The sequence below is a fragment of the Manis pentadactyla genome, chromosome 4 (genome assembly GCF_030020395.1).
Source record: "Manis pentadactyla isolate mManPen7 chromosome 4, mManPen7.hap1, whole genome shotgun sequence".
Taxonomy (NCBI): domain Eukaryota; kingdom Metazoa; phylum Chordata; class Mammalia; order Pholidota; family Manidae; genus Manis; species Manis pentadactyla.
This window is the reverse complement of record NC_080022.1, coordinates 1,398,980-1,886,566: the sequence shown is the minus strand read 5'-3', so window position 1 is coordinate 1,886,566 and position 487,587 is coordinate 1,398,980. Positions and strand designations below refer to the sequence as shown.

At 58.3% G+C, this 487,587-nt stretch overlaps 2 protein-coding genes and 1 long non-coding RNA gene across 9 annotated transcripts; 1 reads left to right on the top strand and 2 right to left on the bottom strand.

Moving 5' to 3' along the window:
• Positions 1 to 1,972: 1,972 nt before the first annotated feature.
• Positions 1,973 to 302,697, bottom strand: PRDM16 (PR/SET domain 16). Of its 7 annotated transcripts, none has more exons than XM_036882765.2 (17): positions 301,951 to 302,697; positions 204,944 to 205,293; positions 157,587 to 157,637; positions 45,821 to 45,955; positions 36,073 to 36,175; positions 29,805 to 30,018; positions 27,765 to 27,912; positions 27,435 to 27,588; positions 21,564 to 22,968; positions 18,519 to 18,606; positions 16,085 to 16,254; positions 15,361 to 15,438; positions 10,064 to 10,233; positions 9,713 to 9,887; positions 5,648 to 5,875; positions 4,661 to 4,835; positions 1,973 to 3,421 (listed from the first exon to the last, which is right to left on the bottom strand). In XM_036882765.2, the coding sequence occupies exons 1-17, from the start codon at positions 301,985 to 301,987 to the stop codon at positions 3,290 to 3,292; spliced, it is 3,813 nt and encodes a 1,270-aa protein (XP_036738660.2). In that variant the 5' UTR covers positions 301,988 to 302,697; the 3' UTR covers positions 1,973 to 3,289. The 7 variants fall into 7 exon arrangements, with proteins under 7 accessions (XP_036738660.2, XP_036738662.2, XP_036738661.2 ...); XM_036882767.2 differs by having other exon boundaries at positions 18,519 to 18,603; XM_036882766.2 differs by having other exon boundaries at positions 157,587 to 157,634.
• On the top strand, positions 215,977 to 216,904 carry LOC118911090 (uncharacterized). Its single transcript, XR_005024333.2, has 3 exons — positions 215,977 to 216,131; positions 216,323 to 216,431; positions 216,722 to 216,904. It is a non-coding gene; the product is annotated as an uncharacterized LOC118911090 (long non-coding RNA).
• Positions 302,698 to 340,499: 37,802 nt separating the features above from the next.
• Positions 340,500 to 342,204, bottom strand: ACTRT2 (actin related protein T2). Its single transcript, XM_036882782.2, has one exon. It carries the CDS (start codon positions 342,019 to 342,021, stop codon positions 340,891 to 340,893), a length of 1,131 nt encoding a protein of 376 aa, XP_036738677.2. The 5' UTR covers positions 342,022 to 342,204; the 3' UTR covers positions 340,500 to 340,890.
• Between the last annotated feature and the right edge of the window lie 145,383 nt (positions 342,205 to 487,587).

Here is a 487,587-nt window from a genome sequence, read left to right as displayed (position 1 = left end):
CCCCAGGCCAGGCTCTGGGGCCACAGAGATGCTGGGCCAATCAGGGTCAGGATGGACCAGTACGCTGGACCTCGTACAGGAAGGCCACATGGGCTGTGTGGTCTCCTAGGCTCACCCCATTCACACCCCAGGGTCACAGGCAGGCTGCAGGAATGTCTGTCTCTGGGTGCACAAAATCGGGGGCCCACTCATGAAGGGCCTGGCTGACTGAAAGATGGGCAGCCTGGGTCCCTCCCCCTGGATTGTCCTGGGAATGGGGGCAGCTGCTGCTCCGAGTGTGTCAGCCCACTGGGGGTCTGAGGCTCGGTGCAGAGGGAAGGGAAGGAGGCCTCCTTTGGAATTTCCATTTGTGGCATGTCAACGATCCAGAGCAGGAAGCAGTCGAGGCCGGACCAAGCAAGGGGTCCTGGCCCCAGGCAGACCTGGCCCAGTGGGTTTACAGTCCTGATCCTGGCCACCTGCCCACAGATGTGGTGGTCAGCCAGCCAGTTGCTCTGTGCATCTGAGCTCCAAGCCTGGGAATGTGAAATTCTCATGGGGCCCAAGCTCCCTGGTCCCGGGGGGTGTCCTGGCACTAGACTGGGCCAGAGCGGGCTGGGCTGGTGCTGGAGCCCAGAGGGCAGAGGGGAACGGAGGGCAGCTGGCTGCATTCTAGGCAAGGCTGAGTTTTGAGGCAATGATTCTTGGACACATTGGGCATAGGAAATAAGTGCTCTCTTTGTCAGGGGGTCCCAGGACAAACCCCCAGACCTGCCAGGAGCTCAAGCCTGAGCCTGAGGTGCTGAACGTTCAGGAGAAGTTGGGCTTGCTCTGATCATTTTCAGGGGGACAAAAATACAGGACTTGAAATGTGCAACCCGACTCTTAATGGAAGGGGAAAAAGAGAAGAGGGGAGATGGTCCTGGGAGGACAGGCCGCAGGTGGAGGACGTGGCAGTCAGCGGAGGGGTCCAGAGGTGACAGAGGGCAGTCCCACTGGCTGGGCGGCCACTGAGGACAGACGCTTACATTTGCACCAGTCCCAACTTCTTATTTTAGACAGAGAGTCAATCGCAAAAAAGAGCACACACCTTATTCTTTAGCAGAACAGTCATATAATTTGGGTTTACAGAGATGGGGAGTTTGTACGTGAGGTTGACTTTTCAGAGGGTCCCATCAAGATTAAAGGCAAATTGGGCATCTGTGCACATAACAGCAGTTGCCCAGGGGAGGCGGATGATCAAGAAGGGGTGGGAGGGCTGTGCTTGCAAATCCTTGTCCACAGGGCCACGGCCGGCGGCACCCAGCTTCTCCCTGCCACCCCGCATGCATGTGTAAGTGGCCCCTGCACCCGCCCAGGGTGCCCGTCGCCTCATCTCAGGTGGGCTTCATCAGGGGTGCAGCCCTCTCCCTGGGGTCCGTGGAGCTGCGGCGGCATCAGGGACCTCAGAGGACACGGCCGCTGGACACTCGGCCCACAGGGTGGCCACACCAGAGCTGCTCATGTGGCACTTTATTTTTTAAGGGCAACTGGGGTGACGTTTTCCCCTCATCGCTGGGACACGACTTTCCTTTTTTCTTCCAAACAATAAAAGAATAAATAGAACACTTGTCTTAAATGCAAATGCAACTGAAAACTCAAATTTAACAAAAATACATGATTGTCTGGGAAACGGCAGCAGTGACAGCACGATTGGAGGGGCGCAGGAGTATTTGGCACATTAAAAATCACCCCACTTCCTGGTTATCAATCACACAACACACAACCTGTCTCACGGTTTTGGTCCTTCACTAGATACTTATATTAACATTATTTCCTCACAATAAGAAAGTCTAATGCCAAAAATACTGTTAGGGAAGAAATAAAATAAGAAAAGAAATGAATTAGAAAAATTACAAGTTATATACAGATTAAGGTAAATTCCATCAGGGAAAAAAATTATTTAAAATTGGCCCCTATGGGAATAATTTAAAGCCCGTCCCTCTGAGTGAAGTCCCCGACGGGCTGGGCTGTCCTTGCTCCTTGCGGCTGGTCCCGTCTGGAAGCCCTCCGTCCGGGAGCCGGGTCCCGCCTGCCAAATCCCGGAGCAAGGAGAGGAAGTGGCATCTGTGTCCCGGATGGGGGGCGTTAGGCATGCGGAGAGCTCAGCGGCCTGGAGCGGGCGGTGGCGGACTGCACTCCACGGCGGCCACGGGGCACGCCCACTTCCTTCCCCTTGTCCGTCGGGGGTGGGTGAGGGTGGGGTCTGGAGGTCCCAAGGTGGCAAGCCCTCCTTCTGAACAGAGGAGGGGGCTGGCGTGGGGGTGGCGAGACCCAGACCTCGTGGGCAGGAGCACCAGGTGCTGCCCACCTCCCCAGCTCCAACCTGCCCCATACAATTGGGGGGGTCTCGGTGGGGTCCACGGCCATGAATCACGTCACACAATGACAGGCACACCTCCCAGTCCCAGCCTCGGGCCAGCCCAGGACACCGAATCTAAGAATTCCTCCAATTCCTCGGTTGGAAACTGCCCACAGGCACGGGCCCCGTGCCCCTTGGCTCTGCCCCAGGGGTACCCAGGGTGACCTTGGCTTTACAAATACAGTCAGGAATAGAAAATTTCTCCATTATCTACAGTATAAAGAACACACCCAAGCACAGCGCCTGTTGCCAGGCAGGCTCCGGTTTGCGAATAAGCTGAGATTTCAAAGCAATGCAAAATTACTTTTAAAAAACAATTTGCGAGTCATTTTTTGATTTTTTAAAAAATACTGTCCATTTTTAAAACCACATGCTTAAATAGACTCTGTCGTCAATAAGATTACCAAAAGGGTTATTCTTGTAATTTTCATTATAAAAATTGCTTAGCCGATCTCCCTCCTCCGCGCACACCCGTCTGTCCGCTCCCTTCCCGAGACGCCACGCTCTCAGGTGCGCGTGCGTGGCCCGCTGGCTCCTGTTTGGCATAGATTCCTGCCTTCGCCGCCGGGTGGATTTCCCGAGGCGGCGCCCGCGAGCGGCGCCTGGTGGCCGGGGGCGGAACCGCTCCTGAACCCTCTTCTCAAGATCCACTCTTAGCCATCTGAGCGTCTTCAACCGCTGTAGGGACTCCGGGTTCTCAGTTTTCACCGGGAGAGTTAGAGTTGAACCATGGCCTGGGGCAGGAGCTGAGGAGTGGTCAAAAGCGGGGGACAGGGTCTCTGTGGCTCCGGGCCACGCCGCGCCCCCCGAGGGCCTCGCCTCCACCTTCCGTGGCGGGGATATCTGTTGGGACGTTGGCAGCCTGCAGTCGCCCAGATGGGACTCTGACCTCAGCCCCGCCTGGGCCAGTCAGAGGTGGCTGATTGGGTTAAAGGCTCCGGACTCCGGCGTGGCTCCTGTGATGTACCAGGCATCCAGAGGGCTCTGGGAGGAGGTGTGGAGAGGCGTGTCCTCGGAAAGGGACAGCATCATTGCATATGCCTGGCGGGGGACAGGACAGGACAGGCAGGTGAGCAGGTGGGCTGGGGGCCTGCAGATCGCTGACCGGCTCAGCCTTGCCCAGATCCAGACGGAGAGGGGAGGCCAAGGGCCCAAAGACACCAGACTCGCCCCTCGGCCTGGAAGAGGCAGACGTGAGCAGGAGGGCGGGGTCTGCTGGGCTCCTGGGCAGAAGGCTGCCGGAACACCATGGCTGCAGCCAGGGGCCTCCACGCACAGCGGCTCCCACGGCCCCCTGCAGTCCCCTCTCCACGCCCCCTCCCCACTTTTGGGAGGGCCCTGGGAATTGCTGGAGTCACTGTTAAGACCCTATTGACAAGGGCCAGTCCCTGCCTGGTGGGGCTGGGGGCCGGCTGCTGCCACCACTGGGTGCTGGTGGGCCTGGGGGGACACCTGTTTGGACTGCGGTGGCCGCACAGAGCTACTTGGGGAAACAGACGTGCAGAATCTCCAAGCTGAGCACAGGCCTGTTTCCCGGCCTGAAGCACGGCTCAGAGAGGCCACAGGATTTCTTCTGTCACCACCGCAGAGCACAGTAACTGGACGGGGGCCACTGGGAGAAGGGCGGGATTGGTGGGGGAGCCCAACCCTTGTCCCACTGGAGTTGACACTCTGACAGGATTAGTAAAGAGACACAGACAGACACGCAGACAGCTTTTAGTGAGACTCAGGTGGGCTGCAGATTGCTGACTGAGACCCTCTGCCCCTCCGGACTGGAGAGAAGCAGGGGGCAGGCTCCTGTGGCCACTTACCCTAGAGGCCAGGGATGAGAGGCACCTGGGGCCAAGCCTGGTGCCCCTGGCCACCTGTCACAGCTCCACTAAGATGCCTCGGTGACTGCGCAGTGGGGCGGCTCCCCCTGAGAAAGCCTGGGCTACCAGTCCCTCTTGCTCCCACCAGAGAGGGAGTGAGGCCAAAGTGCCTGCAGCCTGGAGGCCTGCCTGTGGCCACCTTGCGAGGACAGGGAACAGTGACCCCCGTGTCCGTGAACACGGCTGCTCACACTCACCAGCTCTCGACCTCTCCCTGCCCACCCATTTGCAGGGGTGGTGCTCATTCCCTCACCTCTCTAGCTGATGCAGTGGGCATGGGGGGGGTCCCCCAGGCAGGCATGGGGTGGCCGGAGTGGAGAGGTGAGGCCATCCCTGGCTAAGGAGGCTGCTGCCCAGAGTCCGACCTGGGGAAGGCGGTGGGGGTGGGGCGGCTCTGCTGGGTACCTACCTGGTTCTTAGCCTGCCTGTACAGTGTCTGTTTTAAAGTTTCAGAATCTAAGGTGGAATTAAGGACATCTTTAACTTCAAATGCTTCCTCAGCTGCTCTGCGGAGATCCAGCCCCTTCCCAAAAGTCGGCATCGGCTCCAAAGCCACCAGACCGCCTGGCTGCTCCTCAACACACCTGCACCAACGACCGGGAGAGGGACTGGCGTCAGCTGGCCGGGCCTCTGGCCACCTCTCTCTGATGCCCCACGGCCAGCTCCGTGCCTGCATGCACGCTACAGCATCTCCACGAGCCACATGCACAAGGAGACACACACGGACACACGGACAGCTGGCAGGAGAATGACGGACGCAGGGCCACAGAGGGGTGAGTACGTGCACACACATGGCAAGCAGCAGGCGGGGCGCCCAGGTCTCTGGGGTCAGGGGCCAGACTGAGAGGCCTTGGTTCCCAAGAATCGGGGCAGCTCTGGAGGGACTGCGGGCTCCCACTCCCAGGGCCCAGAGGTGGGGGGCAATGGGCTGCCCAGGCAGGGCCTCCTGGATCTACGGCCCCCCGCTGATGGGTCTTGGAATGCCAGCAGCGCCACCAGGGCTGAGAGCAGGTGGCAAGCAGTCAGAATGGGCAAGTGGCTCTGGCCCACGCGCCTTCCAAGCTTGTGGCGCTCAGCCTCTGAGCCGCACAGCCCCCCCAGAGGCCGGCCATCTCTGCCCAGGCCTACGGGGGCCGTGGCTCTGCTGCGGGGCCAGAGGCCACCGCAGGCCCAACTCCCTCTCCGGGTGGGGAAATGCCGTCCCCTCCCCCGCGCTGCTTCCAGACATGGGGAAGTGGGGGTGCGGAGGCCCCGACCCCTCTCCTCAGGGGGGCCTCTCCCAAGCTGCACTCGGGGTGAGACTGCCTGCTGGGGAGCAGGGGGAACCCAGCCGGGAGGGCGGCAGGTGCCCTGGGAGGGAGGCACCCTGGTGATGCTCGGGCCTGGCGGGTCCCACCTCCGGGTGCGGTCGAAGCCCAGGGCGGCGGGCGGCTCCTCGTCCTCCTCGTCCTCGTACGCGCCCTGAGGCTCGGGCGCGGGGGACACAGCGCCGTCCGGGGACTTCCCGGCCAGGCTGTCCTCCTCCTCCTCCTCCAGCTCCTCCTCCTCCTCCTCCGCGTCCTCCGGCTTCCTGCTGGGGAGGCCTGGACACTGCGAGTGGCTGTCCAGGTCCTGGACTTCCGGCCTGGAACGACACAGGAGGGAGTGGGCTGAGGACCCCAAAAGGTGGGCGACTTGGCACGGCCGCCTCCTCCCCCGCCGCCCCCACCCCCTCCCGACCGACACCCGTTGCTCAGGGCACGAGCGTCCTCAGAGCTGTGGTCCTGAGTGGCCGTGCCCTGTGGAGTGGGTGACTCCAGGGCCGAGGATGCCTGCTGAGGGCATGGCAGGGGGCAGGCAGGACTACTCGGTGGCAGGGCTCCTGTTACGCCAGAGTGGATACCAGCCACTCAGGGGTTCAGGGCAAGTGCGCTTGTCAGAGAGAGAAGCCATGGCCAGCCAGGCAGGCAAGGGGGTCCTGGCCAGGCTGGAGCCGGAGCCGGGCACTGCATGGGGGGGCGGCATCCTGGAGACTGGGTGCGGCGGAGGTCAGCCGATAGAGCTTCTCCACCCTGCCGCCCTTGAGGGTGCAAGGACGCCGGGCCGTCGTGGGCGAGGGGCCCCTCTGCAGAGGGTGGGCTGGGCTGCTGTCAGTAGGATGAGACTGGTGGATTCTCCCCTGCAGCCCAGACCCTCGGGCCACTCCAGCTGGTAAGACTTACACTCTGGGTCCTTGTTATTAAAAAGAAAAAACACATGCTGGGCGAGGCTGAGCCTTGGTTTCCTTGCGAAAGCCCCACTGGCCCAAGGGCCCCTGGGCAGGGGTCTAGGCGTCAGGCGGAGGGGTGTCAGGGGGCAAGGCCAATGTTCCCTGAGCCCCCAGGCCCCACTCCTGGACCTGGCACAGGACCTCCCCTGCCTCGTCAGGGCAGACCCAGGGTCCTGCTCTCAGCATCTGGGCAGGAGGAGGCCTCCCCTCTGACGGACCCCTGACCTCCAAGCACAGAGCCTTGTGCAGAGGGACTGGGCTGTGGAGACCCTCGATCACCAGGCTCTTGGCCATCCCCGACTTCATTTCCTGTCTTTCCGTGGGAAAGTGTACGGAAGCTGATGGCCATTCTGCTCTCCAGGACGGGCAGAACTCTGGTGTGCCTCCCTCGCTGGCTCTCGGTGAGGTGGCCTTGGCCTGGGGATTGCTACCTCAGAGCCGGTGCCATCTTGGCGGTGTGAGGATACCCCCATGCTGAGGCCCGGATAAACAGCCCAGGCGGGTGACCTGGGCGCAGGCCTCAGATTGCATTCAGTGAGCAGCCCTGTGTGTTTAATCAAACCTGAGCGCACTATGCCATTTTACGCATAAGCCCCTCTGTTTGGGAGCAGGGACCATGCACTCTATGTGCCTGCCCGCCTGGCATGGTGTGTCTGCTTGTTGGCAGGAGGCCTGCGCCAAGCATGAGCACTTCGTGTGGGGGGCCCAGGGACAGAGGATGGGGTCTGGCAGGCAGCGTTGGCTTCCTACAGAGAGGACACTAGTGTGGCATCCAGGCCTCCAAACAGCTGCCTGGGGTATGTGAATGTCCTGGGGCCCCAACACCCCACACCTTATCCAGGCTTAAACCACAGGGATCCGTTCTCTCTAGTTCTGGAGGCTGGGGTCCGAGATCCAGGTGTCGGCAGGGCTGGCCCTGGCTCCAGAGACTGAGGGAGCATCTGCCCCAGGCCTCCCCCCTGCCCCGGGGGGTGTGCCCGCGGTCCTTGGCTGGCAGATGCATGGCGCCATCCCTGACTCATGTGCCGGCCTGTGTCCTCATTGCCCCTTTTCTAGGGTCACCAGTCCCACAGGATTAGGGCCCACCCCGGTGTCCTCATTTTCACTTGATCATCTGCAATGAGCCTCTTTCCGAATGAGGTCACATTCTGGGGGCCTAGAGGTTAGGAATTTGGGGGATATGATTCAGCTCCTGAGTTTAAGGGGTTAGGGAGCAGGATACCTGGCAGTCCCTAAGTTCTCACTGACAGTCAAGAGAAGGAAATTCCTGGATGAGAACCAGACAATGTCAATAGTGGCCCCAATGTCCCACCATCTTACAGAGTGGTCTGGTCAACTGTGGCCATGGTTCCCACTTGTGACCACAGTGGGGGGCACCTCCTGGGAGGTTCCCTGGCTCCTCGGACTTGGTATCATTGGGACAGGCCACCCAAGGGCCTCGGTTTGTGGCTGGCTCTGCCTGGGCTTGCCTAGCAGTGTGGGCCAGCCTCCGCTGTTGGAGCCTTTCTTACTCTGCGCCTCCTTAGGGCTGTGGGGGAAGCCTGGTGGGAATGCTGTGTGGCCGAGGCGAGGGGTTCAGCTGTCACTATCTGGGACAGCTCCTCTGTCTTGGTGAGGGTCATGGAGAGTCCACCCCTCCTTATGGCTAAGAGCAGGGTCTGCCAGCCGGGCCCGGGGAGTGGGAGCCTCCCCAACATTCCTGGGTACCAGGGTCCCACCGACAAACCCTTGCTGGCTCTCCTGGCCTTGCCCTGGATGCAGAGGGATTATCTTTAACAGCCAGGATGCCTCCTGGCCCAGCTGTGGGGGCTTTGGCAGGGCTGGCACCTGCATGCTCACGTCTGTGACTTTTGTGAAGGTGTGGATCACACTGCTTGGCAAGGGCTGGGTTCCCGTGAGACCGCCATGCACAAGCCAGAGACAAGGACGGATGGGGACTTTGCCCACCAAAGTGGGTGGGTCAAGAATCCCCATCAAGCAGGCTTGGCCCCCGCCCCTTGCCCCCTGGTACCCTGCTGAGCCACCTGGCCTTGCCTGGAGGACAGGTGAGATCACCTTCCCAGGGGAACAATTTAGGATGTGGCAGGTGCCAGAGATGTCCAAGAGCCTCTGCCATTTACCGATGTGACAGGCATCTTGGGGTCCCACCATGTTCTGTAGGGGCACCACTGACTACATGCAGACTCCCCTGGAGGGACCTGGGTTCCTTGGGCCCTCCTCACTTGCTGAAGGGAGGTGGGGACAGGAGCTGGGCTTGCCTGGGGCCAGCAGGAGGGCTGGGGCTCTGCCTCTGGGTTTGGGGCCCAGCTTTGTGGTTGGAGCAAGAACCCCACTTCTCTGGGCATCAGGTCCCCCCATGCAGAATTAGGGGTCATACCCAGGAGGCCTCTGGGGGTTTGGAGCATCTCTGGTTCTCTGATGTCACCAGCTTTTCCCCAAGGAGGGCCTTCTCCTTGGGATTTGCAGTGTCCTTCCAGAAGAGGGTCCCAATTAAACACCCCAGGCTAAGCCTGAGATCCAAGGATCTGAGCACAACACATCTGCATTTTCTGATTCAAATCTGGCCATTTCCCTGCTGTTGTGTGTTTGGGCATGGGTGTATAAATGCATGTTTGCATATGTGTGCATATGGAACATGTATTTGTGTATGAGATGTGTATGTGTGTTTCTGTGTGCACAAATGCATGTCTGTACATGTGTGTGTGAATATGAATACGTGCGTGTGAGCATGTGTATATGCGTGTGTGTGTGTGTGTGTGTGTTGAAAGGGGCAGCATTCTTGTTTGGATGCCTTGGATTAAACACAAACTTTTTCCAGCTCGGATGCAGGCAGAGCTTGTGAACCGGGCCCTCACCTGGCCTGCAGATTGCCCGTCTGTTAGCATTAAACCAGTAGACATCTAGGCCTTCATGCGGGGCACTTCACTGAGCATACAGCTTACCCCATCAGCCTCTCGAGAGCAAGGGGACCCCCTTCTGAAGTTTCCCCAGCTTCCAGGTGGCAGAGCTGGGGCTGGAGTGGGCACCAGCTGTGAGCCCGGTGGCCTCACCCTCTGCGGTGGCCCTTGTCCCCATCCAGGTGCGCCTGGGGCACTGGGGTGTGGGGCTACTTACTGCTCAGGTGTGCCTCGGGGCGGTTGCACCTGCGCTGGGTGAGGCCACACAGGTGGGCTGCAGAATTCAGACTCTCCTGGGGTTGGGTGGGTTTCTTACCGTTTTTCTGTTCGCACTGAAGCTTGGCTCATCTCACTGTTGGCAATAAAGTTTCTGATTTCCGAAAAGTAGGAGTCTTCCTTCTCGTCTAAAAGTGCGTGGTTGTCTGACTCGGAGGTTGGGGAGGAGGCGCTGGTCCCCATGTGGTTCGTGAGGACCCCGGAGTGCTGGCTCACTGCAGGCAGGGGACCATCAGAGGGGCGCCCCGCCCCGCCCGCCCTCCGGCCCCGCCCGCCCTCCGGCCCCGCCCGCCCTCCGGCCCCGCCCGCCCTCCGGCCCCGCCCCAGCGCCCCGCCCCGCCTCCCGACTCCGCCCCCTCAGCGAGGCGCGGCCGCAGGAGCCCCGCCCCACCTGGTACGTGCTCGTGCTCGTGCTTCTTCAGGTGCCTGTCGAGGTTGGTCTGCTGCCCGAAGCACCGGTTGCACAGGTGGCACTTGAAGGGCTTCTCTTTGTTATGAATGTTCCGGACGTGCCGCTGGAGGTTGGAGGAGATGCTGAAGGAGCGGTCGCAGTACTTGCACCTGGAAGACACGCGGCCTCAGAGGGGCCCCCAGACCCGGAGGCTCGCGGGCCCGCCTCCGCCCCAGCCGTCCCGTCCCGGCTCCCCTGAAGCCGCCGGGCCTCCCAGCCCGGGGTTCACGGTACAGGCGCGCCTGGAAGCAGCCACCCGCGGGGCCTCTCCTATTGACTTGTGGGCGACGGAAGGCGCTGGAAAGCGTCCCCGCGCTGGGGGAGAGGACCCCGCGGCGCCAGTGCCCCTGGGCGGGCGGCACCCGGCGCCCTCCAGTAGCCGCCGCCCTCTCTGCCGTCTGGGTCCCCAGGCGGTGGCCGGGCCGAGCGTCCGCGGCCGGAGGGTGTTGTGCCCCCGGCAGCCTCAAGGGGGCAGCCTAGCACCGTGGAAAGAGGCTCTGGCCGGCTTTTCCCGGGGAGAAGCCCAGACCCGCTCCCGCAACTTTCCTTCCCCGCAGACCCAGAGCCCGGCACCCGGAGAGCGGGCCTGCCCCTGGCCTCTCTTGGTGGGACCTTGGGCAGGCTCCAACTCGCGTGCGGCCTCAGCTTGCCCATCCGTTCACTGGAGGCGTGGGGGCTGCCAGAGGCTCGTTAGGGTCCCTAACGACCCTGAAGGTGAGGTGGGGCTCCCCGGCCTTGCCCTGACAGGGCACCTCCTCCAGATGCATCATGGATGGCAGATGACAGCACCGTCCGCTTGTGCTCTCAGCCCCGCACGCCCAGGTTATCACTGCCCCTCTGCGGAGGGCCTGCTGCCAGCCTGCGCTGCACTCTTGGGGAAGCTGGGAAATGCTCCCTCCTCCGACTCCTCACGGCGCGTGTTCAGATATCGTTGTGACATCCCAAGTTTATCAGAACAGAGCACTTTACTGCCAGGAAACTGCCGTGATGAGCAATCTAACATGTCTGAGGGGACAGGAGCCCTGGGGCCCTCCCGGGGCTCAGAGGCCAAGGGCAGGGAGAGGGAGGGCTGTCCTGTCCCCTGCGTACAGGGAGCCCAAGAGCGAGGCCTGCGTGATTCATGCACGGAAAGGCAGTCGAGTCAGAGACAGAGCCAGGAGCCAAGCGGGTGGCCTCAGAGGGAGCCTCCAACCTCAGGTTCTGCAGACACACGCGCTGCCTCGTGGGCACCCGCTCCTCCTGGTGGCATAAGTCCAGGCAAAGGCCATTGTGGGCTTGCTGAAAGGTGCCCAGCTGGACGGCAGCAAGCGGGTCCTGACTCTGGTTTTCACTAGCATACTTGTGTGTGTGTGCATGCACGTGTGCACACGTGCAAGCACACACATGTGCTCATGCACCCACACGTGTGGATGTGTGTGCACGCCCGCAGGTGTGAGCACATGTGGGTGCATGCACATGTGTAGCATATGCACCCAAGTACACCTGGTCTGCAGAACTCCAGGGACGCTATGTGAGTCTCAGAGCACATGAGCACTTGCATTCAGCTGCATGCTCATGTATTTTCCTATTTTGGAAATAAAACAAGCTTCCACAGTACAAGAAGCAGAGAGACAAGGGCAGCAGTATCCTGGCTGGCAGTCTTTCAGGAGACAGAGTCCACGCAGCGAGTCCCAGCAGGGACCACATGTGGAGATGTATGTCACCTGGAGGGGCCCTGTCCTACGTGGGACAGCTTGGCATTCATTCCCGCAGGAGGCCCCGGCCCACAGTCGGACCGGGGCCAGCAGCCATGCTCCAGCAGCATACTAGTCACATGCACAGAGACCTGCCTGAGGACACTTTGGGAGCCATGGCCAGCAGGCACTCCATAAGAGTGGCCTTCTCGGTGTCCTGCCTCGACACCGGGCATTTGGAGGCCTGGCCCTGCCAGGGAGTCTGACAAACCATAGGCACCCTGGGCCTCCCAGAGGCAGGAAGCTTTAGGCCCCCACGGGCTGCGAGGGCCTCATGCCGAGCCTTCCGGGTGTTAGCACTGGGCCCAAGAGCTGAGCTTTCCTGGCACCAAGGGGTGGCAGCTTTGCTGACCTTGTGCTGAGAAGCTCAGAACCTCCAAGCCACCCGCCCCACACCTGCCGGCTAATACCTGCATCCAGAAAGGAGGATTTCCACATCCCAGAATGACCATCTCACTACATGCAGACACAGCTCTAAACGTGCAGAATCCCTCTCCCCCCGCGGTGCCAGGCTCCCAGGCTGCCACCCTGCTCTTCAGGGCGACTGCTCAGGAAAGCCTGAATGTGAGGCTGGCTGGCCCGCAGCCCAGGTCTGGGCACTCGCCTCCAGCCCAGCCAACAGGCTTCCCACCCGGCCGAGCTGTGTGCCCGCCCTTGGTCTACATGTGAGCAGGTACTCCTGCACACACCTGCTCCTGCAGCGCCCCTCTCCTCATTTCTCTGGACATGCAGGGACCCTCTGACGCATTCCACCTAATGGCTGTTGCATAAACTCTGAGTGAGAAGGGGATTGGATAGGGAGTTAACAGGAACAGAGTTCTCTCCCCAACCTCCTTGGGGCTGGGGGAGGGCCCGGGAGGGGAGCCGTGCACTCAGTTGGGTCGCAGTGAGTCCTGAATGTGGCCCTCTCTTGGCCCTAATCTAAATAAATAGTCCGACAGAGAAGTCAGTTTGAAATTTAGGGGAGCAGTAAGCTAAGCCCAGAGCTGCGAGGCAGCCGAGCCCTCCGAGCAGCTGGGATTTGCGTTGTAAATAAGCTGACAAGTGGCTAGTGAAATTTACAGCTGCGTGGTATGAAACCGCAGACCACCACAGCAGGAAGGGGCGCGCTGCCGCGACCACAGCACACGCAGCCCAGGGCCTTCAGGGGACCTTGCTGTGGCCTCAGTGGACGCACAGCCAGGGCAGGGGAGGGTGACGTGGCCTCGGGAGGGTGGCAGTGTCCTCCCCAGTCCCAGCAGGGCATGTCAGCCAACACAAGGAGCAATCCTTTTGGTAACTGTAGAAGTCGGGGAGGGGAAAGAAGAAGAGATATTGAAACCTAGCCCCAAACGAACCCTAAAAAGGCCAGGGGCCACGTGTGGGCCACCACAGCCCTGTGGGGAATGGTCCCTGGGCCCTGCTCACTGGGGGAGATAGACTGTAGACTGCAGGGCATGCAACCCTAAAGTGGGTCTCCCAGGCCATCCACCAAGGCCCCCCAGGCAGTGTTCCGAGGGGCCCCAAGCATGGTGTGAGGGTGGTGCCCCCTTTCTCTCAAACCCAAATCCCAAGGAGCCCTGTGTGCTAGAGCTATGAGAAGTGGGGGTGTTGTGAGCCACACCTCATCTTCAGGCTCTGTGCACAGATCTCCAAGTCCCCAGTGGAGGACCCCGGCTGGGCAGGAGGGCTGACTGCCTCAGGAAGGGCATCAGCCACTAAAGGGCCTTTCCTTCCCCGCATCAGGGTTCTGACACACGTTCTGAGTGGTTTTAGACAACCTCAGGCGAGCGCTCAGAGGAGGAGGGTTGGCTTCGGTGGCCTGTCGCTCTTGGTGGCCCGGGAAAGCTCTGCTGCCTGCCTGCCGGGGGCCTGCGGCGGCGGCGGCACACGCGGGCAGCGGGGTGGGGGGCCTTCGCCTGTGGTGGGGACTGAGCCCAGCACACGGCTTCTCCGAAGGGACCCTCACATTTTCCTCTTCCAACCAAAATCCTTCCAATCATCAAAGTGAACCCCAGAAGCCCCCCCATGTGCCAAGAACAAAGCTACCACCCCAAACTCCCATCACAGGGCTGCCTCGAGCCAGGGAAAGTCAGCATTTGCAACGCTCAAAGTAATTACTGTTATGCAAGTCGAAACTCACAGATTGGAGGGAGCAACAGAAATCACCGAAAACTACCTTCTCCTATAAACACAGCCTGACCCTCCGAGGGTGCGAACATGCAATGCAGCCCAGAAGTTGGCTTTCGTTACTGAAAAGATACGTTTTTGGGGTGGGGGCCAGACCCAATCAGTCTTCCTGTTGCCAGTCTAGACTTACAAAAGGTTGTAAGTTGCTTTTTGGGGGGGGGGGCGGGCTGTGTGTTGGGGACGGGAGGGGTCACTGAACAGACAACTGCAAGTAATGTGAGCTGTCATCTGTCTGGCCAGGACAGGCCATGGCTCATTATGTCTTGGGGTGGGGCACGGGGGCCAGGACACCTGCTGGGGAACCATGTGGCTGCCCTCCCCAGGAATGGGGACACACCGAGTCCCCAGGACCAATGGTGACTCCATGCTAGGTGGGGCCAGAGGATAGGAATCTCATGCTGCCAACTTCAAACCATGCCACAGTCCATATTCCCAAGGGTTGCGCCCAAGCAGACACCCTGGAGTGTCATCCTGGCATCAAAGCCAGCACTTCCCACAATGGCCTCACGGTGACCAACCACCTGGGTCTCTCATTTAGAATGCGGAGTCCCAGGTCCCTCCCTGGGCAGGTCCGTGAGAGCCAGCATGTCATGCTCAACTCTTTTCCTGACCAACAAAGGCCTCGGGGCCCAGGGGAACAGAACCACCTTCTCTCGGGGCCAGAACGGTCCGCTGGAGTGGCTGTGGGCTCGGACCCTGGCCAAGACAAGCGGGTCTCTGAGCCTTGGGGTCCTCATCCTTCAAATAGGGATGACGTCCCCCTGGGAACACGAAACGCAAGAGCTTTTACACCCAGACAAGCTGTGTGGCCACATCTTTGCAGGCAGAAGCCCACACACTGAGGAGAAAGATGGGGAGCTAAGGGACCCGAGCGAACCCTTCAGGGTGCCCCAAGTCTGGGCCGGGACCTGCATTTGAATGGCGCTCCTTTTTGCCTGCTCACCTGCCTGAGGCACAGCCCTAGCCCACCTCCAGGGCTTAGGACAGCTGTGGCTGTGATGAGATGAACGGAGTGGGGCTGGGGGGGGTGAAGCCGGGCTCTGGCTCCTGGCTGATGCCGCTCTGAACCCCCCAGCCCCGGTCCACATCCCAGCAGCAGGTGGGAGAGCTGCTTCTGGGCCGCCTCCTCTGTGAGCCAGCCAGAGCCTTCCAGGAGCCTGCTGGGCATCCCCTGCCTGACCTTTATGACATCCCAAGGCACAGGACGGCTTTAGGGCCCCGGACGGGGGGCCCAGGAGGGACTTGCACAAGCAGGTCCCACCTGCCCTTCCTGTGGGTAGGGAGGGGACGGTCCTGCCAGGAGCCTACCCCCCACCCAGACCGGCGGGCTCCTACCTGTACGGTTGCTCCCCGGTGTGCGTCCTCAGGTGTCTTGTGAGATTTGCCGATCGGGGGAAGATCTTGCCACAGTACCTGGGAGGGACGGGGAAGACACCATTAGACAGAGGCTGGATCGCAGACCTGGGTGCCCGCATGCCTCCTGTTCCTCCAGGTGGGCATCTAGGGCCAGAGGTCCCCCACCTGGGGGCAGGAGGCGCCCGGGAATCCTGCATTTAAATCTCTCCTTCAGTCCCAGAGCCCAGGTAAGCTTCACAGAGAAACAGACAGGACAGGCCTACTGCAGCTCGCTGGGGGCCATTCCCCCTTCCCAAACAGCATCTCAGCCCCAGAGCCAGCTTGGACCTCTCTGGACAGGCCTAAGTGGCTGGACAGGGACATGGCCAGTCCCATCCCCAAACCGGGCTTTCCGCCACCTCTGAGAGCTTCAGTTAAACACTGACCAGCACGCCTCAACCTTGGGCCTCCGGATTCCAACTGGCTAGGCCAAGGGGCATTCTCTTGGGCTCAGGAACATGGCCGGGTGGGGGGTAGTAATGGTGGGGGACAAGGGGGTCACTCGCCCCCACAGATCTGGGGGAATGACTCGAGCAGACAAGGGACCATTTGTTGCCACCCCGCTGTGCTTGGGCTGAGAGTTTTCCTCCTGGGAGGGCAGGTGCACGGCCGCAGGGCACCTGAGGCCACCTCGCGAGGGCCACCTCACGGGCAGGCGGCTCACCTGCACGTGTACCGCTCCTTGCCCTTCCTGAGGATGGGGTCGGACAGCGTCGGCGGCGGAGACCGGAAGCTGAAGGGGTGGTGGGGGAGGGACTGCAGGGAGCCGCCCGGGTCTGCCTTCATGGCTGCAAAGCTCTCCAGCTTCTCCGTCATCGTCTCGATGGCTGACATCTGTTGGCGTGAGAGTGGGGGAGGCTGTGGGACGCCCCTGAGCTCCCCCTTCTCCTGAAGAGCATGGCCCCACCCCCAAGGGTGTCTGGGGGTCCTTGGTGACAGAGCACATCAGCGGGCTGGGCCAGGACGAGAGCACGCGGGCCTTCAGGCCGTCGCCGCAACCAGCGGTCTTCGGGCGTTCTGTTGACCCCTGGGCTGGCTTCTCCCCCTTTGTGTGGCTGCCCTACGCTTGTCCTTCTCTGGACCCCCTGTTTCAGCCCAGGGCCTGGCTGGGGGAGCTGGGACCCGCCTTCACCAGCCAGCCTCTGTCTGGTTTGCTGGGAGAGGCATGATGCAAGCTGACCACACCTGGACACCCTTGCCCCCCTTATTTTGAGACAAATCAGCCAGGCCCCACGCGCTTGACCGGCCAGCACCCCTGAGCCTGGATGGCTAGTTTGGGGTAAAGACAGCATTATAACCAAATATTTTTTTTGAGTCTCGAAAAATTAAGATAGTTGCCCGAGTCTCAGGTTAAAACAGCGGCCTAAACTAGAGCCCACCGAGTAAGAGGCCAATGCCGCCGTGCCTGGGCACGGACACGCTGGTACGAACAGAAGGCTTTGCCTCTCTGCTCCTTGGGGCTGCCAGGAGCTTGCCGGGGAGGCAAAGGGAGTGTGCCCTCTGCCCCCAAGACCCTGGCACCTGAGGACAGGAGAGAGGAGGTGCTGAGGGAGCCGCACAGGCCCCTCCTCCCACCTGGCAGGTGGGCTTCCCTGGGAGCACCCCCTTCCCCGCCGGAGGCACAGTGCTTCCAGCTGTGGGCTACCCTCTCTGTCCCCAATGACGGACATGTGGTGTCTGCCTTGGCCCCTCATCTGCTGTCCAGCCTCTCGCTGGCCCCTCTGGTCTGGACGATGGGACCCTGGGCACACAACTCACTGCCCACCTGCCGGAGAGTCTCAGTTTCAGCTGCAGGCTTGGAAGACTCTAGAACTCCCCTCCACCCCGACTCCCCAGGCACCCACAGGCCTAGAATGACCGCCTTGCCCTGTACGCCCCGGGCCTTGGAAATGGAGGGCTCTGACAACGTCCTGCCTGTGCTTCACCAGCGCAGACTGGTGTCTTCGTACACAGGCGACCCTGTACTCTGTGGAGGCCCTCGTGCCTGGGTGATGGCCCGGCCTCAGGCACTTCACCAGGCGACTCACTACCTCCGCTGGCTCTGGGCCCAGGAGGCAGGCAGCGGGGCTGGCAGGGCTTGGGGCAGTGGGCAGGAGGGACAATGGGTGGCCAGCCCCCCAGCCGGGCCTCTCTTCCTCAGGCCGGGGTGGGTCTCCCTGACGCCACCCGCAGGTCCGGCCTGCCTGGCCTGCTCTGCCCGATCAGATATTCCCGGCTGGGCTCCCACACGAGCACAAACACAGGATGCGCCTGGCTGGCTTGTCAGCTTTTGCCGGCCTGCCCCGAGGAAAATCAGGGGAAGTCGTTAACCAAACTCCTGAGCCTCCGTGAAACAATGGGAGGCGCTAAGTTTAGCTGTGAGCCCAGGCACAGCGCAGGTTTCACAAATGGGGAGTTTTGTCCAAGGTGGGAGAGGCAGGGAGGGAGAACAAAGCCCTGTCTGGAGTCTGGGTACAGCCCACCCCCCAGGCTGGCCCCAGGACTCTTGGGTGGGGTGGCAGAGGCTGTGGCTCTGGGCAGGGGGCTGGGCCCCCAGCAGTGAGGACAGGTGGGCAGGGAGCTGGGGGGACGATGCCCGGCCCTGCTGCTCGCCTCTCGTGTCTGCTGCCTCTCTGTGCCCATCCCCTAGGGGGACGCGGCCAGAGGGGCAGACACAAGTGCCTGCAGGCTTAGTGGGTAGGCAGCTGCCACCCAGTCCTAGGGGCTCCCCAGGCCCCTGACTCAGGTTTTGAGACGGCCTGGCCACCCTTTGTGGCCCCAGGGGAGATTGCTCCTTCTGTCTGCCACCTCCTGGGACCCTCTCCTAGAGCCCAGCCACAGCTTGTGGGCACCCCCGGGGGCCTGGGTCCTGAGCTGCTGCGGCGGGCAGCCCTGCCAAGGACAGCCTCTTCCTCACCTGCCCTGACCTCCAGCCTCACAGTGGCGCATGGGGTCTGCAGGGAGGGGGTTCTCCTGGGCATCTGACAGGTGGGGAGGCAGAGTTAGATTCTTGGGGCTCCGGCCCTGGCAGAGTGTGGCACTCTCTGGGCAGCCTGGGCAGGGGGCCCTGGGGTGCGGTCTTGAGGCGCGCCCCTGGCCCGGCTGGCTGTGGGTCTCACCTGGGGGTGGAAGAGCAACGGGGATGGTCGCAGGTACTTGTCCTTCAGGACGCCCACAGGGTCTGTCACCTTCCGCTTCTCCACCCTGCTGGACAGCAACACAGAGGGTTACGTACCCCCCGAGTTGCCAGCCCCTCCCTGCAGGGCGCCCCACTGTGCCCTATGAGGTGGGGACCTCTCACAGTGGCCCAGCGGCTCCACGGGCCCATCGCCACGACTCACCTGACAGCCGTGGGCATGTTCACACCTGGGTGTACCTGCTCGTCTACACAGCCTTCTATCCTGCTGCCTGCTTGGCTTGCCCTGCCTCCCTCAGGTGCCCATCACCATGCCGAGTCCTGGACCCCTGTAAACCCCTGGTGTCCCCCAGCGTGCCCAGCTCCTGGTACCCCTGCATGTGACAAATGCTTAATATGGGAGCTCGGAAGCTTCTCTGAAGGCCACACACCAGCCTCTGTCAGCTGGCCCATGGGGTCCTGGGCCCCTTGCAGCAGAACACGGAGCCCACGGGAGGTGCCGCGCACACCCTACCTTCCCTGTCCCTCCGGCCCCTGGCATGGGGTGCTCTGCCTGCTAGGGCTGAAGAATGTGAATGATCAGATTTTCAGCCACCAGGGCCTCCCCTGGCAGTCAGGTAGGGTCTGCCTAAAAGCTTGAGATGGCTGCTGGGGGTGACAGGCCTACAACATTGCCCAGGTGCTGGTGATGCACTGTTAACAGCGGTAAGTAGGGGGATGGCTGGGGCCGCATCCACTGGTCCCTCCCTCCCCTCTCCCAGAGGGGTCTGCCTCAGTCTGCCTTGGGGTGGAGGTCCCGAAGTGCGATTTGGGGATCCTGCCCCCCCTTTGCCCGTGCAGACAGAGCCTCTGAACAGATCCTGCCTCGTTCCCACGAGGACATCGTCGGGCACCCTGCTCACGTCACTCTCACACACAAGTCTGCCCTCTGGGGAGGGCTGGGCGCTGACCAGAGCAGGATGGGGTGGAGGGTGGCCATAACAGAGGAGAACAAGCTGCAGGGGGACAGTGCAGCCACCCCAGGAGCCCCGAGGCAGGAGTGCCCCAGGGCCTGAGGCTGCAGGTGACCCGTGGAGCTCCCCAGCCTAACCCCGCAGGGAGTGGGTGCAGGAGGTTGTGTGACCTGCCCTGGGGAGAGCCCCCAGCCCCCAGAGGAGTAAAAACTAAGCCCCTGGGAAGGTGGCCCTGGATGGGTGGGCAGCTGGCTTGTGGAGCATCTCACTGCAGGCTAACTGAGGCCCGTGCGAGCAGCCGTGTTCCAGGTTCGGCCTTCGAGCAGGGTGCTGGAGGGGGAGTGATGCGGGCTGAGAGGAAGGGGACCCCAGTGGGAGGAGGAGCTGAGGCTCGTCTCTATCTCCCCCGCCTTTTTCTGGTTTCCGTGTCTCATGGCAGCCCCACCAGGCTGGCTCCCAAGTGACCACGCCGGCTAACACCGGCTGACCCTGGTGGACACGTACTCAGCTAAGTTGCGAGGCTGTGGTCACAGCAGGAGACCCAGCCCTTCCTGAAGGTCCGTGGCCACGGGAGGTGAGAGGGGCTGGGGGTCGGGGTGGCCAGCTGGAGCGTTAGGGTTCCTTGGAGCCGGGAGATGGAGGACTGTGGTCTCCACACTCAGGGTCACCCCTAGGGGTCAGCTGCTCACAGACAGCACAGTGCCCATGCCTTCACTTGGAGAGGAGGTTTCCTGGCAGTGAGAGTGTCTGTCTTGATGGGGCTTGAGGGCCGCAGGGAGGTGATTCGGAGCTCACCCACCCTCGGGCAGGCATTCTGCAGGTGTCTCTGGGCAAACTGGGGCCCAGGCAGCAACTCCATCAGTTGCTGGACCCTAAATCCCAGGGGCAAGAACCCGGGACACACGGGTCCCATAGGTGTCCCAACAGGAGGGGCTGTGGTTCCCACTTCCTGGCCAGGACCTTCTGCTCCCCCAGCCTCTAGGAAAAGGCCTGAGGCCCTAAACCAGGTAGGGTGGAGGGGGCTGGAGGAGGCCAGGGTGCAGTGGAGGAAGTTAGCCAGAGCCTCTTGCCCGTCCCTGGTTCCAGCTCTGGGGCCTGACCAGAGGTTCTGTTCTTCTCCAGACGACCCTCCTGACCTCTGCCCAAGGGCCCACACCCACGGGGGCCCCTCACCCACTCCCAGCTGTCTCCCGGCCTTGCCCTATGGAGGGCGGGTACCCGGTGGGCAGGCTGGCAGGCAGCGCGGAAGGCTGGCCCATCTTCCCTCTGAAGTTGTTTCCTCCCACTGCACCTTCAGCAGGTGTGGCCTCCTCCCTGCATGCCCACCCCAGGCTGCAGCAGGTTCCTCAGGGAACAGAGGCACGGGCCCCTACCAGCTCCTGGTTCCCTGCCATGAGACTATGCCCCACACCTGCTGGCGGCACCTCCAGGCCTCCCCCACCAAGCCTGCCCATGTGCACAGCCCTCTCCTCGTCCCAGGGACACTTGCACTGGGGGTCAGACCCCTGCCACCTAGCAGACCCACCTGATGCAAGCCTGCCCAGGAATCGGAGGGGGACTAAGTTGGCCCTTACCGGTGGGCGGTCGGAGGGTGGGACACTAAGTTTTGCAGACCCTCCAATGTTTCCTCCTCCTCCCCCCTGGGCACCAGTGGCTCCTTCTCGATTTCCCCTGGGCCCCCAGCAGCCCCCAGCTGGGCTCCCCATGGGGGTGGTGGCCACAAGAGCAGCCATGGGGAAGAGGAGAGAACAAGGGTCTGATTCGGTTGGAGGCAGAACAGGCCAGAGAAGGCAGCCGGGGATGGTGGAAGGGCCTCTGGTGGGCACCCCAGGGCTGCCAGCCAAGGGAACCATGGTGCCCAGAGGGCCTGCCTGGGCTCCCGAACATGGTCCCTCCAGGCGCCCACCTAGGAACAAGCACCAGGTGTACGTCCCCAAGTAGCTGGACCCCTGAGCTTGGGGTCTCCCCGAAGCCCGCAGAGGCACAAGGCAGACCTTGGGGAGTGTCGGCTCCCAACTCCCAGCCTCCTGGCCGCCACCCCTGGGAGAGCAGGTGAGGGTGGGGCATGTTAATACCTGTAGATGGGGTCCATGAAAAAGGGCGACGGCTTGGCGTAGTGCAGGGCGGGCTGCGGCGGCAGCTGAGCGGGACACGCCTTCGGCAGCCCCTCACCAGCCACCAGCTTGCGCTCCCCGTAAACGTGGTTTCTGCGGGGCTCCCGGCCCCCTCCATTCTGGCTGGCTCGGGCACGGCTGCCAATGCTCAGGTCCAGTGGCTGCTCCTCGCCGGGCACTGGGGCCAGGGGGACCTTGGGCGGGATGGGCTTGGCCTCTTTGGGTTTGGTGGTGAGGTCGAAAGGGGACTCGGCACTGGGGCCACCCACCTTGAGGGCGTCCCTGGGCGACTTTGGCTCGGCCTTGACCAGCAAGCTGTGGGCGAGGGTGCGGTCCGCGAAGGGGTACAGGGAGTGGGGGAAGTTGGGCAGGAACTGGAAGGGGAGCACCGAGTGGTAGGGCAGGGAGCCCAGCTTCTTCTCCTGCATGCCCATGAAGCCGGGGCCGAAGTACTTCTCGGCGATGGAGGCGATGGCCTTGATGGAGTCGCCCGCGGCGCCCGACGCTGTCAGCAGCTGCTCATCGGGCGGCGGGAAGAAGTGCTGGGGGTATAAGAAGGGCACCTCGCCGGCGCCGTGCGGGGTCCCTGGGGCTGCCGCGCCACCCCCGAACGCGGGCTTGCCCTCGGCCGGCCCGCTCTTGTCCTTGGCCCTCTCGCGATCGCTGTCCGCGTCGCTGTCCAGGTCCGAGCCTGTCCCCGTGGTGGTGTCCAGGTCCGTTCCCGTCGTGGTGTTGACGTCCTCGAAGTCGCTGCCGTCCGACACATCGCTGCCCCGGGTCTTGAGCTTCTCGGCGTACGAGGCCTCCAGGTGGCTCTCGAACTTCTCCTCGGGCCCCGAGGCCACTGAGGCGCCCTGGCCGCTGTTGCTGACGGCGGAGACGAGGGGCAGGGCCGGGTTCCCCAGGGGGCTGGGGAGCTTGGCGTCCTGGGTGTGGTTCAGGGGGCTCTTGAGCAGCGGCGTGGGAGGTAGCAAAGGCGGTCGGGGGTACAGGGACGGGGGGAAGATGCCCGGGAAGCCCGGGGTGAGCGTGGGGAATGCGGGGGGCGCCGCGGAGAAGGGCAGGCTCCCGGGGTGAGGCCTGGAGGGGAAGTACTCATTGAAGCCCAGGCTGTGGTTGAGGCTGGTGGGGGGCTTCGCCTTGTCCATCAGGGTGCCGGGGGTCAGGGGCAGGCCCGGGGCGAAGATGCCACCCGGCGTGTAATGGTTCTTGCCCTCGCAGAAACGCCGGTGCTTGTTAAGGGAGGAGGTAGTACTGAACATCTGCCCGCAGTCCTTGCACTTGATCTGCGTGCGGCAGTCGGCGTGCATGCGCTTGTGCCGGCACAGGTTGGAGAACTGCGTGTAGGACTTGTGGCAGACCTCACCTGCAACGTCAGCAGAGAGCAGACAAATACTGTGTGAAATTACCGGAGACCCAGCGGCGGAGGGGTGGGGGACGGGGGCAGTCTGTGCTGGTGTATGTGAGCTTGCATGTGCGTGGGCCTGGGTACATGTGCATACATGTGTGTAGATGTGATCATGTGTGCATGTGTGTACAGTGCTCACATGCGTACTTACATGTACACGTGTGTGTACCATACCCTATGGCTGGCCTCTGGTGACCAGCACGGATTGGCAAGGACCACGGGTGCCTTGCCCAGGCCCCCAGGCTGGCTTACATCTCATGGTGTCCCTTTCTCCTCCGTTAGAAAACAGGGTGCTATTGTTTGCACCCTCCTCCCCCATGAGCTTCTGTAATGTAGGGAGCAAAGAGCGAAGTCTTCCAAAATCACCGCCAGGGACGGGCAGTCGCAGCATGAAGCCACGTCACAGCTACATAAGCATGTTCAGAACTCCTACCACCACGGTGAGACCCCCCTAGGAAGGGAGGAGAGGGGAATGCTAGTCACCCAGATTAGATCTCCTGATTTCCAAAGTCCAAAAGGTTCCCAGCTGCTCCCCCTTTCTGTCCAGGCCCTGTGACCTGCACTGAGGGGAGGGAGGCCTGAGGGGGAACCAGCCCACTTGGGGGCTTCTTAGTTTGGGGAGTTTGAGACCTGGCAGTGTATGGTCACCGTTAGGGGGTGGCCTGAAGATGGGGATGGGAGGGAAGCCCCAGGCAGGGCTGTGCAGAGAGGGACTGGTTCCACATTTAAGAAAAGACCCCCCAGATTGGGAGGCAGAGAAGCACAGGAGGCCAGCCTGTCTTGACAGGAGAGGGCAGTGCCGGCCTGAGCTGAGCACCAGGACCTGCGGCCCGTGGCCCGGGTCTCGGCCATTTTCCCAGTGGCCTGTGAGCTGAGAGTCAGTGAACTGCCAACATTTCCTTCTCCTCTTGTTTTTCTAACCAGAAAGGGAGGAGCACACCCCCCCTGCGTGTGTCCCTCTCTGCAGGACAATTTGCTTCCTAAATGCAGCCCAGTGGAAACAATGATTTCAGCGTGTTTCTTGTTCACCACAAATCGGCAACTACCTGATGTCATGCTATTCTAGCTGGAGCTCTGGCCCCGAGATTATCGTGTTCTTTAATCACAATATCTATTTATATTAATGGTTCTGCCTTCCTGGTCATCTGGCATGGCGGGACGTTTCCAAGGCCGAGCAGGGCAGAGCATTGCCTAATTTAATCAAATCTGTCCTTTCTGGGCAGCCAATGCAGACACGCTGCTCCACTGGCCTGGACACATCTATAAATACCACAGGCCTCCTGCCTGGCCTAGGGTGTGTGTGGGGGGGCAAGGCCGTTTCTCAGCTCAGGCCTTGCTGCTAAAGAGCGACACCTCGCTGTACCCCTGATCCTTGAAGGGGCTCTCTCAGCGCCTCATTAGTCATCACCACCTTCCAGGCTGGTCTGCAGCTGGGCCTGGGCATGGGGAGCCTGGGACTCTCAGCTCCCACACACCTGCGTGCAGGACGGAGGAGTCCTGCAGAAATGATGGAGCTACAGAGAGGCCTCTGGGAGACCGAGGTCCCCAGAGAGGCAGGTCCTGGGCCTGGAATGGCCAACAGCTGACTCAGAGCTGGCAAAGGGAGGTGGCTGCCTGCAGAGGCCGAGAAAGGCCTGGGAAGCCCACAGGATCGGACGGGTCATGGGGCCGGTGCCCAGTGGAGGGTGTGCCCCAGGGCCTGCCAGGATGCGGAGGGGCCCTGACCAGTTCTCATTTTTTCCTTGTAGGGTCTGTACACAAACCCACGCACACCCCCACACACTGACACACACCCTCTAGAGAAGGTCCTTTTCTGAAAAGTGCCATAAGGGACTGTCTGCCTGTGTGCCCAGATACCAGTCCCCTCTCTTGTGCGCACACCCCAGCACATGCTTGAGCTCCCTGGTGCAAGAGATGTCATGGGGAGGCAATGCTGCCTTGTCTGTGTGGTCAGTGAGGATGGGACCTGGGGGCTTCCTGGCAGGTTTGGGGCTGATCCCAATGGGCTGCAGGTGTGCATCTGGGTGGAGATAGTCTGTGCATGCTGGACCACGCTGCCATGAGCCCGAGCTCTTCCACGCACCTGGTCTTCCTCAGAAGCACCACGCCGTCTGCACCCTCCGCATTTGCTTGCGTTGTGTCCTTGCCAAGCCCGACCACAGCCCAAGGATGCTCGGCCGTGGCTGGAGGATGTGCAGGGCTGCATTTCACATGTCTGATCTAGTTTCTAAAATCTGTGTCCCCCTCTATGGACACTGTGTTCATGCATGTAACCTGGCCAAGTCTGGGGATTTTCTGTTTAGCTCAAAAGCTCAGGGACCAAGGTGAGCTTGGCACAGGCAGGTGAGCTGCCGATACCCAGCCAGGGTGTCCGTGCAGGCAGTGCAAACCGGGGACTCGGACCCTTCCAGAGCACTACCGTTCCTCCAACTGACGTTACTAGTGCGTTCCAACTAGGCGTCCCGATGCTTGTGTCCAGAGAAGCAGTGACTTTTAGACCTATTCGCCATTTTCCTACTTCTAAGGTTGCTTAAAGACTCCAAGCATGTCTGATGCTCTCCCATTCACTGCCTGCCCGCACTCCCACCCAGTGAAGGAGGCGGTGGGTAAGTAGAGAGAGGACGCTGGCAGGGTGCCTCCAGGGTGAGCTCTGTCCCTTTGCCCGGCTGGGGGAGCGAGTTGCCCGGGCAGGCTGGGGTGAGTCTCCTCTGCAGGGCAACTGCAAGCTCGGCTGGGGCAGCGTGCAGGACTGGGAACAAACCGCTCAGGGTGAGAACACCCTGACCCCAGGGACCCCGCCTCCCAAAGTTTCTCCTCACACTGATGGGGTGGTGCCTGAGAGGCGCCCCCAGTGAGCTGGAATCAGGCTCCAAGCTCGGGTCACCTAACATCACAAAGCCTCCATTCCCTCCGCTGTCCACTGAAGATAGTGCAGCTCCTGCTCCGTAGGTCTTTGTAAGGATGCCATGAGCTAACCAGGGAGGATGACTCAGCACAACCTTGGGTGATGATGATCCAGCACAATCTTGTGTGGTGAGGACTCAGAGCAGTGCTCGTGTAGTGATGACTCAGCATGACCTTGTGTGATGCGGACTCACCATACTCCTGGTGTGCCAACAGCACAATCTTGTGTGAACAATGACTCAGTACAATGCTGCCATGAGGACTTAGCTCCCTGCTGATGTGATGACTAAGCATAACCTTGGGTGACGCTCACTCATCTTGCTGCTGGTATGATGACTTAGCAGTCTTGCGTGATGATGATTCAGCATGTGGCTTCCAAACTCACTGAGAATCAGGGTCACGCTCCTGTAGTGGCCTGTGAGGTCCCCACGACCTGACCCTCTGGCCCCTCTCCTACTGCTCCCCTTTACTTACTCCCCAGACACATGGTGGCCTCAAGGCCTCTGTGCTTGCAACCCCTTCCCGAGCCTCCTGTGCAGGTGCCCCTCGGGTCACTCCACACTTCCTCCAGGTCTGCGCCAGAGCGCCCCCTGCCTGGTGGGCTGTCCGGGCCCCCCATTGCCTTTGTAGGAACAGTGCCCACCTGGGCCACCCACTGGTGCTTGGAGGGCCTCCTAACCCTGCACTACCACCCCCAGGCTGGTATGCCTGCTACTTGAGCTGCTGTTGCTTATCTGGCTTGGCCTCCACTGCCCGGTAAGCTCCATAGGACAGACGCCTGGTTGCTTATGGCTAGACACATAGCCAGGGCACTGCACAGGTTGCTGCAGGGATAAACAGGGGGCCTCGCTGAGCACAGCTGGGATTCTCAGGCCTCCGGCAGCCCGGGGGGCATGGGTGTGGCCGCTGGGGACAGCTAGGGAGTGGAGCCAGCAGGCTGCCAGCTCCTTCTGCAGGACCCGGGATTGTTGAACCAGTCTTTCCCCGCCACCCGCTGCTGACCTCTGGCCACCCGAGGGGTGAGGCCAAAGTGAGAGGGAAGTCACAGAACGAGAGGGGCAGCGGGGCACAGCGGTGGAGGGGTGGCATCGGGACAGCGCTGGAGCCTGGGATCAGCGTGGCACTGGTAGCCGCCACTGTGCATTTGGGACAAACAGTCCTGGAATGGGGGCCTGGGGATTCCATGCCTCGGCCGATCTCCCAGAGAACCCACGGGGCTGGTGAGCAGTGAGGCCGGGCTGGGGCAACTCCTGTGGGGGATCAGGGGTTGGGTGGCTCTCATGGGAGGCTGGGATCACTGGGAGGGGGCTTGGGGCAGGTCACTCACATATGAAAGGTTTGGGGCTAGGCTGGGTGACTCCCATTGGGAGGCTGTGGGGGAGGAAGGTTGGGGCTGGGTGGGTCACTCCTGGGGGGGCAGGGTCACTGCCATGGGGGTGGAGTCACTCCGGGTGGGGGCGGAGTGACTGCTGAGGGGGTGGGTGGGTCTCCCGGGTCCCTCCCAGGGGGCGGGGACTCACATATGAAGGGCTTGACGGTGCTGTGAATGTGCTTGTGCTGCTTCAGCCCCGAGGAGGTGGCGAAGGTCTTCCCACAGTCGGGACAGGCGTGTGCCCGGGCACCCACGTGCTGGGAGCGGATGTGCCTTTGCAGGTTGCTGGGGTCCGTGAACACCTGGGGGCAGACGCCGTCACTCAGCCCCGGTCCCCGGGGGTGCGGGGCCACATCCCAGTGTGCGCTTCCCCAGGACAGGGTCCTGGGCGACTTGGGGTAGCCCACCCACTCTGCGCAGGCCCCTGCACGTGCATGGGAGGGGTGGGGAGGTGGGGTGTGGCCGGCACGCACTTTACCTTCACGCAGTTTTCACATTCGAAGCGCTTGCCGCTGTCGTGGGACATCTGGTGGCGGATGAGGTTGGACTTCCAGTTGAAGGCTTTGGGACACTGGTCGCACTTGTACTCCCGCTCCTCTGTGTGGACGACCATGTGCTGCTCCAGGCTGCGTACAGCGGACAGGGGTCACCGAGGGGGCCCCCAGCCCTGCCCAGACTGGAGAGCCCTCATGCAGCAGCCCCGCGGCACCCCCACACCGCGCACAGAGCAGAGCGTGTCCAGGCAGCGTGCCTGTCCCCCTCCTCTCCGCACAGGGCAATGGCATGGAAGGGTGGAGACTGCCCCCCCCATCAAATGGCACTCATCCAGGACCATCCCCAGGCAGCCAGGGGCAGGGTGGGACCCCCACTCACACTTCTTGGCTGCTCTTGAAGGCAGTGCTAACCAGGAAGCTAACTTTAGGCCCAAGAAAAAAGGGGTCCAGAAGCTTGCAACACTACCACAAACCCCAGAGCGGCAGTGAGGCGCACAAGCACCCCAAGTGGTCTCAGAGGTGCTCACTGGCCAAGTCAGGCTGCAGCCTGCCTGTCACACCCACGCCGATAGGTAGGCTGGGGCTGAGCAAGTGGGTCTCACATGAGCTGCGGAAGGTGGAGGAAGCCCAGCTGCTGGGCAGGGGCGGCTGTGGCAGCTCCTGGTCCCCTGCTCTCAGGGGACATCCTGCTCCTCCTGTCCCAGGTATGACCGTTAATCTTCATGAGCAAAGCAGCAATATATCACGGCCCGTTAATTACGGGGCCCAGCCGTCCATTTAGATCAGAAACGCTTGGTTCTTGAGCACCAGCAGATTGTATCTTTTTCCCTGTTGTTAATTGTGATTTATGTGTTTATGTAAAGAAAACACAGACCCTCTTGAGCAGTGCTTAGCACCAAGGGCCTCAGTTGGGATTTGCCCAGTGGCTTGTTTTCTCCGTCATCTGTTCAGGGTGGAGGGTTTCCCATCTCCCGGAGGCCACAGTGGGATCAGTGTTCAATTCCCTGCCATCCCACAGCCAGTTAGGGGCCCGATGGGGTCATACTCCTTTGCAAGGCTGTACCGGGGGAAATTCCCGAAGGCAAGAGACGGGGCCCACGTTGGACATGTCTTCCCGGCTCCCTGAGCACTGGACTGCATGTCCTGGCTCTCCCTCCACAGCTGAGGGGTTCCTAGGGGCCCCCAGCACCCAGGTCCTGACTCCCGCCTGCCTTGGGACAGGGGAGGGAGAGCTCAGCCTTGTGCTCTGTGTCCACGTCTGTGAAGTCTCCCAGGACAGGAGGCGCTGCCCAAGAGGAGCAGAGGCTGGAGCCTGGGCTGTGGGGGTAAGGGGACCCCTGGGAGGCCCTGTCCCATCCCTGTCCTCTTCTGAGAGGGACCGGTGCACGTGTCCAGAGGGGCAGGCTGTGCTATGGCTCCCTGGGCAGTGGGTGCAGCAATGCCCCCATCCTGGTCTTGGACCTTCCTACCAAAGCAGCCCTGTGGTTTGGCCCCTGCATGCCTTGGGGTCTGGTCTGTGTTTCATGACTTCCTGCTGGACTCTCTGCACAATTCAGCCCTGAATGTGCAGAGTGGCAGGGCCAGTGGTGCCTCAGCTGGGCAAGTTAGGGATCTTCCAGGGCTGGGGGCTTGACCAGGGTCCGGCCGGCACGGTCAGAGCCAGGAGCACCTGTGGCCTCCAGCCCCCAGCTCATGGCCTGCTCTGTCCCCAGTGCTGGATGAGCAGGTGGGGTACCTACCCCCAAGATGTGCCACACTGGAGGGAACCCTTGTCTCAGTGTAGACAGGGCTGAGGGACAAGGGCTGACCTCTGCCCTTCTCAGGGCTCACTCTGTGCTTCCAGGGACAAATGACCCTGCTGTCCCTGACTGGCTGTGGGGGGATTGGGGAGCATCTGCCGGGGGGCGGGGTGTCACTTGTACTGTTGGGGAGCACCTGTGGGGAGGGCACACCCGTACTGCTGGGAGGCATCTGCTGGGGGGACACTTGTACTGGTGCGGAGCATCCACTGGGGTGGGACGCACCTGTACTTGTTGGGGAACATCCGCTCGCAGTCCTTGCACTCATGAGCCTGCCCGTCGCTGCTCCCACGGCCCAGGCCCTCTGCCTTGAGCTCTGCGCCCAGGCCTTCATAGAGCACGGCCCCCACCGAGCTGCACGCGTACTTCTTGTGGCGCCGCAGGTCCAGCTTGGACTGGAAGAGCTCGTCACACACATCACAGCGGAACGTGGGCTCCTCTGCAAGAGAGAGAGACAGGAGGTGGGCCAGCCAGCCAGAGAGGCCCAAGGGGCACAGGGAGCCCGTGGGGCCTGCCTCCCGTGCAGGCTGTTCCGGCCCTTGCTTCCTTCCTGCCCTCATCCTGGACCGAGAAGTGGCTGCCCTGGGGACCTGGAGACCACAGGGACCGTGTGTCTGCATCATGAGAAACACTGGGCCCCTCCCCATGTCTCAGGAGGCCACCGTGGGCTGGAGCAGGCCCTGTGCTCGGAAGCAGAGAAGGAAGCCAGGCCAAGTGCTTTGTTTATGAATTAGGAGGAAAAAGACGACAGAGCTCTAATGGGTATCATAAATTACTGTCGTCAAGGTCAAACAAATTAAAAGGGGGGGACAGCTATTATTAAGTTTACGAGGCAGTATCCTGGCTTCTGCGCCAAGCCCAACGATCAGCTCGGGGCTGCAAATTTCCTGGGGGGCCACCTCTGGGCCCATCCTCTGCCACCCCCCAACCCAGAGTTGCTTGACAGCAGCTTTTCCCCACAATGGGTGTGTCCCCTCCCACCTGAGGAGGGCGCTGTGCTCCCCCCAGGTCTGGAGAGAACGCCTGTGCTCAAGCTCTGCACAAATTAATTAAAAGCTGTGTGTATGCTTGTGAGCAAATGTGTAAGCACACGTGTGCTTCTTATGCATGGGTGTGCAGCTGTGTGCACATGTGCATAAGTGTGAATATTTAAGCATGTCTGTGTTCATGCCTGTGCATTTCTGTTTTCTGTGTGAATGTGTAGGCATTTTGTGCATCTACACTCATATTTGTGTTGTTGCACGTGAGTGTACACATGTGATTATGTGATTGTGTACAAAAATTTGTGTGCAAGTGTGTCTGTGTGTTTGGGCTCTTGTGCACGTGCGTTTGTGTGTTCATGCATGTACTTTCTTTGCCTGTGTGCTTCTATGCACATGTGTATTTATGAGCTAAATGCATGTATGTGCGTGTATATGCAATTTAACCACACGTTTATGTGCACAGTTGACTGTTTTATGTGATGAGCATGCATGTTTGTGTGTTGAATGCACACACATTTGTGAATACACATACATTTGTGTGTGAATATGCACTTGTGTGTCTAGATGTGTGCAGTTGTGCAAATATGTGTGCATATATGTGTATGTTTTGTGATTTGTATGCATGTATCAGTGTTTGTGGACAGGCATTTGCGTGCAAGAGTGAATGTACTTGACTGTGTGGGTGTGTGTGTGTATCTGTGCCCCTGTGTGCATGTGTGAATGTGTGTAAGAGTGTATTTCCCCGGGTCTCGGCATCGAGCAGAGTTTAACAGCCTTGGGCTGAATGCCGACTTACAGGGTCTGACCCTAAGGGGTGCGGAGGCCAAGGAGGCAGGGGAGGGGGTCCTGTAGAAGGGGGCTGCCTCCTGTCCCCGCCTCCCGTTGGCAAGACCCCCGTCAACACCCCAGAGTGGTCAGGACAGGGCGAGCAGCTTTTCAGGGTGGGTTTGGGGGAGGACCTGCTCTTCGTGACCGGAAGCTTCTCTGAGCCTCAGGGCGGAGCACTGTTCCCGGGGTCTGGCCACACTTGGCGTCCCCACTGGCGGGCACCCCGAGCCCATTCTCCAGAGCCCAGCGGGAGACTCTGAGGGAGCTGGGTTAGATGCCCCTGGGCAGTGGATTGCACTCTGGACACACTATTGTGACTTTTGTTCACATTGTTTCATGGAGGCAGATATCTGGGTGACAGGGGACCGTCTGCCGGGCCAAGGGGAGCCCCGGGGACGTGTGTGTTTGGGACAGGCCAGGCAGGCCGCAGTGCTGGTCAGACATCCTGGCCCGCTACTGACATGAGCCTGCTGTCAGGAAAGCGCTTGTTCAGAGGAAAACAAGAATGGGAAAGAGCAGCCCTGCTCGGCGTCTGGGAGTCAAGTTACAGCCCCCCGCCCTGAGAGAGTGGGTACGGGGCCTCTGCCTGGGCCTCTGGGGCTGGGAACGTCCTCCGGGAGGGCCGCCCCCGGAGCTTGCCCCTGACACTTGCGGAGCTACAGAATGACTGGAAGGAGGTGAGGAGGTCAGTCTGTCCGCACAGACCCCAGCAGCCAGGGGTGCAGGAGGGCACCGTGCCACTGAGCTACAGCGAGTGCCGCGAACACAGACGCCCGCTGGGTGCTGGCACTCCTGCCACGGCTGGAGCCACTGGCAGAGGGCACATGGCCTACGGCCGCCTGGACAGCGAAGTCAGAGGGGATTCTGAAACAAAACCCACCGGGCCGGGCTGGTCCTCTGGAGCTGGGGTGGAACCCCAAAGAGGATTCGTGGGGTGGGGCTGGGGGAGGTGGGCCAGGGCAATGCACGTCACAGAACAATCACTCTGCCAGCCACCATGGTGTTGTCCTTGAAGTGGAGCTCGAGCATGCAAACCCTTTCTGAGAAAGATGTCTACTGTGAACATACTGTGAAAAACGGAGCTGACATCCGAGGTTCGGGGAGCCTCCACGGGGCAGGCACCGACCTAAGAGCTTTACGTATCCATGCATCTAAGGCTTGCATTGCTCCACATGCTCCCAGGGGGGGACTACTTAAATGCCTGCTTTATAAGGGGTAAACTGAGGCCAGGAGAGACTGAAAAACTGGCCCAGGGTGCCCAGAGAAGATGTGGCAGAGCTGTGTCACAGCCTGTGTCTGCTCGGTGCCCAGGAAGCAGGGCGGCAGAATTCCGGCTTCCCATCGGGGTAGCCCCCATGAGCTGGGGCATGCGAGTTTGGAAAATACTGTCACTCTTCTGCAGGCCTTCCTTGTTTTTAGAAATGTGGGTTTCCTTTACATCTGAGTACCAAGAACACCATTTTAGAACGGAGCCGGATGCACAGACCCCACAAAACTGCTCTTGTGGGTTTATTCTGACTTCCTGGGCAGGAATGAGGCTGTGATGGAGCCCTCCCACCAGCAGCACGATCGATCGAGTGAGAAATGCCAGCGTGTATGTTACTCTTTCTGGACCTGACTAGGAACAAACACAGAAGCTAAAATATGAAAACAAAGATAAGAAGAAATACCAGCCCCACCCATCCATAACACTGACCAACTTATTTTTCCAGTTTTGATCTAGAATTTGGATCTAAAATGAAAATTCAGCCTGATTCTCACTCTGAGAGCATTTTGGGGGTGCCCTGGAGGGGTGGAACCAGGTGTGGAGATGAATGCCCTCCACCTTTGCGCCCCATCCTATGACAGTCCCAGGTTTGCCCTGGTCGGAGGACAGAGCTGTGGACGGGACACGTTTCCGAGCTGCCCCTCCGTGCAGTGGTGTGGACAGGCGTCCCGGCTGACTTGCACACAGGTAAGGCTGGCCTTGCAGACACACCTGGGGCGAGCTGGATGGGGGCAGGAAAGATGTGGCCAGCCCACACGGTTTCCATTTCCCAACATCAGCATTCCATTTTAAAGAAATATTAAAAGAGTATGTTATATTCCGGTTATTTTATGTTACATTGTATTGATTATGTTTTGTTTTATTGAGTTTTGTTTTATTTTCATCTGTCTGTCTCATATGCTTTATACATAATACACTGCATCCTCTTGACCTTTTTGGAGAGGGGAAAAGTTAATAATTTTGAGCCTTTCACAAAAGAAAAGCGTATTTGAATGGAAACGATTTTCTTTATTTTCTCTCAAGAGCAAGAAGTTCTCCTGAAAGAGAAATCTTTCCCCCTCTCCATTGAAAGAGTAAAAACAAAATAACAAGTCGCTGGAACTGATGAATCTGAAAGTGGCTTCCCTCTGCTCTGAATCACTCCTAGGAGAATGGGAACTGCATTTCTTTGCAAAGCTGCAGTTTTGAAAGCGTTTCCAGTCCTGGACCAGCAGGACTGGGGCTGTTTGCCCCGTGAGTCGGTGAGCCGGAGCCTCTGCTTCTTCTGCGATGCCTGAACGTGTCTGCACCAAAACCCGCTGCACCCCCAACAAGAACGCACAAAAATCGTGATTCAAAGCTGAGCTCTCTTCATCCAAGTTGGGTGAGGGTACGCAGGGGCCATGGCTGGGGGAGAAACTATCTTCTACCCAAAACTAAACTAAACCAGCACCGTGGCAGCTGGATGTCTTGTTTGTGAAATCTGCGCCCTGCTTGCCTATCTGAAGTTCCTTCAGCAACTTTTCATGGCGGAACAGGAACGTAACAGAAAAATAAATCGGCACCTAATGGCTTCACAGAGCCGAGGGGGACACAATTATGTAGCATCTACATGCTAATCTAGCAGACAGGAGGCTCAAAAGCCCTCGAGAGCCCACTCCAAATTCCTGCCGTGATAAGGGGCCGCTGCATTTAGCTGGGGCTGGGATAAAAGATTTTTTATGATAATTATCTTAGTGAGGAACATTTTTGCATTTTTCTTTCTGTGCGATTCAGAGTTTAACTGGGGAGGGAGGTGGCTGTTGGGAGGCAAAGGCGTGATCTTGACAGCAAAGAGTATGAGAAGTCAAATATTTGATGTGTGGAAAGAACTTAGCCCACAAATGTTTGATGAATGATGAGGAAAATGTGGACCCAGGTTATTTAAGACCAGGATTTAGAGGGGCAAGTACAAATCAAGGTTTTTAAGAACTTTTGAAAGAAAGAAATTTCATTATACAAATGAAATCCCACAGTCAAGTACTCTCCTTGAGCTCAATGGGTTTACCTTTCAGAGCTCCCATCTGTTGTCTGAGATTCATAGGTCTTCACAACAATTATTTTAAGGAAAATGAGACCATCCCCCTGCTACCCAGAGTTCAGCCATTTATTTTGCTTTTCTTCACAGCCTAATTAAAACCAAACTTCAGAGGAGAGTAAGGCTAGGATCCAGCTCATAAAATTGTCCTTCTGTGGTGATTTCTTTTGGAACAACCCAGGAGGACCCTAATTGCTGGGCCATGCTCAGGGATAGAAAGGGTAAATTTAGGCAAGATCCTGGTCTGCTCCCCGGCCCAGCCAATGCCACGCCGGTGTCGTAACAGTAGAACAGTTCCTTAGAGAAATGTGCCATCAGTGGCATTAATCATGAAGCCTTGGTGTGTCCGGAGGGGAGAAAAGAAAGACAGGAAGGGAAAACCGGCCTCCCCGCCACCCGCTTCTCCAGCACGGACAGAGCCACTAGCTCCAGAGACGGCTACACGGGGAGGCTGCTTCTCTGTTCACCCGTGGGTCTCAGAGGGGAGATGCCGCTGCTCACCAGCAGTGCTCTGGGAGTTAACAGACCAACTTTTCCTGTGACTTAAAAACGGTTCCCGAATCCCAAGGTGAACGGGCACATTGCTTCCCCATGTGGATGAAGGGAAGTAGATGTGTACTTCGGACAGCCTAGCCTATCTGAGGTTGGAACTTTCTCAAACATCCTCTGAGATGAGCTCGGTGTGGATGTGTGAGGAACGGAAGTGTGCCTACCAGACAAGTACCGGCTGATGAGTTGGGGGGCAGGGACGTCCGAGCGCGCTTCGCCATCCTAATGGGGGGGAGCTTCGGTGCTGTCCATCCCGCTGAGAGACCCCCGGGGACCCTGCATTTCCCTCTCCAAATCCATCTTCCCTCAACATCTCTCTTGGAAGCTTTGCTTATAAACACAGATGGACGTTACTTCCAAAGACATATATGCTGTCACTGCCCTCTTTTAAGTGAGACTGAAACTTCTCCACGGCACAGAGCTCTGGAAGGCGAATGTTTCCAAGCTACAAAACTGGTTTGTTTGTTTAAGCACTGGGGAGAGCAAACGGCGCTGTGCTGATATAGTAGAATTAATTAATAATAATACAGTTAAAAAAAGTCTCCCAGGACTCTACCATCTGCAAAGACATAACACAACAGGATGCTTGTTCACCCATCCTGTCTGAAGTCCTATCTTGAGTTCAGCGTGCAGCTTATTTAACTAGAGGAAGGAGCAGGGAGGGCTGAGTTGAGAAGCCATGAGCGGAGCACTGGTCCTGCCGGCCAGGGCTCCGAGCAGCGGGCTGTGACAGCAGCTCAGGGATGCTCAGCCCCTGTCACACAGCATGAAGTGGTGGGGGGCCTCTGCTCCTGCCAGGTGGGGGCTTACCATCCAGACTGGGGGGCACTGTCCCCAGGGAGTAGGCGCCTTCCTTCACATGCACCAGAAGCTCTTCTCCCGGCTCAATGTCCTTGATGACTTTATAATAAATCTAGGATGGAGAAACCAGAGAGAAGGGGTGAGCGTGGTGGTCCTGGCTGCTTTGAGAGCCCTCTGTGTGCACCCAGCCCGCAGGCTGCTGATGCTGCTTGTTGGGGAGCCTGGCCTGCCGGCCACGTGATCTATCTTCTAATTGCTGCTAAGAGGTTCCCCTCTGAAACTTTGCAGAATATGCTCAAAAGGACCAGTGTCCCTCTTTAATTTGTCTTATCCAGTTTTGGGATATGATAAAGGGGACACAACATTCAATCTCTGAGCATTAGCCCCAAATTTCCCATGCAAGGCATGTCCTGGTGGTAAGTATCAGGGAGGAGGGCCCTTTTCATCAGGAGTGGGGCCTAAATTGATTCTGGGGTTCCTTTTGTCAGTGTGTATGTAAGTAAGACACCCTTTGCTACTCTGGGGGTGTGGGGGATTGGGGTCTAGATGGAGCTGAGAGTGAATCTGGATGTTTATGAAAGTGGCCTTGGACTCAGACAAAGTTCCCATGGGCCAGGACACCAGGCTGCGAGTCTCACACGAGGGGAGGAGGGGGCTGTGTGTGCCTGCAGTGGCCATCGGGGGACACCCCTGAAGATGGGGAGGCTCAGGGTAGTTGTGCAGCCTGGGGCGGCTCTGGGGTCTGAGGGGGTGAATTCAGAATGTCCAGCTGATGCCCCACACAGCCTCAAATACTCTGTAGTTTGCCAGTGTGTCCCCTTAAAAAGGACCCTCTACGTTGGAGGTGCTGGCCAAGATTAAGAAAACTCTAGCAACTCAGAAGGGTGACACGGCAGGGGCCCTCTGTGGTGGCGCCCAGTGATCAGGCTCCATAGGCTTAGGTGACTGCTGCGGAGAACTGGGGCCCTCCTTCCTTTGCTAGACTCTGCCTGGGACCCCCTGCCCTCTCCAGGGACCAGGTCCTCTGGGCGGGGGTGCCCGCTCCTCATGTGAGCAGGGCTGACACCAGAGGGTCCTGATCTTAAATCCAGAGATGCCAGGCAAGGGGTTATTTCTTTCAGGCAGACCCACCGCCTACCACCCTACACGTGGGGTTGGGTCTCTATTCAGAGAACAGCAACCAAGCGACTTCCAGAGCCTGAAGGCCTGCACCCCGACCGGCTGGGGGGCCAGAGACCTGAGACAGACCACCAGGCCCGGAGGCCCCGGCACTCAGGCTTCACCAGATGGGTCACACCTGGAGGTCCCCACGGAGGACCTGGCGGTTAGGGGCCAGGCCAGGCTTCCCAGCAGCAGCTGGACATGGGCCGGGCAGGTGTCTGCCCAGTTCCCCGGCCCTCTCCCCCGCCTCCCGCCTTGGGAAACATCTGGGAGGCTGAGCTTCCTGACCACTTGTGGGGCCCCATCCCCTTATCCACAGGCCGTGGCCAGGAAGAACCCCACAACATGCTGGGGAACCTGAGGACACCCAGAGCCACGCTGGGTCTCCAGTGAGCCCTGGAGTCACATTCCCCGCCCCCCCGGGGGCTGCAGAGCTGCGTTGGCGGCCGTGTGCCCGGGCGCGCATCTCACTAACCAAACCCCCCTTTCCCTAGTGACGGAGTTGGCGATTATTGTCAGGGAGGTCTCCGAAATAACCAGAATTTACAATGGAGGATAGAAACTGGACCGTTTTAAGTTCGGTAATCAAACCAACCCTTAAGATCCCACTTCAGTATCCTTTTACCTAAAAAATCACACAGTGGCTGCATAACGTTTTTTTTAAAAATCAGACAAGGCGCTGTATTTCAAGCCCGACCCAAAGGGCACCGGACGCTCCCACAAAGCGGCGACAAGCCCTGGGCGCCCGGCAAGCGCACGCGGCCTGCGCCCTCCCGCGCCCACCGCGCCGCCTGCCCCGGGCCGACCCCGGCAAGGCGGACGGCGCCCTGGGACCTGCTGCTGGGCCCCAGCTCCGGCCGGGCCGGCGGGGTGGGCGCGGCCCGCCTGCCGCCCCCTCGCACCCCCCGAGGACCCCCGGCCTGCGGGCCCCCCACGCCCCCTCGGGGGCCCCGCGGCGCTCCCGGGACGCCCCCCCCCCAAGACTCCGAGGGCCGCCGGACCCGTCGGGACCCCCAGGCGCACGCGAGGCCGCCGGACCCCCGCCCCTCCCCGGCTCCGCGGGCCGCCGGCCGCCTGGGGCCGCTCCCCGAGCCTCCGCGGGAGGGTCTAGCGCGCTCGGCGGGGGAAGCAGTTCCGAGCGCAGCCGACGCGCCCTCCCCGGCCGGGACCCGCGGCACCGCCGCTGAGCGCCGGGCGGGGACGCGGCACAGGACACAGGGCGGCGGGCGGCAGCCGTGAGCGCCCGGACTTGGAGCCGCAAACGGAATCAATCGCTGTCAGTGCTAATGGCAGGGGTGTCCCGACCTGCCTCCCCCTACGGGAGGGGGCGGGGGGCGCGGCGGTCGGCGCAAACGTTCCCAAACTCCAGGGGCATGGCGGACGGCGCCGGCCGAAAGCGATGCGTTTTTAGGATCTGCTCCCAATGGCACACAGGCCTTACCGGCAGTCGTGCCCAGGGCCACGTTCCAGGTCTGCGGTTCCAGCACCTTCCCGGGACAAAGACCGGGGATCAGTGGGACTGCGGCTGGGCCGCCCTCTGCCTCGGGGGTGTTAGAAACGCATATTCACTGTACCGTGCCCAGCAGCCGCTTAACAATTCCCAGAGTGGGTTTATAACCTTCCTGTCATCGTGTGCCCGTCAGTGCATCATGTTCAGACCCAAGGGCCACCTTAGCATCTGGAGAGCTGAGCCCTGAGCTTCCGGAAGGAGAGAGAGAGAGAAGCGTTTTCCTCCAGGGAGGAGACACCCTGGCCTCTGCCGCCCTTTCCCAGCTCAGCCCCAGGGAGGGTGGCAACAGGCGTTTAAGTGACAGCAGGCAAGCACCAGCCTCCTGAACAGCTGCAGCCCCTGCCCTGTTCAGCCCCCTTTCAGCCCTTGGGGTGTGCAGCCCCGGCAGGGCTGAGCTGGGATTTTCTCTCTGGTTTCGGGATCTGAGAGGGGAAAGCCGGAACAACAGCTGAGTTTACTAGTGCCAATAAATGTCTGCTCTAAACGGCTTTAAAAAATAACGAGGCCAAACACGTTAAGTCCTTGTTTCGACATTTCAGGTTCTCTTTGTGACGACAGTGACTTAACAGAACACAGACGAAGGACCCCAAACACAGGTCCTCGGAATCAGAACGGCATCTGGCGCAACCCTGCCTGTTTCCCCTTTTTTATCACTCTTGAGACCCAAAGAGACGGCTCCTTGTAGGTAAATGGGGCCCTGGGACAAATAAATGGCCACTTTGTCAACAAAAGGCAGAGAGAGTGACTGAGGAAAGTCGGATTCAGCGCAGCCCTCGTTCGCGTAGACGGAGTCTGTTATGAAAATGAACATGCCCTGCACCCCCAGCAACACCCTTAAGACAAAGAGAGATTTCAAATTTACAATGGCTGTCCGTTTTAGGTGCTTTCTCTTTAGAACTCCTTGTGTTTTTTTTTGTTTGTTTTTTTAATGCACCAAATCAATTCACAAAGATAGACGCTATTTTTGAATAGGAAGGCTTAAGTTCCATGATTTTCCTTCCTCCTTCATCTGAGGATTTTAAAATTGAAACGTGAAAAACTCTATCCAAGTTACGCTGGTGGAAATGAGTGGGTAGCCTGCCAGGCAGTGCACTGAACACAGGCTGCAGCACCGCTCTCCCCTCCCAGGAACAAACGGTTTCCTCAAAAACGCAAACGTGACCAAGAGAACTGGCGTAGCTTTCCTCTCTCTTAACCAGTTTGGGAGACTTAAAAGGAGCATTTGAGTAAAATAGGTGAAATCCCTTCCAGTGGGCTTATTTTTAAAAATCGATCTTTCTCCATCCTGGATTTCAGAATTCAATTGCGCTTGAATCTGTGAAGCCTCGTGGTGTGGTGTGCAAGGGGCTTTTCACAGGAGAAGCACAGGGTGAGGGGAATTTGAATTCCTCTAAGGACTGTTGCTGAAAAGCAAATTAGCCTGGTGGCCGGGTCTTGCCTCCTGCCTGTCCTTCTGAGACAGGATGTTGGTACAAGGGCTATTTATCCCTGGACATTTTTGGTCTCTCGGGGATCCCTGAAAAAGCTGGGTGCACCCCAGCGCTGCCTCATTGCCTCAAGGACTTTGGAAGTGTCACCGTGTATCTTCACTACTTGCTGTCGCCAAACAGAGGGGCATCTCTCTCTGGGAAAGGTTGTAGACACCAGCAGCCTGAGGCTGGCAGAGGCGTTGAGCCTTTGGAGTTTTCTAAACAACCTACGTGGTGCTCCAAGATCCCGCAGGGACGGCGTTTGGAGCTGCCGAGCGTTTGGGCAGAGCGCTTTACTTCTCTCTGCTCTGTCTGTGCCTTCACTGTGGGAGCCTCCTCTGGTGGCCTGTGCTTCCGGAGCTGAGCAGGAGCGTGGGCTCAGGGGTTCTGGCTTTGGCACCGCCGCAGGCTCTAGGGACGTGCAGACAATTCCCTCCTCTGGCTGAGCCGAGAAGGCTTGGAGCCCCTTTGACTTGCCACGTTCCTCTTTCCATGAGTGGCTGAAGCAATGGTGCCCAAATCTTCACATCTTGTTGCTATGTATTTTGTCACCTTCCCAGCAGCTCAAACATTAAAAAAAAAAATTCTACACACTTAGCTTTTTCTTAGCTGTAGTTTGGACCTGGATATTATATATGTCAGATGTGTACATGCATAAAATATAAATTACTATTCACAGTGAAATTGTCTTCATCATTGTTAAATGGCTTCTTGTAATAAAGCATTCCATCTGATTAACAAGGAAAGGAATATAAATTCTGACAATTGATTATAGCTGATACTGTGATAGCGTGGTTGAATTCATATTTTGTTCTTTGCCCAGAAGAGGGTCGGTTTGCTCTGAAGAGGGCATGTAAAATGCCACAGCTTTCTGACTCAAAACACATTTGCTATCTATTTTAAGTCTTTTGTAAACTGGTTAAGAAATGCTAAAATGAATCCCCTGCCCTTCATTTTCAAAGGGAAAATTGTATCTAATTGTTTGGAAGCTGCCATTTAAGCTGGCCAATTCAGTTACAATTTCTACTTTAAAAATTCTGTGGGAATGAAAGCCAAGTCAGTAAGGAAGCGTCGCGGCGACCGAGCAGAGCAGGGCAGTGTAAGGTTCCAAGCCTGCTGCTCACACACCCGACACACAGAGGGGTCCACGTGGGAGCAAGGGGAACGCTGTGGCCCGGAAGCACCGGGTTTTCATTAAACACAAGCGTTGGCTCTCGTCGCTAGCGCTGCGTGGTTATCAGTCGGCTAATCTGCTAATGAAATGCCTTTGTTTAACACACTCTGTGAAGGAGATTAGCCTTTGTCTGCTTCCACTTTGGGGAGACCCTGCCCTCCGCTTGGGCTGAGCCCCAGACTGTACCCCAGGAATGTGCTGGTGGGCAGGGTGCCCCGAGGCCTGGCCAGCCCTGAGGGTGCACTGGAGCCCCTGACTCTTGCTCCCCAACACGTGTGGGGGACCCCAGCCCCACGCCACACCATCCTCAGCCCCACTGGCCGCGGGATGGCCCCTTCCTGCCTCCCGCCTCCAGCAGGCGCTCTGTTTCCCAGCTCCTGGTTTCTTTCTTCCCATTAAAACAGATCCGGGAACAGACCCTGTCTGTGTCTCCCAAAACATTCAAACCGACTCCTCTGCTCACGATCGCAGAAAGAACCACCCAGGGGTGATGTCTCAAATTTTCCAAAAGGAGAGGCGGGAGTTGGCAAATGGTTGGGGGGTGGGGGGCATGTCACCCTAAGTGAACCGAGCACCCCAGGCTTTCCTTTGCCTTCTGCCTGGGCTAAGCCGGGGAGGTACATCAAAGCATCCCAGCTCCGGGGCTGTGACAGGACCACCCCCAAACATCCCAGAGAAAGACTCGGTCCCCCCGGCGGATTCCAGCAGCTGGGCTTCCCCAAAGCCTGTGCTGTCTCAGGGCTGGCTGTGGGCGACAGGGCTGGGCCAGCGTGGCCTCCGCTGCCCCGGGCCCTCCCAGCCGGGGCCACAGGAGGACAATGGGTGGGAGCTGGAGGGGCAGGGCAGAGCGACAGGCAGGCCAGGGAGCTCTCGGAGCCTCAGGGTGCCAAGAGGGGGTCTCTGGAGGCAAGAACCTGGAGCCGAGGCTGTGGACACTGCCCTGCATTCCATGGCTGTGGGGACGACACCGTCCACAGAGAAGCGGCCCAGCTGCCCAGGGAGGTGGGGTGTCAGGGCCTCTGTGAGTGGCCCTCCCGCTGCCAGGAGGTGGCACATGGGAAGAGTCCCCCGGGAGCCTTTCAGACATGGGAACTGCCAAGCCCTGGGCTCACTTCTTCTCACATCCATCATACCCTGCCCTCTGCCTCATGGGAGCACATGCGCCCACCTCTGCCTAAACCCAGGCAGTGGCCTGGGGCGTGCGGGTGAGGCTGGGAGGGCACATGGCCCGCGGTCCAGTAGGTTCAGGGAACACCAGGCCTGGCCACGCAGACAGAGCTGTACTTGCAGAGACCGCCTCGCCCAGAGCCTGACCCCCATTAGCTGCGTGGACCCATGGGGGGAATGGGGCTGTGCCTGCTCCCGGAGCCAGCAGGGACGCACAACGCCCGGCCCACAGCAGAGACCATGACGGGCTGACACCCCCAGCCTCTGACCTGTGGCTGATGTGGTCTTTCCAAAGGACACATGGTCCCCCTTCAGCCTGGTCATTTCATCCAGGAGCTGTGGCTTCTGGAACTTTCTCTTTAGGACCCTGAGACCCTCTCTTGCCTGTCATCTCTGTCCTCTGAAAACTGGGGCTGAGGTCACATGTTTTGACCTTCAAGACAACATCAGTGCTTTTCTGGTTTACGTGACCTCCCTCTGGAATGCTGTCTGGCAAACCCCAACTATTTTATGGGTCTTAGGTCTCCAATCTGTCTTCTCTTCTATGTCTGTGCTGTGCTGGAGGTGGTGTATGTGTGAAGGCGTGAGGGAGAGAAGGGAAATTGTTCACTTAAGCGTGTTTGTGTGTTTGTGTGTGTATGTGTGTGGGGCAGGGGGCATGGGGTTCCATAAGTAACAGGAAATCCTTGTAGAAACTCTAGGGCTTATGGAAATCTGAGAAACCCCATTAATATCGTGTAACATTTCCTTCTCAAACAGAAGTCTGTCCTCAGAAATCTGTGTTTTATTATTACTGTTTCAGGGAAGTTTTTCTTCCAGATTCCACATAAAGGCAAGTTGCTTTGCAGTAATGCACGTTTCCAGTGGCCAGGACTTGGGGATGGAAATACTTCCTGCTGAGGCCATGTAGCCATCCCACTGAGAGAGAACAAGTCCATTTTGGGGAACCTGTCTAAAATACGGTTTGAAATGTATTATATCCCTTTCAAAAAGGTATTTTTAAAATTCACTTCATTCGACCAACAAATAACGAGAGTCCATGTGTATCTAAGAGCTGTTTTTCATATTATTATGGTTTAAATTTTTTTGTATTATTTTTCATAGGAAAACACATCCCACAAATTGCTTATTTTCCTACGATACCTGAAATGCAGAGACAAGATTTTAGGATGGGGAGCTGGTGCCTGACGACCTTCTCAGCACCTCCCGGGGCTCGGCCACCCAGCCTCCTCATGCCTCGTGTTGGCTTCTGCTATTGTGGAATTTTGGGGGCCACATCCACGCAGCTGATTAAGTTTGGAGGTGCGCCTTCAGAGGGGATGCTGGCGGGAGCCTCAGCTACGCTATGACACCAGGAATCACCTCTGAGGCCCAGGAGTGCTCCAGGCAGAGGGTTATTGTTCTGTCCCTTGGTCCCGACAATGGAAGGAGTTTGCTGCAAAGCAGACAATTCCATTTGGACCTTATGTGGGGCTGAAATGAACGCTTCCCTGAAATATTAGTGACAAAACAAAGATGTTTGAAGACAGGCTTCTCTTTGAGAAGATTACACATCTGTTTGCTTTCTCAAAAGCTTGCCACATAAAGGTATCTACTGCGTAAGTGTGTGTCAATTGCTCTTTCAAACATCTATTTCTCAAATAAGTCATCTGGATCCTTCATTATTTTAGTCTGTGTCTCAGAAAGCGCAGCCCTGGACCCAGCTCCACAGTGTTTGCTCTTCCACTGTCTCTCGGCTTCCAGACACACGGCCAGGGACACACGCTTTGCAGGGCAAGGGTGTCTCAATGGCCATCACTTTAGTGCCTTATTCACCTTTTGCTTTCATTTGGAAGAAGGAAAAGGTTTTTTTTAAACTTCTGTCCTAATTTTATGGTGATTCTTTTGCTTTACTTCCCCAATGCATTTTGTAATCAAAAGAAAAAAGTTATTTTCAAAATACTAGGTTCTAACTAAATGCCACAGACGTCAAGGTAGCAGAGGTGCATTCAAGCTTCCTGGTGTCTGGCACCAGCTTGCGTCCAGCGGGGACTGCTTGGTCCAGGCTGAGCCCTAAGGCAGAGAAGCATACTGAGCAGATGGGGGGGAGGCCGGCAGGCAGCTGGCGGGTCCCGGGGACCTCCCTGATGTGAGGTCTCTGAGTTTCTTAATGCAAAACTTTCTCTAAAGTCAAGAACCTCCAACAGCTTTTAATGGTTTGCACAGGCGATGCGAGAATGCACCCTTTGTTATGTGGTCTCCAAAAACATTTTCGAAAGCAATGGAATCCTTTTGGCAAATGAAATCTCATGTGTAACCCTAAGATGCCATAGGCAGATGCAAACCGCTGTGCTGGGAGGTGCTGGGCCCCCAGGCCCCCAGAGCTCTGGGAACATGGTGAAAACGTGGCCCGAGGGGCCTGGCTCTGGAGCATGCAGTCTCCTGGGGCCACTTGCAAGCTTGTCATTTAAGACATCACATAAGAGCTCCCAGCACTGGGGACACATTGCCTCCTTGGTTGAAAGAAACTTTACACGGCATCTTCTATCCTGGTCAGCTAATGGGTCTGGATACCCACTAGAAAGACAAGAGCCACAATGCCTGCAGCATGGGGTGGTACATGGAAAGCAAGGATCCATTGTGTTAAGTGGGGTCCTTGGTCTCCAGGGGCACTGGGAGCAGAAGTGAAGGTGTCCTTTGGCCCTGGTGGGGCCTGGGGCTGAAGTCAGATCCACACAGCTCAGGAAAAATATCAGTTGGCTCCCAGTGGGGCCAGGACTTTGTGCCAAATATGGCCAAGTCACTTTGCAGGCGGGCCAGGCTGCTGTAGCAATTCTCAGGGGCTCTGGGCAGCTGGGGCCGTGCCTCGCCTTCCAACAGCCAGTGCTGACCCTTCTGGATAGTGTGGTTAAAAAGAGCCATGTGAACATGGTTCTCCATTCTTCTCACATGGGGAGCCTTTTGGGGAACGCAGAGCCCCCCCGTTTTGGGTCCTGCCTGCTCTGGTGCCTTTTCTCCACACAAACCATCATCCTTCAGCTCTCAAGCCCTGGCAGCCTTGGGCGAGGCCGACGGAAGGCTCCAACTGGAGCACTCGTGGGGTGTCGCTGAGCTCCCGGAAACTCAGCGCCAGCCAAGCATCAGATAGCCGCCCCCCCGGCAGGACGGGGCTTGGCAGAAGTCCTCGGCAGAGGCGCAGCTGACCCCTCACCTTGGCAGCCCCCATCTGTCTTGGTGCCAAAGCCCCAAGCCTGACGCTGAGCGCAGACGTCCCCCATGCGCAAGCTCTGGACCTACCTGCTCGTTGATCTGACACATGGTGAGGTTCTGGTTGTCGCAGGAGCACGCCACACGGATGTACTTGAGCCAGCTGCCGGCCCCCGCCAAACTGGCATCCATGCAGAACTTCTCACTGCTCAGGTCTTCGGAGATCTGCCCAGGAAAGAAAACCAGGGTCAGAGGCAGCCTGTGTGCTTGAGACTACACACTCCAGATCGGCTCAAACAGGGCCCAGCTGCACAGGCCAGAGAGGGAAGGCGATTTGGCACCTGGACATCACTGACCCTCCGGCAACCCTGCTGCCCACGCCCAGGAGCCTTGGGAGCCCCTTAGTGTCGGGGGAGGCAGCTCTTCCTTTTCTCACCATGCAGATCACTGTCCTGGCCCAGCAGTAAAGGTGCCACCAGTACTGTGAAAACTCCCCAGCAGAGCTGTCCCACGTGTGAGAAGGCAGAGGCCACTGTGTCTATGAACAGCCCTCTGCTAGGGAGAGCTGGGCGCCCTGCTGGAGAAAAGCTTTCTTGAAGGTAAAGGTGTTGAGTGTGTGGCTGATAGGAGTCTGGGTGTGAGTGTGTGTGTGCACACATGTGCATGCATGTGTGTGTGCACTTGTGTGCGTGTGCATGCTCAGGCCAGCATGCATATCACCCTGAAAGTAGAAAAACATTTAGTTTTCCCAAAAGTGGAAAGTTTCCATTTGACATGGGCAGGCTCAGAGGTTGCATGCGGGCTCCTGGCTGCTGATGGCCACCCAGTCTGCTGTCACTTTCTGAATGCACCCCCCACAGCAGCACTCAGGGGCTTCTCAGCATCTCTGAGCGGGTCACTCATGGGAAGACCTGACTGCTGCCCCTGCTGAGAAGGTCTCCCTAGACCAGCAAGACCCTGATACAGCAGTCCCTCCCCCCCTCCCCGCTGCCCTGCTCAGTGTCTGCTTGGGGTTCTAAATCCGGAGCCATGGACCCAGCAGCATCTTGCACCAATTTCCTGGGCAGGCCAGCCCCAGCTCTGAGGGCGGGATGAAGGGAGGGGCTGATGCCACCACCTCACTGAGGTCCTGGAATAGGGAGGGTGTCCTGGTGCACAGGAATATCCTGGTGGTCGGGTGAGAAGGTGTGTCCGGGTGGGCAGGGTGTCAGAATGACCCAGTGAGGTTAGGGCAGGGACAGTGGCCCGTCCCAGCAAGGACAGAGGAGGCTGACTCGGGTGCCACAGCCTCTGTTCCCTGAAGGGTGTCCTGAGTATCCTGTTCTAAGCTGGAAGGACCTGGAAAGAGAAGAGGGCTGTCCGTGAGGCCTGGAGAGGCTCTTCTGGGAAGAGAATCGGGGTGCTTAGAAATAGTATAGTTGGCCCCCGACATCTGCAGATGCTTTCTAATGGCCAAGGTCCTGCCTTGCCCCCAACAACAAGGAAATAGAGGTTATGGGAGGCAGCTTCTTTGTGGGGGATGCACAGGCACCACCCTACTCCAGCTGTGCACCCTCTTGTGCCCTGAAGCCCTCACAGAGTCCATGGCAGCCCCTCCCATGCATGCCAAGTCTCCAGGCAAAGGCAGCCGGGCCAGGCTTTGTCAGTGCCTCCAGAGGCTGACCTGGAGAGCAGCTGTGAGCCGGGAGGCCTCAGCTCTGAGAATTTCCCACCTGGGGGGCTTTAACCAAATGGGCCTAAACCTGAAAGAGACGTGAGAGACCAGGCTGGCCTGGGCAGGGTGGAGATGGGAGGCAGCCGGGGTGTGGGGGACAGTGCTGCCGCGCGGGAGTTCTGCATCCCACCCTCCCAGCCCTTGGTGCTCCTGCCAAGACCCTCAGGGTACCCAGGGGCATGGCCCACTCTGTGCTGGCCTCCAAGTGTGGGGAGGGGGTGCAGGCCCACATGGGAGAGCCCCTAGGCACTCTCACCTCTTGGGGGAACTCCTCTCGCCTCCCCCTCCAACTGCAGGAAACCTACTGAATGAAACCTGTGGTTAGTGGCCTCAGCTTGGCGAGGCAGCCCACCACCTTCCTCTGCCACTGGGAGGAAGGAGGCTGACTGGCCAGGACCCGTGGACCCCCGCCCTACCCCGTGGGGGACCGAGGTCTGTGGTCCCCACCCCAAGCCTCTGTGTGGGGGGAGCTGCCGGGCTGGGTGGTGTCTGTCTCTGGGCCTGGGCCGGCCCTCTCTGCACGTGCAGGTGCTTCTCTCTGCCCCCAGCCCCACCTGGAGCACGGTCTGGGCTTAACTGCCCTGTGAGCCAACATGCGAGGCTCTGTCCCCAACCCGCCTTCTCCTGGGGTCTAGGGGTTCCTCACCCTGACTTCCCAGGGCTTGGGGCCTGTCTCCCCAAGAAATCGCTGGAAGAGGTCATCCAACTATCTGACCACTGTTTGCTCATATATGCACATACATGAGCGTGCAAACATGTGCAAGCACACGTGGTCAGGGGTGCTGCTCGGGTGGTTGTGGTTGTGGGGGGCCAGCTGGGTGTGTTATGGGAAATGACAAATCTGTCCTGAGGAGAAGGCCCATGACTGCCTGGGCTCCCCCTCTGTCCTGCCAGGGGCACTGCCCACTGGAGATGGCTCCCTTCCCTGCCACCACCTCCCAGACTCGGCCCTTCTGTCTCCCCTCATCACGGTCCTGGGAGGCGCAGGGCCTGCGCAGAATGTCCTTGGATGAGAGTCGGTCTTGGAGGCCTAGGCCAAGCCCCTGAGATTCCTGGTGGCCTCGCAGACAGCCTCCAAGAGGCCCTCTGCCTTCTGCGCTGCAGGCAGCTCCGTGCACAGCCCGGGGGCTTGGCGGCTGCCCCCCTTTTTCTCTTTGTCTGCCCAGGAAGTATGTTTGGCCCTTCAGGTTCTCAAAGGTCTTGTCCTGGAGGAGGTGGGGAAGAGCACCGAGGCCCAATGCATGGCAGTCCTTGTAGATCTGCGCCCTGTCGGACAGCTGGAAGGTCCCATGCTCATCCCAGCCGGCCCCACGCCCAGCCCTTCCTTGACGCCTGGGGGCTCTTGAGTGCCCGCAGACACCGGAGTCTACTGTGGGCTCCAGCCTGCCTGGAGTCTGGGTGCCCTGCTGTATAATGTGGATGGACAGGGCCTGCCTTCTGTGTATGCCTCTGGCCGAGCCAGAGCAAGCCTCTTTCCCACATAACCACCCAGCCAGTATCTGAGTATGGCCCGTGCTCTCCCAAACCTTCCCTGTGCCAGGGTGAACACCTGTCCTCTCAGGTGTGTATGAACACAGACAGGCCTGGGTGCTTGCCCACACAGGACGCGGTGCCGGGGCCTCCAGACGTCCCCATCCCTCTCGGGGTACAGGGCCAGAGCCTGGAAGCAATGAAGCCTCTGGCCCCCGTCGGCTTCCAGGTGCTCCCACACTGGCCAGTGGCCTCTCCCTCCTGGTCACCCCTGGGAAAAGGCCTTCCTCCTCAACCGAGAATCCATGAGGATGGCCATGGTGCCAGTTACTTCCTGCTGGCCCCTGAAGGTCAGATGAGATCCCTTCTCCCTGCGGGCACCCCGGCTGGCTTTCCAGGCTGATGGAAGTCTTGGTTCACTCCCTCCTGCCAGAGAGACTGAAACTCTACCTCCAAGAGGTGGCAGGTGAGCAGCTGGCCCTGCCTCCAGGGGAGGCAGATGAAGCCCTGGTCCTGGGGCCCTAAACCTGCAGTAGATGTGCTGGGAGAGGGGCCAGGCCTGTGTCTGTCCTCACAGTCAGGCACCAGGGCCCCCTGAAAGATGGTATGGGGGGGGGGCAGAGTCTCAGAAGGCGCTACTTTTTGGCTTCAGACCAGTGAAATACAACCAGGGGTGGCCCTGGGCCCGAGTGCCCATCTAGGCGGGCAGCATGCTGCAGGCCTGGCTCGTTTGGGGTGTGGAGGGGCCTGCACTGTGTCTGACTCCAGAAAGGGAGACGTGGGCTGAGGAGGGTCTCCTTGTCCCCTCCTTCCTCTCGTCTCTCTGCAGTGGCCGAGCCTGCGTGGGTTTAGGTCTCCCTTTGTGCCGGTGCAGACCCTCACTTGTCACCTCGGGGGACACATGGACATCTGAGGCTCGTGCTGATCGCACCCATTTTACACCAGGGGAGATGCAGGCCCAGGAGCACAGGGCTCCCAGCCCAGGCGGCCAGCTGCTGCCTCGCATGCTGTCTGGAGGCGGGTCAGGCCCAGAGGGAGAGCCTCCCTGCCTGCTCCGGGCACACAGGACTGTGTGCTCTGGGGCCCAGAAAACAGGCCCAGGAGCCACAGGTGCCCCGCTGCACCTTTGGGAGTGAGGCTTTCCCAGTGCCTCGGCCTTGAGGTCTCCCTGCCCCTCCTGCCCCTACCAGCTCCCTGGCTCAAGGTCACCTCTCCCCAGCTTGGTGGCAGGACCTGAGGTCTGGTTTGGTCTGTGGTTCAGAGCGTTGCCCCAGGAGCCAACATAGTCAGAAGGGGCTCAGGAGAGAGTGGCTGCAGTGTGCCCACTGTGGGCTGCACGTGTGGTTCTGCTTGTACCAGCCGAGTGGAGGAGGGCGGGAAGGGGGACAGGATAGGAAGCGGCCCAGACCCTGGCTTCTCCTCCGGGCCACGTCAGCAGCCATGGCCTCAGGCTGAGTCACCCAGCGCCCATGCCTGAGCCACTCGGGAGCCGGGAGCCGGGCTCTGGGCTGCCTGGGGCTGTACCTCGGATATCCCAGCACCTCCAAGAGAAGCTGCCCTCCCGCCCATTTTCTCCAACTTGGCCTTGAAGGCCTCCCTACTGCGCACCGCCCCACCAGCTCCCTGGCTCATAAACCACCCCCATCAGAAACGCTAAGTTATGGAGCAAAAAGGTGGAAAAATTCTCTTAACCTTGACGATTATTTTTGCACATCATTTGAAGTTTCCTGCATTGCTAACTTGCGGGCTGTCTGCTGGGCTGGTTCTCTGTGGTTTAATGGGCACCGCCAGCCGCTGGCCCCATCCTGGGTGCGTGCAGGCAGGAAGGCTGAGGCATCTGTCGTCAGCCCGCCTAATGGATTCCCAGCGTGTAGGAGGCGTGGGCCCCGGCTACCCGCCCTCTGCATCCTGGGGTCCTGCTGCTGGAACATGGCTCTGCAGAAGCCTGGGCTTGGTGTTGCCTCCGACACAGGGCAGCCACTGGGAGAGGGCCCCCCTTCTTACCCTGACCCCTCCTTTCAGGACCCATGGCCGATTCAGAGCCACGAGCCAGAGCCCCAGTGCTGCCCGGGTCTCTCTTCTGTTCCTACGTATATGCGTGCATTTGGTGTGGTCACGATTTTGGGATCCCTGAGTAGCTGAAGGGAGCCTATTCTTGTGATGGAAGAAGGTGGGGGAAAGGCAGTCTGGAAGAACCTCTGTCCGGGCGTGGGCAGGGGGCCTGGGTGAACTCACAAAGCCCCCTCCTGACTCTCATCATGGAGCTCAGGGGTGATGTGACGGAGCACGAACGAGAAACATGGCCGGTGGGATGTGGCCACACTGCTGCCAAGCAGACAGGATCCTGGCACGCAGGTCATGGCCTGGAGCCCCACCTGCAGGAGCTGAGTCGGGGGGAAGAGGGGACGCAGGGCGGGAAGGGGCAGCTTCTAGGAAACAGGTAACTCAGAGGTGGAGCCCGTCTCCTAAGCTCACAAGGAGAGGGTAGAGTGTTTTCTGGGGCTTGTGCCTGGAAGAAGTTGGGTTGGGGCTCCTGGCACCCCGCCCAGCTGACCTGGGGCTTTACCAGACAGTTCCAGGGCAGTGTGTGTGTGTGGAGGGGGTGTGGCAGGGGGCTGAGGTCCAGGGTCCCTTGGTGTCAAAGATCCAAGAGCCCAGCCCAGGAGAAGAGGGAGCCGGGTGCCCAACGGGGGTGCTCTGGTGCCACAGCGATGGGCAGAGCCTCTTGGCTTAGAGCCACCCCACAGACCACACGCCACAGTGTTCTGAGGTCAGATGCCTTCAAAGTTCTGGTGAGCCATGGATCAGGGATTATTTATCCAAATGCCGTGCAAGCTCCCCAAGGTTCCAGACCTTCTCTCCCCCAAACACTCAGACACCCAGGTGCCATGAGCCTCCTGGCGTTCACAGACCAACTCCCACCAAAGGCCCAGGCGTGCGGTGCTGAGGCCATCCTGGGCGCACGGCCCCGGGCGCCCCGCCTGGAGGCCAGGTGACAGCTCCGGACAGTGGGCTGGGGCTTCCGCTCAGCCATCTCTGGCTCCTCTGTCCCTTCCTCCCCTTCCATCCCATTCTGACATCACTTGTCCCTTTTCCTTGTTTCCTACTTGGGCTGGGGGCTGTACCCAGAGGGGCGATTCTCTGGCCAGCGTCTTCAAGGTTTGCAGAAAAGGAGAGGGTCAGACGGCAGCAAAGCAGAGTTTCGGCTGACACTGTGCAACACCCGAGCCCTCTCTGGGTCCCCTGGAGCTGGACTTACATGCCCTGATCTGGTCCACAGCACACAGGGGACAAGAAGAGAGGTCACGGCACACCCGGGCCTGGGCGGGCTGTGCCGAGCTGCCTGCTGCAGAACCTGGGCCCTTGGCGCCTGGTGTGACCTGAACATGACCTTGCTCCCGGGGTGTCCCCGAGCTCTGCACCCTAATGGGGATGATCAGGGACGGGGCAGGGGCTGGGCTTCCTCCCAAGCACACATCTTGTTTATCATGAGTTTGCAGTTCATCTCAGCTGTGGGCTGTAGCCCTGGCCCAACAGAACCACGTGGGCCAGCTAGTGGTGTGAACACTCAAGTGTACAGGGAAATGAATGAACGAAGAGACTCGCTCAGAGCTCTGCAGACCCCCTCAGGTGATCAGCAAAGTGGCAGGGGGTGGGGGGCCATCTGCCAAAACCACAGGGCCAGCAGCTGAGATGTATTTACAGGCAGCCTGTTGCGGGGTTGTGGGGAGGGTGAGGAGCTGCCCAAAGGGCTGAGCGCTCCATCACTGGGGGAGTTCAAGGAGACAGTGGTGGCCATCCCTCCAGGGTGCTCCATAGGGACGCCAGGCTCTCTGAACCATATGGGCCTTTCGGGCCCTGAAATGGCATAATTCTCAATTTGACGATATGGGGGTTGTCCAGGGTCCTGCCTCAGTTTCCGCTCTGGAACTAGGAAGCCTGTTTCCTGCTCTCCAGCTGTGTGGGGGCCCATGGCTCCATGCACATGGGGTGCACTATCACGAGCAGGTGGCTTGTCCTGCTTGGCAGCTCGCTGAATGCCCAGAACAGCCCCGTGCCACACCATGCCGGGCTCTGAGAGCAAGTGTGGACATATTTCTGGCCACTGATGGCTGTGAGTTCCTGCTGCATCCCCAGCTGGCTGTACCTGCTGGTCAGCTCTTCAGCAATGTGCCAGCTCGGGGCTCTGCCTGCCACAGGCCGACAAGGGCTTTGGCCAGCAGGGCCTTGCCTGGGCCTTCCGGGTGCCAGGAAAGCAGACTCTTGGCTGGTCAGGAACCACAGACCCAAAGGGGCAAACCAGCCCTGGCGGTGAGGAGGGGCTAAGGGGGGCACCAGCAAACAGGCTGTGCCCGTGTCTCCCTTTAGGACCCCTCTGCCCACCTGTGTGGTAATGGCCTGCAGTTACCTGGGGTATTGCTGCAGATAAAGCCCCCAGTCCCTGTAGAGAGCCTGGGTTCAGCCTCAGCCCCCAGTGGGCAGGGGTTCTCCCTTACAGACCAGGGCAGCTGCTGGGTGGCCTGCAGAGGCAGGCGCTGAGGGGCAGGAGTTCCAGGACCCTCCCCCTGTGGGGTGGCTGGTGCCGCAGCCCCTCCCAGAGGGCAGCTCTGCCCCCCGAGGCTGTCCTCAGATATAACTGCCACGAGCTCATGACGGCGTAAGATGTCTCCCCCAGGACGCCCTTAGTGAACTGCATTTCTGCGGCGGGGACCCCCATTTACCACCTATCCTCTTTAAAGCCGTCCTGCATGGTGGCCTATGGAAAGTTCCGCCAGGAGGTGAGTGCCCTGTGTGTGACTACCTGGCTTGCCAGCTTTGGCTGGGAGCAGGGCAGAGGGTCTAGTTTTGAGGAGGTGGGCAGACCTCTTTCACTGGAGGGGACGTTGAGGCAGCACCACTAATGAGAAACTGGTGCAGCCCCTCCCAGGAGGCAGCTGGGACCCCAGGGTCTGGCCCTAGGGCTCCTGGCAGACATGCCCACATCTCCTCAGGGGAGGCCCGTGTGCAACCCAGCAGGCCCACCTCGCTCCACGGCGACGGCGCAGCCATCTCCTCCCAGCCAACCCCAGAAGGACACGACGTGAGTCAAACTCCACCGAGAACTCCAAATAAAAGCAACCGGGTGACTTGCTGACATCAGCTCCTGGGGCAGCTGGGCCTGGGTCCTGCTCTGTCCTCTTCCTGGACTGTCTCAGGCAGGATGTCCCAGGACTGGCCTGGGACCCTGTGGGGCTGCCTGGGTTGGCCGCACATGCTGCCTGGGGTTGTTCCTGGCTGACTCCTTGCTGCCGGTGTCACTGCAGGACTGAGTGGGCTCTGCACACCTGGCCAGGCCAAGTCCTGACAGCCCCCGGCAGCCCTCGGCCCTGGAGGAAAGCCCCCTGGTCTGCTCTGCTCTGCCCGCTGAGCCTGTGGCGTGGGCTGCCTGGAAGTGACTGGAACCCAGTCATACCAGGTCAATGCAACCCTCTCCTGTGGCCTTACTGGGGCATTTCTCATAAGCACCAAGACGGGATTTCAGCTGCTGTGTGGGTGACAGGGTGGAAGCAAGGAGTTCCTCTGGGCCCGAACCTGCCAAGGAGAGCAGCAACCTTGGACCCCAGGGTCTCCTTTCTGGCCCTCTGAGGAGACGGCTGATGTCACAAGAATGGGACCTCAAATAATCCAGGTATAATCTGGGCATAAGTACCTGCCACTCTGTAACACCCCCCCGACCCCAGACCTGGCACTGCGTCACTGCAGTTGGGGGGACCAAGACCTGCCTTAGGCATGCCCACATGCAGAAGCATGTGTCTCTGGGGGTCCCCAGCAAACCCCAGCACAGAGGGGCTGAGCCCGTCCCATGAGGACCCCGCTGTTAGTAGGTGGAAACATCCACCATCTGGTCCTGCCTCTCTAGGCTGGGCCCGGAGTCCAGTCGGAGGGTTTGACGCCCAGGGAAAGATGGAGTTCTGGAAAACCACGGCTGTGCAGCCCCTGGTACAGGTAGGGCTCTCAGTGCAGAGAAGCCCCCCAAATCCTAGCCTGGCTTGCAGAGTGCCCCCAGCTTGCAGGCTCCAGGCCCTCAGTGCCCTCCCAGCCCCGCGAGCCCACCCTACTCCTGGGGCCGATGTGGTTAAAACACTAACACCCAAACACTTTTTTAAATGCTAGTTAGAGTTGAAGTTGTGTCAGGACCCGAGTCTCGGGGCCTAAAGGCCACATGTCACCACAGACTCAGCCGTGACATTCTCAAGTGAGGTGCTTCTGTTTTGTTTTTTGATCATAAAAATGATTGGGGGGGAAAAAAAAGCCCAAACAAGCAAAGCCCAATGCCACAGCAGCGTGTCGCGCAGGCACTGTGGGGCCGGCGTCTGCCCACAGGAAGCGGTTGCCCTGCTGCTGCAAGGCCCCGAGGTGTCACAGTCATAACCTTTCCCCGACCACACAGAGGGTGACAAACTGCACAGCTTGTGACCAGGGCACCCCGCCCCACCGGCCGACAGGTGCAGGAGGAATTCCCACAGCAGCTATGTTGCTGCAAACTGGGGTGGGCCTCCAAGCCCAGGGGCACACGCCAGGGCCCTGGGGAGAGCCGCTCAGACTTTCTCTGCTGGAAAAAAGCCCCAAGTGTGGAAGCCAGTTGCCAGGCTTAGGAGTCCACCAAGGACCCCTGGGGGCTCCCACCCAGCTCTGCCTCCCTTGGCTGGGACTTCCACACTTTCTAGCCCACGAGTTGGTGGGGGTGCTTAGAGGCCCAGGGCCTCATTACCCACAGACCACCAAGGACGTCGCAGTCACTGGGGACAACGGCAAGTGCAGGCTGTGCCCAGGAGGGAGTGACTGCCACCTGCACTGCTCAGAGGACCAGACACGCCAGGCTGGGAGAGGCTCGGAGCCTCCCGACCCATCCTCTGCACACCAGCTCACCTTCTCTGAGGGGCTGCCTCTCCAGAGCCTGGCCTGGGGCTCTTCCCACCACAGCCCTGGTCGGTCAGGAGGAGGCAATCCGTCCTCCGGCTGCCACCACCCTGCAGGATACCACGGCCGCAGACCCCGCTGCTCTGGCTCACAGCTCCCTGGGGGGCAGACATCGCAGCCACATCTGCAGACGCGAGGCACAGAGGACTTAGATAACTGGCACATTCAAGAAAGGGGCAGACCAGCTGGCCGCTGGCTACTGGTGGCCTGCCTCACCCCTTTCTCAATCTGTGGGGACCACCTGCACTTCTCAGCTCTCCTCCACTTGAAGATGGCAGCTAAGAGTGACTAGGGCTTCCCTAGAGCCTCACCAACGACTAGGGCTCAGTAGGGGCTCAGAGAGCATCTCCACGGATGCACGGACGGAAGGGTGGGCGAGGCAGGGCCTCCCAGCCCAGAGCCTGGACGCCTTCACTCCTCCTCTTTCTGAGGTGACATGTAAGGGAGCACGGTGCTGGGACTGCTAAAGGTGACAGGGTACAGGAACACCTCTCTCAGGAGGTCTGCCCCGATCCCAGCACAGGTGGGCCCCTCTGAGGGGCTCTCACAGCCCCTGCCCCACAGTGTGGATTGCACAGGGCCATGGCTGTCTAGTCCACATTTTTCTCTTTTCTTGGATGACCAGGGCTGCGAGGGTTTCACCTGGCTGATTCCCACAGCCAGGCAGACAGTGGGTGCTCAATGAGTGTTTGGGGGACGAATGGGTAAGGTGCTTGAGGACAGTTGAGGATGTCACCCAGTGCCTCACAGGCCTTTCCCCAGGGGTCTTTCCTCCCTCATCCCCCGTGTCATGTTCTGGACCCTTTTCTTTCTCATTCCCCCATGGGTTCTGCAGAAGGAAGTATGAACCCTCGTTCCGGTTGCTCTGCTTCTCCGGGAATCAGTGCTGACTTGCCCTGGGTCCCCGTTACAGTGTAGCTGTCCCATGTTCAGGATCACAGTGCGGCTGCCTTGTGCTCAGTGTTGCAGTGTGACCTCTCCCTAGGCCCACGTGGCAGTGTCCTGCTTCCCGGGGCAGAGGCAATGCTGGCTTGTCCATCTCAGCACCCCATAGGCCTGGGACACAGTAGGTGCTCAGCCACGGTCTGCCGGGCAGCCGGGATGGACTGAGCCGGGTTATATTTAGCACCTTCTCTGCCCGACCCAGTCTCTCCCGGCCCATCCCTCTTCCTTTGCCAGGGCACACGTCGGTCTAGAGAAGCTCCATGACCCATCGTCTTCCGTATCAGGCCTCAGGTTTTGAGATCAGCTCCTGCAAATAGCTCGGATCTCAGTGGGCCAGATCGAAGCCCGTACCTTGCCAGTCCCCTGATGGGCACTTGCTGCTCGTGCACATACAACAATGGCCCTGGCGGGGGCTCTGGTGCAGACGGAGGTGCCTCTGGATGCCCTGCGAACATCTGCTTTCTTCCTCCAGTAGGCCCAGGTATGCGCACAGAGAACGCTGGCCTGCGCCTGCACCTTTGTTCTGTCTGTGTGGAGAGAGGACATGTGCTTCCTTCCAGCCGATTGTAATGATTCTGCTTCCTAGGGTTTCTGTCTTCTCCAGGGTCACCCAGTGCTGCGCCGCTGTCCAGCTGGTTGAGTGGGGAGGGGGGCCCTGGGGTCCTGTAGCTGGGACCCAATGGGCTGGTCCTCTCTCCTGCACCTGGCCCTTCCGCACAGCAGACGAGTGATAGAGAGATGGGGTGGCAGTGCCGGGTTTCCGGATTAACAGGGGTTCCTTCTGGGTCCTCCAGTTCTCGGACTCTGTCCTCCCGGCCAGAGGCCACCCAGGTCGTCCGTGATGAGCCTTGACTGGCACCCCAGGTCTGCCCCTGGATGTGAGCTCAGCCTGAGACATCACCCTGGGAGCCAGCTTCCTCTGCAAGCCGTGGGCACGGTGGGTCAGGTGGGCAAGTTTGGAAGTGATCCATAGGCTGAGGTGCGGCAAAGTCAGCCTTCAGTGACAAATGGGACCAATTAGCTCAACAGCTCTCCCTCTTCCCGGCGTTCCAGGCGGCTTCCCCAGCCAGCCACCTTTGACGAAATATATTAAAGGAATTAAAAGTGTGTCCCCCACAATAATATTACCTGGCTCTCTTTCAAGTCCACACCAGCAAAGTTCAAACATCTATTCAATCCCAGGAAATAGAATCGAAACGGTTTATTAAAAATCTAATCACAAGCATTTATATTGACACAAATGGTTCTGCATGGCACCCGCCAGCCCCACAGCCTCTCCCCAGGGCGGCACAATGCAGCCCATCACCCGGGATTTAAATGGGGGTGTTTAAGAGCTTTGGAACATTTTAATCGGATCTTTCTTTGTGGATTCTGCTATTGTACTTTTTTTCATTTGAAGAAAGGCAAAGGATGGGAGGACCATTCACTTTCCTCCCTCGAGTGATGTCAGAATATGTGGCTTATTCTGGCAGATCTGTTTCTATTGATGTCAGGATGTGAATATAAACCCAAAGGAAAAGAGAATACCCGGCTCGCTTAACTCAGGTGGCACAGCGCGGCTTAGGGCAGTGGCCCCGCCTGCTGCCCTGGGTTGGCACCCTTCCTCAGGTGGCTGGTTGGCATTCTGGGCGAAGGTGGCTCCTTCCCTGCTCGGGGTGGGGGCCGGGGGCGGGAGTCAGTGGTCTCTGCCCGGCTCTGGCCCTCTGGCTTCTCCACACAGTCTGAATGGCTGCGCTATAGAACAGTTTCCTTTGAAGTCCTCCTGGCCATGGGCTGCCACCCAGGACTTGACCACGATGCCCCTCTCTCGTGGCCGAGGCGCCCCAGACTTCCTCTGGGTGGAGGCGCTGGTCTTCAGCATGGCTCCTGAGTTGGAAACTATGTCCTGGAGACAGTCTCCTGCACCTTCCCGGAGGGTGCTGGCATCTGGCCACATGGGCATGGGTGGCTCTGGCAGACAAGCCGAGCCTTGGAGATCCCTGCAAGGTCAGCGTGCTCATGGAGTGAGCAGCTGCCCTGCGTGGCACCTGGCTCCCCACCTCCCTTGGGGCCTGGGCTCTTTTCTAGAAGGTTCTCTGCCTCTGTGAGGAGAGTTGGCCCTCAGCTATGTTGGACGCATATTGCCACCAAAGCCTTTATGTCGCATACCTCCCGCTCCCTGAATATACTACTTCATTTTTTTTTTTTGTAAACTATAGTTTTAATTCCAGATTTCTACTTTGAACCAGATGATGCAAATTACGTTCCAATAAAAAAAATTTTTTTAAGCCTTGAGTTACAAATACATAAAATATTTGTCTGAAATCTAAGAAATAATATTTACCTCTCATAATGTAAGCAAAGTTTTTATTTCAATAGATGCTGTTTTCATAAGCTCCTTATTCTCTTTCAGTAATTCTTTCAGATTAATGCAGGATTCTTTATAAACACCAATCTCTTTGAAGAGGGTTTTGTTTTCTTTTTCCAAATTTCCAATTTTCACATTATTTTCTTCTAACATAGTATCTTTTATTTCTGCTTGTTGTCGGAGTCTCTTATTTTCCTTCTCCAATTATTTCTTATCCTTTTCTAGTTGAGAAGTCTCTTGCTCTAATGACTTATTTTCTTTTTCTAACTGTTCCAGTCTTTTGCTAGATACTTTTAACTCTTCTAGGTTTTTTTGCAATGTTTGATTTTCCATCTCTAAGAATTGAATGTCATTCTCTAATTGCTGAATTTTCTTCTTGCTGTTTTCTAGATCTTTCTGTAGCCTTTGATTTTCGGTATCTAAACCCTGGTAGCTAACTTCCAAGCGTTCTGTTTTCTTGAAAGTTGCTTTCATGAGCTCTAAACCGTTCTTAAGCTGCTCTTTTTCACTTTCCAGTTATTTATTTTCTAGTTGTAGCTGAGCCATTTTCATGCTTGCACACTTCAAAGATTCCACATTCTTTTGCAGTTCTAAGTTTTCCTCATCAAGTTGGGAATTCTCTGTTTCTAGGAATTGTAACTGTAAAGTAAGGTTTTGAAAGCTATCCAGTGTTTTTTTTAATTTACTATTTTCTCTTTCTAGCTCCAAATTTTCTTGTTCCAAGGCCTCAATTTTTTCACAAGTAATTTTTAAATTGGTTATCTTTTCCTGTAACAATTCATTTTCTTTTTCAAGATGAAGCAACTCATTTACAAGTTCCTCTGCTTGTTGTCCTTTTTCTTTATAATGTTCTAATTCTTTTCTAATTTGTCCTTTTTCAAATTCAATCTTGCTTAGCTTGCTACTTGTTTCTTTGATAGATTCATGGAGAATTTGATTTTCTTTTTCAATGTCTTTCACCCTTGCTTCAGCACTTATCTGGGAGCGCTGCCTTAAGGAAGACACAGTTTTATTCAGATGTTCATTTTCCTCTTGTAATATTTTCATCTTTTTATTTAGTCTTTGATTTTCTTTCTCAACTTTCAGGATTTTGCAAGTGTTACCTTCCGCAGAATCCATACTATTCTGAAGTTCTTCTACAGTTTTTGTCAAACTCTGGTTTTCCATTTCTAATTTCAATAACCTACTTGATGTCAATTCATTCACCTCATGGCCCAAAGATTTTTGTGGTGCTTCAGAAAGTTCACTAGTTCTGTATATTTGTTCCAGCTGCCAGCCAAGATGTAATGATTCATCCATACTCTGTTTCTGTGCCATTTCCAAAGTCATATTTTCTTCCATTAATTCTTCTATCTTTTTTCTATCCATATCACATTCCATTTCCATATCATGCAGTTTAGCTTTTAGTTGTAAATTCTCTTTTTCTAATTCATGCAATTTATCAGAACGAGCTCGAGTGCCTTCTAATTTGTCCTCCAACATGGTTTTTGTTTCAAATAAAACTTGATTGTCTTCTTTTAATTCCTCAACTCTTGCCTTATAAAATTCAGTATCATGTAGCCTTTCTTTATATCTGCTGACTTCACTTTCCAGCTGATCAAGTCTGGAAATGCACTTCTCCTGAAGTGCATCTAATTCATCTTGGTACATTCTTGCAGAATGAGCATCCGAAAGCAAGTTCATGTTCTCTTGTTGCAGCCTTTTAAATTCTATTTCCATTTGCTCAAGTTCTTTGCAGTCCAATAACTTTTCAGTATTTTCATCCAATTCCTCCCTAAGCCTTCTTATCTTGGCTTTAGCGTCTGCCAGTTGTCGACTTTCTGTTTGCTTCATGCCTGGAGAACCACAGGGTGACTGTACAGATGAAGAGGCATGGGGTAGAAAGTGAAGACCATCTTGCTCTTCAGAGAGTGCCATGATAGTCTCTGAATGTTCTTCTCTTTCATCTATAAGTCTTTTCAGATGCAATGCCATATTTTTCAAGAGTGGTTCTAGTTCCTCCTGAGACATATCAGTCTCTTCCATCCACCGAAGATCAAACACATTCTCCTGATTATTGATTACCTCTTGAATATGTGCAGCAACTGCTGTTTTTGTGTCAAAATTTAAGCCTCGAATTCTTCCAATAAATTCTTCTTTTTTCTGACACTGAACTGCACAACCCAGTAAAAGTAAAAGCAACTTTTTAACTTCTTCTGTGCCTTGTTCAGAAAAGGGATTTCTGCCAATGACTAAGACATTTGGCAGTGACATCATGACCAACTGCTGCAAAGTCTCCTGGTAATAAAATTTTATCTGTCTCACCAAAATGGATAGATTATGAATTCTAAGTGAGGCATCATTGTTGACTTTTTTACTGACTCTCTGACTCTCCAATTTAGCATTAATTTGGAACATGACCTGGTTCAAGAATACCCCATCCACCAAAGCCACATATTCATCCAGGTCGGTCCCATGTCCTTCAGCCAGAGGTCCAAACGTTTTAACCTTCTGAGGCCTGGGGTCCACATTTCCTTGCAGTAGTTGCTTTGCCTAAAGTTCTTGGTTCCTCCTGTCACTGTGCAGGATAACCTCCGTGGAGTCTGGGCTGGCCGGGGTCTTCGGGCCCTGCCGTGGCTCCGAGGGCAAAGCTCGTCTAGGGCCTCGCGGGCGGGTGGGCAAAGCGCACGGGGTCCTGGTGTCCGGGACCGCCGGAGGCCCGCCCCGCTCAGAGGCCCGCACGCGCCACTGCGGCCCTGGCGGCCTGGATGGGGTGGCCGCGCCACTACTTCACTTTTACTTTAAATTATTTTTGTTTGGTCCTTTCAACATCATGACCTATTTTAAAGTTACTTCTCAAGTAAAAATCATTTTGACTCTTTCCCAAGTGCCTTGTTTCGAAGACAAGGGTTTTAAAAAATTTAATATCCCATTTAATTTTTTAAAAATGTAATTAAAAATATAACAGAACCAAAACATTTAAAATAAGTACACTCACTTCCCACCCCAGTGATTCACTTGTCACTTCAGCTATAAATGATGAAAACCAAATTCAGAAGTGTGATTCCAGGACAGCTTCTATGTCAATACTCCACATTCATGTATATATTCCATATTGGAAGCAGGAATTCTCTCTCAAAACACTATCTCCCTAAAATCTCAAGGTGTGCGGTGCAGCCGCAGGGACACCTGACACGGGGAGCTGGGGTACAGGCCTTTCCCTGCAACAGCACTGCAGCGCAGGTGCCTCTGAGAATGAATCCCTGGCTGAATGGGCTCCCCGCTACTGCACTGTGGCATTTCTCAGCCGTTTCTGCATTTTTCTCCCAAACTGGCATGATTCTTGGGGCTGTCCCAGGCAGCCAGCTGGGCGCCTGCAGTCTCAGGGGCTGGCGGAGACTGAAGACTCCAGGGTCACTCTAGTCAGGGCCCTCTGGAGGGCTGCTGCTTGGGGTCCTGGGTCAATGCTCCATGGGACGCCTGGCTGCTGGGAGTGGGCACCTGGGACCATCTCCGGGACAGACACACCGGCTGGGTCCTGCCTCTGTGCCTGGGGGATGGGCGGGGCTGGAGGCCTGCGCGTGGAGACGCACTCCAAGGACAGCTCCTTGCCTGGCCCAGGCCCAGTGCCACCACGCCTCCCTGACCCAGCTGTGTGAGCCTCCACGGAGGATGGAAAGACCCTCTATCCAGGGTTTTCTGCAGAGGTCGGTGGAGAAATTTCTGGATTCCCATAGAATTCAGATCCTAGAGCATTTCAATGAATGGCTCACTTGCAGATAGTCAATCAGGCTTCATGTTGGGGGAGGAGGTAATGTTTTTCAGCTTTGCTGGGTCACCTTGACGTCGGCTCAGCTTTTCCAGTGACCATGTTGGACAAGTTCTTTTCCTTTTTGTATATTTGGGTGGAAAGGGTTCTGATCAGGTTTGAGATTTCCTCCCACTGTAGCTTCTGGAGGGATGTCCTTTCATGGGAATCTCAGAAATCAGCTTAGTCACTTAGGGGAGCCCATAAGTCGAGACACGCCATGAAACTGGGCACCACAGGGCTGTGTGCACGTTTCTGGAAAATAGACACTTGGGCCCAGCTGTCTTAGGGAGGTGTGGGGCTAGCCACCCACTGCCCCAGTGTCTCGCAAAAAGCATTTGGCCACTGGTGTGCTGGGGCCAGGGTCAGCGGAAAGGCCCCTGCTCACCCAGCAAAGCAAAGAGCTTGCATTGGACCTTTCTCCTTTTTGGATGAGAGCCATACCAACCACACCACCGTGCCACCCACAAGCAAAACGTCCTGTCAGTGGGAGCAGAGAGGTGACCCCTCGCTGGGACAGCTCCCCAAGCTGCAGATACCCCTCTGCTTGGCGGAGCGCAGACACTGGTGATGTGTGCTCCCTCTTTACCTGGCTGGCATCTCAGATGCAAAGCAGAGCAAAATAAAACGCACGGGTGCAGTCCGCACTCCCCCCAAATGCCACAAAGTTGCCTTTGTGCGCCGGAGACTGTGGGGAGCAGGCTTGGTGCTGGAAGACGCGGTTACCGCCTGCTATTATGCAATAGGATGTTAACCACACATTCTAATAATAAAATAAGATAAATAATAATAAACATTTGACCTAGAGTAAAGATCCTTCACGAGACGCCCTAATCATTTCTCTGCTCCCACTTCGGTTGTTGCTGGAACAGCTCCAGTGCACCCGGGGGGTGGGGCGGCCCCGTTCTCCAAGGAACAAAAGGGCTTTTTCAGTCCTAGGGCTGTCAAGTTTATCCAAATATTCTCAGCTTACCACTAGCCCCTTTCTGAATTGATATTTCCAATAAAAGGACATATTGTATCTTTCAACCACACGGGGCCCCCTAAGTGAGGATGCAGAGGGCAGGGAAGCCTGCTGCCACTTCCTCAGAGATGGTGGGGAAGGGGCGTCCCTAGTGTAATGTGGGGAGTGGGCAGCGGAGGGCCCAGCGCAGTGGTCCAGGCTGTGAGCAGAAGGAAGGAGAAGACGGAACCCACAGAGCGTGCCCGCCCTGCGCCACACCATTGGCTGTGGCCCTTGTCCTCCATGCATTCATTCTAATTTTGGCCAAGCCTGTCCAGGTCCAGGTTGCCAGCAGCTGCCGAGCACGTTAAGTCATGAGTACACGTGGTGACGGAGGGAGAGATGCATTCCAGCAGGGCTGAGCTGTGCAAGGCCTGAGTTCTCTGGCCGGTGGCACGCCCCGGAAGGGAGTGGCCTCCTTGGAGCCCACCTTCTACCACCGAGCATCGGCTCCTCCCCATCTGCCCAGACCCAGAGGCCTGTCCTGTGTGTGCACGTGCACACGCGCATGAATGCATGGAGTATATGTGCATGTATGTGCAAGTGTGTCCCTGGGTGTGCACACACATGCACCCGACAGCCTTCAGAGTGGTCCCCACAAAGGCCATTTCCTTCCGCCCAGCCTCCTCCAAACGGCTCTGATTAGCGTTAATGATAATTCTCATTAATCACCTTTGGCGGCTGCAGAATGGAAACGAGGCCCCAGCCAAGTGACAGGAGCCACTTAGGCGGTATTTATGACTTGTGTGTGCCACAGCAGCACCGAGTCCTGACACCCTGGCCTGTGGCTGACATTGGGGCTGACATCTGGGGCCGCTGGCTGCCCAGCACAGGGTCCCAAGGTTTCCTCTCCTTGCCCGACCTCGGGGACACCCTGCCCCGGCCCCTCCTCATGCACAGCCGAACAGAGCAGCGGCTCCCTGTCAGGGCCCATGTGCAGGGAGGTGTTTGGGGTGAGGCCGCCTGCCTGCTTGCCCAGGAGGAAGAAGCAAGAGGGCCACTGGTATCCGCTGGGAAGTCTCCCCCTTCCTTCCTGAGCAGAGCTGCACCCCCTTCCTCTCCCTGACCCCAGGGGTCCATTGCTCTGCGCCCACACCCCTGTGGAGCCTGGCACAGACTGCCCCCAACTTAAGGGGGCAGCCTGATCTACCTGTGACCCTCCGGCTGCAAACAGTAGGTACCTGGGGACATTTGTGGCTCAGTGGTGGGCTGAGCAGGCGGGTCAGAGAGGGTCTGCAGGCGGGTTGTGCTCACAGGTCCCTGAGCAGCTGCTGGGGGTCCTTGGGTCACTGTGGACCCTGCCCGTGTCCCTGCGCAGTCTACCCGGAGCCCAGAGCTGCTGACCTGGGCTGCCTCGCAGAGCCCCACTCCTAGCCCATGTGGCCTTTCCCACCAGTGAAGCTGCTCCTGGGCTGAGATGAACCTGGTTTTCTCTGGGTCCCCTGCACGTTCCCTCCCTTTCATCTCCACGTGCAGCCCTGCCCTGGGGACGCCTGCGCGGGTTGAGGCAGCATGCACACACAGGTGTGGGAAGACGGGCCTTGAAAGGATCAGCCACCCTAAAACTGCCTCCTTAAGAGGCAATAAAATCATCTTTCTCGGGACTTGGGGAGGAGTGGGCCCATATGGCCAGCTTCTGGTCCTCCTGGCTGGGCCACACTAATTAAAATGGGTCTCTGGCTCTGCTTTCTACCAGGCCCCCTGCCCCAGGCAGCTGGGCGCGGGGGGGACTGCCTGCGCTGCACATAACTGGCCGTCAGCCTGCTTTGATTTTGCCCCTGCACCAGGGGGCCTGGGCAGGAGCACAGTCAGTGCTGGTCGGTCGCCAGGAAGCGGAAGTGGGGCGGGCAGGGGTGGCTCGGGCGTGGACATTCTGAGGTAGGTAGCCCCATTAACCTGGCTGAGAGGGAAAGGTGGTGCTCTTGGGGCTTATCCAGAAAGCTCCCTGGATGGGGTGGGGGAGGCCGTGATCTGGTGAGGGGCTCTAACCCACTGAGATAACCTCCCTGGCCAGAGCCAGGCCCCCTGTGTTCCTGCCACAGGTCCAGGTGAGCTCTGTGAAGGCTGCTTTTTGGGGTCCACTTAACAGCAACCCAGGAGCCCCAAGAACCACTCACCACCTACAACACAGAACACACCCCAGCCTCACACCAGGAGGAAACGCTCCCACACCTTGGCGAGAACTCTTCGGGTTGGGGTGGCCTGAGCTCTCTGACCTTCCAGAAGCCCACCTGAGCTCTCAGAGCACTGAAGGCCGCATAGCAGGGTGGAGGGGCGGCTGGCGAGGAGACAGCCTTGGAATTTCATCTGGGAGTTTCCGTGCCCAAGGCCACGCACGTGCAGCCTAAATCGCGCCCCGCCCCACGGGAGAGGCAGAGGGATTGACTGACATTTCTAAGGACCTCCAGGGCCAACCCGGGGGTGGGGGCGGGGGCTGCCGGCTTGGCTTGCTCTGGCTGGTAAGCTGGAGGCATCTGTTTGCAGCTGAGACGTTTTCACTGGAGGGGTGACCCACATGGACAGGGGTATTGTTTTGTTTAGGGATTTTCCCTCCTCCTCCTTCCTCTTCTGCAAAAGCATTACGGTCCCAACATCCAGTTTTCTGGGGGTTCCCTGGGGTGGCTGTGGTCATGGGGCAGCTCTGTGGCCATGACTTGTGGAGGCTGGCATGGGTGCGTGTTTGGAAAGTGGTCTTCTTTGGTGGCAAGAGGGCATGTTTTGCATTCTGCATTTATGAGATCAAGGCTGGACCCCACTCTGAGGAATGAAAATGTCTGTGAACGACACTCAGGAACCCCAAGAAATCAAACCACTTTACCTTGAGGGGAAGCAGCCTCAGGTGAGACCCTGGGAGGACTTGGAAGCCACAGCCCGCTCTGTGCTCCCCTGGACTCCGCCCCAAGACTTGCGGGCTGTCCACCCAGGGACTCCCTCCACGGGGGAGGGATTCCCCAGAAATGAACACCATCCCACTGAATGTTTAATTAAGGTCAACACTGGCATGTCCATGTCACATTGGTGGTTAAGCCAGTTGCAAAGGAAAATAATGGGGGACAGAGTAATTACCGGGACAGCAGCCCACAGCGGGCTGCCCCTCCGGTGCTGATGTTGTTGGGAGGACATGGCAGACCTGCCGCCCGGGCTGCAGGTCTGCGGCACCTGCCTTTGGCACCTGGCCCAGCCGAGGGGAGGTGGTCTCTGCACAGATGCGGACTGGCTGGACCGGAAAGCCCCCAGCCTTCTGCTGTCATTAGTAGGGCGGGGGCAGCTGCCTCCAGCTTCCAGGGCCTGCCGTCTGCTCCTGGGGGGCAGTCGCTGGGGGGCCCTTCACTGGCCCCTCAGTGCAGCTGCACGTTGTGGTAGCTTCAAATGCCTGCTTCCCAGACAGTTCTGAAGAGACACGCTCCTGTTCTTCAGAAAGAGATATGTAGATATATAGATAAATATATATGTATTTTAAATCAAGCTCTCAATGTCCTCCATCCAAGGCGAGGCTGTGTCTTAGCCATTTCCACAAGTGGCCCTGGGGCTGGGCGTTCAGGCCCCGGGGACGTGCTGGCTGTTCAGTCCTCTCCTCTTCCTGCAGGAGCCACCACGTGCCCTGCCTCTCTTCTGCCAACCCCTGGGTCTCAGGGCTTGTGGCTGCATTGTGACCTCTCTGGTCACAGAGTTTTCAGGAGACTTTGAAATATGCACCACAAACACCGGGTGACGTGGAGGACAGGGTCTGCAGCGCCAAATGCAGCTACCCCGCTCCACGGACAGCCTGCCTGGGAGGTGGGACGGGGTCGGGAGGGGGTGCCTTCAGAGGACATCCCTGGACAGGAGGACATTCCTCCCTCCAAGGATGTCGGGGTTCGGCAGGTGTCACGCCCAAAATGAGTTCAGGGCTCTGTCTGTGACATTTGGACTGTCCCACAGACAAGTACGTGGCTGTTTGACAGCCCTCTCTCTTTTTACCTTTCTTCCCCCTTAACAAATTGATGACTATCTTGGACCACACGCAAGCTTGAAGGGGGCTGTTCTGTGTGGTTGGAGTGTGGGGTCCCCAACTGTCCAGAACGCTGGAGAAGTTTCTAGGTCATTAATGCTGCAGGGTTGGTCCTGCATCCCACATGGCATCATCATCCACTGGGACCCTGTCTCTGTCTGCTCACCCCTGGGCGTTAGGGTGCAGGGGAGGCATGTGGCTGAGAAGGGGCCACAGGGAAGGGGCCCCCCAGGCCGACATGGTTGGAGCAGATCTGTGGCTCAGAGGCAGCAGCCTCTGAGTGAGCAGCCTGGCTGTGGCCATGTGCCGCAGTCAGAGCCGCAGTGTGAGGCAATGAACGCTGCCTCTTGAAGTTGTGCCCCTCTCCAGAGATGCTCTTCAGGCGGTGCCCCGGAACGCTGCCTCGCACACAGCGCCGCTATGGTTACATCAGTGTCTTGGCTCAGCCACACAGAAGTGCCGCGGGACAGCACCACACAGCTGACACCATTTTTGTGACTTTCAGAGATGCCGCACTTCAGAAAAATAGAGGAGGTTGGTCCAAACGGAACCTGGGGGGCAGGGTGCTGGGGGTGGGGCAGCCTGGTGGCTGCTGTTGTCACCTCACAGCTGCCTTGCCTCCCTTTGTGGCCCCTGTCCTGGTAGCCCCCCCAGGCACAGCTCCGCCGCGGTCTTCCTCTGTTCCCACAGAACCACTGAGGAACCAGGTGGCATGGAGCTCAGGAAGCTGGCCCTCCCCGCTCCTCAGGGAGCCAACTCTCTGGAGGGCAGTGACTCAGAGGCTGCACGGCGGTGGGTGCCCTCTCCAGCCTCCCATACGGAGTCCACTCTCATGCTTGACCTGCCTCTGCCGGGGGCTCATGTGCAGTCCAGGGGTCCACAGGACAAGGAGGTAGGGGTCTCCATACCGGGCACGGGTGCAGGCCACCCTTGACATGCTCAGCCTCTGTCTCTGGCTGGGGACCCGTGGCCCGTGGGAGGGGTGCATGCCCGTCACTGGGGACAGCCTCTGACCCAGCCGAGGAAGCTTCTCATCCATCCCAGAACAAAGGCGGCACAGGGCCTAGAAGAATCCAGCTGCTTCCAAGGGTGACTGGCCACTCTTGCCTGCAGACCCTGTCCTCCACGTTTGGTTTGTAGCGGCAAGCGTCGCCCAGAGCCGTAACGCCTGCGTTCTGCACACGTGATCGTCATTAAGCGATGTGTCCCGGATGATGAGATAAAAGAAGTGTTTGATTCATTTTCCAGAGCTTTCAAATATGTGACAGTTAGGGACAGGGGATCGTGGCCCCGCTAGCAGGAATGCATGGAGTTCATTACGCTTGCCTGTTGCTTTTCGCTGGCCGTCGAGCTGCTGCAGGGGCCCCGTTCTCCGGGGCAGGCTGTGTTTTTGGGAATGCTTGCCTGCACATGGGCCCCAAGGAACATCCTGGCCGAGACCAAAGCCCACGCACGTGCCATCTGTTCTCTGAGAGCCGCTGCATGGGACACGCATCCGCAGCCCTTGGCTGAGGCTGGCTGCTAAGTAAACGTCACTTTCCAGCAAGGCTTTTGCTTTAAAGGGGCTCAGTTTCCATGCTCCCGAGCCGTACCTCACTGCAGCGAGTTTCTCTTCAGTCACACGAGACTCCTGTTTTTTTCAGGGAGAAAGAAGTTAAGACTGTCAGTGGTTTTCTAAAGACGCTTTACAAGAAGCCTTGAAGAGATGGATCTGTGAATGCTGTTCAGGGTAAACAACGATGACAGGCAGGGCAGAGGGTGAAACCCAAGCCCCAAGGAACTGCAAGTCGAGATTCTTTGCAGACGGCGCAGACAGGCCTCCCACCGGGGACCCCGCTGCCATGGTGTCGTGTGAGTCTTTCCGTCTGTGCCTTGTTCTGGACGCTCACCTGGCACCCTGGACGGAGCACGGATGCCCAAGTCCTTGAGTCAGAGGGCCCGGGCTGGCTGCTGCTGTCGTGAGCTTTAATAGCCGGGAGGAAGGCGTCACCTTTGCAGGAGGGCTGCCCAGCCTCTGCCGTGACACAGATTTAATTTGTGCTCCGATTTTCTGAACTAGAAAATTTTTCTGAATTAAAAAAAAATATGCGTATTTATTGGAAGATGCCAGTGGGCAAATGGGGCTGCACCAGTCACCCGAAGACAAGCCTGTGTGGCAGGATTGACTGTGGCAGTAGCAGTGCCTCCCTTGACGGTTTGCAGTGGAGTGTGGCCCGTCTTAAAGTCTCTGCAATTTTCTATTCTCCCCAGTGCCCCAGGGAGCATCCGTTTCCCTCAAAACAGTCTGAATTGGGAGTGAGCTCACCTCCTGTCTTGGCTGGAGCCGTCACACAGTGACAACACGGAGACCCGGAATAAGGCAGAAACCAGGCGTGATTCGCTGTTGCGAGGTCCGCCACCTTCCATCCTGCACAGCACGGGGGTGTTCGTTTCTGGTGTCCCATCTGGTCTGGGGTCCCGGGAAGACCGTTATCCTTGCGGTCATGCTTTCGCAGAAGCTCTAGACCTTGGCGCTGAGGGGACTGCTCCTGCCGTGGACCTGGGCTCCGTCCTGCCGCATCCCAGCTGCTGCTGGAGGCAGTAGCCAGGTACGTACATGGGGCATGGTGGCAGCAAAGGTCGGTGGTTCTCTGTGGCCACCAGGGTCCTCTGCCTTTGCCCACCTCCCTTGCTCTGCCATTCTGCCCCAATGTCAACCCCCTGGTGGGTGAAGGTGCCCAGAGAAACCCCTTTCAGGACCAACTTATCTACATTCATGGTGGCAAGCCTGTGAAGGCAGAGCTAGGAGCTTTATGGGGACTTACCTGTGCAGGGACGTGGCAGAAAGTGCCTCCGAGGTGGAAAGTGGCCCCACTGCACAGAGTCTGTGTTGTCCCGGCTGACCCAGGCGTGAGGGTCCTGACCAGCCCCAGCCCCATCTGAGGACAGACATATGTGCACACTCAAAAAAGCTTCTATGCACGTGAACCTCAGCATCCTCTGAAAAGCAGCTGGGACTTCCCCGCCCGGCACATTTTTGCAGCGGCCTCAGTGTGTTAATGGTTCCGCCTGCACTGACGCGGGTTTCCTCGCCTCTCCACTGTGGACATTTGGGTCCAGATCACTCTGCGCCGGAGGCCGTCCTGGGCACTGTAGGGTGTCGGGCCCAGCCAGTGTCTCTGGGCTTTGCCCACCGTCTCCCAGACAGCAGACAGCCCTCAGGGCATGAATGAGCGCTGGCAGAGCAGGAAGGCCACGGAAGGGATGTGGGGACACATGCTGTGAAATGCTCCTGAGCAGCCCTAAAATCTGGGGCCTTTCCCAGCTTCCAGGACCCCACCCCTGACTCGGCACAAGAGAGCACCCGCCCTGGCAGAGGTGGCAGCGCCCCTTCTAGCTCCAGGCTCCAGCAGCCCCAGCTGCCTGCGCCGCCCACACACCTTCAGTTTCCCTGCCCTTGGCTGGCAGGTCTGTGAAATGGGCTTGCTGGCAGTACTGCCCTCAGGGGCTGCTCTGAGGCTCAACCAAGACCACAAAAGGCAGGGGCTCCTCCTGCCCCTCTTCCCGAAGCGTTCTGATGGAGAACGCGGATTTCAAACACCACCCGCCCCCTCCCACCTCCTGGGGTGGGCATCAGGTGTGAACACTCCCTCGGGCCTCCCTCCAGCTGATCAGACGGCAGCCACACGTCATAAAACAGCCGGCCACTCACATCTGCCCAGAGCTGCGCCCTCTGGCCCAGGGGCCTCCTCGCCCCTGGCTTCTCAGCTGAGAGATGCTGGCTTGGCAGAGACGGGCTGGCGGGCTTTGGAACTATGCCACTAATACCAGACATGTCGGGCCTGCTCAGGGCCGGTGGGACAATCCATCTGCACACCACATACTGATGTGGGCAAGGAAATTATTTGCTTAAGATTAGGGAAGTTTTGCTAATGCCGTCATGGGAGTCATGGGAAAAGCAAACGGCGCTGTTTCCAGAAGAATGTGGAGGGTACTGGGCCCTTAAAATTGCATTTGATTCAAGGTGTAGGTGGCAGCTGTCACCTCGTCACCGACAGGCCAATTGTTCTTGTCAGGAGGTGCCTGGAGGAGCTGAGTGTCTTCGCCCACATTCATCCCAGATCTCATGGCTGGGGGTGTTTGCGGAGGAAAGCATCTGGGATCAGCCAGGCGCTGATTTCCAGAGACAGCTCATGGCATGAGTGGGCAGGGGGCCCAGAGGGCAGGGGGCCTAGGGGGTCAGGGGGCCTGGAGGGCAGGGGGTCCAGAGGACAGGGGGCCTGGAGGGCAGGGGGTCCAGAGGGCAGGAGGCCTGGACGACAGGGGGGCCAGAGGGCAGGAGGCCTGGAGAGCATGAGGCTTACAGGGCAGGGGGTCCAGAGGGCAGGGGACCTGGAGGTCAGGGTGTCTGGGGCCTGGAGGGCAGGAGTAAGCCTGGGTACCCTGTCTGGCTCTGTATCCCTGGGGCAGTGGCTCAGCCTCCTTCTGCTCTAGCCTCTCACCTGTGGTCTGGGAGGGGCTGAGGGTCCCCACTTGAGGCAGGTCGCGGGGGTCGCAGGGGTGAATGTGCGTGCTGACGGTGCAGCATGCCCGCTGCGGGGTGAGGCTGCCTTTCTCTGGCTGTGAGTGCACACTGCCCAGACCGGCTTCCCTCCCAACCGACCCCGCTCCAGGGCTGCTGCAGGGAAGCCTGCTGGGCTGCGGCACCCCCTCTCCCAGGGCCCTGCATTAGCCCCCGCTCCTGGCCTGTCTCCCACCCCGGCTACAGAGAACGTGGTGCTACGCGTCTGTGTGTCCTACGGGGCGGCGCAGACACCCTGCACCCCGACACTTACACACACTCACACTGTTAGGCTGTTGGCTCAACTTCTGTAGGACAGATAGGGAAAAGGGGGCTGAGCTGTCCCCACCCTGCCAGAAAAACAGGGAAAGGAGGTGTGGGGTGATCCAGGCCCCGATAACATTGGGGTGAGGCAGAGAAGCACCCCACAATCAGCCAACCCGTGCCGTGCTGCCCCATCACTTTCCTCCGTGGCCTGTGGGGCCCCCCACCTGCTCCCACCTGGCACTCTGCCGGGCATGAGTCTGCAGGCCCAGAGGGCCGCTCACCCCCCACACACCCAGGTCGGGGTGGCCTGTGGCCCTTGCTCCAACTGCCAGCCCCTGGGGCCTCCCTGGCCCCTTGTGACCAGGCCCTGCTGGAGATGGATTTAGCTCTCGGTGATGTGCCAGCAAAGCCATCCCCCTGCAACCTGCCCACCTTGGCACTGGGCCCATGTGCCTTGTGCCCCTCTGCCTCTGCTCATGCCTCCCAGGCTCTGGAACGCCACTCCGGCCATGCAGACCTTCACCTGCTGGGCCCACATGGCATGTCCCTCCGTGAGCCCCACCTGCTCTCTGCACCCATGACCTTCACCACTGAGAGGTCCCTGTCCTGGGTCTGCACATCTGGGCACCCAACATGTAGCTTCCTGCCTCCTCTGCCCTGAACAGTGCTTGCTGGAAGGTGGCCCAGGCTTCAGATGTCCTGGTGCCAGTCTGCTGTGTGATAGCTACGGAACCAGGATTTACTCTGAAAGTTCAAAGGGCAAAGGGAATTGTCATCTTGCCTGATACAAACACGGCCCTCCACAGACATGTCCAGCTACAGCCCTTCTCCAGGACTGTGCCCTACCCTGGTGGGGGAAGGTGACTCTGGGCCCCCACAAGCCCTGCAGCCCCTGAGGCCCCCTGTGCCCTGTCCGCCCAGTGTTGGTGACCTCAGGCCTGAGCACGGCCAGCTGAGGAGTGAGGTGAGGAATGTGTCAAGGCCATGCACGGCATCCTTCCTCCTCAGAGTCCCTCCCTGTGACGTGACCCAGAACACCTGTTCACGGACTCCCTGAGTTCTAGGTGTTCAAGGTGTCTCACTGCAGCGCTCTCGGGAGAAAAGCCCCTCAGCCAGGAGCCAGTTCCCCGAGCACCACTTTGAGGGAGGAGGGCCTCTGAGAGCCCCAGCTTGCCATGGCCTTCTCTTCCCTGGGGACCAGGTGGCCAGGCCTGCATCCTGGTCCCCAGGCCCCCTCGGGCCTCTCGTAGGACCCCTCTGGGCCCACAGAGCTGTTCTTGGCAGCTCCTGCCAGGGGTGCAGGCTCAGCTGGGCGCCAGGATGACCTTGGGGAAGGAGGGGTCTGCAGGTCAGGGCATCACAGGAGAATGTGGACACTGGAGGCAGGAGGTCGGCTTCACGGCCACCGCTCAGCTGCTCTATGCGGGTCTGGCTGTCCCCAGACTCCCACCCACTGCCTCACGGGAGGCAATACGGAGGCAGTGAGGATGGCGGTTTCTGCCCAAAGGGCCAGGTCACCACCCACAGATGAGGTCCTCGGCCTGTGGTCCATGCAACAGTGACCTATAGGACGAGGGGTGTGCAGAGAGGAGGTCCTGGGGACAACCCTCAGGGCCTGTGCAGAGGGCCGCAGGACAGCCTCACCATGGGCACCCTGGGCCAGGTCCACTAATGAGACAGGGCCAGAGGGCCCTCCCTCTCCTGCTGGGGGGCCAGGCTGGCTGCTGTGGGGTGCTGGTCGCCCCCTGCTCTCAGAGATGACAGGCAGATTGCCCACCTTCGTGAACTGCACCTCACAGAACACGCATTTCACACCTGGTCAACTTGTGACAGACTGCAAGAGGAAGGGGGGACAGCTGGGAGCGGAGGGCGCCGGGCAGATCTGGCCCCAGGGGCAACCCCTGGGGGTGTGGGCATTTGGCTGGGGCTAGTTTGTCAGCTCTTGCCTTCCCCTCCCCACCCCTGGCTCCGTACCATGCTTGCTGCCCCTGGGGATGCCACCCAGGGCCAACCCTCGGCCTGGCCATTCTGGGGGGCACGCCTGCAGGTGGGCACCCCGAAGCATGCCCTGGGCCTGCACACTGCTGTGGAGGACACCACCCCCTCCCCACCTTTCCGCTACTTCTGCACACGACACGGAACTTTTATGACTACCAAATGTGGCCGACCCACACCCTGAGCTATCTATTGTTCATTAAGCTGGGCAGAGGCCCTGGTGGGGGCCTTGAAATTGGGGGGGATGCTGAGGTGGGGGTGGAGGCTGTCGAGTGTCTGTTTTCAATATGCAGCCAATCATGGCCTTTTTCTCCTGTTTAGTATAATTTTATACTGGGTGGATGTATTTAGGGCCTGAATGGCTTGACAGTGATGATTAATACCATGCATTAGGAGACTCCGGTGCAAGTATTTGGGAACAAACTGAGCCAGTCCTTCTCATCAGATGGTCAAGCCCGCAGGCCTATTAAAAGCAGCAGGAGACCTTGAGGCTTAATCACAGAGGCTGGGCCCGCGGCGGGAAAGAAAGGCAAAGGCAGAGGACAAATAAAGGGATGAGGCAGAGCGGGCGGAAGGAGCCCGACCCCCCGTTAGTGGCGGGGAGGGGAGGCGTGAACGTGTGGCTGCGAGGAGGTCCCTCCGAGCTGAGCTGCCCTGAGGTGGGGCACCCACGAGGGGCCCCTGAGGATGGGACGGCCTCGTGCACCTTCACTCCCCGGGGCCCACGGAGCATGTGAAGGGTGTGGGCCCCGCTTGTTGAAGAGTCTCCAGGGTCTGGGCTGGGGACCCGGGCAAGGCCGATGCTGGCAGAGCTGGGTGGCCGGACCCCCCCAGCTCCCAGCCCCTCCCAGCCCCCAGGAGGCTGGGACCGGGGGCACCGTGGGGCCTCCTGCCCGGCAGAGCAGCACCCGAGCCCCCACGGGCAGCGGAGGCGGGGGCGGCGGTGGGAGAGGGCGCAGGAGGGCGCAGCAGGGGCCCGAGAGGGTGCGAGAGGAGGCGGTCAGACGCGGAGCCGGCGCCGGTGGCCCTGAGCCACGCTGGGTTCGGGGAGGCCCCTTCCTGGTACCCACAGGCCGCACTGGGGACCGAGACATGGTTTGGAGGCAGCAGCTCCCCCTCCAGGAGGAAACCATTCCTGAAGGGAAAGGTGAAGCCCCAGAGGAAGGAGGCTGGGGCTTCTGGAAGGTCCCAGAGCACCAGCTGTCGGCAGGGGGTGGGGGGGGCCGGGGGCAGTTTTGGGGCCAGTGGCGGGCCCCCTGAAGAGACCTGACTGCCTGGAGCCCCGCCTCCCTCCCTCCCAACCATGGCCAGACCTTCCCGGGTCCAAATGGCTATCATTTCACAGTTGGGAAGAAATTATTGGAAGACAAAAATATTTCTGATTTTTTACATAAAAATTAAAATCGTCCATCCTCTTTGAGCAGAGGTCGATGGTACGGCCTGCCACCCACTGTCGCTGGCATGGGGAGGGGCAGCCAGTGGCCCTGGGCCTCCTGAGCCCTCCGGGCTACCCCAGCTCTGGGTACCCCACTCCAGGGAGGGAGAGGGGTGGGGCACCCTCATGGGGAAGGACCACCCTTTGGAGACCACCCAGTGCCTGGCCTGCTCCCCCTGAGTTCCTATGCACACGGACCCTGAGTGGCCCCCGGGGTAGTTTCCTGTCCATTCAGGACTCTCCAGGTGGGTCTCCGGAGCACTGGCCCCGGGCAGGCCTTTTCCACCTGACAGGCCTGGAGGGTCACCCTGGGCCGGCCCTGTTGGGGGTCCCTGTCTGCCCATTGCCCAGTGGGTGAGGGTGTGGCTGGGGTCCAAGTGGATGCTGGTCAGGACCTGGCGGGCCCTGCTGGGGACAGAGGTGGTTCTGCTCAGACACCCCAAACCAGTGGACTCGCCCCTGGCAATACCACGCCTGGCCTGGTGACCTGATGCCACCCCCAGGCTGCAGGGCCCACTGGGGGCTGCCCAACAAGCCTGGGCTCTCAGGGTCTGGGAGACAGCTCGCGTCAGCTCCACCGTGCCCAACGGGCCGGCCGAACAGCGCGCCATGGCCCAGACAGTTCCCGCTCTCCGCTGGCTATTTTTGGAATCGGTTTTGGGATTTGTTTTTCTCCCAGGCTCCAGAACAGAGCGGGCAGGCGTGCAGGCCCGACACCTCCCTCAGGGTGGGCTCTCAGGGACTAGGCCGGGTACCACCCACCTGGGCACCAAAATGCCTCCAAGGCCTAGAAGGGTGGCTCTGGGTGCTGCGCCAGGGAGACTCACAGACCCAGAGCTCTTGCCCGGGAGGGAGAACTGCGCCTGGGCTGCCTGGCTCTGCCAGGTGCCACTGGAGAAGCTCACCATGAAATGGGCCCTGCCTGCCCTCAACAAAGCCAGGCTGTGTACAAGACCCACCAGGGAGGGCCTGGCACCCCGCCTCCTCTGTCCAGCCCTCCCATCTGCTTGGCTGCCCTTGGCCCCCGAGTGAAGGGCCCTGCAACAGCTCGGGCTGCGGTGTCCTGGGGCCACGCTGGCCCCTGGGCCCTTCATCTCTCCACTGCCACATGTCTGGCCTAGGTGGGAGCTTGACACACACAGCAAGCTGGACCCTGGTCACAGTCCAGTGCTGCACAGATGGGGAAGCAGGGACCAGACAGGGCAGGGGTGTGCTCCAGGGGCACCAGCTCCGGGAGGCACAGGGCCTGGCACCCCATCCTCTCCTTTGAGGACAGGCTTTTCTTGAGGGCCTCTGACTTCAGTGCTCCCTCTGGTGCCCAGGGCTCAGGCCAGGCCAGGCAGGGACTGAGGCTGGTTGTGCTGACCTGAGGTATACGTTCACGGCAGAGGGCGCCTGAGCAAATGCACACACAGGCTGTGAGGCTGGTTGGGCTTTGGGCATGCAATTTTGCATGCGCAGCAGCACCTGGCAGTACATGGGCACAGCGGACAGCTCAGAGGACAGCTCGGCTGTGGGGCTCAGAGACCCTCTAGGAGAAGGCCCAGTCTGAGCTGTCTTGAACGGACCGGAGCCGAGTCCCAGCCGACAGCTGCCCTGTGCTCCACGGCCCTCCCCCACCAGCCCGCAGTGGGCCTCCTGGCAGTCCCAGGACAGAGATGCCCGCTGGGTCTAGGATAACCGCCAAAATGAGCAGATGCCGGCCCGCTCCCCACCCCTGCCACTTGGTAGGCGCCTGACCTCCAGGCTATCAGGGCAGTGGCCTGGGTGATGACCTCATTAAGCGTGGTGGCCACGTCAGCACCTTCCTGAAGCCCCTTTTATCACTCTCAGCGTGCCGGTGCGGTCCCGTCGGCACCTCCTGCCTGACACCAGCTCTATCTTATCTCCCTTGGGGTGGGGACCCTCACTGGGAGCCAGAAAGCAGGTCTGGGAATGCCGTGTCCAGACAGCCCAGCATTCGGCCCCCAGAACGGGCAGGAGGCGGGGGCAGGGCGAGTGGGCTGCAGTTTCTTGCAGATAAAATTGTGCATTGACTTCTGGCTCCTAAAATTCAATAATCATTACAGTGGTTATGCACACAAAGCCCCAGGCCTCTCCTGCCACCATTTTGCACATATGCCCAGGTCCCTGGGGGCGCAGAGAGGGTGACTGTCCCTGTAAAGGACTGAATGGCCAGTGTCAGGAACCCTGCATGTGGCTCAGTGGCACCTGACATTCAAGGTCACCTCCCAAAGAGGGGTTTCTTGAGTTCAAGGGCTGGCGCGGCCCCACAGAAGAGAGGCTGGAAGAGCATGCCCGCGCCCCTCTGCAAGCCTGGGCACTCGGGCCGCCTTTGTGAGTGGCCGGAGCTGTGCCCACTTCTCTGATGAAGGCTGCTTTGTCCTCCTGCCCATGGCCCGCAAGTTTAGGGATGGCTTTGAACGGCTGCCCCTCCTGGTTGCCTCTCTCTCTGTTTCGCTTCTCCAGGGCCTCCACACGAATACTAAAGAGGCCCTAACCAGGCCGAGAACATTTGCTCCAGAAATCCCAGTGTGTGAGGTGGGGGCAGAGGGCTCCCGGAGACCCCGTGCTGGCAGCAGAGCTCATCCTTGTGGCCAAACTGGCACAGAAATGCCTGGGGCTGGGGTCCACGGCCAGCCTGGGCCACTGGGCTGGGGCCTGGGGCTGGGGCCACTCCCAAGCCCTCTGACTCCACTCCTAGACCCTCTGTGCTCCAGGCAAATCTCTGCTTCCTGCCAGCACTGGGTTCTTCCTGCTCACCCCAGGCCTGAGCAAGCCTGACCCATAGCCTGGCTCTGTCCTAGGCAGGATGAGCCACAGAGATACACAGCCAGGGCCCAGAGCCTCCGGGGACCCCAGGCAGCTGCCCTCCATGCCGCAGGGCCTAGGAAAGGCCAGCGTTCACCTGTGGGATGCGCTGGGGCCTTTGGGGTGGGCACCAGGGCCAGGTTGGGACTGGAGCAGACGCTGCCTGCTCTCTGGGGGCCCTGAGCTTGGGCCTGTTCCTTAGCCCAGGACCTGCCGGTCCATGGTGGGCACACCCCAGAAGTCTGAGAGGCACCAGTTTTGCACACCACAGTCAGTGAGGCCTCCCACAACTCAGGCTCATGCTGTCCAAGCACCTGTGTGAACTGACCCTGCCCAGCTGACTCCCTGCTGCTGTCCCACCCGCCACTGGCTCCTGGCTGCCTCTTGCATCCATTCCACGGGCACCCAGAGAGCACCCCCTCATGCAGAGCCCCACCCTGGGTGCAGAAGTGGGAGGGCGGACCTTCCAGAAGCAGATGGAAGCACTTACTGGAGGGACCAAGTCACCCCTGTGGCCAGCTCCAGGGTGCTCTGGACCTCTTCCAGGGTTGATGCTAGGGAGCCAGTGATCACGGCAGAAAGTGCAGAGCCTCTGAGGGTCCCACCCTCCCCAGGCCTGGACCCCCACCGAAATGGAGGCCAAGGCCCCGAGCTGCATCCCAGCTTGCTCTTGGCTGCCCGTGCCTCTCCTCACGTGGGCCTGGTGTTGAACCTCATATAAGAGCATAACTCCAGGGCTAGAGGCCTGGCAGGCACAGGGCCCAGGCCCTTTCTGCCTTCCCAGGGCCACATACCATTTCAGACTCCCTCCCGCTCCAGGACAAGACTGGGAAGCTGGATCCTCTGAAGTGCCCCCCAAGGAGCTCACACAGAAGATATTTCCTGCGCTTCCCTGCACCCAAGGCAGCCCCACACCAGTCTGGGTGCTTCTGGGGCCTGGCCCTGTGAAAATGGGCCAGGAGAGGGGATGGCAGAGTCACGGGGCAACAGAGGCACAGCTCTGTCCAGACGAGTCCACTGATGGACTGAATGTCCTGTCTGCTCAACCCCCCAACATGCGCCAGGTGCTAGCTGGCCAGGTGTGGGTCTGAGGCTGGCCGTTCTCTCAGGGAGCCACCAATCCACACCTCAAAGAGAGGGGGAACTTCAGCAGTGACCCTGCCTCGGTGCAGTCAGCAGAGGAAGAGGTGTGTGTGCAGGACAGAATATACTGTTCTGAGCTGGTTCGGGGACGAGGGAGCAGACCTGGCTGGCCATCAGGGCAGATTTCAAGGAGAAGGTGGCCTTTGCATGGTCCCCAGGAGGCTGGGGCTAGTGGAGGGGTGAGAAAAGAGACCCCAGGACAGAACTGAGGTGGGAAAGGGCTGTGTGGAAGGCGTGACGTCCTGGGGAAGCACAGGGCTCCTGAAGAGGAAGGATGGGGAATCAGGCCGGAGCACACTGCAGGGACGGCATCAGACAGGTGCCACCTCCACGCAGGCAGGCCCCGGCTCCCCACCCAGGACCTCTGACTCTCTGAGTCCCTGTCACTGCAACAGCCTCGCCAGTGGCATGAGGCTCATCTGCTAGAAAACCCGAGGCCCCTTGCCCGCTTTATGCAGAATGCAAAGCCCAGACACCTCCACTGACGTGGCAGTGGGCGGTGGCATCGCCGGTCACCGATGTGGGGCAAAGCCAACGGGAGAGACAAAAAAGGGATCTGATAAACAGTTTCCATACCCAACATTTTCCACATTCAATTATTTTTAAATTAAATAATCTCTCCCTCAGAGAAAAAGGAAAGTTCCCGCTCCGCTTCGCCCTCGCAGGCCTCACAAAGCCCACATTGTGGGACCCTGATGGAGAGTGAGTCTCCTCGGAGCCCGCCCCTCAATGCCCCCTTTATGTTCCTGCTCACAGGCAGCCCCTCAGACTGCTCCTGCGCAGTGGAGACCCTGGCCCACAGCCCATGGCCTCTGTGGGGCTCCTGTCAGCTCCCGGGAGCCCAGGGTGGGGGCACCGGGCAGCTCTGGGTGGAGTGGAAGGGCCTCCAAGAAAAACTGAGCTTTACAAGGCAGGGTGGAGGATCTGAGGGGTGGCCAGGAAAGGGGTCCTGCTGTGCCCATGTGACATGGAGAATCAGCAGGGAGAGCACGGGGTTTATAATCAGCCCAAGGGGTTCAAGACTCAAGGCCTCTTCCGGCCAGTTGGGTGTCCTTTGGTGAGGAGCTTAACCAGTCTGAACCTCATCATTACCAGCTGTGAAATGGGAACCAGCCACTTCCCTTGGCAAAGGCAAGGAGGGCAGAACGAGGCCACATGAACGTGCCCCTGGAACCCTAAAGAGGCTCCCGGGGCCTCCGGTTCCAGAGGCGGTAGAGTAGCTAGTGTTGAACTCAACTCCCTGCAGAATACAACTAAACACACCGGACAAAACATTTAAAGAAGATGATTAGAAAGTGACTAAAAGCAGGTAGAAATGAAAGGGGTCTGACCCTTAGAAGAAAAAACAGGCCAGGCGAAGTCCACAGTTATCTGGCATTTCCCTTGAGGCCACTGCCCTGCCCACTTGGCCCGGGGCACCTAGAACTCCAGCAGAAAGCTGTCCTCTTATCAGATAGGGGTGTCAGAGGGCAGGGCTGGAGGCCGCCAGGAAATCCTGGAGAGAACGCGGCCACAGGCAGGAGACCCTCGGCGTGCGTCCGCCTCCCTACCCCAAATCCCGGGCCTACTCCTGCTTTGCCCACGCCTGGGGGAGACTACAAGAAACCCGAGGAAAAGCAACAGCCAGAAGGCCGAGGAAAGATTCCAGCTGCCGCCAGCACAGCAGGGGAAAGGTGCAGGGGAAACAGATGTGGAGTTGAGTCTCATCAACTTAGAGGGCTTGGTGAGCAGCTTTAGTTTTCCATTAAAAACCTAAAAGGGCCAAGCCTCGAGGGCAATGCCTGCATCCCGAGACTGAGAGCAAAAGGGAAACAGTCACACCCTAAGCAAGTGTTAGTCAAGCCTCTACACGGTGAGCTCAAGGACTGCGGCTAATGCCTGAAATGTCTGCTAGAATAAAAGCCAACACTTAAGAGGAAGATCACAGAATCTAGAGTTTCTACAATGTCCAATACAATAAAAAATATTACTGACTGTACAAAGAAACAGGAAAATGTGACCCATAGTCAAGGGAAAAATTAGTCAAGACAAACCAATGCTGATCTGACCAGATGTTGGAATTAGCAGACAAAAAGTTTAAAGCAGCTATCGTAAACACATCCACAGACTTAAAGGAAAAGATCAGAAAGAATGAACAGATAGAATATGCCACCAAGAGAAATGGAAAATGCAATAAAGAACCACTGGAAATTCTTGAACTGCAAAGTACAATACATGAAATGAACAAGACCCTGGATGGGTTTTAATAGCAAGTTGGAAATGGCAGAAGAAAGAGTAAATGAACTTGAAGACAGAGCCATAAAAACCATCTAATCTAAAAAGAAAAAATATTGAAACAAAAGGAACACAGCCACAACTGCGGGACAATACTCGGTATATGTGTAAGTGGAGTCCCAGAAGGAGAGGGGAGGTAGGAAATGCAGCAGAAAAAAAAGGGGGGGGGGGAGAAGTCCATAAAATAACTAAACACAATAGAACTAAAAAACATCCATTAACAAAAAAACTCAGTTAAGGAAATAAAAAGGCAAACCATGCACAGAGAGAGAAAACACTTCCATCACATATAAATGACTAAGATCTTGTCTCCAGAATATGTAAAGATATGTAAAGATCCCCTACAAGTCCATGAATAAGATGATCCAATAAAAAAGTGGACAAAAGATTTGAACATTAAGTATGTAAAGATCCCCTACAAGTCCATCAGTAAGATGATCCAATAAAAAAGTGGATAAAAGACGTGAACAAACATTTCACAAAAGTAGCTACCCCCAAGTGCATGACATGAAAATATGTTCAACATCACCAGTCATCAGGGTCATGCACAGTGAAACCTCAATGAAATGCTATTTCATACCCAGTAAAGTGGTTAAGATGAAAAAGACTGACGACCCTGAGTTCCGGCGAGGAATGGAGGCCCTGGAATGCTCGACCATTGCTGACGGGAATGAAAAATAGGTCATCACTTTGGGGACAACTTGATGCTGTCCTCTACATTTACATGCAGCCCAGGACCCAAGAATTTTACTCCTAGGTAACTTACACAAGAGAAATGAAAACTTAGGTCCACAGAAAGGCTTGTATGTAAATGTTCATAGCACCCGTATTCATCATAGACCAAACCTGGAAACAGCCCCAAATGCTCATTCATAGGGCAAAGGATAAACGACCTGTGATAGATTCACACAGTGCGCTATGCTCCGTGATCACAGAGAATATGCTGCTGACAGATGCAACAGCCTGGATGTATCTCAAACACCGTTATGTTGAGCAGGAGAAACTACAGGAGTCAGGACCGTACGAGTCTTTTTGTATGAATTTCAAAGGCAGGTAAACCCACCTAAAGTGACAGAAATCAGGAGGGTGCCTGAGCGTACTGACTGGAAGCACCCTCTGTCTTGGTTCTGGGGTTGTTATATTTATCATATTTATCGAGTCGCTCCTGATTTCTGTAGTTGATCCTCTCTACCACATGTGGTGCGTGCACGCTCCGAGGCCAGGCCGCCTGGGTTTGAGGCTCAGCTCCATGACTGGCTGGATGGGAGGCTGTGTGAGTCACCTGCCCTCTCGGGGCCTCAGGTCTCTGATTCATAAGACGGGGGCAGACTTGACCGTGTAACTGTGGCGACAGCCTGTTACCCTTGCTGTTTCTCCTGCAAAGTGGACTGGAGCCCCACTCAGCATTTACAGAACTGTCAGCATAGTCCCGAGCCCCAGACCCTTCCCAGCAGGACTCCCTCCCCGCGGGCGGAGGCAGAGGTGAGCAGGTGGCCCAGCTGCCCCCGCCTCCCTGACAGCCTGCCCGGACACAGGGTTGTTCCTCGCTCCCTCTCAGAGAAGAACTTGACGTTCCTTCGGAATGGGGAGGTGGTTCTCTTTGGAAGCACTCCTGCACTGGCCCAAGGACCTGGTGAGGGCTGTGGGTTTCCAGGTTACTTCTAGGGCTCAGGAGGGGAGGGCAGCAGGGGTGCCATGGTGCATGGGCTGCCCTCAGAGGTCGGCAGGCCGGCTGAGCAAAGCAGGCCTGAAAAACCACTTCCAGCTTCGGCCTGAGCAGCCTCCCTCTAGTTTTGAATTATGGTGTTTCTGATCTTTGAATCAAGAAAGTGTGTGTGTGTTCTGTCATCCTGGTCTTGTTTTGTCTGCTCCTCGAGGAGGGCCGCAGTGGCCGGGCTGGCCTGACAATAGCCCTGGAGGCTGCTGGGCTCCCCGGTCATGCGCCACTTTACCCAGCAAGTGGCTCAGCTGTTGGTTTGCACCATCCACCTCCTCACGGACGAGAAGCTCTGAGAGGGCAGCCGTGTCCACATGTTCCATGCCTGGTCTTCAGCCCCTGGCACACGGCTTGGCTCCCACTATGCATAAGGAGGCGTGTGGTTCCCACCACTGCCTCTCTGATCCCCGTACAGCAGCTGGGTGGACACCTGGCTGGAGGTAAGTTGGTCACCTCTGTAAGCCCTGACAATCGTGGGTCAGCACCAAGCGCCAGCACATCCTCGTGCCGCGGGGGTACTCATCCTGTCACAGCAAAGGGGAAGTGCGGGCTCGGGCAGAGCCAACTCCTCAGCCAACCAGGGCGTGCAAATGACGTCCCACGCCCCAGCCTGGGGCCTTCGGCACCACTGCCCAGCGCAAGGGTGCCCTGGGCTGCGTCTTGCCAGGCACACGCTCCTCCTCCTCAGGGGCGGCCCCCAGCGGCTCTGTGCCCCTGGCAGACCACCCCCCGTCCTCAGCTGCGCTGCTCCTTCCTGCCCACGGGCACGGGGACGCCTTCCCTTGGCCATTCCGGGACCTCTGCTTCCACCACTCTCTCTGGCTGCTAATTTCATAAAGAGGCCATTGTTCATCTAGATGGTCTTTACAGAAGCACGTCCCCAGAGAGTGGAAACATTTAGTTAATAATTTAACACTGTGCTGTCTGCTGAATTTTCAGGCCCCCAAATAAGATCGATGGAGCTAACAATTGGCTTATTGAGTTTCCCGGCTCTGTTTCCTGAAGACACAGGCGTAGACGGGAGGGCCGCGGAGAGGGGGAAGGGGCACCGTGCAGGGGAAAAATGTAGATGGTATTGATGCAAGTTGTCAAAAATAATTGTTTTATTTTCCCTGGGAATGTTCCAGATATCCTGGGACGCACTGATCCATGACACTGGCTCTCCAGGAGCAGGAGTCTGGCATTTATCGGCACGTTGCTGTGCCCTCCCGAGACGCTCATCAGATAAAGGCTGTGCCTCTATATCACCAGCGACCCCCAAGTTGCTCTGGGAGGGAGGCGAAGGAAGCGGGGACCATGCCCCACCTTTGCCCTCTGCTGGCCTTCCGGGGGCAGGAGGGAGCTTGGGGGACTCGCCCTGGAGAGCTGGGGGTGTCCAAGTCTGTGTGTGGGTTTTGGGGTGCTCCGGGACAGTGGGAGCCAGGGCAGCCTCAAGGGAGCAGTGGGAGCCAGGGCAGCCTCAAGGGAGCTCCCACAGGAGAAAGTGGGGCTCAGGTGGCCCAGGAGGATTGGGCGGGCTCTGCCGAGGACTTGAGGGAGCCATGGCCCAGCAGGAAAGGGGCAGGGAGCTCCGTCTGCGAGGACATCGGACGGCAGGTTCCAGAGGGTGGGCGGCAGATGCACCCCACGCAGCTAGACTGTCCGTCCTGGGGGTCACCTGACCGGAGTCCCACTGCAGTCCCAGAGAGGGAGAGATGCGGGGCCCAGACCTGCCCCATCCCAGCTCCTGCCCGTCGGATGGCATTTCTAGCCCCAGCCTGCCGCCCAGGAGAACCACGTCTTCCCACAGCAGGACCTGTCTGGATGGCTCCTCCCCTTGAGGGACGGCCCTCGCTTGATTCCGGCAGCTGCGGGGACGGACGCCAGGTGAGGGGGTCAGCTCCATGTTGCAGATTTCTGTGCCTGGCTGCCCCTCTGCAGGGGCCTTCGGTGAGGTCGCCCTCACCGTCACTGCAGGAGGCTTTGGGGTCACACAAAACCGAGGTGATGGTTTCTCCGAAGCCCCCTTCCATGCCTGCCTGGGCTCCCGCCTGTGTCCCTGTGCCTCACTGTCCTCCACATCCTAGCCCAAGCAGCACCTCCTCCAGGGAGCCCTTGAAGATTTGCCAGGTGGCATTTCTGAGTGCTTTCCAAGGCCTTGCTGACGGCCCAGGATCGTCACTGCTCATCCAGCCCTCCATCACTCACGATTCCACGGCACCGATGCTCCGAGGCCTGCCCGCGCCGCTCAGGGCAGAGGCCAGGGGCCAGGGGTGGGCAGGACCTCACTGTCCGTGGAGGGATGTGGTGCAGCTACCAGCAGTTGGAGGGGAGTGTGGCCAGGAAACTGCGTCAGAAGGTAAAGCTCAGGGGCCGCCTCAGAGCCCTGGAAGGCGGGGCCTGGGAGGACAGAGCTGGCATGCGTTTCAAAAACTTGCTGCGAACTGCCCGGAAGCGGGAGATCTTCCCGGAGAGGCCAGAGCTCCAAGCTGGGGTCACCCTCAGCACTGGGTCCTCCCGGCTCTCGTGGGCTTGGCGAGCTGGGCACAGCCCCCAGAGAGGCGGAAAGGGCCCGGCAGCTGTTGCTGGACAGCACCCACCACCACTGACTCTCGTGAGCTCTGCCACCCTCACCACCTCCACACTCACCCAGCTCCCAGCCTGGCACCAGGGCAACAGGTGTGTGCCCAGGTCCTGCCCAGAGAGGGCCCCGCCCCGCCCACATTCAGAGAGCTCTCCCAGGAGCCCCAGGAAGGCATGATGGCTGGGTTCCCCCAGGTTCCGGGTTCTTCCCCGGTCAGCTGAGGGCTTGCCCGGCACCGGACCTGGGTCATCAGCCCTGGAGCCAGGCCTGGGGAGATGCTCATCACCCACCCACCAGCGCAGATGGACAGCTGGGGCAGAGCCCACCACCCCTTTCAAAGGAGTTGCTGAAACCAGGAAGTTGGGTTCAGGGCGTCCAGGGCCTCCTGCCGTCTTATTCCTTGGTTCCTCGCTGGACAGCGGGAGTCAGGGAGCATCCCGGTCTAACGGCGCATCTGCGATGAGCCCGAAAGCCAAGCAGCCGGGGGCCTGTCCACCCTGCTGCCCTGGGGGCGGGGCGCCCAGCACCTGATGGCCTGTCGCACCCAAAGATCACAGAGCCTCTGGCGGCACACGGGAGGCCCTGCATTGTTGGGGATGAGGTGCGTTCTCCCCCCTCCCTTCCTGCTGGGTCCCCGCTCTCCCCAGCCGGAGGCTCCCTTGGAGGTGCCAGGGGAGGTTGCTCACAGTGCCCAAAGGGAATTTGGTTTGTTTCTGTAGAATGACAAGAACTGAAAAAATGTCCACTGGTGCTGGACCCTCACAAAGCTGGAGGTCTGTGTGTGTATGTGTGCATGCACGCAGGCATGTGTGTGCGCGTGTTACGGGCTTGTGCCTTCTTTCTTTCTAGTGTGAAAACTCAGGGTTTCAGGCCCTTGACCACTAGGTGAGGAAGGTGGGAATGCACCTCCTGTGCCACCTGGCATCTCCCAGCAGAAAGCAAACAGAATCACGCAACGGGGAAATCTGTCAGCCAAGAGCTGTGACAGCTGTGTGGTGTGTGCCGTGCCCACCTCCCTGGCCCAGGAGCATGGCCTGGCCGAGCACCCTCTTGTCCTGCACTGGCATGCAGCCCAACCCTGGAGGCCCCAGAGGTGGGCCTCAAGCATGGAGGTCCCTGCACGCAGAAATGGTGACCCTGCAGGCGAGGTCCTGGGAGTCCAGCTCAGTCCTGAGGGCTTCTCCCCACCCCAACTGCAGCTTCAGAAATCAGGGTCCTCTTAAGAAGCCAAATGAGGACTGTTCTCCCCGAAGAGAAGGGAGGCTGCCAGCTCAGAGAAGCAGCAGCTGGATGCGTTGCAGGCAAGAGGCGTCCGGTGCCCAAAGCACTGGCCAAAGCACATGCCCTCTCAGGTGGCCTCTTCCTCTGCTTGCTCCCAGATTAGACTCCAAGGTGGGGTGTGCACACATGCAACACACGTGTGTGCATCCCCATGTGTGCACACAGGAACACACACAACACATGCTTTCACAGATGCACACACACGCAGTGGTTCAGCCTAGCAGCCAGACCCACTCTCCCCACCTCCCTCCGTAACCTGCAAGAGCACAGCTGCTGAGACTGGGCTGGTGCATGACGGGCGGAGCGACGCCGGGGGATCCACTGACAGAGATGTCTCAGCTGCCCCGGCAGGACCCGGAATTCCACGAGGGAGACTCACGGGGATCCAGGCTCTGCCAACCCCAGGCGGGGAGTGCCAGCCCTCAGGGGGCGCCAGCCCAAGCCTCCCCAAGCTCCCCTGGGAGCCCCGGGACCTTCGCTGGGCTTCAGCAGTGCTCAGGGAGCAGGCGGCCTGACTGCACCAGCTCTCCTCGTGTGTGCCTGGCCAGCACTTGCTACCAGCGCTCAGGACGGAGCACAGAACCAGGGTGGATTTTGAAAGTAGATGTTTTCCTTTGGAAAATGTATTTGCAGATTTAAGCCCGAGGGCATGTTTTTTTTAAACCTCAGCCAGAGGTTAGATTTCAGAAGTCCTCTTACTGCTCCGCTTCTTTGAAGTCCTGTTTATTTGTTTGGGTTGGCCAGTCACAAGTTAAAACACACATACTCAGCTCCAAGAAGCGCACTTTGGGACACGTGCATGTGGCTGCGACTGGGCGGGGAGTGCGCTCTCTGTGGATGCCTTGTGGGAGGGGTTCCCTGCCCTCCCCACTGTCAGGGGCATCCTCTCATTCACTTCCCAAAGTGGATGGTCTGAGCGAGGGCAGCCTGCAGGGCGTCCTTCCCTGTGTGGGGACCTGGCCCCATGCATGTGTCCGCCCACCACCTGCCTTTCCAGCAAGATGCCCGGCTCTCCAAACACGGCCTCCGTGAAGGCCTCTGCACCAGGGATGCCATGCACTGAGCCTCCTCCCGGGCCAGGCGGGAGCCTTGGAGAGGGTCAGTGGTGCTCTCTGGGCCTCCTCCCCAGCCGCTGTGGTGGGCCGGCCTCTGGCTTGACATCTGCAGTACTGGAGCAGGCGTTGCCTTACAGTGGCGTGGTCGGCAGGGCTGCGGGCCGCGGACAATCTCGGGAGCCGGTTTCCCGTCAGTAAAATGGCTTTGGTTTTTGGTGCTGCGCGAGCTGAGCGTGACACAGTCAGTTCCGTCCCCGGAATGGCTCAGGATGGCCGTCAGTGGGTGGAGCGCAGAGCCGGCTGGGAGGACGCCGGTGAAGCCAGACATGGCAGAGTGGCAACAGCGGCCTCAGGTTGCTGAGCCCCTGGGCTCTGGGTGGGCACCACCTCCTCCGGCTGCAGCGGGCTGGCCTCAGCACCGTGGGCTCTACAGCTTGTTCTGTGTCCTGCTTCCTTTCCCCACGACGGCAGTGGACGGTGGCCTGGCAAGCGGGAAGGGTGAGGTGGGATGGACTATTTGGAGGGCAAAGTGGGAACCTCTGAGCCGGGCACCAGGGCAGCAGGCCTTGGCCCCGGGACTCGGCTTTGGGAATGGCACGAGTGACATCTGGGCACCTTCCGAGAGCGGGAAGGCCGGGGGTACGGAGCCCCACAGCCTGGGCCGGGAGCCGGGCTGCGCCTCTTCACCCGGGGAGCTCGTGGACCGACCACGCTGCCTGTACTTGCTCTGCTGTCACTCTTCCCCAAGGTGTGCGTCGTGTGGGCTGTAGGGCCACGTAGATGTTCATCCGCAGGTGCAGGGGGGCTTGTGAGCCTGTCTTCATTTGACAGACGCTCAAGGGACCTCGGACTGGCCCTCATCACAAAGCTTACAAATAAAACGTGTGCCAAGCCAGTTGGACCCTGCGTCTACGACCTGGACCATCATGGCTTTTGGCAGGGAGAAGATTCCAGAAACCTTTGGAAGGAGGCACTTTAATCCTGGGAGGAGAGGCCCCCTCTGTGCATTCCAGGGAAAGGTCTCTCCTCCCTAATCCTGCTAATCTGGGCCGAGGCCCCCATTCCCACAACCCTGACGCACGCCAGAGAAGTGAGCAACTGCTGCCGATCTGGGCTTTGGAATCCACGGGCTCAAAGGCAGCCCCGGGACCCCTCGGTCCTCTTCGAGGCTGCTGCCCCTGGCCCTGTGACCCTTCTGCTGTGTCCAGTGAGCACACGGGCCCTGGGCGTCCTGAGCCCAGCCCTGCGAGGGGCCCGAGGCTCCCACAGCCCTCGTCCTGAAGGACCCCAGTGCCCCCCGAGGACAGGACCCACTTCCTCAGGGCATGTTAGCCCCCTTCCCTCCACCTCTGCTGCCAAAGTGCCCATCCTCTGTCCCCAAAATTCCACTCCCTGCTATCATGCCAAAAACAGAAGCAGGTGTTCAGACAGAAGCCTGGACATGAATGTTCACAGTGGCGCTGTTCGCTGCTCACCAAAGGTAAGAACCATCCAAATGGCCATCCACAGGCGAGAACATAAACAAAGTGTCCACCCACACAACGGACTACTACTCGGCCACAAGGACGACCCTGACGGCTCCGTGCCTCTGTGCCGACACAGGGCTGACGCGAAAGCCGCGAAGCACAGGCTTCACGGGTAGAAGGGCCCAGAGCAGGGAGACCCAGAGACAGAGGGCAGATGGCGGGCACGAGGGCCGGGGCAGCAAGTGCTTCCTGGGGACGGGGTTTCCATCTGCCTGATGACAATGTTCTGGAACAAGACACAGTGATGGTTGCACGACGCGGGCACTGTGCTACATGCCACCAAACTGTACACTTTAAAAAGGCCAACATGGTACATTCATGCTATGTATTTTACCACAATAAAAAACAAATCACTGATAGTTTAGGCTGGTTTAGAAAGGACAAGAAACAAAAAACAGAAACACCAAACCGAGCCTCGGTGTCAGGACGTGGTTCGTTTTGCCTGAGTCTCCCGCCCGCTGTGGGCATTTCACGTGGCTGGGCCTGCAGGCCCCCTTAATGAACCAACTGTCCTCCCAGGCTGGGACAGCCATGAGGACCCGGGCCACCCTCCCTGCCCGAAGCCCCCGAGAGGAGGGCCGGGCTCCGCGCTCCCCAGGGCGTGAGGGCAGCGGCCTTCGCCCTTCAGTGGGGCCCCCCTGCCGCCCCCGCCATCCCCGGGCTTGTGACCCAGAGCCCCTGCCTGTAACAACAGGGCTGCCTAATTGAAATGTATGAGAAACAATTACGAGTAATTGGAATCAATTAATAGATGATTTTCTTGGGAACTCGTACACAATGTGAGGCAGAATCTAATTACAATTTCCAAGCGCACACACCTCCCCAATCAGGGAGCAGAATACCCCGACAGAGCAGCCATCAGAGCTTGGCGAGGGGCTGAAGTGATGGCGGCCTGGCCAGGGCTGGCCAGAGGGCAGGCGGGCCCACCTGGGACAGGGCCCTGGGGGCCCCCAACCTGCCCTGTACTTTGCCACTGCCCCAGCATGGGGGCCACACCGCTCTCATCCTTTGAGGCTTGGGGACATCTGTGTCAAGCAAAAAAAGACCCCCAGCCCAGAGTCCCAGAGGCCCTTCCGGGCTGGGCACAGAGGGGGCCGGGGGGAGCCGGGCGACAGCTCGCTGCTATTCCCCCCAAGATGGGGAGACTGCTAATGAGGGCCAATTAGCTCGGAACAGAGCTGCTGAGAGCACAGGATAGGGGACCCAGGGGTGACGGCTCTGCAGCCCCTTGCCAACGCCTCAGCTCGGGGTGCCGGGCAACAGAGAGAAAGGCTGTCGCTGCCCGTTCCCACAGGAGGGGCTGCCGGGCACCGGGACGCCGCTCTGCCGCTAATTAGGAGCCTTGGACAAACGCGTTGTTCCTCCAGGATTGGCTTGCTTCTTAAAGAACAGGCCCGGAGGAGCCCTCCCCGCCCACCTCCCTGGTTCCTGCCCCCTCTGCAGTGCCTGCGCAGCCCCGAACAGGGCATGGGGGAACCGCCGGGTGGCTCATTCATTCATTCATTCATTTGTTCATTCAACAAAGGTGTTTTGAGCACCCTCTGTGGGTGGGGTCTCCAATTTGGGGGATTCGAGACAGGCCATGTTCTCTGAGCGAGAGGCCTTGAGAATTAATCAGTAGACCCCAGGATAAAGGGGGCTGTCAGCACAGCTGTCAGCCTGCTCTGTGCAGGGGGTGGGGAGGAGCGGCCTGTTCCCCAGACGCCGGGCGGGTGGCTCCAAGGAATGCGCCCCATCAGGCTGGCAAGGAGAAGCTGCCCGGTGGTCCTCTGCCATCCACGAGGACCAGGGCCCTCCCAGGTGAGGGGGAGGCCAGGGCAGGGAGAAGGCCCCTCCCTGAGGAAGGTCCCAGGCCCGCCCTCTGCAGGCCAGCAGGCGGGGCCCTGGGACTGGGGCCTGGGGTGGGCGGTGGGGCCTGGCGGGGTGGGCTCAGCTCCTTCCTTATCAGATGGAGTTGGGCTGCAGTTTCACCACTCCCACCAGGCCCTCCTCCCCACCGTCAGGCCCACTTCCTGTGGGCTGAACGCCAAGCTCCAGGCACAAAGGGCCAGCTCTTATCTCCTTGCCCCCTGACCCCAGGCGGACACACGAGGCAGGCTCTAATTTCTGCGCCAGAGCAGCAGGTGAGAAAGTCTCAGGCTGAGGAGCTTTGGGGTATGGAGAGGAGAGGGGCGCCCTCTTCAGCTCCTATAGCAAAGGGGGCTCCTCTGTTCTGGCCAGAGATCTTGCCAGGCCCGACTCTTCCTCACGAGCTTGTCTGAACACCAGCCCCGCAGGCCGTGCGCTCTGCTTGGACGCATGGGCCCCGTGCAGCCCTGGGTGCTTTCTCTCTGCCACAGAAGGCTGGGAGAAATGGGGTGGGGGTGGGGGACAGGGGTGTGTCTGAGGCCCAGGGTCAGGACAGTTACCACTGTGAGAGTGGAGAGAGACGGAAAGCAAGCTACATGCTTTTCCCAGCTAAAGGAGGTCAGGGCTGCTGGGGGCAGCGTGGGGAGGGAGGCAGGCAGAGCGGAGAAAGGACCAGGTGTGGTGAGATCCAGGTGTCTGCAAGGTGGGGGAGGTGCTCCCCGCTCAAGGTCACCATCGTGGTGAGCAAGGGTACAGGAGGCTGCAGACCTCTAGCCCTGGGCTGACAGCTCTGGCCCGGCAAGGGTTAAATGCTGCAGAGCTGGTGACAAGTGCGAGGTGAACTGGGTGGCCAGGCGTCTCCGAGGCATCCTCAACCCCTCCTGGCTGAGAACTCTAGCTGTTGTTCTCCGGACAGACTTTCCCGTCATCACTTGTCACAGGAATCAGAGATGCTGGCAGCCACACGGGCTTGCATTCTTAAAGGGACAGTGAGTTCAAACCTTCGGCTCCTGGGTTTTGTACCTCCGTCTAGCTCAGCACCTGAGCACATTTCTTTGCAGCTGGAGGAATGCAACTCAGCCCCGTGCAAACCCTTATGAGCACTTGGGGGGCGCAAGCCCAGAGTGGGGCAGGAGGACTGAGTCAGAGCAGTAAAGCCTGGATTGACCTGGGGTAGCTTGGGACCGTCCTCAGGATGTGCCCCTCGGGAACCTTCCCAGACTGGGGGCTCCTGTCCCGAGGATGCTTCTTTCCCTACAGCCAGAATCACTCCCGACCACTGGGCATGGCAGCTGGATGGGGCAGGGGCTCGTCTGCCCACACTAACCTGGGGAAGCCCTGCTCTTCCTGGGCTGGCCTGGGCCAAGGGGCTGGCCTGTCCTGGAGCTTTGACAGCCTCGGGCAGGGCTTGTGGTGTCCAGCAGATAGAGCTCCACACGGACCACCTCCTGGTGAGACCAGGGCCCCTTCCTCTTATATCAGCTCAGGAAGGTTCTAGACTGTGTGCCTAGTGCCTTGGCCACACTAAGTTCCCGAGCATCTGTGGAGAGCACCTATGTGCTCCTTGCCAGGCCCTGTGCAGAGGGGCAGCCGCGACTAGCTAGCCGAGGTCCCAGCCCCACCCAGCTCACTGTCCAGGGCTCCCGTTAACCCGGTTCTTGCAAAACCGGACCCCAATCCAGACAGCAGGACACAGACAGAGTTGGCAGCAGGGGGCTGGAGAGGAGTCCCGCTCTGGTGCGTAGCCCCTTACAGGAAAAGCAAGAGGAAAGGCCCCACCCTCAGACTCACAGCGAACCTGCCCCCACCCTGGAGCCCTGAGCCCAGGACGGCTCTCTCTGCCATCACCTCCTTGCCGCCAGCCACTCCCACCCCCACAGGACAGCTGGAGTCCAGCCCCAGAGCTGGCCATAGCCTGCCAGGAGCCTCTAGTCCTGCTGTGGGCACATGGCCACTCAGGCTGCCGTAGGGTCCAGACGGGACCCCAGGCAAGGCTGAACTGGGGAGCAGTGTTCTAAGCTGGGCACTGTGGGTTCCACAGAGCCTGAGGCCCCGGCTGTGACCTCCCAGGGCAGACCACCCATGTCTAATCTGGGGTCCCCCCATGTTGGTTCCACCCAAGGCTGCACCCACATCTGGTTTTAAGGAACATGTTCTGATGCCTTTGGGGACAGCTTGGGAGACCCTCGGGGATGGAGAACCAGCCGACGGAGGAGGTGGACGGGCCGCAAGCCCTCCCACCAGAAGGGGGTGCAGGGTGGAGGCCGCCTCTCTGTCTCTTGGAGAAAGGGGTGCTGGCAGGTGTTCACAGCACACTGTCCAAACCCGAAGCTGGGAGGTGAGCTCCGTGGGTCTTAGGAACGCACAAAAGGTCGACGGCGACCTGGTCCTGCCTGGCCACACAGCTGGGGAGTGAGCCGCCTGGGCACCTGGCGGTGCTGAGCCTGCCCTCTGGGACGGAGGGAGGGACCTCCCAGGGTCTGAGAACCTCACTGCTGGCACGGAAACACCTCCGCCTGAGGCCCTCAGTGACCCAGAGGAGGGGCGTGCAGTCTGGCCAGGCCCCGAGTCACAGGTGTCTGCCGTGTCGTGTGGGCTCCGGGCGCATGCTCACACCAAAGCCCTTTGAACCAGGAGAGCCTCTGCATGCTTCCCATGCGCCGGTGCAGGAGCTATACTGCCGGGGGGATGAGGGGGACTCTGGGCACCCTGCCCCCCAGAAGGCAGGCCACTGTCTCAGCTGGGTGTGGAACCGGCCCCCACCCCACCCCCACAGTGATAACTGGCTGTGTCTGGGACCGTTCTGGATACACTGTCATTTGGTGGGTAGGGGTGCAGTGTGTGCGCTGCACGGCCCAGGACAGCCCCCAGACAGAATGCTCTGACCCCAGATATCAGCAGTTTGAGGTTGAGAAACCCTGACAAGGGAACACAGAGCACAGCCGCAGCGGCTGGGGTGCGGGGTGCAGCACAGGGGGGCTCCTCCACTCAGGCCCATAGGCCCTCGCCTCCCAGGACCCCGTGCCTAGGTGCACAGACCCCCCAGATGAGATGTGGGCCTAGTGAGGTGGCCAACAGCTCACGGACAGATGGTCCTCCTCCACCATCCTTCAGGAGGAGCCCGGTCCCCAGGGCCCCCTGCTCCTGCTCCAAGGTGTCTCTGAGGAACCCCAGAGGTTTCCAACTAGTTTTCTCCAATGAAATGGTTCTTCTGCTCCAGACTAGGAGATCCAGAGCCCTGGGTGCCCCGAGCCTCCAAACCCCAGTCAGAGCATCTGCTGCCAGGAGCCCCTCGAAAGTCTGCTGAGAACTGGGGTCACCCTTGAAGCTCTGAGACCCTCGTGTGGGGCCACCCTGACCTTCTGGTGGGTGGGCCCGGGATGCCCAGGTGCTGCATCTGGGGACCCTGGCGCCACCCTGGGAGTCCCGTGTGTCCTCCCTGCTGCACACCCAAGGCCCAGCTTCTCACCCCCGACGTCTGAGAGTGGCAGCCGTGTGCAGAGAGCTGATACACTTGGTATCAGTAACCGGATCAGCGTCCGGGTCAAATAACGTATTGTCGGGATAAACAAAATTCCTGCCCAGGACCCGCCACGCTTGTTGGGCCCGGGGGTGTTGAAAGATGACTCCCGGGTGCGCGATTTGGGGCTGGGGTGAGGGGCCCCAAGGGCAAATGTCCACAGAGATGCAGAGGCAGACAGGTGGCAGGGGGCCCAATGAGGCTGCCAGTTGGAGCTTCTGTCCCTGGAACTAATTTCTCCTGGAAAATGGCCTCTCTAACTAGCCCTAAGCACACATCTTGAATTTGGAGTATGAGTGGGGAGAAGGGGTCCCTGGATATGGGCCACTGTGTCCCTGAAATCTCAGGAGGCCATAGGAGCTGGCTTTGAGGGCACTGTTGGCTGAGTGACAATTCAGAAAGGGAGAGAAAGACATGGACACAAAAGACTTCAAATGCTAACGATAGTTTTGCCCGGAGTCCCTCGCCCTGTCTGTGTGGCGCTCTCGCCCCAGGAAGGGCTGTCTGCAGCAGCCCGGGGCTTGGAGAGTGATTTTCTCTCTGAGACAGGGACTCACGGAGCCCGGTGGTCTGGCAGGAGCGGGAGGACCCCTTCCGTCGTCCCCAGCCCAGGGACAAAGCGGCCTCCCCCTGCTGTCAGACCCGGGAGGCGATGCTGGAGGGAAGATGACTGTCACAGGCCGACAGCTGCTGCCCGGTGGGCGCACTGCCCCTCTATCCTTGTGGTGTGCGGCTGCCTGCCTCTGTCCCCGCGTGCAGGGACCTCCCTTCCGCTCCTCTTACTCGGGGTGAGGGTGGTCATGGCAGTTCCTGGGGTCTGGCATGCACGGACTGCTCTGAGGGGAGGCAGGGTCACCCCGGCCACTGCCCTTGGCCACCGGCCTTGGGACCAGCACAGAGGACCCAGGCCCTGCAGGGGTCAACAGTGTCCCCCAAAAGCCCACGTGTACCCAGAGCCGCAGAATGTGCCTTAATCTGGAAACAGTCTTTGCAGCTATGACTGGTTATGATGAGGTCATCATGGGTTAGGAGGGCCGCCAGCGCCAGGACTGGCGTCTTTCTAGGAAGGTCATGCACAGACACACAGAGATGCCAGGTGGCGCCGAGGCGGAGGTCGAAGCGATGTGTCTACAAGCCCAGGAGCGCTGGCAGCCCCAGGAGCTGGGAGAGGACTGAGGCAGACCCTCCCTCACGGGCCCCCGGAGGAACCAGCCCCGCTTGCCCTTGATTTTGGACTTCCAGCCTCCCGGACAGAGAGAACGACTGTGTTAAGCCCCTGGCCTGTGCGCTTTGTCATGGAAGCCCCAGAACACTCTGTCCCCGAGAGCCATCCCCTGGGTGCCCCTGCAGGGAAACCCACTCTGGCTGGCAGCCAGGTGCACAGAGGGGACTGCCCAGCGGGGCTTGTGTGTCCCGTCCTCTGAATTGGGCCCGCACCTCCCCCGCAGCTCCCAGGCAGCGCATCCCCGCTTTGTCTCCCTCAGCACTCAGACCATCCACAGCTGAGCGGTGGCGGAGGGTGGGGTCTGATCCCATCCTGAGAGCCAGGGGCCACTTCCTGGTCGGGTGTCCTCTTACCTGCCTCGTCCTGCTGCATTCATCGAATGGAGGGCTGTGGGGCTCTCAGCTATGAGAGGTTTCCTGGGAGATGCTCCCCACACCCCTCAGGGGGTCAGCGGCTTCGAGTCACTACTTCAAGGGAAGTGTTTTCCTTAAATCAGAACCTAACCCTCCCCCAGTGAGTAGAGAAGGTGGGACCTGGAGGGGGCAGGCTGGTGGGCAGCCCCTCCTGGGGGCCGCAGCTCCCGGGTGGAGGGGGTGGGTAGGCTCCAGACAGAACCCTAATGTGTGCCCCTAAGACAGCGGGGGACTTTGCCTGGACTGCATGTGCATCCTTCTCCAGGGGTGCCGGCACCTTCTCAATGTTCTCTGGGGCCCAGGCCATGGCTTCCTGCCAGGCCTGGGCTTGGTGTCACACCAGCATGAATGTCACATGTACTGTCTGTAGGCTGTGTCTAGACCCGAGAGGCCAGTGCCCTGGGAGGGGACCCTGGTGGCCTCACATGGGCTTGAGTGAGGCTGCCCAGCTTTCAACTTGATGATGAGGACTGTGAATGAATGAGTGAATGAATGGAATGAATGAATGAGTGAGTGAGTGAGTGAATGAATGAATGAAGCATATGTCAGATTTGTATCTCACATTCCCTCCCAACCTGGCAGCACCCAGGGCTTGAGGCGAGGTTTTCTGGCGGTCATAGGCAGAGTTGAGAAAGGTGACCCAGGACAGGCAGGATGGGCACTGGGCGTGGCTCTGCCTGGGGTGGGGCCTCAGGAGTAGAGGCTGCTGGACTGGGAGGCGCAGCACCAGGGAGCAAATTCCCTTCCTTGGGCTCCCGGTTCCCCCAGGCTGCACCAAGGGAGTCCTGCCCTAAATCCTCTTTGTGGAGTGGCTGGGGGGGAAGGACAGAGGCCCCTGGCCACCGTGGCCCGCCCTGTCTGCACTAAGTGCACACAAGCGATGGCTCCACGGATTCGAGTGTCCTGGGGCGGCCAGCACCACTGCCCACTGCCAGCCCCTGTTCAGCCACAGAACCTCCTCCCGCCAGGACAGGGAGGCGGTGAGCCCCTTCCCATGCCCAGCACAGGTCCAGCCCCGCCCGCGGCCCTCAGCCGCCTGGGGAGACGCAGCCTGCGCGGAGCTGGGGACTGTCAGAGCCTCTCTAAGCTGAAAAGGCCTCTTTGACATCATTACATAAGCTGTCACATTGTTATCCGCACACCAGAAGTTGTAAATACTCAGGGAAAAAGCCCTCTTTGTTGATGAGGTTCTGGGATATGAGGCGGTGCAGTTTTTACTGCTTGGGATTAAGGGCAAGCTGTCGGGCTGGAAAGCGTGGCCGCCTGGGAGCCTCCGCACGCCCTTGACAGTGCTTTTAATGGCTGCAGCGCTTTGAATGGCTGTGCGAGCTTGGTTTCCAGCCCCGTAGCGGGGGCCGGAGCTTCCCGATGAGGTCCACAGGCGACCACTGGTGGCTGGTGGGATCCCCCGGCCGGCATGAACTCCCTTCTCCCCCAGCTGATCATGTCCCCAGGCTCCCCTGGGGGTCCCAAGACAGAGCCCCTCCTGAGAGCAGGGGAGACACTTTCCTGGTATGGGGCAGGCGCTGCTCTGTCAGCTTACGGACCAGCCCTCCCGGCCCCTGGCTCTGGCTGCCCACATGCCATGAAGTTCAAGACTCCGGACGTGCCACCTGCTACGTGCAGAGCATCCGAATGCTTCCCTGGGTTATTCCAAGCCCAGGTGGTCTGACTTTCACCTTGGGATGGTCCTGGCGAGAGACGGTGCTCCTCAGGGCGGGTCCCTGATGCTCCTGGGCACCGGGTCCCAAGAGAGACCTTCATGGAATCCCAAGTTGGAAAATACAAGAAGAGCATCTCATTTCCCCCGCCAAATGCACATGGCATGTGAACAGGGCTCCCCAACCCACGGATGGCCTCCCGTGCGATGCCCAGAGTTCCCGCGCCAACATGCCAGCCCAGCACAGGCCCTACTGGGAGCCAGGGGTTGAGGCAGAGAGAGATTTCCTATGAGCCGACGGCTGCCTGGCACAGCATGCCACCCTCCACATACAGGTGCCCCCAGTGACCCCACGTGGCTCCCATGGGCGCATCCTTCCTATTGCAGCCCGGAGTGTGATTTACTTATCAGAAGAGGCCGAAAGGTCGGGAGTGCCAATTAACAGAGCCACAGCCAGAAAGGCAGAAAGTCCAGGATGCCGTGAACCCCCACTTTTCAAAATAAGATGGAATGTTCTCTCATTTTTCCCCAGGGACAGAGTGAGTGCCCAGGGTGGCTGGTCCTCACAGGTGTTCTCTGTGGAAGATGGACAGACAGGAGTTCTCGACAGGATGATTTCCGGGTGACAAGGCACTCTGCCCAGCTGCAGCGTAGCATCTGGGGGAGAAGCCAGGACCCGAAGGAGGGATTCCGGCTGCCCGAGACCCCTGGGCCGCCCCAGGTCTGGGACCGTGGGATGGAGCCCAGGGCTCCCTGGCTGCAGGCCTCAGAGTGCAGTGTGGAGGGGGGCCCAGGCCGAGGGGGGTCCTGCCCACAGCCCACAGTGCTGGGGAGTCTCAATTGTTTTTAAATTCTGTTTTTACAAGGAGCATGAGATTCATAGGGTCTTGAGGGGAAGAAAATTATGTGACTTGAGTCAATCAACAAACCGTTTATCCCGGGGCCCTGCTTCCTCTCCCATCTCTGAGCTGTGGGGCAGCTGGCGGGCGCAGGGCTACAGAAAACCATGCAGCCACCGGCTCGCCGGCCCCCCCGCCCCCCTCCACCAGTCACCCCCCACTTTCCCCCAAACGCTCACACGCGCACACACACACGCATACACGCGTTCACACGGACCCTGCAGGCCCACCGAGGGCAGCTTCCACATGCTTCCCGTCAAGTCCTTCCCCCTCCTGCCTTCCCTGACTCCGTCCTTGGTGAGGACCCTGTGGTGTCGCCCACACAGCCCCCAAGCTGCCTGCTACGGTGCGTGACAAGGGCAAACCAGTGTCTGGTCTCCACCCCTCTCAGTGCCCTCGTAGTGTGTCCTGGGGGAAGCAGGTGCTGCTCCCTGGGTGTTCGGGCAGGGCTGCCTGGCTGGGACAGTAGGCACAGGGAGCTGGGAGGTGTGTGGGCCACGTGCCCTCTGAGCCGTGGTCCTCCCCAGGCCCCACTCCTCTAGGAGGGCCTGGCTGGAGTGCAGCCAAGCAGGCACAGTGTGGAAGCTCTCCCCATATGGACAGCCACTGGGGCGGGCGGGCAGGGCCTCTGAGCCACCCCAGCTTGGGGAGAAGCCCTTGGAGGGATCAAAGGAGATCAGAGAACTTTGTCTTATCTCAGGAGGACCTTTGTGTGGTGCCGGAGGGCGGCTTCTGCAGGAAGGGCAGTGGGCTCCTCAGGCGAGCAGGCCCTCCCATCCCCGCTCAGGCGCAAGGTGGACAGGTGCAGACTTTGTGCCCTGAGATGGCAGTAACAGTGGCCTGCGCCACCCGGAAACTGAGCTCTCCCTAGGAACGCGGGTGTACTGCCAGCCCACAGGCCCTGCTTCCCGTGGCCGCCCCTGGACGCAGCCCCTGCCTCGGCCTTTACAAAGACCCACCCCCAAACACATGCCCACACCCTACACATGACACCCCACAAGAGCATGCGTATGAACACACACACAGAGCCCCATCTACCTTTGAGTTGGGTCTTGCAGAAACCAATACCTCACACTCAAATTCTCAGACGCCTCTAGGGCTTGGTCCTTAACAGACAGCGAGTTACCTTCCTGTCTTGGGCCCGATTTGTGTTCTGTTCAGCGGCACGCCTGTGCGTGTTATCATGGTGCTGCAGTACAGCCAGCTAACAGCAGAGGGCGGAGGCGTGCGCTTCACACAGCTCTGCCTCCAGGAAAGAGGAAGCAGGTCCTCAAGAGGCAGTACCTGGTCGTGGCAGCCAGCCCCATGCCCCTGCCTCAAGGTACCGCCTTCGGTGTCACCCACCCTGCTGGCGGATGTCCTGCTGACCCCGGGACGATGGCTGCCCCCAGCCCTCAGCTGTGCTGCCTGGAGGCTGGAAGGCCCATTGGTCCAATCTGGCTGGTCCAGCCTTGGCTTCCTCGAAGTGTGGGCAGAGATGCCAAACCATCGAAAGCTGGGAGAGGAGCACATCTTTGTCCTTAGACAACGGCTTCTAGCGCTATGTGGGTGGGCTGGGCTGGTGCAGAGGAAAGGCCTCCGCTCTGAGTTCTTGGAGAACAGAGGTGGTATCCACGTGGCGAAGGCCACTGTTATTGTCATCTCAGGGCCCAAACTGGGCCTCGGTTTCCCCGATTGGGCAGAGAGGGAGGAGAACAAACAAGAGAAGTCCTCGGAGGGTGGGCTGGGGTCCACGTCTTGCTGGCTGGTGCTGGTTCTAACAGGAGGAAGGTGGGGAGGGCTCTGCGCACTGGTTCACCGTGCCCTGCCCGCAGCCATGTTCAGTGGCCTCTGACCTCCCCCTCAGCTCCGCTGGAAGAAGCAGTCAGGTCACAGCCCCTTCATCCTGCCTCATCCACCCCTTGCCCAAAAGGCCCATGTGCCCAAGCCCGGGAAGGCTGGGCTCTGGAATAAATGCCCAAGGCAGAAGGAAACAGACTGTTTTCAAGTTGCCCTTCAAATGTCGAGCCTTACTGCTCCCCATAAATCTCTCCCACGACCTTCAGGCGAAGGGGCAGGGCCCTGTACTCCAGACCTGACAAAGCCATGCACCCATATATGCTCCCCAACTCCTCCAACTCCTGCTGGATGGTGAGAGGACGGGGGCGCCGGGGGGGCCTTCAGAGCCAGCTGGAGCCTGGCCGCAGCAGCCCTCATTCTCCCTGGACGCCAGCCTGTGTGCCCTCTCCCGGACTCCTGAGGGACATTCTCCTCCCAGCTCCCCGACAGACAGTGGAAGCAGGACTCGCTGGGTCCTCGCTTCCAGTGTCACACCATGTTTGTAGCCATTTGCAGCATTAAAAATGTAAATGAATTAATTACAGAGCTCGGAGGCCTGGCTTTTCATTCACAGTTGCATTTTCCCAAGGGGAGTGGGCAGAGCACTGGCAGCGGGCAGGGCTCCCTCTGCGTTTTGATTGCTTTTTATTGTTACAATCTTTCAATAAGTGGGGAAAACCACCCTCTATTGCATTTTGGCATGCCGTGAGTGTCCCAAGGATGCTCAGGATTTATGAATTTACTTTTGTTACTTGCTATCTGGAAATGTGGTTATTGAGAAGCCCCCATCCTACAGGGAAATTCAAGGTCATGAGGGTTTGTCTGGTGAGGATTCAGCAAAGAACCCCAAGTTGGAATGTCTGTGTATAAGCACGTAGGTGTGTACATATACATGTGTATGTATGTACATGCATGTACATGTGTTGTGTGTGTATGCACATATGTGTACAGATGTGTGTGCACGAGCATGTATTTATATGTGAGTACACATGTGTAGGTATGTATACATGTGTATGTGTGCGCATGTGTACATATATATGTATGAGTGTGTATGTGTATACAATATGCATATATAAGTGTGTGTATATGTGTATGTATTGTATACATATATGTATGTGTACATATATATGAAGTGTTGAAGCTTCCTTTCCCACATTTTCTGGTTTAAATTATAGAAAAAGAAAAACATGGAAGAAAGTGAATTAGAACCAGTTAATTTTCTTAAAAACACAAACAACTAAATGAAACATGCACACAACACCCAAACTCCTCAAGAACAGGACAAGCCTGAGAAAGCCACAAGGTAACAACCTGATAAGACAGAGCACAAGGAAGTTGGAAGGATGCTCTTGACACAGTTATTAAAAGTCCTACATGTGTCTTCCCTTGTAATTGAATTTCACCACATAATTTAAGAAAAGCCACACACAAAAAAACTTGTAGTAAAAAACTGGGGTATAATTTTCTTCAATCAACTCCGGCTCATGACTGCAATTACCCCAAACCCTTTGCGAGCCTCGCTGTGATGCTCGGGACGGCTCCGAGCCGCTGTGGGTGGCACCCTTTCATGTGCCTCTCAAACCATTCTTTATTGTAAGGTCTCAAATTAGCGCTAGCAGCAATGAGCAAATTTGATAATTCGATCTCAAATTAGTTAATGGAATGTGCCAGGAACCGCTAACTAGTGCATTACAAAGAGGAAAATGTATCTTTTTGGAGTTGGGATATAAAGTTAACCAGCCTGTCATTTTGCCTTTGGAAACTTTTTTGGGTCTTTATTAAAAGGAAATAATCCTACAAACAATGTGCATCCCTCATGGTGCTGGTGGTGTCCGGAGGGGGAGGCTGGGGTTGCTGGTCCTGGCCCCGCTGAGCCTGCCCTCACAGGGCTTCCTTGGAGAGGTTGGGGCTGCAGGCCAGGGTCTGTCAGGTTCTGGAGAGAAGCCATGAGGCAGGAGGGATCCGGCCCCAAGGTGGCTTTGCGGCGGGAAGTGGGGTCTGGTTGGAGCACTCTGTCCAGAGCCCGGTGACACCCACCCGGCCGACTTCCCATGGCCCCGAACCTCAACCAGGACCCTGCAGGCCCGCGCCCGCACCCCGCTTAGTAAGGAAGGCAGGGACCGAACTGGCACCGGGGTGGGAGGGGCAGGGGGCATGTACTGCAGCCTCACAAACTGGGTCACTCCGGTTCTGGCCAGGACCTCATCCCTGCCACTCCCCAGGTAAGCCTGCCAAGTCCTTCTGTCATGGCAGCAGGCAGCCGAGGGGGCGAACGTCCCTTGCACCAAGTGGCCAGAGCAACGGCCCTCCCATCTGTCACACTGTCAGACCGAGTGGGATCACGTGTCAGCATCTCTCCAGGGCCTTCTGGGCACCAGGCCTCCTGCCCACTCCTGCGTGGGTCCTGACGGCCCCACTTCCCTGCTACATTGTGCCCCTGCTTCTGGTCACACTGTACCCCCACTTCCTACGTGATGCGCCCCTGCTTCCTGCCACGATGTCACCTCCCTGCCTCTTCCCAGCCCCTCACCTTGCTGGCTTCCTTCCAGTACTTGGTGGACGTGTTGGTGCTGATTTAGTAAGTGCCACTCCCCCCTGGAGGCTGGATGAGTGCTGGGGCCTGCGGGAGGGCTGCGGCTCACTGGGGCCGACCCCAGCGGGTTCCTCTGGAATTCAAGGCCGGCTGCCGGCCCCCCTCCATGGTGCGTGCGGGCAAGCCCGGTAAGCAAGCAGGAAAGAGGGGCTGGAGGGACTTTCGAAAGCTCCTCTGTGGCCCTGAACTGGCTACTTTAATCAGAGCTGAAAGGTCCCTCCCTGCCCCCCACCGCCCCGTCAGTGACAGACGACTCCTGCCTGAAACGGTTTACAAGGAACAGGAGAAGCTCTTTATCTGTGTGGCCTGCCTGTCCCCTCCAGGAGAAAGCCCCAGCCCCTGTCCGACTGAAAGCCGTGGCTTGTTCTCTCATCTGATGGATGAAAGGAATTTGGAAGCCTGATACTGTCCCCTGAGATGTCATTCAAGTCCTCAGATACCTTCTTCGGGCTGGGCCACCGCCACTGGGCCGATGAGGCATCCCTCCCCGCCCGGCCATCCTGGCCCTGGGCTCCAAGCCCGCTCTAATCAATAGAAACCAGAGTGACCTGGGAGGGGGTCTCCGATTGGTCGGCCAGGGAAGTCAAAGCCTGATTAGAAACCAAGTCGCTGGGGATGCTCTAAATTGGAGCTCTTTGAAGGCAGCTGGGCAGATCGGCTTTCCGTTGTGGAGGGGGGGTGGCTCTTGTCAGCTTTCATGAAAATGGAAAAGATGAAAAATACAAAAGACAAAGCCCGCGGCCCTCCTCTCCAGGCCGTGAGGACAGGGCCGCGTCCTCCGGGCTCATTAAAAAAGTACAACAAAGAACAACAAATTGTTAAGTGTTTCCTCTTAAAAAGAACAAAGAGAAAGCCGCAGGTCTTAATGGTTCTTATTGATGGCTTATAAATGCGCCCCTGTCCTTCCGCGAGGAGCTCTTCCTCCGCCAGGCCTCCTGGTTTCATTCCAAACTCCCCTTCCACTGCCCTGCCCTGCGCCCCCCGTAATAATTCAAGCAAACTTTAAAACCCGTGGATGCAGCACTCCAGCGTGATGGATTTGCCCCTCTTCCTGAAATTCAAATATGAATCCCCCAGCCTTCTGCACAGTAACCCTGGCGGCTTGATTTATTTGGGCTGTGGCAGAGTTGCCCGTAGACCTTCAAAAACTTGGAAAGGCAAAGAATGCAGGGAGGGAGGGGGAGGGCGGGGACAGGGACGGGGACAGGGACGGGCAGAGGGCGCCCGGGCAGGCCCACCCCTCCCCGAGGGGCTTCCCGGGAGCAGCGGAGGGGCTCGTTCCGAGCACTCCCGGGCACTCAGTCAATCCGTCTTCCCCCGGATATCGCTAATCTGCACATTTCTCTTCTTGTGTGATGTTGCCATCGCTTTATCGTAAGCCGGCTATGAAGACATTCGGAGCTGCTACCGTTGTAATCCATCCAAGATGAATAGGGGCGAAGGCTGAAACGAACTTCCCGCTTCCCGCCCCATCTGTCTGCCAGACCGCGGCTGCAGGTCAGGGCACCCTCCCTCCAGGCTGGTAATCGCCAAAAACGGAGCAACTGAACCGAACCAGAAGATCAAAGAGCTCAGGAGGTGGTGGTGGGGGGCGAGTTTGCGAGGACAAACTGGCTCCGGGGGCGAAAGCGATTAGGAAAAAACGACGACACTAACCCCAACCTTCCTCCATTAGCAGAGAGAGAGCTGGCACATGAAGCCGCTCTCGCGTGGCAGCCCGAAGCCGGGCATGGGTGGCCGGGGGCACTTCACCAGGCTGGCGAGGGCGCACACTCTGCCCCCAGTCCTCGTCCCCGGACCCGCAGCCTCCTGGGTATCTGAGGAGCCACCCACAGACACCCCTCCAGCCTCCACGGAGAGACACCGCCTCCTCTCCCCCGCCCCTCTCCAGGGCCAATTTAAAAAGTCCTGGCCATGACAGAGTCCGTAAGAGTCAGGAAGGCTGCTCTCAGTGGCCCAGCTCACACCCCCACGGCCCAGCACACTGTCCCCTGCTCCCCGACCACCACACTCTCCCGAGAGCCACCGAGCCCACAACTTCCTGGGCCACAGGGACCCAGCTTTCTCCTTAGACTTCAGTGACAGTGGCTGAGTCTGTTCCATGACCCCCAGACCGGTGGGGGAAGAGGGCCTGCTCATGGGAAGCAGTCACATGCCTCTGGAAACAGGGGGACCTTATTTCCTGGGGTTCCCCACTCAGTGACTCATCAATTGCATTTTATATTCAAATGGATAAACTCTGCAACAAACTGATGTTCCCTGCCACAGGCAATAAATTGCAGCTGGGAGTGCTAACAGCGCTCACATTTACTCCTATTAATTCTTCCTGTTTCTGAATGCTGGGCTGTGTCCAGACCCTGCATCTCAAACTCTCCTCTGGAGAAGCGGGGCCTCCAGGCTGCGTTCCAGCTGCAACTGGCAGCTAATACCTTCACACATCCGCAAATCCCAGACTCGGGGCAGGGGGAGCCCGAGGTTTGCCTGGGGTCAGCACACTGCCGCGCCAGCAGCCCCCGATGGGCCTGCACAGCGGGGTCTACGCAGCCGCAGAGACCCGGCGAGGGGCTCCACCCGCAGACCCTCCACGGTGGTGCAGCAGCTCAGATGGGCTATTTCTAATTTGGGGGAAAAGTTTCCATTCAGGTTACTGCTTCTTGCCACCTCCTTTGCCTCACCTGACGCCGGGTGGGGTTGGGCCCAGCTGAGCGGCGACACCACACAGCGGTCCCCCCACCGCTGCCTGGCCTGGACCTGCAGGAGCCCTGTAAGAGTTTGCAGGCGGCTGGGCCCTTCACCCACTGGGCTTTCCGGGAAACCCAGTTTGCACCGTTTAGATGCTGCGCTCTCCCTTTCTGACTCACAGCTTCAGTGATGACTGACCGTTAGGCCAGTGTGGGCCCGGCTCCAGGGCTTGCAGAGGGCAGAGCGGGTCTTGGTGAGGGTGACAGCTAGCAGTTAAAATTCCTTTTCTGCTGTTGTTTCCTCCTCAATGTCTGACCCTTTGTGGGCAGAAGGCCAGGGATGAGGCAGCGGAAACCACGTCCTCCTCACCGTCAAACCATCAAATTGCAGTGGGGTGGAGGGTCAGAGGTCCACGGGCTCGCTCGGGAGACACTGCCAGCAGCCGTGCCCGCATTGCCACATGAGGACGTGGCCCCTCAACAGGAAACCTCAGACCCTCCGAAAGCCTTTCGGTGGACAAACGCACGCCGAGGAGCAATCAGCAAGTCTGTGGGTACACATGCATGTGCGTGTTTTGAAAAGCCTTTCTCCCTGTATGTCAGGATCACACGTGTTCAAAATCCAGGCGCACTTTTCAGAAGTTATTTCTGGAAAATGTTGAATCTCATAACAGCAATAAAGGAAAATACTGCCCCGGCCAACATAAATGTCTATCTGGAACATGCCTGAAAAGCGCTGGAATATTTGTGTAAGTTTGAAATTCCAGCCTTCAGGGCGAAGCGGCTCGGCTGCCCATGGGCTCTGTGGACAAGGATGGAGGGTCTGTTTCTGAAAGCCCCCAACTGAGCTTGTCCATTCGGTGGCCCAGACCTGCTGGCCCTGGGCTCCTGACAGTCTCAGGACGTCTCCCACCGAGGGAGAGATGCTGATGTCTGATGGGGCTATCAGGGTGCAGTTGGCAGAAGTGGGCGGCCAGCCTGGGAGGGGTGGGGCAGCAGCCCCCTGCCCCATGGGGTCCTTTGGTCCTGCACCCCAGTGCCCATCCTACAGCTCGTCATCTGCCTCAGCAGGACACGCCTGACCCCCACAACCGGGTCAGGGACGGCGTCCTCTCAGGGTCCTTGCGCTGACCACAGCTCTGGCACAGCTCTGCATGTGGGAGCACACCGACAGCCTGGTGGGGCAACAGTGCTGAGCACCTGAGCTGGGCCAGGCAGAGCACTGGCCCCTCATGCATGATCCCATTCAATCCTGGCCACACCAGGGGGCCTGACGGTCTGGGGAGTCACATGAGGGGGCAGAAGTCAGGACCAGAGCCAGGGCATCTCTCCCGGGTTGGGCAAGCTGGGGTCCGAGCCTGCTGTCAGCCTCTGGGGCCTAGACACTGCTGGCCAGGAGCCGACTGGTGAATCTGGGGGGCACTGTGCAGCCCTCCACACCCAGGGCAAGGGTCAGGGAGCGTGTCAGCCCCTGGTTTTGTGTGCCAGGCAGGACTCTCTGAAACACAGCAGACTGTCAGAAAGATTCAAACCCAAGCTTCCAGGTTGGAGGAGCCACGGCCATTGTCCTGGGCTGGGAGGCCAGCCGGGGCTGCCTGTGGGGTCAGACGGACCTAAGCTCCTGCTCTCGCCCTTCTTGACTGAACCCCCAGGGCAAGTTTCTGGACCCCAGGCCTCAGTTTACCCATCTGTTAGAAGGTCAGGGTTAAATAGAGACGAATCTGTCCCATGTTTGTCTGGGCCCTTGGCCTGTAGTGACCCTCAGTCATTCCTTCTCTTTCTTCTACTGAACTTGATACTTCCCTGAGGCCGGGCCCTGCAGCCCGGAAGGTTCCCCAGAACCAGGACTGTGCCTTGGGGCAGTACAGGGCAGTGTGAGGCAGGCACCATGGAGGGGCAGGTTTCTGGGCAGTTTGGGGCAGAAATGGAGACTCTCCACTCTGGACCTGGCTCCTCCGGTTTGTTTCCAAAAGTAGAAGGGCAAAAATGGCAGTGGCACCAGGGGACCCAAATCCTGCTTTGGGACAAGGCAGGTGCGTCTGGGAGCAGCAGTAACACTGAACTATGTTGCTGGAGGGCTGGGTTTCCATCAGTGGTAGTGACGGCCGTGGGCACAGGACCCAGCGCACAGCTGGGTGGTCCAATCCCTTCTCCACCGTACCCGCACACGAGGGGCATCCCCTGAGGAGGTCCTGGGCCAGGCTCAGCCCAGGGCTGTCTGCACCCTGCCCCCAACGACAATTCATGCTCTCCTGTGCATGCGTAGGCCTGGGACACCCGACCCTGCCCCTGGGGCGATCCCAGAATAAAATAACTCACAGGCAAGTGGGAGGGGGTGGAGGAGGCCGAAGAGGGCCTGGCGCAGGGGGCATAACCGGGTCCCCACTGGGGAGAAGGCTTGTGGGGCTGGAGCCGCCCCTGGCACTGGGGTCCAAGAGACCCAGCTGTCCCTGGGGAGCCCGGCCTCTGCCCTGGCCGGGCCAGGCTGGGACTTGGGCAGCTCGGAGACCCCTGTGGCTCTGACGCCACAGACAGGTGGTGCTGGGCGGCTCCCTGGGCTGATTACACCTTACACAGCAGAGAGGGTGTGTGAGTGTGTGGCCAGGGCCTGGGGGCTTCTTGGAGAGATGGGTGGGAACACTGAGCTCCAGAGGCTAAGGGACGGAAGATGCTCTCTCTCGGGGTGGCCTTCCTCCTGTGGGTTCACAGTGGAGCGGGCTTGGTGTGCCACCTCCGCTGCCCTCTCTCCAGGAGCACTATGTCACTTATGAACCCATTTTACAGATGAGGAAACTGAGGCACCCAGCAGGCCCTGCTCAGGACCCTCAGCCAGGTGGGGGCAGGGCAAAGTCAGAGCCCCGGCCTGTGCCCCAGTGCCCGAAGGCCTCCACGGTGGCATCTCAAACCAACCCAGATATGCATACAGGACTGTACCCTGGCTTTGTATTTCAAAACATGCCTGCTTGTGGAAAATGACTAAAATAAAGTAAACTGCCGCAGTCTCCTGAGTCACAGCAAACAGTTAGCCACTGACGCCAGCACAAGGCACGCGGGGCCTGGAGGGAGAAGGGAGGTGTGCCAGTAGAGCGGCGGTTACCGTTCGGCTCACATTTACTTCTGTCCTGCTCTGTCTTTCACTCTTGGCTCCTGTTGCTTCTCTATGATATTTATAGACAAGAAATGAAGCTCAGAGAGGTCAGGAGAAGGGGCCAAGGCCACGCAGCTGGGATGAGGGCTCTGGGAAGCCATGGAGGCACTCTCACATCTGGGACACCGAGGCCGGAGGGGCGGGGCTGGGCTCCGGCCTCACGCCTGAGCAGAATTCCCTATCAAGGCACCAGGTGATACTCTCTGGTGCTCAGGACCGGGTGGATCCTTCCACCTCACTGCTCTGAGGAAGCAGACCCGTTGTGGACAGAGGAGGCATGCCCAGGGGTCCTGCCTGCAGGAAGGGGAAGCAGAGGGCCTTCCAGAGAGGGAACCAAGCACTGGGGAGGGACAGGGCGAGAGAAGAGCAAGCCTACGTCCTGTTTCTCCCCATCCTTCCGGAGGCTGGAGATTCTCCCTATTCTAGCGGAGGCTGGAGATTCTCCCCATCCTTGCCAAGGCTGGAGATGGCACAGACAGGATTTAGAAGTCGGGGATGGGGCAGGTTGCTTGGAATTTCCTGGAGGAGCCATGGAAAATCCAAGCCGTTGAGAATGTCCCATTCACCCGGGACTGGTCCGTCCTGGAGCATGGAGGGAGGGGAAGGAGGTGGCCATGTGCCCCTCAGGGCACCGTGGAACCACCTCAGGCCCCACCGTGGCCATGGGCCACCCCTGCACTGCATCACGGAGGCATGTTCCTACTGTGTTGGAGGGGGAGCTGAGGCCCAGAGCTGTTAGGTCACCTGCCAGGGCCATGCAGCCAGGAAGTGGCAAAGTCAGAAGATAAGCTCACAGTATGTCTGGAGCCTAGATCCGTAGCCAGCCCGCCCCTCACCGGGCAGGTCCAGGCCCCAGTTTGCTCCTTTTTCAGAGTAGCAAGAAGATTCAGCAAAGCCCCACCCCAAACCAGAGTGGCACTGGGCTGGAGGGACGAGGTGCACAGACCCTGAACGTGGCCCCCAGGACCCGAGGGAGCTGGACTGTGAGGGCAGCCACACGGTGCTCTCAGTGTCCCCGCCCGCCGACTGTGGGAGGCTTTGGCTGGTGACCCCACCCTTGGAGAAGGTCATGCAGCAGAACATGGAACGAGGACACCTGCAGGTAGAGCGACACCGACCCAGGACCTTGCTCCCAAGTGCACGTTTTGATTGGGTGGACTGTCCGGTATGGGAGTTGTATCCCAACGGTGCCATTCGAAAAATGCAATTACCGCACAGTGCAAACATTTTTCAGCTTCCAACTTTCTCTGCGGAACTTACAACTTCTCCAAAATACACCTCAATGTGCAGGAAAGGGCTGCCCAGTGGGTTTTCACAGAAACGAGCTCCACCTAGTCCACTCACGTGTCCCCACGTGGCAGTGTCCAGGTACAAGGAAGGTCCAGCCTTCCCGAACCCATTGGTGCTGGAGTTGTTCTGGCTGCGCCGAGGACACCTCTGCCTGGGGCTGCGGCACGTTGGGTCCTCAGAGCTGTGCTCTGCGCCCGCGCATATGCTTGAAGAGGATGGGGAGGGATCTGAGAGTTAACCCAGGCCTGACACAGGTAGGTGAGCAGCAGAGTCGAGCTGATAAATGAATAAATGAATGGGAAAATGAAAACACAGAAGGCAAGTGTGTATGTGTACACGGGAGGGTTTTCTCCTCCCATTCGGGATCCCAGTGGGAGAGGTCGCCACCTGCGTTCGGCATACATGAGGCATGTGTGTGGTGTGGATGGGAGCCCAGGAGCCACGGGGCCAGGCCTGGCCACCCTGCCTGCTCTGTGCCCTGGCCATGTTCTGGCTGGGCCTTCTTCCTGACTGTGCTCTGGAGCTGGACACGTCACGGTGCTTGGCTGCGGTGACCACTGGCCACACCCAAGGACCGTGACTGACGGACTTCGGCCAAATGCATTAACACAAGCAAGGGCTTTGAGTGAGTGAGCAAATAGGAAGGAAAAAGTAAAGTCCACTCATGCCTAATTGTGGTGCCAGATGGCTGCCCCCACCAGGCCCTGGTGCATGGAGCGAGGGCAGGACTGGCTAGCCTCCCCCTGCAGCGAGTGCTCTCTGGATCGGGAGGCACAGCAACCTTCACTGCCTGGGCCCACTTGTGCGGTTCGCTTTGCACATGGCTCCCAGAAGCCCCTGGCATTTTCTAATTTCCAGGTGTCTGTGGAAACCCCTTCCACAGCGGGTCCTTTGTGAATGTCTGAGGAATGTTCTTGCACAAAACGACCAAAATGCTTAAGCATTGCTGGGCTGCAGGTGCCTCCCCATTGGCACTAGGTCCAGGCTAACCTTTACCACCCAGACGCCCCTTTCACAACATGCCCCATGCTGCAGGTCAGAGTGCACAGTGGGTCCACCCTGCTTTGGCAGGGCCCTGGAGGAATGGAGGGCCCAGGTTCCTCCGACAGCTGTGCTGTAATGACGCAGCAGAGAAGGAAGCCTCAGAGGTGACCCCGAGAGCACTCCCTGCCCTCTCTAGGGAGTTTGGAGCCTGCTGGACCCGGGGAGTAGAGGGCTCAGTGTCTGCTGAGCGTCATCAGACCAGCTCCCTGGGGTACCAACCCATTCAAGCCTGTGTAAGCGCACACAGGAGACGCCCACACCCATCCAAAGGTGTTGCAAATGTTGGGCTCCATCTCAGCCTTGCCCGGACAGCTGCAGGCTCATGGCTCTGCAGGGCTGAGGATGAATCACAAGGTCTTCATTTCACTGTGGGCATTTGTCTCGGGCTACAAATTTGGTTTCAACAGACTAAGACCTGTCAAGAGAAAGTTCCACAGAAAACTGCCTCCTTCTGTTCCTGGTATTTCTGAGGCAGTGGTGCTCATACAGATGTGACCCTCCCCCGACCCCCACCCCACTCCTGCTTCACTGTCCCCAGGCCTCCCAGCGGGTCTCACGCATTCCCTAGCACTTCCTCCCACACGGGGCTTACATCACCCCACCGGGATGCCGTGGTCAGAAAGACGGGCAAGGCTGAGTGTCAGTAAGGATGTGGGCAAGCTGGCCCTGTGCACTGAGGTGGGAAGGCAATGTGGTGCAGCTGCTCAGAAAATAGCTGGCAGGACCTCCAAAATGCCAAGTGTTGAGTCACCACACGTTCCAACAATTCCACACCTAGGTGTACACCTGAGGGAGCTGGAAACATAAGCAGGCGTACACACACACACTCACAATCTCACCACACACATACTGTACATGAACATTCACAGCAGCACTTCTCACAATAGCCAAAAAGTGGGAACAGCCCAAATACCTAGGTACCAAAAGGAAGCCAGACACAAAAGGCCATAGATTATATGGTTCTATTTATAGGGAGGGTCCAGAACAGACACGTCCACAGAGACAGGAAGCAGAGAGTGGTTTCAGGGGCTGGGGGCTGAGTGCTAAGGGCTCCAGGGTCTTTATCTGGGGTGATGAAATGTTCTAAGACTGGTTGGGGGTGATGGTCCCCCCACTCTGGCAATGTGCTAAACACCACCACATTGCACACTTCAAAAGGTTAAGTTTATGGTATGTGAATTCTGTCTCAATAAAGCTGATCTGTATTATATCATACCATAACAATTGATTCTTGTTATTCACTGATACCACATTTGCGAATTTGCCCACTTGCTAAAATGCATGCATAAGCCCTCAGTCAGCCATCGCGGTGCATTGAAGCACTGGCCACACATGTTCCTGGCAGGGCTGAGCAGGTTGGCACAATGCCTCCTGGTCTCTGCCTTCCTTCTGTAACCCAGTGTCCCTTTCGCTATTGAGTGCCAGGTTTTTTGCATTTTTGAGGATTTCGTTGGTGATCTCGCTGATTAAAATGGCCCCAACGTAGGGCTGAGGTGCTGTCCAGTGTCCTAAGCACCAGAAGGCTGGGATGCGCCTCCTGGAGTAAACACGTGTTAGAGGACCTTCTTTCAGGCCTGAGTTATGGCACTGTGGCCACAAGTTCTGTGTTAACGAATCAACAATATATACTAAATAAGGTGTCTCAGCAGAAACACATGGGAAACGAGGTTAATTACTGACCGGCTGACGAAACTGTTGTGACTAGAGGCTGGCGGGAACCCGGCCTGTCTGTGCCTGGGAGCCGTGTTCCCTAATTCAGTGACTTTATAGATCATAACCACCACTAACAGGCATATTAGTGGGAGGGACCTGTGCTCTCCCTTGGCTGAGGGGTCTCCAGATTTGTCCTGCGCTAAACCGGTGTGCCAGCACCTGCCAGCTGTGCCCCCGGGGAGGTGCCTGGAGGCATCCCTGCAGAATCCCATGGGCTGGAGTTCTTGGAGGCCTCGGCCTCGCTGGGGAAAGCGCACTGCATTGGTGGCAGCCGGAACAGCGTCCAGGACGCTCAGGTGGCAGCCGGGTGGCCCAGCAGACGCAGACTGCGGTTTGGGGGTGCCTGGGCCCTGGGGCCAGTTTGGGACAGTGGCTCTGCCTGGGGGAAGTAATAGCCCCTCGGAGAGTAGAACCCCTCTTGAGATGGGCCTCTGGTGTCTTTGCTCGTGGACAAATCTGCCCGCGCCAGGCGGCCTCAGTGTCTGTAGCTGACGTTCAGGGAAGCCCTCGTTTTGGTGTGTGTGTGTGCCGGGGGGCGCCCTGCCATCTACATCAGTTAAGCACAGGCCACCCTGGTGTGTTCCTTCGAAACACAGGACAACAGAGGGCTGGGTGACCATGGGGTCACTTAAAGTGGCCAAAGCCACACTTCCCTTTGTCTCTACAGCACGTGTCCCCAACCACAGAAGTGTTCACTCCTTGAACCCCATTAAGGTCAGGCTCTGGGGTCACTGGCTAGGCTGGTGGGAACCTGAGCCCGTATGTGTCCTGGTAGTCTTTTCCCCAAGAAACTCGCTCAGTGGGAGGGGACTGGAAACAGGACACAGGCAGTTGTCATTGTGGGTGACGAGTGCAGGCGGCAGAGACGTGGCCGGCGTGGTCCTGTCTGCAGTGCCGGAGGAAGACCTGTGGTCCCCTGTCAAGGGGAGAGTCTGTCCCTGCAGCCTCCATCTCTCGCTCGACACTCAGATGAACATATTTCACACACGTGTCAGGTGTGGGGGACAAAATAAAACAGCTGAGTAACAACAGAGACACGGGAGGAAATGCTAATGGTCACCCACAGGCCTTGGCAGAAAGCAGCCTGGGGGCAAAACCTCCCACAATAACCCAGGATCCCCAGTTATCATCAGCGCGGACATGGCGGGAAGAGAACACGCACCCACGCAGCCAGGGGAGGGCGAAGGAATCGGAAACACGAACGGCCACAGCAGCACATTTTCCCCAAAGGCAGAGTCAGTGTTTTGGTGGCAGGTCGGGGGGAAAGCGGGGCATTCTGGGAGGCTGTGTGTGGATCCCCCCACCCCACACGCTGGGGGTCCTGGCTGGACTGGAAAGAGAGCCAGCCTGCGGCGCACGTGCCTCTCTCGGTGGGCAGAGCTCTGCTGCAGCAACACCTTGCAGCTACAGGAAAGGCTTGCAGCTCATGGAAGTGGGAAAGAGAACGGCTTTTTGCCCAAGCGTAACCTGAGCAGCGTGCAAGTGGCCCTCCTCTGCGGCTTCTCACAGCTCCAGAGCTGGCGCGTCTACGAGATTCCTTTGCTCATTTCTGTACAAGCCCCAGAACCAGGGTTCCGGGTTCCAGGCCAGGTCCCCAGGCCTCATTTGACAGAAGGGCAGGTTTTTAAGAAGCAGAGACTCTCCCGTGGAAATGCATCTTGCCCTAGGGAGTCCTCACCGCAGGCTTCCAGCCGCCTCTCTCGAGCTGGCCGGGAAGGAGCCGCCTTGAACAGACTGGGACATGGGAGCCACAGGGCAGGTCACCCACGCAACCATTTGTGAGGGTCTGCGCTGTGCTGTCAGACACAGGGGCTCGGGGTGCGGGCGTGGATGGTGGGGGCTGAGCTCCAGGGCTGCGTCTCCTCGGTCCCAAATCTGTCCCCGGACGCCTTGCCCCTCCTTCTCTTCTGCTTGCAAACCGTACACAAGCCATATATGGAAAGATTCTTGAAAGGAACAAACCTGACCCTCCTTCCCAGACCATACTTTCAATATGCTGGCCCTTCCCCTCAGGCCCCCCCTTGCCAGCCTCCTCCCCCTACTGGAGCAGAGCCCCTGGCCCTTTCCCTGAGAATGTGGGCACCTGATCAGCCACCTTCTGTGGACCCCTCGCCTCTGTCTCTGCTACCAGCGCCTCAGCAGAGGCAAGGCCTGAACGCATCCTATGGCTTCTTCCTGCAGCCCAGCGGTCTGCATAAAGTGGGGGACAAATGGTATTTGCTTGGTGACCAGGTGGGTTGCCAGTAAGTGGCCACCTGTCCGCTCGGGGGCCTAAGCGGCTGGGACGGATGGAACACATGCTTTCCGGGAGGGAAACACAGCCCCTGGGTTAGGGCGGCTGGCACCACAATGGGCACCAGGTAATAACCTTAAAAGCGGTCACCTGGGCTAAGGACAGTCCCTGATGACAGGGGCCCACCTGGACCGCACGGGGTCAGAGGTAGAGGCCCTGAACCCAGATCTGAGCCAAAGGTTTGGATGGATTTGAAGGCAGCACCACCTGTCGTGGGGGCAGGGGAGTTCCTAGGCCCTCCTGCTATCCCAGATCTGTGGGAACACTGCCCCCCACGTGGCTGGCATCTCCAAATTCTGGGAGGACTGGGGGTCATGCCCCAGCCGCCGCACCCTCCGACCTGCTGTTGCTCATGGGAGAGGCAGGATTCCCCACCCAGATGTGTCACCAGCTCTCCCCTCGGCGGCATGAGAGGTGTCTTCAGCTCACAGAATTTTGGAAGAATTTGGAGAAAAAACAGCCTAAAGCCCAAAAAGCCAGACTAAACAAAGCCTGCAGTGGGTGAGCGGCGGTGTGCGGGCCCTGGGAGCCGGACAGTGCAGGGCTCGGAGGCAACCCGGCTCCTCGGTTACAGGCGGGGCTGTGTCTGGCCCCCGGGAGGTGACAGTGAAGGGGCCCTTTGTTCCTCCGGCACACATGCACGACCACTGTTAATGAGAGGGGTGCACACCTGCACCAAAGGAGGCCATCCTCCCATCTCCCGTGGCTCCCAGGGCCAGAGCAGGGGCGCCTGGGGTCAGCGAGGGACCCAGAGATGAGAGTCACCTCCATGAGCTTGGCACGGGAAGTCCAGGGGGACAGGGGATGTGAGGAGCCTGAGGGGGCCCCTCTCAGCCCTCTCCTATCACCATGACACTTTCCTACCTGTCCCCAGACTAGCCCAACCTCATGTTAGAGGGGAAATTGAGGCTAAGCCCACAGCCCAGTCTTTGCGCACTGGCTGACGTCTGTCCTGGGCCCTCCATTCAGCAGCCTGGCCTCTCCTATATGCCAGGGCACACCAGCAGATCCCATTTATGCAGAGACACAGGGACTATGGTCGGGTCAGCCAGAAGCTGAGGTCCTTCGGGGGTAGCTTTTTAAAAGTCAGGCCAGGCCCCCCAGGCAGGAGAGCACCTTGCCTAGGCCCAGTGACCCAGGGGTGCAGGGGGATTTCCCAGGGGCGGGGTGGCCCAATGGCAGGACCCCACGGTGAAGGAAGGGCTCCATGCACTCTGCCCCAGCCTGGCACACTCCTGAGCCTACCATCCTGAAAACAGGTGGGCTTGTTCTGTTTGTAGGTACAAATGCACACTTTTCTTTTAATGGAGAAAAATACAAAAACAAAAACATGGGCCTGCTGATGATGGGGACCCTGGCTTGCTTTTGTCTGATTCTGCTCAAGGCCCTGGCAGATTCCCCCGTGGGCACCCCTGCAGGACCAGGAGGGCACAGTCTTTGCTAATTCAGAATGAAAGGCAGCCCAGCAAGGTGAGGCGGGGTGGGGGTGGGGGAAGGGCAGTTACTCTGCCAAGGTGGGGAGGCATCTCTTCCCTCCAGGCCCCGTAGGATCTGGCTCACTGGGGTGCTGGTCTGTCCGGGCACTCTGCTCCCCAGGGGGGAGAAGGAGTTGCTGAGGGGGGAAGGGGACACATGGGTGCTCCTCAAGATGGGAAGGGGCTGTGCCCACTGATGTCAGAGCAGAGGGGCTGGGTGATGACCCTGTGGGCTTAAGTGGCTATTTGGGGATAACCCAGAGGCCTTCTGGGGTCCCTTCTGCTGTGGTCCCACAGCCCAGCTGGGAGGGGAAGCCCTGAGTTGTAGGGTGGAGGCCTCCTGAAACCATGGCTAGTCAGAGACGGAGCACAGAGGCGGTTGGGGAGCAGTCCGGCCTGTCACCTGCTCGGGGCCCTGTCGGACAAGGCAGGGGGCACACAGCCCTCTGCATCGGAGGAACGCCCCGTGTCCCTGTGCCTCGAGCCAGGCTCGGCTAGGGGAGGGGGTGCTTTCCACCTGAGGACACTTCACGTGTTTACCGGGACGTTGCCACATCCTGCTGGCACCCGGGAGGGAGGCAGGGGGACGGAGGCCGCCCGCCAGGGCTCTTGTGGAGGAGCAGGATCCCCAGTGCACATGCTTTCTGTGCGCCGCTAGGAGCTGTCCCGGGCCCTCAGATGCTCCGTGGCGTTGCCGAGAGGCGGCGCTCGGCAGCGTAGGGTGCGCAGCCCACTAGAGACAGCAAGGTTGGCGCCGGCTCCCGCCTGCCGTGACCGCTGAGCATCCCGCCCCAACAGCCGCGCAGGATCCCGCCGTAAATCCCGCTCAACAGGCTCTTAACAACGAAATACCCTACTATTAGCTGAGACAACCACTTACTCAAAACAAATACTAGTCGTGAGTTTAGCTAAGACGCAATCCCCTATGATCATCGTTCCTGGCCCGGGCACTTCAATCTCTCTGTTTATGAAACAATAATGGAATTCTATTTAACAGCGCGGCGTTCCCTGCCGCTGACGAGTTTGCATTCCAACTTTGCCCCTGGCGACTGGCTCTTTCCTGTTACCACCTCGACCTGCTTCACAGATGGATGAATCACCGCCCAGATGCAATCCAACCTTTACCCACACGATTATCAAAACCAGTGTCCATGGCGAGTTTCAAAGGTTTCACTCCAACACAGTGGATGGGCTTGGGATGGAGATGGAAATGGGGGTTCCGATTACCATGACCCCATCATCCCCAGAAGGCACTGGAGTGACCCCTGGCTTCTGGTGGCTCCAGGGGGGCCCACCCTGGAGCCTGCAGGTGGTTTGTTCAGATACCTTGGAGCCCGGCCACACGTGGGGCACTCAGGTGGGACACGCAGTCAGTAGGACTTGGTCCCCATCCTCGTGGGGAGGACAGTCATTATGAAAGACTCAAGGGGCGTGTCCCCTTGTCCTGACAGTTGAACTGCGGCTGGGCCAAAGGCCAAGTTCACCAGACAAAGCACAACACCTCTGTTTGGGTCAATTCAGGCAGGATGACCAGGAGCCCCATGCCTCTCCTGCAGGGCCCACCACCCTCTCAGTGGCTGGAGACCCCTGTGGCCACTGTGAAGATGCTCTGGGGAAAGGTTTTTATGGCCTAGCTTTTTTTAATACCGCAACCCACGTGCTGGTGGAGGATATTCAGCCTGGGCTGCCATCTGCTCTGCACCCATCCCTGGTTCCCGTCTCCGGGGCCACGCCAGCCCCAGGGAAGCCTGCAGCATTCCCATGCCAGCCAGCCTCACCTTTCAGGGGAGCGGGCAGATTGTTCTCCCATTCCCTTCCCCCTCGTGACACCCCCAAGGCTTATCTGCCAGCAGACAGCGCGGTCAAGGGCGAAGGTTACGTGTGCTCCTTGCCAAGAGAGCTCTTTTCAACACCGGGGAGCAGCCGCGGATCTGCCCGGGGGCGGGGGGGGGGGCGGCGCTCAAGTGCTGTTTATCGCACTCTGTTTCTGGTCGGTGGAGACACTAGGCCGGAGCAGAGGATCAAAGGCCCGCGGCAGCCCAGAGCTGCTGGGGTTCGCAGGGGCTAAAAATGAACAGGTTTGGGAGGCCGTGCACCCTGCCGGCAGCCTTATCACCTCCTGCTCTCCTTCTCACTCTCGTCTGCCTTCATGGTGTAATAATGTGAGTGTTGAGTAACAGGCCTGGGGCTTGGCCGCGGAAGATTCCTTCTGATGATGCCATTGGACGAAACGACCCAACATGTTTTCCCCTCAATAAATCTATCATGGGCGGAAGGTCATTAGCACGACCTTGAAAGGCAAGCGTCCTACCAAGGCCTCTTTGGCCCATGAATTGGCCTTTCTGAAATGACCGCATGCCTCCATGCAGCCTGCCGCTGCAGCAGTATGCAGGGCATCTCAGGGGTACCGGTCCCCGTTGGAGCCCCTGTGCCCCCTGTGGGGCAGGGAGATGGGCCCCAGAGGCATGCTGGGCGCCTCCCTGGTACATCCCAAGTAATGGGAGGCCTCTGTGGCTGTCCCAGAGGAAGAGCCTTGGAGGACAGGATTGCAACAAGACCTGTCGACTGTGTGCAACCCAGGGGGGTCCCCACCTGGAACAGCACGGAGCACAGCGTGCACCCCCTACCCCCAGTGCTCCCAACCCTGAGGGTCTGCATTTCTGACAAGTCCCCAGGTGGTGCTGAGAATTGTAGCCTTGACCTACCGCATGTATGGCACATACGTGGTACTGTTAGCCCTTACAACTTATTTAAAATAGGACCCAATTCCACTAATAGGCAGGTAGGTGGTGGCTGGGGAGGCCTGTTGAGGAGACAGGCTCCAGGGGAGGGTCCCGGGCCCTCAGGCCTTTCGGCTGTTGGAATAATGACAAAAGTGGATGACACCTACTGGGTTCCCCCAAAGGTCAGGTGCTTTGCCGTGTGCTCCTCCCATGGTGCAGATGAGTGGGGGACGAGGGGGCTCCAGGAGGTGGGCCCCAGTGTTTGGCACTGAGCCCAGGGGAGAGTGATTCCGGGCCTCCCAGGACTCCCTGTGGCCTTGGCCCTTCTGTGGGGACCCCGGTGACTATGCCATTTCCTGGGGCCACCCTCCCCTCTGGGACACCATGCCAACACCGCCCCCAACCAGGCTGGGGTACAGGTTCTGCTGCAGAGGGCCCTCACGCACACGCTGCTCCGGGACCTGGGATTCTCACAGTCGCCATCCTGCTCCTGTGCTGAGGGTCCCAGTAAACTGTGCTGGGGCTTCCTGGGCATTAGGCCTGTGCCTTGCACAGCGGCTAAGGGCGAAGACAGCTTCTCCCAGCCCTGAAGCCAGGAGGCCAGGTTGCTGCCATCACCACAGGACAGTTAATAAGGCCCCTGATGAATGACGGGATGGATTTCTGCACCGCTAATTTCCGTAACGATCGTGCTTTGAAAGATAGCTTGGGGCCCTGGGGCTGCAGCCCTTCCCAGACAGAGCGGCATTATGTGGCCAAGTTCAGGGATCGTATCCCATTTCAGGGATCACCAGGGCCTGCCTAGGAAAATTCTGCGATGTTTTGCGATCCACATCATAAGTTTCTTCCTCTGCCACTGGTCCTCCTAGGACCCGACGGGGACAGTGTTTTCCGTTCGGCCAGAGCAGAGCCTATGCGGGCTCAGCTCTGTGCTGTTGGAGGGGAACCGCTGAGGGAAGGGCCGGGAGCCACACGCCTCCTTCGGTGACAGCCTCCCCAGGATAGTTCTGAGCACGGACCTCTGCCCCCACCATGGCAGGGGCTGGCCAGGCTTGGATCTGGGCTCCGAAATGGTGTGAAGGGCAGGAGGGAGGGGTGCGTGGAGAGGTCCCCTTTAGGAACCCCGGGGCTCTGGCTTGGTCGTGTGCCGTCCCAGCTCTGCAGGACCCCGGGCGAGTTCTAGCCTCTCTGACCCTGGTTCCCTCATCTGTGAAATGGGGAGTCAAGCCATCAGAGGAGGAAGTGGCTGGCAGTGCAGGGAGCTCAGAGCTGTGCCTCCCTGGCAGGCATGACCTTTCACCTGCCCTCCCACAGAGCCAGCACAGGAGGTGGAGCGGTGAAACTCAGGAACCCAGGGCTGGGCCGGGATGGGCAGGATGCTGGCTGTGGGCCGGGACCGGCTTCCTTCGCACCAGCATCCAGCCCCTGTGCAGCGTGGGCTCTGTGCCTAGGAGGAAGGTGGGGTGAGTTCAGGAAACAAAAAGTGACGGCATGGGGGCGGGGCCACAGGGGTCAGGGGCCAAGTCACAGGTGGAAACACACCTGTGAATTTATAAACACGCCTCTATTGGGTTTGTGTGGCCAGACCCACAGGTGTTAGCCACTTTGACACATGGGATGTGTCCACGGGGAGAGCTAAGTGGGTCTCCTGTGGTCTTGTCATCACGGCTGGGCCAGAAGACTGTGGGTGGCTTCAGGGGGGCCCATTAGCCTTCAGATTCTCCAGCTGAGCCCCACCCCCACACGGACAGTGCCTGGGACACAGCGTGTTCAGTGCACAGCCTGTGTCCTGTGGCAGGGCACCCAAGGCCACGCTCCCAGTAGCCCTGTCCCTTCCCTGCCCCCTGACCCCAGCTCGGGTGCCTGCTTGGTGACTGCACAGGTGGCCGCCCCTCCCCTGGGGAGGCTCTCCTGCCTGAGGTGGGCTGTGAGGGCTCAGCCTGAGGAGGAGGGCGGTGGGTCACCTCCGGCCCCACCGTGGCCCCAGCCTGCCCTCTGCAGGGAGGGGGTCTTCAGCCAGGGGCCAGCTGAGGGCCCAGCCCCCGGGCCCTGTAGGGAGGCGGCCCCGGGACAGCAGGCCAGCAATCCCCATGAGGCCCTCCTGGCTTTGGAGCGTCTGAAGCCTCAAAGAGCCCCGTGCGCTGGGCGTTGGGCAAATGCAGGAGGCGAGCTTGCACAGCCTCCTTCTCCCGCAGCACTTCCTGGAAAGGGGCTCCGTGGACCCTGCAGGCCCTGCTGGCCCTGCCCCTTCCCAGGACATGGCAGGGGGGCTGACCCAGCTGCCCTGACCCTGACCCTGACTCTGACTCCAGGCCTCGGGGTCTCCCGTCTACACCATGAAGGCCCTTGGGGTTAAGCCCCCGCTCAGCACCAACCGTCCGACCATCGTGCCCGCCCAGCTCCAAGGAGGGTGAGGTCTGTGTGCTAGCCCTTCCTGGGCCTCGGCCCCAGCCCCAGCCCCACAGCAAAAGCCCTGGCACCTCGGCTTTCCCAGCAAGGACCCTGGGGTCAGAAAGGAGGCTGGGGACCAGAAAGGCCTGGACTTTCCCTACCACCTGGGGAGAAGAGCTGACCCCAGGTCTCTGCTCCCTCTGCCCAGGTGCCGGGCTGGAGGCATGAGGGCCACAGGGCACCCCCTGACATGCTGCAAAGTCGGTCCCAATCTCCTTACCCAGCGTCTCAGGCTGCAGGGGCTGCCAGACTGGAACTGAGATCTCCCAGGCGGCCCTTCCCGGTACTGAAGTCTTTGGCCCCCTTCTGTGGTTCCCACGGCACACGGGCCTCGAGGCCCAGCCCTTTCCACTGGCTCATGCGCCTGCTGCAGCCCCTTAGCCCTCTGTGCCTCTATCTCCCTCTCTGGAGCAAGGCCATGAGGGAGTCAGTGTCGAGTGTGCAGAGGGCCACCAGTGTGGGGACAGATCAGGCAGCTGCCCCCGGCTGGTGTGGGAGTAACTGGGGAGCAGGGCTGTGAGCTCTGGAGACCCCCTTCCAGGCCCCAGCAGTGCACGTAACACTTGGAGCCCTCAGGCAGGCCCCTGGGGTCCCAGACATTGTTCCCTTGGGGTGGTCCAGGCTGCTCTGTCCCCTCCTGGCCAAGGGGAGACCAGAGGCTGGGATGGCTCAGAGTAGGTGAGAAAGCCCACCAGGAGGAGGAAGGGGGACAGCAGGGACTGACAGGGAGCCGGCACCCATCTCTGGAACATTCCAAAAGGCTCGTGCTGGGTCTCGTCTCCCTCCCTGGACACAGTGCCCTGTGGGACGGGGTGAGCTCCTGCTGTCCGCAGGGTTCACGCAGCTGCCCCACGAACGCCGCCCACTGCACCAGCCTGTGCTTTCCGTGCACTGCCAGGAAGTTCTGATGCGTTTCTATTTGATTCAATTACTGGGCCCTGCAAGGGTTGTTCCCTGAAGGGGACCAGGGGACGCTCCAGTGCCCGCGGTTGCTGGGACAGGGGCCTAGGGGCCTGGAACCCAAGAGCGCAGGCAGAGAATGCCGACTCCATCCTTCCAAACTCCTGTAATTGACTTTTTAAAAAATGACATTAGCATTTAAATGGTCCCATCGTTAGGAGGGTGAAGGTTCACTGGAACATGATCAATCTATCGAGCTCTTCAAATGTTCTAGTATTTATTTTGTGTGTGTCATGCCGCAGGGGCCTTCTGTATCGGCCTTTGATTAGGCACCAGCTGGCCCAGAGGGAACCCCAGGTTGGCCTGCTGTGGGTCTGACCCCTTCCCAGTGGAGGTGCCCTGCCCTGCAGGATGCAGCAAGCACCCCTTCCCCAGTGTCTGTGAGGAGTGTCCCTCCTTTGCCATCAGCCCACGAGCCCCTCACCTGACAAGGTGCCCACTGCCCCCAGAGTCCTGGGGGAGGGGGTGGGTGTGCCCCGGTGCAGGCAGGCTGTGGCCACATCGCGGCGTGTGTGGAGAGACATGCGTGTCTGTCCTGGCCCAGTGGCCGCTGACCTGCCTGTGCCCAGGCCAGCACCCCAGCAGGGGCAGCTTCCAGCTGAGCTCTGTGAAGAGGGATGAGACACCAGCTGCAGCAGGGTTGCATTGTGGCCTGGGAATGCTTTACAGAATTACAGGGATCAATTGAAAATGTAAAACGACCTAAAAAAGAGCCTGCAGAACAATGGGGTGTGGGCAGGAGGGCGGGGCTGCTTTCCCAGCGACACCTGGACAGGTAAGAAGGTCCAGGTGGCCTCCTGGGGGGAGAGACCCTTTCCCTCTTTGGGCTGCAGTTCACACCCCGCACGCCCGCTGGGTTCTCAGTCTGCCCGGTGGGCTTGGCAAGCCTTACTGAGGGCTGTGGGAGTTGTTTCCCTTGGGCTGCCCCAGAACTTGGGGGCCACCAAGCACCAGCTTGACCCCTCCTGTGCTATCCAAGGCACGCTCCCGCACCCCAGACTTCCACTGCATGCTCACTGGCCAGCCTGGCTGTGGGAACCTGCCAGCATCTGCCTCCCAAACTCAAGACTCACCCAGGAGGAGGTCACCCTGGGGCTCAAAGCCAGAGAAGGCCAGGGTGGCGGGGTTCACCTGCCGCCCGGGAATGGAGCCTCAAAGCTTCCTTCAGCGGCTGCAGGCTGGGCAGTGCACACTGGGCTCCGGCTCTGGTCCTTCCCTGCTTTGCCCCAGGCCCACAGGCCACCTCTGATGCTCTATCGCTGAAAGGCCAACTGAAGAAGCCAACTGCCGATTTCCCATCATGAGGCCACAAATTTCATCTAGAGATGGTTTGTCTGTGTTAAGACCACATCCTGATTCTCCAGGGGTGAGGGCCAAGCTGTGGACAAGGCTCTTTCCCCACTGCTTCACCCCCGAGCAGGAATGGGACCCGCACACCCTCCATGCCGGGATGACAAGTGCAATGCTTACAACAATCCCACAGCCCCTCCCGGCACCTGGGAGCTTCTCAGGCCAGGTTCCACTCACACAACACCATGCCCGTCCTCCATAAATTACTTCCCAGGCATGGGACTCGTACAGTCTTAGCCAACAACACAGATCCCACGTGCCTTGGAAATGTTTCCAGGGAAATGTTTCTCTATCTGAACAGTTTAGGTTTATGAAGCTTATCTTTTGTCAGCCCAGAGCCACATTCTGGCACGGCCCAGAGGTGAGCGGGATCTGCAGTTTTAAAAGGAGGACCAGGACCACCTGGGATGACCACAAATGCAGACCTTGCCTTGATGTCCTTGGAAGCCGGATGCCTCCTGCTTGAACCCTGCTAAAGCCCAGCACCCGCCCGTTCCATCCCTGCCCGCTCTCTGGAACCCATGCAGGATTTCAGAACTCACGAGCGCCGGGTGGGTTTATTACCATGGTAACTCCCTCTCCATCCTCCCTGACCCTCCCGCTCTGGGCCTCCGTGCTGCCCACGATTTGGGAGGGGTCCTCCGTGTGTGCCCGCCCTGGCAAATGGCCTCCTGTCCCAGAGCCCTGGGGCCTGGTGCTGTCCAGTGGGTGTGTCTGTCTGGCAGACCCAGTGTGGGGCTGGCATCACTTGCCCGTCAGGAATACCAGGCCTACACTCCAGGACATAACTGTCCCCTGTAGTGAGTCACTAGAAAGATAAGCAAACTGCTGCAGAGGAAAAAAAAAAAAACATTTTGCCCCTGGGTGGGAAACTGACATTTTAGAAACCAGAACCAAAACCCAAAAAGCCCTCCATGAAGCATTTAAGGGTACATATCAAATAAGATGTAAGAGCACATCAAGGCAGTTTTGAACCTAGAGGGGAGGACGTCTCCCTAGTCTGGAACCTGGGGAGGAAATGCACGGTGGGGGCGCTCAGCAGCCTCGCCTGCTAAAGCCCAGCACCCAACAGTTCCACTCCTGCCCGCGGCTGCACCTCCCTGGAAGAGCCCTGGGGAGTCGCCTGCAGCCCCGCTCCCAAACGCGGAGCCGGCCCAGAGCGCGGGCAGGCCCGCCCCGGAGAGGCGTGCCCCGGACGCTCCGGACGGAGCTCCAGGCCCGGCAAACAGGCGCATCATTTTGACCACTTCTTCGGCTGCTTTTCTACCTGCAGGGGATGCCCATTTGCGTCTCTCTCTCCCTCCCCAGGTAAACACTGCCGTTTGAATGCTTTAAAAAAATACTCACACAGTATGTTTTTATAGTTCATATTAAAAGTCAGATGGGATCTGGAAATGCTTGACTCTTTATTTTAAAGGTTCCCAAAAGGCAGATAATGCCTGGGGAAACTGGGGCATGGATGTTGGCCTGCAAAGGCTGCTGGGCTGTGGGGGGGCTTTGGGGAGAGGTGTCCCCAGAGCAGGCGATAGAGGGCGCCTTCACCCCAGCTTCTGGACGGACTGGTGGCAGTCCCTGCCCAGGCCCAGGCAGAGAGCTGACCAGAACTGGGGTCCCTCCAGGCTGCCGGCCACCTGCCCCAGGAGTCAGCGGCTGCCAGTGGCCAGCCCCGCCAGCTTCATGTTTTGAGACGCTCCTGCGTCTCCCAAGTAGGGGGCCTGTTTCCCACCCTGGGTCGCCCAGAGAATCTGACCATCATGCCTCCTGCCGCCGCGCCATGTCTCCTGCAGGTATTGTGACCTCTGGTGTGCCAGCTTGGATTCTGGCCTTTGTTGACCGGGTCTTGGCAGGAAGATCCTGGGGGAAACAGGTGGGCAGCATGCCTTCCTACCCTCTTAGAAGCAGGTGTCCCGCCCGCAGCCGGCGCTCCCTCACCCTCTGTCCGCCGTGGCTGCTGCAGGACCCGAGGGACTAACAGCAGCGCCTGGCCACTGGACCCGGTGCCTCCCAACAGTGTCAGGAGGTGGAATTAAACCGAAACCCACATGTGCCCAGGGCTCCCCTCTGACACGGCCTCACCTCACTCCCCTGCTTTCTTGCAGGACCAAGAAAAATGATGCTCTCTGAAAAATGACCGATGACCAAGGGATGCTCAGGAGAAGACGGGAGGTCACGGTTACCGGAGCTGCCCTGTCAGGAGCGGGACCCTGGCTTGGGCCTGCGGGGCACATGTGCCGTCCCTGGGAGCCCAGCTTAGCAGTGCTCACTGCTCAGCACACCCAGCCCTGCCTGCGCCCCCCCATGCTCCCGACGGGTAAGAGGTGCTCCAGACGTAGGGGGACATCCCGCTTCACCGAGAACTACGCATGGCAGAGGTCACAGTAGTGACCAGCACCGGATCAGGCCGGCTCCCAGACCCAGAGGGACACGGGTCAACTTGCTTTTCCTGCAAGTGTATTCAAGACACAAGCCTGGGGTCCCGGGGGGCTCTGGCCATTACAAGCCTCTGTCCTACCTGGTCTGAGACCTCCTCTGCTGGTTAGAAGGTGGCCTTCCTCAGCGTGGGCTGGATCCTGCGGAGCGGCCTGCGTGGGGGTGCCCCCCACCCCCCCACCCTCTCAGCTGGAGAGGTTGCCGGCAGGGCCAGGGCCGAGGGAGGGGCTCCCCACGCCAGGGCCCCTGGTGGAGCTGGCCCAGCCCACTAGGTACCAGGGTCCCGATGGCTAGAGACGGCCAATCAGGAACTCTGTGTGCCAGAGCAGGGGACAGGGTCTCGGGTCGAGGAGGGGTGGTGGCCGAGCAGGGACCTGGGCATCCCCACCTGGCTCACAGATGGCCCCTGAGCTGACCCAGCCGCGTTTTCAGGGTAAGTGCCAGAGCCTGGCACTACCGACCTCTCCATGAAAATGTCTGCATGCCAAAGCCAGCCCCAAGCACATTCCTCTTCTAGAACATTCTGAGAACTCACAGATCAGGCCTGTTTATAGGTAGGTGAGTGGAGCCAAGTCGGACACTGGTTTCAGATGCTTTGCATTTGCAAATCTAAAGGGGCTTCCCTGGCAAAGTAAAGAGCTGGTGGTTCCATGCCAGGAGCTGGACAGGAGACCTGGGCAAAATGCACATGAGGAAATGCAAAGGGCACCCCCTCTGCCTGAGCAGAGCTCTCAGGGTACCTCTGAGGGACTCGGCCCCCAGAAGGCATAAGAGATGTGTAAACCCCTTGGAAGCCCATACCTGCATCCTGAGGGGCCTTCGGAACCGGCACCAGGGTCACCTGCCCGAGGTGACCTCTGCCGCCAAGTGCACACCATGGGCCCAGTCACCTTCTGGGGGTCAGGAGTCTGCAGTGCAAGATCCAGGGTCTGCCATCCTGGAGGCCATGTCGGACACCCCCAGAATGCCATGTGTCCTACCCAGGGGTTCACGGTGACTTGGCTGCAGCCCAAGATACCTCGGTCTACACCAGCCGCTCCCTCCTCTGGAGGACCGTGCCCGTGGGCATGTCTTCAGGCAGAGGTGGGTAGGGAGCCACCAGGGTAGAATGGCAAAGGTCATAGTGTAAGAGACTGTCTGGTTCTGGGACCAAGCGCCCAGATCACCCATCCTTCCGGGCCCGCCCCACCCCACCCTACACAGGGCTCTGCCTTACCGTCCCACCCCATCTCCAGGGCAGCCTCGGGGCCGACAGCGTTTGTCCCCTGTCACAGACGAGGGGGCTGAGGCTTGGAGAGGTTCGGGGACTTGCCCAGTGCAAGGCTGCCAGCCGTGGGGACCAGGAGCGGTGTGGCGGCATCACCTGGCCGGAGCCGGCCTCCCTGCTCTGCTCTGCCATGGCCCCTGGGCCCCTCGGAGTCGGAATCCGGGAAGAAACTGCCCGTGGTGATTGGAGCCAAGCCTTCGAGTCTCCTCACTGTTTCTGACCCGGTTCCCCAAGTTACACCTGAGTCAGAGTAGGTTTCCCTCTGCGCCCCTCGCGCACAGGGACTCAGGCCTGATACTCAGTGGCCTTGCTCTGCAAGCAGCTGGGGGTGGGTCTTGCCCTGGGCTACTGGTGTTTATTTTTCTCAAAGTTAAACACCTGTTTTCAGACCTCAGAGGAGGTTTCAGTAGGTGTGAGTGTGTATTTCTTGAAGCCATGGCCCTTGGTGGGAGCCAGGGTGGTGGGGGGCTCCATCGGCATCTGTTAAGCACCTGGAAACAGATGGGGATGGTGGGGGCTCGGCTCCCAAAGCCGTGCAGAAATTAACGGGCAAGGCCACAGGGCACATCCCCACGGAAGGTAAGCAGGTCACACTGAGGCAGTGGTGTGACGTCGAGTGAGTGTGCACAAGTGCATGTGTGTGTACATGCCTGCACCACCGTACACACATGCAAACACCTGCATGCACATGAGCACACACCTGAACCCACATGCCAGCCATGGCTAGGCAGCCGCTCACTAGTCCGGTGCTAATGGGGAAAGTGTGTGTTTTTCCCTATAACCCGTCTATTTATCTCTCTATATAAGCAGAGGAATCATGGGTAATTTTGATTTTCTTATTTAAACCATCTTCGTTTTCTTCCCCTGATTGTTTTGCAAAAAATACATATTATTATCATGATTACAAGACTAATCAATATTTCTTTGAAGAGACAGATTCCATGAGGTTTTGTTCTAATGGGGCTCGTGCTTTCCCGGTGACATAATGGAGAAAGCGTCTCCCATCAGCAGTGGGTGCCTGGCAGTGGGGGGCCCGGGCAGGCGCAGGGGCTGGCCCTTGGGGTGACATGGCTCCGGGATGTGCTGGGCGCAGGCTGGCTTCCATGCCACCTCCCTGGTGGCCGCCATGACTGACGCTAGCTCCAGGCTGTGCAGGGGCCTCTGGGTGGGCGCCCTCCCTTGCTGTGCCCCTCTGCCCTGTGCTCCTGGCCCTCCTGCAGGACCCGCCTTCCCCGCTGTCTCGCCAGAGCCCTGGGCCCAGGCAGCTGCCTCCTCCCTGGCCCGTTCGTCTCCCTCGGCGGGAAGGGTGTGCCGGTGGGTATCAGGCCTTTCTCAGAGATTCTTGCTCGTGTCTTTCCCCCACCTGGTCAGAGGGTGAGCCCTGAATGAAAGGTCGGGGCTGTGCAGGAGGACGGCAGCCCAGTGGCCAGGTGTGCGAGGAGCGGGTGCCTAGGGGCCTGGCCCCCACCGGCCTGCATGACCACTTGCACGGTGGAGACCGTCCCAGCTCAGGCCTTCTGAATGCTCTGTGTCCACCCCCACTACCCACCACCCCGCCACCGTCTGAATGGGCACCTTTACCCCCAAGTCCAGCTGTGTCTGCCTCGGGCTCAGACCACCCTGGAGAGGCCTCGCCTGATGATGCAGCCCCTCCAGGGGGATGGCAGGGCTGTGGGGGCCTGGTGACCTGCCCCTCAGTAGGGGAGCTTCCCACAGCACCCCCAAGCTTTGGGGACCAGGAAGGGGGGCCACTGGCAACAGCTTCCATGTCCACTTTCTTTGCGGAGGCACACGGAGAATGTGGGGCAGGCCAGCCCTCGGGGCCCTGACAGTGGTGAGAAGCTGGCAACGACAGACAGGCAGCAGGCTGCACACCCGGCGACCAGGCGGACGGCTGTGCCGGCAGCTTCTCGCAGCTCTGGTGCTGGTGGGCGGGAGGGGGAGAGGCGGCTGGGGGCGTTGCATTATTACCGTCCAGGGGCTTCGGGGGGCCTGGCCACCGTGGGGGGCACGCCAGGGGCTCGTGCTGTGTTTCACTGTCGCCCTCGGCATCTGTTTTCAGGTCTGTGGACATTTTCTGAATTCGGACATTTCTTTCAAAACGTGCCATCAGCCCATCTATCAGTGCAATCGGCAGAGCTCTTTGTGGTCAGAGTTTTGTAAGGGTCACTGAGGATTCAGGCCTTCAGACACCCTGGCGACACGGGCCACCAGCTCCGTGGCCACAGGTCGCCACTGGGTGTTCTGGCTCACTATTGGTCCCTGAGGCCTGAGGGCTGGTGCTTCATGCCCAGCACAGGGAGGTCCCAGTGGCTCAGGGTTTACAGACCAGCGAGCTTCATGTGTGTGCCCAGCAGAGGGGCTCCCAGATGCCAGCCGGGTTGCTGTGGTTAATGGGAGTGCTCCTGCCAGGTCGCCTGGGCTCCAGTGGGTGTGCATGCGTGTGCCGTGCGCCTGTGTTTGTGTGCACATGTGTGTGAGGCACACTGTGGTGCACCTGCTGCTCTGTGCACCCTGTGGGCTCGTCTGGGGTCAGTGCCCTGTTGCAGCCAGACTCCGGTGCTGAGACGATGGCGCTGACCTGTCCCTGGGCCCCGCCCCAAGGCCATCAGACTCGCATCATAAACCTGTTTTTTCCTCCCCAAAGCAAGTGTTGGGCCAGCAGGGGCCTTTCCCTTTCCCACACAGTGGCTTTTGTCTCTGCAGATGCCTGGGCCACATGTCCAGGGGATGCCTCAGGAAGTGGGCTCTGTGGAGCAGGCAGGGGTGGCAGCTAGTGCCCCAGGGGGTCTGCACAGGCTTCCCAGCCAGCCTGGCCTCCAAGCCACCCTCTGAGGTGGGCAGGGTGGACATCAGTGTGCCCCTGGGGACAGGGCAGCACATAGCACTTGGTGACGTCCCCACTGGCACCTGGCCCAGGGAGCCGGCCCACTGGCTGCAGCCCTGTCCCAACCTTCTGGAGGCCCCGACGATGGGCAGACACATCCATCTGCTCCACACCACCCTGACTGCGGCTGGCCCTGCCTGAAGCTCAGCCCGGCCTGGTTCCTGTCTGTCTGCTGGTCATTGTGCACGGTGCCCGCAGCGGCAGGTGACGAATGGCTGGTGTCAAGTCCTGTCATGCCAACGGGGTCCTGGGGGAAATGTGAGAGGCTCTCAAAATGGCTTTATTACCAACCTGTGGCCGCAGAGATGATCAATCACACTGATCAGTGGTGGCAAACACAGGGAGACGAGAGGCAGACGCCGGCCTCAGAGGCCTCGGGTCAGCGGCTGGGGCGGGTGAGCGGTGGCCTGGAGAGGGTGGCTATTAAATGCCGAACTTGACTGCAGTCCGGGCTCCGATAGTGTTCACGCTCTCCTTCCATTACCAGGCGGGCCTCGGGGGCACCAGCAGGGTGGCCCAGGGATGGAAAATGCCGGATCAGCAGGGTGTGGGGGCTGCTCGGGCAGGGGACTGGCTCCCCTCCCAGGGGAGGCGAGAAGCTGGCTTCGTGCAGAGATGGGTACGGGGGCCAAGGCACCGACTCCAGCAGTAAGCCCCGAGACCCCCGCGGGCTGGGCCTGGACACGGCTCTCCGCCCTGGCTGTCCAGGGCGGATGAATCAGACCTTTCTTAGGGAAGTGCCTCCCGCACAAGGACGTTTTAGTCAGACATAATTGCAAGGAAAAATAAACCTGCCTTAACAGAAAACAGCTTTCCAGTTGTTTTTCTCCTCCTTGAAGCCTTTTCAACTCCGGGTCTTGGCAAGCCCTGGCTGCGGGTGATCGTCAACACCGTGCGGTGTCCGGAGACCAAACCCAGCAGAACGGAAATGGCACCAGCGTGAGAGGGGCCGGACTCGGCCCCGCAGGCACGTGTGCGCACTCACGGGCACATGCCCTCTGCAGGCGCTGTCAGCCACTGGCAGGATGGGACGCGGTCCTGGCCGAGGCACAGGCGGCTCAGGGACCCTCGGAGGCTCTCATCCACGGGTGAGGGGGGCCCGGCCCCACCAATGTGGCTGGAGTGGGCTCCCGGGCTGCACAGTGAGCGGTCACCCGGACTTCCCGAGGGCACCAGGAAGGGTGGGGCTGGGGGCCCGTGTCATCTGGGGTGAGCCCTCGGGTGGCCTGGTGGACGACCATCAGTCTGTAACTGCCCCTGGACAGCCCACCCAGACCTCCTCCTCCGTCTTCTTTGCGGGGCCTGCCAGGGGCCCACAGGCAGCCATGAGCAGGGGGTCCAGGCTGGGGTCTTCAGGGCACAGAGGATGCCCACATTTTCCCCACCAATGTCCTGTGTTCGTCTCCAGCCACTTGTTACAGGGTCTGTCAAGCCCACAGCTGACAGGCTGATGCTCCTCACTTGGCTGGGTTCTGGAAAACTCAGGCTCATTTGCCAGGCAAAATTAATGAGAAAAGAAAGCCTTAAACAAGATAGCAATTTATGACTTCCACCAGGCCGGCTTCCCTCTCCCCACGCACTGCCGTGCGTTTCATCTGCCACGCACTCCGCCCCAGGAAGACACATCCGCCGAGCTGGCCTGCTGGCTGGCACCAGGCCTCGCAGCCGCACTCTGCTGTCCACCGTGGAGAGCTCCAGGCATCTCCAACATCCACAACACCCATTTCCAAATCTGAAGCCAACAGGAGCAGATTCACAGCGTTTCTGTGACTCCCGTCGCCCCGCAGCCGGCTTCCCGAGGCCCTGGGACCCAGGCCCTCACCACCACCAACCCCAAAAAACACAAAGGAGAGAAATGGAATAGAAAAGCCAGCAACGCAGCAGCAAGATCGGCCTTCCTAATGGCCACCAAACTTGCTGAGTGTCAGCTACAGTCACTGTGCACCGAGCTCTGTAATAACCCCGCGGCTCAGAGACAAGGCCTCTCTCCGGCAGGAGCCGACGTGACAGGGCCTGGAAGGCAGGTGTTACTGTAATTAGCTATTGTTTGACTATCAAAAGTCAGGGCTGATTAAAGCCACTAAGCACAAGTGCACTATTTTATTTCAAAGAATATTATGAACTGCACGCTGGGGCCCTTTCAGCGCAGGCCTTGCTTCCGCAGCCGGCTAAGAGCCCATGCCAGCAGTAATCAAACGCAAAATCTGCATAAACCTTCAGGGTTTAATTCAAGCAGAGACCTTTCATTAGAAATATGTTACTTTATGAAATCTGGTCGCCAGCAAGGGGAGAAAAATGTGACTTCTTAAGGAAAGTGAGTGGCACCTCTTTAGTGATTAACCCAAGATTAATGGAGGTCCCCACTGCTCGGCCTAAGTCCATTTATTGCTAATTCATTTAGGTACCATTTCAGACATGGGCTTGATGAAAGTCACCTGCCAGGGTGCCAGGTTTTGGCAAGCGAGGAGAGCCATTACGGTCAAATCCCAAATACACTTTTTATTAAAGAAGCTTTGAGAAGTGTCTTGTACTAGTCTTTCTTCTTTAGGACTTTCTGTTTAATGTGTTCAATTAGTTAACAGTTTGATGGACTTTCAGGACTTTGGGGGCTGTTTCCCTGCTTTTCCAGAGTCTGTGGGGTCAGGGCCATGTTTGGGACACACGCCCACACCCCTGCCTCCCACCCCTCGTACGTGCATGTGCACACGAGGGCACGTGAGCACACATCTCACCCACACTGACATGCACACGTTGCACATGGGCACACCTGTGCACACACAAGAACCTGCGGAGATCAGGGTGGGGTGGGGCTCAGGGCATCATGGATGGGGTCACAACAGATTAGAAGTGGGTCAGCCCCACTCCCCACTTCCCCCAAAAGGTCCCTCTCTTTGTTGGGGTCACCCTCTGTTCTTCCAGGCACTGGGACACTGGGAGGTGGCCACTGGATCAAGGAGGCCCTGGAGGGCATTGCCACCCCCGTGAGCCCCTTCCACAAGGTTTATGGAAACTAGGGTTCAGGTGGGTCATAGTGGGCTAGAATCTACTGGGCCATGACCCCACCCTGTTCTGCCCTTGGACCCCGCTTCTGGGGTGGGGGCTTCACTCTGTCCTTCCATTCCAAAGGCACCCCCTTCTGTGCAGGCCCCACTGTCCTCATGGCAGTGGCCCCAGGGTACCTGCCCTGACATAGGTGGTGGCCTGCCATCCCTCCTTGACGGCACCTTCCTGCTCAGGGACCTTCCTGCCCTGCTCCAGGGGCCAGGGAGGGGTCACGGCCTGAAGAAAGAGAGTGGGTCAGTGTCCACACACTTCCGGTCCATCCCTAATCTCCCAACATGTGACTGGAGTCTTGGTTTGTTTGGAGGGATTCAGACCCAGAGGGCCTAAGCCATTCCCAACAATCACTGACATCCCAGGCCATTTGTAGGAAGAATTGAGCATCCCATGGTGGGGGACTCTGGGGCTGGGGTCTGTGCTGTGCGCTTCACCACAGTCCCCATCCTTCCTGGACACCGCTCTCCCAGCCCCAGGCTGCCGGGTGCCCACTTACACGCCCTTCACCACACTCTGACTACCTAAATGTGGCAGGGGGCCTGGGCACACTGCTGCCCTCCCTGCACCCCAGATGGACAGACCAGCCTGGAACCTCCCAAATGCTGTTCCTCATGCTGTTCCATGCTGCCTGGCCTTTGTACACCCTGTTCCCTCCCCATGAATGCACTTTCCCCAGCAATACCTGACAGCCTTCTATGCCACCTTTTAGGTCCTGCCCAAACCTCCCCTCCGTGAGGCTTTAGAGCCCCTGCCCCATACCTGCCTTCAGATGGTCTGCCTGCTCCCCTTTGACCCCCATACTGTCTGAGGCTGGGTGTGGACCAGGATGGTCTCCTTGGGGGCATGGTCAGTGCACAGTAGACAAGGGACCGAGGGAGACGTGGCCCCACCTTGGACTCAGTTTAGAGGGTGGGGGTCACAAGGCTCATTCCGGGAATGCTGTGGGCCTCCCCTTTCGGTGCTGTGTGCCCTGTTCACTGCACGTCTGTCTCACGTTGTTTGTAGGTCCCCGGGACCAGGGTCAGGGGCCACTGCGTGACTTGCAGATCCAGTGAGGTGGGTGGAGGTGCGGAGGAGGGACCTGGGCCCACTCAGAGGAGACGTGGTCCTGGCCCCACTGTCACGGCTTCCTGACTGCATCATGCTCGACCCTGAGCACAAGCCCTCAAGCATGACACGGCACTCCGTGAACATGGTCCTCACTGTTTGGAGGCAAGAGGCCTGAGGCTCGGGGTGGCCCAGACCCCCAGGGTGCAGGCCTGGGAGTGACAGAGCTACAAACCCACTAGTCCCACTGTCCACTGTCCCCTTCACCAGCACCTGTCACCTGGCCACAGCCCCCAGGGTGGGGGGTTGTGGGGGGGAGGAGCATTCCTGCCCTCAGGGCCCAGAATGTGGAGGGGCTGCAGCCCTGACCTCCTCGTTCCAGGCCTGGAATGCCAGCCCCCACCCCCATGCTAAGGCAGGGGCTATGGGGCCGCGGCTTGGTGCCTCCTCAAGATCCGGCATCATCCCAGGAGCCTCTGAATCTCCCCCAGCTATCGCAGAACTGAGGACACGCAACCAATAAAATTCTGTGTCTGTAGCCCAGGGTAAAATGTGGATATCACGGGAGCAGGGAGCTGAGCCCCGGGAAGCAGTGTGCCCTGAGCACCCACTGTGAGCCCAGCTCCCGGGGGCCAGGCCCAGGATAGACCAGCCACGTGCTGCCAGCCTGCGCATGTGTCCAGGGAGAGCCCAGTGCCCTGCATGCCGTGGGTCATGCCCGTATCCTGGAGCCCCAAGTGGGGGCATCCAGTCTCACCGCAGAGACCGCCTGACCCCCAGAGTCCCCACCCGCTGGAAGGAGCCCACAGCGTGTGGGCGTGGGTGGCTGGCCTGCCCCCAGCCGGGCCCTGCAGAGGGCCCAGATGCAGGCCGACAACAGGGTCCCGGACCGTGAAAGCGCGGGCCTTGTGGAATTTGCCCTGAATGAAACTGGAAGCCAGACTGCCCCTGGGTTTGAGCACTTCTGGGCACCAGCCATCTCTGGAAGCTTCCAGAAAGCTGCCATTCTCCAGCAGCCCAGGAGGGCACTGAGTCCCAATCTGGGCAGCCCCTGCTCAGACAGTTGCCTAACCCATGAGCAGAGCAGGGGCGCCTTCAGGCCCAGAAGGGTTGGCTTCACTCTTGGGAAACCACGTCCCAGGGTGCAGCAGCCACGTGACGGGGGCGAGAGCCCTGGACATGCGCTGTGGGGGTCTGAGAAGGCAGGGGGGGTGTGGGCGGCTCTCAGGGAGCAGACACCGCCCAGGACCCTGACAACTGGAGGCTGTAATACTTTTTGTTCCTGAGGGGCAGACATGGGCAGACCCAGGCCAGGGCTAGGCTGGGCTGTCCTTGGCCTCTGGGGCAGGGGCAGGCCTTCTCTGCCGGCTTCACCTCCAGCTGACCTTGACCCAGAACCGGAGCTGAAACATGTGTCCCTGGTTCTGACCAACCGCGCCGGGTTCTGTGCAGTCCCGGAAGGTGGTTCCGCCCCGCCGGCCTGTCTCCTGGCCCATTCCCCAGCTGGTAAAGCGATCTGCAGCCCAGGGGCGGTTCTGAGGCCCACCCGCGACAGCAGGGCCGGGCTGGGCTCTGAGATCCTGAGGGCCACCATCTTGTTGCTGGTCTTGTTTGGTGGGTGGTACTGGAGAGTGAATTCTTCACCCCAAACCTCCCTGTTCCCCTCACTCTCCTCTGTGGTGAGGACCCCTGGGCTCAGTTAGGAAGAGAAGGGTCTTCCATGAATGACCAAGTGGCCATCGGTTGTCACCTGACACTCCAGAAACTCCGGGGGCCTGGCTGGGGCCTGGGGGTCTCTGGGAGGTTCCTTCCTGCCGAGCTGTGGGGCAGGGGGAAGCATCCATGATTCAAGGGATGCTTCCAGTTCTTCTTCTCACATATCTCGCACAAGAGGATTGGGCTTTTACTTCTGACCTGGAGACTTGCACGACCCCACACGGGCCTGGATGCCCTGCTGCTGCCTTGAAGTCCCCCAGCCTTGCCTCCTGCTGCAGCCCGGGTTGAGCCTCCTCCCCGGGCCTTCTGTCCAGGCCCCCCACCCACTGCTATCCCTGCTCCATGGGCCCAGAAGTCAGCCTCGGCCTCTGAGAACCCCAGGGGCCACTGCCAGTTGCTCTATCCCCATGTACCTTCTGTAAAGCCCGCCTGAAACCTGTGCCCATGTATGTGTCTTCTCCTCCCAGCCTGGCAAGTGAGAAACACACCTGAGGCCCTTGTGTCCACAGTGTCTGGAGGAGTCTGAGGGAGCCTGGGGGCCAGGAGAGGCTTCCTGGCTGGGGAGCCTCCGGCAGATCCTGGGGCCAGGAGGACCAGGGCCTCTGCATCTCCCTGGGCCCCTCGGAAGAGGTCCAAGTCCTCAGTGGTCTTCCCCCAGCAGGGAGGCAACACCACCCACTAGCCAGCCCCAGAGTAGGGCCTGGGGGGAGCCTCAGTCTGCTGAGGGCCAGGGCCTTGCCCAGGTCATCCCTGGCAGCCTGCAGCCCCAGCAGCCTAGGACACTAGAATATTCTAGTGGCCCCAGTGGACGCTCAGGAGGGGCAGGCGGTGGGAACGACCCTCGGGGACCCATGTGCTCTCTCCAGGAGCCGACAGTCTCTGTGAGGACTACAGATTCTCCTCCCGAAGCCGACTTCGAAAGTGAGCGGCAGGCTTTCTCAGACCTGCCCCGGGTAGCTGGGGCTCACAGGTCTGCTGGCCGGCCAGGGAAAGCTCTCACGAGCCACGCGTCCCTAGCGGGTCGCCTGCCCCACTCAGCCCAGGCGTCCTGTCTTCTGGCACCCTAGCTAACAGTCTCTTGTAAATGCATGTGTTAATTATCTTGCCACTGTGGTAATTTCTCCCCATAGTCCATTAATTAAGGGGTCACAATCTGAAAGCATATTTACCCAATAAGCTTTCTTTTTTAATTACCCTAATTGCTTGGAGACTGACAAAGACCCCACTCTCCTCTTGGTGGATTAGAGATGACAAACACACTTGTGAGCATCCCCCCCACGTCTGACACTCGTTGAATGGCTGGGCCTGCATCCTCAGTGGGGTCACGGGGCCTCCCTTGGGGTCGGGCGCTGGAGACAAGTGGCCGTGGGGTGGGCGGGCTTGCACCCAGGGCTGGCTAACCATGTGCTCACATATGCACAATGTGCGCCATGGTTGGTCACGGTCTGAGGGCCTGGAGCGACAGGTCAGGTCACCCAGGGGTCAGCGGGACCCACCCTTTACCTTCTCTTTGAAACCCATTCTTGCTTATGAGCAACTCTGAGTTGAAAGAGCCTGGACACCTGGGGCTGTTGCTGGAGAGCAACTGACAGGTCCCTGAAACACAGTCACCCTGGGACCCAGCAACCCACTCCTGGGCATGTCCAGGAAGTCAGAGGACAGGGACCTGGCCCCGTGACACATGTCACAGCAGCAGGGCTCACAACAGCCACGGCAGAGCAGCTTGTGTCCCTCAGCAGACGTCATGGCGGGTCCCCAGAGCAGAACGGTCCTCAGCCACACGGAACGAAGCACCGGCACCGGCTACAAAGTGGCCACACACGCAGTCCCACCATGGGCGAGGTCCCAAGGAGGCAGACCCGCGGATCTGGTGACCCGGGGCTGGGGGCATGGGGTGTGACCACCCGTGGGTCAGGGTCTCCTCGAGGCCTGTGACGGTGTCCCGGAGGGAGGTGGGGTGGTGGCTGCATAACATCACACATGGACTAAATGCCACTGGACAGTTTGCTTTAAAACAGTTGATTTGCATGTCAAGAATTTCGCTTCAGTGAAAGAGAAAACAAGGAGAGAGCGCCAAATGCCCCGGTGCCACCTGGCTTGTGCATGCCAGCGGCCCAGCTATTGCTTCTTTCCCAATGTGGTGGCTCTGCTCACACTGGCCTCTCGGAGGCTCTTGGGATTCACGCCCGCTGAGCTAAGCAGGAGTGACCCCTGGGAAGAGGTGCCAGTGTGGATTAGGGGTGCTGGTAGTCCTGGGGCCACTTCCACCTGGCACTCCTGTCTGGCTGTGCCGGGCAAGCCCGCCTGTTCTGTGCAAGTTTACGTCTCTTTAATAAAGATTAAGATGTCAGAGGGCCAGCGTTGCACAAAATCCCAGTTTTATTAACTTCTCATTACCAGCTGAAGGGCAAAGCCCATTTCTGAACTTCTGAAGCAGCGAGAAGAAAATAGTTATTAAATATGCATTATGACGCCCAGAGCTTAAGGCAGCTCCTGCTGAGTAAGCAAACAGGCCGCATGCCTCCCTGGCTGGACCCGAGACAATGGGGACCTCCTGAAAGAGTGACTGCACGCCAGGCCCGAGCACAGGCCAGGCAGGGGAAGGGCCCCGGTCCACGCCGGGTGGGCACAGTGCAAGGGCAGGGGCTCCACACCGGGGTGAGGGGGTCCCAGAGGGTGAGGGTCCCAGCCCGTGCCCGAAATTGACCAAGGGCACTGTGCTGGCCCGGCTAGCTGTCTGCCTAGCCGGGGTTCACCACAATCTTGCCATTAACCCCCACGGCTCCCATCCACAGCCTCCCAGGATGGCACCCAGGACAAGGCTCCAGAGCAAGGTGTCCCAGAGCAGCGGCCCTGGGCTCCCGGACCAGGACGGGCCTGTCGGGGGGCCTCGCTCCCTTCTCTGGGGGGCCTCTGCACCCTCTTCCTGTTCCAGGACCTGCAGCCAGCCCTCGGACCACAGGGAACCAGCAGGGTGGCTTGCCTCCCTCCACAGGGCGCCGGCCCCCACCCTCCAGAGCACCTCTTTCCGAGGCCGGCCCCAAGCTCCTCCCAGCCAGCGTGCCTACCTCTGTGGTCCTGGCCTGCCTGCGTGTCTCAGCCGGCCTGACTCGACCTCCCTTCTCACTCTTGCCCCTGCCCTGTAGCTCCTGCCTCCCACCCCGCCATGTACCCCAGCCCTGCCCTCACCAGGGAGAATGCCCTTGTCCAGACCGGGGTCACAGTATCCCCACCTGCCCCAGGGCCTCCTGCCTCTCCTCTCCGCTTGTCTCAAAAGCCAGACAGCTCTGGCTCCTCCAGGGACCCTGCTCACAGACCCCCCTGCAGCTGCCGACCGGGGAGCATCTCAGATGCACACCAATGCCCCCCACTTGCACCTGCCATGGCCAGGCCCCCTGCAGGCCCCCACTGCACAGGGTGCCACCCCAACCCGGCTGTCCCAGCAGCTCCCTCGTCGCCTGCATACTAGTGCTTCTCCCTCCAAGATACCCCCATGTGCCCCCTCCTCTGTCATCGTCCTGCTGTCAGCTTTGCCCAAGTGCCTCCGCTGACTCCCTAGGGACCCTGCGCCCGGACACCCACTGACTTGCCAGAGCAGGGGACCTACAAGCTCTCTGTGGGCACCCCCCACTCTCCCTCCTTGTACCTGGGGCCCCCGAGCTGCTGCTCCTCTGCCTGGGCTCCAGGTCGTGTCCGCATTGGCCTCAGGACCTCGTCCCCTGCCCTCCAGCGGGGCCCGTGGACGCCTGTCACTGCAGCCGCACCCGCGGCCCCCACAGCACACTGGTCTTCTGTACCAGCCACGGGCTTGGTGGTATTTTATTTGCTTCTTCAGTGGAGTTACGGACTGTGTCCCCCCAAATTTATATACTGAAGCGCTAACCCCAGTGGGATGGCGTTGGGAGGCGGGATCTGATCAGGTTTGGATGAGGTCATGAGGGTGGGGCCCCCATAATGGGCCCAGGGCCCTTAAGACTGGGCACCGGAAGCTGCTTCTCCCCGTCCTCTCCCTGTCCCTCCCCTTCTCCACCCCTGTCCCCTCTCCCCCACCATGTGAGGGTGCAGCAAGATGCTGTCTGTGGGCCTCCCAGCCTCCAGGGCCATGAGCGGTGCTGCCCGGGGTCTAGGCCGCTGTCTGGGTGTTCTGTCCCGAAGCCTGAGCTCATGGCCGGGTGGGGCTCCCCAGGAAGGGCTGGGCTCCCCAGGAAGGCAGCTCCCGCTGCTCAGAGCTCAATAAGCTGGTCACGGAGGGACCGGCTCTGGGGCAGTACCAAGCTAACTCAGCTGCTGGTGGCTCTTGGCAAAGCCCTTCCCTTCCCTGTGCCCTGGAACCCAGGTCTGCAGGGGGCACAACTGCCCTCTGGGTGAGGCAGGGTCACCATGAGACTTGGAGGCCATATGCCCGAGTGGAGGAGCCTCGAGAGCTGACCCCCCAGCAGCCTCTGCCCTCTGACCATAGGTCACTTTTTCAAAGGACAATGAAGGCTTGCTTCTCCATGTTTCCCATTTAAGTTATTTTGGAGGGTTGTTCCTCATGATTTTGGTTGGGCAGGCTCGCGCCAGCGTGGGCACGAGTTCACCAGGGGGGTGGCTGCTGCCACCCAGAGGAGGCGGCACAAGGACACAGGGCTGTGCCTGCCATCACCAACTGTCCGAGGGGAGGACGGACTAGGGCCGCTGTGAGCTGGGCTGGGGCTGCTTCCTTCTGGCAGCTCTGCTAGAGGGACCCGGCTGAGGGTGTCCCCTCGGGCCCAGGGGACAGCGCAGGCTCTGAGCCTGAAGCCAGGAAGGCAGGGCGATCCCCAGCAAGGTGGAGCAGCATTCCCACCACCCAACAGGTGTTTCCGTCTGCGTGGGGCCTGTTCTGGCCCCCTAGAAGGGTGCCACTCCCTACACATTTGGGACATCCCAGAATTCCATCCTGGAATGGCTTTTCCCCACACTGGGGCAAGGCTGCAGTGAAGGGAGGAGGGAGAGGGTGGGTGGTGCTTCAGACACGCCAGGAGGCCATGCTGCTCTGTGCCAACTGGCCCCACTCATAGGATGGCCCTCCTGTCCCTGGGCCTTCACCCCAACTGAAAACCACGCAGAAGCAGCTTCTGGTGCCTGGGGGCACATGGGGGTGGGGGCTGTGTGCAGCAGACCCCCACAAAGACACCATGCGCCCAGAGGGGCTGCTGGCTCTACCGTGCCTCTGCCAACCTGGTGAGCATTCCCATCTACAGTCGGAGCCCCTGGGTGCCCCCAAGTGCAGACACCACGGGCACAGTGGTTCATTCTCAAGGACAGAGAAGAACTTCAAAATGAGCTCCCGGCTGGGCGTAACTCCACCCGCGGTGGGCGTGGCCCCAGGGGTCACAGCTTGCCTGACGCCTAGGATGGAGGCCAGCAGCCCGCCCTCCTGTCGTCTGTTACACTGTCGGTTACCACCATCACGGCTATCACTTCAGGGTTTGCCTAAGCGCTCCCACCACGAAGAGCCCTTGTGTGTGCAGGGGTGGATTTGTGTCTGCGGGCTCTGCTGAAGCTCTGTCTTCCCCGTGACCCCTGGCAGGGAGGCCCGGTCTCCCACCTTATTACTGGTTTTGGGGAGAGGGCAGCCGGAGCAGCCTGTGCCCAGGAGTGGAGGCAGGTGGGGACACCAGGGGAGGCTCAGACCCAGGTCACCTCTGACCAAGCCGATCGGTTGGGGCCCTGCCAGACTCCCACGTGCTAACGGAATAACTCTGAGTCTCTTGGGAGAAGAAGGAAGCCCTAGGTCGTGGGAGTCCAGGGACCCGCCAGGACAGCAAGCACACATTCACTGAGCAGACAGACACTTGTTGAGATGCAACCCACCATATTGATCCAGACAGTCAGGGTTCAAATCCGCGGTCTACCCCTCATAGCTGTGCGACACTGAGCAGGCCACTTAACTTCTCTGTGCCTAATTTCCTCATGTATAGAATGGGCACTGGTTGACCTGGGGTATCAACCCTAAAGCCAGCCTTTTGCAGGCCTCAGCCCGATGCGGGAGCAGAGGCGCCTTCGGTCAGCTTTGGAGCAGCACGGCAGGCAGCTTGGGAAGGAAAGGGCACAGCATGGTCTATGGCAGTCTTCCATCCTTCTGCCTCATGGCCCAGAACAGCAGCCAGACAGGCTCCCTTTCACCAAGGAGCCACATGCAGCCCAGACCCACCATCAGCTGAGCAAAGGGCCCATGGGGGCCATATCTGAGCTGAGGCCAGGGTGAAACATGAGACAGGCTGGGAGGAAATACCAGTTCTGCCAAACTCTGCCTTGTCCACGAGGCCGGCCATGCCATCATGTGCCCAGACCCTCAGCGTGTCCCTGGCAGGACAGACATGTCACGGGGGAGTCTGGCTCCAGGGCGGCCTGAGGGCAGGGCTGGTGGGAGTGTGGGTGCACGGGCTGCAGCCCTGGTACGGTCACGCCCGCCTGCGCCACAGCCTGTACCCGGGCCTGTTTACCGGAGGGGTAGAAGGGCCCCTCGCTGCTGTGTCAATAGACCCTGCAAAGGCCTCTGCCTTCTCACCCCTCTCCAGCTTTCCAAACTCAGATTATGTATTGGCGGGCTTATCGGAAGGGCCGTCTGGCAGTTAAAAGATGTTTCCACGCATTGTGAGGCTGCATGGAAACCAAGTCATGTCAGCCCCAAGGACAAAGGAACTCAAGTGTTTGAAATGCAAAAATATTTTGACCCGACTACATCATTTTTCAAAGGAAAAAAGTAATTCACGGCTCACAATTCACTTGCTATCTCACAGGAAGTCCTGTATTTCTTATGAACTCCCCAGGGCCTGCGTCTGTGTGAGAGGTCATCTCAGAGGGCCAGCGGTGAGGGACAGGCAGAGCTTTCTTTCTGTCTCTTCCTGTTGCTCTGCTGCAGGCCCAGCCCGTCCGTGCGGTTCTCACCTCTGCGCTGCTCGGGATCGGGAACCCAAGTTGGGCACGGAGCACCTGCTCTGTGCTGCCAGGTCGGAAACCCCTGCCCTGAGGGGTGACGTGACTTTGCCCAGGTCACAGCAGTTGACGGCGGAGCCAGAACCAGAACCCGTCCGTGGGCCTCTGACCCTGCTGCGCGCATCCTGCCCTGGGCTTGCTGGCTGCTGTGTCGTGCTGAGTCTGGGTGGGACCTTGAGGGCTCATCACCGCCGTCACCACCACCACCACCACCCGGTCCCACTCTGGGGCCTAAGCATGTGCCGGGTGCTTTTCACATCGTAACTCATGTGGTCACTAACCACGACTTTGAGGCAGGCACTGTCATTGTCTCCATTTCACAGGTGAGGAGATCAACGTGCCCGAGGATAAAGAAGTCCTCGCACAGGCTTTCTCCCCCCAAAGAAGTCCTTTCTCTCACCCAGTCTGTCAGGCCCACAGGAAATGTTGCGGGCAGGCCTTCAGGGGGGCTTAGAAGCTCAGAGGAGGCTGGGCAAAAGGCAACTGTGGGCTCAGTGGAGCAACCTGGGAGTGCCTCTGAGGCCGTTTTTGGGAGTCTGCTCCCAGAGCCACAGGGGCCAGGGTAGGCAGGACATGCCCCACGGGAGGGCAGAACGGGGCACTTGCTTGGGTTCTGACAGCCAATGCCCTTCTGTCTTGCTGGATGCCTGGAAGGCAGCCCCCTGGGGTGCCGAGTGGGGGCTGGGAGGGAAGAGCTGGAGAGAGGGGGCGTGCCACGTCCCGGGGAGAGGCTTTCAGGAGCACTAGGTGACCCCGTGGGGCCAAAATGCGATAATTAAAGAGAGGTCTGGGTGTGAGGGCAGCACTGGGAGGGAAGAGCAGTCAAAATGACTTGCAAGACCAGCCAGGAGAGAGGCGGATGCCAGCCCAGGCCGAGGAGACCCTCATGCACACGGCACCTGGCTCCCGGTCAGACACCTAGGAAAGCAGAGGGTCCAGACGGTGCACTGTCTGGCTGTCCCGTGAACTGTATTGAGGGGGTCCCTTTGGCAGAGACCGGTGTCTGAGAAACTGGGTGTGGAAAGCTTTCTGAGGGACCGAGTCGCAGCTTCCCAGCTTTGGGACCCTGGGTGGGTCAGTTCACCCATGTGAGCCGCACAGAAGAAGAGCAGGCGCCTCCTGGGACTGTCACGGGCTGCGGCAGCAGTCCCCTGGTGAGACCTAAGCCGGCCACCTCGGCGAGGGGCAGGGACACGGCAGTGAGCACGCGGATGTGGCCCTGCAGCCCTGGGTCCCGGCCCCAGCCTGGCCCGACTCTGCACGTGGGAAGACACCCAGGAGCTGCCCTCCACTGCCACGGTGGCTGCGGCGGGGCCCCTGCCTGGCACCCAGTCAGCGCCTGCCTCACCCTCCTCCTGGGGCCACACAGGCCGCTCCTCGGGCCGGCTCTGCCTCCCGGAGGCCACACGTGGGCAGACACGGGGTGCAGGCGCCCCTCACCGCACCCCCTGCCAGGGGGCCGCCACTCCAGGCCTTCCCGAAGGCTCATTTGATGTTTTTCGCGACCTTACCGGTTCCTTTTCACTCCTGCCTCTGCACTTCTCGTCCAAAACAGAAATACAAAGGGAGGAAATCTATTCAAAATTCCTCCTCCTCATTTTATTTTTGCTGCTCTCTGGGGTGCCCACGCTTCAGATTCTCTTCCGATAATTATCTGCCCTTTCGGGGCCTTCGAAACCCAGAGCCTCGGGTTTGGGAGGCAGAAAGAAAGCGCCGGCCTGACCGAGGCCCGCAGGACGCCCGCGAGTACACGCCGAGAGCGCTGTGCTCACACCGACTCCCTCGCACTCCGTGTGAGCCTGCAGAAGCGGGTTTTTATTTATTTAATATCTTTGAATATCTCTCCTCGCTCTCGGCCGATCCGTGATGAACGCCGTGTCAGACCCTTTTTATGTGATAATTTTTCCATCCCCAGCAACTTGAACGTTTCTGTGGCGAATACTCTGAATCTTGGCCATTGCTCAGAAATAACAGAGGCAGGGTTCCAACATAAAATAATAAGTCTTGCCTTTTATTACTTAATTTATCAACACTCTACTGGAGAAACATCTTGTTAACTTGGTAAGAAGAAACCGTTTCACCACGAGAGCCTCCGCTGATGGAAGCGGGGGTCGGGCGAAATGATGAGTTCTGTTCACGTACAAAGAGGTCGGGGCTGAAGGATTATTCAAAAAAGGAAATATTAACTAAGAAAACGATACACTCACACTGAATCTGTTAAATTAAGAATCCCACTCTTTTTGTCCAGAATCCATTTGTTATCCTCATAATGACCCCCTGTACATAATAGAGGACCAAGAGGAGGAACTGCCGAGAAAAATGACCCCTCAGGATCACCAGTCTGCAGGGACGCGGCAAGACGGAAGCGTTTCTGCCAGCAAGGAAGGCAGCGAACAGCCCAAGAGGTCTTGGAAGCTCGCCCCGGCGTGAGGGCATCTGATCCGGAACGCTGCACAAGGTGTCCCCAGGGAACCCACAGCACAAAGGACACAAGAGGTCCGTCCTCATAGGTGAGCAGACTGCAGAAGAACACGGACCCCAGGGGGGGTGAGACCTGCTGGAATTCGGCCGTGTGTCTCCAGCGCCTGGGACAGTGTGCTGCGCGCAGTGGGCGCTTGGCGAGTATTTGCAGAGTGGGTGGGTGGGCCAGGGCAACGCTGCAGTGAGAAACTCAGAGGCCTGACAAAGTAACACAAAGTTGTGCCTCTCCTCTGGGCCTGATTCACACGGTGGCTTTGCTTAAGGTGACCACCTGGGGAGCTATCGGAATGTCCTGGACGCTATGCTGCAGGGCAGAGAGCCCTGGAGGCTATCACGCTCTTGACTAGCTGCCGGGCCCGGGAGTGACACAGCGCCCATCACTCAGAGCCACGGCCCGGTGGCCTGTCTAGCCACAGGCCTGAAAGGAACTCAGACGGGTGGGTGAACGGCGCTGACGGCGCCTGGATGTAGGTGAGATGGGGAATCCTGGTCATCCAGCAAACAGGGACACTTTCCATGGACTCACCATTCTCCACCACAGCGTTAACATGTTTTCCCACGTACTGTGCTGCTAGAGCCAGGCACGCGAGCCGTGTATAAGCGCTTTACATAAGGTAACGTATTTAAGAACCAAAAGACCCCTAAAAAAATCATCCATTATATCAAAGAGTGACATTCTCATTCTTGTAGATTTCTACCCAGGCCCATCACGTCTGCATGTCCTTGTGTGTGTGATCTGCCACTTTTTCAAAACTCTTCTTTAAAAAACAAAAGCCCTTTTTTCTTTTTTTAAAAAAAGGAGAAGTTCTAGATTTATAGAGAAGTGAGTGGGACGTACAGGGTGCCTGTGAACCTCCTCTCCTCCCCTAACCTCCCCAGTCCCCGATTATCACCCTCCTGCATTACCATAGCCCCCTGCTCAGAGCTAGATTACCCAAATGCCTCTTTTCAGGCACTGGGTAGAGCTGGTTTATCCCCCCATCCTGGGCCACCACACTGGCCGTCAGTCAGGGTCAACAAAATGGAAGAGCTGTGTTCACAGATGCAGGGACAGGGACAGGCCCCAAGACGGGCCGGGTACTGCTTTTCCCCGGCAACACTGGACCAAAGATCAGACCTTCCCTCCAAGGAGAAGAGGGTCATCCTCAGGGGCTGGTGCACCCCCGGGACCCATTGGGGAAGCTGTGCTGGCTCCACGCGGCTGCGACACGGCCGAGGCTGAACGTCAGCACACCGCGCCTGCCCTTCTGTGCTTACGGCCTCCTTAGTGTGGGCTCCACACTACCCGCCACCTCAGGTGCTTCTCTCCGCTCTGCTCCCTGGGAGTCGGCCGTGTGTCAGCTCCAGTACCACTGCCTCCAGGAAGCCAGCTGCAGGGGAGTTCACTGTTGTCCCCACCTCTGTGCCCTCTGCCACACAACCACATCCCTCCTGTGAGAGGCAGAGCTCACTTCCCATCCAGGGCTGTTGGTCAGCCGTGGCCGATGTGGGATGCACTGATGACATAGCCCTTCCTAGCCTAGGCCTGACCATGATTATATGTGTCTGCTTTCCCCCTTCTTCTTATCGCCATGAGAACCACATGCCCCAGGGAGCCCACTGGTCTGAGGGCAGAGGACAGCCATCCAGAGCAAACTGGACCCCGCCATCGGCTTGGACCCCACCGAGCTCAGCTGAGCCCAGCCTGGATCAGCCGACTTGCATAGTAAGTAGGAACTGTGAGCATCGTTCGAAGCCCCACGTATGGGGATGTTCATCACGCAGAATTACTGTGGCAACAGCTGACTGGCACACCTGCTTGCAGTCACTCCAGTCCAGTCCTGCGTGGCCTTTCTCCAAACTCCACGGCGTCCAGGCCGCCCCCCACTGTTCTCTGGAGAGTCACACAGAAAACACCACCCGCACGGGCACTCGCTTCAGAGGCCTGTCGGTGGCACTCAGGAGCTCCTGGCCTTGCCACTGAATCATGTGGCCTCAGGCAACTGATTCACACCCTCTCTGCCTTGGTGTCCTACTCAGCAGGGTGGGGATGGCCATGCGGTCCCTGTGTGGGGTGACTGGGGTAAATGAGCCATGCGCACAAGGCGGCCGGCAGAGGGCCAGCGTCCCACAGACAGCAGCCATGAGAGCGGCGGCAGCTGGCGGCTCTGGGGTGCCTGGTTCACAGGGCTTGCATCTCACAGGGGACAGCCTCGCTGGGGGCAGCGGGCCACCTCCCCACAACACCGAGCACCCATCTGCTCTCCCTCACAGCCCCAGTCCCCCACCCCCTGCCCCAGCACAGGGCTGTGTAGAGAAGCTGTGGGGAACGAGGGCAGGGGTCTGGCCCCACTGGGTCCCCCACAGACCCGCACGTGTGCTATCAGTGTCTGACTCAGAGAAGGCAAGCCAGGGGCAGGTGGATCTGCCCATTCCCAAGCCCAGGGCAGGTGCCCACCTACTCGCTTTAACAGTGGAGGCTTCTTAGGATGGGCAGGGGCAGGGCAGCCCTCCCTGAGGGGCTCTGCCTCCTCCGAGAGCTTCTACTTCCAGGCAGGAGACCTTCCAGGACTCCACCTGCCCATGTCTAGGCAGGGAGGCTTCCCCACGCTCTGACGCAGGCCTGGGCCGAGAGGAGAGATCTGAGGCTCTGCTGCACAGCCGGGCCCCCCGAGACCTTCACGGGCACACCATCTGAGGGCAACCGCAGGAGCTGGCCTTCCCTCGAGGCATGGCGTGCCCAGCCTGTGCCCTGAGAAAAGTGGGCACAGCGGGAAGTGAGTAGGCCGTGGGAGGGCCCGGGTCACACCCAGGCTCACCATGCTGCCTGCTACCCAGAGAAGGACTAGCCCGCTGGCACCATGTCCGTGTAAAACCGAGGTCGGCCTGACACTCTCAATGGTAATAACCATGCTAAGGAGAGGGCGGCAGGGTTCCGGAGCAGAAGGAAGCCTGTGGTCTCTCCTTGGAGAACAGCCGAAGAGATGGCCCCACCGAGCCGGCACATCCAGACCTGCCCAGGGGTGTCTGTGCGTCTGAGGCAGAAGATGCTTAATAGGCCTCAGAGCTGATATATTTTTCTCTCCAAATAGCGCGGCACAATTTAATTAACTCACTATTGCACCCACCTGAAGATTACAGGGTTTATTGACACCACCATCTGGCTCCCATAAAGCTGGTAATGTAGATAATAAATCCTCTTCATTATCCAGTGCCAGCAAGAGGCGTCCTGCTCCAAGCCATCTTTCCTGCACCCTCCTGCGAGGGCCACCTCCAACGCCCTGAGGTGTTGGGCTCGGGGGCAGGAAGCGGCTGCCAGCGAACTCTGAGGAGGCCTGCTCAGGTGCTAAGAGGATGCCTGGGAGGCAGAAATCTGCAAAGAGGCCTGACACCCTCCACCCTCTCCGCCATTGCACCCAGAGCCTCATCCGCCCCTTGTCCCCATCTGGCGACAGCAGTCACCCCCTGCACAGACACCCAGTGGGCCCTGGCTTCCACAGCTGTGCTCACCATCCTGCCACCCAGCCCAGTGCCCGGTCACCCAGCCACTGGAGAAGAGCATCTCCCAGTTGGCAGAGACAGAAACGGGAAATGCAGAAGTCCAAGTTCAAGGCCCAGTGCCACACCGTGCAGGGCAGACCCAGGTTCACAGGGCTGGGGGCAGGCCAGGATGGACCCGGCCACCTCCCCGGCTCCAGGCCCCTTGGTTTACCGTCTGCGCTAACGCATGTGTTCAAGTTCTGACTCTGTCCTTTGAAACTCAAGTTCTGTCTGTCCTTAAGATTTGGGTTGGGGCAGAAGGGGTCAGCAGGGCGGGAGGAGGGCCAGACCACAGAGCGGGCCCTGTGTCACCTGCTCTCACTCACCTGCCCTACCTGGGGCAGGGGCTCCCCTGGCTCTCCCTTCTCCTGGACCCTGAGCTGCAGCCCAGAAGCCGATTCAGGGGTACGCCTGAGAAAGACCCCGGTTCACTGCTTTCTTACCAGCGAGGGAAGGGGAAATTACTCCCAGTCCCTGGCTTCAGGTGTAGCTCCCAGGCTGGGGCCCCTCTGGGCTGCTGCACCCGGGCTGAGAGCCGCTGGCTAAGGTGAGCCCTTCCTCAGAATGCACGTCCCACAGCAGGTAATGAATTACTGGGGAGAAAATTAATTGCCTGTGCCTCTCCCCAGCTAATCTGATGGTTTAAGCTGATGTCAGGACCCTTAGGTGGGGGTAGGGGTGGGGGTGGAGAAAGTGGAACCAGCTCAATCGGAGGGGGACAAAATGCAAAAAGGTTACATTTATAGCATTGGCACCCAGCTTGGAGTGGCCTGTACCTCACCTCCACCGGCCCATTAATCACTGTTATCAGGCAGGAAGGGGCCACGGTACCCCCGCCCTCCGCCTGGGGGCAAGTTCAGGTGCTGCCAGGTGGCCAGAGGTCAGAGTCTACCCAGCGCAGCCTTGAGGCACCCAGAGCTCCCAGGCCGCGGCCCCTCCCTCCCTGCCTGCGCCTGATTCTCTGCCAGGAGCCGTGCAGCCACCCAAGTCAAGCCACTTCTCCAGAAGAGCGTCAACAAACCCTGAGGCCTCCCGGGAGGGGCTGGTGCGGGGTAAGAAGCCAGACAGGGCAGGTCCCCAGGGGCATCCGAGGGTGCCGGGTGCAGGCTCAGAGCTGCTGCGGGCAGGGGGTGGGCCGAGGCGCTCTCTGCGGCCCACGGAGTCCTGGCCCCATTACACCTCTCCGCTAGGCAGCCTTTGATTCAGCAAAACCAGGGATGCAAACTTCTCAGGAGTACTTAGTTTCCATGGCGACCGAAGCTGACCTCAACATTATTGTTCTCGAGAGGGGACTGACTTTACTATATGTTCATTCACTGAATTAATGGACTCCGGGCTCTTTTTTCAGCAACCCCGGAACAAAGGAAAGAGAGACGTGTCGTCCGAGGGCTTTCAGCCGCCGTCCGGCCTTTTGTCTGGGACTTACTGCGACGAGCGGGTCTGCTCAGCCCGAGATTATCAAAATCAACTCGGGGGCCGTCTCCGTGGCCGCTAAACACACTTTGATTTCATAAAGACATAACTGACCCCATATGCAAATCATTAATTGTGGTGGCCAGGCTCTCAGGGCTCGGGTCCCGGGGGTGATTTTTGTGGCAATGAAGTGCATTTGTAGATAACACTGAAGCTGAGTCACAGGACCGCGGCGGCTCCTGAGCGTCGCTGGCTGGGACGTAAAGAGGAAAAGAGGAGGATTCCTAAACCTAACCCTGCTGGCACTGGCAAGGATAACCGAGCCGAGGGCAAACGCGGGTAGCCTTCCAGTCCCAGTAAAGCCAGCTGGCCCCGACGCGCGCACATCCCTGCTTTGTTCCGGGGGTTTGGAGTCTGCCATCTCCCCGTCCCGGTCCAGCCCCTCCTGCCCCCTCCGCAGCCCGCCAGCCAGCTGGAAAATACCTCTGCTTCCTTCAGGGGAACAACAGTGCAGATGAAGCAGACCACAGGAGGCCGCCCTGGACACAAATACCTGGGCACACACGCAGCCCGTAAACCCGAATCAGGCTGTGCTCGGACCGCAGGGTGTGTGGCCTTCTCTAGTAACTGCTGCACGGGCACGTCATGCCGTCGTCCACTCCCGCCTGCCCAGGGCGCACTGGGCTCTCCCTCCGGACGCCCTAGCAAACCTGCGTTACCTTCTGTCCCCCCTCCAGGTGGGACCCAGGAGACCAGAGGCATTTTGTCCAGGACAGGCCGTGAAAAACATCACACTCAGCAGCCCAGTGGGACAGACCACGGTCCTAACATCCAAATAATCAGTTCACAAATTATCATAATTATCAATCAATCACCCTGTTTGGACAATGCCAGGCTGGGCCATCAGAAAGCTTTTATGACCTGTAGCGTTTTGTACGTAATAATGGGGAGAGATTTATGGACCCATCACGGCCCCTCTTCCAGCAGCCTGACTTTATTAGCTCAATTTACTTGGGACTCTCCCAGGCCTCAGCCCTCCACACCCCGCCCGCAGCGCTGGCTGGGCACCCAGCCGCCCATGCTTCTGACAGGCACCTTTCCCAGCCCCCCATCCTGGCTCTACTGACGAGAATTCCTGACTCATTTGGGGTGGGGGGGGTGGTCATGGACAGAGAAGGGAAGAATAAATTTGAAAAGTCACCCCCTTTGTTTGCATTTTCTCCCTGGTTGGACTGTACTGACATCCTTCCTTTTCAAGATGGTCAAAGAAAACAAGATAGTGGGACAAAGGCCAGGGGCTTGTTTCCCCTGTCCATATCCCCAGAGAGATTAAATCAGAATTCTTTTAGCTGATAGCATCTCCCCGGGTGGACTACACTCTTGTTAACGGATAAATCCCAGCCCTCCACAAAGTCCAAGAATAAATTTAAGCCTTTTGCCAAATGTCTGTCCTATTGGATTTTGATAAGACGGCCATTGAGCCTTAATAATGTCTTCCATCCATTTTCAGCGGGCCCTTAACACGGCTCTTTATTCGTCCCCAAAGCCTCTTCGCCCGGCCTTTTTATTACAGGCTCCGGCGGGCTCTCCAGGGAGCTGGGCGACCCCAGTGATGGATGGACAGCTCGCTAGATTATCTCCCGCAGATGTTTGCTCTGCAGGAGCCCCGGGCTTTCCCTCTAAGTAAACAGACACTAAATAGAGTCGGCCTGAGGGGACAGTCCCAGAGGTCCAGGCACGGCAGCTACAGAGGGCCACACAGTCGACCTGCCGCCAAAGTGACTTTGGGGGAGGCACTGGCGACATGCCCTGGGTGCACACCTGGGCGGGCGTGGGGCTAGCGAGCACAGGTTCAGCGCATTGGCAGAGACCCACACTGGGCTGGCTGCATAGGGACCAGACACAGGGGATGGGGATGTGGGGAAGGGTCAGAGGGCGATGCAGAAGGGACAGGGGCTGGAGAGGGATGCAAGGGCCTGCAGTGGACATGGGATGCGGGAGACAGCTTGGTGTGAGGGCTGGAGGGGACCAGACGGAGGGGGCGGGAGAGGGGCAGGACGGCTGGTCCACAGGGGCGGGGCCAAACCTGGAAACCTCACAGGCTGGGCCACTGTCACTCAAACAGGAGCTCCAGGCCCATGCTGAGTTCAAATACTGAAGGCTGAGGGTGTGGATACAGACCCCCTGGGCCTGGGCTTCCTGTCTGTAAACTGATAGATGATTCCACAGCACTGCAGCACCTGGATCTCTAATACTTAGAATTTATAACCGCATCTTCCCCATGAAATATCACGTTTTCTGCACCTCTTGTGTCGAGTCACTGATTGCTTTAATTGACCCTGTTATACTTCACTGGTGCAGAGAAACAACAGGGAATTTAATTGCCCTAAATTGAAATAGCTGATGCTCAGAGATGTCAGCTGCCCAACCCAAGGCCACACAGCCCCTGCCCCCAGTGCTTCCCCATGGTACTTTTTAAGACGCTCAGACATGCCTGTCTTTGGACGAGGAGAGGCCTGTTCAGTCAGACACTAAAATCCCAAACTACAAAACGGATAAATGGGAGCCTTTGTCCCACAACCAAAGACTTCCCTAAATTGGTCCTTAAATAGCACACTAAGTAAGGTACATACAGTCACACGATGGCATGCACGCACACACGCACGCACGCCACGGCTGTGACACGTCTGCTCCTAACGTGGGCCCTCTGCTTGCAAGGAAGGTCAGGTGTAGGCTGCAGTGGCTGGTCCTTCCCACCCAGCGGCGTAGGGACCCCTTTGCCTTGGCATTTCAGCCCACATCTCTCTCTCAGTCCCTCCCGCCTCCCTCCCAGAGTGTCTGGGAACGGAAACCATGGGTCCAGATCTAGGCCCCAGTGTCCGGTTCTGATCACCCTGCCAACATGGCTTTGGGCAACATCCCGTCCCACCTGACTGCCCCAGATGCCAATAGTCTGTGTCAGTGCAAGGCTGGAAAACCTGGAACTCAGCAGATGGCTAAGTTGTGTGTGGTTAAGTGCGGTGGGGGGCAAAGCCCCCCTGAGACCGGGGCCTGCAGGGCTGTGCAAGGGACAGGTGCTGGGCTGGGCACAGACGTCTGCCAAGGCTCCCTTCTGCTCCGTGCCCCACGCAGGCCTCCCTGATGCCCCGGCAGCTGCCCTGGGCATTGGGTCTGTTCTGATTCTGTGAGGAGAGGCTCAGACCCTTCCCACCGGCTTCCCAGGGGCCCGTGCCAAGCTGCAGCTGAGCAGGTCCCTGGCTGGGTGGCTCCTGCACCCACCGATGAACAGCCCACAGAGAGCTCTGGCCCATGTCAGCCAAGGCCCTGGGCCCACCGTTTAGGGAAGAAAAGGAAGCCACATGCCAGCGCTGTCCCGGGGGAATGCTGGCTCTGGCTCGGGCCCCACCACGTTCTGTCTTGGTTCAAAAGCAGCCGGCTCTTGTCTCCTCAAAACCTTTACATTTACACTTGACCTTTGCCTTTCTGCCTTGACCCTTGTACCCAGGCCAGACAACACGCTGCCCATCCCCCCTAAATAGATCCCCTCTAGCCTCCCGCCAGGCTGTCCCACTGTCAGGAGGAAGTCCTGCCTGGTGTAGGATGGCCAGTGACTTATTCGTGGTGGGAAAACAAAGCCTCACATTCTCCCCAGAGGCTCGGGCCGCCGCCGACTGTGGGTCCCTCTGTGAGAAGCAAGAACACCTCAGATCTGGGAGATGTGGGGGCGCCGCTTAATGCCTCTTGTAACCTTACATCCTTGAAGAAACTGTGAACTGGTTCACACAGGCAGGAAAAGGGGGAAGGACGCCGTGGGGATTTACGCTGTGTTTGAGGGAGGAAGGCTGCCCTGGGCAGTGGGCCCAGGAAGGTCCCAGCATCTGCTCGGAAAACAGGGCCGCATGGGGGCCAAAGACCATGAGTTACAGAGGCCGACGAGGTAAAAAGGCCACCCGACCACAGGTGCTTCAGTGGCTACCAAAGGGTCAGAAAATGTGTCCCAGGGCAAGGTTTTCTCCAAAATCAGTGTCTCTGGGGTTGAACCCTGAGAGAAAGGGCAGGTCCCCCAACCCTTAGGGAGAGCTCTGGGCTCAAGCCATCCAGCTGGGAGCAGAGAACTGGCAGTGCTAGGCAGGCTGGGAGCAGCGGCCTGCACGACGCTCACGGCGCGGCATCGCGTCCCCCAGGAGAGGCTGACGGCCCGAAGAGCACACCCTGTGATTCTGACATTACGAAAACAGCACCTGATCTGAGTTAGATGACCACGTGAGGACTCGTGCTCCCCACAGCCCACTCTGCCTCCTGGCACCCTTGGGGGGCGTGTAGGCGGGAGTCCCTCTACCCTGTCTGCTCCAGGAGACTGGCTCGGCCACGGTGTGTGTGCCATACGCAGGTCTACGTGCCGGTTGTGGGCACGTGTGTGTGCGTGACCCAGATTCAGTGGAAGCCAAGCCCCACCTGATGACGGGCTTTGGGCTTTCGGCTTTCAGAGGCGATCTCTGATCTGCCCCCTTCAGCCGCCTGGCCGGCCTGTAGCGTGCACACGTGGGATGTGCCTGCCTCTGTGTGCACGCTTCCCTCTGGGAATGTGTGTATTTCCCGGGGCCTACTTTACTCTCTGGGTCTTTGAGAGCTGATGTTTGTCAGCCAGCTATTCTCCATCAGCAGCCAGCAGAGCAGGAGACGGTGTCCACGTTGACCCTTTTTCTTCCCCTAATGGGTTGCTTATTTAAGGCCATGCCCAGGCCCTCTTTGGAGGCTGAGTACAGCAAAAGGCTTTGTTGAATCTGCAGCCAATTGTGTTTTTTTTCTCCCCATATTCTTTTCATGTGCGTATGCAGTGAAGACAGTTAAATAAACACAACCTGCGTTTATTTAACTTCCGTGCGTCTGCATGGCCTGATGGGATCCCCCAGTACAGAGCTCTCCCTGTTTCCCAGGAATGAGGGCGGGTCCATGAGGTGACACCCTCCCTGCTCACGAATGAAAATGAGCATCCATCCTAATTCTCTGGGTCAGGAGCACAACTCTGTGCACGCATTCGACGGCGGGTAACACATTGTTCACAGCCTGTGGCCCGGCCACAGCAACTGCACGTGATCAGCTTGTGAGCACCCGGGGCAAGAGAAGGTGCAGGACCAGCTCTCCTACCTTTTGGATGCAGCCCTCCTGCGATGGCACGTCTGTATCCGTCAGCATCTGCTGCAAAACAATTTTGAAAGGAGGTGTTAGTTTCTGACGCAATGCCGTTCTTGAGCAATAGTGGGCTGCAAGGTGTGCGGCAGATCCCGTGTGCTCTGATGCAATAAGGTAAGACCTCGGGCTTCTCCAAAATCTGAAAGCAAGCACAGCCAGCGTCCCCCGGTTGCTGAGAACTGCGAGGGCTCCCCCACGACGTCGCCTCCCTGGGTAGGCAGCTGGTTCCTCATGGGGCAGAGCCACTCTGTGTAGCTCACCCTGGGCCTTTATTAACCGGGGAGGGACCCACACATTATTGGGAACAGTTCAATGGGGACACAAAGACTTCTCAGGACATGTGAGCAGCTCTCCTTGCTTCCTCGGTGTTGCACAGTGGGTACAGCTGGGTTTAGGGATGACTGCTGGGCACCACCCCACAGGGCTGAACAGGGGGTGGCATGGTCCCTTGCATGGGGCTTGCAGCCCAGCTGTGGGGAAGGGCTCAGGGGACAACCAGGTTCATCTGCACTAAGTCCGGGCACATCCAGGGAGCGCTGCTGTGGAGGGCAAGGTGGGCGCACAGGGGCTGGCTGCCCCTGGCAGGGTGGGCAGGCTGGCATGATGCCATCTCTCTGCTTCCTCTCTCCTGGCAAATCAGAGGGAGCAGCATCTTAGCTGGCCCCTTGTCCCAGACACCCGGGAAGAGAATGTTTCTCTGCTGTTTTTGGGAGAAGCTTCTCAAGGCAAGTCCAGCTAGAGAGGAGAAGCAGTGGGGCCCACGCCACAGAGGGAGCCGGGGGCCTCGACGACCCTCCTCCAGCATCAGGCCCGGTGTGGGGGTGCCTGCCACCCCTCCGCTGAGGGCACAGGAGTGGGACAGCCAGGGGAGGACGTGCCAGCTGCTCCGGGTCTTCCCTCCACCCGACAGCTCTGCCGTTCAGCTTTTCTTGGCCCGGCCCTGGACAGCCAAAGCATCTTGCCTGGCTGGCATCTCTAAAAACCACCGAGTTCCACTCCAGAGGGACGGTGTTTCAGGGATGGGCCCCGGAGTGCTTTCTAAGCTAAGCAAACTGACAAATTGGCTGCAAAAGTGGGGCTTCCCCTTCTGGATGGCAGGTGCCATGCATGGACACGTATATAAACTGCAACATTTTCATGAGGATAGAAACCAAGAATCGAAATGAATATTGGAAAAATGAAATGAGAAATGGCACCAAATCCAGGGGTTTTATTTATCTCCCCTTATGATCACACTAAAGCTTTTCCACATTACAAACACAGCGCGCTGGGTGCCCCCCAACGCCACCAAGGCCGGGCAAGGAAGCGCAAGCAGGTCTGCCCTGGCCCAGCTGTAATAACAAGTCATATTTTTAAATGTTGAGCATTCTAACCAATCGGGGATTTTATGTTTCTTTTAATAGACTCTAAAATTGTGGCTTGGAAAGTGGCTCTAAGTGCAAACAGAGAATGAGACATAAAGAGGTGAAGACCAGAGCACAGACTGTGGGAGGGTCCCCAGGGGTATCTGGGAGGGCACATGCTCACCGATGCCCTGGGGCCAGATGGGGCCGGGCCAGGGGGGCCTCTGGGAGGCCCCGGGGAGTGAGGTGGCTCACTCTCTCATCCAGGCTGCCAGGCCTGCACCCTGCACACGGCCACCTGGCAGCACGGAGCCATTTGTGAGCATAATGCAGGACTGGGGGCTCCCTGCTTGGGTCACGGGGACCCTGTGCCAGGGGAGGGCTGTGGTGTATCTGCCTGCCCCTATGAGGGGGCAGCTTGGACAGAGGAGGAAATTGTGTTTTACTTTTCTAAGGAGTGAAGAACTCAGGCCTTGGACAGAATCACAGGAGGGCAGTGCCCATGGGAGCGACTTCTCTTCTCGGGCGCCCTGCCTGAGCCCTGAGCCCCCTGTGACCTCCTGTCTTCCCACTGAGTGGAGTCAAAGGAAGCCCCCACCCAACGCCGGCTGCTGGGGACGCCTGAGCCACCCGACCTGGCCAGACATGCCTCCCATGTGTCCTGAGGCCACAGGGGCCACTCCCTGCATGAACCAGGGACCCTCCTGCACACACACGGCCACTTGCAAAGCCCCTGGGACAGGCGGGTGTGATCCTGAGCACGTTCTCAGTCTGCGAGGCCAACGTGTCAATGGTGCCAGTGACTCTCTGAGGCAGAGTTCATAAGCTGGCCTCCTCCAGCCGCAGCCTGGCCCAGCCTGGTTACATTCCCATGCAGGCCCAGCAGTTTGGTAACCTGCAGCCACAGCATTGCCTTCCCCCCAGAGAAACTAACTGCCTTTGGAAGAGGAAAAAGGTGTGGAGGCTGTGACCTGCCCACAGTACCCAGGCCAAGCTGTGGGCAAAGCTCTGAGCTCATTCTCCACACACACAGCAGAATCCTCCTGCTGTGGCCCCAGGCCCAGGTCTGGAGACGCTTGAGCCCGTGGTGGCCCAGGGCTCCCCAGCAAGCAGGGACAGGCTGGGTGCTCCTCCAGGGGTCAGGCTGCCGCTGAGCCCCCATAAACGCTGTCAGCAGATCCTGTCGTGAGCTACAGGCTGGCTGGAAGCAGAACCGGGCCTCCCAGCCCTGCTGCCTCAAGGGCACATCACTGAAGATGCGATATTCCCTCCAGTGTTGCTGGAGAACCCCGTGCCACCCTGCACAGGCACCCTTGGTGACAAGACATGGCACCCTGGGCCCCAGGCTGATGCCAGCTCGCAGCTCGCGACACATACCCCATTCTGGAGCCTGGGGCCTGGGTGTTTCCCAGGGTGGGCATTTGTGGGTCTCTCATTGACGCTGGCAGGGAGGTGCCCTGCACTTCCCCATGGGGAAGAAGGCACCACGCCCAGAGTTCAAGCCCAGCTCTCCTCTCCTGGTGTGTGGATCACGGGTGCTTCGGGAGACCCTCATCACTCCAAGGAGGGTCACCCGGGGCTCCACCAGACCCCAGGTGCCAGCACACTCTGTACTGGCCCTGGGAGGCCACCCCCTCCGCCGTGGTGCGCGCCACCCCCACTGGATTCTGGCTTCATGCTCACCTTGGTTTTGGTGGCCCCGACCTTCCCTGCTCCCCACGGACCCATCACCGGGATGGGCAGGTGTGACCCCAAGCGTGTTCTTGGTCTGCGAGGCATGTAACAGACACCGTCGTGGCCATCTGGAAGCACTGGGGAGACTCCCCAGGCAGACAGGGCCGGAGGGTCCCTCAGGCCAGTGGTGGGCTCCTGGTCAGCCAGCAAGAAGGGGCAAGGGGGGGTCATTCTTCCCCAAAGATTCCAGAGACCGTCTTGGAAATACGTCCTGTTTGACTCGACTGCAGGACTGAAGCCAGGCTGTGCCCAGTGGGTGTGGGGAGCGTCTGGGCGCAGGAGGCCCTGGAGAGGGGCAGCTTGGGGGCCTGCTGCTCTGGACTCCATGCAGCACGTGGCAGCCCTCTGAGGACGGTGCAGGAATGTCCCTGCAGTGTGGGAGCCCCGGGGTGGCCCTTCCTGAAGCTGTGTCCAAGGCACCCATATGGACCATTCCTAAGTCACCCAGAAACCCTTGGTCCCAAACCCGAGGCCTCCCCCAGGCCTTTGCTGGCCCCTAACACAGCTGGCCTCTCTTCAGGCACAACTGTGTCCCAGGTGCTCCAGACGGAGGGCGGCCGGGGCACTGTCTTTCATCAGAGGCTAAGAGGTGGCCAATGGCACATCTCAGGAAATGCAAGCCTCACGCCATATCCAGGCCCTTCTAGCCACCCTGGGAAGAGCCTGGTGAGGTCTGTGCACTGGCTCAGAGACAGCTCCTGCCTACCCAGGAGCCTGTGGTCAGATGGGCATGTGGAGACGGTGTTCAAGCCACACTGTCTGTACAGGTCAAGATGTTGTGCGTGACACGCCTCGCAAGAGAGAGCAGCAGAGCTGTGCACATCCACACTGGGTGGGCTGGCAGGGCCAGGGCCCCGCAGACCCCTTCGGGCAGCAGGGTGCAGACGGCCGAGCCATGTGGCTTTGTGCTCACAGCCGTAGGACCCCAGGTGATGGGAAGAGCCCACAATCATGTGATGCAGAGAGAGGTCAGTGCTGGGCCAGTGGCACCCCGCTCAGAGGGCATGGGCACTGGAGACTTTGAAGGAGAGCCCGCCTGTGAAGAAGGGCCTGGCCCAGAACCGCTGCCCCGGCAGCCTCTCTCCGCCAGCCCTACTAACAGCTGCCTGGGCAGGTCTGCACACGGTTACCTCTGCTCTTCCCCCAGTGCTGACCTCGGGTGAAACCCAGGGGACACACCCTCCAGAGCCTCCAAGGCCGGCCTCCCCTGGCCACGCGCTGAACGCCCTCTTCACCAGCTCGCTGTGTCCTCGGCACCCATGCTGCCGGCCGGCCGGCTGCTGGCAGCGGCTGTTGCAGCTCTGGGCCCCATCAACGCACCCTGGCAGAAGTGTTAGGTGTGTTTTGATTAAGTATTTTAGCCAAAAAAGCTAGGTTTGACCTCCGGCATTTCTCTTTCCTGGCGGGCGTCAGTGCCAGCATTGAGCTAAGTGGGTTTGGTCAAAACGTCTTTTTTGACTCTTAAAATAAATACCCTCTGTTCTTCAGAAAATGAGCCCAGAGCAGATACACACAGACATCTCATAGGCTCACAGCTCCAGAGTTCTGGCGTGTCCCCCGAGGGGGGCTAGGCTTTCTGGTCGGTGTCACAAATGGATCGCAGAAGGTTTCTCTCTCTTCAACATAATCTGTTATTAAAGTATCTGAAAACATAGCTGCTACAGGAGGGAACCCAGACGGAGCCCTGGGCACATGGCTTCTAAAGCCACACAGAGCAGTGAAGCCCCTCTAGCCTGTGGCCTAGGAGGTCAGCAAGCGCTCACCTGCACTGACCTCTTAACCTTGACCTTCAAGCCCAGGCCTCTGAGACCTGCTTCTCTCTTGTCGTTTGCTGAAGTTGGTTTTCCCACCGAGCAATGCATGTCTGGGTCTAGAAGTGGCTAATAGCTGATTCCAAGTCCTCCTCCTTGAAGAGGCGGGAGTGCCCAGGGCTGTCCAGGCGGGTCGTTGCACAGGTCGTCCAGAGAAGGAGGGCTGGCAGGCCCCAACCCCGTGCTGCCCCGGGTCTGCTGACCTCTGGGAGATGGGGCTGCTGGAGACGCAGCATGCAGACCCGCCAAGACCGAGGCTGGTGACCCCCCCATGGCCAGCCTGGGACTCCACGCGGCCTGTCCTCCAGGAAGGGCCTTACATCCGACTAAGCTGTGCCCTCCAAATGGGCTAATGGGCTTTCGGGGTTCATGGAACACCGCATTTCAAGCCTCCTCGGTCTTGGTAAGTGACACCCTCAGCCTCATGTGCCCGTCCCCAGTTCTGGAAACACGGCATTTTTAAAGAACAATTCGTGTCCTTCATTTCTGTCCAAATCAATGTCCCAACAGGCCCACCACTCTCCCTGGTATGAATGCTGCCTCAGCACCATGCTGCCCGTCATGACCAGTGATGACGGCAAGGGGCCATCTTCCTGGGAGCACAGTGGGGGGGGGCCTGTCCCTGGTCCCTGCGGGTGGGGCTCCGTTACGTCTCACGTCAACCCCACCTGGGCAGCAGCCATCGGTACCTCCTTCACACATGGCAGACAGAGCCTTGCGGGGTGGGGCAACAGGGCAAAGGTCACAGTGCTAAGTGGTGGCACCGGTATCCACATGCAGGCCTCTGGTTCCTGGCCTCTGCTCTGCTGGGCGACGGATCCCTTCCAACCGGAACTCACACCTGAACCCCGGCCAGGACCCTCCCGGGAGCGGGTCTCCCCTCAGCCAGGCATGGCCTGTGACAGCAGCCGAGCTGGGGGGCAGCCCACTGGCAGCCCCGACAGGAACTGTGAAGGGCAGTTAGTCACCGGCCGACCCGCCCTGGCTCCCAGAGCAAAGGCCCCCACAGTGTTGACACAACCTCTTGAGCACTCTCAACTGGGAGTGGGGCGATATTTATTTATTTTTTGCATTAAAAAAAATGGACTTGGCCATGTTTGAGCTGCAGAAATGATTTTTTTGAAAGGCGCCTTGGACACTGTTTTTAGCTTTTACGCCTAAACAGACACTCCTCAGTTCTTTCTCTGAGATCTGCCCCGTGAATGCAGCCTCTCTCTTTACCCCTAAGAAAAATATTTACACAGTCAAGTATGGCCCGAAAGAGGACCCAGGCTCCTTCAGAGAGCCCGCCCTGAAACGCGGAGGTCTCCGCTCCGATGTTTACATTCCCAGCCCACATCTCCTTGGCCTCCTCCTCCGGCCCCCCGCCCCCCAGAGGCATTCCCCAAGGCTCCTGCTTGGGACCCTGAAGTCAGGGGCTTGCACACAGATTCCTTCCTGAGAGCCACACGGTGTCCAACAGGAGGTCACAGCCCTCGTGTACGACAGCAGAGCCTGACCTTCCAAACCCTATTTCTTAGGGAACAACAAAACCCAGGCTGGTCTGCCTCCAGACCCCATGCAAGGGGCTGTTGCCTAGACTCACCTGCCCCCTTCCCCTGGATGCACGCCCCCCCTCCCCGCAGACCTCTGCCTCAGACGTGGGGCATTCTCTCCCGGCCCCTCTACAGTGTGGCAGGTCGGCTTCGCTGCTCTGGCCGCAGCCGCTAATGGCGGGCAAGTCGCTTTTTCTGGCCAGTGTGGCCTCGAAGAGACCCAGACCGGCGGGCACGGTCTGCTGCTGTCAGACGTGCTGAGAACCATCTGTTGGTTGGCAGTCCTCTGTCGGTGGGCACGCGCCCTCCACCTAGACACCCCGCCTGCCTGTGGGCTGTCTGGTGTGGCACCTTCCCTTCTGCAGGATGAATGAATGGCACCCCTCCCGTCCCCAGGTGTGAGTGAGGACAGGGTCCTTGGGGAGGGGATGCCGAAGCAGGTGGAGGGAGGGAGGAGGCCTGTGGGGGGCGCTGCGGTGGGGGGTCACATGCACAGACAGGGGAGGGGACAACAAGCGCACTGAAAAATGGGAAGAGGCGCCAGGTTTAGAAAGGCCTTGGGGCCCTGCACTGAGTGTTCTCTAGGGCCCGGGGTCGGGGGTTTCGATTCGCCTCTGAGAGCAAATCTGGATGCTGAAACTGGTAAGGCAGATGGATGGGTGCAGGCTGGGGGCAGGGGTGAGGGGCGCTGCAGGACGAGCAGGGCAGGGCGGCCTCGCATCAACCCTGGTCCCTAGGAAGGTGCTGTCTGTGTGTCCACTCTGCAGCGCGCGGGCTGTCTGCCCTGCTCTCCCGCAGGTTGTGAGCCGTGCTGGGCCCCAGGGGGGCCTGGCTCCCTAACATCACCCGGGGAACCTATAGGAGGCTGTCTAGAGCAGTGACAGGCAGGGCCAGAAGGATGGTGGGCCTGCTGGGTCGGGCAGACCAGGCACCAGGGTGGCATGAACATGCTAAACACAGAATCGGCCTCTGAGAAGGAGCTGTGGTCGCCCCCTCCTTACAGGGGAGCAGAGGCTCGAGAAGTAGGGTGACCTGCCCGTGTGTGCACAACTCGACAGGTGGGCCCAGGATTCAAGCCAGCCCCACGAGGAAAGGCAAGGGGGCCTTTGGAAGGCAGGGCAGGGCAGACCCTCCCCAGAGAGAGCCCAGAGGTGGCACAGGTGTGACCCGCTTGTCCTCGACCCCAGGTTCCTCAGGCACTGACAGAGCAGCAATTGTGCATCTTCCTAATAAAGGACCCAGAGAAATAAAGCCAATGCTATGAGCCTGGGGACTCCCCAACTCCTTCCAACAGGCAAGTCACCTTGTTAACAGCTCAGAACCTTAGCCAACCTCAGTGCACACGCTCCCCAGTAGACAAGTCTGTGGCCCTTGACCTGGAGCTCAGCAGACCCTCCAGGTAGGGCTCCCACCCTTCACTCCTGCCAGCTTCTGACCTGGGCAGCAGCCCCTAGGCCTCCCCAGGAGGTGCCGCAGGGAGCACGCCACAGTGGTGGCCTTCGTGGCCTGCCCCAGCATGACCTTCTTTGCCTCCTGTGTCTAAGGCCAGGGGGTCATGGGTGGAGTCGGGGGCAAGGCCTGGATCGACCACTGCCCCTGGGGGCTGCATTTGCCTAGAGCTGTGCTGTGGCCTGCCCCCCTTGCACCAACCGCCCAATATCCCTTTCCAGAGAGGAGAGCGTGCAGGTGACCCAGCTCAGGGCACCCCAAAGCTCTGGAGGACTTGAGCCATTCCAGCCATGGCTTTCCATGCCCCCGCAGGCCGACGCCAGGGCTCCTCCCAGGCTCTGCCCCCGCCATGCACTGGGCGGCTCCAGACCCTGGACCACAGCCCACAGACGCTGCTCAGCCCTTCTGAATGGGGCGGCCTGGGAGGACAGCCTCTAGGACCCTGGGCCGCAGGGACCCTTCCCCACCTGTCCTGGCCCAGCAGGAGCTCCTCCCCAGAGCCCCTACCTGGGGGCTCTGTCGGGTGGGCCGAGCTCCTGGGCACAAAGGGAGCATGCAGGTGGCCCAGGCCAGCCAGGGAGGGCTTGGGAGGGCACGGCCGACAGGGGCTGGTGCAAGAGGCTCCTGCGCCACGCCGGTGGCCGCCCCATGGGTCCCCTGGCCCCTTCTCTGCCAGGGCGGCCTCTGCGGGCCCTGGTCCCAAGGAGGTGCGTGTCCAGCGTTGCTCCTGCCCTTGGTGGAAAGCTTCCTCCTCCTGCTTCCGCAAGATTGATGTCCCCGGAGGAAGTGCACGTAAATCATCAGAGCTGGGTGACGTGTGGCACTTCCATCAATGACTCATGACAAGTCATAACTTTCAGCATCAGAAGGGGAAGCCCTGGAGTCCAGGAGCCTCGCGACTGCCGGCCCAGGAACCGGCCCCACAGCCGGAAACAGGGGAGCGAGTTCTGCAGAGCTGTCCGCCCCTGGGCCTGCTGCCAGCGCGTCCTCCTGCGGGCCTGGGCTCAGAGGAGGAAAGCCGAACAGCCAAGAGCTGCAAGGAGCCTGCGGACTCGGGAGGCCCAGACCATGGGGGCCACAGCAGTTCTACTGGGGGAAATGCAGCTGCAGACCCCCGGCGGGAGTGACATGCAAACGGGGAGCCTTCTCTGAGCTGCCTCCCGGGTGCTCACCCCGCGCCCCGCCCTGTCGGCCAGGCTGGGGGTGGCCCTGGCCCTGTGCCCAGAGCAATTCTCTGTGACGCTGGGGGCTGGGGTGGCGACTCTGGTTCCCCTAGAAGATGCTTCTGGGGCCTGTACCTGTGCATGGGGGGCAGGCATGACGCCCTGCTTGGTCAGGAGTCTTTGCAGGTGGAGATCCGACACCAAGGTCTGAAGGGCTCAGGGTCCAGCTCCCTTGGGGTCTGGTGGCCTGGGCGGCTCAGCAAAGGAGCACAGGTGGGGTCTGATCCATTTTGGGATGAAGGCTGCCCCTCCTGGCCCCCGACACCAGGCTAGCCCCTCCATGCATGTCCTGCACCAGCAACCCAGGACACAGGGCACCAGAAACCCTGTTGCTCCGGCCTGTCTGGGTTGCAGCACTGAAAGCCCCCCATTCCAGGAGCCCCTCAATTTGATCATCCTGCTAGAAGGGAGGCATCAAGGCTCAGAGGAGGCCATCCCGCTGGAAGGTGGGGATGTGTTAGGGATGAGACCCTCAAAGAGAGAATCAACACAACAATGCCATGCACGCCTGGCTTGCAAGCTCCCAGGTCCCTCCTGAAGTTCAACATGCCTCCAGGACACCAGGATACATTAACCGCAAATCCCAGAAGTCACCAGCCTAATTGAAGCCTTTACAGGAGCATCAAAGAGTGGAGGGCGCTGGGCTCTGTCAAGACAAATAAGGGGGCCTGGTGGGTACGTGTCCCCATTCTTCAGCAGCCACCCAAGAGAGTGGACAGAGGACAGTCTCAACAAGTCCTCTCTGGATTTTCTTGAATGTTCTTTCATGTTCCCTGCACAGTCCCTTTGCAACCTCAGAACACTGCGCATCCATCATGGGTGTCAGTGTGTACAGGGCACACCTGTTCATCACCATTTGCTTAAACCAGCGCCAAGTGGACCGCGAGCCAGAGGCGGCTCTCCTGGGAAGCACACCCTCCCAGGGCAGGGCCGCTGCCGCCTGAAACCACTAACAGTCCTTTACGCGGTGTGCGGGGTGCCAGGTGCTGCCCGGCCTCTGCCATCCCACCCAGGGGCTGGGTCAGGAGGCCTCTGCCTGGGCACCTCCATGACGGCCCATGCAGAGGAGCCACCTCGGAGACCCCCCAGTGGCCCCAGCAGACCTGGCACCTTGGGGTCTCTGGCGGGGCTGGAGGCGGGGGTGGAATAAATCACAGGGTCAGCTATTGGTTCTGCCTTCACTGCCAACCCTTTTTAGTTAGAGAAAAAAGCTGGATATTGACAGAATCATATTAATGTGCTTCAACTTGACCCTGCTTATTGATAACTGGTTTGCTAAGATGATCCTTAATATCCGTAAGTGAGTAAGAAGGGGCCAGAGGTTCCCCAGGAAATGGCTGCTCTTATGAGGGTTTGAAAGTCCTGAGACCCAAGGTCCAGGGAACACGATGGGGCCGGTGCTCAAGGGCGCCCCCCACCCAGCGTCTCCCCCAGGCCTGGGCTCCTCAGGGCGTGAGTTCCTACTCACTTCCTGGGGCTTAGGGCGACCTTTAACTACCGGCAGGCGGGAGGTCAGGGACCATCACCCCACATTTTCCAAGCAGATTTGAATTTTAATTCCCTTAAAAATGGCAGGCAGGGCTTTCTGAGGACTGAGGAGCAGAGCCAGCGGCCACCAGTTGTTACTGTCCCCTTTGGGCAGTGATGTGGGGGACAGAAAATTTTTACTGGCCGGTTTTTATCCTCGTCCCGTCCTAACTGTGTCTCCCCACCCGCGCTCAGCAGGCGCTGTGCACGCCCAGCTTTGGGTGCGGCAGACTTGTGAGCCGGCAGCACAGTGTTTCCGCGCCGGATGGCCCCAGCACGCCCTTGGGTATTTACTGCTCACCACAGACCCCCAGGAGTTCCCACCTGCCCCCCGAGTGCTGAGCTCAGAGAGGCCAAGCAACCTGTTCAGCAGCACACGGCTGGCATTAGGACCAGACGGGGCCCTGAGGAGGACGGGGGCCTGGACGGAGGGGGCTGCGCTTTCTGTCTCACAAGAATGTTTCCAAGCTGCAGCGAGCAGACAGCAGGCAGAGCCCCGAGTGCCTGGGTTTTGGTCACAGCTGTTGCGCTAACTTGAGACCACTGGGCATGGGGGCGCTGAGAGGCAGAGAGCCTCCAAATGAGGCTGCACGCTTTCCCAGTGGACCAATTACAGCAACAGCTGTGTGGAGGAACTGCTTGCCGACCTGCTGTGTAAATGGGCAGCTTCGGGTCTTGCGGCATCCGTGCAACTGGTGTTTCAGCCAGGACCCCCGGGGCCCGGAGGTGCGCTCTAGGGGGCAGGCTGACCCAGCAAGGCTTGGCCAGCCCACCCACCCTACTCCTCCTCGGGTCTCCAAGCAACGCCCGAGGGCCCCCTTCTGCATCCCCACTGGGGGTCAGGCATGTTGAGGGTGCTGCACAGAATGTTCCAGATCAGGCGAGGCCACCTGCCCTCGAGGACACCTCCTCCCTTCCGGAGCCTCCGCAGAGCCTGGAGAGGCCGCAGCCGGCGAGTGTTCCGTGTCCTTGGGCGAGCCAGAGATGCAGGCACGAGGCTTCCCGAATGTTCTCCAGGGACGGGCCCGGGGGGCAGAGACAGCTCTTCTGTCCCGGGGTGGCTTTGCCTGCGCCTGGCCGGCAGCCGGGGTGGAACGCTGAGCGGGAGACATACCGTGAGGTTGGCACTTCAGTGCCACGGGTCACAGGCCTGCCGCCACACTGAGCTCATCCCGGGCAGGTGGGCAAGCCTGTCAATGCGCAGACACGGCGGGCTGGTTCCCAAGAGCACGACCCCGCAGACGGCGGCAGGGCCGCGCCCAGCCGGCGAGAGGGCACATCCCCGGCTGCCGCCTCCTGCCAGGAAGAGACGGTGTGAAACCGGAAGCAGTTTGACACCTCTCCACTCGTCTCCTTCCCCATTGATTTTCCTGTTTGTTTTCCACCAAGAAGCTCTCGGAATTGTCAGGAAAGAAGCCTCCAAACGCCCCGTGGCATTTCTACCTCCAGCCACTTGACTTCCTTGGACGTTGGGCCTCTCCCGAGATGGGGAGGGGTCGTCTGGGGGCGGGGCGGGTGACCTCTGCAGAGTGCCACTTCACCCCAGGGCAGGGCCAGCTCTGCCCCCTGCCCTGCTCTGAGGACCGAGGCCTGGGCCCCACTGCGCTCCTCCGGTCTTTATCCAGCATCAGCTGGAAACTCAGCGCCTGGACCTGGAGGAGGCTGCCTGGAGGAGGCTGCCTGGAGGAGGCTGCCTGGAAGCAGCTGCGACCAGCCCCGCGGCCCGCAGCAGGACGGCCAGCCAGCGTGGCCCGGACCTCCCGAGGCACGGAAGCCCTGCCGGGGGCTGGGGGGTGGCACTCTGATGCTCATGGGCCAGGTGGCCTGCTTGTCAGTTTAACATGACAAGGTCACCATCTGTCTGTGGGATGGACTCAGGAGAATGACCCCCATTAGTGTAGCAGGAACAGTGAACAGGGGTCTCCAGGGCCGCTGGGGGACAAAGGAAGGACCCCGGGGGCACCTGCAGGCACAAGCATCTTGGTGCCAGACCTCCAGGTCCCCCCGCAGCTGAGCTGGCCCGTGGGCATTCAGTGCTCCCAGGAAAACGGGTCCACATGGCTATAGCCTATGCACGGGCAAAAATGGCCCCGGGAAAACTCTGATCGTGTTTTTGCATATGTTCCTGGACACAGCCGGACTTTTAAAACTCTCTTCTTGGGCCTGGGAGATTTTGTTCAGCAGGACAATTTATTTGCTCTTTCCAAAGATTGAAGGGAGCTGAGGTCTGTCAGGCTGGGAGCTGCCAGAGGGTCTGTGAAAGCACTGCTGTGGCCTGGGTGGGGCGGTGTGTCCTGTACCCAGAGAGGACAGGGGCTTGGGAGGCAGGCACTTGCACACCACGAGACCCCGCTTGGCAGGAGCCCTGGAGAGCAAGGGGCTACATGGAGAGAAGAGGGTCTCACAGCAGAAACGGGCAGGGCTGCGTCGCCAGGTGAGTGGGCTTCCAGGCAAGGACAGCCTGCGTTCATTCAGGACGTGGTTCACACAGACACTGGGATACCTCTACTTGCCTGTGGTTCTCTGCTGGGCCAGCTTTCACTCCTGGCAAGAGGGAGCTGAGACCCTGTCCTGGACTCCTCTCCTGGCTGGGATACAACCCCTCTTCCAGGGGCTGCCCCAGGATGCCTGAGATGGACAGCAGTGCAGGGAGACACAGAAAGTCCTTTCTCTTTGTTACCTCTCTGTATTTAACAAACAGATTCTCCTCAGTGTTGGGGGTGCTGCCCTGGGCTGCAGATTAACCTGTGCAGATTGAAGCAGGAAACCTTGGGGTCATTTCTCCTCTCCAACTGCACCCTTGAGGCATTTAGTTTTAGAAAGCAAGAGTATTTGCACGCCCCCACCGGTTTTCCTCCCTTCACTACAAACTGCTTTTCTAGGCTCTGGTTCCTGGCAGAGTTATGGACGTGGACAGATCTTCCCTCTGGACTCTCTGAGGGAGACCCTGCAGATTAAGTTGTGGGTGTCAGCTGACGGGGGTAGCCTCAGGGCTGGCAATGCTGTTCTGTCTTTTCCCCTAAGAGAAAGACGGTTACTTGGCTAAGACCATAAAGCTAGGGATGCAGCAAAGGCTACATCTCAAAACAAGAGGCTTGGACGAGGAATAAACTTGCCCCCTGGGGTGCGGGTCACAGTGTGGGTGCTGTGAGAGTGCAAGCCCCCCGCAGACCCGCCCCTGTCCACACAGAGCCCCATGCAGAAGGCCAGTCCCGCTCGGGAAACAGCTGCCCGGGAGGAGCTTTCCACGGCCAGCTGGGGAATCTGGTCTGTGGGCATTTCAGAAGCCAGAGTGCGTCCCAGGGCCCGATTTGGAGCCCCCAGATGCCAATTCCCTTTTGGCCTTGGCCGTCAGACCGAGCAACAGACCCTGGCCACCGTCACATCCTTGCCCTCCCCACTGTCACGATTCTGCCTCCCTGAACACCTCTGCTCAGCAGCTCATGCCTCAGAGACGCCACAATCTTTTTACCCAATTTCCCAGCTGAGTTGACCGAGGCCTGTGAAGGTCAAGGAGCTTGCCCGGGGTCACTGAGTAAAACAGCTAAGCCGGCGGCCTCAGGACAAGGATGCGGGCCTCGGGTTCCTGTTCCTAATCGGTTAACCAAAGGCTCTTTCATAAATAATAGAAATAACAGGGCTTCATTTTTCTTTAGAGGATGAAATCCCCAAACAGCCACCAGGGCTACAGTCCTCGTGCCAAACCCTTACAGGCTGGAAGGGGCGCACGCAGGAGACGGGCTCCCGGCACCGCTGGCTCCCGCGAAGGTATTAATTTGTAACAGACGCTCCAAGACCTGGAAGAGCGTCCTCTGGTCTGTCCATGTGACAACGGCCGATTGTTCAGCACTGACAGTTATTAGCCTATTATTAAATTGCCTCCTTCACACCACATCCTATCCTTAAAGTGCTTTATGAACGAATATTCACCAATCCAATTAGCAAAAGACACTGTATTTGTGTAATTAGTAATGTGAGGCTTTGTCCTGTCTTGGTCTTAAAGAGGAAAGGTGTCGGGTGTTGATTACTGTAACGCTGTAAAATCAAGAGAAGTGGTCGGACGTCAGCCGGGCACATTCTTAATCCCCGGGTCCCGCGAAGGTACCTGGCGGGCAGGGTTCATGTCGGTGGTGCCGCAGGGCATCCAATTGCTCCCTCTTGCACCCAGGCTCCCTGCTGTCGCTGGCATGGCCTTCAGCTTCAGGATGGCAAGATGTTTATTTTTATTATAAATTTAGAGGCCAAAAGTGAGGAACCTTGTTATTTAAACGCTCCGAGCCCAGTTCTGCAGAAAATCTCAAAATCCAACTTTGAGTATTGATTGCAAGATGTTTTTCTAATCAGATGCCAAAAGGAACATGGAGGCGGGGGAGGACGTCTTAGGGCAGGCCCTTGCCAGGCAGTGGTTCTGTTTATGTCTCTGAGTGAGCAGTTGGGTTTCTGAGACATGAGGCAGCCTCGACTGGGCCCGATGCTCTAGACGGGCTGCTTGCCACGGGCCCACTGGGCGCAGCGCACGCAGTGGCAGAGCCAGGCTGCCACCCGTCTGAACGGCTGGGCTGAAGGGGGTTCCCTGGGAGAGGCCGCACTGGAAATGACCTCCATGCGACGTGGAGCCCCTGCCTTCTCTGCGGATGCCCCAAATCTTACTAGTTTGTAAAACTGATGAGACCAGTGACTCTGAGCCACTCGCCCGGCACATCTTGGGTCAGCAAAACTGAATAGCTCTTGTTTTATTTGTATATATTTTATTGATGGGGAGGCCCAATGAACACATAACCAGGGCTTCACCAGGGTACCCTGCTTCCAGGAACCCCCATTCTGGATGGAGGGAAGGTGGTCTCTGCCTTCCTTCCTGGCACCTGAGGTCCTACGGGAGGGAGCTGGTGTTTCATCCAAGCGTCCTTAAGCCCGCCCACCCATACTGCCCACACTCCCCTGGCAGAGCCCTGGCCTGGAGGCCACCAGCCCAGTGACCCAGGCTGGATCCCACGATCACCCCCGGACAGCTAAGGGAAAATCACCCTCACCAAATACGATCTGTTCCCACAGAGGGAAAGGTGGGCCCGCACGTCCAGGGCCAGCGTCCAGGCTGACAGCCGCCTCTGTGCCAGCGCGCAGGTGTCTCTCCGGGGCTCCTCCTCCTCCGGGAGCCTGACCTTGGCATCAGACATTCTGAGGAAGGAGCTGGATTCCCACCTTTTTTAGAGGTCCTGGCAGGCAGGCTTCCCCGACTTCACTCCAGCACCCATTTTAGAAAGAGTTTGCAGCTCCTTCAAGTAGGATTCTCATGGGGTTTTTTCCATTCCATGCCAACATACAATTAAAATTCTCAAGTTGCAAAGCTGTTTCTCTTTCCGATCACCTTGCTGTTAGCTCCCTGTGTGACTGTGCATGTACTCACACGCATACGCACGCATGTGCACACAGACAGGCGACCTGCGGACGGGGATGAGCCCGCTGGGCCCTCTCGGAAGGGGAGGCAGACAAGGAGACCTGGGTGCAAACATTTCAGAAACCTCTTCAAAATATTTGGGTTTGTCAAAATCCCAAACCGCCGTTTGCCAGGCACTCTTCCCGCTAGTGTTTGAGCCCACGGGTATTTTAAAGGAAATGAAATCCGTGTGTTTCTGATTTATTTATACTTAACTCATCAAAATGCTGTTTTAAAGAGCTATTTTGTGTCCAAAATGCCCTTTCTGCTTTTTTTCCCTTCCAAACTAAAAGCCACATTTTGCCAAGTGTATATGACCTTAAACGCGAACATTTTCAAGACTTTTTTGAAAGTCAAGTTCGCAAAGTCCAAACAGACCCGAACGGGAACTCAGGGTGCCCCACCCCCACCCCATGAGAGCCCAGAACCTTCTGGGGAGGCCACGGCCTCAGGCCCCTGCCGGATTTTTGCTCTGCCTTAAGCAGGGTGACCACCCACTGCCCCCATGACTGGAGCCCCCGAGATGCTGTCTGATGGGAATGAGCACATTTTCCGGAGACAAGGATCCCCAGATTCAGGGTTTTACAGCCTGTCCCCAGAGCCCTTGCAGAACCAACCCAGGGCCAGGCTGGGTGCAGGCTCCCCATCGCCCCTGCGACGAGGGGCTCTCTTCCCGGGAGGGGCAGCAGGGCCCTGTGGTCTTACGATCCTCCTTGGGATAGCCTGACGCAGGTGGCCCGGTGAGCACACGCCATCCTGATGCCAATCTCAGCTACTGCAGACCCGGACAATGTGTGCACGCCACTCAGAGCAGAAAAAGACACAGTGCCAGGCCTGGGCACGTGCGGGGTGGGCGGAGGGCGAGTCCCACTTGCAGACTGGGTCACTAGGGAGAGGGGCAGGCTAGGGCCTCCACAGGGACAGACAGATGGGGTGCTGGCAACAGTACCACCCGACCTATAACACGGGGACCCGAGCGATATGCTTGGGCTGTGGTATTTATTTCTGACCTATTTCATGCCATATAGAGTTCAATTATGAATTTGATTGCTTTTTTGTGCACAATATAAAATCCTTTATCGCCACAGCATTTAATTGTGTGCCTGGAAGATTTGGTATTCATCACTGCCCTGCTGTCCCCAGCCCCAAAGATAAACCATCTGAGGGGCAATAAATGTCCAATCTGATTATTGATGCTTTCAGGGAAATTGATTATCTGTTTGAGGGGCAGAGCGGACTGACGCACTGCTGTCTCTGTCTCTGACACAAGAGTTTTCCCGACAGACAAATTCCTTGATTGGCGCGATGGATTTTCTATTATATTCAAAATTTTCAAAAGTGGTCCCCGTTCATCTTAATACCCAAGGAGCGGAGGGAGGGCTCGGCCGGAGCTGCACACGCCGCATTCTCGTTCACCCGTTCGTGGGATTTAAAGTTGAGAAACGCCAGGGAGGAGCCTGGCTCCTTCTCTGCTGGCACACGCGGCTGAGCGCTGCTGCCCGCGTGACATTTTGCAGCAGGTCTGTGATTTACTGAGAAATTTGTCCCCAAGGTTGTGATTATTAGTATGTGGTGTGAATATTAAAATTCATGGTTATCTCCCGGCAACCCGTGAGAGCAAAAGCAGGTCTCTGATAAGTTTAACTTGATCTGAACTAAAAAATTTTTTTAAAGGCAATTTTATCCTAGATCTAACACTGCACATGTTGACGGTGAAAAAGTCTTCCTTTTGTCGCTGTTTAAAAAAAAATGTCTGTGGACAGAAGGAGGGCATGGAGTCAGCACCCCTGGGTGGGGTGGGGAGGTTCCCTGGCACGGCCCTAGGGATGGAGCCGAGACAAAAGATGAACTTCGTTCGGCTCATCAGTGTTGCTTCTGTGAGTCGGAAGATAACAGGCATTATAAACTCAAGAAACGTTTGCTCACCCCGAAAATCGATAGCAGCTCCGTAATCAGCCGTGATTAGCTGCACCCTGGTTACAATGAGCTCAGGCTGTGCTCCTGTGATAATTCCCCAACAGTAGAAAGAGGCCTTTATTTTGGTGGCAGCAGAGGAAGGGAGGGTCATTTTGGCTTCATCCAGGTGCTCCACAGACGTGGCACACCTGTGTGCAGGGGGTCTCATGGCAGATGGCCAGGCACACGCTCACTTCTGGGAGCGCCCAGAGCCAGGGCTTCTGGGACTGACCCAAGGCCCTCAAGCTGGTCTCGAGCTGATCTCGCCCCTCTTGAAAGCAGCCAGCCCCAGGCCAGGTGGGCTGGCCACACCCTCCCTGGTTCCTTTGGACACAAACTTCAGGGTGTGGAATCCATCAGCTGAGGAATCGCAGGCCAATGCAGGAAAGGCACAGAACCGTGTGGCCACAGGGCTAGGCTGGGAGCTCCGAGCCCCACCCTCAGTGCCGCTGCACCAGGTGAAGCTTCGGAGCTTTGCAAGATGCCGATGCTGGGCTCAGCATCAGTCATGGATGGGGGCCCGGGCCCAGGTCTCAGGGTTTGTAAAATTTCCCAGGTGATCTGTCATGCAGCCGGGGCAGAGAGCAGGCCTTGGGGAGCGAGGTCTACCTGTCAGGGCTTCAGGGTGTGGGATTCTACCCACAGGCCCACCAGGAAAGGAGGGACAGATGGTGGCAGGTGAGGGTCCCTGGCCTCGGAGGGTGGGAAGGAGAGGGGCTCCTTCGGGAAAAAGAGGAACCTGGCTCTTGGCCCCGCATGGAGCGCTGGGATACACACTCACAGCCTGGCCTCCCAAGGGGGGCCGCAGACTGGGGGGCACTTGCTTCCTGCAGGCAGTTAAGTCTGTTGCTCTTCTACCTGGGCTGTTAGCTCTGCCGGGGATGGTCTGATGGGCCCTCACCTCAAGGGCACAGGACCTGAAGAGGCCTGTGACACCCCTTCTTCTGCTCCCACCACACCAGCACCCAGTCTGCAGGCCTTTGCTGGGGAAAAGTGGGTGCTCCAGGGTCTGGGAAATAGAAGCGTGACCAGCCAACTTCATAAAGTTTCCTGTGCCACTGGGATTTTCCTGCATAGGCAGATCCTGTGAGGGGCTCCCAGGTGCTGGGCCTCAGCTCAGAGTGGATGCTTCAGGAGGGATTAATGTGTGCACACATGTGCATCCGTGTGTTCACACATGCATGCATTTGGTACACACACGTGCATCCATGCTGGCATGCATGTGCACACGGCATGCCCCTGTGTGTGAGCATGTGTGTGCATCCCTTGGCCTCAGGCTCTGGCTATCTTAGAGCTGGGTGGGAAGGGGCTGAATGCAGAGTGCTCCCTGGGGGCCGTACTGCAGGCAGTGTCCGTCTGAGGCTGGACTCCAACACCTGGCAGCACCTCTGCTTTAACAGAGGAAACACACGGCCGATGGCCTGTGTCCATGCAGGACAAAGGCTCCCTGCACCACAAGCTCAGCCTTCTTCCCTATTCGCACAAAGATACTGCGTCCAGGTGGTCCTTCACACCTCGCAAAAAACGTTCCATGTACATTACCCGGTTTGATGGTCTTCCCTATGCTATGAGGCAGATGCTCAGAGAGGTTAAGTGACTGGTCTGAGGACACAGGGCAGCGGACTGCGCGCCAGCACCTGGAGGGCCCACAGCCAGGCTTCTGCTTCCTTAGTCTAGAGGCCGTTTCCCTAAATATCAGAGTGAGGGCGAGTGGCGGGGCCTGCAGGGACGCCCTCCAGCATCGCCTTCTATGCCAGAGCAGCACGTGGTGGTAGCGCAGCTGGAGTTTCAGGATTGGGCCCCTGCCCAGCCCATCCAGTGCTCTGACAGGCCCTGCAGGGCTGTGAGGGGATGCTGCTCCGGGCAGGCGCTGTCTGGCCTCACGGGGCACCAGCTGCCGAGTGGCTGACAGATGGGGGCCTCGCTGGGGTCGTAGCAGCTGCCCCTTCTTGCTTGGGCAGCCTGGCTCTGAGAGGTCCCAGCAAGGACCTCCTGTGAGCAGGGTGGGGTGTCAGCCTCTGAGGAGCTAAGCAGGCTGCCTCTGTGCCCCCTACTTCTGCCTTGCCATTCCTGCTGACCTGGTCGCTGTGGACCTCCAGCCATCACCAGCACCACCAAGCTTCCCCTGGTCCTGCACGCACGGGGACAGGCACCGCTGCCAGAGAATGGAGCAAACTCCCTTGCCTGGTGCTGGGGGCCTCTTCTGAGGCTGGGTCCTTGCACGTCACTCCAAAGGCCACTGCCCCCCCCACCCCATGTCTGTTAGGCAGACCAGAACCTCAGGCATCCTAGGGCCCGAGGACAGTGGGGCCAGTATCTCTTTGGGCTGGGCCTGGCACCCACAGCAGGTCCTGGCTTGCTCAGCCCCAGGGCTGCTCCCAGGCCCTGCACAAGCTGGTCTAATGCACCTCCTAGACAGCCCACAGGTGTGTCTGAGCCAGGTCAGACCACAGACTCCTGGGCTGCCTTGGATGAGCGCTAAGGTACCAGCACACCTTCATGGGTGAGGCCCCACCTCAGCCAGCTGGGAGGGTGGGCAGGACCTAGAACCGTACCAACACATGGAAGAAGGCCCCAAAGACAGGAAGCCGGTGTGGCTGAGCAGGCGAATAAGCTTCCATGCCCAGCTCCTGTGGGCATGTAATGAATGCCTGCTCGCAATGAGGACTGTGTCTGGAGATGTAGGCAAACCTGTCCTCCAAGTGCTACCCGGAGGCTTTTACTGTCTGAGGTTACGTGGTCAATGGTTTTCAGGAGAAGTTCATTATTACCTCTGCCAAACATCTGTGGCCAGCACGGCTGCGCCTCATTTCCCCAGGGAGCCCATCGGTTGGACCTCATTCCACACTCACTCTGTGATCCTGAGGCCCCCATGTCAGAGGATGCCTGGCTTTCTTGGGAGACCCACCTAAGGCCCACACGTGTGGGGAGACAGTGCATGAGACCTGAGGAGGGACCCCCCCCAACATCAGCTGCTCAGGGTGCAGCCCTGTAAGGAGCAGGGCAGGCGGCTACAGCCCAGCCAGCCCCTCTCCAGGCCTGTTCAGTCATTAACTCCCACAGGACATTATCGCGTAGGAATCTCCCGGGTGCAGAGCTGTGGCTGGGCTCTGAGAGAATTTTATCGTCCTGTTCCTGAACACGGCAGACAGGCCCGAGTAATAATTAACCCGGCTTCTGCCTCCCTCCGTTCCGAAGATGATCCTGCCTCTACCAAAGGCACGCCAGCCCCTGCCCTCTCCTCCCACGCTCGGACCCCTTCCCCCGCCCCAGCTCTGGGGGGAAAGAAAGAGAAAGCGGGTCCTCCGGGAGCTGGCACGGCAGACAATGTGTGTCTTGTGTGAGTAATTTAGCGCTGTGGCCAGTCAATCTGGTTTCTGGGCCCGCTGCCCTGACCCTCTTTAGAGAGGCTCGCTCTTGCCTGCACAGTGTGAAACACTTTCTTTCAATGCGCTGACACTCTGCGGATTGAGACGTCAGCCTGGTCCAACTGCAGCAAATTAGCAATTTTTCTTTTGCTAATTGGAAATAAAAATGTTTGCCGAGGGAGCCGTTTGTCGGCATGCGGTTTTCGGTTTCTGGGCACCAGGAGGCTGCGTGGAAAACGCATCCCGAGGTGCTCCCCGCCCTGGGGTGCCCTTCGCCACATGCTCCACGGGCCCCCACGGCACAGTGTGCACACACACACCTCAGCTTGTCTCTGGTCTGGGCCTCCCTCCAGCCCCGGGACCCCTCCTCTGGTAGAGCTGTGTTCCAGGGTCACTGAGCCCCTCCAGAGACCATCAGGATCTGGTGGGTAGCACAGCTGCTGGGGGTGGGATGGTAAGAAAGCCCTTCGTCACGAGGAGGGAGGAAGCAAATCAGGGGTTAAGGGCCGAGGATGGCCCACACCTTTAAGCACAGAACACACTCCGAAAAAGCCAGCTGCGTTATCTCATTGTGAGTCAGCGCCTCCTCCAAGGATCGCCTACCCTTGTGGGGTGGGCACCCTGGAGAGGCCCGTCCCCCCCAGCCTGGGGTGACTTCCCGTTTCAGCCACCCCCTCCGTTCCAAGGGCGGAAAAGACGCTGGCGCCTGGGGAGAGGGGGGCAGAGGCACCACCAGGGTGGAGACAGAACGAAGCGTCTTCTGCTGATCGGAACAAAGGCACATGGAGGCCCGGGGCCTCTGTTGCTGGGGAAAGCGGGCAGAGACTGCAGGTCAAGGGCAGCGATTTGGGAATCTGCTTGTAAACAGACCCACGCACGCCCACGTGTGCACAAAAACGCATGTGCATGTGTGCTCCTGTGCCTGAGTGGGCAAGCGTCTGAGCAGGTGCGTGCTGACCGGCGGCCCGCCTGGTGCCCCCTCAGGATGCCCAGCGTCTCTCAGGAATCAGGCCTGTTGGGCCAGCGCGTAAAGGGTTACCCTGCTCCCCCTCCCTGGTTTCTGATAAAGCATTTGACAGCCATGCCTAATAATTCTTTCTGCTGCGTTTTTTTCTTGATGTCTTTATGTGAATATGAAGCCGGAATGAAAGGCTTTGGGGGACCCCCACGAGAGAGGAAAAGTATGAACCGGGGGAGAGAAAGAGCGTGCCGTGGGCTCCCTGCCGAGAGCAGGCATCTCCTTTGGCAGTCCACGACTTGGCTGCAGAGGCCCTTTGTAAGGGGAAACGAGTCTTCTTCACTTGGCCACGACAATAGGTGTTTTGTCAGAGGGGGACGGGGTGGGGGATCAGCAGCAGCGCGGGGCTGGCCCCCGGGGCCTGCAGATGTTGGATGAGGGATGATTTATTGCTCCAGTGTCCTTAGTGGCATTTGGCTACCTTCCCAGACCCCAACATCAGTGGCGGAGGCGGGAGGAAGGCGAGGGGGAGTGGGACAGGGATGCACAGCCCAGGGGCCCCCCAACACCTTGTCTGGGAAGACAGCAGTGGTGAGCGAGGCAGTGTGCAGGCAGCACCCTGCTATTCTAGGCAGAGGGAGGGCATCCCAGCCAGTCCAAAATGGACCGGGCAGGCCCTTGGGGAGCCCAGGCAGAGCCCCTTAAGAGCGTTCCCACATTAAAAAAACAAAAACAATGATTTGGAGGTGACCTGCCTGGGGGTCTGGGGGCCACAGGGCCGGTGCTTTGGTGGGACCGGCTGCCCTAGTTGGAGGGCCCCAGTGCTGGCACCGTCTGTGTCCCTGCCAACGTCCCAAGTGGCTGGTTTGTGCTTCCGGCCACTCCTGGGACTCATTTTCATCCCGAGTACGGAGCAGAAAGGAGCGGTTTTCCTCTGGCGTTCTGACCTGGCCCAAACCGGAGAAGCCATAAATCCGTCCAGAAGGGCTGTCCCCACTGCGTCCCTGCTCCCATTCCAGACCAAGTAAGTCTGGAGGAGCTGGGCCAGGGCAGCCTGTCAGCCCTGAGCGTTGTCTCTGGGCTGCCCTGCACACCCCCGTGGCTACGCCCAATGCGCCCCAGCCTGGGGGCCATGCTGGTGAGCTGGCACACTGGCCCCCAAGCCGAGGCGGTTCTGGATTGTTTCCAGTGCAAAGAAATGGCTGCCAGGCAGCTCACATGCAGCACACCGCAGCATCCAGAGAAACCTCGTGTGGAAGAGAACTCTTCGGGCCTCTTTGTCCTGCTTTGGAGTAAGCTTTGAAAATGCCAAAACTTGGGCCCGGGAGCAGCTGAGAGGTGGCACATATAGATGATATTCCTGGCTTGGGGCTGGGGTCTCTGTCTCCTGTCTTTGCAACAACATTCCAACCAGGAACGGGGCCGGACACGAAGCATAGCTACCCGGAGGAGCCCAGCATGACCCTGCACAGTGGCTTCCGGCTGGCTGTCCGGGGCAGAGGTGGCTGTGGGCGGGATGGGAGGGGCTGGGGGCGGGGTTCGCGGGGGTGGTGTGGAGGGGTGGGGGGCGCCTGCCTGGGACTGGCCCTGAACAATCTATGGGCTCCAGTTTGCTGCTGACCACAGTCCCTCCCTCTGTGATATCAATGACTTAAACACCTTTGTTCGGGCCTCAGCCTTCATTTCCTGAGGCCGGGAGCGGCCTTGCGGCCCGTCCTCCAGGTCTGGGGGATGCAGAGGCACCCGTGCACAGCCTGTGACGCGCCCAGGCTCTGCCCCTCCAGGCTCGGTCCTGTGGGCCACACCAGCCCTCTGAAACCTGCTTGCCGTGGGATGGAGCGTGCCCCCACGTGCCTCCCGGCGGGCTGTCCCATGCAGAGCGCTCTGACGTCCACTCAGCAGAGAGGTACAGGGGCTGCAGACGCGTCGGCTCCCCGGCCCTGTGGCACAGACGTGTCACCACACTGACCAGACGTGAGAACCGCTCTATGCATTTTATTCACAGGACGCTATTTGGACGTCGCCCGTCCAGTGTCGGGAGGGCCTGGCAACTGCCACGTCAGCACAAACAGCACCCCCAACCTTTCACTGGGATGTGCCGGACATTTTCCCATGGAAAGAGAGTGTGGCCTTTGTGAGGGGGCACGGCCGGCCCGGATTACAGTAAAGATTAATCCCAAACAAGAGACAAGGATGACAAAGAGCATCATACACTTCACTCTTCAATGGATGTTTTCATAAATGTATGAATAATTTAAATTATCATTGCTGAGTATTTATTCGAGTGTTTCGGGGGAAAAATGCCTCCTCTTTTCTCGTTCCCGATTCTTTTCATTTTTGTCTCATCTCTTTCATGTACTGCATGGGCTGTTTTCTTGCCATCTGAATCGGCCCGGAACAATGGGATGTATGAGGCTGAGGGGGCCGCCGAAGAATGCGGCCCTTGTTGCCGATGCCGGGCCTGACATTGATTAATGAGGGTGCAGACACGGGCAGAATCTGTGAGCGCCAAGGGGGAAGCTGAGGGCCCGAGGGCACCCGCGCAGAGGGCAGGGGCTGGCAGGGAGAAGGCCATGGCCGTCCCGCCACGCCCAGTGGGAAAGGGCAGGGGAGGGCAGCGCAGCACGGAAGCCACCAGTACAGAGGGACAGGACCTGGGCAGGTCCTCCAAGGACAGGGCCCGGGGGAGGGGCCGGGGGGTCCAGGTCCCGCATCTGCTCGGAGGGAGAGCCAGCCACAGCCATGTGCTGGGGGCACTGCCCACTGCCACACCCCGAAACACACTCTTCCTACACAGCGGCTGATCAGGGACAACCCCGGGAACCACAGCCAGCCTGGCCTGCCACCGGGCCTCACCTCACCTCCATGGGACAGTCACGTGCTTCCTGGTACGGCCCAGATGTGACCTCCCCTCCTACCCTGTTTACCCACTTATTTTTAGTCCCAGGAAAGCACACCTGGGGGACATCTCTTCCAGGGAATTCTCAACCCAGAGCTTAGGACTGACACGGAACTGGTGGGGCTGCACTGGCAGACGGGAGGGTGTCTGCATGGCCTTGTGATGACAGCTCAGCCAGCCAACACAGACACTTCGCCACCCAACCACATGGTCCATCTGCAAGGACCCCCCCAGGCTCGGGCCTGCTGCTGCTCTCCAAGATCAGGGGGCCCCAAAGGGGAGCTTTGGGGGACACATGCCCCGTGCTCTGCACCAGGGTCTCTGGACCCAGCAGGCGGAGGGCAAGTGTCCGCCAGCAGAGCAAGCTGCCCTTGGCCAAGGTCAAGTTCAGAACTACCTCTTGGGCTGGGGCATCTCTTATCTGATGAGGAAAATGCCAGGGCAGGCCTCACACGCTACGTGGAATGAATGTGGAACGGGGGCATGGGGACAGACCCGCCTTGGAGGAATCCAGTCTCCCAGGGCCGCTGGGGCTGAAAAAGGCATTATTTCACTTAGAAGTAGGGAGGTAGGGCTGGAAGCTGCTAGGAAGGCTGGGCCTAACCTCTGGCCTGGCATTTTTCAGTTTTGTCCAATAGGAGAATGAAATGAAATGCACCTGGTGAACACAGAGGCTATGCCCCACTTCCCCAGCCCCCCTTGTGATAAACTTTTTATGGGGAAATGCATTTTTCTGGGCAGCACTGCACCCCTTGGGCCAGTCGTGTGCCCCCAGAAAAGGGGGTTGGGATGAAGTGAGAGTGCAGGTGATCTGTGAATGGCCACAGGGGACTCGGTGTGGCTGGCGTAGCTCAGTGGCTGTTCTGCTCTGCTCCCTGGCCACGCCTTCTGCCCCTTGTGCTTCTGAATTAATGCACCAGGCCGAGCCGAGAGGCCTTGATGATGACCTGGAATTGCAGAGTTACTCAGGGATAGCAAGGCCTTGTGTGTCCTCGGTCTACAGCCCTGGCAGTGACCCTGCTTGTAGGTGAACTTAGGCGGACACAGTGTCCTGGAAGCCCCACGTCCCCGCCTGGAAAGGGTGGATCCTGAGGCACCGTTGTGTCTCCTGGTGTCCCAAGGAAACATCATGTTAGAACACGAGGTGCAGAGCCACTGACATCTATCAATTCACACCTGGGCCGGCAGAACAGTTCCTTGAGGAAAGGTGCCTGCGGCCAGCGATGTTCAGACACCTACGCCCCAAGGGAAGTGACGCAGAGCCCCCGGGATGGAGCACACAAGTGAAGCCCCAAAGCTGGAATGCGTGTGCTGCCTGGCACAGCACCTGTGGCTTCCCCGAGAGCAACATGTCTGAGCAGCAAATTACAGTCACCACAATTTTATAATGACAACGGCGGAGTGAGAACAACCAGGGCCCCACAATCCCGCCCTGCCAAGCCCTCTCCCTGCAAAACAGGTGGGGTGTTTGTGTCAGCCAATTAAGCAAACATGGTTGTATCTACGACTTGATGGACTCGCCGTGGCTAAGTGATGAGGCTTAGGGAAGATGTGTCTCCCCTCTCCCCATCGCTGAACGAGGTGTGTTTCCTGGCTGACTTGGGGATCTGAACATTGGTGTGGCCGCTGAGGGGCTGCCAGCACATGGGACGCCATCTGCAGCAGCTTCCAAAAGCCAGTGAGGCCTCCCAAGGAAGCATGCGGCCAGTGACCGAGGGGGGCGCCCACTGCTGGGTTAGTCCCTGCAAGTCCCCGCTCCACGGTGCCACTGGTGGGGACATCCCTGAGAAACAGGCAGGAAAGTGCTCAGGAACTGGGCTCCGGAATGAGGGAAAGGATTCCTAAGGGAGATGCTTACAAACCGCCCGCTTTGATGCTGAGCTCAGGTCGGGGGTGGGCTGGGCTGAGCCAGGCGCAGGGCGCATGGAGAGTAAGGCTGGGTGGGACCCAAAGGGACCCTGCCTTGTCAATTTTGTGTGGAGTGCCCAGATCCTGGCAAGTAAGGCAACAGTGAAGGAGGTCAGAGGACAAGCTGGAACCTTCTCTCCACCTCTCAGGACCCCAGAAGGGCAGGGATTTCCAGCCAGGACCTCAGAGAGGTCCCCTGGCAGAAAGACGGGGGAGGGATGTGCATAAGGCCGCCTCTGGGGTCCCCCACCTCCAGCGGGGCCTGCCTCCGTCAGTCAGCCTCCCAGAACTCTGCAGTGGCCCCACCTCGGGCCGCCCGGCCCCCACCTTCTGCCGTGGGGCCAGGGGGGCATCGACATCACCTGAAAGGCAGCCCCGAGGGCGACCCCAGCCCCGAGCCCCCAGCGGGGACAAATGAGGAGCTTAACTAGTGCAAGACCGCATGAAAGGGACCAGGGAAAGAAGGACAAAGCTTCCGCCAATTTGCTCTTTTGGGCTTTGTGGAAACTGCCCCTTTCCCAGCGATCACTCCCCCGTGAATGAGGGCTGCACGGCTCTGAGGGGTTTTCACGGGATGGTGAATGGAGTGCAAATTAGCGGAGCCCTCAGGAGGCTTGTTACTGTCACTCCCAAAGTGACGCCCAAAGGCAACTGAGGATTAGTCCGGCTAAAGAGCCTGCCCATTATCAGAGCAAGGTAGGAAACTATTTATTGTCTTCTCTTTCATGTTCCTCCATTCTGCCCACTGCGGCGAGGCACTCGGAGAGCCGAGCAGCAGACGCGCTCGCACTCGCGCTCAGGCCCCGGCCGCCAGGCGTGGCAGCGCACACTCACGTGCACACGCGCCACGGAGGGTCCCGGGCCTCTCCTGCAGGTCCCAGCCCAGAGCCCAGGCTGGCTGGTTGCTGAAATGCTGCAGTGGGTAGAGTGGGGCACAGGCGGCAGCCTGCAACAGCTTCCCACTGCTGTGCAAATGGCCTTGCACTGCTCCCTAGACGGCCAGGACAGTGCCGGCCCTTGGCGATGTCTCCATAATCACGCGGCACAAAGAGGACATCAGAGCCAAACCAACTGGTTTTCAAGAGATGAATCCACTGAAGCCCCCAACTCAACCAGAGTCTTCATTTTATGCCAAACCGTCTTTTCTCAGGGGCCAGCCTACTGCTCATTTCTAAATAGATCCAGTCCATGGCTTTTCAAAGGGTGAACGAGGCCCATAAAGAGGCACACAATCGAGTCAATCCTTTATTCATCTCAGATCTGATGTGGACATGTTTCTAGGAAGTGACTCACACTTAGTTTCGATTGGTCTTCGTTGAAAAAGGAAAGCAGGGCTGACGGCAGCTCAGCACGGAGGCCTTGTGGGTGACCAGCCAAGTCTGGCAGACAGCAGGCCTTCCACAGTCTACACACCCAAGTAGGGAGAGAATTAATACATGTCTAACGAAAGAGCAAACAACAAATGCCTGACCAGTGGATCAGCAAATATCTAATAATAAATACCTAAGCATTTATTACATCTCTAATGAGTGAATAAATAAGCAAATATATATCTAATGAATAACAAATACCTGATGAATGGTTCTGTAATGATTGACATATATCTAATGAGTGAATAAATAAATATCTAATGGCTGAATAAATAAATATCTAATGAGTAAATATCTAATGGTTGAATAAACAAATATCTAATGAGTCAATAAATATCTAATGGTTGAATAAACAGATGTATATCTAGAGGTGAAGAATGAGCCCTTTCCAGCCCTGTAATCAGGACATACATTCAACTGCAAAGTTTCCTTAATTTTGACCTTTTCGACTTAGAATATGGTATCTGCTATTTAGAGTATGACTTGGAAATCTTTCATCTGCCGTTGTGTGTGAGCTAAGCTGCTGAACCTGGAACTAAAAGTAAGATGCCTAAGCACGCCTTGGAAACGCCTGATTAGGCTCCTGGGCTCTGGCTGGGGGCCTGGATTTTGAGCCTGCTGTGGCTTCTGACTCTGCAGTATGTACCGCTTTCCTGGGCCTCGGTTTCCCCATCTGTCACAGGGAGCACATTCGTCACTGCAACACCTCGGAGCTGAGGGGTCACACAGATGATGCCTAAGACCTTCAAGAGCCAACTGAAGCCAGATGTACCATTAGTGTGGCCAGGACCACCCTCCACAAGCCCACAACAATTAAATTCAACTGCACGTAGAAACTATTGTCCAGTGGAGAAATTTTAAATGCAGGTATTTATTCAATAATCATGTTCTAGACATTCATACCTCCATCCCTTTTTAAAAACAGGGTTATAACAACAGCCACTTATTTACTGTAGTTGAGAAAGATAAGTGGTCTCAAGGCGTCTTGTGAACGTCTCTAGAAGCACTGTTACTTTCGGTGTGGTAAGAATTCCGCTGAGGGACGGGTATGGGAGCAAATGCTGGCGCACCTTCTGGAACCCCCACACAACCCTGGGGGAGTGGAAGGCGGCTCCCTGTGGCTGCAGCTACATTTTCTAGAGTATTAGCCTGAGCCAGACTCTCTTATTGGGCCATTTTACAAAGTTCTGGAGACAGTCCTTGGTGGTGGTGCTCAGGAAGCCACAGGACACAGCTGTGGCCCAGAACTAAAGAAGGTCCTGCCCGGGGAAGGGCCTGAGGCTCCTGGAGTCAGTCACCAGTGCAACCGCAGAGTAAGGGGGTGCATCTGCAGACATCAGTGTTGACCAAGGCTCCCAACTTGGGGTTCCAGGACATTCCATATGGGCACTCCACTTCCACTTGGATCTGTGAGCTCCAGGCTGGAACGTACAGGGCTGAGGCCTCCCAGTAGAGCCCTTCCATGCCCAGCTCTGGCCGCCTGCCTGGCTCCAAGGGGGGCACATGCATGGATGTGACCTTCACGAATCTCCCCAGGAAAAGGAGCCCGGGCTGGCTCCTGCCTGTCCAAGGTCACAATGGGGCAGGTGTGGAGGCCACGACAACCTGGTCAGGACCTGGGGATGGGCCACAGCAGAGCTTTGTTCCCTGCTGTTCAGCTTGGGACATTTTTTGGGCTCCCGGAGTTTTAAGTGTGACCATGCTTGCTAAGTCCCCATCTAAGCTCTATTTCATGTCTTATTTGTGTTCCTTTTCTACTTAAGCATTAGCCTTTACCAGATCAATGATGGATTTTTCTTGTCACTGAAACCAGAACTTTCCCAGATTTTGACAAAGACATTCAAAGGCCACCTGAGGCCCACCCTGCGCCTGCAAGTGTGGCATGGAGAGCTCCTGTCTAGGTTCGTTCAAATTCCCAAGACACCGTGTTGGCGTGAACACTGAGAGTTATGTCCGTGGGAGCTGCACACCCCGAGCAGACGGTGGCTGTCGGAAGGCTGGGAAGGTCGGCTCGCTCACCACCGGAACGCTGCCCCTCACCTCGAAGGGGAACACCGACACCAGCTGATGCAGAAGGAAAATGAGTACTGCCAGCACTGGTGCCAGGCTCCCTCTCGGCTCACCGACACCACCCTGGAGTCCTGGGGATGAGCCCTGGCTGCCCCAGGTGGGCTGCGTGCCTGGTGCTACCTGGGCCTCCCCCCTCAAGCCCCGGCCCTGTCAGAGCGCCAGCTTCATCTCAAGGGCCTGCCACCTGCTCTGCCATCCACTCAGGGCTGGGCAGGAGAGGCCTCTCCCCACTCTCCATGTGTCCCAGGGGGTCTCCAGGATACCTGCGTCACAGCCTCAGGTGGAAGAAGCCCCGTTTTCCAAGCCTGGGGGGGTCCCAAACAGGGGCTGCAGGCAAACCCTCTGAATGAAGAACAGGCTGTGCAGATGAGCCCAGCAGCCTGGCCCAGAGCCCACCTCCCAGCCTCTCCTAGGGACCAGCTGCTCTGCACATGTTCCCTCTTCGATGCCCGCTGACGGGCAAGGGATGCACACCAGCAGGATAGCTCCAGAGGGCTGCATGGCAGGCAGGGCACGAAGCGGAGCTGGACATGCCGGTGCCTCGGCACGGGGGAGCCTCCCCGTGGGCCCTGGTCCAGGTAGACAGCAGAGCTATCTGAGGCGCGGAAAGGAAGCTGTTCTGAAGGAAGAATCCAGAAAGGGGGTTGTCGGCTCCTACGTGAGCCCCGTGGTTCTCAGTCAGGGGCGGTTCAGTCACCAGGCAGGGGCGTCAGTCAGGCTGTAATCCAGGGGACCTCAGACAAAGTCTAGAGACACTGTGGGTTGTGTCCTCAAACAGGCAAGGCCCAGGAGGGTGCCCCAGGTCCCACTCGGGACAAAGATTAAGAGATGCCCTGTGAGGTCACTTCTCTCGCTCTCCTGCCACCCCTTAGGGTGACATTCTGAGGACAGATGCCCTCCCCATGGCAGAGGGCCCCCTCATGTGCTCACGGGCTGCAGACAGACTAGCTCTCAGAACACAGAACACGCCAGGCTATTCCTGGCCAATCCTGATCATCCTAACAGCACATCACAGACATGCACACCAAGGGGCAGCGACGGGGAGCGACCTGTCAGGCCCCCCAGGCTAACAGGCGGCAGAGCCACGGTCCCAATCCAGGGCCGTGGGAATGCGTCCCAGGACCACCCTGCTGTAAAGCCAGAGGATGGGGCAAAAGACGGCTAGCTGCTGCCACCCACAGATGTGAATCACAAATCAACCTGGGGCAACACCCTTCAAACATGCTCCCTGCCAAGCTCAGACGCACCTCTGAATTACAAGCGCACTTGGCTTCCTCTTTGGACCTGTGGGTGGAAATGCACTGGCCGCCCCAGGAAGCAAATGTCATGTTTCTCTGCCCTGAACGGATGCCAGAGGCACTGAGGCCCTACAAATGAGGTCCTATCACGTGCCATTAAGGAACCTGGTTGGGTGCGTTCAGCGGGAGTGTATGCAGTAGGTCACTTGGTGTGGTGGAGTTAAGTGACCTTGCGTTTCATACTTGTGAATTCCTTTCCAAACCATAAAAAGGGAATAAACAGCATCAGGCTAGAGACCACAAGCCAGCAAGCTGGCGCACTGGCCCCACGGGGATGCGTACACCTGCCAGAAGGCGTCCTCCCAGTGACCATCCTTCAACCCGGCTCCAGCTTCAGGCCACTGTCTCTCCTTTGTGTTCCCCTGGCCATCTGCACCTTGCTGGCAGCTGGCATGCAGTGGGACATGCAGGCTGGGCGGGCCCCCTCTGTGCACTTCCGGACCAGACACCAGGCAGAAGAGTCCCAGAGAGGAGATCTGATGTGTGCATGAGACCAGAATGTGTCTCAAATTGATGCACAAAATCTGTTTTCTGGGGACCTCCACGCAGGTACGTTCCTCTCATCAGGCCCCAGGCCCCCACCCCCTAACTCCACCTGCTTCTCCTCCCCAGGACTAATTTCCTTGCTGCTGCTCAGGAAACAGATTTACGGCCCACAGAAAGAGTAGACCTGACACCTGCCATTTCACAAAATACACTGGCCTGCACCTGGTGGGCTCCTGAAGGGCTCTCTGGAGCTCACGAACGCCTCAGCTGCTCTGAGATGGCTGTGTTGGCAGCTCAGACGGGAGGTCTTTCTGCTACCCCATGCCAGACACACCCACAGGACCCCTGGGCAGCCAAAAAGGGCTCCTCATTGCAAATGAATGTGTGTCCCTCATCCCTGAGCACACGGACTGGGCCGCCCCGAGGCCTCTCTGGAAATGGCCCTGCTCAGCCCAGGACGTACGCAAGGCTGGTGACTCTCTCCAACTGCGGGATTAAGTCTAGACGGTAAAATCAAAGCCGGCAGATGATGCTTGGAGCTCCGCCACCTTTGCTGGGGAATTGCTCAGGAAAGTTTCAGAACAGAGGACTCGGCACTCTGCCCTATGATGGCTCCCAAGTGCCCAGGACTACACAGGCTTTGCTCCTGGGCCTGGCCAGTGTGCCTAGGAGGGACATGGGGCCCCCAGAGGACAGTGGCAGCGCCAGACTCCCTGGTGACACCCCAAAACAAAGCCACAGTGCCAGCAAAGCCCATTTCGACCCCAGATGCTCATTGGGCGGTTTAACGCTTGGACCTCTGGCCTTCTCCCAACAGTCCTGCAGGGTCACTCGAGGAGAGGGGATCCCCAGGCCCCGGTCGGTGTGGGTCAGTGGGCTCTCGAAGGCCACCGCATACCAGCTCTGTGACCCCAGACAAGGGCCCTTACTGAGAAGGCTGGACAACAGTGCCACTTGGGGCTGTGGGCTATGCAGACTGAGGTGGGGCGCTGTCAACCCATCCCCGACTCAGATTAACCACTGAGCAAAGTTAATTCCCACCGAACGGCTGCTTAGGGCACAGCAGAACGAGGCTGGGGGCCTGCTCCTCACTGCTGCTGTCTGACAGGGTCTGGAGTCAGGGCCCCAAATCCCTTTGCACTCAGATCCCCAGGAGAGAGGCAGCCAGCTGGGCGGGATGCAGGAATTTCGCCCTTAAATCCCGCACAGGCTGCATGTCTTCAGAGGGCAGAAGTGGGCAAGGGGTGGCGGCTGCCCTCCCCTGGGTGGACTTTGGATAGAAATGAGCCACTCTGGGCAGACAGGAGACCCGTCCTCGGGCTCCCAGGAGGGCGCCCGGCCCCAAACCTCACACACGCCATGCTCCTTTTCATCCCACCAGGCTGGCCTAATAATCAGATTCCGCTTGGTTCTTAATCCTTATTTTCTTCAAAAAATGGATTAAGAAAATCTCATCTGGAAAATTAATTAATGTGTGAATTCAACAAATATTTACTGAGCATAGCACTTTGTTAAGTATTTGCTTTTTACATAACCTGCATTTTCCTCGCTTTTTGCCCCCAGCCAGTCGGGTCTCTGGCTGGCCTACTTCTATATTTTATGGGGTTTATTGCTTCTTGCCCTAAAATTATTCTCTAATTCAACTATTGCAGTATATTTCTTTCACACACAGTTGGCCACATAAGCACACGTGGAATCCCCACGTTCCCAGTGGAGAGAGGAAGCCGAGGGCCTGACAGCAGACGGGGGTCGGGGGTCGGCACCAAGGATGCGGGGGACCCGCCCAGTCCCCTGGAGTGCGCAGGCGCAGAGGGAGCTCTTTGGAGCCTGGTGACAGGTGCTGGAGATTATGGGAATGTCACCCCAGCGCGGGCACCGGGATGATTTTCAATGCCCCGTTTTCAGGTCCCCCTCCTGTCACTGGCTGTAGGTAAGTCTGTCCTCCCAAAGCAGCCCCTCACCCCAGCCAAACAAAAGTGAGCTTGCCCCCCTTTTCCCCAAGAAAGGAAGCCCGAGGCTTTTCACGGGCAGTGAATGGGGCCCCTCATTTAGGCCGCATTATACCCCGGCCTTCATTTCCCCTTTCCTTCTTTACCCCATTCAGGGGGGTTCTGACTCCAACTAATTCGATAACAATCTGCCGGCCTTCCCAGCTCCCAGCTCGGGAGCACACTGGGCGCCTTCCCGCGCACCCGTCCGCCCTCCAATTAGCCAACCGCTGGGCCCTCTGCCCCCTGCACGCCTCTCCTGCCGCCTGCCCGTTTTTAACCATTTCCTTTGAAAGAGGATGCCAGGGCCTTCGGGGAGCAGCCCCCCAGTGCCCCGGGTGGCCGACCTCGCACCAGGCCTCCCAAAGCCAACCGGTCCTCTCTCCCTTCCCGAGGCCGCGCGCTCACAGGCACCTTCACCCCGATGGAGCCGAGGGCCGGGGCTCTGCGGGCCCCAACCCTACCCGCACGGCACCTGGTTCTGGAAGAGGCGGCGAGGAGCCCTCCCAGGGAGGTCGCAGGGTGGCTGCCTCCGGGGGTTCCGCTCTCCCCAGCGGAGGGGAGCTGCAGGGGCTGGTTCCGCACCTTGTGGCGCTCCGGTCCTGACCCCGTGTCTCTGAAGTCTCCACACTCCATTGTTTCTCCCCAAACCACTTTCCTGCCCAAAGGAAAAGTTTTTGAGCCCTGTAGGGAGCAGGTGGAAACATCCGCTCTGGTTGCTGGCTGACCACGTGCAGGCGCACTGCACACGCGCACGCAGGGCCAGGGCGCCGGGGAAGCAGGGCGTGGATGTGAGTGGCCAAGCCAATTCCGATGTTTATATCATGGCTTTGATCTTCAAGTGGAAAGTGTGGGAATTGGCTAAAAATGCTAACTTTGAAAAGGAATCCTAGCTCGGGGCTTGGGTAAGCAGCGTTGTCATGAACTCATCTCCTGCCTGTCCTTCCCATGCAGGCGTGGTGCCTCCTGGTGCCCCAAAAGGAGACCTGTCCGGGAGGTCTTGGGCGCCAGCTAGCACCCCACGCCGGGACACCTGGGACCAGGTGTGGACCAGCACGGTGACAGTCACTCCTGGTGCTGGAACTGGAACACAGGGTCAGTTGTGTTGAATCTGGTGCTTTGCTTCAGTAGCCCCCGGAACCTGCACAGGACCATTACTTCGGGAGTGGTGGCCACCCTCCTTCCTCTGTCAGTGCGATGTGTTCCCATATTTCATTATTCATTCACCTGATTTTCCCTGTAAATCAGTCCATTTGACAACTGCTGTAGGATGAGAATTCCGCTAGACAGTTTTGGGCAATTTTTCTGAAGTGCCCCATTCATCACCTGCTAAATTTAGTGTCTGGGGACAGAACCATCTGATGGCCACTTGTGAGGACCCTAGGACTCCCCCTTCTGCCTGTGGTCCTGGAGAAATTCACTAAGCAGGCCAGAAGCACGGTTTCTGGAGAGCACCTTATCCACGTCAGTCAGGAGGAAGCCGACAGGAGCAGGTGTGCATTTAGTTTGACGTATCTCTGCAACTGCAGGACAATTCGCTCTGTCCTTCCAGGGGCCACAGGCCACATGCTCAGGGCTGGACTGCCTGAGTGTCCAGGGTCCACAAAAGAAAGCTCTCCTAAGCTTGCCTCTGGCCCCCACAAGATCAGGAGGTTCAGAGACACGCCAGCAATGGGGGTTGCCTGCAGGACCATTTAACTCCATCCTCTTGCTTAGCAAGTGGGGAAACTGAGCCCCAAGGTAGGGAGGCATGGTCAGCAGTAGTCATGAGTCCAAGCTGTTTTCCTCCGTCTACAGCATCAGGCCCCCGGCTCTGTGGCCTGGACGACTGTGAAACCTGTACCATATATCTCAGGAAACCCCACAAACTAGCTGATGGTTTAACGGAACTGACATAAAGCTTTGGAATGGCCGTTTAACCACACCCACTCCACATTAGTGGGGTGTGATGCTGTCTGGATCATTAACATTGAAGAAAGCCGGCTGATGGAGGTCTTCACTCCAGCGGGACTGTAACAGCTCTGCGAAATCAGGGGTCCAGGACATGAGCCCAGGGCCGGGGACCCAGCGGGGCAGCTTCCTCAGCACCTCCCTGTGTGTCCCAGCGTGAGGGGACACCCAATCACTGGAAGCGGGTGAGTGAGCAGAACCCCTCCAGCCTCTTATCCATTGAGGTCCTTCGTCCTCCACGGCTCAGGGCTGTGGGCAGCGCCTGGGCGGCAGGTTCAGGGCAGTGGAAGGATGTGAAACTGGGACTTCCAGTGGCCCTCTCCTCTGAGGTTTTCCTTCTGGAGCCCCTGACTGGGATGGCAGGGGTGGGACAAGCACCCCAAACTCCACTGCATCTTCAGGCCAGCCTGACACACTGTCGGGAGACCTGACCCCACGGGCGGCTGCCAGTCACTTCTTAATCTACCTTGAGTGTAAAGGGAAGCCCCGGACCAGGGGGTCGTGTGGAGACCTGGGCCACATTCATGGCCACATCCCATGGGAGGATCCCAAGCCCCCTCCTGAGGCCCCGACTCAGGCACAGCGAGGAGCCCGCCAGACTGACCTTCCCTGCAAACCAGCCCCCCTGGGGCATTGGGTGCGCAGCTGGGAAACCAAGGGCTGCCTGGGAGCCTGAGCGGCCGTCGCCGCGGGCCCTCCCAGCTGTGTGGCTCCATCTTGAACTTGGAGGGCAGTCCGATCCCAGAGTCTACTGTTTGCCCCAGGGAGATGCAAGGTCTCCTTCCCCAGCTGATCCTGGGGGCCTGGAGCTCTGAAATTTCCCCAGGAGAGCGCGAGTGAGAGAAGACGCAAGGCGGGGCTGTAGCATCAAGCCCTCCAAAGGGCAGAGGCACCTTAGGAAGCTCAGACGTGAGAAAGGGTCCACCGTGGTATGCCCTGGAGCGCCCCTGGGCTCCGCGAGCTCCCCTGGCTGCGAGAGCCCCACACCTGGCTTCTCAGCCCCCAGTGATTCTCCACATATGTGAGGCTCATTCCAAGTCCACAGCAGGGGATGTTCTGGTGTGAACCAAGCTCCAATGGCCAGGGCAGCTGGAACCTTCTAGAAATGTGCCCTTAGGAGGGCCTGCCCAGCCCCAAAGCACTGCCCGCGCTGACTCAGGTGAGGTCTGGCCCAGGAGAGGTCTCTCCACTGACCCCTGTAAAAGGACCCTGGTTCCAGAACAGAGCCGGCCAGGGGCTTGTAGGGCCAACCTGTGAGAGTTGTCCTGGACCTCATTGACCTCTCCTGGGGGACTCTGGGGCCTATGGGCCATTTCATAACATGATTCTTACTTATTTCCAGTCTGGCCCACTGCTAGCACACAAGATTTCATTCTGGCCCTGAAGGAGCCAGGGGAGGGGGCTTGGCCACCTGCAGGCCTCACCTACTTTGGCAAACACCTGGCTGTGTCTTCAGGGTGAGCCCCTACCCTTCCCATAGCCATTTACAGCCTAGGTCCTGTGGACGCCGAGGTGCACGTGAGAAATGAGGAACGAGCCACCCATCCTAATGCCCCGTCCACACCGCTCCCGGGTATTCCTCCGGGCCTCTGCGGGTGCCGGGATGAAAGGGAGGCTGATAGATTGGTGCAGAGGGAAACAAGGCCGCTTCCACTTGTAAAAGGTCACTGCGACTTTGTTCTGGGTGAGGGTTTATCTCAGCTGCCGCAGGGACAGACAATGCCTCAGGCCTAAATGGCAGAAATCTTAGCTCTGCTCATGAAATGACTGTGCTGGCGCACCAGAATGCACTTTACAAAGATCTAAATGGGAAAGGAGTGGATGTAGGTATTTTTGAACATGATTGAACAGGGGTGACACAATGGGATGTGCAATTAGACCGGGCATCAGCCCGGGAGGGGCAGACGAGGTCTGGAGGCAGACAGAGGTAGTTCTGAGGCTCTGCTCGGGCCTGGCAATCCCAGCCAGCTGGGTGGGGCACAGCTGGGATGGGACAATACCTGACCCGTGAAGGCCCCGGGGCACAGCCAAAGCAGTCAGTGCTGTTCTTCAAGCCAAAAAGTTTCCCTAGAGAACACAGCCCCACACCCTGGCGTGCTGAGCACACAGGTGAGCTGGGACCCCCGTGCCACAGCTCTGAGGATCGCTTTCACATCTTTTTGGAAGAGATGGTACCAGATGGGCATCCTGACTTTAAGGTCACCAGGAGGCCCTTTTGTTCACCGCGTGTGCGTGGAGCACAGTCCCGAGGCTTCCGGCCATTCCCCGCAGGGCCTCTGCCCCACCCACTGAGCTCTTTTCCCAGGGGGAGGCCTGTCCTGTCCTCACCCCTCAGCAGAGCCGCATCAGCCCCCGGGCACCCCCTGCCCCAGCTCCGAGCAGAGCGGGAAAGGGCGGCCTGTGGGGGCGGGGGGACCCTCCTGAGGCCACTGCCCCCAGCGGGCCAGTGAGTGGCTGTGCTACCCTCTCTTTTGGCTGAAGCTGAGGTGGCCTGTGACATGCTGAGAACACATTCCGAACCCTGGGGGGGACCGGCCCACAAAAATTCCCAACTGGAGAGAAGCTCTGATAAGCCCTCAAGGCCTGGCAGGGAGTTCGCGCCCTTGTCCCATGACCCAGCGAGACCTTTTATGGTCTGCAGTGCCTGGGACTCATACGACCCAGCACAGGGAGCCCCACGACGGGCTGGCCAGGGCCACCCAGGGTTCCCCAGGGGCCGCTGGCCAGCAGCTGTCCGCCCTCAGGAGAGGCTGCCCCCTGGGAGGCCTGCTGCTGGGAAGCACTTGAAAGAGGAATAGTTCTGCATAAACACCCTATGTTGCAGGTGCTTCCAGCCCAGCAGGTAGGCGTCTGCCTCTTTGCCTACATGGGCTCCAGCCAGCAGCACAGGGTCGGCCAGAGGGTTCACCTGGTTCATGCAGTGTGGACAGGAAAGGAGGTCCAGTGGCACATCTGTGTCACCCCCGCCTCCACGGAGCTGCTGAGGGCCAGGCCATCCCCCACAGGCCATGGCACAGAGGGGGAGCGCCCTGGGGCGGGGACTGCTCAAACTGCTGCGGGGCCCTGGGGAGGTGGCTTGGCAGTCCCTGCTCTCAGCAAGCGCTGGCTCCATGAATCTCAGGGCACACGCTGCAGCGGCCGCCTGGGGGTCCCAAGTCTGGTCCCTCACCCCTGTACCAACTTACCAGGGGACCCTGCATGACCCCGCTGCTCTAGGGCTCGGGGTCCCCACCGCACCAAGGGGAGACACAGTGGTCTCCCGGGTGGTTCCCAGGTGTGACACAGACCGCCACCTTGGCCATCATGGCCATGTCCTCAGGGGGCGGGGGGCACACTGCTGGTCAGGCTCCAGGGGGCTCCCCACCCAGGATAGAAAGGAGAGCCAGCAGCATGGGCGCCTGCCCTGCCTACCTGCACCCAGAACTCGGGTGGGCACTGGTGGGGCAGCAGGCTGCCCTGCACCCTCAGCTCCCCTTCTGCCCACTGGGGACAGCCCCTGCTTGCCCCCAGGGTCATCACACTGCAAGAAAGCGTCTCTCTGGCTCCCAGGGTGGGGACGGGAATTCAGTGCCTGCCCTTCTCTCAGGGCTCCTACCCCAGTGGAGCCTTCCATCCCACACTCCCTGCTAACAAGGGCACAGATTTCTGGGGGTACCCCTGAATTTCTAATCCAACAGACCAGGCCCTGTATCTGCATTCTGAAGGTGCCCTGGGACCCTCTCAGCACAATTGTGTGGGAGCTGTAGCCGCATGGGACCCAAGCCCACACAAGGGGTCTCAACTTTGTGCCTCACAGATGGCCTGGGATGGCAACCCAGGTGGTTCCCGCCCAAACGTGTCTCAGCCCCCAGCCAGGTCCTGGGCCCCTTGGGACCATGGCAGAATCCTGTGATCCAGAGAAGTCCGTGTCATAAACATCAGGGACACCCGAGGCATGAGTGCTAACACCCCGCCGGGCCCCACTGCAGCCCACGCGGCTGGACGCAGGATGCATTTATAAATGCAGAATGAGGACCATAGAATAGAAAGAGTGCTGCACACAGTAGGTGCCAGTTAATGCCAATATACAGTAGTCGCTTAGTTAATGCCAGCACAGAGTAAGTATCCAGTTAATGCCAGCACACAGTAGGTGCCCAGTTAATGCCAGCACACAGTAGGTACCCAAATTAATGCCTATATACAGTAGGCGACCAGTTAATGCCAGGACACAGTAGGTACCCAGTTAATGCCAAGCCTTCCTTTGAGTCTGCACTCCCAGACAGGAGCAGTGGCCAGGTGAGCCTGCCCAACCTTGCAGACCCTGCGCAGCACAGACACGCCTTTGCTACACTCTCTAAGGCGTGACCCTATTTTCCTTAAGGAAAAAAGAGGAAGGAGGGAGGAAGGGAGGCAGGAGACAGAGCCCCACTTTGGGCGCCTCAAGGCAGAGCCGCCCCCAGCACCGCCCTGCCCACCCCCACCCACTATCACCCCCTGACACCCAGAGCTTGTCCAGGTCTCTGGCTCACAGCAGCCTGTCATGGAGTGAGGGTGGCTTTGGCTGTCCCTGGGTGCGTGCGTGTGTGTGTGTGTGTGTGTGTGTGTGTGTGTGAGAGACGTGCAGGGTGACATACCATTTAAGAAACTGGTATTCATGGACGTCTCTCGAATATGAAAAGAAAATATTTATTTCCTTTTTCGCTTGTGAATCAGAACGCTCTATTTAAAGAAAGTACCCTCTGCCGGATCGCAGCTGAGTTATTACCCCTTAAGGAAATGAAGGAGAACCGTCAGGGAGGCATTCTCAGTCATTCTGTCTCCTTTTCTTAAAATTCCTTATATACCCAGCCTCAGAGCTGGCCTGAGATAGTGCAGGATTTCACGGCATTCCTGGGCTGACAACGCCGGGACCTGACGTCACGGCGCTCAGAGGGGCAGGAGGCGGCTTGCCATGCATCTCCTTCACTCTGCCGAAATGCTTCTGGAGGAAAAGGGTGGCCACCCACGGGTTCCCATGAGCCCCAGGCCCTCCGTGTGCACACCTGGGCTCACTGCAGCCGGGCTCTGTCCCCACGTGACCTCTCTCCACAAACCCCAGCTCCCGTCTGATGGCCCAGGAAGGTCAGATGCATTTGTCCAGATGTTGCCACAGCATGTGGACGTCCACTGAGCCACACTCTTACGATTTTGAACACTTTCTGATTATATGTCATGTCTCTTAAGCATATTCAGAAAATCACTGGGACAAAATAAGCCCTGCCACTCCAGGTGGCCTGGATGGAGAAGTGGCAGCGGCCGCCGGCTGATGGGCAGAGGGCAAAGCAGAGATTCTGAGACCCTGGGCCCCTGGAGGTGGGATCCCGCTGGGATGTTCTGGGTGTCTGTCCCTCGGACAGAAAGGATGGTCACAATTCAAGGCTGAGGAAACCGGGTCACCATCCCTAACTCGTGGCTGGCACACTAGCAGGAAGTCACAGAGTCATGCCACTATGGTCCACACTGGCCTCCAATGCCCACCCCAGCCCTGGAGGAGGCCACAGCTCTTTCGCCCCATGGCTGGAATTACAAAAATAAAACACAACAGGATGATCTAAAAGCCAAACAGAAATGAGCGAGGTGCCTCTCGCCCTCCTGGGGCACAGCAGCTAGAGAATGCAGCCGGAGCCATTCCAGAGAAGCTGCACGGTAGAGGCTAGGGTAGGACCCCTACACGGTGACGCAGGTAAGAGATGGGGTGTGAAAAAGCATGTGTGTGTGTGTGAGCCTGGTGTGCATGTGGCACGGAGCACACGAGCCCCTGGGGCAGCTGATCATGGCAGCGGGCCTCTGCTGAGTAACTGAAGCCCAAACGGCTCACCCCAATGGCCACTCGGGTGCCACTCCGGACCCACGGTGGACTGACCATGCTGGGAAAGGCGTGCTAGCACTCTGGGAGGCTCCCAGCAGTCCTCCCGCCCCCATCCCCCTCCAGTGCTGGAGGCCAGGCAGGGCTCACCCTCTGTTTCATTCTGGGTTCACTGTTCAGACCCCAACTGCACATTCAAATTTTGGGGGAGCTTCACAAACCCAGTGCCCAGGTAAGTTACTTGGGACTTGGGTTCTAAACCAGGAAGCTGGTTCTTGGCTGCGCTTTTATGCACGTGCTGCAGCCCTGGGAGCCCTTTCCAGGGATTTGCATCCTGGAGATGTTAGGGGCTGGCTTTCCTCTGCAGGTGACAGCCTGGTGTCGGGAACCAGCTCCCACTGGGCTTCATCATCATCCTGACCCTCTGGACCAAGACAAACTTCCAAACTTCCCATTTTAAGGATGCTTGTGCCCTACCTTGGAAAAGCAAGCCTTGATTTTCTAAACTTAGATCTAGGTGCAAAGCACACACAGACAGCACCTTCTCTCATCTCCACACCTTTCTTCAAGGTAATCATTTAATCCCAAATTTAAAGACATTTCCCTGAATTGGGAGTGCAGGGCTGGCTGGTGACCTTTGCCCGTGGCCTCCCCTCCCCTGGCCTGTCGGGATGCCCTGTAGCCCAGGCCACAGGGCCAAAGCTGCCCGGTGGGCCCTGGGGACCTTGCATGAGGCAGCGCAGGGGTATGTTATGGTGCCAGAGAACTGGGCAGCCTGAGGCCTGGGGCCTGGTTTCCCCTGGGACCCCAGAGCTTCCCACAGGACTGGGCCCAGACACAGTCTGTTTGTTGATTGAACAAGTGAACATGTATATTAATATTCAGGGGCTAAAGCCGAGGGGGTGAGGTAATCCACTGGGGTGAATTCTTCAGATAGTTGAAGCCCCATCAATCCACGTTAACATTTTCCACCAGCCTCCTAGACAGGCAGACGCATTTATTCAGCTGCTGACATCTGAGGGCTGGTTACAGGCCGGGCAGCGCTCTCGGCAGAGAAGCCATTGTCGGCTGACTTTCTGGGGTGGCACTCGCTTAACCAAGAACAGGCTGAGGGGACCTGGCTCCTGCCCCCACCGTGGGGCGGCCTTGTGTGGTGCCCCCCACCCGCTTCAGGCCCACACCACTCCCCGGGCGGTGGTACTCCTGAGCAACCTACTTCTGCCCTGATCCCTCTGGGCTGTCACTTGCCGGCTCTCTTAATTAGCAAAGTAAACAGCCCAGTGATAAATGTCATGATTTACTCAACAAATGATCAAAAGCATTGTGTTTCCAGACCCCAGGGCAATCATATGCAATCACAGGTGATTTATTCTGGGCAGGAAAGTGTGGCGTGGCACCCTGCAGGCCACATCTGGGTGGAGGGGGCCCAAGCTCAGGGGTCCTCCCACACAGGGGACAAGCCACCTCCCTTTGAGATAGAGCCCAGGGGGCCATTTCCATGTCCCACCTTCCCCCACAGATGTGGCTGGCCAGGCCCGAGGTGTGTGGGGAGGGAACACATCTGACATCGGGTCCATGTTCTTCCAAATTGACATGGACTCAGTTGTTGGTGCGTCCCAAAGCACCCAGGAGAAGGGAGGTCTGGAGTCCTTGAATATTAATGCACCAGATCCGCGCTGGAAAGGTGGGAAGGACTTGAAATGAGCAGGCAGAGGGAGGGGCTTAGCTATCCAGCCAGTCCTGCATCCGTTTTTGCAAAGGAAACTCCTGTGGGAAACAAGAGTGCCCCCTGACCTTGAGCCTAGAGGTCGTAGGTCACCCACCACTCAGCCCCTGTGTTTGAGAGAAGCTCTTAGGCCACAATGGTTGTCACCAGGAACCATGTGTTGACCAGGCACTGTGTCCATTACAAAAGGAAACAGGCAGTTTGGTTTTATTTCAATGGAATGGTCCAAACAAGCACCTTGTTCTCAAGAATAGAAAGAAAATTGTTTCCATGGTCTCCCAAAATGTCATCAAGAATAACCTATCTGACCTTGGCTGCAGACCAGTCCTGGGGGGACACCTGTCCTATGGGGAGGAACTGGGGGCCCACTGGCACCCCCCTCTGCATTCTGGACTCTCCGACTCCACCCAGCAGGAAGAAGCATGCCTCCCAGCTCGGACCTGCCGCTTCTGTTGCAAGTCCAAAACCAGCCCGGATCGTCCATGGATTTCCTTTGTCATTTCTGCTAAAATGTCATCACCTGTTCCTTTTCAGTAAATTGATACCATGCAAACTGTAGTAAAGTCAAATGGCCCTCATTTATAAAACGTGATTGCCAGCATGAGAGTGAACCACGATGTATCTAAAACTGGGGACTGGTAGGCCTCGATCCGACCCGGCTTCCCTGCTGGCAACATCCGCGCGCTAATGTTTTCCCAGTTTCTCTGGGCCTGTCCAGGGCTGGGCGCACTGCAGGCCTGGGGAGAGCAACTCCGCAGAAGCTCGGTCAGGCTGACTTATTGGTGTTAGTGGCTCGGGGGCTCCTGGAGGCCCCTCTCCAGTCCACAGCCACAGGAGGACGGCGCTCTGGAGCCTGGGCTCTCTGCTCCCAGTCCAGGCCCTTTTACAGGCAAGTCAAAGCAAAGACAACCTAGGGTGAGGGCACCAGGGAGCCCCAAGCGGCCCGTCCCTACAAGAGGAAGCACAGAACCCAACCGGATGGAGACAGCCTGCTTCCTGGTATGTGTGGGAAATCCCAGTAAGGCTGCTTACAAGGGAAGACGATTTGGTCTTCCTGCCTTAAAGGCCCAAACCGAGGTCCAGGGAGCTAGAAAGAAACCACCCTGACCTTACTTATTTCAGGCAACGGTGAGTTTGCCCTGAGTTTTCGGGGCACCTGGCCCCGCTCTCACTCCCATTCAGTGCTGCGGTCGTTCCCACGCGGGCCCCCGTCAGACCGAAGGCCTCAAGGCCCAAGGCAGGGAAGCAGTGCCTGAGCTCACGAAGACGAGGTCATACGAGGTAACGTCGGGGGACACCTGGAACATGGCTTGAGGACATTGAATCGAGGGCAAATATTTCCAAGTGCTGGCATGAAGGGCGGCTGTGAGGCCACGACCACAGAACAAAGCCTGCTGCAGACGCAGGAGGCCCACCGTGGAGGGGAGCGTTCCCGCACGTACACTGGGCATAAATAATATCACAAAGTCAACAGGCACCAGGCAGACAATGGCAACAGCCCGTACCAGGCCTGGCACCGAGTGTGCCACGGCGATACGGGCCATTTCTTTTAGAAAGAGAGCAAACAGTACCTTGTATCAGAGCAGACAAGAACAAAGCTGCCTCAAGGTCATCCAAAGAGCTACCTGTAAGGTTAGTTTACCCACCGACATCTAAAAGCCACCTACTAATTAAATAACTCAGAGCTTTCTGAGTGTGTCAGGCAAACACCCGTACATTCCTCTCCCGAACAGCCAGGTGGGGAAGGATGGGCTGCCGAGTCTGCACAAAGCCACCTCCGAGCCATAGCTGCTTATCTGTCTGTCATGCTGTCTGAAAAATGCTCCCCTTGGTCCTGAGTCCCCTCTGGGGCAGAACAGGCAGCTTGCCCACAGGAGGGCTGCCGCTCCAGCTCCCCTCGCATCCTCCCTCACTGGACACCGGTTCTGATGGTGACCCAGCCGTGAGTGCCGCAACTGCATCTCCGCCCACACACGTGGCCGGGGCTCCCACCGTTTGGATCACAGCGAGCTCCGGAGCTCCATTCTCCGTCCACAGTCCTCAAAGAGCACGGGATTTTAGGCTGGTACCCGGGCAGAGAGCTTCTGTGACCCCAGTGTCTGCAGCCCATGCGTCACCGTGGACCACACTGCCTGCCTGCTGGGAAGCTGGAGGCTCCAGTGTTCAGGAAGGGAGCAAGGGTCCCAGTTTGGCAGGTTGTGGGCACTTCCACCACCCCAAGCACCCACACGTCCCACCTCCCTGAGTCCTTAGAAGGGGTTTATTACACTGATGGGCCAGGGGTAGGTGCATGGGCCACTGGGGGTCCCAGAGCCTCCCACGGGGTCGGGGAGAGGGCGTGCATCCCAGCCTGGTTGCCTAGGGAGCAACGACGGCCATGAAGGGTGATGTGTAAAAACCCTAAGGCTTCCTGAGAGGAAATTCAGAGCCAAATCCTGTCCCCACTCTCCACAGAGCATGGAGGCCACAGATTGGAAACCTTCCAAAGCCACTAAGAAGTTGGGAGGGCGGGGTCCTGCCTTGAGGGTCCTCTGCCCTCCTTGGGCTTTTGGCCCTTCCGAGAACTGACCTCCATCCAAGCATCTGGGAGGTTGAGAAGCACCCAGAAGACATCTGGGTTTTCGTTTACATTTTCCGCCCTGGCAGGGTCCCTGCCGGAAACAGTGAGCCCCGGCTGTGTGGGGCTGGCACCAGTGCGCAGGGTGCTTCCATGGGGCTCCTGGTCCCCATGGGACTTCCCTGAGAGCCCCCCAGACAGCGCCTCAGCAGGATGCCTCCTGAGGGAGGGATGCCTCTGCAGATGGCAGCACCCCTCACCTAGTGGGCCTGCCCTCCCCTGACTGCCCACGGGCTCCAGAACTACCCAGCCAGGCCCAGACTGCTAGGTTAATCCAGACCGTAAGACACCCCCCTGCTCATCTGACAGCGAACTCCTCTTAGGGGGCTGGCTGACCAGGGCCGGGCAGGCAGGAGGCCCTCGGCGCTGATGGCACGGGGTGCCCGGGGGCAGCACAGCCACTAGGCTTGTTTTATGAGGGGCCCATGCTGCTCACAGCAGGAGTTAGGACTCCGTCTGCAGGACCTTTCCCCAGGGAAGAGACTCCTGTCCCGGGACATTCCACCAATTCCCTCTGTTCTGCGAGATGGCAGCCTTGGCACCTAAGACCCAGACGGGAAGCACGGGGTGTTTTAAGACATGAGCTCATTAAAGACACATTTCCGGGAAGAGAGCAGGCACAGCCTATGGGGCTGACGGGCGTCCACGAGGACTCCCACGTTTTCTGAGTCGCGTCATGCAAGCTGCAGGATAAAATAAGCCTGGGAAATGTGACATTCGAACGCTCTCTCCGACCGAGCCTCCCGCCTCGGGCAGCGGCTGCTCAGCCTGGCTTTATAAATAGATGGAACACAAGATAAACGGCTGTGATCGATCACGCTCACACGAGAACGCTCACCTCCCATCCAAAGTCTGCCTCCTTCAGCGTGGCCCGGGGCGCCGCCGTGAACGGGCCGAACCTCTCCCCGATTTCCATCTTCTTCTTGGCCCAGATCCCCAGGCCGGCCCCAGGGATGGAGGACTCTCGGAGCTCAAAGTCTGGCGGGATGGGAATGTCCTCGGGGATGTAGACAGGGGCCTCGTAGGGCGAGCCCTCCTTGGGGGTGAAGTCCTCGCTGGTGGGGAAGGGGGACGGTGGCCCCACGGGGATGGGGGACATGGCGCTGTCCTCCGTCTCATCCTCTGCGCTCTCGCCAGCCAGCAGGTCCACATCAGGCTCATACATATTATTTACAATGTCACCGTCACCTGAAGGAAACAACGCAGCGTCAGGCTCTGCAGCGTGGCCCCTGGTGTGTGAGGCTCAGGGGACACCTGGCACACGGGGTCGCCAAAGGGCCCAGAGATCGCTGCCACCATCCCTCCCCATCCCGAGCAAAGTGGCCCTCGCTCTCCTATGGCTCCTCTGGAGGCATCTCCCAGGCCCCCTAGGGACCAGCACTGCGCACCTGGCAGCCTGGTAGGGTCTCCCCGCAGCCCCTGAGGCCCCTCACAAGGATCCATCATGCCCCACAAGTTGGGGAGAAGTGGGGAAAACTCTGGCGAACTGATCTTCCCAGAGCTTTCCTGTTCCTGTCTGTAGCCTTGGAATTTAGGGAATGATGATACGGCCCAAGTTGTTGGGAGGACTCAGAATTTGGGTTGCCATGAAATTTACCCCAACACCCGGGCACCTCTGGCTGACTCTGTAAGGCCAGCCAGGCTCAGGGGATGGTTCTAGAAGTTTCCAGTGACCGCATGGTGGGTCAGGACAGAGGCCTGCTGAGGTCATGAATATAGGTCTCTTGGGGCTGCAGGTCACAGGACTGAGCAAAAGGCTCCCCGGCTTGTGTGTCTCGTGAGGGCCTTTCTTTGGGGTCCATCCTGACACAGTTGGTGGCAAGATAATGCCACGTGAACATATTCCTGTGGCTCAAGGAGATGAGAAGTGGGCTGGGCACATAGGGCAGGCTGAGGAGTCCAGTCGGGAAGGCGACTTCACCCCAGCTGTCTACCCAAAGGAGCTGAAAACAGGGCCGCAGAAGAATAGCCATGGCCTCGTTACCCACAGGCCCGCAAAGACAGAGCAGCCCAGGTGTCCATCAACAGATGCACGGAGAACAAGTCACGGCCTGCCCACCCCATGGAGTGCTTCCCGGCCGGAGAAGGGGAGGGTCCAGACACCTGCTTCAGCAGGTGAGCCTTGCCCCACGCGGGGTGACAGAAGAAGCCAGACGCAAAGGCAGGTCATACGGAGCCATCTGTGTGCCATGTCCTCAAAAGGCCCACCCGTAGGGCCGAATTCATGGGGTGGTGGCTGGGAGCTGGGCTGGGGCTGGGGCGCGGGGCCTCCCTGGGGGAAGAAACGTCTGGAGCCAGAAGGAGATGATGGTCGCACATCACTGACTGTCCCAAACGCCACTGAGCTTGTACACGTTAAGAGGGGTATGTCTCGGGCTGTGTGAATTCCACCTCAATTGAATATATGTCAGAGCGGATGGGGCAGAGCGGAGAGGCGGGGCCTGCGAGGCGGGCGGGGCAGCGGGAAGACGCTGGTCCACACTCAGGGCCTGCTGACCTCTGGCCGGCAGTGTCGCCCAGGTCCCTGCCGCGGGGGAGTGCGGTCACTGGGCCCTTGCCTGCCGCGGCCCCGCCCTGCGCCCTGAGGTCCGCCAGGGAAAATGGGCGTCTCCAGGGAGACAGGGACTCGCAAGTGCAAGAAAAATCACTCCAGAATCCTCATGCTGCTTGCAGCCAGACCTGCCCCAGAAGTAAGAAAACGTTTTCTTTCAAAAGAAACCAAAGTCTTGGGGGAAAAAAAAAAATCGTGGGGATAACACTTATTTAATTTAGCAGCATTCACAGAAGTAATTATTATGTTTTAAGTGGCCAACGGTTCCTTTTTAATTGACTCGTAGGATCCTTTCAAAAACGCAGCAACGGGACTCTAACTGTTGTTCCCTCCGCCCTGAAGATCCGAGGTTGTTGAGCTTTGAAAGAACACCCCCCATACACCTTCGCCGAGACTGCGTGCGGCATAAAGGTAAATTAGAAGGGGGGGTAATTAACACGCCACCTTATTATTTGGAACCGGGAACTGCGCGGAGCTCGAAAACAATCAGGTTGGAAGCCGCAGGGCCCCCAGGGCTTCCTTGGCTCCTCGAAGGGGCGGGGCCTCGGCTTCCAGGACGTCAGGAGCCAGGCCTGCGCCTGAGCTGTGCCCGGGCAGAGTGGGGAGGCGGCCCCACGCCCACCTCCTGGAGGAAGATCAACTCTTCAAGGGCATGTTTAATTTACTGGCTGAGGCAACAGCTTAAGGCAGAAAGGTGGTGTTTCCTGCTGATTAAAAGCCCCTGGTCTCCCACCCGCCTGGTCACAGGGGTTAGGAGTTCGCTTGAAGCCTCCCGGAACACCCGTGTCTCTGTTGCCCCCACCCCCGCTTCTGGGGGAGACGGCTCTTCTTTTACAAGTGGGGAAGGGAGCTAATTAGTGTGTAGACACACTTGGAGAAAATGAGGTGCAGCAAGTGGCCCCCAGGGCCTCGGAGCAGCAGCAGGATGCCTGCAGGCCCTGGAGCCTAGGGGCAGGCCAGGCAACCGAGGCTGGCCTCAAGGCCATCCTTCCTCAGCCCTGACCTCCAGCCGGGGTGCCCTCTGAGCCCCCAGGCCCGGGAGGCCGGGCATTTTCAGGGAGCAGGCGTTCCTGCCTGCAGGCCCCAGGCCGCCGTGCGTTTCCGGCCAGCACTCTCTCAGAGGTCGGAAGGCAGTGCCATTTATGAGCTTTTTATGGCTGGAAATACAGGCTGTGCAATAGTATGTTATTTACTTGTCAGGAGCCCTAAGGTCCTTTATTTGGGTTTCATGACAGGTTCAGGCTAGGGTTTCATGACTGAGTCCAGAATTCTTTGGGGAGGCCCACCAAGGCAATGGGAGCTGGGAGGGGAGGGGCACAGCTGGGTGCAGTCGGCGGCAGGAGAAGGTGACAGCGCCCAGACGCCGGCAGCCTGAGCCACGGCCCCGGCCCCCACGGCCAGGCCACGAAGCACCTGCCCCAGGTGCCAGGTCCCCTGCCAGGTCCTTTTGCTTTTGGTGAACTTCATGCTAAAGCCCTGTTTGGAGACGCGTCACACACGTGTGAGCAATGGTCATTTAGTCCCATAAAAGGAGTCAGAGAGGTAAGGGAGTTCAGCTGCTCCCACGTCCGGGCGGCACAGGCTGGGAGCCCCCGTGCCCCCCTGCCCCTGGCTCCTCATGAACCCTTAGTTTAGGGCTTGGTCTCTTCCAGCCTCTCAAGGGGAGCCTCCTGTGCCCTTCACCCAGAGGGTAGCAAATGATCCCTGAATGGGAAACAGCCCTCTATCTCCCAGACAGCCCCCCTAAACATCAAACTTGTGGCCAGGATTTTGAGGTCTGGAGAGAAATAGGAGGCCCCAAATTAGGACTGTTGTGCTTAGCCAGTCAGCGGCAGGGGGGTCCCTCTCATGCGGTCCCCGGAGGGCTTAGTAGTTGTATAAAGACCACTGGCCCTTTCCCTGAGCTTCCAGCTCCTGGGGCTCGTTGTCAGCCAGTCAGGCAGATTTAAGCCTTGATCCAGGGCTGGAGGGAACGTGAGGGAATTTGTCTAAGTCAGTGTGAGGTTTGCTCCAGTTCCTCCTTTATTGTGTTTTAAGGGGCTCTGGGGAGAACCCTTACTCTGCTGGCCCTGCAGAACAGAAACACAGCACCACTGTGGGGAGAGGTAGGGGGCCAGGGAGGGAGGGGGCGTGTGGGGGTGTGTAAGGGGAGGTGAGGGAATCCTGAAAATACCTCCCGTGTGACCTCAGCCAGTCGCCAGGCTCCGTGCAGCCCTTTGGGTTGGGAGACCCCCAGGAAGGGAGAAGAGAGCCTCCCTCCTCCAAGCCCTGCAGGCCCGGGGCAGTGGGTGGGGCTCAGCTGCCCTGGACTGCCCCATAGTGGTCCGGCAGGGTTACCTCAATGCCAGCCTGCAACATCACTGTCATCACGGGGGCAGTCCCCATGGCCCACAGGCCTGGCGGCAGGGCTATGGAGAACTTGGCCCTGCCCGCACATCCTCTCTGGGGCCAGTGTGCCCCCAGCACTGAGGATGGCCCTCCTGGCCTGCTGCCCTTCCAGGACGCCACCACTTTGCTACAGGAGGACTCTGCACCTCTGGACCCCTGGCTCGCTGCTTGCCCCAGCCCACGGAGGTGCACACTTACCCACCCCTGGTCCCCGGTCTGCAGCCTTCATGCCCAGAGAGCTGCCTGCCCAGGCTCTGCAGGTCTACCTGCCAGGCGCCGGGCTCCTCAGGCACAGGAAGGCCAGCTGACCACCAGCTCAAAACATGAGAGCAGGCACCGGGTGCTGGCCACTCATGGGCACCACAGAGCTTGGAGGTGGGTGAGGGAGACTGAATAGGGAGCCGACTTCACATGGGGTGACCTCAGAGTGGGTCAAGGCCCTCCTCAACAGGTGGGCGGTTGTGGGGTGGGAGCAGGTGAGGCGTCACAGGGCTGGGGCAGCCCCGTATGTCCACTGTGAGAGGGCACAGCCTCAGCCTCAGCACCCATACCTGCTTCCCCTGCCCCTGAGGTGCACCCTGCACTCTGCAGCCAGCTCATGAGGCTGTGGGAGCCACGTGCTGCTCAGCCCTCAGAGCTGCGTTCATCCTCAGAGGTGGTCCCGGCAGCCTCCACGGGCCTGCCCCTCACTCCTCAGCCATCCACCCACCCACCCACCTGTCCGCCCATCCGCCAGTCCAGCTGTCGACCCACCAATCCATGTAAATTGGATGAACACGCCCTCCCTGCGCAATGACAGGGACGGACAGGGACGGTCAGGGAGGGTGGGCTTGGCTGGCTCCCCAAAGCTCCTGGCCACCCAAATCTCTGTTCAGGAACACATTTGGGGCTGCATATGTGACCAACATCCTCCCCAGTTAAAGACACGCCAGGCCTGTCAGGGCCACCCCTGTTTCCTGGAGCCCCACAGAGCACAGGGATGGGCCCTCAGCAATTCTATGACCTCCGATCCCAGGAATTCCCGGCACCCTGTCAGAGGAGTGGTGGTTTCTCGTGGGACACCCACCAGCGGGCCCAGCAAAGCCCTAACTCCAGGTCCGACGGCGCCAGGCACAAGGACGTGTGGGGCTGGTGGCTGAGCGGACACTTCCCAAGTCAAAGGATCCAGATGAACTTCAAACTGAACTGAACTGGAAGCTAGTCTAGGATCCAGCCCCCTTGTGTGAGGAAGCCCAGGTGTATTTAGGAGACAATGGCAGACCTACCTGTCACTGGGGACAAGGCCATATGATGTGGTGTCCGGTGGTGGGTGAGGCCATGGTGGCCAGGGGATCCAGATAAGGTACCTGTGCCCACCGACGCCACATGGCTGGCACAACCCCAAAGCATTGCACCAAAGAGCAGTCCCATCTGAAAGGCAAGTCGCCGGGCAGCAGGGGAAAGCCCTCGGACACCCATACCACCGGCTGACAGCAGGCACACCGAGCGGGGTGATGATCCAGCCGAGTGAGCAGTGCCGGCTGGGCTGGGCTGGGGGTCCCAGAGGCAAGGTGGACCCAGCTTTGCTGGATATTCTGGGGACGTCCTGTCCCTCCAGCTCAGGGCTCCTCAGGGTGGGGCCCCTGGAATGGCAGCACCGGTGCCCCCAGACCCGCTCAGCCTGAACCCGGGGTGGTCGAGGTGGCCTGTACGTAAGACCACTGCCCAGGCTCCCGTGAGCGCCAGGAGGCAAGAGCGCATCCTGGGAAGCAGGGCTTCACACCGGGAACCTGTGTCCTGGACGCACAGAGGGTCGCCCGAAGTCGGACCGGCATCTGTCCGCACGGCCGGATTTCGTCCACCCCTGGCCCATTTCAGTAAGTCCAGAAACGTGCCACTTAGCAGGAGAAAAACAATCACAATCCCCACAATTGCAGTCACCCTACCCAGGTCCCTAAGACGGGGGGCTCTGCCTCTTTCTTGCTTCAGAAGCACTTACAGGCAGATGTCACAGTCAGAGAGGATCCATCCTCACGGACTCTTTCCAGGCCCGTCATTCCAACACCACAGAGCTGGCCAGGCTGCGCACAAACGTGGGCGGCCATTGGCACGTGAGTGAGGAGGGAGGCTCGCCAAGGCCTTCCAGAGGACAGCCACAACTAACAGCGGTGGCTCCAGACCACGGCATCTCCCCGGGAGGGAGGCTGGGGCGGGGCGCCCTCACCCCATGGCCTTGGGAGGCGTTAAATGTCACCAGGCCAACCCAAAGCAGTATTTAAGTTACTGTTCAGTTCAACTTGTAAGCGTAATGTGGTGGCGGAGGTGGGCCGAGCAGCGAAGAGTGTGCCTCGGGCAGCTGAGACCATGGGGAGGCACCACCCCTGGGCAGCCTCGTGGCGTCCGGTTCCGGACCCCTCCGGGAGCGGCTCTGGATGCAGCAGGGAGGCCTGGTCAGAACACTGTCTCCTGGCCTCCTCTGGCCTGTGGGCAACTGGTCAAAGCCCTTTCTACTGCAATCCGCCTGCCCTTTGGGGTCTTGTGAGCTGCTTGGCGCCAAAGGGGCCACGGAGCACGCAGCCAGCACTGCAGCTGGCTGACCTCTCAAAGTGGCTCCACAGGGCAGGCAGAACTTGGTACGTCGGCCCAGGGAGCCCGGGGAGTGAGGGACTTGCTCAAGGCCACGCAGCCGGTCAGGGCTGAGCTGGGAGCTGTTCAGGTGGTCTTGATTCTAAAGGTCTTGGATGCCTATGTGACCTCAGTGTCCTCACTGCAGCGAGGAGACACCTGGGAAGGTGTCCTGGCACTTAGGGATGGCCTTCCACAGGGGGTGGGCAGGTGCGCAGGTGCATGGATGGATGGATGGGCAGGTGGGTGGGTGGGCAGGTGGGCGGATGGATAAATGCATTGCAAGAACAACCTTGAGGGCCATTCCTAACAGGAAGAGAAACCTCATCCCCATTCCTGACTTTCCTTCCCTAAGGATGAGCCCCATTAATGCGAGTCCCTGGCCCCTCTCCCGCCTGACTCTGTGAATGGCTGATTTGGGATGAACACCAGGGCTGGCTTAGCCTCACCCCCCAGCCCCCTCCTCTGGAAGGGGGCTGGGGTCTCTGCTGCTTCTTTAGGGCCACACTCCCCCCACCCACATGGGGCGACGCGCCTGGTCCAGCATTCCTGGGTGGGGGAGGCATGTATGTGGTTCGAGGTCAGCTGCAGCCCCACCCGGGCATCTCCTGGATCTGCACCTCCCACCGGACATTCCACCTTCCACCATTTTGGAGAAACAAGGCGGGACTTTGTTTCCCATCTTGTGACTCTACTTCTCTGCCCTGGGCCCCTTAGCGACGAGAGCGCCCCTTGCCCCAGAGCCTGTAAGTCCACGCAAGCTGAGAACGTCATGAGGACCATCTTGCCTGCTGCTTGGGGGACAGAGAGACGGCACACTCCGTCTAGCCAGGTCTACAGAGTCACCGGGTAAAACGGGGAAATAAAATGTTTTTGTTTCTGAGGATTTCTGTGCAGCCACGTTTCTGTCAGGTGCAGCCATGCGAGAAGCCCCCTCTTCCATGGAAGGGGTCTTGGGGCTGCAGACCCACTTCTGGAGATAGTTCGCCAGAACGGGGAATTGATGGGGTTCCTTGTGCCTTCCTCCCCCCTCAGCCCTGGACCTCAGCTTTAGGACCACAGCAGCTGGGACTCCAGGGGTGCCCTGCAGGGAGCCGCTGCCCCCCGGGGGCCCCATCCCTTCCCAGGTCGCCTCAGGCACCGCGCCTCCTTGGCATTCCCCTTGTGGAGCAGCTGTGGGCCTTCTGAGCCCCGAGCAGGAGCACGGCTGTTGTTAACACGGCAGATTAATAGCTCTGAGAAAAGGCGTTTCTGCAAACATGCTAAATATTAATAATAATCAATCGCCGATTCCATTCCCAACTCACACCAGGACCTTGCCCACAGGGACTGGAGGGTGACCCGCCCCAGCTGCAGGGCTGATGGACAGGAATTGTCGTTAGGGCTTGGGAAGGCGCGGGGTAGGCTGGGCCTGGGCATCTTGCTCAGTGCCCCCTCCCACCACGCCCGCAAGGGGCCTAGGTATGGAAACTTCTCCACAAAGAGGAAGGACACCCCTCATCTCCCAAGCCCCAACAAGGCTGACCTGGCCACTGTCACACACATGCTTGCCTCTCAAGTCAAACATGAGCGAGGCAGCGTCCTCCAGGGACTGAAGGAAGTGAGGTCTGAGCAGCCCAGCCACTTGTCCGGCCTTGTGCCCACCGTGGCCGGTCCAGGCCTTCGAATGCCAGGTAGAGCATCCCACCAGCCCTCACCGACCCTCGTCACCAGGATGGCTGGCGAAGCTCCCAAGACTGTAGTGGGTTGAACTGCGTCCCCCAACAGATATGCTTTGTCCTAAGCCCTGGTACCTGAGGGTGTGAGCTGATTTGGAGACAGGGCCTTCACGACATCGTGAGGCTGAGGTGAGGCTCCCACGCAGTGTGACTGGGAGGGGCAGAGACACAGAGAGATCCGTTGGGAGACGGCTGTGTGATGAGGAGGCCTCCAGTCTACCATAATTTGTTGCAGCAAATATAAAGAGCAAGGCTGGGAGCTATGGGGTGCAGTCAGGGGCCACCGCCTCCCCACCGGCCCCTCGCCCCTACTAAGAAGCTCCCTGCCCGCCCCCCTGTTCTCAGCTGGCTTATTGTTCCAGAAAGCAGGTCCCTAATCCACCCATCTTGCAGATGAATAAAGTGATGCCTGAGGACCAGAGATGCCCCAGTGAGCCCCGGTGCTGGGGGGAGACCAAGTGGCAGCCCCCAAGCCTGGGACATCAGGTGTCCTACGAATGTCTCCAAGCTGCTTTCTGGTTACAGTCAAAGCCCAGCTGCTCAAGGCCAGACTCACCTCCCCAGGCCAGCCCGCAGCTCCAGGAGGACCCCGGGAATGCAGAGGGGCAGCAGTGAGCGGCTCCCTTCCCCCCACCCTACACACATGAAGCAGGTGGTGGCCCTGGGGTGCTACATGGGCCACTACACATTCCGCTGTGGCCCGGCCAAGGTGCTGGGGGCCTGCCTGCCCACTGAGACGGTGCCTCGGGAGCCCATTACCCCCTGACACCTCTCCCCAGCCCCCCAGTCCCTGTCAGCCAGGCTGACACAGGGCCGTGGGGGACTCTGACCGGCGCTCAGACCACCTGGCCCCTATTTAAAGGCAGTGCATTATTCTAAGACGATTACTTATCCGCGCAATGCTCCAGGGACAGCAGCGTTCCTATTTCAGGCCCCGCATCCCCTATTTCCTCTCTGCCTCCACCGCCGCAGGCAGGCTCAGAATGACTTGCGATGCCACTGTAATTTTTATCAAGGCTTGTTCCTGGTAAAAAGCCTCTTTGTTTCAGAGAGATGTGGTTTGGCCTTTCCTCTCCCTCTCCTTTATTCCTTGGTTAATATACCACTTCCCTGCGCCCTGGGGGCAGTGAGGTAGCCCACGGATTGTTCGGATCTCACTGTTTTTCTTCTAAATCACAGCCGACTCTCCTGGCCCCGTGCTAAGCACCATGCGAGCTGGCGGCTGGGCAGGGGGTGTTCCCCTGGACCCTTCACATCTTGTATTGTTAACACTCAAGAGGGGTCTCTGGCACCCAAGGCCCCTCAAATTCCAAGGGAGGTTGGTGGCAGATACCAGCTCTTAACCTGACATCTGGCAACACCACAATGTGATTTTTGAAAATTATGGTAAAAGACATTACATGATAATTACCATTTTAACCATTTTTACGTATGGCTCAGGGGCATCCAGCTCGTTCCCAGTTGTGCAGCGTCCCCACCGCCTGGCTCTGGAACTTTCCATCTCCCCACACTGACCCTCTGTCCCCAGCAGCCCCCAGCCGGCCCCCTTGTCGTCTGTCTCTCTGGGTGTGACTCCCCTGGGGACGGCCTGTGACCGGGTCGCACAGGTTGTCCTTCTGTGCCTGGCCCCCTGCCCCGTGTCCTGAGGGTGCCCCCACGCTGCAGCCAGGGTGAAGCGCCCCTTCTTTCTCAGGCTGTGTAATGTTCCCTTGAGCAGGTGGGCTCCATTGCGTCCGGCCGTCCTCCACTGACTGTTGCCTGCCCTCAGGGGCCCTCCGAGTGCCTTCCACCTCCGGCTCCTCTGGATGATGGCGCTGGACATGCGTGTGCAGATGGGCTCGAATCCGCAGTGTGCTCACAGCGTCCCCGAGCCCCAGGAGAGAGTCCTCACAGGCCATCACACCACAGTGAAGAAGGCTCCATCATCGGCCCCTGGGCCGCACCCCGGGCTGTCTGTCCCACCTCCCACCAGCTGACACCAGGGCTGCACGAGCGTGGGGGGCTCACCTCCTGTGTGCCCCGAGGCCCCCTGACGCTGGCCCCTACTGTGCAGAAGCAGGCTGCGTGATCAGGAGACAAGGGTTGTGGCAGGGGGGCTGCTCCTCTACTGGAGGCTGACTCGGGGTCCTCTCAGGCTCAGCCGGTTTGCTGAGGCCTCGAGGCCAGAGGGCATAGAGTTCTGGACCCTCCAGCTAGAGGAAGGGAAGCCGGGAACACAAAAGGGATGGGGGCTCACTCAGGCTGGGGAGGGCGGAAGCCAGCTCAGCACATGTGCGGGACCCCCCAGTTGACACCCACAAACCCACTGTGTTTCTGTAACCTCAGAAGCCTTAAGTGGGGTCCACAGGGGATGGGCGAGGGATGGACAGTGCTCTGCTTGGGGCAGGCCTCCTGGGTGCAGAGGCTTTGGGGAGAGGCCCAGGTCCCCGCAGGAGGCTCTGACGGCTGGGCTGGGAGCTGCCCACCCACCAACAGGCAGACAGAAGAGTCAGCGATGGCGATTTGCTCTCCCTCCCAGTCTGGGCAGCACTTGGAGGAGGAACGGGTTAACCCTGAGCAAACTTCCCCGACAACCGCCACCGAACTATTTATAGACATATTTATCTCTTCAGTGCCTACCAACTGGGCCCGCGCTGCTGTTCACAGGCCGGAGCAAGTCACGCCCCAGGTAAACAAGTGTTGCCCCGAAATAAAAATCTCAAGAGGAAGAGGGCTGCCCTGCAGCGCCCCCCTGTACCTGGAAGGCCTGGCCTCCCTGGAGCACCGTGAGCGGAGGGGCCCTGGTGGGGCGGGGTGCCCTCGGGGGCTGCAGCGGAACCGGGCCTGGGCGGCTGTGGGCAGGCTCTGGGCAGGGTAGGCACGCAGGGAGACAGCCCTGCTTGGAAAGACCCCACCAGCTGGTGGCTCGGGGAAAGCTCTCGGCTCCTGGACCTCTGCTTTTTGCCGTCCACTGCAGACAGAGCCGGTGCCGCGCTCCCCACAGCTGGGGCCGCTCAGAAGGAGAACTGGGGATGGCGGAGGGTCAGCTCTGAAGACAGGCGGCCCGTGGCATCTCGCCGCTAGTGGTGGGTACAGGCCCTCCGCCCTCCTGCCCCCTCCCTTGAGCCCCGCCTTCCACTACCTGTGCTGCCTTGAACCCCCACCCGCCGATAAAGCAGGGGTGGAGAGTTGCCCTTGGGTCCCTGCAGACTCGACATCTCCCAGGCCGGGGTGGGGGTGGGGGTGGTGGGACTCAGGTTACCCAGAAGCCCCACAGAGGGAGGTGCCTTCTTGTGCCTCAGTGTTTGGGGGTGCAGCCACACCGCCCAGGCACCAGCTCCCAGTTCCCTCTGTGCCCCTCCCTGATGTTGTCCAGACCAGGCGATTTGGGCTGCAGAGGGACCAGGAGCAGCTGGGGGTGTCCCATCCTCTGGGCCAGGGAGCCAGGACCAGCTTCACCCTCTGCAGGCCTGGGGAGCTGCCCGCCCCACCAGAGCAGCCACCAGCTTCGCCCCCACCCTGGCCCTCTGGCCTCATTCTGCCCTAATAAAGACGTTTACAGTTTTAACCATCAAATGAAGTGCTTAACTCCGCCAGGCCCATCTCCCCTCCCCCCTGCTCAGCCACTCGGCAGCTTCATTTAGCAGGCTAGTGGCGAGAAAAAAAAAAGAAAGAAAAAAATTCATTAATTTTTATTAACAGGGAGAGCCATTTGCTCCCTGTGACAATATTTGACTTGTCGAAATGATTTTCACCTCTGCCATGAGGTGGGCGCTCCCCACATACATCACCCGATTACTCGGAGCGCGCCGGCCGCAGTCATTAGGCAGTGAATTAACGACAATCCCCACCACTATTAATCACCCTGACAAAGGCGTTAGCTCGCTGCTGACCCGAGCGAGCAGGCAGCCGGACCTGCAGCCAGAGGAGCGGCAGGGGCAGGAGCAGGTTCCTTCCCTCCTTCCCCCCAAGGCCCTGGGGCAGGGGCTGGCCCTGCAGGGGTGGGGGGAGCGGAGGTGCCCGAGCAGCGGCCCGGGCTTGTCTTCTGAGGCCCTGTCACCCTTCCTGTCGAAGTGACTGGCAACCAGGCACCCCTGCACCTGCCAGGAAGCTCACCTCACCATTCCCGAGACACAGAACCAGGAGCAAGGCCCGTTATTTCCCCATATCATGGATCAGGAAACCGAGGCCTAGAAACCCCAGGACCTGCCCAGCTGGTAGCCTGGTGAGGGGCAGCCCCCAGGACTCAAACCCGGGTCTACAGAGCCACAAGGCCTCCTGCTCCCAGCTCTGACCCCATGCAGATGGCTCCCCGCCCCAGCTGCCCCCAAGAAAGCTGCTGGAGAATCGGCTTCAGTAAAGCAAGTGGGGTGTTTCCTTCAGCTCCAGAGACACTTTATAAGAATAGTTAAACCATATATATTCAGGACGGCAGGGCTGAGTGGACAGCTCTTAGGAATCTGATTTCATGAGGTTCCCTTCCTCCGGAGGTCCCGGACCCATGGGTTTGTTGGTTAGGGTGAGCAGAAGATTCTCTCACATGGCGCACATGACGGCCCGCTGGGCACTAGGGACAACTGACGACCGTATCCCAAGGCCGGGTCCTGCGCCCTGCAGTCTCCCCAAGGCAAGGGCCTGAGCAGGCGAGGCCTGCAGACCCCTCCCGGAACTTCTGCCATGCAAGAACCGCTCAACTCATGCGACTGTAGACCCCATGATGGTCCTGTACCACGTCCTCGAACCTGAGGGTCGGCCACTGGGAGAGGGATGTGCAGGAGGCACTGGGAGAGGGATGAGCAGGGGGTGAGGGTGGCATCCTGGGCTCTGGGCTGACAGGACGACACACCTGCCTCTACAGCTTCTCTGCCAAAGGTGGGGGGCACCTGTCAGGGTCCCCGTGGGGACCGGACACGACGTCGGCAGAGCACGTGCCACGCGGCCAGGCAGGTGGCAGAGGGCCCAGCCAGCACCAGCCGGCCCCTCATTCCCTGACACCACTTTAACCATTTTGCACATTAATCCAATTAATCATCTCTACGTTTAAGACCAATTTCTCCCATTAACCCAGGTCAGGTCTGTATTTCGGTCTGGTTTTGGTCTAAACCAGTGTCTGAAAGCCGAGGGTAGGGTGGGGGAGGGAGGAACTCCGACCCATTTATCTTCCTTCTCTGGACTTCTCATTTCTTATGCCTCAGCAAATTTCCTAATTTTCCTCATTAGCAGCTAATTTACAAGTCTCCACAATCTTTCCACCTGTTCCTTTCATCGTGGTTGTTGCGAGATTGCAGTCGCCATTTGCTCACTTGCATGATGCTGGGGCAGCTGGGCGGGGCAGAGGCACGTCCCTGGAGGCGCGGGCGGGGCGGGGGCTCTAGGCCCCTCCGAGCCAAGCCCCCCACCTCCTTCTGCCTGCAGCCCCCTGCCCCCAGGGCCTGACCCGCAGCCTGAATCCACGTCCTAGGGCCTGAATCCCCAAGGAGCTAGGAGCCTCCAGATCTGTGGCTGGGTTTTCAGAAATTCCTTGCCCAGAAAAGGCTGCCATTCGTGCAGAGCGGGAGCCCGGGGGACACAGGCCTGGCCCTGGGCTCCCAGTGAGAGTCCTCCACTCCTCCTCACTTTGCTCTTGATAATGTCCTGTGAACGTCACCCTCTCAAGCTCCCTGCTGGTGGTGGTAGCAGTGACGTGTGGACCAGCACCACCTGAGGCCTCCCCACTTGCCATCAGCCACCATGAATCCCAGCAGTCCTCCTTCTGACGAGAGACGGGGTTGGGCGGGGGTTCCGAGGAGTGGCTCAGCCTTGTCCCACCGTGTCCAGCTGTGGGGTTTGGGCGCAGGCCTCCGGGTCTCTGGGCCTCATGGCAGCCCCGTACAGCGAGTGACACGCCTGCTCTCAGGGCTGCCGGGAGGATGGGGTGAGCTGACTCGGCCCGGGGCTTCCAGGCACACTGGGCTCATAGCCGGCACCCACAGCCCCGGCCTGCTGGCTGTCCCACTCCGCACAGGAGACCCGAGCTCCCTCGGAGAGCCCGAGACCTGGGCAGGCCACACCTCCCGATCCAGTACCTCCTGTGCCTCAGTCTGACTTAAGAAGGCCACGGGCCACCAGTGAAATGCTGTCCCGGGGGCTATATCCCCTGAAGGTCCCGTTCAAGAGGAGCCTGAACCAAGCGGGCTGGCAGGGGCAGTTGGCACCAGGCGGTAGGTGGGAACTGGCCTGCATGGGCCTGGGGACCTCATTCTCCTTGTATTATCCACAGACACTCACAGAAAACTTCAGAGTGCACCCACCATGGTCAGACACCCAGCCCACCGCAGCTGGCACGGGCCCCGGGGCATCTGCAGAGCTCCCCCTGCGTGCCGCCGGCCGCTAGCCACACCAGGAGAGCGACAGCCCGGCCCCTGGCGGGCTCCTCGGGACCTGTTTCTTGTTACTCCTTGCAACAATTTGATTTTCTCTGCTAAGCAGAGGGCTGTGGAAAAGACTGCAGTTGGAAACCCATGATTTCCTGGCAGTTAATGAATTTCAGCCAAACGGAAAGCAAGGTGAGGTTCCAGTGCAGAGCTCAGATCCACACACAGGAAAGACCAGGGGCTAAGAGGGGCCTCCATCCTGCCATCCGGCCCCCCTTCCTTGCCCATGAAAGCCCCTCTCCAGGGCGTTTCTCCACTTGCATTTTACTGAGTGTCCAACGACACGTGTGGTGGGGCCATGGGGAAAGGAGGCTGGGTGCCCCCCGAGCCCAGGTGAGCTCCGTTCCTGTACCCAGGTTGCTGCCCATCTCTGAGCCCAGGTGAGTTCCCACTCCTCAGACCGGGTAAGCCCAGATGAAGCCCAGGTGAGCGCCCCCCACCCCCCACCCCTGGTCCCAGGTGGTGTCCGCGCCAGGGGGCTGCCTGCCTGTGAGACAAGCCTGCTTTGAGGAGGAGCCCTGGGGCTCCCGTGCCTGAGCCATTACTCTTGGGCTCGTCCACCAGGCACAGAGCAGGGGCTCTTCCCCACCGTGTCACCAAAACGAGGGCCAGGTGGCCAATGACAGACTGACCTGGGAGGCAGAAGCCTCCAGAGAGCAGAAGACAGGCCCTGCTCTGCAGGGGCACAGGCACATGGCCCAAAATGCCAAAGGGGTGGGGGTGGGCAGGGAGAAAGCCCACAGGCTCCTGGGCAGAGCAAGTGACAAGGGGTGGTCAGTGCCTGCCCCACCCCAACAGATCTCTGAGGGAGCTAGGTGGCCCCTTGGAGGTTGAGCCCTGCAGCCCTGCTCCCCAGGAATTGCCCCCCCCAACACAGCATCTCCCCTGGAATTGCTTCTCATCTTGTCAACACAGCTGTGACCTCATTTCTCCTGCAGGTCCCCTTGCTCACCCACACCCCTTTCAGGCCACCTGCTGCCACGGGCACTTAGCTAGCAATTCCTCACACTCCAAACCCATCCTTTCCAGGCACAGAAAAGTTCTCTGTGGGATCAGCAGATAGCTGGTGGGATTACGTGTGGCTAAGGGGAGGCTGGCCACAGGGCTCTAATTTTAAGAGTGGAGCCCATCTCATGCAGCACAGTAGCTACAGCTCTGAAGCCCTCACCTGTGAGCCCCCAATAGCCGTGTGTGAGAAGATAGCTCCCCTGAGCTGTCAGCCCTGACCTCGGTGGCTGATGTTGACCATGTTTCTAAAAATTAAAAATAGGGAGGCAAAATCTTTCCGTCAAAAAAGTCTGTCTTCTCAAATTGCCTGTCACACTGTCTACCAACCCCAGGACAACCTAAAATTATTCTAAATCACTTTTCAAACCTTAGGAAAACCACAAGAACAGAATTATCTCCTGTGTTTATCACACATTATACTTAAGCTGTCGGCCAGTGTGTGAGAGGCGTGGAATTCACGGGGCAGCGGCCTCTGGGGTCTGCAGAAGACACGGGCTTTGGGGTATGTGGGCAGGTGGGTGCCACAAACACAGACGATCTGCACCCCATGAGTGTTTTAGAGCGGATGGTAAGGCCGGCTGGACAAGGAGCGGGAGCTTGCCCAAGCGCCCCTGGGGGCCAGGAGCCAACGCTGAGCGGGCACACCCCTCTCCCGGAAGCTTCCCAGGAAAGATGGCACCATGTGGGACGGAGCTGGGAAAATATCCAGTGTGTGGGTTGAACGGTGTCCCCTCAAATCCATATTTTGAAATCCTAAGCCAGGACCCCAGAATGTGACCTTATTTGGAAATAGGGCCACTGCAGATATAACTAGTTAAGACGAAGTCATTAGGGTGGGCCCCACTCTGACGCAGCTAGTGTCCTGAAAGGACGAAGAGGACACAGGCCTGGGCACACAAGGACACCTGTGAACACGAAGCAGGGATGGAGCGATGCGTCTGCCATCCAAGGAGCATCAGGGACCGCGGCACGCCCCCGGGGCTGGGGAGGCCTGGGGCGGATGCTCCCTCAGCCCCCGGGGTCGGCCCTGCCGGCTCCTGGGTCTTGGACCCCGGCCTCCAGAACCGGAGAGAACGGATCCCTGTGATTTAAGCCCAGCCTCAGTGCTGGGTTAGGGCAGCTCTAGGAAGCAAATGTGTCCACTAATTTAATTGGCAGATTTTGCTTTACGACTGCTAATTGAGCACCCACTGTGTACAAGATGGTCCACGGGGCTCATGCAGGCTGGCAGGTCCGAGGCACAGCGTGGACCTTCAGTGACAGGCCAGGAGAGGCCAAGCAGAGCGGGCACCCAGCATCTCTTTCAAGCACACCTGAGGTGCGCAGCTGGGGGCTTCTGCCCGCTCCCCCGGCTCCGGGAACGTTCCCCAGGCCCTGCCGCCTGTCTGGAAACAGTGCTGCCCCCACCTCTGCCTTCCTGCTGCCTGGGTGCCCGAGACTGTAAAATGGGGACAATCTTGTCCCTCCTCATTGGTGACCAAAGTTTAGAGGGTGGCAGGGCTCAGACGGGCCTGACTGTGCCCCCCATGTGGTTGGGCTTCTCCATGCTGTGCTCAGGGCTTCTTGGTCCTCAGCAGGCGTGCATCCGCCAGTTTGGCTGGCTCACCACTGTCAATCCCAAATTGTTCACTGCCCAGGGGCAGGGACATTTCTGTCCCAATAGGCCTCTCACAAAACGGGGGGTAAATGGGCGATTAATGAATGCATGGAGTCCACGACCCCAGGCAAAGAGGGAGGCTGCTCTGAGCCGGCTCTGAGAGCCGCAGATCTTGGAGGAGTTCAGATATTTGCTTCCCTGGGATAAGCTGGTCCATCTCAAAATGATGAGCCAGCAAATCCATGAAGGCAGAAAAGAGCATGGGGGTTGCCAGGGGCCAGGGAGGGGAGGACTGGGGAGGGGAGTCTGTTTACTGGAGTTTTTGTTGGAGATTAAAGAGTTTGGGGCCCAGGCGATGTGATGGTTGCACACATGCGAATGTATTTCGTGCCACTGATCGCACATTGCCGATGGTTGCAATGATCAATATTATCTGATGTCTCTTTTACCGCAGTGGAAAAAGCGCACCAGCCAATTCTCGGGGAGAAGCTGTCCAAAGGGCGGCTGCCGACCATGGTGCTCATTTCCGTGCTTTCTGGAAGAAACCTGTTTCTTTCTGCAAATCTGACGTTTCTGCTCCCTGTTCCCCTTTTCCACACCCAGCCGCACTTGTCTGTGGGGACGAGCCCAGCTCGGAGTGGCCTTGTGTGGGGCGGGAGAAGGTGCCAGGGCCAGCGAGGGCGCCCGTGCAGGGGAGGGGCGCTCACGGCCTTTGAACGCGTCTGCCGGCCCGAGAAGCGCGGGGACCAAGTGCCTCTCAAGGGAGGAGACTGGGCCGTGCCACACGGAACACAGAGGGCACGGCCCAGGAAGTGACTTTAAACCTAATTGTTCCAATTTCTTTTGTGCAGGGTCTCCAGGGGTGCCTGGGCGATCTCCTGGAGCTGCATCGGCTCCAAATCCGGGAGACCGCGCTCGGTCACAACCGGCAGGCCTGCCCACAGCCGCCTCGCCCCTCCGTGCCCGGCGCGGGCTCTCGTGTTTTTTTTATTCCGGGTAAAGTCCTACACAGATGTCTGACATTTTAAGGAAAAAGAAATGTGGACAGTCGCTGTGTGCCGGGCCAGCGGGCTTGGGAGCCATCTTTCTGAGCGGCGTCTCTGGCAGCCGGGCGTGCAGGGGACACTTAATTGTGGGCCTGTTTGCTGGCAGGACGCCCTGCCTCGTCCAGCGGGCAGCCAGCATGATAATGAGACAGTTTCTATGGAAATCAGCTTATAACTATTCATTTTCTCCCCATTCCCGACCCATCCACAAAGAGGTTTTCCAAAATGACCCCCGTTTTCCTACCCCCAGCATGTCCTCACACCACTGCCCAGCCCGCTAATCAGCCCGAGGAGAAAGGAGAGGAAGTGCCGACCTCTGGCAAGACGTGGGAACGCGCCCGCACCCCGCGTGGCTGTGACCGGCAAACAAAGAGGCCTCGCCCGCCCGGGCCAAGTTCCCAGCACACTTCCCGAGCCTTCTCGAGCGCCTTTTCGTGTGTTTTCTGCTGAGGTCTGAAGTACTCCTTTGCCATCTTTTGAGAAACTTTGAAAGCCATCCTGTTCTTCTGGAACATTCCCGGCTGGCCTCCCTCACCTGCGGGCTGCTCCCCGAGAACGGGTCTTTCTCGGGAAAGGGAAGACACCCTGAGGAATGGGGATCAGGGCACCCCTCCAAGTTAGCGGGGCTACCAATTTCAGCACGTTTTCCCCTCCCTTTTATAGGGCCTCAGAAAAGAGAGGCGCAGCCATCAGCATGGGGGTCAGGGAAGCCACAGACCCACAGGAGGTTCTTGCCTGAGACACAACCCAGACTCAGACCAGTTTGGCTCTTCCTGGCTGTGTGGCTGCGGGCAGAGCTCTTGGCCTCTCTGAGCCTCTGCTAGCCCCTCCGGAAGTGGGGGGGGGGGGATTAAACCCGGGGATCCTGCTGAGCCCATGGCATGGCATCTGCAGCCAGTTGTCCTGGTCAGCAGTGATTCACAGTGCTGTTGTCAGCGGGGCCCGGCTCCAGGACCCTGACCGAGGGGTTCGTCTGACCCCGGCTGTGTCTGGGGTCTCCCTGCAGCTCTGCACAGGAAGATGGACCTCATTTGCCCCTCAGGGCCCAGGGGCTCTCTGTCCCCTTCCCACCCAGGCCAGCGTTGGGGGTGTCCCTCCAGGTCCTTGTCCTTTTGTCCCTTTTGCACGGAGCAGCTGCAGTGCATGCACCAGGCACCCCAGAAATGCTTGGCGGGTCCACCAGCGAGGCGGTGGGGGGGCGGCAGGATGTTCCAGAAACACCCATCAGCAGCTATTTGGAGACTGGCCGAGCACAGCCCAGCCAGGCGGGGCCCATGTCTCACCCAGGGGCCAGGGCCCTGCAGGCCACCCAGCTCCGCGTGCCGTGCTGAGACCCTCAGCTGCGCACTGCCAGAGCCCGCCGTGAGCACCACTGAGGCCGGGTGTGTGGGGCCCCAGCCTGGGGCAGCGGGCTTAGCAGATGAAAGTACAGGACACCCAGTCAGTCCTGAACTTCAGATAAACAACAGGTACATTTTAGTACCTGTGTCCAGCGCGACATTCAGGACCCTCTGCCACACTGGGTCTGCCTCCACACACGCCTGGGGCTGAAGCCCAGAACCCTGTTCCTATAGATAGGGGGCTAATGTTCTGTGCTTTTTAAAGAAAAATATTTAACAAACCCTTAAGCTCAGACTCCTGACGCACCCCAAAAGCTGGTGGGGCCCGGATCAGACTATAAAGTGGGAGCTTTCTCGGGGCCTCCGGAGGGCTGGAGGTGCCTTCTCAGTTTTGAAAGAAAGTGTCAGTTTTTAAATTTAACTGGCTCAGCGGAACAGCTGGCTTAGGTATAGCTATGAAACAAAAAAATCCAACCAAAAACATATTTATGAAAATGTTTAAATGCCTGTCATTTAAATAGTCACAGTATATTTTTGGCAGAAAATCAGTTTTAAAATCCAGATTAGGGCTCATTCTCTGTTTTGAAAGTAGCCCCCATGAGGACAAGACCTGGGGTATACGGCGTTCCATTTTCTCTGTCTTTGCAGCCCTCTGGGGACCTCCCAGGACACTGCCAAGTTTGTACACGGAGAACGTGAATTATTAAAAATTCATGGAGTTTGTTCTCTCTGGGGGTGCAGTCCTGGCTGGCCACGGTTGTTAACACACAATGAGCACGTTTAGATGTCAGAGACTCAGGGCCCATAGGCTCATGTCGTGTGTTTCATATATGAAACAACCTCTGTATGTGTGTGCCCATGTGTGCATTGTATACACGTGGGAATTCAGTAATTTATGTAATTATATACATGTATTTTTATATAAAAGGTAAACACAAGACAGAAGACTTAAAGGATTTTGTCTCTAGGTGATGAGACATGAAATCATAATTTAAAAAATATATTTGCATGTTTTCTACAAGGAGCACCCATTATTTTTATAATTTCATAGTTTTTATGATGTATGTTACAGGGGCGCTGGCCCCACGACGACCCTGGATGTGTGCAGCAGCCTCACCAGCCCAGAGACGGCCCGGCTGGCCATCGTCTCTGCGGGCACACGGCGGGCGGCAGCTCTGAGCCGCCCCCCACCCACCCGACCCCTGCACGGCCTCCCCTGGATATGTGCTGACAGGGCTCCCCATCCAGCAGGGTCAGAGCCCAGACTCTTTAGGAGAGCTCCGCCGGGGCCACGGCATCCACAGACCGGGCCCGAGACTTGCAGAGCCAGGATTGCTGTGCGATCTACAATCTTTGTCTACCTACAATCTCCTTTCTGCCCAGAGGACCTTGTCCCACAGCATGTAGCTGCGTCAGGACTCAGGGTCCCCTCCCCATGCAGCTGTTTTGAGTGGGGCAGCTGCTGAGCATGAAGACGGTGGAGGACTGCCAGGTAAAATACAGTAACTACAATAAATACAGCACAATAAATGCTGTACACACGATAAATGCAGGTGGTATTTGGACATGCTCCTGAAAGCTCAGGTGCTGTTCATGTAGAATTCAAATGTAACGGGCACCCAGACTTACGTCAGCTAAATCGGTCCCCTTGCTGGGGGTCTGAGCCTGGCTCTGGCTAGGTGGTTGCTGAGTGACCTCCCTTCTGCACTTCTGTGAGCAAGCAGGTGACCATGTAGGTGTGGGACCCCAGGCCGGGAGCCTGGGTGGCCGTGGCTGTGCCTTGAAGGTCTCTGGGCTGCCCGCCTGCCCGGGGACCCCTGACCACGGCACGGTGCCACCTGAAAACTCCACAGCTTTGGGGCCCCTGGTCTTGTCCCCCCTCCATTCACTCTGGGAACCACCAGCCCCCAGTGAGGCAACTGGAGTGTGCCCTGGAGCTGACACCCAGCGCTGGGTCCCCAGAGGCCACATGGGGTCACAGAGGCTCCCTCAAAAGCCATTTTCCACCCTGAGCTAAAACCACTGCCGACGCCCTGGAGGGAGCGAGTCTGGGCTCTGACTTCAGCCTCTTGCCGCCTCCCTGCCTCCCCAGCCCTGCCAACAGGAAGCACCGAGGTGTCTCTGAACAGTCCACCCTGTCTAGAGGGGAGAAAAAACCCCAAAGCAGGTTTCTTTCCCCCTTTCCCAGCTGCCAGCAGTTAAAACCCATCCCCAGAGAGAGTAAGCCTCTGAGCACACAGCTCAGGCCCTCACGGGAGGAGGCAGACGCCGGCAAACAAAATCTCCAAACCGGAAAACATTCTGCCTCCTTTTGGGGGATATTGATTTGCGTTTGGCCGATTCTTTTCAATAATGGTCATCGACCTCCACAAACCCAGCCACAAAAACAGAAGCGTCGGATACTCGTTCCCATGCAGAGCGTCGCGAGGATTTGCTGCAGGAATCATCCCGGCTCATTTTTCCTCCAAGAATAATTTCCCCCAAAGACACGGAAAATCAAACCCATCACAATCGACATTCAAACTGGCCCCAGTCGCATGCGGTGCGAGCGTTCGGCGGCCTGGAGCCGCGCAGCCAGCCCGGCCCGGCCCCATCTGTTGCTGGGGCGGCCAAGCCCCTCATTCTATCACGGCCCCAAGTAGGTTATCTGAATAAATGGGAGAGGAAATCAACGAGATATATTAGTGCTGTGGGGTGTTTGTCATCTCCTCTGTCTCTCCTGCTCCAAGAATATCGGTGATGAATTTGCAAATGGTCCTGGATTATGACAGAGCGTTTTCTCTCTTCATTATTTATCCCTTCCCTGAGCACCTCGATTAGAGGCCATAGTGACAAATGCATGAATAAAAGGCAGAGACAATATTTTAGCGATGCGTTGTAAATCTCCTTCTCCGCATTATTAATTTAAGGAAGTCCATTACATCAAACAGCTCTGGGCAGGGAGACGAGTGGGGGCAGGAATGGCTTCGGCCCTTGAGGGTCAGAGAAAGGAAAAACTCTGCTTGGACCCGGAGCTGAGGTCGGGCTGGCCTCTCACCAAACCCCCAAAGCCTTTGAGCCACCGAGGTTTTAAGGAAAAGCAAAACGTCTGCTCCCTGAATGCAGTCACAGTTTGCAAAGTGGAAGACGGCCGTTTGGAATGATCGCATATTTTAGGAGCTGAAAGGCGAGGCGGACGGTGGGCGGAACGTGCTCGTGGGGCGGAAGGAGCCCCCGGGAAGGGGCAGACGCACACGAGTACATCGGAAACAGTGGATAAGGTCCCCTCTGGTCTCTGAAAACAGGTGCCACCACAGCCCAGACCACAGGGCAGGGGCTGCGGCCCGAGGCCAGAGTCCTCCCCAAGACGCGGCTTTTTCCCAGCATCCTTTCCCTCTAGAACCCTCCAAGGAGCTCGGGACCCCTCTGCCTGCCCCGGGGCCACGAGGAGCCGGCTCTGGGGCTCAGAGATGTCCCTTGGCCCTCCCGGGGGGCCGGCAGGTGCAGCAGCCCCGCCGTTGGGATCCCCAAGAGGCTCGGGCCAGGACTGCTGCCCCAGAGCAGACTGGCATGGCCGTGACTGCGCAGGGCCCACCCGGCTCTGGGGTGAAGGAGCCGATTCACGCAGGCCCATGCTTCACCCAACCAGCCCAACCCTTGTTTTGGTGTGTGATTTTTTAAGGACAGAATTTGTTTTTTGTGTTTTTGCTGCGACTGGCCTGCTGGCAGTTTCCATGAGATACTCCCCAGCCCTGCTGGCCACCCCCGCTGCACTGGCCCCACCGCAGGGTGCAGACTTAGGGGAGGTGGAGGCCTGGGGGACCGGTAGGGGGTGTGCAATTCCACCCAGGGCCCTGTGCCTTCCATGGACCTGGGTCTCCCCACATACATGAGAGACAGTCTGGCATGCTGGGTGCCTGAGAACACGAGGACCATTCAGGGCCAGAGCGGGAAGTGAGGAGTGGGGTGAAGCCCCTGCAAGCCACCTGAAACTGGGCCCACAGGGTCAGGGACTGTGAGCACAGGAGGCCTGGGTCCTGGAGCTGGACCGGCCACGCTGCTGATGGCTATACCACAGCACCCTGACAGTGCCCGTGTGGCATCTTTCCCGTGGAAGGTCCCTGTAGAAGGCAGGAGACCACGTGAAGGCAGAGCTCTGTCCCCTCCTCTAACTGCCCACCCGGCCAGGGAGAGAGCCCCCGCGAGAAAGTGTCCGTCCCCACCGAGAGGGAGTGCGCCAGCCTGCGGTGATAGCCTCCATCAGCCCATTCAGGGCCCTGGCAGCGGATCGGCGCAGTGGATCCTAACAACTCATCCCAGGCGAGCCCGGCAGGTCCTGTGACAGCGCACGCAGGAAGGCGGCCGCTCGGCCCAGTGGGGCGCGGCAGCTCTAAAATCAGAAACTCAGACAAAAGAGCTCGCGGGTCGGATGGGGTTGGAAGGGGACAGGAAGTCCTGAGGTGCGTTTTATTTTATTTTTTGCTCATCAGCCTAATTGCTTCAGAAGCTGTGGCTTTCTTTGAAGGGGAGCTTGCAGAGGAAGACGCCCTGGAAATACGTTAAATCAAAAGTTCCGGGGTGTGCATCTCCTTGCAGATGCACACATATTAATTTGAATTTTGTAAGATTAGTGCTGCATGTTATTAATAAGATTGCCAGTTACAGAAACGGTGTATTTACCGAGTTTTCTATATAACGTGTGTTCTGTGCTTCTCAGTGGTGTGAGTTTAATATTCAGCTGGTGTTTACTTAGCATATGACTGTTAATCAGTGTAAATTAAATGTGTACTTGAAACCCCCACTTAAAGCCCTGCTAATTATTTTTTGATCCAAATAGGACTGCCTTTTCCGGAACGGTGAATCGGGGCTCTCTGGGACCAAATATTAGCAAGAAAAACTGTTGCCAGCCCTGAGGGTCGGCCTCCGGAAGGACCTGTGGCCGTTTTCCTGCTGCGAAATGGTGGGCCGTGTCCACGTGGCCCTGCTCTGGGCCCGCCCGGTGGCCACCCCTGAGCCAGCATAGCTTTTCATCTAGAGAGCTGCCTGCCCACCCGGTGGGCGATGGCCGCACACTCCATGTCACCAGCCTCGGCCCACATTCCAGCACAGACAGTGTAGCCTTGACACACGCACACACGTGCACACATAGCCCAAGACTCCAGGGGTTGCTGTGCGCCCCTTCAGCTCCTGCCCTGTTTCTGGCGCCCCTTCCAGCACCCCCGCCTGTCCACAGCCTCAGCCCCTGAAAACTCGGGAGATGCTCAGGTGAGCAGGAGAGAAGCTGGTACGAAGGCCCAGGAGCGGGGCCTCCCCCTTCTCGCACCCCGAGGAGGGGCGGACTCAGAGATGCCCGGGAGGCCGCGGGCTGTCCCGTGAGCTCCCCTGGGCTGGCGTCTCCTGCACGCCTCCTGACAGGGCCCTTAGACATGGTGGGTTAGTGCTCTCGGGGGACAGTCCTGGGTGCGGCGGGGGAGGAGGCGGTGCAGCGGGAAGGGGGCTCAGAGGAGGCCCGAGCTGACGCACTCGGTCACTCCTGAGTCTCTGCGGCCTTGTTGGAGGTGCGGCCTCACGGTGCCTGCTGGAGGCCAACAAGCCCGAGTGTACGCAGTGCCGGGCAGGCTAAGTGAGGCACTTGGTACATTTCAGTGGGTGGGTGGGTGGGTGGATGGATGGATGGGTGGGTGGCCGGATAAACTTCCTGGCAGTGCAGGGACCTGGTTTGCTAAGTTCTAAATGGGCCCTGAAGTGGTCTTGCCCCTGATTCCGATTCAGGGGTCCTAAAGGGGCCCTTCCTCTCCCCACCTAGAGCTGGACAGGAACTCCTGGTGCCAGTCCCTTGGGACCGGGGGGGCCTCCCACACGAGTCCACACTCAGCTGGGTCTGGCCCTGCTCTGCTTGCCTGGGCGGACCTCGGTGAGAGTGGGGCCGTCATCACAGCAGCACGCCACAGGACCAGGCGGCCAGCAGGGCTTTGGAGAAGTACCGAGAGCGGGAGAGAGGGAGCTCCCAGCCTCAGGAGCCTCCTTCTGCCCCAGGAGCGGGTGTCCCGGCCCCAGGGCTCGTTCCTTGCCCCGAGGGGCATACGTTGCAGCTGGCTATGTGGAAGGCTCCACAGAGACAGAGAGAGGGTCCTCGGGCCTGAGCCTGCACCGTGGCGGCCCCCCCAGTGGAGCCAGCTGCGGGCTGACGCCACCAGCCCTCACAGATGGGTGTCCCAGGCAGCGGAGTCTCCTCCAGGGAAGAGTGATGCGGGCCTCCTCTGGGGAAGCCAAGCTCCCGTCTGAAGGGCTCATGGCTGCTCAGACACCTGGAGGGAGCCGTGGGCTGCCCCAAGAACAGCTGTGGGGTTGGATGGCACGGTGTACGGGGGCCTCCGCCCCAGGTCCTGCCCGCTCTGGAAGCAGAACTCCCCCAAGTGCTTTCCTCGCCTGTGTGCGGAGCGGAGCCCTGGCCATGGCTTCTCTGGACCAGACAGGGGGCCAGTGCCCGGCAAGGGGCCACACACTGGGCACTCCCGACCCCCGTCCTCCTGGGGCTGGTGGAGAAGCGGCCCTTGTTCAGACTTCTGCGCTGCTCTCCCACACGCCCTGGGGTTAAAAAGCAAGGTTCAGTTTCATCTAAACCATTATGATTAAGAATCAGCTTCTCCCAAAAGTCTTTCTTTCTCACATTTGCTAGAAGTTCAAGTTTTAAGACAGAGGTTCCCACATGCCTTTGTGGGGAGGACACATGTGCAGGCCCACGCTCCAGGGAGAGGGTGTGCTCACAGCAGGTGGGCAGGGATGTGTGCAGGGATTGGAGGGGGCTTCAGGGGCTGCCTGAGCCGTGTGTCCAGGCCCACGGCCTTTGTGTCACGCACGTGGGAGGTTTCATGGCTTGTCCAAAGCCCTTCCCTGAAGGAAGGGACCAATTAGGTTGCCCGAGGCTTGCAGACCTTGTGCGTGCATTTAGGCAGATTGGCAGACTGAAGGAGAAATGTATGTACCCAACTGGTTGTCTGTCCCCCTTTAGGAGCTGCCTGTCCACTGGGGGCACCTGCCAGGGGATACCCAGCACCGAGCATCCAGAGTGCACACATCTGTCTTTGCAGCCATATGACTGGGCCACCCATCTGTTGGTGGCAGAGCCCAGGAAACACCTGGGCTCCTGGCTTCCAGACTGCTGTCAACACCAACACCTCTGCTGGCTAGTCCCCAGAAGAAAGGCTGTCCGAAGCCCAGTGGGAACCAGAATCAGCTTCCAAGGTGACAGTGGGCCTGGGTGCATCTCAGAAAGCACGCTTCCCCGCCCTGGAGCTGGACCCTCCCTCTTGAGTGATTAAGTTGGACGACAACATTAACATAAAACTTGGCTTCTATCCTTACGGTGAAATAAAACCTGGCAAGTTCTTAGCACTAAAAGGCATTCTTTGCCAGTGGGCTGGTGACCTCCTGAGGCCCCATAAATGCCAGCCTAGCCTTCAAGGCTGTTGGTGCAAGCCCTGGGCAGTGTAGGAGTCCCCATGGCTGGGAGCACCCAGGCTCCCTGTGAAGACGCCTCGACATCGGCTCAGGGACAAGGAGCGTGTGCCCATCTTTGCACTGCCCTGCAAGGTGGAACCAACAGATACCGACAGCCAGTGACAAACAACCCCCGAACTGTGGGCCAGATAGTGGAGGCTGCTGAGGCTGATGACCCGGCAGCCTGAGGGGCAGAGGGCTCAGGCAACTTTCCAAAACTTCAGCAGAGCTCCAATTACAGTCCTGCCCCTAAGCCAGCATTTTTTCTGCAAGGGGACATCTTTTCCACATTTTGGGGGCATTACTGACTTCCTACTGATTAAAAAAATGGTAATTAATGAACTGGTTTCTTGAAGGATTTTGGACCAAATGGTAGACACAGGAAAACATATTCAGAGATGCTAAAAAGATGTAGCCCCAGTGTCTTGGGGAAGCGGGGAAGGGAGGGAGGGTCCAAGCTTTCCCATGAGTAGCTGGTACCCAGGCCAAGACCCTCTGTGCACCAGGGCACAATGAGCCCGGCTGGATGGAAGTGTGGGATGCTGGGGGCAGGTCTGGAAGGGCTCTGCTCTGGGGCAAATCCCGGACTCTCTGCTCTGCCCACAGGGCAGTAGAGCTGTTTGAGATGGTGTCAAGGTATTTTCCACTGTGAGATGCTCCTCTGTGGACACTCATCCACAGGACAAGTACTGGGGATGCCAAGGTCCGGAGGCCCAGCCCCGGCGTGCACTGCCCGCTGGGCCTGCTCTGGGCGCAAGAGCTGGCTGCTCTCGCCTCTGTGTTCGGACTCCGTATGGACTGACCCTCCTGGCGGCCAGCCCCAGCCTGCATCACCTTCTCCTCTCTGTGGCCCCAAGTCCAGAGGACTATTGTGGAGAGCCTGCTTTCTGCCCCGATCCTTCCTTGGCGCTCTCCTCTTCCTGCTGCCCGGGCCGCAGTCACTCATAGGGACAAGTCCCCTAAGCTTGGCCACAGAGGACACAGCCAGGTGGTGGACCTGCCCCATTTTCACTTTTACAGACCAAAATTACATGGCAGATTCTTAATAGCCACTCGGTGCTCCAGTTCCCCTGGACTCTGGGAAGCTGGTCACTGGTGTTTCCAGAAGGAAGGAATCTTGTAAGCCGAGTAGCTGGGGTCAGGAAGCCACATTGTGAGGCTCGGGCAGGGCTGTGATCTGCGGAGCAAGGAGCACACACCCCTGGATGCCTTCCAGGCCCTCGGCCACCCCTTCCCGGAAGCCCCCTCTGCAGCCACGGAGGGCATCCTCAAGATGCTCCGGGCAAATCCCATCTCACAGGTGATGTCTGTGATCTCAACTGAGCGACCTCCCCACTGAAGCCTGGTCCTTCCAAGGTCATTTAGTCATCGCCCTCAGCAGCCCTGACCACAAACAACCCCCCAGGCTCCTGTGGGAAAGAGCCCGCTGCCCCTTCCTGCCACTCAAAGCCTCCCGGGGCTTCTGGAAGCCAGAGGGGCTGCTGCGGAGAGACTGGGGTTCCGGCTCACCCGTGGCCATCACGGCGACGCTCGACACATGGAGCCCTCAGGGTCTACATCAGCAGAGGACCCAGGGGGCATGTCTTCTCAGGGCCAGGCCAGCGGGCGCACCTCTTCAGAGCTGCCCCAAAGGGTCTGCAGGCACTTCCTCGGCATTCACAGAATTTTAAGGCACTTTAGCCAAATCCTTCAGCTTACATCTGAGGACACTGAGGCCAGGAGGGAGAGGGAAGGGTGGTTCAGCACACGCCATGGGCTGCAGGCTACAGGCGGCTGCCTCTGACCTGGCCACGGGCTCCCACCTCGGGTGGGTGAGCGAGGGCGCATGGAGGAGGGTCCCTGGTCTGACGCCGCCCACCGCAGCTCCCGAGCACACCTGGAAACCCAGGTGAAATGCAGGAGGCCCTACCTGCCCGGCTGCTCTCCTTCCTTGTGCTGGGGAGCCCCGGGCACCTGCCTGTGTCCCAGAGCCTGGGGCCTCCTCAATCACGCACAGTCAGCTTCCTGGGCAACCGCTGGCCTGGGGGGGTGCTCAAGACAAGGGGGTGCAGGTAAGGCTGCAGGACTGCCTGGAGGGCAGGGCTGGGCTGCCTGCCCTGGGGCACTGAAGAGCCAGCAGGCCTGGTCACCATTCCAGCAGGCCCTCCACCACCATCCCAGAGAATGCAGACCATGCCGCTGCTTGCAGAGGGCACTCTGGCCAGAGAGGGACTCCCAAAATAGGAGGCTGTCTGGGCCCCACACACCCCCTCAGTTTGCAGGCCTGGCATCTCCGGTGCCTTGGAGGCCCCAGGGAGGAGCTGGCACACAGGATGGAGGGGGGGTATCTCCTGGGTTCCTAAGTCCAGGACACTGCTGCCCGCCATGGGGGTGCCCTGCCCCTCAGGGAAGGAAGCTCCAGGTGACTGTGCCACCTGCTCCAGGCGAGGGTTGCCTGGCAGCTCCCAACGCATCAGCCTGGCCACCCTGCAGGACACACACCTCGCCCATGGTGGCACCCGTGAGCCCGTTCTCCTGCAGCCCCTGCTCCCAGGCCTGCAGGGCCGCCTGGTGAGGGATACCTGTCTGTGGTGCTGCTCAGTCCCAGCACTGGCCCTGCTCCCATGGGGGCTCCCACCCCTCCTGCAGCCTCTCCACGAAGCCACTCTGACAGCCCAGCAGCCCCACCACCCCACTTGTGTACGAGCTGTGAACGCCACGTTGGGGGCCTGTGTGAGGCACGTGATGCCAGGAGGAGCCGGGCCGGGGCCCAGTACAGAAGCCCCCCTGCCCCAAGGCCAGAAGCATATCCTGCCCGTCTCAGCCTCCCCAGCTGCTGCCCAGAAGGTGAGCAGGAAGAATGGGGTCCACAGAGCGGGGATGAGGCAGAGCCAGAAGCAGGCTCCACAGGCGGAGGGGCCGTGGACTGCGGTGCAGCGTTAACATCTGAACAGAGGAACCTTTGATGAGCTGAGAGACAAGCAGACTCCTGATGCGTAAGCCAGGAACACACCACCCTCTGCCTGCAACAAAGGGTGGGACCTCCAGCCGCTTTGCAAAAACCCGGCCTCTGTTCCTGGCCCGAGCCCCAGGCTTACAGTTGAGAAGCAAGGACACGGTTCCCCAGGACCCCTGGAGCATCAAAGAGCTGCTAAGCCTGTCCAGGTCCCAGCTCCCCGCTGCCCCTGCACCTTGCCAGGGGGCAGTGTTGCCCTGCAGAACCCAGATGTGCCTGGGCAAAGGTCTGGGGTCTCTTCCACCACCTGTTCCGCGAACCCTCTGCAACACAGAATCCACTCCTCGGGGTGCTCAGAGCTCAGGTCCTGGGGGGGAACCGGATGAGCCCCCAAGGTGGCGGTCACAGCGTGTGGATTCGCCTGACCCGGGGGGTCGCCTGGGGACTGTGTGCATGTCAGCCTGACCCCTGGGTGACAGGGCCACCCACGTGCTGGGCGACACGGGTCCAGGGCTTGCTCACAAATGAGATCACTAAGTGGAACCTGGCTGGATAGATGGCACCCCTAGGTGGGCCGGAATGACCTCGGCATGTGGCCACACCCCAAGCCCTGGAGGCCTGCAGACCCCGGCCCAGGACCTGTGGATAAGATCTGGTTTGCTGCAGAGGTGGAGGTGGGAGACAGGGAGTGGGGGCAAACTCCCCTCCTGACTCGCCCGGACCACTCTTGCCCCCATCAGCCACTCTTGCCTGCCGGCGGCCCAGAGATGCGCTTGCCAATAGCTTGACGTGCTGCTGAGGGAAAGGAAAGCTCTGATCTCAGGGGACACTTGGGGCAGCAGGCAGGGGGCATGGGGTCCCCTGGGTGGCCAGCCACTGGGCAGCCGAGCATGGTCATCTCCACAGGTGTCCCTGAGTACAGAGGCCTCCAGCTTCCCTCCCAAAGCAAGGGGACCCTGGTGGCACATTGGGGGGAGGTCAAGGAGGGCAAGTGGGCTCTAGGGCTCCCCAGCTGATCCTGCCAGGTGGGAAGCCCACCCACCTTCTGGTGGACAGCGGAAGGGTATGCTGACCAGTGCCTCAGACCCATGTCCACCTTAACCTTCTGGCCCCAGAGCGCTCTTGAGTTCACGAAATTTGGGGCAAGGAAAGTGCCCCTCACTAGGGGCTGCACCCCCGAGACCCCAACTCCTGGACATGGGAAGCCCTTCCTGCCCACGTTTCCTCGTTTGTGAGCAGGAGACAGTGGTGGCTGCTGCACAGGGTGGGTGCGGTGCCGCACGGGGACATGGCGGGTCGTGGGGTTTCAGACATCTGCCTCCCTCACCACCTTTCCCGGGGCCTCCCCACTGCCCTGCCACCACTGTCCCCCCGCCTGCCCTCTTGCCCTCCGGCTTGGCCTCCCTCTAGACTGTCTCAGGGCTGCGGGTGCTGTACTACAGAGGCCCTTCCCCAGGACCACACTTTTTAAAAACAAAGAATGAAAAATAGTTTCAAAAGTCGCGCTAGCTTCTGCACAAGACATAAGGGAGGAAGAGGAAGAACTGGAGAGACGAGGTGGGGGAAAAGGCAGCCCTGCAGGTCCTGTGGCCCCATCCCGACACCCTGGCCTCTGGCAGGGAGCCCCAAGCCCTGAGCCCAGACTCATGCCTGCTGATGGGCACACTGGGGCCTTGGCCCAGCGCCGGTGAGGCCGGAGCCTGCTGCACTCAGCCACACGGGCTGACGCCCGGCCCTCCTGCAGGAGCCCCCTGGCCACGAGGCCCCTTACCCGACACATGCTCCCTTCTTATTTTATTTAAAATGACAGGCGACCAAAAAGACAGAGTGCAGGCTTCCGTGCGTGCATGCGCGTGTGCGCGTGTGTTCACTAGCCCCTGTGTGATCTAATGAGAAACATAGCCAGGCCTGTGTCCAAGAAAATGTTTAGGATTCCCTAATGGGGAAGCTGCTACTGGTGGGCCCGCATCCCTCCCCCGGCACCGTGGGGGAGCCCGTGAGGGGCAGCGGCAGCTCAGGGTCCGGCCGGCCACGGTGGTGTGCACGCCCTGGCTGAACCCTCGCCAGCGAGAGTGCCCGGGGCCCTGCTGTTGACGCAGCTTCCTCTGCAAGTAACCAGCTGCCCCTTCCGGAAGCTGCCTGCTTGCCCGGCATGGCCGGGAGATCATATGTGAATGTCCCGGTCCTTCTTGCCCGTACTGTGGTGTCCATGAAGGTGCGATCTGCTCCCCGGGAGCATGTGGCTCAGGAACCCCACATGCCTGCTGTCATGCCCAGGGGGACCCACCCAAGGAGGCTGTCTGTCCTGGTGCCCCAGGGGCCACCTCGATGCCTGTGAACACCTGCCCGTGCCGGGTTAGAATACCCGCTTGCTCCCGTGCGTCCCCGAAGAAGCAGCCCAGCCTGAGGCCCAGCAGCATCTGGGAGAGCGCGGAGTGCGGCGTGGGGACCTGGGCGGGAAGGCCCGGGGCAAGACCCCAGCCGCAGCAAGGCCAGCCCCGCCCCCAGCGCCGGGCAGGGCCCCCACCCCAGCAGGGGCCTTAGCTTGCTCACAGATGTTTTCACTCGATTTTGTAAATGTGCGCCAGGTCCAAGACATCACTGTTTGTTCTAGAAATCAAAAGGTCTTGCCTGGCTGTGAAAGATGCCTGACCGCCACCCGCCCCGAGTCCCTCCCCCACCCCTTCCTGGAAGACCAGACCCCGTGCATGCACCCCAGGGGTGGGGAATGCTTTCGGATTTCCTGGAGCTTAGTTTGAAAATGTGCTCCCAGCTCCTGTGGGCTGAAGGTCTGCGCTCGGCTCAGGCCATAGCGTCCACCCGCATGGGTGGCAGATGCACGGTGTGACCCGGTGTTGAAGAAGCACCCCGTATAGTATATGCTCCTGCCCCAGCTGAGCCAAGGGCCGCCGGCTCCTGAGGGCCAGACACAGAATGAACGGCCCCCTCCACAGCACGCCCTTGCCTGACACAGGCAACTGGGGCCATCGGCGTCTGTGTGACCAACCCTCGGGGGCTCTCTCTGCTCCCAAAGCCAAGGATGCGGACGCACCCTGTGTTTCAGGGAAGTTCAGATTCTGTCCCACCGTCTCTTTCTGCCTATTTCTCTCTGCTTCCCTGGGCCTCTCAAAAATCAAGACCAGCAAAGCATAGCAAAATAAGGTCATTTATTTCCACAAAATTTATCATCCCCTTAATGGGCTACTGCGGCTGGGGCACTGTTCACACCCCGTCCCGACTGCACTCCTCGCTCGCACGCTCGGCAGCCGAGAGGCAGCCAGGAGGGTCCCGGCAGAGGCCAGCCAGCTTTGATATCTCACTGATAACGTATTGTACAATTAGATCAATTTGACAATTTCCATTATGGCTGATAAAATATTTATCGAGCCTTGGAGATGATGTCTGATCTCTGCACCATTTGTTCTGCTAATCGAGGGGGGGGGGAGGCTGACGAGGCTGCACAGCACAGACAGAGCTGGAAGCCCTCCTCATCCCCTCCTCCCCATTAGGTTTGCAAATTGCCGGTACCAGTCATAAATTACCACCCAGCCCAGGGAGATTGATGCCGGGCTGACAGGGCAGGTAGGTGACTTGTGATGACATTGTTTCATAGAAGCATTAATCATGGCAGAAAGAGAAAATACCCTCAAATTGGCCCATACGTCTAAATATTAAGGAATGAGAAGCAGGCAGCTGGAAGATGGTTTTAGCTAGAGCTGGAAATTGGGAAATGAAAAACATTTTCTATTATTTAACAAATCATCTTAATAATTTCCAGTGTTTTGCTCAGGTTTCCAGGGACCCCGACCTTAAGGGCCAGTCGCGCCCTGCTCTCTGGCCACTGGTGACGTTCAGTGAAACATGCCAGAGACGCCTTGGAGGCCGCCTTTGTGACGCTCCTGCTTCGGGGAAGGGGCTGAAAACCAGGAGCAGGAGCACGTTCGGTGCTGCAGGCTCGGGCTGCTGCTCAGCCGGCAGCGGCCACAGTGCACGGCTGCCTGTGCGGTGACGGGTGCCGAGGGGCCGCACCTGTGCTCCGGAAGCCAAGGCGAGGACACGGGGGTCTGCAGGCGCTCTGGGCTGCAGAGAGGGACCTCGGGGCTGTGGTCCCCACCCACAGTCTGGCATTTGGGGGCAGCACGAGTGCGGCTTCAGAGCCCGTGATTGTCCGCAGCCCCGAGCTGGGCAGTGCGGGGCAGCTATCCTGCCAAAGGTAAATGGCCCTTAATGAGTTGCCCCTGAGTTACAGGGCCAACACGGCTTTAATGGCAAATGAAAAATAAACATCAGTAAGTGAGTAAATGCTGTGGGGTGGTTCTCAGCAGAGGGGGTGAGAGCCGGGGAGATTTGGGGTCCAAGCTGCTTCCTCCCCAGGCGGCTGGCCTCATCCCGGACTGGGGGCCCCGTGTGAGCCCCCGGTAGCCATGTTTCTGCTCCGAAGACTGCCGTGCATTGTAATTAAATTAAATTGATGCTGTCCCTGCTTTGAGGCCACCCTTGATTTAAGGCCAAAAAAGGAAGCAATTAAATTTAATAAAAACCAGATTCCTAAACAAAGATAGGCGGCCGGTGCGGCCGTCCGGAGGTGCATCTGCCCCGAGAGAGACACTTCGGGGGCTGCTGAAGCCGGGTCTGAAATAAAGGGACCGATCACCTCCCGGTGCCGTCTCCAGCACGCGGATCTAAAATGCCAGCCTCGCTAATGACTCTGTCAAAACCCAGAGTCCTGTGGTCTCTCCAGGAGGGACCCTCGTCTCCAGTGCCGACCAGATGAACTCACAGTGAGGGGCTTGTCTGGCAGGCATAATTAAAGGGGGACTGTCCAAGCTAAAGGCCAGGGTGTGCGGTCCCTCAGGGGATGATGCCAGACAACGGCTCGGAGACCTGGGATGGAGTGGCTCGCCTCGCCCACCCCGGCCCCCACGCCACACTCAGCCCAGGAGGGATTCTGCCTCTGATGGGAGCAGCTCCCGTAAAGGGAATGAATGGGAGCATGTGGGCTGCCTCCAAAGCAAGTCCTGTTGTTTTAAATGGTTCTCTGCTCAGAGCAGCCGTTACAACCCAGGCAGAGAGAACTTGAACGACAGTGAAACACAGCCAAAAGCACTGGCCCCTGCTCGCAGTGGCATTCATGGTGGCGGTGTGCCGGCCATTCCCTGCATGCCCCGGGGCACGGCGCTGCAGGACTGCATCCCTGGACATGTGGCAGGGTGGTCTGGAGTCCTGCTTGGCCCACTAGCTGCTCCCCACCCTGCTCTCCTGGCTGGGTGATCAGCATTTACTGTCAAGTCGTCTGCTGTCAATCTGCTGCCTGCTTTGGGTAGTGGGGCACGGGACTCATGATTTAAACATCAGTACCCATGCCCCAGGGTCACCTAGGGTGACCCCTGCCCTGTTTCTTCCACGGGCTTCACGAACGCGGCTAAGCAAGGGTGCAAGAATTCCTGAGCGCCGAGGTTTCCTGGGGAGGGGAAGGACCCAGGATGGGTAACAACCACGCCAGGCAGGGAGGGGTTGCCGGACACCCATCTTCCCCGACACTCGGCCAGCTGGTCCCTCTGAAACCAGAAAGCATTTAGGTTTCCCAGCCAGGATAAGTCACACGGACATCCTGGACCTCTGAGCACGGGGATCCTAAGCCTCTCCCAAGAACAGAAGCCCCATTATCTTATCCCAAAGGTTAAAGTTGAACGCCCACAGAACCCAGGAAAACCAGCTGATGGGGAGGTAGGAGGGCGGCTCGGAGACGGGTCCTCATCCCTCCGGCCCCTGGCTAAAGGGTTATGAGAGCAGCCACAGAGCTAAAGCAATCACACGGCCACCAGCCAGCCCCCCGCCGCCTAGTCCTCCTCCCAATACAGAAGAGTGGGTGGCCACGCAGCCATGTGGCCCCCTCCGTGGCTGGAAGGCCTGCACCCTGGCATCTGCGGCGCCTGGACAGGAAAGCCTTGGGAACTTTCTGGAACTGTCCGAACTTCCTGGGGCTGCATCCCACCCACCTCTTGGCCTGCGGGACCCTTGCCTGCCTTCCAGCGGAGCCCTGCCCATCTCCCCCCGGGGGGCTGAGGGTGGGGCAGGGGAGGTGGGCCCAGAAGCAGCATGGGGTTTGCTGGCTGGTTTGGATCACGGCACCTCAGGAAGCTAGGGTGCTGCGTGCCCCCCAGACGCGGCTCAGGAAGGTGACACTCCAGACAGTGGGTGGGGGCTGCCGGGTATGGGCTTGAGGCCCCAGACCCACCTGACCCGACTGCCGCCTGCGGCTGGGCCCCTCAAGGCCCACCCAGCAAATGCGCTTGTGGCCGACCAGTCGGCTTCACTCTCAGCAAAGCAGCTCAGAAGTCAGACGCTGGGGACCTTCCAGCAGGCCCTTGGGGTTTCACACCAAGCTTCACCGTCACTTCGTTGGAATGGATGCGGCCCCTACCCTCTCTTCCTGAGCTCCTAAGATTACGCAGGAGGCGGGGGAGGGGAGACACATACCCGTTCTTTGAAAGGAGGGTTGGGGGTTCCCCCTTTTCCTTTCCCAAGAACACAAACCATCATGCTCAGTATTAAAAAGCCACATCTGCTGGGCTCAGGCCCTCCCTCCTGCCTACCAGGGGGCCACTGCAGCCGGTATTCCCACCCCCAATAGGGTCCCGACACTCTTTAGCACCAGAGGGGAGGGGGCTCACAAGCAAGGTCCAGGCAGCAGGGCTGCGGCCCCATGGGCAGTGACTCCACTCGTTGGTAGTAAAATTGGAGAGACTTTGAGAAGCAGGAATTTTCTAGCATCGGGGGTATTTACATGACCCCACCTTGCAAGAAACCTGATTCCCAGGTGCTGCGTGGAGATGAGAAGGTAACTCAGGGTTTAGGCACCCAAGAAGGAAGCCTTTTTTGAGCCTTTCTTTGTTCATCACGGGAAATCTCCACCCTCCTCCAGCGACACAAAGCCACCTCCTTCAGGAAGCCCTCCTGCATGGCCCTCAGGACCCCACCACATCTGGTCCAACCTGCAACAATTCCCTGGCTAGCAGGCCCTGGGCCCTCCAGAGGGGGGCACCACTGCCAGAACCTGGGGCCTTGGAGAGAAACATCCTAAGTTCTGCTGTTTGGCTTGGGACAGCATCCCCCAGGCAGCCACCAAGAAACTTATCTCACACACATGACGAGACTTTGCAGGAAGGAGGGCAGCTTTGCATTCCTTGCCCCCATCTAAATCTACACCGTGTGACCCACCTCACATGCTGGCTCTGGGGCCGGCAGCTGCGAGGTCACCGAGGGGAGAAGGGGCCAGGGGGGCTGCCCAAGAGTGCTGCTTTGGAAACAGCCCTGCATGGTCCCCTGGACGCCTGCACCGGCCGCAGGACGGTGGGGCCAGCAGTGAGCAGCAGGGGCACCGGGGTCTGATCTGCACATCCCAGCTGGGGGCCTGGGGTCCAGCCGCCCGGTCTCCCTGGCTCGACTTCCTCCCCTGTTAGATAGGTCAAGAACCCCCTGCTGGCCTTCCCGTGGTCCTTATCTGAAAACCTGGTGCTGGGGATGAGCCCCAGGGCTGAGACCATCCTCTACACAAGCCCCTCTCCAGCCCAGAGCCAGGGTCAGGGTTGGGGGAAGAGAAAGTGCCCTGCCCCTGGCTGTGGCTCACCATTTACAGCCAGAGCCCTCCGCAGTGACTTGGGCCCAGGGAGAGCCATGAACCATTCCCAGCATCCCAGAGCACCTGACACAGGGCAGGAGGAACATGGACTGCAGGCTGCCTCCAGGAGGGGTCACGTGCTGGCAGAGGTGGGCTGGGAGACCGGCCCCCATGGCCTCAGAGCTGGCCCACAGGGCCCTGTGGACACAGGGACGTGGAGGTCTTGTGCCCGGAAACACAGAACTGACTTCACCCCCTCTGTAACTCCGCAACCTGGCATAAGGCGGAGGGCCCTGGACACCACCAGCCTGGGCCCAGTCCAACCTCTCCATTTTGGAGACTGTCCGCGCTTGGAGAATGCCTGGCCTCCATTTCCTCGTCTATAAGACGGACTTGCAGGCATGTCATGAGGGCACCAGGCCTCAGGAGCGTCGCTCAGCACCCCCACGTCCGTGGCCTCACCCCGCCTTTGCCATCGTCCCCAAGCCTATGGCAGTGGCCTGGGTGGGGGCCTTGAGAACTCTGCCGTGTGCTAGGCTCCCGGTCCAGGGCCACCAGATCCGTGAGCAGGATGGCAGCCCCCCTGCATGGGGTGCAGCTCGAGTCCTGAAGCTGGTGGGCCCACCGCTGGGCCGGCGGCCCCAAGATCCCCCTTCCTTCCCAGGGGGCAAGTCCCTCAGCCCCTCTCAGAGCCGGTGGCCCGCCCCAAACCGGTATCCCGTGGCTCCTGGACAATGGCAGGCCAAGCAATCTGGGCACACCTGGCCGTCTAGCTGCACCCGGTGGGGAAGTGAAAGCAGATGCCCTTGTTCCCCGAGCCCACCACCCAGCACCCCAAGAGGCAGCCCCGGCCCCCTCCCCAGGACCCTCCCTCTCTGGGCCCAAACAGGGCATGAAGAGGGGTCCCAGGGCAGCACTGGGGAGACCTGGCCCACCGAGCAGGGGGAAGGCATGGGCGGCCGGGGTCTAGCACAGGACGGAACAATACCAATCCCTGTTTCTCGGGGTAACCTGACCCTATAATTACGCCTAAGCCCCAGTGGGGGGTGCTCAGGGCCACAATGCCAGTGCTCGGAAGGAAGCCGGCGAGGAGACCCTTTGATTGTCACTGCCGCTCTGGCGCAGGGCGTCAGGTGGCTCCAGTTACTGGGTTCCCAGCTGGCGTCCCCTGCCCGCTGCCGAGGAGCACAGAGCCCGCCGGGCTGGGCCCCGCGGCCCTGGCAGTGGCTGCTCGGGCCTTGCGGCACTGGTTGTGCTGTGGAAGCCCTTCCCCGCCAGTGGGGATCCCATTGTTTGTCCTCAGATAAGAAACATGGGCTCATGTTTTCTTTATTTGAGAAAATGTCGGGCCCGAGGACGGTGTCTGCAAGACAGGAAGAGTGGGTGGCATGGAAAGGGCCTCGCTCGGCCCACTCTGCCCACCCACTCCCACTCCCAGAACCACAGGCCCCTCCCCAGGGCGCCCCCTGCTCTTCCACTGCAGGGAGGCTGGGTGACTACGGAAGGTTGGGGCCTCCAGGCCGACATGGGCACCCTCCTTCCTAGGCAGGGCTCCTCCCTGGTTTCGAGGGTAGTCCCCAGCCCCCCAGATAAACAGGCAGCAGGCGGCCAGTGTGAGGACAAGGGACCCCAGGCCATCTGATCCCCCGGCCGATACGTGCCCGACTGCCCCACCAGCGCGTGGGAAGGGGGCTCCCACTGTCCCACGCAGGCTCCGTGGTCAGGCCCATCCACAGACAAAAGGCAGCCTATCGGCTGCCTCTGCCTCATCTCGGCTTAAGGACATTTTTGTCATTTTTGACCAGCTAATGTCATGAAGAAGAAAAGTGGTCTAATCGCTTTAAGATTAATCTTTGCTGTCTTTGAGCACCCTAGGCGCTGGCGCTGGCTTCCCTGGACTGCGCGGGTCAGGACACCGCTGCCCACGGGGCTTCCGTCCCCCAGGCAGGGAGGCGGACGTGGGCGACACGGCCCCTCTCAGCCCCAGAGCATCCTCCCCACCCCCCCAGAAGCTGCTCAGGCTGTGCCCTCTGCCTGGCATTCCCTCCTTTGCCAACAGCTCCTCTGCGGCCAACTTCTTGTCTGTAAGAATCAAGATGCATGCCATGTTCCAGGGAACCTTCTGGACTCTCCCCACAGCCTTTGTTTGCCTCCGGGGCCTTTCCAGAAAATCGCCATTATTTGGGAAGCTCTGGGCAAAGGCTACCCTTCCCATCGGCCATCAGCTCAAGGGGCCAGGCCAGATGCACCCACTCAGGCCCTCAGGAGCCCCGGGTTCCGACTGCCTGGATGTGGGGCCACCTGCTGATGACCGGAGGAGCTGTTAACTTCTCTGCAAAATGGGGACAGCCCTTATGCTGTGGGTGGAAGCCCCTCCCCCAGGCCAGTGAGCAAGGCCTTCCTCCGGGGAAGAGCAGCTGCCCCACAGCCAACGCAGCGGGGCCTCCCCAGGCCCAGTGTGGAAGTCTCTCTGAAACGTGTCTTCTGTAGACACTGTCCCGGGCAGTTGAGATGGCTTGGTGTTCTCTACAAGCCTGTTTTTCCACAGATTTGGGCAGAAGCACAGCATTTATGTTTGCAAGAGGCAGGGGTACCCCCCTCCAGCTCAGGGTCCCCCCAGGAAGGAGGGGATTCCTAATGGGATGTGCCCACTGCTCCTCCAGGCAGGTCTCCACAGAAAGCTGAACCAAAATAAGGGCCACTCTGCTTCAAAGAGAGGTTCTGTTTAAAATGAATCATCCTTTCTCTCCCCCAGGAAGCAGAGGTATTGACTTGTGCAGGAAAGAGTAAAGACAGGACGGTTCTAGAATGTTCCGGGCTGGTGTCGGCTCCGGGGAAGCCAGAACTCTCAGACAGGGGAGTGCTGGGGAGAAGGAATTAGGGAGGGAAGTGGAGAAGCCCCCTCCCATGTGTACCAGCATCCAGCGTCTGAGGCTGTGAACTATGCATGGTGCAGTCTAGCTGCCTCTTGGGGCATGTGTGCTCCTTTGAAGGTTCTGGAGAGTTCCGAAAGGTCCTATGTGTGTGGGGTAGGCCTCTCAGGGGCTCAGGACACTCTGACCAGGCCCAGGTTTCCTGTCCATCCTCCACCCAGCAGCCTCCTCTCCTTCACCTGCAGGCCAGACCGTAATCTGGGCAGGGACCAGGGCTCGTGTCCAGCTTCTGATGCTTCGTAAACATCACCCAAATAAGATGATAACGTGGCCACATGTTTCTCTCTGCTGTGTAGCCATGTCACCCTCCATCCGGGCTCCAAACTCCTCCCTCCATGGTGCCACACCACCCTGGCTGCTCAGAGACCCAACCCCAAACTCAGATAAATAAGTTTAAACCTTTAAAAGTGCCCTTAATGCCCCATTGTGCCCTTGATTGCTCATTTCCCAACTATATAATTAGCACATAAAGAACTCTCTCCTCCAAATTAAATGGCAGTAATTGGGTTTTTAAAAAAGCTAATTTAAATCCTAAACCCTTTGAAAAAAATTGTCATTGTTTACATATTAAACGGGCTAGCATTTTAAGTATTATGGGGCTAATTTAACAGGCTTATCTAGGACGCTGGCCATAGGGGCAAGGCCAGGAAGGAGGAGAAGGCCTTCTCTCCAGCTGCGGGAGGGAGGGAGAGCAGCAGGGCCCCACGGTGGCCCAGTCACCCCGACAAAGCTCAGGGCCACAGCATCTGCGGAGCTGGGAGCTGCCCCCACCAGCCCTTACCCATTGCCCCCAGTGGGGGGGGGGGCGCATCCCCTTATCACTGTGGAGCATGGCAGACCAAGGTGCAGAACGCCCCACCCAGGGGCACACACGTATTTCCCTGTTTGCAGAATTGCCTAATTAAATTTATTTTCTGCATTGGGGGGGATACAAGAGTTTGAATTATTTCTACTTTGAATTTTTTTCTTTTATTTTCATGCTAAAAACCCCTTTGCCATCAACAAAATGGGAAATGTGTTGGTGCTCTCTGGGTGGAGTTACAGAATTGTAGTAAAAACCATTTTGTTAGAAACCTTGACCACATGGAGAGAGATAGCATGTTCCCAAATGGGAAGAATTAAAAATCATAAAGCTCTCCAACCCCCTAACTTTAACCTAAAAATGTAGTGAAATTATAAAATAAACCTTTTTATCTTGAAAAAATGGGCTCCACAGTTTTTCTCAAAGGGGAGAAATAAAGTAAAAGCTGACCATAACCAGGGATGTTTTAACACAGAAGGGGAGCCTTGCTTTTCCACGAATTTAAATATTGAATATATACGGCAGAGATAAAACAAAGAAAAACAAAATAGTTCGAAACTGTGAGACGAGGCACAGGCCGGGGACGCAGAGAGCACAGCCAGCCACACAAAGTGGATTGTTCTAGAAGAAAAGGGGCGTCTTTGCTGCTCTCCCAGCAGACCGCCCCAAGAAATGACCCACGGGGCAGGCTCTCAATTCCTCCCGTGGGAAGGGCCCCACTGGAGCTGACCGCCAAGGTGGGAGGTGCAGACAGAGAGGCTGACCGTGGGGCCTCGGGAGCAGCTGAGCACGGAAGGCTCTGTCTCTGAGGAGCTCTTGAAAATTCATAAGCTGAGCTTGGGCACAGGGGAGTGGGCAGTGGGGTGGCACTCAGCCCCTCCCCAAAGTCCACATGTGAAATATGGGCAGTGACGAGACACCAGGTGGAGGGGAAACTGGACGAGGTTGCCCAGCCCCAGGAAGTGCCAAGCCCTTGGCCACCCCTCCTCCTGAAGCCCGGAGAGTTGCCATCCCATTGCGGTTTATTTGGGGTTTGCAGAGAACGCGGAGGTTGCTGACCCTCTGTGGGCTCCAGGGAGAGCCAGGCCACCTGCAGGCCGATGCTGCCTCACTGCCCATCCAACACAGAGGGGTCTGCCTGCTTCTCCCTGAAATCTGGGGCCCTGTCGTCACATGCCCGAGACCCTGGGGCCGGGCACATATCCTGGGATTTGTGGAGACCAGTTAGCAGTGGATGTGTCCCTGGAGTCTCAGTGCCTTAATCTCTTCAAATCATTCTGTAAAAATTTCTGGGCCAGAGCAGGTCCTTTGCAGTAGGAGACCGCCAGCCCCAAGGCTCAGCCTTCCCCAGCCCACCATCCCTCCCATGCCACGCCCTCTGACCCCACTAGCCTGGGTCTTTGATGGGTACAAATGGTGAAACCTTCTCAGGCCCTAAGGCTGAGTCAGGGTGAGGCCCTTCGTTCCACAGGCCTGTCTTTTATAGAATGAGGCTCCATTATGTGCTGAAGAGTCCCAATAAAGATAATGTAAACTACATTTTATTAAAGAGGTCAGAGGGTAAGTTACATGTGCAATGTAGGCTGTGCATATATACGCATATGTGTACACACAACACAGAGAAGAGACAGAAAAGCTGTCAGGGCAGGAGTCTAAACCAAATCCCTTCCTCTTCTAGGAGTTTCAGCTCTGCAGGGCTGGGGCCGGAAGGCTGAGAAGCGGCCTCCCATGGCACTAATGGCCCTGGGGCTCTGCCCCAGGACTGGAGAACCAGACAGAATCTGCTCCAAAGACCTGGGACACCTAGCGAGTCCTGGCCCTGGAGGTATCCCCCAGGGGTGTGTATGGGTTCAAATGCGCGGGTGCTGAGCTGCCCCCAGGCCACCCTCTGCATTTCTGCGTTGGTCACATGCGTGCACAGGGCTGGGGCTGCCCCGTTAGGGCACTCAAATGCTGTCAGGCTCCCGTTGTGCCTGCAGTGCAGAGAACGAAATGGGCAGGGTCGACGAGACCCCCACCGGCCTTCCTGCGGCCACCCCCTCACTTCACATAGTCCCTCTCTATTCCCAGACAAGAACGCCTAGCAGCAACTGGCCGCAGGTGAGAGAACAGTCCCACAAGGCCTGGTGCCGTCCCTCCTGGGCCAGGAGAGGAGTGGTCCTCAGCCCAGGGACCAAGGAGCAGGGTGGGGCCATCCTCACTGGACTCTGAGCCTTCAAATCATATGGCGGCCCTGCCCGGGTCTCCTGCCTGGGGAGGCACTGCTCTGGATGCCCAGAGCCAGGAGAATGCTGGGCGGCTCTTGGTGATGGGCCAGGAGCTCCTGAGGGGCTGGCCCACCTATCTCGTGCCCACACGGGGTGCCCTGTGTGCACAGGCACAATTATGCTCATATGCACAGGCTCATGCACAGGTACACAATGTCAGGCGTTTAACCAAGCCGTGCTTTAACCCACGTGTTTCAAACCACACCGGCCCCCCCACCTCCTGGGATGCCGTCTGTCCCGGTGTGCCCCCACAGAACCGCGCAGCCTTTGGGTTCCCGAGTGGGATGCCCCGGGCCTGGGCCTGCGAGCCACCAGTGCAGGAGAGAATGCCACCAAGATGGGCTGCCGGAGTCCTTGTTCTTTTTAATGTCCTGACACTTGGCTTTCATGTGCCAAAGCCATGCATGTGACCTCCTGATCAGGAAAAAGAAAAACAGAAGCAACCCCAGAATATTCTAAGTCCAATTTACCTGGGATGAAACAGGCATCCAAGTGGATTTAATGGCCCCAAGTTCTCCAGGACAAGGCACCCAGGGTTGAGAGCAGCGAACAGGGATTCTAATCGCGGGGTGACACGTGACACTCTTTGCTTCCCTTTTCCTAAAGATAATTTACCCACTGCAATGGACAATATGCGTGGAAGACAGACTGTCTTTCCATTTAAAACACTCAGATGGACTCCTTCTCAGATGAAATGCAGGGCCGATCCTCCGCACTGGGGCTAACGGGGTGGGGGTGGGGGCTGGGGTTTGGAAGTGGAGGCAGACACCCCTTTCAGGAGTCAGCAATTGGAGCAGAAAGCTGGGGGGGGGGGTGTCCAGATACCAGGAGCCATGCCCCTATGCTCAGAGTCCCCTCCCTGTGACCACCCATCCAGCTTCCTGCCGCAGGCAGCCGGGCTCCTTGGTGAGCAGCCTGGGCTGTGGGACCCCTGGACCAGGAGCTGGTGGGAGCCCCTTGCCCACCAGAGTGTCCTGTCCCCACACTCACCCAGGCAAACTGGCCTCCGCCCCATGGGACCTGGCCAAGCACACAGCTGGCTCCCACCCAGGTCCTACTGTCCCCTGCTCCATGGGTAAGAGGCAGGGTCTCGAGCACAGAGGGAACGGGCTGGCCCAAGCATCTGTATCATTTTACAGGCAAATGGATCTGCTTAGCAGCAAGTCTTCCAAAATGAAACCCGAAACCAGGTCTAATCATTTGAGCTCGATAAAGATTCCCCGAGTGCCGGGGATGCGGGCTGTGTGTGCCACACTGCTAACCAGCATCCTTGCTCCGCAGACACACAGAATACGGGCAGCAGAATGAAATACATTCACTGCACCCGCAAAGTTGAGGGGCAGGGGGGGTCTATCTCATGGGGGCATCGTCTGTGTAAGATGATATCCGATGTAGCAAACGAGAAAAGCAAAGTTCAAGAAACCAACATAGATCAGCTTTTGGCAAAGTCTGTGCACCGCTGTTATGCATTTTAAAGCACTCGATGCCAAATCGAAACAGGCTCCCCCTTGCCAGGAACTATGAGAGGTCAGGCGAGGATTGCAGAAGAGCACAGAGATTTGTCTTTAAAAAGCACGGTGCTGAAATCTATTTTGAGTTTTGCAAAACAAGAAGCCGTCTGGGCCTGCCCCTCTCCGTCTTTCTCTCTGACCTTTCCCCCGCCGCTGCATGACCCGTGTGCCTGCCTCATTCCCTCTGCTGGTCTCCAGCTCCCGGCCTTAGCTGGGCAGAGCCAGTGTCTGGACAGAACCCCAGAAGTGTGCCCAGGACCCAGTTTCTGTTCCACCCGCTCCCACCTCCGAGACTTCTCCAGGCCGGCCCTGGGGCCTGCCAGTCGAGTCTGGTGAAGCCAGGTCCCTGCCCTCCTAAGTTTTGCCAGACCTTACAGGGAAGGTATTGGGGGTCTGCGAGCAAGTGCTGATCCTGACATCCAAACGCCCACACCACCGCCACCCTATGGACACGCGGAATCAGGAGCCTTTCTGGAACATTCCTTGTGCCTCCTTTCCCCACCCTCCAGAAGCATCTTCCCTGTAGTACAAGGTCAATGTACAGCCTAGGGCTGGGGCCACCGGTCCAGCCCTGCCAGCCCTCCACCTCCCACACAGCTCACAAACTGGGGGAGGATGCTGCCCAGCATCAGCTGGCACCCCTGGGCTTCCACAGCCCACCTGGGGATTCTGCAGCCACACCAGCTACAGGATCGGCTTCCCATGGGCAGCCAGCCTGTCACTATACAGATGCCTCACCGTGTCCATCTGTACAATGGGTCTACCCAGGCCTGTCCCCCGAAGCACAGGGAGTGACTGAGACTTTGGGAGCTGGCAGAGGTCTGCGGAGGAGGATGCACATTGGCACAGGGGCCTGGCTTGGCCCCGGGTGGACGCTGTTCCCAGGGGCAGCTGGACTGGCCGGGTGAGGGCCCGGGGACTGGCTGCCACCTCTGCCCAGTCAGAGGAGCTGGGCCGGAGAAGGGAGGCCAGAAGCACCCGTGCCCACAATGGGCCCCTTTCTCCTGTTGTCTATTGAGACAGTTGTTCAGAATATTTAAACTGTTGTGTAACCACAGATTGCAGGGGGCAGGATGCCTAAGGAGGCTGCCGGGATCGATGCATAATCAGGTGGCTGCCCGCTCTCCACCTGCTTTAAGTGAAGATCAGCCACTCAAACTCTAATTCCTCTTGCTAATTAAGCAGACTGTTAATTGCTTGAGGCTCTAATGCACATCATGATGCCTGTAAGCCGTGTGACAGCATCGGGCCCAGGACTCGGGCCACAAAGGAGCCTGGGCATAAGGGATGGGCCCGCACTGGGACCCCAGTGTCATCGGCCTGCGCCTCAGCCAAGCGCCATGCTGCTCGAGGGGCTAGGCAGGTGGGGTCAGTGCCCCTCCAACCAAACGTACTGCAAAAGCCCAAATTTGCCTGGACAGGTGGCAAAGGAGAGGGGCTGGGACAGTGTTATTTCTTCCCTGAAAAAGAAAAAGGCAGGGTCTAGAGACTACGATGACTGCTCCGTAAGACTCAAACTTCCCTGAAGCCTCTCGACCACCAGCCTCGGTCAGGGTCAGGCCCTAGCTTTCCGAAAACATACCGGTGAGCCCGATACTCTGCCCCTCCAAGCTGCCGGGCAGCAGCTGAGTGGCTGGAGCACGCAGGGCCCCTGGGTGACCTGGTGCTATGGCACATACCTAAGGGGGTCACAGGAGGGACCTGAGGGGTGAACAAACCCCAGCCAGAGGTAACGGGGTGGGTGGCCATCCCGTGACCGCCCCTTCCCTCTGGTCCCAGCGGCACACAGCGGGCCGGGCCTCCCGCCAGCTCTGCAGGCCTCAGAGGCCCGGAGCCCCAGGCCCAGGCTGTGCGGCCAGAGGAGGACAGGCCTTCCCAAGGACGTGCGGCGGCCAGGACACGGACACTCCCGTTCCTGCCTGTTGTCTTGGGCCACTGGTTTGCCTGGTGAAGCAGAAATGTCAGGCCATTAGGGAAGAGCAGCTCGGCGAACCGTTTGGTTTTGGTCTGCAGAGCAGGGTTTTTCCAGAGACCCGGAAAGAGCCACAGAGAACACCAAGGGCCCAAGGGCCTGGGGGTCAGTGCCAGCAGGAATCTGAGTCCTGGGGAGCTGGGGTGCCAGGGGGTTGGCGCTGGGCTGCCCGCATGGCCAGACCATGGGTGCTCCTTCCCTCCAGCACCGTGAGATCCCGTAGGGCCTGCTGGGCTCTTCCGCAAACCCCTGTTCCCTGCAGGGTCTACCCAAGGGGAGGGCCTGTAGGTCCACAGAGTGTCTGGCCCTTGGGATGGGCCCCTCAGGAGAGGGGAGGTCACCCACATTGCTCAACTGTGACCTGAGGCTGAAGGTCCTGGTGGTGCCCCGGGATCACAGCCCTCACTGTCTCCCACTCCCCACCCCGCACCCAGGCCCGGTGGGACGGCTGAGCAACTGAGAGGCCCAGCTGGGCCTGGAATGGGCAGGGGACTGCTAGTCCAGCGGGGACTCTTCCAGACAGAGGCGACGGTGCTGGACCGAGGGCCCGGCTGCGGCTACCACCTCTGCCCTGCCCAGTCCACTGCCCCATGACAACAGGTCACATCTAGGGGAACAGGGGCAGATGGCCCCCAGGGAAGGTGGCCGCCAGTCCAGCCGGGCCGACAGCACTTGGGAAGGCCTGCAGGGGCTCAGAAGGGGTGGGCCTCTTCCAGGGGCCCTGCTCTGCAACTCCAGGGCTCCAGAGCACCCCGCTGTGGGCCCCCTCGGATGCTGGGAGACACCCTCCCCTGCCTGGACACAAAGGCAGCCTCAGAGGACAAACATCCCAAAGGGAGCCACCTGCTCTGTGGGGCGGGAGATCTACGGGTGTCACACGCACCCCGCTTCGAGGTAGGAAGGCACCACCACCGTGCTGGCATCCCCGGTGCACGCCTGGGTGCAGGCCCGAGGCCACCTCATTCCGCCTTGATGAGCACAGGAGTTTCTGTTTTTCCCCCAAAGGAGGACCAGCAGGGTGACTTAACCCAGCGGAGGGAGGGGGGTGTCTAACCACCAAGCTCCCCTCCAGCGTGGACTCCAGGTCCCAGCTTCACGGGATCTTGGCCCTCAGTGTCCCCCAAGTGTACGGAGGGGGCTGAGTTGGGCTGACCGCCAGCTCTAGCCGCACCCACATCACCTGAGGACACCCAGGAGCGGGGTTCTGGTCCCCGAACTGAAAGGCAGTACAAGAGAGGAGTGGGAGGACTGTGTCACAGAGTGACGCCTCCTCCAGGAAGTCCCCACGGGCTCCAGCCACTCTCCACCCACACCTGGGGGAAGCTTCTGTCTCGGCCTCAGGCACCTCGCTTGGGGGCTAATAGATGTGAAAGACACTGCGAGATACACTGCTCTTAAGCCCTCAATCAATGACGGTCTTACAAAGCTGGTCACACCAGCTTTCCTGGGCTCCTCTGCAGGTGAGTCAGCCGCATCCCCAGAAGGGGTCACGGTGACACCCTCAGTCCCTGGTGCCCTGTGCAAGGGGAGGCACCGAGTTCAGCGCTGACACAGCAGTTCTGAGGTGAGTGATGCTGGGTTCCAGAGAGGGCGCCACAGACAGGGGACCCCTGGCCATGTACAGGAACGACCACAGTGTGACACGAAAAACCCCCGCCTGACCTTCCTGGGTGCGCGGCTGTGGCACGGATTCGAGTGCTGGGAGGGGCTGGTCTTCGCAGGAGCTGGAATCTCCCGGCCTGCCATGGCCCTTATGCTCCACTGCCCAGAGCCCCGAGCCCCACCTGGAACTGCTGCCCAGGTCTCGGACCCCGCGGGGCGCTCCGCCCTCCCCTCATCTGGGGCTGGGAGGTGGGGAGTCCTGGTTTGAATTTGCAAGGCCGGGGCTGTTTTTCATTCCCAGCAGCCGCCTTCCTAGAGCCTTACAGGAAGATTCAACCTGTTCAAAGTAGAAATAAAGTAAAATACAACAGCATCTCGCCATCCCTTATTAAATTAGAAATTCTGGCCAGTAAGGGAAACTCCTAAATTTGATTTCCTTTCCTGGGCTGCTTCGCGGCAGGGCCGAGCCTGGAGGAAGGCAGGACCGCGTGTGTGGAGTGGAGAGAGCTCGTTCCTTGCACTCACCTAGTGATCCTCGCTTCCCCCCGGGCACCTCAGTTGTGTTTCTTCTGCTCAAATGCAAACTCCCTCCACCCGGCTGCCGGGAGCTGCCACGGGGTCTGGTCTAGGCTGGGCACCTCCAAAAGGCCCATGTGCCTGAAGGGGCAGAAAGGCTTCAGGTCTGTGGCCAAAATGGCCCAAGGGAACGACTTGCCGGCTGACTCTGTCCCTTCCAAAGAAACAAGGACACCCGATTTTCTGGGATTGGGCCCTTTGGGGGTTCACTCATCCCAGCGGCCACACTGGACCGGTTGGGGACATGATGTTGCACAATTAGATAAAGGATTATTTGCAAAATATTCGATATTTCCCACACTGACTGGAGGAGCTGGCCCCTCCTCCCCTGCAGCTGGGCGGACAGGCTGCAGGACTGGTGGGCAGGCGGGCAAGCAGGCAGTCCCGATGGTGCCGCGCTCCCGGCTGCCGTGTGGCTGCATCGCGGCCGGGATGCAGCCTCGGCCCCCTGACCTCAGACACCATGTGCAGGAAAGGGGCTTGCCGTGAGCACGGCTCCCCTAACAAGATCCATATTCCGCAGGGTGCACGTTTAATGTGAAAGATCTGGCGATACCCACCGCCCGCGCCGCGCTGGCCCGACTGAAAGGCCTTTGTTCGGGGAGATTAGGGCAGGATTTGCTTTCATTTCTCGTGAAGTTTCACTCACTACATCACCCAGGTTATGGCAGCCCCTCCTCCCTCTGTGCTCCGTCCCACCCAGCCCTGCAATCCAGGGGTCTCCAGTCATCTCGGGAACGGGGTGTTGGATGAAGGGAGGGCTGCAGGGCAGCCATCCATGCAGGCCACTACCCCGGGGCTGCTTCAGTCCTGTTGGGTCCCAGACTCACATCTGTTGCTCTCCATTTAGAGACCGGTCATTTTTCACTTTGACCCCCACAGCCACTCCTGGCTGAGGTCTGGGAGCCACGCTCGGGCGGGCAAAGGGGCCTACAGGTCTCGGCAGAAACGGTTTTGTTCCGGCTAGGGGCCTCTGGGCTAGGCTTGATCTTACTGTGTTTTGTTTTAATTAAGGGCTGATCTTTTCGAGCCCATTCCTGAAAATAGCTCCATGTTGCTTTCCTCCAGGACATAAGGCTTTTAAAATAAAAGCCTTTCTCAAAAACCAATAATGTTATTCCCGCCACCTCCCCCCACTGACCCCCAGGGTCATTTTCACGGGCAGGTGCTGGTGCCCCAGGCCTCACTGGAAGGTGGGCGCCTCCAGCACAGGCCCACTGACCCCTCACACCTGGAGGGCCAGGTGGCCCCGAGGCCAATGGGCTTCCTGGGGAAGCAGGCCCTTCCTTTGCCCTCTGCTCCCGGCCTCCACCGCCTCCCCCAGCCCAGCCTTAAGAGCCGGGGCACTAATTGCAACATTTTCCTGCACAACAGAAAGAAAAGAGGAGAAAACACCCACTTATGTTGTCCCAACACAAGATTCTGACATGTTAACAAGTTTATTATATCCTGTTTCTAATCTAAACACAGAACGAGGTCTCTGCAAAAGTGGAAGTCGGCCTATAACCATCTCCTCTGGAGCCGGCAGCCCCCCTTTGCCCATGGTCGCCTCGGCCTGCCCGCCTGTGGTCATTCCCACAAGGCCTACTGTCCTGAGCCTCCCCCAGTACCCACCCCCCACCCCAACTTCTACCACGGAGAGTTCCCGAAGCTCCAGCCCTGAGACTCAAAGGTAGGCGTCCAGCCCGCCCTGTCCTCCCCCCAAGGTCACAAGGAGCAGTGCTGGCGTCAGAGGCCTCCTGAGCACGTCCAGGGCGTGGCACGTTCCCCTCTCGGGCTTCAAGGGGGTGGTGGCAGACCCTCTGGGTCCCCAGAGACAAAGGACCGGCATGTAGCTGGGGTGAGATCTGTGGGTGTGACCCCCTTTCACATTTATGAACAAGGCCCCCAGCCGGCCCTCAGCTCCTGCCTGTCCGGGTCCCCTGGCCACACCCGGGCAGGTGGCGGCCTTGACCCGCTGAGGAATTCACGCCCCTCCTGGGCTTTCCTCACTCACTGTCCATTTTCTGGAGATTAGGGGTGAATGGGAACAAGGCTGAAGCTCCTCTGTCACAACCCTGGAACCTTCCAGCGCCTGCGGAGGGGTGGGCGCCAGACTGAGTGGGGCAGGGGGGTGGACACATGATATTTGTGGAACAACACGATACGGAGCTGACGAGGAGACATCCCACAGATTTAATCCATCCCCTTAATTACTTGGATTTCAAGCTGCGAGCTGATAACTCAGCCCGGCGGCAGGGCTGGCCCGCCACGGCCTTCCCACACAGGCACAGGGAGCCACCTGTGGGCCCGGGCCAAGGCTGGGCAACGGCGGCTCAGCCCACCCGGAGCACGAGGGGCCGCGCCCGGGCCTCTCCCGGGGCCCCCGAGCCCTGGGGGGTGGCCAGGCAGCACCCGCTGTCTGGAGGGGCTCGGGTCCAGAGCAGGCAGGCAGAGCCGCCAGGAAGGGGGCCTCCTCCCTCCCCCCAGGGCCGGAGAGGAGCCGTCACCAGCAGCGCAGGGACTCGGGCCCTCCTGCTGCTCCGGGGGTCGGGGTGCGCCCCTCCCCCAGCCAGGCCTCCCCCGCGGCCTGCAGACGGACCTGTCAGCTGCTAAGTAAGAGACAATCCAGCGTGACCAGAAGGGCAGGCCTTTCTCAGCTTCTGGAACAATTTTCAAACACTTAACTCCACGGCTTACATTAAGAAAAAGGATCAGTCATCAAAATCTCATTGTGCCGGCGCAAAAACGTGGCACCCCTGCCACTCTCCCACGTTCCTGAGCCACAGGCCTCAGTTTCCTGCCAGCCTGGCTACACTGCTGCAGGCTTCTAGAACCTTCTCCCCAGAATGCTTCCCAGCCCAGCCTGCCCACCCCCAGCCGATCCAGTGGGAACCCACAGGGAGGCCAGTGGCTCCCACCCCCAGAACCAAAGGCCTTGGGGCCACCAAGGGCGCCGTGAGACCAGCCCTGCTCTCAGCCTGGCCCAGACCCCAGGGAGGCGGAGGCCAGGCGGAGCCCGTTGCCGGGTCCTTTCGGGGAAATGACTTTCAAGCCAGGGTCAGGAGAAAGGTAATTAACTGGACCCCGGTGGACTCAGCCTGTGGTCAGGTCACCCGCCTGGCCACACAAAAGGCCATCACCATGCCAGGCCTGGGCTCGGGGCTCCAAGCAGGCAGAGAGGTGGGCAGCGGCCTGAGCTTCCTTACCCGCCCCTTGAAAGGAAGTCCCCCCTCTCCCGTGGCTGAGAGGCTGCTCATGAAAGGAACGGCGGGGCTCTGCCAGGCAGGGGTGTCCACGCGAGTCCCTCTGATCCATGGGCAGCCAGGCGGCAGTCACAAGGCCAGCCCGTTTGTCCACAAAGGACCTTGGCCTGAGAGAGGCTCGGGGTGCAGGGTGGGAGCGGCTCACAGCACAGAGGGGTCACCCAGGACCACGCCACCCTCCTGGGCCAACTAAGGCCCCTTCCGCCTGCCTCGCAGTCCAGCAGTCGCAGTCCCGAGAGAGGTCTTGCAGACGACACCTGGCTTCTAAAGCACCCCGAAGCTGGCAGGAGCTCCTATGCCCTTTGTTCTGTGGGAGTCCTCAGTCCACACACCTGCACCTGCTTACACGTGTGCACACGCATTCATGCACACGTACGTGTGCATGCAGGTACATATGCACTCACATGTGGGTGCACTGCCTAGCAGAGCCCTTGAGGGTGGGCTCGGTCCTCCGGCCCTCATTCCTCAGCAGCCTCCTGGGCTGAGACCAAGGTGGCCTCGGGGGTCCCCAGGGCAGTCTGCTGCCAGTCTGTCGGTTTGGGCATATGCCATTTGAATACAGGCTGACAAGCCACACCTAGAAGGCTCCCAGCTTCGAGCGTGGCTGCAATGCTCCTGTCCATGAACGTGGGGGCAGAAGGCCAGCACGCTACAACCTGGAACCTCCCATGTTTCAAAGCAAAGCTCAGAATATCCTTGCAGCCCCTGTGACCATGAGCACGAGCTGCCTGCCCCACTGAAGAGGCCGGGCAGGGACAGTGCGGGGCCTTTGAGGACTACCTGGTCTGCGGCCCCAGCTGCCACTGGTCAGCAGCAGGCCGGCAGTGAGCAGGGCTCAAACACGCACACATGTGGGTTCTCTGGACCAAGCAGAGCACCCAGTGATCCAGGAGCCCGCAGGCCTCCAAGCGCTGCTCCTCACGCTGCCCAGCAGGAGCTAAGTGTCCCCTTCTGGTCTGGCCAGCTCAGAGAGTCACCTACAAAGGCTGGAACGTGGGAGGCAGCAGAGACGGTTTGCACAGTGGCAGGTGGCAAGCTGGCCCCACGCCTGCCCCCAGAGCCACTCTCACCAGAGGCTGGGCCATGCGGGCAGGGGAGGTGTACGCACACCCAGCCCTGACTGACTCTCCAAACCCCTGGTTTCAATTGGCCCCAACCCTGCACGGTCTAATCCGATTTCCTACTCCTTAAGGAGGCCGAGGCCATGACCACGGGAACACTGAGGTGCCCCTGGGCCCCTGGTTGCCATATTTGTATTTAAAATGCCCTTAAATCTGGGCCCACCTGGGGCAGCTCTCAGAGGTGGGTGTGGAGATGGAAAAACCAGGAATGAATTATTCCAAGAGGATGTCGGCTGGAAAGGCTGTGGCTGAAAGGCATGAAGGGGGTGCTGTGCCCTGCAGCGAGCACCGCTCCCCAACAGGCACCACAGCTGCACGCGGTGCTGGTGCAGCCTGTCAGCCACCCAGCGGCGTCTGCGGGATGACAACTCCTTGTGCACCCTGCATTGCAAACTTGATTTCCACACTCTCGGGATGGATGCAGACCCAGAACTGCAGGCCCTGAGGGTGAGAGCTGCAGAGACCACGTGTGCGGCCTGAGCTGAGGGTGTGGGGTGGCCAGGCTGGCAGCACTCTGGGGCACTCCCTTACACCCCCATGTGTGTCTGTCCTGAAGGGCTGGTGGGGAGTGCCTGGCACCAGGCTGTGCAATAAGCCATCGAAAGCAATGGTGGCTTTCCCAGGGCTGAGAGGTGCCAGCCCAGCATGGCCCACAGCTCATAGCTCCTGGGCCAGGTCCCCAGAGCAGAGGCAGCCTGGGTCAGTGCTGGACGACTGAACCAGCAAGAAGCAGGTCTGACTGCCTTTCGCCCTTCCCAGGTCAGCCTTCTGGAAAGCAAGACCCTCGTCATGCTCGCTTCAGCGGGGGCAGACCTGGGGTGGCCAGGCCTCTCTGCGTCTGTGATCAGAGCTGGGGCTGCAGACCCCATGGGGTAGCCTCTGTCTGAGGCAGAGAGGGAGAGGCCAGGCAGGGGCTGCCCAGCCAGGCCAGGTAAGAGTGTACATCCCAGCCAGGTCAGGTAAGAGTGCGCATCCCCAGACGACCAGGCCCAGACCAATGCCTGAAGCCTGGGGCGGGTCAGCAGCATCCAGGCCCTCCTCCCTTAAAGAAGAGACCAGCAAGAAGGACCCACAGGCACCTGCTCACAGGCGTTTCTGTCCTTGGCTTTGGGTTTGGGTTCTGTACACAGTAGGCACTCGACACACATGGTGGAGTGAACACCCCACACCAGGGAATGGATGCAGGGATGTAGAGAACAGGGGCACCCAAGGGTCTAGGACAGCCCCTTTGTGGCCCCCAAGAGGACTTGCCTAGCGTGCTCAATGGGGGGCTGGCTGCATGCCTGCCTGACCGTGGTGCCTACTGTTGAACCCAGCTTTCCGGGCACTGCAGGGGCACCAGCTCCCAGGTGTTAGACACGAGTCAGAAAAGCCACAGGCCCGCCTGTGTAAGGATGCCAGAGAAGAACGAGGGAGAGCTTTCTGGAAGCCACATCCCAGAGCTGGGGGTCCCAGCCCAGCACCCCTCTGGCATGCTGACCCCCAGCCGTGCGGGCACTGCGCTGGTGGCCAGGACTGTAGGCCAAGGCTGGACAGCCCACGGCAGGTGCAGCCCTAGGGGTGCCCAGACCCCTCCAGCCTTCACGTGGCTTTCAGTGAAGGCAGCTCGGTGGGCAGAGCGTTTGCACAGACCATCGCCCGCCGCCCCTTTGTCCTGCGGAGCGCTCCTCACACGGCCTGCCTGATGGAATATTGATCCTCAGAGTGCAAAGTCCGGCATGCCATTAGTCCAATCTGCTCTCAAGCTGACACAATCCCGTCATTTGTCATCTGCCCCAGCCTGCTGGGTTTGTTTAGGAGCTGGGGTGTTTGCTTTACCTGCCACTTTCCAAGCCTCCCCCACTTCGTCCCTGAGGGGCGTTTATGGGGCCGCCTGGCCCTCCCAGCCCCTCTGCGTGCCGCGGGAACAGCCGTAGGAGCTTCCAAGGCCTTCGAAGGGGGTTCTCTCAGCACTGACCCTGCAGCAGGCATCTTCCCAACCATCCTCGAGGCCTGTGCCATCGCCCTCCTCCACCCACCAGGGATTGGCGAGGTGCACAGAGGGGCAGCACCTGGCCAGGGTCACACAGCTGCAGGCAGAGCTGGAAAGAGAACCAAATGCACCTGGAGTGTCACACAGCAGGGGCAGGCAGATGGGTGGGCCTGCCCAGGGTGATGTGAGGGCTGCTGCCCTCTTGCCAGGGCCGTGCCCCCTGGCTGGCATCTGCCGGTCCCCCCCAAAGGGCCAACCAGGGTGTGTGTGTCTGGATGGTGAGGCTTGGGGGAGGACGGCCCTGGGGTCCTTCCTTGTCAGGGTGCCCGCACCTGCCCATGCGCCTGGGTGGCTGGCCCTCCCCAGCGTGGGTGTGTGAGTGTGTGGGTGTGGGTGGGAGCGTGTGTATGGTGGGGGGAGGGTACAGGCTACTGTCTCAAATCCACACAGTGACGTTTCTAAGAAACACCCAAGACCACTCTACACTTTAAAATTTGGCAACTTTGTTGCTGAAACTTCTCCGCACACCAAGGGGGGTCTAAAACCAAAATGAAACACAACTTTGGTCCAGGCAGAGGCCCCTCCAGTGCTTAAAAAAGAGTGAGAAATAGGAAATGTTCTCAAGTCAAAATGTAACTCCTCAGACCCCAGGGGCCACTGGGCTCAGAGACGTGGCAGGCACAGAGCAGAGGCACCCAAGCCCACCCACTCCGCGCCTGGTGGCACCGTGGGGCACCAGCACCACCAGGGTGCTCTCTAGTGGGCGGGGCCCAGGCCAAGGCGTCCCCAGGCGGTGAAGCCCCCTGGTAATGCAGCCCCCTCCAGGGCAGCCCCCCTCGCACCCTGCCTTTGGGGTGTCTGCTCTGCCCTCCTCCCTCCCCCTCCTCTCTTCCTTCCCACACACCTTTACTGAGCACCAACTGGGTGCCAAGGGCCAAGTTACTCCAGCCGGAAATTGGGTTGCAGTGGTTGAGCTCCCCCAGCATGAAGCCCCCGAGCCCTCCACTACGCTCTCCTGCGTGCCCCTATCAGGACAAGGGAACACAGAACTTGGAGTCTGGACACCCCGACTCTCTGCCGGGGGTCTCTAGCCTCGGGTGGGAATGGCCCCCACTGTCCAGCGATAGACCCGAGGGACCGAGAGAGCTCCGGGGGCCAGGAGGCCAGGGCTGGCAGTGCCTGGATTTGGGGAGCCCTGCCTGTCACGGAGGGCATGCATCCCGTCCTCACAACCCTTTGCTGGACCTGGAGGTGACAGCGGGTCCTGGGCGGAACCCTAAGCACGTGTCCCACCAGGAAGCCCTCCTGGCTACCCCAGATGGATTCCTCAATAAAGTGACCTCCTCTTTAGCCAGCGGGAGCCCTGGCCCAGAGCAGCAGCCCAGATGCAGGGCAGGGGCCAGCACGGGGAAGGCTCTGCCTCCAGGAACCTGAGCCCTTGTTGGGGGGGGCTGTTTGGAGGACGGTCGTCCTACCAGGGGTTCATGCTGCAGGTTGCTGAAGTCTCCTGCAGCAAAAATAAAACGCCCAAGGGCCAGGCGGCCTGTCGGAGGGAGCGATGCGTGCCACGGAGCCCACTGCCCTGTCCACACGCAGGCGGCTTGGGTTCATCTCATTTGAAGAAAACTTTCCCTGCAGCAAAATGAGGCCGAGGACCGAAGGAAAGCGAGCCGCGGAGCCCGGGGACGGCCACTGCGGGTTTCCAGCCCTTCTCCAGGGACAAAGGCGGCTTCCCGTCCTGCCCTCGGCCCTTTCGCCAGAGGACAGGCGCCGTGGCTTCTCCGAGGGCTGCTCCATCCAACTTTCCTTTAACTAGGACCTTTTTGGAATTCCCTTCTGATTCACCGCAAAAATGGATAAAAAAGGAAAAGACAGGGAAAAAGCAACTACCCCGGGCGGGGAGGCAGGGATGGCGCTGGAGTTTCATTCAGGTCTTTCCTATTTACTTCCCACCCAGATAAGATCTTAATCACGGCCCCCGAATCATCCGCGCTGACATTCATCAACGCCCGTGGCGCCCCCGCCCGCCGGCCGCCGGCCTTCCTTCCCGCCTCCCTTTCAATGCAAGTTAATTTCGAGAACATGATTTATCTTGCTGGGCGAGCGGCGCGCGCGGCCCACCTTTTCAAAGGGCGGGCTGGGAGTGCATTACAGCGGCCCGTCCGGTGATTGGGCTCGGCGGGCGGAGAATAGGCGGCAGCGTGTTCCCCGATGGGGTGCTGGGCCTTTCAGCCCGCGGAGAAAAAGGCCCGGGCCTCCGACGGCGGGGCTGCCGGGGCGCCCGGGGCAGCGGACAAAAGGCCGGCACCTGAAAGCCGGCCGCGCGTCCCCAAGGGGTGCGCGCCCGACCCGCCCCCTCCGCATGGGCGCGGGCCCCTCAAAGCCCCCGCGCCGCTGCCCCCCCCACGTCCCCGCCCCTCCCCCCGGTCCCCTCTCCCTCCCCTCCCCCCTCCGCTGCCCTCCTCCCGCCGCAGAAGCCCGGAGCCCCCGGGTCTGGCACTCAGCCCTTTCGACAAGAATCCAGCCTCTGTGTGCAGATTCCCCCCCGTCAGCACCCCCTCAAGAGGAGAATCTTGTCCATCGCGTCCCCCCCACCTCAGCTCAGGGAACACACACAGGCCTGTGCAGACCCGCCCCCACTGAGGGGTGGCAAAGGGCAAGGCTCTTTCTCTTCTGTCTGCCTGTCCTCCAGGGCATCTGGCAGGGCCAGGCTGTGAGCGTGGGCCCGGGGCTCCAGCCGGGCCAGCGAGGCCCAGGGCTGGGGGTGGACACGGGCCCAGGTGGCTACTCTTGGACGCCCAGGACCCTGCAGAGTGCAGCCAGCGTGGGGCCTCCCTCCTGCAAGGCCTCGGGTCCCAGCATGCACCCCACAGGCCTGCTAGCTCAGGACCAGGGGTCCCACGACGTCCTTGCCGTGTTCTGGGCAGCCCACTGCTTGTGGTCAGTCTCTGGCCTCTTGTCATCATGACACACACCCCCAGAAGGCTCAGGAGGGCACAGCCAGGCAGCCGTTCTGGCCCCTCACACTGCGCCCCGCCCAGGCCCGGGCCCGCCTTGCTCGGATCCGGCACTCCTCCACCGAAGGTTTGCTGAGCCTGGGTGTCGAGGGCCACAGCCCCAAGGCCAGCCTCTGGGACAGAGGGCGGTTTGGCACCATGAGATGCCATGTGGAGCACCGTGGGTCACAGGGACCACTGGGAGACCTCTGGGTTCCCAGGTTGGGCCAGATCTGTGGTGTGGGCCCCCCACCCCTGGCAAAAGCAGGGTGGAAGAAAAGGCCAGTTGGAAGGAGGATGGGAGCCCCCAGGTGTCACTGGGGAATCCACAGGCTCCAGCCAGCAACCAGACCTGGGAGTGGGCACCCTGTGTTCAAGACGACCCCGCCCTGCATGGCCCGACCGGGCCCTGCCCCAGCAGACCCAGCTGTTACTTCACCCATGGTGCGAGGTGGGGGTTGATAAGTAAATAAATTAAGCAAGGGAGGCGGCCAGCCACAGCCATCGCCCTGCGCCATCACTGTGTCCTCCTCCTCAAGGGCAAGGAGGGGAAGGAGCCGCTCAGGCCCCGCAGCCCCCGTGCCCCCACCATGTGGATAAGCTGAGGGCTGCTGCGGGCGGCGTACGGCAGCCGATCTCCAGGACAGGTGGGCTCCTGCTCAGAACGCGCCAGCCACTGATCAAATGCACCTGTTTGCCCCACAGAGGGGCCTCCGGAGGCCCCACCCTACCTCCGGGCTTCAGGTTCCACCTTTGCAAAAATGCCCTGCGAAGGAAACGCCCACCTGGCCCGCTCCCCTGGGGTGAATTTGATGCTTGATGAACACGGTCTTCTCCCCAAGTGAAGCCATTTCCTAATCGCCGCTCAATTAATCCTTGGCTGAAGCCCCCGGTCTAATGGCTTGTGATGCCTCACTAGGCCCCCGGGAACATTAAGTAATAGACGGTTATTAAAAGATAGTTGACTTCTGGGAGCACTGTGGAACAGAATTATTTCAGAGCCATGCTGAGCGCTGGGACAGAGGAGGCAGGAAATGCCAGGCCTGCATCTCTGGGGTTGGCACGGACGCGGCTGCTCCCAGACGATGCCATCCCTTGGATGATGACGCAGTAATAATAATGACAATAAACGCAAGTGAACACCCTCAGCATTCAGTCTCCTCTAAGAAGCCCACCTACCTGCGAACTGCTCCTGAGCTGAGCAAGCACAGTTACTACCCCAAGACAAGGGCGACCTGCGGCACCCAGAGGGGAGGGCCCCCCCTGCCTTCCTGGGGTGCCACAAGGCACACAGTTATGTCAACATGCATGACTTTGCTTTACTCCGTTTTCAAAACTGTACACCTTTTGGAACCATCCCTGAGGGACAAGGGTGTCGGCCTCAGGCTTTCCTGTTCAAACCCCTCTCCTTGGGTTCTGGAAGAGAGCTGGCGTCTTGGGCCCGGTCCCCAGCCTCATGGCAGCTTGGTAGGGCCTAGGCCCCTGGCCGGCCAGCATCATGACGCACGGTGAGGCTGTGCAGCCCACTCTGGGCTAAGCCCCGCTGGGCCTCACTCCCTTTACCCCGTCAGGGTCTGGAACCTTGCAGACTCCCACCCATGCACCTTCCCAGCTGACAGTGGTTACCATGACAATTCTATCAGGCACTGAGCATCAGCCCAGGTGTGGACCAACTGACTGAAGGGCAGGCACAGGGGACCTGGAAGATCCTCATGGAGACAAAACTTTGACCCATCACAGGTGAGCCGCTGACAGATCCCACACACCACCACTCCCCACCCAGGCTGGCATCGCGCCCGCCCCCATGGTGCCTGAACTGAAGTTAGATTCCTACCTCACACCGCACACAGAACGCACAGTAGAAGCATTGGGGGATTCAAACACAGAAAGCAAAACCTCAAAATATCAAGCAGGAAGCAGAGGAGAATCGGGCCTGGGGATAGGAAGGGCTTATTAATTAAGACACAAATGCCAGGAAGACAAAGACGACAGGTCGGGCCGGCTCCACGCCCTCCCTCCCTTCATCCTGCAAAAGTAGGATTCCAGACTGTACATGCTGCGACCATGTTCCTAAACTGAAAAATTGGTTTGTCCCCGGCAAGGAAAGAGCTTGATAGGGCCTGGTGTAGCAAGACTGCTCCCTTACAGAGCTTCACCCCAAAGACCCCATTCTCCCATGTGCAGAAGCCATATGCATTCTGCTCGGGACCTCCCAGGAGAGCCCAGCCCCAGGCTGGCCACATGGCACAGCACGGGCTGGCGCTTTGTGGGGGCTGGGGCAGAGGCCTCTGGGGGCTGTGCCTTGGGGTGGGGCCTGGGGTTTGGCCGGCAGAGTGCCCCAAGATCACGTGTGTCCCTAACAAGGAAGGTGGTTCTGAGGTGTTAGTCCAGCAGGAAGGACAATAGGGGATGAAAACCCGTCTGGGCTGCTTCCCATAATTATCGTGATACTCTACCAGGGTTTACCACAAGCACAGCCCGTCGGTGAAATGGGCTGAGCCGGCCAAGTTAACCGGCAGGTATTTTGAGCGGCTGGTGTTGAGATCTGCGGGCTCCCTGTTGAGCATTAAATGATATATACTTAAAGGATTGCTCTATTTACATTAGAATTAGTTGAGTAGACTGACACCAAGGAACTGCTGGCTTCCAAATCCCAAGGCCGGTAATCCCTCCGTAAGCCTCCTTCTAAACCACCTGGGCACACAGTCACGGGTCAGCGGCTCCTCCGGGCCAGCCAGCCCTGCCCAGCCGCCTGCTCCCCACCACTGCTGCCCCCCAGGCCGGCAGAGCAGGTCCTCACGCAGCAGCGGTGTTCGAGGTGCCCTGCTGGGGGACACAGAGTTTTGCTCTTGGGCACCCATGTGAGGCCATGCTCCCACGGCCCTGAGAAATGGCCAGCCCTGCTTCCTGGGCCCCACACCCCAAGACCAGAGCAGCCATGTCCATTAACCCTCATGTGGTATCTGTGACCTGCCCACTCAGGGGCAGGCTGCCGGGCTTGACCACAGGAACCCTGACCAGTCGGCTACCCTGCTCTCTGGCCAGGGCACCAATAGGACATCTCCCCTCTGCCTCCCATGGGCAGGGCTGCAAACAAGCAGCAGGTGCCACACCTACCCAGCAGGTGGGCAGTGCATCTCTGTGCCCAGCCGGCCATGTCACACCCAGCCCCGGCTCTGCTGTCGGCCACCAGTGCTGACTCAGCCATGGCTCTGCCTCCGGTCGGATCCGAAGGCAGCTGGCTGGGTTCTGCTCCTCTGTGTGGGTCCAAACAGTCCCAGGGCCCAGCCAGTGAAGACAATCTAGGGGTGCCTTCCCTCCCCAGACCCCCATGAATTTGTCAGCAGCTCCCCGCCACCCCCCACCCCCCGCAGGTGCAGGAGCCCCTGGCCTGCCCCGACTCAGGCACCTCCCGAGTCCACTCTCCATGCCGGAGCCCGGCTGATCTCCGACACAGGACCAGGCTCGGGTTACTCCCCCTGAGGGCCCTTCCGATGGCTTCCGGTTACACCTTGGGCAAAGCCCGTCCACCCCACTCGGGCCACCAGCTTCCTCACTGGCTGTCACCCTCCAGTCCCTCTTGCACCCCAATGTCCAGCTTCTCAAATGCACTGACCTCAGGGCTGAGCCCCTGCCCCCAGGGGCACCTCCTACCCCTGGCCCTCAGGTGGGGTCCTGGACCCTCACCCTGTTTCATTGAGAAGCCCCGGGTCTCTGTCCAGGCTGTCCTCCAGCACAAGCCCATGGGTACTGGATCCCTATCTGCTGTCCCATCACTGCAACTGTACACCCTGCGTCCCCCACGCCCACCCGGAGGGGTCCCGCCACCTGTGCCCATAAGGGGCAGGGCTGGGGACAGGGTGGAGGCGGGGCTGACCTTCAGGACACCCCTCAGGGGGCAGCGGTGGACCCCAGGGGACACACTGAGCTTGGTCCGGCAGTGGGGAGCATCTTTCAGGAGCCCCTCCTTGCCCCTGCGCTCGGCCTGGACTTTCTGGGGCTGTCCAGGCACCTCTGGGTACATCCTGAGGAAGGGGGGAGAGGCAGGCTGTAAACAGGAGTCGCTTCCTCCAGCCCTTTCTTAGGGAGGGGACTACAGTCCTCTCTCAAGGGGCTAATTAGCACGCTGTTTGTGGGCCGAGCTCGGAATGTAATTACCGAGGAGGCCGACCTGCCGAGGAATGCATTTTGAAGGTTACCATAGGAATCGGCCTGGCCTATTCATCCGGGTGCGGTGAGGCGCTAATCACGGTCATGAGGAAGGGATTGGGGACAGCCTGCAGGTTGCACCCAGATGCCCAGAACAAAGCCCCCGCATTCACATCTTAACCCTTTGGGGTCCAAACTGGTGACCGCAGGAGGGCCCATGCCCACCACTGCCCTTCTGGAGGAGTCCACTGACCAGCCCCTCGCCTGGACAGTGCCCTGGACCTTCTGTATGTCGCTTGGCAGAGCTCCTGCCTGCCTTCGCACAGACAGCAGGGATAAGGGGTGTTTAGGCCAGAGGTGAATAGCCAGGTCCCTGCTTGGGGCGGGGCCTGACCGGAGGCAGGACAGTCACAGGGGCTGGCAAGGCATAGAGCACCAAGTGGGTGTGGAATGGCCCCGGGAGAGGGTGGGCAGGAGAGTGAGCTGCTCCAGGACAGAGCCCACAGGGCCCAGTGCATGGCCTCCGGGACACAGGTGGCGGAAGGCCCAGCTCAGGGGACGCGTCCTGCGGCCCCCACGCTGACCCCCACCGTTTTGCGTGGAAGACGGCTGGCGACCTGGGGAGGCCTACATGTTGGTGCCAGGGCTCCAGAACGATCTGTCCCGTGCCCCCAACCTACACAACTGGGAGTCCCTGCCAAGGGATTCATCCTGAGGCCCTCCCTGCCATCCACAAACTTCTGTGAGCATTTTCTGAGCACCTACTGGATAACAGAAGCTGCTGGGAGCCTGGAGGGACAGGAAAACCGTCCCTGCCCTGGTCATGGGCTCCTGAAGGGGGTTTTCTGGGGGCCACAACCTAGAAACACACTGCCAGGGACAGTGTAACGTGTGGGGGTGGCAGTGTGGGACCGGAGAAGGCTTCACAAAGGGGGCCTGAGCTATGACGGGTCTGCGAGGCGATGAAAAAGCTGCAAGCTCCAGAGTGGAGGCGTGGAGGCCAGAACGGGAGTCTGGGGGAAGGGCCGTGAGCTCCTGCCCCCAAACACGTGGGAGGGTCATCAGGGCCAGCTCTGGGGACTCTGAGGTTGTGTCTCACCCGCCAGCCTGCGGCCTCCTGTTCCTACCCTTCTCCCCTGCTGGACTGAGAACTTCTGGGGATCGAGCTGGGCATAGCACCCTCCTGGGCCCCTGAGAGGTGCACCCAGTCCCAGGCGGGTGGGCTGGCCCAGGAGTGAAGGCTTCTCCCCCCCACCCACCCGCAGTCTGCAGGGCCGTGTCTCAGGCCCCTGCTGGGGGCTCCCACCACTCCAGAAGCACCTAGAGTGTCCCCGCCCTTCCCAATCCCAGGACAGGCTTCCTTCCCCGGCAGCACACACTGGCAAGCCCATTGCCCGGAGCGTCGGCCCTCCAGCACCTTCCAGCAAGGACAGCTGTCCCCGTGCCTCGGCACAGCCCCGCTTGCCTTCTGGAAGCCGCCCCCCAGGTCCCCACAATGCGGCTCGTTAGCTGTGCTCTGAAAGGACCGGAGGGCAGAAACACTGCGGCTCCCGAGCCACACTGTTCCCAGCAGACCTCGGGGGACCCTGTCTCCGTGGGATCCGCCATTCAGCGGTGACCCAAGGAGCTGTGTGTTGTCAACACGCCTTCAGCGCGGCCAAGGAGCAGAGCCGGGAGGAGGGAGGCAATTTGTTTGTGAATTTTGCTCTTTGTTATGGAGAGCTGTTGGGTTTTAAAAAATTGTAAAGGTTTGAACTGTTAACTCCCAGGGTAGTCCCGCCCTGTGGATGGGGAAGTTTGAGGATGTGTTTATTTCTTTTTAAGAAAAAAAAAAAAAAAAAACAGAATTGATGTTAAGTAGCCATATGCAAATTTCCTGGGGCCTGTTGGTTTTATTCTCTTGAAATCTTATTGAAAAGGCTCAACCCCACAAAAATGAGAAAAATTGTCCTCTCCAGTCAAGCCCTGATTTCCACGGACGCTTCTCAGGTCCACAGCCTCCCTTTTAAGCTCACTTGCCCTTTCAGAGGAGAACATTTGTGCTAATTGCAGATTTCTCGCCCCTGCCACACAAGCTCCCAGGGCAGCACAGCGGCCTCTGCACTGGGGACACCCCCGTGGGAGGTGTTCCTGCCTCACCCCTGAGGGCCTGGGCGTTCCTGCGGACCCACGTGCCATCTGCTTTCCGGGGGTGCACGAGAACATCATCAGAGACATGGGGGCTCGGCATTGACTGGGGCAAAGGGCAATCTTCTGGGTTGAATATGTCTCCCCCAAATCTGTATGCTGACCCCCAGGACCTCAGAATGTGACTGTACCTGGAGGCGGGGCCTTTATGGAAGCAATTATGGTAAAAGGAGATCACATGGGTGGATCCTCATTCAATCTGACTAGCATCCTGACAAGGAGATGAGGACACAGATGGACGCAGGGGGAGACGGCTGATGCCTGCTCAGGAGGGAGGCCTCAGGAGAACCAGCCCTGCCCACACCCGGGTCTGGGACCTCCTGCCTCCAGGACTGGGGCCCTGTCCGTGGTTCAAGCCCCCTGGCCGGTGGTGCTCTGTTGTGCCGGCCCCAGGAATCGACTGCAGACTCAGAAGGGGCTAAGCCGCTGGTCTCTCCTGCCACAGCCCAGCCGCAGCCCCTGGCGGTGGGCGGGGTTCTGGGTTGAACCTACCCAGGTCCCAGACGGGCATGACCCTGAATTCTAGTCACTACCACACAGGCACAACTGGTGACTCTGGTCTAAGCAGAGGAGGGTCTGAAGGAAGTTTTGCATTCGGCACCCAAAGCTACTGCTCACGTCCGAACAGCGTCATTGGGCGGCAGGTACGATCTCATCTGATGGAGGAAGCAGGGAGGAGCGGGCAGGAAGCCCAAGGGTGTGAGACAGTCTGTGCCCTAATCCAGATGCACTTCTGTGGCCAGGCGGGGCAGCCCTGTGCTTGGCCTTCTCCACAAGCTCCTTGCCCGACCTTGAGCTCATTGAAGTCTGGTGACAGGGACAACCCTGCTTGTAAGGTAGTGGCTGGCGTCCTCCTTCCAAGAAGAGATGGGAGGTGTGTGCACAGCCAGAAATTCCTACAAGAGCTTGCACACTCACGAACCAGGGGAAACTCCACACACACGTAGAAAACCCCAATTAGTACTTTCCCAAACATCCAGAGACCGAATGAAAGGCGGGGCATCTGGGAGCCGAGCAATGCCAGAGGGCCCCCTCCCTGTGCTCAGGACCGAGGACGGGCCTTGAGCGTTGACGGCAGAAGCCCTCAGCCAAGACTCCAGCTCAGGCTCCGCGCCCCCCGCACCCCTGGTGTTTCCGGGGGCAGCCTCTGCTCCACCCGCTCCAGGGTGCCATCTCAGGCCGCTGCCCTGTGCACGGCGGCCTGGGGCCCAGACGCCTGAGGAAACCAGAGGCAAGTCCTCTGCCCCTCCGCAGCCACCCCCAGGAAGAGCGGGGGTGGATGCCTGTCCCCACTGCGGAGCCTCGGTGGCCTGGCCACGCTGCCCCCATCTGCACTCATGGGCATCACCCTGGGAATCGTGCAGCATCCGCTGAGGCATTGCCCTGGCCTGGCACCCCAGGGGCTCCGGGGTCTGGGGAAGGGCCCCCACCCCTCCCCAAACCACCTGCTTCATAAGTTAGGGTCCCACGTGAAGGTCAGGAAAAAAGGAGCCTGTCACTCTAAGTGCTGGACAGCTACCCTGGAGCCTGTCCTGCCACGGTGAAGGGGGGAGTGCTCGGCGGACAGCTAGCCAGAGATGCTACCCGGCCCGGGCCCTGCTGATGGGTCCCCCCAGCTTGGAAGGGACAGGGATGGATGGGTGGCTTCCCCAGAAAGTTCCAGACAGCTTTGGCCAACTCCTCAGCCTTGGCCGCCCCCAAGGACTCCCTGCCGCTTCTGCCCTGCCCCTGGCTCACCCTCTGACCCTCCCTGGTCCCCTCCTTTGCACAGTTCTGCCAGAGACCCACAGGTTCCTGTGAGAGGCAAGACCCACAGGGCAGCCTGGACCTCAGGTGGGGGCCAGCCTCCCTGCCAGGGCAGGTGCCACCTCTCACACAGAGCATCCCCTCCCCTGATGGCTCCTGCTCCAAGGTGCCCAGGACAGTCACTCCCAAACACGTCCGCTCACACTGCGGTGCGGCTGCCCATTCAGCACAGATAAGCCCCTTTAGAAACGAGGGGGAATTTAATTCAGCGTCTGAGTGACAGCACGGAGATTTATCCCCAGCCCAGACAATGCAGCGCTGGGGCTTTAATCTCACCCAGACAATGAGCTGCCTCTCGGCCCTCATCTTGGGCTTTTCCCACGATGGCTGGTGATTAGCCGAGGTGCATTGGATGGAAGCCACTATCTCTCAGGAAGAGTGCGAGACCGTCCAAGGCCAGGGGTGGGGAAGGAGAGAGAATCCTCTCACACAATCTGTACCACGAACCTCCAGGAGGCTCCCCGAGACAGCCTTCCCGGCTGCCCGGCAGGCCCAGGTGGACGCACACCTGAGCGGGAGGTGGCTTCGCTCAGATCACATCGCCCATGAACCGTGCAGCCCATTCAGCTCAGGAGGGCTCCTCTCCGCAGCGAGACACCTGGCCAAGACCTGGCCTTTCCCCCGAAGCTGAGGCTCCCCCAACGGGAGGCTCCAGGCCAGAATGTCAGCATGTGACGTGTCAGAGGTCACCTTGCAGAGAGCTCCTCCTTTTTGGGCGGCCCAGCCTCATCCTCACCTCTTAGAGGGACTCCAGCTGTCAGGAGCACTTGTCCCATCTCCCCTCACCCTCCCAAGGTGAGGACCCGTCTATCTGTGTCCTCCATCCCTGCAAATCCAGGCCTGGGCCTGTTTGGCTGAGTGGCCAGCCAGGACCTGCCCCACCCTTCCTGTCCACACCCACCAAGGAGCTGTCACACTGACGTAGCCCGGGGACTCGCTCCCTCCCGGACATCCCAGGGGTGCTCCCTGAGCACACAGGGTGAGCACACGGGGCGAAGGAGGCTCAGAGGGCCAGAGGGGCAGCCCCAGCGCTTCTCCAGGTCCTCAGGGAGGGCTTTGCTGCCGGTCGCCTGTCATTGTGATAACCAGGGCCCTGTGGGGCTGGGAGCAGCAGCGCCTCCCACACCACTCGGTGGGGGCCTGTGATGTGCCAGGCACCCAGACGGATCTCCACCCAGGGCCCTGGGACTGGGGGCTCCCCTGGCCCATCGCCGGGTCCCTGCTGTTCCCAGGCAGCTGGATCTGCAGAGCTGACCCTCGGGACTCGCTCCCTCCCTCCCGAACATCACAGGGGTGCTCCCTGAGCTGATAGGCTCATGGTCGCCTATCACCCCAGCCGCCACTCAGTGGTGGTCCAACACCCCAGACTCCTACTCAGCCTGCACCCACCTCCCTGCCTACCACCCTGGGCCAGAGGGGTGGGACTGGCCCAGGCAGGGGCCCTGCAAGTGGGGACAATGACATGGGGCAGAGAATTCAAAACAGTAACAAAAGCCGGTGATCGACGTCTGCTCTTTATTAGCACCCTGCCTGGTAAACCCACACTTGGTCGGGGTGGAGTGCCCTCTCCACAGGCCGACGTGGCTCTGTGATGCCCCACATGGCGACTGCGGCAGCAAGCGCTCAGCACGCACCCCCCTACACATTCCACCCCAGGGCAAGTTCAGTGGCGGGAGCTTGGGGATGGGCCGCCGCCGGCCCTGCGGTTACACGTAGCCCCCAGACCACAGACCGGAAGTCAGTGCCGACCACAGCGGTCGAAGCCGGAGATGCTGTCCCTGGTCCCTACGTTCTGCCTTTCTACTGGCCATGGAGGACCTCATTTAACACCTAAAACTGAGCAGCAGTCAAAGCATGAAGGGCAGTTTTGTCTGTAAGTGTAGATTTTGGCGAAGGGAGTGTCTTCTTTTTTAAGGCTTAGTTGTCTTAAAACTAAAGGAATGAATCAAGAAAACTGTAATCGTGACCCATTATTATCATGAATGACTAAAAATGGTCTTGCCATTGGGGGGCAGTGTTAGAACAACTGCTGTGGTGCCAAACTCATGGGCATGCTGCCGCCCCCGAGGCCACCTGGCCCGCCCGCCCTGCAGAGCCTGCCTGGCTGCACTGGGCTGGAACCCTCCTGTCCCTCCAGGCTGGGGCTCGGGGCTCCCCAGGGCCCATTCCTCACTCTGGCGCCTTTACCAATGAACTGGCTACTCCTGCAGCTGGGGGCACCCGGCCTGTGCCTAGCCCACCGCAGTACCCACAGATGCTGCCCAAAGGCTGAATTCAGCTCATCCAGATGATGTGAGGCAACAGGTAGTCTGTTCACTCCTGGACCCCCCCAGGGGGCAGTGCCCCCACATGGCCGGCCATGCCTGCAGAGCAGCCCCTGCTCCACCATGCAAGCTGCCCTTTGTGAGGCAAAAGCCGTGCCCCCAAAACGCCTCCTCTGTGAGGCAGGAGGAGGTGCCCCTCCCCTGCAGAGGGCTCCCTGCATCCGAGGGCCAGCCTGAGCTGATTCCTGGAATTCTGAGGCAAAGATCAAATCAAAAGCCAGCTGAGCGTACCCACCTGTCACTTCCCCTCAGCACAGGCACGGACACGGCACTGCAGAGCGGACGGTGGTCCCTTCCTACCCCAGGGCCCCACAGCCCTGGCCCCTATGCTTGTTACATAAAGAAGGCGGTGCAGTCCCAGTGGGGGCAGCCCAGGGAGCAGAGAGGGGCGCCCTCATCTGAGTTCATGCAAGGTCTGCCGAGAGAGATGCATCCTGCCTGCGACTAGAGGGCACACAGCCCCAGGGGCTCCATCCCTCCCCAAACCGCAGGTTCTTGAGGAGAAAGGAAGTGACCCTAAGGCCTGTCCTTCCCCTGGTGCCAGGAAAAGACGCCTCAGTCAACGTTGATTACACCCAGGCAGCGCCAGGTGGGCTCAGGGCCCCTCAGAGGACAGAGGTTCAGGACCGGTTCCCGTGAGCACCCAGGGGGACTCAAGAAAGCCCCTCTTCCTGTGGCCTCCTCGCCTAACGGGCCACTGCCGGTGAGGGCCGCTCACAGATGTCCCCACTTGAGCCACCCTCCGGGTGAGCAAGCCTCTGTCCTGAGCCCTGTTCGCGCCCTGCTTTCCCGGCTGCTCCGCGGCAGGGATGGGACAGAGGGCCCCTCAGCCACTTCTCTCTCAGCTGTTCACACCTTACTGGCTGCCTCTCCTCCTGTTGGGAGGTCAGGGGCATTTTTCCCCTTTAAAACAATCTCCCACGCCCATGTTCCCACAGGCCTGCTGCAGGCAGTGGCCCCATGGCAGACCCCTGCCTGCAGGAATGCATGTGTCTCCCAAGTTCTAGAAAGATCCACCTGCAACTGTGGGCTCTAGTGGGTCTGAGATTCAGGGGGCACCTCTCTCTGTGATGCTCAGGGAACTTTTCAGAGCACCCCCAAAACTGCATGGGAACAGGATCAAGCCGATCTCTGGCATGGGCACCAAACGCCAAGCAGCCACATTGCTGGGAAGCCACAACCTGCCCCTGGCCCCCATCTGGTGAATGCCCGAGACAGCCCCTCAGTCTGCCCATGACATGGGGATTCAGTGCCAAGCAAAAGAGGGTCTGGGGGGGCCTGCGTCAGGGGCACCAGTGACAGCCCCAGCCCCTGATGTAATTGAGGCCAAAACCCCCTGTGGGCAGCCTGGAGTGGGGATTTCTCCCCATGCCCCAAACACCGTGCCCCTCGGTGACCCCAGCGCCCACAGCCAGCTCCTCAGGGCTCAAGGGAGAGGGGGCTCGCCCCTTCCCAGCAGGTGCTTGCCTTCCTTAGGGTCTGGTCATTCAACCAGCTGCTCTCTGTCCTGGCAAATGCCTCCCTCCTGGACAGAAGGGGGCTTGGTGGGGGATGGGGAGCTCCTCCTTCTATGGCCAGGGGACATTGGCATGACTCAGGATGGAACAGTCCCCAGAGTGCACCCTTTACAAACCGGGAAGCCCCCTGTTCACAGCCTTGGTCAGTGGAGGAGAAACCAGGCATTTTCCAGACCTTAAGGGCCTAGGGCCAGAGTCGGGGGTCATTACCGATAACTTCATTGACCCTGGGGAACTCAGGTCAGACACCCTGCCTGGAGCACCGGGGTCCTAGCTGGGGGTTGCCCGGACAGAGCTGGGGGACGCTGCTGTGGCCAGGCCCTGCCTGCGTGTCATGGCGATGGGCATGGAGAACAGTCAGGGGGGCCAGAACCTGGAGTGGGCTTCTGTCCAACCGTCTCTGGCTTCCTCACCTGCCTCCTACCCCGTGAGCAGCATGTCTGGACCACCTGGAGCTTCTTGGCAAGGGACCAAGTACTTGGGCCGCTGGCCCCTCAGGAGGGCCCTTCTCGGGCCCCCCAGCCGGGCCTCTGGCTGCGGCCTCCCAACCCCTCCACAGCTAAGGAAGAGCAGCTTGGTGCAGTGACCGGGTACCCAGGGTCCCCGAATTCTCCCAGGCCTAGACAAACAGCAGCAGGAGGCTGGCGGGGAGCTGTGTGCTTTGAGGGTGCAAAGGGGATCAATGCATTCAACATCATCTCAACTGTGGCGTGGCCCACACGCCGGCCTCCGCGAGGTGCTCCTGGCCCCCCCGTGCCAAGGCTGTGAGCTCCGAGGAGGGGCGGAGGCAGGATGGCCAAATGCACTTCCCCTGTTGGAATTATCACCTGGAGGGCACGTGCTGGGCACCACTGGGCCCCTTGGCACTGCTCCAGCTGCCCCGCTGGCAAACACCCGCACGTCCTGACCACAGGAAAACACCCCAGAGAGGTCCAGAAATTTGCCCGCAGCAACACAGCCTATGAAGGACCCCCTAGAATCCAAAGCAGAGCCTAACCTCCTCCTTAAGTTCATCGGGAGGCTCTCTGGCCTGCCCTTGACCTTTGCCATGACCTCAGCAACGTGCCTGGTCCTCACCCGGGAAACGGGCGGCGGCTCTTTGACTGCTCCAGAGACTGGCCACACACACACAAGCCAGTCCTCTTTGGGAAGGCCAGAGGGAGCGGAGACATCGGGGGGTAAGAGTGAAGCCTGGAGTCAGGGGAGGCCTGGCACCAAGTGGTCAGCAAATAGCCCCGCTGATACTAGGGATGATGGTGGCCACCTCCCTGGGCAGCTGGGCAGGTGACCCTCTGGGGAGGCAGGCGGGCTTGCTCCTGACTGTCCAATGACAGGCTGCCCTGGGAAACTGGGGAAGACCAGGGCCTGCAGCCCACGCCCACCTGCGGCCCCTGGGGAGGACGCCTACTCACCGAGGCTCCTGCTTGGAGGCAAAGCTGCCCGTCTGCTCCAGGAGCTTCTGAGGCCCCAGGCCACCTTCCTCCCTGTCCAGGAGCAGCAGAAGGAGGCTGGGGCGTCCGGGCCCACGGGCATAAAGGCAGCGAGGGGACTGAAGGCCAAGTGGCTGGTGGGGAAGGGCCCGGGCTGGCAAAAGAGGAAGCGTCAGCTGAGAGGGAAGCGTGGCTGGCAGAGCAGTCCTCACCTCAGCGTGGCGTGTGGGTGTAAAACCAGACCCTCTCCTCTCGGAGCACATGCCCCCTCTGGTGACCTCATTCCTTCCCAGCTGGAGGCCTGACTTGGCAGACAGGGACTCAGAGCAGCCCCAAGGGTGAGGGCCTGGAGGAAGGGCAGAAGCTTGGGGTACAGGGGTGACCAGCGGGACAGGGCTGCAGGTGGGACCCCGTGTGGAGGAAGCCCCGGGGCAGGCGGGATGGAGCAGGCCGCTCGGGTGGGCAGCTCGGGCGCTGCAGCCTTGCAAACTCACCCAGGAGACAGGAGCCAGGCCCAAGGGTGCTGGGCCATTTGTAAGGCAGTGAGAAAAGACAGAAGGGAGGGCCACCGCCCACCCTGGGCTCCATTCTCACACCCAGTGCCGGTCATCCAGCCCACCCTGCCAAGACGAAAGGACCTTCGATTTTAAACCAGGGACCATGGAGCGGGAAACGGTATGAGGCATGAGCCAGGAACCCCTGAGCAGATACCATTGACCTCCCAGCACCCCCAAGTGGCAAAATCCCCCCTACAGGTCACCCCTGCCCCCACAGACACCCTTGCATTGACCCCAGCCCTGGCCCCTCGTCTCATAGCCCAGTCCGAGCTGCCCGGTGAGGGGTGCCCAGGGCTGTCTGCACCAGAAGCCCAGCTTTGTCCAAAATCCACTTGCTGACCTGGACCACACCTGGGCCAACCCCAGCCTCTTACCAATACACTGGGAGGCCCCGGGGGGGTGGACCAGAGCCTGGGCCTTGCTTCCCACGGCTCACTGCCCAGCCGCACAGCCTCACTTCATCTCCTGGAAATAACCTCATATTCCCAGATTCTGGGGTCCTCCACCCCTCCCGCCTCTGCCTCCCTGGGGCGGTGCGCAGACATGCGCTCTGGTTTCTAGCTCACGGAGGCCAAGCCCCTCCAACCCTGCGAGGAGGACAGCATTGTGCCTGCATTACTGATGAGGAAACAGACAGAGGAAGTCGGAGCCCAGGTCCCTGTGAGCAGTCCCTGCGTCCTTCCCCAGCCGTGGGGTGTTCAGGCCATCTGACCCTGCTGCAGGGCTGCTGAGCAACCAGAGTGGCTGCCATCTCCTCACAGGCAGGTGGAGAGAGCAGCCGGGACCCCCACCACCTGCCAGCACCAAGCCAGCACCCAGGGAGGCTGGCCCTCAGGTCATTTCCCCCGGCCAGAGGGGCAGCAGAGCTGTGCCCCATTTGTCCATAGCCAGGTGGGCCTATAGGAGAGGGTCTGGAGTGGCAGAGGGGTCCCCAGCCCCCAGCCGTCCTCCTGTCCTGCCTTCATCCCCCCCAACACAGGAAACTCCCCAGACAGCCATAGGAAGGGCTCTGGGCCACGGGTGTGTGGCTGCCAGGCCACAGGGGGTCCGCACCTGTGCAGGTCTGCCGAGTGACCCAGCACACACTGCCCCTGCCCCCTTCCCAGCCCATGGGATTCTCCCAGGAGGCAGACACATCGCCTGGAGTCCCTGTTCAACAGCTCCAGGGCCAGGCCCCACCTCCACGCATCCTGTCCAGCGGGCTGTGTCTGGCAGGCGGCACGGCTTCCTGGCACTCAGCAGATGCTCACACTTTCCACCAAACCAGCCTGTTCACGCCAGTTAGCAAAGTGCTGTCTTGGTCACCAGCGTGACAGTCACCTCCCCACCATCACTCACCAGGGTGAGAAGTGCCGGCAGCTCTCTGCAGGGCCCCCAGCCCCGGTGCTGACCCTGCAAGGGGCCGAGAAGCGCTGTCATTGGCCCAGACCGCCCTCTGACTCCCGGGTTCTGATTCTTGGATGGCAGGGGGCTGTTGGGGCCCATCCACTAATTGAATGTGGATTTATTTCTAAGTTTTTCTCTTCTGAGAATTCCAGCCGCAGGGAAGCAGAGGCAGGTTGGAAACCAGCTGCAGCAGTCCCCGCACTGTCTCAGGCCCCCCGCTCTTGGGAGCCCCACCACAGCCCGCGTGGCCCAAGTTCCCTTTCCTCATGGGCTCCCTGCCCGAGCGCTCGGGCCTGGGTTTCCAGGTCACCGGCAGCCACAGACCACACGGCTGTAGCCACTGCTTCCCCAGACCAAGGCCGCTGGCCAGAGCCACCACTTCTGCATGGCACTTCCTGGAACACAGCGGCCTGGCCACAGAATCACAGAAGCCCACATGCCCGTAGCAACTTTTATAAAAATTCTCAGCACTCTTGGAAATTCACTAAGAACCCCTGTCGGTCCACCTGCTCTCTGCTTAGGCAGGCTGGGTGTGCACAGGCCCAGCCCAAAACCCACCCCACCCCCGAGCAGACCCGACCCTCCCCTGGGCTTTGGAGTCCATCTACACCAGCCATCTCTCAGCTGCAGTCCGGGCAGGGGTTGGCATTGCCTTGCTATCTGACAGGCACCTGGTGCTGGCCGCCTGCACAGGCCGGCCCAGCCCAGGAGGGGGTTGGGGGTGCGTGAGAACCCCCATCCCGGCTGGGCTAGGAGCAGCAGTCGGCGCAGGGCACTTTCCGGAGGGTCACCTGCCACGCTGACTGCTGTCCCAGCTACCAGAGCAGGGCAGCAATTCCCAGAAGTGGGGGCGCCCCCGCCAGAGGCTGAAGAGACCCCCTTGGCCAGAAGCTCCAGCCCGTTCTGACCACCTACTCAGAGATGCGGAGGTGGTCGCAGCTGTGTGCCTCCAGCCCTACCCTGGGTTTTACAGGCTCTGCCTTAACAGGTCACAGTCCCTTGGGGTTAAGTGGAAACGGCACCTCCCAGCCCTGGGCCTAGGCCCGGGGCAGTGGAGAGCCCCAGAGGTGCCCCCACAGACTCCACTCACTGACTGTGAGTATGAGGCCCAGTCTGTTTCCAACTGAGCAGCACAATTTCCTATGAGAACGAAAGGCCTCCTGAACCAGGCCCCCTGCACGCCCTCCAGACTGTCCCCAGGCCAGTGACTGCAAAGCCTTGTCCATGGCCCCAGTCCATGGCCCTGGGGCTGGCAGCCACCTCAGGGACCTGCAGGGCGTGGGCACGACAGACATGAAGGTTAAGGATGTGTAACGGGCAAGGTGGGACACGTTTGTCCCTGGTGGGGAGCACACAGCACCTTCCGCCTTGAGGTTCACGATGGGGCCACCCCCACCTGACCAGCTCCAGAGCTGTAGGTCCGAGGTTTGAACCTGCCTGTCGGGGTGCCCTCTGGGCAGCACATCCTGTCTACGAGGGTGAGGGAGGTACCTGCGTGTGCAGCCCCGCGTGGGGAGAGGGGGCGCCCCACGTGGGCAGTGCCTGCCTACGCCTGGCTCTTTCCTTTCCCTTCTGACCTACACCCCCTCCCCAGGCGGCCACCCTGGACTGCCGGCTGAAAACGACTCCCCACCTGCTCCCCCGTAGGCAGCTTGGCAGCTGTCGCGTCTGAGCTGTATGACACCTGACCACACGTCTGTGTGCCCCTGGGTGGGCCTTGTTCTCCTGCCTTTTTCTCAGCCCTGACTCCATGGTGGGATGTAGTGGCTGCTCAATAAACCTGTGTCCACAGAAAGCAGTGGCCTAGCCCTGAGCTCCCACCCTGTGTCTACAGCAGACATGACACCATCTCACACGTCTGTGGTGGGGACGATACTGCCCCCCCTCCTCCCAGGGCTGAGGGATGACAGGAGCCCCTCGGGACGCCAGGAGAGCCACTGCTCAGCCAGCCGCACTCACTGCCCGGGGCCCTCTGGGGGGCTGTGCCCCTGTGGGGCCGTGTCTCTCCTCCCTGTGGCAGGTGCTGCCGCTCTGTGCCGGGACCCCGGCTCCTGCCAGCCCCCTGGAGACTGGGCAGGGTGGGCAGGCTCTCACAGGGACCAGGGACAGGTGGGAAGATGCGGCACAGGCACTGGGGGGACGAGCAGGGGACGGGGGGACACAGCTCTAGCTTGTCTCCCAACTCCCACAAGGATCTGCGCATTTCCAAAACATCCAGCCTCTCAGGTTCCTTGAGGAAAACCAGCAAGATGAGCTTCAGAACGTGGAGGAGAAGCGGGAGTTGGTAGTGTCCCTCTGCTTGAAGCCCAGCACTGGCAACGTCCACGGGGGAGGGCCACGTCCCACCCTCTTCTCCCTGGGCTTCAGTTTCCCCGTCCACACATCACGGGTGCTGGAGAGCCGGTCTGGCAAGGCTGTCGTGCGACCAGCGGGTCTCAGCCGCTCCGGTGGCCTCAGAGCAGAATTTTCAGCTTGTTTTAACAGCCTTCCTCTCTCCCCATTTCCTCTCGACATCTGGGCTTCTGGAAGAGAGGGAACCCCTGTCCCGACCCTGAGCACATGATGGTGGGGCCGGCTCTGCAGGGAATGGAGACCTGTCTGCAAGACCAGACCCTGTGCTCAGCTACCACGAGTTCTCGCTGTCCGTCCACAGGCTTCTGGGCAAGCGGGTGCCGGCCTTCCTGGTGTGCTGGCTTCTGGAAGCCTCCGGAGCCAGGGCTTTGCAGGAGGCACCCTGGGAAGCAAAGCTGCCCCTGGGTTTCTTGGCTTAGCACAGACCAGGCACAAGGACCTGGGAGCACACAGTTAGGCACCCTACCCTGGGGGCCGCTGCCACCAGTCCAGAAGATTCTACTTTCAGCCCCAGAGCAGCTCCGAGGCCAAGAGCCCTTTGCATCATGAACCCCAAATCAGACACCCGCTGGTCTCTGGGAGATGCTACCGCAGGGAGAGACCCTTTCCATCTGTAAATGAATCACTTCAGTCATCCATCCCCCTATCCACCCGCCCCTGTCTGGGTCAGTCCCTCTGTGAACCTGCTCCCCGGCAGGTGGGATGGGGTGGCAGAGCCATGTGTGTGCTGTTCCTATTCTCCCTAAGTCAACACAAACACGAGTGGGGAGCAGGCTGGGGCCGCAGATCAATGTCCCGGGACTAGACTGGGCCTGGGGGAGGTGCACTAAAGGGAAATTTGCAAGAACCAGATACGTGGCTCCCCTGAATTTTCTCTGTGGTGGTGGCTGCCCCAGAGCAAGCCCCTTGGAGGGCTGACTCACTGAGAAAGAGGCGCCTGGCCCCTTGCCTGGTGGGGGCATTTGTTTCCATGAGGAAACCCTGTCCTATAAAGAGTTTGATTGAATAATATGGGTTTTCTGGCTGGAGGACAAGCTGCTGTGCTCGGAGGCCCCCTGCCCCCTCCGGCCACCTTAAACGAGGGCTCACAGACCCTCTTCAGCTCCACAGAGGATGCAGGCCTAGGGCTGGATGGGGAGGCCCGGGGGCCCCACACCTCTCAGCAAAGATGCTCCGCTGAGCTCTGCAGGTGCTGGGTGTGAGGAGCTAGTCCATACCCTCGTCTCCGGCTGGGGGCGATGCCCACAGAGTACCACCGCCATCCATCTGTGGAGGGATGGGCGCCTGCAAAGTTCCCTCAGGCCACAGCTCCCCCCACGGTGTCCCCCTGGTGAGGTGACAACAGACAACCCTGGAAACGCCTGCATCTTCTGGCTGCACATGGGGCAGGGCCCTTTCTGGAGGGGGCTGACCTTCTGAACTAAAATTGAGCCCATGCAGGTGGGAAAAGGCAGGAGACAAGTGGGGGTGGGGGCCTGCCACCGCCTCGCGTCCCAGTCCTATGAAAGCCCCCACCCCCGTGGTGACAGCAGCCCAGCAAGCTGCCAAGGGCCTGGGAACCCACATCAGGCCCCCATTTCCTGCAGGCAAACCTTTCCTGTGCCCACCCCCACCCAAAGCAAGGGCGCCCACCAAGAAGTGTGGGGCAGGACGGGTGGCAATGGGCAGCACGAGGAGCACTCCGTTCATGCATTTCATGCCCCCCAGCTAGGGTCCAGCTTTAAGTCTATTCAAAAACCTAAGAACACATGTGGGGAAAAAGCCATTTGGTGGGGTGGGGGTGGGGGTGTCACTATTGGTTTCCGGATTGTCCTCAGTGACTCGGGCCCCTGGCTCCTTGGCTTTAATGCAACAAAGACTCCGGGCCCGGCCTCCCATCTCTTCCACAAGGAGATTTCTCAGCCGAACAGAATCCCGGCGCGTAAGCAGTGCCCCCAAGAGCCGCGGCTGAGGTCAAATGGCTGGAGCGGCAGAGAGAATGTATAAAATAGACGATCCTGTTAGGAGTTTAGAGCTCATAAATCGCCGCCACGCTGCTGGCTGGCTTCAGAAGGTGAGAGAACGGCTTTACAAAGTGAAATGAGGAGAGCCGGAAGAGCACAGCATGAGGGCCAAAGGGAATGGAGGCCACGGGGACGGAGGGAACAGCCGACACGCAGTCCGGTGTGTGCTCGACCACAAGCAGGAGGCTGCACCCCAGGGCCACAGACAGAAACACACCTCCCTCCCTGGAAAACCCATCCGTCAGCAACTTGAGACTCGTCCAAAGGCATCTCAAGGTGTGCTTTTAAAAAGTAAAGATGAAAACTATCAGCAACGCACACGCAATCGGGATGCGCTCGTGAGAAGAGCGGCTCTGGCAGTTGCAGGGCTGCCGGCCACCCGCAAGTGAGCTGCAAACCCTGGTTTGCAGTGTCTCAGAGAACCGGGCCACACAGGGCATTCTCGCCTAAGAATTCATTTGCAAAAAAAATAAGAAATAAAAGTTGCTTTAAATCTCTTCCTGTGATGTAAAAACTCCCTGCCACAAACCCACGAAATGTGAATTTCCTCATTTGGGGCTGAGTTGCCTGCCAAGCACGAGGAAGGACCCTTGACCTGACCCTGATGTGGACAGTGGCTCCCACATGTGAGCCGCAGACGGGCCCGGACGGTGGAGCCCTGCGCCCCGGCCTCCTGGGCCCCTGGCCTGGAGTGGAGCCGAGGGTGGTGGGAGGCTACAGTGGCAGGGTCTCCGTTACCAATGGGCTGCACAGGCAGGAAGGCTCTCCCGGGCAGGTCAGGACTCCCGGCAAACCTCACGTTACAACTTACCTCCCAGGACCAGGGCTCCCAGGGAGGATGTCAGACTCACGATGCCTCCGGTGGCAGGGGTCCAGTTTTACTACAAATGTGTGGCCTCTGTCTGAGGGTTACTGTCACCACACTCGGGGACCCCTCTCTCTTTCTTTCCTTTTCCTCTGATTTTTCCTTTCATTTTCCTTTCATGGGAGGTGAACTACACCGTGTGCAGATGGCAGCATTCCCTCATTTAATTGCTCCACTACTGGAAACTTCACGAGGGTTTTTATTTTCCCCAAGACTCTCCAGGCGTGAGCACACGCCTGCTACCCTTTTGCCTAATTGCAGCATATGTCATAAAAATAAGTAAATAAATAAGGCAGGCACCACCGATGAAGCCAAGAATCCTGCCTTAGTTCCCGAAAGGAAGCCTCTACAGTGGAAGAACCTGGTAAAATCACCCAAAAGGCCCCAGGCAGAGGCTGGCAGTGGCCAGGCCTAGGGTTCAGCCCCAGATGGGAGGGACTGCTCTGCTGGGCCCTGGGGCCCCCCACTCACGGGTTCCAACTGGCCCTGCCAGGGCTCGGTGAGATAAGGTTCCCTCCTGCTCTCTAACAGGACCAAAGTGTCCAGTGGAAATGCCCCACTGAGGACGGAGGTCAGGCAGTGGGCCAGCAGGAGGAAGCCCAGCGTCAGGAGAGGCCTTCTGTGTCCTGCACTGGCCACCTGGAGCTCAGCCTCGTCAGCCCAGCGCCCAGCTGGTGACTACCAGCCACCCCAGGCTGCCGAGACCTTCCAGGATCCAAGTGATCTTGCTCTGCTGGTGCCCGGGGCAGCAGGTGTGGGGGGACGTATCACCGGGTGGGGGCCTCGGCCCTGGGGAAGCTCTCCTGACCCAGGAGAGCCAGTGACCCCCACTGGATGGGTCATACAGGGCACGCAGAGGCGGCAACAACTGCAGGCTGGAGGGCACTGAGCAGGGGTCCAGGCTGAGGCCCTGCACGGGGGCCTCACCAGGCAACTGCAGTCTGATCCAAAGCCTCCTGCATACGTGGGGTGCCCTGAGCATGACTCAGTGTCTCTGTCTGCCCTTCCTCCTGAGAGAAAGGGATCTGAAGGGCACAAATGAAAAGGTGCCCAGCAGGAGATGCCTACCAGCCACCCCAGGCCACCAAGACCTTCTGATGGCACTCAGGATGCATGCTGAGGCCCCAGTGAGTTAAGCTAAAGGAAGGTGTCAGGCCTGGGCCCAGGCCAGTGGGTTTATGTTGGGTACAGGCTGCCTCACAGCCCTCGAGAAGCCAACCACTTGTCGCATTGTGATCCCACGTGTGCGGAGAGCCAGCCCCCAGGACCGGGTACGCTCTGGGCCTGCGGAAGCCCATCCCACAGCTGTGCCACCCTGGGGCCCCACACACCTGGGGGCAGACCCTTACCGAGGGCCTCCTGCTGCCGGCCCTGTGAGCCGGGGAGGCCATCCACACGCCCAGAGGAGACCTGCCACGGTCCCCTGCCCCGGCTCCGCGAGGCGAGCTGGCGCGGGAGCAGGATCCTGACTCCAAAGAGGGACAGGCGAGCCTATTCCCGATTCAGACACACACCACTCCAGTTATGAGTCAAGATGGAGGCGCTGGGCTGAAGAGGCTGAGCTCCAGGTGGTGGGTGCAGGATATGAAAGATCAAACCTGCACGGCCTGAGCACAAACAGCCCACCTGGAGGGACGCAGGGCGCACTCGCCCCCCTGCCAGAAGCACCAGTGCCCACCCCCATCCAGAGCTGTGTTCGGCAGGCCGAGCCCCCCCACGTCATGGTTCCTGCAGGCCCCACGGGAAGCAGCTTCATCCTTAGGCCTCCCGGGAAGGCAGAGACCCTGCGCTGCAGCTTCAGAAGACCCTCAGGGCCTCCACGGCACCTGGACATGTCCCTCGGGGGCAGGGCTATGCCTGTGGGTGGTTTGTGCTCAATCCCACCTGGACTCACATTTTAGAGGGTCAGGGGTAAGCCCCTGGAACAGTCGAATATGCCCACATCGACTGACAAAGACAGGGTTCTTTGGGGACAGAGAGAACAGGAGAAAGGGCCGGGATGCGTGGTGGAAACAAGCCCAACGCACTCCAAAGCCCAGGCTGGCATCTGTGGCAGGATGGACGGGTCTGCTGGGTGCCTCCAGCTGGAACCCGCTGGCTTCCAAAGAGCACCCTGCAAGCATGCTCCCGAGAAGTCTGAGCCCGGAGAGGTGCTTCCCTCCACCCTCCCCACAACAGCTGTAGTCCACTGGGCCAGGCATTTGTGGTTCAGGAGGGATGCCGGTGAACACCCAGGTCTGGGACTTAAGATGCTGCCAGGGTCTCACCACACTGTTTTGGAAGTGGGCAGGAACCCTGGGTATAGGCACTTGTATATTCCCAAGGGCAGGACCGGAGCGGACGCTGCCTTCGTGGCTCAAGTGTCCTGGGCCAGCAGCCTCCACGCTGGGGCTGCACCTCAAGTTTCGGCGACAGAACGGCCACAGAAAGCAGCCCGCTTTATCGGCGGCTGCGTGAGCTCTATATTGCCGTGGCCCCTCGCCCCCGGCATTCCACGCCTCCCAGGGGGGCAGATAATCCCACAAAGGGCCTCATGCCAGAGCCCCACGTCGCAAAGTGCTTTCTCCAGCCGCGGAGTGCTTTTGACTCTGTCAGTGCAGGGTCTGCAGGAATCTCCTTACCGGGCCCCATGATTCAGATCGAATGTCCCTTTGAAAGGGCCAGAGGGGACCCGGTGCCCCCGCTCCTGGGTCTGCTCAACACCGGATCCAGCCCGTCCTGCTGAGCTGTGGGAGGCCACTGCCTGCCCCACCCTAGGGAAAGGGCCCCAGCACCCCAGGGCGACCACCACCGCCCCTGACAAGGGAGGAGGGGGCTTCCCTCCCAGGGCCGGCATCCTTTCTCCTGCAGGGAGCCCATGGACTGGTGTTCACACTCAGTTGTTCCCCCTTCCTCTCCTCCTGCTCCGACTACAACCCTGTGGGGACCAAAGAGACGCAGCCATGGCTGGCTCAGTGGGCGTCCTGGTCTACTGCCAGCAGGGTGCTGTGCTACAGTCTCCAAATGGCCCCATACTCAAACAAGTCTAGCTCATGTAGTTGTGTGTGTGCACATAGAGGGCACACATGTACACACAGCACTGTGTGATTTGTGCACACATGCCTATGTGTGAATCCATTGCATGTACATGTGTATGCATGTGTGTTGCAGGTACACCTGCATACATGTGTGCATTACATGTATGTGGGTACACACGTGTATGCATGTTTGTGCCAATGCACACACAAACTGACTATAGTGAGGCCCCATTATCCTAGAATTTCCTCACAAAGTCCAAAGTGTGTCCCCTGGATGACATTAAAGACACTCTCAGAAGTCAGACAGCAGCTGGGTAGGGGTATGGCAAGGAGAAACAGCATCTCTCGGTCAGTTTTGGGACCTACACCCCAAAATCCCCTGGAGCAAAACTAAACAAGAGACCTCAAAAGACAGGGTCCAGCTCAGCCTAACCTCTCAGAGGTGAGGCTGCCCTGACCCCTGGGCTGGCTCTGTATCCTGGTGAGGCCAGATGGCCTCAGCCTCTAGCTCCCCTTCTCTCAGAAACAGGGGATGGAGCCCCGAAATCCAATAAAGATACCAGCCTAGGTCACACAGCACAGCCGCCAGAGGCAGCCCGGACAATTTATAGGCCCTCCACATGCCCCTGCCCAGGCCTGCACAGCTTGCAGGGAGACCTGGCCCATATGTCTCCAATTCCTTTGTCTCCACTCACCAAAAAACTATTTCAGATGAGCATTTTATCTGTAGACCACATCCAGAGGCTCCGAGGAGATGGTTCAGCCTCCGTCACACACGTGGGCTGATACAGGTATAAGAAAGTTCCAGAAACCCAAAAAGGGTGCTAGCAATGATGGCCTAGATCCTGCAGACAATAATAGCAATAACAATGCCAAGTTCAAATGCCCTGCATGCACTATGGCAGCCTTCCCTGAGCCCTCAGGACTCTGCCTCTTCCCCGTGTCCCATCTGAGAAGGTCAGAAATGCCAGGCAAGGTGACATGATGAGCATCCTGCCTTGGAGGGGCGGCCAGGCCAATGGGTGCAGGGGACCCATTCATTCCCCAACCACCCCAGGCTGGCCCTCCTGGCCTGAGAGGGTGAGGCAGAGCTGGGTGCCACATCTGCCTTGCTATGGCAGGCGACACCCCTTGTGCTGCAGGCCAGGATGAAGGTCCTGGGTAAGGAGGGCACGAGGCCCCAGCCACCCAGTCCTGCTACATCCTGGGCCGGCAGAGGTGGGGCCCATCAGGGAGCCCAGAAGCCAACCTGGGAAGATGAGACACATGACTGGCCAGCATGCATCCCCCAACCTCAGTCCCAGGAAGGGGGGTGATGGGTGCCTCCTCAGGGGCTCCGTCTCTGCTTCTCTAAAACTTAATCAACTCTCAGGAGTTGGAGCCTCCTTGAGAATGGTCCTCCAAGTCCAGCAAGGTGGGGTCTGGTGACCCCCAGGTTCCCTCCTGGCCAGCAACTCTGTCCATCTTAGCTGCAGCCAAGGACAGCACCAGGGCAAGGGCAGGCCACTGTCCCTCTGATAGAGGCCAGGCTGGCCTGAAGGTTCTCCTTCCGGACCGACAGGGGCCCTGCCTGCTCCTGAAGATCTCCCTTGGGCCACGCCCCCCAGGCTTCTGCCACACTCCCGGAGACCCCCTTCCCTTCCCTTCCCTATGGAACCGGGGCCCGAGGGCCAGCCTTCTACGCCAGGGGCCAACACTCAGGTGGCAGGGGGCCCATCAACTCCTCCAGTTTGGTCCCAGGTCAGCTAAGGTGATGGGAGTTGCTCATCCATTTGGAATTTGGGAAGCGGGGACCAGGACCTGACTCTGCGGCCTGGGCTGGGGGCACTCAACCCGGACGAGTCTCAGGAACCAGTCAAGGCGTGTGAGGGGCCCCACAGTGCCCAGTGGGACACCCACGGGGGTGTTCACCGCCATTACCGGGAGCTCTGGTTTCATCACACCATCTCCCCCTGGCTAGGGGCCCTGAAGTCCTGTCTCTGGGCCAGAGAGGCAGGGTTCAACTTGGTTTTGCTTCTACACATTTGGTGAGCCTCAGGGGCCTTGAGGAGTGAAGTCATGGTGTTGTGGCCCTGAGGTGCCCTGCCCAGCCCGGTGCTGCACAGCCTGGCCCCAGGGGTACCCTTCCCATGAGCCCTGTGGCCAGGTTATGCCCACTTGCTGGTGCCCAGCACCCCGTGATGGGGACTAGCACCCTGGTCATGGTCACCAAGGCAGCCCAAATTGAGCCCAGATGTCCAGGTATCCTGCAGAGCCCACTGCAGGCCTCACTAGACTGCCTGCCACCCATTTCTCCATACCCTCCAGCAGCCGGCAGGCCACGCAGGTGAGGCCAAGTACTATTCCATCTCCTGGAGAATAAAGAAACCCCGGCTCTTTGTCAGAAAATGCAAGGTTGCATTCTTCCACGCCCTGGCCCTTTCCTCACTCTGTCCTGCCGAGTCTGGGGGTCAAGGAGGGGGCCTCCCGAGGGGGCTGACAAGACCCGGGCTGCGGTAATGGGCTTCTCACCCTCCCGGTCATCAGCCCCCACTCCCCTTTGAACGGGGGTAGTCTGTCAGGATCAGAAGGCAACCTAAAACCCTGGGTAAATGGAGACCTTGGGTGGGAGCAAAGACGACTCCTAATCCAGGCTGCCAGCCATGGGGACCAGGCGGTGCGGCCAAGGCGGGCCTCGCACCGAGCCCGCTGCTGTAATTAGCAGATGAGATTCAGTAACACACAGCAGCTTTGAGCGGCTTTATCTAAACTTTGGAAGGTAAGATTAACACCTTCGATGGGGAGAAAGTTAAGACTCAGGAGCCCGTTTACTTTGCAGTCCCAATTCCCAGCCGTGAAACCAGAGGCCCTCTTGGGCCAGCTATCTGTCTGGGGATTTCTGACCACTCACTTTCCACTGGATTTTTCAGCCCTTTTGTTCATCAGGACACTCGGCAGAGCAGGCAGCCCCCAGGACCCCACCCCTCCGGGTCCCATGTACCCTCACGCACAGGCGCAAGCTCCCTGCACCCTGGACAGAGCTCCAAGCTTCGGGGCGGGACTCCCCGACTCACCGGGCTATTATCAGAGATGCCACGTCTCCACAAACTCTGGAAATATGAAAAATCTCCCATTGCCCCTGATCTACTTGCTGCTGCTCAGATTTCGATTGCCAGGAAGAAGCCGTAGAACGCATTCCTCCCCAACAGAAATCTGCGATAAGTGCCCTGGTCGGGCTGGAGAGCCAGTCTTGCCACGGCCGCCTTTGGCTCAGGGAGGGACAGGCCGTTCGGTGTCTGAGAGAAACGGATTGTCCGCAGCATCGACAAAATGAACTTTGGGGGGTCTGAGAACAGCACCCGGCACGTCACAGTGGGTCTTATTTTAAAAGTAACATCAAATCACTTCCAGGGAAAAATTGATCTGTCTCAGATAGGTTTTCCTCCTGCTAACATGATAAATAAATAATTAGCCACATTGTCAGCCTCTTTCATTAAAGAAAAGGATGGCTAGATGGGCTGAGATAGAGAGACCGATCAAAAAGACAGGGTCCGGCTGTAAACCCCCCAATGTTTTATGACACCATTTGTATTCTGTCAGTCACTAGCTTTATGTTCTGCCCAGGCTGGGAACTGAATACCCTATTCAGAGAGGTACTCACAGGCGTGTTATTGCAATTTAATATTTTCGCACACAGACACATCATTATCTCGGAACCTGACACTAGCAGCATAAATCTGTAATTTTTCAAGAAGGCCTAATTTTTCTACATGTGGGCACCAGGGGCCCAGGATTATCTAAACAGCCCCTTCTCCTTTTTGTTTCTTCTAGGGAATTACAAACATGCAGGGAAGTGTTTGCAGACTGCCCTCTCCCCACCTTTGAACCTCTCCCGTCTCTTCTCCCACAACCACCAGCTGCAAACAGCTCTGGGCCAGGTCTGGCCCGGCTGCTCCAGCCTGTTTCTGACACCACCTAGAGCTAAGCGGCGCTGGTGGGGGGGGGGGGCAGTGAAAGTGAGGGGCTCTCTGCACAGCGTGAGTGGGCAGGGTCGGTGCAGTGTTGCTGACAAAACTAAAAGAGCAGCCTGAAGGTAAGTCTCATTCAGGCATCACACCCACCCTAGCATGCAGGTGCACACACGTGTATACACAGTGCACACGCACGGACATGTCTGTGCATGCACACGTGTATACACACAGCATACATGCACACATGTGGACTTGTCTGCACACTCCTTGGAAACCATCTCAGCACGCTGACCAGATGAGGGGTCTATGTCAGGGGCCATGTCTCCCTCTAGCAGCACCGGCTCTGGCCAATGAAAACGCTCCCCGGTTTTCAGGCAGTTTAAGAATGCATTGGCTTTCCCAGGAACAAGAGCAGTTTGCAAAGGATGCCTGATTTCCCTGGGAGGCATCTCACAACGAACAGGCGGCAGGGAAGAGAAAGGTGGTACAGCCCGTGGACATGCCATGCCCCATGCTGGTGGCTACAGCCTAAAGCAGCTCAGTTTTCACCAGGCAATAGACTTCTCTGGGTCCTGAGCTCCCTTCCAAAAGGGACCTGGGCATCTTTTGGCAGCATGGTGCCCTCCACGCTGACAGCCCAGAAGTAGTACCCAGGACTTCTTGCAGTTCAGTCCTGATGCCACATGCACGCTCAGGGGCTGGGCCAGCAAGGAAGTGGGCAGGGGTGGGGATGACCAGCGGCCCTTCTGAACTTGGGGGCTGGAAGTGGTTGTTAGGTCAGCACAAGCCTGAGATGCTGATCTGCAGCACAGCAGAGACCTAATCATGCCAGCTTTTCCCGGGACTGAGGGAGAAACAGACTGTGTGGCCATAACGTGAATTCTGGAGAAACGGCCTCATTTTGGACCTGGTGAGGGAGCCTCATCAGAGGGCCAGGAGTGGCAGAGCTTCTGCAGGCAGCTGCTCCAGCAGGAAGGAGGCGACAGGCTCACATGGAGACTGAAGTCAGGCTCCACCCGGGGAGGGCAGAGGCTCCCCCGTGGTCACCAGTGGGGCTCCTCCGGTGAGCATAATTTTCGGTCTTTGTTTAAATGTTTTATGGACTGATGTGCCCGGGCATCTCCGAAGAGGTGGCTGCAGCCCATTGAGCAGATACAAATACCTGAGCCTGTTTAAATGCATGCCCCTTTCCCTCGGAGAAGGCTGGAAGAGCCGTGGGAACCTATTATGTAAATCCGTATTTCGGCATCATATTGACAGCCGGCTTCTGAATATAGAGATGGGGATTAAGCCGTATCGCAGGAAAAATTGTCTGTCACACTCGGTTCCTGGGGCATCACACATCAGCCCAGGTGCTTTGTTCCTGTGCCGAGTGCCCTGCCTGCCACAGGGACCAGGGAGACGCTGCACGTACTCCATCTGAGCCAAGCATTTGAGAGGGAGGGGGGCCCACGGAAGCAAAGCCATACATCAAATCTCCTCTCCAGCATCCCTCCCCCTTCCCTCTCCTTCTGGCCTTTCTGATTTGAAGGACAGCAGTGGGTCGGGGGTCTGGCGACCCCTCCACCAGCACAGAGGCAGGGCTAAGGATGTGTGAGGGCTGGTCATCTCCAGGTGTGCTGATGCTGGGGCGGCCTGCTGGTCTGACCCGGCTCCCTCCCCTTCCAAACAGCCTGGGTGCAGTGGCCCAGGCCCCAGGGCAAGGACCGGCTGACCACTGAGGATCCCCAAGACTCACCATCCTCCAGGTGGAAGACCACGCCCTCCTCTGGGTGGGCACCCCTTGGGTGGGCATTCTACAGCTGCCTCAGGCCCTCAGGTATGTCTCAGAGCCCTGCACACAGTAGGCCCAAAGGCAAAGCAGACACAAGCCCCTGAGCCTTCTGATAAAGAAGGGCTGGCAAATGCCAACAGCTGTGTAAGCCCCATGCACAGACCTGAGGGCAGAACAGGCCCAGCACGGGAGGCGAGAGGGCTGGGAGGCAGGTGCAGGGAGTGGCTGCCTTCGAGCATAGCCACCACCTGGCGGCGTGTCAGCAGGGCCGAATCCCACCCGGACACCTGTGCTTCCCACTTTGAAAATAAAATAATGAGCAAGGAGCATGTGTGTGTGTGTCGTTCCATGTCAGAGCTGTATGGCAGGAACCAAAGTGGGCCCTTTACTGGAGCTACCTGTGGATGTAACCACAGCAGTACCGCCGTACTGGCGGCCATGCCCGGCCTGGCCTCCAGCTGTGCACCTGCTCCGTGGCCCCCAAATGACCCCGCCAAGGCTGGGAGACTGAGGACCAGCAAAGCAGTTTGCCAAGCAGACCAAGGGGGTAAAACCCAAACTCCACCTGCCTGTCTGAATAGAGTGCGACATTAGGACTTACCCCCATCTGCCCCAGGACCTCTGGGCAAATCACCACACCCTGCACCATTCTGGAGCCTTCCAGAACCTTCCAAGCAGTCACCCTTGCTTGAGACAGGCACAACAGCATCACAGCCAAGTTGCAATCACTTTTACTCTCCTAAAGGCCGCCCCTCCCTGGCTTCACAAAGGGAGGGGCTGTGGTCATGAGGCGGAGGGCAGTACGAGGGCACCTGTGGCCAGGATTTGGTGTCCGCACTAAGCCTCCGGCTTTGCCATCCTCTCTAAAGTAGGAAACTAGACAAAGCCACCGATTCCTCACCCTGATCAGCAGCACTGAATGGAAAGCGAGTCACAGGCACGAGAGCCCACCCTGGGCACCCGCAGGCCACGTCAGCGGGGACTGGTCCCTGGAGCCAGCAGCCTGGGGAGACCTAGGCCGGGCCTCCCCCCAGCTCCAGCATCCACCCCCTGAGGAGTGGGGGAGATGCCAGGGAGGCTCTGGATCTGAAGACAATGGGCCTGAGTGTCACCCTAGGCCCCCTCAGCACCCCCACATTGCGATCCATTATAGAACATAACTTTTGTGTCAAAGGGCGACCATCAAATCTACCTAAACCCACCCAGCTGAGTCAGCTGGCTAAGGGGCAAGCGAGGGGATAGTCCTCAACGTGCTCACAAATGCCCGAGTGGCATCTGGGAATTCCCTCCGAAAGCCTCAGTGAGACATAGGAACCTCTCTCCTCCCCACAGGGAGTGACGGCAGCCCTGGCCCTCAGCCTCAATCCAAGCCCACTGAGGTCTTTTCTTTCTGTTACTGTCCCTTAGCGCTACCCAGGGATGGGGACGGAGATGGACCCCCTAGAAGAAGCCCAAGGCCAGGCCAAGCCGGTGTGTCTTGGCCCATTCACCCCAGATGCATTCCCTCTCCACCTGCAAGCTGGGGACAAGCCGGCACCCACTCAGCAGGGGCTCTGGTGGCGGAGCTCGGATCTCCTCAAAGCACCTCTCAGAACTAGGAGAAGGGCAATCAGAGAGCCCTGTGCTCTGCCCGGCACCCTCCCGCAGATGCACCTGCCGTCTCTAGCCGCACACCCCCGGGCGAGGAGCAAGCACCAGGGCACCTGCAGTCAGCTCAGGGGGGGCGAGGACGCACGCAGAGACGCCCACCCTGACACACGCACTGGGACACACCCCACACACGCCCACGCTCCACGGTATGCAGACAAGGCGCACGCTGCACACCTCCCCCCAAGAAGCCATTGCTCTGCCGCCCAGGAGCAGCACGAGTCTGGTGAATTTCCTAGCCAAATTTCCTTTTGCAGGGCATCTTCCTGGAGCATTCAGAAAGCAGGGTGCACTAGGGTGGCTGGTTCTCCTGCTTTCCTGCCTGAGTTTTTTGGGGTGTGAGCAGAGCAGAGGTTCACTTACCCAAGTGTAAGCATGGGGACCCTTCCACAGGAAGTTTTGCTCCCATGCCTGTGAAGCCCAGCGTGGTTATGGGGCCCCCCTCCCACCCAGGTGGTTGGAGGGGGGTCCGGCCCTGCATCAGCCTCTCCAGGTCCCTCTGGCCGGAGATGCATTTCGGTTGAGTCTGTAGCTGCACCAAATATTCCACCTCAGGACGAGGGTCAGGCCAGAACAGAAAGGTGACCCAATCTTCTCAGGTTTGTTTAAAGACAGGTCCACTGTCTCCATCCTGAAGGATGAGTGTTCCTTGTTGGAAATGGCACCCGCATCGGTATGTCAAATGGGCATGGGATAATGCTAAGCCTCATTTAGAGGAGATAAAATATTCACCAGGACCCAGCCATGTTTTAAAATGATTATAAATTATTTTAACAGTGCATTTGCAAAGGGTTATAAAAACAGCCATAATATATTTTTTTCCTTAGATTCTAGAATTACCAGTGTGACAGCTAATGCAATAATGATTTGTTTCAAATGCCAGTGTTTAAGCTGTATAAAGCTGATTTTATACATTTTTCCAGTAGGCCGCATTGTAGTTAATGAAATTAAACACACCAATCGCATTTGTCCCCAGGGGACGAGGAACTGAACACACCACTGGTTTATTTTTTTATTAAAATAAATTGCAGCCAGCAAGATGGACTAATTGCATACAGAATTGAAAAAGAAACATTCCATTGATATAATTAAGCCAATTTTCATGGACAGAAATAGTTATAGTGGATATAAAATAAGCAAAGCCTTCACCAGAATCTGACTTCCCTCCTTTTTTGCACAGAATGTTAACTATTAAACAAATATGTATCTCAGATCAGTGGCACTCCTATCTGTGAGCTCTGGGGCATTGTTCCTCAGAGTGTCTGGAGAAGCCGGCCAGGCAGGCCAGTCCAGGCACCTCCAGACCACGGAGGATTTGATGGCAGAACCCTGAGAGAGAAGAGGAGTCAGAGCAGGCCGCGGCACCCCCTCCACTGCCCTGGGGTCCTCAAGAGTTCCAGGGCACTGGCTGGCCTCAAAACACCGGAGGTCCATGTGGGCCCTGCCCGTAGCCTGTGAGGTGCCCGGGCCTGAGGGACGGCGGTGATAGGGGCAGGACCTGCAGAGCCACGGCAGCCAGCTCCTTCCTCTAGGGCTCAGGTCCACCAGGCAGTGGCTCCCCCTCCCCCTGACTTCCTCAGGGCAGGGGCGGAGATTATTTCCCTCCAGATTTGGGGTGAGGGTGGGAGGGAGCAGGCAGGCCCTCCATGGATCCCCAGTGTTTGCTCAGGGGAAAGGTGGTGGGGTGAGGGTGCAGACAAGGCCAACCCCAGTCAACATTCTGCTGTTCTGCACCTGCCTCGGGAGGAGGACACAGCCAGGGGCTGCAGCAGGCGGGGGCAAAGCCTTCTACGGAGCCTGGTGGGGAAACCCTGGTGGGGAGACCAAGGGAGAGTCAGACCCGGGTGAAGGAAGAGCAGCGAGTGGAGGCTGAGCACACAGTCAACCAGCCGCATTTGCATGCTGTGAGCGCACTATGTCTTCCTTGCTTTTTAAGAAGAGACCTGTTACAAGCTAAGTATTGGCCTTGGGAAAATGCTTAAACTCTGTCACATTACCAAAAAAACCACAACAACTATGGAATTAACTGCAGCCTGCAGTGCTCCGGGGTGGTGGGTGGAGGTGCTAAATAAGAAACCTTTATTTAAATGATGGTCAGCTGCACCCTTAACTAGCTGTGTGATCTCACATGGGTTACTTGACCTCTCTGTGCTGTCAGTTTCTTCTGCCTAAGAGTGTTGCCAGCTAGGCCACACTGCACTCTTCTCAGGGTCAGTGAAGGGGAGTGGGTCCTGCCCACCAAGTGGACCATGAGTGCCTCTATGGGAACCTGGCCGTCTCCCGGTGGCTGTGCAGCCACAGGGACTGGGGCTGGGTTCAGGCTGCAGCATCTGGGCCGCTGGATGCAAGCAGGTGCTTGGGCAAATTCGCGGGTCCCACGTGCCGCCTTCCATGAGGCTGGACCTGCGGACGGCTGACCGGGAAGGACGCGGCGGATCCTGGAAAACCCATCCTCCGCCCTCCCCCTCGGTGTCTGTCCCTCTCGCGTCTCCCCCTCCTCCCACCGCCCCGAGTTAGACCCAGGCGCCCGGCACGCTCCCGCGGCTATCCGCGCCCAGGTGCGCCAAGCGACCGGGGCACTGGCCTGTCCCCACGTAGTCTGGTCCAGGGTGGAGAGAGAGGGGTTCGGGGCACGGAATCCGCCCGGATCCGTTCAGGACACCAAGAAGCCGAGACCCTTGGAGCGGGACGGCGGCCCCGGAGGAGGAGGGCGCTGCTCCGGCTGGCTGGGCTGGAGGCAGGTACGCCGGACGCAGCCACCGCCGCAAACCGGCTGCGCAGTGTAGACGCGGGAGCTGCTCGCGCCGCACGCTGGTTTTGACTTTGTGCGTTGAACACAGGGAGCCGCGCCGACCATCTAATCAGCCCGGGGTCCCCAGGTCTTGCGCCCCTGCCTGGCCCAGGCCGTCTGGAGCCCTCGGCCGCCCGACGTGCAGCGCCGCGAGGCCGGCCGCTCCCCTGGCCTCCGAAGTTTCTTTCCCAGGGAGGGCACCCCGGCTGCTCCACGTCCTCCCGCGCCCGCTGCGAGCTGCAGCGTCCAAGACTTGTTACACGGGTTTGATTCGAGACCTGATAAATTGTACTGAGCTCTATTTGAAATTTTTTAACGAAATTATTCAAAAGATTTTTAATCCTGGATAATTCTTGTTGAAACTCTAATTATACATCACCTTAATTACCAACCCCAGCCCCGCAAGGATCCCTAATTGCCTCCTAATTAAATAAAACAGGGGGCTAATAGCGCCCACGGCAGCCTAGCGAGCTGGCGTGCCTCCCCCGAGGGGCCCGGTGGGGGAGACCCCAGCGGCACCACCGCCCGCACCCGGCCTCCTCACAGAAACGGGCGATAAGGTCCCCTGCCCTGCGCTGTGCCCAGAAGGACACCCGGAGCACAGGAGCCTTGGGGCCAGGAGGGTTGGGGAGGCCCAGCCCGCACCTGCTCCCCAGACGGCCCGCAGGAGGGACAGGGTGGCCCGGCCCGCTCGGTGTGGTGGAGGACCCCAGAGCGCGGCCGCCGGTGCCCTTCCCGGGGAAGGTTACTCCCTGAACAGGACTTGGCACGACACTGTCCCACAGGCCTGGGCGCCACGGCACACCTGCAGGGCCCAGGAAGAGGTCAGCGCCCGAGGGCACCGGGCACACCACCACGGGGCACCTGGCCTCGGCCGACAGCGCCATGCCCCGCCCCTGCACCCGGCCTCCGCGGCTTTCGCCCGAAGCGGGTCTAGTCGCTCCACTCCCACCGGACATTTTCTGGCGCTGCTGCCCCACCGGGAGAGCAGACAAGGAGCTGCTGGGGAGAGGGCTGCTGGAAGGGGCGGCTTTCCCCGAGGGCGGGAGCCCGGCCGGGCCGGTGGAGTGTGAGCCCGGCCTGCCCTGGCTGGGGGAGGAACTCAGGCTCCAGCCGGGCTACCTCTGACCTTGTCACACACACATCAACCCTGAACACACGAGACAGCAAAGCAATCGTCACATCTCTCCCACCTGGGGGCCCCCCCATACCACCACGGCCACCACCACCCCAGTGGCCAGGCAGCTGCTGGCCAGGACACCATGCCCAGAACTGGGACACGTGGTTCTAGATCTGTGGGGCCTGTCACCTCCATGGGATCACGGTCACAGGCCACTCCAGTGGTGGGTGGGGGAGGCCTGGCTAGACACAGTTTCTCAGAGCACATCTCTCCTCCTGTGGGGCCTTCCAGCTGTGCTATGAGGTCAGAAGGGCACCCTGGTTGTGGTGACCCTCCACCTGCCCACCTGGCTCACAACAGTGACAGAACCAGAAAGCTTTTGTTAGGCATTTCATTTTTAAAAATGGAACAGAGATGGCCCCAATTTCCCGCCGGCCGGGACTGCCCCAGCCAGTGTGAGTGGACCCTGGGCCAACCTGTCTCCACTTGCCCCTGGCGTCTGAGGCTCAGGCTGTGGAGGTAGGGGACAGCCCAGCGGCTTCTGCCCTTGAAAAGCTCAATTCAAAGCAACGGTGTGGGCTCAAAGGTGCTACAGCTCAGCCAGCCTGCAGGCCCAGCAGGACAGCCCCCCACCCCCAGAGGGCAGGCAGGGGCAAACACAAACTACAGCTCCAGAAAGACCCTCGACTGGGGGGGTGACACCCACTGACCTGGCTGCACATGTCTGTGGGCACAGCGCAGCCCTGCACACACAACCATGACTTGATCCCATCCCCCAGCCCCCGACCCTGGCCGGATGCAGCTTGGAGGGGGAGATCTGTTGGTGGCCTGGGGCTGCTCTGCTGCCTGGGATTCAGGTAATGGAGCAGGTCCCCTGGACGTCCACATCTGCTGAAAATATTGCCCAGTGCAATGAAATTCCTCAGTGGATCCTGTGCTCTTGTGTTAGGCAGCCAGCCACTGTCCTGTGCCTGCCTCGGCCACTTTTTTGGAGAGGGCTGGGGGCAGCTGTCCAGGCTGTGGTGCCAAAGCAGGAGGGGTCCCCAGTACCCAAGTGTGGGCTCCAGCTGGGCCTGGGCCTCACAGACCTGCTCCATGTTGACTTTTTCTCACTAGGACTCCCAGGAAAAGGGAAATCTGTGCTCTTTCCGACCCTTGGGTCTGGTTCTCGGGCATACCCGGGTACTGGGCTGCAGGACACTGCCAGGCACCCATTCCAGGTCCTGAGCAGAGCCCAGCAGGCCACCCTTCCCCACCTGGTGGGGGTGGAGCAGACAGAGAGCTAAGGGCCAGACTGGTGGCTTCTCAGTGTGAGACGCACGGAAGTTTCTGGGGCGCGATGGGTTTTCGCGTGCAACGAAGGCCCAGTGAAAGAACAGCCCCTTTCCACCTCCTGGCTCCAGCCTCACAGCCCCTTCCTCCACAACAGCCTAACCGGGCGGCCTCCCGGCGGAGCCTGAGTCTCTGAGAAGGCCCGTGGGGCACTCACAAGGCCCACCGTGAGCGCGAACACCGCTCCCCACGCGCCCGCGGGCAGTTTGTAGCCCGCACACAGCCCGCCGCACCAGCCAGAAAACGCGGGGCCTTGTTCGCACCAAGAGGGGCCAGAGGTCAGGGGAGGATGGGGAGTCTGAGGCCATGAGCGCCGGGCAGAGGAGACTGGCCGGAAAGGGGCGCCTCATCTAGGGGCCTCCACGCAGCCGGCGCGTTCCGGGGGGTGGGGGGTCCTGCAGAAGATGGGAGCTGCTTTTCCCCGACTGGCCCGGCCCGCGGAGTGAGACAGCGGGCGCCGTCTGGAGCAAGCCGGGCCGTCCGAACCGAGCGCACAGAACTTTTCCGGAAACCTCGTCTCCAGTTTCGCGCCCAGCGGGCTCACACTCGGGTGCTCGGCCGTGGGTGCTGCGAGACCGGGCCGGGCAGGGTCAGGCCGAGGAGCGGACTGGTCGGCCTGGTGGTCCGGCAGGCAGCCCTGGGGAGTGGGCCGGGCGTCCCTTCGCGGGTGGGCGCGCGGGCCGGGAAGAGGCGGCGGCGAGAGCAGCAGGCGCCGACTCCGCTCCTCGGGGCGCTCGCCGCTTCGCTGCAGCCGGGCCGCGCGGCCAGGCTTCGGGAGCCGAGCTGGCCGGGCCGCGGCGCCGCCGGCCCCACCTGCCCGCCTCTCGGGCCGCAGCCCCGGGCCCCGAGGCGGATGGCGCCGGCGGCCGGGGAGCGGAGGGCGCACGGCGGCCCCGGGGCGCGGCGGTGGACGGCAGTGCGGGCGGCGGGCGCACCCGGCTGGCGGCGAGGACCGGGCCGGCGGCGGGCGGGGCGCGCGGAGCCCGGGACTCGGCCCGAGACGGAGCGAAAGAGAAAGTAAGACCGGGACCGGCGGGCGCGCAGGGGGCAGCCCTGTCCCCGCTGGGCCTCGCGGCTGCGCCGGACGAGCGGGTGCGGGCGGGTCCGAGCGGGGCCGAGGGCGGCGGGGGCGGCGCCGGCGGCGGGTCGGAAGGCGGCCGGGGGGACCCGCCTGCCCGCGGCACCGGCGCCTGGCGGCCCCGCGCGGGCTGCCGGAGTCCCGGAGCAGCGCCCGCCGCCGCGCGGGCCGCCAGTTGGGAACGAACTTCCCGGCCGCGGTTCCACGCCAGGCAAACGTCTCCATTTTGCTCCCCAAGGGGCCGCGGCGGCCCCGCTCGCCGCCCCTGCCCCGCCGCCCAAGGGGCCGGGTGGGCGCCGGCCCGCGCCCCCTCCCCCGCCCCCTCCCCGGCCCGGGGTCTCCCTCCTCTGCGCCCAGCTGGCGGACGCCAACGGCGGTGCTCTAGCGCCCACTATTTCAAAAGCCCGGAATATGATTTGACCGGGACCGAGCGCCGCTCGGAGAGCGAGGGGGAGAGGGCGAGCGGGGAGGGAAAAGTTGCTCTCGCCTTTCGTCAACTTTTCGCTAACTTTCGCTTTTCGCTCCCCTCCGCCCCCAGCGCTCCCCCCCCGCCCCCCTCCCCGGCCCCCCCACCCGCGCGCCTCGGGTTCCCGGGCCCGAGCGCCCGACGCGGGGGGGGGGCGGGGGGGCGGGGGAGGAGGCTCGGCGGGGAGGGGGGGGGCCGGCGCCTTCGGGGAGCGCGCGGCCCGGGCGCCCCGAGCCTCCGCGCCGAGCCCGGCCGCCCCGGAGCGCGGGAGGCGGAGCAGCCCCGGGCCGCGCGGCCGACCCGGGGGCCGGGAGCCCGAGCGCGCCGGCCGCGCCCCGACGCGCACCCCTGGCCCGGGCGCCCCGGGCCCCGCGGCCCGGGCCCGGCGGCGCGGCGCGGCCGAGCGCGGGAGACTCACTTTTGGCCAGCTTCCTCGCCCTCGCCTTGGATCGCATGGTGCCGGCGCGCGGATCCCCTCTCCTCCGCCCCGAGTCCAGGAGCAGCGCACACTATCTTCATCTCCGCAGCATTGTCAGTTTGGACACCTTCGCACATGCGCACAGAGCGCTCAATCTGACACCCCTCGCCGGGGCCAAAAAAACTTTGCAATGTATTCATCATCCTCATCGTCGCGCCGCCGCCGCCGCCGCCTCGGCGCGGGATTGGGGGGCTCTCCGCGGCCTTCCCGGTCTTCCCCTCACTTTTCTCTGCCCCCCGCCCCCTCCCTCCCCCACACCCCACCCCTTGCCGCGCAGCTGGGAACTGGCCCTTTAAGAACACATTCCGCGCTCGGCGCTCCCGCCCGGGGCCCGCACCCCGGACACTTTAAAAGGACCCAGGTGGCCCCGGAGGCGAGGTGACTGCCCCCCACCCTTCCCCTGCGCAGCGTCGCTCTGCCGCGGCCGCCCGGCCGGGGCCGAAGATGAGCGGCGGCCGCGCTGTCCCCCGACTTCCTTGGACGTGGGGGCCTGCGCGCCGACAGCTCGCACGCGGGTCCAGCCGGTTTCGCCTCGTTTTATTGCATTTTGCTACTAATTAAAAAGCTGTGCGTTCACCTCGCCCCCAGCCTGCTCTTCTCCCAGCCTCTCCCCGCCGCCCCCGCGCCCGCGCCCGGCCCGCGTCCGCCCGCGCTCCCGAACCCGGCTCCTCCGAAGCCCCCTCCGGGCCCCGCCGCCCCCTGCGGGCCCCCCGGCCCCCGCCCCTCCCCTTCGCCCCCACCCCAGCGCTGCTGCTTCGGGCTTCGCGGCTCAAAAACAACAGCGGCGGCGCCGCCAGCTCCGCGCTCCGCCACTGCCCGGGCGGGACTCGGGGCGGGACTCGGACCCGTCGCCCTCGGTCCCGCGCGGAGCCGCGGGCGCAGCGCGCCGGCCAGCGGCGCGGGCAGCAGACCGAACACCGCGCGCCCCGCACCTCGCCGCCCGGGGGCAGGCCCGCGCCCTCCTGCCTCCGCGGCCCCCAGGTGAGTACCCAACGGCGCGAGCGCCCGAGCTGGGCCACCTTCGGGGACTGGGGCCTCTGGCCGCCCAGGTGCGTCGCGGGCGGGTGGGCCGGCGGAGCAGGTGGAGGGAGGAGCGCGGACGGGAGCCGACCGGGTGCTTCTGCCCCGCAGCCCTCCGGCTCGGAGGCGCGGCAGCGGCGGGCTGGGCTGGGCTTGGGCCGGGCGTCCGGGCCCAGGAGCCTGGTGGGGACGGTTAGAACTCCTCGTCCGAGTCTGTCTGGGATTCGAGACTGAGCTGGAAGCGCAGGCGCCCACCCCCAGCCCTGCCGAGCGCCGGGGTTTGCCAGGCTGCAGAACCTGGACCTGCTGCAAAGTCAGTCCGAGCGCAGAGATCGTGCCCGCCTTGAGATCGATGCGGGGTCTCTGCCGCCGTGCCTGGGCTCCTCGTCGTGCCCCCCTTTGTTGTGCAGTGAGGCCGGTATTGCCGCCACCCAGTCCTACGTTCGGAGCCCCTCGTCATAGCTGTAAAAGAGGTGAACAGGCCACCGCCAAAGAGCTCACCCTAGACCCGGGGGTCCGAGCAGAGGGGTCCTAATGGCGAGAGGGGTACATGGCCGATGCTACCCCAGAGGAAAAGCTGGGCTTGGCAGGAGCCAGCGGTGGCCGTGCGCTGGGCCTTCCGCCTTGGCGGCTGGCAGCCACTTCCCAGATCGGATTCCACCCCCAGTGGAGCTCCCTCTGCGCCGGGCGCCCAGGCTCCCACCGCGCTCGCTGCCCCGGACAGAGTCTGCCTGGCGCGGATTCTCACCAACCGCCCCTCGGCTGTTTCTGGCCCTCGGTGAGTGTTGCCCGCAGCGGTGCCAGCGCAGAGAGCATCGGCAGCTCAGTCCAATTCCCACCCTACTTCAGAGCGCCCCCGGACACACACACACCCTGCCTCTATGTCCCCGTGGGCTACACGAAGAACCACTGGCCACCTAGGGTACCTGGGCCTTGCTGCTGGGCTCTCAGGGACGTTGGGGGGGGATCCCCATGGGGGACTAGGGCCTTGCTGAAGCCCGTAGCAGACTCAGAGCCCATTCATTCTCAGGTGGGGGTGGGGGGCAGTCTGGGATAGGAAGGAGGGGACCTGCAGCCCCATCTGGGAGCTGCCCTGCCTAACCCAGACAAGGCAGGCTCCAGCAGGCAGCCCGACCCGGCTGGGGCTGCTGGCCAGACAGCATGCAAGGTCACCCTCACACCTCTGCACCCCAGGCCCCCGTTGCCCGGATTCTCCCAGCAAGGTGAGGTACGAGGCTTGTGGAAGAAAGAGTGGCTCCTGTGAGGCCCTATGGCCAGCAGAGACTCCCCAGCCCCAGCCCCCACTGAGCCTCCTTTCCCTGCCCTAGAGGCAGCCACAGGCCCCATGGTAATGAAGTCCCAGCCTTCTGGAGGTGCCGCAGCTCCCGCAGGCTCGCTCCCTAAGTTCAGAAGGTGACCAAAAGCACCTGAGCCCTGGCCAGGCTGGGCCACTTTGCATACTCTGGGACTGCTTGGAGCCAGGGCCTGGGGACAGAGGGCAGGAGGCTGGGGAGAGGGCCTGGTGGTGCTGTCCCCTCCTGGTCCCTGCTAGGACTGTGGGTGCAGGGACTGCAGCTCCAGGCCTGCCTGGAGAGGGGCATCTAGGGCTGAAGGATGGCCAGGGAGATAGCCCAGGGCCGCCACTATCAGGTGCCACTGCAGCTCTGGCTGGTGCTCTCCTCATCAGCCCCAGTCAGTCCCCAAGGCCATGGCCATGGCCGAGGTTGCGTCCTGTCCTAGCCGGGCCCTGCCCCCGCGTGGCCAGACTTAGTACAGAGAGCAGACCTGGCCTTGCAGAGTCCGGAGAAGAGAAGGGTGAATCGGGGGGAGCAGACACAGGTCCTGCTGGGCACCCAGCTCTGCGTCCTACCTGGCAGACACCTGGGGATCTGGGGAAACAGGCATGGGGCAAGTGGGGGCCCAGAGTAAGTAGGGGTTCAGTGAGAAGAAGGGGAGTTTTCATCTTATCTATATGAAAAGGTTTTAATGCAATTAAGGGGCGTTTTCAAACTGAGCCTAGCTCGGGGGAGCCTTGCGGTAGGGGCAGGGCTTCCGGGACCCTGCACTGGGTAGGGGGAATTGCTGCCCACCCCGTCCCTGGTGACCTCCTCAGCTTCCAGCTGTGATTGTCAGAGGCTCGTGCGGTGAGGGTTGGCTGTGTGGACATGTCCTACAGGCTAGGGAGTTTTGCAACTGACTTTTTGGCTGGGGTCTGGGGGAGTGGGAGGGACTTTTACCACCACCTCTTTCTACACCCAAGTGCCTGTCACCCCAGCCTTGCCTGTTTCCAGACTTTCCAGCAGGCAGGGAGATAGGGCTGGACACCCACCCTCGCATGAACTCCTCTGGGAAGAGGCTGGGTTTGGGAGCTGGAGTAAAATTGGCCCTGCTCCCATCTTAGTGGGTAAGTAAAGGTGATCCCCCAACTCCAAATCCCCGAGAAGCCCATGAGTAGGAAAACCAAACTGGGGCCTACCATGCACTCCCGGGTCCAATCAGGTTGGCGCTAGAGGGTCACTTTGCTTGGCAAGGATCTGTGCCCCATGCCAATGCACAGAAGCTGGCCTCTGCGGAGAAGCCGGGCCTGTGCATGGCCAAGCCTGTGAGGATCAGGGCCTGCGTGTTGCATCGCCCAGGCCTGCAGGCCCCACAGTGCCTGGCCGCAGACTACGTGCTGGAAGGTAGGAAGCCGATGGATGCCCTAACCTGGGCAGGTTTCCTCCGTGCTGCTCTCGGATTCCCTAAACTTGGCCAAGGACTAGAAGGCACTCATTCTAGGATCCATAGGCTTCTGGGTCAGTTTTTGCTCACCCTCGGGTTCCTGCTGAGAACTCAAGATTAGCTAAGAGAATAAAGCTAATTGCCTTAGTTTACATGAACCGGAACTGCCTCGGGAGGGGCCCAGACCCGCAGCGCTAGCTTACCCTGCTCCCATCATGGGTCACTGAGTCAGGCTGGACTGGAGGTCCTCTCTGGGCACATTCTCCTGTCTTATGCTAGGTGGAAACGTCTCCTAGTCAGATTCGAGCTACGGAAGGCAGGAGGCCATGAGCAACGCTTAGGGACAAACCAGTTTGGTTCCCACCACACAGAGAAAACGAAGCACCCAGCAGGGGACTCGGTGGGGACTGAATGCTGGCAGAGGTTTAATGCCAGGGGCGGTAGCTTGCTAGAGTGTCAGGTCCGAGTGTGGGGGGAGGTGGGGCATGACAACCCCTAGGGCCATTTCTACCCCAGGGATGCTTCCCACAGCTCCAGACTGGGGCCACGGGAGCCAATATGGGCTCTGGAGGCCACATTTAAGGCTCCTTTATCCTTCCTCTTCCTGCCCCTCGCCCACTAGCTGTGACCCAGATACTTTTAGAGGACAGAAGGATACAGCGTGGATTTCTGGCCCAGCGAGTTCAGAACCCGTGTGGCGAGGTCCTTCCCTACCTGCTCAGTGCGGAGGCCTCCCGGCGTCCACACCCAGCCCCTGGTTCTGAAGTGGTTCTCCAGAGGGTTGGGGCGCTCCCAGCCAAGACTTCCCAGGAATGTGAACCATGTAGCAGATTTAGAACAAACCCCAGATGTTTGGAAACCTACTTCCTTCTGGGGCAGGAGGACGTTGTCCCTCTCCGACGCGCGGCCCCAGGGAGTGTCCAGCCGGGGTCCGCACCCTGGAGTCGGCTGGGGCGAGGACCCCTCGGGAGGGCGAATGGGAGCGTGTCTGCACCTGGGGTCTGCCAAGTGCAAGGGATGGGGGCCGTCATCAGTTTGGTTTTGCTTTTTAACCTGGGAGAGGGAGGCTGTGGGCCTGAACCCCGTCTGGGCCTGGGAGGGAGGGCGCTGGGTGCAGCATCCCGCCCCAAGCCGGCTCTTTAAGTGCAGGAAGCCCCGAGAGACTTCGTCCCCGCGGCGCACGGTGGGCCGGGACCAAGGCTACGCCAGTCCGCGGGGCCCCAGCCGCCGCGCGGGCCTCCGGCTGCTGCCCAGAGAGCAGCGAACGGAATCGGTTTCCCACGCCTTCCCTCGCCATCCCAGGACCTTAAAAAATCCACCAACGAATCCGGTTGTCCGGTGTGCGCTCATCTTGAGCGCGGCGCTTGTCTGGCACCCCAGCCGCCTGCGCTGCCCTGAGCCGGGGACCCTCGCGCCACCCGCCCCGCGGGGTCGCCCGCCTGCGCACGCCGGGAGCGACCTCGTTCCGGGCCTCCAGCCCTGCGGCCCCCGCGGAGCTCCGCACGGCGGAGGTGGCGCTGCGGCCGCCCCGGAACGCTGCCCGCTTGGACGCGGCCGCCGCCTCTGGCTCCCGGTTCCCGCCGCGCGGGCCGGCCTGGCAACAACGAAAACGGCGAGCCGCGTGGCTTTCCCGGCGGCCTGGTCCCAGGATCCGCCGGGTGGGCGTCCGCTCTCCGCCTTCCGGACCGCCACGGAGGACAGGGCGCCGGCGGGGCGCCTGCCAGCCCAGCAGACTCCCCACACAGGCTTGCGCCGGATCCGCATCTCCGTCCGCGAAGCCCTCTCCGTCTGGAGGCCGAATTTCGCCTTTGATATTGGGGCTCCACACACCTCAGAGGTGACCCGCAGATGGAACCCCGCTGCGATGTAGTCTCTGTGCCTCAGTTTCCCTGTCTTTGGGGCCAGAGACTCCTGTGCCCTCTCGGATTTATGTGGGGTCGGCGGGATAACGGGGGATGGAGGCCTCCAACCCGAGGCCCAGGGCAGCCCACCCTTCCTACGCGTTGGCGAGGTGGGGTTTAGAAGCACCCGTGCGGGAGGAGCCCAAGGTCGCTCTTGAGCAGCCTGTTCCTGTCCTGCTCTCCCTGCCAACCCCTTTGCCCCTGCCACCCATCCGGGAGCCGTCCCTTCCGGGGCCCACTGCTCTAGGGGTGAGGGCCCACCTGCCCGGGGCCCATGCACCTCCTCAGAGCCCGGGCGGGGTTTTGCCCCCGCGGGTCCCTCAGCTTCCTGGGGCTCAAGAGGCAGTGAGGTTTAACATCAGGCTCCAGCTCCCGCGGGGCAGCCGCCCTGCACCCCAAATCCCACAGAGGCTGGGCGCTGAGCCTGGCAGGGAAGGACGACAGGTGACAGGGACCCTGGTCCCAGCTGAGCTCTAGGAGGGTTCGCGCCCCCTCCCCAGCCTGCCCGGGACAACGCGTGTTTCGGTGCTGCAGGGCCGGTGGGCGTGTCCGGGCAGGTCTGGGCGGGACCCTCCAGGCGTGACCTTGGGCCGCGTGGTCAGCCGTAACCTACCCTGCTGGGTGGCGGGGCTGGGGGTAGGGGAGCGAGGGGAGGGCAGGACCGAACAAACCTTACAGGCTGCCCCCTGCTTCTGGGCAGGACCCACAGGGGAGGGGTGAAAGGCATAGAGGTGGTCAGGTGTCCAAGTGGAAACCTCCCCGGCGACCGCTCCCTTGGCTTGCTAAGCTAAACCCATAATGGTCGGCCAGCCGTGCAGACACGGTTCCCTGAGACGGCAGGAGAAGGGCAGAGACCAGGACCGCCCCAGGCAGGAAAAAATTACCTCTCCTGCTGAGTGACCCCAAGGTGATGGGCCCGTCAGTCAGCGCAGCCTCAGCGCGGCCTCGGGGGAGCAGGGCCTCCTGCTCCCGCCCCAGGCACCCGAGACCCTGCAGCTCTAGGAAGAGTTCTGGCTCAGGTGCCGGCTGACCGGGCTTCCCCACATGCAGGGGCTACTGAACGCCCCCACCCTCCATCCCTCCTGCATCCAGAATTGAGGCCCCCCCATTGCAAGAACATGGCTTGAGTGGCAGGACAGACCTACACACAGCCCACACCCCCTGCAGCCCAGGCAGGAGCTCTGTGTGCCAGCGTGGGGATGTGGGTGAAGATGGCATGGTCCTGGGCTTGGGCAGCCCCTCATCCATGTCCCCCACCCCATGATATCAGTGGAATTACGATGGGAATGCAGGGGGAGGGTAGCAGAGGGACTCTCCTTGCACACGCTGCTTCTGGGCTCCCCCCATGCACATGTGCCCTGGCCACCACGCCCTGCCCAGGTCCGGTGGACAGCTGGGAGGGGGTAGTGAAGATGGGGCGCTTTAGCTTAGCCAGCCCACCCCCACCCCCTCTGGGACCCTGGGTCACCGGCATGCTCCTAATGAGTGCTGGGGGCAGAGAGGTGCGGGCAGGTGGGGCAGCTGTGTGTAGGGGAAGGTCGTTGTTGGAGTGCAGACTGTTGGCAGCGGGGTGCCCTGCATCCTCTGACTCCTTTCCCAGAACCCGGTTCTGTTCCTCGAGATTCTGAGTTGGATTCATAGAGGACAGCTACCCCTCCCTGGCTGGCCACAGAGGGCAAGGAGGGGCAGGACAGGGCAGAACAGGGCTCCTGGGAACTGCAGGTCAGGCCCCACCCTCTTGACCTTGGCCGGCCCTAGTCTTGCCTGGTCAGAATGGAGGTCAGCTGGTGTCCGGGCACCTGCCATCCGTGCTGCTCACAGGTCTGCTGCATGGACCAGTGAACAACCGCTGATCTCTACAGCCTGATTTCAGCCCAGGAGGGGAGATGGAGGGGATGAGGGGCAACCTCCCGGGACATCCCCACGGCAGCAGTGACCCTTGTTGAGAGCCCAAGGCCGAGCCAGCTGGCCTTCACGTCTCTATCTGCCCTTCATTCAACAGCCAGAGCCAGCCCCATGCGATGGGGACTGGCAGTGAGCAAGCCACCCAGGGCCCCTGCTGCATGGCACACGATTTGGGAAAGGAAGCAGACTTTTTCATGGTGGGTGGTGGGGCTCAGCAGGATGATGGGCACAGGGGGCAGCAGTGGCAGAAAGAGCTTCCCAGGGAGGAACTCTGCTTTTCCATGCTATTCCCTGGTCCCGAGCACAGAGCCCGGGTGGCACTGGGTGTCTATGCTAAGCAGGGGATTTGCGGGTGTCCAGCTTGCCTCCCACCCTGGACTGCATGGCAGCGCCTAGTGACCCTCACAGCAATCTCATGGGGTAGGAACGGTGTAATGATGCTCTGGGGGGCAAGTACATGCAGAGGCAGGAGGGTAAGATGGGCTGGTCGCACAGCCCTACGCCAGGTGACTCATGCAGCAGGACAGCGGTCCACAGGGTGGGCGCATGGCAGGGGCGCTGCTGCCAAGGGATCTCTGTCTGGGACCCTTCCCTGGGTTCCATACAGTGCCCGGAGAGTGGGCTCCAGAGGGTGTGCTGGCTTGTGGTCACCCACATGCTCCTCACCGTGACTGAGGCACTTATTTGCCCATGTCCAGAATGACTCAGCCATTTCGGGTTCGTATTCCCTCACAGTGCAGCTCTTTCTGGGGAGTCAGGAGCCCCCTTCCTTCCCAACACCTGCCCTCAGGGAGGCCAGCCCAGAACTTTTCTGTGGCCATCCCCAGGGGGCAGGCTCCACACCCCATCCAGTGGCTTTGGGGGCCCAGTTTGGGGCTAATATGCCAAATAAGTCATCTGGGCTTCTAGTAAGGCATTTCCAATCATAAAGTGTGTCATTAAAAAAATATATGTGTCGTTTAAGCGTGTATAGAGCTTGGACCCCATGGGACATAGTTGTTCTAATAAACACGAATAAGCCAGTTTTCACATTAGAGAAATAACAGTTTCTAGTAGAAATGTGGTGCTTTTAAAAGAGGTTAATTAATAAACAGCAGGTAATTGTTCGTGGCACATTGTGGCAGAGGGTAATTTTCGTTTTAGAGGATACAAGGGCCAAATGCCCCTCCCCACTCAGCATTTTTGTGTAATAATCACCTTGGCTTCACCTCTGCCTTTAATTTTTACAGCTGGAGCTGTTTATCATCACTCCAACTTTCACTAGAAAGCAAAAACTATCACTTAAACAAAGCCATTGAAAACCCAGCATCATATGTGGGTTTCTTAACATAAATAAATCATACAAACCAAGATTTATATTCTCCGAATGATGTCATTCATTGAAGGCTGCCTTCCCAATCGGATCAGCGTTCAGTGATTTTCCTCATGTGTGTACGCTTTTTTGCAGAATAAGAAAAGCTGCCCTAGCACCCGTGCTGCTCTTTTTCCCTGCCTGGCCCAGGACATCAGAAAGGTCTCTCCCTGGGTCAGCCGAGCAGAACTGGCTTTAAATGGTGAAAACAGTTACAACTCTGCAGACGGCTTTAAAGCTTTGCTTTTGAACCATACGTTCTGAGGTTGAAAGTCTGCTAAAGCTTCTGGGAGAATCTGTGCAGACCCCAGCAGAAATGGAGGTCCTCTGGGCCCCCCAAGCCCACAGTGAGTCTAGTGGCAGCATATTCACGTCGAAATGAACGAGGAACATGAAAATCGCCACGAATGGGTAAATGAGATGTGGTCTGTCCATACCCTGGAGGAATAATTTGGCCATAAACAGGAATGAAGTACTGACATGTGCTACAACATGAATTAACTCAAAAACATTTTTCTCAGAGGAAGAAGCTAGTCATAAGAGGTCATGTATTGTATGATTCCATTTATATGAATGGACGGGTAAATCCACAGAGACAGAAAACAGATCAGTGCTCGCCAGGGGCTGGGGGCCAGGGCAGGGGGAGTGACTTAACAGGCTTGGGGTTTCATTCTGGGAAGATGAAAGGTGCTGGAGCTAGATAGTGGTGGTGGTTGCCCCACATTGTAAGTGTGCTCAATGCCACTGAATTGTACACTTTATTATTATTTTTAATTGACATATATTTGACTATAATATTATATTGGTTTCAGGTGTACAACATAGTGACTTGACAGTTATATACTCACCAGGATAAGTATAATTTCTGAATTCTACACTTTAAAATGATGAATGTTATATGCATTATACCTCAATAAATCTATTATTAAAAAGTCACTACTGAGCATGCTGGTTTAAAAAGTGTTATGCTCATCTTTAAAGCTTCTTTTTAAATTTGGAGTTGAGCATAAAGCTTGAAGAGTGTGTAAGACACACATGCCCACCTGAGTGTGTAAGGTGAGACTGGCCCCAGCGCCAGTGAGGCCGGGAGCTTCAGAGCTCTCTGTGCAGCTCCCTTCCCTGACTGCACCCCCTGCCCACCAGCTCAGAGGGAACCGCTCCCCAGGCTTTTGTTAGCCATCTCCTTGACTTGGTTTACAGTTTTGCCACCTAGTACAGATCCCTAGAACTGTGAGTCTAGCTGCAGAAGCTTGATCACCTTGAAATGAGGGAGGAACAGCCAGATCACCACCAGTGGGCAAGTGGCATGTGGTGCATCCACCCAGCAGCTTGTTATTTGACCATGAAAAGGAATGAAGCACTGACATGTGCTGCGATATGGACGAGCCTGACAAGCATGATGCTCAGTGGAAGGAGCCAGACACAAAGGCCACTTGCCATCTGATTCTATTTATGTGACATGTCCTGGGTAGGCAAATCACAGAAAAGGAAAGCAGATTGGTGGCTGCCCTGTTCTAGAAGGAAAGGCAGTGGTGTCCTGGGTTGGGGACCTGAGTCTGACTGCAACCCTTGGACGCTGACCGGGGATACCCAGTCAGAAGCCTGCGGGAAAACAGGGCCAGCCTGTTGCGGCACAGGCCTTTTATTCACTCAAACAGCACACATTCATTACACACCCACTGTGCGCCAGCACAGCCACAGCCTCCAAGGATACAGCAGTGACCAAAGCCGAGAAGAGCCTCTCCTCCACCAGGAGCTCACCTCCTCACCGGGAAGGCAGCCAGAATCGAGATACACAAGAACCTGGCCAGCGGGTCTGGAAGTATGCACGCTGCGGAGACTGACCGCGGAGGGCGGACAGGTGAGGAGTGGGCTGAGGGTGGCTGGGGGAGACCTCTCCGAGGTGGTGGCATTTGAGCAGGTGTGAGAGAGTGAGGAGGGAGCCATGTGCGCATCTCGGGAACAGCATCTGGGCAAAGAACATCCAGGGCAGAGGCCCTGAAGCAAAAGCATCTGGTGAGGCTGGAGCAGAAGGATGGAGGGGGAGAGTAGAAGACAGTCGATGCGGAGGGGGCAGTGGGTGAGGGCGTGCAAATTACTGTTACAGACAGATGGAGCTAAGTTGGCTCATTGGCTGACTCTGAGACCAGGAGATTGTCTAGGATGACACCTGTGAGCCCTGTGGAACCACAAGGGTCCTTACCTGTGGTAGAGGGAGGCAAAAAGATTTAACTGGCCTTCCTTGCTGGCTTTGAATATGAAAGGTTGTCCTGAGCCAAGACACGAGGGTGGCCTCCAGAATATGGAAAAGATGAGAAAATGTATTCTAGACCCTCCGGAAAGGAAAGTAGCCCTGCTAATACCTTGATTTTCTCCCAGTGGGACCCATTTCAGATTTCCAACTAGCAGAACTATAAAATAATAAAATTTTATATTTTAAGCCACCAAGTTTGTGGTAATTTGTTATAGCAGCCACAGAAAACTTAAGGGGAGTGGGCAGGAACTTCATCCACGCATAATCAAGACAAGCCAGATCATGACAAAGGTCTGAGCAAGGTTCTTCCAAACTAAACCAGAGGCTGGTAACCACAGAGATACTGGTAATGGTAATTCTCACATCTGACACCTCAGTCACTCTGCCCCGATATGGACTGGTTGCCCTCAGTGTCCACCCCAGGTCATCATCTTAGGAGCTGCATTTGTCTGCTAGAGGATGCCTTTGGGTCTCCTGCTCCCTAGCGCATATATTTTCTTGGCTTACTTTCTCGTTTCAGTGAAGCACATCCTCGAGTAACTTCTGATAAACTGGGAGCTACATGTTTTAGGACCTCATGTGTCTGAAGATGCCCTTATTCTTCCACCACCCCAGAATGATAGTTTGGCTGGGCATAGAATTCTAGATTGGAGATGTTATTCATCCAGAATCTTAAGAATGTTGCCCTATTTTCTTCTGGCTTCCAGGGTAGCTGCTGAGAAATCTGAGAGATTCAGTTTCCTTCTGCTTCCTGTGTGATTTGCTTTCTCATCTTTGGGATCTTACAGAATCTTCTCTTTGGCCCAAATGTCCCCCTGTTTCACAGTTGCACCCTGGAGTGTGTCTTTTTCATTCACTATGGGTCTTTCAAACTGGAAGCTGTGTCCTTCAGCTCTGGGAAATATTCTTGAAATACTTTGTTGTTGATTTTCTTTCCACTGTTCTTTGTTTATGGAAACTGACAGGATGAAGTTTTCTGCCTACAGCCGGAACACTCCTTGGTTCTTTCCAGGTCTGGGGCAGCCAGAACAGCTGCCCCTGTTCCTCCTGCACCAGCCTGGGTGAAGTTGGGCCTGCCCTCCTGCCTCTTGTTTGTGGGCACACGAGGACTCAAGGGTTTGCTCAGCAAGGCTGCAGCTGTGCCTGTGGCCAGCCAGGAGGGGGCCGTGGCCAGGAAAGTGGAGGAATCTGGTGGGTTCCCAGGCCTGGCCCAGGAAACAGGCCTTTCTCCCCAGCAATGGGGGTGGCTGTTTTGCATTCAGAAGCTCTCTGTGTCCCCTGCCACCAACTCTTTCCAGACTGCCTCCACCACTCACCTGCACTCTTTACTGGAAAAGCCTCCTGACTGGTCCCCACATGCCTACCCCCAACCCCCAGGCAACCCTCAGCTGTCACTCAGAGGGTAGTCTTCTTGTCTGTTTAATTTTCCTTTATTCTCCAGGGCCTAGTAGACAGGGTGGCACGTGGGAGATGATCAATAGTTTTGGATGGATGGATGGATATATGGATGAAGAATGGACAGACAGATGGATAGATAAGTGGAATGGATGGTAAATGGATGTATGGTTGGAGAATAGATGGATGTGTGGACCCCCTGCCCAATCAACTGAGGAAACAGAGTTTAATGATAAAATGGAATGAACTTGAGAAGCTGGGGCCTAGCAGCAGGTGGGTGGGAGGGTGGAATAATTTGCTCAAGGTCTTGGTGTACATTGGCAACAGTGCTGAGCCAGGACCCCAGACCTCTGCTGTCTATGTCCAGCTGCCCATGGTCATAAATTCCACCTTGACAAGAGGTGGGATCCATGCCTTGTGTCTGCCTTTGGCCCCAGGGTGGAGTCCCCAGGCCCTGCTCTGATCCTCACCTCCACTCACCTGCGCCTGTAGGAAGCGTGGTTCCCCGGTCTGTCCTTCATGGCCTTGTGTCCCTGGGCACAGGACCAGGAAAGGAAAGATGATGCCCACCTCAGAGGGTTGCTGCTCAGAACAAATAATATGATGGTCTTGCAGGGACTGGATGGATGGTGGTCATGTGAGATTGGTGTCCTGCCCCCACCAGACACTGTATCCTTTGCTGCTTGTTCTGCTCTTAAGCATCCCCAGAGACATCTGAATGGCCCCTGCTGCTTGTCATCTTCCTTACGCTCCATTGAGCATGCTCTTCAAATTCACTCTTAAAGATTGGCATGCCCCCTCCATGGCCATGCTGATTCCCCATGAATGGAATCTGGCTGGACTACTGTGTCAGAAGAAGTCTCCAGTCTAGTATGTTCCAAGGTGGGCAGGAGGTCTGGGGAGGTGTCCTGGAGTAGCATCCTCCATCCATCCACCTTTTTTGCACACCCTCCCCCTGTCCCAACATACAACCACATGTTTCCTGTGACGTTGGGCACAGCCATCCCCACAGTGCGCAGCCCCACTCCACTATGCTCCCCTTTGGGTGGGTCCTTGAAGCCAGCCTCTTAGGGCCTGGATGAGCCTCTGACCCTGTTCTGCAGAGGGAGTAGCAATGAGTCTGGCCAGGGTCCTCCTAGACCCTCCTTGGTTTTGGGTCTTGGGACCACCCCTGAGGGACAACTCATAGGCTGTCTTCCTATAACCAGGCACTCTGGCATGGGCTGGGGCTGTCTTCAGCTGTGGGCCCTGCTGGGCATTGCATACCTCCTTCATGAGCTTTGGCCCTATAGGGGACTTCATGACCCACAAAGGTCCCCTGTGGAGTGGCCGTGGGCTTTCTGTAAATGAAGCATTGCACAAACAGCTGCCCTGGGCTCTGGGGTTTTTATGGGTTTGCCTTAAAGATTTTATTTCCAAAAAAAACCAAAAGCAATTAATCCAAATTACAGAGTAGTCATTTATAATAATATTTGTTTTAAATATATGTATTTTCAAAAACCCCTAAGCTGTGAGCCTCCAGTGAGTTTGAGGTGAAGGACACCTTGAAATAATTATATTTTTTGCTCATTTTATGTTGTGAAAATGGCTTAGTCGATTTGTGAGAAAATTGTAAAATAGTCAGCTGACTCCCTTATAAAGGCAACGTTATTTTTTTTTCTTCAAACTCTGCCAGAATAACCACACTGTGATCGTTTACCCTCTTGCCTCAAAGATAGACTTCTTCCAAAGGTGCCCCAAATGTTGGGCCAGCTGCCTGTCACCTCAACCCTGGCCAGCAAAGGAGTGACGCCCCTCCCAGAAGTACACCTGGTGGGTGGCATTTCCCAGTGTCCAATGTCCAGCATGATGGGGCCCATGTGCTGGCAGACAAGCCAGCCACACCTCTTGGGTGGATGGGAGGGAGGGGACCGATAGTTCACCTGTCTCCTTTGCCTTGGTGATGACTGGGGACCTTGCCTACCGGCATGAGACCAGCCCAGCACACCTCAGACCCTCTAGCCAATGAGCATGCCTGATGAGAGGCTTAGATGCTTGGAAAATGGGAATTCACTAAAAGATTAAATCATGCTCCATACAATGGAACACTCAACCGTGCTGCATCAGGATGCCTGGTTTTGGTGCCAGGGCAGCCGCTGAGTATCCAGGGACCTTCCCTTCCATTCCCCAGACTTTTCATCATCCAGTGGCTCCTCCCCACATACATGATTTGTAGGTAAGTTCTCCCAGTACTTGACTTGTCTTTTCATTTTCTTAGCAGTGACTTTTGAAGAAGAAACTTTGTAATTTTATCAGTACTATTTTCTTTTCATTTATAATTTGTGCTTATGTTTCTGTCTTGTTTAAAAAATCTTTTCCTAACCTAAAGTCACCAGATTTTCTATTACGCTTTATCTTAAAGTTTTAATTTTAATTTTTATATTTGGATCTAGAATCTACTTTGAGTTCACTTTCTTTAGGGTTTTTTTGTTTTTGTTTTCTTTTCTTTTGTTTTTTGGTCTGGTGTGAGCTACGGGTTGAAGTTTATTTCTTTGCATGAGTGTCCAATTATTCAGCATCATCTGTTGAAAATTCTATGATTTCCCCCATTCAGTTGCCTTGGCAACCTTGTCAAAAATTAATTGACCAAATAGGTGTGGGTCTATTTGTGAATTATCTGTTCTGTTGATCTATGTATTTATCCTTTTGCTAATACCACACTGTCTTGATTACTCTAGCTTTATAATAAGTCTTAAGTTTGTAATGTAAGTTTTTAAACTTTTCTTTTCCAAAATTGGTTAGGCTATTTAAGGTTCTCTGTGTCTCCACATAAATATTAACACTAGCTTGTCAATTTCTATAAGACAACATTCTGGAATTTTTTTAATTGTTATTGCACTGAATCCATAGATCAATTTCAGGAAAATTGTCATTCTACTAACAATGAACACTCTACTCCATGAACATGGTATATCTCTCAATATTATATATTTAGATCTTTAATCTCTAAAACTCAATATTTGGTAGTTTTTGGTTAAATTGATTGCTAAATTTCTATTTTTTTTCTATTGTGTTTTTTAAAATTTCAATTTCCAATTGTTCATTGCTAGCATGTAGAAATCCAATTAATGTTTGTACATTGGACTTTTGTACATTGTAATCTTACTAAACTCACTTATTAGGCCTTTTTGGTAGTTTCTTTGGATTTCCTGAATAGAGAAATATATATCTGCACCTATTTCTTAAGTTAGCATTGGTAGTTTGTCTTTTTCAAGAAATTTATCCCTTTCACATTAGTTTTCAAATGAACTGGTGCACAGTTGTTCATAACATTCCCTTAATACCCTTTTGCAGTTTATAGGCTTGGTAGCTACGTCTCCGCTTTCATTTCTGACTTTGGTAATTTGTATACTCTCCCTTCCTGATCAGCCTGACTTTTGAGTTTCTAGTGGTTCTTCTCTATAATTTTCTTGTTTTCTATTTCATTTATCTTTGGTCTTTATTATCTTGTTCTGGTTACTTAGGGTTTAATTTTTCTTCTATTTATGTCTCCTTCAGAAAAGAGCATATATTATTGATCTGAAATTTTTCTTCTTTTCTAGTGTAAGAATTTAACATTACAAGTTGTCCTCTAAACACTGCTTAATTGTATCCTACAAGTTTCAAAATATTGTATTTTCATTTTTATTCAGTTGAAAATATTTTCTAATTTCCTGTGTTATTTTTCTGAACCATGAATGACTTAGAGGTGTGTTGGTTAGTTTCCAAATATTTGGGGACTTCCAAACACTGCCTGTTATTGATTTCTAGTTTAATTCTCTTATAGTAAAAACAAGCACACTTTCTATGATTTCAGTCCTTTTTAATGTACTGAGGCTTGTTTTATGTCTCAAAATATGGTCTCTCTTGATGACTTTCATGTACACATGGAAAGAATGTATATTTTGCTGTTTTTAGGTATGTATATATGTAGAATCACTATGTTCTCTTGAAGAACTGACTCCTTTATTGTAAATGAGAGCCCTGCATTATCTATGGTGATATTTCTTATTCTGAAATAAACCTTTATTTATGTTAATATGGCAGCTCCTGCTTTCTTTTGATTGGTGTTTACATCATGTATCTTTTCCATCCTTTTACTTTTAACTTATCTGTGTTTTTATATTTAAAGTTGGTGTCTTATAGACAGCATATAGTTGAGTCTTGATTTTTCTTATCCAGTCTGACATTTTCTGTCTTTTAACTGGAATGTTTAGGCCATTTACACTTAATGTGATTGTGTGTATGGTTGGATTTAAACCTACCATCTTATGATTTGTTTTCTTATTTGTCTAATTTCTTTGTTGTTTTGTTTTCCTGCCCTCTTGAATTAAATAAATGTTTTCAAGTGCCCATTTTATCTCCAATGTGGGCTAATTAGGAATACCTTTTCTCTTTAGTGATTGATCCAGAGTTTGCACTATACATCTTCAACCGATGAAAGTGACCTCAAATGATGTTATACCACTTCACATATAGTGCAAAGCCATACAACAGTGTGCCTCCATGTCCCCTTTTCTGTCTTTTGTGTCATTGTCATAAATTTTTACTTCATCATCTTATAAATCTTTTAATACATTATTTTCCTTGGAGAAGTTACTTATTTTAAATTTTTTAAATTAATTTAAATTCTCTTATATTTACCCATATATTTATCATTTCTTCATGTTTCTCTATTTCTCTATTTTCATTTTTTATTTATCTGTTTCCAACTGGTATAATTTCCTTCTGGGTAAAGAGTGTTGTTTAATATTTATTGTAGTGCTGGTCTGCTGACCATAAATTCTCTAAACTTCTATTTTGACTGAAAATAATTTATTTTGCCTTCATTTTTAAGAAGTTTTTTGTTGGGCATTGTATTCTACATTGACAATTTTCTTCCTTTAGTGCTTTAAAGAAATATCACCATGTCTTATGGCTTGCATAGTTTCTAATGAGAAATTTATTTATAAATTAATCTATCATTTGTATATAATAAATCTTGTATTTTCTGGCTGTTTGTGAAGTTTTCCATATTTCACCTTAGCCATTTGATTATAATAAACTTTGGTATGGTTTTCTTTCTTTCTTTTTCTGCTTGTAGTTCCTTGAGATCCTTGTATCTGTGAACTTAAATCAAATTTTTAATATTTTGAGCAACTACTTCAGATACTTTTCTGCCCTTTGTATGCTCCCTCCCATCAGAGATTCCAATGGCATGTATGTCAGATCACTTCCTGTTACCCCACTGATCACTTTTTGCTTAGGTCACTTTTTTCCATCATTTTTCTCTGTGTATCATTTTGCATTATTGTTATTGCTCTCTTAAAAGATCCCATCAGCCTTTTCTAAAATATTCTCTGCAGTATTTATCTCACCTGCTGTTAATCCCATTCAGTGTATTTTTCTACTTCAGATAACACTTTTTTCATCTCTAGAAGTTCAGAAATAGCTTCTATTTCCCTCCCCATCTATTTACATTTTCCTCTGCCTTTTTGATAGTATAGATTATACTCATAATAGCTGCCATAATCTTCATTTCTTGTATTTCAATTATTTCATTCCAGGGTCTATTTATAATTATTGGTTTTTCTCTTGGTCATGGGACATATATTCCTGCTTCTTTTCATTCCTGGTAATTTTTAAAACCTATTTATTTTATAATTTTACTCTTAAAGAAGTTTCAAAAGGGCACACAGAATTCTAATATACTCTTCATTCAACTGGTCATGATGTGAACATCTTACTTAACCCTAGTACAATTGTGCAAACCAGGAAATTCACACTGATACCACACTATCAACTTATGACAGACTTCATTTGAATATCACTACCTGTGAATATCTGGGAGACTCTGATAAAAGGTAGGAATCAAAGTCCTCATCTCAAAATAGAGCCTTATGCTAGGACGGTTTACAGGTGAAGTCTGTCAAGGGACAGATAATTATTTATCTTATATGAAGTTTTCTGGGAAATAATAATAGGGGGAAGATGACCCATTTGATTTTAAGAGACTGGTGTAAGTTTGGTTCTAAATCTGAAAAAGGGCAACAAAAGAAAGTATGGGCCCATTTTCCTTATAAACACAGACAGGACAATTTGAATAAAATAGTAGCTGAATGAATCCAACAGTGTGTTTTAAATACACATTCATCAGAGCCAATAAAGTTAAAAAGACCAATGACTTTGAATGTTGAAAAAAATGTAGGGTAGCTAACACGCTTATATAGTATTGATAGGGTATTTTGGGGAAAGGTCTGGTAGTTTCTTATAAATCTAAACACATAACTACCCTCTGACCCAGCAATCCCATTTCAAGGTGTTCACGCAAGAGAAAAGAAAATGTCCACAAAACAACTTGCACAGTTGAGGGAGCTTCCTGGTGTGATTGTCCTGCACCTCCAGCAGGGCTTGGGGTGTGTAAATGGGAGCATTTGGGAGTCAGTGTATGCAAATTTTACTTCAAAATTTAAGAAAGGACCAGGCAGAAATATTTAACTCTAGTTACTGATGTACATACTGAACTGTTCAGGGGAAAGGGAGTAGAGGTTTGTAACTTTTACCTTGAAATGCATCTATAAGGAACAAAATGTACACCACATAGTGATTATAGACAGTAGCACTATATTATCTGCTTCAAAGTTGCTAAGAGACTAGATTTTAATTGCACCCACCACAGAAAAGAAATGGTAATTATACGGGGTTGATGGAGGTGTTGCAACACATTAAATGTATCAAATCAACACAAATGTCATAAACTCCCAAAGGTTATGGTGTTACAGCATTATAGCTCTGTAAAAATAAGTTAAATAATATTTTTAAATAAAAAAGCAAAATTGGTAGATGGATAAAGGGATGGATGAATGGATAGATATATGATAAAGCATGTTTAGCAAAATACTAATGTAAGTGGTATAAAATATTAGGAAATTTTATCATTAATATGTTAATCTAAATGGTGGGTGTACAGGTGTTCACTGTGTAATTCCACTTGTCTATGTGTTTGAAATTTTTTTGTAATAAAATGTTAGTAAAGATACATCATGATCAAATATGCTTTTTTTTTCTGGGAATGCAAAGATGGTTTCAATTCAGAAAAATTGATCAATTTACACTAAGGTTCTAAGGAAAAAATTTATAGCTACAAAAAAAGTTCTTGATAAAAGTTAGCATTTACTATCTTTCTAAAGGCTCTCAGAGAACTAGGAATAGGAAAGAAGCTTGCTGAGCTTGATAAAGGTGGTTTTCAAAAAACCTACAGCGGGTTTTTCACTGAATGGAGTTTGGAAGCATTCTCTCTGGGATCAGGCGATACCTGTCCCTCCGCAACTGTTCAGGGCAGCCTTGTGGCCCTGCGGCCTCAGCCATGTGCAAGCTCGGCATTAGATCTTCAAGTTGAAAGGAAGGAATTAACTCATCACTATTCATAAGAATAAAAGTCAAATAAGAATAAAAATCAAAAGAAAGATCATCTACGTAATGGTCATCTATACAAAAATCCTCAGTGACTAATAGGCAAACAACATCAACAACAGAAAAATAGAGTTCAGTAAGATTCTAGATAAGATATCAGTCCACAAAAATACTGGCATTCCTGCACATCGGCAGTGATCAGAGAAAGTAATGAAAAGTAAGATGCCATTCATGTGAGCAGCAGAATCCCCCACGTGTCTAGGAATTAGTCTCATTCACGACGCTTTTCAGGAGAATGCTTTATTTTCTGTTAAAGAGCATAAAAAAAGACACGTAAGAGGAAACACATTCACGGGTGGGAGACAACTCAACATTTTAAAGACAGCAGGCTCTGTTTAATCTTTAGTCAATTCAATTCCAATTGAAATCTCATCAGATGTTCAAAGGACCTGACCTGTCCCAGCGTCAATGTGGTTGAACGAAGGGTAGCAGAGAGCTACGACATTCACCCTACTCAACACCAGGGCCCCCCAAAGCTGTAGGATAACATGTGCAAAGCATGCCATGGGGTGACCCTGTGGTGGAGGACGGAGGTCACACAGAGGCCTGGATCACAACGGGTTTTACCTCTGGAGAAAGGATAGGTAGTCCCATGGCGGCTTCGTAAACTGACTCGCTATGTGGACAAAATCGGTCCTTTACACCTGCACACTTGGGATGCATGAAGCCCCAGGTGTGAAGGAAAAAAAGACAACAGCTTTGCTAATGAAAGAAAATGTGGGATGAAACCTCTGTCCTTTTGTGGTAGGAAAGAACTTGTTAATTTAGACCTAACACCTTTCCCTATAGCTGGAAATTAAGGGATCTGGCTGTATTTAAATTAAAGATGTGATATAAAGCTGTCGGTTCCATGAGGAACTCTGGGGGGAAGGCGACAGTGCAGGAGGCACGAGCCACAGCTAACATACCAATTCAGTCGGAAGATAAGGGACATGTTACAAAGGAAAGAATTCAGAGAAGGGGAAATTTGAGTGGCCAACACACACATGCAGAGACTTTCGGTAGTAATCAGAGAAATGCAAATTGAAAACAAAGATTTTTCCGTCTCACAGCCCATGAATTTGCAGAAATTTGAAAGTTGAGTCGTGCTAAGTGTGGGTGAGTGTGTGGGGTCAGCAGGCCTCGTCCTCCAAGGGGAGGTGGAGACGGTGCAGCATCGGAGGGGAGCCTCAGAGCTCCATGAGACTGAAAGGCATGATCTGCCACCAGGCACTTGCACCAGAGGATGCGTAACCTTGCTTCCTCACGCACAGGGACACTGTCTGCTTGGCACAGTGGGGGGACAGTGCAGTGGGCACATGCCATGGAAAGCCCCTTGGCAGTGAGAGGCTGTGCTCTGGGCATTCATCCTGCGAAGTGGACAGATTCCTAAAAATATAGGGGCAAACTACACACACACACACACACACACACACACACACACACACACACGGCTTCAGTGCAGAGCCCTGAAAGCAGCCTCCTCCTCCAGTTGCCAAGCTGCTGGAACTGGGGACACCAGGGTTGGAGCTTGGGAGCTGTGACGACAGTCCCCGCGGGTCCCCAGCCAGCCCCAGGTGCACCTCAGCAGGTGTCAGCTCAGGTCGCAGCCCATGAGCTGTCCCTCAGCCTCCTGCCCCCCTGCTCCAGCCCTGGGTCCTGGCTTCTGGCTGCCACGTGTCTCACCTGTCCCAGGCTCCCAGCACCAGGAGGTTTGGACATTGACCCCCCTGCTCCCGAGTGGTGCGAACTCTGGCTCAAGCCAGCAGTTCCAGGGAGGACCGGAGCCTTGTCTCTCACCCTCCTTGGCAGTAAGCTTCTGTTTTTACCTTCATCTGCCTGACCCCTTAGTCTGTCTGTCTTTCAACTAGCTTCCTACCTTTTCAAGCTTTTCACATTTTCTGCATTCTATAGCCGAGGAAGCTGCCTCACGGAGCCACCAGATGACCTTCCCATGGTCATGGGACTTGAATGAAGGCTGGCTGGCTGCCCCACACCTGGCTCTTAGCTCCTGTTCTCAGCCGCCTGGGGCAGGTGAAGACAGTGGGGTCGATGGGGGCTGGGGGGAGACACGGGGGTGTCAGGGGCAGGCTCACTGGAGCACCCAGGGAGGCAGGTGTACAGACTGACACGGAAGCACCTCTGCTCACGTTCTGGGCCGGGCCACTGAGATGTGGAATCTAGAGACATGCACTGTTCCTGTGCCCACTGCCCCAGGCCCTTTGCACAGCTGCCCCTTCCTCCTGGCTGCCTCCTGGTTTTCTTCTTGGCCCAGCCTGGCTGTCTGCCTTCTCTGATGGCTCTTTCTGAGTGGAGTTAATGTATAATCTTTCAAAAGGTTAAAATCGCGACTCTGAGATAAATAAAAGATAAACCCGCGTCAATGATTTTACCCAGTTCATTAATTTATGAGGGAAGCAGTAAGGCATGAAAGCCACTCAAGGGACGGTCCAGAGCCCAGACACCTGTTGGCAGCCAAGGAGGCGAACCTGAATCTGTGGGACGTGACGCTGGCTGCTCACAGGGCAAGGACCAGGCCCTCCACAGACAACGCCCGTCTGCCTCTGCAGGCTAGGTGTCAGGCCTTGCTCCCTGTGTTTTGCAACTGATGGGGTCACAAAATGGCTCATTGCAAGATGCAGACCCCGTAGTTCAGCCACAAAAGGCCTGTCCCAGAGCTGGTTTTCCTGACAGTTGAATCCTCCCATGTCTCCCCCTTGCGACGCTCGTCACGGCAGCCACTTGCTGGTCCTGGGTGAGTCCTTGACAAGCCCAGGAAGGTGAGGCTCATGGTAGTAAGGGCAGGAGTGGGCGGTGCCCAGGGCCCCAGGGGCATGGCCACCCTCCGTCTTGGGAGGAACACTCCTGGAGTGTCCACTGTGCCTACAAAGAGAGCGAGACCTGACAGCTCGGCCAACCTCCCCATCCTTGTGCCTCCACGGGGCAGGGCGGACTTCAGCCCAAGCAGGCTGGCCTCAGTCTGGGCTCCTAACCACACTGCTCCAGGGCCTCCAGCAAGCCGTGGATCCCTGGAAAAGTCCGCATGGGGAGCCGCATCATGGCCAGACAAGAGCTATGAGAGGGGCCATGCACTCACATGACCTGGAGACCTAAGGCAGCCGGGGAGGAAGACCCGGGCCCACAAGGAGAGGCCTGCAGTTGGGCGGCTCCCTGACCCCGCTCGCAGCTGAGATGCTAACGCCAGGCCCAGGTTCCAGAAGCATCGTGGAGATACTGCAGCAGACACACCAGCCAGGCAGGTGTTTCCCGAGCTAGGGCCATGGGGGAGAGAGAGCTCCATGCAGCCCTGAGCTGACTGTGAACACAGCGGGGGCAGCCGGCAGGGTGAGGGGCAGTAGGTGGGTTACCAAGAGGACCTGGGGCAGGTGTCAAGGGTGGGGAAATCTCACTAAAGCTGGACCCGGCAGGCCACAGCCACGGCTCAGAGGAGTCTGGTCAGAGGGGTGTCCTGGCTGGGGCGAGGCCTCCCTTCTCACACTTGACCTCCACAGCCCTGGGAAGAGGTCCTTGGAGCTGGTCCTGCTGAGACCCAAGGCTGCCGGTGCCACTCTCTGTCACCTTCCACAGCCACAGGGACCCCACACAGGACTGTCCTGCCCCCCGAGAGCTGGAAGCATTGCCTCAGACCCTGCTGAACGCAGGTGCCCAGCCAGGCTTCCCCGGGGGAGTGCCGCCCACATCCAGCGACTTTGCGGCGAAGCCTGGAAAGGTCCTGGCTGGCCTCGGCCAGCAGCCATCCTCACGGTGCCGGCCACAAATCCCGGCCTGGCTGCTGATGGCCTCTTCTCAATCGGCTCACGCCTGCCTGGTTTCCAGTCACGCCCGAGTCTCCACCTCCTGGGTGCTGCCAGAGTGTCCAGAGCATGCTTTGGCGTGTGGACTGTGGCCTTTGAGGGGGACCCACTCCAGCTCTTGCAGCTCATCAGTGGGCAGATAAGTCCCTCCCTTCCCATGACTCAGCCGGGCTCTGGACACACATCTGCCCCCCCACACCCCCATCCCTGCAGGGATCTGCCCTGGGGTCGGTGCCACAGGCGGGCGCCCCACCTGGAGTCCAGCGCTGGAAGGTGCCAGGTCCCCATAACTCGGCTCGTCCCCAGGAACAAGCCTCTGCCAGCTGCCCGGGGGTTTGGGAGGAAGGTTTCATCCCACCCCCAAGACAGAGAGACATTTAAAGGAAAAGCAGTTGTGCAATCCTCGCGGAAAGAGTGATTTAGGTTTCGCGTAATCCCCAGCAGAAATGCTGGAGCCGTTTCAGGCTCTGCCGTCCGCGAGCTTCCACTGGCCAGGGGTCAGCTGGATGGGGCGGGGGGGACAGAATTCCACGTGACATGGTGGCAGAAACCCAGTTCCAAAGTCATCTTACCCAGCGGGGCTTGGGTTTTTTCTTCCGTCTACACGTGTGGCTTCTAGAAAGGAGGCTCTTGTTTCTCCTGAAGCGTGGCTTCCGTGAAGTTCAGCGGCACCACACCTTCCCACACTGGGCTCGGGGCACCCCTGCTCCCTCCCACCGCAGCCCCCCTGCCAACCTCTGCACATGCGGGCCCTGCAGGGGAGACCCTCTCCGGACTGGAAGGAGGTGGGTGGAGACGCTCCTCTTCAGGTATTTGTGCAGGAAGCCAGACAGGGGTCGGGAGCAGTACTCACCCTGAGGCTCGAGCCCCAGCGCCCATCATGAGGAGACCCCCCTGCTCCAGCGCTTCTCTCCTGGAGCCCCTGGAACTTAAGACAATCAAAGTGGGCCATGTTTACCATTCCTGCCACATTTCTGCCTGACCTGCCCCCAGGGGAGCTACTTCAGTGTGATGACTATTGTAGGGCCTCACTCAGTGTGTGTGCAAGTGTGTGTGCGTGTCTGCAAGTTGTAGGTTCACAATTGTTGACATGCGCATGTGTGCACATGCCTGTATCTCTGTGTGTGTATAGGCACAGGTGTTTGCATGTATCTCTGTGCATGTGTGCATGAACATTGCAGGCACATGCATGCATGTGTACATGCATATGTATATCTTTGTGCATGCATGTGTGTGCATGCATGCATATACCAGTGTGTCTCTGCGTATGTGCATCTGCATGCACCTGTGTGCATGCATGCAGATATGCACATGTATGTGTGTGCATTGTGTGTACATCTGCATGTGTGTGCCCCCCTCAGCCTGTACACACGTCCACACACCTCCAGAGGATCCCATGCAGAAGGCTGACTCAGGAGGGAGGGTCAGTTCTCAGATGGGGCCAGGAGCCTGCTCCGTCCTCACAGCTACTGAGGGCCAGCATCACAGCCTAGCAACTGAGTCACTGAAGATCCATCAGCCAAATGGGTCACTCAGCTCCTTCCATTAACTGCTCATGAGGCTTACAGCAATTTATGTTCACTGGATTGGTTTTAACAACGTTATAAGCTTTCCTCCACTAATCCTGCACATTGTTGTGGTTTGGTTGCAAAAATTTTACATTTTCATTTGTATCCTGAAAGCCTGACCCTTAACATTTTATTCACCAGTTCTCAGAAAAGGGAATTGCTTTCCTAGTGTCCTGCAGAAGTGACTGAGCCATTCAGTAAGGTGTTTGCTGCGAGCACCACTGGGAACTGAGAACATAAAGGGCTTTGAGGGGCCCAGTGTGAGTCCATGGATGCTGGCTGAGGTCCAGCATCTTGCCAGACTCCTCAGCGGCCGAACGTCTCTCCCCTGCTTGATCCACACCTGGGTGCAGGCACCTCTGAAGCCTCTGAGATTTACATGCAAATGGCAGGAATATGGCCAATGCATGTCAGCCAGGCTAAACACCCACAGAAATGAGACCCTGAAGTACTGGGTGAAGCTGCCACCCCTCAGAGAGAGGCATTTGCTGGCAGACAGGGTGGCGTGTGGAGAGCTGGCTCTGAGCAAAGATGAGCACACACTCTCACCTCCCAGCACAGAGTGTGCCGGCCCCTGCCTGGCTCTGCCCCGCTCAGGGTCCCGGGCTCTCCCCGGGGTCAGACCCGCAGCCCTGCTCTGTGGGAAGTACTTGACAGCGTGGGGTATTTTGAGCAGAAAGCATTTTGCACCAGATGTCATAAACATTTTCCGTGGTCCATGTTGGCCAGGGTCCTCCAGAGAATAGGTGTGCGTGGCGTGCGTATGTGCTGAGAGAGACCCAGGGAACTGGTGCAGCTCTAGCCCAAAGGCTGTTGTCTGCAGGCAGACCTCCTTCCTCCTCGGGGGAGGCCAGTCTTTGCTCAACGCAGGCCTTCAGCAGGTCCGAGGAGGCCCACTACAGCATGGTGGGTAATCTGCTTTGCTCAGAGTCCAGTGACCTCAGTGTTAGCCTCATCTGAAAACCACCCTCACAGCCTGTGGGCCAGTGTTTGACCCAGCGTCTGGGTGCCACGGCCAGTCAGGGAACACACTTGATGGGCCGTCACGCAGCCCTGCCGACTCGCCGTCAGAGTGAGGAGAGAGCAGCGTCCTGAGCCCCACCGTCAGGGCTGGGTGTCCGGAGTTCTGGCCACAGCCAAGAGCCCGTGTGGCCTTGACACGTGCAGGTGGGATTTCTGACAGACAAAGCAGTTAATGTTTTAAATGATGCTTACAGATTTTAGCGGAGAGTGAAGCCAGCACAGTTTTCGAGGGAAACAAGGACAGGATTTGAGAGAGGCAGACAGGGCTCATTTCCACCTGCTGACCAGGCCCAGGAAGGCTGACCGCTGGCCCAGGCCCTCGGGCCCCAGGGGCAGGAGGTGCCTTCCGGGCTGGGCGTCCCCATTGGGCGAGGACTGAAGGACACTTGGTCCTCCCTGAGGACCGGCTGGTTGTCCTGGAAAAGGCCTGTGCAGGTTTGTCTTCCTCCCAGAGTTCCAGCCCCACCCCTTCTCTCAAGAAAACCCACCCCTGGAATTCCCAGAGGATGAACGTGAGTCGCACAGGGAGGCTTGGGGCTCACACACGGGCCCCCACGGGATGGCTCACACGTGGGCCCCACGGAACGGCCCACATACAGGCCCCACGGAATGGCTCACACAGGCAGGAATGTTGTGTAACTTTTTTACTGATGCGTGTTTCCACTAAGGGCAAAACAGCCTTTGGTTTGTGCTGACAAATGCCCCGCCCCTGATCTGCGGCCCCCACAGCAGCCCCTTCCCCTGTCTTGTCTGCAAAGGGAAGGCAGAGAGCCCCTGGCCTGTCTGGACAGCGTCCTCCCCCGGCTCCGGGCTCACACGCAGTTGCCAGGAGGATTTGGAAGCAGGTTGTAGAGCCCGCTGGGTTGGCACCGGCACCTCCCGAACTGCTGACCAGAGTGAGACCGGGACAGCAGCAGGTCCCTGGGCCCCGCGTCTGTGGGTGGCCTCCTCTGTGGTGGTGGCTGGGTCAGGGCTCTTAAGGAAGGGACATGCCCTGGACCCAGAGGGGCCTGCTGGCCTCCCAGTGTCTTTTATGGGGCTTTTGCAGGTCTGTGGTCATCCCCAGAACCCACCCAGCCTCCCAGTCCAGCGCTGGCTTGGGATGGTGCGGCCAAGGGGCATGTGGCATGTTTCTGCCCCTTGCACACAGCTGCTGGTCTGGGAGGGTCCTGTGCTCCGGGCGCCCCTTTCTGCTGAAAGAGGACAGAGGGTGCTCGGGTTGCCTGCCCCTCCCCCCTCCCTGCCCCCACTGGCCGGGAGAGAGAAGCTCGGGGCACTGAGGCCTGGGTCAGTGAGGCTTACCGTGGACTCTGGGGGGCAACCCGCTGCGGTCCCTCTCCTCCCTAGTGGCCACGGGTCACTGAGGTGCTGTGCAGCCCACCCAGGCTGGGTCACCGCCAGGATGGTTGCCGTCCCCTGTAAGCCTGCGGGTCTGATGGGGAGTCGACCTCTCTGAAGAACCCCCCTTGCCCAGCTGGCCTCAGAGTGGGGAGCAGTGGGAGGGCTGGATCCCCCCTGGCAAGGCCTCTGCTGTCCTGTCCGGGTCACGCGTGGCCCATGGCAGGCAGGGGTCTGTGGGCGCCACTCTGGTTGCCCAGGGCTGGAGAAACAGCCCCTCGTGGGCTCAGAGGGCTTCCTGGTTCACAGCCTTACCTCCACGCAAGGCTGCGTTCCCAGGTCCCACGGGGTCTTACTCCACTTTCTGATCGATGGTCCTGGGATGAGTTTTATGTGGAACATTCTCCAACCTCCCTGGGAGATAAAAGGTGAGCCCCCCTCGGGTGGGGTGGGCTGCCTCCCTCCGCCCCTCCCAGATCTTCATAACGCCCTGCTTCCTGGCCTAGCCAGCCGCCCTCATAGCAGGGCAGGGGATCTGCTCCTTGCACCCTCTTCCCGTGATGCCCTCTTCCCGCCTTGCCCGGCCCTAGCCTGGGAGTGCACGAGTGACCCTCAGGTGCTGCCCTCTGAGCGAGACCTCCTCCTGGGCCTGTGGTTCTGGCCCCACATCACTGGCTCCTGAGGGACAGTGGCCAGAAAGGGGGTGCTCCCTCTACCCAAACAGGGGTTAGCACAGGGATCCCTTGCTACCTCTGTCTCCACCCTCTTACCCAAAGCCCAGCCGGGGCCCCTCCCATGGCAGCTGGGTGCAGCCCTGCTTAGCCCTCCATTCAGTCCATCTTTTAGGGCATCCTTAACCAGGCTGTAGGGCATGCTTGGGAAGGGCCCAGGGTCCCCGTCTCCCCTGAACCCTGGGTGTCACCTGACAGTCTGCGTTGTGAATTTCCAGGGACAGACAGGCTGGGAGCCGGAGTCAGGGCTGCCTCTCCCCTGCTGGAGCCTCCCGAGCCCTCGTGGCCCCGCGGAGAGCCACACATCGACGAGCGTGTACGTAAGCAGATGGTCTCTGAGGGTCCCTCAGGCGCAGAAGCCCTCCCCATGCACCCCTGCCCTGAGCACACAGGTGTGGGTGTGGCATGCCCCATCTAGTGGTGGGAGCTGGGAGAAGGCTCTGCAGGCCTGCCAGCGCTCACCCAGGACGTTGGGGCGGCCCTGGGGACCAGGCTGGCCTTGTGGAAGGAGGGGCCTCCCAGCACACTGCTGTCCGCGTCCACCCCCACCCGCCTCCTTGAACTGAGCCAAGGATCCCGCGCTCTGGAGCCCCGTGGGCTCACTCTGGCTGCTGAGCGTGGCCCATCCTTGCCAACGGGCTTGCATAACTGTGTGGTATCCGCTTACGAGGGCTGACGCCTCTCAGGAAGGGGGCCCCCGGCTGGCGGACCAGCCTCTATCGCTCCCTCCCTGCCAGGCTTCGGGTGGGGTCTCTCCTGGCGGCCCCTGACCCCGAGGGCAGGCTGGCAGTTGCAGTCAGAGCCCTCAGCCCCCAGGGGCCAGCAGTGGCCACCTCTGACAGAGCTGGCTGGCATGGCCAATGGCTGTGGTGGGGTGGCCTCCTCCCTCTGACTGCCTCTCTCTCCCAGCGTCAGCCCTGGTCCTGCCAGCACTGTGGGCCTCGGTCAAGAGACAACTGTGGGGAGGGAGTGGATCCCCAGAATGCTCTGCTGGGCATCTGTGTCACCAGCCAGGGCCCCTTGAGGGCAGCTCCCCTCAAGAGCAGTGCCCAGCATTCCAGCCACGACCCCCTGGACCCCTGGATGGGGCCCAGCTGCCCATGTGCGAACATGGCCCTGGGTGCTTCCGGCCCAGCCACCCTCTCCCTTCAGCTGCAGCCGCCAAAAGGTGGGGCTCAGGCAGCCTGAGATCTGAGTAATGGGAGAGAGTTATTCTGTCTTCATGCGAGCTGGAACCCAGCCCTGCTGCCCCTGAGGGTGACAGCCAGGACGCAGCCTCTCACATTTCTGCGCTTGAGCCAGGCCAGCGGTGACAATGAACGTGTGACAGCGCCCGACACACAGTATCAGCGTGCACTGGGCAGCCAGGCTGGTGAGGTGCTGGACGTCCGCTGGAGAGGCGTGGCGGACTGCTCACTGGCCGCTGACAGCGGCAGCATGTGGCCTTGTGGTCCCTCTGCTGCTGCTGGGGCCTGAGCTGCTGGGAAGGGTCGTGGGCGCCTCACTGGGGGAAGAGGTTTTCATTATATAAACTGTGGGGCGGGAACAGGTGGGGGCCAGAGTTTGGGGTTCACCTTCAGAGGTCACCTCTCAGGACCAGAGCCGGCACAGAGGGGAAGCAAGCGGACAATCTTCCAGGGAGCCAGGAGCCAGGCAGGGATGGGGCTGGACCCAGGGCCCAGCAGATCCCAGCCAGCCCAAGTGCAGGCCTGTCGTCCCTGCACACAGCCCGCTCCGCCATGGCCCTTCCAGGAGCAGCGGGGAGGGAGGCGGGCTTGCCAGGGTTCAGCCTGCCCTGGCCCTGCGTCCCTCTCCCTGCTTCTAGGACAGGCAGGAGGCTGGGGACTGGGGCTCTGGCTATCAGTCCCCACCGGGCCCGGCCTGAGCTCTGGCCACTGTCCCGCTGTGCTCAGGCTCAGGACAAGCTGCCCAGCTTCTTGCTCCTCAGAGCACAGCCTGCCTGTAGGCATAGGACGTGCCAGTGAGGAAACAGTCTGAAGGGATGCGGGCTCTGGCCAGGCACTGGCCTGACCGGCTGGCTCCCAGCTCCTGCCTGAACCCCAGGACCTCAGGCTCCCGTGTCACCTCCCAAAGCACCAGGCCTTGTGCAGCCAGCAGCGTCCCCCACAGCTTCAGCCCCCAGGAGGCATCAAACACTCGGCATGGTCCACCACCCCGTTACCATCTCTGTGGGCCCAGGACACTGGCGCCACATGCATGGGCCTGCACTGCCCGGGCCAGTGCCCCTCAGACCGACACAGGTGCCCAGAAGCTGGCAGCTGGGGACCACACTGAGCCTCCCCCAGGGGTCTCAGGGCAGCTTGAGAATCAGACATGCTCCTACCAATGCCTGGGGGTGCCCGGTCCGCCCCCCTGGGATGTGTGTCCAGTGGGCATCCAGACACCTTCCGGCCTTTGCTGCTTCTGAGTCAGGACGGAGGAGCCAGGGGCCGGGACAGTCCCAGCCTGGGGGCGGCTCCGGCCCCACCAGCAGGCCCTGGTCCCCTTGCCTGCTGGGTCTCCAGAGCACGAGCCTGAGATCTGAGGCACCCATAAATCCCATAAATCCCCCCCATATGGAAGTCAGTGAGCTGTACAATATTTAAACTGTCGACAGTTGTACATTTGTTTACAAGCTTCCCATGCTGGCATGGGGCTCAGATCCCCACGCTAGGTTCCCCAAGCACCAGCAAGCACCAGCAAGCACCAGTCCTGGGGGCAGAGCCCCGTCCACACATTCAGGGAAGGACAGGGCGGTGGCAGTGCAGGGTGGGGGAGGTTTGCAGGCAGGAAGTCAGGGTCTGGAGGGAACCCCTGTCCACTGACTCCAGCAGAGCATCCAAGAGCCCTGTCTCCAGCTGTGGGCTCTGACCGGGCAGGGGGCTCCTCATGGTCCTCTGGGTCTCCCCAGTGTCCCCCTGGGTCTAACTGGGCTGCTTCCCCTAGAGTGAGGGTCCACTGAGCAGAAATCCAGCCTGCCCTGATGCATGGAGAGGCAGGCCTTTCCTCCCACTCTCCTGGATCTAGGGGCTGGGGTGCTGGGGTCTCAGGAGGTCATGCAGACAGCAGGCTCAGTGCTGGCGCCAGACCTGGAGTGAAGGGAGTCCACAGGCTGCGTCCCCCAGGGGCTGGGCGGCCCTGTCTCTGCAAGCAGGGGCTCCCGTCCCAACTCCACAGAGCACGGTGTTGCCCTGGGAGCTGGCACCAGAACCTCTTCTGTTTCCTACCATCCCTGTGTTGAGGTTGGCACAGGAGGGCGGCTGTGAGCCTCTGAAGAATGGGTGACAATTGCCCCATTACAGATGGGGACACTGAGGCTCCAACCAAGCACATGGCTTGTCCGGGGCCAAGTTCTCCTCCTGCCCACACACCACAGCCAGATGGGAAATAGGAGGCATCTGTGACCCTGGGGCTCTGGCCATAGGCCGCAGAACAGGGCCCGGGTGGGGGGAAAGTATGCCGTGCAGTGACCAGGTCCCTTACTGAGGGTCAGCGCTGTGCCTGGGCACTGGCATGGAGAGGGCTGGTGCACAGGTCACACCTCTGGGGGGTGACAGAGCCTCTGAAGGGCAGCCCATGAGTGGCTGATACCCCCGTGTACTCACACCAGGGGCCCAGTGGGAGCTGTGGGACCCCTGGGGGCAGGAGGTACAAGCACGGCAATTCCTGCCTGTGGGTGCTTCACCCGCACCACCTGAGGTCCCAGGCCAGGATCCTCTGTGGCAGGTGCTCTGGCCAAGAGCCAGCCACCAGGAGGTTGGGGGCTGAGTTCACTCTCCTCGGCTCTTGTCCCCACCACAACGAAGACTTGAAGGGCTGAGACACGGTAGGGAGGCACAGGTAAAGTCTTATTTGAATCCACTCCGGGGGAGGAGCTGGCCAGGAAGGCTGACGAAGGCAGGTGTGCTTGAATGAAGCAGAGCGGAAGGAAAAACCGAGCAGGGCAAGGGGAGCTCACTGAGCTCCGCTCGGCACAGGGCACGTCCTCTGCCAACCCCTGAAGCCAGGGCCGCCCTGCTTCCAGCGTCCGCTTGCATCTGCACAGCACGGGAGCTAAGCCCCTGCCACCCCAGGATTTGCGGGAGTTGCGGGCACTGGATTGAGAGAGATTATGTTCTGAGAACTTCCCAAAGGCAAAGAAAAGAGACTTTCAGGCAGGCCACTGCAGAGCATGATCGCACAGCTGCGGTCCTGTCGGGTCACCCAGGCGACGGGAACTTGCGGGCCCCAGGTCAGGGCTCTCAGCAGCCCCTCCCTACTTATCTGGTGTAGGACAGAGTGACACCCTCCAAGAAAGGCGAGTGCAGGTGACCTCAGAGAGGAGGTGCTCTTACGGGTTTAGGGCCTGGGGTTTTATACGGCTATTTTGGTAGGAGTCAGCATAACTCGTTGAGCGTAACTCTGGTTAGCTCTTTGAGTCCCTTTAAATGGGCTTTACTGGCTTTATGCCCCCTCTACCTGCTCATGTCTACCTTTCTGCCTAAAAATGGCTGTGGGCAGAAGCCTGACCTCCAGAGCTGGGAGCCCAGTGACCAGTCCTGCCTGGGAAGAGCACTTGTCAGGGTGCAGGGCTCTACCGAGGTCCCCGTAGGTGGACAGGTGATTCTCTGCCCAGAGAAAATGACAGCCTCGCGGCAGAGGAGGAGCAGCCCCCTAGGGCACGTCTGGGCATGTCCAGGTTCATCTGCCATCGCCACACGCCTCTCCGGGCCCTGGATGTCATGGCTGCACATGGCCCCTCTGTTAGGCCTGGCTGTGGATTCGGGGTCTCTGCCCTGATGGTGTGGCCCTGGGAGTACACAGTCCCTTCCGTCATCTTCAGCCCCTCTTGCCCCCTCCACTGGGGGCTGGGAGGAGCTGCTCCTTAATGTCCTGCTGGGCTCATCCGGACCTTGCTGGCAAAGGAGGGTCCCTGCTCCCACAGGCCAGGTACCAGGGATGTCTTGCCCTTGGCGTGAGCCGTGTCTTGGGGCAGACAGTTGTCTTCATGGACATGCATGGTGGCCATCCCAGTGTCCACACTGTCTACCAGGAGGTCTGGGTTTGGGTGCAGGTGAAAAGGACCCTGAAGCACAAAGTACCCCCCAAACAACCTGGCCTCATGGTCCCATTCTCTCTGGGACTCATGGCTGCCCTCATGAGAAGCCTAGGCCACTGGAGCCCCAGGGGTTGAGGTGCCTCCAGATCTCCTCTGTGGCAAGGCGGTGACCATGCTATTGGGTGGCCCACCAGGTGCTTCAGTGTGGGACACCCCTTTGGCCTTCACCTCACCTCGGTGTAGCACTCTTTCTGGTTCCCACTATGAGACATGGCTTTGGGGGCACCCCACAATCGTGGCCAGTATCTTATGGACCTGCTCCTGCCTGCAGAAACCGGAGCTGTCATCCAGAAGAGCAGCAGGATTTGGGGGCAGTGGGTGGAGCTTCACACCACGGCCACTGTAGAGTGTGGGGCAGCCCTCAGCATTGTCCAGCCGAGAACTTGGAGGATCTGGGGCTCCAACGTCATGCAGGCTGACCTCCTGGACAGGAGTGGTCACTGGCAGGGCCAGAAAGAGGCCCGAGGTGGGAAGTTGGGGAGCTAACAGCATCTGGGTCCTGCCAGAGACACTGGGAAGGTGGTTCTCACCCAGAATCAGGCCCACGCGGGCACACAGGCCTCTGCTCCCCACCTCCTCCTCTCCTGCCCGTGAGCACTGAACCTCAGGGGGCCTTGGCCTGCAGCGTTTCTCCATGCCTTGAATCTAAGTGTTGCTTCAGGGATGGGAAGCAGTGGGAGAGGGCTTGAGGAGACCTCTGCAAAGAGGTGAGGAGTGGGAACCATATCTCAGAGATGGGAAAACAGGCTCAGACTCGCTCCTTGGCCTGCTTGCACGCAGGGTCCGAGGAGCTCAGAGCTGGGCGAAGGCTTTTCTTCCAGCCCCGGGCTCGGCCGCACCGGCGTGGCCCAGGTCACCCACATCGGACAAGGCCAGGCCAGAGCAAGGGCGTGGCGGACGGAAAGGCTGGACCCAACGGCCACCCCACTCTGCTTTCCTCACTAGCAGCATCCTAGCCTGCCCGACACTCCCCGGATCTCCAGCCAGAGTTAGAACCAGAGCCAGAGCCCCTGCTGTGGATTCTATCAGGGACTTGGGAACTGCTTTCCGTGCCCACAGCACAGCACCCGCAGCACGATGCCGAAGGGTGATCGACAGGTCAGGACGCCACTGCCAGCACTGCCACCACCGTCACCGTTATCACCATCACCACCACCACTGCCGTCACCGCCACAACCACCACCACCACATCACCACAACCACCAGCACCACCACCACATCACCACCACCACCAGCACCATTATCACCATCACCACCGTCACTGCCATCGCCGCCGCCACCACCACCACCACCACATCACCAGCACCATTATCACCGCCACCGCCGCCACCGCCACCACCAGAACCACCACCACATCACCACCAGCACCAGCACCATTATCACCATCACCACCGCTACTGCCGTCACCACCACCAGCACCACCACCACATCACCACCACCACCAGCACCATTATCACCACCACAACCACCAGCACCACCACACCACAACCACCACAACCACCAGCAGCACCACCACCACATCACCACCACCACCAGCACCATTATCACCACCACAACCACCAGCACCACCACACCACAACCACCACAACCACCAGCAGCACCACCAACACCACATCACCACCGCTGCCACCACCACAACCACCACTGCCACCACCTGCACCAGCACCACCGTGACCATCACAGCAACAGCAGCAGCCACCATAAGAGAAGCAGAGTATCTTGGGTAGAAGAAAGGGAGCTTTGTTTTAGTTATTTTACTTGAGGTGTGATTTGGTAACAGGAGGAAAGTGTTAGGCAGAGAAGAGAGAAGAAATCTGCAAAGGGGAAAGTGCCCTGGACTGGGAATCTGGGCTGAGCTCTGCTCTAAACTCCCTGTAAGTCTTTGGAAAGTTTCAGCCTCCTGAGCCTCGACATTCTCACCTGTAAAATGATGGCCCTGATGGAGGGTATTGAGGGCAGGGACTGATGCCCTTTAGTTCCCTTTTGACCTTCAGGTACAATGGAAAAGAATAAAATCATTACTTGGGAGCCCCGTTCGTCCCAGCTCCTCCCTTTTGCAGGGAAATGCACTGGCCGTAACACAGCAAGCTCAGGGGTGTCTGAAAGGTGGGAGAAAGGCAGGCCCTGGGAGGGGGAGTTCCCTGAGCTGCCCTCTCGTTTCCCATACATCCTCAGCAGGGTGCTGTGGAAGCTTCCAACCCCAAGTCTCCAGCAGGCCCAGGCTAAAAGCTCCAAATAAAACCTGTTCCTCCTGGGAAAAGCGTGACCTGATAAGAGAACGCCTTTTTGGTAACACCCTCCTCCCTACTCCAGCCAATGCCAATGGGAGAGCCACACACCACCTCTGTGGTTTCAGCAGGCAGGGCGGGGAGTTGATCTAATGACAAGGCTCCACCCCAGACCCACCTCATCCCACCCCACTCCCCGCCTCCAGGGCTCCAGTTACCCTTCTGGGTAGCGTTGGAAGAACAGAACTGACCATGGAGCTGCTCCGTCCCTACTCAGCAGAAACAGGTGACTCTCTGATCCCCCTGCAGAGGTAGGATTGGTGGGGTCCACGGATGAGTTGAGCCCCCAGCTCCACTCAGCATTAATGAGATGGAAGGAGGTGGTGAGAGGTGGCCTAGTGACACTCGATCTCTCCCTTCCCTAGTGTCAGGAGGCCCAGTGGGGAGCTGAGCGTTCACTCCCACTCAGGGGAGGTGTTAGCCAGTGCCCACTGTGTCCAGGAAGTTTCAGGGGGGAGATGAACCTCCACCCCACCCATCTGCAATGAGGTGATGTGAGTCACACCGTGTTTCTGGGGTAAAATAGAAAATCACTCATTATACCAAGAACCAGGAAAATCATAAACCAAATGAGAAGAGTCAGCAGTTGTGATTGTTGAAGCAGACTGAGATGGTTTAGGTGTTGGAATTATCTGGGCAAGGCATTTAAAGCAACCATCATGAAAATGTTTCAGCAAGCAATTATGAATTCTCCTGAAGCAAATGCAAAAGGGTTAAAAGTTATAAAAAGCTACAAAGTTATAAAAAGTTATACAACCTTAGCAAAGGGTTAGAAGTTATAAAAAGGGAACCAAATGGGAATTAGCAAACTGAAAACTACAGGTGAAATAAAAAATATGCTAGTGGGGCTCAGTGGAGTCAAATGACAGAGGATAGGACTAGAGAATTTCAGGGCAGGTAAATAGAATTTACCTAATCTGAACAGAGAAAATAGAAAAGTGACAAACAGGGTCCTGGGGGAAAATAAAAATGGCTAACTTTTATATCTTTAGAGACCCCAAAGGAGAGAAAAGAGAGTGAAAGTGAAAAAGTGTTAGAAGAAATAATAGCACATAATGTTCCACATTTGGCAAAAAGACATAAATCTACAGATTCAAAAGGCTGGATAAATTCCAAATAACATAAACCAAGACACATCATAATTAAACTTCTGAAAACTGAAGACCATGAAAAACTCTTGAAAGCAGCCGGCGAGAAGTGGCACATCACCTGTAAGGAGCAGCCATCAAATGACAGAAGTTGTCTGACCCAAAACCAGGGGCGGCCTGGAAGGAGCTCGCGTGACCTTCTTCAAGTGCTGAAAGGAAAGTTAACTGAATTCTATACCCAGTGAAAGTGCCCTTCAGGGGTGAAGGGGGAAAAAAAGACATGCTAAGCTGATGGAAAACTAAGGTTTGCTAGCAAACCTATCCATAAAGAGTGGATAAAGGAAGTTCTCAAAACAGAAAGGAAATAATAGGAGGCTTGGAACTTTAGAAGGGCAAAAGAACATTGGACTGGGTAGAAACAGGGGTGACCATATTAGACTACTCTCATGAGTATCTTAAGTCATTTGAGGAAAAATCTTAACTGCCTCTGATGTTGTCCTCAACATGCTTAGAGGAAACAAGGCAATTCTATTCTAAACATTTGGGAGGGTAAGGGGATCTAAACAGAAGATTCCTACACTTCACTCCAAGGGGTAAAATGTCCTTACCAGTGGACTGTGAGGTTTACCAAAGGTGATCACTAAGAAATCAATACAAAGCAATATACTCAAAAACCCTATCAACTAATCAAGGTGGTATCCTAAAAAATATTCAAGTAACCCACAGGTAAGTATGAAAAGAGAAACAGGAATGAGCAATAAGGGAAACAAATGGCAGACTTAAGATGGAACAGATCACTTTAAATGTAAACCATTCAAATACACCAATTAAAAGACAGAGATTTGTGCTATGGATTAAAAAATATAAGTATGTTCTGTTCACTTCAAATATGACATAAATAGTCCAAAAGTAAAAGGATGGGAAAAGACATACCATGCCAACCTTAAATACACACAACGTTTAGATCAATGGGTTTATTTCATTCAGGCTGAATTTTTTCTAGTCCTTTCCTTTAGGTTTTCCCTCCCTTTACCCCATCCCTTCCTCCTGAATCACCTCATCCCCTCCTTCCTCCAGCAGCCCATGGTGTCTACCTTTCTGCTCTTTCTCTGTGTGCTTCTAACCCTATAGAAACACATTCCTTTATATATGTACATACAAATGTGTACAGATATACATGGAAATGTGCCATTGTTTCTCTTTACCTAAAAAAGGGGGGATCATTTTACAAAGACTTCTATTTTCCATTTCTCTCCCAATTATATTCTGGGAGAATTCCACCAAAGCAATGTGGAAAAATTCCTTTCATGCATAATTTATTCAATCGTTACTTTATTGATAGCCATTACCTATGTGTCTAGTATTGTACCCCAAACAATGCTGTAAACATCTTTGAAAGTAAAACACATAGACACATTGCAATGATCAAGTAGAGGCATTGGTTCTTAAGTGCCCCCTGGGAGCAGGGGCCCTTAAGCATCCTAAACAGACGACGATTTCTGCTCCTGCCTGTGCTCATCGTGAGAGCCCTATTGCACTGAGGGTCTAGCCAGGGGAGAGGTTGTTGATCCTCAGGACAAGGCGGCATGCCAGGTTGCTCCCCGCACTCCCCTTCCTGTTGAGTCTAAGACATGTTTAAAAAGCAGATTCCAGGGCCCTGCTGACTTGAGCAGGAAGCATGAGGTCGGGGTCCCTGCTTTCCATTAAAACTCTGCAGAGGGACCCAGCCCCTACTCATAACCCAGGGCTTTCTCAGGAGAAAGTTGGGGGGAGTGTAGGCAGGTGCAGAGCCTTGGAGTGGTTTTTCCACCAGGGTCAGAAATAAGTCTGGTGCCGCCAAAAAGAACCAAGCCCGACACAGCCCCGAACTGCACTGTTTTCTCTTATTGAACATCCTGCCGATGCCAAAGGGCGAGCAGTTCTCCCAGCGCTCCCTCAGAAGCATCTCCTCTGAACCACAGATGGCCCGAACTCCTTGAAGTCTGCGGAGGTGACCCACATCTGCTTGAAGCTGCTCAGAGAGGTGATGACAGAGGCGCCGATCCACGTGGAGAACCACCTGTCAGGGGGAGCTGTGATCTTGATGGGGGTCCCTTTGGGAGCCAGCTGCTCCAGCTCCCTCAGAAGCCGGTCACTGAGGCCCTGGAACAGAGTGGTACCCCCAGACAGCACGATCTCCCCATACAGCATCCTCTGAATCTCAGTATCACATTTGGTGATGCTGTGGGAGACCATTTTGGAGAGGCCTGGGGTTGGGGCACCCAGCTGCTCGGGCATGAACAGGGCCTCCGGCGCCTGGTATAGCTGGTCCCCGATGTGGACGATGTTGCCGTCCTGCAGCCTGTACTCTCTGAGCACCTCCTCCGGCCTCCGGGAGAGCTCCTTCTCCGGCTCCAGGGCCACGTAGCACAGCCTCTCCTTCATGTCGCCCACCAGGGCTTTATCCAGCATGCATGGGAAGGTCCTCCCGCTAGCCAGCAGCAACTGGGTAAGATGCTCTGTGATGTCCCTCCCTGCCACGTAGAGCTTGGAGACCGCGTGGGGCAGGGAGTACCCCTCGAAGATGGGGACGGTACACGTGAGCCCATCCCCACTGTCCACCACCAGGCCTGTGACGCAGGCTGAGGCGTAGAGGGCCAGCACAGCCTGGTCCGACAGGTAGAAGGCGGGCACGTTGAAGTTCTCAAACATCACCTCAGCCATCTTCTCACGGACCTTGCGTGGATTCAGGGAGGTCTCGGTCACGAGCACTGGCTGTTCGCTGGCTTTCACCCCCAGCTTCCACTCAAAGAGGTGTTTGCAGAGCTGCTCCATGTTGTCCCAGTCCGTGACCAGGCCCCGCTCGATGGGGTAGTGCACGTGCAAAACCTCATGCTTGTGCAAGGCTTCCTCTCCCACGAAGCACTTCTGATTGGTGCCTGCTGAAGGCATCTTGAATATCGGGTACCCCACAACTGAGCTGATGACGTGGCGGGGCCCAATCTCCCCAGACAGGCCTGCCTTACAGAGCCCGGACCCATTGTCAAAGATCACGGCTGGAGAATCTAATACTTGTGGGTCAAACATGCCTGCCGCCCTCTCTTCTGTGCCCCTCCAGAGCCACACGGATCTCTCGGGCCGCTTTGTGACGAGGTTCCTCTTGGAAGTTTTAAGAGCATAGGGTTCCACAGTTCTCAAAGGCCCTCCCAGGCAGGGCTAGAGGATGGCCAGTCCCCAAGGGCCCTCCATCCCCACCTGCAGACCAGCTCTCCTCTGAGGCCTGGGGCTGCTGCGGCCTTTCCAGGGCTGACGGTCCCAGGTAATAATGATCCAGCCACGGCAACAGTTACCCTCAGCCAGCATCACAGGGCCTTTAAGGTGGGTGCTCAGAGCCCCAGCACTCCCTGCCTGGTGAGGCCCCAGAGCAGGAGGAAGCCATGCCCACAGCAATGCCGGTAAGCCCATGGACCTGAGGCCTGGCCTTACAACCAGGTGAGGCAGACCAGCCTGCGTCTGCCCAGGGAACTGGCATCTCTGGCTTCCTGAGCTGCTGTCTGTGGCATGACAGAAACGCACCTCCCTTTGCTGAGGGATGACCAAGTGTCAGGCACGGGAGGGGCACACCAGGTGGGAGGGGCAGTGCCCACAGCCCCACCACAGCAGGCACTCAGAACATTCTTTTTGTATGTAGGCTCCTCCAGGAAGCCCTCGGGGATTTCTCTTCCCTTTACAAAGTTAAGGCTGTCCCACAGGGTGGCTGCCAAGCAAAGCCCTCTGGCCTGCCGGCTCTCTACAGGCATACATGCCCCCACTCTGGCTTGAGGTCAGGGCCCCGCATCGCCCTCTGCAGCCCTGAAAGCACTGGCACAGAGCTACATCCAGCGGTCCATAGGGTTGGGAACCCAGTGGCCTACGAAGATGAGGAACTTAGGTCTCGTGAGCGGGGAAGCCCTGATCAGAACCCGGGACATCTCTGCCTATATGGCCTGTCACACAGTCAGTCAAGCCCGCTGAAGCATATCCAGAAATGACTAGGTCATCAAGGCCGAGGTCAAGGGCAAGGCTTGGAAGGCAGTGGCCGGCAGGTCTAGCCTGAGTCCCTGCGGGGCCCGTGGCGGGGCACCTGCTCCAGCCCCCCAGAGAACCTTGCCTGCAGCACCGGACGCCCGGCCCCAGGACTGGTCTCCACCTGGGGAGAAGCTGGCGGGGACTTCCTGGGGGCCAGGTTCACTTCCCTGGCGGTGGGCAAAGCGGTCTCGGGGAGCAGGTGTCTGCCTGATGGCTCTTCGCCCCGTCATAGCCCCACGTCCCCTCCAGCACAGCTCCCCCAATCCAGGGAGCTGCCCCCGGACCACCTTCTGGGGTTACCTCCCTTCCACATGCCCTTTCCTCCTTCTGCATGTCCTGCCCACCCTTCCTGACCCACCAGAGAAAACATTAATAATGTCAGTCACAGAGTGTAGATGCGCGCTGTGGACGAGCGACACAGAGGTGTGGTGGTGGCACCCCCAGGTCTGTCCTGGCTTGGAGCCGATAACAACTTGGTATCATCAGAGAACTGGGTCTGCTGCCACGGGAAGGCCCCAGGCCCCGAGTGTGCACAGCCCAGAGCCATCGCCAGCCGCCTCTGGGGTCAGTGTTTGGGGGAGCACATGTCCCTCGGCAGGCTGCTGCAGGGCCAGGGATGGTCAGCAGACCGCTGCGTCTCCGAGCTCCAGCCTGCTTCCGTCACAAAAGTCAGTGTCCCTGGGGCTCAGGCTTTGCTAGAATTTTCTTACTGTTGCCAATCACTCCAGGCCTAATCAGGAGGAATGTGCTGGCAGGGCTTCTCGATGCACGTCCTAAAAGTGTCCCACGTGGGAGGTGAGGTACAATTCCACGTCAGTTTCAAACGCTGGGCTGGGGCACAAGGGTGTGTCCTGGTGGCACATGGTGGCCCGGGGCTGCCTGAGGCAGGTGGCATTTGCAGAAGGGACAGAGAAGGAGAGGTCAAACACTCACCCAAAGCTTAGAGTGACCAGTTAGGGGTGGGCTGTTCTTAGTGACTCCACACCTGTTGCTATTGCAACTCACACTAATAGTGTCTTGGGGCTGCCAGCCTCTGACCTAAGTGCAGGTCACATGAGCACGTGCAAACCCCCTTCGCACCCTCCCCAGACCCAGCTTCCTCAACAGCCCCAAGTGAGGTCTGGGGTACTCACCTGTTGCCTGTAGCTTGCGGTTACCTGTCCCTCCGTGACCCCAGTGGCCAGCCCCAGACAGCTCAGGCCCCCGAGGACAGAGCTATGAAAGCTGAACGGCTCTGAGCAAAGGCATCCAAGTGTTTCCAAGGCCTCTTGTCCGCAGTGTGTCACTCCTGCTGAGCTTGGGACAGCGCCACCCTCTGCCCCAGGCCTGGCATGCCTGCCCCACCCCACGACCCAGGACAGTCATGGTCACTGGGTGCCACATGCCCCAAGATGCCAGTAATGTTCCTTCCCTGCTCGCCACTCACTATTTGGCGTCAGGAGGAGGCTAGATCCCCAGTCATCGTCTCCTGGGCTCCGTGAAGCCGTGTGTCCCTCCATCTAGTGACCAACACAGCTGACGGGGTATCCACCACAATCTGCAGAGAAGCAGAGAGGCTCTGAAGAACGCCCACGAGAACGGGGGTCTCTCTGGGGGTGACATCACGGGGCAGCTGAGGAAAGTGGGTTAATGAGCCATGGCCCATGTGATGTTCCGCTGGTTTCAAGGCTCCCCCCAGGGCAGAAATTCCCCCCCACGGTTCTCCAGTGCCTGGGAACCTCCTCCTCGGCCCAGAAACGCCACCACCCCTCCATCCCCGGGGCTGAGCATCTCAGCGGCGCCATGTGTCTCAGAGCAGGTGCCACGCCCATACCCACAGGTGTCAATACCACTTCAGTGGATGCAACGTTCAATGCAACAGAAACTCACTGTCTCTAAGCATTGGCTGCAAAGGTTGTGTTTGCTACTAACAGGGACGCCTCCCCTCCCGACTCCAATTAGGAGCCTGCCTGTGAGGCTGCCCTGCCCCCACCCCGTGCCCGCCATGCCTCATCAATCGCTTGAACAAGGTTACGGGCGAACTGGCTGGAACTCCATCTCCCTCCGCAGGGCCGGGTTCCACAGCGGTCACTCTGGAGGGCGCTTGCTTCCGTCTCACCCAGGAAGACCCACTCATATTTCTGCTCCAGTGATCACGCCCAATAGCAGCCCTCTCCAGCTCCCGCAGGGCCCCCCTCTTCCCCTGTCCTTGGAGGGGCCCCAGCCCATGACGGGAGGCGGGCGGCCCTTGGGAAGCCTGGGAAGCTGCCAGGCATTTGGCCTTGGGAATGGGCGGCCCTGGATCTGCTGGGCATCCCTGCTTCCCACTAGCCTGGCTCAGCATGGCTGGGCCACCCAAGCCCTGGGCCGGGGGCCACCTTGTGTATCCCATTGTCCCTGGTTCTATCTGCCCAGAGCCTCAGCCAGTGAGTGACCCGCAGACTGGGCTCATTAGTGCTGGCTGCCAGCCGGCTGCCAGATCCTGCTTGCACAGTACCCGGTCCAGGGCCGGCCAGCAGCCTGAAGAAGCAGGGAGACTGCAGATGCTGAGATGCGCACTGCTCTTGCAGGAGAGAGAGAACAGCTATGTGCCCAAGGGGCCAGAGGGAGTGCAGGGGCCACGGGGGCTTGCAGAGTGCCCCGGGAACGGCTTCTCTCCACCCCTCTGCCCCAGTCACTTCCAGAGGAGCCCTGAGCCCGGAGCCCTCTTCCTGGTAGACAAGCACTTCTGAATCTCTGAGATGGAACTTGTATCACCAACCCAACTGTCCATTTTTGTATCTACCATCCCTCCATCCATCCATCCACCCCCCTTCCCCCCTCCCCTGCTCCCACCCACCTACCTCTCTATTCAACTTCTGTTCAACTACCCTCCCCCCCTTACATCCGCCTCTTCTCTCTCCGTCATCATCCTCTGCTCTCCGTCCACCTCCTGCCTCGGGTCCCCGGGCTCAGCAGAGCCTGGGGGCTGATGGCGTAGCGCCTGCAAGTCCTGCCAGCTCTGCTCTCCTCCAGACAGCCGGGTCGGAAACGACACCCCTAGGTCTCTGCTCTCTTCGCCTCCGTGAACCAGCCTGGATGGGGCAGGCCCGGCCCAGCACAGCCCCAGGACACCCTCACGGTCAGGGCTCCCACAGCAGGAGAAGGAGTTGGCTCTGAGCAGACCTGCTCTGGGGACCCTGCCGAGGGGGCCCTTGCTGGCCTTCCACGGTCCAGTGTGGCTGTGCGGAGACCCCACTGGGGGGAAAGTGAGGCAAGCCCGTTTGTGGGGAGGCAGTCTGAGGCCTTGCTGACTCCCTGGCTTTTTGTCCCCACTTTCTGGAAGCCTGATCCTGAGCACTTAAAAAATTTTAAACAATTTTTGTTGTTGGAAGCCCAAGAAAAGCATCACAGGAAAGAAAAAAGCAGCTTTGCTTATAAGCATTTTGGGGTTCTCTTCAAGATGCTTTCAGAACGAAATGGGAACATGCTGCACACTCATCCTGTCTCCTGCTTTCTTTCCAAAGCGGTGTGCCCAGCCTGTCCCTGCATGGGGCAGTGTCCCCCCGGCAGCTTTCTCTGCACCCCTGCCAGCACCCGAGCTCCTCGCCCTTGCTTCTGCTGGGCCGCACGTCCCGGTGCATCGGAGACCTCCTTGCCCCCCACCCCCTGCGGGTCCCCGTCTCTGCCTGCCTCACCTGTGTGGCCACAGCTGCTCAGGCTGACCCCAGCGTCCTCTGTCGGAGCCCTGGGGAGGGGGCCTGCAGGGTCCCTGGGGTTCTAGAATCGGGGCAGAACCACAGTTCCTCTTAAATCCTCAGGGGTCTTGGATCACGCATTGAAATTGGGGGTGTTGGCGTGAGGGTCTAGTGTGTCCAGGGCCGGCTGGGAGAGGGTCTGCGGCCCATCACCCCACTCCTGTCATCGTGGGGTTCCTGTGGGTGTGTCCATGACCCTGAGGGCAGGGGAGCTAGCTCCCTGTCCATCACTCCTCTGGGGGGTCAGTGATGGCTGAGGGTGGGGGCCTCGCACTTCACTCGGCGAAGCTCCCCTCGCCTCCCCCTTCCAAGTGGGGACTCAGGCCTGCCACGGGCAGGGCCAGCGGCAGGCTCTCCTGGGGGCTGATCTGGCCGCACCAGGATGCTTCAGGGGGGCCAGGCCCGACCTGTGTGGAAGACCTGCCCTTCCAGCGTCCGCCTCCTGCAGGCAGGGCAGGGCTGCTCCCCACAGAGGGGCCCTGGGGGCCGGGAGTCCCCACCGTGCAGGCAGGCAAGAGCCAAAGGCCCGGGCCCTCGGCTGCCTCCAGCAGTAGGTCCCTGGGGTGGGGGGCTTGCAGGGCTCAACAATCACCAGCCTCCTGCCCCCGGCCCTGCCACGTCCCACTGGTCCCTCCCACTAACCTAACCTTCTCCCTAGACAGCCTCACCCCTCCTCCCCTCACCTCCTGACAGCGCTGTGACCAGTCTCTGGTGGTTTCTTCCCAAAGGGACCCCAGCCTTTGTGGTGCAGGTGGGAGTTTTGGGGTGCAGTGCTCCTGCTGGGGTCACCCATGAATTCTCATACTCCAGTATCTGGCTGAATTATTGCCTCATGTTTGCATCTGCGTGCGGGACGGCTGTGGCTGGTAGGCGGCCTGCCATGCGTTTTGCCCCTGGGATGGGGTGTGCTGTGGCAGGCTGGCCATGGAGCCCATGTTCCGGCTGCTGCTGACTTGGCATCAGAGGTCACGCCTGCGTGACCGGCGGCCGTGGGGGCCCAGCCCTGGCAGGAGACACGGCCGGCCACCCTGACAGGGGAGGAGCCCCACCTGAGCACATACATGGGCAGGCGTGGCTGGAACCCCAAGGCTGAGCTTTGGGGCCCATGTCCTGGCCCAGCAGCTCCGTGGCTCTGTGACGTGGCCCACCTGACCACAGGGATGGTCACTCCCTGTGGGGGGTCAGCCATCAGGATGGGTCACCACCACGGCCCAAGCCCACAGATTCAGGGCCCTCAGATGCAGGCCAGCCCATGAGGATGCGCACAGCATCACTTGTGGTCTGGGGACGTGGCTGCCGCCACCTAGGGGGCTGCCCTGGTCAGCTCAGACACCATAACAAACACCACAGACCAGAGACTTAGTCGGCAGATGTCCATTTCTCAGGGTTCTGGAAGCTGGGGTCTGAGATGGTCTCAAGTGCTACACAGCCAGCGTGGTCCCGTCCCACTGCGGCCCTGCCCCGGCCCTCCCTGCAGGAGGCCCCCTCCCACTGGGTCCTCACTGGTGGCAAGCAAGCTGTGGTGTCCTTTCCTCTCCTCATAAGGACACTGTTCCCATCACGGCTCCCCTACCCCACGGCCTCATCTGACCCTAATCACCGCCAGAGGCCCCACTCCCTAACACCACCACACTGGGGGGCTGCGCTTCAACATACGAATTTAGGGGGACAGAGACCATATCATCCATCCCTCTGTGCAGTGACCCGGAGTGAGACGCACAGGCGAAGCCAGAAGGGGCCAGGCTCAGCCTCCCAGCCACTGGCCAGGCCTCAGAGCCCGGAGCCCCAGCCGCAGGGCGGGCGGGACACGCATCCAAGCCGGGGTGCAGAGGAGGGGGAGAGCCCAGACGTGCCGGGAGGGGAGGTGGCCAGAGGCGAGGGCAGCAGGGGGCCTCCAGTGGGTCAGGGACAGGCTCGTGGCAGCTCTGTCCTCCATCCTCCTGGACTTGGAAACCTGGGGCCACCTCATCCCCACTTCATGGGGCATGCCTGCACTTGGCAGGGGGGCCATGGGGGCCATGCGCATCCTGCCACTGCTGGAGGTGTGGGAGGCTGCAGCCCTCACAGGATGGACAGCCCCAGAGCTGACGCCGACAGCCAGCAGGCCCCTGGGTCACGGCCGCGTGAGCCCGAGATGCCCCATCAACTAGTGCAGGAGCGTGGACGGCCTTGACACAAGGGCCTCCTGTGGGCTGGCTTCGTTTTCACTCTTCTTATTTTGTTTCAAAGGGGACAGACTTGATTTGGAGAATTATAGCTCTGATCACCAAAAAGTAACAGAGGAGGACCCCCCTCGCCACCCAGCCTGCTTCTCCGAGTGTAGACATGGCCCACGTTGCAACGAATCTCCCAGATGTTTTCTAGGCACAAGTGCATATGGAAATGCCCAGAAAAAGGCTCTTTCTGCAAAGTGGATGCTGCCCTACACACCACGCTCGCCTTCCAGCAGCACGCGCCCCCCTGCCCGGTGAATGAGCCAGCCGAGCTGGGCCTCCGTCCCCCGTGTGGCTGCTCAGCGGCCCGTCATCTACTTCACCTGATTTATCTAACCAATGTCTGCTGAGATTTTTCCATTTAATAATTTTTCAACTGCTGACGTGTCTCTGATTTTTTAGAACTCTTCTGAACAAAGCCGCAGTTGGAGCTGCTGCCCGCCTGCCTCCACATGCGGGGTGTGTGCTTGCTGGAGTCCGGCTCCGCACGGCCGAAGGGCACCCACGCTTGCAGTGTGGGTAGACGCAGCCAGGATCTGAGACCCCGTTTTTGAAGGAGAAAGGGGCAGCTCTCTCCAAAGGGTTTCCTCTCCCTTCTGGGTAGTCTGACACCTCCAGGTGGAAAATCAGCGGCAGGCGTGGTTAAAATGAGCAGAGCTGCTGCAGGCACCTTCCGGAGCTGCGGTGACATGGCATCACCCACAGGGCAGCTCTGAGGAGACGCGTTTACTCTCGTCCAGCCCTGGAGGCCAGAGCTGGAGGCCAGAGCCAGAGACTGAGCCTCGGGCAGGGCTGCACCTCCCTGAAGGCCCGGGGAAGGCTGCTCCCAGCCTCCCCCGGCTCCTGGGGGACCCCTGGCTTGTCGCAGAGCTCCAGCCTTCCCACAGCACTCCCCTGCGGATGGGTCTGCATCCAGATTTTCCCTTTTTATAAGGACGCCAGTCCTATCAGATCAGGACCCACCCCAGTGGCCTCTTCTTAATTAGACCTATTCCTAAGTAAGGTCACATTCCCAGGTCCTGGGGGTTAGGACTGCCAAGTAAAAATTTGGGGAACACGATTCAACCCAGAACTCCTGCCCCATAAGAATGGAGTGCCCTGGGGTCGGGGCCCCTGCCATCCACAAAAGGGCTGTGTCTGTCATCTGTTGCTACTAACAAGTCAGCCTCGAGCTGGGCGGCTGAAAGGGTGGACATTTCCCGTCTCACAGTTCCCGTGGGTGTGGCGCCTGGGCACGAAGGCGGCCAGGGTCCCCCGAGAGGCTGCCGTCCAGCTGGGCTGCGGCTGGGGTCTCATCCAAAGGCTCCCAGAGCAGGGAGGGCTCTGCTTCCCAGCTCACACACATGGCTGTGGGCCGGCCCAGGTCCCCCACCACGCGGGGCCCTCCCAGGCAGCCTCACGGCGCGGCAGCCGTCCTGGAGAAAGAGTGGGAGCCGGTGTGAGAGCCACGCTGTTTATAACCGGATCTCAGAGCTTCGTCCCACCGCGCTTCACGTTTTCTTTTGGTCAGAAGTCGGCCTGGCCCACTGCAGGGTCACACACAGTCCCAGGTGCCCGGAGGTAGGCTGTCCGGGCCCTCTGGGGGCTGCCCACATCCACCGGGGCACCACCCAAGGCCCGGGGCTGGGACCAAGGGTCACCAGCCAGCCGCTCTGATCCAGCCTGGCCGTCCCAGCCTCAGTTTCTCGGCTGTCAGCAGGGACACCCCTTCTGCTGGCGGCTCCAGGCATTGCTGGAATCTGAGGAGAAAGGGGCATTAAGGATGTTTGAGGGGTGTGGCCCCATAAACAGGAACGCTGGGGACACGGGACAATTGGCAGGAGCTCCCTGGATGGGTGCAGCCACCTCTGGGTCCCTGAGAGATTAGCAGGGGGCTCTCTGGTGGCCGCGTTTACTTAAACTACTGCTGTGGCCAATCCTGATTGCTCCAAAACGTCTTGTCCTGACCTAAGACATCCCAGACAAACAGGGCATACTCTCCCCCAGCATCCAGGTGAGCCGCCGCCCGCCTCGCCGCTGAGTCTCTGTGCGGTGGCCACCCCCTCGCCGGCCTGCCCTGACCTGGGGCCAGTCAGCAGGAGCTCGCTCCGCGTGGCCCTCAAAAGACGGGGTCTCCCGCCCCCTGCTGGAGCCCAGGTGGAAGTGTCAAAAGATGGGGAGACAGGAGCCGGGGCGGAACAGACCAAGGCTTGTATTCAGGCGAGGCAGGACACAGAGAGAAAAAAAAAATCAATGTTTGCTAAATAGGGAAAAAAAACACCCCGCCTCAGTGGGGAAAAGGTTTATTTTCAAGTGAATTAAATTGATTACCCAGAGGAAAACCAGAGTGAATGAACAGGTGTGCAGCGGTGAGTCGCCCATTTGTCCAGAGAGCCTCCGATGAGCAGAGCGCACGCGCTCCCTCCAGCCGGACAGGCCAGGCTTTTGGTTTTAAATAGTTTATAACGTTTCAGAGGCAGTGTCTGAGTGGGGGCAGTCTCTGGAGATGCTCAGCAGACCTCTGCATTTAGCCAGTGATAAATAACTGGGAGAACGCAGGGCCCAGAAGGATCCCAGATTTAATTCAAATAATTTAAAATCTAATGTTGAAAGAGTTCTTTGCATTCATGGGCTGTGCACGTCTCCAGCCGGAGAAAGAAAAGGCTTTGTGTTTGGGGTGGGGGCAGGGTGGCAGGCTGTGAGCCCAAGGTAGGGGGACTAACCTTCTACCATGTGCTGTTTCCAGCCGGCTTGCCGACATTCTTCATATTAGAGGTGGCAGCCATCATTTTGGAAAGCCGGACGTCCGTCGGGGGAAAAGATTGATCAGCTCTGTGGAGTTTCAGCTCCAGGTGGAAGGATTTTTGTCCACGGCAAGGTTGCCTCCTCACAAGCCCACGATGGGGAGTGCAGGGGGATGCCCATTCCCCTCCTATGCCCACCCCTCAGCTCAGGAGGGCCCACTCACTGCACACGCCCTGCTGGTCCCGTGGTCGGGTCCCTGTCACGTGGTGGGCGGGGGTGCAGATGGTGGCCCAACAGCTCAGCCAGCACTGCTGAGGCCCGTCTGAGAAGGGATCCGCAGGTCGGGAAGGCGGCCAGGGGCTGCTGGGGTCATGGCTGAGCATGGGAGGTGGGCTTGAGAACTCACCAATTGGTAGGATTTGCAAGCCAGTCCCCGGGTTGGACCTGTTCCCCCAAATTCATGGCCACCTGAAACCTCAGAATATGACCTTATTTGGAAACAGGGTCCTTGCAGCTGCAGTTAAATGAGGTCTATCAGGTTAGAATGGGCCCTTGGCCCAGTGACTGGTGTCCTCAGAAGAAGAGAATGCAGATGTGAGGGGAGAAGCCACGCGGTGATGGGCACAGAGGTTGGGCAACGTCCCTGTAAGCCCAGGACTGCTGGCGACGCGAGCAAGTGGGAGAGGCCTGCAGCCGAGGGTTCCCCGGAGCCTCTGCGAGGAGCCCGCCCTGCCCGCACCTCGAAATCCGACTTCTGGCCTTCAGGCTGCGAGGGAATAAATTTCTGTTCCTTCAAGCCACGCAGCTGTGGGGTTTTGTTACAAGCACCCCAGGAGGCTTTGTGGGGTGATTGTCTGTGTTCGGGCTGTGTAGCCACAGTGTGTCTGTCCATCTGACCATCTGTACACACACGCCAGGCCGGGAACCGAGGGCGTTGCCTTTCGGGGTTGCCTTCCTCCCTGGGGTCGGCCTTCGGGTGGCCCCTGCCTCTGAGCCCCCAGACCCCCCTTCTGTGTAGCGTTCCCCAGCACCCGTGTCCAGGGCGGTGGAACCTACCAGTTCACCTTCCTCAAAGTACCCACTTTCCGCACTTTCCCTATTGGCTTTTCCTGAGTCAGAGAATCCACAGGCCCTTCTCTCAGCGGCGGCAAGCAGGTAACGTCCCGTTGCTAGGCAGGAGCCCTTCAAGACGGACAGGCCGGCTCAGTGCTGGCCCGGGGAGGCCGGGTCTCAGCACGGGGTGCCCCTCGCTGCCTGCCCCTGAGCCGTGCCTGATGTCCAGGTCACCTGTGTCGGGTATTTTCAGATTCTGGGCGACTGGAAACAGGTCCAGGGTGTTAGGGGACAGCGCAGCGTTTCCCTAGAAACACTGCCCATCTTATCTAGCATGGCAGAAGGACACACTTCAGGACGCTTGGGGGGAGTGCCCCTGGGCAAAGCCTGGACCGTGGGCTGGTGATCTTGGCGGGGGCAGTGGGGGCTGGGGCACTGAGCTGAGGTCCCTGCCCCTTGACCCAGCGGGCTCCTGACCCTGTTCACAGAGACCACAGCCCCCGGCCTCAGCCCCCTCCAGGCTGCAAGCCTGCTCTCTGCTCAGGAAATGGGCAGAACTTGACCCAGCCCTGCTGCCCCAGAGGGAGAAGGGGGACAGCAGCCAGAAGCATCTGGAAAATGTGCGGGGCAGCTGGTCGTTACCCTGCTTACAACCCCTTAAAGCATCCCCCCAGGCTGGGTGAAATCCGTGTCCAGTCCGAGTCCAGGGGCCCCAGGTGAGCCGGACCTGCCTGTCCACTCCTGTCTCCCACCCCTCACCCTTTGTTCCCCCCTGCTCCCCACACCGGCTTCCCCCCAGCTCCTTGGCATCAGGGGCCAGAGAGATTTTCTCTCAGATTTCTGGACGTCGGTGCCCTGTACACCTATGCTGCCCAGTCACCACAGCCGCCTGTGAGCAGGCTCATCGGCCTTCCCTGGGATCAACCTCTCGGTGCCCTGGGCACACGGGATGGAGCCCCGCGTGGCTGGTGGCTGCCATGCTGGACATGCACCAGGGCGTGGAGTTCCTGTGGGCCGCGGTGTCCAGAGCCCCGCCCCGGAGAAATCCCCCCGGCTGTCCCCATACAGTCCCTGCGAATCAGGACCATCACGCAGCCAGGCCCTCCCCTGCCTGGCAAGGCTGTTGGAACGACTGGACGACTCAATGAGGAAGAATGGGGTGCTCCGGCAGCCGCACCTCCCCACCCTGCTCCAAACTCAGGCCAACCCCAGGGTGGGGGCAGCTATCCTGAGAGGGTGTGGGGGGGTCCCACGGGGGTCCCGTGGTTGGGGGAGGGTGTCAGGAGGGAACCTGCCCAGGAAGGAATCATGAGTGAGCTGAGCCCGCACCCCCGGAGCTGTGGGCTGTCCTCTGGGCCCCACGCGAGTAGGGAAGGCTCTTCTTCCTCAGTGGTTTCCTCCCAGGACAGGTGTCAAGGGGCCACCAGGGCCCCATTGTGTCCCTGGACGTGGCAGGGGAAGCTGGTGGCTCTGGACACTTCTCAGTATCCCGAGACTGTGCCCTCGGCTCCACACAGACACTCGGAGACCCCGGGACGTGGGGCCTCCCGGCCACTCCCACACCATCTGTTCACGCGGGCAGAGACTGGGGGTCACACAGGGTGGCTCACTGCCTCCCCAGGAGTGACATGTGTCACTTTTCACATTCCGCTGGCCCCAGGCCTCGCGAGCAGGCCTGTGCTGCCACCCTGGCATCCCCCTGACCAGGCCAGTGCCTCGGGGCTGAGTGTGTGTCTGCTGAAGCCATGCTCTGCTGTGTGCCTGGGGTCACCACATCTCCAGGACATACCCAAGCCACACACTTGCCTGGTTTGTCTTTCATCCCGATGTAAGGAATGCCCTGTATTTGCAGCTGCGAACACGGCCGCCCACCTGCACGTGCAGGCTCACCGGTACTGCTTCAGAATCACGAGCCCCATCAGGGCGGTGGGAATGCTCGCGGTTGGTGTTTCCCATTAGGACCCTAAACATGGAGAAACATTAGGTCTGAGTCATCTGAAGGGAGCGGTATCTGCCTCCAGGCCCAGCCTGAAGGAGGTCTGCACGGGAAGGAACACGAGCCCAGAGGCTCTGCCCCGGGCGTCCGCCCCAAAGACATGCCTGGCGCTTTCCAAAAGGGAATTCAGCCTAAAAATGGAAACTGGCCTCCTTCCCCCTGCGCCAGGCCTGCCTGCCCAGACTCCCAGGAGGGGGCCCCGTGGAAAATCAGTCGCAGAGGTTTGAAACATCTGCACTGCACTTGAGTGCGTCTCCCGAGAGCCGGGAGGTAATCGTTACCCGTGCTCGGGTCTTATCACCAGGTTCCCAAGAGATGGGCAACATCAGGGGCCAGAAGCAGTGGAGCCCAGGAGGCCCAGGAGCTTGAGGATGCCAGGAAGCAGGGTGGGGGCTCCCTGCCGTCAGGGAGCAGCGGGGTGGGGGGGTGAGTTCACAAATGCACACCCAGATGACGTTGAGCAGGGTAAGCACCGTGAAGAAAGTGACTGCGCTGAGGTCTGGGGTGACCCCACTGAGCTGAGACCCCCAAGACAAAGTACCACGGGGGACCTGGAAACAGAGCTCCTGCATGGCAAGGGAATGGCGTGGGCAGGAATGTGCCACCCACCTCCCTCCCTGGCCCTCTTCTCGCCACAAGCCCTGGCTCTCTAATCTGGTGTGTTTCCCAGTCAGCCCTGACCCAGTACATTATCAATCCCGTGCTGGGGGAGCACCCCACTAAGCCCGGCCAGAAAGGCAACCAGGCTTGGCATCTGGGCCCTGGGGTTGGAGCTGGGGTGGGCTGGGGGTGCCTGGAGGCCTACACCGTGGGCCAGCCCCAGGCTCAGGTGCCCCAGCCCTCAGCCCCTCTTCTGAGTCACCTGTTTGTGCAGCCACAGCCAGGGTCCTCCCCCAGGACATGGGCACAGGGCTGGGGCTACCAGAGACGAAGCTCCAAGAAAAGCCGTAATAGCCACAGACAGGCCCAAGGGGCCCCATCTGTGCCGGCCAACGGTCTGCAGCCTTGTTAAGTGGTCCTGATGCCCCAGCTTGAGCCCTGCACACCTGTGGGCAGGGAGTAGGGTTTGTGATCCTGTCAGAGCTGCCTCCCTGGCCTGAGTCAGTCTGGGAGGGCAGGGAGCACAGGGGTACCACCCCAGGTGGAATCTTGCCTGACCCCACCCCTTGTCTCCCCAGGACCCATGAGCATTTCTGCAGAACAAGGGGCAGCTGTGTGGGGCTCTGTGGACAGAACTGATTTAGGGGAATGGCCTCGCCTCCCAGGAGTGGACAACTTATCACGGCAACAGCCCATGCAGTCCTGGGCACCCTTGTGCAAAGATCTCAGCTCCCAGGGCAGCTCCCAGACATGGGGTTTCTGGGCCGGACTCCCAAACACCTGCCTTCAGCCCCAGCTGCTACGCCGAAGGACCACGAACGACCAAAGGACCATTAACAGGCATCTGTCCCTCGCAGCTCTGGAGGCTGGAGGCCCAAGGCCATGGGAGAGCAGAATCTGTTTCTGTGAGGGCTCTTTTCTTGGCTGGCAGACAGCTGCCTTCTTGCTGCATCCTCAACAGTATGGGTGGTGGGGGGGTGGGAGGGGGAGAAAGAGAGAAAGAGAAAGAGAGGGAGTGGGGGAGGGAAAGGTCCAGTGAGCTCTGGTCTCCTCCCCTCACAGGGGACGGCGCCCACCACGGGCCCCACCTCATGACCTCACCTAACGCCAACGCCCCCCGAAGGCCTGCCTCCTATCATCACCCTACCAGGAGTTAGGGCTTCACCATACGCATTTGTGGGGGACACTGCAAAGGGCCTGCTGCCATGGTGCCATACCCCAGACGGGTGAGCACGCTTCCTAAGGGGCGGAGCTCCAGGCAGTGCACCTGGAGGTCTGCTGTGTGCAGACACGGAAGGGGCCCGAGGGGAGGATGTGCACAGACCCGTGGGCAGTGGTGATGGCTTACGTGCTGCTTGAGGGCTGGGAGGAAACATTTGGAAGACAGGGACAAGGAGCTCTAGGAGAGAGGCTGGTGGATCCCCTGAGGGTGGGCATGGCCGCACGCTGACGGGCACCAGGGAGCTCTCACTGCACAGGGGCACTGAGAACCAGGGACGTGATGACAGACCAGTTCCCAGACAGCCTCTGTGCTCAGCTACCTCTGTGTCTGAGCAATGGGTTCACGGGTGAAGTAGGCACGGAGCCGAGCTGAAGCTACACGTGGCTCAGCCGTATGGACTTCTCCCCGAGGTTGGTGTGATCGCCACTATCACTGCACGTCCAGCCTTGCAGAAAGTCTCTGTCATGACACCGACCCTCAAGGATACCGGCCGGCCATGCAGGGGCCCTGTGCTTACACGGGAGCATGTCCATGCTGGGAAGGGCAGGGATTCATCCTGCGGGTGGGCCCGGATTCCAGGTCTGCTCCTGCTCACCGGCCTCCTTGGGGCTGCGGCTGAGAACTCCAAGTCCAGTTCTCAGCAACGGGTCCTGAGCAACACTGCCTCTGACCAGGATCTGCTGGTCCCACCACACAGCACCCAGAGCTGGCCAGCCTGGTGCGGGACCTACGGGGTCCTAAGGAGGCAGCTCAGACACCAGCTTGCTGTGACGTCCTGTGCAGGGGGAGCCTTAGTCCTCAGTTTACTTCTGAAATCAGCAACAGCCGTGCAGTGCTACAGCTCCAGCTGGCAGAATACATGGATTTGGGAACCAAGTGGACATACGGGGGGTCCCAGTCCCCATCGTCCCAGGGGAGTCACTTTGGGAATGAGCATCCCATCCTCACACCCTTGGCTCTGGGCATCCCAAGGTCCTGGTTTCCAGAGTGACACGTTTCCACCGGTGCTCCTGGTAGTAGGAGTCCCCGGAATTTGGGACAGTTCCGTGCAGTCATCCTTGGTCCCTTGTGCTGGTAGACCAGCAGGCCCAAAGAGGCACCATTGTGCCCGAGGAGAGACTGACCCTGGGAGGGGCTGCCGTCTGTTGGGGCAGCAGGACATGCCCGGCCCACGTGGGGTCCACTCTTGGTCCTCTCCTGCTGCTCCAGTGCCCAGTGTACCATAAAGAGGCAAATACAGTAATTATGGCCTGAAAAGGAATAGTGACCAGGACTCAGACTCTTCCTGGACCCCCTCGCAAGTCTCGCTAGCGAGGCCGGGGCAGTCCTAGCCCAGGGCGAGGGAATACACAGTAAGTCTGAGGATGGGTCACAGTGTTGAGAGCCGCTCCAGCCGGGGCCGTCCCGACCACACATCTCAGACGTTTCCCCAGGAGTCAAGATCACGGACTTCAGGACGACTTCCCAGGGCAGGGCAGGGCTGAGCAGGCCTGGGGCAGCCTGCGGCGGGTGCCAGCCCCACCCAGACCCTCTCCCCTGGACCGAGGACCCCACTGCTGGTTGCTGGCGTCTTGGGTGCTGATGGTGGGCACTGCCCCTTCTCCAGAGAATCGCTTCCGACTGACTTGCGCTGTCTTGCCCTAGAGGTGGCTTCTCCCCAGGGGAGGGTGTCTGTGTGGTATAAAGGGACAGACCCTCACCTCCGGGTGCTGGTCATGTGGCAGAGTCTGCCTGAGGCCACAGGGGACCTGCTCCTCTGCCTCCCCCCCTACACTTGGGGGGTAGGACGCTGCCCGGCGCCCTGTGGGCAGCCACACCCTGCACCCGGGGACCCTGTCTCAAGGAAGACACACTGGCAGGTCCTTGGCACTGGCCTTGTGACCTGCATTTCCTCTTCAAAACAGAAGTGTCAAGAAAAATTATTGTGATTATCAATATACACACCAGAGCGAGGAGATCCAGTGTCCGAATCCCGGATCTCCGCTTAGTAGCTGTGCAGCCAGGAGTTAGCCCGCTGACCTCTGTGATTTTCATTCTTTTGTAAAGAATGGAGGATCACGGAAACCCCGAAGGCAGAAGAGCCCTAGGGCGTGGTGCCCAGAAAGCAGCCAGGAGGTGCCCGGGGACTGGCGGTCACGGAGGGCAGGGTGGTGGTGCTGAGGGGGAGTTTGGTTCCAACGCGTCAGACTCCACCCTCTCATCAATCTTTCTAACAATCAGATTTGAGTGAAAACAGGGCCCCTGTCACCTCAGTCCCTGGAGCTGAATCCCAGCCACTCTGATGCTTTCTAAATTTAGAACTTATAAAATTACTACATGGTTGGAAAGTGGGGAGAAAAGAGAAAAGTGAAACAGTGCGACCATATATGTATATACGTTCCAGTGCCGGGGTCAGGGGGCGTGGTACTGATGTCCAGATGGCTGCGATTTCCCCAAGCACTCTTTTCTAAGAAAACATCCACCATCTGAATGCTTGCACCATCCATTCCATCCCTGGTCTACACACCTCTGCCTGCTGCGCTGTGAGCCCCGCAAGACAGATGCTTTCTGTTCACACCACAAGGAGTCCTCGGCCACCCTCCCGTCACCAGTGTCACTCCCAGCTCAGAGAGTTCCCCTCAGGTGCACGGACCGGCTTCTGGAGCTTCGAATCCACCCTGACCTCCCCTAGCGCATCCCCTCTGTCCTGGTCAGCTCGCGGGGCGTATGGACAGCAGACAGCCGCTTCTCACAGTCTGGAGGCTGGGATCCCAGGACCAGGGCTTGGGTAGACGCGGGGACCGGTGCCACTCTGCGTCCTGGTTCAGACCCGCTGTCTTCTCTCTGTGTCCTCATGTGGAGGAGAGAGCAGGGGGGCTCTCTGGGGTCTTCTTATCAGGCACCGATCCCATTCGTGCGGGCTCCATTCCCACGACCTAATCACCTCCCAGAGGCCCCCCCACCCAACACCATCACTTTGGGGGACAGGATTCAGCATATGAGTCTTTCCATGCATAGCACTGTCCTCTCAGGGCCTCCTGGCACCTGTGCGGTGGGCTGACAATCTCTCCATTAAACTCCGGGCACGACCCCTCTTCTCTCTGAACGCTGGCAGGGGGCTCCTGAGGCCCTGACAATGATCCCAGAGGGAAGCGCAGGCCCCCGTGTGGATGGTGGAGGCTCTGGGGCTGTGGGAGGCTCCCTTAGTCCTGGCTATCAGCAGCACCCTAAAAACCTCACCCCATCTTATTAAATGCCTCAGTGGGGTCACGGGTGTGCTGAGCGATGCTGAAGACCCCTGGGCCCAGGTCTGACTCTCGTACCTGCCTGCCCGCAGCACATTCACCCTCACAGTCCTCATCACGCCTTGGTGCTTCCAGCCTGCTCCTTGCATTTCAGTAGCTGCACTTGTATATGTTTATGTGAATGCTGAAACACAGAGAGAGCTCCTTGTCCAGCAATATTCCAATCAAGATAACCTGGGAACATTCCTGTTTTTTAAAAAAGCTTAGAAGTGCCAGGTAAAATATGATACACATCTTTTAAATGGAGAGCTGGGCTTGCAAAAGAGTAATGGAAATTTCCAGGGGCCCAGAAATGAATAACATGACCCAAAATAGTAATTGAGGTGAGCTAATGCTGAGGCTGCCTGGGGGCTGGCTCCCAGATGCCAGTCTTGATACAAAGGGGCTTGCAATGGGCTCCCAGGAGGGGATGAGGCCCTTAGCCACCAAAAGGGTGGGCCAGGTGACTGGCACTTCTGCATGAAGCCATGGCCGCTGTTAACAGTCTCAGTGAAAGAAAAGGCGATTAACACAATCAACCTACCTGCCCACAAATATTATAAGGAAACTTGTCAGTATCTACATGGACTGAGATGGAAATTTGAAAAGTCTCACCTAAAAAGAAGCATTTCCAGAACAGTGGAGAAAGGCCCTCCAAAACACTGATCCTCCATAAAAGCAAACAGAACACTTACAAAAATCATTGACATCAAGTTTTTTTAGGATTCTAGAAATCCATTTAAGGCCTCCAACAATCTGAAGGGCCTTCGTTCAATAGACCAGTTGGATCTTGGTAAGAACAGAGAGTTCTGTGGTTTCTGACTTGCCCTGTCCCGCGCTCTTCTCCCCATCAGTTTCGAGGCCTGAAAACCAACAGCATGTCAGTCAGGAGAGCTGAGAACCAGCAGCCTAATGGGCACTAGAGGGGAAGTCCCCAGACATTCCTGGGACTCTCGAAAGCCACTTGCATGTACAGAGGTGTGCACATGCCCAGGAAAGACCTGAGAGGGCTCTGGCTGAACTTGACACTCTGCACAGGGAGCAACTGAAGGCTAAGGTAGAGGTGTAGCCGCCTGCCGAAGCACTGAAGTCCCCCCTCCCCAAAGCCTGAGGGACAGACTGGTCCAAGGTGCTCAAGGATGTCTCTGTCCAAGCATTAACTGACCACCAAGCAAACCAAGCAGAGACTTGAGTGGCCATCCCAACAAGTACAGAATTTATAGAATTCGTTCAGAAAAGTCACTAAATAAACAAAGAGCAACAGCAACAAGAATTCTGGGGGGAGGGAAGCCTGATTTATCTAAATGCCCATTCTTCAACGAAAAAAAATTATGAGACGTGCAAAGAAACAGGACAGTGTAGCTCATAACAGGAAAAAGGGCAGCCCACACAGACTGTCCTTAGGGAAGCCCAAGTGCTGGACTTACAAGACACAGGTTTAAATCAGCTATTATAGATGTGTTCAAAGAACTAAAGGAAGTCGTGGCTAAAGAACTAAAGAAAGGTATGAGAACAATGTCTCACCAAATAGAGAATATCAATATAGAGACAGATATTATAAAAAATAAACACATAAAAATTTTGGTGTTGAAAATTACAATAACTGAAATTTAAAAAGTCCCTTATTTGGGCAGCAGATTTGAGCTAACAGAGAAAGAATCCGTGAACCTGAAGCTAAGTAAGTTGAGACAATACATTCTGTGGAACAGACAGAAAAAATATGAAAAAGAATGAATAGTTTCTCAGAGATCTGTGGGACACCATCAAACACAGAAGCATACACATAATGGGATTCCCAGAATGAGAAGGAGAAAGGGGCAGAAAGAAATTTGAAGAAATAATTTCCAAAATCTTTCCAAATTTGATGAAAACATTAATTTATACATCCACAAGGCTCAGGGAACTCCATGTAGAAGAAACTCTAAGAGTTCCACACCTAGAGACATCAGTCAAACTGTCAAAAGACAAAGACAAAAATACAATATTAAAGAAGCAAGAGAAAAGCATCTCATTATGTAAAGAGGATCCTCAATAAGATGAACAGCTGACTTTTCATCAGAAACCTTGTAGGTCAGAAGGTAAACCTATATATCCAGGAAAATTATCCTTCAAAAATGAACAAGAAATTAAGACATTCCCATATAAACAGAGTGAAACAATTTATCACTAACAGATTTGCCCTATAAGAAATGGTACGGGAAGTTCTTCAGGGTGAAATGAAAGGATGCTAGACAATAAATTGGATCCACACAAATAAAAAACATTGTAAAGGGAACTACAAAGATGATATAAAAGACAGTATAAATGTGAGTTTTCTGGTAACTTTTTTTCCTATTCTAATTAATTTAAAAGACAACTGTATACAACAATACTTATAAAATTATGTTGATGGACTTAAAATGTGTAAAGATAATTTATATGATAATGTAGAACAAAGATGGAGGAGAAAGCAGAGTCATACAGGGGAACAAGTTTTACGTATATTATTGAAATTAAACTGGTATTAATCCTAACTTGATTGAAATTATTTAAAATGTTAACTATAATCCCCAGGACAACCACTAAGAAAACATAGTAAATGAAACAATAGAGTGAAGTTGGCACACTACAAAATATCTATTTTACACAAAAGAAAGTAGTAATGGAGGAACATAGGAAATAGGCATAAGATACATAGAAAGAAAAATAGAGTCACAGACATAAATTATACCTTATCAGTGATTACATTAAATGTACATAGATTAACCCCTCCTATGAAAAAGCAGAGTATAGAATAGATTTTAAAGAATCGTGATCCAACTATATGCTCCGCACAAAAGACACACTTCAGATGCAGAGGCTTAAACAGTTTGAAAGTAAAAGTATGGATAAAATATATTATGTAAACAGGAACCAAAAGAAAGCTGGGTGGCTTTATTAACACCAGATGAAATAAACTTTAAGACAAAAGTTGTATGAGAAACATAGAAGGATGTTTTCTAATGATAAAAGTTTCATCCATAAGGAAAACATAACAATTATAAATAATATGTATCTAAAAACAGAGCTCCAAAAGCAAAAACTGATAGAACTGAAGAAAGAAATAGATAATTCACAATAGTTGAAGACTTCAATATGCCAGTTTTAATAATGAACACAACTTGGAAGAAGATCACCAAGGAAATGGAAGATTCCAAAAACACTCTAAGCCAGCTATGCCTAACACACATCTATAGAACACTCTACCCAACAACAGAAGAACACGTATTCTTCTGAAGTCTACATACAACATTCTCCAGGGTAGATTATATATTAGGCCATAACACAAATCTCAATAATGTAGAAGGACTAAAATCATACAGACTATGTTCTCTGGAGAACCAGGAGAGACAATGATGTCATTCCAGTCCAAAAGCTGACAGGCTCAAGACCCAGAAAGGATTGATGTTTCAGTTCAAGCCTGACCATAGTAAATGGAACGATAGCCCATGTTCATGGATCAGAAGACTTAATATTGTGAAAATGTCATTATTCCCCTAATTAATCTACGGTTTAATGAAATCCCTTTCAAATTCCCAGTTGGCTTATTTTTTTATTTTTTATTTTTTTAAGAACAATTTTTTTTGTATCATTAATCTATAATTACATGAGGAACATTATGTTTAGTAGGCTCCCCCCATCACCAAGTCCCCCCCACATACCCCATTGCAGTCACTGTCCATCAGCGTAGTAAGATGCTATAGAGTCACTACTTGTCTTCCCTGTGTTGTACAGCCCTCCCCGTGCCCCCCCTACATTTTGCATGCAAATTATAATGCCCCCATTCTTTTCCCCCTTATTCCTCCCTTCCCACCCATCCTCCCAGGTCCCTTTCCCTTTGGTAACTGTTAGTCCACTCTCGGGTTCTGTGATTCTGCTGCTGTTTTGCTCCTTCAGTTTTTCTTTGGTCTTATACTCCACACATGAGTGAAATCATTTGGTACTTGTCTTTCTCCGCCTGGCTTATTTCACTGAGCATAATACCCTCTAGCTCCATCCATGTTGTTGCAAATGGTAGGATTTGTTTTCTTCTTATGGCTGAATAATATTCCATTGTGTATATGTACCACATCTTCTTTATCCATTCAACTAGTTATGGACACTTAGGTTGCTTCCATTTCTTGGCTATTGTAAATAGTGCTGTGATAAACATAGGGATGCATCTGTCTTTTTCAAACTGGGCTGCTGCATTCTTAGGGTAAATTCCTAGGAGTGGAATTCCTGGGTCAAATGGTATTTCTGTTTTTAGTTCTTGAGGAACCTCCATACTGCTTTCCACAATGGTTGAACTAATTTACATTCCCACCAGCAGGGTAGGAGGGTTCCCCTTTCTCCACATCCTTGCCACCAGTTGGCTTATTTTTTAAATGGAAACCACAGACCTAATCTTAACATTCATATAGAAATGGAAAGGACCCAGAATAGTTAAAACAATCTTGAAAAAAAGAGAACAAATTTGGGTTGGGTGGGATGTCTAAAGGATGCAGGAACTAATCAGAAAACATTCTCAATGGACAAATATGGAACAATTTGAATAATTAAATAAATAATAGTACTAGAATAAATCCCAGAGGGGAAAATATCCACAAATCCATTAAAAAATGATTGAATAAATAAATGTGGGATAATGGGCAACTCTTCCTTACAGAAAAATTTCAAATAATAATGTAAAATAAATGAATGGGAATTTTAAAACCACCATTAGGAAATGACTGTAGTAATTACTGTAGGCAAGACCCACCAGTGGAAGCTAAAATTAATGGGTAAAAACTTAAGGAAAAACAGAATATTTGTGGAGTCTCAAGGTATTGCCCCTCAAATGTTTATTAATTATATATGGAAAATAGTAACCTTATAGTGTAAAACCTGACAGAAACTACTTAGCCAAAAGATCAAGGTTAACATCCCATTGTTATAAGATACAATGACACCATGTGCTCCCTGATATAATGCACAGAGGATATATTTTCTTTGCAGCACTCTTCGCCCCAAACCCCCAACCTCAGTGTAATCACACACACACACACACACACACACACACACACACACAAGAAAAAAAAACAAAGCTAAATACAGCTAAAATTAAATTCAGCAATGTGGAACATGCAAACAAATAAAAAATAAATATCAGCACCAAAGTGGATTTATCAGAGGAATGCAAGGATGGCTTAGCATTATTAAATCTAATTCAAGTCAGTTGCCATGAGCATTAACTAGACTTGGGTATGAAAGCATTGGACAGAAGAGTGGTTTAAATATATAAGATTTAATTCTTCCTCATACACATTGGGAGAGGCCCCCACAGCTGGCTTGGTGGTTCTCTTTCGGCAGGTTATCTGAGGAGTCAGTTTCCTTGTATTTCATCTTCATTACCACTAGAGTGTGATGCTCAGCTGCCTGGTCTGAGAAGATTCAAGATCACAACCACATGTCTACATAGGGTAGGGGCCACAAGGAAGATTGAAGACCTTAAGTGTACGATCCTAAAACTGTACATATCACTTCCACTCTGATCAATTTGTTACCTTGGCCAGGAAGCTGCATGGGAGACGGGGTTGTAGGACTTTACCCTGGGAAGTCATGTGCTGAGCTACAACCAGCAGTTCTACTGCTGTGAGGCGGATGCACTTCTATCCAGTTACTGCGTCATCACAGACCCCAGGCTCTCTCCGTGATGTGTGTTCCTCACCCCGGGATCTGGGTGTGGCCTCCCACAGAGCAGAGATGACGTTTTCTCCCCCGTAGCAATGGGAATGGGAACTTACCTCACAGATGTGATCGAGATGCCAAGTCAGTTGATAGGGATATCTTCTTGGTGGGCCTCACCTAAGCAGATGAGCCCTCGGTAGCAGCAGGGTCATTTTGGCAGACGGGATTTGAAGCATGAGAGAGAATGGACGTGAGGGGTAGTCTTTGTTGCTCCTTCGGGCATGAAGAGGACACGAGAGTGGCTTCTAGGAGCTGAGTTCTATCTCCACAGGGTACCGGTTTCTGTCAACAGCCACAGGAGCTTGAAAGAGGATCAGGAACTTCGGAAGGGATCCCAGTCCAGTGACACCTGGCCTACTGTCTTGTGAGACCCTGAGCAGGGAGCAGTCGTGCTGTGCCCAGACTCCTGACCCACCAAACTCAGGTAATAAATGGTCGGTGTTGTAGGCCACTAAGTGCGTGTTATTTTTAAGCAGCATAGAAGACTGATACACTTTCCACCTCTGTTTACCACTGAGCAGCTCCATCCTGATTTCATCCTCTTCCTCAGACTCAGGGAGCAGAATGGAGTCCAGGAGCAGATGCAGACCTACACAGGCACACGCTTCTGACAATGGTGGCAAAGCGAAAGAGTAGGGAGAGGATGGTACCTTTGATCAATTGTACAGTCAGTCATACAGGAAAAAATTGAAGTTTGGTCCTTACCTCACACCATACAAAAAGCACATATTCTGGGTGTAGTGCAGCTCTAAGTGTGCAGGGAGCAGCAATAAAGCCATCTAGAGGATACTGTAGAATATATTCATGGCCTTGGGCAGGGCAGCCCCAGTACCAGCCATGAGAAAAAGATTAATAAACTGAACTATGTGAAATTAAGGAAGTCCATTCATACAAAACACCATCAGGAGAGTACTGGCTGGGGCACGGGAAGGGCCACCTGCAGCAATAAACCGGCGAAAGGCTCACGCCTGGAATATACAATGTATGTGCACAAATCAACAAGAAAACAGCGAACAACCTTATAGAAAAATGGGCAAAAGGTTGAACTGGCTTTTTATGAAAGGGAAGTGCCAACTGACCAATGAACATGAAACAATTCCCAGCCATCTTGGTCACCCAGAAAGTGCAAAGTAAGACCACCATGAGCTCCACCACACCCCCAGCTTGGCTAAATTTAGAAGACTGACAAGCCAAGTGTTGGCAAAGATGGGGAGCAATAGGAGCTCTCATGCAATGCCAAAGGGTCCCCACTGGGGCCAATGTTTCCAGAGACTGTTTTGAAGTACCCACAAAACCAGATGGTAAGCGACAAAGTCCACAGCAGCAAAATCTTCCAAAGCCCCAAAATGCCATCACTAAGCCAGTGGGGGACACAGCAGGACGCTTGCTTGTGCTTCTAGGTCACAGCTTCGCACAGCAACGGGGCTGCGTGTCAGCGCCTCATGCAGGAGAGCAGGAAACCAGCTGTATATGGTCCAAGGACACGCAAAGCAGACTGAACATGCAATGCCCAAAGAGCACAGGTGGGGCCGGGGGATGACGAATACCAAATGCGAGGGAGTCCAGGTGCAAACAGAATGGGGCCAGGGGCTATGCCCCACGATGCACCTGATGAGGGCCAGCACCTTCTGGGGCCTGGCCCACAGCCTCCATGCCTGCTTCCACCCCCAGGACTCTGAGGAGGTGGCCGTGAGTCCTTCTCCCTCAGGCGACCTGGTGAGTCTGAGGTGCAGACCTGGGCTCTTACCACAACCCCACAAGCCACCAGCTCCCGGCCTCCCAGGAGGCCCTGAGCCCCTCCCCCTGCCCCCACCTGGAGATGTTGTGTTGCTGGGAGCAGAATGTAGGCTGGCCCTGGAGGCCCTCCTTGGGGCCACTGCCTTCTGCCGCCTGCCACTGCCACAGAGGGTGGACAGTCTGCAGGACTGAGATCTCACTCAGCCAGCCTGGGGGCAGGGCCACCTGGGCCGTGGTCATGGCTGACACTATGATCTCTGTTGTGACTCTGGGCGAGTCCTCTGCTGCCTGTACCGTGAGGGTCTGGATTGCTGGGCCCAGGTTCCCACAGCAGGGATGGTGGGAGGGTGGCAGTCGGGTAGCTGCCCTGCTTGGCCTCTGTTCCCCTGGCCCACGGGTGTGGAGAGGGCTGGAGAGGAAGGCTGTGGAGCCTGGTCCATCCCGATTAATGGCCCCTGACTCTCACTTACCCAGGTGTTAAGCCCCCTCTTCGCAGACCACTAATTATCTGGAGGTTTTCCAGAGCGCTGAGCCCAAGCAGGGATTTCTTAGGGAATTTGGGTTGGACAGGGAAAGCCTTTCCATCAGGAAGAGCCTCCAAGTGCCAGGCCCTGGCCCCAGACAGAGAGCTCCTTCTTCCTCTTGCCCCTGTGCACATGCAAAGCTTACTCACTGACTTCCTGGTCCTCTCGCTGCCCCTGGGCCTCCAGCCACTGGCACAGGTCCCCAGCCTTCTCCACAGCCCATCCACCATCCTGAGGGAGAGTGTGCCACGTGCATGCCAGGGGCAGGAGAGTTCATGCATCACAGACACATAAGTACTTGTTGGATGGTTGGGTGGATGGATAGATGGATGGATGGATGGGAGGATGGATGGATGGGAGGATGGATGGATGGATGGATGGATGGATGGATGGATGGATGGATGGATGGATAGATGGGAGGATGGATGGATGGGAGGATGGATGGATGGATGGATGGATGGATGGATGGATGGATGGATGGATGGGAGGATGGATGGATGGATGGATGGATGATGGATGGATGATGGATGGATGGAAGGGTGGATGGAAGGATGGATGGATGGATGGGTGGATGGAAGGATGGATGGATGGGTGGATGGATGGATGGATGATGGATGGATGATGGATGGATGGATGGAGGATGGATGGAAGGGTGGATGGAAGGATGGATGGATAGATGGAAGGATGGATGGAAGGGTGGATGGAAGGATGGATGGATGGATGGGTGGATGGATGGGTGGATGGATGGATGGTTGGGTGGTGGATGGATGGATGAATGAATGGATGGGTGAGTGGATGGATGGATGGATGGATGGGTGGATGGATGGGTGGGTGGATGGATGGATGGATGGGTGGATGGATGGATGGGAGGATGGATGGATGGATGGGTGGATGGATGGATGAATGAATGGATGGGTGAGTGGATGGATGGATGGATGGATGGGTGGATGGATGGGTGGGTGGATGGATGGATGGATGGATGGATGGATGGATGGATGGATGGATGGATGGATGGGTGGATGGATGGATGGATGGATGGGTGGATGGATGGATGGATGGGTGAGTGGATGGATGGATGGATGGATGGATGGATGGATGGATGGATGGATGGATGGATGGATGGGAGGATGGATGGATGGATGGATGGATGGATGGATGGATGGATGGATGGATGGATGGATGGATGGATGGGTGGATGGATGGGTGGGTGGATGGATGGATGGATGAGTGGATGAATGGATGGGTGGCTGGGTGGGTGGGTGGATGGATGGATGAGTGGATGCGTAGATGGATGGATGGGTGGCTGGGTGATTGGATGGGTGGATGGATGAGTGGGTGGGTGAGTGGATGGATGGATGGATGGATGGGTGGATGGATGGGAGGATGGATGGATGGATGGATGGATGGATGGATGGATGGATGGATGGATGGATGGATGGGTGGATGGATGGGTGGGTGGATGGATGGATGGATGGATGGATGAATGGATGGGTGGTTGGATGAGTGAGTGGATGGATGGATGAGTGGATGCGTGGATGAATGGATGGGTGGCTGGGTGGGTGGGTGGATGGATGGATGAGTGGATGCGTGGATGGATGGATGGGTGGATGGGTGAATGATGGATGGATGGATGCGTTCATGGATGAGTGGATGGCAGGCCCTGCAACCTTGGGTTGTACCTGAAGCTGAGGTTCCCTCCTGCAGCATTTGTTTGGATAAATCCTGCTGACAACTACCTTGGCATCCTGGTAGTTCTGTAACAGGAGTCCTTGCTAGCCAGAAAGCCATACTCATCTTAGCTTTTATGATATAATGAGGAAGCTGGGGCAGCTCCCAGACCTCAGCTAGTCAGGTCAGATGGCAGCAGCTTCAACTCTCTGAACAGAAGCATGTTTTAGACAGAGCGGGTGGCTTCCAGGCTCCCTGTCTCAGGCTCAATCTTAGGAATATTCTAATGCCCACCGTGGGCAGGGAAGGGCAGGCTGGGCGGGAGCCCATTAGGGCAGCAGGACACAGGCTTTACCCAAGTACCAAGAGCTGCTGGGAGCTTTGGGGTTTGCATCTTTCTCTGAAAAAGTGGAGGACACAAAAATAAAGCAACACGCTGAAAGCTGTGCGTGAGCCGCACTGAGCCCCGACTTCAGGGCTTTTCCTCCGAGCTTGGGAGCCTCAGCTAAGACACTAGAAACAGGAGCACTCTGTTGAAAAGCTACAGTTTTAGAGCAAAGTTAGGAGTTTGCAGGACAATGGCAAATCAGTCAGTAGAGCTCAGTCGTGTCAGGAGGGCAGGAGGCTGCCTGACAACGGGGACGCCATGTCTGCGAGGACCCAGGGCCTCCAAGCATGTGCGGCAGATGCACCAGGAGAGGGCAGTTCGTCCTAAGGTCTAGCGCCCTGGTGACTGCAGCTGTTTGGAAAGACCCAAAATCTCGGCCCAGAAGAGACCCGTGTCCACAGTGGGTCGATTGGTAGGGCATCTTTATTGTAACCCATACACGGGCAGCAGCCCTGCAGGCCTCTCACCACGGAGGTTTGCTAAGGGACCATCCCCCATCTGTTGTGCAGAGAATTAGTGAGTTTTGTATATGCCAATAAAAAAATAAAGGCCACTATTAAAATGAACCCCTGGCACATACCTGGTTTAGATCACATAGGAGCTGGCCTTTTGCACTGGAATTTGCAGCATCTGTTCCAATTAAGCTTTGCTGTTTAGCTTAAAGACATTAGCCCGACACTAGTGTTCTGTCTGCACGTGAATAGCGCATTGTTCTGCCCCCAGCGGCCCTGCAGCCACGCACACACCATTAAATGGCTTTGCGACCCAATTAGAAGTGGAGGTGGGCTGGCGGCGGGGGCAGGGACTGACCACCAGGGCCAGGCACTCCGTGGATGCACGTTGCGGGTAGCTAACATGGACCATGTGTGGGAGAGCAGGCTTCCGCGTGCACGGTCGCTCGGCTCTATGTCGAGCAAAGACACGTTCGTCTCTCTACCCTGGATGTGCCCTGTGCCCGAGCAAGGTGGCCAGGGCAGAGAGCGGGCCGCTCCCTGAGGGGCCTGACAAATGGAGGCATGGGCTGGCCACAGGGCTGAGGGTTCTCGTGCGAGACCGCACAGAGCTCAGCCCATGTCTGCCAGCTGCACCTGCCAGGCCCCCTGCCTCCCCGTCATGGCACACATACACATGGGCCCATGCTCAGACACACATTCTCATTCACACACTTACATACACACGTGTGCATTCGCACACACATGTGTGCACTCACACACTCACACGTACAAAACCACAGGTGTCATGGCCCCAGCTCCCACCCCTACATCTCCTGCTAGCACATTATTTTATGATCTGCCTTTTTTCTGCTTAAACACTGAATCTAGGAAATCTAGGAAACATCTGGGCACACTGAGAGGTCCAGTCAAGAAGAAAGGATGTTTGAAAAAATAGATGGACAATGGATGGAAAGAAGGGTGGATGGGTGGGTGGGTGGGTGGAAGATGGAAGGATCGATGGATATATGGGTGGGCAGATGGATGGAGGATGGACAGGGGGTGGGTGCATGGGGGGTGGGTGGATGGGTGATAAATGGGTGGATGGGTCGGATGAACCTGTGTATGCATGCACACATAGATAGGTGGGTGTCTCAATGGAAGGACACCTGGATTGGTGAACAGTAGGTACTAATTAGAGCTATGTGATGGAAAATACTAGAAGGCAATAGAGTGGAGTAGGATTCTGAATATCTTCTATTTCTTCCTCTAGCTTTTCTAGATTTTCCAAATTCTCTATAGTAAATACATACCACTTCTATAGTCTGAAATAAAGAAAAACCCCAGCCCTGGCCTGTCCTCCTGAAGCCGAGGAGAGAGGGATGCTGATGCAGGCAGACGCTGGCCCGGCCCGGCCCCTGGGTTTGGACAGAGGGACCCCCTGCTTCTCTGGCTCCCGTTGGCAGCCTCTGTGACGTCGGCCCTGTGGTGTCACTGGGGAAGCCTGTTGGGAAGCGTTGGGACTGGTTGATCTCACATGCTGGTGTCATCTCCCGGAGGCCCTGGGGCCAAGCCCGGCGGATCTGGCTATGTCCGTCCCCAGCACTCCGGGCTGCAGACCGCATCTCCGTTCCACTGGGCACGTACACAAGGCCCCCTGCTTGGGTGTCCCAGCCCTTCCTCTCCTTTCAAGCCTGGCTCCCTGAGTGGTGTGAGGTTGTTGACCCCTCTCTGCACAGAGGGCAGGTGGCAGAGGGCTGGGGGAGGGTCTTCAGGGCATCTGTGGGAGCCGCAGCTGGATGGCTGTGTGGGGAGGTGAGCACAGTCCAGGCGGCTTGGGCAACACTGTGCTATGGGGGCTGCGGTTCGTCTGTTGTCTGTGTCTGAGGCACACCCCGAGCAGGGGCATTGGAGGGAAGGGGAGCCGTGGGCCCCAAATACAGTTCTGAGGCTCTTAAGTAGGGCTGTGGTGTGTGCCCCAGAGCGTGGTGTAGGTGTGACACAGTGCTCAGGAAGTGCTCGGGACCCAGGAGGGGAGTGGCCGGAGGGTCTGCCAGGTCCCCTGGGACGGGACTCAGAGCCCCGCCTGCGGTGGGTTTCAGGGACCGCGTAGATATCCCACCCCTGGCCGCCAGGCCCCAGCGGGACGGCTGCGGTGGGACAGCCTTCCCTCACCTCCCCGGGTGTTTCTGCCCCCAGCAGGTGAAGCCTGCTGCTTATCTCTTGCCCAGAAAGGGGGCCCCTTGTAATGCGGGGGATCGCCCCAATGTGCCTTTTATTCTTTACTCCATGAGCACCGAGGACATGGGTGTCCCAGCTGGAATGTCCCTTGACACCTCGTAGCAGGGACCCCACAAGCCTGGAGCTCACAAGGTGACACTTGGCAGAACGTCCTTTGTAATCTGGGGAGTGCTGGGGCCAGCCCCTGGGGGGATGCCTGGGCCCAGCGGGGTTCCCTCACCGCCCAGAGCCCCCGACTTCATCCGCCTCAGGGTCTCCAGGATGAGTGGCTGGCTGAGCCCAGGAGTCAGCCCCTGCTCTGACCCATCATATTTGGGGCTCGCCGGGAAGCACCGAAGGCCTGCCCTATGGGGCCCCTGTGAGCACCCCCAGGAGGTTCCTGAGCAACATGGCTAGACTGGCCCCCAGCTCCACAGGCCTGACCACTTAGCAGAGGGACCAAGCATGGACAAGCTACAGTTTCTAACCCTCCCGGCAACACCTAGGGTCAGAATTTCTTCCTGTGCTCATCCCCTCTTTACCGGAGGGGCACCCAGGGCTCAGACTGGTGCAGCAGCCTGTCAAAAGCCACACAGCTTTCAAGCAGCAGAGCCGGTTCACCCGGGCATTTCTCCAGCCATGCGGCCTCAGCTGTCTTCCCAGAACACTCTTCCTGACGGCCTGTCAAAAGGCCCAGGCCGGGGCACACACGGTCCCTGCCTCCCTGTATTAGCTAATGCAGTGTGCAAAGGAATGTTCAAGAAAAAAATTAATTTACAGTAAAACCGGCCATCTATTTCAGGGCAGAAACAGCTCCATTTACGTTCAAGAGAACCAGGGAGGAAGCACTTACTTAAATTGTGTCTTATAACTGCCCAAGGAGCTGTTTTCGGAAACCATTCAAATGTTTTTCTTCTCTTGGAGAAATCCACCTTCCGTCTGCCTGCAGCATGCCAGGCCTGGGCTGGGACGGCGCACATCTGCGGAGCTCACTGGGTGCACTGGGTGCCGGGGCCATGGTTCCCAGCAGAATTCCCTTCCGGGGCCGGGCTGAGCGGGGTAAGACTGTTGCCTTTTCTCCATGGTGGGGGCAATAGGTCAGGCCCCCCTCAATGAGGCAGTTAAAAAGTAAACACAGCCCCCAAATCACGTTAAATATGTTAAGCAAACATACGGCAGAGAGCGTGGATATTAGGTCATTTCTCATAAATATTAATGCCGGAGTTTTCCAACAGGCAAAATTAATGAAACAAAGATGCCTCTTCACTTGCAGCTTTGTGTACTCAGAGCCCCTGCAACAGGCCCGACAGGAAGGGGAAACCGAGTCAATTCAGCCTAAAAAAAGACTTCTCAGCACTGGCGCGGAGGCTGCTGGCTGGCGTTGGCAGGGGCGGCTCTCCTGGGCCCGGAGCTGCCTGCAGGGGCGAGTGACAGGTCGGTGAGGGAAGGACAAGATGAAGCCAGGGCTCCCCCCGGCCCCTTCTGCTGGGGAACCTCTCCCAGGCCCGCTGTACCACCTTCCTGGCCCAGGTCCTGTGTGCCCCAGTCGGGGCCGCCCCGCTGAAGCAGCTGGTGAGGGAGCCCACCGTGTCACCTGCACCCCAGTGGCGTTGGGACCCTGCAGCCTCTCTTCAGGGTCTGCTTGCTGCTGCCCACCTGCATGGGCCCGCGGTGGATGAGCAGGCAAGCACTCAGTCCAGGAGTGGGGCCAAGAGGGCCGAGCTGGGCAGCCTGCCAGGCTGCACCCCCTGGACAGCCATCAGCTCATCTCTGCAGCCATCAGGCCAACGGAGGTCAGGGAGGGGTGGAAGAAGGCCGTCTGCGGCCAGTGTGGGCACCAGGCTCACTGTGATGCTGCAGAACTCCCAGCATGGCTGCCTGGCCAGCAGCCTTCGCCTAACAGTCTGACAGGCAGCAGAAAGGACGGCTCTCGGGGGTAAAAAACATTTTGAAACCGGCAAGTATCTGTTGCAGTGTTTGCCGCACAGAAGCGGGACACCGGTGGGGCTCCCCTTCCGCAGATAGGGCCATGGGAACGTTGATTTGGGGGCCTTGCTGCCCGAAGAGGGGTGAGCTGCAGGCTCCTGCCGGGTCCTTCCCGGCAGCACCTGGTGCCATCGACCCCTGGCTGGGCCGGGTGCAGCGCACCAGGACGGCCGAGCAGCTGTGGGCTCAGGACCGGCCTCAGCTGGGCGTGGCCCGGGTTCTGTCTCTACTTGCTGCCTGCTGGCCAGCCAGGGGACCCTGGAAAAGCCACTTCACGTCCCTGTGCCTCTGTTTGTCTATTTTGTATCTGAAAGGGTGGTTGTAAAGGTCAATAATTTAACATACACAAAGTCTGTTCGTAATCAAGTCGCTCAAACCAGTGACAAGGGACATCTGATAAAGCAGCCTGAGGAAAAAGACGCATCGCCCACAGAAACACGCAAGCAAGGACGTCGGGGGACTTCCTGTCAGAAACAGGGAGCGGGTGGCAGGCAGCGTCCTCAGGGTCCCGGACACAAACAGCCGCGCGCCCTCAGAACTCCACGCCCATGAGAACATCTTCAGCCGTGCGGCGGCTCCGGCCGCAGGAACTGCCAAAGGGCTGGAGTCTCCGGTGAAGGCGACCCGATGGATCTCGACATGCCGTCTCCGAGCCAGAGGAGCTCCTCCTGTGCAGTCGCGTGTGTACAAAGCCTAGAGGTGAAGCCGAGCCTGCAGTGGCAGTAAGCCAATCAGCAGCTGCCTGGGGGGCAGGGGGACCCTCGGGGCGACGCACATGCTCACAGTCTTGCTAGGGGGATGGCTTCACAGGCATATACATGTGTCAAAACTTATCACACTGCACGCTTTCAATAGTGAGTTTCTTGTGTATCAACTGCAGCCAGTAAAGGACTCTGAGCGCGCTGTCCCTTCTCCAGACAGTCCAGGATGGGGGTGGGATAAATGAATGAGGAGGCCCCCCCGGCAGGCCTCACATTCCCGCAGGGGGCAACCTGGGGGATCCGCCATGGGGCCCAGGATGCCAGTCGGGGCCTGCTGTGCCCCCAAGGTCCCCCTTTTGGGGTGCCCCCCTTGCCCGGACTCTACTTGGAGGAGCCCCCTGGGAATCTCACTCTTGCTGGGTTATTTTGGGAAGCTGTTAATGATGCTGCTTGCCTTCCCAGTGACCTCAAAAGTTCCACTGCCACGGACCCGCCCCCGCCGCCCTGTGCCCAGCTGCCCCTCCCTTCTTCCTGTGCACACCCACCCGAGCGATGTCTCCAATCATGGTGGCAAGGGCCATGCGGCCTGCATTCAGGGCAGCCCTGTTGCTTGCCACCTGGCCAGCGCCCCCTGTCTCGGGTCACCCTCCTGCACAGGGACGGTCACAGTGCCACTGCGGGGGGCACTGGTTGTGTGTGAGATGATCACATGGAGAGTGGTGCCTGAAGGTGCTGGCGTGGCGAGAGGCAGGTAGGGAGCATGGTTGGTCCTTGGTGCGCTGTCCCCTGTTCCCTCAGGGGCCAGACCAAGGGGCAGGGCTGGAGCTCGCTGGGACCCGGGGCCTAGGGGCCTCCAAGGGCTTGTCAGCCACCTTCCCCCAACACTTGTGGGGAAAATGCACGCAGCATTTTATTAGCCCAAAGCCGCTTTTCCCCTTGATTTCCAAACCCATGTGTATTTATAAAGGAAATTTAATCGGGTTGTTTTAATTCTCTCACACTTAACTCATCAAAATGCTATTTGGTAAGAGCCAGGCCAGACCAAGGGTGCCTCCAGAGCCCGCTTTCAAAAGGACTGTGTGGAGCCTGCCAAGCAACCAGGTCCAGGCTAGATGACCCGCAGGGGCTGGGACAGCGCCCTGCTCCGCAGAGCAGCCTCCTTCCCCATGGCCGGCAGACCCCATGGGGCCAGGGCACTGGCCCTTCGCAGCCAGTATGGTCCCCTTCCCAGAGAGCACCTGGGGATCCTGTACCCAGGGCACCCTGTATCCAGCCCAACCCCTCCTCCAAGGACACGGAGGGTGGACATGGAGGCTGTGCTTCGTGCCTGCTGGCCCCGCCGTCCACTCCCTAAGACAGGAGACGTCCCCAGGAGGGTGGGGAGGTGGTGTCCACAGTGGTCCAATGTGATCCCGGCCTCAGGGCCCAGTAGACATGGAGCACAGTGGGTGGACATCTCTGCTGTCTGCCGACGGCCATCACTGCCAGGGCAGCCAGAGCACAGCGTCCACCTGTAGGAGGTACTCCTGGCAGGGTGAGAATCCAGCCTGGCTTGACCTCCCTCTGCCAGGAGAGGTGCACCTGGTCTGCATGCCCAGGGAGGAGACGGCAGTTGCATCCCCCACCACTGGAGGGCAGGGGATACCCCTGAACAAGCAGGAAGGCCTGAGACAGCCAGGCACCAACAGACCTGACCCCAGGGGGGCTGCAGAGCTGCTGGGAATGGGGCGCGAAGGGTCTGCAAGCACAGGCCTGTGGGACCAGGTTCCTGGGACAGGGTGTGTGGGCCCTGGGGGCAGGAAGGGCTGGGCAGCCAGCCCTGGGGCCAAGCGGAGTCCTGATGGCTGAAGGGGAGGGAGGGGCGTGCCCTGGCCTTCTGGACACAGCCTGTCACTTCTGCCCCGGCCTGGCTGGATAGCTGGACATCCCAGTGGGGACCAGGCTCAGGCAGGAGTGGACGCTGCTGGACTCTGCGTACACCAGCACACAGGCTCACACCCCACAAGCTCTCGGGGGCCCGGCCATCCTCCGCAGAGGCCCTCCCCAGACAGCTTGCCAGGTGTGTAATGGGGGGAAGCTCTCAACCTCTCCTCTCCCAGAGCCCAGGGGTCACTCTGTATCCATTCCTGGCGGGAGAGCCCCCAGCAAGGACACAGTGGAGGGGTCCCAGGGCTGGTTCTGCCCCCAGCCTGCTCCTTCCCCAGGTAGGAACTCAGCCCCTGTTGCACCGTGAGGTCTGGGGAGCCTGGGAGACCCAACAAGCCCTCCCGGGACCCCACCCAGTGAATGCACAGCTTTGCAGAGGTGGGTTGGAGGTGCCCTTAGGTGGCACGTGGTGCCTGGACCCCAGAGCAAGGGGACTGGAGCGCATGCGTGTGCATCCTCACCACCCAGCACACAGTGGCCCCTGGCTCCTGGGTCCCCTCCTTCCACAAGCATGCACTGAGCCCCCGACTTGGCAGCTAACTTGTGCAGGGCTGGGGGCCCTGTCTGGGGTGGGGACTCAGGCCAGAGGGGAGGTGACCAGCGACCAGCAGTCATTGTCCAGGATGGCCAGCCTGGGACAGCGGCCAACACAGAGGGCTTGGGAGGGAGTAGCAGGCCTGTGTGCACCCCAGGGCAGCGTGGAGGGGAGGAAAGGGTGCTGAGAGGACTGGTGGCCCTGCCACCCTGGCAGTGGGTGCCATCCAGCCAGGACAGCATGCTCCAGGCAGGGTGGCCAGGAGAGAGGAGGGCCGCAGCTGGGAGGTGCTGATGGCCAAGCAGGGCAGCCCAGGTGACCAACCTTACTGAGAGCAATGGACGGCCCCCGGGCTGGAGGTGGGGTCTCACCTGGGGTGGGGGCCGGGCTGGCATGGACAGTTAGGGTCCCTGGAAGCCCTCGGAATCCTGGGGCCCTCCAGGGCAGAGAAGGAGCCCACCTTGCTGCCCTGGGCAGGCCGGCTTCTGGGTCTGCCACCGTCAATTTTCTCTGACTTAAGAGAGGCCCCGTGGAAGGAAGACCTGCCCCAGGGGATGATCCACGTGGGCAGCAGGCATCGGTGGGTGAGGACAGTGGAGCCAGGGGGCAGACCGCTGGCCCCAGCACAGGCCCCGGGTGGACCTCCAGGCCCCGAGGGCCTCCCAGCCAGAGGCCCAGAGGCTGCTCCCACGCGGATGAGGGTCCTGCTCACCCGAGCAGTGGCCCTGCCTCAGCCGCCACGCAGCCGACCTGGGTCCAGCCCCAAGGGCCTGGGTCTGGACTGCGGAGGGAGGAGAGCAGCTCTGGCCGGGTCACCAGGCAGCCAGGCCTGTCCCGAGGCCGAGGGCGGGAGGTGCCCCGAGGAGCCCGCAGTCAATGGCCTTCTTATTCCATTTGATTCCACCTCTTCCGAGCCCTCCTTCTCTCTCCCCGTAATAGAATTACTCTTATCTGCAAGTGATTTAAACTCTAAGGTTTACTGAAGATTTAAAGAGTGTGAACACAGTTGGAATGTTTTAAACTAACAGTACAAGTTGCATTTTAAGAAAATAATTAACTCCCAGGGGGGGTGTGGGTTTTGGAGCAACGACAGACTTTCAAGGTTGCCTTCCCTATATGGAGTTTCCAAATAATAAAATATCTTTGATTCCCTGCTGATGTCAGACGAGAACCTGTTAGTGTGCAAGCAGACTGTCATTTTTTTTTAAGGGGGCCCATTAGCGTCTTAAAGACGCAGGCTGAGCCCTGCCAGGAGGGCAAAGGGTCCGCCCGAAGCCGGCTCACCCGCGAGTCTGCCTCCCGTAGGGTCCCGGCCTCTCTTCTGGGCACACAGAGGGCTGGATCCCCAGCCACAAGGCTGGTGTTCCTGGTGACTCTCGGATGTCCCTGGACTGAGCACTGCCTCCCCTAAGTATGGTCCCTAAGTGTGGCCCGCTGTCCAGGCCCCAGGAGTGCCCCCAGCAGGAGCCCAGCCCTAGAGAGGTAGGTCAGGACCTGGCCTGTGGGGGGCGCTCCTCGGGGAGTCACACGGGCCTCTACGCTCAGCACACGTGCTGTTTGTTTAACACCAGGGGGGCACTTTCATTGTGTTTCATTGCTGCTCACAAAATCTCAAGGTGGGCGCCTCCATTTCACAGATGGGAGCAGCAGGTCTCGGAGCTGCCGTGTCCGCAGAGCCCAGCCTGCCTCCCTCCAGGGCCGTCCCTCCCTGTGGCTGGGCTGGCAGTGCGTCCTGCAGGCTCCGGGAGCCGGGTGTGGGCTGCAGGCCGGCTGCCGCGTGGGCAATGGGCCACCAGAGCCCATCGCCACGCCCGGGCAGGAAACACTGATGTGGGTGTCACCGCTCCCAGAGAGACTGGGGTCTCCATAGAGGAGGGGGGGTGGCATCTGGGGAGGGCGCTTCCCTGTGACAGCAGGAGCCCGGCTCAGGGCTGGTCACCACCTTCTGGATGGCATTCAGGCGGCAGTTCACACAGCCATCCCCAGGGCAGTGGTGCCGGAATCCAGGCCCCAGGTACTCCTCCAACCGCCCTGGCATTAGGCGCCCTGCTCTGGCTCAGCGTGGGCCCCTGGCTCGGTGAGCCCCGCATGATGTTGCCGCACTGCTGAGAGCCCTGGGCCCCACCTCATCTCTCCTACTGGACTCGTCAGCCACCTTCAGGGACCGGGCAGCCCAGGCGCCCAGGAGGGCCAGCCCTCGAGGCGGCATCTCTCCACTGTGCTGGGGCCCTCGGGCCACGCCTGGGCCCCCGGTAGCCCTTCTCCAGTGGGGAGTGGGGGGCGAGCACGCTCTCCTCTGCACAGCTCCTCGAAGCGGTCGGAGCACACGCGGTGGGCAAGGCTAGCAGTCAGAGCGTCCACGGCCTGGACCACCTCTGACAGAAGCTGAGGCCAGTTCTGCCCTGCGCCCCAGGAGGGGAGTCCGAGGGCTCTGACTGAGCACTACCTGCGGCCCTGGCGGGGAGCAGGGCCTGGGGGGGCAGGAGGGTGCTGCTGGGCTCCCCTCCCCCTACAGCCCCGCTTGGCCGTAGTGTCAGGCCTGCAGGGCCCTCTCCCTGGGAGGGGTGGCCGGTGGAGACAAATGCTGGCCATTTGTGTCCGGCTGTCTAAGACCTTCCCATAAACCTCTGCCTCTCAGGAATAATTCTTTCTGCTAATTTACTTGCAAAACATTTGGCCATTAACACCCAGCCAAGAGTGGATGACAGGTCACAGACTATTGAACCCTCCACACCTGGGCCCGTGTCGGCCTGGGTAACGGACAACTGCCCAGTGGGGAGGCCAGCAAGAGCCGGGTGTGCTCGGTCAGCTGGGCTCAGGGAAGGCGAGGGCACACCGCCCACTCTGCCCCGCTGCCCTCCTCCTCTGCCGCAGCTTGGCCTCTTCCCAGGCCAGGTGAGGGCAGCGAGCCCTGGCCTTTTGGGGAGGCACCCTGCGGTCCATTGTTGAGGCCTGGGCTGGCCGGGTGGGTCTTTCTGGAGGGATGGCAGCTATGGGTGCTGTGGACCTGCCTCCGTGAGCACCCCCTTTAGCAGAAACAACCAGACAGCAGAACTGCCACTCAGCATGGTCGGATCCCAGAGCCATCCCTGCCCCAGGAGACACCCCCTTCCGGTCCGGCTGCCGACAAGCCGGGCCTCGCGAGGGGCTGTGGTGTGCAGGCATCTAAAAGTGAGAACTTACACCCGCAGGCCCTGTGGTGTAAATGCTTCCTCTCTCCCAAGACCCAAGGCCCATAGCACTGGGTGGCACACAGTGAAGGTGAAGATTCCTATGGCCAGCTCTCCCAGACCCACCCCTCCCCACAGGCAGCCCCTTCTCTGGCACACAGCAGGTGGCTGCTGTCCCCGAGGCCCAGATCCTTTGTGGGGGGCACCCAAGGGATGCTGTGGTCCAGCCTGGTCCAGAACCCACCTCCCACCCCTCAGGCCCCCCACAAACCCGACCCCTGGGACCAGGACCACCGAGCAGCAGAGAACAGGGCTTCAGAGATGGCAGGTGTGCACACATGTTGTGGGTGCAGGGCACAGCCTCACATAGGCACATGGGCGGCTTAGCGCAGAACACATGAGCATGTTGAGGGTGGGGGGGCCTGGCACCCTTCAGATTGGGGCGGGGATGGGCAGGAGGGGTGGAGCACCCACGAGGCTGGTCCTGGGCCCCTCAGGAGCACCGGGCACTGGGCCCTGCTCTGGGATGTCCGTGTTCGTACGGACCCGGCTCTATTTCAGAGATGGGATGCACATAGAGCTGTCAGGCGGCAGGAGGTCACACAGCTGGGAGGGGAGACCAGGAGTCAGCCGCCACCTCCTTCTCCTAAACTGGGGTCACACTGGCTCCCGGCCAGCCTAAGGCCAGCCCGCCGGAGTCACGCAGAGCGAACCTCCAGGACTGGGGACGCCCTGGGACGCAGAGACTCGGGGGGGCGGGAGCTGGTATAGCTGCAGGCCTGTCCTCAGGGAGGTCAAGGTCAATTGGATGGGAGACTCACCTCCAGGAAGGCTGAGGCTCTGCCGGGCTGGCTGCCTCCTGCCATCTCTGCAAGGGAAGGCCAGCCGGCCTGGGGCAGCTGCCTGGGTGGAGGCCCTGCCCTGGGGAGGGGGGGCCCTCCCCGAGGCCCTCCCCACCCTCCCCAGGAGTCCCTGGGCCTGTCACAGGACAGGAGGACGCCACACTGGGCAGGCAGAAAGCTGAGTCCCGCCGAGTCACACCCCCCAGCCCAGGCCCACCATGAACACCCCCCACCCCCACCCAGACACCCCCGGAGTTCAGGACAGGTAGGGGCAGGCTTCAGAGACCCCAGTGCGGACCTGTGACTGGTTTATAACTCCGGAGAGCCCTTCTCCAACACAGGGTGCTCAGGGCATGCCCCCCGCTGGGCCAGCCATGACGGGCTCTCTCTGTGCCTGGCCCCAGGGACACCTGCTGAGAAGGCGGCAAAGAAGAACTGAGGTCCTGTGCCCGATGCCGGGCTCAGCAGGCTCTCTAGTGACCGCCCCTAAGGCAGGCCAGAACCCCAGGGTGCATGTGGACCCAGCCGCCAGGGCAGCATGGAGAAGGCACGGATGCTGAGGGGACGAGGGGGCCCGGGCCTGGGGTCTCAGCCCCCAGGAAAGGCCCCTTCCAGGTAGCCCCTGGAGCCCTGCACATCAGCCCTGCCCACTCTGTGCCCCAGCATCCCCCCCGTCCACTCCACCAGAGGGGTTTATAAAGACCATGCAGCCCACCAGAGAAAATACCGTTATCGTTAAGGGGTTTAATGATAGCTTTGCCCTGTATTGGAGGTTTGTTATGTCTCTCATTACACATTTTCACAAGCACATTTCTCCAAGACGCAGCCCCGTGTGAGGGCTGCCCTCTGCCTCCGCCGCGCTCTACTTTCATTAGAAGGCATTTTATGAAGCCACTGACCACAGATGCGCACCCAGCCCACAGCCGCCGCTCCTGGGGCCCGTGCTGTGCGCTGGTGGCCTGCAGCACGCCTGCGGGTCTGTCTGCTCACCCCTGTGCTCACAGAGAAGGGCCCCAGCGCCCGGACCCCTATCCACCTGACGCCTTCAGCGGGTGGGGGGCATGGCGCAGGGACGGCCCCACACCGGAAGTCAGGGTTCCCACATGGCCCCCCAGGAGCCCAGGCCCCGTCTCTGAGCCTCAGTTTCCCATAGTGGCAGTAGCATCTGAACACAGAAATGATTTCCAACTGACTTGATAGCCGAGTTTCATTTGCCCACAAACTGTCAAACTGTGTAAACACGCAATTAGAAAGGTAGAAAGGAAGCCAATTCTGTGGAAGCAAACTTGGCCTGACTCTGTGGAAGCATAACATGGCCTGTGCCGTGCCCCCTGGAGGCCCCTGGAGCACCCCCAAATACCTGGCAGTCTTTGGGTCACAGCTGGGAGGGCGTTTGGAGGCAGAGGCCTGTGAGCCCCTCGCAGCAGGCTGACCGCACTGAGGGGACAGCAGCCCTCTCCTGAGAGCCAGCCTCAGGCCCCAGGGCTGTGCCCGCCTGCAGGATCAGCCAGCTCAGCTCTCCCTGGCCCTGCAGGAGGACTAGCTAATTCCAGAGGCTGAGGTCAGCTTCTGAGATGTGCAGGCCCCCCACCACAACGTGTCTTCTGAGCCCTCTGCTCCAAGTCCCAGTCACCAGCCCTCAGAGCCCACGTTCAGGCAGGTGTGGACACCCCCCTAGGCAAAGCTACTGCTCACAAAGGGAAGCATGGCCTCCTTGGGGCTGTTGAAGACCAGTGCACTTGTGGCCAAGACTGATTCCGCCAAGAAACTTGCAGATAAGCAAGATTTGCAGACAGAAAGAGCCGGGTGAATAGGCACTGGTGGATGGAGCCCCTGTCCCTGTGGGTTCTCGGCCAGAGCCCCCTGGGCACTGACAACAGGCTATCAGCCATCCCGACTGGCCACCCGGGTCCAGGATGACAGCGGCCTGTGGGTGCCCAGAGGCTCTCGCCATGGCTGGGGCTCCTCTGCAGCCACCATGTGCGGGTCTGATCTCTGGACTCCTCGAGCCCATCTGCACCCCGAAGGTGAGGGGCCAGAGTGGGGTCCACTCGTCTCCAGCTCCCCTGAACTTAGCACAGTGCTAGTTCTGAAGATGGTTGTAAACCACTGGCCCTAAAGAACCTCAAAGCAGTCAGCGGTGGGGCCAGGCTGAGGGCGGAAGCCAGTGTGCAAAGAGGCAGGTCCCTGGGGCCCCCAGGCTTCCAGTGCAGGGCTGTGTGCCACAGAGGGCTGGATGGCTTGGCCCTTATTCCGGAAGGACCCCCGGTATGAAAGCCATCTCTGAGGTCACCTGGTCCTCCCTTCCTTTCCCAAACATCCGCGGGACAGCAATCCAGGGAAGCCAGGAGAGAATGGTGGGCGCAGGCCTAGTGGCGATAAGCTGACCTGCTCCCCAGAAATGAACGGAGGGATAAATAAATAATAAACCCTTCTGGACCTGCACGGCCTCCCGACTTGGGCTGGGCACGGTCCAGCGATTACGGCCACAATACCTCGCATTCATTACACTCCTTAAAAACCGTGTGCTGTGTCTGGAAAACAGGAAGTGGCCGTAAGTCTCCCGTGTAAAAGCCATCTGAAGCCCGTGGACCAGGCATGTTCCCAATCAGGAAGCAGGCAGTAAATAAACATTTACGTCCCGCGGCCGCGCACACCCGCCTGCCCCCAGGCTACAGAGGGGCACGGAGAGCGGAAATTTGTTTAGCCCTATAAAAGCACAGGCTGTATATCAATAGATGATTAAAAATGGAAACGTGGCTGGCTAATGGACGGTATTGATTTTAATAAGCGTTAAGTACATGGAGTTCAAAGATAAGAGCGGCTGGGCCATCTCTCCGTGCTCGGAGAAAGTGACTCACGCCAGGAGAAAAAAACTTTTCCAAATTGGAACTTTCACCCAGCATATGAGGATCTACGGGGTCAGCATTCACCTCGGAGTATGGAGTGTGACGTGATGACGTATGAAATCATTTCTTCAGTGGGGTCAAGCATGCTGCCCTCCAAACAGTAGCAGTGCAAACTCGTGACACCTCCGTGCCACAGGACTCGGCCAGGCCCCTGCAGGGCATCTGAGCTCAGTGAAGCCCACCCCAGAGCTGCATGGATGCTGCAAGCCACCCCAGGGCACCCGTCAGGCAGGGAAACTTCCGGGTTCCAGGGAGAAGCCTAGGCTGAACGCCACTGTGCTGGACGGCAGGAGGACACCCCCAGGGCAAGACTGCAGCTCCTGAGCCCAGAGACGGTCACCACAGCTGGACACAGTGGCCCTGTGCTCTCAGCTGCCTCACCTGCACGGCTGGCCACCGAGTGACCGCCCGGCATGTGGAGTGTGAGCCCCACGGGCATCTGGACACAGCCTGGGCAGGATAGGCTGGCTCCACCTGGCATTCATTGGCTGAGGGCCTGGCAGAGAACAGCCCAGTGGTCACCCTGCTGCCCTGTGGAGATGCCCCCGTGACTTCCCCCATACCCCCTGCTGCCCTTACTGCCCATGAGGAGGGCTCTGTCCATAACTCCTGGTTCTTCTCACCCCATCATCCTGGTCTCCCCACCTGCCAGGGATCCGCAGTACAAGGTGCCCTGCAAGACGGGCCCCATGAGCCAGACACTCACCCAGGATGTCCGGTGTCTGCTTGGGAACAGTGCTTCCTGGGGACAGAGGAAATGACGGCTCCATGACTGTGGCCATATGCTGTCCATCCATCCGCTCAGCCCTCAGCCAGACAAGGACCAGGTAGCGGGCGGGAAGGATCCAGCCAGGAAGTTCAGGCTACAAGAGCAGCCCCCGCGCCCTGTGCCCAGGCTGGGAAAGGCCCCACCCTGTGGTGCTGTAACCATCACAGAGGGTCACTAGTTAGTTTTCTGATGAGTTATTTTGTCTAATGCATGCCTTCCAGGTGACCTCTGTGGCCTCCACCGCGCATGAATCATTTCCCCTGAAGTGGGAGCCAAAGTCTTCCTAAGTCTCAGCTCCTAAGTGGGTGGGTTTCTTTGCGCAGGGATCTGTTTTCATAGACAGCACAGCTGGCCCGGCCAGGCTGAACCGGGAGGGTGAAGCTGCAGGTTCAAGATGGGCGCTGGGTTGGGGCCCAAGGGGCAGACTTTCTCAGAAAATTGGAAGGTGGGAGCATAGATATTTTTGCAAGAAATGAAGTGGGCAGTTTGGAAATTACAAAGCGCCCATTGGATGTGCCAGGCCAGCACCCCCCAAAGGAGGCCCCCTGTGTGTCTCATCTCCCTCTTCTCACGGGGACACCTGTTGCTGTATTTTGGACTCAATCCGATCCAGTGTGGCCTCATCTTAACCTGGTGACAGCTGCACCTCACCTCCAATCGAGGCCACATTTATAGACTCTAGTGGGCATGGGTTTGGGGGAGCTCTGTCCAACCCGTTACAGGGGGCCCGCACGGCTTCCTGGGAAGAGAGTACTTCCATCCCCCACTCCCAGAGGTTTGCTGGGGTGCAGGCGCCCTGGCCCCTCGCAGGCCCCTCCATTCATCCTGAGCCCCCAGGAGAACTGAGTCCGGCCTCTCTCATCCTTCAAGTGTGCCTTTACTACTCAACTGAGTCTTTGCTTAAGATAGCAGCCTCCCATTGCCGCCTCCAGAACCCTCTGCTCATTTCTCTATTTCCCTCATCGTAATCATGACGATAGACTAAATTGTTCCTGTCCTCCAAGACATGAGCTCCAAGAAGCACAGACTTACTGTGTGTTCACCACCATATCCCTGAGCCAACACGGTGCTTGGTAAATAGCTATTCGGAAATAGTCATTGAATGAATGCAAGGAAGAATGGGTGGGTGGGTGGGAGGATGGATGGATGGAGGGATGGAGGGATGGATGGTGAATGGATGGATGGATGGATGGATGGAGGGATGGATGAGTGGATGGGTGGATGATGATGGATGGATGATGGGTGGGTGGATGGATGGATGGATGATGGATGGATGAATGGAGGGGTGGATGGGTGGATGGGTGGATGGATGGTGTATGGATGGATGGATGGTGGATGGATGGATGGTGGATGGATGGGTAGATGGATGGATGGTTGATGGATGCGTGGATGGATGGATGGATGGTGGATGGATGGGTAGATGGATGGACGATGGATGGATGGAGAGATGGATGGATGGTGCGTGGCTCAGTGTTGCATCTTCAGGTCCAGCACAGGTCACTGCACATGGCAGGTGTTTAGAGAATGAGTGGAGGATACAAAAGTATGAAGGGTCATGGTGGGTACATAGGAAGGGTTTGGACTTGAGAGTCAAGGTTACAGAAATAAGCACAGGACATCCTGCCTCGCTGCCTCCTCCTGCTGCCACGGGCATGCTGTCAGAGACAGGGCCAGCAGGCCGCAGACACTGGCTGCCTGAGCAGGAGCGTGGGCATGTCCTAAGCCCATTGGCACTTTGCTCTGGGTCATGATGCAGCTCTGCTCCCCACTGAGTAAGGTGACACTTTTTGGTTTTCCCCTAAGACTTCCTTTTCTTCAGGGATCAGCAGTTTTCCCAAACAAGGCCAAGAAGGGAATATTTTAGGCTTCTTGGGCCTGAGTGACTCAGCACTGCAGTAGAAACATGAAAGCAGCCATGACGACACAGGACAGGTGGGTGAGGCTGCATTCCAATAAAACTTTATAGACACCAAAATCTGAATTTCATATAAAGTTCATGTGTAATGAAATATTCTTCATTTGATTTGCTTTTTCAACCTTTTAAGTATGTAAAAGCCATTCTCAGAGGGTGGTCCTTTACACACAGATGGCAGGCCAGATTAGGTGCCTAGGCTGCAAATTGCCGACCCCTGCCCTAGAGTAAGGTCCTTCCTTCCCCGCTGTTCTACAGTTTGGTGACTATGTGTACACTCCATACATAAGGGATTTCCAGGATTTTGTAAGCCACAGCCACGTCCCCTCCCTCACCTTTCCTGACTGAATTAAAACTCATTTATGCGTGGGGTTTAGTCAGTAAATGCACAGTACTGTTGGGTAACAAAGTGCCCCAAAGTTGGCCTCTTCCAGCAGCAGACCCTGAGCCTCACCTGAGCAGCACCCTCTGTGGTCTGGCCACCCAGGCTGGGCACAGCCAGGTGGCTGGGCCTGGGGCTGGGGCTGGGGTCCAGGCTGCCCAGGTGTGTGTGTTCTAGGCATGGACTGCAGGGTAGGCGAACTCGCGTCAGGGGTTGTGCTCACAGCATGTTACCAGCACCTAGAGAGTCACAGGGCTCAGCCCAGAGTTCATGAGGGCAGGCACCCCACCCGCTCTGAAGAGGAGGGGTGTTTGCTGAGCACAATCTACATTATCACATATGCTCTGGCTGCTTTCTCTAAGTGACTATTAATTCCATTAATAGCCTGCGGGCTCTGCGAGGCCGGGGTCTGCCCATGCTGTTTGCTTCTAGAAAGCACTGAGCAAATATTTGTTTGATGGAAAAGTGACACCCAGATGTCTGTTTTCCCACTTATGTGGCACTGCCTCCCTCCCGCTTCTCCCCAGCGTGCCCTTCCCAGCTGTGCTGGCCGAGGGGGCTGCAGCAGGCTCTGACCTCAGGACCTGCGCCTGTCTGTCCGGCAGGCTACCAGGCTGCTCCAACCTCTTCAGCAAAGACAGGCATCGTCCCCAGTCCAGGGGGCTGGAGGCCCCAGACCCAGGTGTGGGCAGGGATGGAGCCTCTGGGCGTGCAGACGGCCATCCCTCCCTGTGTCCTCACACAATCATCCCCCTGTGCACGTCGGCTTCCTCATCTTTCATATAAGGACACCAGTCCAATGGGATTAGGACCCATCCATATGACTTCATGTTACCTTATTTACCTGTTTAAAGACTCTATCTCCAAATTCAGTCACATTCCAAGGTCCTGGGGATCAGGACTTCAACAGATGAATTCAGGGGACATAGTTAAGCCTATAACACAGAGTCTTGCTGAAGGGGTGAGCTCTGTCCCCCAAACGGAGTTGAGGGGTCTCTGAGGTTTCAAAGCCCGACCAGGTCCCCAGAATACTGTAGCCTTTTAGCTGGTGGAAGGGAAGTGCTGACACCATGGTCTGGTGAGATGCGGAGCAGAGGAGGGCTGGGTGGTGGGTTCACGCAGCCACTCTAATACTCGTAGGGGGCAGGAAGCCATCGCTGTATCGATTACCTGCATTTCCTGGCCTGCGCAGTGACCTGGAAGAAGTGAACACGTGCTCACACCCCCACGCACGCCAGCCTGGCCTTCCCAGCTCAGACTAGGTGACAGCAAGCCCTGAACAGAGGAAACGTCCTTGGAGACCCGCTTAGCAGAGCTGATGCCCATGCCCTTGACCTCAACTGGGAGTCTTAGGAAGTAGCAAGGACCAGGAATGAAGATGTTCATAGAACACAGGGAACCAATTCAGATCGGCTGGGCGCCCCATGAGAAAGGGGACCTGTCCACGTAAACGCTTCACACTGGCGGGCGTTAGGCCACCGTGCTGATGATGTGGTTTGACATAAATAGAGCTTATGCTTGGGAAGGTGTTAGGAGAAGCCAGATCTCTCTGGGAACCTCTTTTATACCAAACAGGGTTGGCCTGGTGGAGGGCTGGCAGCATGGGTGACCCCAGGGCCTCTCCCCAACCAGAGACCCACAAACTGGTGGGGTGGCATTTATCTGGCCCCTACTATGTAACATGTAGCAGCACGTAGGGAGGGCAGGGCCAGGGTTCACCCAGGACTGTGGGTCACCTGTCTCTCCCTAGAGAGGACGGGTTCCTGCAGGAAGGCATGCACAAGCCTGTCCTCCGGGCTGGGTGCTCACAGGCCTCTCCACACCCAGACGCTGACCACACTCAGTCCCCAGGGGGAGCTTTAGGGACTCCGGCCATGGCGGCTCAGAGCCCTCCCCTAAGGCTTGGTCAAGGCAGGCATGATCCCCAGCTAAAGAGCAGGAGTTTCAAAATTTAGTCATGTTCCTTGATGTCTTTAGCTAAATATTTTGTTTAAGTAAATATAGTTCGGCTTAATAACATCTAATAAAATGTCCCATTCTGGTGTTTGCAACTTAGAGCAAAATCCAAGGGAATGAAATGCCCACGTATTTCGATGTATGTCTCTGTCCCCTCTGAGTGGTTGGAGCTCGTCCAGCCCAACGCCCTCAGGTGGCTGGTCGCCCCTGCCCTGTGAGTCCTACGTGCGGAGGGAATCCCCAGGGCTTCTGTGGCCACGGGGCAGGCCCAGCTTTCGTCCCTCGATCCTCCTGGCAGAGGAAGGCGCTGTCCCTCCTTGTCTGACTTCTTGGAATTCCTCATTCACCAAGGTCCTCACTGCCTTCCTGCCAGCATCTCTTCTTATCTCATGCTAAAGCAGAGAGAGAACATGAAGTACCGGCATGCTGCCTCAGTTTCTCTGAAATGAATCCCTTCTGTCACGTCTTTCCCAGCCAGCCCCTTGCTAGCCCAGCAATGCTAGTGTGATGAGCTGGCCACTTAAGACCCTTGAGCCACCAGTGCCTGCCCCTCTCACACTTCCGTCTCTGAGACTCAGCATCTTTGTCAACCCAGCGTTCCCTACGGCAGCCTCCATTTGACCAGGACGACGACAGTCACCCAAGAACAGAGCAGAAGTTGGCCAATGGGGGCACTTCTGCACCTCTGTTTGCAGACCCTACTCAGATCTTTCTCCTGAATGTCCTGCACCCCTGGGAAGGTGTGATTGCTTCCTTGCCCTGCCAGCCAGGACACAACTCTTGGGGTGCCACACACATCCTGTCACCAGAGACATGCCGGTTTATTGCAACGCTTCCAGCAGACGGCAGTTCAGGTGCTCTGCTGACGACCTTGTCTAACCCAGCCTATTCCCTCCCTTCCACGGGCTGGAGATGATGCAGTCGGTGGGGGTTCCGGGGACACCAGCTTCCTCCGGCAGGCCTGAGCCCACAGGGTTGCCCAAGGAGCCACAGGAAGTAGCAGTTTTGTGCCCAGCCCCTTCTCTTCCCACCCATCAGACAGCCTTGGGGACATGGGCTCTGGCCCCCTTACGTGCTGATAGACCAGGAAGTCTCCACCACCAGGGCCCAGGTTCCCAGGCCTCCACTGTACACCAAATGGCCACATACTTGATTTCATGGAAAAATGGGTGAGATTGATTAGGGGTGCATTAAATTGGCAGACCGATCTGCACAATTTGATGTCTTTAGCTAACTGGCTCTTTTGGTTAATATAGTGTACCCTTTAATTTATTTACATTTCCTTTATTTTTTCTGAAGGTTTATTGTTTTCTGTGATGAGGTTTACATACCTTTCATTAGATTCATTACTCAGCATTTGATACTTTGATGCTATTAGAAATGACTTTACATACTTTTATTTTCTGTTGGTTGCTTATATATATGGAAACATTTGCTAAATTCACTTATTAATTTTAATAATAAATCTGAAGACTCTTTGGGATCTTCTGTTGATATAATCATATCACCTACAAATTATGACTAAAGACTACCTTACTCTCTAGTAGTTATAAGTTTTATTATTTTTTCTTGCATTATTGCACTGGGCAGAATCTCTAGTCCAAGGCATAATCAGACTTGTAGTCGCAGGAATTGTTGTTCTATTGGGGGGCTTTCAACAATACAACCATTTCAACAACTTCAGCCAGCATGTATGATGTTTGATATTTGCTACAGGATTTTGTGTATCTGTCAGATTAAGGGAGCTGAGTTCTATTCTTCATTTGCTAGAATATTTTTTAAAACCGTGGGTGGATATTAAGTTTTATCAAACACATTTGCTGAATCTATTGAGATTATCATATGATTTTCCACTCTACTTATGTGTTTAATTTCATTGATTAAAGGATGTTGAGTCAATCTTTCATTCCCAGAATAAACCTGAGTTAGTCAAGTTATGTTATTTGTATACATTGATGATTTTGAGTTTATTAATATTTGTTTAGGAACTTTGCATCTGGGTTCAGAAATGGTGAACAGCTTGCTCTGTGTGAAGTTTCTTTTTTTTTTTAAACTTAGTAACTTTTTTATTGATTTGGTCCTAAATTCATGTTGCTATAGGGAAGTTGACATTTTGCAAACATTTGTTTCTTTTGTAACTTTTCTTAGCTCCAGTTATTCTGTTTAGGATATTCTTTGCTGTTTAAACATTTCATATTTTATGCAATCACAGAAGTTTCATTTATGGAAAAAAAATTACACATGCTCCCCTGCCAGCAAGCATCCTTTGCTGAACTGTCCATTACAAAAGATGACAGTCATTTCCTCCACACAGGATGCTGCCTTAAGACGTCCCATCCCTCACCATCACAGATGATCAGCCACGTATTCGTACTTGATCCAAACTAGACCAAACCAATGACCTCTTCCTGGAGTTAGGATTCAGGACTCAGATAAAACTAGCGGATTTGCTAAATGCACTGGCTTCATAATATTTATATTCAGAGGCTGAATATATATTCCCATTTGGGAGCAGCTGTTTGGAGCCATCCTGGCCAAGGTGTGTAAGCAGATTAAACCTTCAGAGGAAGTAGGAAAACGGCAGACCTGTGCAGAGAAGCAGAGAAGAGGCCATGTGGCCTCAGAGAAGGAGAACAGCTGTGTTGCCCCTGGATAACATTTTCCCCTCAATTAAGGTTCCCAAAAGGCCTGGGTGTACCTTCTTGTCTTGGGCCTCCTAAAATTTATTGTATTAAATACTCTTTTAGCTTTTTTTTTTTTGTAATTGTACAACTCTTGAATAAAGACCTACGTGCCATTAAAATGGAATGTTGTTATTTCTTCTCAAACAGGCAGCTGATTTCTTGAGGTGGAGTTGGGGAGAGAGGGTGTGTGTGTGTGTGTGTGTGTGTGTGTGTGTGTGTGTGATCTTTTGCCGTTTTGACAACACAGTTAGAGTTAATATTTGTTATTAGTGAAGTGAAATAAGCTATCATGACAGTCCATCTGACTGCATGATTAGTGTTCTTTATGTTTCCACTTAATACCTATGAAATAAACCTCTGCATTTTTATTTATTTTTTACATTTTCACATACTTTTAATTTGCATATTGGCCACATCTGTCCCAAATACTATACCCCTGGTATTTTCCTAAGAATGCTCTATACAATATGGTCCTAATTTTAAAAGAAGTAATTGCCTGTAATCATCATCAAAGACGCATTTTACATTTTCTTGTTTTATGTTCACAAAACTTGAAAATATCAACAGCATAGGGAATATAGTCAATAATATTATAATATCTTTGTATGATGACAGTACACTTGTGATGAGCATTTAGCAATGTATAGTTGTTGAATCACTGTTGTACACCTGAAATCAATATAATATTGCATACACCATACTTCAATAAAAAAATAGTATAGCATAGTCAGAGTTCATTGAACATGTTAACATTTTCACATTCTGCATTTAAATAGCTGCCACTCTCCTGCCTACTTCTCAGCTACATACTAATAGTAGGTAACTATCTCTTAACAGTTTATAAAAGGTGTAGACAAGTGACTTAGGCAGTAGATTCCACAGTCCTTAATAGTGTGGCACTAGTTCCCCAGAGATATGCCACCCCAGTCAGGCACAGCCCCTACTCTGAGGAGGAGCATGATTTCCTGACTTCCTCTCCTACTTTTCTTTAAATAATGAAAAGTAAACTATGTGTGAAGTTTCTTGTGATGTCAGTGTCAGGTTTTGGTATGGAGAGGACGCTGGGTACATAAACCAAGTTGAGGAGAGTGAGCTTTTTTCTATTCTCTGAGTTTGTTTATGATTGTCACAATTTCTTTAATGTGAATAGAATTGACAAGGCCTGGATCTCGAGTTTTCTTTATGGGAAGGATTTTAATTCCAGAGCCAATTTCTTTAACATCATTTATAGAATCATTTAGACATTTCTGTTTCTCTTGTGGTGGTTTCAACTTATTTTTCAAGAAATTTAGCCATTTTATTCACATTTTCTAATTGGCTAGCATAAAATCTTTTTTTATTGCATTCCGAAGCTAGTAATTTTTCCTTTATTCCTTCCTAACATTGGCTATTTGTCCTTTCTTGGTTCTCTGTCTCTTTCTCTCTCAAGTTTATTAATTTAAAAAAATCAACTTTGGGCTTCACTTTCTTACCTTTGTTTTTTGTTTCATCGATTTCTTTTCATTTTCTTTGGGGTGTGTTTTTTAATGGATTCTTGAGATGACTGCTTATATAATTGGTTTTCTATTTCTCTTCTTTTTTTTAAATGCATGTAGCAGTATAAATTTTCCTTCAAAGAAGACTTTACCTTCATACCACACATTTTGGTGGATATTTTTCTGTCATTAAACTTAAAATATTTTCATTTCCAAAGTGATTGTTTTCTTTGACTTCTGTGTTATTTTAAAATATTTTAATTCCCCAACTTTCAACATTTTTATTATTGTTATCTGTTTTTATTTCTAATTTAATTCCACATGATCTCAATCCTCTGAAAAATTTTGACACTTGATTTTTATCCCTGCATAAGCTTAATTTTTAAATGTTCCATATATGATTTTAAATATATATGTTTTGCCATTTGGGCAAGCATGCTTTACCTATGTCTATTAGGTTAAGTTACTGATCATGTTGTATAAATATTCTATATCCTTAATGATATTTTGTCTACTTGTTCTGTTAGTTGCTGAGATATTTGTATCCAAATCTCCTACTATTTATGGATCTGCCAATTTCTTCCTTCAATTCTACAAATTCTTGCTTCATTTATTTCAAGACTATGCTATTAGTTGGATATGCATTTAGAATCCATATGTCTTCACAGTGAATTGAACATTTATCAACATAAAATGTCCATCTTTCTCTGGTGATGATTTTTACCTTGAAGTTTACATAATCTGATCAGTTTGTATGCTCTCATCAACTTTCTAATATTCATCTTTCCTAGCACATCTTTTTCCAACTTTTTGTTTCAACCTGTTTGTATCCTTATATTTAGAGTGCAGCTTTGATAAACTATATATATTTGGATTTTGTTTGTGTAGGTTTATAAACAAAATGTATTTGGATTTTGTTTTTATTAAGCATGGTAAATTTTTTTTCACCGAAGTATTTGATCTATTTGCATTTAATGGAATTAATGCTATATTTGGGCTTAAATATATCTTTCCATTACTTATTATTTGGCCTGAATAGTCTTTGTTTCTTTGCTTCTCCTCTCTTGCTTCTTTTGTGTTGATTTCAGGGTTTTTTTTATGACTCCATCCCTCATTATCTCATCAGTTCTGCATATACTTCTATATATTTAACAATTTAACAGTTACTCTGGATATTTCTCTATGTCTATCTCCATATAGAAATAGACTTTTTAAACCCCTTTCAGGAAATACACTTTTGCTGTAAGGAGAATTCTAGATAGACAGTCACAATGTTCCAGAGTGTTGGGACATTGTTTCACAGTCTTCTGGCTTTGTTGTGTTTGATGGCTTTATTTAGACATGGTTGTGTCTTCTTGGAAAGTAACACGTCTTATTTTCTGGTTGTGTTTAGGATTTTCTCTTGTTCTTCGGTTTTCAGAAGTTTACTAAGATGGCCTGGAAAAGACAGAGATAGAGACTGGGGAGACAGAGAGGGACAGGGAGACGGAGAAAGGCAGCATCTGCCCAGTGAACATGGATAGAAGGTCCCTCTCCACGATGATTCTTCCTGCCCTCTTTCCACAGTCCCCTCACGTGTGCAATGCAACTTTCACAGACCTGTTTGGGGTTTATAGGATATGTGTGGTTGGATGCATTTTGTCAATTTTAGAACATGTTCAGCCATTATCTAGGCAAATATTGCTTCTTCTGTGTTCTCTCTCTTCTTCCTCTTGAATCCCAGGAGAAGTCTCTAGAATTTTTCACTTTAACCTCATGAGTCTTAAGGCCTCATCTGTATTTTCCATAACGCCCTTTCTCCATGCTATAGTCTGGATTTTTTTTCCTGACCCACCCTCCAGTTCTGTAATTCTCCCTCCATCTGTGTCTAATTTATTGTCCAATATAACCACTGGCTTCTTCATTTTGATTATTATATTTTTTGGTTCTTGATTTCTCCACTTGTTTCCTTTTTATAGTTTCAGTTTTCTGATAAAATTCTTACTGGTTTATTTTACCTCCTAGAACACAGGACACACAGACAGTTTAATGTCTGTGCCTGATAATTCCAATATTTGAGGCTCCTGTGGTCTGTTTATATCTCCTGCTGTTTCCTTGGTTTTTATTACATTGCCTTATCTCTTCATCCACCTAGTTATTTTTTGTTGAGTGTCACTCATTATATATATTTTAAAATATATTTTTTTAAATCTGAGGCTTACTATTCCATTATCCTCCTCCAGGGAGGACGTATGTCTGCTTCTGGAAAGCAGCAGGAAGCACTGGTAATTCAGGACCGCTTCGGTTTCTGGTGTTGAGATGATTTGAAGACTCCCAGTCTCCCGGCCACTTCTTGCAGAGCAGAGTTGGTAGACGTCCCTAGCAGAGAAGCAGCCCCAATGCTAAGTTCCCTTTGACCCTCTCCTGCACCATGTTCCTCAGATTCTTCACTTCCCTCTTGACTGATTCAAGCTGGCTTTGTCTGTCTTCCTCCTCTGTGGGAGGGTCAGTCTGAATTACCTACTTGCGTATTTGACATGCACAGAAGCCCTTCACGTGTCCACATTTCACTCTTCATGAGGCATAGACACAGCTGTGAAGCCCAGGGCATTGACTGAAAGAGTAGAGACAGGGTGGTGAAGAGAGGTCCCCCGATTCAGTCCAGGCACATTGAGCACCACTGGGAGGGGTCAGTGGGGCCTGGGGACCACAGCAGTGAGGAGCTCAGTGGTGAGTTTGGGCCCAAGGGTTCCCATGGCGGGAAAAGGTTAAAGGAGGAAACCCCATGCCTGCCCCTGAGCCGCTCACACTCCACCCCACCTGGCCTGCCACAGTGGCGGTGGTACCGACCAGCCGGGGCCACCTGCTCACAGTACCCGGTCACCCACCTTGGACATCATTGGACCAGACCTCTGAGCCACGTGGTTAAGGGGGGAGAGAGAGAGAGGTGAGGGGCAGGTGGAGTGAGAGACAGGGTTTGGGGGGGAGAGGGAGGAGATGGGCGGAGACGACAGTGGGGGTGGGGAGAGGGTGGGCCAGGGAAGCAGGATGGGGAGAAGCACAGGGTGCGAGGGTCTGGGAAAGCCCTTGTGCCCCGCGCCCTTGACAGCCCAGCTCCCCACCTCCACACCTTCCCATTGGAACCCCTCCTTTTCTTCTTATTCATGTCACCCCAGCTCCATCGGCCCAAGCTCGCAGCCTGGGAACATGGAATGGAAAACCCCTCCCATCCGGGCCTGCGTCTCTGCCTCTGTTTTGCTGGGGCTCCTGACCAGCCCCACCACTTCCTGTGCAGCCCTCCCCCAGGCGTCCCCCACACTCTCAGCGGCACAGGCTGTCACCTTGGACACTTGAGCCCCAAACAAGCTTCCCTGGGGCCAGTAATGATCTCCATATGGGGCCAGACACAGCAGCAGATCACCCCCGCTTCTCAGCTCCTTTGACTTTCTTGACCAGGGAGCACATTCCGGATGCTCAGGAGGGGGTGGGAAGTGGGAGGGTCCTGGGAGCTGCGGTGGGGGGCCCAGAAGCTCTTCCTCCTGGTCCTTGTCTGCAGCTCAGGGCTATAAATAGCCCCCTTTCACCCCCTGCATTTCCAAGCCCCTTGTCTGGTGACACCTCCCCTCCCATACATGCAGGTTTGATCGCGGCAGAGGCAGGCAGGGAGCGAGCACTGCCAGGCACCCTGCTTCCACGGCTGCCTGATTTCCCCAGCGAGACTCTAATCCCAATGACACTTCTGGGCCTTCAGGCTTCTGAGGGCCCCGGATTCCAGCCTGCGCAGCGGCTCACACCCGTCTTCCTCTCTCCTCGCTAAGGACATGTGTCCACACCAAACCACGCTCCTTCCGGCCAGCCTGTCCAGGGTCGTGGATCCGGTTTCCACCCCAAGTCCGCCTTTGAAGATGGCATTAAATGCACCGCCAGGAGGCTTGTTCAGCCCACAAGTGTGTTTCAGCTCAGAGGCTTCCCTGGAGAGATCTGGGAAGGCTCCGTTTAGCTCAAAGTGAAGATGGGGGAACTAGTTCAAGTGGAATCAAAACCAACCTCAGCCATGCCCCCAAAGAGCAGAGCATTTCCTGAGGTTTGGGGGGAACCCTGTGCTGGAGGGCATGGTGCCTGCCACTTGCAGGGTAGCAGGGACCAGGGGTCTCTGCACAGGGACCTCCCATGGTGGCCCGGGGGGCAGGAACTGCTTCTTGCAGGCTGTGGTGCTCTGAGCCCAGCAGGCAGAGGGAACCCCAGGGCAGCCCAGACTCACCCCTCTGCACCCAGCTGTTCCCTGCCCCATGGCTCCCCCACCCTGCCTACATCCCCCCAGTCCCTTGCTGTTTCTTTCCCATGACAAGCTCAGACCTTCTCCCTGCTGACCAGTTCAGCCCAGATGAACCTCCTGTCCCCAGAACTCCAAGGCCCTGTGGTTCCAGGGAAACTGTGTGGCCTCCGCATGTGGCCTTTCCAACTCAGCCCCTCACCAGCACCTTGCATTTCCCTGCCTCCAGCCCCCAACCCTCCCAACACACACACACACACAGCCAGAGAACAGGGTTCACCCCAACAGGGGTTGGGGCCAAGGCTACCTGGCCCACAGGACACCCAGGGCTCCCCATCAAGTGTCCTTGTGGAAGACCCAGCGGCCTGTGGGGGTGGTGCCTCGGCGGAGGCCTGGGTGGGTGGCAGGCTCTGCCAAGGCCGAAAGCGATGGGGCTGGGATTTGAGCCTGGCCAGGCTAGCAGAGAGTCTCTGCTGGCCACCACTGTCCTCCAGCCCAGGGCAACCCTGGGGCTCTGGGTGACCAGCCAGGGCACCAGTGAGTCACAGACCAGATGGGGCCATGAGGGTCCAGGGCAGCCCCTGGCTTCTAAACAGACACGTGACCAGGTAGATTTCAAAATGCGCGGCACATGTGAGGTGGGGCTGGAAGCCAGACTTGGTGACCAAAACAGCACAAGCTGATTCTCTCTCGGCTGGAGCCAGAAGCCCCAGCTCGGCGGTGCCGCAGGGCTGTGCTTCCTCCGGAGGCCCCAGGACACTGGCCTTCCAGGTCTCCCCAGCTCCTGGGTGCTCCCAGCCTGCAGCCACACAGCCCCCGTTCCTGCCCCCTGTGCCTCCGTCTCTCCTCTCGTCCCAAGGACTCAGAGCACTGGGGTAGGGCCTTCCCCAACCCAATATGGCCTCAGCTTAACCAGTTATACCTGCAAAGACCTGACTTCCAAATAAAGTCATATTCTGAGGTTCCGCATGGACATGAATTTGGAGGTGTCCTGCCGCCCCATCCCAGGAGCCATTCCCGTGACCCAGCCCGTGCCTGTGCCTGTGGGACTCAGGGGCAATGCCCTATGTATCACCACAAGGCTCCTTCCTAGGGCTGGGAGACCCCAACTCTGTGGACACAGGAGGGAGAGGGACCCCCCAGGATCACAGCCAGAGGTGCCTGGCAGGGACCCAGAACTGGTCTGTCCTTCCCCTGGCCAGGACTCCTGGCCAGCCAGGCAGGGATAGGGGTTCCGGAGTGCCGCACTCCCCACACGGGAGGCCCACTCCCATGCCCCAGCCCCAGCCCCAGTCCCAGGCAGAAGCCAGCCCAGCCGGCAGCCCAGCCAGGGCTTTGTCACATGCCGTGTCATGCCCCCTGCCGTACGGACACAGCCCTGTTGCTGTTTGCTGAATGTGCAATGCACAGATGCCGCTCCAGGCTGACCCTGAGTGAGCCTGGTGAGAGCCCAATAAAACCGTGCAGAGATTCAAGGGGGCCCACGCGGCTCAGAAGGTTGATATTTGCTCAAACTCCTGAATGCCCACAAATTAGCTAACCACACATGGTTAACTGGTAGGCACACAGCTGGGAAGGGCGGCTTCTCGGAAACCTGGGCGCTGTAATTGATGAGGATGATTTCCTTCTTAACTGCCTGCTCTCAGGCCGTTGCGCAGCCGCCCTGCCCCTGCCCCGTCGCCCAGGGACTGTGGACACCAAGCAGGTGCTCTCCAGGGAGACCCGTCCGCAATGAGGTCGCCGCCCCGGGAAGGGCCTGGCTGGAAGCAGCTTCCCAGGCGGATCCTGGGACACCTGCCCTGGAGGTCCTCCCGCCGCCCAGGCAGGGGAGCTGGGTCCTGGCTACCAAGCCTGCCCCACATCCCACCCCTCGCTCACCCACCTGTCTGCCGCCCCTGGAAGACCTCTGCCTCTGGCCCCTCCCACCTCCAAGGCTCCACTGTCCCCCCCAACCCCACCCTGTTTTCTTCCTCACATTTAACCACAAGCTGCCCAGCCCATGAGGGAGGGGGCTTGTCCTTCCCACCCGTGGCTGGCCCCTAGCCCCTGTGCACATGGCTGGTGCTGGCTGGACTACTGCTGGAGAGTGGAGGGCACAGCAGGGCGGCCCCGGGGGTGTCCACACCCACGCCTGGGCTCCTGGGTGCCTGAGAAGCTGCCCTGCCCTCCGAGGTCCCCAGGACTGGGGCTTTTGTGCCTCAGGCTCCACTCCAGGCCTTCCTGTATCCCCTCCCAGGGGCACCGGGACCCACGTGGGTCGGCTTCACGGCAGGAGGCCTGTGGAAACTTCTTAATGCTGCCTTTGAATTTGTCTGAATTAGTACTGTCCATGGGATGATGGTGCATGTCCCTGGGGGCACCCTGGGGGTTCTTGGCCCTTCCTCCAAGGCTGAAGATCACTGAGCTTGACTGCCCTGAGATAGCACACAGTAGGGTGTCCTGAGCTAGCACACAGTAGGGCATCCATCGGTGAGGACAGTCACTCCGGGCAGAGGGGGCAGAGGCCAGTGACCCCTCTGATCCTAGCATCCTCTGAAGGTGGGCGGAGGGATTGGCCCTGGGCGGGGTATCTCGGGTGTAGAGTCGCATGGACCCCCTCAGGGTCTGCTGGGAACCGGGAAGGTGCCCGGGTCTCGGGGGACACAGTTCATTGTTCCGCTTCCATAAAGTCACGTAAGTGGCAACTGGCCTTGAAATCGATCCCTGATGGGAGTCAGGCTGGGAGCCACGCTGCATTAATGATGCAGCTGGGGGCCCCGGTTCCCGGGCCATTTTCGCAGCCGCCGCGGGAGGCCAGGGGCAGAAGGGGGCAACTTCAAAAACAGAGGTTTTCGTCCATGTCGTGTTTTGCTAGTATTTGAATTCTGCCTAAGATTACTTTTTCTCCCCTATTTAATATATTGTTTTAAATAAAAATTCCTAATAAATCTTGAGAGAAATATGTCATAGCAGTGCTTAAAAACCGTAGTGCAATATATAACAGTTCATAAAATATTCTACCCAAATAGCCAAAATCGTAGGGCGCTTGGACCAGAAGCAGTTAACTCCAGGAACGGCCTTTTATTAGCTACTAAAATTAAGAAAAGGCAGTGCTGTTTCACAGCCAGATAATTAAGTACCGTTTTCTCTTTTTTAATTCTATAAAATTAAACTTCCTGTTTTAAAGGTCTGGAGGGGCCTTGGGCACAGGGTCCACGGATGAGCCCTGGAGGCACAGTCAGGGAAACAACAAAGGCCTTATGTGCCCAAGACTTTAAAATGCGGGGCTCGGAAAAAACATGCCGCAGTCAGCAAAAAACTGCAGGTCATAAATCAGAGATCCATTTTTTCACATCATTTTAACTAATCCATTAAATCGTGGTGCCCAGGGCTCTATCAGAAACAGAAGCTGTGGCCACCCCACACCTCCACCTCCTGGTGTTATTCTAACGCCGTGAGTGAGGACCCAGGAGATCAGAGCAGGTCCTGGGGGTGGCGCGGCGCTGGGCCCCCTCCTCGCCCACTCCTGGTCCTGGGGCCGGGGTGTCATTTGCTTTCATCCCCAAGTGAGGAACTAGGGCACAGAGGAGCCCTGAGCCCACCCCTCACCAGGGACCTGACCAGGCCTCAGTTCCAGCGACTTACCTGCACATCATGGCCGAGCAGATACGTGGCCTGGGTCCCACCTCAGGCCCCTAAGCCTCTTAGTCTCTCAGACGTGACGGCCCTGGGAGCTGGTCACCCAGCACACCTGTCAAGGCCCGAGGTCCTGGTTTTCTCTAATTTGGTTTTATTTCATTTTCGTCGTCTGGAGGCCTTTTGTTTGCACGTGTAGACACAATCTTAATGAATTCAATTTTTAAAATTTTCTAACAACACAGCCCGGTGGACTGCTTTGTCACAGACAAAACGGGGTGACTGAGGGAATCGCAGTTCCATCCCAAAGTGCTGGGCTGCGGAGTTGGGGCGTGGGCAGCCAGCCCCCAGGAAGCAGGGACCCTGGGCGCAGATGGGAGCTGTGACTCCCGCCACCACACCCAGGCGCGCTGACCCCCGCCTGGTTTGTAAATGGTTCTTCCCGCGGAAACAGCTCCATGGCTCCAGCCGGTTCTCCGCCTGCCCCCGAGTCCTCCTTCTCCTTCTGGGGGCCTGTCTGGAGTGACGCCTCCCCACGAGGGCCTGGACTTAGGTTGGAGGGGACCTGAGGGTCTAAAGTTAGTGTGGAATCTGAAAGTGCCACCGGGAGCCAGGACTGGGGACCCCCAGGGACCGGGGTGAGGCGGGGTCTGCGGGCACTTCCCGCCCGCACACAGCAGGAGCGCCAGCCGCGTTCTGTGACAGATGGAGCTGGAATCGCACCCGGCCGGCGCTGAATGCAGGTTTTCATCCGGAAGGGTGGCCGGCTGGTGCTCTAGGCCCACGGATGGTGGACCGCCTGCTGCTCAGAGAAGGGACACACGTCAGAGAAGGACAGAGGGTTTCTAGCAGGGGCCTTGCACCCCACACCCTGATGCAAGTCAGGGCCAGAACCCCCATGGGGGCAGTTAATCCCCTGGCCAGCCCTGACCACAGCCCCCAGGAGCCACAGCTCACCGCCTTCCTGGTCAAAACTTTTGGTACATTTATGGAAATGCCAGAGCATGTTTTGTAACAAAACCTTTGCTAAATCTAAGAACTAAAGATGTGACTTTACGTGACTGAAGGTTTTGTCCAGGGCGGGTTATCAGATGTCAGACGTCCATCAGCCACAGCTCTGAGCCCGTTGCCTTGGAGGTGAACCCTGGCCCCTCTGTCCTGGCAAAGGGCACTCAGGGATGCGCCCAGGCCAGTCTGTGCCAAGAGGGCCCCCAGGGAAAGCCAAATGCACATACACACACATGCTCACATGCACGCTGATGCTGGTGCACACACATTAACATCCTGACATGTGCACACACGAACACACACACCAACAGGCACATGCAGACATGTGCTAACCCACATGTACACATCTGACTCACAGGCACACACCCACACAGAACCAACATTCAGATGACCACACACACGGACACACTGACATACACATTTGCACACATTAACTCCTATTCACACACAATAAACTGACACACATGCACATTCTCACACACACACACACACACGCACGCACACACACCTGTCTGTAGAAGAATTATAAAACCAGTCGAGTTTACTGAGCAAGCCCAGCTCTCCCCGCCCTGGCAGTCCGGTGGCCCCCTGTGCTCCGGGCCAACCCTCATCCCTGGTGCTGCTGTGTGAGCAGGGAGGCGGCCGGGACGGGACAGAGGGATGTCCAGGCATAAGTGGCCAGCAGCCTGCGGTCCACACCCTCCAGGGGCCAGTGGAGGACGAGCCACACCACAGGAGCTCCCTGGAGGGACAAACGTGGGGCTTTCCCTTCCCCTGGATGTGGAAGGAAACCCACCCTCGCTGGAACACACGAGGAGGACTCCCAGGTGGGCCGGAGTCCTGGGGCTCCAGTGCGGCCCCGGTGCAGGGCCAGGGCCACAGATCCCTGGAACTCTGTAGGAGGAGAGAACCCCCTTCCCAAAAGATGGGAACGAGGGCGGGAATGAGTGAGGCTGGCGGTGGGTTTTAGGAAGCCCTGTTCTGGAAGCTGATCCCACCCAGCTGCCCTCTCGTAGGCTGTCGGCCAAAGGGACCCACGCCAGGCACAGAGCGATTTTTCCAATAGGCAGATTCATTGACACGAAAAGTCACAGAAACTTCTTCAATAACAGGCATTTGTTTATTTGATGTGTCACTTTTCTTTTTAAAGCTAAGGTTGCATGACTATCAGATGTATGGGGAGGTCCACCGTGTGTCTGTAACTGGGAGTGTTGGCCCAGAGGCTCCCCCAGCGCTGGCCGGGACACGCCGCATGGCGCAGTGTGTGGTGGCCATCACCACAAGCCCCAGTAGTGCTTTGTGATTCTGTGTTAACCACCTATGGATGTTGTGACCTCTCTCACACACACATACATGTAGGCGCGCACGTGCACACACACACACACACACACACATACACACACACACACCATTGCTGGCATTTTCCTTCCACTGTGGAATTGTGTCAAATTGAGATAGTGGCTCCCACCATTGGTGTCCTGAGGGGTGGAAAGTGGGTGTCCTGGGTCAGGTGGGGACCTCAGAGGCCGTGCCTGGGCCAGCAAGCCCCCATCACTGGTGGGCATCGGCTGCAGACCTCTGGGACTTCCTTTCAGGGCCTGGGCCATTCCATCATCCTGGCTCCCTGGGGGCAAAGGGCTCAGTGTTCCCCATGGCTCTGCGTCCCCTGGGAGCTCCTGCAGGGCCAACCCAGTGCTCGTGCTGACCCCAAACCCAGGGATGGCGGCTGGTCCAGTGAGGAAGGCCAGTGCCCTCCAGCACTTTAATTGGCAACAGCCAGCAGATGCAGCCACATCTGCAGGTTGTTTCAAAGACGATAAATCAGGAACTTTCCAGACTGGCGCCCTGCCAAGGCAGAGAGAAAGGCTGAGGACAACAGGAGCCACAGCAGCCCCGTGTCCAGTGTGGCTCAGGAGCCGGTGGTGGCGGGACAGGGGAAGAAATATATTAGATTTGTCTCCGATGAGAATTTGCGGTGGGCTGGGGGTGGGAAGTTTACAGGGAAGGAATGTGCTGTTGGTGAGAGGAACGTCTACATTGAGGGCTGCTGGCCTTGGCAGGTCGTGAGCATGCCCCACGGGGCTCTTAACCCGTGAAAAGGCCAGGCTTTTCCGGTTACGATTGGGGAAACTGAGGCCAGCAGCAGGGTGACTTGCCTGAAGCCACTGGACAACCCCAGGACCAGAACTTAGCTCCCAGGTCTGCCCTGGACCAGCGGGTGCACACCCCTGCCCAGGGATCCTGGATAGAGGCAGGCCCAAGAATAAGACTCAGACAAATAGCCAGGTCACAGGTTACAGGTCACAGGCCTCGGGCCTCTGGGCTGGGGCACATCCCTGGGCATGGGGACAAGCCCGGACAGCCCTCCGTCAACCAGGTCCAGTGCCTCCAGGGCTGGCACACCATGTGGGGCCAGGCTGCCAGCAGTGACACAGGGAGGAGCGAAGGAAAGTCCCCTCCCCACCCTCCCCAAGAGCTTTTCTCCTTCGGGGCCTGTCAAGAAATCCTAACGCCCCGCGGGGTCTGCTTTAAAGGAGGAGCAGCCCTTTGAACCACCATTGTCATCACTGCGGGTTCCTTCCATGGAGTTCGTTCCCCAGGAAGGCAAAGGCCGAAGCCCTGATGACTGAGCTCATTTACGGAGGAAGAAACTGAGGCACAGACAGGTGTTTGCACAACCAAGTCAGCACCAGGAGGGAGTCACGCCAGGAGCCCGCAGTCCTCCAGGCTTGCTGCTCAGCCCCCCTGAGGGAAAGGCGAGGGGCCTCACACCGGAATACCGACTCACGGGCCGGCAGCTGTGCAGAACAAAGGAAACCGGAAAAGGGGCCGGGAGTGAGAACTCCCCACCCCAGACACGGCGCCCCGGGTCGCGGTGACATCGGGAACGAGATGTCCTTAGAAGCTTCCGGGAAGGGGAAAAGCAACCACATGCAAAGGAGGAGGCACAGGAAGCATCAAACCTAGTGGCCGCTGGAAGCCGGCGGACAACGGAGCAGCACCTTCCAAGCTCTGATGGGAAATCGTTTCCAGTCTAGGATCCAGAGTTCAGAGAAACACGATCAAGAGCGTTGGTAGAATACAGACAATTTCGAAGATTGAAAGACTTCAAATTTACTTCCCATAAATCCTTCCTCAGAAAGGTATCTGAAGATGTGCCCCCCGAGCTCAATGGCATAAGCCAAAAAGATTAATGGAATGGGATCCAGGAAACAGGCCATGTGGCTGGGGTGTATCCCTGGGGATGGGGACAAGACTGGACAGGCCAAGAGAAGCAGAGGAATTCCCAAGTGATGGGGAAACCTGGTCCCAGGAGAGCCACTGCCCTGGGGGCCCGGAGTGGGGGTAGGGAGTCAGGACAGTCCTGACTTACGCCTGTCTCCCGGCAGAAGTATTAATAGTGCCTCTTTCACTCCCAAATGTGTCTTGAGTAGAATAACAACCAAAGAGCAACGACAACGGTGTGGAGGGAACAGAGGGGACCCAAGAGGACAGCTCTGAGAAAAATAAGCAGATGAACAGAAAGTGGACGCATTTGGTCATTTTCAGAGCAATGTCATAGCTCTTTAGGATGTTTAAGGATCGAGTAGTGACCGCTGCCAGAAACACATGCAAATGAAAATAAAAGGCAATTGCTAATGCAGGCAAATAAGGGAAATGCCTAAGGAAGGAAATGAAACCGTAGCTCTCTACGTGGCACGGCTGTGAACATGACCTACATATCCGTGGGAAGTGCACCTGAAAGTTGTCGTATTGAAAAGCTGCAATTTAATCCGTAATTAAGCTGACGGGCATGTGTGAAGACGGCCAACTCCAAAAGCATCAAGTCAATAGAGAAACCCTTAAAATGGAAGTGCCCTTTATGTGATAGAAGCTGTAACACCACATTTTACAGTGTAAAGATAAATACAGATAAAACTCTGAAAAAGCCAAAAATGGCTGCTTCTGGGAAGCAGAAGCCGAAGGGTCGATGAGAAGTGGGGTCACCTCTTTTCCTTACTGGCCTTACAGCATGTATGTGTATCTATAATGTCTATATAGTAATAATGTATATTAATTACTGTAATTATGTAGTAATGTAATATAATTACATAATCAAAAATGCATAATAACAATGTATATATAATATATGTATAATAAAATATTTCCATGTATAATTCTGATACAAAATAAACTTTAATTGGAAAAAGAGGACAGTGGGAGCCCATGGGAGCATCGTCATTCCAGGACCGCCTGGGGGGCTCTCTTGGGGCAGGTGCCTCTGGGCGTTTCCTACAGGTCATGACATGACCCTCTGGTGGCCCCCAGATGGGGCCCAGGGCCCCCCCAGCTGTGATCACATCCTCAGAAACACAGAGATGCTAGGAAATAAACCGATTTCATGCACACTATGGGGACGCCCCTTGACAAGAAGTCAAAGGAGGTGGGGAGACCAGACCAGTTCCTGGGGGCTGGACCGACTATCCAAACAGCCCACGGGCAGCAGCCTCCCAGACGCAAGGTGAGACGCTCCTTGCTCTGCCACGCCCACATTTACCGTGCTGCCCACAGGGGGCAAGTGGCAGATTTTGGATTTCAGTCCTTTTACCTCCCCTGCACTTGCCTGCCCACCTTCACCTCCTGGGGCACCATGTCTCTTGAATTTGTGTTGATTCAAGCTCTGCTGTAAACTCCTGGAGAAAGATGCCAGGGGACGGCAGGGGCCAGGCCAACCGCAGGTCGGGGTCAGCCCACCTTCCTACCTGTTCCTGGGATCCCACGAGCCTGTGCCTGAAGCAGGAGGCTGCGGCCCTGTTGGTGCAGGTGTGTGCGCTCGGCTCCGAGCCCAAGGGCAGCCCAGCTCTGTGGGGGTGGACAGGCCGTTTGTCACTGCCCGACTGCTGTCAGGTGCATGTTCTCTGTGCACATGCAGCCTGGGTATGCATGTGCCCCGTGAAGGGGGCCCAAGCTGGCAGGGACAAGTGTCAGAGGCCCATCGTTTGAAGCCCCACAGCATCCTGGCAGGGCTGGGGGGGATCCCAGTTTGGTGGGGACCATGCGTGGCCTAGAACCAAGCCTTTGGGCCTGGTATCCCTGAGGACGGAGGGGTAGCTCTTGGAGACACGGCCCCTGGCTCCCAAACACCTCCAGCTCCTGCTCCTGGGTCGGCGTGGATTTCTCACCTTCTTCGGCCATGGGGTCCTCTCTGGGAGAGCTCCCATGTGCGGGCCCTTGTGCATGTGTGTTGACATGCACACGTGTGTGGATGTGCATACGTGTGCACGTTCCATGCCCCCAAAGGCACCGACTAAGGAGTCGGACAAAGAGCAGAAATGGGAAATGAAGACATCGTGCCTCACCTTCTCATCAGGCACCGTTGGCAGGTCCCCAAGACCACTGAAATCAGGGTGCGCTGGGCCTTCCCGTGTCCGGAAGTACCCTGCAGGTCTCTGCACTGACTGCCTGTCTCTCCCACAGCCCGATGTCCCCCGTTCCATCCAGACCTCCGTGCTGAGCAAAGTGGGCCTTTCTTCTTTATCCACTTCTCCTGACAGCCCAAAATGCCAACCTTCTTAAACCAAAGACAGAAGAAGCCCTCAAAGCCGGGGTCAGGAGTGAAGCCTGGGGCACCCATCCTGCGGCCAGTGTGGGTGTGACCAGCGTGAGCCGGGAGTGCAGGGATGTCACCACCAAGAAGCGTGCCGTCTGGTCTTTGCTCTAAGACATGAGAGTCAAACGAACCAGGGTCAGGCAAGGCCCTGGAGGCCTCTCCCCTCTGGCGCCGCACGGGCCTCCGGAGTGGGCTCTCGGGTGCGGTGGCTCGGCTGCCCCCTCCTCCACAGACCCCCTGCTGCCGCAGCGTGCCTGGGCAGGCCTGCATTCCAGTATTGCCAGACTGGGCTGGCGTTGAAAGATGGCACACGTGATAGATTAAATGAGGAGGAAATGGCTGAGGCCCCCATTCATAACCCAGAGTCCCAGGGCGCCGGGTCCATGAATCTCCCGGGCAAGCACCGCTCATAAAGGTCCGATTCACACCAGAAGCCGGCTCGGGATTTCCCCAGGAGGCTGGGGGAGCAGTGGGGGGGGACAGTCGGCAGCTGGGGGTGCACGTGGACCTGCCTTTGGCCTGTTGCTCTGCTGTGGCTTTTCACTCTTCCAGCCCTCCTGCCACTACTTACCCAAAAGGGAGGGTGCACTGAACCCCCACAAGACCCCCATCTCTGCCCTGGCCTCTCCACCTCTCTGGAATCCCCGGCCCAGGTGCACAGAGAATGGCTAATTGTAAAAACGTGTGGTTGGCTGGCCCCTCCCGCGTGGCACATTTCCTGGGTAATGGATTCAAGCACGCAGAGATGCCAGCGCGGAGCCTGGGGGGCCGGAGGGTGGGGGGGCTCCGTCCTCCCTCCCAAACACGTTCCTGGCCACTTAATCTTCCACCCAGGTTAGTGTCAGGACCCAGGCTCTGCTCAGACTCAGAGACCGCGGTCATGTGCCCCGACCCTCCCCACGTCGGAAAACGTCCGTGGGTCTTGGGTGCGAGATCCGAGGCCGAGAGCACATCACGGCGGAGCTGTGCATGTGTCTTCCTGCAGCCGCTGGCCTCCGCCTGGTCTGAGTCAGTTCTGAAGGGACCCGGTCCTGTCCGAGACCGATGAGTCCCTGCAGGCCCCCTCCCCGCGCATGTCCAGACGTCAGTGGGAGCCCAGGGGGCCCGGGCACCACCCAGCTGTGATCACTTCCCCAAGTCTGCCTTGAACAGGAAGGCCAGAGGTGCCACCTGGTCCTCCCTGATTCTCCCGCCTCACCCTGACAGGGCTCCGCAGCTGCGCATCTGTGTCCTGCCACCCAGCGGCAAAGGAGACCAGGGGGACAGTTCAGGGCCCCCATGACAACACATCTCAACATCACCCCAACTCCATCCATGCGTTCGAATCTGCGGAGCACAGTCTGGAGGAAGACGAAGTAAGACAAGGTGGTCCCGTGGTGGTGCCTGCCCGGGCCTGGGCTTTGGGTGCAGGGAAGGCGGAGAAGGGGGCACTCCACCTTGGCCGGGGCCCAGCGGGACCCTGGTGGCTCACTCGTGCTGTGAGTCAAGGATGTAACCAAGGGGTCATGCACAAGGCCAGGGCAGGTGGGGCGGGAAAGTCAGGGGCAAGCGTACGGCCCCCAGGGCTGTTAACAGTGGGTGTCTGCGGGGGCACAGGCACCCCTGGACCTGGCCAGCACGGGGTCCAGGGAGGGACAGCATAGGGAGGGACACAGCACGTGGCCTAGCAGGAGGATCTAAGACGCTGGTGACGTCCAAACCCAACCAGCGAAGAGGCCAGGAGAGCCCACAGGGCTTGGCCACCCTCGGCCTCCCCTCCCACCCCATGGCCGGGGGTGTGGGGCAGGTGGAGACAGGCAGGTGGGTAGCAGTTCTCATCCTACGACTGCAGACAGCCCTGAAGCAGGGGCGGTGGGCCAGCTGGTGCCCAAAGGCTGCAGTGTGACCTGGGGGTGGGCAAGGCTGTGAGTCGTCAAGCGGCAACGGCATGCAGTCAAACAGAGCACGGACGCCCCCTCGCCAGGCTGAGAGCCCCCACCGCCCTGACCGTGAGGGCATCTCCCCCAGAGCAGGGCCAAAACGCCCCCGCAAACATCCGCCGCGGGGAAGCAGCTCCTGGGGCTGGCCTGACACTCAGAAGAATAAATACAGCCACTAGCATGGCCCCAGGTTCCCGGCCCCTCGGCCAGGCTGAACCACAGGGATCTGCTCTCTCCATTTCTGGGGGCCGGGGCCCGACATCCGGGTGCCAGTCGAGCTGGCTCCAGAGGCTGAGGGAGCATCTGCCCCAGGCCTCCCCCCTGCCCTGGGGGCGTGCCCGCTGTCCTTGGCTGGCAGACACACCGCACCACCCCTGCCTCATGTTGCCCCCACGAGGGGGCCTGTGTCCTCATTGCCCCTTTTATAGGGTCACCAGCCCCACAGGATAAGGGCCCCCCACCAAAATCCTCATTGATCATCTGCAATGAGTTAATTTCCAAATAAGGTCACGTTCTGGGGTCCCAGATATTAGGAACTTGGGGTAGGGGCTCCATTCAGCCCATAACAGATGCCAAAGGAGGCCCCCTGGGGGCACTGAAGCCCTGCCGCCACAAAGGGCATCCAGTTTGGGACACCAGCCTCCTGACACAGAGGAACCCAGAGACACCAGGTCAAGCCCACCTTCAGAAGGTCCCGATGACAAAGCCAGGCCCACCCAGAAAGTCAAGAGGCTTCCGCTGACCGCAGAGGAGCCTCTGCATGTGTGCAGCCCTGGTCCCCTGACCTCAGTGGGGGCAGGACCGCAGCTGCCGGCTGGGTGGGGACGACACGCAGCCCCAGGGCACCCCTGAAACAGCTCGCCCTGTCCCCCGTCCCACCGGCCCACGTGGGGACGGCCCTGCAAGCCCGAGGAGCACAGGTCCTCTGGCCTCGCAGCACCCCCACAACACAGAAAGCACGCCGAGGCGGCATCGGGTTACCGCCGCAGATGCCGACTTCAAGAGCGGCCATAAAACAGAGACCCTGAGCATGTTTTTCCCTTTTTTCCCGACATTAGCAACTCATCTGATACTTGCTCTAAGCTTCCAGTTTCCTGGAAGTCAGGGACACATCAGAGCCCACGCAGGCCGGCCGGCCCGTGTCGATGAGCATGTGCTCCACTCGGGGCCGGGGGTCAGACACAGACGTGTCTCCAGCCGCTCCTATTTCATCATTATCCACCATATTGTGTTTATCTTTCCTTCTACCTGAAAATCTTCCAGCATAAAAGATGAAGAGAGCATTCTCAGGGGGTTCACAGGGACTGACTTTGCTGCAGCAGGCTCAGCGGGCACAGAGGGGCCCACGGATGGGGGCCAGGCCCTGCGCTGGCCCTTTTCCTTCTACCGAATGTCCAATCCTAAGCTTCCCCAATTTGCTCTTCACCCACCCAGCAGGGCTCCCATTCTCGAGGGCTCTGCCGAGGACCTGAGCCCCAGTGCCCCATGACGGGCAAGCGTCCCCCCAGCTCACGGCCCCGTGGGGGAGGGCTTCTGAGGGCCAAGGAGGTGGGGGAGGGGGGCAAGGGGAGGCCCCACCTTCATGGAGCGCCTACTGCCGCCTTCATTTTCACCCATTTATCCTCAAAACCCTGACCGTGGGGGGTGCATGGGCCTCAGGAAAGGACATGACTTGAGAGGTCCCAGGCGAGATGCGCCGGCCAGCTCCCACCCCAGGCCACCAGCCCTAAAGATCCTGCTACTTCTCCTGAACCCTCAGCGTTCCCAGAGCGCACGGCAGCCTCGGGCATGACACCGTGGGGACCCCCAGGCTCCCTCCCAAGTCAGAGACCCTGGGGCTCAGCTTGGGGCCAGGCACGCAGGATTGGGGGAGGCAAAGGAGGGTGAATCGGTGCACACAGGGGTTTTTAGGGCAATGAGGACATTCTGTGTGATTCCAAGGTGGACACGGGGCATGATGCTCTTCAAACCCACTGGCAGGAAGCCCAGAGGAACCTCAGTGGAGACATGGTGTCAGAATTGCCCCCCTGGTAATAAGCCCTGCACAGCATCAGCAGCAGGGGGCCTGCCCGGGGCTCTGCCCCATCCTCTCCTCCTCCCTCAGTCTAACATGCTCCAGAGAGCAGACAGTATTTATTTTATCTAAAGGACGAACGAAACAGACCCCTGCCCCCACCCCCCACTGACAGTCCTGGTAACAGACCAGAGAGGAGGAGAGCTGCCATCGAGTGGGGGGGGCGTCCTGGGACCCCTCCCCAACAGCGGATCTCCTGGGAGACCAGCAGCACCACACATGCCCTCGTCTGACCACCTCTGAGGCCCCACACAGCCTACTCACGAGTCTCCCACGCCATCTGGGCTCCAACACGGCCCTGACCTTGCTGAGCCGCAGCACCAGGCCCCCCACGAGGCCCACCTGGTCCCCACGTGCTGCCCCAGAGGCACTTGCCACTCTGCTCTCCACTGTCCTGGAGCACGCCATGCTGTTGGGGGCCACACTGGCCCTTGGCCCAGGACTCTTCCCAGATCCCAGCAGGTGCCACCCCTCCCGGCCCAGGTCTCCCTCCCATGCCATAGGCCACCTGCCGCAGCCCCCTGCTCTGGTGCTCTCATCTCCTGCAGGCTCAGTGCCACCCACTCACCTTATGTATCATCTTTCCTGCTCACCCAGCGTGCCCCACCGGGACACAGCATGGCTGCTGACCAAGGCTGCGAGGTCATCAAAGCTCTAGTCTTCCCTTTCCCCAGATGGAAATGTGTGTGTGCACGAGTGTGCCCACAACTCATACAGGCACATGTGCACCCTGACACACACATGCACTTGCACACACATGCCCTGACATGCGCACACGCGCCCTGACATGTGCACACACTTGCTGGCTGACCCTGCATGGCAGGCAGGCCCCTCCTTCGGAGAATGAACGAGCGTGTGGCCAGCAGACAGGACTCGCCCTCAGCCCCTGCCCCAAGCCCGTTGGCTGCCGTGGGGACTACAAGGACGGGACGAGGCTGGAGGCCGAGCTCCCCACCCACACTCTGTGCCCTGGGTTCCACATCTGTAAAGGGGGAGGGCGGCACCCTCCTAGGGCAAGTTGGGGAGCAGTCATGTCATGAGTGTCCACACTGCACACCAGGGATCCTAGATCATAGCTTCCCAGAACAGAGTGACTTGAGTCCTTAAAGAAAAGAGACCAGTAGGTACCTGCTGACCACCCTCAGGTATCCCGTCCTCAGGGTGCCCTTACCTTCCCGAACCCTCCATGCCCCTCAACCCAGGCGTCTCTGCCCATATATGCCATCTACCTGGACAAAGCCCTCTCACCCCCACAGTCCTGGCCCAGCGGCCACCCTCTACATAGTCCTGTCTGCCACAAATAGGCACCAGCCGTCCCAGCGCTGCTTGGCTCCCCCCTGACCCCCAGTCTGCAAGGTCCTGAGGCCAGGGCCTTGGGTGGCCTGCTCTCCGTTGCATCCACAGCCCCTCCTGGGCCATGCAAGGCTAGCTGGCCACTTGCGGTCCCTGCCCTGGACCTGCGGAGCAGTCACTAGGTCACCCAGAACTGACTCCTCCCCAGGCCTGTGTGGGGCGGCCCCATGCTCTGCAGCCAGTGCCCCCCCACCCCAGATGTCCTGCTGGAGACACATCTGTGAACCTCATGTGTGCAGATGATCAGCAGAAAGGGGACCCCGGGAGGGAAGCCCCTGGTAGCAGGGCCATCAAGGCCCACCCCACCCCTGGACGCATTCACAGCAGAATCCTTATGAGCATCATAAAAATATCATGCCTGCTCACCAGGGGTTTATAAGGCAGTAAAGTGTAAACAAACAGCTTTTTAGATCAAAGTAGCATAAATAACAGACACACTGGCTTCTGGAACTAAGTTAATAAATCGGAGGTTTTTCAGTCGAAAACCACTCTGGCGTGGACACTTTGCAACCTCCTGGCTAGGCTGGGAGGGCAGGCGGCTGCAGCTGGGGGTGACAGGCCCCGAGATCTGTCACACAAGCCCACTAGCGGTTCACCTATCCACCCACCCAACCACAGTCCCACACAGGGGTGTCCATCCTCACGACTGCCCCCAGTTTACACCAGACTGGGGTTCCTGCAAGGAACATCCAGAGCAGAAGCCAAACTGCGAGCTCCGCTCCTCCGCCCTTTGACCTGGAGACTCAGACACCTGTGTTTTCCCTAGACTATAACCAGAGGCCGACCTGGCCCTCTTTCCTTCATCAATCAGCCGAAATCCGACCTGCGTGGGCCGACATCTCCTTAGGGCCACCGAGCAGCTCATTAGCGCCCCTGAGGACTTCTGGCAGCTCCGGGTCCCCGTGCCTGCATGCAGAGTAAGTCCACACTTGGGAGAGGGCGTCGCCTGCTGGTGCGTGTGGTCAGGCACGGACCAGCAGGACACATGGCTTTCCCCTCCCAGCTGCAGCTCCTCCGGGGTAAGGGGCTCACTGAGCCCTGAGTAAAGCTGGGTTCTGGGTCCCTCTCCCCTCTTTGGTCATGATCTGCATTTCAGGCTGGGTCCCGGATGGCTGCAAGGTGGGGAAGGGAGGCCCAGACATGGGCTTTATGGATACAGTGGACAGATCAGCACAGAAAACACAGGGCACATGGAGATGTTTGATTCTACATAAGCGATGAGCCACTTTTTAACCTAAGTATACCCCAAACATCGCACAAGACATATTTTGTTAAAAGTTGAATTGAGTCCCTCAAAAACATATGTTGGAATCCTACTTCCTAGGACCTCAAAATGTGCCCATATTTGGAGACGAGGCCTTTACAGAGATGATTAGGGTAACAGGAGGCCATAGGGTGGCCCTGACTCAATAGGACAGGTATCCTTATAAGAAGAGATGGGGACACAGACATGCACAGAGGGACGACTGCGTGAGGACACAGGGAGAGACGGCCGTCAGCACGCCCAGGAGGGAGGCCTCAGGAGGACCTGCCCTGCCCACACCTGCGTCTTGGACTTTCTGCCTCCAGGACCAGGAGAGATTAGATTCTGTCGTTCAAGCTGCCCATCTGTGGTGTTTGTTGTGACAGCCGGAGCTGCCCAATACACAGCGTTATGCTGCAAAGTTCTGTGTTGATAATCAGAATTTGACTCCAGCCGGCATTCTGCCCCTGGCTCATCTTTGCTCCCTCTCCAGGGTGGCTCCTTCCAGGTCCCAGCACCCAGCACAAACCCTGGGCTCTTCCTGTGGCTGGCCAGCCCGGGGGTGGGGACCAAGGCTCACCCTGGGCTGCAAGCTGCAGCCTCTACCCAGGCTGCGAACAGCCAGCCACGTGCGGGGCAGACCACCCATCCCAGACATGTGCTCTGTCCACTGACTGGAGGTGGGCCGCTCCAAGCCACCTTGTGAAGGTCAATCCCCACCAGCTCTGCTTTGTGGATGTGGGGGGAGTGGGGAATGGGGCTTTTCTCAGGACCCTCCATGATATTCCAGGCCTTTCTCAAGTTGGGGAAGACAGGTGCTGGCCGGCCATGGGCTCAGAGCGGGAGTCCTGGAGAACAGGGGTTCAGGGCATCAAAAGCTCTGGGAATATCTAACATGGACAGCAGACACCCGCTCCCAGGCACGATCTGGCCCACAGAGATGCTACTGGCTGGAGTCCTCTTGGCTTGACTTAAGGAGCAGATAGGACGCTGTGGAATGACGGAGCCTGGGTCGCCCCATTGTCACATTCCCAGCATCCCCGTGGAGACCACAGCGCTCGCTCGGATCTGCTGGGGCCTTTGTATCAGCCTCCGGTCTCTGCAGCAGGGCCCAAATTAATTACTGCAGCAGTTAGAACAGCAGCACTCAGTGAAGGTGGCGAGGGAATCTGCATTTATATTCCATGTTCGTGCCGCGTTTGCTCTGATTACAGGGAGAAACACTGTCTCTCCCACCGCTCTGCAAAGCCAGCCCATTAGCAGGACCGTCCAGCTGGGTCCCCGCTGCACCCACCCAGAGCAAGCCACAGGCCCCGGCGGGGAAGCCTCACCACGCAAGGAACATGGGCTGGGCTGTGAGTGCGCCTCCACGTGCCGGACACGCATGTGCATGTGCACACCCGTTCCGGGCCCACGCACTGCAAGGGCCAGCCAGCAATGGCTGCATGCCCCAGGGAGCCTGTCTCCCGAGCCCCCAGCCAGGGAGGACATGGAGTCGTGGCGGGATTGGACGGTGGGGCACAGCTCCTTCCCACACCCCACTGGGTGCCAAAACTCAGTGCTCAGAGGACCCTGAGAGAGGTGAGGCCCATGCACCTCCGGAGGCCCTCCGTGAGCGCTGTGGAGGGGCGGTTTTATTCCAAATGTGCTTCTCTAAAAATATCCCCTTTTTGTGTATTTTGACTCCACGCCTGAGAACACGAATATGTTTCCGCAGAGAGGGGGAGACGTGAAGCCCAGAGCATGTTGGAGTGATCTGGGCGCCTGCCTCACAGGACCTCTCTCCGGCTGTAACAGGGTGGGGTTTCTCCTGAATTTCAAACACCTCTTTGGCCAGCGTGAGCCGAGTATTTGGTGTTCCAAACCGTGAAGATCTGAGACCATAAACTGTTGTTTCTTAAATGTTTCAAAGCATAACATTGACACGGAGTTTTACTGTAAAACAATCTGGGAAACATAACAGCCCTAAGAGGTTTTACGCGGTGTGGCGAATCGCTCCTGACCCCGGGGCGAGCAGGGGGCACTCAGCGCCGTCTGGCTGTGAGCAGGTCCGCGCTCGTGGGGAAGCCGAGCAGCCGATCACCCTGGGGGAGGACGGGGGGTGGTGTCCATTTGGGGGCAACTTACTTCTAAAAATGAGGTAGCCGACAATAGACGCCTGGGCGTCCGTGGTAGTTTGGCACAAAAGAGGTGTGACTCCTTTTGGCCTCCTTAAAAGGGGCAATCAGGGAGACCCAGTCGTGGTGCTTCTGGGTCCCCATTTCTCGACCTGAAGGGACGTGACAGCCTGGGCACCTGGAGCCACTTCTGCCCCTCGGACGTGCTCCCCAGGAGCCGGGGTCCACCCTTCTCCAGCCAGATTGGGGAGCAGTTTTCTGCCTCTCTATTGAATCCGTTGATGAGATTTCACTCGGTGGATTTCACGTTCTGACTGGGATTCTGTATTGTAGAAGCTAAAACTTTGCCATCCCAAGAAAAGCGTGACCTGTCCAAGGTGGAAGGGCTGAGCCTCCCGTCCCCGAGAGGCGGGAAGAAGAGACAGGCCTGAAGCCCCACCTCCAGCCCAGGTCCCTGAACACCTGGGATCCCACATCGGGCACCACCTGTGCCAGGACGCCCTGCTGCCCTCAAGAGGGAGGGGCTTCCATGAGGCCACCTCTGGCTGGAGATCAGCCAGCCCCTTCCCATAACTCTTCCCAGCAGAGAAAATACCCAAGAAACAGCACCCCCTCTCTCTGAGGACTAGACGTTGTGAGGGACCACAGGCCATCCTGGGAAGTTGCCCCGCTGACATGAGGAGAGGAAATAGCCGTGAAATGCTCAGAACACGCTGTCCTCCAAGGCCTCAACAACCCAGAGGCAGGGCCCCGAGGACTGCGATCGGCCACTCCTCTTGCCCGCACCCAAGGGAGAGGCTCCCTGGTCCCAGGCCCACCCCTGCAGCCACCTTGGGGGGCCCCTGGGAACAGCAGCTCAGACCCAACCCCGAGCAGCCCTCAGCCTGGGAATCATGTAGTCCAAGACGTCCGCGGAATTCCTCCCCTAGTCCTGGGACTGTGCCAGGACCCGGGGTCCACACAGCAGCTCTCCCGGGGGGGCCAGGGTCCTCTGGAAGGAAATGCAGCCCCTCACACCACCCACCAAATGAAAAATTGGAGACTGTGTTCCATAAGAGCTTTTTAAAACCTAGGTCTGATCCCAGACTGCCATTTATAACACATTTTAGTCAATAACCTGTCCCAAGCAAAGAAGTGCATTAAATAATTCTATAAATTATAAAAATACATACATATATATATATTACAAGGCCCTGGGTAGCCTCTCTTACCTTAAAAACACAGTCTCCAGGCTGGCTAGTGGGAAGAATGTGGGGACACACTAAACTGCCCCTAGAAGTAAGAGCCTTAGGGCCTCAGCTTGTCCTTTGTTCACAGGTGGGGAAGCTTTGGCCCAGAGAACCCAGGGTCGCCTCCCTGCAGGAAAATGCCAAAGCCACCTGCCCACGGGCGGTGCTCAAGACGGGCCTGCGGCTTCCAGAGGCCCCGGCGGGGAATGGGCGCCCCAGCTGCCCAGTGTCTGGCGCGCCTGCATTCCTAGCTCGTGGCTGTGAGGCCTGGGCTCTGCCTGTGTCACCCTTGTTCCCCGGCCCCGTCTTCCTCTTCGGTCATGATGCAGGGCCCAGACTCCCCGGTGCTCTGCTGCTCTCCGCTCATGGGTCCTTAACCCCATCTGCCTGCAGAGTCCCAGACATGTGGCAGGTCATGCAGTCACAGGCTCTGGGATGAGGATGGGCCAACCCTGGGGCCACTCTCCTGGGGACCACACTCCTCTCGGCCCTATTTTGGAGCCCCAGCCATGCCCAGAAGTCCTAGACTTCGGTGTACCACTTGAGCAACCACGTGGGACCAGTGGTTGGAGCTCTGAGGCCTGGGGTCGGAGAGGGGGGGTGCGTGCTTCCTTCTGGTTGAGTGGTGAGGGTGTCTTGGGAAGCTTCATGGGAGCAGGGAGATTGCAGCCAGGCCACATAAACACCCATGGTGTGGGAGTTGGGGGTGGTGAGTGGAGAGGTATCCCAGAGGGAGGGCGGACCCAGAGCCCTGAGTGGGGCAGCCTGGCGGGAGCAGGGAGAGGATGGCTGCCCACCCCCCAGCACTGAGGACATGGAGGCAAGCCTCCCCACGTGTCCACCCAGGGCCCCTCCCCCTGGTCCCATGGGCCAGGCCCTCACCCCACCTTCTGGGGTCCTAGTGCCCTCTGCCACCCTCATCCACACGAGCAGCACAGAGGTGGGGGGCCTGTCCTGAAGGAGGACGTTGACCTCAGGGGACACTTGAGCCCCAGGGTACAGACAGCTGCCACTGGGGAACTGATGGGACCCCTGCTTGGAATACTCAGGGCTAGCTCGCAGGGGTAAGGGCAGTGTTGGTGACGCCACAACTGCTCTGTCTCCGCCTGGGCTGTGGGTTTTGTCATTACCCCATGTGTGGGGGACGTCCCCAGCCCTGGACCGTGTAGTGACTCAGGACAGCGTGTCCCCCAGCTCAGCGCTTCAGACTGGAGCCTTTGTCACAGACCCCACGGGGTGATGGAACAGAGGCTTTTGGGCAGAAAACAATTTGCATTCCCAGGAAACTCCTAGAAGTCCAGCTCCCTGCAGGGCCTGCGATACACCCTGGGCAGCCACCTGGGCAGGACGCTCAGGCTCCACTGTTGGGTCTGGGGCAGAGAGCAGGGAATGTCGGGCACCACGCTGGGCCCAGCCTGGCGCTCAGGGTTCCCCAGGGTGAGTCAACCGAGTGGGAGGGGCCCAGGGGCCAGGAAGGGGTGTGACTCAGGGCAGTGGCCACACACAGACGTACCTGACAGCTCACAACAGCCCCAGAGTGGAAGCAGCCAAATGTCCATCAGCAGATGAACAAATCACAGCAGGTTGGCCCTGTGGAATATTATTCAGCCATGAAAAGGAACAGCGCTCTGCATGTGCTACAGCCCAGAGGAGCCTTGGAAACATGACGCCCGATGAAAAAAGTAAGGCGCAAAAGGCCACGTATCATGTGATTCCAAATTCCAAACTGCCCAGAATTGTAAGCAGATTTGGGGTTGCTGGTGACTGGCCAGGGAGTCAGGGGAGGGGCAGGGGTGCTAGAGCCAAAGGGAACCAGGTCTCGTTCTGAGCTCTGCCTGTGTTCTGATGTTGCTCGGGGATGATATGTGTATCTGTGAACATCCTGACAGCCACTGACTCCCTCACTGTATGTGGCTGAGCTGTGACATGTCACTGCTGGGGCTGTCAGATAATAACCAGGACGTCTGGTCACTGAATTTCAGATCAACAATGATTAAATTTTTAATGGATGTTCTAAATATTGCATGGGACACACTCATACTAAAACATTTTATTCATTTGATCTCAATCCGAGTGCACATCCTGGTTTTTATTTGCTAAACCTGGCCACCCTGCCTGGAGCCCTGCCATTGGGCCACGCAGTGAGGTCCCAGAATGGAGGGTCAGGATGGGCCCAGGCCTGGGGTCTCTGCCCAGTACAGCACTGCAGTGGCGGCCTCCTACCACCAGGGGGCTCTGGGCGCCGAGGCTTCCTGGGCACCCAGCTGGACCAGACCCAGCATCAGGGGACCAAGGCCCAGGAGGGGGCCTGAGGCCAGGATGCACTCACACAACTGGCCCTTCCTGCCCAGATGACAGCTTGACCTGCTCCCATCTTGGTTTCAGTCCTCCAAGGCCACGGCCCGCCCAGGGGTGGGCAGGGGCTTCAGCAGCCCCCTCCCCCGGCAGCCCCTTCCCCCAGGCGCCTCGCCGTCAACAAGCCTCTAACCTGTGTCAATAGCGAGCTTGCTGTGCAAGCCTGGCTTCCTGAAGTGTGCAGGGAGGCGTCCTAGGGCTGAGGATGGAACCCGAGGCCGGGCGAGGAGAAGGAGGGGCTGGGGAGGCTGGAGGGGCGAGGGTAGGGGGGTGGCAGTGCAGCCCAGCCGCCTGGGGATCTCTGGCAGCCTGGGGTCTCCAGGAGACCTGACTGGGAGGAGACGGGAGGGCTGCAGCTGGGGGTCTCAGGCTGTGTGGGGCCTCCAGCCCGGGGTTTGAAGCAGGGGAGCAGCCTGGCCAGGTTGGCACCCCCTTGCAGGGTGGAGACATGGCCCAGACAAGAGCCGTGGGTGGCTCTGCCAGGCGAGCTGTGTAGATGCCCCTCACCCAGGTCACGGGAGGGGCTCAGTCAAGGAGAGGGGCACTCTGGACACGGGGATTCCAGTCGCCAGGAGCCCATGCAGCCCCACATCTGCAGCAACGTCCTGAGCCCTGGGCGGAGACATCAGGTGGCGGGGGGAGCCGTGACCACGTGTGCTGAGACCCTCGGGAGCCACTGGGACCCAGCACGGGGGCTCAGAGGAGGGGCGGTGGCTCGCAGCAGCTCAGGGAGGCCGGGAGAGGGGCCCGCTGGGCCTGACGTGAGCAGTGGCCAGGAGACCAGACCTCTGGCAAAACAGGGTCCTCAGAGACTCAGGGCTGCCAGGTGCAAATCCCACACCCCACTTCCTGGCTGTGCGCTTACTTTCTCTGTGCCAACCTCCCATGTGGGGCGTGGCTGAGTTACAGCATGTGTACAGCGGGTAGAACGGGGCCACACAGGTGCTGTGAGAGGGATGGACTGTCCTGCGGGACCCGAAGGCCCCTGCTCTGAGGCGGTAGCCTGGAGGAGGAAGCATGGCTGGGGGGCACCCAGGACCCACCACGCAGGCCCACCGTGACAGTGAGCTTGGCTGGGAAGAGCGGGCCTGGGGGCCAACAAGAGGCAGCTGTGCCAGGGGCCAGGCGGGCCGCCCAAGGTGTGGGTCCACACAGGGGCCCCTGTCCCCAGGCCCTGAGCCTCCCCAATGGGCACGACCTCTCTGTGGAGCCCAGACCAGGCAGGTAGGGGTGCAGAGCCCCCCGTCAGCGAGAGGGGGGTGCCGCTCAGCTTCCCCACCTGCAGGGACTCCCCACTGCAGCTGCTCTCACGGAGCCCAGCTGTCTCAGGACTACACTGTGGGCTTCCTCCCTCCCAACTTTTGATATTTGAGGGCCCACTTTTATATTTTAATGCATGTTTTTATGGAAATATTTATGGTGCACATGTAGCATATAAAACACCATTGTAAAGCCGTTTGCCCCAGTGCTGCTGAAATAAACGATGTGGTTAGTGTAGTAATTTCTCAGGGCTCTATGGGCCGGAACGAGAACAATCCGGGCTTGTCGCGGCTGCACCCCCGGAGCTTTCTTGTCTTTCTGCACAAAGGAACCTCTTAGGGGACATCAGCCTCCCTGCTGGGGGGAAAGGGACAGAGGGACCTCTGCTAAGACACCCTTCTGCGCCCCTTTAGATGACTTCCCAAAGTAAGCTGCTCAGAGGAGAAAACCGTCTGCGCATGCCTCTGTCTCCCTACTTGTAAGCTGATGGCTCCTTACTCCAGGGCTGCCCGGCCCCTACCCGAGGGGAACGGAACAAACGCGATAATCCTGAGCAGCTCTCCCTGCCGTGGCTTAGTGTCCTACTGACCGACCAGCTTGCTCACAAGTCTGGGACCTTCCACCCAGGACCCTGGAATTCCACTCTGTCCGAGGATGCTCCTGGCCACCCACCATCACCGACTCAAGAACACACAGGCCTTCTGGCCCAACCTTCCCCATATGGTCTGAAAAAGGGGCACATCTCAGGGCTGGCCACCAACAGAATGTGTTTAAAAATTCATTCGCCGACATTAGAAAGCCTTCTCCAGACTAGACTTTCCCCCGGCTTCTCATCCTGGGGTGGGCGAGGCATTGAATAATTGAGCGGTCGCTCCGTGAAACCACCGAGGTGGGTGAGCGAAAGGGATCACCACTGAAAGCTACCACGGGTTCCCAGGCTGCGGGGTAACAGGGCAGAGCAGAGTGCCAGGTGGCAGGTCCAGGCACCCCAGGCATGAGCACAGCCTGGCCAGCGCCCCACCACTCACTGACTGCATTCCTGCGGATGCTGAGCACCACGGACCACCTCACACAGCAGCAGCAGGGGCCCGGCGGTGCCCTAGAAAGCACCCCTGCCTCCTTAAACCTTTCCAGAAAGTTCCATGCAGAAGCTGCGCCTCCAGCTCCAGCTGGACCTCCCCCCTCACTCCCACACCTGTCCGCAGGCATCACAAAGAACAGGGTTAAGATGGGCACCTCATGCCTCTTTAGTTGCCTCAAAAGTCTTTGCAGATGTTACTTGAGGGCCCTGGGGGAGGGAAGCGAGCGTCACACCTCCTGGACATAAACGCACCAAAGGCATGGCGAGGTTTTGAAAAACGGTTCACCGAATCTCCCGAGACCTCACGACTACTACCCCCAGATCCTAAGATGCAGGATGCTAGGTGTCCCAGTGACAGAAAATGCCAGTTAACTGAAGACACCCCGAGGCTGACGTGAGACTGGGAGTGGAGGCCCGGGGTACCCCCTCAGCCTGCTGACCCTACAGCCCACCCGCGGGCAGAAGGACCATGGGCAAGTTGCCTCATCCCCTTGGCCTCGGGCTCCTTGCCCTGAGGCCCCCATGGGTTCACGGTGTGCTGGCATTAGTGGTTGAGACACGCTTGAGTCTTCACCCCAGGCCCCTCACGTGAAGCCTTATTTGGAGGTGGGGTCTTTGCAGGTTAAGATGAGGGCATTCGGGTGGGCCCTCACCCAGCATGGCTGGTGCCCTCATAGGAAGAGGACAGAGACCCAGGGGGAAGCAGGTGACAATGGGCGCGGAGATGGGAACCATGTGGCCACCAGCCCAGGAACTCCTGGGGCCCCCAAAAGCCGGGAGAGGCAGGAAGGGTGCTCCCCTAGAGCCTCTGGAGACGGCATGGCCCTTCGGATACCTAGATTTGGAACTTCTAAGCTTCATGAGTGGAAAGAACAAATTTCTATTGTGTTAACCCCCCCCACTTGTGGCCTCTGGTCCTGCAGCCCCAGGGACCTCCTAGGGCCTGGTGCTGAAGGGGCACAGTAGGCACTAAATAGACAGAGGCTCCCAGGTGGTCATGAGACAAGCAGAGACGAAACAGAAAGAGGCAGGACGGAGATGCATGTGGGGCAAAATCTGCCGACAAGCAGGCAGGGAGTCGGGGGGACCGTGCGGCGGCGCCCAGCACCCCCTGAAACACATGCCTCCGCTGCCCTCCCATCTCCTGCCCCAACCTGCCTTTATTTATTCATTTTGGGGATTAAATAAGTGCTTCTTTTTATTCCCGGCCAATGCATCTTCCACATTTTTGCATGTTTTAAATATTCACACATGTGAAAGAATGGAAACACACGTAGTTTATTTATTATTTAGGGCACTTTTTCTCTGATAAGACAGAAACCCCACATTTGAAGGGGTTTTACATTTTATTTCCATTAATGCCTCTCGTTAAAGTTTAAAGCCTGCCTTGATCCCATACTTGAGGACTGATATTTCCGCCTGTCAGGGAACCCAACTGCACTTGTCAACGTGACAGGGAGGAAAAAGAGCAAATGGAAGGGAAATGCCAGCCGTCAGCCGTGTGACCGCGAGGACACGCCAGGCTGGGCCGGGGCCGGGATTGGGTGGCCCCCGGGGTCAGGACCCACCCGGGAACCAGGCCTCCGACACGGGGCCTGGGCAGCTGATCCAGCCTGGGAGCGGGCGTGCTACCCTCTCCTCACCAACTCGGAACCACAGCGGCAGAGCAGGCTCCGTGTCAGAGCCCGGGCAGCGGCCCCCGGCCTCGGCCTCTCACTCAGGCAGCTGGGCACGTGTGTAAGGGCCACAGGCAGACATGTGAGGGTGCAGTCACATGCATGGTCTCCCAATGTGCTGCATTCAACACAGATACACAGGGCTGCTGCCCACGCCTGTGTGCATGTATGGAGGGCCCGCAAGATGCAACAAAACCCACAACCCAAGCCCCAACCCCCGCCCTGCAGCAGACTGCCCCAGAGGCCCAAGCACTCTGTCTGAGGGCTGGAGGAGCCCTGGGTGGCAGGTGTGGTCCTTAAGTATGTACACGCATGTGTGCACATATGTACATGTATGTAGGTGGACTTTTGTGCGTGAGCGTGTGCATGTGTGGGTCTGTGTTGCATGTGTACTGGGCACACAAGTGTGGGTCCATGTCTGTGTGCATGTGTTCATTTGAGCGAATGTGTGTGCGTGTGAGTGTGCCACACATGTGGATGTGTGAACATGTGAACACGAGCAGCCTCTGCAGCTTATGTCCCTCGGGCCCCAGGGTGGCCGTGTAGTGGGGACAGGAGACCCTGGACAGGAAGACCGTCAGAGCTGCAGAGGGCTTCCGGCAGCTGTGCGCAGCCAGGGAGGCCCACGGACCTGCCTCATCTGGGGCCCTTTGAATCCGACCAAGGATGCCCGGGGATTACCTGGCAGTCACACCTTCCTGCCCTCCCCAAACCCAGAACCCCACAGGCCCTGTCCTTCCCCCGGGCCTCTCTAAGTGCCAGGAACATCACAGAAGGGACCCCATAAATGGGAAGGGATGACGTGACACCCAGGGGCCTCCTCTTGGTGCTCTTTTATCTGGGGAGCAGTCATGGTTCTATTTCTGCCACCCTGACCTGCCTGATCCAGGCTGTGGCCAGCCTTCACCTTGAGGGGGACAGGGGTTCCTACCAGACCCCAAGGAGGGGCTGTCCTTGCCTGAGGTTAAGCCACACCCACAGCCCCCCACCGCTCCCTACCCCATCCAAGGGGCTGAGCCAGCCCCAGGGCCACTCACAGCGGGGACAAGGGTCTGGACCTGCCTCTGTCTTCCTCGGGAGACCTTTTTAGAGAAATAGTTTCAGGGCTCCAGGGGCTCCTGCAAGACTGGGTGGGTGGGTGGGAGCCAGGCCAGGCCAGGAATCAGTGCCCATGGCCCGGCCTCGCCATGCAGCTCAGAGCCAGCCCCACCATCACCACAGATGCCCCTGCTCCTGGGGCCACCCAAGTGGCCGGCCTCTGGGGAGAAGCTCTCCCAAGCCAGGGTCACCAGCCCAGCAAAGCCTCTCAGCTGAGCCGGGCCCAGGAGCTCCCACAGCAGAGACGCCCTCACGGGGCACTCCCTGATGGGGAGGCACCCGGGCCCAGGCTGGCCTGAGGCTCCCAGCCACCACTCTGCCCTTGAGCGTCCTCCTGGGGGCAGACGGAGGCTGAAACCAGGACACCTGCAGCCTGCAGGGTGGTCTGGGCACCCGCCTCGCCATGGCCACGGATCCGTGCTGTCCCATCTCCTGCTCCCTGCCCAGTGTGGGCAGCATCAGTGGTCCCTGTGTCCTCTGACTTCTGGAAGTTTCCATCCAGTGGGAGCCCGTGCAGGTGACAGGTGGGGTACACGGATCAGGGGAGTTACCTTCCTCCCCAGCTGGGGTGTCCCCACTTCCAGACCAGCCAGAGGCTGTCCTAACACCCTTGCCGTCTAGCTTGGGTACCTCCGTCTGCCCTTACCCTGCAGGCCAGCGACAGCCTGGTCCTATGCAGACTATATTAAATCCCACCATGTCTGGTCCCCTGGGACCCTGAAGCCCCATGTCTGTGCCCCCTGCAGGCAGGGTCTTCTGAGGATGGCAGTGCCCCAGAAGCCTAGGGAATCAGGGCACAGAGGTGTCCCTAAGCACTGGCTATGGAGCCAGCATGTCCAGGCATCAGGGGACCCTGATCCCTCACACCCCTGGTCCAGCCCCAGTAGGCCATTGGGAGCCCCCAAGTGGGGCCCAGCTGCTAGCAGGCTGGCCCTGTGGGCAGCCGGCTCTGTTCCCACTGGTGGTTGAAAGTGGGTCGGTCAGGGCTAGCTCTGAAAACAGGCCCCTGAGAGCTGCTTTATGACATCAGTGTGGAGGTCTGTGTCCGAGGGAGGTGGGAGGCCAGGCCCTCCACCAAGCAGGGGTGGCCAGGGACACACTCCCACCGTCCAGCACCTCAGCAGAGGCAGAGGCCAGAAAGGCTGCCACGGAGCTCCTTGTCCCTGGCCCTCAGCTCAGGGTCACATGTGGAAGCCGAGTGGCCTCAGCAAGGCCTGTGACCCCTCTGGGATGGGGTCACACCTCAAAGAGGGGATTGTGGTGGGCCTGGCAGGGCATGGCTGCTGTCAGCGGCCAAGTGGACAGCATGCCCTCTGAACACCGCACAGGGAGGTTCGGGTTTGCTGTGCCACACGCCTGCCCGGTGGGGACCCTTGGCCTGGTGGGGCAGGGGGGGCAGAACCAGGGCTTGAGGCTCGACTTCTGGAGGAGGGGCACAGCACACAGAGGGGTCCTCTGGCAGGCCCTCCCCACACCCTCCCTGGGAAGAGTCACGGGCCACAGGGAGCAGCACCACTCTTCAAAGAACAGCAGTGACGAGTTTGATTAGTGACGTCTGCGCTGGACACCAGGGGTGGGTACCAGCCCAAGCACCACCTACCGGCCTCTCCTGCCCTAAATCCACAGGACCAGGGGCTGGGATGTCCCCTTCCGGTGCCGTCTCCCTGCTGGGCTGTGAACACATCCAGGACCATGAGCTGGTTGGAGACCCCAGCACACAGCTCTCGAGTGGTGGGAGCCACCCAGCAATGGCACCTGGGGAGCCAGCCAAGCCCCCAGCAGCCGCATCTCCCCTCCCCTGGGTGGCTCCAGCCAGACTCGGGAGGGGGGCCGAGTGGCCCCTGGGGTAGGGGTGGGTCCCCCGGGTTCTCAGCCCCTGAGGAGCAAGACACAGCTGGCGCAGGACAGGACTGCGGCCGACCTCCCGTGGCAGGCAGGGCCCTCCTCGTGTCCACCAGCAGCCACGCCGGAGGCCCCCACGAGCTCAGCTACACTTCAGCTCACAGAGAAGCACCGGAGCGTGAGTTCTAATTCCCGTTTCTTATGCTTAATCATTTTTTATCTTCTTAAAGAAAGAATTTTAATTCTCAGGCCCAGCGTCGGTGACCATGGAGAGGTGGCCTCCCAGCCCTGCCACAGCCCCTAAATGCCTCCAGCCTCCCATGGAGGCTCACGAAGGTCCCCCCGCGGCCAGCGGCTGACAGATGGGGGAGAAACACCTCGGCGGTGAGATTTATTGATCGGCAAGGTGGCGGATGGGATGACGCCGGCTGGGCCTCCCACACTGAATTATCTCTGGCAGAAATAAAAATCAGCTGAGCTCTGGGTTTAGATGGGCTACGATCTGTTAGCAGAAAATTGGACTGTCACCAGTGCGCCATGTTCATTTTGGCTGATTAAAGAGACATTAATCTACCGTCACGCTGCAGCTCTGTCGGCGGAGCTAACAGGCCCGCAGAGGCAGGTGGCCGTGGGGACAGCGGCACACAGCACCCCGGGGCGCAGGAGGCCCTGCTCCGGGCACGTGGAGGTTCCCTCGGGCAGCAACCGGCCCACCTCTCTTGGGCTTGAGGGCACAGGCTGGGTGGGGTGGAGCCCGAGCCTCCAGGAGCCCACTTGTTCCTGAGCTGGGGGTCATCAGCCCCACCCAAACCATGTGGGCAAAGAACCCAGGAGGACTGGTCGCCAGAGGTCCTGACTGCCACAAAGCCAACTTCCAGCTATGCTCTGCATGGGGTCCCCCCAACTCCCCACACATAGCTGCATGTGGCGCTCAGTATCCTTGCAGCTACCGGGGTCGGGCAGGCGCACCCTCATGGATGTCCCAGTGGGGTGGGGGCAAACGTAATAGTGAGTGAGTGCATAGGCAGCCAGACACCGCATGACAAGTGGCCCGGACACAGCTGAGAGTTACACAGCTGTGGGGGGCTGGCCTCTGGGAAGCCTGACCCGATGGTGAGCAGGACCTGCCCAGGTCCACTGACCTAGAAAATCACCTGGCCAAACAGACTTTACCATGGAATCCTCGGCTGTGGGGCCCAGGCCCTGGCATACAGGCTCCCCTGACAGTGGACCATCCTCAGGGCAAAGCCTGGTCCATGGGGCTGGGTGGCACCCGGGCTTACAGACCAAATGCTGGGTACCAGGCGGGCACACCTGGGTCCCGTTCTTCCCAGCAGAAGCCCACTTCTAGGCCGCACTCCGGGCAGGAGACCTCCAGACAACTGTGATAGCAGAAACAGCCACAAGCTTGGTGGCCACGTGGTGAATGCCCACTGCACAGAGCACAGGGTCACACGTGAGCAGGGTGCATTGTACAGATGAGGAGCCAGAGGTTCAGAGGTCAACCCAAGCCACACACCTCACAACACAGTCTTGCCTGACACCAAGGCTGGTTTTCTGAACCTCAAAGTTGTCCTGCAGCCATGCGGCCGCACGTCGCCCTTGGCTTGGTCAGACAGCCCGGGGACGACGGAGGGCAGGAGCAGGAACCCCGGCTGGGGTCTGTCCACTGACCCCCAGGGACAGGACACCCTAGTCGTGGACCTTGGCCTAGTCACAAAGGGGGTGGGTGGGAGGGAGAGACAGCACCCAGGCTGCGCCATCATGTGGGGCTGGGGAGAGGGTCACAGCTGCCCGTCTGTGGGGTCCCTCTCCCCAACAAAGCCCCACAGACCAGGCAGCTTAACCCACACGAATGTATTCTCCCACAGTTCTGGAGGCTGGAAGTCCAAGACTGAGGGCTGAGCAGGGCTGCACCCTCCTGGATGCATAAGCACCATCCACCTGCATCCTCCCAGGTCGTCCCCCTGTTCATGTCTGTGCCCTGTGCTCTTATAAGGACACCAGTAATGTTGGGTCGGGGGCCACCCAAGTGGCCTCATGCTACCGTAATCACCTCATCAAGACCCAAATGTAGCCACATTCTGAGTTCTTAGGAGTCAGTGCTTGAGCATAAAAATGGGGGGTACACAAACACCCTGACGCCTCCTTTTCCTCAAGCCTCTGTCTCTCTGAGCAGTGGTGGCTTATGGGGGATGGTGCCCAAGCCTCCTGAGGGTCACGTGGGCAACACACACATGCCAGCGCCTTCCCTGGCAGCAGAGGTGACGTGTGCCTGCCCCCCCCACAAAGTGTGCAGCTGCTCTAATAGGCGTTTGGGGGACGTTCGCCTCGAGTTCCTTCCCCACTGGTCCATCAACATCCCGGCCGAGCACCAGGGTGCACGGGCAGCATGAAAGATTCAGGAGACTCCTATTATTGAATTAACTATTTATCGATTTATAATTTAAAAGATGTATGCCCAGCTGCTAACAAAGATTCCACACCGACCTGATTCGGGGCTGCCGAGCACCACGGCCCCCCGGGGACTCCCTTCCACCGCCCTTCACCCTGCAGGCGTCCTGTCCCAGCAGCTTCTTGACGGACAGCTGGGAACTGGGTCCCCTTCCAGTCCCGCCTGCCTGCTGGCTGACGCCAGCTGGCAGCAAGGCCTTTGCCACGAGAACTGAGCCACGCTGGCCGCACGGCTGTGGCTCTGGGAACTCTCTGTGACGTACGCCAGGCACGCAGGTTGCACGCATCCCATCCCGGCCTCACCAACCCCAACAAGGTAGCTGTTTTTTTAATAGACTTTATTTTTTAGAGCAGTTTGACACTCAGGGCAAACTCGAGAGAAAGCTGCAGAGTTCCCACACACACCCTCCGCACCCCTCCCACACGGCCTCCCATTCCCAGCACCCCCACGTGGGGCATCTGTACAGCCAGCACACCTGTCCACCAGAGCCCACGGTCTACCTTAGGCCACTCTTGGTGCCGTGCGTTCTGTGAGCGTGCACAAAGGTGTAGAGGCCCATGCCCACCGCTGCATGTCCCCTGGGACAGTCCTCTGCCCGGGCATCTTCTGGGCTCCACTTGTTCATCCCTCCCCTTCTGTCCCCACAACCACTGATCTTACCATCTCCATAGATGGGCCTTCCCAGAATGCCATGGAGTTGGCACCATATGCAGCATGTGGCCTTCCCAGAACACCATGGAGTTGGCACCATGCAATGTGTGGCCTTCCCAGAATGCCATGAAGCTGGCACCATGGAGCATGTGGCCTTCTTAACTCAGGACTGGCTTCCTTAACTCAGGACTCTGCACCTGAGTTTTGAGGTGGGTATCCTGGTGATGCCCACTTTGCGGGCTTGGATGGAAAAGCAACAGGGTGAGGTGACATGGAGCCCAAGGACAGCCAGGTGGAGCCCTGCTCCCGACCCCTCTGCTGCCCCGTGGCCTCTGCGTGATGTCAGCAGCCCGGGGCTTGGCCAGACACGGCTCCATCTCAGGCAGTTTGGATGTGAGCCTACCGTCCTCGGGTCCGAGGCCTGACCCAGATTCCTCCAGCACTTGTGGGGTGGCTGGCAAAGCTGCTGCAAAGAGATGGCTGAGCCCCCAGCCTGCTTACCTCCAGACCCAACAAAACCAGTCAGGATTGCGTGAGCTTGACCAGCCTGCACAACAATTAATCACTATTTTGAGACTCCCGTTTCAAGCACCCACTGACGTTTTTGGGGTACAGGACGAAGCCCAGGAATGGCAGACGCCAAGCAGCAATAACATCATTACAAAGGGCACACCAGGAAAGTCCCTGGATCACGGTGCTGGGGCTGCGCCCCAGGAGAGCCCCTGTGTAGAGACAGACTCACCCACAGCTGAGGCCTGTGCCCACTGCAGCCCAGGGCACCTGCAGGAGGGGGCCTGCCCCACAGAGGCTCACAACTGAGCTGGGGGCCCACGTGCACACCATGGATTCAGGGGTGCACCCTGCGGAGGGGCCCAGCTGCAGGTAGAGGGCACTGCCCACCCCCTCCTGGTGAGAGGTTCTCACTGGGCCCCACGCAGCCTCCCCAGCTTCACCACGAGCTGTTGTCGAGGGAGAGGACGGTGACTGTCCAGGCCCTGAAGAGTCAGGGGGGTCTGGGAACAGTCCTCAAACCACCTTGCCAGTCAGAGTCCTGGCAGGAGAGATGGCCCAGGAGCAAGGGACAGGGAGCAGGGCTTGTGCAGGGCCATTACACAGGTGTGGGGGATGGTGATACCTGGACCGGGCTGAGGGACTGCAACACCTGGCAACTACGCCTTATTCCCCTCACCCAGCCTGCAAAGGAGGGAGCGGTCCCCTCTTTCCTCTGACCACCTGCCGGGGCCTCTCCTTGGCCAAACCCCGTGGGAAACCAAAGGTCAGCACTGTGGCGAGGTGGCCCTGAAGGCCAGCCTCCTGGGGGACACAGGGCAGGGCTGAGGAGAACAGGTCTGAAGGGGTCCCGGGGCAGCGTCTGGCCACTTGCCGTCTCCCAAGGCAGGTGCTCACAAGCTCTGATGGCCCTGCCACCCACCTGCCACGTTCCTGTGGGGCTCGACAGTGCCCAGCATCGGCGACAGCAGGGAGGGCTGGATTTCAGTAGCTGCGGACCCCGTGGGCAGGGCTGCCCTGTTCCCGGTCGTGGTGTGCCCTCCACTTGGTCCCGGCCTGCCCAGCCTGGGTGGTGGCTGAGTGGTCAGGGGCCCACCGTTCCCAGGATCTGTCCCAGCCTTTGTCTACCACGGAGTCTGCACACCAGCGGCTGGCAGAAGGGGACGGTCTCAGCAGCTGTCCCCCTTCGCACAGGACTGGTCACCCCGGGCTGACCCCGGCCTGAGGAGTGGGTGAAGTAGCAGAGGATTGTGCAAACGGCTCCCCTTCTTGGACTCAGGATGCGTCAGGGGCGATGGCTTGGGGACAGACAGGACCGGCAGGGAGACAGCACCAGGCTTCCCATGTCCCCAGCCAGCCACTGGGAGCTGTTCCATCCCCATCAGGACCAGAGCCACTGCTGGCTGCCAGGAGACGGGCATGGCTTGGCAGAGGGCCTGCCTCCCCAGAGAGAGACCCACCCACCAAGCTTGCACAAAGGGGCGTCCTATGCACACACTGGCTCTTCTGGCTCATGAAGTGGAAACGAAAGGTTCCCACACGCACCCACAGGGTTATCTCATAGCACCCCGGGAACGGGGCTCAATGCCTGTCAGGGGCTGGCGAGGCCACCTGGCCCACAGTCACACAGGGCAGCACAGGGATTCATGCCACGGAGGCACGCTAGGCAATGGGAGTTGGCACCTGTCTGGGTTCTGTCCGGTCGGGTGTCTTAAGGCGTTCCTTCCGTTACCGATCAGCCAATGAGGCCCTTCTGGTGTCCAAGGCCTATGTGGCCTGCATGAGGGGACTCTGCACCTGCTCCCACCCCTCCCACCACCAGCAGGGCCTTCCGGGCACCCCTTGGACCTGCCCCCTGTGTGTCTGCAGCCCTCGCTCATTCATTCACTCAGCAAATGTTTCCCAGAAGCAGGCCTCAAGGCAGGTCCCTGGAGGCAGAGGGACAGACTGACGCAGCCCCTCACCTCACAGAGGGTCCCCTCTGGTGGGGACACCAAGGGTCAGCAAATACAATAGGAACATACCACACAGCGGTCAGTGCCTGCAGACAGCGTCAGGGGGGCCCACAGGCACCGTGATGGGCAGGCACGTCCTGCAAGGCCCTCTGTGTGAAGCCGGGAACGTGGCCATCAGTGGGCATCAGGGCCCAGGTGGCCCTCTTGGAGGTGGTTGCCCGGGCATGTCCTGGGTGCGGAGACATCCTGTAGCTTGATCTGGGCGCAGGGGCATGTGTGCGCTTCCTGCCTGTGAGTTCTACCTGGATGATAGAGGGGACGGGATGGGGAGAGCCTGGGATGATGGGACTGAAGTCAGGGTGCTCCTCCCACTGAATGACGAGAAGCCTCCGGCCCCAAGGCCTCGAGCAGGTGCGGCGAGCACCAGGCGCTGACCCGGTGTGAAGGGGGGACCCACTCAGCGAGGGCCTAACAGGGGGGCCCGCCACCTTGCAGCCCAGCAGCCGCCAGCCATTGGGGCCTGGGGTGGGGCTGCTTCCCACATCTGTCCTCCAAGGCCTGAGCAGCTGGTTCCCCCCGAAGCACACAGGGCCGTTCTGGTTTTCCCAGCTGAGCACCAGCTGCTACCTGGTGCCAGGAGTGACCAGGGGTCCAAGCTGGGGCTCCAGGATCGCTCAGGGGTGTCCTTGCAAGGAAAGGTGGGATGCTGGTAGGCTGGGCCCTGCACTTAATGACCTTATCACCCATGTCTCACTGTGATTGCATTCCTTCTGAAGTATGTGCCTTGGGGACAAAGTGGTGGTGGCATTTGACCCAGACAATAGGAGTGGCGGCTGCAGAGAGCAGGTGGTGCCGGCTCCGGTCACTCTGGGTGACTTACAGGAGAGCGACAGGCTCCAGTGACCATCAGAGCCGGCACCTGCGGCATCGGCCCAAAAATAACCCCACACCTGGCAGCCCAGGGATGGGGTCCTGGAAGACAGCCTGGCAGAACTGATGGCAGGTGAGGCTGTGGACACACAGTGCAAACCCTGTGAGATCCCGGCGCTGCCGAGGGAAGGCTGGGCCCCGACGTTGGGGGGGACGTCAGAGGGGCCAAGGTGGAATCCTGGCCCTCTGCACCTCTCCACAGCTCTGGTCAGAAGAGAGCCCAACCCCGTGTCTGAGGAACTGGCTTCCTGCCGTGGGGAGGTCGTGTGCCAGCCTCGTCTCGGGGGGTGTCCTGGTCTCCCCTCTTGTCGCTCCAGGGGCCCAGGGACGGCAGACTGAGGAGGTTGTGGCTTAAATGCCAAAAGACAAGAAAGGCTTTGCTACAAAAATTTCTAAGAACCACCTGAGAGCACATCTACAGGGGTTGTGCCCGGGGGTGGGACGCGTTGATGCCATCTGTTTGCTGACGGGCTCGCTCCCCGGAGGTGGTGGCCTCAAACTGCCGCCTGAGCTCGGCCTGCTGGTGGACCGATCCCGACTCAACAGCGGCCACCGGCAGAGGTGAGAGGCCGGAACATTTCTGCCAGATGTGGGCGGGAAGATGCAACCCAGGGCCGGGAAGGAGGGAGGGCAGCGCGCGCCCCAGAGCCCCACCCACCCAGCAGAGGGCCTGGGGCCTCCCCGCAGGCGAGGAGAAGCACGTGTGAGGGGGTCCCAGGGTCACGGCTGCCCTGGGATGAGGCGCCACACACCGAGGGCTTGAAGCCACAGAAATTCACCCACAGCCTGCAGGCCCGACGCCCGGAATCAGCGTTCCTGGGCCGCCCTCCCTCGGAGGCTCCAGGGGAGGGTCTTCAGCTGCTGGCAGTGGCCTGCGTCCCAGGCTTCACAAGCAGCACGGCCACATCTCTGCTCCACCTTCTCTTGGCCCCACCCCCTGTGTCCTCTGTCCCTCTGCTCCCTCCTGCAAGGGCGGGACGGCATTTAGGGCCCCCACCGAATGCAGGAGGATCTCCCACCTCAAGATCCTCGACTTGCACAGACCTCGTCCAGCTGGACGCGTTCATGGGTTCCGGGGTGAGACTGGATGCCCTGGGGGGGGGTCACTACAGCCGCCACACTCCCTGCGGTGGATCTGAAGTAGCAGAGGCCAGGCCACTGACCCCCCGAGCACAAGGACCGTCGGGCAAGGGTGAAGTGACGGTCGGGATGTCTTGTGCCCTTCTTGTCACCCCTGGTTGATCTTGGCATCTCTAAGGATAAAGCGGCCGGGTGGCCTAGCAAGCTGTGACTTGGTCCACACACCAGGTTGCCTCTGCCCTGAGTCGTCTGCACAGGAGGTCACGCCTGTCGCCCGGGGCCCCCGGAGCCGGTCACAGTCAGAGCCCCAGGTTAGGGGCAGGCGGGCACCTCAAGAAAAGATCCTCAAACACCGTCACAAGAACAAACTCTGAACCGACCTCTGTGCCGCCCCAGAGACCTCAGGCTCTCAGCAGCTCAGCCCCCGGGCACACTGAATGTGGGTCAGCCCGGGGTTGGGGTGACCACGAATGTCCCCAGACACTGCCAGACACCACCTTGGAGGGGACCTGCCACCCATGAGAACCACTGACCTGGATTATTCAACTGCGTTGGCAGGTGACCCCAGTTCCAACTGCACACGTCCCACCGGGAAAATCAACCCGACCCGCAGACGGCCCGGGTGGCAGACGGCCCAGGCTGGGACTGGTCGCACACGCGCCCCTGGACAGATGCTTCCACCGGCAGGTGTGATGTCACCTTCGCGTCCTGCCTTGGGTGTGCCCTGGGACCTGCTCGCTGCGTCATCTCGTCCCCAAGGCCTCAGCCACCCGGAGGTCCCCACACAGCCTCTCACTGGTCCCTCCAACCAGGATGTCACATCAATGGATCCTGATGACCGGGAATTGGCAACTGGCTTGGATGCCTTCTTAAGACCCATATGTCCCAGAGGGTGAGGGTTGAGCCCATGGGAATTTAGGGACCTGGGGGCCCAGGGTCTAAGCACGGATCCCCCAAAGTGAAAGAGAAGGGAGGGACGTGGGTCGGGCCTCAGGTGTGTGAGGATGCTGACACCCTGTGCGGGTGCCCGCTGCGGGACCCTGCCAAAATCCAGGCAAGCAAAACCACACGGGGCCTGCCCACTGTCGCCACTGCCACCCCAGAGCTTCTCAAAGTGGCCACTGAGGCAGGTGGCAGGGACAGTGGTCGCTGCGGGTTGAATTGTGTCCCCCAAAAACAAATGTTCAGGTCCTTACACCCAGGACCCATGATGGCGATCTGATTCGGGGCGGGGTCTTGGCAGGTGCAGCCAGGTTAGCATGAGGTCACTAGGGTGACCCCATCTTTAGTAACTGGTGTCATTATAAGAAGAGGAAAACGCCATGTGATGACCGAAGCGTGCAGCCCCAGCCCAGGGACACCCAGGGTCTCTGCCGCCAGCAGAGGCAGGGAGACCCTCCCCCAGAGTCTTAGGAGGGAGTGGGGCCCTCCCCACCTCCAGTGTTGGACTTCCGGTCTCCAGAATGTGAGAGATTTCTGCTGCTCCAAGCCCCCCGCTAGGGGTCACATGCCACAGCAGCCATGACAGAAGGTCCTGCATGAGTTCCCCGACGTGGACATCTGTCCAGAGTGAATCCCAGCACCTCTGCTACATGACTCACCTGCCTGAAGCAGAAGCCGCTGGGGCCATCGCATGGCACATTTTCCTGGGAATTTGTGCCACCCACTGGTGCCTGGCTGATTGCCCTGGAGGGTGGGGGGCAGTGCATCATCCCCCAGGTCTGGGTCTGCCTTCCCTGCCCCGAATGCTTCGGAGGGCGGTGTCCACAGCGCCCACTAACAGAGCCTTAGGCGTCACCCACCCTCACCACACCCCACGCAACACTGCTTCCCACCAAAGGTGGCATTCACAGTATGAGTCGTGCAGCAGGGGCTCTGCCCCTGCAAGTTACCCCGTTGCCCCGCCTGTCTGCTGATGACAGCGAGAGGACCAGCTGAACGGCCACCCTGACAGGCCGGGCCCCTGGCTCGGGGTGTCTCGCATCCTGACCGCACAGGCCAGTCACCCTGCTCCCCCCCTGAACTGAACTCCCAGGCCCCAGAGCTGACCCGTGCCCAGGACCCTTTCTGCCCGTCCATGAGACTTTGGAGTCTGCTGGTTCCGGCGCCCTGGCTCCTGGGGAGGGACGTTTCCATCAGGTGGCATATCAGTGGTTCCACTGGAGCCGAGATGGGCACTTGGCCTTGTAGGGCTCCAGGCACCAGGGGGCCAGCCACACGGTGGAACTCCATACCCCAGCATGGCTGGCGCTGCTCCAGTGCAGATGAAGCTGGACCCGGGGTGGCTCCTGGCACCTCCCTGTGGGGCGGTGAAGTCACTGGAGAACGGAGCAAACAGGAACAGGCAGAGAACCCAGACCAGCAAGGGGCTGTGCCCGGGCAAAGGGCGCAGGACTGCAGGTGGGCTGGGCCCCAGGACCGGGCGGGCAGCCTCAGCTACGGCTGCCGTGTGCACCTGCGTGCTTTCTTACACACACAAGTGTGTGCGTGTGCGTGCTGGTCCTTTCCTTCCTGCATTTGCCTTGCCCATTAAGATTTTACCAATAGATTGTTAGCTGTGCTTAGCTGGGAAATTTATTCTACACACTACAGTGTTCACATATGAATATTTAGTCAAAAATACACAAAGCGTGCATCATAACTGACCTGGAAGAGAAACTAGCTGCCCAGAGGTGAATGCCACCAGGAAACAGATGTCATGACCGCAGGCTTGGTCTCCCCTTTGACGAGAGGGTAAAGGTGCCTTTGTTCCTCCCATGGGTGATTGTGTCTGGTTGGGCAGAAGGGTCAGCGGGCTGTGGGTGTCATGTGGAGGATGACACATGCGTGGACGGTGTGCATGGACGCAGGGCAGCCAGAGGTGCACAGAGCAGCTCGTGCCATCTGCTGCAGTCTGCCCTTCCTACCTCGAGGTGCTGGACCAGCACCCCACAAGCCATCTGCCCTCATCGGCTGCCTCCCGCGGAACTGGAAGCCTTCCTGAGCGCCGTGCCAGGCCTGGGCTCCTACCCACCGGGCCGGCCCAGGGACATGCCTCCAGCAAAGTGAGGTGTCCTTCCAGGGGGAGGGCCTGACTCTCCAGAGGCCCTGATATGGAGCCCCTTCTGGTTGAGGTGGTGACCCGCCGCAGACCACATGGGAGCGCCCCTGAAGGGGCAGCTACTCACAAGCCCATGAATGGCAGTGTCGATGGGGTGTCACCGACCCAGTCATACCACCCCTCAGAATTAGGGAGCAGGGTGCGTGGAGCACGCCATCTCCAGAGGAAGCCGCCTCCCTAGCCAGGAAGGAGCCGAGACAGCACCGGCCCGAGCCATGAGGGACGGCTGCTGGCCATTCAGACCCTGCCCGTCTGGCAGGTGACGTTTAAGTCCACTGGATGGAAACGCCTGTGCTCAGACCCACCCCCCTGCCTTCCCCAGAGAGCCACTGACAGCAGGGCCTGTGGCAGATGTCCGGCTGGCTGGGGATGGAACCCATGGAGCAGGCCAGGCTGCCACTCTGTGCCTCAGTCTCCCCACCTCTTATCTGAGCACTGGGCAGAGACGTCCGGTGGGATTCACCAGACACCCGCAGGCCAAGAAGCAGGTCCCGAGTGATGGGACCTCTGGGCTGGGATGCCCTGGGCAGACCCCTGCTGTGGACACAGCCCCGCCTCTGGGCACGCTCCCGTCCCTGCGCTCCTGGGCCTGGACAGGCCCTGGGCCTGTCCCCAGCCTCCCCACCCCCTCCTGGCAGTGATGCCTTCTCTCCGCTTTCTTCGGCTGTAGCTGCAGCCCAATTATCTTTAACCTTCTGTTCCAAGACCGCTGTCCTTGCCTGATAAAAACCAGTAACTTTGAAAGCAAACTGGGTCTTAATTTTCCTTGACAGCCCTGCTTGAAGCATGCGGGCCGAGTTGGGGTTTAATTAAATGCACATTCGTATTCCAAACAAATTAAGTACAATTAAGGACCCTGAGTTATGGGTATCTATCACTCCGTGATGTTTTTGTAAAAATTACCCCATCGAGATCAAAGTCGGAGGATCCTAGCCTTAATTGCTTCATTAGGGCGCCGTGCACCAGGCTTCGGAAGGACCGGCCCTGGTGTCTCTTTGGGAATTGCTCAAACGACGGCTCTCTGAGTAATTGCTTCCATATTTCTCTCCCAGAGACGTTCTGGCCTCCACGGATCAACTGCAATGGCTTCGGAACCCGGCTCAGCTTAGGTCCCCGTGGCAGCGGCTGAGGCGTTTTCGTGGCGCCTGCATTGAGGCCCTGCAGGGCTGGTGGGTGGGTGGGCTGCCCCCACCCTGCCCACGCTTGGCCTCTTAGCTGCAGCAGCTGGTGGCCCAGAAAGTGGGGCGCAGGCTGGCTCACAGGTCCACCAGACAGGCGGACGCCTGCCACTGAGACCTCAACAGGCGTGGTGCACCGCCAGAGCCATCTGCACAGCCCCACCTGGGCCTCTGTGTCGGAGCCTGGGAGGGGCTGAGGTGGCTGCCTGAAGTCCTAGGCCTGTGGGAGCCCAGCCACATGCCTGGGCAGGGGGTAGGGGCCAGCGGGGTCAGGGGCAGTTCCCAGGCAATCTGAACCCTGTGTGTAAGGCAGGGCCACCCCAGCCCCACCCCACCGACCCTGCCACCCAGGCCACGGTCACCCTCACCTGAACCCACAGGAAAGGCCTCCCTTACTGCCAGCCCCCAACCTGGACAACACCCAGGCCCTGCCATGGGACCCCTCCAGAAGAGAGAGCCAAGCAGACTCGGGGATCCCAGCCACGCAGCCGCCAAGGGAGGGCCTCTCACCTGGGCTCAGCAGCTCCCGGGGTCCTGAGTGGGCACAGGTGGCTGGACCCCGATCAGAGTTACACCAGGGCTGCCAGACCAGCCCGACAGTGGGTGTGTGGTTTCAGACAAACAACTTGGCTTTAGCCTGAGTGGGCATCCTGTTTCCCTGGATCCCAGGTACTGGGCTTCCTGCATTTTATTGTGCTGGATCCGGCCCCGGCCAGAGCGTCTGAAGGAGGCGAGGAGGACGCGGACCCCCAGAGCCTAGGGAGAGCTTGCGTCCCCCCCAGGTAGGCAGCACTCTGTCCACAGACGCCCCGCCGAGCGCCTGGGAGCCCCACCCTGAAGCCAGCGGCCCGGGCCCACCTGTCCTGCGGCCCAGCGCTGCACGAGCCTCGGCAGGTACACTGTGCCCCAGAGGGGCCCCATCCCCCTCGCACCCTCAAGGGGCCCCTCCCTGAGGGAGGGTGTGGGGCTCCCTGGGGCCCCTGTGGACCCTGACCTGGGGGGACTCAGTGACCACCCTGTTGTGGGTTGAACTGTGTTTCAGAAAAAAACGTGTCCAAGTCCCAACCCCAGAGCCATGACCTGGCCTGATTTGGAGGCAGGGTGGCTGCAGGTGGGTCAGGGTGAGGCCACAGGGCACTAGGGTGGCTCTGGTCCAGTGACAGGGTCCTTACAAGAGACGCAGACACAGGGACAGGCACGTGACACCAGGAGGCCAGGGGCCCCCAGAAGCGGAGAGAGGCAGGAAGGGCCCTCCCCCAAAGCCTTCAGAGAGGGTAGGGTCCCAGGACGCTGATCTCGGTCCTCTGACCCCCAGAACTGTGAGCAAATTGACCGGTATTGTTTGGTCGGCACGTTGGTGGTGCTCTGTTGGGACAGCCCCCCGAAATTGACACACACCCTGAGAGGAGAGGGCCCTGCTGTGGCCTCACTGCCCCCAGACAGGCTGAGAGAGGGTCAGAGGCCACCTGCTCAGTCTGTGCCCCAGGGCAGGTCTGAGGGCAGGGCCTGTCCTCCCTGGCTTTGCAGGGGACACCTGGGCAGCAGCCTTGTGGGCCAAAACCTCCCCCTCTCCCTGGCCCCCAGCCACCCGACCCCAGACCCTCCACAGGAAGCCCGGCCCCAGCACTGACCTCTGACTCATCGCCTTTCAGACACCACTAGGGACTTGTGCCATCACGATGCCCTCAGACTGTTACAGGTGTGAGGGCTCCCTGTGCCCAGAGCTGTGCGACTGGCCAGGGCAGGAGGAGGGAGGGGCTGGGGAGAGGGAGTGTGGAGCACCCAGACCACACAGAGCCACGTCCAGCCAGGCGGTGCCGGGGCTTCTCCAGCCTCCGTGGAGGCCCCGTCCCCTCCCTGCGGGGCTCTGTGTGGGGCCTGGCCACCCCCCTTGGTGCACACTCTCAGGATACTGAGGGGCGGGCGCCCGGGCGCCCTGCGATCCTGGCAGGGACAGCAACCTTCTGCAGGCCTGGCTCCTGCCTGCACAGGAAGAGGGTGAACCTGATGACCATGCCCTCTCTGGATCCCAAATTCTGGGGTTCTTTGGCATAAAAAAGAAAGAGGAATTTCTTTCCGTCAGATTCCGTCACTCAGCCTCACCTTTGAGCCCACCCCACAAACATCGGCCCATCATTTGTGGAGGGTGGAGTTGGGGAGCCTCCGGGCCATCCCCTGGGTCAGGCGTGGGGAGGAGCCCAGACCTGCAAGGCCATTGCTGGACCCAGTGGCCTTTGGGGGCACAGCCCTGGTAACCTCCAGACCTTGCCCAAGTCCCCCCTAATCCCCGGCCACCGGTCTGGCACACACGGGACGTTCTGTCAGCCGACAGTGCCTCATGGCAGCATTGAGAACGGGGTTCAGTCCCAAGACCTCTGGGCATGGAGCAGAATGTGTTGGATGCACACGTCGAGGATCTGTGCTTCCACCAGGGGCAGGGGAGGGGGCGAAGGAGCCCATGGCGGGTCCCGGGCACTGCAGCCGGGGCAGATGGAGATGGGGAGGCACCCAGGGCCTCGTCCTTTGGGGGCCGGAAGGACAGAGCATCCAGACAGTGCAGGGCCAGCCCAGAGTGGACACACTGCCCTTGACTGAAGACTCCATGCTTGCAGTTCCCGGGACGCCCTGGGAGGGACACCTGCCGGGCCTGCGTCGGCCCTTCCCGCAGACCGCCCCTCACGGCTGTCCCCCTTCCCGAGTCCCAGCCGCCAGCACCGGGGCCGCAGGCCTGGCCCGAGGCAGCAGAGGCTCCCGTCTGTCTTCAGAGACCGTCCACACTGCAGAGAAGCCAGCCAGAAATCCCCAGGTGCCCAGGGGGCGGCCCTGCCAAGGCCCCCTGATTTTGGTGGTCACATGCCCCTACCATTCTGAGCCATCTAAGGGGAGACACTTTGCAGGGAATCAGGTACCTGGGCAGCGCTCCCAAACTGTGTCCCATGGCACACCGGGGCAGGGACCCCGTGAGCCGCGAAAGCCACCGTTCCTTCTCCAGTCTGCACCAGGGCTGGGCTGAGGCCCGCCACAGACTCGTGGATTCTCCTGACCCCTTCTCATGTGCACCTGCGGGGCAGCTGCCATGAAGGGCCCTGCAGCCGAGCTTGGGGCGTGGGCGCTCTCTCAGCTGGGGAGGCTGGCAGCTGGGTCAGGTGGCTTCCAGGACCAAGGCATTCACAGCGGCCCCCCAGGAGGGGCGAAACCCTCACCTCCAGGGCCAGGTGCCCACACAGACCTCCCTCTGGGCGTGCATCTGAAGGCCGGGGCTGCCGCGCCCAAGGCTGCCTGCCAAGCTGGGCAGTGGCGGGTCACGAGCAGCGGGAACCCCCAGACTCATCACCTGCCAGCCTCCACTGACAAGCCCATCGACTATGCGTGGCTCTGTCAGCACAGCGGAAAGGCCCTCTCCCCACCCCCAGGGGCTCCTGGCCAGGAACCTTTAAGCAGAGATGAGCAGAGGCCTGCAAGGGGCGGGTGGGGAGTACCTGGGCCGTCTGGGCGGTGAGCACCTCTCAGGGAGCTGTCGCACCTCAGACCCAGCGTCCCGGCGGAAGGTGTAGCCCAAGGAGGGGTGGCCTGGGGCCTGGGCTACGGTGGATCCTGGGACCCTCTGAGGTCTTATTATAAGGGGCCCCACCACTCCAGGAGGGTACCGCATGGTACCCCAGGTTCTTGGGGCCCCAGGCCTGTGGCCTCCACACTCTTGCTCTGGGACGCGAGCCTTGGGTGGGCGCCTGGCTGAAGCTGCTGATAGCAGGAGCTCGCCTCTCCGGCACTGCAACTGGGGTGCCAGCTGGAAGGGCCCCCCGCTTCACCCCAGCCCGACCCCCAGCCCAGCCAGGCTTTCAGAGCCACCCGCCCAGGCTGCATTTGCAGGGTGGGGGGGCCTCCACCGGCCAGCGCCTCACCCGTTCCTCCGTCCTCCCCTTGCTCACCCCACGGAACCTCTAACACAGGCCGTGACCGCCTGCAGCTTGGCCCCCCGGCCTGTGGCTGTGGGACCTCACCCCTACTCTCTCTGGCCTGGCCACCCCTCCCTGGACCGTTCCTCAGTTGATCTCCCTCACCTCTTTGTCGGGTCCCCAGGGCCCAGACTAGTGGCTTCTCTGTCCACACTCAGAGAGCCTTGCTCAGGGTCAGCCCCAGAGCCCACCCACAGGCATGACCCCCAAGTGTCCAGGGCTGGCTGAGCCCAGTGGCCTGTGTGGCCTTGGGTGTCTGTGGGGCCCTCTGTCGGGGCTGCAGCCACCACTGCCCACACCAGCCAGGGTCAGCTTCCAACACTGTCCTCAGGGCAGGGACAGGACGGCCTGCCCAATTCAGGGCTCCCTGGAGGAGGCTCCCCACACCACCATGCTGGCAGCACCTCACACTGTCCCCCATGCATGCTCCTAAGCTCCCCGAAGAGCCCTCGGCACCCTGAACCCAGCAGCCCCAGAGCCCATGATGTGGCCCAGCCGCCAACTGGAAAGGACCCTCTGCCTTCCTGGGGCTGCAGCTTCAGGAAGTGGCTCAGGGACTGGGAGGGGGCGGGGAATAGAGGCTGGAGGGGGGCCAGGAAGCCCCACACCACTTCCCAACCTCCTCACTGCGTGGGGGCCGAGGGGAGGTTCTCGTCACTGCCCAGCTCTGGGTCTCTTGACAGCTGCACATGGCTGCCCTGCCTGCGACAGCTCCAGCACCCCTGCTGTGTCCCTGGGCCCTGGGGACAGAGATGACACCCCTTCACCTGCCCTCAGGGGAGGTGGTGTCCACTGGAGGGGATACAGGAGCGGGTGACGGGGGAGGCTACCCTCATCTCCGACTCCAAGGTCACTTCCGCCTCCTATCCAAGCCACCCTGGACCCTCTGGCCATGCTGCCCTGCCCATGGCCCATGGTGGTGGCTCTTCCCCAAGACTGGCACCTGGAGATGCCGCTGGGCTCTCAGACGCCCTCATGTGTCATGCCCTCCTGCTAAGTACAAGCAGGACTGTGACTTGCTGGCCCGCCGAGTGTGACAGCCCAGCCACCCCCTGAGGAGGACCTGTGAGCTGATGGGAGTGACAGTCCCTGCTGGCCCTGGGGAAGTGGGCTGCACACCGTGGGAGCCCTGGGGCAGGGGACTCAGGGTGGCCTCTGGACACGGAGTGGCCCCTCATGGAACTCAGCAAGAAAATGAGGCCTTTGGTCCCAAAGCCACAAGGTTTTGAATGTCAGTGCCCGGCGTGGGCTTGGACACACATGAGAAGTCGCCTGGCCAACACCCCTGGGCTGCAGTCTCCTGAGGCCCCGAGCCGAGGTCCCAGCCGAGCCGAGCAGGGCCCCTGACCTCTGAGAACGGAGAGACACTAAATGTGAGTTGCTTTAAGCCACTAAGTGTGATGACCATCACAAATAACCCAGACGCCAGGCCTTGTGACCCCAACACGAGGCAGGGAAGTTCTGCGGGTGCCCACGGGGCCAGCAGCCTGTGGCTCTGCTCCACCGTCCATCCTGTAGCAATGCCTCTCCTGCTGACCCTAGCAAAGGGCTGCTCCTCCTGCAGATCCACCTGCATGCTGCTCGGTTCTGGGCCTCTCGGGCTGCCCTGGGAGACCAGGAGTCCCCTGCTTTGGGCCTGGGGCCCCTCCACACACGTGTGGCCCTCAGCTGCTGGGCCGGGCCCAGCACACGGGAGCACTGTGTGTGCAGGGGCGCTCAGCATGTGCCTGCGGGTGAGCACACGGGTGGCAGGCTGATGAGTGATGCAGAGCAGAGAGCACACGTCCAGTCTCACGCAAAGTGTCCTTCCCACATGGCCACAGCTGCATTTAAATGGGACGTAAAGTCCAGTGAGACCCAGCTGTGCCAGGAGGGGAGGGTGGGAACATGGTGAGGACACAGGCCAGAGCCACCCACCAGGCTAAGCCATGAGGCGGGAATGGGGCTGAAAAGGGGCCGGGGCCACCCCCCGAGGCCCAGGCTGGCGGCCCCACTGCCCCGCCGGTTCTGAGGACGGCCGAGTGGTCCGGCCCAGCGGGAGGAGGGCAGCAGTGACCTGGGTAACGTGGCCTGGGCAGGTGACTCCTGGATGGCGGACAAGCCACAGAGGGGACATCAGGGCCTAGGCTCCAGCCTAACTCAAGGGGCAGGGGCAGGGGATGGTGACCCCATGCCAGGCTCCAGCAGGGTGAGACCACCAAGAGTTTAGGGGGATCAGGAGGGGCATTTGGGGCAGCCCCCTGTGGGGGTTTGGGGGGCTCACGGGACCAAGGCGGAGATAGTTGGCGTTCACTCCCAGGTCACAGGTAGGGGCCACGACCTCCAGTGAGAAATGCCAGCTTTTTGGTAAAGAGCACAGTCAGAGGGAGGAGGCTTGGCCAGGGGAGCACTTGGGGCCCAGCCTTCTGGGGCGTCAGTCCCCTGCCCCCACGAAGGCTGTTGTGAACCCCCAGGCAGCGGATGCAGGGGGCCCCTCTCTCTGGAGTCCCACAGTGCAAATAGGGTGGGGTGGAGCGATCAGGGGCTCCCTGCCCCAAGCCCTTTACTCAGGACTCACCCCTCATTCTTAGGAGCCACCTCAGGGTGACCTGGGCCCCAGCCACCGTGCTGGGGGTAGGCAGGGTCTCTGGCCCTCCAGGGCCTACTCCTCAGGGGGTCTCCACCTGCCCCTGCACTGGGCTGGCCGGGGCACAGGCGGGGATGGGGGGCTGGTGGGCAGCTTCCTAAAGCCCTAAGGGGCAGCTGGCAGGGGCCTCCTGGGCAGCGGGTCCCAGGCCTGGGGGCACAAAGGGGGTGGGGCCAGCACTGACGTCAGGAGCATGGAGGCGAGCTCCAAAGGAAGGCCAGGCCCCTGCCCTGCCCGGGGAGGCTCTAACCCCAGCACCCTCCCACCCACAAGTTGGCACTGGGGCGTTGGGGCTGAGGGGTGGCCACTGCCCCCAGAGGGTGATACCTGAGTGGGCCCCAGGTGGGTGACAGGGGAGCTGGGGAAGGGGGTGCCTGAATGGGCTGGGCTGGGGGGTACATGTCTCATCCAGGAAGGAGCAAAGCAGGGTCAGGGAAGAAACACATTCCACACCATCCTGCGCTCCCTCCCCTCCCTGCCTCCCCAGCCCCAGAGCCAGAGGCCCCCCACCAGGTAACATGGACCAGGAAAGCCATTTCTGGCGGGGACAGCAGAGGTTCCAAGAGGGATGGGCCTGGGGGCGCGGTAAGGTTCTGTGGGGCAGCTGATCAGCCTGCTGCCACGTGTCCCGTCCACACTGTGGCACACAGGCATGGGAAGAAAATAACACCCTGAGTGGATCTTTGGGGCAGATACTGTGCTGGGGGCCCTAAGCCACCTGCTGCTGTGGCAAGTCCTGGGCCCGGGGGCGGGGGGTGCCTCCTGGCCCTGGCAGAGGAGGGCAGCATGTCCTGGGGAGAGCGTGGCCCTCTGGCGGGACCATATGGGACAGACAGCACAGGCTGGCAGGAGGCATGATGCCTGAAACTGGGGTTTGCCCGGGTCAGCGGGTGGCCGCACAGAAAATGAGTCCCCGGGGCGGCAATAATTGTAAGTGTCAGGGAAAAGTCAAGGTCTCCGTAGCCCTGGCCTGTGACGACTTCTGACCACAAACAAATATATATGAAAACGATCGCCTGGGGCACCAGATGCAGAAAAGGCTTAACCCCTGCATGTCCTGGCGGCCGGGACGGTGGGACGTGGAGCGCCAGCCCTCCCTGAGGCGGCCGCAGAGGCAGTGCCGCACAAGGACAGACAAGCACAGCCTCCCAAACGCCACGCCACCCTGTCTGGAGACCCCACCTGCCCAGGACAGTGGCCCCAGCCTCAGCCTGGGGAGCCAGGGCCCCTGCCCGTGGCGGTGCTGCCCACCCGGCTCCCACTGGGACTCGCAACCCAGTGAGCAGGAGGGGACTTTGCCGTGAAAATGTGCAGACCTCCTTGAGCACATACGCAGTTCCCCTGCCCACCACCGGGAGCCGTGTCAGAACAATGAGATCAAAGACCACTGGGCCAGGGGTGGGGACTGCAGGACGTTCGTTCCCATGGTTATTCAACAGTTTGTTCATTACCCCCCACTCTGTGCAACCAAGGTTTACAAGAGTGGTCACCACACGTGCCCGTGCACCGGTAGTGGACCACCTGGCCCACCTCCCACGGCCTCCCTCCCTCCACCCAGATGGATGGCACGGCTGTCAGGTGGTGCTTGGCTCTGGGAGAGCCTCCAGGCCAGGCTGACACCCTCTGGGGGCACCCCGCACATCATGCCCCTCCCCTGTGCTCCACACAGGTCATCCATCACTCAGACCTCCTTTCCTCGCCCGGCATCTCGATGAGAACAAGGAAATTGCTCCCACAGTGCAGTGCATTGAACGGCATCCCCTGAAACTCCGGTCTACCTCGAACCCCAGAATGTGACCTTATTTGGGAGTAGGGTCTTGCAAGTGCCATTAGCTTAGGATCCCAAGGTGAGGTCATCTGCCTTTAGGATGGCCCTCCTCCAGGGGCCGGCATCCTGGCGAGAAGAGGACGCAGAGACCCAGTGCGTGACGGCTGAGGCAGAGGCCAGCGGGACACGGCCACAAGCGCAGGGACACCTGGAGCCCTCAACCCAGAAGCCAAGGGCAGGGAGGACCCTCCCCTGTGCCTCTGGAGAGCATGGCCCCCCAGCACCCACCGGGATTTCAGGCCTCTGGCTTTAGACTGTGAGTTGCGATTAGTTTAAGCCCCCAGCTGGGGGTACTTTATTCGAAAGCTACAGGAAACAAGTCCCCAAGGCTGTTGAGGATGCCACCCCAGACCCCTCGGTGCCTTGTCCACCCTAAGGCCCCTGCAATCCCAGGTCTCACAGCACCCCCCGCCCAGTCACAGGGACGTCAGCAAAGGCCTGTGGAAACATTTTGGCTTAGAATCAATCATCCACCTGGTGCAGAATTTGGGGTCTGCATCTGTTCCCAGAGCCCAGGCCCCTGCTCCCTGAAAATGGGGCTCCCTGGCTGCACCCGGCTTGCTGCCTCTGTCTCTCACGGGGCCTCCATGCGGGATGGCCAGGCAGACACATTGCCTGGTGTCCTCCGACAGGGGCAGCAGAGCCAGGCAGAGGCAGCTTGTGCACTGTGCTGGGAGACACAGGGCACGGCTGAGGGCAGTGGGCAGCGCTGGCCAGTGACGGCAAGGCAGCGAGACCTCACCGCTCCCGGCCGGGGGTGCAGCTGACATCGCCTTCCCAGGACTCACATCCCATCAGCGGACTGAATGCCCCCCTTCTTTGTCCTGCCACCGGGGACACTGATTGCAAGCGAAACCCACGAGTCTGAGCTTGACCACTGTTTGTTTTCCATTATGGTATCTTCTCAGCCTTGAAACTACTTTCTGTTTCAGAAATCATCTGACATCTGAAAATAAGTGACATTCCAGGACATATGCTGGCCGGTGTGCCCAAGACTGAGGAACCGTGAGCCAATGAATGAGCTCTGGGTCTGCTGACCTGGCTGCTGGTGACGCTGTGCTGGCATTGCTCCCTGGGTGTGTTGACAGACCAGCCTCTGCTCAGAGCCCACATGGCTCCCTGGCCCTGGGACCGACTGCACGGTCCTCAGTGTGACCGCTTGACCCAGGAAGCCCAAGCCGGCTGCCACACCCCTGGAAGTAAAGGCTGACTCACACACACACACACACACACACACACACACACACACACACACACGGAACCAGGCAGGAGGGGCCTTCTTGAGGCTGACATGAATTGCCCTGGGTCAGCCTGTGACGAGCATGTGGGGGTCTTGGGCACACTCATGCACTTACATGCACACATGACCACTCACACAGAGCTGGGCACACACACGTACGTATAGGGGCTCATGCAGGCACACACAGAGCTCTGAGACCTGTGGAAAGGACTGGAATGGGCTAATGAGCACCCCTTCCATGGGCCGGGATACAAAAGAAAAGTTCACAAAGAGGGTGAGCAAGAGCCCGGGAGCTGAGGCCCTCAGGGTGCTGGGCTCTGGACGATGGAGGAACAGCCCGAGCTTAAAGAGGATAAACCTCAGAGCTCAGCATTCACGGGTTTGTCCCCACACGCCATAGGCAAGGGCCACCTGGTTGGCCAAGATGACCTGTCCTGTCCCTCGAGGAGGGGCTCTGTCCTCCAGGGTGACCTGGCCTGTGCCCGCCAGGCCCTGAAAACAAGCAGACAGTAGGGCGCACAGGTTGGCACCCAGAGGCACCACTGACTGCAGGCTCGGCCCTGTGCCATTCATTCACGGTCAGGAGCAGCCCTGGGGGGCCCCAGCTCAGGTGTGCCGGCTCTGACCTGGCAAGGCTCGGAGCTCCCACATGGCCCAGCAGAGCCACGTCCCAGCCCCAGCCACTCCCCAGGGCCATCCCTGGCTGTGGCAGTGGCCCCCAGGCCCAGGACGCTGGAGAAACGGGGCCGGCGTGGGGCATAGCCTGTGCAGCCCCAGCACCCAGGGCAGGGTCCCGGCAGGCCAGGCAGCCCCACACCCGAGCGCTGGCCCTGGGCTGGCAGCTCGCTGTCCGCCTGGCCGAGCACAGGCTGGGCAGCCCACTTGCTATTTTGAGGCAAGGGGCACAGCAGCGGAGGCACTCAATGTCCTCAATGTCACCGGGAGCCAGGCGGGGGGAGGAGGGCAGAACCTTCAGAACTAATGTCAATTTTCTGCATCAAATATTTTGATAATTAAACAAAGCTGATCAAGAGAGGCGAGCAGCATGGCTCCGGAGCTCAGGAAGCAGCCCATTAAATGGAGGCCCCGAAAGCGCCCGCGGCGGCAGCCCCAGATTAATGACTCGGCGGTAATAGATTTTCCCAGCTCAGCCGCACGGGGCAGCGCGGGGCAGGGAGGGGCTGGCAGCCCGCGCCCGGAGGAGGCCGTTAAAGGGGCAGGGACAGTAAATCAAGGCCCCACACAGACGGGTAGGGCCGGCTGGGGCTGCGACACGCCCACCCGTGTCTGACCCGAGGTGTCCGCTCCTCCGGGGTGACAGGGGTCTGCGACCCAGATGCTCCGGGGGCCCCCTTCAGACCAGCCGGAGACATACTTACAGCTCAAATGGACACACAGCCAGTTCGAGGAGATGGAGCCCCCTGTCAGGGTTACCCCATCTGATGCTCTGTGTGCAAGGCGAAGCAGCCGGGCAGACCCTGGGGCGAGGACCCCGTGCCTCTGGGGCCACCTCGCCCTGCAGTGCCCGGCTGCTGCCCTCTGGTCTGGCTGGGAGGGTCAGGCTAGAAGGCGCTATCCAGGGTCTGTCCCCAGACGTTGCCACCTGACTCCCACACGTCCACACAGCTGGGAAGTATGGAAACCAGATGAGCATCTTTTCAGCCCAGTGGAGGCCTGATAGGATCACACTGCAAGGATGGGTTACATTTGGGGTATTTTCCGGGGCTGGGGACTTCAGGGCAATGAAACCCAGCACTGCTGACCAGGGGGGCAGGCAGCCACAGGCCCTGGTCCCATGGGGTGGCCAGACATGCAGGCCCCCAGGGCTCTCGCGGGCCCCTCGGGCAGATGAGAGCCCAGGAGCCCCCATCCGAGAAGCCCCAAGGCACCGGCCTGGCTGGGTCTCCTATCTGCCCTCTCCTGGGGTGAGCCTGCCCCGTGCTGGGCGGGCATTCTGTGCACAGGAACGGAGATGCTTGGTGACTTCCCTCGACAAATGCTTCGTGGGCAACCTCTGTGGGCTGGGCCCGAGCCGACGGCAGGGGTCCTAGTGGACCCCGTCTGGGTCCTCATTCTGAGGTTCATCACTTGGGCTGGCAGACAAAAGCTGGGCACTGGCCAGCTGGTCCCCAGGTCCCAGAGCATGACCTGGGTCCCAGCCCAGCAGCAGGACGGGGTGGGGGTCCCCAGGCCATGGTAGCTCTGGCTGTGGAGCCTGCAGCAGTGCGGTTTCAGCAGACTCCCCTGAGGTTGGCGGGCAGGGCTGAGGCAGGGTCCTCACTGGATGTCCCAGAACTGTGGGCCTCCCCAGGGATGGCCGGGTGTTCCTTAGTCCCTGCCCAGCTCTGGTGCCCAGGCCTCCCCAGACTGGCCCCACTGTGCAGCCACAGCTGCCCCAGGGACACTGCTGAGCCCACCCTCTTCTCTGGCCCACTCCCCGAGCGCCGGAGGGGCCGTCCGGGGAGCTAGGGGTCCTTGTTCACTGCCAGGCTGGGTCTTGCCACCAGCTCCGTGCCCCCTGCCACGGGCTGTCGCTACTGCAATCACCTGATCTCTTCTGCTCTGTCCTTACGGAGCAGAGCCTCTCCATAACTGCCCAGTAGCCCAGTGAATACAATTCCTCTCCAAACAGACATGCCTTATTCTGATTAGAATAACCTATCCTGAATATGCTCCAGCGTTTAACCTGGGCACACAGGCTGAAGCCCAGACAGGCTGCAGGGCAGAGATGCCAGTGGTGGGGGTGGGAGGTGCTGGGCCGCTGCCAGGACCCCCGTGCTTGCAGAAGGTGCTCAGAAGGGTGTGCATGCCCTCGGGAGTGTCATGCACACATACACAGCACACACGTGCCATGTGCACAAGTGTATGCACATCAGGAGGCCTGCGGCCTGGCTCCCTGGAGAGATGTAGCTTCTGGAACCCACCTGGGTGGAGAGGTCACCACCCGTTTCATCTGTGTGTCCAACAAACACTGACTCGGCACCTGCTCTGCCCCCAGGCTGCCCCTGCCTGCGCTGGGCCCCACTGCAGCCTCTCATGGGCAAGAAGGGACGGGGACAGGCAGCCAATGTTTGCCCAGTGTGACCATCTACCCGCCATGAGCCATGGCTTACAGCTCAGGCTGCCTGCCCACCGACTGCCCCTCCCTGAGCCTGATGTCATGGCTGTGAGGTCACTCTCGGCCCTGTGCCTTCACTGACGCTGTTCCTCTGCCTGGATGCCATTCCTTGCCCGGTTCACCCACCACTCTGGTCCTTTTGCCCTCAGAACCTGAGATGGGCTGCTCCACCCCGGCCCCCGGGCTGTGCTGACCACCCACCTCGCAGCCCTTCTGCCCCAGGCACTGCACCGTGACACAGTCTCTAAATCTGTGTCTCCCTGTACCTCAAGCTCACAGGTGAGGGTCCGCCTAGCCCTCGGGAGCCCCACTGTGAGTGCCAGGCCCACGCTGCACCCATCCCATCCCTGCCCCACTTGGTGGGGAGCCTTGCACTGGGGCCTGGGTCCAGACCCCCGGTGCCAGCCCCCACCCCTTCCCTCTGACTCCTCTAGCTCCTGGGACTGGAGAGCTGGCTCTGCCTTAGCCAGGACCCCGGCACCCCTGAGCCTCCATTTCCCCATCTGCACAGCAGGCCTGGTGAAGCCCACCTGGGCAGGCCTGCCTGTCCCCAGGCCAGAGCAGGGTATATCTTCTAAGACCCACAGGGGCACAGAGGGCCCAGAGGAGCCTCCTGGGTCAAGTGGGACATTCCTATCACCCTGCGGTACCTGGCCTGCCTGTGAACATAATGAATCTCAGCAGCATGGCCACAGGCACCCCAGTGTTTCTCAGACTCATCCAGTTCCATTTCGGGGGCCAGTTGGTGCAGTCCCCACACTGGTTTTGCTGTGATTCGTGTGAGTCTAGGGACCCCAAAAGCTCTGAGACTGGCCATGCTGCAGCACAGCCGGCAGAGCTGTGCACGCTGAGGCCAGTGTCACAGTCCTCGGGGGCGAGGGCACAGGGGAGCAGCAGAGCAGACCCTCCCGGTGCACGGGCCCCTCTACTCCGCAGGGGTGGGCGGCGCCGGGGCCGCTCCGGCCTGGGAAGGTGCCGCTGCGGGACTGCAGGGCCTTCCCTGTGCACCCCTCCATTTCAGCTGGCCACAAGCAGGACTCCAGGACCCCCGTGTTCACGGCCGCCTTCTAGGTCCCAGGGCTCCAGAATGAACTGCGGCCAGGGCCCATCGTCAGATGACATAAGGCAATCCTTTGGGGAGCAGTTGGACAAGAAGGGGGTCAGGGAGGCAGCCCAGAGAGGAGAGAGGGAGGCCAGAGGGACAAGGGGCCATCCTGGAGAGGGAGACGGCACGGGGAGGCCCCTGCCTGGATCAAACCCAGGCCTTGGCCACCAGAAGCCCAAGGCCCCAGCTCCATGGCCACCGAGATGCAGCCTCACCTGTGTTGGGGAACCTGACACCCCACCCCCGCCCTGAGGGTCCCTGCCCCAGCCAGAGGCCCTGTTCAAGGTCAAGAGCAGCCCCCTGAGGCTGTGTGTGGGGACCACGGTGCATCCAGCCACATGTGGCATCAGCCCATACATCACGCGCGAGCCCAGTCTGGCTGTCACTGTAACCACACAGTGACTCGGGCAGCACCATATTTCTATTGGCTCTGACAGCAGAGATAAATCTGCCTTGGCCAATCCACTGTGGGCAGCAGGCCGTAGCGAGGAAGGCGGCAGCCAATCAAGGTGGGTGCTGCTGAGCTGAGGACTCCCGAGACAGGGGTGGGGGGTCGACCCGGTGGCCACTGTCACTAGTGGGGGCTGCGGCTGCCCTCCTAGCGCCAGCTGCAGTGCCTGCCTGCATGGGACTCAGGGCCCCTGACTGCGGGCAGCCCCAAGGCGCTGAGCCTCAGCTGTTACTGGCTGGCTGTGTGACCCTGGGTCCGTCACCGACCCTCTCTGGGCCCCATTGCTCACATGCACAGCAGGGTACTGGCCCTGTACCACCACTGCAGGACTGAATGCTGGGCTCTGTATCACTGCCATGCCCCTCACACCCCGTGGGGGCTCAGGAAATCCCTGCAGGGGCTGAAGGATGCCAGACCCTAGCCCAGGCCTCCCCCACTGCTCACACAGCCCCCCACGGGGGGGGGGGGGGGACTCCTGGCAGCCCGGCCTGCTTCCCTCCCTGCCCAGCCGCCCCTCCAGATACCCGAGACACAGCACCGCAGCCCTCCCAGCCCAGGGGGTGGGTGACAGCCAGGTGGGCAGTCAGGAATTGCCCGCACTGTTGAGGGGAGCATAAGATGATGAGCACCCTGAGTCCCTTCTGTGTCTCAGATGCCCCAGGCTCAGGGCTCTGCCCCCCGACAGGCTTACTGCACAGTAACAATGCCACAACAGGTGCTCCGGCGGGGACCGTGCACCTGCGTCACCCCCCAGCCCTGGGGTCTCAGGCCCAGCTCAGGGGCCCCTCACATATCCTCCTCCACGCCCACAAGCATCCACAGAGCCCTGGGCACAGTGCCTGGCCAGCGTGGCTCCATCCCTTCCACCTGCCCTGTGGCCTCCATCCTCGGGGCTCACCCCCAGCTCTGCCCTGTCAGTGCCTCCCGCCTGGACCCCGGCTCCTCAGCCCACTCTGCCTTTGTCCTCCTGACCCTCCTCTATGTCACCACGACCCTGCCCCTGGCCTGGCCAGCCTCTGGCTCCAGCTGGGAACCCCAGGACCCATGGAGCAAGGAGGGGCGCGGCGTGCAGGGCGGGCTGGCTGAAGTGTACTCCGGGGGGAAGTGCACAGGAGGACCTCAGGTGGCCTTCCGGTCAGCTGACAAAGGACATCGCCACAAGCTGGGACTGAGACTCATTTACTGAAAATACTGCAGGGAAAGGGGAGGTGATCTCAGAACCCTCTTTTAGGGAGCACGCTGTAAAGCCAGACATGATGCCCGGTTTCTTGGGCACAGTGCCCCACGGAGGTGGGAGGGGTCGCCCGCCATTCTTCTTGGGCAGGCCGGGGCCCCCAGGATGGAACCCTCAGGCTGCGGGCAGTCAGGTCCCCCCACTGCAAAGAAGAGCCCGCAGGAGGGGAGGGGCCTGGGACAGGAAACCCAGACGCCGCTGGCCCAGAGAGCAAGGTGCTCAGGGCCGAGGTCAGGGAGGGGCCCCGAGGAGCAGCCCACCCGCCTCCACTGGCGTTTCAGCAACACGGACGGCACCTAGGAGCCCCTGGGTACCGCCAGCCCCAGCCCTGTGCCCTGGGGCTGTGGGTTCCCCCACCTGGGCCCCAGCCATGCAGCCAGGAGCCTCTCTGGCCTCCCTGGCAGGGGCCACAATTCCAGGGCTCTGGACACAGCAGCCGGCGGCAGCGCTCACACTGCTGCTCCAGCACGGAAGCTGGCAGGTCTCCACCGGCGGCCCTCACAGGGTGGACAGGGCAGGCATGGAGCCAGCCCCCTTCAAAGTCCCCTCAACCCCCAGGGGTGACCTGGGTGGCCTGGGCCTCTGCCCGCCCAGCCCGGAGACACAGCCGCATCCGTTTCCATCTGGGCCGACCCGGTCCACTCTGGCCCCTCCCCAACTCTGATAGATAATGGTTTAATAAGCGATCTGTTTTTTATTTAAAGGGTCGGCAGTAAAACCCAGATCACATTTCTCACTTGGTGGGTCAAAAAACCGCTTACGCTCATTTCTGCAATGTAAAGCGACACTCTATCAAATCAAACATTTCCAGATGTGCCCGGCTTGCGAGGAGGTGCTGCCAGCAGAGGCGCCGGGAAAGCAGGCCGGGGACACCACCTACCGGCCACCCTGAGCCTGACCCTCCGTGCTCCTCCCCCTGGGAAGTGCCGCAGCCGCCTCGGCCAAGCTAAGTTCTAGGACCAGCCTCCCAGCAGCACCGCCCGCCTGTGACTTGGCGTGAGCATGCCACTGTCTGTGGGCCAGGCCTCCCCTCTGCTGCCCACCCCCTGCCACCCCAGGTCCTGGCAGTTCAAGGGGCTCCCTGAAAGCTGCTTTCCCAGGGGAGCACGGGTGTGGGCCAGTACCGAGGACAGATGACCTGGGCAATAACCATTCAAAGACCCAGGAAGGGGAGGATGAGGCCAGAGGTTCTGACAGTCCCAGTGCTGAGTGTGAGCGTGCCCGGGGACTGGCCCCACAGCCCCAGCTTTGCACTAAGGCAACAGTGGGATGAAACCACCCTTGGCTGGAATAGACACAAGCTCCCTGAGAGCTCGGCAGAAGTCCAGGGGCCGCAGGGACCGCCCAGGCTCCAGGCCACAGCTCCGAACACCAAGGCCACTGGGCAGCTCCCAGCACAAAGGGGAAACCAGACGCTGTCCTAGGGCTGAGGCCTCCCTGAGAGCCACGGCTACCAGATCTGGGCTTGTAAACCCCGCATGGCTGCACAGGGCGACAGATGCCCGGTTTAAAAAGCTGTCAGAGCACCTCAGTGCAAAGGGTCCAGGAAAGCCCACAGTCTGGGGGCTCCTGGACCCACCTGGGCTGTGTCCAAGGGAGAGACCACTAGAAACACGCTTGCTGGCAGTCCCCCTAAAACGCATTCCGTGATTCCCCCCACGGCATGTCGTTTCCACTCCGCGTTAAAACCGCAGCCAACTTTAAATTTAATAATAGAGTTATAAACTCTTGGAAGTGTATGGATGGCTGACCGACCCCGGAGAGAAGAGGCAGGCTCTATAAATAGAGGGCCTTGTAAGCAAATTTTAGGACTTGGTCCAAAGCTGGTTGAATTACCTTTTGTGAGAACTGTGTGTGTCTGTGTCAGTCACGGGTGGGGCTGGGTGACGGGCCAGCGGCCTGGCCCCCGGGGCCCCACCCTGCAGGACCCGCTAGGGACCTCCTAGCCGGGTCCCCACCCCAGAACACAGATACCAGCGCACACCCCAATCTCCGCACGGTGACAGAAGGCGAGGGGTGGGCTGGGACACGGAGGCGGATGACAAACGGGCGCCAGCCGGTCAGGACAGTGCCGGCTGCATGGGCCAGCCCCTTCTGGGCACTCCAGCGTGACTGGGGCAAAGTCCTCGGGGGACTCTCGGGGGGCAGAAGGTCTCCCCATCCCCGATGGGCCCCTGAGGGCCTAGTCACCCCCATCTCTCTCATGTTGAGCCTGAAGGACATACGCTGGCCAGTGGCTCGTGCTCGCTGGTGGCTCCGAGGCCAGCCAGGAGAGTGGAAGCCACACCCCCACAGGAAGGGAGAACAGGGGTCCTGAGAATCCCTCACCTGGCCCCCAACACCTGCTTCACTTTTGCCCGGTCCTCAGGGCCCCCGGTGCTGTGACCCCTGACCCTCCTGGGGCCTGGGCTAGGGCATCCGCGCAGCCCCCACCCCCAACCCCGGGCCTTCTTGAGCAGAATGTCCTTTTCCCTCTGGCTTTTCTCTTCAAGGGTAGCAAAGGGACCCCCCATCTTCACCTGGGGCTTAAGGCAGAAGGACATGGCAAGAGACACTGTAGGAATAAAATACTTGGCTCACCAGAGCTCAAACGCCACCTCCTCCACGAAGCCTCCCTGGTTTAACACCCCCAACCCTAGTTGCTCCCTCCTGCGCCCTACTAGTCAGGCGCAGGATCTGGGCTTTCCTCGTCTATTCCTTCTACGGCCCCACCACCACCCAGTCGCCATGGCGTGCCTCTGAACAGGCCTGGTCGTTTTCCTCATGAAGGTATTTGATGAATTTTCGAAATAAAACAACTCAGATGAAATGTGCTTTTGCGTTTGTCACAAGGTGAAGGCTTCCTGCTGCCCTTTGTGTGTATTCTGCTAAGCCTCACACAGCCCCGATGGAGTTGGGGGAGGCTGGGGGACCCTGCCAGCCCGCCAACCCCCCGCACAGCACCTGGCTCACGGCATCCCGGCTCCCAGTGATTCGAGCAAGCCCAGCAGTGGAGCCACATTTATTTTCACTCTCTGTGTTTGCTGCCTGCTCCCTGTCCACGGCCCTCCCTGCCCCCTGTCCACGGCCCTCCCTGCCCCCTGTCCACGGCCATCCCTGCCGCCTGTCCACGGCCATCCCTGCCGCCTGTCCACGGCCTCCCTGCCCCCTGTCCACGGCCATCCCTGCCCCCTGTCCACGGCCTCCCTGCCCCCTGTCCACGGCCATCCCTGCCGCCTGTCCACGGCCCTCCCTGCCCCCGTCCACGGCCCTCCCTGCCCCCTGTCCACGGCCCTCCCTGCCCCCTGTCCACGGCCCTCCCTGCCCCCTGTCCACGGCCATCCCTGCCGCCTGTCCACAGCCATCCCTGCCGCCTCTCCAGGGCAGACAGGAGGCTCTGCACACACAGGCCAGACCTGAGCAAACACTCACTCCTTCCTGCCTGGGCCTCCAGTTCCCCGTCAGTGACCAGGGGGCTGACAGCCCCTGCCGGGCGGGTCCCCCAGGATCACACAGCAAGTGGCAGACTCAGAGCACACCCCGCAAGGCTGGCTGTCGGCAGCCAATCTGCCCACAAATTGTCAAGGTCGGCACCCCCAGCCAGCCCTCCTCCCTCACACTGAATCGCCTCTCTGTCCCAGGCCTGGGCAGAGTCCTCAGGGCATCGGCCTCCTGGGAGGGCCGGGAGGGGGTTAATCCCTGCACGGGAGAGAACTCGGCAGCCCTGCCAGGCAGGTGCAGGGACTCAGGAGAGGAGGGCCTGGTGCAGTCTTGGGCCTCCTGGAGAGCTTCCTGGAAGAGGCAGAATTGGAAGAGAGGGTAGGGCTTGCACCACACAGAAAATCCTAATAGGGGGAGGAACACCACCCGGCACACTTCCAGGGAAGAGAGAAACTCCAGCCCCAGGCTCCAACCAGACAGAAGGACTGGCAGACAGACAGACAGCAGGGTTCAGGACAAGCCTGGGCTGGAGTGTGGCTGGACCACCTGAGGAAGGCCAGGCCCTGGATGGAGCCACAGCCTGGAAGCCACGTTCCCCGCCTCCACGGCCCCTTGCAAGCATGGCTGCAAAGGACCACCACAGCGCCAAGGGCCAAAAGACTCCCCAGGGTGCAGGCTGGGGGATCCCCCAGGGAAACCTGGCTCACACTAAGGTGGCTGTTGGGTGCTGGGGTGGCCGGGGCAGCGCTGTGGACTGGACTCCCAGGGGTGCGTGGAAAAGCCCAGGCTCAGCCTCTGGTGTCAGGGAGGGGCAGGACCGCTCCCCAAGCAAACACAAGGGCAGCCGGACTTGACCTCCACCTCTCCCTCTGGCCAGCTGCTCTCCCAGGCCCGAGAAGGGAGGCCTTGGCCCTCGGCCCCCCGGCGCCCCGCCCCACCCAGGAAGGGTCGCTCCAATCAGGAGAGTAGGGAGCAATGGCTGACAGCCCCCAGCTTCCGAGAGCCCCTCCCCAGAGAAACAGGACCTTGGGACAGCCACGCCAGGTCCCCGAGGGAAGCATGCTCTACGGCATCAGGGCCGGGCTGGGTCCCAGGTCCCCGGCTCACGGGTGGGTGGCAGGGGCCGAGGTGCCTGTGCGATGCCAGTTTTACTCCTGATACTGCCACCCAAGCCTGGCGGCAGGCTCCGGCCCTAGAGGCTCCCTGGGGAACCCATGGCAGGAAGGCTGGGCCATTCCCACCCCTGCCCAACCATCCTGTCCTTGTCCCCACATGGCCCCTGAGACAGACACGCAGAACAGAGAGGGAGGAGTCCCCTGCCCAGCCTCACAGAGGAACTCTGGGCAGTGAGCAGACAGCAAGTCTCCTCCCCAGAAGAGCACGTGGAGGACAGGCGCCTTCTAAGAGGGGAAGGCCCTGCGATGTCTTGGAGATGCTGCAGGACTGACCCAGGCCCAGGAGATCAGGGAGGGCTTCCTGGAGGAAGAAGCATTTAAGTGATGGCAGGAAAAGAGCTGGCTGGGTATGCAGGGCCCAGGGGAGGTAAGAGGAGGATAGTCAGCATCCAGAGGACCTGAAAACACAGGGAGAGCCAGCAGCAGGGGCAGTTGGTGGGGATGGGGGTAGGTGGGGTCCAAGCCAGGCCCTGCTGCTTCCCAGCGGGAGAGGCCAGGACCTCGCTTCCACTACAAAGAGGTCGTAAGGGCTCTGCCGCAGGACAGGCAGGGTGGGGCCAGCACACAGCAGACACACAAAGAATATTTGGTGAGATGTGGGTGGCAGAGCCCCTCATGGTGAGAGCCCAAGGGGTCTAGACACTCAGAAGCAGGCCCCTGGGCCCCACTGCCTGGCCTCCAGGCGCCCCATGCCCTTTCCCTGAGGGTCGGCTTGCCCTGGAGGACAGTGCCAGGCTCTCCCCAGGTCCTGGAGTGAATGGCAGCCGAGCCCCCAGCTGCCCTGGGGCCTTGGACCCTTTCTGGAGAGGGAACGGAGGCCCCCAGGCCCCCAGCAGCTGTGGAGCGGCCGAGCTCCTCTGAGCCCCCAGCTCCTCCAAGATGGGTCCCCTTGCTGTCTCCCCACCCAGGATGGGGCACAGGGCGAGCTGAGGTGGTGACTTTGCTGGCTCTCGGCCATGGTGCTGATGAGGGGAAGGAGATCTGCCTGCTTCTGCCCAGTGGGCGCTCTAACCTCATGCCCATCTGAGCAAGGAGCCCAGGAGCTTGGAGCCCAGAGCGGTCGCCCCAGTTCCCAGGAAGGCAGGCAGGTTTGGGGCCAGAGGGAGGTCACCACCAACCTCAGTATTAGCTACAGACCACCTACTATGCACAGGGCATGGTTCTGGGCACGGAGAACAAAGCAAATGTCTCTTGAGCAGAGAAAGGCCTTGGGGGTCTGGACCTCTCCCCATTCCTCTCCCTCCTGTTACCTCCAGATCAGGCCTGGTGGCCTCACCTGGACCACCCTGGCTTCTGCTCTGCCCATCAACCCCCACCCCACACAGCCTCCAATGGATCCCTTGGGCTCAGGCTGAGAACCAAGCCCCTCACCCATATCCAGATGCCTGGGGACCTTATGCCCTTCCACTCACACACCCACAGCCCAGACACAGGCCCCTTGACCCTGGTGCTCCCCGGACCCCCAACCTGTTTCCTGACTCCGGACCTTTGCACACACCGAGCCCCTGCCTGGGACACCCTCCCTTCCTCTGGGCAGCGCATTCTGCCCCAGCTCCTGGCCTCAGGCTGCCCACGTCTGTGCAGACGCAGAGGCAGAGACTGACATGCAGACACTGCACCGGTGGGCGCAGCCGCACCCCCCTCTCGCCCTCAGAGGGGCGCCGCAGGCTCCTGCTCTGCCCACCAGCACCTCCTCCCTGGGGGCCGGGCTGGGTGGGTCCACGTGCTGCCGGCAGGGCTGGGGTCCACGGCTTTGCTGATGAGCTGCCCTGCAAGCCCAGCAAGCTCTGTCAAAATATTTTTAGCGTTTGTTCTGCTAAAAAACCCTGAGGTATTAGAGTGCACTAATCTTTACAAAGGTTAATTTATTCATAGAGATTTTGACAGAGATGGATGGCACAGTGCAGCCCCAGCCCGTCCGGGGGAGCGAGCCTGCGAACTGAGGAGGGTGCACAGGCCTGGCCCCTCTGCCACCCCCACCCAGCCCTCCCTCCTGCAGGCTCTGGGCTCTGGCTGGGCCCCCGCCACATTCACTCACTGGCCTCTGCCCCAGTGTCCCAGTGGAGGGGCTCAGTCAACTCCTTAGTGTACAAGGGTGGTCCTGTGGCCATGGTGACCGACCCAGGTAAGGAGCCCACCCTGCAGGGCCGTGGTTTCTGGGAAAGAGGGGAGCAGGCAGCTCTGGGGTTTGTGTGCTTTTAATACTTTGGGGAAAAGAAGGCTCTGCTCCTCCAGCACCAAGACTGGTCCCACCCAGGCCCTTTGCCCCAGACTATCCCTCCCCCAGAACTCGCACCTAGACCTTCCTGGAGGGCTCATCCCCAGCATCCTGGCCACAACACAAATGTCACCTCCTCCAAGAAGCCCTTCCTGCTGACCACGCAGCCCGGGCCCCAGTATTTCCTGTTTTCTTCAGCCACCCTCTGAAAGGTATTCGTTGTTCACCTGGTCCTGGTGGACCCCCACCAGAGGTGAATGCCAGGCCAGGCCTCCCGTCAGCCACGGGGTCCCAGCATCGGGACCAGTATGAGCCCAGCGCCTGTTATCGGAGACACCTGCGGGATCCACGGGCCGTAAGCAGTCCACGCTGCCGCCCAGCCTCCGGAGGGCCCCTCCATGAGTACAGGGCCTGGGCCCAGGGCCCCCGAGCTTAGTAATTGCAGCCTCAGGCAGACACACACTTGTTCTCCGTGTTTTTTCTATTGGAAATAACTCAGCAAGAAATGTCTGTGCCCAGCGTGGCAGGTTGTTTCCTGAGCTGGAGCTCGTGGCCCGAGGGCACAGCTTTCTCGCCTCCATTAGCCATTGGCACCTGCTCTCACCACAGAGGGCGTGGCCAGCTTCCAGCAGCCCCGGCCCATCCCCGGGGAGGGACCTGTCCAGCCAGCCCACCCAGCCCATGCCCAGGGCCTGGGCAGCCTTCCGAGGGGCCTGGGGGCCGGAACCCAGCTCTGTGTGTGACTCTGGGTGAGGGTCTTTCCTTTCTGCACAGGAGGCTCACACATCCAGAGCCCTGAGCCTGGAGATGTGCACAGGAGGGAAGCTCGGTGCGACACGTGGGGGGCCTGGTCCCTGTGCTGGGCTTGCACCAGCAGAGCCCCCACCCCCACCAGGGGAGGCAGGGGCTCCCCACAGCCTGGCTGCACCTTGAGTCCGGAGGGCAGGCAGCGCCTCCCTGCTGTCATGGGGGCCCACTATGCAGCGCACCCCCAGTGGCCCTGTTTGGAAACCTCTCTGCCGTCCTTGAAATGCAGGGCAGTGGCCGCAGTGATCTGGGAGACAGATGCGCTCCTGGCTGCCGTAAACAAGGCAGGAGAGGGTGGGGATTGTGTTACGCCGGTGAAATATGGTAAAATAAATACAAGGATGGTTGGTATACTTCAGGTAAATTAGCCTGATTCAAGCTGTCAGCTTTAGGAAAAGTCTAAATAAACAGAGCTTGCCGCCTCTTCCCGGCATAGGAAGGGGCGAGGACCCTGAGCCCGGCCGGCAGCCGACCTGATCCGTCAACCTGCCGGCGGCTGGCAGCTGTGGCTGAGGGCACCGAGGGCATACCCACCCCGCCACAGAGACGCCCGCTCAGCAGGAACCCACCCTGGGGGTGCGGCCATCACGGCCCTCTCACCTGGGGGTCTTCCCACAAGGCGAGTGCTGACCCCCGGCCCCGGGGGACTGGACATGCTTGTGGAGGAGCTGAAGCTCAGGATCACCCCTGCCCAGGCACTGGGCCCTCCTTTGGGGGACCGTTTGTCAAGGAAGGGGTGCAAGTGGGTGTTGGGCACCCCAGCCCCCTACCTGACTTGTGTTGGAGGACCCCGAGCCCTCCATGTGAGTCCCTCATATGAGCACTTCTGAAAAGGGGTGATTATAGGCTGGGGGTGGGGGTGCCATGGCCTTCTGCACTCCATGCCGGCCAGCTTTCCAAACAGGACCCGTGGTGGGGGTGCTAAATGCTCTGACCTGATGTCCCCAGAGGCTGATGTCAAGGAGAAAATCTGAGTCACCAGCTTGGGAACCCTGTACCCTTGAGGAGCCATGCGTGTGGGCCTCACAGCAGCCTGCTCAGAAGGCGGTGTCATGGGGTCAATGCCAAACCCCACAAGGTCCCACAAGGTCACGAGGTCTGGGGCCGGGAACTTGGATTCCAGCCCTGCCCGGCCAGGTGCTCCCTGCGGCAGGGTTCTCAGAGGCCCTGATGGAAATGGCTTGTCTGGAGTGCCGTGGGGCCACAGGCGCCGGCAGCCCCCCTCGGACCCCACAGGTTCTGCTGATATTTGAAATGCAGGGAGCAGCTGCGGGCAGGCTGGCCGGCTCCCCACACCCACCACCTTGCCCTCCTCACGACTTCACCCGGTGCAGGGGCTGGAAGGCGAGGGGCCCACAGGCTGGGGCAGGGGCCAGTGGGGGAGGGCACCAGCGTCCTTGAGGCAGGCGGGGGGGAGCAGTTTGATCTTGGGGTGGAAGTTTGTTGATATCTATTTCCCTTCCTGGAGAAACTGCGGCCAGTCTCAATCCAGGAAGTAGGCTGGGATCAGCAGCCGACCCCCAGAGCTGCCCCCACCCGAGTGGATCAAAGCCGAGAAGGTGGGGGGTGGGGTGAGGAGCAAGAGAAGCCCCCCTCTACCTGCCCCAGGGTTGGTGCCCACCTGAATGGATCCCAGTTACGCTTCCGTGGGTCATGCCGTGCCTGGTGCCCAGGCCTGGCCCTACTCATGCCCTGCAGAAGCACAGCCCCGGCCCTGGAGCAGGAGCTCCCCTTACCCTGCTGCCCCTATAAGTGGGTGTGTAATTTTCAAGCCCATTCAGGCCCCTGGTCCTCCCGCTGCCTGCAGGACCTGGAACCTGCTTATCGGGTCCCACCTGGGCCTGAGGGGCCGCCTGTCCCCACTCACCCAGGCTGCACGGCTGGAAAGAGTTGGGGGCTCCCCCAGGGATGCGGGTCCTCCTCCAGGGACGTGGGGCTCGGGAATCGCAATCGGGGGGCCCGGCTCAGAGGTGGGGCTGTCCCTGTCCCCGGGGAGACTGCGTCTTCTCCCCTGCTGCCAGCACACCGCCCCGCCCGCGTCGCCTGGTTTCCTGCCCCCCACCCCACCTGCTCCAGGCCGCCCCCCCACTGCTTTCATGGGCCCGTGCCCCAGTGAGCCCAGGCCAGGGGGGAGCAGGGCAGCCTGCCCAGCCCACCACCCACAGCGCGTGCGGGCTGTCGCTCACTGACCGGCCCTCCCGCCAGAAAGACACATCCCTGCACACCCCACAGACTTCCCCAAAACCTCAGGGGGAGCTGGGGGCCATGGCCGGGTAAGGGCCAAGGGAAAGCGTCTGCGCCTACTCTGGAGCCAGTCCAAAAGGGTGCCCACAATGGGACTGAAGCCCCAGGCACTTCCCACGGGAGCTACGAGGGCCCACGGCTCACAGACCCAAGGACTGCCTGCGGAGCCCTTCCCAGTCCCCCAGCCAAGCATTCCCACCCCCCCACCCCCCCACACACACACAGAAAGAAGGTTTAAGAGGGGCCCAGACTGCTGGCTTCCAGGTATGAGCTGACTTTCTGCAAAGGGTCTGGGCCCCTCTCCGAAAGCCTCAGCCAACGGCCTCCGCCTCCCATTGCCTGGGAGGTGTTTTGTGGGGTCACACCAGAGGCCCCAGCTCTGTCGCCTCATCACCTCATCCTAAGTCCCCAAGAGGCAGGACACTCAGCCAGGAGGCAGTTGTGTGGGGAGGCAGGACCCACAAGCCATAATCACCCCACTGGCCATCAGGTCAGCTGCAAGGCACCCAGAGTTGCCTGGCCAGATGGGGGAATCAGGTGTTTATTGTGGTCTATCACTAACAAATTGATCATTAACGCATTTACTTTTAAGAATTTGTAGCTCAAAGCCTAACAGTCTGTTATTTCAGCCCCAATCAGTCTTTTAAATTGCTGATCAATCTCACCCAGAAGTTTACACTAAATTTAACAAATGGAATCAGCTCCTAGCCCAGTGCATTCAATGGGAGCTGCCCCCACCCACGTGCCTGCATTCACTGGGTGCTGGGATGGACCCGAGGTGGGTCAGGGTGCACAGGTGTCTCTGGGCATGGATAGTGGCACCACCTGCAAATTGCCCTGGTGGGAGGCACTCGTATCTCATTTCTGCCCGATAAGGAAATTGATGCCCCCTCCCTGTGGAGAGCCAGACAAGTCTGCAGTCAGGCCAGGTCCAGTCTCTCAAGGGCAGACACCCACGTTTACGGAGAGCAAATGAACAGATGTGATTGTTGCCCCAGAAAACACCTGTCCTGAGGGCCAGGCACACCCACGTCCTCTGACCCTGTGCGCAGATGCGGCTGCCCCCTGCTGCTGCCTGCACCCAGGCCACCTCCGCCCAGCCCCACGTGGTAAGGGACAGGTGGGTGGGTTTTCATCTGGGGCTAGCGTCCGACCAGCCCCTGTTCCAAATGGGCCTTCACTGGCAGGTGGGAATGGTGGGGGCGAAGGTGGCCGGTGGGTCCAAGGACAGGCCCTGCCTGCTGGACGGCAGCGTTGGCCTTTGGGAGACCAGAAGCCGGCACACAGAGGCTGTGTGTCTGGACCTGGCTAGTGGCCCCAGCTGGTAGGACCGCCAAGACCCCCTCCCCCAAAGCAGGAAGGCTGGCCTGCCCCTGAGGGGCTCCTTCTATCTGCTTCCTGGGAGGCTCTGTCTGTCTCCTCGGTGCTGACTTTCAGAAGGAGCAGGAGGTCTTCGGCCCAAGGAAGGTCTCTGGGGAGCCAGAACCCTAGGGGAGCGCCAGCCTCCAGCATGGCCTCCCCTTGGCCCCTGGGAGGAAGGGCCACTGCCACTGAGCACCAAAGCATCCGGCCTGTGAGGGCCAGTCTCTGGACCCCCTATGCCTCACTCCGGGAGGACAGAGGCGGCCACCTTGGGGACCTCCCTGCACCCTGCCTGGCCCCTTGCTCAGCTCCGCCTGCCCAGCACACTGCTCTTCATCCAGGCCACAGGGCCTGCTGACAGCTCTTGGGGGGAGGGAGGACAGGCCCCGGAACACAGAACGCCGCCTGTGTGCCACGGGGAAGACCGTGTCCTCACACCAGGGAAGGTGAGGCCTGTGATCTGCATCCCGAGCATGGGAAGCCCCACGCGACAGGTTTGGCTTTGCTTCCTTTCTAAAAGCCTGCTCAGGAAGAGGCAGAACTCTGAGCGCTGGTCCCTCGGGCAGAGGGACGCAGGGCCGTGCTCTCCTGGGAGGGCGCAGGCCCCGGGCACCCCAGCGCCTGGCCCACCGCTGCTGTCACAGGCCGGGGGCTCACACAGATGGGAGCCCAGCACCGAGGGCCTCAGTGCAGCTCCAGGGGCGCACATGGGTGTCGGGGAAAGCACCCACTGCCTCCTGCGACCGGCTGTCCCCAGTCGCCCCGGCCTCACCACCTGGAAGCAGAGCTGTGGGAGAGACACACATCTCCACTGGTTTGGGGCAGGAGAGGCAGCCCTGGGGATTTCCCTGCCACAGAAGTAAAGCTGCAGGCAGCCTGCACACCACAAGGCCCCCTCCAGCCCCCACGGGTGTGGAGAAGGGTCGCCACCGTGGGGCACTCCCTCCAAGTGGCCCTTCCTGGGGCTGGATGATGTGGATGGCAGGAGCCAGCGTTGTGGGGACCCCGTCACAGTGCAGACCCAGGAAGACAAGGCAGGAAACACCTTCACTCCCTTCACAATGTTGCCATTGACCCCGTTATAATGATACAAAACATGTGCCTTCACCGCTATTCAGTGGCCTGTTACAGTTTATCCCATGCTCTGGTCCCTCCTGTCCACCTGGCTACTTTGTGGGTTGATGGGATCAGTAGTACCATCCCACCTTACAGATGAAGAAACTGAGTCAGAGACATCTAACAGCTTGTCCAAGGTCACCCAGGGAGCAAGTGGCTGAGCCAGGACCCCAGGCATGGTGCCCAAATCAGGACCATGCCCCCCCAGCCCTGAGTTCAGGCTGGGGGCTCTGGCCACAGCTGGACCCAGAAATTCAGGGACGCTGCCCCTCCACCAGAAACCTCCAAGCTGCAGACGCTGAGGTTCAAGGTTTCACGAGCAGAGCCTGTGGTCAGTTGCAGGACAGGAGCAGAAGGGTAGCCGGATGGCCTACTGTGTCTCCCTGCACAGGTGGCTCCATCGCCGTGACAGCAGCTCCGCTGCCCTGTGACCTGGTGGCAGGGACAGTGCCCATCAAACTCACCCAAGGAGCGCACGTGCTGCATGCAGCCAGCTCCGTGAGCAGGACTGAGGCCTCCACACCGCGGCCGTCCCGCCCTGGGTGGAACAGGGTGAGGGAGGCAGGCGGAGGGTGGAGACTCGCACTGTCCCTGAAGGTGCAGAGGCTGCTGCCCTTGCACTTCTGCCAGCTCCCAGGGGCCGCAGGAACCCCAGGCACCAAGGACCTGGCCCCCACCTCCAGAAAGCCCAAGGGCTGAGTCTGATGGCTGCCTCTGATGGAAGCTTGGGTCTCCCTTCTTGCCTCCTGGAGGCGAGTGAGGTGTGGACAGCCTCCAGCCGCAGCAACCCCCCAAACCAGGCCCCAGGGCCGTGGGCAGCTCCACTGTGCAGCATGCCGAGGAGGGCTTGGAAGCGTTCTGAGCCCAGGACACTCGGCCTCATGCCCGGCCCGAACCCACTCCAGTCCGTTCCCCAGACGGGGCCCCTCACTGAGCCCCCGTGGCCCTCTGGCTCCCGGCTCTGCCCAGCCCCAAGTCCCCACATGCGCCTCTCCCACCCACCATCCCTCCATGCTCGGCTGAGATCCCCTCTGCAAACTCACTGGCTCCCTGACCCCAGAGGGCCCCCCTACCCACAGCACCCCCCTTGACCTGACTATCGTTATCCCCAGCCCTCTCTGGGCAAATCCAAATCTCTCACGTGGACCTTTTGAAGACCACCTTGGCTGCCATAGTCATGTGTGTATTCACGGGTCAGTGCACATACATGCGTATACCAGGTTGGTGTACACACATGTGTGTGCATGTGTTCCTATGCACAAATGTGTATGCACGAATTGGTACACATACATGGGTTAGTATACATGTATATACACACAGGTCAATGTACACATACCAGTGTGTAGCAGTTAGTACGTGCATGTGTATACAGGTGTTAGTGTGCAAAATCGGTATAATTGGCTCATATACACACATGTATGTGCATAAACTGTTACACATATGTATACATGACTTAGTACACACACATAGGTGTGCATGGGTTGGTATGCATGTGTATCTTACCTGTTCTGTCTGCTGAGAGATGTGGCAGTGACACCCCAGTAGTGACAGGCCCATGCAACACCCAGTCTTAGATTCTAATCCCTCATTTTCCAACAGAGGGACCAGAGGCCCTTGGAGAGGGGCTGACTCTAGGGCTGAGATGGGGACAAGATGTGCCTAGAGCACCTCATGATGCCCAAGAATAAGAAAGTGCTTGGGAAATAGGAGGATAGGGTGTGTCAAAGGGACACGGGCGTCACCGTGAAAGAGCTCCCAGTGGCTGAGCAGGAGAAACTGCAGCAACAAAAAATAGGCTGTGTTGGATTACAACTCAAAGTATAAACTGAATACCTGTGGGTCCCTGCTGATAAACAGGAACACGGAAGCAGAAGCGGGGAGGACAGGAGGGACACCCCTTTCGTTCTGAGAAAACCATGTGTGGACAGCCCTGCAGGAGGTGAGCTTAATGCCCTGAGTGACCTGACGGAGGAGACACCTCCAGACCCCGCCTGGGCCAGGTGGCCCGGGTCTGCGTCCCCTGCGGACGTCAGTGCCCCCGTAGGATGTGACAGAGGGCCGCCTCCCCTCAGGGGTGGTCTTCCCCCAGCCCACAACTCTAACCCTGAGAAAAACTTCAGACAAACCCAGAATCGGGACATTCTCCAGGGCACCAGGCCAGTCCCCCTCAAGACTGGCCAGGTCCTGAGAAGCAAGGGGAACAGCTGCCACAGCCCAGACAGGCCAAGAGACAGCACGCCCAGAGGCCACGCGGCCCTGGGGCAGGTCCTGGGGCAGACGGGGGACGCTCCAGGGAATCGGAGGACTCGGGGGTGTGGCTCCGCGGCAGACCCAGTTCAGGCCCGTGTGTGGCACGTGCTCTGCGGGGATGTTGGCAAAGGGGCAGCCGGGCAGGGGGTGAGGGCAGTCCCAGAAGGACTGGGTGGGCATCCGGGAGAGGGCGCCCAACTTGGGCTGGGCTGGTGTTTCTCTCCAGACACACTGGAGCTGTAGGGTTTTGGAAAGAATCTCAAAAGTAAAAGGCCTCTCTCTCTGTTCTTCCTCTGCAATGTCTATGCTAATCCAAATCTTTTCCAAAATAAAAAGTTTACATTAAAAAAAAATTCACCCAGCTCAGTGCCTTCATGTAGCTATGTCAGAATCTGCGAGTCGGCCAGTGCCTGTTCCTGATTCACTCCCTCAGATCTCTGAGCGCCTGCTGTGGTCAGGTAACTACTGCCCCGGGGGGATCAAGGTCAGAGGCCGTAAGGACCGGGAGTCTGGCCACCCCAGGTGGCCCTAGACTCAGAAGACATCGAAAGTCCTGGCCACATGTCCAGGGTGTGGGCCCAGTGGATGCCAGGGCAGTGAAGGGCCTCATACTGCCTCCCGTGACCTGTCCCCTGCAAGATGAGCAAGCCAGCCACACACGTCACCAGGACGGAGATAACGGTGGCCCTTAGCTGTGGGTGGGTTCCTGAAAACCAGCCAAGAGTGGGGGATGGAGTGACCTCGAGGTGCCTGCAGTGAGCTCAGCCCTCAGCCCCAAGCAAGGAAGCTCCTAAGCATCTCAGAAAGATGAGCGATCAGCCCCATTTCAGACGATTCCCACTAATGACTGTTTAGCACGTCCGTAACCTCCCCAGCAAAGCCCAGGCTCAAACCCCAGTGAGGCCGGGCCCTTGATTAATGCTAATGGCTTTTCTCACCAGCTGGGAAAATGCATTTTCCGTAATTTAGCTGTCATTACAATGGGAAGGATTTATAAAACACACATGCACACTACGTGCTGAAGGGCCTGGCGGGGAGCAGCCTGGGGAAGTGCCAAGGAGCAGACGGCCCTGCCCCCAACTGCCGGCAGGGGCACCCAGGCCACACCTGGCACCGGTCTCTGGCTCCCAGGTCTGGACGCAATGCCGGCCGGCTTCTGGCCGGGTCCGCTGTGGGCACAGAGCCTCTCCCGGGGCCAGGGCAGAGGGCAGGACAGTGACCCACCGGCTGGGACAGGCCTACCCTCCCTTGGACGGGCAGAGTGAGGGGTGCAGAGGCACTTCCTTGCACTCAGAGTCCTGGCACAACACCAAGGCTGCCTGGCATCCCGGCTCAGAGCCCTGGGGGCTGAGAGGAGAAGGGGCTCCCCAGGCCCAGAGTGCCCCAAGCCCTTTGAAGATGCCAGTGAAATCTCTGGAGGGTATGATGGCTGTGGGAAGGCCAGCAGTGACCTCAGCACCATGTTTTGGGTCACCCGGAGCCACCAGGTAAGGACGAGAGCCTCCGGGTGACAGGGCCAGTGTCAGCGAGGGTGACCCACCGACCTCTGCGCGCGGTGGTTCCTCCGACCTGCAGGGCGCAGCGAGGCAGGGCAGGGTCCCCCCGCCCAGGGTCCCCCCCCCCCCCCCCGCCCAAGCACAGATGAGTATCTGAACGGGCGCGGGGGTGGGGTGGGCAGGGAAAGGCCGGAAGCTGAGCCAGCGTCGAATCAATTACGGCGAGTTCTTCCGAACGCCGGGCACGCTTTGCCTTCAATTAGCGCATCTCGCCGGGCCCCGCTGCAGGCCCGGAGCCCCGCCACGGAAACTTTCTCCTTCTTGTTTTAATCTTTCACCGAGCCCGGCCTTTCGCCTCCAGCCCGTCTAATTGAAACTAATCTTCGCGGGCAAGGCCTGTCTCTTCCCCCTAATCCTCCTGCGAGGAGGTTCACATGGTCCCAATTACGGCCACACCGGCCCCTTTTATTCCCGCCCGCGTCTCCCTCTGCCAGCCTCCCTTTTTGAAGGTCTGCGTTATTAACTCCATGCCTGCAAGTTCCTGCCTGTCACGGGGCCGCGAGATGCTATCGCGGGCCGCGATGGATAAGGTTACCACGAAAGCATTTTTTGGGTTACATTTCGCACAAAGGCGATAGAGGGCATGATAGCACAGAAACGGTGGGCTCCTTGGGCAGAGGGCAAGCAGGGAGGGCTGGCCTGGGGCCCGGCTCTCTGCTCGCAGCCCGCAGGCCAGAGAGGTGAGGGGGCTCTGGAAGCGTCCGGGGGTGGAGGGGTTGCAAAGAGGAAAAAAGGGGGAGCAAGGCACCCCCAGAGGCCAGGACTCCCGCTCCCGGAGCCGCAGGACGCAGCCGGGCCCTGGTGGAGCTGGAGGTGGCGGCTGCAGGGCGGGAGACGGGCCCCTCGGGCTGGACGCTGGATCACCACCAAGCCGAACGGAAATCCTACATTTCCAGGCTGCGGGGAACATCCAGTTTCCGTGCTCCGGGCTGGAATGCCATCACCGCTGTGTGGCACGCCGGTTATCGCGGCTGATCAGACCTCGGCTTGGCAGCTGGGGAATGTCTCTGATTAATTTTTTTAAAAGAGAAACTGAAATAATCATTACTTAATGGAAGTAGTCTTTTTTTTTTTTTTAAGTACCCAAACCCGGGCGAGGGGAAAGAACAGAAGAAATGGTCCGTGCTGCTGGAGACCAGGTCAGGAGGAGGAGGGGCGGGCGAGATGGGCGCTGCCCGGCACCCGCCAGCTCGGGCCCAGGGCAGGCCACAGACACCAACAGCCCAAGCAGAGGCCCCGAGTTTTGCCCCCTGTTTGATGGGGTCTTGACCTTGGTTTATGGCCAGCTGATAGCGTTTGGGGAATAGAGCTGGAGGTGTGTAAATTTCTTGCCCACCGCCGCCCGCATTGTACACACCAGCCAGCAGCCACAGCTTTTCTAGAACAGCCCACGGAGGGGAAAGGAACTCCCCCTGGAAGGTCCCAACCAAGACCCCACTGAGCGTCACCCTGCCGCGTGCTCCCCTGGAAGCCTCTACGGGCCCCTGCCTCCCGGGCAGGGAACAGACTGGGCCACAGGCTGCCATGGGCCAGTCCCTAAGGGCTCTGGCTTCCTTCCTGGGCCAAGATGTGAATCAGCCACCAGGAGGAGCCCAGACAGGGCGGCACGCCAGCTTGCTGTCCTCCTCCTTCTGTCCCCAGTGCCCGCCACACTGCCCGGGCAGGCTCCAGACCCCAGGCAGGGAGGCGGCTCCACTGGTGCGCATTTCCCTCCCTGCATGGAAGCCCAAAGGGTAACCCAGGCAGCTGCTCTGAGCCTGGCTCTCCCACCCGCACCGTGAGGCTGTACCTCCCAGCCTGGGACCGGCGAGGACTAGGCCGGAGAACGTCCACACCACACTGCCTGGCCTTGGACCTGAGCAGGACGCACACGGTTGCCACGGAAATTGCTGCCCTCCTCCCGCTGTCTGCCAGTCTGCTGCCCCCGGGCTCAGCCTCATCCCTGCTGCCCCCAGGCAGGGCCCTGACACCCCAGCAGGAGCAGCCCCAGCCGCACGTCTGGGGAGGCCCCCTCTCGACTGTGGGTCTCTGCCGCCAGCAGGGAGTGAGCCCCCGATGGCAGGACCAAACCCCACCCCAGGCTGCGTCCTAGTGGCCAGGCTCTTGGCCCTGAGCCGACACCACCTCGTCTCACCCGGGAGCTTTCCTGGCCTGAGGGGCAGGGCGGTGAGTAGGGGAGAGGAGGCCAAGTGAAGAGCAGGAAGCCACGGAGATCCTGCTCAAAAGTAGAAGGCAAAATAACAGATAAATGAGACATCAGGATGGCTGAAATCAGGGGGCCCGGGGATGCCAAGTTCTGACAGGATATGGAGCAACTGGAACTCCACATAACAAGGAGCAGCCATTCTGGAAAATGCTTTGGCTGTTACCTCTAAAGCTAGACCTAAACTCAGCATAGGACGCAGCTGCTGCACTCCTGGATGTTTGCCAAAGAAGTAAACATGTCCACCCAGAGACTTGAAACTGAAGGCTCAAAGTAACCTGTTTTCATAGTAACCCCACGAGGGAAGCCACCCAGGAGTCCACCAACAAGGGAATGAATGGGCACCCTGTGCTCCATCCATATAATGGGTATGTTTTACACAAAGGATACATATAATGGATACAATGGATTGTGATATATCTACACAATGGTCATAATGCATTTATGTATAATGGTTTTGTGTAATGAATATAGTGGATTGACATATGTGATGGATACAGTGTATTGATGCATGCAATGGATACATGCAGGGATATAATGATTGTGATGGATATAAAGTATCTATATATACAATGGATACAAGGGATGGATACATACAACAGAATGCCACCCAGCAGTAGAAAGGGTGAACTATTGATATACACAGCAACATGGATGAATCACAAAATAATTATGCTGAGAGAAAGAAGTCAGACCAAAAAGAACACATACTTGTACTCAAGTTGCGTAAAACTCTCGGAGAACCAAAACTAATCTGTAATGATAGGAACCAAATCCAGGGATACTGGAGTGGAGAATAAGGGTGCCACCGCCTGCAAGGGTGAGAGAGAACGTTCTGAGATGATACCCCAGACATCATGTATGTATTGTAAGATACTGTGTGTGCGTGTGTGTGTGTATATATACTTTATATATATACATTTTATATATATACACACATAATATTCAATAATACACAATATTGTGTGTGTGTGTGTGTAATATGTTGTACAATACACAAAACATAGATTTTACCGCCTTAGCCATCTTTAGGTACAAACTCAGGGGCTTTAAGTATGTCCCTCTGTTGTGCAACCACCCCCACCATCCATCTCGGGAACTCTCCAGCCTCCCAGATTGAACCTCTGTCCCCATTAAACCCCAGCCCCAGCCCCCAGCCCTGACCTCTTCATGTCTCTTTCGATGTGACTCTCCTGGGGACCTCCTATAAATGGGATCATATAACATTTATCTTTTTGTGACATCTTTCCTCTGACTTCACCTGGTGTATTGTCCTCAAGATTCATCCATATGGTGCCATGTATCAGAATTTTCTTCCTTTTTAAGGCTGAATAATATTCCACCGTGTGGACAGACCACTTTCAGTCATCCATTCATCCATAGATGGACATTGGGGTTGTTTCCACGTTTGGGCTGTTACAAATAAAGCTGCTGTGGACATGGGCGCACAAATATCTGTTCAAGTCCCTGCCTTTCAGCATCGTTGGGCATATATCCCGAAGTGGAATTGCTGAGTCATATGTCCATTTTATTTTTAATTTTTTGAAGAAATGCCAATACTGTTTCCCACACCTCACCATTTTACATGCCCACCAGCAGTGCACAGGGGGCCTGATCTCCCCATGTCCTCACCAAGACTTGTCCTGTGGCTTTGGTTTATAATACCCATCCTCATAAAATGCATGCTAGTAGGTACATTTTGTCTTATGTAAATTATGCCTTTAAAAAGTGATCTAAAATTTTTTAAATAAAAAAGTTGAACCCCCTGGCTTCTGCCCCACCCACAAAGGGAAGGAAGGGTACCTAACCCTTCTGGGCCCTGGGGTCTCTATCTGGGCAGCTCACACTGGGCAGCGCCCAGGCTGCCAGATGAACAAGAAAAGCACCAGACTCCGGGCTCACGCTGTGGGCCTTTTCCTCAGAGAGGCTGAGTGACCGAGCTGCCCTGCAGCTCTTCTCTCCTTGGCTTTTGCCCCTGCCAAGGCCTCCTCTAGGTGGCTCCTCGGACGGGCCTCTCGGGCAGCTGTCAGGGATGAGGACGGCATGGCACTCCACGCCACCCAGGACCCCGCTCGGCCCCTCCACAGGCATTCCCAGGCACCCTCTGGGGCAACTGGGCTCCACAGAGAGGGGAGTGCCGCACAGTCGGGGAGATGGCTCTGTGACGCCTGAGACAGTGGGCAAATGACCACACCCGGGGCCAACGCAGTCAGCGCCCCAGACCAGGGGCCCTGTCCTCCCTGGAGCCCCAGGCAACTCAGGCCTCTCCCTGCTGGCCACCAATTCCCTGGGCCGGGGCACGTAGGACCATTGCTTTGCCCTTTACAACCCCCAGCACCCACTGAGGACGTCAGTAAGGGCACCCTCTCCCCAGCCCCTTACGACTGATGCAGAGGATCACAGAGTCTCCAAACACAAACTGTGATGTGCATGGGCCGTGTTTGCCCCGCCACGTGCATCCTGCAGAAGCCAACCCTCACCCAGGGGCGCGGTTCCGGCAGGCACCCCAGGGGGGACCAGCATGGCTGTGCTGGGTAACACACGGCATCAAAAACCAGGCTCCGCCCAGGGCGAACAGGGGTGTCTGCTTCCTGTGTGGAGAATAACAACCCAGCTGCAAAGGTGTGATGAACCAGGAGTGTGGGGACCGGCCGTCCTTGCAGAGGCTGAGAATCTCTCCTGGATATGGTTCCATTTGGGAGTCACACAGATGGGCTCATGGTTTTTCTGTGTTAAAAAATGTCTTTCTTAATGAACAATGTCTGGGGTTTCTTCCCAGTTGTAGAGCAGATAAAATCATGACATAGATTTTGTAATTTATGCAACTGAGGCCACACATTTTGACAGTTTCTACCACTGCCATAACAAGGGACCCCAGAGGGGGTGGCTCAAATGGAAAGTAAGCCCCCCATGATTCCAGAGTCCAAGGTCAAGGTCTGAGGCCTCCCTCCTGGGCACGTGGACACTGCCTCTCCCTGTGTCCTCACATGATCGTCCCTCTGTGCATGTCTGTGTCCCGGCAGCCTCTTCTGCAAGGACACTGGTCACACTGGAGTAGGGCCACCCTATGGCCTCGCTTTAACTCAATGGCCTCTACAAAGGCCCCGTCTCCAAATGCTGTCGTATCCTCAGGTGCTGGGGGTGCCGTCTTAAGCCTATGGGTTTGGGCGGGACAGGATTCAGCCCCTGCCTTGATGGTCTGGTCTTTCTCCTTTGGGAACCTAGAAACACACCCTCGCCCCCCCTTGCCACCTCACACTCAGTCATCGCAGCCTGAGAGCAGCACTTTTCACGTTTCACAGCTCAAGGGAAAGAGTGGTGACACCCCCTGTTGTGCCCTCCCACCCGCTCCCGCGCCCCAGGTTGGTCATGTGACTGGCTCCTGCCGATGGAAATCCGTATGGTTCAAGGCCATTAAAATCTGGTGATGTCTCCACTCCCCTGCTCTGGCCTATGCCCTGGAAGGAAAGGGCCCCGATGGGATGCAGAAGGTAGAAGCCCGGGTCCCTGGGCCAGCGCCTGGGGATGCCCACTAAGAGGCCTCAGGTCTCACAGCACTGGGACAGGTACGAGAAGCTTGTGCTGTGTTAAGCAATGAATTGGGGGCTTGTTTTTAACCTCAGATGGCCCACCTGGTCCTGACTGATACCCCAACTCACACTTAACATTAAAAAAGAAATTCCAAGTGATCATCTCAACTGTCTCTAGATGCCTTCCTTGCCCAGCCCCAGTCCTGGGCATCCCTGAGAACCTGATCCCAGAGAATCTGCACACTCCTAGCTCAGCCTATGGGACCAAACCCCAAAGCCCACCCGGGACTCTCTTAGGGCTTTCGTTTCAGCTCTGTTCTCCGGGACACAAATGCCTGACGGACCCTGACAAAGTTCACATCTAGACCTTCTGGCTCTCGTATGGTGAGAATCATTGGCGAAGTCAAGTGGTGAGTGAGGGGTGAGGTTGTTCGTGAGCAGGTGTGGGGTTTGGGAGGCTGGGGAGGGGTGGCCCTTAAGGGGCACGTCACCAGGGCTGGTGGCCTGTGCAGCCTGGTGGGGTAGGGGTGCATTCCCAAGACATGCTTGGCTGCAGGCATCAGGTGGGACCTTCCATGGTCTTTCTTTGACAACTCTTTTTTTCCCACTAAATTAGAAATTTGTCTTCATGCTGTAGGTCATCAGGAATGAGAGATGTCCTTGGTAGTTCAGAAGGAAAGTTCTAGATATTAAAACAAAAAGAAGACCTTGAATTATGCAGAAACTGCTGGCTGACTTTCAGTGTGTGTGTGTGTCTTGTCACATGAAATGTGACATTTGAAAGAGGCAGGTGAAATAGTAAGGCTTTCTGACAGTCCGAAGAATTCCTAACCCCTCTCCAGTCCCATGAGACCCTTGAAGTGTCTCTCCACGCGCCATCCCAGAATTTACATGTACTTTTAAAATACGCTCAGTGATTTGTTATCCATTTATTTCTCAAACTTAAGGAAAAGAGAAAAGGTCAACTTGGGGTAGTTGAATCATTTGCACCATGGTTCAGTTTTATTAAAAAAAAAATAACTATTTCATACTCAGCAGTGAAAACATTTTAATTTTATGAGGCATTTATTACACGTTATGACACATTTCCCCTTCCACCACAGCTTACGGCAGACTAGTCCCCTGCCTTCGTACCTGAAAACCGTGGGCTGTCTATTTTTCAGGCACATGAGAAGAAGAGAAGACTGTTGACCATGGAAATAGACGTGGAGTTTCTAAAGAAACCACGGAAAGCCTGGAGCCCCCAGAAGCTGAAAGAGGCGGGGGATTTACTCTCCTGGAGCCTCTGGTGGAAGCACAGCCCTGACAGCACCTTGATTTGGGGCATCTGGCCTCCAGAACTGGGAAAGCATCAGATTCTGTTGTTTTAAGCCCCCCAGTTTGTGGTGATTTGCTAAATCAAAATGCTCAAAAATGCTTTCAAAGGAACTGACAGCGGACTTCTCAACAGAAATGACAGAAGACAATGCAGTGTTATATTTAAAATGCTGAGACAAAATAACTGCCAAGTTAAAATTCTAATGTGAGGGAGAAGAAAACTTCGTATATAAAGGCCAACTGCTCCTTTAAAAGTTAAACATAGACCATGTACATGACCCAGCAATTCTACTCCTAGATAGATACCCAAGAGAACTGAAAACATATGTCGACACAAAAACTTGTACAATAATGTATGGCAGCATTATACACAAAAGCCAAAAAGAGGAGACAGTTCAAATGTCTACCAACTGTTAATGATAAACAGAACGTGATATATCCATACAATGAAATATTAAGCCACAAAAAGTACTGATTTATGCTCCAAAATTGATGAACCCCTAAAACATGCTCATTGAGAAGAGCCAGATACAAAAGGACACATATCATGTTATTCCACTTATACAAAATGTCCAAAAAGTCAAATGTGTAGAGACACAAAGTAGATTGGTAGTTTCTTAGGGCTGGGAGAGGGCATGGGGTGTGGAATGACTTTAAATGGGCATGAGGTTTCCTTTTAGGGCAATGGAAATGTTCTAAAATGAAATTGTGTAGTGGTTGTACTTCACAGCTTTGCAAACATACTAAAATTCATTGATTTGTGCACTTAAAACATGAATGTAACTGTAATAAAGCTCAATAAAGTTTTTTTAATGAAGGCCAAAAAATCTTTTGCAGTCAAATAAAAACTGAGAGAACTGACATAGCAGAAACACAACCCCCTCCCCACCCACACACACACACAAATATTAAAAAGAGTTTGCAGGCAGAAAGAAAGTTATCCCAAACTGGAAAAATGAACTCATGAAGCAGTTGAATACACAGAAAGGATAATAACTAGGTGACTAAATATAAATGAACCTTGACTGTATGAAACAAGAGTAGTGATGTCTTGTTTTTAATATTCATAGAATCACAGCAATAACACAAAATGCAAGAGGGGCTAAGTGGAGTTCAAATATTCCAAAATGCTTTGATGGTCTTAGAAAGGATAGAAGTACTCAATATAATAAATCAAGTGTGCATGCTTTAATCTTTAGGGTAGAGTAAAAGTGGAATAAAATATATAATGTCTACAAGTTAACAGAGAGAAAAAAGGAATAAAACAATAGGAAACAAAAGGGAAAGGTGTCAAAAAATAGATGGGTCCAATAGAAAAACAAATAGATGGTAGATTTAAACCTTCTGATATCAGTAATTATATTAAATATAAAAGTACTAAATATTCCAATTAAGAGAATAAGATCATCATATGACATTTTTTAAAAAGGAAACAACCAATTTTATGTTGCTTGTGACACACTTTAATTATAAAGACATGCAAAAACTGAAACAAAAGGGATGGGAAAATCTGTGCCCTATAGAAGTATATAAAAAGAAGTTGGTGCTTTAATATACTGAATATCAGACAAGGCAAGAAGCTGTACCAGAGGTAACAGGGGATGGCCAACGAGGGCAAAAATGGGCACTCCTTCAGGAAAACCCAATAGTGTTTTTTTTTTTTCTTTTTGTGAGGGCATCTCTCATATTTATTGATCAAATGGTTGTTAACAACAATAAAATTCTGTATAAGGGGGTCAATGCTCAATGCACAATCATTAATCCACCCCAAGCCTAATTTTCATCAGTCTCCAAGCTTCTGAAGCATAATGAACAAGTTCTTACATGGAGAACAAATTCTTACATAGTGAATAAGTTACATAGTGAACAGTACAAGGGCAGTCATCACAGAAACTTTCGGTTTTGCTCATGCATTATGAACTATAAACAGTCAGTTCAAATATGAATACTCATTTGGTTTTTATACTTGATTTATATGTGGATACCACATTTCTCTCTTTATTATTATTATTTTTAGTAAAATGCTGAAGTGGAAGGTAGATACAAAATAAAGGTAGAAAACATAGTTTAGTGTTGTAAGAGAGCAAATGTAGATGATCAGGTGTGTGCCTGTAGACTATGTGTTAATCCAAGCTAGACCAGGGCAATAAAACATCCACGTATGCAGAAGATTTCTCTCAGAACAGGGGGGGGTGAGGTTCTAAGCCTCACCTCTGTTGATCCCCAATTTCTCACCTGATGACCCCCCTGCGACTGTGCCTGTCTTAGGTTGTCCCTCCCTTGAGGAATCTTACCCGTCTCTGGCTAACCAGTCATCTTCCGGGGCCATACAGGGAAATGTGAAGTTGGTAAGTGAGAGGGAAGCCTTATTGTTTGAAAAGGTTAGCTTTTTACTTCTTTGCATATTAATGCCCTGTAGCTTCTATGCCCAGCATCTGTCTTGAGGTATCTTTACCACTTGGAAGAATTATGATACTCGGTAAATTTGATATGAGGCACGAATTCTATTTAAGGGTTGTAATTAGGAAGGAAGAAGAAAAGCTATAGAAGTAGCAGGCGGAAGAAAACATGGGAAGATTGATTATTTCTTTGACATATCTTCTTGTAGAGTAACTTCAGCATGTATAGGTTTTAAGCTACTACTTAAATTGCGCACACACATTAACATAATAGGAGTATAGTTACATAACCAAAGCATACCTGTAATTACCAGCCATCTCCAGTGAAACCAAGAGAACCAGTTAGGCAGGCACCTTAGGCATTTGTGAAAACTTATCTATGATATGGTGGATATTGTCCAACTGAACTTGAACAGTCTAAGAGAAATCAGACAAATTAAAACAACCCATTCCTGGGGACTGTTCACATCCTATATGTTCTTTTAACAGTAAATAGTCTGTAGTTGTAAGATTTTGGAGCGCTACAATTTGCACTTCTCCTAATTCTTGGTTGAGTTCCAACAGTATAGATCCAGTCAAATTTGTTGTTTTACCGTATGCACAGGCCAGCTTAGATGTCTCCTTCATTCCCATGGCAAGTCCAGGAACTGGTGGGATGAGTGCATCTACAGCTGTAGCAGTGCGTGGATCTTTGTTGGGGTTTTTTGATGATCATCTTCTGGCATGAGTCTTCCAGAGAGTGCTGATGTTGGAAGTTCTTTTTCATATCATATCTTAGTTCATTTTCGCCCAATAGTTTATATTTGTATGCACCTAATAATATAAGTTCAAAACATACAAGGCAACAATTGACAGATATAAGGGGAGAAATGGACAAAATTATCATATAATGGGAAAATGTTCACCTGCCTCGGCCTAAACCTGATAGAACAAGGAAACAGAAGGACTACAGACAGTCTGAAAACATGAATTAAAATGAGACCAATTTACAGACATGCAACACTGTACCCAACAGCTGCAGGATACACATTATTTTCACATACATAAGGAATGTTAACCAAAGTTTGTCATCTTCTGGGACAGAAAGCTGACCTCAAAAACGTCGAGACAGGGCCATGATGAGGATGAGCCAGGCGAAGCGTCCAAGGCATAAAATATGAGGAGACATTCGCTCCCAGATTCACACAAGTACAGAGTCAGCATTGATCAGACTGGGATCAGCTGGAAATTACTTAAATAAAGATAACTAGATGCAAGGGGGGGAAATCATGATTAAAAGAATTCTCAGAAAACAATAGAAGGGAACTTCCTTAACCTGCAAAAAGCCTAGAACATACATTACACTTACTAGTGAAGTACTGAAAGTTCCCCCCCAGGATTAGACATGAAACAAAGATGTCTTCTCCTCCTGCATCTGTTAAGCCTTATACTGGAGGTGCTAGCCAGTGTAATACACCAAGAAAAAGAAACAAAAGGCATTTGATTAGAAAGGAGAAAATAAAACTTTTATTCTTTGCAGATAGCATGATTTTATATGTAAAGTATCTTAAAGAATCTGCAGATAAGCCATTAGAATGATTAAATAAATTCAGTATGATCTTGGCTACTAGGTCAATGTATAAAAGTCAATCACATTCCTACATGTTGGTGTTGTGGTCACCCTACAACAGGAGACAAAATGGACCATCCTACCCTAGGTAAAATGTGGTTCGGATGTCAGTACTGATGGCCACACACACACAAATCAAGAGCATATGAGAAGTTTCATGACACAGAGGAGAGCAGAGCTGGCCCCCAGCTTGGCTGGGAAATGGTTTGAAAGAGATTAGAAGGGAGACTGTGCCGGGTTTTATGGTGGCCAGGGGTGGGCCAGGTGAGGTTCCCACACACAGGCTGGGGATTACATGGACAATAAGCAGTTAGAAAATAAAACAACCCAAAGTGCAATCTCATTTACAATAACATTTAAAAATCCAACATCTGGAAATGAATTTAAAATGTGCAATGCATTTCACAGAAAAGTACAAAACATTGTTTTACAACATTAATGCAGAACCTAAGTAAATGGAGGATTATACGCTATGTGTTGAAGATATAATATGTCAAAGATGTGCATTATCTCCTAATTAATACACATATTCAATATTAACTTTAAAATTCCAACAAATTTTTATTGGAAGAAGTTGGCAAGCCAGTTTTAAATGTATATGAGAATGGAAAGGGTCAGGAATGGCCAAGACAAATCTTACAGGAGAATAAAGTAGAAGGAAGTATGCCACAGGCTATCAACATTTATTATGAAGCCACAAAAAGTAAGGAGTTGTGGGATTGGTAGAGGAACGTCACCTGGCATAGGACAAAGCTCACGGTGCATCATAGGGGGGTGATAACCTTTTCAAGAACAGTGCTGGGTCCCTTGGGTGTCAGTATGGAAAAAATCTTGGTCTCACATCACACCATTCATAAATATCAATTCCTAGGATAATATGATTTCTAAATATGAAAGATAAAACAACAAAACTCCCCGGTTACATGAGAAAATTTGCCTGACTTTGGGGTAGGAAACGTTTCTTCAGTAGAATACACAAATACAGAGCATAAGACAAGAGAGTAAAAAGGTAAATCAAGGACTGCAGGCAAGTACATCTAGTAAAGTATACATCCAAAATACATACTGACCCACCACAAATCACTAAGAGCCAAAGAGAGCCCAGTAATCAAAATGGGCAAAAGGCTTGAATGGGGATTGCACACATTATTCTCTAAGCAATTAGAAAAAAAGCACTTGCTGACATAACTCATCAGGGAAATGAAAAGCAGAACCGTAATGCGACACCCCTGCAAGCCTACCAGAATGGCTGACATTAAAGACTCGGTAAGACATGGAGCCCCTGGACGTCTCATATCTGCCCGTGAGAACGTAAATTGGTGCAGCCTTGGAAAAGTGAGCGGTGGTATTTACGGACGCTGAACCTGCACCTGCCCTGTGACCCGGCAGTCCCTCTCCTGGTGTCAGCGCAGTGGAGCTGCGTACCCACCGTCACCAAAGGACATGCACAACGATGTTCAAAGCAGCGTAATAAGCCGTAGTGCCTATGCAGGCACAGTCCAAAAGCCCACGGGCACCGGATGGATGAAGAAACCATGGTGCAGATAAGACAGAATACGGTGTCGCAAGGAAAGCGAAGGGTCTCAGCTCCGTGTGTCGTGGACGAATCTCACACAGATGACGCTGAGTGAAAGCAGCTAGATACAAAGAGGCCCCACGTGTGACTCCATGTGCATGAAGTTCAGAAAGAGGCCAAACCAGCGTACGCTGCAGGAAGTCGAGACAATGGGTGCTTCCGGGAGGATGTGGAAAAGTGACTGGAAAAGAGTGGGCATGGCGTGGGGGGGGGGCGGGGCTTTGGTCTCCGGATGTGGGTGGTGGTTTTCACGTGTGCTCAGCTACAATGGTGTAGTTTTGCCCCATGTGCTCCAATTCCCACTGACAGAGGTGGGGGGAAAGCTGTCCTGTTTTATTCTCACGTGATAGGGGCACGAGGTAGTATGCAACTCCACCAAGCCACACACTGGAATCATGGACGTAGGATCTATTGCCAAGTGACACCGATGTGTCAGGAGAACCGCTTCTGCCCTGTGCCTTACTTCACACAGAATGCGCACTGCCTCCCTTGTAGAAGAGCTGAGAGCTGGGCACACAGCCATCACCTTGAGCATCGTGCCAAAAGGATGGCCACCCCACGGCCAGGGGTGGTCACATTCAGCTTCTCAGACATGTCTTCACCTCTGCAAAGACCTGCAGGGCATGGCGGCCTGCCCCTGTCCTCTGCTCGTAAATCAGTGTGTTCATGGGACTCGAGGGTGGCCTCCTGCCTCTGTGCCGGGCACACAGATCCGGCTGGTCCTACAGTGGCATTCCCAGAACAGTGATGGTGAAAGGAAATGTCCCTTGTCCTGCCGTGACAAGTGTCCAGAGACAGCAGCTCCCTTGGTCACATGGGACCAGGACCAGGCACTGACATGCGTGCACCTGCCCCATGGCCGCCTCGAGGGACCAGTCGGGGCAGCAGCCAAGGGGCTCCAGGGCGGGAGCTCCTGGTTGGTCCATGACCTTCCCTGCAAGAGGGCAGCAGCCTGACTTTATGCATTTTGAGTGACGTTTGATCTCTTCTCACCCTTTAGCAGCAAGATTCTTCCATTTAACCCTGAAAAGCATTTTGCAGGTGTTCTGGGGAAAGAAACACACACACACACGACCAGTTTTACCTGGAGGTCCCTGACTTTTTATTTTTTGGTAAAGATGCAAAGACGTCTCGGTGCTGTGCCTGTGTTTGACCAAGGTTCATAACAGATAATGCCCTGGGGGGTCGGGGAGATGGATCTCAGGGCCCTGCAGGCCTGGAGGCCACAATGCAGCCCTTCAGAAGAAAATGATGATTATTTGCATAATGGGATTTCTGTGGAAACCATAATCAATCTCAGATTCCGTATCGGTGAATATATGAGCCACACAGCCCAGCTCTGGCCAGAAGGAGACCCGGCTTCTGGAAGGCTCTTTCCCTCCACGACTCTTTCATCACAAGCTGCCATGATGCCTGACGACCTCCCGTGGCAGGTCGGCCCGTGGCCCAGGAATGGGCCTTCAGGAGCCCAAACCTGAGGCCGCGGGAGGGTGTGGGCAGCACGGGTGGTGGGGAGACTGTGTGGACTTGTATGCTGGACCCAGGCTGGCAGAACCAGGGGGCAGGGGCTGCTGCGCGGCCCAGGCTGGGAGGGGAAGCCTGGCCACAGTGAGGGGCTCTTGATTGAACAGCCCAGAAACTATCTTGCCCCTGTAGTTTCACACCCTAAGGGGGGCTTTAACGGAACAGAGGGCTCAAGCCTTCCTCAACGGGGCCTGCCTCATTCTTTCCTGGTGACCTCACTGGCTCCGGGGTCTCCAGCTTGGGTTCCCAATGGCTCCCCCAGGCCTGGACCCCCACCAGCTGACCCTCCACCCACCCCAGTGCAGCTCCTGCTCACCCACGCTCCCCACCCCAACCACTCATCCCCTGCAGGGCAGGGCCTTGGAACCTGGACTCCAAACCCGCAGTCTTGGAGCTCAGAACCTCTGGGGTCCCCGGGGCCTCGTGCCCCGACCACACAGCCCGGCTCTGGCCAGGAGGCCCGGCTTCTGGAAGGCTCCAGGCGGTGGAATGCAGGCTGGAGAGCCACGTGCTGCCAGGGCGGGCCAGCCCGTGGTTCGGGGAGAGGGCAGTGCGCACAAAGCCCGCATTCTCCTCCCCACTGCCCTCCCTCCAGGGGTCGGGGAGCCAGCCTGGATTTTCCGTGAAGGTTTTCCATCGCTACTCCTCCCCGAAAAGCTTCTTTGTCCCCCACGTCCTGGCTGGCCTCCGCCTCTATAAACACCTCAAGCCTCCAAGGCCGGCGGGCTGTGGGCACAGCAGTGCTCCAGCCCCCACACCCCCTGCCCACCCCCAGCTTGCAGCCCCCAGGCGCCCGGCCTCCCTGCTCCAGCTCCCCGCCCAGGACAGGCTGGCATCTGGGGGAAGCAGAGACAGAAAGAGCGCAGGCCAGCCGGCGAAGGGCTGGGGCAGAGGACTCTGAGCCTCCCCGGCCCTGGGGTGCCTGAGGAGAGACTCAGCCCCTCACCTGGACCAATTCCTTCTCCCTAGGAGGTGATAGAAGGGCCTCCCTGGAGGGCCACGGTAGGGGCGCTGGGCACCCGGGCAGCATGAGTGCTGGCTGACGTCTGCCGGGCCCACCACAGGCTGGCAGCAGAGTGGGACCCAAGGGGCTTCTCCAGCCCCAGGCAAGCGGCTGGTCCCTCTGATGTTTGCACACGGTCAGCCCGCGTGAGGCTGGCACGCAGGTGGGACAGCCCTTCTCACTCCACTTGGCCCATCTTACAACAGCGAAATCACCAACTAAAGTCATGAAAATGTGAAAAACGTGGCACTAAATAGTCTGCGGAAAGGACCTTGTTCGCGGCCTGAGGTGAAACCATGGGCAGGCTTCGCGTCTTCAGCCAGAAGGGCACACGGGGCGACCCCAGCTTTCTCCACTGAGTGACCAGATGGGCCATGAGCACAGGTGAGGGGCTGCAAGCGACGGCAGCAAGAGGGCACATTCCCAGGCGCAGAATCTGTGAAGGAGGAGGATCCACTGCACCGAAAGCTGCTGTTTCATACACTTTGAATGAGTGAACTGTATCATACGTGACTGACATCTCGAAAACACGATAAATGCACTAAAATAAAGCCCTGCCTAGGGGAAACAAAACCTCCCCTGGGGCAAGAATGCTCTTGCTGGCGCCATGGAGGCTTGTGGGTACCCCTGGGCACCCACTGGCCACCCCAGACCCACCAGATTCGGGGGCGCCCCAGGGGGAGCAGGCAGGGGCCTCCAGCAGAAGCCCTTGTTTCTGCATCTCACCTGCATCTGGCCTCGCTCAGCCTGGTCCCCTGACCTAGTGGGGGCTCACCCTCTCTCCGGCGGGGCCCCCACCTCATCCGCTCTGGAGGCAGAAGTGCAGGGCCTGGCCCCCAGGAGGCCACCACCCAGGGCCCCGCTTGTCAAGCGTCCATCGCTGGAAAGCCCAGAAGGAGACCTGGCCCTGCAAGTCAGGGACGGGGTCAGGAGGGGCCAGCGGAGCCCCTTGGCTCAGCCCCCCGGCAGGGACGGCGGTAAAGACAGTCACCCAGGGACCGTCTTCCTATGGCTGGCCCCAGCCTCGGCTCGGCTGGTGCTATTAAGGAGAGTTATGTTTTATTAATATTGGATATTAAAGTTTAATAGTGTGATTACAGGGGAAAAATGGGACTTCACCTTGCAGCAGTAATAGAGGACTCCAAAGAGGGCCCGCCATGAGAGGGGCATTCGTCACAGCCTCGCAGGACGGCAGCACCATCCATCACACCCCGGGCGGGACTCTGTGGCTGGCCAGATGGCCACACGCCATAATTGCCCCTGTGGTGCCCTCGAGGGGTCAGCGTCACCCCAAGGGGTCTGAGACCCCCAGGGAGGGTGTGTGGGTGAGGCCAGGGGTCTCCAGACCTCCAAAGAGGGGGCTCCCAGCTCAGCACCCTCACCTCTGGATCTGCCTGGGCCACCTGTCAGCAAGCTGA

What these genes read in the sequence shown, in the direction of transcription:
- PRDM16 (XM_036882765.2), bottom strand. Translation starts at nt 301,987, where the DNA reads ATGCGATCCAAGGCGAGGGCGAGGAAGCTGGCCAAAA. An exon ending in AATGTGAAAACTGCGTGAAG is followed by an intron (nt 27,589 to 27,764) that starts GTAAAGTGCGTG and finishes GTCTGCCCCCAG; the next exon opens with GTGTTCACGGACCCCAGCAA. An exon ending in TCAGTGCGAACAGAAAAACG is followed by an intron (nt 5,876 to 9,712) that starts GTAAGAAACCCA and finishes GTGTCGTTCCAG; the next exon opens with GCCGGAAGTCCAGGACCTGG.
- ACTRT2 (XM_036882782.2), bottom strand. Translation starts at nt 342,021, where the DNA reads ATGTTTGACCCACAAGTATTAGATTCTCCAGCCGTGATCTTTGACAAT.